The 576,716-nt window shown below is 39.5% G+C and overlaps 8 protein-coding genes, 2 non-coding genes and 3 pseudogenes across 13 annotated transcripts in view; 7 read left to right on the top strand and 6 right to left on the bottom strand.

Moving 5' to 3' along the window:
- The first annotated feature begins 31,126 nt into the window (after positions 1 to 31,126).
- On the top strand, positions 31,127 to 55,468 carry ATP1B1 (ATPase Na+/K+ transporting subunit beta 1). Its single transcript, XM_061160275.1, has 6 exons — positions 31,127 to 31,416; positions 35,788 to 35,916; positions 48,158 to 48,313; positions 50,103 to 50,287; positions 53,025 to 53,105; positions 54,036 to 55,468. Exons 1-6 carry the CDS (start codon positions 31,320 to 31,322, stop codon positions 54,297 to 54,299), a joined length of 912 nt encoding a protein of 303 aa, XP_061016258.1. The 5' UTR covers positions 31,127 to 31,319; the 3' UTR covers positions 54,300 to 55,468.
- Positions 44,514 to 44,646, top strand: LOC133069729 (small nucleolar RNA SNORA66). Its single transcript, XR_009695954.1, has one exon. It is a non-coding gene; the product is annotated as a small nucleolar RNA SNORA66 (small nucleolar RNA).
- Positions 55,215 to 281,700, bottom strand: NME7 (NME/NM23 family member 7). Of its 2 annotated transcripts, XM_061160273.1 has the most exons (13): positions 281,590 to 281,681; positions 251,767 to 251,804; positions 239,473 to 239,580; positions 238,464 to 238,630; positions 229,563 to 229,673; positions 225,539 to 225,589; positions 223,835 to 224,042; positions 218,416 to 218,524; positions 188,245 to 188,309; positions 184,597 to 184,665; positions 176,158 to 176,259; positions 108,701 to 108,808; positions 55,215 to 55,565 (listed from the first exon to the last, which is right to left on the bottom strand). In XM_061160273.1, the coding sequence occupies exons 3-13, from the start codon at positions 239,473 to 239,475 to the stop codon at positions 55,533 to 55,535; spliced, it is 1,026 nt and encodes a 341-aa protein (XP_061016256.1). In that variant the 5' UTR covers positions 239,476 to 239,580; positions 251,767 to 251,804; positions 281,590 to 281,681; the 3' UTR covers positions 55,215 to 55,532. The 2 variants fall into 2 exon arrangements, with proteins under 2 accessions (XP_061016256.1, XP_061016255.1); XM_061160272.1 differs by lacking the exon at positions 251,767 to 251,804 and having other exon boundaries at positions 281,590 to 281,700.
- On the top strand, positions 169,208 to 170,005 carry LOC133069515 (prefoldin subunit 6-like; annotated as a pseudogene).
- Positions 281,701 to 281,861: 161 nt separating the features above from the next.
- BLZF1 (basic leucine zipper nuclear factor 1) lies at positions 281,862 to 306,037 on the top strand. The gene is made up of 7 exons (XM_061160276.1): positions 281,862 to 282,204; positions 283,048 to 283,124; positions 293,687 to 294,126; positions 295,852 to 296,051; positions 298,625 to 298,753; positions 300,495 to 300,714; positions 304,693 to 306,037. The coding sequence occupies exons 2-7, from the start codon at positions 283,094 to 283,096 to the stop codon at positions 304,876 to 304,878; spliced, it is 1,206 nt and encodes a 401-aa protein (XP_061016259.1). The 5' UTR covers positions 281,862 to 282,204; positions 283,048 to 283,093; the 3' UTR covers positions 304,879 to 306,037.
- Positions 306,038 to 309,342: 3,305 nt separating this feature from the next.
- On the top strand, positions 309,343 to 309,546 carry LOC133069606 (putative SNURF-like protein; annotated as a pseudogene).
- A 118-nt stretch (positions 309,547 to 309,664) lies between these two features.
- LOC133068830 (small nuclear ribonucleoprotein-associated protein N-like) lies at positions 309,665 to 310,406 on the top strand (annotated as a pseudogene).
- Positions 310,407 to 312,651: 2,245 nt separating this feature from the next.
- On the bottom strand, positions 312,652 to 334,948 carry CCDC181 (coiled-coil domain containing 181). Its single transcript, XM_061161215.1, has 6 exons — positions 334,849 to 334,948; positions 330,151 to 330,270; positions 324,642 to 325,589; positions 320,227 to 320,373; positions 314,409 to 314,563; positions 312,652 to 312,980 (listed from the first exon to the last, which is right to left on the bottom strand). The coding sequence occupies exons 2-6, from the start codon at positions 330,265 to 330,267 to the stop codon at positions 312,818 to 312,820; spliced, it is 1,530 nt and encodes a 509-aa protein (XP_061017198.1). The 5' UTR covers positions 330,268 to 330,270; positions 334,849 to 334,948; the 3' UTR covers positions 312,652 to 312,817.
- A 13,154-nt stretch (positions 334,949 to 348,102) lies between these two features.
- SLC19A2 (solute carrier family 19 member 2) lies at positions 348,103 to 379,289 on the bottom strand. The gene is made up of 6 exons (XM_061160277.1): positions 378,885 to 379,289; positions 372,039 to 372,641; positions 353,504 to 353,726; positions 352,223 to 352,415; positions 351,719 to 351,860; positions 348,103 to 349,494 (listed from the first exon to the last, which is right to left on the bottom strand). Exons 1-6 carry the CDS (start codon positions 379,080 to 379,082, stop codon positions 349,366 to 349,368), a joined length of 1,488 nt encoding a protein of 495 aa, XP_061016260.1. The 5' UTR covers positions 379,083 to 379,289; the 3' UTR covers positions 348,103 to 349,365.
- Positions 376,007 to 376,078, top strand: TRNAG-CCC (transfer RNA glycine (anticodon CCC)). Its single transcript has one exon. It is a non-coding gene; the product is annotated as a tRNA-Gly (tRNA).
- Positions 379,290 to 407,170: 27,881 nt separating the features above from the next.
- On the bottom strand, positions 407,171 to 481,673 carry F5 (coagulation factor V). The gene is made up of 25 exons (XM_061160278.1): positions 481,441 to 481,673; positions 476,159 to 476,250; positions 468,033 to 468,155; positions 453,079 to 453,291; positions 451,729 to 451,872; positions 448,913 to 449,134; positions 447,515 to 447,680; positions 444,169 to 444,346; positions 442,126 to 442,225; positions 441,027 to 441,238; positions 440,316 to 440,466; positions 438,197 to 438,409; positions 434,487 to 436,755; positions 430,572 to 430,734; positions 429,596 to 429,832; positions 428,509 to 428,719; positions 426,693 to 426,872; positions 422,641 to 422,757; positions 421,684 to 421,755; positions 420,616 to 420,719; positions 419,694 to 419,849; positions 417,307 to 417,451; positions 414,877 to 415,028; positions 410,609 to 410,791; positions 407,171 to 408,844 (listed from the first exon to the last, which is right to left on the bottom strand). The coding sequence occupies exons 1-25, from the start codon at positions 481,596 to 481,598 to the stop codon at positions 408,698 to 408,700; spliced, it is 6,108 nt and encodes a 2,035-aa protein (XP_061016261.1). The 5' UTR covers positions 481,599 to 481,673; the 3' UTR covers positions 407,171 to 408,697.
- A 3,133-nt stretch (positions 481,674 to 484,806) lies between these two features.
- SELP (selectin P) lies at positions 484,807 to 528,421 on the bottom strand. Of its 2 annotated transcripts, XM_061160279.1 has the most exons (16): positions 528,284 to 528,421; positions 516,443 to 516,533; positions 514,034 to 514,420; positions 509,626 to 509,733; positions 508,680 to 508,865; positions 507,768 to 507,953; positions 505,117 to 505,302; positions 504,324 to 504,509; positions 500,917 to 501,102; positions 493,933 to 494,118; positions 492,608 to 492,820; positions 491,385 to 491,570; positions 490,370 to 490,489; positions 487,367 to 487,397; positions 486,188 to 486,243; positions 484,807 to 485,522 (listed from the first exon to the last, which is right to left on the bottom strand). In XM_061160279.1, exons 1-15 carry the CDS (start codon positions 528,284 to 528,286, stop codon positions 486,189 to 486,191), a joined length of 2,310 nt encoding a protein of 769 aa, XP_061016262.1. In that variant the 5' UTR covers positions 528,287 to 528,421; the 3' UTR covers positions 484,807 to 485,522; position 486,188. The 2 variants fall into 2 exon arrangements, with proteins under 2 accessions (XP_061016262.1, XP_061016263.1); XM_061160280.1 differs by lacking the exon at positions 505,117 to 505,302.
- A 48,123-nt stretch (positions 528,422 to 576,544) lies between these two features.
- SELL (selectin L) overlaps positions 576,545 to 576,716 on the bottom strand; it is a 22,020-nt gene continuing 21,848 nt past the window's right edge. For both annotated transcript variants that reach the window (XM_061160285.1, XM_061160283.1), the window contains one exon: positions 576,545 to 576,716. This exon is cut by the window's right edge and continues 934 nt beyond it. The gene's annotated coding sequence lies outside the window, so the exon portion shown is untranslated.

A 576,716-nucleotide genomic window follows, 5' to 3' on the forward strand; every position in this document is an offset into this window, starting at 1 on the left:
CGCAGTGGTAAAGAATCCACCTGTCAAGCAGGAGATGCAGGTTCAATCCATGGGTCAGTAAAATTCCCTGGAGAAGGGAATGTCTACCCACTCCAGTATTCTTGCCTGGAGAATCCCATGGACAGAGGAGCCTAGAGGGCTACAATCCATGGTGTTGCAAGAGTTGAACACAATATAGGGACTAAACAACAACAGTTATAAATTAAGAGGTTAAATGTATATAAACATTGAAGTACTCCAGAAAGTTTTGCTAATTAAAATATGTATATTATACATATATATGTTTCATAAGGTCTATGAGGATAAGAAATGGGGAGCAGGGTTGGCAAACTAAATATGTGTGTGTGTATAGATAGGTAATTAATAACAGCTTAGAATGTTTAAAGATAATCAACTATATTCATAGACCTTTTAGAAGTGGTTGCTAAACTCTGCTAGACCAAAAAATAAAATAATTACATGTATAAGCTGAGCTAAAAAAAAACTATGTTTTTCTAATTCTAACTTTAATAAGTGGAATATTAACATTTAACATAAAGAGTAAATCTTTGTGGGATTTTTTGTTTGTTTCTTTTTTAAATTTATCTTTTAGTGATGTGTAGATCATTTACAATGTTGTGTTCATCTCTGCTGTACAGTAAAGTGACTCATATACATATATACATTCTTTTTTATATTCTTTCCCATTATGGTTTATCCAGGATATTGAATATAGTTCCCTGCTATACATTAGGACCCTGCTAGTTCCCTGCTATACATTAGGACCTTGTTGTTTATCCATTCTGTATATAATCATTTGAATCTACTAACCCCAAATTTTCAATCCATTCCTCGTCAACCCCTTCTCCCCCTTAGCAACAAGTCTATTCTCTATGTGTGTGAATCTGTCTCTATTCTGTAGGCAGGTTCATTTGTGTTGTATTTTAAATTCCACACATAAGTGATATCATATGATATTTGTCTGTCTTTTTGACTTCTTTCACTTAGTATGATCACCTCTAGTTATAGCCATGTTATTGCAAATGGCATTTTTTATGGCTTAGTGGTATTCCATTGCATATATGTACCACATCTTCCTTATCCAATCACCTGTTGCAAAAAGTAAACCTTTGAATAATGTTTTCTACACTCAAAAGCCCCTTTCAATGGCATCTAGAAACATATGAACATAAACAAAAGTCATACTGTGTGGTAAGTGCTATGACAGAGAACGGTAACATATGATATAAGAACAAGCAGGGGGACCATATCTGAGACTTTGGAAGAGGTCAGTAAGATCTCCTGGAGTAGGAAAAGGCAGCCCACTCCAATATTCTTGCCTGGAAAATTCCACAGACAGGAGAGCCTGGTGGGCTGCAGTCCCTGGAGTTGCAAACAGTTGGACATAACTGAGTAACCGAGCAGATACACATTAAAAGAGGAACAGGTAAACCAAAAAAATGTGTGAGGATAGAGGGGACCAGGGTTGAGCCATAGGACTAAGAAGTTTATTTATTTACAAATACTGAGGCTCTAACAGACACCAAACTGTCTCTGGGGAGACAGTAGCAAACAAAACAGGATTCCTTCCTCATGGAGCCCAAGGCCAGGAGGTAAGAGGAAGCTTGTGTCTTGGGGGAAGATAAAGAAATTCAATGTGGACATTCAGCATCAGAGCACTGATAGCTATACATGAAGTACCTAACATGGTTCTGGGAACCAGAAGGTCCAGCAAACCATTCCTTTCTTCTTCAGAGTGTCCCTTATTTAAGTTCTTTTTGCTTTGGGGATCAGAGCCTATTTGTAAATCGAATATTTAAACTTTCCTGGGGCTCAGCCCCTGAACTTCCAAACTACCAACCCCTTCATCCAAGGGCCCCTGCAGCCTAAACAGACCAAAGGCAAGAAGCTCATCTATTGGTTAAGCCTGAGGTCCAGGGCTGCAGGAGCCGGCATGGTTTGTTTATAAAGACCCTGAAACCTGGTGGAGGATGGTCTTTGTCTCTCGGGGGTGCCATGGGGACTGCTGGCTGGGTTAGTAGGTGCTCTGCAGAGAATGACTCTTTTAAAAAAGAAAACAGGCCCTATTTTCCAAATGTCAAAGTGGTAGAGAGGTAATAGTAAGAGGCAGGGAAACAGAAGGCTTAAGAGGGTCAGAAATGGGGACTAGGGTTGACAAACTCTGACTGAAGAAGAAAGGGGACAGAAATGACCCCAGGATTAAGGAGTCTGAGAGCCATTCCATCCCACCCCAGAGGTTAGGCCTCCTCCAGAAGAGGTTGGCTTCACACATACAAATGATTTTATACAAGGAATGGTAGATTCAATTTCATAGGTTATAGCTTTCAAATAACTTTAAGCAACATCACACACCTCATGGAGCAGATGCATGTCTCAAGGGGAATTATCCAGAAGCATTCCCTCCAAAGGTCCTACGGAGGCTGAAATGGGCTCCATTCGAAGAACCGTCTCCATCAGCATGTGCAGACCTCGGTGGGTGGTCCTTTTTGTCTGAGATGATCAGAACATGTAAGCCTCTCGCTCCTGGGAATGCCATCTGGGATTGTCTGGTGGCTTTCTGGCTGTGAGGGTTTTGGACATTGTCCCTGATTCTCCATGGAAAAAACAGTCCTCGTGTTTCATGTCAACAGTAGTTGAACCAAACTGCCTTTGACATCCTGGAGTTATCTGCTCACCCAGAACTAGATGACTGGGGGATGGCAGCTCAGCCCTGGCATTTGCCCAGTGCCAACAGCAAGGGTTCCAGGAGTTACACTAGCCACTAGGGCCATCCCATCTACCATCTGTCACTGGCTTATCGTGCCACCTCGGGTCACTGACTTCCCCACTCTATGTCATCTGTGGAATATGCATAATAGCAGGTCGCATCCTTCTGTCCCTCCCCCCTCCTCTCCTGCTCATTCTCACTTTCCCTCCCTCCCACACTTCCCTCCTCTCCTTCTTCATCCTCCTCCTTTGCCATCCCCTGCCCCCTTCTCTTCCCCTGCCCCTTGTCACCTCCCCCTTGTCTCCCTCTTCCCTTCCCTCGGCCCCACAGTAGAAGATAATGTGTCTGTACAAGCGCTTTGAGTTCCTTGGAGATAGAGAGTCTATAAATATAAGCTGTTATCATTGTTACCATGGGAACATTCACAGAGAACCATACTCCATTCCTGCATTTACTGAATATAATTCTGCCTCCTCGCCCTGCTGGTTTCTTGACTCTATTAACCAATCAATGATTTTACGAAGCACTGTAGCCAGGTAGAGAGTAGGGACCCAGGGTAGAACTTGTTAGCTACTCAACTCTTCTTCATGTCAATTTTCAGAAACTGGGTTTCTGTCCACTGAAATAAACGAGAGTACAACACTGGTCAGAGTCAGCTATTAGTCCAAGGATGCAAATTAGAACAGGTATAGGTATGCCACATGACCAATGACCCTGATCTATAGCAAGGTCCAGGCCAGAGAGAATTCCAGTGAGCTTCAGAAATAATATTCCTCCCATTTCCTAAATTCTCTTTGATGCCTGACTCCTCAACTTCAGAACCATGGCTGGCAAAATGTTGGGGTACAGAGAGTTAAGAGGCTACCCCTTTCTGCCAGGCTGTGTCTTCTTCATTACAGTCTCTGCAGGGCCTAGTACGGGGCCCGGCACAATGCCGATGCCAGACAGAGGTTTGTAAAAGAAACGAGTAAGTGCATTTAGTGCAACACAGCTGCAGGTGTTGCTGAGTGAGGTATATGCAGTTTGGCTCAGTCCCCAAATCCCAGAGCACATCAGTTCTTGAAGCGGCAAGTCTGCTTTCTCTACTCCCCACTCCCATCAGTTAGAACAATGATGCCGCTTTAATTCTAGGTTCATAGGTGGTCCAGGGAAAGTCGCTTTCTATCCAAAAGCCTGACATGGCAGAGTTTAGAATCCTAGTTGTTAGCAAAACAACCGGGAAAGGCCTTGTGCAAAATGTAAGGGTGTACAAACGATGGAAAAGGTCATTGGTCCTTTCAGGTAGTGCTGTGATCCCAGGGGAAGTTTGCCAGGTCTCAGATGAGCAAAGGCAGAGAAACGGGATGGGCTTTGGAGTCAGACAATCAGAATTCAATGCCTAAACCCTGCCACTTACCAACTTCCCTGAGCCTCAGTACTCTCATCTATAAAATCCAAATAATAGCTCTTATCTCACAGTTTAGAGGTGATGGTGAAATTAAATAAGTCAATGATTAATACATGTTCATTCCATCCCACTAATTTCACAAAATGCATAAAGAACACAGCTTGGGTTTGGGGGGACGGGGTTAGTGATTTTATTTTTTAAATTGAAGTGTAGTTAATTTACAATATTGCACTAATTTCAGTTTGGTTCAGTCACTCAGTCGTGTCCAACTCTTTTTGACCCCATGAACCGCAGCACGCCAGGCCTCCCTGTCCATCACCAACTCCCGGAGTTCATGCAAATCCATGTCCATTCAGTCAGTGATGACATCCAACCATCTCATCCTCTGTCATCTCCTTCTCCTCCTGCCTTCAATCTTTCCCAGCATCAGGGTCTTTTCAAATGAGTCAGCTCTTCATATCAGGTGGCCAAAGTATTGGAGTTTCAGCTTCAACATCAGTCTTTCCAATGAACACCCAGGACTGATTTCCTTTAGGATGGACTGGTTGGATCTCCTTGCAGTCCAAGGGGCTCTCAAGAGTCTTCTCCAACACCACAGTTCAAAAGCATCAATTCTTCTGCGCTCAGCTTTCTTCATAGTCCAACTCTCACATCCATACATGACTACTGGAAAAACCATAACCTTGACTAGACAGACCTTTGTTGACACAGTAATGTCTCTGCTTTTTAATATGCTATCTAGGTTGGTCATAACTTTCCTTCCAAGGAGTTACCGTCTTTTAATTTCATGGCTGCAAACACCATCTGCTGTGATTTTGGAGCCCAACAAAATTAAGTCAGCCACTGTTTCCACTGTTCCCCCATATATTTGCCATGAAGTGATGGGACCGGATGCCATGATCTTAGTTTTCTGAATGTTGAGCTTTAAGCCAACTTTTTCACTCTCCTCTTTCAATTTCATCACGAGGCTCTTTACTTCTTCTTCACTTTCTGCGATAAGGGTGGTGTCATCTGCATATCTGAGGTTATTGATATTTCTCCCAGCAATCTTGATTCCAGCTTGTGCTTCCTCCAGCCCAGCGTTTCTCATGATGTACTCTGCACGTAAGTTAAATAAGCAGGGTGACAATATACAGCCTTAACGTACTCCTTTTCCTATTTGGAACCAGTCTGTTGTTCCATGTCCAGTTCTAACTGTTGCTTCCTGACCTGCATACAGGTTTCTCAAGAGGCAGGTCAGGTGGTCTGGTATTCCCATCTCTTTCAGAATTTTCCACAGTTTATTGTGATCCACACAGTCGAAGGCTTTGGCATAGTCAATAAAGAAGAAATAGATGTTTTTCTGGAACTCTCTTGCTTTTTTGATGATCCAGTGGATGTTGGCAATTTGATCTCTGGTCCCTCTGCCTTTTTCAAGTGTGAAACCACAAAAAGTGATTCACTTACACAACACATACACATACATATTCTATTCTTTTTTAGGTTGTTTTCCATTATAGGTTACTACAAGATACTGAGTATAGTTCCCTGTGCTATACAGGAGGTCCTTGTTGTTTACCTATCCTATATATAGTAATGTGTATTTATTAATCCCAAACTCTTAATTTATCCCTCTGCCACTTTCCCCTTTGGTAACCATAAATTGGCTATGTCTGTGAGTCTATTTCTGTTTTGTAAATAAGTTCATTTGTATCATTTTTTTAAAGATTCTATGTATAAGTGATATCACATGATATTTGTCTTTCTCTGTCTGACTTCAATTAATATGACAATCCCTAGGTCTGTCCATGTTGCTGCAAATGACATTATTTCATTCTTTTTATGGATGAGTAATAATATTCCATTGTGCGTGTGTGTGTGTACACATACACATATACCACATCTTGATCTATTCATCTGTCAGTGGACATTTAGGTTATTCTCATGTCTTGGCTATTGTGAACAATGCTGCTTTGAACATTAGGGTGCATATATCTTCTCAAATTACAGTTTTCTCTAGATATATGCCCAGGATTGCTAGATCATATGGTGACTCTATTTTTAGTTTTTTAAGGAACTTCCAGACTGTTTTCCATAGTTACTGCACCAATTTACATTCCCACCAACAGTGTAAGAGGATTCCCTTTGTTCCACACTCTCTCTAGCATTTATTATCTATAGACTCTTTGATGATAGCCGTTCTGACCAGTGTAAAGTGATACCTCATTGTGGCTTTGATTTGCATGTCTCTAATAATGAGCAATATTGAATACCTTTTCATGTGCCTGTTGGGTATCTAATATAGTTAAAGACCTCATGAATGTTTCAGATCTCAGCAAGATGGGAGCAAGGGATAGCTCTGCCTTAGAGAAAGGGGGTGGGGAACTTAGAGGAAGAGAGAAAATGCTCAAGTACCCATAGGGAGCCAGGCAGCACTGGCTATGTAATTTGCAGGGTTCAGTGAAAAATCAAAATGCAGACCCCCTTGATAAAAATTATTAAGAATTTAGAGAGGGTGATAGCAGAGCATTAGTTGTTCAGCTGCATGGGTTACACACACTTGCATGGGCTTACACAGTCACAAGGCCAGCCAGGGAGCCTGAGGTGCAGGGGAACTTGCCATTACAGTTCCCAGCCTTGCTAGAGATTATCATACTGATGAAATAAGTAAGCAACAGTGTCATCATGTTACCCAAACCCTGATTTTGTCATCACTGTAGCCCTAATTCAATCAAGACACTGGATTGTTTTGTTTCCCACAAAATGTTTGAATACACTGAATTCATAGTTCATATTCTAAGCTAAACCTCAGCTGTAGTAAAGGTCATTTCAGGAGGGAAAAGCTCATAAAAACAACTAAACTCTTAAAGGAGTGATAAATGATTGTATAAAATGTGATCCAAGGTTCAGAATACTCCTGTATCCTCATTCACAGAGGTACAGGTGTGAGGCCAAATGACAAAGCATATACAAAACATTCACTATTTATTCATTTGCTATTTAATAATGCTATATACAAGTCAAGGCACTAGGCCATGTAAGGGAAAAAGAAAAAGAGATTGTCTTCAGTCCAAAAATGAAAATGTTAGGCTTGCTAATGTCCAAAGTCACTTTCAGTTCTAACATTTTAGGATTCCTTGATAAAGATATGGGGCCTACCTTTAAGAAATAATCTAATACAATAGTGAAACTAAATTGAAGTTGCTCTGTATAGAAAGCTTTTACATGGAGTGTTTAAAATCTATTATTTATATTCATACATATGTACTTCCTGTTCATACATAGGGTTTTTATATAGTCTTTCATCTCAATTTTTATTGAGCCTTTCAAACAATGGGACCTTTTTTTTTGTTTGTTTTAATCTGGTTGTAAACGAAGTCACAGAGAAGAAAATAGATTTTCCTGGAGTCAATAGTTATTAAGACTGTGGCAGAACCTAGCCACCTCTTCATAAATTATGAATTCACTCCAAGTGATCCCCATTCTCCCTCCACCCTCCATCCATGGATAAAGAACACAGTCAAAATGGACCGTCTTCCTTCCCTTGTTGCCAAGGGATAACTATTCATGGAAGACTCTTTGCATAAAGCTGTTGAAGCCTATTTTGAGTGCAGACTTTAAAAAACCAGGCAAACCTCATTCAGATTCTGGGCTCTACCATTTATCAGTTATTAGTGATCTGGGCATATTACTTAATCGTTCCAAGGCTCAGTTTTCTCATAAGTCAAAATATTAATTCCTCGTCAGTTTATTTGAGAATTGAAAGCATCCCACAGTGCCTGGCACATATTGACTGTTCATCTCATGTTGAACACTACTCTTCCGTCTTCCTTTCCACCTATAAAGCCTTCCATAAACAGAGTGTCATGGAACTCTAATTGTCCCATTATTTCACTAAGACTCATGAACCATGGAAGAACAAACTACCCAGAGACACATCCAAGAAACCTGGAGAAATGAGCCCAAAGACAGGTGTTGTGCTGATTAAGTCTAAACATTGACTTCATTTTCAATCTTAAACGTGCAAAATCCCATTGAATGTTTCTTTTGCTTCTCCTTGGTTTATTATAACCCATCACTAGACACGTGACTGTGCCATCCCAGCACTTTATTTTGTCCAGAAATTTGTACATCAGTCAACTTCAAAAGGACTGGAGAAAGAAACAAGGTTGTAAGAGAAGAGATCCAAGAATTCTACCTATTTCTTCCCGGAAGTGGAAGCCCAGCGTGGATCCAAGTGTTGGTGAGTTGTTAATCATTGGATTCATCAACTACTAGGCTTCCCTGGTGGCGCAGACAGTAAAGAATCCGCCCTCAATGCAGGACACCTGGGCTCGAACCCTGGGTTGGGAAGATCCCCTGGAGAAGGGCATGACAACCCACTCTTGTTTTCTTGCCTGGAGAATCCCCACGGACAGAGGAGCCTGGAGGGTTACAACCCATGGAGTCGCAGAGTCAGACATGACCGAGCGACTAAGCAGAGCACATCAACCGTTTAAATGATAGATTAAAACTAAAGGCAGGGATTTCCCTGGTGGCTCAGTGGGAAAGAATCTGCCTGCTAACGCAGGAGACACACAGGTTCGGGAACATCCCACATGCCGTGGAGTAACTAAGATCCTGCGCCACAACTATTGAGCCTGTGCTCTAGGGCCCAGGAGCCACAAGCACTGAGCCCGTGCACGCAACTACTGAAGCCTGTGCAGCCCACAGCCTGAGCTCCACAAAAAGTGAAGCCACCGAGGTCAGAAGCCTGTGCACCACAACCAGAGTGGTCCTCGCTCCCCGCAACCAGAGAAGAAGCCGCATAGCAATGAACACCCCACACGGCCGCTAATAATAAGAACGGTAAATCAATAAAGTTATTTTAAAAAAACTAAATGAAGAAAAAAGACGCTATTTCTCTCACCAGACTTTTATCCTGAAATGAGGACAGGGAGATATTGCCATAACAGGCCAGAAGGACTGGGTTTAGGTTTTATTTGCAGGGCAACAAAAACCCCTAGTAGACCGAAACGAATATCCCAATGGGCCTAAAGTCTCCCCACTACTAGAGATTCACATTTAATGATCAGCACAGAGTCCCAAGGAATCTCTAGCGCACATACACACAGCGGAACACAGAAATGTGAAGGATAGGCACAGGATTTGGAAATTCTGATGGCAGAGAGCCCACGGGCAGAAAATGCAGAAGGAGAACGAAAACTCCCAAAGACAAGTAAATGCAGCTTTGCCTGGGCTCAGAGCTCCTAATGGAGGCCATGAAGCGTGTTCAGGACAGCTCGGAACTATCTGCAGGAGATGTTCTTACCCTGTCTCCCCTTATGGCCATTCCGGGCCATTCTGGTAGTCAGAATTGCCCAGTACTTTCACTTGGCGCTTGTGTTTAGTGCTCTCTCTGAGCCCTCTGCTTGTTGTCACATGTTTAATTTTTTTTCTTGAAATGAAGCACTGCTTTATTAATTTGTAAGAAGGATGTCTACCAGATATCCAAGTCTTGATTAACTATAATTTTTATGTCTATCATCCTCTCAGGTAAAAATGACTTTCTATTTAAAAAGTGGCTAGTTGACCCTACAACACAATGACACAGATAATCTAGGGCTCCCATTATATTTTCGTCTGCTACAGAAATGCATTGTGAGACTTCTCCTTTCATTACATAGAATAAAAAAGTTAATATTCAAGGAATGAGACTTAGAAACTTACTTTTACTCTTTCCGCAAAGATGCAATTAAATGAAACAAATTTTTTACTGTTTGTCTAGTTGTGAAAAAAATTACTGTTTAGTACAGTTTTATACTACTGTTTGATTTGTTTTAAGGCATCACAATTCTTCCCAATATTGCTTTTACACCATCAATTAAAATATCAACACAGTAAAAAGGAAAATAATATATTTTATTTTTTATTTGTTTTACTTTTTATTGAGTTATAATTGATATATAAATTTCAGGTATACAACATAGTCATTCACAATTTTAGAGGTTATCCGCCATTTATAGTTATACAATATTGGTCTTATTCCCTATGATACACAATATATGCTTTGTTTTATAACCTAAAGGTTTGTACCTTTTACTTCCCTACCCCTATATTGCCCCTCCCACTTCCCTCTACCTACTGGTAACCACTAGCTTCTTCTCTATATTTGTGAGTCTGCTTCTTTCATGCTACATTCACTGGTTTGTTGTATTTTTTCATATTCCACATATAAGTGATATCATACAGTATTTATCTTTCTGTTTCTGACTTGTTTCACTTAACATAGTGTCCTCCAAGTCCATCAGTGTTTATGCAAAGGCAAATTTGCATACTCATAAATATATATGAATACTTTATACTTTATCCATCATGTTGATGAATACTTAAGTTGTTTCCATATCTTGGCTATTGCAAATTATGCTGTTATGTCACACTGTGTTTAATTTAACTTCACTAAGATCTGAGATTTACAGGAGGCCATTCTAATCTGGAGAATTTGGTAAAAATCATCTCAAGCTAACTCAAGAAAGGGAGGATCTAACAGAAATCTCATAGGACTGCAAGGAGAATCTGCACAAAACAGTGGGGTCCCATGAGAAGGGAAACTGAGAAACTGATGAGAACACTGACAGAGGCCGCTAATCCCCCCCCAGGATTATTGTTGTTCTTCTTCTTCTCCTTCTTCTCTTCTTCTCAATATAGAACCCTCTGTGCTTTATGTGGGTGCATGGCTGCAGTCACGCACTACAGTTCCCAGTCTGCCTTGCACCTGGGTGCAACTTTGCAAGTAATGGAGTATAAATGGAAGTGAGATGTATAAATTTGGCATCATCTTCTTAAAGCCAAAGACACTTGTCCATGATTTTCTCCTTGCAATAAGATGTAATGCAGACTTGGAATTGACTCAGCGTTAGTCATGCAAAGAAGGACAACACCATCAAGGAGGCCAGAATGACAAGATGGAAGAACAAGGGTCATTCTATAACTTCATGCAAGAGAACCACTTTGCCAGCCTGGATCATTTACCTCCAGGCTGTCAGAGAAGGAAGAAATAACTATCGTTTTCTTTGACCACTTTTTTTGGGGGTCCCTGTGACAGTGGTTTGGCTTGTATCTTAACTAATACAAGAATTGAAAGCTAGCCCATAGGTGGATCTTCTTTTGAGTCAAGGTCACTGGTCTACTCTGCCAGCACTGTCTTAATCAGCTCAGGCTGCTGTAACAAAATACCATAAACTAAGTGGCTTAAACAACAGATATTTATTTTCTTGCAGTTCTAGAAGCTAGAGGTCTAAGATCAGGGTACCAGCATGGTTGGGTAATTAGTGAGGGCCCTTCTTACTGGCTTGCAGATCATCTTGTATCTTTGCATGGCTGAGAGAGAGAGAACTCTGGTGTCTCCTTCTAATAATAGCATTAATTCCATCTTGGAGCTCCAGCCTCACTACCTCATCTGAACTTAATTAGCTCCCAAAGATTCCATTGCCATCATATTGGGCTTAGGGCTCCAACATAGGAATTTGAGGGAAACCCAAATATTCAGCCAACAATAGGCACCACAGTAAAAGTGCAGCAGTTTCAGAAGTCCTTGTAGCACACATCCATAGATCAGGTAGTAAGGAGAGTCAGCTGAATAAGCATTTGAACTCATAATCTGTCACTCAGTTTAGGTTCCTGAAGGTTCAATGTCTGGAAGATATTAATTCTGTAAGCATCATATTCTAAAATCTACACTAGATTATATGTTCTAGATGCAAATCATCTATTCTCATATTCTCATATCACTTCTGATCATAGCATGGGAGGGTTTTACACATGCCAGTGGTTCTGGTTCTCAAATTTTCAGCATGTGTCACAATCAACCAAAGGGCTTATTCAAACAGATTCTGGCCCCACCCCCAGAATCTCTGAGTCAGGATGTCTGGAGTGTGGCCTGAGAATTTACATTTCTAGCAAGTTCCCAAGTGCTGCTGATTCTGCTGGTCTGGACATCACACTTTGAGATCCACTGATATACATCACCCACCATGGTCCTACTTGTTGTATAGAAAACACACATAACAAAAAGCAAAAACAAAAGAAAAGAAAAAGAAAACACACAGCTGTTGCTGGCATACTACACAGTCTTAAAGCCAGATGCTCATAGAAATACTATACACCATACTATTTCAGCATATTCAAAATGCAAGGATGCATTTCTTTCTGGTCTGTGACTTGGTAAGTAAACAAATACGCTATTTATTCAACACATATCAACAGGTGCTCATTCTGTGTCAGGCTCTAGGAGCCAGCAGTGACAAAGCAGACAAGCATGCCTGCCTCTGCAGAGATTAATTTGAATGGGAAGAGCTATCATTTGTTGAATTTCTGTAATGTCCGAAGCCCCTTACATTAATGATCTTTAATTCCCACAAAGACAAAACATAGGTGTCATTATTCCCATCTTCAAGGTGAGAAGGTTGAGCCCCATATAATTAACTTGCAGCATCAGATGGCTGTCTCCAAAACCCAAGTACTTTCCATAACACCACAATGAAATATATTTGGCTAACACTACAAAGGTACTTTTAGCAGAAATACCCTATATTTTGTCAGCAGAGGATTTCTTTTCTCTGCTAGGACCTAGACAGATCTCTGAAGGATTGGGGTCCTTCAAGTGGAAGATCACAAGGGCTGGATGGGAATATTATGGACCGCAAGGAAGAGCTCCCTCTCATAACTCTTGACTACAACCCGCTGTCTGGATCATCTGCAAGTAACTTACCTGTGGGGCCACAATAAAGTTTTTTGGGTTCAGAAGTTTACTTTGAACAGAAACTATACATTAAAACTAGCAGTTAAAATTGGGGATCCTTCCTTCCTCATTCATTTATTCAAGAAATATTTCTTGAAACTTCTGTGTGCCAGGCATGATGGTAGCAACTGTGGAGAATTGGAGGTAAGACTTTGTTTCTGTCCTCAAGGAGGTGACAATGTGAATATAGTGACTTCTTCCTAGTCCTCCTTTGGCTGCTACATTTGGGGTTCTCTTTGGGATAGTTATTTTTGTCTTATGTTTTATGGTTTGAACTTTTTCTCTTCATTCATAATCCCAATTCATACATCCATTTGCACTGTTATTTCAGTGGAACTCTTTCTATATAGGATTTGGGTATTTGGTGAGACAATATAATGATTTATATTTTTAAAGAGAAATGATAGTGATTATCGAAGATATTGGGGAAATATGAAAAAGAGGAAGTGAGTCCTGAGGTGATGAAAGAAAAGAAAAACATCCTTGGAAGCTAAAGAATCTATGATTCTTAAAAGAATGGAACTTACCCTCAAATAGAGAGAGAGGAGAAGAGAGTCTTCAAAAAGGAAGAAGAAATCTTTGTAATTAAGTAAAAAGAGCAACTAGGTGGGCAAAAGAAAGATAAGAACACTCAGGAGAACACTTCCTGTAAAGGGTTTTCCCTCCCTTTGTTGAGTAGTATGCTTGGACTTCACTGAGGGTGACTGGTCATGTCAACTTTAGGGTGTAGTACACCTCAATTATTTTTCAAAGAAAACAGAATTAAAACTTTATACGATTGTCTGCCCATGTCCTGCCTGAAATACCATGATTGTTTATGAAAAGTATCTTTAATAAAGCTGGATACAGTTTGGCTTGGAAAAAAAAGAAAAAAAAACTTTATCAGCTCAGTGGTTTGGATGCTCTCAATAGATGAATACAGTGTATGTCTTAAGAAGTTCAAAGACTTGAAATCAGACCCAGGGTTCCACAGAGATCTCAATTCTTTATTCAATACACTGTGTCATCATTTCACCTGGGGATGTGGGCTTGGAGATGTTGCGGGAGAAGACAGCAAGTTACTGGTAACAACCACATCTTTGCTTTTACTTTTCTTGGCCCCAGCATACAGCATGTGGGATAAGTTCCCTGACCAGGAATCGAACCCATGCCTCCTGCAATGGAAGCATGGAGTCCTAACCACTGGACCACCAAGAAAGTCCCTATTTTTACTTCTTAAACAGCCCTCTATGTAAAAGTGCTACAGTGAACACACATTGTTTTATTTCCACATACCCTTCACCTAAGCACAGCAATTAACTGTCTCTAAACTTTCTAGGATGTCTTCAAATCTCAAAGAGCTAACTTGTCTTATAGGTTTCTTAGACAAGTTTAAGCATATTGAGAATTCCTGAATATAACAGTCTCATCCTAGAGGCACATTCCTGTGCCTAGAATGGGGGTCTTAATAATATCCAGCTGTGCTATCTTCCTAATCTTCTCATAGGTGAAAGTGAAAGTGTTAGTCACTCAGTCATGTCCGACTCTTTGTGACCCCATGGACTGCAGCCCACCAGGCTCCTATGTCCATGGAATTCTCCAGGCAAAAATACTGGAGTGGGTTGCTGTTTCCTTCTCCAGGGGATCCTCCCAAGCCAGGGATCAAACATGGTTCTCCCGCACTGCAGGCAGAGTCTTTACCCACTGAACCACCAGGGAAGGCCTTTCTCATAGGTAGGGCTGCTCAATCATCTTGGTTCTTTTAACAGTTACCCAGGAATCTTGTTCACATGCAGAGTCCCAGGCCCAATCCAGATAATGATTCAGGAGGAGGACAGGAATGGGCCCAGGAATGTGCCCTTTAAAGGAGTCAACTGGGTAAATCTGATGCAGAGGATTCATGGTCAACATATTGAGAAAATCTGTGCAATTGTATTAGGGTTTGAGACAAATGTGCAGGGGGACTTCATTACTCAGCTAAATTTATAGAGTGTATACATATATGTTCATCTATGCTAGGTAGAAGGGATACTATGGTGGACCAAGGCTGTTCCTATGAAACTTAAGCAAGTAAATAATCACACAAATGAACGTAGAACTACTTCTGTGACAAATGACACAAAGACTTACATGGTGCCATATGAAAACCTGTAACTAAGACATTTTCCCAAGTTCCAGATGTCAGGGAAGTCTTCCCCTGGAAGCTCCGTAGCTGTTACTTAGCCAAAGGGGGAGAGATGAACATTGCAGGCACAGCGAGACTAGCATGTGTAAAAGCTTTGTGGTAAGAGGGAGATTGGAGAGTCTAAGGAGCTGCCAAAAGTTACCCAGGGGACTGAATAACATGTAGTTCAATGTTGGCCAACCCCAATCAAGACTTCAAAACTCTAACATCCCATCCTTTTGGAAGGATGATGAGAATGAAGAATTATTAATTTGATGGAAGTCACCCTTAATTTGCAACTAAATGTGAGTTGCTCTAATATCAAGGAACATTTCACAGGAGGATTCCTACGTGCTGTTTCTCATAAATCCTCTGTTCCTCATCAGTTCCTGGCAACAGGAACGAGTGGAACGGCACGCTGCTCCCAGGACTGAGGTCATAGGATGAAAGACATGAATGAATCTCCTTCAGGAAACATTCTCCTTACGACAAAACTGCTTAGTCTCAATCCTCTTTCTTGAGATATGGATTGCCTCCTGACCTTATGACCATTGTTAATCCCTTGTTCCCTTGGTAATGGTTGCTGTACGTTTGGTTTTCTGATCTTTATCACTGTTGAAAGAAATTCCTTGTACAACAGCCTATAAATACTCACAGAAAGATCATTAAAGCACCGTTGCTCCACCAGAGGCTTGGGTCCTGTGTTTTTCTCTCTCTCTCTCTCTCTCCTCTTCCGGCTAATTGTCTGGAGCGTGGAAACCTGCCGAGCTCACTCTCCTGCCTGGGCTTTCAAGACCTCCTGGAGAGGGCGCCTGTGCCTCCGTGAGCAGAGGGTTTTATAAACCTAGGGTTTATGTCCTAAGGTTTTATTGGTTCTCTGCATAACCCAGGGAATATTAGCTTCTTTCTCTCTTTCACTTTCTTATCGTGGACGCCAGACCACCAGGTTCCAGTCCATTAAAGGACCACAACACTCTAAGACCTTGTCCGTTAACAGCTAAAACTGTCAGGGCAGCTGGCATCCTGGGTCAGATAAATCACACATCCTTGGCCACCACAACTTGTACTAAGACAAGGCAACAGCTGTCTAAATCCCACAAGCCCCCAGAGAGGCTGGAGGAGACTGACTCCAATGTTGCCTTAGGAAGTAGAGAAAGATGGTGGGCAAGAATATCAACAAATCAGCACTCATCATCTATCTATCTATACATACATACACACACACATAGATATATATTGCTTCAGATGTCCAACTCTTTGCGACCCCATAGTCTGTAGTCTTCCAGGCTTTTCTGTCCATGGGATTCTCCAGGCAAGAATAGTGGAATGGGTTGCCATTTCCTATTCCAGGATATGTATATATATATCCTTCCCATGTGACTCTTGCTATATATATATATATATATATATATATATATAGTGCCATGAGCATGATCTGTGACTCCACCCTATTGGCTAGGATCGGTTTGCTGATATTCTGCCCACCATCATATTCATGTGTGTGTGTGTGTGTGTGTGTGTGTGTGTGTGTGTGTATGCATCTGTTTTTTGCACACTCTTTTTGAGATCTTTTCCAGCTCTGCTCCCCTGCTTCTTCCAGGGCCACTTCCTATGATCCAAGCGGCCTGGACTTTTCTTACGGTTTGCTCTTACAATGACTTGTCTGTCTTACCACAAAAGAACTGATATTCTCATTGGACAACATAGATAATGGTACCCCTCCCAAGATTTGTATTTTGAAAAAGACCTGGAAAATAATAACTCAGCTGAGCAAATCAATATATGTCAAATTTCTCAGCATTGTTGTGGTAGACACAAGCATAGACCCTATAATTTTTAGCTGGACCCACAGTGCCCAAAATAAACACTATATTTCTCATCTTTCCTTATATTCTAGTGTTGCCCTGAGGCCAAGTTCTGACCAATGAGATGGGAGCAGACATGTTGGGTTACAGTTTCTGGATGGATGTTTTCATAAAGGGAAGTTGGCACTTAGATCTTTCCTCTTCTTCTTTGTCCTCTTTTCCAGGCTGGCTGTAATGACTGTCATCCTAGGCACCACCTTGGACCATCAAAGCAAGGGCCACAGAAGAAGGATAATAAAACAGGTAAGCTGGAAGGGGCTCAACTCTCTAGGGATGTAATGGAATACAGCCATCTCCCCATTCCTGGACCATTTTCCTGTGGACTCATGAGAGGGAAATAAACCCTATGTGGTTGAAGTCATTGTTATTTTGGGTTTCAGTTAATCACAGCCAAACTTAATTCTAACTGATGAAAGCTTCATGGAGATTTGTTTTTCTTTTTTAATGGAAGAACTCAGTAAATTTTCTTCTTGGAGTTCCCTCAAATGTAGGCAACAACCTTCCCTATCTTCATGTGTGGCTCCTTCTTGAGGTCAACCCAAACTGAATTATAAGATGGAAAATGGACATGGACTCGGGGCATGAAGCCTTGGTCTGAAGCCAGTTCAGCCACAGGCTGTCCCACCATTTTCTCTCACCAGCTTCTGCTTCCTCATCTGAAAATAACCTCTAAGTTTTCTTACAATTCTGATCATTTCTAAGACCAGGCATGCTAGGCTTCCCCTAAGTCTTATACCTACTCTGCCAGTCAATGAAAATTGTTATTAGGATAAAGAGTTGTCATCTCACCTACAACAGATTGTGTTTTTAAAGTCTATTATTACTTGTTTGGAACTTGCAACACAATTTTCCACAGGTCCATAATATACATGAAGGTTAGGGTCTCAAGCAAACTCCAAGAAGGTGTTTAATCAACTTTCAGTTCAAATACAGTGCTGGGAGAGTCAAGGAACCAAAACAGTAAGTAAAATAGTGGTGTGGGGGGAAAAGGTGCTCAATTTCAAACTGGAGGAGGGGACAGAAACCTTTTTTCCTCTACCCGTGGCAAAGAAGGGGACACGCCCTTCCTCAGCCCTGTATTCTAGTGGAGGGAATAATCACCTCCCAAGTAATAGCACATCCCTTTCACATCCAGATTCCTATGAAAGCTAAGAAAAATGGGAGTTTTTTCTAAGAAAAAAACTAAGTTTCTAAGTTTTTCCTAAGAAAAATGGGAGTTTCATCAGGTGTCAAATATGACACCTATGAGACTGCTGCCTGGTTTTCTTCAGTCTAATTCTGACTTCATCTGAAAACCTTGTCCTGTAGATAAAAGAAAGGCCATTTTCTGGGCATATCCCAATTCCCTAAAGCAGACATTATGCAGAAGCCCTGGGACAGGGAGCGGGAGGAAGGGTGCTCTCTTTTAAGGAAAAGATGCTTTTATGGCCAAGTCTGATTTCTCTGGTTGATTGCATGAACACAGAGCCTGGGTATCACCCGGTTCAACCAAGAGAGCTTCGTGATGGAGAAGCAGTGAGGGGAAGACCTGATTTCATACACTGCATGGACGGAGAGGGTATCTTTTTCTTCCTATCCTGATGAATATCAGAGTGTTAAGAAGGAAGTCACAGTTCTCTGATGGACTCTGATCTGCTCCACTCTGTTTTGTTTAAGTGGTCAGTATTATTATAGGTAAATGCCTCACTAAAGCTTAAAAGGAATAAGGAAAAGAAAATGAAAACAAAACAAAGCAAACAAAAATGGTAAGAAATCTAGAACAGCTATATTATAAGCAAAAGGAGATCTTTCCAAGAACCCCCTCCCAGAGGACCTCCCCTTCCCTTAGAAAGGGCAGTCCACACCCTGTACCGCTAAGTCTCATCTTTGCTCTATTGAAAAGCAATCTTTGTCCAAGGTGTTCCCTCCATCTACCCTGACTGAACATAGCCTGTGTTTCCATGCACTTGCACGAGCTTCCCCTCTGTCTGCCACAGCCTTCCCCTCATTCCCTCTCTTGTCCAGATGCCACTGTCTGCAGGAAGTCTTCCCAGCACTCAGGACACCACCCTCCTGTATTCTCTCTCTCCTAGCACCTTGGCTTACATCATGGTGTCCCGACACGAGAGACTAAGCTTCTTGACCATGTTGACTCTGGTGACCGGCAAAGAGACCCCGCACACAGTAAGGTTATTGATGGTCAATGAATGCGTGAGTGTTCCTTCTTCTCTGCTCCTTCTCACAGGGTTGTTGGAACCCTGCTCAGGGCTCATCTCTTCCAAAAGAGGTATCTCTCTTCTCTAAATTCCTATTGTCCCTCTTATATGTGGTATTAATTGTGGAACATAATTATTTACTACCCTGCATTGTTGTCTGCTCATTCCTGTGTGTCTGGCCTCACTGATTCCATTGAAAGCTGCTAAAAGGTCAAGACACCTCTGTGGGGGACAAAAGTGCTCAGTTTCAAACTGTGATTCCTTTGGATTCTAAGGCAACAGACCATGTACATGGTAGGCAATCGATGAATGATTGATGGATAAGTATATGAATCCAAAATTGGCTTCTTTCAATTGTGACCCAGTGAAGATTGACATTATTTTGGATAGCTTTTGACATTAAAATGAACAAATAAACAAAAAAGCTTTATACGATTCCACCCATGTGGTGTCACGAGCTATGCTTACACTTTCTATATGTAAAGTTTCTATATGTAACTTCCGAAGAGGCAGTTAGGCCTAGGGGTTCAGAGCATGGGTTCTGGAGCCAGGCTGTCTGGGCCTGAAAGTAGCCTTCCTTCTTGCTAGCCTTAGGCATCTAAACTTATGATAGACTTATTTGCTTCATCTGTAAAATTAAGATAATAATCAGTTCAGTTCAGTCACTCAGGGTCTGATTCTTTGTACCCCATGGACTGCAGCACACTAGGCTTCCCTGTCCATCACCAACTCTCAAAGCTTGCTCAAACTCATGTCCATCAAGTCGGTGATGCCATCCAACCATCTCATCCTCTGTCGTCCCCTTCTTCTCCTACCTTCAATCTTTCCCAGCATCAGGGTCTTTTCCAATGAGTCAGTTCTTTGTATCAGGTGGCCAGTGTACTGGAGTTTCAGCTTCAGCATCAGTTCTTCAATGAATATTCAGGATTGATTTCCTTTAGGATGGACTGGTTGGATCTCCTTGCAGTCCAAGGGACTCTGAAGAGTCTTCTCCCACACCACAGTTCAAAAGCACCAATTCTTTGGCACTCAGCTTTCTTTATAGTCCAGTTCTCTCATCCATACATGGCTACTGAAGAAACCATAGCTTTGAGATGGACCTTTGTTGGCAAAGTAATGCCTCTGCTTTTTAATATGCTGTCTAGCTTGGTCATAGCTTTTCTTCCAAGGCGCAAGCTTCTTTTAATTTTATGGCTGCAGTCATCACCTGCAGTGATTTTGGAGCCCAAGAAAATAAAGTCCATCACTGTTTCCATTGTTTCCCCATCTATTTGCCATGAAGTGATGGTATCAGATGCCATGATTTTACTTTTATGAATACTGAGTTTTAAGCCAATGGTTTCACTCTCCTGTTTCACTTTCATCAAAAGGCTCTTTTTGTTCTTCTTTGCTTTCTGCCATTAAGGGTGGTGCCATCTGCATATCTGAGGTTATTGATATTTCTCCTGGCAATCTTGATTCCAGCTTGTGCTTCATCCAGCCTGGCATTTTGTATGATATATTCTGCATATAAGTTAAATAATCAGGGTGACAATATACAACCTTGACATATTCCTTTCCCTATTTGGAACCAGTCTATTGTTCTATGTCTGGTTCTAACTGTTGCTTCTTGACCTGCATCCAGATTTCTCAGGACGCAGCTCAGGTGGTCTGGTATTCCCATCTCTTTCAGAATTTTCCACAGTTTGTTGTGATCCACACAGTTAAAGGCTTTGGGGTAGTCAATAAAGCAGAAGTAGATGTTTTTCTGGAACTCTCTTGCTTTTTGGATGATCTAACAGATGTTGGCAGTTTGATCTCTGGTTCCTCTGCCTTTTCTGAATCCAGCTTGAACATCTGGAAATTCACAGTTCACTTACTGTTGAAGCCTCGCTTGGAGAATTTTGAGTATTACTTTGCTAGCATGTGAAATGAGTGCAGTGTGTGGTAGTTTGAGCATTCTTTGGCATTGCCTTTCTTTGGGATTGGAATGAAGACTGACCTTTCCCAGTCCTGCGGCCACTGCTGAGTTTTCCAAATTTGCCGGCATGTGGAGTGCAGCACTTGAACAGCATCACCTGTGAAGGTCTGAAACAGCTCAGCTGGAATCCCATCACCTCCACAGCTGTGTTTGTGGTGATGCTTCCTGAGCCCACGTGACTTCGCATTCCTGGATGTCCGGCCCTAGGTGAGTAATCACACCATCGTGGTTACCTGGGCCATGAAGATCTTCTTTGTATAGCTCTTCTGTATATTCTTGCCACCTCTTCTTAATATCTTCTGCTTCTGTTAGGTCCATACCATTTTTGTCCTTTATTGAGCCCATCTTTGAATTAAATGTTCCCTTGGTATCTCTAATTTTCTTGAAGCGATCTCTAGTCTTTCCTATTCTATTGTTTTCCTCTATTTCTTTGCACTGATCACTGAGGAAGTCTCTCTTATCTCTCCTTGCTATTCCTTGGAACTCTGCATTCAATGGGTATATCTTTCCTTTTCTCCTTTGCCTTTTGCTTCTCTTCTTTTTTTCAGCCATTTGTAAGGCCTCCTCAGACAACCATTTTGCCTTTTTGTATTTCTTTTTCTTGGGGATTGTCTTGATCACTGCCTTCTGTACAATGTCACAAACCTCCATCCATAGTTCTTCAGGCACTCTATCAGATCTAGTCCCTTGAGTCTATTTCTCACTTCCACTGTATAATCGTAAGGGATTTGATTTAGGTCATACCTGAATGATCTAGTGGTTTTCCCTACTTCCTTCAATTTCAGTCTGAATTTGGCAATAAGTAGTTCAAGATCTGAACCACAGTCAGCTCCCAGTCTTGTTTTTGCTGACTGTATAGAGCTTCTCCATCTTTGGCTGCAAAGGACATAATCAATCTGATTTCGGTATTGACCATCTGGTGATGTGCATGTATAAAGTCTTCTCTTGTGTTGTTGGAAAAGGGTGTTAGCTTTGACCAGTGCATCCTCTTGGCAAAATTCTGTTAGCCTTTGACCTGCTTCGTTTTGTACTCCAAGGCCAAATTTGCCTGTTACTCCAGGTATCTCTTGACTTACTATTTTTGCTTTCCAGTCCTCTATAATGAAAAGGACATCTTTTTTGGGCATTAGTTCTAGAAGGTCTTATAGGTCTTCATAGAACCATTCAACTTCAGCTTCTTCAGCATGACTTGTTGGGGCACAGACTTAGATTACTGTGATACTGAATGTCTTCTTCAGTGAAACCATGAGCCATGCCATGCAGGGCCACTGAAGATGGTTGGGTCATGGTGGAGAGGTCTGACAAAACATGGTCCGCTGGTGAAGGCAATAGCAAACCACTTTAGTATTTTTGCCTTAAGAACCCTAAGAACAGAACGAAAAGGCAAAAAGATATGACACTGAAAGATGAACTCCCCAGGGCAGGAGGTGCCCAATCTTCATGACCCAGATAACCACGATGGTGTGATTACTCACCTAGGACACTCCACTGGAGAAGAGTGGAGAAATAACACCAGAAAGAATGAAGACATGGAGCCAAAGTGAAAACAATACCCAGTTGTGGATGTGACTGGTGATGGAAGTAAAGTTCGATGCTGTAAAGAACAATATTGCATAGGAACCTGGAATGTTAGGTCCATTAATCAAGGCAAATCGGAAGTGGTCAAACAGGAGATGGCAAGAGTGAACATCAACATTTGAGGAATCAGTGAACTAAAATGGACTGGAATGGGTGAATTTAACTCAGATGACCAATATGTGGGCAAGAATCCCTTAGAAGAAATGGAGTCACCATCATAGTCAACAAAAGAGTCCAAAATGCAGTACTTGGATGCAATCTCAAAAACAACAGAAAGATGTCTGTTCATTTCCAAGATAATAATAATAGGAATGTATTAGTTACAGCTCTTCAGAGAAACAGAACCAATAGGATATATAGAGATAGATACAGCTAGAAGAGGAAATTTATTATAGGAATTGTCTCATGCTGTTATGGAGGCAGAGAAGTCCCATAATTTGCCATCTTCAAGTGGAAAACCAGAAAAGCCAGGGGTAATTCAACTTGAATCCAAAGGCCTGACAATCAGGCAGCCGATGGTTTAAGTCCTAGTCTGTTTCTGAAAACCCTAGAATCCAGAGCAGCAGTGCCTTAGGGCTGGAGGAAATGGATGTCCCACTCAAGCCGAGAGTAGGAATTTGCCATTCCTCTGCTTTTTTGTTCTACTCAGGGCAGCAACGTGCTAGATGATGATGTCCACCTGCTTCGGTGAGGATGATGCCCTTTACTTAGCCTACTGATTCAAATGCTAGTCTCTTTCAAAGATACCCTCAGGGACACAGCCAGAATAATGTTTTACCAGCCATCTGGGCATCCCTTAGTCCAGTCATGTTGACACATAAAAGTAATCATCTCAGGATCTACCTCCTTAAGTTGTTAAATAGGGAATATAAAGTAGGTAATAAACAAGTAATATAAAGTGTAATAAACAGGCACTATAAAGGCTTCCCTCGTGGCTCAGTTGGTAGAGAGTCTGCCTGCAGTGTGGGAGACCTGGGTTCAATCCCTGGGTCCAGAAGATCCCCTTGAGAAGGGAAAGGTTACCCACTCTAGTATTTTTGCCTGGAGAATTCCATGGACAGAGGAGCCTGGTGGGCTACACAGTCCATGGGGTCACAAAGAGTTGAACACGACTGAGGGACTAATGCTGAGCATAAAGTAGAAAACAAAAAAGAAAAGTGACCATATTGAATACTTGGCATAGTATTTGGCTTATCGTGCTTGATAGCTGCAGTTATTATTGGCCAGTGTCGCTGCTAATATGATGCCAGAAGGTTTACATACAACAAGAGCTCCTGGGAAATCCAGGGCTCAGTGATCCTGGTCGTCATTCCACTCACTCATGTGTTACTGTGAGGAAAGGCACAACAATAACTTTTGGAACCAGGAAGTCAGGCACCCTGGCAGGTAGTGTCATGTCCTGTGACTGTATATAAGGCCGTCTGATACTCAGGCTACGTTTCAAAAACTTCAGCAAAGGGGGTCTACCCTTCAGTGAGATCAGTGGGTACAATGCCACATAGGTGGTAGGTATGAAAGACTAAATGTTATCATTTATTAATCCCCCCAAATAAGCTGTCAGCTAGCTATGGTGCAGATACTGCAAAAGCCCATTTGCCTGAAGGATTTGCTCCTTGAGAGTATAAAAGTGTCCTCATTACTTGGTGTAGAAATGAATATAAATTTAATTATAATACAGTCTATGCCAAAAAAAAAAAATTGCATTTTCCTACCTTCCAGCTCCTCCTCAAAGTACAACAGATGCAAAACTATCGTTTTTCACTTCTCCCTTTTGATTTGATCCCTGCACGGTAGCCACAGGAAAATGTAATCTTCCTAGAATGGTGTGGAAAGATACTGTACCTCAGAGAGCAGAAAATCTGGCAAATTTTATACATGGTATAAAGGTTCATTGTTCTACACGTTTGTTTGCCTACCTGTCTGCCTGCCTACCTGAGTGTGTGTGCCTGTCTCGTGCCAGCCAACAGCTCGGTAGCCATTTCAACCAGCAGAAGCCACATGAGGTGGGGGGCACTCAGGCCAGGAGAGTCAGTGTGAAGGTTTCCCCAAAAATCTCTGACCTGTGAAAACGGGGTCTGTGCCAGCTTGACTCCCATTAAGATTAGACTGGATTAAGAGAGGAAAGGAAGCCTTTGCCAGTCAGCAATGGGAACTGCGGCTGCAGCACCGCAAAAAACACAGGACCATAAAGGTCTGAGGCAATTGCCCTGCTTACAGGCCACAGCTGGGCAGAGGGGGCCTCTGAGGAAGTCGGAGGGTTGTGAGAAAGCCCACAGTCCACCGCTGAGTCACTTCAATGGGGATGCCAGAATAAAGACCTCCAGACCCTGGCCCACCCTCTGCCCAGAACAGTGCCTTCGAGCCCAGCGTTGGTGGCCCTTTGCGTCCCCCTGCCCTGACTGCTCCATGTGGTGCCATTTTCCTTGAGCTAGACTTCAGGGGGTGGGGGTGTCTCTGTTCTCTGCAAGAGCTTTTTCTAAAATATTTATCAGACGTCAGTGCTAAAGAGGTTTAGCTCAAGCAAACCCTGAAGGCACAGTGTTGGAAGGATCATCCTTGATGAAAAAAACGATAGTGTCCTGATCACAATCCAAAATCATCGCCACTGGACTCTGTACTCCTTGGAACCAGGGTACTTCTTTTCAAAAAGGATGTCAACAAGTGGCAGACTCTGCAGGGGAAAGGAGTTAGCATGATGAGGAGGTCAGAAACCAGCTCACACATGCAAGGAAGAAACTGGGGATTTTTTTTTACTTGGAAAGGCATGTATGTATGTAGAACTGACACATTGGACATGCACCTGACTTGAATCCTGTTCTTTCAAGAAAGAACCAGGACTGGCAGAAGTTACCAGGAACTAGGTTTTAGTTCAGTGTTTCCCAACAGTGGAATGCTCCCCTGCAAGGAAGGGAGGACACAGCCCCTGGCTAGCTGACTTTGTCTCCAAGAGATGGGAGTTTGGACTCAAGGACTTCCGGCGTTATTGTTAGAAGCACTGGACACAGTGAATTCATCCATGGTGATTCCCCATTACTTTTAGGCCCTCAATTAAGGAGCAGAAAAGAAGTTGAAAATTAAGCAGACCCTCTCAACCCTGGAAGACTTCAGGTAAGTGGTCCAACAAGGAAAGGAGCGTGACATGCCTCCAAATTCTCGTCTCATCTACACACCTGTCCCTGAGACCAGTAAGACCAGGCCTATCCTGCCTGCCAATACAGGAGATATAAGAGACGCCAGTTTGATCCCTGGTTGTGAAGAGCCCCTGTAGGAAGAAATGGCAACCCACACCAGTGTACTTGCCTGGGAAATCCCATGGACAGAGGAGCCTGGTAGGCTACAGTCCCCGGGGGCACAAAGAGTCAGACACGTTCAAGTGAGCACGCACACACTGACAGGGAAATGTCCACTTGCCTCCTTTTAAGTAGACGGAAAATACAGGCAAGGAATTTTAGTTTCTAATGCCTAGCATGCACCAACTGGCACCAGATATTTTTCCAAGGTAAAGGCAAGTTCCACCTCTGGCCCCACACTGGGGAAGTACAAAGAGTAAACTCTGAAAGCTGTGAGGGCAGTCTGGCAGTACATGCGTCCGGACCTTCTTTTCTTACTGCCCACCACATCAGGGATATTTGTGAAAACCATACCCCTCTGTGGTCCTGCCAGAGCAAACAAACAGAACCACGTGCCCTGTGTCCTCTTCTCTCTACTCTGGTCACGTCCACCATCCACATAGCTAACAGCAACTCTGCAAAGGACAGGGGCCGTTGAGAGAAAGCAGGCAAGTCTCCCCACACCACACGCACACTTTCTGGACTCAGTTTCCCAGAACAGCATCACAGAAAGCAACTTTTGGAAGTCTGCCTGCCAGGCCTGGTGACCAAGGTGAAACATAGGTAACTTGTCACTCCCACTGATGACAGGAATACCACTTTCCCAAACAGACCTCCAAAAAAAGAGTTCTTTTTCATTATTTTCTTATTATGTCCTCACCCAGGATAAGAATTCAATTCCAGTGAAACAGTAAAGGGTCAGAATGACTTTAAATGAAAGGAATGGAGGGATATTTCTATATGTCCCCATTCAGGGCCTCTGGTTTCTTACAGAAACCAGCCAGAGCCTTTCCACAGAACGTTTTGCTGTCCAATATGCAGGGTCCCACAAAATGATGTCCTGTAGACCTCTCAGGCCACTGTGATGGATAGGTAGGGTGCTCAGTGTGGGGCCGAATACACTGTGTGAGGTGTTAGGCAGGCATCCGCCCATGTTCCTACCACTATGCCCAGCCTGGAGACCTTGCCCAGCCCTCCTCTCTTCCAGTTCTGGGCCTCCACTGCGGAGTGGTGCATTCTGTCTGCTCCCCACTGCAAACAGAGACTGCCATTGAGCCACTTTCCTCCACACTGCACACAGTTTCTGCTGCCAAGATGTCACCATGCAACCCATCCCCTCACCCCCTCCTCTCTGGGGCTGGCCAAACAGAACCCTGCTGTCCCTGAGCACGTGCCTGAATGTGGGATCAGCAGTCCAGCCCTCCCCAGCCCTCTGCAGAGCGGACCGCAGCGTGTTTGCCCAAGGGGTTCAGAGAGCGGACAGCTTGGGGATGGTTCTATTTTTCAGATCTGGATCAGCTCACGCCGCCTGCCAACCTGCACCTTCTCTTTTGTGGGCAGGTAAACCTCCAAGTGAGCCTCTCTGATCTTGAGCAAAGTAGCTGACAGCCTGGGGTTGACCTGTTCCGCTTCTTGTCCCAGCCTGGGTTCTGACTGGTCATCGTGCTGCTAGACAAGGCTGCCCTGTCCTTTTACCTCGGGGCCCCTTCTCTGCTGCAGGGTACATTCTGCTTCAATCTGCAGCTCCTTGTTTCCTGAGTTAGACCCGTCATCCTGCTTGCTTGGACAGAGGTCCCTAACCTCCCTCCCCTCTTCACTGCCATCCTTGCTCTATGCTTCCCCTCTCTCCACCCCCCCGCCCCACATATGGAGCTCCAGTCTTGGGCAGAACCAACCACAGTCCCCCATAGCCATTCCAATTCCCTAGCACGTGTAGAAAAACAGATGAAAACATTGTCCTTTTTGCCCTGAGCCTTTAACCTGGGCGGAAGAATTCTGTCCTCCTACTTTCTGCACAGAAACACCAGACCTCCCTCGGCATGGACTGAACAGCTTCCTGAGTTCCCCGTGGCCCACACCTCCTCCAGCCCCACCCCGAGCCACAAGCTCCATCTGCCAGAAGCGCCCCTCCCTGGAGAGAACCGCTCGCTCTCCGCTTTCAACCTGCTGCCACAGCACCCTTCTCTGAAGGGGCCTCAGGATGCAAGTCCAGCCCAGCCCAGCCCAAAGGGACACGGTGTGCTTGAGTTATTCATTACTCAAGTTAGAGGAGGTCACAGAGCAGGAAGCACTGGAAGGCAAGAAGAAAGGTGGCCTAGAGGGTGGGGAATTAGTCAGGGTGACCTTCTCAGGGAACTCAGAGCCCTGGCAAGGAGGGGCTATCACAGTGGGAAGGTCCTAGCAGCAGCCTCAAGGTTAGACAAGGTCAAATGGAAACAGCTAATTATAATTAAGCTGGTTGCTCAATAGCTCTTGTTATGCACCAGGCAACTGCGCTTAGGGCTTTCCCACATCTCCCATTTAATCCTTGCAACACTGTATCACTCCAGTTTTACAACTGAGAGAACTGGCCCTGGAGAGAACAAGGGACTTGCTCAAGGTCACACCACTAGCAAGTACTGAAGCTGGGTGAATGCAGGTCTGTCTTGCCCTTCACCAGGTTGGTCTTTTTGGTGACATGGTTCAGTCAGTTGCTCAGCTGTGTTCGACTCTTTGTGACCCCATGGACTGTAGCCCACCAGGCTCCTCTGTCCACGGAATTGTCCAGAAAAGAATACTGGAGTGGGTTGCCATTTCCTTCTCCAGGGGATCTTCCCAACCCAGGGATCAAACCCAGGTCTCATGCATTTTGGGCAGATTCTTTTCCGTCTGAGCCAGCAGGGAAGTCTAACATGGCTAGATGAGTTAAACAATTCTAGACAGTCTAGAATGGAAGATGAAGTTTGAATCTGGTTCTCACAGAACTGAGATCATGCTTTTCAGTGGCAATACCAGGCTTGGGTAGAAACCCAGAGGTTCCTATAAGCCAGGGGGAGGTTGATTTAGAATGAGATGCTGCTGTGAAGGCATGATCCTCAAAGCTTGTCAGAAACTGGCAAGAGTTTACCTGCAGGGGAAGGAGAATGAACAAAGCTAGGGAGGTAAAGTTTGAGGGGAGTTTATCCTCCCCCAAAGATAGCAGGGAAGACGTACGTAAAGGCCAGCAGAAAAAGCTCATCCTTGCCGGACACAGGATCAGTCCAATTGGCATTTGCCACAGCTCTAGAGAGTAAGGCAGGATACCTCTTTTTTAAGGAGAAAATGAGGGTTCTGATTAAAAACCTGGCAATGTGAGTCTTTGCATACTTTGTTGTACTATATACTTCTATTGGAAAACAGAGACGTGGAGCAGGGGAGGGAGGGGTGGGTAAGGGGAGTTTGCACAAAAGGAGGCGCCGCACTCTCACTCAAACCCCCATCCCTTCCCATTCCATCTTTCCCTCCACTCATCCTCTTTCATTGATTCTGCCCACAGGTTTTTCCCGGTCTTGCACATAGCAGGCACTCCAAAAACGAATGCCCTTCCGAGTGACCTGCCCGCTGGCCAGTCCTCCCCAGTCCAGAGGTAACTTCTGCTGGGAGGGGGCCGGGGCACCATCCCCACAGGTTTAGCTTCTTCCTGCAGTTCTACCACCAGCTTGGGGCTTTTCCAACACAAAACACTGCTTTGCAGGGGCAAAGCAGGGGGGGGGGGGGCTTCCTTTCTCCGCAGAGCAGTTCTCAAAGTTGCCCTTGACCCAGGCCTACATGCAGCAGCCCCACTGGGGCTGTGTGGATGGATGGCTGCTTCTGCATTTCAGGAATTTTCAGGTTTGCCCAGGTCAGGTAGGTGGGCCTTGGGAAGGATTCATGGGAAAGAGCTCACACTACATCAATTCAAGCTTGTCCTTAGACCTGCCAGGTTGACCTTGGCGACAAAAAGGTGACCCCGACAAGCATCCCCCTGTATGGCTTTCTAGATATGGGGATGGGAAATCTCCTTGCCATGGATGGGCTAGGTTGCCCCTGGGGATGGGGCTTCTCGGCCCTGACTGCAGAGGCTCCCCTGCTGATTTCTGCTGTGTCACTGCCTTGAGAAGGACATGTGAAGCTGCTCAGGGGCTTAGCAGAGGGAGATAAACCAAGAAGTCTGGCTTTTCACGTGAGGCACAGGGGATAAAGGAGGGGAAGGAATAATAGGTGCCAAGGATTGCCTTGCAACTTCTCGCCGTTTGAACTGGACTTCCCTAAGCCTTTTAGGCATTGGGTATTTCATAGAAGAACAAAGTGGTCAGTACCCCCAAGGGGGCATAAAACCATGTCCGTGACAAAACCAGGCACCGATTCGGCGCCAAGGGGAGTCCTGGGTGGCTGGGTCACCTGCAGATTTTGTCGTCCAGGTCTAGACCGGTGTGAGCCGCCAGCCAGGCAGCACGACTGGTTTCCGAGGGAACGACCCACTGGGGTCTGACCGGTCGGCCTCCTACACCACCTCACCCCTTCCCAACCCCGGATCCGGGCTGCCGCCCTGGGTGGGTTTGGCAATTGTCCAGCTTGAGGTGGTTCAGGCCGCCCACAAGGAGCACAGCGAGGCAGTCAGGAGCCGGGGCGGCCGACTGGGCTGGCCTGGAAGGAGAGGGACGGGCCGGAACTGCAACCGCAGCAGCCGGGAGCGCGGAGCGGGCGGCAGGTGCAGGAGCCGGGAGGCGGGGCGGAGCGGGGCAGAGTCCCCGACTCTCAGGCGTCCGGGAGTGACCTTCCCCCACCCAGCAGGGCCTAGAAGGGGTGGGACCGGCGGCGGAGGGAGGCCGGGGACCCCGAGCGCCTGCAGGGCGCCTGGCGACGCAGGTGCAGGGCAGCTCACTACGGGAACGGCGGGTCTGTGCCCAGCCCGGATCGAGGAGGGCGCTGCGCGGGGTGGGGGGTGCGCCGTTTCTCCCCCTCAACCCCCCCAACCCCGGCTCCGCGCCCCAGCTCTCCAGCCCGCCCCTCGCGCCGCCGCGGCCGCCGCGGTTCCTTTGTGCCAGCCCCGCGCCCGCCCCTTCGGGCCGCAGGCCCCGCCCCGCGCGGTATATAGTAAAGGTAGGGCGTGCGCCCCTGCCAATTTCTCGACTCGTGGCGGACGGCTGTCGCTTGTCCGTCCTTCCTTCTGACTTTCTCCCGTCCCTGTCTGTTTCTGCAGAGGTCACAGGAGGTGGGGGCCGTACACGCGTCCCTGGTGGCTGCGGGAGCGGCATCTGCGGGCCCCGAACTCCCACCCCCCGCCGCTCCAAGGGCAAGAGGAGCGCGTGGCGGACCAAAGAGAGCCCGCGAGCGGCCGCGCGCCCACCAATAGGTGCGGGGCTCGGAGCCGCCCAGCGCGCGCGGTCCCTCCCTCCTCCCTCCGCCCCCGCCCCCGCCGCCGCCGCCTACCCCTCCTGCCGCTCCTGACTCTGCTTCTCCGCCGCGCGTCTGGCACTCAGAGAGCCGCAGCGCCAGCGGCGGGTGCAGCCAACGGAGAGCCAGGCCGGGAACGCCGAGCGGCAGCCCGGGAGGACGCGAGAGCGCACGCCGCAGTCACCCATCTTCAGTCCCTGCGGCAGCTGCTGACCCGCCACCATGGCCCGCGGAAAAGCCAAGGAGGAGGGCAGCTGGAAGAAATTCATCTGGAACTCGGAGAAGAAGGAGTTTTTGGGCAGGACCGGTGGCAGCTGGTGTAAGTACGGGGTCCGCAGCCCTTGCCCTCCTAGCGCCTAGTGTTTCCGGGTAGGCGCATCCCCCGCGCAGGCTCTGCGGACAGCTCGGCGCGCTCAGCGCTGGCGAGGGCGCCGCGGGCTCGCGTGGTGAGCGCTGCTCGGATTGCCCTGGCCCGGGCTTGTCATCCCTGTGCGGAATGCGGAGTCCCCGGGATAGGCGCGGGCGGGGATGCGAGCTAGTCAGGTAGAGCGTTATGTGGATTGTGGCGGTCTTGATCAGTTGTAGCCTATCTGAGCATCACTGGAGCCCTTCCGTCCTGGGAACGGTCCGGCGATGGGAGAGTTGATCTGTCTCTCCCTTACAGTCGTGTCCCAAGTCCTTAAAAATGAAATTTGAGGCTCTGAGAGAACCGCAGGAAGGAAATTCGAATACAGGAGAGTTTGTGTGTTGTAGCACCTTTCTTCTAGTCTAAATATGTACTTCAGAAGGCGGGGGTGGGGGGCGGCGGTGACAGAATCCATACACTGCAGTATTTCGTAGCGAGACCTACAATCTCCCCACCGATGACCTACGCTGGAGTCATCACAGCCCAGAAACGGCCCTGGAAGCTCTATGTCAGGACTCCATTTCTGAGCTTTGGGCCCCCAAACATGGCAAAAGTCGGTTTGTTTTCAGTGTCTACAGAGAGAGGCAGAATCGGTGCCTGGGTGCAAGAAATAAATAGCATAAAGGCAGAAACAGGTCATCTTACAAGATTTTGGGTAGCCTGTTGCTTGGCTGGATAGATTTTTTTTTTCCCCCCCTTTGCAAATTAGATACCTTACTTGTCTTCCACCTCTCTACACGGGAAGGGTGACTTTTTTTTTTTCTTTTTTTGTAAGGTCATTTTGAAGGGCAGAGTTGTAGGCAAATCTGAATATGAGTCGTGACTGCGGAAGAGAGAGGGAAGGAGGGAGGGAACTCCCCCCTCCTGCATCACTGCCCCCTCCTTCTCTAATATCACCATCACCATCACCTACACCACTAGCCCCGCCACTGCAGCCACTGAGCGAGCCCTGGGTAGGCGCTAATGTGGTTCTTCTGATTGGAAGGCTCTGTGAGCATCGGCAGAATGAGTCAGGGAAATAGCGCTTGGCTGACATTTTGAAATGGAAGAACCTGGAATGTACGATTTTTGTAGAGGAAAAAAAAAAGCAGCCTGTAATGGGTCTCTCTTGATTGAAAAGTAAAGGGTTAATAATGCATCACACTTCAAGGTTAGTCAAGGTGAAATCTTAATCCCAGACCTATGCTGAGGTATCCCTGAGCATGCTGAATGCAGGTCTTTAAGGTGATGGCTTGCAGCTTGTATTTTGTATTTTATTTTGGGAAGACTGTATTCTTCAGTGGGGTTACTGCCATAGTTTCCTATGCAGAATGATAGCTCTCTGTGTTTTCTTAACGTGGAAGGGAAGGCCTGGAGAACTCAGGGTGTTTGTGGAGTGAACAGCTCCCAGCCTGGGCCATCTCCTAGCGACTCTTGGTAACTTGAGTGAGGTCTGAGGGGTGCGCTGCGGGATGGGCTCCCTTCTCCCAAATTGACTGGAGGTTCCTACCATGATGATCTGACCGCAGCTTCATTAGGGGCTAGGGGCTACATCGACTCTAGGCATATTGTAAAATTGGCCCTCTAGTGTTTTTCCCTCTCATAAAATATCTTTCTTTCCTCATGCCAATTCCAGAATAATGTTTGTTTTAGAGGGTAAGGCAGTATGGAAGCACTTGTTCTGTAAGCTGACAGCACCTCCGTATGACACAGAGAGAGAAAGAGTGTGTGTGTTGATGTTTGTGTCTTGATACTACATACAGCAGTGTCGATACACTGATTCATGAATGCAGACATGAGTACTGATGCTTATGGTTCATCTTTCCTTCCATTTTCCAAGGTGCAGGTGAGGTGCTGGGCTAAAAAATCCAGTTTTTCTTTTGCAGTAGTATGTCTCCTCCTTTCTGGCCATGTAAGAAATGACAGAGCCTCTCGTAGACAGAGAAGGCGGCAGCAGCCGTGTCTTCCTGTGGAGAAAACGCCACCTTTCTAGTCCTGGGCCTAACATGGATGCCCTTGAGACCAGGGCAGGTTGCCCTTGGTTCAGTTCTTCTTGTAGGTAGATTTTCACCAAGATGGACGCAAGAGCCTCGCCTGTCACCTGCTGGAGAGAGCGTAGCACGCACATCGCCCAGTGCTGCCTACCTTTTGGTTAAGTTAATACAGGCGTTGGTAGGTGTTTATGTTGACCGCTGGGCCCAGATACCATTTTCCCTTCTGCATATGACCTTTTGAAGGTACTGTTTTTTTTTTTTTAATTGGAATAATTCTATATTACTTATTTTTTTTTTTTTTAAAGGAAGAACTATTGCTTCAAAAGGGAAAAAAAAAAGTATCTAAAGTGTACCCTCTGCGCCACCCTGTCAGGTTTGTACAATATACCTGGCTTTTCTTTTGGAGCCAGCATGTTGGCCCCCATTGCCTATGCCCCACCACACCTGCGTTGCCTGCTCTAACCAAGTGACCTCACAACACCAACGCGGGAGACTGACTCAGTCACATCTCAGCACAATTCCCAGAGGGTACAGTGTTGGGCAGATAGGGGAGGGTGTATCTCCTGAGATTGAATCAGTGTGCTTGCAAAATGAGTTGTTTTTCCTCAGTCATACTTGTATTTTAAATCAAATTGTAGCCTCAATTCTGTACCTCCTCCTGTTGTTAGAATCGGGTATCTGGAGCCCCAGAAATGAGTGTTAAACGTTTCCGTGGTTGGGCTGTAAGTGCCTGGGGTGCGGGCAGCAGAGAACCGTGTTGACCGCGTTACACCAGCTCCTGCACCTCTTAGGAGCATTCACTGGAAAATTTTTCCAGATCTCTTGACGTCACAGCCTTGCCATTTGCCTACTGCTGCCTGGATACAGAAGGCAGCACTTAACTCTTGTCCTGCGGGGAGGAATGGATTGAGCTGGGCAGCTGTAGTTCTGGATTGTACAGTCTTTTCATTTCTTCTTATCTTGGCGTGGGTCTTTGCCCATTTCCTTCTTTTCTTTTTTTTTTTTTTTTCTTTAATGGAGGAGAAAAAGGATTATGGTGAAGCATTTTTCGTAGGTTTCATGTGGATTTTCCTTGTTTTAACAACTCTAGAGTATCATTTCCCCTGAACTATTTATCACTGATAGAAAAGTTGAGCTTTGAAGTATACACAGAAGGCAAATCTGGCTAATTCCAGCCACAGTGAACCCACTCCCTCCTGACCTCCTTCATGCACATACACACACACTTCAATAATACTTTTGTTCTGTTGCTTTTTCCCAAGGACCCCAGCTTTTACTGCAGGAGATCTGAACGTTTTGAGAAGTGACTTAAGGCTCCTTTGTGCAGTCATATTTCAGACTTGATAACCCTGTTCCCACTGCTGCCTTCACACTGAGTGTTTGGCTGGCATGGGGCTGCCTGGCGATGCCTAGTACAGCCTGTTACTATGCGGCTAATCTGGGAGATAATCCCTGTAAACTGGTAACTGATACCCTCATTCCAGTCCATGGGCTTCAAGGTTTGTTTTTTGGGGTTTTGTTTTTGGTTGTGTGTTTTTTGTTTTGTTTTGTTTTTTTAACTTTTGCAGCCGTTTTGGCTTCCATTCTGTTATCCTGTGAACTATGGGAAGAAGAGAAGTCAGTTTTATTAGTCCTTAATCTGAGTCCAGTCAGAAGATGAAATAAAAATTTCTACTTGCCATTTTACCATAGCAGTTCCTTCTTTTTTCTTTTCTCCCCTGTTGTTTGGTGCCCCTGAAAGGAAAGACGGTGTACTTGGTCAGGAGAGCTTCACCAGCTTGCTCAGCATTCATCACTCTTTCTCAGCATAAAAACTCACGGGCATTCGAATGTTTGGAGAAGCATCAGGGCCTGGATTGTAGTGTTGAAATGTCAAGGGATAAACAAGCAAAGGAAACATCATTCTCTAAGGGAGTATATTGTCATATTTGAAAGGCATTGCATAAGCACACAAACACAGCCCTAGGTTTTATTAATGATCTTCATGACAGTTTTGTTTTTTTTTTAATTTAGGGAATAAAATTATTTCCTAAAGAATCTTAGTTCTCATTGTATATTCATTCTACCCTTAACCATCCTGCAACACAGGTACATTGTAATGGAGGACTCCCTGTCCCCCTGTTTTTACCCCACAGTCTGGGAGTCTGGGAGTGAGGTGCAGACTCTTGATCAAGGTTGGGAAAGGAGACTCTGAAGACACAGGTTAGAGGGGAAGCCAGGAAGGAAATCCATTCACTGGCAAGGTTCGCCCTGAATTCTGCGCATAGGACTGCTTCATAGCCTTTTGTATTTCTGTCTGTTCTCCTTGCAGTTAAGATCCTTCTGTTCTACGTCATTTTTTATGGCTGCCTGGCGGGCATCTTCATCGGAACCATCCAAGTGATGCTGCTCACCATCAGCGAATTCAAGCCCACATATCAGGACCGAGTGGCCCCACCAGGTAAAATGAATGTAAATATGTTCAGTTTTCTTCTGGAGGTGAAAGGAGGGTCACTTTTTCAACTGATATAACACTTCTGCGAACAATAGTTGTATTATCTGAGCACATTCTTCTGAACATTTGTCATGTGGTGGTAAAGCCAGCCGGGGAAGGAAGAATGGGGACTGTGTCTCTTGCAGCCAGCTCTTCTACCTGCATTGCAGGCAGTGCTGCTGGGGTTGCAGACATCTTACTTTCCCAGCTCTGCTGGGAGGGAGAAGATCCCTGGTCCTTTATCCAGTGTGGTGCTCACCTGCTCTGTGAATCCCGACCAGAGCCTTGCTCTCATCGTCCCTCACACCCAAGGGGTTGGTTAGAGGGCTCGTCATGGGGCCTTTCCAGCTCACACACATATTTTTCACTTGCTTGAGGGGACTATGATTCAGATAAATCCTTTAAAAAAACCACTTTGGCTCTTGTTTTTAAAGGTTAACTTATTTTTAGGGATGATGAGAAGCTCTGAAATGGCCACCAGCTCCCAGGGAGGGGAGCCCAGACTTCAGGAGTCTATTCTTTCACCTGTTCTTGACGGGCAGCTTGACCTTCAACAAGGCACACTCTCTTCACTCCTCTAATTATGCCTGTTGTTTAATAGGCATCTTATTTACTGGCTTTCTGGGCCCCCTTTGCAGGTTAAGTACCTGTCTCCTTTAGCTCTGAAAACTTGAGGCCACAAAGAGCTTATCATTGAGAACTGCAGGCTGCCACACGAGTGCCCTGCTGTGTGTGAATGCTGTCACTGTAGACTGACCTGCCCTGAAGGCACGTGTGTCCTCACCGGTCACTAAACCCCGGGGAGTCCCACTGCCCTTACGCCTGACACTGACCCAAGGACGAGACCGCAGAGCCAGCACACTCGATTATTCTGTTAGTGATTGTACTGTCTGGCTCATCTCAAAGTCATTGTCAGGAGGACCTCCAGAGAGGAAATGTTGCATAACTTCCGGGTTCTCACATGGTCAATGACCTTGAGGCTGCCACCAGGGGTGGCGGTGATGTGTCCCGTCTCCACTTTCCCCAGGCAACCATTTACTAACAGCTGTACTGAGGTGACAATCTCGAGGCCGTCTTCATGGGACTGAGCGGCCTTGATCAAGTGTGGCTGCCAGTCACAGGCTTGTCATGTCCTCCTCCTCCTTGGGCCTGAGAGGGACTCTTGGAAGAAAAGCTTCAGAACATGGAGGTGGAAAACACTCTTTGCTAGCTCCAAGTCAAATAGTCCTCTACTGTAAGAAAAATCCTAAATATTTCCAGGTAAATTTAGATCTCGGGGATTTTGGAAGTGACAAAAAGAGAACATGTAAGTATATAAAATGACTTAAACCTGCTAAATAATTCACAGTTTGTGACAACTGTTTCCTCAAAGAGGTGGGTCTGTGGAAAGGTTGAGGCAGGAATTCTGGTTTGTACAGAGAAATGTAGGATCTTAAGTAAACATGTTGGACACTGGCTTTTGTGACAGTAAAGCATGGTGTGTCTTTTCATGTTCACATCTGCTTCAGCTTTTATGGTAGCATTAGTAGTCATAATTTTAAACCTGTGTAGACTTTTTTTTTTCTTTTTTTTTTGCCACTTAAGAGCTAATTTTCAATCATGATGCCATTTTCAAACAGTTCTTATACTCAAGGTGACCCCAAAGTCAAGCATTTTCTTTAATTTCCTGAAGAAAATTTCCAGTTTAAAACTTCCAGTTTAAAAACTGGCCCTTGAGTATTTAACCTTTGAGGAGTCAATCCGTAATAAAATAAAAATTCTTCATGTTCTCTGCAGAAAGGGAAGTTTCACTTTCAAAAAGAAAGAGTCAAACAGCCAGACCTTTGAAGTAAGGGTTTACAAATGACCTTGCATTTCCCTCCCTCCCCTTCCTTCCAGCCCCTTCCTAAAAGACATGTTCTGAGTACCTATATTTAGTGTCCTCACAGCAGTTGGACTGACCTGACAAACAGTCACTTCTCCAAAGGAATGCCGGTGGCTCATCTTGGAAATATGCATTCCTGTCCTTTGGTCTGAGTCACAGGAAGAGTCCTCCTCAGCCCTCCATCCCACCCCCTTCCACCCCCTCCAGTTCTTTGTCATGTCGCTGTCTCTCCTTTTCCTCACCCATCATCTTGCCAGGAGAGGCTAGGCCAAGTTTCCTTTTACAAACTTCGCCTTTTCAAGGGACATAACATTCATTTGAAAGTGACAGTGGCCTTTGAGGGGGTGGCCAGGTCGGCAGAGCACTCGCTGCCGAGAAGCGAGAAGCATAGCCTGTGGACTCTCCCTGAGTGCTCTGAGGGACCCTCCCGGGCTCAGTTTAACACATCTTAAGAATTTATATTTTCGGTAGGCAATAACTATTTCTTCAGGCCACAGACAAGATCTGTATAGAAACACTGGCAAACTTTTTGACTTCAAATTAATATCTTTAAGCCTCTCTTTTCATGACCGTTAAAGGGGGGAAAGTGTGTATTTAAGTCAAATGAACCTAGTGAATGTGTGAAAGAGGTGGTCTGTCATTTAAAGATGTAAAGACTTATTAATGCTATTATTAACTGAACTTGAGTCACGAAGACAAACCTGACCAGACTGAGGTTTGACTGCCCTTTTCACACTGGAATACCTTGTCATCAGATCTCTTCTAAATAACATGTGTGAATGTGGCCAAATTAAGCAGTGGCAATTGTACAGAATATTTGCATCTGTTTGTCTATAATACTGGACAAGCTGCGGGGCTAAACACAAAAGTCTCAGGGCAAGGAATAAATCTTTAAACAGGAGAAAAATGTAAGAAAAAAACAGATAAATGTACAGTTTCTTGCCCTGACCAGTTATAGCCATTAGTGGTTATAATATTCCTTACAAAGTCGTGTTGCTGTGTGATATTGAAACAGAAGTGCCTACTCAGCCTGGAAGGCAAGGGCTGCTGAGATTTTATGTTGAAACATATTAATTTGCTTTTTTGGTGGGTCAAAAAATGGTTGCCTGTTGGCAGTTTCATGTTGCCTAACCTAAATGTGAGAACAGCTCCCGAGGGCGCAAGCCACAACACATAAGTTCCCAACAAAACTGACCTGAAAAGGACAAGCAGGGGCTGTGGAGCTGGACACAATCCCACCATTCCACACAGTACTTAACCTCACTAAGCCTCAGTTTTCTCATCTATAAAATGGGGGTTAAGAATTTAAAAAGATACTACATATACGTAAAGTGAATAGTACTTTAGAGTCACAAACCTCATGGCACTAGGTAAATTGTGGCTGTTAACAGCCTTTATTTTATTATAGCCCTGTCATTTCACTGGAAGCAGAGTGTCTTCTTTTTGAATATTGAATTTAGTATTTCTAGCCTTTGGATGATATAACATGGGTGTTTTGTACACTTAGATTTTCATTGGTCGGGAAGATCCCCTGGAGAAGGGAATAGCAACTCACTCCAGTATTCCTGCCTGGGAAACCCCATGGACAGAGGGGCCTGAGGGACTATAGTCCATGAGGTCACAAAGAATTGGGTAGGACTTAACAACTAAACAACAATAATAGGATCTTAGCTTTCCATGGAGAGTGAGAGAATCTGGGTTAGGAAACAGGTTTAAGAAAAATGGTTAAGTACATTTAAGTGACATCGCGTTGGTCCTACTCTCCCTCTAAAATACCCCCACTTTTGGGTTCACCCCTGCCAAGCTTTCCTCCCTGGGGGACCCTCTTAAGAAAATCCTCAGCAGTGGTCAGTGGCATCTCTTCTCACATGTTAAGGGTGTTGGGTCTGGAGAGAGATGCAGTTGTCAGCGTGCGGGAGAGGGCAGGCAGCAGGCACACCCACGTGCCCACACGCACATGCTCACCGTGCCTGCCCCTGGTTTGACCCTGTGCTTTTTGCTGCCTGGCCAGTGGTGTAAGGGAAAAGTCTCCCCTTCCATCCCTATTCCACCCTGCCCTGCACTCACCGAGCCACGGGGGGACGAAATGAAGGTCACTGTGTGTTAGTCAGGGGGTCCGGGAGACTTCCAGCCACCTTGCTTCCTGGTGAGCAGCAATGGATGTGTACTCTTCCTCTTAAGTTGTGGGCAGGTTTTTGTTTTGTTTTGATGTAAAGGTGGCTCAGTGTAGGAAGAATTCATTTTAAAAGGCTCATATTTCCAGTGAGAAGTGTAGCCAGCATGGAGGCAGGGGAATAGGGTGGGCGGAGACCAGCAGACCACACTGCCACCACCAGCAGACTTCACTTCACCTTGATTGGGAGACATCTTGTCAAGGCATTAGAATTCCAATCTCATTGTAATTCCAGTGAGTTCTTGAGAAGTCATTACGTCAGGCTCAGAATTCCTTTTTTTTTTTTCTTTCCAAACTATATCTCACTGTATTTAGTCTCTTTCACTTAAATTTCAAAAGGGGGAATTGGACACATTTGGCTTCCTTATACTTTGGGGGAATTATTACTTCAGAGTGCTAGCAAGATGTTTTTCTGCTCTTTCGTTAGATTCCATTGATCTGTGAGCTTGTATGATGAACATCTGATGCCCTCCAGGCCCCGCCTGGCACCCAGTTCCCTCACCTGCCTCTCCTCCCTCCTCCAAATGGGTCCTGCCAACCTGCGCCCAGAGTCTGAGGCTGTGGATGAGTTGGCCTTGGAGGCACTAGGATTTCCAGGGGCTCCTACCCTGGAAAGGGGTAAAGGGTTTGGTAAAGGGTTGAGGACAGCAAACTCCAGGTTCCCTTCCTTAGTGAGCCTGGCTGTTTGGCCTTCACGACTCACCTCCCCAGGGTGCTTTTTCTTCCAGTCTAAAGTTAAAGGTACGATTAATCATGTCAGCTCAGGTGCATAGGAAGCCTACTGATTAACTTAAAATATTCTTGGAGTCACAGAAAAACATGTGCCTTACTTCATGTGCTCATTTTAGATGACTGAGCAGAGCAAAGACCTCTGGTGAATAGAACCAGGTAACAAATTTCATGCAGAGATGGAGATGGGAGTGGGGAGATGAATCTGAAGCTTCATGTAGGGCTTTTCCGCTGCTCTCTTTGGAGGGAAGGGCTTGGGGAAGGTGGTAGTGGAAAGAACATCGACCTTACAGCCTCCATTTCTACCTCCACGTCTGTGGTAAAATACTATGGGTTGCACTTGATATCTGTGCTTGTTCTGTGCTCTCATTCTAATAATCTCAGGACCCCATGGCTCATCTGACAGACAAGATGAGAGATGCTGGGAAGATGAAGGGGAAATGGGGAGGTATCACCTAGTGGCTTCCAACCAGAGAAGTATCTTTCCCTATATAACATGCATGAGTAGACATCATCAGATATCCTGTTCAATGTGGTGTCTTATTTTAGGATATTGGTCACTTAGCAAATTTTGTATCTAAAATCAAACTACTGTGTGTGCTTGTTCATCAGTTTGGCCTTGGATTAAAAAAAGCATCATTAATATGATAGATTTGACTATAGTTTTCCATTATAAAAGTGGTTATCATTTATTTTACTGAGAACAAGCATAATAATGAGCTATACAAGATATTAAAGCTATGTCCCTGTGAAATTCCGTGTGTATCTAAGAGAAAGCCCTTGAATTAAATATCAGTAATTCTCTCTGCTCACCTGAAGATGATTATACAACTATAGGAAAAAAAAATATTTGATGATATAGGATAATTCCATAAATGGAGAAGAGCCTTCAACCAGTGTGCATGCCATTTAACTTAGGAGAAAAGATTTCCATACACTGAGGGTTATTGAACACCCAAATAGGCTGTAGAGAAAGTCCAGCAACTCATCTTTCTAAGACTTTTCAAAGAGAGCAGCTTCTTGAGATTCTTGAGGGTTGGGGAGGGTGGAGATGTGAACCTGCCCAGCAGCAGGGGGATTGACTTCAACTGATCCCAGGCCACAGTCAAAAGCAAATCAGAGGCAGAAAGTGAGGTTTAAGCGACTAGTTTCCAGAAAGTACAGTGGCACTTTTCTTCCTATGCCCTCATTGTATTTTTGTTAGGTAAATTGGTATTAATCCTGCATAGGTAAAATAAAAATTAAAAGCAACAATCAAAACCCATAAATATCCTAGTGGCATTTGAAGGGGGAATACGTGTGTGTGTGTGTGTGTTTGCACGCGCATGTGTGTGTGTACATTCAGTAGTGTCCAACTCTGTGACCCCGTGGACTGTACTCCGCCATGCTCCTCTATCTGTGGAATTTTCCAGGCAAGAATACGGGAGTGGGTGGCCATTTCCTCCTCCAGGGGATCTTCCCGACTCAGGGATCAAACCTGCAACTCCTGCATCTCCTGCATTGGCAGGCAGGTTTCTTTACCACTGTGCCACCAGGGAAGCCCATGTCTGTGTGTATATATGTGTACCTAGATGTGTATGACTGTGTATAAAACCATGTTCCCAGTTTTTTTTTTAATGGAAAATTACTTTTCTACTTGGAATGTTCAGAAGACCAACATGTATGTAGTATGTGCAAGTCTCCCTTTATAAGCACTTTTTTGTCTTCTGGAGGTTTCTGTGGAAAGTGATTCCTATTTAGGGTATTTGGCCTAGTAATTTATTGGTTGTAATAAATGACAGGCACAAGCAGCTGTACTTTGGAATTCGCTTTGAGTAACTTTGCAAGGTTAAAATGAATGCATTCTAGTTTAAATACTTCAAACTCATAAGTAGATGGAGACATTATAAGCTTGCTACATCATAAACCTAATTAGAAGCAAAATACTTTTCTTAATGAACAGTCTTTCTTTTCTCTTTCCTTTCCCTTCCTCTTTTACTTTCCCCTGACCCCTCCTGCTCTGAACCCTACTAAAGTCCATGGTGATGTGTTTTCCTTATTTGTTTCTCAAGAAATGGGGAACCAAAGGAGAGGTCAATGTAATTGAAAGTCAAGTGTAAAGCCAAAAGGTTTTTTTTGTTGTTTTTTTTTTAATTATTTTAACTTCAAATCTTATGTGAAGTTGACACACAAATTAAAAACCAAATAGTAAAACTTCAAATATCCAGATTCTCATTTCAGTCCTTTCAGGTGACTCTATTTGATAATAGTCTGTAATTTATGGCAAATGATCAGTTGAAGGCTAGGCTGTCCAGAGCTTAGTGTGGTTCATGTAGGTTCAAGTTCAGAAGACTGGAGAAGCAGGTTAGGTCTGTTTCCCAGAATATAATTGGAAACTGCAGGTCAGTAATTGGGTGTTCTGCTGTCTTTGGCCTCTGAGAGTTACTACTACAAACAAAGCTTGTCCTTATCCAGAGCTATAACTCACAACCAAGGAGTGAACATTGTGGAGAGGGACAGCTGAAGGGATTTGTGTAGTCCTTGGAGAGGGTCATGGTTGAGAAATTTGCTCATGGACTCAAGATGACTCTTTGCGATCCCATCAAATATAGCCCGCAGGCTCCTCTGTCCATGGAATTCTCCAGACCAGAATACTGGAGCGGGTAGCTGTTTCCTTCTCCAGGGGATATTCCTGACCCAGGGATCGAACCTAGGTCTCCCTCATTGCAGGCAGATTCTTTACCATCTAAGCCACCAGGGAAGCCCCAAGAAAATAAAGAAGTTGCCAAATCCAATTCTATCCCTTTTTATCCCAGACTAATGGAAAATTAGTCTGATAATATAAATGGTTTAAAGGATTTAGATACCAGGTCAAGGGTCCTTCATCTGCTTCTTTTGAGTATCTAATTGCTTTAGAGAAATTAGTAGGAATTTTCCTAATGGTTTAGAGAAAATCTCATCAGAGAACTCTCCTAATTAAGATTATCCAGAACAGAACAGTCCAGGGGATTGCTCTCTGATAGCTTGCAGGAAGAGAAATTCTCAGGTTAGCAGATTCTAGACAAAAGAGAAGAGAAGAGAGAGAGGTGGTGGCTGATAGAGTGAGGGGCCTTCCAGAAATATGAGGAAAGGGAGCTGAAGAACATACCAAGGAGGCGAGAGCCGCACTTGACTCTGGGGTGGCCTCCTGGGTATTTGTGTGTTATGTCTGTGTGTGCTCCCATAGCTTAGGGTTTAGAGAGAGAAGCTGATTGCATGACCTCAACCCAAATGGTTCATGCTTTTCTGGAAGGAACATTTAGATCAGAAGTTGGGTATCTTAAAAGGATAGTCACTAAGGCTTATATTAGTTATACCTTCTATGATCGCGCAGACTCCAGAGGGAAAGTTTCTCTAGAGAAGACAGCGAGACGTGGCTGTGTTCCCCGAGGGTTGGTCTGTTGTTCCTGGGCTCCATCTGCCAACTTTGGCCCAAGGTCTTATCCAGCTGGGCAACTCACAGGATGGCAAGACCCAAAGCTTACCTGTCCATTTCACCTCTTACATCCTTGATTTCATCAGTGATGTTTCTCGGTGCAGAACATAGAGATTCTTCAAGTGTGTTTGATCTACATGTCTCTCATATGGTAACATACAGGCTTGATCATAAGCCAAACTCTCTGAAGGATTTGGGCTCTTGGGAATTGGTGGATACAAGACCCGTGATGTATAACTCTTTTCTGAGCCAGTGGTGCATTGTGCATGTAATAATAATATCTGTACTTTCATTAATCAAATCTTAGATGATTAACAGCAGCGTTTCTAATAAGAATCGCTGGTGTGCAGACTTGATCACTAGCTCTGCGTGATGTTGCAGGAGTGAGGGGAACCAGGTTTGCTAAAGTAATTGTGGTGCTAGAAATGGATTAGCCTTGGATGCTACCATGGTGGTCTACTCTGTCCCAGTATATTATTTAAAAAAAAAAAAAAAAAAAGGATCACTGGTACAAGTCTCTGGATAGGCATGAATTTGGTTTTCACCAGAGCTCTCAGACTCCTGAAGAGCTCACCTAGCCGTGCTCTTTTGGTAGTAAAGAGCCAGAGCACTGAGTGAAGGGAGCTAATGCTTTGGGGTCTCACACGTGTCACCTGGTCTGTTTAATAGTGGGGACCCTGCACTTGGCATTGAGAGGGAAAGGACAGTTCTCCGCAGAACCCCAGCTCTTCTTGCTCTCCTTTTTGCTGTGGGAGAACCGGAGAAGTACATCACTTGTACTTATACACACATACACACCTGGGAGGTAGAGTAGCCAGGGAAGAGAAATGCAGACGCAGCCAGGAAGTGCAGGGCAGACTGCTGGGGAGGAGAGCTGCAGCTGGGCCAGAGGGAACACTGGCCAGATGACCCTCACCCCGCCATTGAGAGGCGACCATATTTGCTCTCAGTGTGACCTTTCAAACTGTTGGGTGAGATGCTCCAAATCTCACACCAGGCTCCTGGACGTTTTGTTAGTGTTTTGTGTTTTTGCTGTGTCACCGCTCTGCAGAGAGACCGTGACTCACCAGGCTGATGTCCTTGCAGTCAGCCAGCCGGTTCTTCCCCGCCTCCTTCCTTCCTGAAGTTGAGGGGAGACCACCGCTTGGCTTCTGATGGTTGGTCTCATCTCTTTCATCTGTCCACTGCTCTCCTGCCCCTCTCTTTCCCAAGCCTGGGAACACTGTTTAACCCTATGCACACAGATCTTAGTCCATTTCTGCCCACCCCCTTGCAGGCACACAGAATACCCGACACATTCAGCAGCATTTGCCTCTGAGTTCTCTGGCCCTGTGCGCTGCCTTTCTCAGTGTCCCCCCCGCCCCGCCCCGGAGATCAGCGAATGTCCCCCGAGGCTGTGTTCCCTCCTGACTCCAGGATTAGGAGAACGTCCCCTCCCCTGAGTTCTGTGAAACCTCTAGATCTGGGCCTGCCTCTGCTCGTCCCCAGGTCCAGGGAGGTCACCTCGACTTGGTGTCTTGTTTACAATGCAAACCAGCAACAAGCCTCCTTCCTAGACTTTCTGCATTTCGCTGGGAGGAGCCCTGTCTACTGCTCTAGCTCAGGCAGGCAGTCCCAGTGGCAGTCTGTTTGTTTATATTTGCATGTATGTATCTATCATCTTTATCATGTGGCCTCTTTTTGTACTATAAATAATCACAATGGCAATTTTCTAAGTTAATAATTGTATCAATAGAGAAACATTTTTTAGAATATATTGAGTATATTTAAAGTCATATGATTTTCTATGGTTTGTGAGCATCATAAAAAATGTTTTAATTGTAGTAACCTTTGTTTTTAACAGAACTCTTTTCCTGCTTCTTCCCTTTAGACTCATTTCTATCACCGTTGACACTCCCCCTCCCCCCCTCCCCCCCCCCGAAATTCTTCAGGTTCTCCATTATCCTTTCTGAGATGACTGTTAATGTCACTCATAGCTTGTCTTGGGCACTCTCTCTGCCCGGCTGCAGACCCTCACATTCCCTGTCTTCATCATTTCCATGCCTCTAGGTAACTGCAGGCACAAAAGAACTTGCCCATTCAGTCTTGAGCTCTCCCCAGCCTCATTATTTAATTACTTTTGAAGCGCAAAGCCATCGCTAATGATGAGGAAAAATAACGGGTCATTTAGCCCAGACCCTACTGAAACCTGGTCTGAAGCCTCACAAATGGTGCTGCTAAATGGGCTTCCCTTGTAGCTCAGTTGGTACAGAATCTGCCTGCAATGCAGGAGAACATGGTTCGATTCCTGGGTCGGGAAGCTCCCCTGGAGAAGGAAATGGCAACCCACTCCAGTATTCTTGCCTGGAGAATCCCATGGACAGAGGAGCCTGGCAGGCTACAGCCCATGGGGTCACAAGAGTCAGACACGACCGAGTGACTAAACCACCACATGGCTACTATCCTGTGATCATCACTTCTGCTTTAATGAGGTCATTGGGTCAGGACTGGTACACCCAGGTTCTCATCCTCTAAAGCAGTAGTTCTCAAACCAAGAGTGCTTAAGGATCTCTTTGAGCTTGGTAAGCAGAGATTCCCCAGTTGCACACTTAGAGATGGGGATTTGGCAGGTCCCCAGCAGAGTCTGCAAGGTTGCACATTTAATAAGCCCCTAAGCGAGAGCGATGGAGCTTACCCTGAAAGACTGTGATGATGAGGCTCCTTCTGTGCCCAACACTAAGAGGGCAAGTCTGGGACTGGGGATTCGTATAGGGTTGCTAGATTAACAAATAAAAATACAGGATGCCCAATTAAATGTGAACTTCAGGTAAACCATGAATAATTTTTTAATGTATGTCCCCAGTTTTACATAAGACATACTTGTATAAAACACTATTCACGATTTATCTGAAAATAAAGTTTAACTATGCATTTTATATTTTATCTGGCAGTCCTAGAATAGAACGCTTTGTGATTGACTGTCCAGTCACTATCTGAGACAGTGCTGTGTATCATTGCTCAAATGTCTATCTAGGAAGTCATGTGAATGGCAGAGGCTTTTAGAAGTTAAAGAATCTAAAAAGTCGTTGAAGAGTGGAAATCCAAGGTATACATACTTTGGTTTTTACCCTGTCCGGCACTTGACTTGCTCAGAATGACCATTTATGTTTGGAATGGAAAGCCGGAGAAACACATAAATTCCATATTCCTCCAGTTTAGGTTAAAAGATGCATATGGTCTCTATTGAGTAGTCTTTAAGTCTGCAGTTTTCAGTGGTCATAAGTTCATTGATTAAAAGGAATATGGAGGAAGACCTCTGTGCTCAGTCTTACGTGCCATTAGGGAAGGAAGAAGCATCTGCGTGAGATGCTGGCTTGCAATGCATTTTTTTTTTTAACTTGGGCACAAAAGAAAACTGGAAAGAGAACAGGCTTTAGAGTATAGCATGCCTGGGTTGGAATTCCGGTTCCACCACTTCCTCTGTGACTTTGGGCCAGGTACTTAACCTTCCTGTGCAAGAAGTGTTTCATTCATAAAAGAGAAATATGCATATCATGAAATGTTGTTGGGGAACTTATATGATATCTGATAATTAAGACACAGTCATTGGTACTTATGTACTTAACCTAAATGCCAGAGAAAGGACTTCGCACGAGAGAGAATTTAACCCAGTTTATTTTTTTTATTTTTGGCTGCACACTGCAGCATGTGGGACCTTAGTTCCCTGAGCAGGAATTGAACCCACAGCCCCTGCATTGGAAGGTAGAGTCTTAACCACTGGACCACTGGGGAAGTCTCATAAGCCTTTCTTTTTAGCTAGAATGCTTTAGCAAAATATGTCTTACATGTGAAGAGTCTGCTTCTGCAGTATCTTGGTTGACTCATGATTTCTTTTTAGCCAGAATGCATTAGCAAAGTATGTTTTACATGTGGAGAGTCTGCAGTATCTTGGTTGATTGCCTCCCCACTCATGATTTTCTCTGTTTTTCTAACTTTCTACCTGGTCTAGGATTAACACAGATTCCTCAGATCCAAAAGACTGAAATTGGCTTTCGTCCTAATGATCCCAAGAGCTATATGACATATGTGGATAACATAGATAATTTCCTGAAGAAGTACAGAGATTCGGCCCAGAAGGATGATATGATATTTGAAGATTGTGGCAGTAAGTAGACATGTTTTGGATGATTGTGATTGGTTAATTCTGATCTCCTGTTTCAATTTGTTATTTAATGATTGAAAGATCCTCCTGAAGTATTTAAAAGATTAACTCTGACCATATTGAGAGGAACTGTTTTTTTGTTTGTTTTTTTTTAAAGCAGAAAGACTTTATGGGTTTAGCTTGGATACAGTGAAACTGTATAGTGGCAAGTGTTACTTTAACCCCTATTTGAAAGGTGTGTTTTGAAAACTGCCAGGCATCTCTGTTTACTGATCAGACTCAAAGACCATATTACAGTTCTGATCCTCCTACATACGTTGGTTTTGAGAAACATAATTGCCTTTATTTCCAGATTTCTGCCCCGCTCCCTCCCCCCAGCCCCCTGGCCCCTATAGAAGAGTTCATAGGACCTTCTCTCAGCCAAATGACCCTTTAGTGTGATTAGCTGTAACCACACTGACCTGATGGAGGAGGGTTTATGGTCAGGGTATATTTTAAAGACCCTGGCCAGGATGGATAATGAAATATGTCTTAGGCAGCTAATCATCTGGATAAGGGAATGACTGATAAGTGTAAAGAATGGCTCTTAGTTTCCTTAAGCCATTGACACAAACACACATCCTCCCCCTTGCTCCCTGAAGTATGAATTTCCCAGCTTTGTTTTCATACCTATCACAAATAAGATGCTGCTGTGAGTTACTAGGTGATAATCAGTTTTTCTAATTCCATTCAACTCCTGTTCTTTATATGGCAGATGGTTGTGTAATATGGGGTAAATTGCCATTTTAAGTTATTTTGAAAGGATTTAGTAATTTAACAGAAACATCTTCATGAAATTTTTCTCATTTGACTTTAAATGAGATTTTCATCTTTGTAATAATTAAATGATAAAATGATTAAATTCACTGCATATGATAGAGTGAATCTCTTTTCAGGAGATGGACCGAATTGAGGTACTTTACTATTGGAAGGGAAAGTAGTTAATTTGTGGACTTAAAAATATATATATATATTTTAAGTACATATATGTACATACACATACATAATTAATGGTATTTGCATCAATTTCCTGCAGAATGCTTTAACTTTGAATTCTATTTTCATTTATTTTTTTCCTAAGACTTTCAGTTTAAAACACGCAGCTATAAATTTTCTCCATCGAACAAACGCTTATAAGAACTCAGTGTTAAAAGGCAAAAACTCAAAAAACATTTTTTTCAAACCTTGACTGGTGGTTGAAAAGGAAAAGCAATTCTTTCCTGTTCACTTTTTACTGTTTGACATGTTCATTAACAGCATAGCTGTAAGAAATCTCAACCAAGAAACTTATAGTTCTGAAAATTACTGGCAGTCCTTTTAATTTGTGTTCTAATTATAACATCCCCATTATTGAGTTAAGCTAATGCTGGCCTGTGCAAACAATGCTACCCATGAAGAGAGATCCAATTTCCTTTCAGTCTTCTAAACAGCAGAGTCATCCATTATTTAAAGAAAGAGAAATATTGTCAGAGAGCAGACATTATGTGGTTGCTCATCAGCGCTATAGAGTACTATGACGTTTTGGTGTGGGGTCAGGTACTGGCTAGTGCTTTTGGTAAAAATACCTTTTTAAGGTCAGGGGAGAGGTGAGAGATTGCTTGCTGGAAATCTTTCCTTAATTTAGGCCATACAGTAGGTGCAGGATAGCCCTGTCTGAGAAGTAGTCATTGCGGCAGGAAAGAGAGCCCTGTCCTTTATCAATAATGCTCAGGGAATTGTCAGTACAATGTGAAAATGGCATTTGCATTTTCAGATGTGCCCAGTGAACTCAAAGATCGAGGAGAATTTAACAATGAACAAGGAGAGCGAAAAGTCTGCAGGTTCAAGCTTGAATGGCTGGGAAATTGCTCTGGAATAAATGATGAAACTTACGGCTACAAAGATGGCAAACCATGTGTCATTATAAAGCTCAACCGAGTTCTGGGCTTCAAACCTAAGGCAAGTATTATTTTAAATCACAGAATTTCAATGAGCCATTCACACTTAGATGTAGTCCTTAATTGGTATGAGAAGAATAGACTATAATGAGTTTTTAAAGGATCCTCAGTGACAGTTTTAAAGCCCCATCAGTAGAGTAACACTGAAAACCTCTGTAGCCATCTTGAAATTCTGAGAGTTAGGTCATTAATCTTATTTCCTAAAGTTAGAGAAATCCTGTGTGGCAGAGCCAAATTCTGACATCAGTCCAGTGGCCCTGTTCTGCATTTCTATAATGTAATTATGGAAATTATAGACTCTTTAAAAGTAAAAAGAGAAACAGGTTATCTCTAAGTTTAAAACCTACTTGCCTGTACAGTCAGACTCTGGTTTTGGTACCCTAGGGGCCACGGTATTAAAAAAAAAAAAAAAAGTATCTGGTAATCTGAGAAAAATGATATCATCATCAGAAAAAAATCTTTGTTTTTACTGAATGAAGACTTCATGGTAAAATTAGTTGAATACTAGGTTGAACTTTTATAACAATGCCATTGGCTTTTGCCATTATTGCAGCCCATATAAGGTAAGTATTCCTGGAGATCACCCAAAAATGGCAAGTTGCCTCCATTCACCATTTAGTGGGATGATAGTAATTCTTTAGAAGGAAAAATTGTATTGGTGTTACCTCTGCTTTTATAAAATTGCTAAGTTCATTCTCTCCCCCAGATCATGAATTTAAAAATACCATCTTTTTCTCTTAAGCATGCATTCTTCCATGTTTTTTATATTTGCACATATGAGCATCACCATTAAGAGGGTAGTTTTTGGTTCTGATAGGAACTGACTACAGAATACAGAGTTATACGAACAAATTTACTTCATTCTGGAATCCGGCTCTTTTGTTCATCGGCTTTCTGTTACATGCTGTTTTTTCCCACAGTGTTACCCATGAATATTTTCAAAAAGTCAATGTAGAGATGAAAAGTTTTATTATCATAACTGAAGGATGTATCAAAACTCTCTCACTGCCACAGGAGGGAAAAATAGATGAGTGGGTAGATGGCTGGCTGATTTGATGGATTGCCCACAGAAATTTATGTATCACTCAACAGAATTTTAAATCTTCTTTCCACTTAGACTAGGATGGTGGTGGTTTAGTCACTCAGTCATGACCAACTCTCTGTAACCCCATGGACTGTAGCCTGCCAGGCTCCTCTATGGGATTTCCCAGGGAAGAATACTGGAATGGGTTGCCACTTCCTTCTCCAGGGTATCTTCCTGACCCAGGGATCAAACTCAGGTCTCCTGCATTGCAGGTAGATTTTTTTTTTACTGAATGGGCCACCAGGGAAGTCTGGACTAGGACATAATGGAAGAAAAAGGGTGAGAGCCATTACATCACACACAGAGTTGATGGTCATATTGTTAGGAAGCTCTTCACCAAGATAAACCAGGTATTTAGCAGTGAAAGGAATTGGTGCAGTGTGTCCCAAGGACTAATCGTGATCTTTGCTCTTTGAATCTTTTGGTAATTTTGGTAATTTCTCTTTATAGATGATGAATGATATTTGTACCCACCCCCAGAGGCGGCACTTCTAGTCTGTTAAGATTCACATCTCTTCCCATATTTATAAAGATATTCTGTTAAAGTTATGAATTCAGCTACTCTTACTTTTCAGTTTCTCCCTGCCCAAGCGCCCCTGCTTTGGACTCCCCGTGGTTACCCATCACCACTTTCTGACTGGCACCCCATCCCAAATCCCAAACTCTTTTGTTGTTACAATTATAGAGATTGTAGGACTCCACATCTTCATGTACCTGTTTCCTCCTCCGTGAAGATAGATTCCAGTAACTACTTTGTTAGTAAACATTTTCTTGACATATTTTAAAGATAAATCTATTGCTGGCAGAAAGTTCCAAGAGAGTTAAATCTAGATGATCATCATTTTGTATTCCAAAACAAAGAATGGTAGCAAAAAGTCCCTTACTGATACAGAAAATTGTCCCTTTTATCTAACTCTGATTAGATTGTGTGTTTACAGCTCATGTCAAGACTCATGCTTTTCCGACGTGAGTAGGCAAGCGGCTGTGTTCCAGGGAGACGTTCCTCACACGTCTTATGAGGTGGATTTTAGCCAGGGATGGAGGAGGGCAGGCCCTGGATATCACTTCAGCTGTTAACTTTCAAAGTGTACTGTGGGTCCCTTCAATGAACTCACCCCTTTACAAGACCCCTTCATTTAGGGCAGTGCCACCTTTATGTTTTACATGCTGGAATTTCCTAACAAAACTGGGACTTAAATGACAGTGCCTCTACTGGAGATTTAAAAAAGGAAAGCTTACTTGAAGAAGGCATGCTTGAAGGAGAAGGATGGCATTATTTATTCATGGCTCGGGAGGAAAGCCCAGTTTTATAAAAACAGAAATGTCAACCCACCTTTCCATCTAATTTTAATCTTAGCAAATGAGAAAAGAGGATTATTTCTGAGTTGGCTCTTATTTTTCAGAATTCTTGAATAGAGCACATATGGGTTACCATTAGAAGTTCCATTTAGAACAAAAGTTGGGCCATTATTTTCAAGAAAATTAATGACCTTTCCTAGATTGGTTAGGGCAGTCATTCATTCTGCTGTCCTCAAGTGTTTGGTTATTATTTCAGCTGACAAAAGTGTACTTGTTTGGGCTACAAGTTTTAGTTTTCTTTTTCAGAAATAAAATTATTTACAAACTTACTGACCAACATGGGTTTTATTTTTAGCCTCCCAAGAATGAGTCCTTGGAGACTTACCCAGTGATGAAGTATAATCCATATGTCCTGCCTGTTCAGTGCACTGGCAAGGTAAGGAGATCTTCTGAGTTGCTGAGGGTGGGTGGGGGAGAGGGGAGAATAAATGAGATGGTTTTAAATTAGAGGTAAAATTTTAACATGGAAATAAGAAACACTGCTTCCAGGAATTAGTCTTAGCCAATTGAGTTGTAGGTACACTGGGTAAAACTTAATGAAACCATAAGATGTAACAAGAATAAAACTGTCAGTTTCTCCACTGGAACAAGAAACAAATTTAATCAATTGGGATACTGGTTTAAAGATCTGAGAGGTGAACCAGCCCACACAAATGTTTCTCTAGCCCACGTTGTGCTAAAAACTTCAGGCCAATGTTTTTTTTTCCAATTGACAATTTTACACTGAAAAGTTGTTTCTTGTTTTTCTTTAAAAAAATAAAAATAAAAATATGAAGGTAACCATCAATGTGTATTTCCTTTAAGTAGAATAAAAGGAATCTCCAAACAGTCCAATTTTATGTTAGCACCAAGAAAGGAAATGGCAACAAGAAAGGGCAAGGCAAATAGTTAAACTTTCAGAGATAATGTCATTGAGAATATCCACTGGACCCATACTGAAGAGTTTCTGACTTTTGGTGTTGGCTTTATTTCTAGAAGGTTGTGTTAGCTTGAAGAAATGCTTAATTGGCCTCTGCTGCAGCTTCCCATTTACAATGAGCACAGTCTCCTTTGAGGACCATTTCTCAAGGCTGCTATGGATTAGGCTGCATATGTGTCAGATACAGTATATGTCAGATGTTGTCACATCCTCCAGTGGCTAATGTTCACCTCCTCCCGGAGCGGGCTTGAGCTGGCATCTTGGAGGATGACTGATGGTGTTCTAGAGACAGCTCTGTGGGACTGACAGTCTCATTTGTATGTGAGTACAAACAGTGATTCCCAGGATGTGAGCCATTAAAATCTCATTTCCTCTCTGGTTTTTTAGCGAGACGAAGATAAGGAAAAAGTTGGAAGCATAGAGTACTTTGGACTGGGTGGCTACCCTGGTTTCCCTCTGCAGTATTATCCCTACTACGGCAAGCTTCTGCAGCCCAAGTACCTGCAGCCTCTCCTGGCCGTGCAGTTCACCAACCTCACCATGGACACTGAAATCCGCATAGAGTGTAAGGCGTACGGTGAGAACATTGGGTACAGTGAGAAAGACCGTTTTCAGGGACGCTTTGATGTAAAAATTGAAGTTAAGAGCTGATCACAAGCACACATCTTTCCCACTAGCCATTTAAAAAAGTTAAAAAAAAAAAGATACAAAAACCTACTAGTCTTGAACAAACTGTCATACGTATGGGACCTACACTTAATCTATATGCTTTACACTAGCTTTCTGCATTTAATAGGTTAGAATGTAAATTTAAAGTGTAGCAATAGCAACAAAATATTTATTCTACTGTAAATGACAAAAGACAAAATAAAAATTGAGCCTTGGGACGTGCCCATTTTTACTGTAAATTATGATTCCATAACTGACTTGTAGTACGCAGTGTTTCTGACCCTTAAGTATTGCTGCCTTGTGTATTTTATTTAGTGTACAGTACTAGGTGCACACCCTGGTCATTTTTCAAGCCATGTTTTATCGTATCCGTTTTCTACTTTATGTGAGCAAGGTTTGCTGTCCAAGGTGTAAATATTCAATGGGAATAAAACTGGCATGGTACCTTTTTTTTCTTCCTCTTTGGGTTTGGCTCTTTCAAATATAACGGCCCATCGATGAGCGTTTTTAACACACTCCATAGTCCTTTCCTGTGGTGTTAGGTCTTCTCTTTTTTTCCTCCTGGGTCCGGGTGGGGGTGGGGTGGGCTGCCATGGGGGAACTGCCCTTTAAACTCTAAGTGTCACTATGGAAACACACGCAGAGGTGATGGGTGGCGTTGTGCTTTGTCCTGAATGCCGTCTTGACTTCTCCTTCCCCGTCCTCCAGTCCGTTCTGAAACTGTGGGTGAGATCCGGAGCGCCCATCACTTTGGCTAGTGATAGGGCCGATTCATTTGCTTTGTACCTTTTCTTTCACTTTCCTTTTTTCCTTTCTCTGGAGGCATCACATGCTGGTGCTGTGTCTTTATGAATGTTTTAACCATTTTCATGGTGGAAGAATTTTATATTTATGCAGTTGTACAATTTTATTTTTTTCTGCAAGAAAAAGTGTAATGTATGAAATAAACCAAAGTCACTTGTTTGAAAATAAATCTTTATTTTGGACTTTATAAAAAGCAATGCAGTACCCCATAGACTGATGTTGAATGTTGTCTACAGTGCAAAAATCCATGTTCTAACATATGTCATAATTGCCAGGAGTACAGTGCTCTTGTTGATCTTGTATTCAGTCAGGTTAAAACAATGGACAATAAAAGAATGAACACATTCCTCATGTGCGTGATTCACTCTTGTCTAAATGCCCCAACCTGTGACTGCTTTACTTTCTACACTGCTAGTTATCCAAGATCTTGAAGAAATACTGAACCTGAAAGACAAAAATGTGATTTCATTAGTTCCTATGGAAGTTTGGCCTTTTCCATCCAACAGAAGCCAAGAGCTGGGTCAGGACCCTGGACACTGGACATCAAGGTGCACACCCCTTCCTGTGAGATAACCAGGTTAATTGGAGGCAGAGACTCAATGCAGTTTTAAAGTTCAAGTTTAGAAATATTCTGCAGTGATACTCAGTTTAGAAAACATGAAATTTTGGTTCCTGCTAGTGCTTCACAAGGTACAGCTGTTTAAAAAAAGTCAAGGTTGTTATTACTTGAGTTTAAAAAAAGTGATGCTAGCAATCAAAAAATGGACAGAAAATGTACATAGACGTTTCTCCAAAGAAAATGTACAGATGAGCATAGGCACATGAAAAAATGCTCAGTGTCGCTAATTATTAGAGAAATGCAAATCAAAACTACAATAAGGTACCATCACATACCAGTCAGAATGGCCATCTTTAAGTCTACAAAAAACAAATGCTGGAATGTGTGTGGAGAAAACGGAACTCTGTTGGTTGGAATGTTCATTGGTGCAGCTACTATGTAGAACAGTATGGAGGTTTCTCAAAAAACTAAAAGCTACTATATGATCCAGCAGTCCCACTCCTGGGAATATATCCTGATGAAACTATAATTTGAAAAGACACATGCACCCATATCTTCAGAGCAGCACTAGTCACAATAGCCAAGATATGGACGCAACCTAAATGTCCTTCAAGAGATGAATGAAAAAGAAGATATGGTATATATATGTATACACAGACACACACACACACAAATGAAATATTACTCAGCCATAAAAGGAACATAATGCCATTTGCAGCAACATGGATGGACCTAGAGATTATCATACTAAGTAAGTCTGACAGACAAATGTATCATTTATATATGGATTATATATATGGATTATCTATATGGATATATGGATTCCACATTTATATGTGGAATCTAAAATAGAACATAAATCAACTTACCTATAAAACAGAAACAGACTCAGAGAACAGACTTGTGTTTGCTAAGGGGTGATGGAGCAGGGGAGGGATGGATTGGGAGTTGAGATTATCAGATGCAAACTATTGTATATAGTATGGATAAATAACAAGTTCCTAATGTATAGCACAGGGAACTATATTCAATATCCTGTGATAAACCATAATGGAAAAGAATATGAAAATAATATATATATAACTGAAAAAACTAGCATGTGCCAAAAAAAGTTGAGGTTCAATAAATTAAGGTTTATACCCTGGTTTTCAGTTCATGGTTTGGCCTAAGTCCTTCTTTAAGTGAAAATGAAAGAAAGTGCAGGTCACTCAGTTGTGTCCGACTCTTTGTGACCCCATGGACGATACAGTCCATGGAATTCTCCAGGCCAGAATACTGGAGTGGGTAGCCTTTCCCTTCTTCAGGGGATCTTCCCAACTCTGGGATAGAACCCAGGTGTCCTGCATTGCAGGCAGATTCTTTACCAGCTGAGCCACAAGGGAAGCCCAGGAATACTGCAGTGGGTAGCCTATCCCTTCTCCCGCAGATCTGGATCTAGGAATTGAACCGGGGTCTCCTGCATTGCAGGCAGATTCTTAACCAACTGAGCTATCAGGGAAGCCCAAGTCCTTATTTAGCCATATATTTAAAAATTAGCCTTAGAGTGAAAGAAAGTGAAAATGAGCTTTCAGAAAAACATTCTCTAGGTATAACTGAGCTAAAGATTTAAGTATCACTTAACCTGCATGGGAAATACCCAAACCAAAGTCTTGATATCATGTTTCAGAAAGTAGAAATCTTTCACAAAACCTGTGCAACCACAACTCACACCAACCATTCCTGCCTTCAGGCTGGTCCTGAGAAGTCCTTTGGTACGAAGCTGGGCTCCCTCTTACAGAGAGACAGACCGAGAGGCCCATAGCCATTTCTGTGATATTACAGCTTGTTCAGAAATAGCAGTAAGAGCTTAAATTCCCACCTTATTGTCCCATTTTTATTATCCTGCCAATCTGCCTCTCTTGTTTATTCTTTAAAAATACTACCTGAGACTTTGCTATCTCTAGAGCAGCAAATCGTGTGATGGCAAATGAATACCAGAGGAAATAGTGGGAAATGGCACAACTGCCTAGATGCAAAGGTTTAAGGGGCCCTCCTTAACAACTGATGAAATTCTGCAGAATCCATAAGTGGACAACATACTTCATAAAGCTGGGTTTCTCAAAACGCAACCCCCATATACATTGAAATAGAAGGTATTTTATATTTTTAACAGAGGATGGTCTGTCTTGATGAAACTGAGTCTTAAATGTGTGATGTGTATGAACAAGAAGGGGAGAATGGCTCTACGTCTGAGGAAAAGGGAGTATTTATTCAAATTGGAAGGTAGTTTGTATTTTTGAGACTGTTCTCAGGTCTCAACCCCCTGCTTTCATATGAACCTTGTGCCTTCTCTTCTAAGATGCTGTGTGTATGTTCATGTATATGTGTGCATGTGCACCCAAGTATGTGTGTGTGCAGAGATGCCTATTCCTTCCTTCAAGATTCTATGCAAATCTTGCTTCCCTGTAATCTCTCCAGATGGTGCTAATCTATTCCCTAGCCATGAGAGTGGTTAAATCTCCAATGGGAGACTGGGAGCGTGGTTAGTGTTGACTCGGTGGATATTTGCTGGTGCCAAGTACTCTCCTAACTGCTACAGAAAGACCCATGAGTGACCCTCTGCAGCTCACATTCTAGTATTAATTAAGCACTGAAGTGCTTGCTTATTTCTGGAACTCTTGTTTCTATACATTTATCATGAATTTCTCACCTTGTATTATTAGGTGACACATTTCTTGGGTATAGGGACAGTGCCTTCTACTTTTTGGGATTTTCTTATATCCTGGACAGGGTTTTCATATAAATCCAGTAAATCAAATATTGAATTCCTCACCAAAAAATACAAAAGGAATGAGTTTTTAAAATGCGTTGTTTCTCAAATGTGTGCTGAGTAACACTTGGAATCAAAAGGACTGGAAGCTACGGAATAGAGGAAAAGGGATTCTTTTTTGTTTCTTTCTTTACTTTTTTTTTTTTTTTCAATCTATCATATTCCCTGAAGGAAAGTTTCACTGTGGTGCTAGTATGACTTCAACCCAGGTTAATCCCCTTTCAAATAAAGGGAGAGTGGCCTGGGGCTCAGAACCTTTGGCAAGCAATATCATCTAGCTAGAATTTAATAACTTTTGCTTTCATTGTATTTATTACCTTCAATTAAGTACAAGTAATCCTAGTTTCCCACTTAACAGCAAATAAATATTTCCATAATGGAAATCAATGCATTCAAGTATCACAGTGAATGTACTTAAAAATAGTAAATATAATTTAAGGTGGTATTCAGATAACCTAAAACTCATGAAGGTAAAAAAGGCCACCTAGAAGACAGGGACTTTTACCCTAAAATACAGCATTAACAGAAGTCAAGGTTTTCAGTTCTGTACCTGTCTGGGCAAAATCTAATTTGAATCTATTGTTTTAGAACAATAGCATGCCCTGTCTGCTCAGGCTGCACTTATTACCAGAGGGAAACGCTCCAACTCCAAATTAAAAACATTATCAGCGATCAGAGATGAAAATCCAGTCTTTCAAAGTCCAGTCTTTCAAAGCCCAGTCTTTCAAAATCCAGTCTTTCAAAGTCTTTCAAACTCCTGGCTTTTTAAAGGATTAGTAACACCTCAATATCAGTTTATTTTTGGCCCATGGAGGAGAACTAAATGAGGTTACTTAGAAAATCCATGATTCAGGACAGAGGGCAACATAATCCAGAGGGAAACTATCCAAGGAGCATTTAAGAACAGTTGTAATCAAGTGAATAAAAAACACTCTTGGTTTCAAATTCGGAGAAAATGCGACTCTCTCTTCTCTTCTTTAAGAGGGAACTAGCATTAACCAGTCATGTTATCTGCCGTCTTCTAGGCCCTGTGCAGGAAAAGATGACCAGGTAATAGATTTAAACCTGTTATTCTCCCAACTGAAGCTTGTGATCAGCCATAGCCTACCCAATGTGAAACCAGGAGGACCGGACCAAAGGCAGATTATCTTGGTTCATATTTTAGTTCTGTATTTTTCTCCCAGAAACCGTCAGCATTGGTCTGTTCTGAGAGATTAAGTATCTCTTAAAGGTACTGATTCTTACTAACTACAGAATCCAGCTGTTTTATTTAGCCACAAATGAGTCCCGCACCCTAAGTAAAGGCCCATATTGTAATAAAACTGTGACTTACTATCTCCAGTTTGCTTTACCACAAAACCTTTTAAAAACAGGGATTTCATTAAATCAGCACTCTTACTGGCAGTCTGTAAAGTGCTACCTTTTCCAAGGAATTGCTCATCTTCTTCCTCCATGTTGGCCCTATATAGGCCAGGTAGGAGGAGGTACTGAGTGATTTAAAACCAACCTATTTAGTTATCCACAACATCTGATAAACTCCATAAAACACTTTGGTTTAAGTGCTCAAACATTTCATTTCTCTGTAAGGAGGCTATTTAGTGCCCATAACTTGTTACAGGAATTTATGGTTATTAAATTAGCAAGTGTTGGAGGAGCATGGAACAGTCCTATAGCAATGGGTTATTCCTTTAGAAAAGGAGCAGGGGTTCTAAAATGACCAGTGGGTGAGGATCAGGCCTTGGGAAGGTGCTGAAGATTCAGCGTTGGAACCTCTGGGGGACAAGGGAACAGAATAAGGCTTACAGACCCTTTGGGGTTGTACTACCAAAAATGAAACACAGCAGGAGTCCATGCTGATGGAAACCTTTGCCTAGCACTGACCTTTCTTCTTCTCTCTTACTTACAAATCTCTCCCAAGCTACCTACTATGTGCCCAGCACTGATTATGAACTCAGGGAGGGAAGGATTCAGGCAAACAAGATCCCTGTTCTTATGAAACTATGGCTTTACACTATACACATTTAAATGCCTTAAATGGCCTAAACTATTCTCACTTATATTCAATTCCATTCCCTTCTATGTCAATCATTCATTTAACATATTGAGCACATCCCAGTCATGATAATTCAGTGAAGGGTGAAACCTGGTCCTTAGAAGGCTTATAGCCTGGAAAGAGGAAAACCTATGTAATCAAATAAAATCACAATTCTGTGCTAAGGTATAAGGGGGAATAATTAACTGCCAATGGGAACACGAAATATTTCATAAATTGGTTAACACCCAAGTCTTTGGGATGAATTGGAAGCAACACAGATGAAGAAGGAGCAAATTTTAGCTGACTATACAATTGCTATGCCAAAGCCAATCTTCACTAGTAAGATTAACTTGAGGATTTGTTCTATCACTGTTAGATATAAGTAAGGACAATACCTTACATTTATTAACTACTTCACAGTATACAGTCTAACTTCATATATAAGCCGTCTCCTTCACACCAGCTCTGTGACGCTGGTCCTCTTATCTCAAGACAGAGCAGCATCCTGAGACTCAGAAGCGTATGACAATCCCTACACAGTAACCTGGTAAGCTGGGGACTTGCTCAGTTGGCAAGGATGGAACTTGACTGTGTATCTTCCAAGTCTAAGCCACACTGGTGCTGTGACCTCCCATGGAGTAGTGCCTACATTTGCTGATGACTGTATATAGATTACTGCAGATTCTGTGCTGCTGCTGCTAAATCACTTCAGTCGTGTCCAACTCTGTTCGACCCCATAGACAGCAGCCCACCAGGCTCCGCCGTCCCTGGGATTCTCCAGGCAAGAACACTGGAGGGGGTTGCCATTTCCTTCTCCGTAAGAAAGTACAATAATTCAAACAAATGTATATTTTCTGTAATTGTTTCAAGTGTAGACTCAACAAACGCTTGCAGAGAGTGTTTCGTCTTTGCCCGGAGTACAATGCACAGCAAAAATGGGTATTAATGCTAGTGATTCCCAGTTCACCACTCCTCCAGTGGAATTTCTAGTATATGGAGCAAGCATGAAATTTCCTTGCATGTTTTATTAACTCTGGCTTTGTATCAGAGTCTAGTGCAGCTCACTGCTTCTGACGCCTGGGCTCTACCACAGATGACGGAATCAGACACTTCTTGGAGGTGGAGCGCAGATGTCTATTTTCCAATGATTCTTAATGTTGATAACGGAAAGGCTACTTGGAGACGGGAAAGGCTACCCACTCCAGTATTCTGGCCTGGAGAATTCCATGGACTGTATAGTCCATGGGGTCATAGAGTCAGATACGACTGAGAGACTTCCACTTCACAGTTAATGTTGAGCAACAGAAATGTCTGTGGAGTTTTGTTTTTTTCCTCCTTACTTTTAAAGCAAAGTATAGGTATGCTCAAACATTTACAGAATTTACCTATCCTTCTATCATGGAGTTCAGCACCAAATTTAAATATGTGTTCCTGTGCCATTATACTAAGTAGATTTTCAGATAACATCTGATCAATCTGAATTTGACTGAGGTACAATTTTGTTGGTGTTCCAATGGTTATTGATTTTTAAATATGTCAGCCTATTTAGAAGGAAAACAACTTCCAACTCCCTGGGGACCCTTACAGCGTGTAACCTGTCCTGACACACAGGGCCATATGCTTAGAAGGGCCTGCATGTGTGAGTGCTAAGTCGCTTCAGTTGTGTCCAACTCTTTGCAACCCTATGGGCTTTAGTCTGCCAGGCTCCTCTGCCCATGGGATTCTCCCAGGCAAGAATGCTGGAGTGGTCGCCACACCCTCCTCCAGGGGGTCTTCCTGACCCGGGACGGAACCCTCATTGTACGTCTCCTGCATTGGCAGACGGGCTCTTTACTACTAGGGCCACCTGGGGAGCCCTAGAAGGGCCTATGCCTGGTTCAGTGTTCCACTGTCTCTCTCTTAAAATTCCCTTTTGAACCAGGGACCCCGTTATTTCCATCCTGCAACAGTTCTTGGAATCATGGGCTTCTGTGTTAGGGCTACTTCAGCCTGGTTTTCCTATTGGCTGAGTGGAAAATGTGGTTGAAAAAGCTGCTTGTAAAATGGGCAATGGACAGATCCATAATGACAGTTGGGTCAGAAAAGGTGCAGGTTGAGGCCGGCTATGAAAGATGAGAGTCAGCAGACTTTCCAGGAGAGGAACAGAGGCCGGGAATGTCAGGCAGAGCCCTGGGGCAGGGACGAGGGGAAGAGGACCTGGGCTGTGGGGACAGCTGGAGGAGGCTACCAGCAGCCCTCCATGTGTGAGCCTGAATCCTTTCTGAACTCTGCCCTCGCTCCCTCTCTCCCTCTCTGTCTTCCCTCTGCAAGTCACCACTTGTTTTCAGCTCTGCAGATGTGGAGTTCAGAAGTAAACTGTTGTGAGGAAAAAGGTGGTGGGGAAAGGATATCTAGGGTTCTCCTGACAGATGGGCTCAGAGGAAACATTCTCGCCTTGAGAAAAAGAGATGAAAAATCTGTCCTTGCTTAACAATTGCGTTGGCCAAAAATTTCATGAGTTTTTCATCATAAGATGGTACAGAAACACCCGAATGAACTTTTTGGCCAACCCAATAGCTACAGAGCCTATAAAGTTCTTGGACTGCAGAGGTACCCCCTCAAATCTATTTATAGGCTACAAAATAAAGAAGTTGAACCAACATAGTCATCAAGAGTTATCTCCTTCACATATGTTTATCTTCTCCATTGCTTCAGAGGCCATATTTGGCATCTTTTTCTCCCCCCTTTAACTGGAGTTCAGTTGACTGACAGTGTTGTGCTAGTTTCAGGCGTATATAAGATACATAACTAATAAGGACCTACTATACAGCACAGGGAACTCTACTCAATAATCTGTAATAACCCATATGGGAAAAGAATCTTAAGAAGAATTGATATATGTATATGTATAACTGATTTACTTTGCTATACAGCTGAAGTCTTTGAAGACAAAATGAAAAGTTCACAATGAAATGACTAGACATTTCAGTGATTCCATAAACCCAGTGTTCTCAAAGTTCTATTATAAAGACCTCTTAATTCTTATGCTGCCACCCACTAATGAGAATTGGAGAAGGAAATGGCAACCCACTCCAGTATTCTTGCCTGGAGAATCCCATGGACGGAGGAGCCTGGTGGGCTACAGTCCACGGGGTCGCAAAGAGTCGGATAAACTGAGCAACTTCACTTGCACTAATGAGAACAATCGTCTTTTTAAAGCTAGAAGAATATTATACCTCAGCCCAGAATAGAGTGGTGTTAACCTTTCTCTTTACAGGAAACAGACACCTTCCCTCTCCCCACCCCCAATATATATAAAGATACAGGTGTCCTTTCTAGAAATTCATTCTAAAATTGTGTTCTGTGGCTCATTCCTATGTGGCCTCTTTGGCCCTGAAGGTGGTTTTGGTTGCTGCTAGCCCTTCCTCAGTCCCTCAAAGTATCTAAAAATACGAATTGGTGTTTGTCACTTCTGTTCGCTTCTCCCCACCCTCAGTGATTAAAAAAGTACTCTCTGAGAGTCACCATATCTCAGGGTGAGTCATGTATAATTTTTCAATATTTACATTTAAAATTTTATCAATATTCACTCTTTAAAAGATGGAATCCTTGTTATATATCAAATGCTTATCTTTTATGTGTCTTTTATATATGATACCTTATCTTAGTTAAACCTGACAATTGAAGTAGATGCATTAGTCCCACTTTTTCAGTTGATGAGACTGAGGATTTTAGAGCTAACAACTTGCCTGAGAACACAGGACTCAGCCCATGGGGCTCTGCTTATTCTGATTAAGAGCTCAAGGATGGGATGGAGCCTGCCAGTAGGGGTCTGATTTCTAGCCTTGCCATTTCCTAGATGGATGACCTTGAGTAAGTCACTTAATTTCTTGTTTCTCATATTCCACATGTCTAATATAATAATACCATCACATGAGGGTTGTTGTAAAGATAAAATGAGTTAATATATGGAAAGCATTTAAAAGAGTACCTAGCATATAGTAGATACCATAATAACTATCATTATTGTTGTCCAACGTTCCCACAATGCTGTGATCTGTCCTGCCATACATCAATAAAGCCTTGGGTTCCTGAGCAATTTCTTCATGCTCTGAGAGCCAAAACTGCCAGGAAAATTCCAGCTTATTAGGGGACATGAATGCGTCCGTGTGTGCATGCTCCGCGGCTTCAGTCATGTCCAACTCTTTGCAACCCTATGAACTGTAGCCCGCCAGGCTCCTTTGTCCATGGGATTCTCCAGGAAAGAATACTGGAGTGGGTTGCCATGCCCTCCTCCAGGGGATCTTCCAGACCCAGGGATGGAATCCACATCTCTTATGTCTCCTGCATTGGCAGGTGGATTCTTTAGCACTAGCACCACCTTATCAGAGGACAGTCTACATAATTAACCAGGTCATGAATGACAAAGGCAGACTAAGGATCTTTGCAGACAAAGACAGTTAAGAGATATAGAACCAAATATAACATGTAATCCTTGAATGGACCCTGGACTACAAACATTTTTTCTTTTACAGAAAAAATCTGTGGGTGAAACTGTAACAGGAGGGAAAGGGGCAGGGCACAACTTTTAAAAGAATGACATAGCCCAAGGACACAACATAAACGGATTAGAATCAAATGGGTCCAAGACAGCAGACAAGACCTTTGACTAGAACTTGATCCTCAATCAGCAAGCTATATGACACATCCAGAAGTGCCATGACAGTTCCAAGGCACTGTCAAAAGACCAAGCAGTGGGAGGTAGCCCAAATCCTGGAAATCTCCATCCCTTCCCCAAAATAGTTGTAATAATCCTCCCACTCATTAGCATATGAAATTACCCAGCCTATAAAAACTAACTTTTCCTGCAAAGATGGGCACAATAAAGGACAGAAATGGTATGGACCTAACAGAAGCAGAAGATATTAAGAAGAGGTGGCAAGAATACACAGAAGAACTTATTAAAAAGATCTTCATGACTCAGATAACCATGATGATGTGATCGCTCACCAAGAGCCACACATCCTGGAATGTGAAGTCAAGTGGGCCTTAGGAAGAATCACTATGAACAAAGCTAGTGGAGGTGATGGAATTCCAGTTGAGCTATTTCAAATTCTAAAAGATGATGCTGTGAAAGTGCTGCACTCAATATGCCAGCAAATTTGGAAAACTCGGCAGTGGCCACAGGACTAGAAAAGGTCAGTTTTCATTCCAATCCCAAAGAAAGGCAATGCCAAAGAATGTTCAAACCACCAGACAATTGCACTCATCTCACACACTAGCAAAGTAATGTTCAAAATTCTCCAAGCCAGGCTTCAACAGCACGTGAACCGTGAACTTCCAGATGTTCAAGCTGGTTTTAGAAAAGGCAGAGGAACCAGAGATCAAATTGCCAACATCCACTGGATCATCGAAAAAGCAAGAGAGTTCCAGAAAGACATCTATTTCTGCTTTATTGACTATGCCAAAGCCTTTGACTGTGTGGATCACAACAAACTGTGGAAAATTCTTTAAGAGATGGGAATGCCAGACCACCTTACCTTCTTCCTGAGAAATGGGTATGCAGGTCAAGAAGCAACAGTTAAACCAGACATGGAACAACAGACTGGTTACAAATTGGGAAAGGAGTACGTCAAGGCTGTATACTGTCACCCTGCTTGTTTAACTTATATGCAGAGTACATCATGAGAAATGCCAGACTGGATGAAGCACAAGCTGGAATCAAGACTGCTGGGAGAAATATCAATAACTGCAGATAGGCACATGACAAAAAGTGAAGAACTAAAGAGCCTTTTGATGAAAGGGAATGAGGAGAGTGAAAAGCTGGCATTAAGCTCAACATTCAGAAAACTTAAGATCATGGCATCCAGTCACATCACTTCATGGCAAATAGATGGGGAAACAATGGAAACAGTGACAGACTTTATTTTCTTGGGCTCCAAAATGACTGCAGATGGTGACTGCAGCCATGAAATTAAAAGACACTTGATCCTTGGAAGAAAAGCTGTGACCAACCGAGACAGCATATTAAAAAGCAGAGGCATTACTTTGTCAACAAAGGTCCATCTAGTCAAAGCTATGGTTTTTCCAGTATTCATGTATGGATGTGAGAGTTGGACCATAAAGAAAGCTGAGTGCCGAAGAACTGATGCTTCTGAACTGTGGTGTGGGAGAAGACTCTTGAGAGTCCCTTGGACTGCAAGGAGATCCACCCAGTCCATCCTAAACGAAATCAGTCCTGACTATCATTGGAAGGACTGATGCTGAAGCTGAAACTCCAGTACTTTTGTCACCTGATGTGAAGAACTGACTCACTGGAAAAGACCCTAATGCTTAGAAAGATTGAAGGCAGGAGGAGAAGGGGACAACAGAGGATGAGATGGTTGGATGGCATCACCGACTCGATGCATATGAGTTTGAGCAAGCTTCTGGAGTTGGTGATGGACAGGGAAGCCTGGCGTGCTTCAGTCTATGAGGTCACAAAGAGTTGGACACAACTGAGCAACTGAACTGAACTGATAAAAACTAACCATGCCACATTTCATGGCCACACTCGCCCTTTGCGATGGCCCACACTCTTTCTGTGGAGCGTGCTTCTCTCTGAATCTGAATAAATCCATTTCTTATTTATCACTTTATCTCTCACTGAATTCTTTCCATGATGAGATATTAAGAACCTGAGCTTCATTAGGTCCTGAAACCAGGTACTGAGGGATTTGGCTGGGTTAGAGTCCCAGTCACATGAGTTCAAGTCCCAATCTGAGATAAACGATTTCAAAACTGGTTAAGATTTAAATTTCTATACATAGTAGTACTGTATTAATTTCTGGATTTCTCATCATTGTTCTTTGGTGAAGGAAGAGAATATTTGTGTGTGAGGAAATATACACTGAAATATTGAGAGATAAAAGGGAATCATAATTGCAATTTACTGTCATATATATATACACACACACATACACATATTTGTAAGAAATTAATACACACATACACAAGATGAAAGAAGAGAGAGAATGATTAATATGATAAATTTTAACATTTGGGGAATGCAGGTAAACAGTTTACAGAAGCTCCTTGTATTATTGCTTTGTAATTTTTAAAATAAGTCTAAAATTATTTTGAAATAAAATGATAAAAATACTAATCAGTAGAAATAAACAGTCTAGTATTAGTGCATGAAAGAGAAGAGGGCGCAAGAGGATGAAGTCACATCCCAGGTCACGTCCAAGTCCCTGGGATGGCTGCCAAGTATGGGTTGTTTGCTTCATGCAGGAAAAAATTCAAGAGCTATTGTAAAGTGAAAGAAGGTTTATTCAGGGAGGAAACACACTCCAGAGAGAGAGTGTCGGCCATCTTGAAAGCCAAAAGAGGCACAGGGTACAGCGCAGTGCTTTTATTTTGGGAAGGGGTGGGGATTTCCAGGAATTGGGCCACCAGCTACTTTTTGACCTCATAGAGCCTGGGGTGTGTCCTTTAGCATGCTGATGAGCTGATGAGCATTGCAATGAGAGTAAAATGAGGCTCAAGGACAAGTGGAAGCTGAGTCATCCATCTTGAATCTAGTTGGTTCTAATCAATTTATGTTGTGCCCTTGAGCTATACCATTCTTCATTTTTTTTTTTTTTTTTTAAGATTTTTTTTTTCTTTGGAACATTTTATTTTGCATTGGGGAGTAGCTGATTAATGATCTTGTGACAGTTCCAGGTGAAGCGTAAAGAGACACAGTCATACATATACGTGTATCCATTCTCCCCCAGTGGGCTTCTCTGGTGGCTTACAAGGTAAAGAATCTGCCTGCAGTGCAGGAGACCTGGGTTTGATCCTTGGGTCAGGAAGATCCCCTGGAGAAGGAAATGGCAACCCACTCCAGTATTCTTACTTGGGAAATCTCAAAGACAGAAGAGCCTGGTGCGCTACAGTCTATGGGGTTACAAAGAGTTGGACAAGACTGAGAGACTGACATTTTCACTTTCTTTATTGTCCCCTAAAGCCCTCTTCCAAACCAGGCTGTCACATAACACTGAGCAGAGTTCCATGTCCTATACAATAGGTCCTTGTTGGTATAAGGGATGCCATACAATATTTCTCCTTTTCTATCTGGCTATGTCATTCTTTTTAAAGGCTGTGTCCTGCCACCTTCCTGTCTCAGTATAGTCAAAGAGTACTGAATTCAGAGCTGGAAGAACTGAGTTTAATTCTAGCCACTATTTCCTTGTGTTCTTCAGCAAGTAATATAAACTCTTTCAGACTGTTCCTAATCTAAAAATTGAGACTAATAAGACCTCCTTCACTGGGGAAAATGTGTATATGCTGAATATGTATAAATTCACGGCTGAATTTATAAAGTTGCAGTGCTTTGTACAAATCATAAATTTTACTAAGCAGTTCAGCATGGACTCAGCTATAAGTCAGTTTCAGTGAGGCTTCTGAACTCACCTGGGAATATCAGGCAAGCAGGGGAGAAAACACAGGTGAACTTTCCATTTCATGTTAGGAATTCATTTTTGCTCACTCCCTACAGAAGAAAAGGTTTTTGATAGGGAACATAGTCTATGCTGAGACTGAAAGGCATTAAGTCAGGTCTGACTGTTTGCAAGCCCATGGGCTGCAACCCACTAGGCTCCTGTGTCCATGGGATTTCCCAGGTAAGGATACCAGAGTGGGTTTTCATTTCCTTCTCCAGAAGATACTCCTGGGTCTCCTGCATTACAGGCAGATTCTTTATAATCAAAGCTACCAGTGAAGCCCACAAACATGTAAATATGATGGTCAATTGTTAAGATGAATTATTTTCCATCTGGCAATAGATCAGGATCACCCCTTAGCACTTAAAAAAGAAATGGATGGTTGGATTCCATTCCACAAGAGTCTGATTCATTAGGTGTCAGGAAGATCCTGGGCATATGCATATCAAATAACTCCACAGATATTTCTGATATTAACTGGGGTTACAAATTGCTGCCCTGGATAGAGAGTTAGTAAAAGTAGGTGACCTAGAAATCAGGGCTGGAACCATGCCTATCTGATACTGCCATAAGTGATCAGAAATCTCCCAGTTTACTTGGCATTTGCTAGTACACTGGAGGTCCTTGACACGGATAATATGCCCAAGAGATGGGCAATAAAGGAGACAGTGAACTTTGACGGGGTCATCTTGAGTATTCATGAGAGAGAAATCAAGCAGCCTTACAGACAGTTCTATAACAATACACAATGACTCAGGAGAAGGATTTCAGAGTGTGTTCTGATGATCCCCTATAGACTTGGGCCCAAGGGGCAAGGCTGTTTGGGAGGCTTTCTCTGCAGCTGACCTCATAATGGATACTGAAAATTCAAACCCAAGGAATTACAGTACCCTTAAGAAAAACCAAACCCACAGGTACTTGTTTCTTGGGAAGCTCTTGTTGCTATACTTCACACACATTTCAGTTTGAAAAGCTCCAAAAGGAAAATGATCAAATTAGAAAATAGCAATTAAAGTTATTTAGAAGATTATTTTTATAAAGACATATTAGAAAAATTTTAAATAAGATTTAATAAGATTTAAATAAGACTAAATAAGATTTAATAAATTTTAAATAAGATTTAAATAAAATTTTAAATAAGATCAAAGCAGACAGAATATATAATAAATAATGATGGAATAGTTGGGATGGACTTTTCTACTAAATTCACAAAGAATTTGAGAGGGCAAATGTTGAGATAATCCAAGAAATATTGAGATAATTTAAGATTTAAGGAAAAAAGAACTCCTTATATTCAAAAATTTAAAGGGTCAAATGGCTGGAATGCAATCTTTTGAAGGGCAAATTGGAGATGTTGAAGGAATACTTTTAATTTTTTATAACAATGTTATAAAAAGCAATTGCCAAACTTTTTCTATAAACTTTCTTGCTACTACTGCAAAAGTTATACTGGGCTAAATATATTTCAGTGAAATTTCAAGCTTCTTATTATATGTGTATAGAGCTTGTAGCAGAGTTTCTGGGAAAGCTGAATTGAGACAATGGCCTTGAGCTGAGGTGGCCAGTACTCCGGGTGGGCAGACAGTGGCCTGGAGATGGCTGCACAAGGAGAATGAGGTGAGTTGCCAGCTGACGCCAAGAAGACAGGGAGGCTCCCCTCTCTACCTGTGCTCCCGTCAACGCCACTGTCACTGCCCAGAGCAGCCTCTGAACCTCACAGACCTTCCCCGGCTCAAAGGCTCCACTAGCTCCCTATTTCCCATTGTATTACACCAGACTTCTTGGCGTGGCTTTCATAAAGCCCAACATCACAACCCCCTAAAACCAGCTTGCTTCTGGCTCCAGTCACTCTCCCTGTCCTGATGCTCAGGGGCAGAGAAAGGACTTCACTGCTTGAAATGTCCTTTCTTTTATTCTTTCAGGGCAAAGAATGCCCCTTTTACTTCTTTTCTATTGGTCAGAGCTCTTTATATGTAGTGGGCTATAGACGATAATTAAATATCTGTATCATGTTCTCTATTTCTCTTCTTCTCATCCAATCTTTCTCAAAGTTGGCTACAGATTAAAAAGAAGCTTTTTACCTAAACAGACATTTCTCCAGAGAAGACATACAAATGGCCAAGACGCACAAGAAAAGATATTCAACATCACTAATTATTAGAGAAATGCAAATCAAAACTATGATGAGCTACCACCTCACACTGGTCGGAATGGCCATCGTAAAATCAACAAATAACAAATGCTGCAGAGGGTGTGGAGGAGAAAAGGGAACCCTCCTACACTGTTGGTGGGAAAGCAAGTTGGTGAAGCCAATGGAAAACAGCACAGAGGTTCCTCAAAAAACTAAAATCAGAGTTGCCATCCAGCAATCCCACACCTGGGCATATATCCTGAGAAAATCATAATTCAAAACTATACATGCATCCCTATATTCACAGCAACACTATTCACAACAGCCAAGATATGGAAGCAACCTAAATGTCCATTGACAGATGAATGGATGAAGAAAATGTAGTGTGTGGTGTGTGTGTGTCTATATATATACACACCTACCACACACATACAATGGCATACTACTCAGTCATAATAAATAATGAAATAATACCATTTTCAATCATACTAAGTGAAGTAAGTCAGAAGGAGAAAGACAAACACCATATGATATCATTGATACAAGAAATCTAAATATGACACAAAAGAACTTACCTATGAAACAGAAACAGACTTACAGACATAGAGAGCAGACTTGTGGATGCCAAGGGGGAGAGAGAGTGTGAGAGTTTGGCATTAGCAGATGAAAACTATCATTTCTAGGGTGGATAAATAACAAGGTCTTATTACAGTAGAGAACAGAGAACTATATTCCGTATCCTGTGATAAAGCATAATGGAAAAGAATCTGAAAAAGAATGTGTATATATATACATAACTGAACCACTTTGCTATATAGCAGAAACTAACACAACATCGTAAATCAACTATATTTCAATAGAATACATTTTTTTTAAAAAATTTCTTACACAATCTCCATCACTGACTTCAGCCAATCATGCTGATACAAAAACAAACACTGACATTCATGGACAGAATGGAAAGCACTCTGTCTCTAGGCCGGCAAAGACCCTGTCTGGTTTGCAGGAACAGTTTAGGGCCGTAAAGAACTGGAGAGGATTTCAGGAGGATAAGAAACCAGTGACTATATTTCTATAAAAAATGGAGAGTAAATAGGCTTCCACAAAGAAAAAATTATGACAGATATATGCTTCAGACAAGTACTTTTTATATCATGAATCAATCTTAATCTTATTTTCAAACAAGAATATCAGTGTCCCATAAATACTCCAAAAGTTCTTTAAGCTTCCAGAAGAGTATAAAACAACGATTCATGTAAAGCTTATCAGTTTTAAAGATTTCATTCAGAGTAGCTTAGTTCTTAGTTTCTAAGCCTTATTTTGAATGGTATAACCTGGCTTTGGTCTCATCAAAAACCTACATATTTTATTTAATGTTTCATTTTCTCTTAAACTGCTTAAAACAGAACAGTGATGTCAAAGGCTTAAACAGAATCCAATTAAAATACAGGTGACCTCCTGTTGGCATATTCCTCTGGGGCTATTTTCAAGAATAATGTTGATAGACTGTGTTTTTAAAACAGAGAGGTTTTCTATAGATTGTGTCCCTGGGAACTTTACAGTAGAGAAAGCTGACAGTGTTTCAAGATAAAGCAGTAATAACAGCAGTAACAACACTGAAAATAATGTGGCGGAGACCGCCAGTGCCCACCCAGTACTCATTTCCCTTCCTCCTGCATAAAGAGGATTCTGACTTTGTTGGTGGATAACCAAGTATATAACTTCTGTTACAGGTGGTGGGGAGGGAGGAGGATGCCTCCTTTCTGACTAATATCATATAAGCAAAAGTGTTGGGTAGGGCTTACAGGAAAGCTCCTTAAAAGCAGGCAAACTTATCTGGCAGTATCCTGTTGCCATTTGCCCTTCAGTTCTTTCTTCTGGAATGAGCACACGATGCCAGAGACAGAGTAGCCGCCTTGGAACTAAGGGGTGATCATAAGGGTAAGGACAAGAGCATTGCAGAGATCTGGGGACTGAATTCCATAGCTGCTAAACCGAAGCCTATCATGGCTTGCCTCCTCACTTCTTGCTTCACAATAAGAAAACCTCTAATTTTTTTGTTGTGTTTTTGGCACATCTGTTTCTAGCAGCCAAATTCTTAACAGATATAAATAACAGTAATAACTACAATAACACTGATGATGACAACAGCACTGTTCTACTAAAAGTTCTGCATTATTTCATTTAATACTTACTGATCTATGATTATTATCTCTGCATGACAATTCAGGAAACTGAGGTTTGGACCCCACAGCCAGCGAAGAAGCAGAGTTAGGATTTGAGTCCTGGCAATCTAATTTTACTGGAGAAGGAAATGGCAACCCACTCCATTATTCTTGCCTGGAAAATCCCATGGACAGAGGAGCCTGGAGGGCTACAGTCCATGGGGGTCCCAAAGAGTTGGACATGACCAAGTGGGCCATAATCTGCCGACCCTTATTAAAGCATGCTGTCTAAACAGCACACATCTCTAGCTGGCAACATACATCATTTTCGATGAGTATAATCATAAATAGCAAAATCATACTGATCATACACCAGAGAAGATATTCTGTTACAAGTTTTATCTGCTATGTGGGAGGCCTTCATATTTTGTGCCAAAAAATCTAGTTAAAAATAATTCTAAGGGACTTCCCTGGTGGTCCAATGGTTAAGACTCCATGCTTGCAATACAGGGGACAAGGGTTTGATCCCTGGTCAGGGGACTAACATCCCTCATGCCATGCAGTATGGCCAAAAAATTTCTTTTTAATTAAAAGTAGATTAAAATATAATTTAACACTTCTTGGTACTTAACAAATGCCAAAGATTATACTAATTGAACCCCAATAGAATACAAATTCACCTTGTTATTGGTGAACTATGCATTTTTTTTTTTACATGACTTCCTCCCTCCCTCCTTTCTTTCTTTAGATTCAAGAAAATTTTCTGACTCAGAGAAGGAGTCAAAAACTCACTCCAACTTTAGTCACTGCACAAAGCTATATCAACCATAGCAGCTTACAGAGAGTAGGCACAGAGAGTCTGGTACCAGTGCAACTGATGTTCTATTTCTTACTTGATGCTCAAGGCTTCCCAGGTTCTCATCACAGCAGTGATTATAAGGAAAAGGTCTTATTTGTTTTCTACAAAGATTAAATATATTGTACTTGTGTAAGTTCTTTCCACTGATACATTATCCAAAAAAACACTCCTTATTTTTGAAAAAAGGGTTAAAGTGTTTCAAAACTATTTCTTCATTTAGTTCTGTATTGATAAATCACTCAATATTTAATATGCAGTGAATGCCTTCTTCCCTCATGTTTCTTCTTTCGCAAACCCCAGGTGTAGTTAGTCTCTAAGGATGGACTTTATGAGCTGCATCATCCAGTGTTCATAGCCTTGGGTATCCGCCCCTACACTGAATACAGGCTGGCCTGGGATTCACTTTAACGAAAGATGTTAAGGTGAATGAAAGGGATGTACTGGAAAGTTTATGTGATGGAAGGGATGTTGTGCCAGTTCTTGATCTAAGCCTTAAGAAGGCTTAGCCACTTCTGCTTTTGGCAGTCCCAACCTGCCACATAAGGAGTCTTTCTGCTAGACACGTGACCATGTGGAGAAGCAGCAGCTCTGAGCCGACTTGGAGAGAAAGGGGTATTCAGCTGTTCAATCCAAGCTCTCTTGTGGTTCTCTACCAAACGTCAGAGATGTGAAAGAGCTCTCCTGAACATTCTAGCCCAGTTGAACCCCTCTGCTCCAGCCAGCATCACAGGGAACAAATAAACCACCAAAAGAATCCAGTAAACCACAGAATTGTGAGAGAGAAAATGATGATTATTTTTTTTAGCCACTAAGTTTTGGGGTCATTTATAACACAGCAATAGATAATAGAAACACTCTGAAATAATATGAAAGAATATATTAATAGTGTTTCTTTGCTGGGAATCACTGCAGTGAATACTCAAACCACACAGACTTCTACCTGGAGCTAGTAAAAAAGAAAAAAACAAGACAACAATTTTTTTTTTCACCCTGAAAAAAGCTTATTGACCTGGTCTTGACTTGGCCCACAGGAAAACAAAGTGAAAAACAAGATCTTCAGAATAGGGTAACTTGGGGATTACCTAGAAGACAAGTGATCAATCAACACATTAGTGTTCTACAGAGAGAAGCAAATGGGTGCCATGGAAAAATCATCGGTGTTGGATGTAGATCTGGGTTTGCCTCCCAGCATTTCTGTTTCCTTGCTATGAGATCATGAGCAAATCATTTAGGATCACTAAATCTCGGTTTCCTTAGCTCCCAAGTGAGAATACTGGCAGTTCCTACCTTTTAGGACTGTTTTAAGGATTCAATTAGATAAATGTATGTAAAATACACACAGTTTCGGTACATAGCACAGTTTTGGTACATAACAGGTATTCAGAAAACCTTATTTTGTTGCCCTTATAGAGGTATCATGATGAGATCTTGGCTGAATTGAAGGCCTAAGTCTGGGGGCATGCCTCCCTCCCACCATAGTTCCTCTGATTGCCTTCCAAGGGATGGCAAGAACTGAATCCTCCATCTGACCAACAAGTATTATGATGTCCATCTTGGGTTACTGTTACTGGCTGAACTGTGTTCCCCCCATATTCACATGTCTCTTAGTTATCTCAGAATGTGACTGTATTTTGAGAAGGATCTTTAAACTGGTGATTAAATTAAGCTGGGGTGGTTAGGGTGGATCCTAATCCAATCCTTGTAAGAAGAGGAGATTAGGGCCCAAACACACACAGAAGAAAGACTATGTGAAAACAACCTAGATGGGTGGGATGGGGAGGGAGATGGGAGGGAGTTTCAAAAGGGAGGGGATATATGTATACCTATAGCTGATTCATGTTGAGGCTTGACAGAAAACAGCAAAATTCTGTAAAGCAATTATCCTTCAATAAAAAATAAATTAATTAAAAGAATAAATAAATAAAGCTGTAACAAAAAAAAAAGAAGAAGAAGAAGACAGCCATCTACCCACCAAGGAGTGAAGGCCTCAGAAGAAACCAAGACTGCTGACACCGTCATCTCAAACTTCTAGCCTCCAGAAATGTGAGGACATAAATTTTTGTTGGTTAAACCACCCAGTCTGTGGCACTTTGTTATGGCAGACCTGGTAAACTAGCTATTCTGAAATGATTAAGGTACATGAAACAAGCTAATAAATCACAGGTTATAAAGGGAGTGGAAAGGATGCAATAGAAGGAGATGGGGGGGAACGAAAAGAGCATGGAGACAGGCCTTGCCACTTGGGGAGCTTGGGTTGTGATGTCATTTGGGATCTGCCTAAGTCCATGCCTGAGCCTGGCAGGTAAAAAGTTCACCTAAGGATATAGAACAGCCAAAAGAAAATAAAACTGCTATACCAAATGCAGAAAGAGAAAAAACTCTGTCCCTTGGGACCCTCTTCCCCTATAAAAGTATTAAAACAGCTTACAGTACAAGTAAAAAGGGGAAACGTTCTGCTATTTTGAGCCTCTTTCACTCTTGTAAGTGACATTTGTGGTGTCAACATTCAATGAGAGCTATTCAGAATTTGGCACTTTTAATTCATGTGAGAATGCCAATTCCACGGAGTAAGGAAGATATTAGAGCTATACTTAATATAGAGTGCAAATATTGCACTGGAGTAGGTTAGAGATAAAAATGTCAATTATATGTAAAATTAAATACCACCTTCTTGAATCATTCATCTTGGCATCATGGAAAATTTTCCAGCCTTCCCCAAGAGTGTCAGATTTGGTAACATTAATTCATAAATGGCCTGATTCCTGAGTGAGTCAACAGTGACTAAAATACTTTGAATAAATGTTCCACTTATTTAAACTGTCCGGTCAAAACCACAGTTTACTGAATTCTCTGCAGTGGTTTATATTTTTTAAAGAGTTACAGTTACCACTTGCATCCTCTCAGTGTTCCCTGACATACAGAGACTGAGTAGACATGATTAATAGGAGGCTGACTGGGCCCCCCATGTCTTAAAAGTCAACAAAAAAAGATTGATTAAGTAGGTAGCCATGGTGATTATATTAAAAAATAGAGCTTACTCCCATGAACAGATGATCCTGGGTATCAAGGCAGGACCTTATTACATCTTTGTCTCTGGGAATTCTAAAATAACAACTTCTTTTAGTGAACAAGGGACATTACTTGAAAACTTGAAATTATGGGAGATTATGAGAATAGAGATTGAAATTAACAAAACCAAACCATAAAAATCTAAGATTTTACTCTAATCTCTTTTACTACCTTTTAAAACTGAAGTTCTTCAGATCATACAGAAACTTAATATCTGGTTTAAAATTTAGTGCTAAATATGAACCAAAGATTTAAGGACTATGAAGCTGACATTAAACATATACCCTTCCAAATTAGTCCTGATGGCTGTTAGAGTCATGAAATATTCGGAAGAAAGTTACTAATCCATGTCATTTTATAATTTTAATTAATTTAATGATTCTCTTATTTGTTCCTTAGTGGAGGGAACTTTCTGAGCCCTTTAGTGACACTGTGGGATTTACTTTGCTTCTAATCTGGAAACTAATACACAAAATAACAAATCAAAAATATTGAAGAACCTTGCCGAAGTTCTTCCCTTTTGCTTATGCCCAGATCTAATCATTTTTTAAAATTATTTATTTTATTTTTGGCTCCACTGGGTCCTCATTGCTGCTTGCAGGCTTTCTCTAGTTGTGGCGAGTAGAAGCTACTCTCTAGTTGTGGTGCACAAGTTTCTCCTTGCAGTGGCTTCTCTTATTGCCGACCATGAGCTCTAGAGGGTGTGGGCTTCAGTGGTTGCGGCACATGAGTGTAGTGGTCCCTCCCAGCATGTGAGATTTTCCTGGACCAGGGATTGAACTGGTGTCCTCTGCATTGAAAAGCAGATTCTTAAGCACTGGACCTCCAGGGAAGTCCCCAGATTTATTCATTTAAATGTGAAACAACACTTTTAAGTTGAAGACACCTGAATGTAATATCCAAACATGTTAGAAAAAAGTGCCCCATAGGCCAGCATGATACGTTCTGCAGGGCTAAAATATCATATACTTAAATGAGAAAACTAATATGTATTCATCTCAGTGGAATGACATTAGTCATAAAAGCTCTAGCTGTAAAATGCTTGTTACTTGATTTTCTACCATTTCCAAAGGATTAGTGATAATATATATTCTACTTTGAATAGAAAAAATTCTTTGCCTCAGTTCCTTTAACTTATAAATTATTTTTATCTTTCTTTTAAAAATTGTATCCTCATTTGGGTGATATTGGAAAGGCATGGACTAAAAATAAAAATTTCTTAAGCTTAGGCTTTATTTAAAATATTGTTGACCTGAAACTGTTAGGCTGTTATCAACGCCCAGTGATATTTTGTGGTACAGACACTAAGTACCAAGCTAACTTCTATGATCTATTATCTGGCACTCATTATTATGCCATTAACTATTACCAGGGTTTTAGTATTGGGACATTACAGGAACTTTTTACTCAGATGTGGTATGTAAAGAAGTTTGACTCATAAAGAAAATCCTTGTTTTCATTTATTTTTTAATCAGTAGATCATGCTTCATTAGTCTAGCAATCAACTCAGAATTCTTGGTAGTGCTCCCAAGATTAAATCACAACATGGAGTTATTGGAATAGAGACAGTTCTGCTGAAAGTGGCCAAGTTACAGAGGACTTGACCTACTATCAAGAAAACGCCATATAAATCCATGCTGTGAAAACTTTCACACTTTTCCTGTTTAAAGTATATTCATGATTTCTGCTATACTTCCTATAGTTGTCAGTAACCAGACAGCACTTTTTTTTTGTAAATGAGACACTGGATGCAAAATGTTCCCTCCACAAAGGTTCCAAATTTTTCATAATCTTTTGCTAAGAGGCCAGTGAAGTTGCTCAGTTGTGTCCGACTCTTTGCGATCCCATGGACTGTAGCCTACCAGATTCCTCCATCCATGGAATCTACCAGGCAAGAGTACTGGAGTGGGTTGCCATTTCCTTCTCCAGGGGATCTTCCTGACCCAGGGATCAAACCCAGGTCTCCCGCATTGCAGGCAAACACTTTACCGTCTGAGCCACCAGTTTTGTACTTATCATGCCACGGAACAGAGAAAACTATCCACCTAAAAAGGCTTTGAGGCAGATTTTATAAACCTGCACTGAGGCATTCTACCTGAAATAAACTATTCTGTTTGTGAGATTCTAAACCTAAAACCCAAATTAAATGTTCTTTATCTTCTGGCACTTACCTTTTAAAATATATTTTTCATACATGAACCCTACTACAATGACACTCACTCCAACCAAAATGTTTATTCATGCTTCTTTGAACTTATACATCTTTTCTTCCACAACTTTATTTGAAATACTCCCTCTTTGTAGAATACCCACCTTTTATTACCCTCTTTCAATGTCTAAGCCTCACCTCCATATAACACTTTTCCTAAATATTGTTTGTGGTCCCTCAAGTACTTCTATCTTCTGATTTTCATTTACATTTTCATGGGAATATATATCATGGGAATATATTTTAAAAATTAAGAACATGATATAACTAGTATAGACTATTGCTTCATGTGTATGGATTTGTCTATTTTATCTTTGGATCCTTCAAATACAGCTAGGTCAACATGCACTTGTTGGTAATAATAACAAAAGGAATTTCAGAATGTGATATTCAGGCTTGCATTTGCCAAGGAGGTTTAAACGAAGCTTAATGTTAATTTAAACTTCTACCTTAGAAACTAGGGGGAAAAAAGAGCAAACTAAATCCAAATTAAGCAGAAGAAATAATAAAAACTAGAGCACAAATCAATAAAGTTTAAAAGATGTCATCAATAGGTAAAATCAATAAAACAAAAAGTTAGGCCCTAAAAAAGACCAATAAAATCCATAAGCTTCTTGCCAGCATAATAAAAGAAAAAAAAAGGAAAGAAAATTATTAATATTACAAATGAAAGAGGGGATATCACTACAGATCCTTTGGAAATTAAAAGGATAATAAAGGATATTATGAAATAAATATTCTATGTCCCCAAAGCTGCTAACCTAGATGAAATTGACTAATTTCTTGAAAGACACAAAAGAAGTATGTCATCTGAATAGGCTTGTATCTATTAATAACATTGACTCAATCATTAATAACCTTCCAAAACAGAAAGTACTAGGCCCAAATTGGTGAATTCTACCAAACACTTAAGATTATACTAATTCTCTACGATCTTTTATAGAAGACAGAAGCAGGAGTACTTTCCAAGTCATTTTTTGAGACCAGCATTACTCTAATAATAAAACCAGAAAGACACTACATAAAAACTGTATAATAATATCTCTCATGAACATAGATGCAAACATCCTCAACAAAATATTAGCAAATAAAGTCCAAAAATATATGAAAATAATTAGACATTACAATGAAGTGAGATTATCCTAGTATGTAAGGCTGTATCAACATTTGAAAATCAGTGAATGAAATCTATTACATCAACAGGCTAAAAAAGAAAAATCACATGCTCACTGATGTGATTCTTAGGAAAAGCATTTGATAAAATCCCACACACTCTTAGCAAACAAGGAACAGAGGGAACTTCCTCAACTTAATAAAGAATATCTACTGAAAAAACAAATAAAAGCCTACAGCTAACGTCATACTTAAAAGTGAGAGACTCAAAGCTTTCCCACTAAGACTGGAAAAAAGGCAAGGATTTCCTCTCTCAATACTGCTTTTCAATATTGCACTGTAATTCCTAGCTAATGCAATAAGAAGAAAAGAAAAGGGAAATAAAAGGTAGACAGATTGGGATAGAAAAATAAAACTGCCTTTGTTCATAAATGACATGAGAAACTGAAATAAATGAAAGAAAAACTTCTGGAGCTAATAAGCAACTATTGCAAGTTTTTAAGTTATAAGGTTAATTTACAAAAGTAAGTGACTTTTTTATACCAGCAATGAACAAGATAAATTTGAAATTAAGAATACAATACCACTTATATTTTAACCAAAAAATAATACTTAGGTATAAATCTAATGAAATATATTAAAGATCTATGTGAGGAAATCTATAAAACTCTGACAAAAGAAATCAAAGAACTAATTCCTTGAAAGAAGGATATACATAAGATATATACCAACTCTAAAGCAACAGTAACCCATAGCGTTTAGTACTGATGAAAGAAATAAATCAATGAAACAGAACAGAGAGCCCAGAAATAGACCCATATAAACACAGTCAACTGAACATTGACAAAGGAAAGAAGGAAATACAATGTCTTTTCAACAGATGGTGTGTACCACTGAAGATATAAAGGTGGCACATCAGCATAGAAAAAGATGTTTCATATCACATTTTATGGATGTCAACAAACTGATTCTATCATTTGCTTTGCCTCTGACTCTCATGCCATAACAAACTGATTCTAAAGTTTGTATGTAGAAGCAAAAGACTCAGAATAGCCAATACAACACAGGAGAAGAACAACAAAGTTGGACTGACACTACCAGACTTCAAGACCTAGTATAGTAACAGTAATCAAGATAGTGTGCTGTTGATGAAAAAAACAGACAAGAAGATCAGTAAAACAAAACATAAGCACAGGTGAGGAGTCACAGGCCTACATAAACATAGTCAATCTCTCTTTGACAAAGGAGCAAAGGCAATGCAATGGAGCAAAAATAGCATCCCCCCCCCGCTTTTTTTTTGACTGTGCCACCCAGTTTGTGGGACTTATTAACTCCCTTACCAGGGATGGGACCCAGACTATGGCCATGAAAGCCCTGAGTCTTAACTGCTAGACTGGCCAGGGAATTCCCAAAGATAGCCTTTTTAACAAATGTTGCTGAAATACTGGACATGCGTACATGCTAAGGCACTCAGTCATGTCTGACTCTTTATGACACTATGGACTACAGCCTGCCAGGGTCTTCTGTCCATGGAGATTCTCCAGGCAAGAATACAGGAGTGAGTTGCCAAGCCCTCCTCCAGAGGGATCAAACCCGCATCTCATGTCTCCTGAATTGGCAGGTGGGTTCTTGACCACTAGGGCCACCTGGGAAGCCCAAACTACTGGACATCCACATGCAAAATAAAAATGAATCTAGACACAGTTTTTACATCTGTCACAAAAATTAACTCAAAATGGATTACAGGCCTAAATGTAAAACACAAAACTATAAAACTCCTAGAAGATGGCATGAGAGAAAATATAGGTCACCTTGGGCATGGAGGTGATTTTTTAAATACAACACCAAAGGCATAATCCATGGAAGGAATAATTTGATAAGCTGGACTACATTAAAATCTCTGCTCTGAGATGACACCATCAAAAGAATGAGAAGCCACAAACTGGGATAAAATAATTACAAAAACACAAGTGACAAAAGACTGTTACATGAAATATACAAAACACTTTTAAAACTCAACAATAAGGAAATGAACAAGGGACTTCTCTGGTGGTCTAGTGGTTAAGAATCTGCCTTCCAATGCACAGGACGTGGGTTCAACCCCTGGTTGGGGAACTAAGATCCCATATGCTGGAAAAGATAAAACTATGGAGATGGTGAAAACATCAGTGATTGCCAGGGGCTGGTGAGAAGGAAAGATGAACAGAAATAGCACAGAGGATTTTTAATGCAGTGAAACTACTCTGTATGATACTGTAATGGTGGCTATGTGTCATTATACATGTGTTCAAACCCATAGAATGTACAGCATCAAAGGTGAACTCTAATTTAAACGGCAGATTTGGGGTGATAAGGATATGTCAATTGATGTGGGTTCATCAATTTTAATAAATGTACCACTCTAGGTCAGGGATACTGATAATGGGGAGGCAGTCCATGTGTCAGGGGAGGGGGTATTTCAAAAATCCCTGTACCTCCCCCCTCATTATGCTGTGAACCTAAAACTGCTCTAAAAACTAGTCTATTAAATAACAAAACAACAAAAACCAAAACCTTAAAGTTCATAATGCTAAATCATTAATTCAATATATAGCAGCACTTGATCTATTAAATTATATACAATTTTGTTTCATCAGTTGTCATGTTAGCTATAATTGTTTCATCTTCTTGGAATGTTAGCTCTATAAGGTCAGCAGGTATACCTGACAGTCATTCCCTAGGGATATGTCTAAAGGTAAATACATATATCTTTCAGTGAAGGGATTACATTTAAAGTCCTTAAATAAAACATGATGCAAAGAAATAGTACAATGTAGAAAGTTTTCTGGATTTTAGAAGTGAAGTGAAGTCACTCAGTTGTGTCTGACTCTTCGTGACCCCATGGACTGTAGCCTACCAGGCTCCTCTGTCCATGGAATTTTCCAGGCAAGAGTACTGGAGTGGGTTGCCACTTCCTTCTCCAGAGGATCTTCCTGACCCAGGGATCAAACCCAGGTCTCCCGCATTGTAGGCAGATGCTATACCATCTGAGCCACCAGGGAAATCCTCTGGATTTAAGAAGGGGGAGACAGAGGATGAGATGGTTAGATGTCGTCAATGACTCAATGACATGAGTTTGAGCAAACTCAGGGAGGTAGTGAAGGACAGGGAAGCCTGGTGTGCTGCAGTCCATGGGGTTGCAAAGAGCTGGACATAGTGACTGAAGAACAACAACAACAAAATAATACATCTTTTAGCAAAGAAATTACACTTAAAGTCCTGAAATAAAATATGATGCAAAGAAATAATACAATGTAGAAAGCTTTCTGGATTTTAAATGTAGTTAAGCAGGTATCAAGAAATATTTCTTAAATAAATAAATGAAGGAATAAAACATTATTTTAGGGCATGCCTGCTTGAGTAGTCACAGCTCTCAGGCTCTAGAGCACAGGCTCTCAAGTTGTGGTACATGGGTTTTAGTTGCCCCAGGCCGGTGAAATCTTCCCAGGCCCAAACATTTAAATTTCAGACTCTTATACTGATTCTGAAGATAAGCATCCTTCTTATCTAAGTGTGACTGGCTGGAAAACATACAATAGAGAATGAAATAAAAATAGTTAAAGAGAAATTTATGTCACAGACTACATACAGGAGAAATACATTACCCTTCGCTTGACTTTTCCTTTTAACTTTTCATTTTATACTGGAGTATAGCTGATTAAGAATGTTGTGATAGTTTTAGGTGAATAGCAAAGGGACTCAGCCATACATATACATGTATTCATTCTCCCTCAAACTCCCCCCTCCATCCAGGCTGCCACATAACATTCAGCAGAGTTCCATGTGCAGGTCTTTGTTGGTTATCATTTTTTAAATAACCCTTTGCTTGACTTTCAAAAGACAGGTCAGATGTTTAAACTAGCTACTCTTCTCGGTAGTTCAGTTAATTTCAAAAGTACTGTAAGTGCTATTCCTGTCTGTCACTTCTGATTAAATCTTCCTTAAGTAAAAAACAGTACAATCTAAGACTCTCTAGGTGAAAGGGGGCATTTGAAAAACTGGTGTCTCTGCATCAGAAAAACCAGGGAACTCTGTAACTGACCTACCATTTTGTGAATTTGTCCTCATCCTAAAACAGTGACAGAAAGAACAACACAGATGTTTTATTATTAGGAATTCTGGGTGCCAAAAGCTTATCAGAATAGAAGGAAATGAATAGGGAAGATAAATAAATGAGAGGAGAAAAATGAAAATAATGGTGGTGAGAGCAAGGCACTACTGCTATAATTATACTCTTTCATTAGCTTAGAAAATAAATTCAAAATGGTTGTACCATTGACAGTTTGTTATAGGAAAGAAGATTTAGTTTGTGTCTAGGCACCCAATAAGATCAATCAGCTGTTTATACATAAATGCTGCAAATGTTATCCTGTCACAAAAGAGTTAACTGAAATGAGTCCTGTTGCTTTAATTCAGTAATTATGTTAACTGAATCAGATAACACAAAGATATTTGCTTTATTATCTATTGCCATCTTGCCAGGGAGAAAAATGGATCTTATAAATAATGGGTTCACAACATAGATGAAGATTTACATTTAATTGCATCCTTGGTACATCCCCTAAGAATAGAAGCAAATCAACCTCTTAAGGTTAATAGAAATTTACAAGTAAATTATGTATTATGATTAAGTGATACCTATACTCCTGCTACTAATATACCAACAGCAACAAAAACCAACAACAACTGTCATTTATTGGGCATCTGCTTGTATGCCATACTCTGGGCTCTCTTGTGGCAGATACCTAGATTGGGTCTCAATTTCTACTTTATCCTTCTTCTATTTGGTAACTGTTGTTATTATTTTGGTGTTTAGTCACTAAATCCTAAAGGAAATAAATCCTGAATATTTACTGGAAGGACTGATGCTGAAGCTGAAGCTCTAATACTTTGGCCACCTGATGTGAAGAATCAACTCACTGGAAAAGACCCTGACGCTAGGAAAGATTGAAGACAGGAGGAGAAGGGGATGACAGAGGATGAGATGGTTGGATGGCATCACTGACTCAATGGACAGGAGTTTGAGCAAGCTTTGGGAGATTCAGGACAGGGAAGCCTGGTGGGCTGCAGTCCATGGGGTCACAAAGAGTCAGACACGACTGAGTGACTGAACAACACTAAGTTGCATCCAACTCTTTGCAACCCTATGGACTGCAGCCCACCAGGCTCCCCTGTTCATGGAATTTCCCTGGCAAGAACACCGGAATGTGTTGCCATTTCCTTCTCCAGGGGATTTTCCTGACCCAGGGGTTGAACAGGCGTCTTCTGCATTTGCAGGTGGATTCTTTACAGCTCAGCCAGCAGGGAAGCCCGTATTTGGTAACTCGAAAGCTACAAACTACATTTCCCAAACTCCCTCACATCTAAGACTCTTGTTACAAACTAGGCTCCACAAATCAGGGGCATTCATGGGAAACTGGGAAGACAGAGGCAAACAAAGGCTGTCTTCTTATTGCTCTGATGCTGGCAAGCATGTTCAGGGAGTGTTCGCAGTGGCTGGACTCAAACTTGCAGCGTGGTGTCATCAGGTTCACAGCTGTGAGATGGCAGTTACGTCAGTAGTTGCGGTTGAGGGGGCACCAGGAGCAGCTACCTGACCTCGGTTTCACAGTTAGCTGTTGTTCAGTTGCTCAATCGTATCTGACCCTGTGACCCCATAGACTGTAGCCGCCAGGTTCCTCTATCCTCTACCATCTCCTAGCATCTACTCAAATTCATGTCCATTGAGTTTGTAATGCCATCTAACCACCTCATCCTCTGCTGCCCTCTTCTAGTAATTGCCCTCTGCTCTTCCCCAGTAGCTTATTGGACACCTTTCAAGGGAGGCTCATCTTCCAATGTCATATCTTTTTTGCCTTTTCCTACTCTTCATGGAGTTTTCCATGCACGAATACTGGAGTGGTTTGCCATTCCCTCCTCTAATGGACCACGTTTTGTCAGAACTCTTCACTATGACCCGTCTAACTTGGGTGGCCCTGCACAGCACGGATCATAGTTTCATTGGGTTATACAAGTTCCTTCACCATGACAATGCTGTGATCTGTGAAGGGGCACAATTGCAGTAGTGTGAAGTCAGTGACCTGTGGCATCCTCTTCCTTCCCTTGATTTCCCCTGTATTAAACCCCTTTCTTCTTGAAACACCATGAGTTGTTTCTGTTTTCTATACTGAACTCTGACGACACAGTCCTTTTTGTTGTATATGGTCTCATTCAATGCTTACTCTGAAATGTCACTATTTCTATTCAGCAAATGGGGAAAATGAGCCTGAGAAAAGCAATTTTTTCCTAAGTCACAAAGTTGGTAGGTGAAGAAGTTGGGGATTTGAATTCAGATCATCCAACTCTAGAGCCTGTGCTCAGAAGCACTATACTCCTCAGCCTGTCTCAGATTCATGTTCAACTTTAAACTTTTGACTTACCTTTGAACGCAAGTTCAAATCAAGTAAAAAGCTTACTGAAAGCTCAGCTAATTTCTCTTTCTACTCATCACTTCTGTATGCTTACAGACTTTGGACTGACTTAGAAGTAGAAATGCTGGTCTTGCAATATTTTCAGCTTGGTCAGAATAAAGTAAGAAGTCTGCTCTCCTGGGAAGTCAAAGCAAGCTTCAAGTTTTAGTAAAATGATGTTTGAGATCTTAGAGAAATAAATTTTTATCAGTCATTGAAAAAACATGAAATGCATTTCTGTTCATAACTAAGGAAAGAAAAAAAAAGCACCTGCAATCTTGATCATTATAATAACCAATGACCTAATCACAAAGAATATAAAGACAGTATGCATATTAGAAAAACATAGCATTACTGGTTAGGAAACTAATGTTCTGTATGCACTGAGCTATGGAAGCTACAACCTTCCCTTGTAGCTCAGTCAGTAAAGAATCTGCCTGCAACGCAGGAGCCCTGGGTTCGAGTCCTGGGTTGGCAAGATTCCCTGAGGAAGGAAATGGCAACCCACTCCAGTATTCTTGCCTGGAGAATCCCATGGACAGAGGAGCCTGGCAGACTACAGTCTGTGGGGTTGCAAGAGTCAGACATGAGTTAGCGACTAAACTACTGTGGAATCTCAGTGTATATATTCACTTCCTTCTTTAGGCTACACACTTCTCCTTGGAAGAAACAAGGGGGTTAGACTGGAATTTGACTTCCTCAAAATCTAGACTCATGAAATATTAGTGCAGAGAAAGGGTTTACAGCGGGACTCTCGATCTTTGTCACCTTACAGCACATACAGAAAAGGCTGATTCTTGTGTGACACTGAAGTCACAGCAGGAAGCCATTCAGAATCCAGGGAACTGCTCTGAGCCCTCTGAGGATCAATTTCTCAGCTCATTTGTGGGGAAGTCTGAACTTAGAGAACTACCGGTTCATCCTCATCAGTTTCCACATGGAGGAACTAAAGCAAATTCACAACAACCCAATAAGTTACAGTAAAGTATACGGTATCAATGTATTATCAGTTGTGATACTTGCATATTATTTAATAAGTTTTCCCCAATTTGTTCCCCTTCAGTTCATTTTCTACACAGAAACTTTCTTAAAACATACAGATTTGATCATGTCAGTGCCCACTTTCCCAGTGGGCAGTTGTTCGGATAAAGACCCATGTTTTTTATCACAATAAGTGGGCAGTGCCCACTTTTCCAATGCCCAGTTCTTCGAATAAAGACCCATCTTTATCACAATAAGTGGGCAGTGCCCACTTTCCCAGTGCCCAGTTCTTCGGATAAAGACCCATGTTCTTTATCACAATAAGAGAGCCCACTGTGCCCTGCAAGTTCCAACCTCTGTTTCTCTAGGGTCCTCTCATGCTATTCTCCCCACTGTACTTTATATTCCTTTTTTCCTCTCCTAAAACAGCTCAAGCACTTTCCTGCATCAGAGATTTAGAGTCTGGGGTCTCTCTTACTTTCTTCCCCAGCTGACACTTAACTCATTTCCACAGTTCTCAGTTCAAATATCGTTTCCTCAAGAAAACCTTCCCTAATCCCTTTCTATATCAGGTTCTCCTACTATTTCTCATCTTTTCTTTCACTGCACAGCACTGATAACATTATGAACTTGCTCATTTCTTTTGTGATTATCTGATTAATGCTTGCTGTCCTCATTAGACTCTGAGCTCTGAAAAGGGACAGTGTCTCTTTTGGTCACCACTGTCTCCTCAGAGCCAACCAGAGCATGATAGGCCACCTTAACAAATAATTGTTACCAAGATCTGACACTCTCATTGGAGAAGGATGAAAAACTTTTCATGATGCCAGGACAAATGATTCAAGAATATGTTTCAACTAAATATTTATTTAATGAATAAATTTATGGTTTTGCTCAGGCTATAAGTAGGAGTCTTCCTGGCAACTCTAAGCTTTGAACTGATATGGTTTTGTTCATCAAATTTCTTATGATGTAAATACAGATATGGTGATACTTATTCTAATTAATGAACAGTATGTCCTTGCATATCCTGGTGGCATACACATGAATATTTGCATGCTTTCAGTACAAATATTCTTAATTTTTCAATTATGGAACACATTGATATTAATAAAAGCTTTGGATACTTTTTTCAAGAAAATGAATAATTCACAACATTTTTTTACAAATAGTGTGAAAATAATTCACAAACAATCTTAGGCAGTCAGTCCATGGACTGTCCCTATGAATAAATTTCAAGCACCTAAATATGGCATAAAATAATTATTTGATTTGATCCTTAGATACCTTTCCAAGCTCACCTGCCATTTTCTAATATTATTTAAAATTCTAATATATCACAATCAATACGGTTTCCTAGCACACACATCATTTCCCTTCCTAGGATGCCATCCTCATTTTTTCTTTTTAACATATCCTCCAATACTTGGATCAAAGCTTTTATTTTCCAGGGGCCTCACCTGACTCATCTGCTGGGAAACAGGCTTCTCATAGGAGGTTTCATGACACCTGGTAAAAATCAGCATCCTAGCATCTACTTCCTGATGTTAAAATTATAGTCTTTAAATTAAATTTTTTGAGTGTAGGGACCATGTCTGAAGCGGCTCAACCCTCTGCACCTCAGTGTTTGGAACAGTGAACAATACAAATATGTCTTCAATACTTGTATGTTAATTCGAACTGTTGAAGAACCAAAATTAACAATGGACGACGAGTCAAGAGTACCCATAAATAATATTCCTCCAGTGAGAGGACAAATTGGAATACTAACAAATAAACTGAACATCTACAGTGTATGTGCTGTGCATAGTCGCTCAGTCATGTCTGACTCTGCAACCCCATGGACTAGCTCATTGGGCTTCTTTCTGCATGGGGATTCTCCAGGCCAGAATACTGGAGTGGGTTGCCATGCCCTTCTCCTTCTATAATGTATAATCATCAACAAAGGCTGTTAAGACAAAAGACACATAACAAAATTATTTGATCACAGAAAAATTAGTCTAAGCTATCAGCATCAGTATGGGTGTCTATCACAGAAATAACCAGGAGAACAATGATTCTCTATTAAGATAGTTTGAAGGTAATACTCAGAAAATGTATCATCATGATGCCTTCATCAAAAGCTCCAATGCCAGGCTCCTGCTATTGCTGTACAATGTTTTACAACTCTCACTGTCCCATGAATAGTAAGCAGCAGATTTCTGCTCTCGGGTGGTAATTGTACAGTAACAAAAAGGTTAATGTGCAACAGTAAAAAGGAGAACTTTGCACAGAGAGTTATGTACACTGATATTCCAAACAAATTATTTTTGCTGTTTTAAACCTGGGTTACTCATTTACCCAGCAGATTAAGAAATTCCACAGTTGATACCAAAGGAGACCAGTAGTTATCACTGGAAGGATGACCATTCATGACACAATAGACCATAAGCATAACGTAGAACATGATAGGGAAGGATCCAATGAGATGGCCAATTCACACATCTTCATTTCACTGACTCCGGAACTCCTCTCTTATGCCAGGTTCATTTATTGGCTGTTATTAGTCAGTTATTGCAGCACAGTGAGGGGTGGAAGCAAGGGACAGGTGCATTATCAGAAGATTCCACGGCAGGACAATCTTTTAAGCCCCACATTCCTACTGCTTACTGATTTCTTCTCTCAGCCTTATTCCAGCCACCCCTGCCCCCCACCCCCCAACCCTGCCACACACTCCACTTAAGAATGAGAGATATATCACCAATGGAATAGATTATGTTTTGTGTACAAAATGCCAGGAACATTTTGTAATGTAAAAAAAAAAAAAAAAAAGACTGAAAACCACCAAACAAGAGGGTGCTTACAACAAAGATGGAAGCCGTCATGTTTGCTGAATTAAAAAAATAAAAGACTGAATTATGTAGGAAGAAACATTTAAAGCCCTTAGAAACAAAACTGGCATCCAGCACAGTTGTGGACGCACAGTGCAAAATATAAGTGATATGAACTAAAGTAGGGTGAAATGGGAGAGTATGGTTGAGACAGGGAGAAGAGGGAAGAAGAAAGCAGAGAAAGAGAGACAGTATTTAGTATAACTGAGAGGGGAAAAAAAAAAACCAATGCTGCACATTTGTCTCAAATAATAAACAAATTGGTGGTTTTTCAAAGAATTGGCCATATTTTCTAAGGCAGACTTCCTAATGTATATCTATGTCATGAGATAGAAATTTGGACGATGCAATGCTAGGAGGGCACCTACACAGGCATTCTGTAGAAATGACGCAAAAACAAGCATGCACATCGACAATCACCTGTGAATTCACCAAGACTTCCGCCAAAGCCCTGCTGACAATGTAAGCAGCCTACTGGTTGTGCTATTTATTTGAGGAATAAGTAATTTTATACTTTTCATCTAAAACTGAGGGGGACAACTTCATGCACAAAAATATAAAGATAAAACATAAGTAAATGTCCAATCATCCTAATTATTGATGGAGGCCAAATATTTTCTTCCCAGCTTAATTTTCTGCTCTTACCCATTATCCTATTGAGAACTCTATAGAAGTAATACTTGCTACATTTAAGATTATAATACAATGGCGGTGAAGGCAGAAAGTGTTCATTCTGCACCCAGACTGCCTGGATTCAACTTCCATTCTGCTGTGTTCTAGCTGCATGACTTTGGAAAAGTTGCTTAACCCTTCTGTGCTTCAGTTACTCATCTGCGAATGAGGTAATAATAGTAACTTCACTGAGAGATACCTAAGTCAAAGCATGTAACACACTTAGAACAATGCTTGGCACATGGTGCTGCTGCTGCTAAGTCACTTCAGTCGTGTCTGACTCTGTGCGACCCCATCCGTGGGGTTCTCCAAGCTAGAACACTGGAGTGGGGTGTCTCCTTCTCCAATGCATAAAAGTGAAAAGTGAAAGTGAAGTCACTCAGTCACTCTGACTCTTCGCGACCCCATGGACTGTAGCCTACCAGGCTCCTCCGTCCATGGGATTTTCCAGGCAAAAGTACTGGAGTGGGGTGCCAAGTACTCCCTAAAGCTAGTTAATACTGCCGCCACACAAATACATAAAAATACAAAAGTAATCAGCAAATGACACAAAGGAGTTGATCCAAATAAATTTCATAACACAGCTATCTTTTAAAATGAGTCACAAACATGACTGTACTGAGTTCTTAACTATAATACATGACATAAAGATTTGTCCAAGATAAGATTTATTTTTTTAAAGTAACTATAGTGGTTTGGATTTCATCTAAACATGCATTAAGAAAAGACTGTGTGACTTTGTTGTGGACAAGATACTTTCAAGATACTGTCTAGTTGCTACCTTTATGCGTAAAGCAATGTTCAGGTTAAAGAAGAGAAAATAACTCCCATTATCACTCTTTCACAGAAACTTGCAGAATTATCACAGGAAAATACTTACACAAAATTAGTATCTATGTGATAGGGAAGGTATTTGACACTTGAAGATTAAAGTCCTTTCAAGTTTTTTTAGAAGCTTTCTGTCACCTGCAAAATCTCAATGTATTTGTTCTGGAAAACATTTAGGCCTAAAATTTTCCTTCGGTTAGATTATTTCTGTTTCCTCTCTTGTTAAAATAAAAATGTCCATAACTATATAATGGGTAAAGAACAGTAGTGGGTTTAGCAACTTTTACTCTGACGCTAAAGTGGGAGTAGTAGTAATATTTTATGAATGAAAAAGATCAATTTGATTAGGTCAACAAAGTTTTAGGCTCCTTTCTAGGCCCTCTCTAAGGACCTTCAATTAGTCAACTGAGAGTTACTTATTAACTCAGACCATGCTTAGTCAATGGCTAAAAAAATGAAGGATTGTGTAGACCAAAGACAAGAGGTCAGGGTCAAACTGCAGAGAGCAAAGGACAATAAATGGATGGTTACACCTTCCTCATTCTTTCAGAGTCAGGAAAATGAGGCAGGCAGGTAGCCTTTGGAGGTACTAATAGGAACGCAATATCAGGTGTGCTAGTGAAGAGACACACGCATCCCCAGTTAAAAAAGGGTGCTTTGTCTGCCTCCCTTGAGATCAGGATCAGAGCCATGAACTGCCATGAGTACTGGGCTTGGTACCTTTTTTCTTTACAGGATGACTATACACATAGCAGACACCATCCCAATGCAGTTCTGATGCTACTCTGGAAAGTTTTTTTTTTTTTTTTTTAACTTTAGCATTACTGAAATAAGAGCACCAGTGAGCATATCTATTTATTAGTTTTAAATAATATTTAACTCAGAGAGGCTAAATATTAGTTTAGTTCCACATTTTAATTCCACATTTCTATCACTAGAGGATTATGCTTGGTGATAATATAACCTCATCAAATCTAGAGTATATAACTCTGGGATGAGTCACTCTTTTAACTTCTAGTTTGTGACTTTGGGTCCCTTCATAATTCTTAACCCCCTTCATTTGATCATAAACTATTTATTTTAATCCCACAAGTATTTTTTGTACTTTATAAGAAAATGGCTAAGAATAACAAATTTAAGAGCAAGAGAACAATTCATTCCACTTGGATATGTATTACTGAAAAAGAAAAATGTCATTTGGTGAATAGGTTGGGTTGCACTTAGTGGACAAATGGTTGCCGGTCTCTCTCTGGATTACAAGTGCCCTTGCCAACCTTTTGACTTCTCCATTCTGGTAAGTGACCAAGAATTGACCATACCCACCATGTCAACATAAGTGAAGATCATCGTGGTGAAGGGCTACAGACCAGAGACAAGCACCACTCAGTGGGAATGGAAGGAACTTTTTGTTTTACTTGTTTTTAATAAAGAATTGGCAGGCTAAAGTTTTGCTAGTCTAGATAAAATGTGTATTTTTACTCCGTCACTATTACCTCATATAGCTTTGGCCTCTCAAACCTCAGCTGAAAAAGAAATCATCCATGAGTTTCATCATACTGCTAGGTGATAGCAATTAGACAAGAGGCTGGAAAAAAAACCAAGAGGACCAGGTTTAGCTCCTATGGCACTAAGGCTAGCTAGCACTTAGGTACTGACTTGGATTGCCTGCAAAAGAATATAATCTGATACTCAGTCATAAAGGGCTACACTAAAAAAGAAAGGCTTCTTTTATTACTACTTAAAAACATATTTGAAACCAGGTCTGTATATGCTTTGAATTTGGTGAAAATAGAATGAAGTGGTTTCTGATAGTGAAACTATACTTAGGGCTTTAATTAACTGGGGATATTATTTGTGAAAGAGCCTAACAGGCCTGACACTTAATGGGCACAACATAAAACTTACAGCTTTCCCATTGACTTTGATATATTTATTTTCCAGTAATCAAATGTAATGGTAAAGACTATGATAATGATACATATAATAACAACTATTGTTGTTATCTTTATTGAATATTTCCTATTCTTATTGATTTACATATAATGTAATTATGTAATTTACATTAACTAATTTATTTCTTATAACTATCCTTGGAGATGAGTCATTATGTTCATCTTAAAGGTGAGGGGACTGACGCACAAGATTTTAAGCAACTTGATTAAACAGCTGGTAAGTGGCAGAGCTTACTATTTAGATCTATTCTAAAGAACAGATCATTAGAAAAGACCCTGATGCTGGGAAAGATTGAAGGCAGGAAGAGAAGGGGACAACAGAGGATGAGATGGTTAGATGGCATCACCGACTCAGTGGACATGAGTTTGAGCAATCTCCAGGAGTTGGTGATAGACAGGGAAGCCTAGCACGCTGCAGTCCTTGGGGTTGCAAAGAGCTGGACACAACTGAGTGATTGAACTGAACTGATGTGTATGTGTGTGTGTGTGTGTGTGTGTGTGTGTGGATAAAAATTACTATGCTGTACATCTGAAACTAACACAACATTGTAAATCAACTATACTTAAGTTAAACAAACAAACAAATATTTAGACTGCTAAGCCCTTAAGACTTCCTACTAAATGCTTAGAGTATGCGTTTCCATTACTCCTATTATCTATTCATGTAAACTCTGCTGACTGGTTAAAGCTTTGACCTACTTTGCCAGGTCATTGCCCTATTCAAAAACCTTTGATTGCTTCCAGCTTTCTAGAGGCTAAGCAGCCACTCTGTGTCATACATACCAGCAAGCTACCATCCCCCATATATGGAAATGATAGTTACTTTTACGTCCACATCTATATCATCATACTTGAGCCTAAGTATTGTGAGTGAAGTGAGACAGAGAAAGACGAACACTGCATGATATCACTTTTATGTGAAATCTTTAAAATTAAAAAAAAAAAAAAAAGGGTACGGATGAACTTATCCACAAAACAGAAATAGATATAGGAAACAAATTTATGGTCACCAAGGGGTAAGGGTGGGGAGGGATAAATTGGGAGGTTGGGATTGACATATACACACTACTGTATAAATTAGATAACTAATAAGAACCTACTGTATAGCAGAGAGCTCTACTCAGTACTCAGTAATGGCCTATATGGGAAAAGAATCCAAAGAAGAATGGATATGTGCATAACTGATACACTTTGCTATACACCTGAATCTACCACAACACTGTAAATCAACTATACTCCAATAAAAAGTTAAAAATAAAAAAAGACTATACCTTTCCATCAAATTAGAAAGGTTTCTTGTTCTTTGTTTTTGTATCTACAGAAAATGCAACCACATTTCGCCTGTACCTGTAGCAGATTGCTTCCACCACTGTGCCCTTGGCATGTCATAACAGTAAAGTGAGTTCTGAGTAAAGCTGTGCTGTGCTATGATAAGTCACTTCAACCATGTTCGACTCTTTGTGACCCCATGGACTGTAGCCTGCGAGGCTCCTCTGTCTATTGGATTCTCCAGGCAAGAATACTGGAGCGGGTTGCTATGCACTCCTCCAGGGAATCTTCCCCACCCAGGGATCAAACACACATCTCTTACATCCCCTGCATTGGCAGGTTTGTTCTTTACCACTAGCACCATCTGCGAAGCCCTTTGAGTAAAGCTAAATTTATCCAATTGAAGAGACAGGCCATTATTCTGTGACTAAATGATGTTGGCAATTAAATGTCCTTTCAAAACAAAATGATGGGAAACAATTTTTTTTTTAATATTTTCATTTGGCAAAAATTTTTAAGTTGATTGTTACACCTATCCCCAATGTGGGCTTTGTTACTGTTCATTGCTTGGTTTATTTTTGCAAATGCCCCTAAGTCTGTGAAATCCCATGTCTGAGAACAATTAACCAAGACAACAACTTGACTTAGCAGAGTAAGAGCATGCAGTGACATTTGGCCTAGGGCAGTGGTTCTCGAAGTATGGGCATGAGATGGCATGATGGCATCAGGGTTAACTGGGAACTCTTTAGAAGTGCAAACCTACTGAATCAGTAGCCCTGGAGAGGAGACCAGTCATCTCTGTGTTTAAAAAGACCTCCAGTGGATTCTGCTGCTGATAAAGGTTGGAGACTTTATCAAAGTTGACTGAACTTTCCAGCTAGGTAGGGAAGATGCAAAAGTGCTGAGACAAAACATCTGGAGGTTTTTAAACGCCCCTCTAAGGTCATTTTTTAGTCCAATAACTCTTCATCTAATTTATTTTGTATGGATTTGCCATGGTTATTGACTAATCAATCTTTCCAAAAGGAATTAATTGAGATAGAGTCTACAGTGAATGTTTTTATAAGTGCCTATTCAAAATGGGATGTGTGCGTGTGTGTGTGGGTTAGTTGCTCAGTCGTGTCCGACTCTTGAAATCCCATGGAGTATGGCCTGCCAGGCTCCTCTGTCCATAGGATTTCCCAGGCAAGAATACTGGAGTAGGTAGCCATTCCCTTTCCCAGGGGATGTTCATGACCCAAGGACTGAACTGAGTCTTCTGCCCTGCAGACAGATTCTTTAGCATCTGGGCCACCAGGGAAGCCCCAAGATAGGAAAAATAATACTAAATATAGACCAGAAGTGATTAGGCTTGTTACTTCTCAGGGTGAGAGACAGTCGATCTAAGAAAGTTGGAGCTGAAGCTGTAATTGGGTAACTGAAGGACCTAGGGACCTGTGAACTCCCTTTGTGTAATGTCATTTCAGTCATTAGAATGACTGCATAGTTATTATAGTATTAATGTCTATAGAAATTTCCATGATCTAAGCAGGTATTATGACTGTTTACGATAAATTATGCCAGCATCCCACTACTGTCTTGAATAGAAAATTAAAGTCCCACCTAAGCTAAATGAGGGAAATACTAGAGATTGCTGATCCCTGAGAGAGTGTGAAACTGAGGTGAAAGTAATCAAAGTCACCCAGCAAGGAACATGAGCTCCACATGGAGCAGGATACAGAGGGAACCTGAACTTGTTCCTTACAGATTCTTTTATCAGAGAAAATAACCAATGCTGATGAAATAAAAACTAGACCATAAACAATTACAATTGGATAGCCTAATGCTTCTTATGGTTTCAGGATTTTTTAAGGTTAACATAGAAACTTTTTATTTTAGTTTTTTTTTCCATTTATTTTTATTAGTTGGAGGCTAATTACTTTACAGTATTATAGTGGTTTTGGCCACACATTGACATGAATCAGCCATGGATCCACATGTGTTCCCCATCCTGAACCCCGCTCCCACCTCCCTCCCCGTCCCATCCCTCTGGGTCTTCCCAGTGCACCAGCCCCGAGCACTTGTCTCATGCATCCAACCTGAACTGGCGATCTGTTTCACACTTGATAATATACATGTTTCGATGCTGTTCTCTCAGATCATCCCACCCTCACCTTCTCCCATAGAGTCCAAAATTCTGTTCTGTACATCTGTTTCTCTTTTTCTGTTTTGCATATAGGGTTACCGTTACCATCTTTCTAAATTCCATATATATGTGTTAGTATACTGTACTGGTGTTTATCTTTCTGGCTTAGTTCACTCTGTATAATGGGCTCCAGTTTTACCCATCTCATTAGAACTGATTCAAATGTATTCTTTTTAATGGCTGAGTAATATCCCATGGTGTATATGTACCACAGCTTCCTTATCCATTCGTCTGCTGATGGGCATCTAGGTTGCTTCCATGTCCTGGCTATTATAAACAGTGCTGCGATGAACATTGGGGTACACATGTCTCTTTCATATCTGGTTTCCTCGGTGTGTATGTCCAGGAATGGGATTGCTGGGTTTTTTTAAATATTATGTCTGAGAAGGAAGAAAACTCGATGCAAACCATCAGCTCTCCACACACACATATTTCAGGTTTGACCTATATACACAGTCAGCAATAAAGGATGCTGGTAGCAGTAGACTTTCCTGACAATTGGTAAGGGGAGGGAATAGAGGGATGTGGTCTTGACAGTGGGGCTCACCCTCAACAGGCTGTGCCTTTTCAGCCATGTGAAGACAGAAAGAGGGATGAAGGTGCACTGACCCCATTCATGATATATTTCCCCAATTCCTGACTGTGTTGACTCAATAGACGTTGACTAAAAGCATGCAGGATGCTATGCTAGGCAGGATCTAGAGACAAAAGTCTAAGAGAGATCAGGGCCCTCAAGGCACTTATACAACTACAGGGTAGAAGGACAAGATGTGACTTGGTTCCCAGCACGCCTTGAGCCACATGCCCAGGTTAATCTGTGAGTACAGACGTGAAGGTCTGAGGAGAACTGTTTTTAGCTGTGAGTGATCTGGGGCCTCTGTCCTTGTTAGCCTCAGCATGAATCAGTGCTTACACATACACACACATGTACCCCAGGCTTCTAGTTACTCCCTGGGAGGGCATTATGTCAGCCTCGACACTGAGCCTTCCCCCCAAAATCCAGGTCCTCAATCAGGTCATGGAGGCCTCCCTTCCTGAGAAGCCAAAGATTCCCCCAGAGACTGGGGTTTCCGTGGAAGTATAATAACCTTTGGCTGCAGCTGCATCCATTGACAGAGGCTATGTTGTTATTGTTTAGTCACTAAGGTGTGTCTGACTCTGTGATCCCATGGACTGTAACCCACCAGGATCCGCTGTCTATGGGATTTCCCAGGCAAGAATACTGGAGTGGGTTGCCATCACCTTCTCCAGGGATCGAACCTGCATGTCCTGCTTTGGCAGGCGGATTCCTTGCCACTGAGTCACCTGGGAAGTAGATAAGGCTATGAAAGCAAAATCACTGGGAAGTGTCCGACTCTTCGCGACCCCACGGACTGTAGCCCACCAGGCTCCTCAATCCATGGAATTTTCCAAGCAAGAATACTGGAGTGGATTGCCATTTCCTTCTCCAGGGGATCTTCCCAACCCAGGGATTGAACCCGGGTCTCCCTCACTGCAGGCAGACTCTTTACCATCTGAGCCACCAGGGAAGCCACCAGATAAGGCTATGCTACAGATCACCTCAAATTTCAGAGGTTGTTCCTATTTCTGATTCTCACTGAGTTTTCAAAGCAAAATAACCTCTTTGCTGACCTACCCACAGGGTCTAGGTTTCTCTCAAAAGCAGGATCATGACCAAATTTTTCCAAAAAGTTTGAAGGGCAGTGGTTTCCAAATGTTCATTTAATTATTAGCTACATCAAAATCATCTACAACATAAAAATGCATTTATAGGAAATGGATCCAAGATCCACTTACCCAGAACCTTCTAAGATGGAGCTCCTGGTGCATGTGGTTTTAAAAACTCCACAGGTGATTTTGATGTGCCATGAACTGGGAACCATTGCACTAGGGCAGTGGTTCTCAGCCTTTAGGGGAATCACCAGGAGGGCCTGTTAAGGTATAGATTCCTGGGCTTGAGCTCCAGAATTTCTGAGCCAGCAGGTCTACACTAGGGCTGGAGAATTTAAGTCCCACTAAATTCTCAAGTGATGGAGATGCTGCTGGTCAGAGATGAAGCTTGAAAACTACCGTACTAGGGGAGGGCAGGGGCCAAGTCTACTGGAGACCTGGTCCCTGGCTGAATACCCCTATTACCCTGTTGATCTCCTATGGCAGACTCTGCTCTTCATCCTCTCCCTTTATGCATTCTAGCCAAAACTTGATTTTGCTGGAGGTAGTAATGCTCTCAACTAACAGAACTACATTGATCAGCTTCCCTTGAAGAAGGGGGTGGCTGTGGGACTAAATTCCAGCAAACAAGTCTTAAGCAGGAGTTGTTGGGTGGGGTTTCTGGAAAAGCATATTAAAGTTGGTGGGGAGGAGGGTGATGGCTGAGCTGGCATTTTCCACCTTTTGCCCCTTGCTCTTCCTCTTTTTCAAGCCTGGAACACAGAAGTGATGACTGTAGTTTCCACAACATCCTGGGATATATTCTACAGAGAGTCAAGAAAGTTCCCCGACAATTTAACACAGTAACATTTCTGCAGCAGTGTGAACAGTCACATTAAGTGGGTTATATGAAAATTACATCTGCGGGCTCCACACACATGGGGTATGAAGGGTGGACTACATTTTGTATAAGGGGCTTGATCATCCACAGATTTTGGCATCCACAGGAGTCCTGGAAACAACCCATACAGATATTGAGGGAAAGGGAAAAGGGAAAGTTGCTCAGTTGTGTCCAACTCTTTGCGACCCCATGGACTATACAGTCAATAGAATTCTCCAGGCCAGAATACTGGAGTGGGTAGCCGTTCCCTTCTCCATGGGATCTTCCCAACCCAGGGATCGAACCCAGGTAGGATGTCATATGTAACATCAGGTTAGGCTCTGCTATCAACTTACAAAAATAACTTTGGTCTCAGAAATGTTGGTTTCACAAAGATGGTAGTTTCTGTACTAGCATCTTTGCTTGGAGCTAATCTTGTTTCATTCCCTCAGGCTATCTGTCATATCCACCACGGTCTCTGTGGTTGTCACTTCTACACTCTGCACCCCACCCCCACCCCATCCCCCAAGAAAAACATCTTTTGAAGTTCTTGCGGCTATTCCCACTGTCATGGCCATTCAGGCTACCAGAATCTGTTCCTGAATTATCTTAATAGCCTTCTCCCTAGGGGGTCTGCCTCCCTCCAGATTGATTTCCCCAACTCCGCTTTGATTTGCTCTCCATGCTGTAGCCAGAGTGACCATATCACACAGAAATGATTATGCTAATCCCCTGCATAAAACATATATTTGGATTTCTGTTGCCCTCTGGATAAAGTTCAGATGTCTTACTAGGACATTGCAAGACCCTTGTTGATTTTTCAACCTTTATCTCTTGTCATTTTCCATGTCAAGGTCAAAGCCTCTGCCTTACTAAACTATTTTTAGATCTCTTAGAGAAAGCTTTTCACTCTTGTCTTTGTACAAGTTGTTCCCTCTTGGACAATGTACTAGTAAAAATCATAACTCTTCCTTCAAGATGGAAACTAAAGCTAAAGATAAATTATGAGTGTTAGTGTGTGCAGAGGCCTACACTAACCAAAGCCAAAAAATCCAGGCCTGTCCAATCATCTTATTCACCACCTACCTATGTTTATTTCTGGTTAATGCTTGATTCTTTTTCTTCTAGAATGTACTAGAAGAAGCAATGAAGAAATAATTACATAACCAAATTCAGACTTGTGTTGATCGACTATTCATACATACAATGAAATACTTAATGTATTTCTTAAATTTTCATTTTATAGCTACAGAAATGATATAACCAAGTGACAGAACATCTGGAAAAGAAACACAGAGAAAAGATCCACATTTTCATCATTCTAAAAAACAATTACTATGATTATTATCTCCTAGAAGGAAAGCTCCCTGAGGGCAAGAGCTACACTTACCCTATTTACTGCTGTGTCCCCAGTGCTGTGTTTTAGTTCTGTTAAAAATGTAAATATCTGGATGAGTGACTGATACATCATTTTGGTGTATATAATTCAAGATTCAAACATATTTGAATTTTCTACCATACACCTATCAGGCAAATTTGATTATTTCAATTACAGTACACTTTACAATAAACTGTTGAAGATAATCAGAGAAAGACAGACCTGGGAACAGACTACAGAAGTAAATGAAAGGCAGAGGAATATACTTTTTCAATAAGGCTTTGGGAGAGATGAAGAAAGCAAGGAGAAAATAAAACTGACCCTCAGAAGTATTTGTATCATCAATGACATGGGTAGGAGGAGGACTAACACTGAAGGCAGGGGAGACGCAAAGCAAAAAGGTATCATGTATTTTCATGGACAGAGAGGCAACAGATGACACTGCAAACAGAATACATGCCATACCATCAAATAAAAATGTTAGTATCTGGTCAGGACTGTAGGTGGAAGCCATCTAGAGAGGTTTCTTATGAGCAAAGGAATGAATGGATCAATTAAATAACAACCTGTCCTTATTATCTTCAAAGGTGTCAAAGTCATAAAAGTCAAGGAAAATCTGAGGAACTGTTCTAGACTGTAAGACACTAAAGAGAGAACTAAATGCAATGCAAGATTCTGACCTGAACACTTTGCTATTAAAGATCCATTTATTATTGATTGGAAAACTCAGAGTTTGAAGATTCCATAGAAGTAATGTGTCAACATTAATTTCCTAAAGTAGATGCTTGTGATATGGTTATGATACATCATTTTGGAGAAAAGAAGAAGAGGAAACATATACCCATCTGAATGCAGAGTTCCAAAGAATAGCAAGGAAACATAAGAAAGCCTTCCTCAGTGATCAATGCAAAGAATAGAGGAAAACAATAGAATGCAAAAGACTAGAGAGCTCTTCAAGAAAATTAGAGATACCAAGGGAAAATTTCATGCAAAGATGGGCTCAATAAAGGATAGAAGTGGTATGGACCTAATAGAAGCAGAAGATATTAAGAAGAGGTGGCAAGAATACACAGAAGAACTATACAAAAAAGATCTTCATGACCCAGATAACCGTGATGGTGTGATCACTCACCTAGAGCCAGACATCCTGGAAAGTGAAGTCAAGTGGGCCTTAGGAAGCATCACTATGAACAAAGCTAGTGGAGGTGATGGAATTCCAGTTGAGCTATTTCAAACCCTAAAAAATGATGCTGTGAAAGTGCTGCACTTAATATGCCAGCAAATCTGGAAAACTCAACAGTGGCCACAGGACTGGAAAAGGTCAGTTTTCATTCCAATCCCAAAGAAAGTGAAAGTGAAAGTCACTCAGTCATGTCCGACTCTTTGTGACCCCATGGACTATAAGGTCCATGGAATTCTCTAGCCCAGAATACTGGAGTGGGTATCCTTTCCCTTCTCTAGGGGATCTTCCCAACCCAGGGATGGAACCCAGGTCTCCCACATTGCAGGCGGATTCTTTACCAGTTGAGCCACAAGCGAAGCCCAAAGAAAGGCAAGGCCAAAGAATGTTCAAACTACTGCATAATTGCACTCATCTCACACGCTAGCAAAGTAATGCTCAAAATTCTCCAAGCCAGGTTTCAACAGTATGTGAACCGTGAACTTGCAGATGTTCAAGCTGAATTTAGAAAAGGCAGAGGAACTAGAGATCAAATTGCCAACATATGCCGGATCATTGAAAAAGCAAGAGAGTTTCAGAAAAACATCTACTTTATTGATTACACCAAAGCCTTCGACTGTGTGGATCACAACAAACTGTGGAAAATTCTGAAAGAAATGGGAATACCAGACCACCTGACCTGCCTCCTGAGAAATCTGTATGCAGGTCAAGAAGCAACAGTTAGAAATGGACATGGAAAAACAGACGGATTCCAAATCAGGAAAGGAGTACGTCAATGCTGTATATTGTCACCCTGCTTATTTAACTTACATGCAGAGTACATCATGCAAAATGCTGGGCAGATGAAGCAGAAGTTGGAATCAAGATTGCTTGGAAAAGTATCAGTAACCTCAGATATGCAGATAATGCCACCCTTATGGCAGAAAGCAAAGAACCAAAGAGCCTCTTGATGAAAGTGAAAGAAGAGAGTGAAAAAGCTGGCTTAAAACTCAACATTCAGAAAACTAAGATCATGGCATCCGGTCCCATCACTTCATGGCAAATAGATGGGGAAACAATGGAAACAGTGACAGACTTTATTTTGGGGGGCTCCAAAATCACTACAGATGGTGACTGCAGCCATGAAATTAAAAGATGCTTGATCCTTGGAAGAAAAGCTATGACCAAACTAGACAGCATATTAAAAAATAGAGACATTACTTTGCCAACAAAGGTCCACCTAGTCAAAGTTACGGTTTTTCCAGTAGTCATGTATGAATGTGAGAGTTGGACTATACAGAAAGCTGAGCACTGAAGAACTGATGTTTTTGAACTGTGGTGTTGGAGAAGACTCTTGAGAGTCCCTTGGAATGCAAGAAGATCCACCCCATCCATCCTAAAGGAAATCAGGATGATTATTCATTGGAAGGACTGATGCCGAAGCTGAAACTCCAATGTTTGGCCACCTGATGCAAAGAACGAGTTCATTAGAAAAGACCCTGATGCTGGGAAAGATTGAAGGCAGGAGGAGAAGGGGACGACAGAGGATGAGATGGTTGGATGGCATCACCAACTCAATGGACATGAGTTTGAGCAAGCTCCGTGAGTTGGTGATGGACAGAGAAGCCTGGCATCCTGTAGTCCACGGGGTCACAAAGAGCTGGATATGACTGAATGAACTGAACTGATATGGTTATGTAGGAAAATATTCCTTTATGTTAAAAATACACACTAAAATATTCAGAAAAATGGGATGTTATGTTGGCAACTTAATCCCAGACATTTATTTTTTTAAAAAACTTTGTATACTAAGCTTGAAATTGCTTTTTAAAAAAATTAGAATCTTGAAAGTTGGGTCTTGACATCAGTACTTTAAAAACTGCCCAGTGATCCTAACATACAACCAAGGCTAGAACCACTGCTGTAGAGTCTTCATTATCAACATTAAAGAAAAAAGGTTAGATATTAGTACATGAACTATAATTTATTTAAGCAAACTCGTCCATCGTTTCTTTCAAAAATGACTTAGCAAAGAGTTTCTATAGGCCAGACAAGATAGAATCTCTTCCCTACAAGTACCAAGTCTCATGGGGAATAATCTATAAACAAAATAAGTGCTGAAATAATATAATTGCTATCATTTGTTCAACAAGTAACATGTGTTAGATACTATGTTATATGATAGGTCTGACACTGCTATTATCTTCCTTTTACAGAATCAGGAATCCTAGGCACAACGAATTGAGTAATTTGCCCTAGACCCTAGGGCCTAGAGCACAGATCTATGTTGACTCTTGACCACACTGATTATTAGAGGAAAGGAAAGTGCTATGAAAACACACAGATGGACCTTTACTGCAGACTACAGGCATCCAGGATGCTTAATCAGAGGAAGAACATCAGATGCATCTTTAGATATGCACTCTATTTTCAATTTAATTACCCAAAATACTTCTTTTTATTTTATTATTATTATTATTTGCCACACCACTTGCTGGATCTCAGTTCCCCGACCAGGGATTGAACCCAGGCCCTAGCAGTGAAAGAACCTAGTCCTAACCACTGGGCAACCAGAGATAGGAGGGAATTCCTCATATCACTTTTTAAAAAAATTTCTCTTTAAGCTTTTTATTTTGTATTGGGCTATATCTGATTAACAATACTGTGATAGTTTAGGGTGAGTGGCAAAGGGCCTCTGCCACACATATACATGTATCCATTCTCCCCCAAACTGCTCTCCCATCTGGGCTGCCGCAGAACAGTGAGCAGAGTTCCAGTTACCACAAATACTTCTTAAATGAACTTCCCATTTATTAGCTGTGCTGCTATCTCTCCCCTTTGGTGTGATTCTAGGTAGCATTCTGGGTCAAAGTATATGAAAAAATCTCATGGCTTTCAATACCCATTACCACATAGCTGTCATCAACAATATGAGAGTATCTATTTTACCGTAGTCTTACCAGAAGTGGACACTGATACTTTAAAACTTCTTTGCCACAAGTAGAAAACTACTATTTCTTTATTACAAGTTAAGCTAAACATTTTCCATTAATGCTTTCTGTAAAGCATAAGTTTAATATCTTCATAATTACTACCAGTAGTCTCTGTGCCGAAGAAGGCAATGGCACCCCACTCCAGTACTCTTGCCTGGAGAATCCCATGGACAGAGGAGCCTGGTAGGCTACAGTCCATGGGGTCACGAAGAGTCGGACACGACTGAGCAACTTCACTTTCACTTTTCACTTTCATGCACTGGAGAAGGAAATGGCAACCCACTCCAGTGTTCTTGCCTGGAGAATCCCAGGGACGGGGGAACCTGGTGGGCTGCCGTCTATGGGGTCGCACAGAGCTGGACACGACTAAAGCGACTTAGCAGCAGCAGCAGTCTCTGTGCGTGGTACCAGCAAAATAACATCTTAGAATGTCTCATACTAAACTGAGGCTGTCATTTTCCCCTATAACCACAAAAGTGGCTGTGTCACAATAGCTGCATTCAATTATATCAGATTTTTACACTCATGCTAAGATCCTTGACCTCTAAGACTTATTGTAAACTCAGTGAGGACAGAAAAAATGTCTTGTTTGATTCTGAAATCCTATTTCAACGTCAGCAAGTTAAAACGCACTCTATAATTCTTTGCTGTAAGAATAACTAAATAATGGATAGTGACAAAATATAAATTGACACCATATTTTCTGAGCTCCACACACGTGACACAAATAAATTTAGCTCAGTAAACATCACATGAGAAAAAGGAGAAGTAGGCTGTTCCTTCTTTCCATATAACTAGGGCACCCGTGATTCCAGTGTGCCAATGACGGTTCTTATTTATACCTTTTGTTCTCACATCCTGTCTGCTTAATTCTGGATTAGGCAACACATTTTATGGTCACTCTACATCAAAAGGATATTCCTTTCATGAATAGTAGATCTAAGTGCAAAGGAAAGCTCCTGCCCAGAGAGCTTGTCTTTGTGTCATTTTGAATTTCACTTTAAAAACCTATAAGCAGATAATTCTTTGGGCCTCATGGGCTTTTTTTTTTCCCCCTTAAATAATATTTTACCACTTGAAGCTAAGTAACAATCTGCAAATAGCTAATCCCTAACTAACAGAATATCCTGATGGTATCAGCACTCTTTATTCCATTTTGTTGATAAGAGAAGTGACAAATGGAAAGAAAAAGTGACTTATTCCAGGGCACATCAAGTATGAATTATCAGCAAGGTGAAAGGAGGCTGTTGGAGCTCCAGTCTCTGGTTTTTGATTAATTCTCTGAACCACACAGCCATTAATCTGCAATTAGATCTCCTGTGTAGTTTGGTTTGAGATTTTAATCACTTAGTAAATGGCTTTGTAAACTGCAGGCCATAATAACCCATTTCAAATTGTATGAGCAAAATCACAAGCATACCTTGGATAATATTTTTTAATGGGCATAAAATTCATGGTTAATAATATTTCAATTTCACTGAACAACACTCTGAATTCAAGCCTAATCTATAGTTCCTAAGTTATCAGAAGGCAAAAGGAATATTTATAAAATAGGTGAAGTATAAAGTAAATAGTTAATACTCTGGGTAATTAAAAACAAAATTGTTACATTTTCACTTTTCAGAAGTGTGTATGTCTACATTTCATTCCACAGTGCAGTTTGGACAAAATTTTAGCAGATTAACATCCCAAATTATAACAGTCTTAATGGAGCTAGCAAAGTCATTCTTTGTAGCCACTAAAACAAAAACTCAGAGAAATAAATGTAATACACTATGTCTAAGACCCATATATAAAAGAGGCATACCATATATGCATTTGATGAACTATTATTATACTTTTGTCACACCCAGATTAATTTATAAACATACTGTAAAGTCAGTCAAGATCCCATTGGCATCTTGTGAGGGTGGGATAAGAAACTGGTAAACTCATGTAAAGTTCATTCAGAGGAATAAATTTTAGAGAATAAACAGGAAAATGTTTTAAAAGTATAAATAAGCTACAACAATAAAAAATAGTATTTTTCCGGCACAGACCAATGGAATAAAATGCAAAGTTAAGAAATAGGCACAGGTGCATAAAGTATTCAATAAATGAAAAATAACAATGAAAGAACAGAAGGATTTAAAAAGCAATGTTGTGACAGCTGACTGTATCCATACCTCACATCATTCAACAATGTGAGATGAATGTCTCAGTGTAAGAAAGCAAAAACAAAATGTTTGGGAAGGCTTTACTACATATGACTTCAAAGATAAAAAGACTGATAGATTTGATATAAAACATAACGCTTATTGAAATAAATATGTATTAAGGATAGCAATCAGTTTTCTGCCGTTCATGCTATAATCACTTAAATTCATCATTTGTCTTTTAATTTCATTTAGCACCTTGACACAAAAAACTTTTTAAACTATAAGAAGTTAAAAATACCAGTCTCTTCTCTAAGGTCTCTTTCCCTTAGCTGTGAAATGATTTTCTTAACCCCAAACCAGAACAATTTTCACTTCATTTTCTTGTAATTTTTTTCATTGTTTCTTATGTTAATTAAACAAACGAGAAGTCAAAATACAGCTTTGTCCTATATTATTTGTTTGATTTGAGGATGTTAATTAACTTCTCTGACATGATAATGTCAGCCTGTTAGAGTTGTTGTTAAGATTAAAATACTTTCTATAAAACATTTATCATATTTATTACAGAACCTATTACAAACAGCATCCTACCACTTGGTCTTTTAACACTACAGTCTGAAGTTATCAGATGGCTAAAGAATATTGTAATCCAAGAGTACTAAAAGGTTCTTTATACACTAGAACTGCTGAGATTATTTATGAGCTTGAAATATAAATAGGATATTTACCCTTCTTCATCTTACCTCTAATAGACCATCCTCTGGCAGATCCGTACAGTGGACAGCATTCTGGATCTTAGTTTTACCAAAGATTGCTCGTAGGGTTCCAGGGCGTAAATGTCGGGCAATTTCCTATTAAAAACACATTCACATAGAGATTACAGTCAGTCATGTAGTGTTAATTAAAAAGAAAAAAACCACCAGCTATATCAAACACCTGAATTATCCATTAATGAGATACATGTATATGTTGCTGGTAATGATTTTTTCCTAGAAACAGCACGAATGCATGAAAACTGAGCAAGGAACATTCTCAGCTGACTCACAAAACTTTGACCTGGCCCAGTGTAACATCCACTGTAATCTATGTTGAAGGCAACAATAATTACGTCTCTTCTTATCAGCAAATTATGGGAATCACATAAAATATGAACCCAGTTCATTACTGTGAGAGATTTGTATTTTATAAAGACAATAGAGATGCTAACGACTTAATTTAAAATGAACTAGTCTGACAGCATTGATTTCAAAAGGTGTTTTTTTAAAATGTAACCGTTGTATCAGTTTAGTGCTACCTCACACTTAGGGGAAAAAAGTTACAAATAACTCATAAAATTGTGGGTAAAAGAAATGAGGTTAAAAAAACTGAAGACGTGGGAATATCAGTGATATACTTAATAGTCTTTGTTTTTCTAAGTTAAAGTTTTTCTAAAACCCTATTTTAATTTTGAAATATATTGTACATGCAAAACAGGCATTGGCTGCACATGAATATTTAGGAATAATAATGAAACAAATACCTATGTGCACACCATTGAGCAGAATTAAAATAATGTTAAAATAACTTCCAAGGCCCCCTGTGTGACCCTTCCTCATTCCATCTACTCCTGGCTCCATCCAGAGGTTACCATTATTACCCTGTTATGTTTTCAAGGCATTGTTTTTCATATTTGTCCATGTAAATATGTGTAGCTGTAACTCATTTTTGTTACCATATATATTCCAGTGTATGACTGTTTAGCTGCTAGTTGTATCCAACTGTTTTACGACCTCATGGACTGTAGCTCGCCAGGCTCCTCTGTCCATGGGATTTTCCAGGCAAGAACACTGGAGTGGGTTGCCATTCCCTTCTCCAGGGAATCTTCCCAACCCAGCAACTAAACCCACGTCTCCTGAATTTGCAGGTTGTTTCTTTACCCCTGAGCCACCAAGGAAGCCCCCAGTGTAGGATAGAACATACTTTATCTATTTTCCTGATGACTGACATTCAGTTACTCTCTCTCTCCCACCTCTTGCTTTATCCTCCCACCTCTCTCTCTCTAGCTCACACACACACATGCGTGCACACACAAACAATTCTGCTACAAGCATTTTTGTACATGGTGCACATGTGCAGTTTTTCTGTAATCTTAGGGTATATACATACTCAGTTTCCCTATGTACTGTCAAACTACTTTCTTAAAGAGCTGAAACAATTTGCCCTCAATCATCAGTGCATACAAGAGTTAAGGAATTTTACTGCAAAGGGGAGAGAAATCTAGCAGTGCTGGAGAGAGAGGTGGGATAAAGAGAGGGTTTTGGTGTGTGTGTGTGTGTGTGTGTGTGTTTTTTGTTTTGAGAGAGAGAGGGGATGCGACTTTTAAAGTTGGAGAAATAATAGCATGGTTCTGTGCTGATAGGAACGATCCAACAAAGGGGAAAACTGATGAAGCAGAAGGGAGAAGAGAGAGTTGTTGGAGAGATGGAAGCAAGTGACTAAGTAGACAAGTTGGCCTTATCTAAGAGCATGAAGCATTCATCCTAAACATCAAGACAGTACATGGGCCCAGTTATAGCTGTGGGTTTATGTGGAAGCTGGAACTTATGGAAGTTCTTTCTCTACTTTCAAGTTTTACTGAGGTATAACTTACATATGATAACATGCATTGGCTTTCAGTGTACTGCCCCATGAATTCTGCCAAACGTATATTCTCAGAAACTCTCATCTTAAACAGAATATAGAATATTTCTAAAGTTTTTTGACTCATTTTGACTATTTTCAAGTGAAAAAAGTCAGCAAGATTGTCACCAACTGAGAGGGAGGACAGGGAGGAAGTTTTGGGGATCTGAGGAGAGAAAAGAAGGTATGAGATAACATTTTAAGAGGGGAGAAAAGTGAATGAACTAGAAAAATGGATGTGGCTGCACTAGGGCCCTCGTGAGGTCAGTGATCACAAAAGAGAGATGATTCAGAACAGCTGGGTGTTCTCCAGTCACAGACACAGGCAAAGGGGGGGCAGAAAGCTGAATTTAACGAGGGCTGGGGTTTTACCAAAAACAACACGAGAGAGGGGTATAAACAACACCCTGAGAAGGGAGGCTCAGGGTGTATGTAAGAAAACGATGATGACGATGGACAAAATTTTTTTTAATTGAGGAAGAAAGTAAAGTGGGGGAGGACAAGGAAAAGGGTGAGACACAATGAAAAGGTAGATCAGTGCATCAGAGCTCCTAGTGGGATGGGATGATTTATGGAAATCTGTGGGTTAGAAGAAATGAGCTGGAGAGTTAAGAGACTGGATATTTGAAATTGGAATTACTGGGGGTGGGCAGAGATGGGGTTACAAAGTTTTATAATGACCAATTTTAAGGTATAACCATGCTGAGGTCAGGTGGAAGGAAAAAAGGTTGAAAGAAAGGAGGACAACAGCTGGAGAGACCAAGGTATGGAACGGACTGTGCTGTGCTGGGCTGGGCTTAGTCGCTCAGTTGTGTCTGACTCTTTGCAACCCCATGGACTGCAGCCCACCAGGCTCCTCTGTCCATGGGGATTCTCTAGGCAAGAATACTGGAGTGGGCTGTCATGCCCTTTTCCAGGGGATCTTCCCAACCCAGGGATCAAACCCAGGTCTCCTGTATTACAGGTGGATTCTTTACTGTCTGAGTCACCAGAGAAGCCCTAAGGAATGGATTACTTGTATGAATATGCAAATCACCAAGAATTATGACAGGTGTAGGGTATGGTACTGGGCACCACCATGCTGAGCAGTGTTCACAGCTGTGATTTCATCACTTCAGCACATTTTAAAGGCATGCATTTAATTACTTAAGTCATAGTTTCAAGGTTTCTATCAAATGTCAGTTACAAATGTATCAAGTTTAAGAAAAACGTTTTGATCAACTAGGAAATAAGGATGACTTTATTTTTTATTTCATATTCATTATTTTCATTCTGTTCCTCATAATTGTCTGGGAATGAAGAACCCGATATTCAACACCTACTCTACTTTTGTGGTGGTAAGCTGCCATTCTGTGAAATAAAATGTACTTTGGAAAATTATGAAAGGTGAGTACTTCTTTTCTTTTCCTTATTGTTTCAGATTAGGGGAAAAACTTTGAAGTGACTCACTCTGAAATACCACTATCACGTAGGTGTCTGCTACGTGCACAGCACTTGAACTCTGAAAAGACTGGTGTGTTGGAGGGATGTTGTACTGTGGTCAGAGAGTGCAGTTTCTTTGGTTTTCTTTTGAAAGGATTTGTCAGATTTTCTCTGTGTCCTAATGCACAGTCAATTTTAGTGAAGGTCTCATGGATAGTGGGGGCTTCCCAGGTGGTGCAGGGGTAAAGAATCCACCTGCCAATGAAGGAAACAAGGGTTCAATCCCTGGGTTGGGAAGATCCCCTGGAGTAGGAAATGGCAACCCACTCCAGTATCCTTGCCTAGAGAATCCTATGGTCAGAGGAGCCTGGTAGGCTACAGTCCACAGGGTCACAGACAGACACAACTGAACACGCATGCACACACACATGGGTAGTGGATATCAACTCTGAGGTGGACATTTGCATGCAGGAAGTTTATTGGGGAGTAGCCTCAGGATCTATTCTTGTGGGGAAGTGAGGAAAACAAGACTGGGCAGAGAAGTTGAAGTTCAATGCAGTAACAGCAGTTGCCCCAGGTAATCCTACAAGGAGCTCTGGAGCTTCAGAGTTGTCCTCAACTGAAACAAACAGGTCAGACTTTCATTTCCCCAAATTGACAAGTCACTGGACAGAGGCCACTCCAAGGAAGGGGGCATGTCTTTGGACAGATGGCTTTTCTTCGGCAGACGGCAGTCTCTGGAGAGGGACTTAACTGTATTACTGTCAGCTGCTAACACTCCCAGCAGCTGGGGATTGTGCATTTCAGTCCTGAAGGGCAGATGGGGAGCTGAGCAGCCCTCCATGGCATCTACTAATTACATACATACAAACATATACACACACAGACAGGCACACATGCACATATATGTATAATACATGTGGTATATACAGCATGTAGACAAAACACATGTAGACTACTGAAATTGGATTACCACTCTTTTTAGGTAATTTTTTTCTCTTTTCTGGAAGGTTTTGAATTATCTCTTTATCTAGGCATTGGCCATTTACTGGTCATTCTCCTCCATACTCAATAGTCCAGTCTAATTTGAAGATACATATTTTCAGTTTATTATTTCTTTTATTGTTTTCTCTTCTCCATTTTATTTCTTCCTTCTTTTAGCCAGCCATTGTAACAGATATTGAAACTGCTGGTTCTATCTTGCCTCTCTCTTTTTATATTCTCCATCTAATTGTCTATCTGTGTTATATTCTGGGAGAATTCCTCCATTTGACCTGTCAGCTCAATAATCTGCCTTTAAACTGGGTCCGTTGCAGAATTCTACTCATTTTCTAAGTATTTTTAACATTTCAAAAATTATATTTTAAGTTTTCTGTATTTATAATTATTTTTATGGATCTAATATTCTCTTTCTGGGGATGCTGACTATATTAAAGACTCTTGTTGAGTGAGTGAAGTCGCTCAGTCATGTCTGACTCTTTGCCACCCCGTGGACTGTAGCCTACCAGGCTCCCCCATCCATGGGATTCTCCAGGCACGAATACTGGAGTGGGGTGCCATTTCCTTCGCCAAAAGAAAGTTTGTTGTGTTTGGTGTCTTCTTTATGGTATGAATTAACTGCAAATGGTTGGAACTCCTGACTCTTTATCTTTGGAATTCTCTGTTTACCTGTCACGGAGGGTAGGGACATACCAACGTGTAAGGTATGCTCATTGTTTTTCTTAAGGAAGCAGGGCTTCTCATTTTTCCCGGGTGTCACTAGCTACCTACCCACCACATTACCTCTAGCTAAAGCCCCACATTCATGGCCTTGAGCTGTGGCTAAAAGCATCAGCTGTCCTCTGTTCAGCATAAGCAAGCAAAGGGGAAATGGCTGGACTCTGAGACTCTTCATGCGGCCTCCTCACCCATCACCCTGCTAATGGCTCCAGGCCCTTCCTGGGCATCCTGTCCACATTGTCTGGTGTACAGTCAGATGCCCTGCCCCTTCTGAGCAGGCCTCTCCAGGGTGCTTTAGAGTAGGCTTCTCCTTAACAGTCCAATCCTACCTGCTTTTGCCTTTCGAAGTTGATGGCCTACTAACGGTAAGCACTCTTTCTTGTTTTCCAGCTTGGCCGGAGATTTGCTCTTTTAAATAAAACAAGATAAAATACATCTTCCATAGTTTCTGAGGATTGGAAAGGGAGGGAAAGATGGGCATGTATTTCTTATCTGCCACGCTGATGAACACTCATCCTGCTGACATTTCCATTTCTCCAAGCCTAATAAGTTACCTTTAATTCACATCGGCTGCCATCATTTTGTGCGTAAAACACAGACATTATTATGCTCCTCACTTGCTGTGACCTAATGTCTCAGCTTGTTAGGGTGTCATTCATATTCCTCCACATTCTGCCTAAATCTACCCTTTAGGCCTCACACACACCTTCCCTGAAAGCTAAAATCCCAACAACATAATTTCCTCTATAAAACTAACTTGAATTCCTCCCAGAGTAATCTTTCCATTCCCACTGCTCATACAGGAATCTATGTTCCTACTGTAGATCCCTGACTTGCAATCATAGCTTTTTTGTTTGCCTATTTCAGTAAGTTTCCATTAGACTCCCAACCCTTTGACACAACGTAAGACTTGCTTAATATTCTAGGTCTTATTTATGAAAGGTGAAATTTGAAAGTCAGTCGCACAGTTGTGTCTGACTCTGCGATCAAATGGACTGTAACTTGCCTGGCTCCTCCGTCCATGGAATTCTCCAGGCAAGCATACTGGAGTGGGTTGCCATTTCCTTCTCCAGAGGATCTTCCCAACCCAGGGATCAAACTGGCATCTCCTGCATTGCAGGCAGATTCTTTACCAACTGAGCCACTAGGGATGAATACACAGTAAATGTTTGCTAAATATTTCTGACGGACATAAAATGCCAACACTGCTATTCAAGAAGCTAGTGTGCAGCAGGATGAAGGATAAGGACTGTGGAGAAAGGTTCTCTGGATTTGAATTGTGCTTCTGTCACTTACGAGTGGTGTGGCCATGCCATGTTGCTTAACCTTTCTGAGTGTTCTAATATTCTCATTTGTAAAATATTGATTAAAAATAGGACTTAACTATAATGTTGTTGTGATAATTAGAGTAAGTAAAAGTATTTTAGAGCAGTTAAAGACTCTGCCTGCAGTGTGGGAGACTCTGTTCAATCCCTGGGTTGGGACGATCCCCAGGAGAAGGGAATGGCAACCCACTCCAGTATTCTTGCCTGGAGAATTCCTTGGAGAGAGAAGCCTGACAGTCTACAGTCCATGGGGTTACAAAGAGTCGGACGCGACTGAGTGACTAGCACTTTCTTTTCTTTCTGTCATATGGTAAACAATTAATTGATGGGGAGACAGTGGAAACAGTGTCAGACTTTATTTTTTTGGACTCCAAAATCACTGCAGATGGTGACTGCAGCCATGAATTAAAAGACGCTTACTCCTTGGAAGGAAAGTTATGACCAACCTAGATAGCATATTAAAAAGCAGAGACATTACTTTGCCAACAAAGGTCCGTCTAATCAAGGCTATGGTTTTTCCAGTAGTAATGTAAGGATGTGAGAGTCGGACTATAAAGAAAGCTGAGTGCCGGAAAATTGATGCTTTTGAACTGTGGTGCTGGAGAAGCCTCTTGAGAGTCCCTTCGACTGCAAGGAAATCCAACCAGTCCATCCTAAAGGAGATCAGTCCTGGGTGTTCATTGGAAGGACTGATGCTGAAGCTGAAACTCCAGTACTTTGGCCACCTCATGCGGAGAGTTGACTCACTGGAAAAGACCCTGATGATGGGAGGGACTGGGGGCAGGAGGAGAAGGGGGCGGCAGAAGATGAGATGGCTGGATGGCATCACCGACTCGATGGGCATGAGTTTGAGTAAACTCTGGGAGTTTGTGATGGACAGGGAGGCCTGGTGTGCTGTGATTCATAGAGTCGCAAAGAGTCGGACACAACTGAGCAACTGAACTGAACCGATTAGTTTTATTAATAAAACCTTAAAATTAAAAGGAGGTTAAGATGAGAGTTCTTAAAGAGATAAAGAAGGGTATATATTAATATTTGTCAAAGATCACCCAACCAAATATTCAAGTCTGTTTTAATATATGAAATTTCTTAAGAATTTTAACTATAATTTTAGAATAAAGATAAATGTTCAAATAATCAAGTAATAAGACATTTAGATAGTATCTATAAATGGACATTTATAAGATAATAATCTATAAACATACCTCAGAAAACATGAGGTATTTTCATGTGTATAATATATCTGTTTTAGGTAAATAATAATGATAAAATATAGAACAACAAGTACTGTCTTCATATCTGTTGTTAAAATTTAGACTTTCATTTTGGATCAGTTTTTTTTAAAACATAATACATTTATGTTAGATTTGCCCATTGTAAAATATCAAATATGCCTATAAGAGTAAAAAATACTGAAATGTTTAAAGTGAAAGCCTAGAAAACTCCTCCATTGATCATTTCCCCCCTCATTCCCTGGGAGACTTTCCCTAACCATCCCCAATAGATCCATGTTCCTCATGCTCCTTGTACTGCATGGTGAAAACCCTCCTGCCATGCAGTTCCACTCCCATAATGAAGCAGAGAGGAGTACCAGGTAAATAAACACAACAGAAGTATCAACATGCAATTTAAATTTAACAGGTAAATAAATTTTAAGTTATCATAAGTAAGGGATTATGCTGAGAAAGTAAGGCTCTTTAAAGAGCACTGTTTATTTGCACTTAGAAAGTCAGAAGTCTTTCAAACTGTACTGAATCTCGGGCATATTCATCCCCCACCACAACCTTGCCTTCTCAGCTCCATCAAGTCAAATGCTTGAACTGCTCATTTTAAGTACTAAAAATTCTATTCAGGTAATCCTATGAGTGGGAGGAAGGAATATGGTTTAAAGAATGACCTTTAAATCAAAGACATGGGGAAAAAAATGTACTAAGTAGAATGGTAATAAACAAAATACTGAAAACAAGAGAAAGTTTATATAATTATTCTATTACTGTGTGTATTATAAAGAATATTATTGTCTACTGAATAATAGGTCTATCAGACTGACAAAATATGTATGGCCAAAGAAAACAAACTGCTTCCCTAGAAAGCTAATCTGTTTCAGTTCTCCCTGATACAGAAGAGATATACAAGAATGAAAATCACCTTCCACTAAAGAAATGAATTCAATCTGGAAGAGATTTGTAAAATTCACTGATTATGGAAACTTTAAGAACAACAACTTTGTGACCAACTCCAGAATACAGTCTGGAGAAGGAAATGGCAACCCACTCCATATTCTTGCCTAGAGAATCCTGTGGACAGAGGAGCCTGGTGAGCTGCCGTCTATGGGGTTGCACAGAGTTGGACACGACTGAAGAGACTTAGCAGCAGCAGCAGCAGCAGCTAGAATACAGTCATAAAATGAGTGATACATGGTGCATAATCACAGCTGGTCATTAGCCTAATTAGGGGAAAATTCTAAGTAAAAGGAAAAAAATTCTTGGTTTAATCTATAGGATAACCTTTATCTATAGGCTATCCTTAATCTATAGGATAACCATGTTAGTAGTGATATAGATAAGAGGATAAATCTTAACAGAGGAACTAGAATACACAAAAGAGCTGTACAAAAAAGATCTTCATGACCCAGATAATCACGATGATGTGATCACTCACCTAGAGACAGACATCCTGGTTTGCGAAGTCAAGTAGGCCTTAGCATCACTACGATAGTGGAGGTGATGGAATTCCAGTTGAGCTATTTCAAATCCTGAAAGATGATGCAGTGAAAGTGTTGCACTCAATATGCCAGCAAATTTGGAAACCTCAGCAGTGGCCACAGGACTGGAAAAGGTCAGTTTTCATTCCAATCCTAAAGAAAGGCAGTCCCAAAGAATGTGCAAACGACCGCACAATTGCACTCATCTCATACGCTAGTAAAATAATGCTCAAAATTCTCTAAGCCAGGTTTCAGCAATACGTGAACCATGAACTTCCAGATGTTCAAGCTGGTTTTAGAAAAGGCAGAGAAACCAGAGATCAAATTGCCAACATCCACTGGATCATCAAAAAAGCAGGAGAGTTCCAGAAGAACATCTATTTCTGCTTTATTGACTATGCCAAAGCCTTTGACTATGTGGATCCCAGTAAACTGTGGAAAATTCTGAAAGAAATGGGAATACCAGACCACCTGACCTGCCTCTTGAGAAACCTGTATGCAGGTCAGGAAGCAATAGTTAGAACTGGACATGGAACAACAGACTGGTTCCAAATAGGAAAAGGAGTACGTCAAGGCTGTATATTGTCACCCTGCTGATTTAACTTATATGCAGAGTACATCATGAGAAACGCTGAGCTGGAAGAAGCACAAGCTGGAATCAAGATTGCTGGGAGAAATATCAATAACCTCAGATATGCATATGACACCACTCTTATGGCAGAAAGTGAAGAGGAACTAAAAAGCCTCTTGATGAAAGTGAAAGAGGAGAGTGAAAAAGTTGGCTAAAAGCTCAACATTCAGTAAACTAAGATCATGGCATCTGGTCCTATCACTTTATGGCAAATAGATGGGGAAACAGTGGAAACAGTGTCAGACTTTACTTTTGGGGGCTCCAAAATCACTGCAGATGGTGACTGCAGCCATGAAATTAAAAGACGCTTACTCCTTGGAAGGAAAGTTATGACCAACCTGGATAGCATATTAAAAAACAGAGACATTACTTTGCCAACAAAGGTCCGTCTAATCAAGGCTATGGTTTTTCCAGTAGCCATGTATGGATCTGAGAGTTGGACTATAAAGAAAGCTCAGCACCAAAGAATTGATGCTTTTGAACTGTGGTGTTGGAGAAGACTCTTGAGAGTCCCTTTGACTGCAAGGAGATCCAACCAGTCCATCCTGAAGGAGATCAGTCCTGGGTATTCATTGGAAGGACTGATGCTGAAGCTGAAACTCCAGTACTTTGGCCACCTCATGAGAAGAGTTGACTCATTGGAAAAGATCCTGATGCTGGGAGGGATTGGGGGCAGGAGGAGAAAGGAACAAGAGAAGATGAGATGGTTGGATGGCATCACTGACTCGATGGGCATGAGTTTGAGTAAACTCCGGGAGTTGGTGATGGACAGGGAGGCCTGGCGTGCTGCACTTCATGGGGTCGCAAAAAGTCAGACACGATTGAGTAACTAAACTGAACTGACCTGAGCATGGCTCCAATCTTAGCAATTCTAAAAGAGTTTGAAACAAAGGAAATGTTACAACCACTGCCATCATTTTATAGGCAACACTGATAACAGAATTTCATACCAAAGGCCAATGAAACAACCACTATAATTAAAACAGCAATCACTCATGTTTCCAGCCATTATTGGTTCTCTTTGGCAGAGTCCTATAATATTAGAAAGTACATGCTAAGCCCTCTTCTTGACTCCTCTGATACTCCAAATTTATCTTAGCAAACCTTAACCACCAACCATTTTTCCCATTTCCATGCAACTTTGTATTAACTAATGCAGTTACAGTTTCACATTCCTGGGAGATGAGCAACATCAGGCTAAGTCACAACTAAAACAAGTTAATGAAACACCAGAAGGAATCAGAAATAGGAAAGGAAACCAGAGAAGAAATCCAAAAGCTACTTTCTATAAGTCTAAGGATCCTTCTAGAAAAAGTAATTGCAAAACTAAACACATCTACTTATATATTAGTCTCATTGAATGAACCATTGGAGAATTCACAGTAAATACTCTCATTAGCTCTAGAGACCACATGAATTATTTATGTAAGAGGAATCATTAAAATCTGGTTTGCGACCTCTGACAAGCTTCACAGCTTCCTTTTAATTAAATAGAAATTAGCTGTAATGTAAATTTATAGAACTTGAAGAGGGTCATAATTAAGTGTAATTTCAGGTGAACCATTTAGGCAATTCAACCCTATCTTCTCCACTAGGCTCCAACAGACCACACAGGTCATAGTAATCACTGCCTCCAACTGAGCTTTTGCTACTGCAGGCAGTAGTAGGCACTGGCTGAAATAAGGTCTCATTTGACACACGTATTATTTTTATATGTAAAATGATTTGGTTCTCCTTTTTTAAAATTGTTGGGCAAATCTTTTTGCTTGCTTTTATGTGACTTGCTTTGTATTTCAGCAAAACGCACAAGGACTTGTTTGTAAGTAAAGTCTGAGAACATAAACATTAATATAGAGGAAACAAACTCCTTTTCAGGAAATATTTTTCTAGTTCTTTTCTGTTTTTCCCAAAAATTACATTATAGGAGATTTAACCTTTGAAGTACAGGCTTCACTGGCAGACACTATGGATCTGATTCCAGACCATGTAACAAAGTGAGTATTGCAATCAAGTGAGTCACACAAGTTTTTTTGTTTCCCAGTGCATATGTTATGTTTACAATATACTTTAGTCTATTTAGTGTGCAATAGCATTATGTCTAAAAAAAATGAACATACCTTAACTAAAAAATAATCTGTTGCTAAAAAACGCTTGGCTTTCCCAGGTAGGACTAGTGGTAAAGAACCCGCCTGCCAATGCAGGAGACGTGAGACACGGGTCTTATCCCTGGATTGGGAAGTTACCCTGGAGGAGGGCATGGCAACCCACTCCAGTATTCTTATCTGAAGAATCCGCATGGACAGAGGAGCCTGGAGGGCTACAGTCCATAGCGTCACAAGGAATTGGACACAACAGAACCAACTTAGTTATTATTAGTTAAAAAATGCTAACCACCATCTCATCCTTAGTGATCAAAGATCACTGGTCACAGATCACTGTGACAAATATAAACAATAATGAAAAAGCACACAATATTGTGAGATCTGCCAAAATATGGCAGAGACACGAAGTGAGCAAGCGCTACTGGAAAAATAGCGTTGATAGACTTGCTTGTGGCAGGGTTGCTATAAACCTTCACTTTGTTAAAAACAAACACACAAACAAAAGACCCCATGGTATTAGTGAAGCCTAATTATGTGGAACAATAAAACAAAGTAAGCCTGTATAGACATATCACTACTGAGAAACTCGAGGGGCATTCTCAATCTCTCTCCCATGGAAAAAAAAGTGTTGTGCACAGTCTACGACACCCTGATAAAATAACTCTTGCTCAGACTTCTCTCCTAAAGAGACTTACAGCTCAATAAAGTAATGGAGCTATATAAATAAAGTAATGAAGGAATAAAGTAATGAAATAGCTAAGACCCATTCCTGGCATCTCTGACAACTGATTCACTGCCACATTCTGCCATTACAAATGCTGAACTGTGGCCCTTATCAGTCTATTTTCTATCTTCACTCTGCCACCATACTCTCATACCTAGACTATTGATTTCTTTCTGGTTCATCCACTGCTCTTGATAAATATACTCACCACAAAATAGTCAGAGTGGGCTTTATAAAAACATAAGTCAAGTTATACCATTTTCCTGCCTCACATCCTCTGATGCTTTCCTTAAGAGAAAAATCCAAAAATTTTAACATAAGCTATACAGTGCTGCATGATCGAATATCTGCTTACCTCTCCACCCTCACCTGAAATGGTCTCGTCACATCAACCTCTTATAATTTTTCAAAGCCACTAAGCTCTTCCCTACTTCAAGCATGAAAACATATACTATTCCCTTTGAATGTTCTGGCTCAGAAATTCTTCTCCCTCTTCTTATGTTCTTTACAAATAGTTCAGAAAAAGCAACATAAATCAGCTGTGGTAGATTCTACAGAGTGGCTCTTTCAACTCTTCATTCTATCCTCCTCCTAGGTGAAAGTCAGAAATCTAAAAGCTACCTTAATGGTGCAGGTTATGTCATGCTAGTGAGATCTAAATGGCAAAACTGAGCAGAGTCCAGCTTCCGCTGATCATGTCACTGGCAGACAAAGCCGGTGGCAGGAGAAATGCATGTTTGGAGGCTGTTGTGGTGGCCAGCCTCAGTGTCTGAGTGACCAGATTCCTGGAAATGAGAGTCAGTGGTGGTGGCGGCAGCGGAGGCAGCAGCAGCAGCAACTGCTGCTTCTACATGCAGAAAGGCCCTTAAACTCAACAGCTCCAATGGCAGCTCCCGATACTGGTTATGCAGCCCGTCTAACGTTTGTAAAGTCTACTTTTTCCCTGTGTCAAATCCCTTTTTAAAGACTCCCTTGGCTGGTTTATTTCCTGCTCTGAACTTTTCAATGATACTTTGATGTCCCATCTCTCTTCCTCAAAAGGACAATCTCTGCTGCTACTTAGTAAGTAGGGCTTCCCAGATGGCTCAGTGGTAAAGAATCACCTGGCAATTCAGTAGGTGCAGGTTCGATCCCTGGGTCAGGAAGATCCCCTGGAGAAGGAAATGGCAACCCACTCCAGTATTCTTGCTTGAGAAATCCCATGGACAGAGGAGTCTGGTGGGCTACAGTCCATGGGGTTGCAAAAGTCTGACATGACTTAGAGACTAAACAACTTAGTAAGTATCTTCTTGCCATCTGGCTTTCACCACCACTCTCTTGAAATTACTCTCTCAAAAGTCACCTGAAATAATCAGTCTTCTTGCTGAAATCTCTTATATAGCAGCAAAGTGAAAAAAGTGCCATCAGAAGTAGCATCTAGTCTGGGTACACTTCAATTTATAAAGTAGGACAGAGAGTTTATTAAAGGCTTAGGTTCAGCAATGCTAGGTTGAATTAAATGAGATAATGCCCATAAAATGTCTAATACTGTCTGACCAAACTGGAGGCACACAGAAGTAAATGAACTCATCTTCATATTTTTAAAAATAAACACTTAAAGTTATAACTAACCATGAGGCACTCACACAGTTTTTTCATTTTAAAAAGCAGATAGTATTTTATATGAATCTCACAACCTCCTACTGTATTGACAATGCAAATAGTTTTCACCTTTTGTAGATATGGATAATTTGGTTTGATGGACCACCTTAGACTTCCCACCCAGCACTAAAGAAAGGGTGTATTCAAAGATCCAACCACTTTGGTAAAACTCTTTTCAAAATTTTAATTTCCTAATTGCCCCAGGTCCACTATAAATCCCTTTAAAGTCACTATGAGCAGCTAAGATTCCATACTGAGGTTAGCACTTAAAAATCATCTAAATGCCTCCCACAGTTACCAAGAGCGGCACAGTCTAATAGATATAATAACATGAGCCACATTAAAAAGTAAAACAAGCAAAGTTAATTTTAATAATAAAGAAAGCTGAACACCGAAAAAATGATGCTTTTGAACTGTGGTGTTGGAGAAGACTCTTGAGAGTCCCTTGGACTGCAAGGAGATCCAACCAATCCATCCTAAAGGAAATCAGTCCTGAATATTCATTGGAAGGACTGATGCTGAAGCTGAAACTCCAATACTTTGGGCACCTGAAGCAAAGAACTGACTCACTGGAAAAGACCCTGATGCTGGGAAAGATTGAAGGCGGGAGGAGAAAGGGACGACAGAGGATGAGATGGTTGGATGGCATCACCGACTCAATGGACATGAGTTTGAGTAAACTCTGGGAGTTGGTGATGGACAGGGAGGCCTGGCCTGTTGCAGTCCATGGGGTTGAAAAGAGTTGGACACGAATGAGCGACTGAACCTAACTGAATACAATTTATTAAACCCTATATATCCAAAATATAATTCCAGTGAATAACATAAAAATTATTAATGAGCTATTTTACATTATTATTTCATACTAAATATTCAAAGTCCTGGGTGTACCTCACATGTACGACACATCTCAATTTGAACCAGTCATCCTTTAAGTGCTCAAGTGCTACAAGGGCATAGTGGCCACCATGTGGATAATGTAGACCTAGAGACTGGTAGCTCTCTTCTTTGACTCAGTGTACTTCTTGACAACATTCTACTTAAAAGCTGAGCCAAAACTGCTAATATCTATACTATCAATGCCTCTTACCTAAAGGAGACTCTACATTGGACCAAAACCTCTAGGGCAATCTAGCCAAGCTTCTCATACTTCGATTCTAGGCTATAATCTTACCTTATCTCATCTTATCTATTTATCTGTGATGTCTGTTGTCCACTTTTCTTCTACAACTGACATTACAAATGTACACCATTATCCTCATGCCCCTATCCTTAGCTACATCTTTTCTCTCAGCAGACAACTTTGTTTCCTGCTTCACAGAGAAAATTGAGACTATCCAGAATCATCTCCTTAAATTTTCTCTACCCAGTTACTTATATTTGTATACTCTCCTCTCCTATTTACTGTAAAAGGAAGAAGAAGTATGTCTTTTCCTTTTAATAATTAACCCTCCTATCTCTTGGCCACTCTAAGTTAGGAAATTTGTTTCATTATAATTCCATTTCTCTTGTATTTAATATTTTCAACACTTCTCTTTCCTGCATCCTACACAAAAGCTCGTCTCTCCCATCACACATACACAAACAAACAACTTTAATTAGTCTCCCATCTCTTCCCTTCCCATTAAGAAGTCTTAATAATCTCTGGAAGAAAAGCTATGACCAAATTAGACAGCATATTAAAAAGTAGAGCCATTACTTTGCCAACAAAGGTTCATCTAGTCAGAGTTATGATTTTTCCAGTAGTCATGTATGGATGTGTGAGTCAGACTATAAAGAAAGCTGAGTGCCAAAGAATTGATGCTTTAGAATTGTGATGTTGGAGAAGACTCTTGAGAGTCCCTTGGACTGCAAGGAGATCAGACAAGTCCACCCTAAAGGAAATCAGTCCTGAATATTCATTGGAAGGACTGATGCTGAAGCTGAAACTCCAATACTTTGGGTACCTGATGCGAAGAACTGACTCACTGGAAAAGACCCTGATGCTGGGAAAGACTGAGGGCAGGAGGAGAAGGGGATGACAGAGGATGAGATGGTTGGATGGCATCACCAACTCAAGCACGTGAGTTTGGCCAAGCTCCAGAAGTTGGTGATGGACGGGTGTCAGGGAACGTTTCACAGGAGGAGGACTACGTGCTGCTTCTCATAAACCCTCTGGGCCTTATCAATTCCTGGCAACAGGAACGAGAGGAACGGCACGCTGCTCCCAGGACTGAGGTCATAGGATGAAACACATGCATGAATCTCCTTCAGGAAACATTCTCCTTACGACAAAACTGCTTAGTCTCGATCCTCTTTCTTGAGATATGGATTGTCTCCTGACGTTAGGACCATTGTTAATCTCTTGTTCCCTTGGTAACAGTTGCTGTATGTTGGTTTTCTGATCATTATCATTGTCGAAAGAAATTCCTTGTAAAACAGCCTATATATACTCACAGAAAGATCATTAAAGCACCGTTGCTCCATCAGAGGCTTGGGTCCCCATGTCTTTCTTTCCCTCGCTCTCTCTGTCTCTCCCTCCCTCTGGCTAATTCTCTGGAGCGTGGAAACCCACCAAGCTCACTCTCCTGCCTGGGCTTTCAAGACCTCCTTGAGAGGGCGCCCTGTGCCTTTGTGAGCAGTGCAAGCCCTGTCCTAGGGTTTTATTGGTTCTCTGCATAAACCAGGGAATATTAGCTTCTTTCTATCTTTCACTTTCTTATCGCCGACTCCAGACCACCACGTTCCAGTCCATTAAAGGACCACAACAGATAGGGAAGCCTGGCATGCTGCAGTCCACCAGGTTGCAGAGTCGGACATGACTGAGCAACTGAACTGAACTGAATAATCTCTACTTCCTTTATATTCTGCTTTGGCAAAGGACATCAATTATTTCCTAATTGGTCACAGAATCTCTCCATTTGTGACTTCTCTACATTCCCTTATTCCTGAAGCTCTCCCTGTACTTAGCCCACATGGCACCCAGTCCAGGTTCTCCGTATGACTCCTCAGCCCCCTTTGTTTACACATTCCTCCTGCCTCGAGTCCCCTCTTTGTTCACTTATCTTTTGGCTCTCCCTGGGCAATCTCATTCATCAGTAATCATGTCTCTTCAGAGGACTCTTTAATCCCTAAATTTAGCCCAGTCCTCTTTACTAAATTCCAAACTGGAATATACAACTGCCTAACCAACATCAAGGCAAATTGGAAGTGGTCAAACAGGACATGGCAAGAGTAAACGTCAACATTCTAGGAATCAGCGAACTAAAATGGACTGGAATGGGTGAATTTAACTCAGATGACCATTATATCTACTACTGTGGGCAGGAATCCCTTAGAAGAAATGGAGTAACCATCATGGTCAACAAAAGAGTCTGAAATGCAGTACTTGGATGCAATCTCAAAAACAACAGAATGATCTCTGTTCATTTCCAAGGCAAACCATCCAATATCATGGTAATCCAAGCCTATGCCCCAACCAGTAACGCTGAAGAAGCTGAAGTTGAACGGTTCTATGAAGACCTACAAGACCTTTTAGAACTAACACCCAAAAAAGATGTCCTTTTCATTATAGGGGACTGGAATGCAAAAGTAGGAAGTCAAAAACACCTGGAGTAACAGGCAAATTTGGCCTTGGAGTACGGAATGAAGCAGGGCAAAGGCTAATAGAGTTTTGCCAAAAGAACGCACTGGTCATAGCAAACACCCTCTTCCAACAACACAAGAGGAGACTCTATACATGGACATCACCAGATGGTCAACACTGAAATCAGATTGATTATATTCTTTGCAACCAAAGATGGAGAAGCTCTATACAGGCAGCAAAAACAAGACTGGGAGTTGACTGTGGCTCAGATCATGAACTCTTTATTGCCAAATTCAGACTTAAATTGAAGAAAGTGGGGAAAACCACTAGACCATTCAGGTATGACTTAAATCAAATCCCTTATGATTATACAGTGGAAGTGAGAAACAGATTTAAGGGACTAGATCTGATAGACAGAGTGCGTGATGAACTATGGATGGAGGTTCATGACATTGTACAGGAGATAGGGATCAAGACTATCCCCATGGAAAAGAAATGCAAACAAGCAAAATGGCTGTCTGAGGAGGCCTTACAAATAGCTGTGAAAAGCAAAGGAGAAAAGGAAAGATTTCTCCTTCTGAATGCAGAGTTCCAAAGAATAGCAAGGAAACATAAGAAAGTCTTCCTCAGTGATCAATGCAAAGAAATAGAGGAAAACAATAGAATGGGAAAGACTAGAGATCTCTTCAAGAAAATTAGAGATACCAAAGGAACATTTCATGCAAAGACGGGCTCGATAAAGAACAGAAATGGTATGGACCTAACAGAAGCAGAAGATATTAAGAAGAGGTGGCAAGAATACACAGAAGAACTGTACAAAAAAGATCTTCATGACCCATATAATCACGATGATGTGATCACTCACCTAGAGACAGACATCCTGGAATGTGAAGTCAAGTGGGCCTTAGAAAGCAACACTACGAACAAAGCTAGTGGAGGTGATGGAATTCCAGCTGAGCTATTTCAAATCCTGAAAGATGATGCTGTGAAAGTGCTACACTCAATATGCCAGCAAATTTGGAAAACTCAGCAGTGGCCACAGGACTGGAAAAGGTCAGTTTTCATTCCAGTCCCTAAGAAAAGCAATCCCAAAGAATGCTCAAACTACTGCACAATTGCACTCATCTCACATGCTAGCAAAGTAATGCTCAAAATTCTCCAAGCCAGGCTTCAGCAATACATGAACCATGAACTTTCAGATGTTCAAGCTGGTTTTAGAAAAGGCAGAGGAACCAGAGATCAAATTGCCAACATCTGCTGGATCATCGAAAAAGCAAGAGAGTTCCAGAAAAACATCTATTTCTGCTTTATTGACTATGCCAAAACCTTTGACTGTGCAGATCACAACAAACTATGGAAAATTCTGAAAGAGATGGGAATACCAGACCACCTGACCTGCCTCTTGAGAAAGTTATATGCAGGTTAGGAAGCAACAGTTAGAACTGGACATGGAACAACAGACTGGTTCCAAATAGGAAAAGGAGTACGTCAAGGCTGTATATTGTCACCCTGCTGATTTAACTTATATGCAGAGTACATCATGAGAAACGCTGAGCTGGAAGAAGCACAAGCTGGAATCAAGACTGCCAGAATTATCAATAACCTCAGATATGCAGATGACACCACCCTTATGGCAGAAAGTGAAGAGGAACTAAAAAGCCTCTTGATGAAAGTGAAAGAGGAGAATGAAAAAGTTGGCTTAAAGCTCAACATTCAGAAAACTAAGATCATGGCATCTGGTCCTATCACTTTATGGCAAATAGATGGGGAAACAGTGGAAACAGTGTCAGACTTTACCTTTGGGGGCTCCAAAATCACTGCAGATGGTGACTGCAGCCATGAAATTAAAAGACACTTACTCCTTGGAAGGAAAGTTATGACCAACCTAGATAGCATATTAAAAAGCAGAGACATTACTTTGCCAACAAAAGTCCGTCTAATCAAGGCTACGGTTTTCCAGTAGCCATGTATGGATGTGAGAGTTGGACAGTGAAGAAAGCTGAGCACCGAAGAATTGATGCTTTTGAACTGTGGTGTTGGAGAAGACTCTTGAGAGTCCCTTGGACTACAAGGAGATCCAACCAGTCCATCCTGAAGGAGATCAGTCCTGGGTGTTCACTGGAAGGACTGATGCTGAAGCTGAAACTCCAGTACTTTGGCCACCTCATGAGAAGAGTTGACTCATTGGAAAAGACCCTGATGCTGGGAGGGATTAGGGGCAGGAGAAGAAGGGGACGACAGAGGATGAGATGGCTTAATGGCATCACTGACTCAATGGACATGAGTTTGGGTAGACTCCGGGAGTTGGTGATGGACAGGGAGGCCTGGCATGCTGTGATTCATGGGGTCACAAAGAGTCAGACACGACTGAGCAACTGACCTGACTGAACCAACATCACTTGGTTATCCCAGAGGACTCTTATGTTCTATTCGTCCAAAGCTAGTCTCACTATCTCCTCCCATCCCAAATCCTCCTCCTCCTAAATTCCCTCTCTTTATGACCAGCACTACCACTCAACAAAGGTATCTAGAACAAAACTTGGGAGTCATTCTAAGACTCTTCTCTCTGTTCCTCTTGAGTCCCATATCCAATCCATGTCAGTGACATGGATTCATTTAACAAAGCATCCTTTCTTTAACGTTCACAGTTTACCCCAACTGCCATAGTTCCCCCTCTCGTCTTGTTTAGAATAGTGGGTCTCCTAATAAGCCAGCATGCCTCTACCATCAAAAATGTATTCCATTTATTTGTTCACACATCTGTTTTACTTTTGTAATCTGTAAACTCTATAAGGACAAGGACTATGACCTTTCCATATCCAACACATAGGAAATGTTCATAAAAGAATCATCAAGTAACAGTCATTATGATTTAATGTAAGAGAGAACAAATAAATGAAATGACTATCATGCCCAAATTTATACACTTCATTAACCCGGTTAATGACAGACAGTGAAACTATGCCTCTAGGTTACCAATATTCCAGCCCACTTTGGCTAAATTACCATCTTCAGAAGTGCCTATTTTAAGGAACACTGAAGCAAATCCTTTTGAAATTCAAGTAATCAGCACTTAATTTATCTATTTTGTGAGCTGACAGTTTTGTATATCAGATTTTCTCAAACTAGGGCACATGTGTCTGAGAATGGAATCCAAGAACTCTAAGTACTGATCCCCAAAGCTCTGAAAATGACTTGCTCTGTGACCTTGATTGAAGAGAATATCACTGTTTTATTGCAGATATAAAACATTTTGCAGTGGATCTAAAATGAGATGGGAGCAATCCACCAGAAGAGCATTACATTTATAAGTGCAAGATCATAAGTGACTTTTCCAGGGGGGATATAAAGACATGCCTAATTTCCTAAAGAAATATTGAATCTTAGGGGAATATACACAGTGTAGAAAAGACCAATTCACTCTAAACATTAGAGTTCACATTACAGGAGATGATCTTTCATCTTATTTGCTTAAATTCTCTTATTCTTTAAAAATTCTCTATTTTTAAAATATATACTTCTCTATTGCTCTATAATACAATAACTCACATTTTAAAATATGATCTTGAGGCAAGATCCTCATTTCAAGCAGAAAGAATAAACTCTGCTTACCACAGTTGCAAAGTCAACATTATTATTTTTTGCTTATATTTTTAAAAAATGACTCATTTGTATACAGAATATATTGAATTATTGTATTAATGGGAATATTTCCTAAATAAGAATACCCTTAAAAAAAAAAAAAGAATACCCTTTTACCTAGATAATTCAGATTTAAACTCTTGTCCTCTAAGGTATCTTGTTTTCCTTCCCCAAGCCTTTTATTATAAAAAAGTAATTTTTTTCTCATCTTTAGTCTTTAACTATAATAGCCTTTTAAAAAATAATTTTTTTCCTTTAGGCATTATATTCTAAAAGATAATTTTATCCTCCCCCCAGATTCATTTTTTCTTCCTAGGATTATTGTAAACATTACCTTGAAATATATAATTTACTTCTTTTTTTTTTTAATTTCCTCATTCTCTTCTCTTTTCTCTGCCAAAGCAATGTTCAGAATGTATTATAGAAATTTTATTTTCTCTTATACTGCTGGAATAAAGCAATCTTTTTTTTAACTTTGAACTTTCATCTATGTAGTTAAGTATTTTAGAAAACCACAGAAAAAAATAATTTCTATCATTGCATAGTAATTGGAATAAATGTAAGTAATCTTCAACCTTGATCTTCTGCTGGCACCTCAAACACATGTCCCAAAACAATTATCTTCCACTATTTATCCAACCCCCACATCCTGCCTGATACTAATGCACTCTCTCTCTGGTTCCTAGTGGCACCACTATTTTCCCAAATGTTCATGCTAGATAAGTCAGATCTGTTTCTAACAATTTCATGTTATCCATAACCATTGGTCACTATCTAATTTGTTAATCTCATTTGTTAATCTGTCCCTTTATTTATTCAACAATTATTTATACATACCATAATATGTGAAGTATTAGTGCTAAAGTATGGAAATAAAGATGTCAAGGCTGTATATTGTCACCCTGCTTATTTAACTTACATGCAGCGTACATCATGAGGAACGCTGGGCTGGAAGAAGCACAAGCTGGAATCAAGATTGCCTGGAGACATATCAATAACTTCAGATACACAGATGACACCACCCTTCCCTTATGGCAGAAAGCGAAGAAGACCTAAAGAGTCTCTGGATGAAAGTTAAAGAGGAGAGTGAAAAAGCTGGCTTAAAACTCAACATTCAGAAAACTAAGATCATGGCATCTGGTCCCATCATGTCATGGCAAATAGATGGGGAAACAGTGGAAACAGTGAGAGACTTTATTTTTGGGGGCTCCAAAATCACTGCAGATGGTGACTGCAGACGTGAAATTAAAAGAAGCTTGCTCCTGGGAAGAAAAGCTATGGCCAACCTAGATAGCATATTAAAGAGCAGAGACATTACTTTGCCAACAAAGGTCTGTCTGGTCAAGGCTATGGTTTTTCCAGTGGTCATGTATGGATGAGAGTTGGACTATCAAGAAAGCTGAGCGCCGAAGAATTGATGCTTTTGAACTGTGGTGTTGGAGAAGACTCTTGAGAGTCCCTTGGACAACAAGGAGATCCAACCAGTCCATCCTGAAGGAAATCAGTCCTGAATATTCACTGGAAGGACTAATGCTAAAGCTGAAACTCTAATACTTTGGGTACCTGATGTGAAGAGCTGACTCATTTGAAAAGACCCTGATGCTGGGAAAGATTGAAGGCAGGAGAAGGGGATGACAGAGGATGAGATGGTTAGATGGCATCACTGACTCAATGGACATGAGTTTGAGTAAACTCCAGGAGTTGGTGATGGATAGAGAAGCCTGGCATGATAAAGCCCATGGGGTTGCAAAGAGTCAGACATGACTGAGTGACTGAACTGAACTGAAGACCTTTTTATTCTAAGAGATCACAGTTTTAAAAGAAGTCAGACAGGTAATAAACAAGTAGTAATGTGATAAGAATTGTTTAACAACCAGCTCTCAAAAAACACACAACAACAACAAACTGATCTGTATTGTTTGTGCATTTCCATGGTGTAAATATTCCCACCAGGAGAGAACAGGGAGTTGGGAAGTGATGCTAACAACTGGATCTTTGCAAGCTGGTGCAAATGACTCAAACACACCACTATAAAAGCCCTCACAGCATGACAGATTTTTCCCTGACTCAGACATCTTTGATAGCCCCCACTCCATCCAAAGTAAGTTCCAAAGAATGGTAGTTCAAGTTGCTTCCACTCTGCCCTGAGGTAGTCTTTTAGTTTGCTCCCTTCATATATATCTACATGATGTATGTTTAGAAAATATTTAGAAGTGAAAAAGGTAATGAAAGAGACAAATATTTGTGCATGGACCCAGGATATAAAAGAGGATATACATATTTGCCATAACAGTAAAGAGTTTATTTGAATATTCTCTAGCAATTTCCTTTAATTAAGTGTTCAAAAATCATATACCATGATTTATAAAATAAGTAAAAAAAATTTTAAAATGGGTTTCTCTTGTGGCTCAGTTGGTAAAGAATCCGCTTGCAATGAGGGAGACCTGGGTTTGATCCCTGGGTTTGGATGGTCCCGTGGAGAAGGGAAAGGCTACCCACTCCAGTATTCTGGCCTGGAGAATTCCATGGACTGTATAGTCCGTGGGACTGCAGAGAGTGAGACACAACTGAGCGACTTTCATTTTCGCTTCACTTTTCAAAAAATAAACATATTCCTAAAAATGTGTAAGAAATAAAAATGCACCAACAAACTGAATTTCCAAAGGTGTGAAGATGAAGTATGGGCAATATAGATAGGAAGCCAACCAGAATTTACACTGGAGCACCTCAGTAGAATTAGAATATTTCTATTGCATGAGAAAAGAGTCATGACCAGGTCCACTGTTGCTTTCAGGCAACACTTTATCAGGTGCAAAGTGAAACTGGGAGGACTTGTACAAGTAACAAAATGGCACAACAGACTGGACCCTAGGGTCCAGACATCATTTTGCATCTTTTTTTGAAGAAGTTTCCTGAGAACCCACAGGATGGGGATCTGAGTACTACACTGGTCTGTGGGTTTGGATATGTGCAATATATTTCTTACCTATTTCAAAGTTTTTATTGATGCCACATCCTATTTGGTGAGTGAATTCATTCAAATACCTAAAGGAACATTTTATAACAAGTTCTCTTTGAAGAGTATATTAGAATAAAACAAGATTCAAGGACAAATGTTCTATGGGTACTTTATTGAGAGTTTTTGTTTTGCTTTGTTTGAATGTGTATGTTTTTATCTCAGGCAAGGATAAGTATTTGATCACACCTGTTTTTAAAAAAAATATTTCAGACTAACACTATACAGTCATGCTTCGTACTATAGGGCTTTGGTAAGTTGATTCTTCCAGTAATTCCCATGCAACACACGACTGGAAATGAATCCTGGCCCTGCCTATGGACACTGCCCAGGCCTGCCTCATTATGGCTTTCCCTCCATTCAAGTGAATGTCCATGTTATTCTCCTTAATCTCTGCAAGTAGTGCACCTGGCTTGGCTAAGAGGAAAAGCACATCCCTCTGTACTTGCCTGGGGACACAGAATGACCACATTCCAGTGATTTTCCAGGGACTTTAACTTTGATCTTTGTGCCACTCGACATTACCAAATATTGATTTAAAAAAGAAAATGTATAGAGATTGCTTCAAGGAAATACAAACAACATACCCTTCCTTTTAAAGCTCTGTCCCTGCACTGTACTACCTCTTGGTGAAGTTTAGGACTAGAAATCATGCTGATTTCTCATACAATTGTTGCCCACTGGGTGATACCACCAGCTTCTTATATAAAGAATAGCCTATGAAACCTGCTGCCATTGAAGACAGTGAGTGCTAGATCACATAGGGCCTTCTTCTGGGATCCATGAAAGAATTTCCTGTTAGGTATCAGGAAAAGTTAGGATTTTGAGAAAACAAGTTTGTTTATCTCATGGACACTGCCAGTCATATAGTTTGATAGTGTGGAAGTCTAAAAATTAACACACACATTGTGGTCTTTGTGTAAAAGTACAGGATTTCATGGCATGCATTTTACCATGTGTTTTCTCATTTCCTCACTCATTTTAATTTATCTTACCATCTTGCACAGTGTTTCTAATCTACCTTAAACAATAACTGGAAAAAAGAAAACTTAAATAAACATATAAATAAGTGTATTAATGGTAATGTTGTAAGCTTTTTAAAAGATATATAAAGTTAGCCTATAATAAAATATCTGCTTATATACAACTGCAACTATTATATTGATATGTAAGTGCAGGCATTCTTGTTGCAGGCACTCAAACAATGAATATTTCAAAATCACAAAACTTCTATTCACGTGCTAAATATCTTACTTTCTGAAAGACTTATTTACTTTTATAAAACTAAACTCATAAAGTACTTGCATGATCATCTGCTCTATTTATTTAGCAAGCTATATCAAAAGGAGTCCCATATTTACATGAATGCTGTGATACACTGCATGCAGTCTAGCTATTTTCAAAATATATTTACAAATATTTGAATCTGCTTTCAAAATATGATAAAAAGCTGGTTTTGAAAGGCAACAGATAGTATATATACAGTCTCAATGTCTCAAATGTGACAAGACTGTAACAAAACTAGACAGTGAATGCTGGTAAATCTAGCTGATGAATGTTGCTCACTGTAATGCCTGTAATGCCTACTGTTTACTATCTCCTCGGGTTAATTAGTATTTGGATAGCACATAACTCTCATATACATTGATGCACTTTATGAACCAACAAAAAATCCTACTATTCAAAGAAAATACAAAGGAAACCACGTAATCATTTAAGTCATAGTCTATTATGCTGCCACTGTGGCTTTAGAAAGAACAAAACAAATTATAAATGAATACCTTTTGTCCTCTGGCCCAGTAATTTCTCCTGTAGGAATTTATTCAAAGGTAATAATAAAAATAATAAATAAAATATTAAAATAAAATAATAAATTAGAAAATAGTAAAAACCTGTGAAAGTATTTATTTATAAATCTGATCCCTGTAGTGTCCTTGACATAAAAATAAATCAACAGTAGAAGAATGGTTAACTAATACATATGCTGGAATACTATGCAATTCTTAATAATCAGGTTAAGGAAGTGATTTAAAGGCATAAGAAATCACAACATATCTTTAACTAAATAAGAAAGCTACAAAATTGTAAATACTGCATGATCTTAATTTTACTTTTATAATAATATGCTGAGAAAAGAAGAGAAGCAAAAGATAAAGGAGAAAAGGAAAGATATACCCATTTGAATGCAGAGTTCCAAAGAATAGCAAGGAAACATAAGAAAGCCTTCCTCAGTGATCAATGCAAAGAATAGAGGAAAACAATAGAATGGGAAAGACTAGAGATCTCTTCAAGAAAATTAGAGATACCAAGGGAACATTTCATGCAAAGATGGGCTCAATAAAGGACAGAAATGGTATGGACCTAACAGAAGGAGAAGATATTAAGAAGAGGTGGAAAGAATACACAGAAGAACTGTACAAAAAAGATCTTCATGACCCAGATAATCACAATGGTGTGATCACTCACCTAGAGTCAGACATCCTGGAATGTGAAGTCAAGTGGGCTTTAGGAAGCATCACTATGAACAAAGCTAGTGGAGGTTATGAAATTCCAAGTGAGCTATTTCAAATCCTGAAAGATGATGCTGTGAAAGTGCTGCACTCAATATGCCAGCAAATGTGGAAAACTCAGCAGTGGCCACAGGACTGGAAAAGGGCAGTTTAATCCCAATCCAAAGAAAGGCAATATCAAAGAATGTTCAAACTACCGCACAATTGTACTCATCTCACATGCTAGCAAAGTAATGCTCAAAATTCTCCAAGCCAGGCTTCAACAGTACATGAACTGTGAACTTCCAGATGTGCAAGCTGGATTCAGAAAAGTCAGAGGAACCAGAGATCAAACTGCCAACATACACTGGATCAAAGAAAAAGCAAGAGAACTTCAGAAAAAACATCTACTTCTGCTTCATTGACTACACCAAAGCCTTTGGTTTGTGGATTACAACGAACTGTGGAAATTTCTTTTTTTTTTTTTGGAAATTTCTTAAAGAGATGGGAATACCAGACCACCTGACCTGCCTCCTGAGAAATCTGTATGGAGGTCAAGAAGCAACAGTTAGAACTCGACATGGAACAACAGACTGGTTCCAAATCAGGAAAGGAGTATGTCAAGATGGTATATCATCACACTGCTTATTTAACTTATATGCAGAATTCATCATGCAAAATGCCAGGCTGGATGAAGCACAAGCTGGAATCAAGATTGCCTGGAAACATATCAATAACCTCATATATGCAGATGACACCACCCTTATGACAGAAAGAGAAGAAGACCTAAAGAGCCTCTTGATGAAAGTGAAAGAGGAGAGTTAAAAAGTTGGCTTAAAACTCAACATTCAGAAAACTAAGATCATGGCATCTAGGCCCATCACTTCATGGCAAATAGATGGAGAAACAATTGAAACAGTGACAGATTTTAATTTGGGGGGACTCCAAAATCACTGCAGATGGTGACTGCAGACGTGAAATTAAAAGAAGCTTGCTCCTGGGAAGAAAAGCTATGACCAACCTAGATAGCATATTAAAGAGCAGAGACATTACTTTGCCAACAAAGTCTATCTAGTCAAAGCTATGATTTTTCCAGTGGTCATGTATGGATGTGAGAGTTGGACTATAAAGAAAGCTGAGTGCCGAAGAATTGATGCTTTTGAACTGTGATGTTGGAGAAGACTCTTGAGAGTCCCTTGGACTGCAAGGAGATCAAACCAGTCAATCCTGAAGGGAATCAGTCCTGAATATTCACTGAAAGGACTGATGCTAAAGCTGAAACTCCAATACTTTGGGCACCTGATGTGAAGAACTGACTCATTGGAAAAGATCCTGATGCTGGGAAAGATTGAAGCAGGGGGAGAAGGAGATGACAGAGGATGAGATTGTTGGATGGCATCACTGGCTCTATGGACCTGAGCTTGAACAAGCTTCGGGAGTTGGTGATGGACAGGGAAGCCTGGGGTGCTGCAGCCCATGGGGTCACAAAGAGTCAGACATGACTGTGCAATTGAATTGAACTGAATATACATAAATATGGTTTGAGACCAAAAGGCATTTATTTCTGAAAAGTAGAAAAACAATAGTAAATTTTAAATGTTTGTAAGTTGGCTCGTGGTTCTTTTATATAATTTTCCTTACTTTGATTTCTTTGGGGGGTAGGGGTAATAAGCATGAACTAGTTTAGAAATTCAGAAAAAAATGATAAAAATTACATTAAAAAGTGAGTTCATTTCACTAGTTGCAGAACAGAAATGTCTTCAGTTTTAGCGTGCCTGATTTCACTTGTGAGGACTTATATTGATGATTTGGGACATGGGGAGAGAGACAATATAAAAAATTATAGGCCATGAAAATTATAGGTCACTCACACCAAATAACATCTGGCACTGACATTTCACAGGAAGGATGCAAGTTAACTATTTTTACCAAAATAACCAGAATAATGAGTCCTATTTGGATACTTTAATACTGGCAATCAAAGTTTGAAGTGCACATAATCTGCTAGATTACTGTGTTCTCTATTTGGGGAAACAAGGGAAATCAATGATGGACTCTGTGGTAATGAACATGAGTTTCTCTGTTGCCATTACAGCCTGGGGACTCAGTCATTGCTTGCTGATAATTCTTAATGGTCCACTTTTGAATTTCACCAGCAAAGGGAAGAAAAATTTTTTATGAATTGAGAATAAGTTTACGCATAATTCTTGACCCTGAAATGTGACACCCACAGGATTTGAGTCTATTAGGAAAACTGTATCTGTTCCTCAAAGCTAGAGGTCCCAAAAAGAGCAACAGTTAGAAAAAGACTGGATAACTCAGATTGGACATGTGTTATGATGGTCCTTGCTTTTAAGCAAGCCTAAGTCAAGTGAGGCCAGAAGTAGAATGTATACACATATAATCTCAACCAGTGTGATATTTATTTATTAAAATGAGCAAGCTAAAGTCCATTCCTATTGATCAGAGAAATTAGGAAAAAGCAAACAAACAAAAAACAAAAACCTCCTGTAAAATGCCTGTATTATTCATTGTGTAGACAACGAGTAACACAGGAGTTCAAAGGAAAGAAAATGTAACTCAAGGTTAGGGCACTTTGTAGTGTCTTAAAGGAAAAACAGTACCTGGAAAAGAAGGGAAAAGTGAATATGGTGTATGCAACCCAACTTGGAAAAATTTCCTCTCTAGCAGTTTTGTAACTGTGACATAACTAGAACTCTGAGGACTGAGTAGGATCGGGAGAGAAATGGTTAGCAGGCCCTGGGTCTTGTCCAAAATGTCTGTAAGATATTTACTTCATTAGACATTTGGCCCACATCAAAAGGTTCTGGAAATTTGGTTCTATTCAGAATGCATATTTGGTTCATGCCAAATGGTTTTGCACAGGAAAAATAGCAAGGACCTTTTGGCATGGATCAAACGCCTTATGGATACTTTGGACAGGACCAAATGTCCTGCAAAGACAGAAACTATTAGGTCTGAACAACTTATAGCAACTAGAAAATAGCATACCAACCAGGCAGCAAAGCTTCAGAAGGTAATAGAGTGAGGAATCCTGAGAGATCACATTGGTTTATTCTGAAATGTATAACTAACCTTTTCTGAATGAGAACAAGTTTTTTTTTTTTTCTTTTTAGTCCATTTATATTTTACTTTTTACATTAAATGTTTTATATTTGAGTTTCACTTAAAATGTAGGGGAAGGTCTTTCTGAAAAGATTCTAACACCCTACTGAAAAGATTCTGTTGCAAACTACAGAATCCTTTTATGATACACATAGTGAATTCCTATATTTACTGTGAGGTAACATTTTCATTATATTTTAATTGCTTTCAAAAAGATTGTGGCTATACTTACTATGGAGGAGCAATGATTATTGTTTTGCTCTCCAGTGTCACCGATCAAAAATCACAATAAAAAGGTTGTCTGTGTGCTTCTTTTAAGGATCCCTGAAGTCCCTTTCTTGGCCATGCAAGTGGGAGGACTGTCTCACACAGATATAAATAAGACGCTTTACTAACAACATCCTGAGAACACCATGGCTCAGTACTATTCATGCCAAATGTAACTGATCCAGGGCTCGAGCCTGGGGCTGGTGTCAGTGGCTTTTACCTATTGAGAAATTTATATGGTGGCAGGCTCTTACATGTCCCCAAATGGTAATTTCCCAGGGACTTTAGAAGGTTTAAAAATATTTTCCTTCCATCTCAACACAAAGACTACCGTCTTTAAGTAATACCACTAGCAGCTGACATTTGAAACTAACAGGCGCACATGTGCATGAGGGTGATAAGACCTGGCACATGTTGCTGCGGCCTCCTGGGATTTTAGAACACTACCAGCTCCAGCTGGCAGCCGTGACGCACGGCCCAGAGTGCACTGCTTTGGGGAAACTCGAGCCCTGCCCTCTGACTGTGATGGGGACATGTCTGATTGCAATATGGTTATTTTTGAAGACATTTGAAACAAGGGATCTCCTGAATTAATAAAAAAACAATGGAAAGGAAAAAAAGAGGTAAAATGTCAAGCTAAGAGATCTTAATGGGAACAGTATTATCTGGTGGAAAACAGTTAAAGCAGCCAAAGGGAGAATAAAGGACCATTAGGGAGGAATTTTTTTTTTTTAAATAAAAAAGGAAAATCAATGAAAGAAATGAGACTAAAAGGGAAAATTTCTTGTGAGGATCATTCAGAAAAACATACTGGAAAAAGGTACTGATATGGGAAAGGGGAAATGAAAACCAGTTAAATGTTAAAATTACAGAAAGGCAAAGAGAAGGAAAAGGGGAAGGGAAGGAGAAAGAAAGGGAAGGAAAGAAAGAAAAGAAGGAAAGAAAGAAACAAAAAAAAGAAAGAAAGGAGTAACGGTCCATTATGAAAGAAAAAATATAGCTACCAAAATTCCCCAATCCCTGTGGGGACCAAGATGGCACCTATGGAATAAAAGGCAAGGGATGAGAAGCTGGGGGTGGGAGAAGAGGGGTGGACACAGTACTTTGCTATGATAGAAGATACTAGGGCCAGAGGAGCAAGGAAAGCCAAAAACCTCCCAGGGAAAACAAAATTCAAAATGCTAGAAGAGTCAGGAAAAGTACCAAACCCAAAAGATACATAAACAAGCATCTTCAAAACAGCTAAAATTTTATGAGTGACAGTTTCATGATGGGTTACTGAAATGAACTACAGTATCAGAAAGCTAATTTTGAGACTGATGTCTAGAAAGACATCACTCTCACCTTCAAAATATCTGTTGCTACTATTGTCACATACAGAAACCATACTAAAGAGGTTAGAGACTGACTCAGCAAGAGAATTATATTCTTAGGTGCTTTGTGGACCTTCAAAATGTTTCTTGCATTTTATGCAATTATAATTTGGAGAAAAAACGTTACTGAGATTTTTTCAATCACTAAAAAAAGTTTCAAGATGGAACCAGGCAAAAAAGAGTTCAAATCCAGACTTCAGTCTTTGATAGGAAAATGTCCTTTGAGGAAAAAGTTAAAAGATACTTTTAAAAGTTTTTAAGTAAGTCTCTCCGAGCCTTGATTTCATTCTTCAACTATAAAACAGGCACCAGAAAATCTACTGTTAAAGACATTGAGCATAAAGCAAGTAAACATGAAGCTTCTGGGTCAAAGACTGGATATAGTAGCCACAAAAAATAGTACATGAAATATGTGTTTAGGCAACAGAAAATGAAATGTACTAATATTTTATCCTTCACTAACATTTGTCTTTTGGGGAAAAAAAGTACAATGAGTACCTACTATGTGCCAGACACTCTTCCTGATATATTGGTGAGAAAATAATAAAAAAATTCCTTCCTTCCTAGACTTTATATGCCACTGGGGGGGAAAAATGTGTTCAATAAATGATACAATATGTTTAGAACCTAATACTTATTACAGAAAAAAGTAAAACAAAAATAGGGTAGAATAAGCAACTGACCTCTTTTATGTGAGACATTCAAGTACAAGCGCTACTCAGCACAAATAACTGATGTAAGGAAGTAGCAATTTGGATTCCTGCAAGTAAATTTTTGATGTTTGATACATGGATGGCACTTTGTTATTGTTATCCAAAAGTTTAGATAAGCTATGTTTGCTGTAAGAATCTTACCTTGAAATATTCTAACAACTGTATTCCATTTTCATATTATTCCTAATATGAAAGAATAATACAAAATCTATTTTGCCAATCTGAAGAAAATGAAAACACTAATTCAAAAAGATATATGCACTGTAATGTTCATAGCAGTGTTATTTATAATAGTCAAGATATGGTAGCAACCTAAGTGTTTATCAACAGATGGATGGATAAAGACGGGTACACACACACACACACACATACACACAATGGATATTAACCATAAAAAGAATGAAATGTTGCCATTTGCAACAACATGGATGGACCTGGAGGGTATTACATTTAGTGAGGTAAATCAGAGAAAGAAATACAAATACTATATGCTTTTATTTATATGTGGAATATAAAAAATAAAACAAATAAATGAATACACCAAAACAGAAAGAGATTCACAGATATAGAGAACAAACTAGTGGCTACCATGAAAAGAGGAAAGCGGGAAGGGGCAATACGGAGGTAGGAAATTAAGAGATATGAACTACTATATATAAAGTAAATAAGCTACAAAGACATTAGCACAGGGAATATAGTCAATATTTTATAATAACTTAAATGGAGTACAACTATATACGTACTGAATCACTATGTTACATAGCTGAAACTAATATTATAAATTAATTATACTTCAAGTAATCAATTTAAAAAATAAGTAAAACACAGCCATTTCTTTTGACCTTGCAGCAATAGTACTGATTAAGGTCATGTTCATTATCAGTCTTCAGAGGCTGTCCTTAAGGCATTCCCCATCTCCCTCTTGTCTTATTTTACCTATTTTCTCTTGTCTGTTTTTGCCATTAGAACAAAAACTCTGCAAAGACAGGGATTTTTGTTTTGTTTTTTTTTTCACTGCAGTATCCCTTGTCCTAGTATTGCCTGACATGTAAGAAGTTCTTGGTGCATGGCTGAATGAATGAAAGGAAGTAATTAAGAACTGCTTTTAGAAAGGAACCACCAAGTGGGAAATCATTAAGATACTTCCATAATTAATAAAATGCCTGGAATTTAGAGATTAGACATTTGTGGTTTCAAGTACTTAAAATACTGAAGGTGTGTGACATATAATAAAACATTGCAGAGGCTTGCGAATGGGAGCAAATCACTTATCAAAGGAGCTGCCCAGCTTCTGACATAAATAAATGGTGGTTTTATCATTTTCTACCCATGACTGAGCACATTTGTATGCAGCAAGTTATTTGCTAGAGTAGTGCAAGAACTACTTCCCTAGGTCAGGAAGATTCCCCTGGAGAAGGAAATGGCAACCCACTCCAGTATTCTTGTCTGGAAAATCCCATGGACGGAGGAGCCTGGTAGGCTACACCCCATGGAATCTCAGACAGTTGGACACAAATGAACAACTAACAAACAGTGCAAGAACTGGAGAGTCAGGATCTCAGGATGCAGCCCTCTTACTCTATAAAAGAGATTTTAATATAATAAAATCTACAGATTTCATTAAATATATTTATTTAATATAAATAAAATCTACAGAGCAGCCTGGTGAAGTGATCAGAGTATAGAAATGGCTTAAACTGGGTGAGTGACCTAGACAGGTCACTGCATTTTCCATGCAGTTTCCTCACAGATAAAAAGGGAAAGACAGTAACATCAGTAAATAACAGTACCTATATCTCACCAAATTATTTTTAGGACCAAGTGAAGTAATGTATATTTAATTGCTTTAAAAACTGAAAAAGAACGAAAAAGATATTCTCAAAATATAAACTATGGTTAATATTCAGAAAAATTCCACGTTTATGCAAGACTTGGAATTATATTCTTATTTATATTTAAGGATGTAATTCTGAATGAACCCTTACTTTTCATATCTGGTTAACTCCATCATTGTGATGATAAAATTGCTTATTTTCAAAAATTTTAAAAAACAAACAAATCTTATATATACCTTCCTGGATGTCAACATTCTTTAAAACATTCTTTTCTTTTAAAGAATGTCATTCATTCTTTAAAAGAAAGAAAAGATAGAAAAACAATAAAATGTTTCAAATGTATGGCTGGCAGAAGGACAGACACTACAGATCAATGGGAGAGCCCGGCAATAAACCCATATGTCTACTGTCATCTGATTTCCGACAAGGATGCCAAAACCATTCAATAAGGAACAAACGTGTGGCTATGGTTTTTCCAGTGGTCATGTATGGATGTGAGACTTGGACTGTGAAGAAAGCTGAGCACAGAAGAATTGATGCTTTTGAACTGTGGTGTTGGGGAAGACTCTCAAGAGTCCCTTGGACTACAAGGAGATCCAACCAGTCCATCCTGAAGGAGCTCAGTCCTGGGTGTTCATTGGAAGGACTGATGCTGAAGCTGAAACTCCAATACTTTGGGCACCTGATGCAAAGAGCTGACTCATTTGAAAAGACCCTGATGCTGGGAAAGATTGTGGGCAGGAAGAGAAGGGGATGACAGAGGATGAGACGGCTGGATGGCATCACCGACTCGATGGACATGGGTTTGGGTGGACTCCAGGAGTTGGTGATGGACAGGGAGGCCTGGCCTGCTGCGGTTCATGGGGTCACAAAGAATCGGACACGATTGAGAAATGAACTGAACTGAACTGACTGAACTGTCTTTTCAACAAATGATGCTAGGACAACTAAACAGCCACATACAAAAGAAGGAAGTTTGATCCTTACCGTCACACCAAATACCAATATTAGCTATTGATAAAAACAAAGACCTAAGAGTAAAAACTAAAACTATAAAAATTTTAGAAAAAAAAAAATTCTAATTTAGAAGACAACATAGGGGTAAAACCTTCATGACCTTGGATGTGGCACAACGGATTTTAAAATATATCAAAAGCACAAGCAACAAAAGAAAAAAATAAATAAATTGGCCTTTGTTAAAATTAATCACTTTTGTGCTTCAAAGGACACCATCAATAAAGTAAAATGACAACCAACAGAATGGGGAAAAATGTTTGCAAACTATATATCTGATAAGGGACTTTATCTAGAATATACAAAGAACTCTTATAATTCAATAATAAAAAGACTAAAGACCCAATTAAAAACAGGTGAAAGAGCTAAACAGATAATTTCTCCAAGGAAGATACATACATGGATAATAAGTATATGAAAAAATACTTGACATCATTAGTTAACAGAGAAACACAAATCAAAACCACTGGGATGGTTAACATCAAAAAATCAGATAACAAGTATTGATGAGAATGTGGAGAAGCCAAGGCTTTCATATACTGCTAGCAGTAATGTCAAATGGTGCAGTCACTTTGAAAAAAGCAGATCTTCAAACACAGAGTTACTACATGACCCAGCAGTACTCATCCCAGGCATACACCCAAGAGAAATGAGAACATACACCCTCACATAAAGTTGCACACAGTGTATACAGTAGCATTATTCATAATGACCAGGGAAAGGAAAAAACCCAAATGTTCATCAAGTGATGAGTGGATAAAACAATGTGGTATAGATTTTAAATGTATATTACTCAGCCATAAAAAGAAAGTTCAGAATACATGGTACAACAGGGATGAACCTTGAAAACATTATGCTACAGGAAAAGAAGCCAGTCACAATAGACTATACATATTACATGATTCACTTCATGGGAAATGTCCAGAGCAGGCGAATCCATAGAGGTGAGAAGATCAGTGGTTGCTCAGGACTGAGGCATAGGAAGGGAACAGCTAAGGTATGGGGTTTATTTTTGAGGTGATATTCTAAATGTTCAAAGATAGAGTGTGGTTATGGTTGCACATAGGTGTAAATATACTAAAAACTATTGGGCTGTACATTTTAAAACATGTAAGTTGAATTGTATATGAAACTAGATCTCAGTAGCACTGTTAAAAAAGCAAATGTATATAACTTAGTTTTTACAAATTTCACAAAAAGATTTTTTTCTCTCCCTCTTTTTTCAATCTCTCTAAAAATTAATTTACCACACAGCCCATCTGGGTTATTACTTTTTTAAAAGATGTCCTTTCATTGTCTTTGTTGTGATTATGTAAAGTGTGACAGATAATAGCACTTAAAATGGCTAAATATAAATATTTAAAGCTAAATAATCTATTTTCTTCCTTATTTCTGAAACATATGCCAATGAGCTCTTTAAACCTTGACCAGTATCGTTCAGTAAGGGTGCACAATGTGATTGTAGCAATAATCATAATAATCTCCATAACACTGATGACAATAACAATGCTATCTATTAATAATGTCAATTAAGTGTTCACTTTGCTAGGGAGTTAACAGGAATAATCTCATCTATTCTTTACAATAATAATCCCAAGAGGTAGATGTCATTTTTATCTCAATTTCACAGGTGAAGAAATTAAAATTTTGAGAGGTTACCTAGCTGGACCAGGAGCAACTGGTGTAGGTGGGATGTGCACTCAGATAACAGAACTCAAGATCTTAACCACCTTGATACACTCCTTGGATAATATTGTATACACAAAAATCATGTAACACATTTACAGAGTTGCAACTTTTAAAACTGCAAATTATGTCTCCAAGTCATGTAAAGGGAAAGATCTAATTCACTAAAAGTTGAACAAAAAAATAAAAATTTCACAGTTGGAAGGAACACCATAAATCATTTATTTTGATGACAATGTCACAGAAGTAACAAAACTGAGGATTTGGGGACTTTTGTCTAATGCTTACAAAATAAGGAACTCTCAATAGTGATGCTTTTCCTATGGTTAAGACTGATTTAAAACTCATTCATTCATTCACTTATTCATTAAGCCATTTTTCATCTCAGTCAATAATTGTATATTAAATGTCAGCTACGTGCTGGGTTACAGACCCTAGAAAGTCAAAGAGGAATATGACAGTTCTAGTTCTCCAGGGGCTTATAGTCTGGGAGGGAGGTGGTCTTAAGTATTACATGTAAACTAATATCTAGAACATAATGTGATAAGCAACACTGAATATACATGGTAGGGAGTTACGAGTCTGTTGGAAAGGTTAGGGAAACCTTCACCAAGAAAATCATTAACAAATAAATTGTTCTTTTCCAGGAAGAGGGTAGAGAAATTTAACATGGAATGGTCAGAAATCGCAAGTACTTTAAAACTGACTGGAACAAAGCCACTGAAAGTGGGAGATTGTTATTAGCATGTCTCTTTATTCTGATGTTCTGACATCTGGGCTTTACAGACCCTGGAAAGTCCAGCCAATCCACAGCTTCCCCGCCCTGCCCCATACACACCCTCACCTCCTCTCTCTACCAGGCATTTATACTCCTGGCCAGTATTTCCCTGCCCTTATCACCCTAGGGCCAGGTACAGACAACTTAGAACAGCCCCCTACACCCCAAAGTTCGCTAAAGTTATTAAAACCAGCAATCCTAAGCCTGCTTACCTGTCCTGTCTGCCCTTCCACAGAAGTCACAATACACTTGCCCACACTCCCTACTGCCACCCCACTTCTGCTTCTTGACTAACCCTGGTGCTTCCCCCCATGGCCCTGTGTGGGATCGCATGCCCCTTCCTCTTCAGAACTGTAAATACCTTTTCAATAGCAACCTGTCTCCTGATCTGCAGACTTTACCATACATGAATAATAATAAAACCTACATTTTAAAACAGAGATATGATAAGTTCTACTTCATAACTAGAAAGGGCTAAGATAGTATATGGCCTTGTCTGTCTTACTGAGGCATTTTAAACTACTCAGCAAACACTGGAAGCAAAAGAATGGTTACAAGAAGGAGCATACCATGATAGGAATGACATTAAAAAAGAAAATTACTCAGGTAGCAGTGTGCTTACTGAAGTGGAGGGAAGTCATTCTGAATGTAAGGAAACTAGGTAGAAAATTACTGTATAAAATAGGAAGTGGAGAAAATCTCGAGACCTTTTTTTCTGTTCTTACACTGTTTGGTCTATTCCCCCACATAGAAACTAGAGATACTGCCAAAACACATCAGATCGTGTCCTCTCCTCAAACTTGTCAATGGCCTCTATTTCACTCAGCGGAAAAGCCAAAGTCCTTCCAGTGGCATGCACTGCTCTGACACAGTCTTTCTTCCCGTCCCTTATCAACTTAATCTCACCTCCTGCTGTGCTCCCCATGGTCAGTCTGCTCCAGCACACTGTGCCCCGAGCTCTCCCGGCACACCAGGCACTGCAACTCTGGGAATTGCTATTCCCTTGACTGAGATTGCTAAATGACTCATACCTTCTTCAAGTCTATATTCAATGTACAGCCTTCCCTGTCCACTCCCTTTAAAAACTACAAATTCCCCCACTTTCTGGAGAATCCTATTTCCTTCCCTGCTTGACTTTTCTCCCATAGCACTTACCATCATTGGCCATATTAACATTTTACTTATTTATTCTGTTCATGGCTTGACTGGTGGCTCAGACAGTAAAGAATCTGGAAGCAATGCAGGAGACCCAGGTTTGATCCCTGGGTTGAGAAGATCCCCTGGAGAAGGAAATGGCTACCCACTCTAGTATTCTTGCCTGGAGAATTCCATGGACAGAGGAGCTACATGGGCTACAGTCCACCAAAGAATGCAAAGAGTCAGACACAACTGAGCAACTTTCACTTTCACTTTTCATTCTGTTCATGATCTGTCTCCCTCCATCAGTATGTCATCTCTACAAGGACAAGGTTTATTGCTTGTTCTGTTCATTGCTGTATCTCCATAATCTGCTCAGTACATAATGGGTACCCCACAAATAGCTGCTGAATGAATGAATGAATTCATCTAAATATCTGTATAGAAGTTGGTGTGGGCGTTAAGAGAATGAACAGTAAGAATGGGTTACAAGTCTTAATTGTTTAAAAGTTCTCATAGGGAAGAAGAGAATTCATGGTTGGAAAAGGAATAAAATGGAAGAAGCTGCCTTGGGTACCCTTTGTCTTCTAACTCCAGGTCTTATGGTTTATCCTTATTTAACCCTGCATATCTTCTAAAACAAGAGTTCTTCATTTTTGTCTTATGCTTGGGTCCTCTTTTGGCAGCCTGATGAAATCTAAAAACCATTCTCAGAGCAATGTTTTTAAATGCATAAAACACATAGGATTGCAAAGGAAAGTATTTTGAAACACAATTATCAAAGTATTTTAAGCTGTAATATAAAAACATAATTTGCATCTTCACTAAGATCTAGCAGCTGATTTAATAACTGATTTATATTTTTAAAATGGCAATGGCTGTAAATAATATTTTACAACCTCTACAACTGTAATGTGACAAAAAATATTTGTCATTTCTAATGATTGCAAAGTCAAGGTATAGCTACTACAGTGGTTTACTGCTTATATTCCCAGGGATTCTTTCATTCAGAGATTAGTGAAAGTAAGTACATGATTTTTTGTTTCACATCCAAGTTCAGACTCCTCTGATTCTGTTCCCCAAAACCTTAGGGGTCTATAGAAAACAGGATAAGAATTCCTCCTCTATGATCAATCTCAGGCAATATTCAAACGGGAAGGAGAGGATCAAAACTAAGTACCCTTCAATGCATACAATGGAATACTACTCAGCCATAAAACATAATGAAATAATGCCATTTGCAGCAATATGGATGGATCTAGAAATTACCATACTAAGTGAAGTAAGTCAGAAAGAGAAAGACAAATCACCATATGATATCATTTATATGTGGAATCTAAAATATGACATCAATGAATTTATCTATGAAACAGAAACAGACTCACATAGAATATAGACTTGTGGTTGCCAAGGCGAGGGGGAGAATGGGGGAAGGATGGATTGGGAGCTAGGGGTTAGCAGATGAAAACTATTGGAAAAAAATATTTTTCCAGGGAACTATTCATTATCCTGGGATAAACCATAATGGCAAAGAATATGAAAAGGAATGTATATACATGTATAAACTCAATCACTTTGCTATACAGCAGAAATTTACACTACATTGTAAATCAACTGTACTTAAGTAAACATTAAAATAAAATAGAAAATAAGTACCTTTCTGATCCCTCAGTATCAGAAAAGAAGACAGAAAACAAACAGAAGTGAAACAAAACTATTTTTCAAAATTCCTTTAACTGTAGATAATCTTTATCATGTAATACTTAGAGGCTAGACCTAAAAATGCAAGTATTTCTGAATGTTAGAATATCAAGATGAATGAATTTCACTAATAGGACAAATGTTTACTTTCTAACATTGATGAGAAATCCAAAAGCACAGAAGACTCAAAATCAGTGCACAGATCCATGGCAGGGGGAAGGGAGTACGCTGGGATGAGTCAATAGGAAGAAAGAAGACAAATTTTGAAATTTAGATTTATACCACCCTGTTTATCTTTCTCTCTTCCCTAAAAAGTAAAAGCTATGTTTCAAAATTCTTTATGTTCTCTTCACAGTCCCTGCAGGCAGCTTAGCAAGAATTATGGTTTGGAATTCTTCTTATCCTGATTGTCATCTCTAGCTTTTGGCAACAAAGTTGGAAAATACTTCATACCAGATGCCCTTTTTGGATATTCACAATTCACGTTAGCATTCAAAATATTCTAGAGTCCTGTAATAGACAAATTTGCTCAACATCATTTAATCCAGTATTTCTCAACCTTTTTGATGTTTTTTTTTTCCCCAGTTGTTAGAAATGTATTAATTTTTTCTTCCAGTTTTATTGGGATATAATGAACATGTAGCACTTTACAAGTTTAAGGTGGTCAGCATAATGGATTTGACTTATATCTGGAAATTACTACCACAATAAGGTTAGTGACCTTCGGTCTTCTCATGTAGATACAAAATTTAAAAAAAAATAGAAAAAAATTTTTTTTTCCTTGTGAGAATTCAGGATTCATGCTCTTAACCTTGACTTAACTTACAGCAGTGTTAGCTATATTTATCATGTGGTACATTACATTCCTAGTACTTATTTATCTTATAACTGGAAGCTCACACCTTTTGAATACCTTTATCCTAATCCTCCTCTCATACCTCCTCCTGCCTCTCATAACCACAAATGTGATCTCTTTTTCTATGAATTTGTTTTTAAAGAATAATTCACCTGCAATACTATGTTATTTCCTGGTATACAGCATAGTGATTCAATACTTCTATGCATTTCAAAATGATCACCGTAGTAAGGCTAGTTACCATGTCACCCTACAAAGATATTATGTAATTACTGACTATAGTCACACGGTACATTTTACACCCATGATTCATTCATTTTGTAACTGGAAGTTTGTACCTCTTAATCTCCCTCACCTATTTCTGTCTTCCCCCAACCCTGTTCTCCCCTCTGGCAACCACCTGTTTGTTCTCTGTATCTATGACTCTGTTTTGCTGTGTTTGTCCATTTGGTGTGCTTTTTCAGATTCCATATATGAGTGAAATCATGCAGCATTTGTCTTTTTCTGCCTGATTTCACTTAGCACAATACCTTTCAGGTCCACCCATGACTTAGCACAACACACTCTAGGCCCACTCATGTTGTTCCAAATGGCAAGATTTCTTTTTATCTTTTTAATGGCTCATATTCCATAGTGTATATGGTCCACATCCATTCACCAATTGATGAGCACTTAAGGTTGCTTCCATATCTTGACTATTGTAAATAATGCCATTCTGAACATGAGGTGCATGGATATATCTTTTCAAATTAGTGTTTCAGTATTTTTCAATCTTATTTGAACACAAACTTTTTTCTATTTGATACATATGTCTTTCATGGCCACTAGAAGACTTTATTCCAGTTAATGGTTGTGCAGGGACTGCCTTCTACAAGGACACAAGTTCCTTTGGCTCAGGGAAAATCTGTTGTTCATCTTTTCATTGTCAATCTAGACATCTAGATGGTTTGTAAACGTTGTTTGATGGCTGGTGGGTTGGCTGTTTGAATCACAAATCAGAGAGATAAAAAGAAATGCTTTGAGCCAAGTTCACTGTCTATATTACCTCTACAACTTGAAAGGAGCCTTCAGAAGCCTGATGAAGTGAGGTTAACAGCAGGAAAGGAGAACAAAGGATAAACGGCTGTTATCAGTAAACTTTTCCCTGAAAGACTACGCGCACAGTTAAACTAAAGTAACAGTGCTATCCTGGTTAAGAAAAGGAAGACATATTTCTATTCTAATCATTTCCACAGCTTTGAAATTAGAAAGATTATGTCATTGATGACTTAATCAGCACCTCATTTGCATTTCATGTAAGATTAAATGTGACATCTCAGGAAGCCTCACGTTTCCTAGCAGTACATTACGATAACTAACAGGAAGGCTTAAAGGCCAAAACTGGGATCAATCCCAAAGCATTTATAAATGTAACCTTTAATGGCTTGGATCACATTTATAGGAGATAATAAATTAGTAAATAGATATTCATAGAGTTACAGGTTTAAGGGAAAAAAAAGTATTAGTAGTTGTATTTCAACTCTTCAAGATTTTAAAGAATTTTTTTTCACAGTCTATTTGTTTTTGGATCCCAATCAACTAATTCCACCCACTTCTGAATCCCCAATGCAGAACTAACAAGAAAACAACATATGCTGATTACAGCAGGATAATACATAGCATTTTTGTTTTTACAAAACCTGATTACAAAAAAAAAGATCAAAAATAAAATTAACATTGAAGGAGCTGAATAAGTGTCCATTATGATCAGACTACTTTCTTTAAGTAGTCAATAACTTTACCGAGGTATTCAAATACACAAAAAGCTGACAGATGCCCAAATAACACTGTTTAAACTCAAGACTGAATGCTTTCTTGCTATTCCTATCTCTAACTTTTGAGAGTAGAAGTTATTTATGTGTACTTAAAACTTAAACTGATAGCTCAGGAAGAACATTTATATAATGAATATGGTAAATAGGCTTTGGTGTTTTAACACGTTTCTGTATAACTGAAACTAACACAACATTGTTAATGAACTATATTCCAATATAAAATAAAAATTCAAAAATAAATAGAGACCCTGCTATCACAAATTTGTTTATAGTAAACTACTTAACTCTTCAAGCCCATATACAAATCATCAAGTTCTACAAGTTCTCCTTTCCAATAGTATATTCAAAATCTCCCACTGGTACCATCTAATGCTGGTTATGAGTCCAGGGTCTCAAAATTTCTAATGTGAATTATTTTATCCTCCTCCAAAAAATTTTTCACATGGTAGTCAGAATGGTATTTTTAAAATACAAATTTGATCATATTGACCCCTTATTTAAGATTATCCATAGAACTTCCCATTGTATTTGAATAGGTACAAACTAGTTAATGTGGCCTCTATAACCTGCCTAATAAACGATCTCTTCAGTCACACTGTAGACAACCCTCCTCTTCACACTCTAAGCATGAATCAAACTGAACTTCTCTGAATTCCTAGAATATCCAACACCACAGTTCAAAAGTATCAATTCTTTGGCGCTCAGCTTTCTTTATAATCCAACTCTCACATCCATACATAACTACTGGAAAGACCACAGCTTTGACTAGACAGACCTTTGTTGGTAAAGTAATGTCTCTGCTTTTTAATATGCTGTCTAGGTTGGTCATAGCTTTTCTTCCAAGGAGGAAGCATCTTTTAATTTCATGGCTGCAGTCACCATCTGCAGTGATTTTGGAGCTCCCCAAAATAAAGTCTGTTACTGTTACCATTGTTTCCCCGTCTATTTGCCATGAAGTGATGGGACCAGCCATATCTTTGTTTTCTGAATGTTGAGCTTTAAGCCAACTTTTTCACTCTTTTCTTTCACTTTCATCAAGAGGCTCTTTAGTTCTTCTTCGCTTTCTGCCATAAAGGTGGTGTCATCTGCATATCTAAAGTTATTGATATTTCTCATTTCTCCCGGCAATCTTGATTCCAGCTTGTGCATCATCCAGCTCAGCATTTTGCATGATGTACTCTGCATATAAGTTAAGTAAACAAGGTGACAATATACAGCCTTGACATACTTCTTTCCCAATTTGGAACCAGTCTGTTGCTCCATGTCCAGTTCTAACTGTTGCTACTTGACCTCCATACAGATTTCTCAGGACGCAGGTCAGGTGGTCTGGTATTCCCATCTCTTTAAGAACTTTCCACAATTCATTGTGATCTACACAGTCAAAGGCTTTGGTATAGTCAATAAAGCAGAAATAGATGTTTTTCTGGAACTCTCTTGCTTTTTCAATAATCCAGCAGGTGTTGGCAATTTGATCTCCAGTTCCTCTACCTTTTCTGAATCCAGCTTGAATATCTGGAAGTTCACGGTTCACATATACTGTTGAAGCCTGGCTTGGAGAATTTTGAACTTTACTTGGCTAGCATGTGAGATGAGTGCAATTGTGCAGTAGTTTAAATATTCTTTGGCATTGCAGTTCTTTGGGATTGGAATGAAAATGAACCTTTTCCAGTCCTGTGGCCACTGCTGAGTTTTCCAAATTTGCTGGCATATTGAGTACAGTACTTTCAGAGCATCATCTTTTAGGATTTGAAACAGCTCAACCGGAATTCCATCACCTCCACTAGCTTTGTTTGTAGTGATACTTCCATGTCTTGGCCATTGTAAATGATGATGCAGTGAACATGGGGATGTGGATATGTTTACAAGTTAGTGTCTCTGTTTCCTTTGGAAATACACCTTGAAGTGCAATTGCTGGACCACATGGTAGTTCTATTTTTAACTTCTTGAGGACCATCCATACTGTTTTTCAAGGTGGTTGCACAAATTTATACTCCTACCAAGGTGCACAAGAGTACTCTTTTCTCTACGTCCTTGCCAACACTTGTTATTTCTTATCTTTTGATAATAGCCATTCTGACATGTATGAGGTGACATCTCATTGCTTTAATTTGTTTTTCCCTGATAATTAGTGATATTGAGCACTTTTTCATGTACCTGTTGGCCATCTTCATGTCTTTTTGGAAAAATGTCTTAATCTTCTGTTTTTTTAATCAAACTTTTTTTTTTGCTATTGAATTCCATGAGTTCTTTACATATTTCGTATAACCATTCTAAAATATCATTTTCAACATCACAAAATATATTTTTTGTGTCAAATAAGAGTCTACTCTAAATATAATGTACTAAAGCAAGAATTATAATGCTACTATACAATAACAGACTTTTCCAGTTAGGTTATAATCACAAATAAAATGGGAAAAAGAGGGAGGTGGGGGGAAGAAGTTCCATGATCAGAGGACAGTGTGATACCCCTAGAGAATCACACACTGAGGAGTTCTCAGCCAGCTAAGCTGGCCCCCTCATCCTCCTCTACTGCTTTGGCTTAGTTCTCCCGGCCTCACTGAGGCTTCCCCTTTGCCTCCAGGCCAACTTTACGTGAGACATTTAGACTCAATCCAGTTCACAGACCTATTCCTACCCTGGCCTATTTACCATCTGCTGTCCAGATAATCAGTCTTTTAAGATCAGAGAGTATATCTCGTTTTCCTTTTCTTTTTTTTAAATGCAACAGCTTATCACAGTATAATGTATTAGAAGACTGCATGAGATGGCTCAATTACCGTATTTGGAGGACCTTCAATGCAGAATGCTAGAGAAACATTTGAATATATTAAAAAAAAAAAAAAAAAAAAACTTCTGGAAAAGAATTAACCATAAAGAGAATGAGTACTAAAGAAATTTCCCTGGTTGACTGTCCAAAGAGATCTAGATGATTGTTTAGACCTTACCAATAGAGACCCATCTTGTTCAGACAGAGGTGTGAGCCTAAATGATTTCAGCAGTTTGCCAACAGAACTGTCTCATAAAAATGGCAAAATCTTCTTGAAAGAAAAGATATATATGCACACAGTGGAAATTCTGTTAACTAAGGTCCAGCTGACAGACTGTCCGGATTACTCAATGCTATACACTCATTCTCTTTGTAATACACATTGATTAGTGGTATAAACACACAGACATCCCAGTAGTATGCTACTTTCTATTAGCATATCTCTCAAAGATCTGTACAAGCAGTCCTACTTATCATCTGAGAACTTCAAAAGCAAATTATGATATAAGAGAATGTTAGCCCTCATTAGGTTTTGAAAGCTGTGAGACAAAACAAGCACAGATTTGGATGAAAATGGACTCTCCAAGATGAAACTTAGGAAATATGCTGGAAGCAAGTTGGTTTAAGGAAGAGCTTATACATGAGATTAGAATTAAACTAGGCAGATGCCCAGAAAAAAGTCTTATCAATACTGTTCTCCATCATTATTCCTTTAAAAAAGATTGGCAGTTCCTTTTTCAAAGTATCCTGAGCCTCAGCCTGGTGGGGGAGGGGACAGTCTAATTTGAAAACAAGACTATAAACCCTGCGGTGACTCCTCCAAGTCCCTTGGTGTCCTTATTCATTTGGAAAAACCCAAAGCTTTTTTGTGATTTTTTTTTTTTCTTTTTGCTACTTCAAAGAATGAAAAGAGGTCCAAGCTAAATTATCTTAAGTACATCAAAGAGCCTTTGACTAGGATAGAAGACCCCAGGGCATTAGAAATGGCTTTCTTTCTAGGACTATTTTATTTGAAGAGAATGAAGTCTTCCTAACTTTCTCCAGGACTATGTTAACATAGAGGTAGTATTTATTTTGTTGCATAAAGAAGATAGGGCTTCCCAGGTGATTCAGTGGTAAAGAACTCGCCTGCCAATGCAGGGGACATGGGTTTGATCCCTGGGTTGGGAGGAGCCTCTGGAGGAGGAAACAGCAATCCATTCAGTATTTTTGACTGAAATATCCCAAGGACAGAGGAGCCTGGTAAGGCTATAGACCGTGGGGTCCAAAAGAGCTGGACACAACTGAGCACATACACATAAAGAAGACAGGATTAATGTCAAACTGGAACAAAGAGATAACTTATTTTTTCCCAAGGTTGAGGAATACTGGCTTAGGGCCTTATTTTGAGCTTTAGAAAGTAGGAGCACAACTGGAAAGCAAAGAGGAAGTTAGTTCCAAAGGTAGCCTGAGGCATTAGCCCAAAGAAATGACAATATTGACCAAAGTACATAAAGAATCTTAGTGCTTATTGCCCATAATAATAATAATAATCACATTGCTAATGAATTCTTGGAAGTAGAATGGGGAATGAGAAATTTAACTGAGAGAGGCATATTCCAGTTAAGTAGAATAGTAGAGTAAGTTTCATTGAGAAGGTTATATTTGAGTGGAGACTTGAAGAAGGTGAGGGAGTAAGACATGTGGCTCCCTGGGGGAACAGCATTCCAGGCAGAAAGGACAACCAGAATAAATGCCTGAGCATAAGAGCATCCCGATCCAGGGGTCATATGCTTGGCCTAGAGTGGGAAGATCCGGTATTCTTGCCTGGAGAATCCCAGGGACAGAGGAGCCTGGCGGGCTACAGCCATGGGGTCACAAAGAGTTGGACACGACTAACCGACACAGCACACAGAGACCTCTCTTGTATCACACTGATCGTATCACAAGAACACTCAGCCATTTGCCACAGATAATGTCTCTTGTTTAAAGATCTGCATAAAATAACTAAAAATAACAAAGACTCAAAATTCAGTGTGATTTGATACGGGTAAAGAACCCACCTGCCGATGTTTCGAGAGAACAGCATGAATATTATCTATAGTGAAACAGATCACCAGCCCAGGTGGGATGCATGAGACAAGTGCTCGGGCCTGGTGCACTGGGAAGACCCAGAGGAATCGGGTGGAGAGGGAGGTGGGAGGGGGGATCGGGATGGAGAATACATGTAACTCCATGGCTGATTCATGTCAATGTATAACAAAACCCACTGCAATGTTGTGAAGTAATTAGCCTCCAGCTAATAAAAATAAATGTAAAAAAAAAAAAAAAAAAGAACCCACCTGCCAATGCAGGAGATGCAGGAGACCTGGGTTTAATCCCTGGGGCCCCTGGATTCCCTGGAAATCCCCTGGAGAAGGGAATGGCACCCACCAGTACTCTCCTATGCCTGGGAAATCCCATGGACAGAGGAGCCTGGCAGGCTTCAGTCCATAGGGTCGCAAAGTGTCAGACACGACTGAGCAACTGAGCACTACTAAAGAATTATCAGCAGAGAGGAGGCCAACGTGGTTTATCAAAATTTCAAAAACCTGGCCATGGATCTTCTAATGCAACTATGTTCATAAAAACATATGAGGGACTTCCCTGGTGGTCCAGTGGCTAAGACTGTGTGCTCCCAACGCAGAGAACTTGGGTTAGGGAACTAAATCCCACATGCCATAACTAAGACCAGGCACAGTCAAATAAATAGTGAAAAAAACAAACAAAAAAACATAGATGAGAAGATTCAATACCATAAAGTTCCTTCCCATCACTGAACCATTGATGTTATGTCTATGGGTCTTTCCCTAAGAGGAACCTCCTACTTAATGTTGTAGGCTTTGGAATTAGAGTTCAAATCTAGGAGTTCAAGTCTTTCACTTAATTTCAAGTCTTTCACCTAATGTGTGACATTAGGCCAGACACTGACATTCTCTCAGGACCTCAGTTTCCTCATCTGTATGTTGGAATAAATCATAATATTCTCATGGGATTGCTGGGAGAATTAGATGATTAAATGGATTTTAGCACAGGGCTTGGCAAATATAAATGCTTAATAAACAATGGATAGTTATCTATCACTACCTATCCCCTTTAGAAAGTCATACTTGTTTAAATGGCTCAATTAACGATTTTAAGTATAGCAAAACTGGCAATTTCAGATCTTCTAATAAAGGAACTAGACTGATATATGGTATAAAGAAAACATATTTCTAATAACTGAGGGAACTTGCTAGTATCAGTGCATGCAATACTGCTGTTCCCAAAAAGGAATTTCATTTTATGTGTCTCTTCATTTACTTAGGTGAATCAGGAAAGACAGAAACGGAGGCTCAATCAAAAGTAACTTATAAGACCCTCAGGTTGCTAAAGGGTCACCTATAGGAGATGAGAATGAAAATGATATAAAAGACACAAGAGGTTAAAAGCTGCAAATACAGAAATTATGAAATAATAAAAATAGCAAGCAAAGTAAGCTAAAAACAATATATAAACAATGAACATCTAAAAATAATTACATAGTTTATAAAACTATAGGATCTAGCATAAAAACCTAGAGGGCTAAAAAGGTAGAGTAGGTAGGTAACAGCATACATTTTTTAGATTCCTTATACTTACAGAAAGAAAGCAAGTCATCTACACCAGTGTAATCTAAGAGAACTTTCTGTGACAAAAGAAACGTTCTATAGTCTAGGCTATCCAATGTGGAGGCCCCAACCACATGTGGTTATTAATAACTTGAAATGTGCTAGTGTGACTGAGTAAAATTTTCAATTTTATTCAATTATCATTAAATGTAAATAGCCACCCGTGGCTAGTTGATGACTACTGTACTGGACAACACATCTGTAGACAGAGGCAGCTTCCACAGCCCATCTTCAGGGCTCAAAGGAGACCCCTTCCTCGACTGCAGCCCTTTATTAACTGTGGCCCCTCCGCAGCCTTCACATATTTCTACCTAATAAGCAAAAAGAAACATGAGAGCACCACCACAAACTTGGGGTTGAAATGATTTTCCTTCTTCAGTCTTTGATGCATCCAGAAGAGGGGAAAGTCTTCCACATGTACTCTACATGACACAACATGGACCCTAAAGAAATCTTGTAGCAGAAGAAAAACCACGCTAAAATGACTCAGTGTTATGTACAGGGCTCCTCACTCTCCCTGTTCTAACCCTTTAGAGGTCAATGACATTTCTGTTGCGCTTTCATAGTGCCCTCTGGTGACTATCTTAGCTATTCATACTTACTACTCTTTTAAGCTTTTATTTACTTATTTAAATTCTGACTGAGCTGAATCTTTGCTGCTACACCCAGGCTTTCTCTAATTGCAGTGCACGGGCTTCCTTGAGGTGGCTTTCTCTTGTTGCGGAGCACGGGCTCTAGGGCGTGTGAGCTTCAGCAGTTGTGGTGCCTGGGCTTAGTCGTCCCACAGCATGTTGGATCTTCCTGGACAAGGATCGAACCCATGTCCCCTGCGTTGGCAGATGAATTCTTAACCACTGGACCACCAGGGAAGTCCTCATTTATACTTTTTATTTTTATTTATTTATTTATTTATTTTTATTAGTTGGAGGCTAATTACTTCACAACATTTCAGTGGGTTTTGTCATACATTGATATGAATCAGCCATAGATTTACACGTATTCCCCATCCCGATCCCCCCCTCCCACCTCCCTCTCCACCCGATTCCTCTGGGTCTTCCCAGTGCACCGGGCCCGAGCACTTGTCTCATGCATCCCACCTGGGCTGGTGATCTGTTTCACCATAGATAGTATACATGCTGTTCTTTTGAAATATCCCACCCTCACCTTCTCCCACAGAGTTCAAAAGTCTGTTCTGTATTTCTGTGTCTCTTTTTCTGTTTTTCATATAGGGTTATCGTTACCATCTTTCTAAATTCCATATATATGTGTTAGTATGCTGTAATGTTCTTTATCTTTCTGGCTTACTTCACTCTGTATAAGGGGCTCCAGTTTCATCCATCTCATTAGAACTGATTCAAATGAATTCTTTTTAAGGGCTGAGTAATATTCCATGGTATATATGTACCACAGCTTCCTTATCCATTCATCTGCTGATGGGCATCTAGGTTGCTTCCATGTCCTGGCTATTACAAACAGTGCTGCGATGAACATTGGGGTGCACGTGTCTCTTTCAGATCTGGTTTCCTCAGTGTGTATGCCCAGAAGTGGGATTGCTGGGTCATATGGCAGTTCTATTTCCAGTATTTTAAGAAATCTCCACACTGTTTTCCATAGCGGCTGTACTAGTTTGCATTCCCACCAACAGTGTAAGAGGGTTCCCTTTTCTCCACACCCTCTCCAGCATTTATTGCTTGTAGACTTTTGGATAGCAGCCATCCTGACTGGCGTGTAATGGTACCTCATTGTGGTTTTGATTTGCATTTCTCTAATAATGAGTGAGGTTGAGCATCTTTTCATGTGTTTGTTAGCCATCTGTATGTCTTCTTTGGAGAAATGTCTGTTTAGTTCTTTGGCCCATTTTTTGATTGGGTCATTTATTTTTCTGGAATTGAGCTGCAGGAGTTGCTTATATATTTTTGAGATTAATCCTTAAATGTCTGCTTTATTTGTCACTTAACTCATCCCCACAGAAAACTGCTTGAGATCAGATACTATATTATTGGTGAGTGTATTCCCAATGTACACTCCAATGCATTTTAAATATTAATTAGTATTTGTTACAAGAATAAATTGAATATACTATGTTTTCTCAAAATCTTTCATTCTTTCCTCAACACATTTATAGTCTGGCTTTCATTCTCACTATTCCATTGTAATTACTTTTACCATTTTCATCAGGCTTCCCAATACACCAAGTTGGATACTTTTCAAACTCTCCTCTCTCCACTCCAAAGTCTGTATGTACCAAAATGAAATTCAACATTTCCTCTCAAATTGGTTTCTCTTCCTTTATTTACTAGTTTAATTAATAGTACTACATATAATCTAAGTTGCCTAGATAAAATAATTTTTTAAAGCTAGGCATCATCCTTGATATTTCTTCACGTATCACGCTCAACTGATACCAAGCACTGTGGATTCTACAGCCCTCTTTAGCATCTTTAAATCTGCCCTCTCTGCTCTGACTACCACTACCTTAGGTTAGCCCTTCACTACTTCTCATCTACATTTTCATAGGATGTAAAATAAGTAAATAAAAAATGGAATCCTCACTTAAATATAGTTGGGAAACAGAAGAGGGAGCTCTTGTGTCCTTTGAAGATGACAGAGCCCAAAAGGCAGAAAGACTCTTCATTCCTGGCAAGGATTCAGGATTAATGAAAGGATTAATGAAAAGCCATGGACTCTTTGCTTACTATCGCCCTCCCACCTTCCATTTCCACTCTATAAAGGTATTCTCTTTCCTCTGCCATGTGGGGATCTGCACACGGCTTACCTTGGTTGCAAACTCAAAACTGTAATTTTCTGCTGATCCTGAATAAAACTATCTTTGCTAGAGAGACAGCTGGTAGTCTATTTGCTTCAGGTCAACAAGGACCTTCTCTCTGCTTTTAATCAAGCTGCTCTATAATGGGTCCTCCACACTACCATAATAATAACTTCTCTAAAAATGCAAAAATGATCACATAATTGCTGTGCTGAAAACTCGCTAACTCCTCCCCCTTTCTCATCTCTAGGCCTCTGGACTTAAATCCCAACTCTTTAGCATAAGTTACAAATCCTTTTCTAAAGTGGCCCTTGCCTAACGCCCACTGCATGGTCTAAAGAAACATGCAGTTAGAACTCTTAAAAGTACCTGAGCGAAACAAGCACAAGGGAATTAAAACAATGCATTATAATACCTTACTGTTTGTATTTTGACCCCATATAGCACTCCAATCTCAGTTAGACTATGGGAGAAGGTTCTTTATTCATAAGTAAGGTCTGATGGAATGATCTAGATTTGCACTATTCAATATGGTAGCCATTATTCACATATGTCCATTAAGTACATGATATGTGGCTAGCTCAAATTTAGATGTGCTCTTAGTATAAAATAAATGAAAAATGTCCAAGACAATAAAAAAGAACAGGTGTAGCTTCTTACCCAAGATCCAGACTTCTGAAGGAATAATAGTGAAGGCAGATGGAAGGAGCTTTGATCTCCTATTAGAAGTCGGTTCAAGGAGGAGCTAAGATGGTGGAGGAATAGGATGGGGAGACCACTTTCTCCCCTACAAATTCATCGAAAGAACATTGCTGAGCAAACACCACAAAACAACTTATGACCACTAGCAGAGGACATCAGGCACCCAGAAAAGCAGCCCATTGTCTTTGAATGGAGGTAGGACAAAATATAAAAGAGAAGTCAGTTCAAATCATGATATCAAACCTACTGTGATAAACAGGATCTCTTCTTTGCCTAGGCAAAGTTTACTGTCTTTAAATCACTACAACAGTCTACACGATCTACCTTGGTTCTTTTCTCACTGACTTTATCTCCCACCTACTCATTCCCCCAAGTTCTAGGATTACCCCAAGCAACCTCCTCTCCTAGAGCTTACACCTTGGCTGTTCCCTCTGCCTATGACATTCTTCACATACCAATAGGCATGGCTGGCTCTTTTCCCTTCCTGCTTTCATCCTTTTCTTATGACTCCAGTTTAAAACAGAATCCTGTGTATATATCCTTGACTCCAGCTCCCTTTTCTTGCTTCATTTTTATCCATGTGAAATACTGTGCACTTTATTTTTTATGTGGCTACTGTCTGTCTTCAACTCAAAAGTAACCACAGTGCTTTGTGAGGAGACTACATGAGCTCTCTCTGTATCACAGACACACACACACACACACACACACACACACACACAAAGAGTTGTTTTGTTCACTGATGTATTCTCAGTACCTAGAATAGGGCATGGCACCCAGTACGCATTCAATTATTCATGGACGAATGAATGAAAGAAAAGTATCTAAGAATTCCCATCAGTCAGCTTCTCCATCCTCAGTCACCTTCCTGGGGCCTGACTCTAAAACAGGAAATTTTTTTAAGACAAAAATAATGCATTCTGACAGAGAATGGGATGGTTGGATGGCATCCCTGACTCGATGGACATGAGTTTGAGCGAGCTCCAGGAATGCTGATGTACAGGGAAGCCTGACATGCTGCAGTCCATGGGGTTGAAAAGAGTCAAACACAACTGAGCTACTGAACTGAACTGAATGTACTGTTTTATTTATTTATTTATTTTTAAATTTATTTATTTTAATTGGAGGCTAACTACTTTATAATATTGTAGTGGTTTTTGCCATACATTGACATGAATCAGCCATGGGTTTACATGTGTTCCCCATCCTGAACCCCCTTCCCATCTCCCTCCCCATCCCATCCCTCTGGGCCATCCCAGTGCACCAGACCTTTTAAAAGGAGAAAAAAAAAGAGAAAACCCTGGAAGTGATAATGTATTCTTTGAGAGTAGTAACTTGCATCTCAATGTGAATGAATTTGCCAGATCTGATTAGAGACTTCGTTGTGTTAAGAAAAAGAGGAAACCTAAGCCCAACAACTACTAACAAAGCTAGTGGAAGTGATGAAATTCCAGGTGAGCTATTTCAAATCATAAAAGATGATGCTATGAAAGTGCTACACTTAATATGCCAGCAAATCTGGAAAACTCAGCAGTGGTCACAGGACTGGAAAAGGTCAGTTTTCACTCCAATCCCAAAGAAAGGCAATGCCAAAGAATGCTCCAACTACCACACAATTGCACTCATCTCTCATGCTACTAAAGAAACAAGTATACTATCAAGGGTGAAACAGATCACCAGCCCAGGTTGGATGCATGAGACAAGTACTCAGGGCTGGTGCACTGGGAAGACCCAGAGGGATGGGATGGGGAGGGAGGTGGGAGGGGGGATCAGGATGGGGAACACATGTAAATCCATGGCTGATTCATGTCAATGTATGGCAAAAATCATTACAATGTTGTAAAGTAATTAGCCTCCAACTAATAAAAATAAATGAAAAAAAAAATAAAGTATTGCTCAAAATTCTCCACACCAGGCTTAAACAGTACATGAACTGTGAAATTACAGATGTTCAAGCTGGTTGTAGAAAAGGCAGATGAACCAGAGATCAAATTGCCAACATCCGTTGGTTCACTGAAAAAACAAGAAAGTTCCAGAAAAACATCTACTTCTGCTTTATTGACTATACCAAAGCCTTTGACTGTGTGGATCACAATAAACTGTGGAGAATTCTTCAAGAAATGGGAATACCAGACCACATGACCTGCTTCTTGAGAAATCTGTATGGAGGTCAAGAAGCAACAGTTAGAACTGGACATGGAACAACAGACTGGTTCCAAATCGGGAAAGGAGTATGTCAAGACTGTATACTGTCACTGTGCTTATTTGACTTATATGCAGAATACATCATGTGAAATTCCAGGCTGGATAAAGCACAAGCTGGAATCAAGATTGCCGGGAGAAATATCAGTAAGTGCAGATACACAGATGACACCACCCTTATGGCAGAAAGTGAAGAAGAACTAAAGAGCCTCTTGATGAAAGTGAAAGAGGAGAGTGAAAAAGTTGGCTTAAAACTCAACATTCAAAAAACTAACATCACAGCATGTGGTTCCATCACTTCATGGCAAACAGATGGGTAAAGAATGGAACCAGTGACAGACTTTATTTCGGGGGGCTCCAAAATCACTGCAGATGGTGACTGCAGCAATGAAATTAAAAGATGGTTGCTCCTTGGAAGAAAAACTATGAAAAACCTAGACAGTGTAGTAAAAAGTAGATGTTAGTTTACTGACAAAGATCCACCTAATCAAAACAATGATTTTCCAGTAGTCATGTATGGATGTGAGAGGTGGCCCATAAAGAAGGCCGAGCACCAAAGAATTGATGCTTTTGAACTGTGGTGTTGGAAAAGACTCTTGAGAGTCTCTTGGACTGCAAGGAGATCCAACCAGTGAATCCTGAAGGAAATCAGCCTTGAATATTCATTGGAAGGACTGATGCTGAAGCTCCAATACTTTGACCACCTGATGAGAAAAGCCAACTCATTAGATAAGACCTTGATGCTGGGAAATGTTAAAGGTAGGAAGAGAAGGGGATGACAGAGGATGAGATGGTTGGATGGCATCACTGACTTAATGGACATGAGTTTGAGCAAACTCTGGGGGATAGTGAAGGACTTGAAAGTCTGGCATGCTACAGTCCATGGGGTTGCAAAGAGTCAGACACAACTTAGCAACTCAATAACAACAACAAAGACACACAGAGCAAACTGGTGATTGCCAGAAGGGGTGGAAGTTGGGTGAAAAAAGTGAAGAGGATTAAGAGGGACAAAACTTCACTTACATAATAAATAAATCATGATGATATAGAAGGAATAGATATACAATCATAAGGAACAGATCAAAAATAATACAATTATTTTAGATGGGGACAGATGGTTATTACATTCAGCATGGTGATAATTTCATAATATATGCAAATGTCAGTGATTTCACATAATGATTAATGATGTACATAATGTATAAAACAACTGTATTCCAGTATTTTAAAAAAGCATTGAGTATATGTCTATGGAGGAAAACTGAGAAAATTGATAGTTGAGCTCTGAGGCTAGGTGTTGGGTGAATCCTTCACATGGATGTTATGGTAAGAATTGGGATGAAGAAGAATATAATCAGGATTTCCAAGTCTTCAGTCAATAAAGGAATGTGACCAGAAAGTCAACAGATCATAGAATCAACAACTTTCAAGCATTTCTCTCCCAAGTTTCAACAACTTGCCAAACATTCATGATAAAAGAGCTGCCTTTCAAAATATGACACTTCTACTTTGATCATGAAATCAACCACTAGATAACAGGTAGAATATCCCTCTGAAAAATCAAATGAATGCAAAACTTCATTAAAATGTGAAGAGCTACTTTTATTTTCTGTATATGAAAATGACTCAACAGAATCTGGTGATGGGGTTAAAGGTTTCAAAGGAAGAAAGCAGATAAGGATAGTTCAGATTCCCTGAAATAAGATCATTTACATCAAATATTTAACAAAGACATTTTTCATAAAAGACAGCATACCTATGTGAGGTTATTTTTGCTTGTCATACTTACCAGTTCAAGGACAAATATATTCTGCTTGATTTTTCCAGACAATTCACTGCTTCTTTGGTGACTCTTTCAGGTTGCTAATGGCTCAGCAGGAAAACTGCCAAGCTACTCAACAGTGAAATTCTTCAACAGGTGCAATGAAAACCTCTTCCAGAGGCACATCTGGAACAGATTTCCTGCCTAAGTGAATGTATTTCTCCAGGTGATTGTGTGGTGAGTGAATACTTCTTGAATTGCAAAGAAATCTGTTGTGATAATTTTACCATTCTATGTAGTACCGACTGACATTTTCCAAGCACCCTTATCAGCAGAATATGTACATACACCAAAATATATATATATTTTAATAGATTATTTAAATGTACTCTTATTCATCCACATACTGCATTTATCAAACTTTAATTTCTTTTGTTTACTTTTTGTCCCCTCCCTTGTGAACCCCCCTCCCATCTCCCACCCCATCCCAATTTGTTACTTTTATATGGCAAATAAATATAAGTGGAAAGTCTAATACTTCCCCACACAATGAATTGTCTTGTGCACCACCCTCTCTCTGGAGACCACTTCTGGACAGACTGGAAGAAATTCCATTCATATATGTTTTCTTCAAGCTATGAGACCATAGAGAGGCAGAATCTCTGCCAACAGCAAATATCAGTGATGAAATATATACAACACCTAAGAGTTGACCCTTGGAAAACAAGGATTTCCACTGCTCACGTCCACTAATATACAGATTTTCTCAACAGTAAATGTCTATCTAGTTAAAGCTATGATTTTTCCAGTAGTCATATATGGATGTGAGAGTTGGACTATAAAGAAAGCTGAGCACCAAAGAATTGATGCTTTTGAACTGTGGTGTTGGAGAAGACTCTTGAGAGTTCCCTGGACTGCAAGGAGACCAACCAGCCAATCCTAAAGGAAATCAATCCTGAATATTCATTGGAAGGACTGATACTAAAGCTGAAACTCCAATACTTTGCTACCAGATGCAAAGAACTGACTCATTTGAAAAGACCCTGATGCTGGGAAGGACTGAAGGTGGGAGGAGAAGGGGATGACAGAGGATGAGATGGTTGGATGGCATCACTGACATGATGGACATGAGTTTGAGTAGGCTCCGGGAGTTGGTGATGGACAGAGAAGCCTAGCATGCTACAGTCCATGGGGTCACAAAGAGTTGGACATGACTGAGTGACTGAACTGACAGTACTAGACAACTTGCAGTTGGTTGAATCCCTGCATTCAGAACATGGATATAGAGGAATCACGGATATGCAGGGCTGACTATATGTTAAACACAGATTTTTGACAGCTCGGAAGGTTGGTGCCCCTTCACGCATTGTTCAAAGGTCAGCTGTACAGTCATAAACTGATCTAATGGTCACTGTTATGCTGAATCTTCTTTTGAATCAACTTGAAAAGTAGTTCTATATCTTAGAAAAGAATAAAGAAAAAAGGACCCACTTTGTAGATAAAATACATTTAAATAATGAATTAGTACCAGTTCTTAATATAGCCAGTCTACTCATTAATTCATCAAATATTAATTCCATGGCCATTATGTACCTGGCATTCTTCCAAGTACTAATCAGACTGACATGTATTATAACCAAGGTTCTCACTTCATATATGGGAATTACTAAGCAGTGAAGAAATATGTAAATTATTTTAACATAATACTTGAACAGATTAGGGCTTCTCTGGTGGCTCAGACAGTAAAGAAACTGCCTGCCATGCAGGTGACCTGGGTATGATCCCTAGATCAGGAAAATCCCCTACAGAAAGGAATAGCTACCCACTCCAGTATTCCAATATGTCATCAAATTTGGAAAACTCAGCAGTGGCCACAGAACTGGAAGAGGTCAGTTTTCATTCCAATCCCAAAGAAGGGCAGTGCCCAAGACTGTTCAAACTACCAGGCAGTTACACTCATTCCCCATGCTAGTAAGGTTATGCTCAAAATCCTTCAAGCTAAGTTTCAATAGTATGGGAAGCGAGAATTTCCAAGTGCACAGACTGGATTTAGAAAAGGCAGAGGAACCAGAGATCAAATTGCTACCATTTGCTGGATCATAGAGAAAGCAAGGGAATTTCAGAAAAAACATCTACTTCTGCCTCACTGACTATGCCTTTGACTATGTGGATCACAACAAACTGCGGAAAATTCTTAAAGAGGTGGGAATACCAGACCAACTTACCTGCCTCCTGAGAAACCTATATGCAGATCAAGAAGCAACAGTTAGAAACAGACATGGAATAGGCTGGTTCCAAATTGGGAAAGGAGTACATCAAGGCTGTATACTGTCACCCTGCTCACTTAACTTATATGCAGAGTACATCATGAGAAATGTTGGGTGAATGAATCATAAGCTAGAATCAAGATTGGTGGGAGAGATATCAACAACCTCATATACACATATGATACCACTCTAATGGCAGAAAGTGAAGAAGAACTAAAGAGCCTCTTGATGAGAGATAAAGAGGAGAGTGAAAACCTGGCTTGAAACTCAATACTCAAAAAACTAAGATCATAGCACCCGGTCCATCACTTCATGGCAAACAGAAGGGTAAACAGTAGAAGCAGTAACAGATTTTATTTTCTTGGGCTTCAAAATCACTGTACATGTAAATCCATGGCTGATTCATATCAATGTATGACAAAACCCACTGGAAAAAAAAAAAAAAATCACTGCAGACGGTGACTTCAGCCATGAAATTATAACATGCTTGTTCCTTGGAAGGAAAGCTATGATAAACCTAGACAGTATATTAGAAAGCAAAGACGTTCACTTTATAGACAAAGGTTCATGTAGTCAAAGCTATGGTTTTTCATGTACAGATGTGAGAGCTGGACCAGAAAGAAGGCTAAGCACCAAAGAATTGATGCTTTCAAATCATGCTGCTGGAGGGCTTTCAAATCATGCTGCTGGAGAAGACTTTTGAGAGCCCATTGGACTGCAAGGAGACCAAACAAGTCAATCTTACAGGAAATCAACCCTGAATGTACATTGGAAGGACTGATGCTGAAGTGCCAATACTTCGCCACCTGATGTGAAGAGCCAACTCATTGGAAAAGACCCTGATGTTGGGAAAGATTGAGGGCAGGAGGAGAAGAGGTCAGCAGAGAAAGATGGTGAGATAGCATCACCGACTCAATGGGACATGAGTTTGAGCAAACTCCAGGAGATAGTGAAGGACCGGGAAGCCTGTTGTACTACAGTCCAGTCCAGGGGGTCGCAAACAGACAGACAGGACTTAGCAACTGAATAACAACAGTAAATAGATTGGCATACCTAATGGTTTAAAGTAAGATGGTTATTTAATTATCAAGTCTACCTCCTAGAACTAGACCATTAAATTCCTCAAACATAAGGACTGTATTTACTGGAAAGGTGGGAGGAAAGGGAGGAAAAGAAAGGAAGAAGGATAAAATGAACCAACTTCTGAGATCAAACTGAAAAAGCTATTTTATTGTTCATAAAGCTTGACTATAGTGACTAATGGTATTTCTTCTGACTTGAAATAACCATCAATGTTCATCAAAAGCATATGGTCTTGAATAGGGAACTAAATTCAATATTTTGTAATAACCTATAAGGGAAAAGAATCTAAAAAGGAATAGGTACTTATATGTGTAAACAACTGAATCACTTTGATGTATACCTGAAACTAACAAGACATTGTAAATCATCTATATTTCCTTAAAATTAAAAAAATAGGGTTTACCAATACTGAAGAGAGAATGCTTTAATACCCGCCATGGCTGAGCTAATCCAGAAGAAGGTACACTGAGAAGTGGAGAAATATCAACAGCTGCAGAAGGACTCGAGTAAATCCATGTCAGGGAGGCAGAAGCTAGAGGTACGACTAACAGAAAATAGTATCATGAAGGAGGAACTGGCTCTGCTGGATGGGTCCAACGTGGTGTTTAAACTTCTGGGGTCCGCACTGGTCAAACAGGGGCTGAGGGAAGCTCGGGCCACAGTGGGTAAAAGGCTGGACTACATCACAGCTGAGATGAAGTGATATGAATCCCAGTTCCGGGATCTAGAGTGGCAGTCAGAACAACAGAGGCAGACCTTTGCTCAGCTGCAGCAGGAGTTTCAGACTGCCCAGGCAGCAAAGGCAGGGCTCCTGGGAAGGCCTGACACTGTCCTGGGGGGTGGGTTAGGGAGGGGAAGGAATGAGGCAGCTCTAGGGTCTATACTGTAGCTAATAAAATGTAAAAATACCTGGTGTTTTCTGACCAATTAAAAAAAAATTTAAAACATCCATCAATCAAGTTTTTAAAAAGTACATGGTCCCGCTTGAAATCCTATACCTACACTTACAACATGATTTAGGACCCTGAGACTCCAGAGGAGAAATCAGTCCTAAATCAGCCCCAACTCCTCATTTATTAATACAAGTTCATTCACTTTCAGGTTTTATGATAAAATAAAATGTATTTTTCTTATTACAAAAGTCTTAGAGAAAAATTATAAAATATAGGAAAGTAGAATTGACTATTATTATAATCCTACATTCCAAAGACAACCACTATTAATATTTTATATGTTAGATTAGTACCAAAATTTAAAATCCCTGTGGTACAACTTTATATAACGCAATAAATGCCAAAGAATGTTCAAACTATACAAAAAAGATCTTAATGACTCAGATAATCACAATGGTGTGATTACTCACCTAGAGCCAGACATCCTGGAATGTGAAGTCAAGTGGGCCTTAGGAAGCATCACTATGAACAAAGCTAGCGGAGGTGATGGAATTCCAGTTGAGCTATTTCAAATCCTAAAAGGTGATGCTGTGAAAGTGCTGCACTCAATATGCCAGCAAATTTGGAAAACTCAGCAGTGGCCACAGGACTGGAAAAGGTCAGTCTTCAATCCAATCCCAAAGAAAGGCAATGCCAAATAATGTTCAAACTACCGCACAATTGCACTGATCTTACATGCTAGCAAAGTAATGCTCAAAATTCTCCAAGCCAGGCTTCAAGAGTATGTGAACCAAGATCTTCCAAATATTCAAGCTGGATTTAGAAAAGGCAGAGAAACCAGAGATCAAACTGCCAACATCTGATGGAATATAGAAAAAGCAAGAGAGTTCCAGGAAAACATCTACTTCTGCTTTATTGACTACGCCAAAGCGTTTGACTGTGTGGGTCACAACAGACTGGAATATTCTTAAAGAGATGGGAATACCAGACCACCTTACCTGCCTCCTGAGAAATCTGTATGCAGACCAAGAAGCAACAGTTAGAACCAGACATGGAACAACAGACTGGTTCCAAATTGGGAAAGGAGTACATCAAGGCTGTATATTGTCTCCCTGCTTATTTAACTTATATGCAGAGTACATCATGTGAAATGCCAAACAAGCTGGAGTCAAGACTGCTGGGAGAAAATATCAATAACCTCAGATATGCAGATGACACAACCCTTATCGCAGAAAGCAAAGAGGAACTAAAGAGCCTCTTGATGAAAGTGAAAGAGAAGAGTAAAGAAGTTGGCTTAAAACTCAACATTCAAATAACTAAGATCACGGCATCCGGTCCTATAGCTTCATGGCCAATAGATGGGGAAACAATGGAAACAGGGACAGACTTTATTTTCTTGGGCTCCAAAATCACTGCAGATGGTGACTGCAGCCATGAAATTAAAAGACACTTGCTCCTTGGAAGAAAAGCTATGACAAATCTAGACACCATATTAAAAAACAAAGACATTACTTTGCCAGCAAAGGTCTGTCAAAGCTATGGTTTTTCCCAGTAGTCATGTATGGATGTGAGAGCTGGACCATAAAGAAAGCTGAGCACCGAAGAACTGATGCTTTTGAACTGTGGTGTTGGAGAAGACTCTTGAGAATCCTCTGGACTGCAAGGAGATCTAACCAGTCAATCCTAAAGGAGATCAGTCCTGAATATTCATTGGAAGGACCTAAGCTGAAGCTGAAGCTCTAACACGTTGGCCACCTGATTCGAAGAACTGACTCATTGGAAAGGACCATGATGCTGGGCAAGATTGAAAGTGGGAGCAGAAGGGGACAACAGGGGATGAGATGGCTGGATGTCATTACCGACTCGATGGATATGAGTTTGAGCAAGCTCCGGGAGTTGGTGATGGACAGGGAGGCCTGACGTGCTGCAGTCCATGGGATCGCAAAGAGTTAGACACAACAAGCAACTGAAGTGAACTCATCATACAGGGTTCATAAAAAACTACAATAAAAAAGTTAAGTGGGGTAATTCCAACAATGCTTTAACGATGCAATTTGAACTCTGAAAGAGATTATGAGTTGCTTAATGAAAGACAGCTTGCTTTAGACATCTTTATTATGGCTTGGCCATGTGACAAAGCAGTAAACCTTGTACATACTGTTCAATCCATAAGTGTTCACTGAATAATTAGAAAGAAACGGAATCAGTTTTTTATATCAAATTTTTATATTCAGGACTCTTCCTTCTATGATCACTCACCTGCTCATTTCCCAACTCTTCCCCAGGAACTTTATTTCTGATTCACTGCCCTGTACTTCAACAAAAGCAATGTTGTTTTATGAATTCATACCTTTATTATTTCCCACCTTCTCCACTTAGCTAAGTTCTACTCATTCTTCACAATTTAGCTCAGCTATCATGTTCTTGAAGAAGTCTCACCTGACTCCATCATCTATCCCCAGACTAAGCAAAATGGTATAATTCAGGACTGCCATAGTACCCAATGGGCTTCCCTGGCGGCTCAGACAGTATAGAATCCACCTGCAATGTGGGAGACCTGGATTCCACCCCTGGGTCAGAAAGATCCCCTGGAGGAGGGCATGGCAACCCACTCCAGTATTCTTGCCTAGAGAATCCCCATGGACAGATGAGCCTGGCAGGCTGCAGTTCATGGGGTTGCAAAGAGTCAGACACGACTGAGTGACTAAGCACAGCACTTAGTACCCAATATAAGTATTCAATAATGCAGTTGCCACAAAACATAGAAACTAACCACTTAAATATCTGTGCCCACTCATAGACTGTAAGCCCATTAAAGCTTCTATCTTTACAGTCACAAATACTAGCACAGATTCAACAAATATTTATTGAATGAATGAAAGAATGAGCAAACTGATCTCATTCCCTTTTTTGCCTTAATTTTTCTCTCTTTAACTTACCTATGTTTGGTCAGCTGGTCACCCACAATTTTAACTATCTTAAAAAATGAACAAAATCCTCTTTGGCCAAACAGAAATCAAAAATTGAAATAACCCTGAGTTCTGCTTATTCATATAGCCAAAAAGTATTCCTTCTTAATATTTACAATTAATATTCAATAACTACTTAACGTCACCACCACTTTCTCCTAATGTCCCCTAAAGCAGAATCACATTTCAATATTCACTCTTTTACAATCACACATATTATTTATTTCTACTCTTCCTTCTCCTTGAAAAGATATAAGTAGAGTAACTTTTTCTCTACTGATGCCATCACGTCTGTCCCTTTCCATTTCTAGAGCCCCTGCCTTTAATCTCTTCCAGTTCAGTTAGCTCTAGTTGCATCAAAGGAATAATTTAGTATACTGAAACTACATATAAGGAATTTCTGTTTCTTACTATACAGTATTCTAATTACATAGAATCCACAATTTTTAGCCTGTCTTTTAAAGATATTCATCATACCTTCATCTCTACCAGTATTATTCTTGTTTCCTCTAAAAAAAATATGTATTTCCTTGTGTTTCCAGGTATGCATTTCCCATTTAGGCCAAGCAAATATTCTTGATGTTATATCATAGTAAATCTGAAAATTCCTGCATAGTTACCTTTGTATATTGAGCTTTCAAGCCTTCCCTATTCTCTTTGTACCTTGATTCATTTTTTTTTATTTAAATTAATTTTTACTGCAGTATAGTTGTTTTGCAATGTTGTGTTAGTTTCTGTTATATAGCAAAGTGAATCAACTATACATATATGTATATCCACTCTTTTTTAGATACCCTTCTCATGCAGATCACCACAGAGCGTTAGGTAGAAATCCCTGTACTGTACAGTAGGTTTTCATTAATTAACCATTTTATAAAAAGTAGTATATATATGTCAATCCCAATCTCCCAATACATCCCACCCCCACTACCCGCCTTGGTATCCATGGTTGTTTTCTACACTTGAGACTATTTCCTCTTTGCTAATAAGTTCATCTGCTCTGTTTTTCTAGATTCCACATATAAATGACATTGTATAGTATCTGTTTTTCTCTTCCTGAGTTACTCCACTCTTGAGGACAATCTCTGGGTCCATCTGTGTCACTACAAATGGCATTATTTCATTCCTTTTTATGGCTGAGTAATAAACCACTTTGTCCATTCCTCTGTTGATGGACATTTAGGTTGCTTCCATGTTGTGGCTGTTGTAAACAATGCTGCAATGAAAGCCGAGGTGCATGCATCCTTTCAAATTACGCTTTTTCTCCAGCTATATGCCAGGAGTGGGACTGTTGGATTATATGGTAGATCTAGTTTTAAAAGGAGCCTCCATATTGTTCTCCATAGTGGTTGTACCACTGACAATCTAAGAGGGTTCCTTTTTCTTCACACCTTATCCACTTTGTAGATTTTTTTTGATGATGGCCATTCTGACTGGTGTAAGATGACACCTTATTGTAGTATTGATTTGCATTTCTGTAATAATTAGTGATGTTGAACATGTCTTCATGTGCTTTTTTGGCTATCTGTCTTTTTTGGATAAATCTCTACGTATACATTCTGATCATTTTTTGAGTTATTTGTTTTTTGATATTGAAGTGCATGAGCTACTTGTACATTTTGAAGATTAATCCCTTATCAATCACTTTATTTGCAAATACTTTCTCTCATTTTGAAGGCTGTCTTTTCATTTTGTTTATGATTTCCTTTGCTGTGCAAAATCTTTCAAGCTTAACTAGGTCTCATTTGTTTACTTTTGTTATATTTTCATTACTCTAGGTGGTGAACAAAAATATCCCTGTTTACATTTCTCCTCCTTCTTATTTACCTTCAGGAATATTAATTGCTCCCTTAATAAACAACCTTTTAACATTTGTATTTTACCTGAACTGACACTACAATGCTCTGTAAGTTTTTGGGAAGAACTTTATGTGTGCACTTCTGGATTACTGTTCTCCCTTACAGAGCTTAATCCAGCAGCACACTCTGTCATATAGGTTGGCTTTTTAATTTAAGTTGGCTAACTTATAGGTGACCCTAGAGGTAAAAAATCCACTAGCCAATGCAGGAGACACAGGAGATATGGATTCGGATCCTTGGATCAAGAAGATCCCCTGGAAGGGGGAATCGCAACCCACTCCAGTATTCTTGTCTGGAGAATTCCATGGACAAAGGAGCCTGGTGGACTACAGTCCATAGGGTGACCAAGAGTCGGGCACCACTGAAGAGACTTAGCATGCACCAGTAATTTACTATCTTACATTCAAGGGGACTCAGTAAATGCAATTAAACTGAACTGACTGTTCTTCAATAAACTTTACAAGTGACAGTGAAATAAACAGTAAATTTAAATTATAGTTAGTGTTTAAAATCAGTAATATTTCCTATAACCCTACACATCTTAGAATACTTGCATAGAGCTTTTGCATATGTATTCAATTGTTATTTCTGCTTTTAAACCTCATCCCCACTTCAAACTTCATTCCTTTTACCACTAAATGTCCATGTAACGAAACCTGAAGGAAACTGAAGGGCATACTAGAGAATATCACTTTTCACTTATCATAATTATTTACACATCTGGTATGAAGCCATCATATCAATATTCTCCACATTGAGGGCTTTATTTATGGCCTCTGGTGGCTCAGATGGTAAAGAATTTGCCTGCAACGCAGGAGACCTGGGTTTGATCCCTCCCCAAGGGTCAGGGAGATCCCTTGGAGAAGGGAATGTACCCCCTCCAGTATTCTTGCCTGGAGAATTCCATGGACAGAGGAGGCTGGTGGGCTATAGTCCATGGGGTCACAAAGAGTCAGATGCAACCCAGTGACTAACACTTTGACTTTCATGTCAAAGGATAATTAATATGTTAGATAGTTTCTATTACCGAGATTAACAAATTTACTTATACAATTTAGCAACAAGAAACAGTAAAAGAAAATGCCACAGTAAATGTTTCTGCCCATATATTGTCACTAGGTTAATAAAAAAATTCACTTTTGGGGGCATACTATCTAAGAAACAAATAACATCAAATGCTATTTTGAATAAAACTTTGTGTCCATATATTCATTTTGTATTATTTTTTTTTTAAGAACAAACTAAAGGTATCAAAAACCCATTAAGATATTTAGTTAATGGGTAAAACAGACTTGATCAATATATTAAACAAAAACTTACAGGATCAGCAGGTCCACAGAATTCTCGAAATGTCATTGTAGGATTAGTTTGTTGAATCTCCATTGCTACACAAGGCCCAGAATACATTTCTGTCACCATTTCCTATAATATATAAATAAGATAATATTAACAAATGAGTAGAATTTAATAATCTTTTGCTTCTCTTCTATTAATTGCACTACTATTCTACTGGACCCAAAATGTTAAAGTTATCTTTGACTTCTTCTCCACCTGTACCCTCTATGCCAAGCAGTTCCCACATTTTGTCCATTTTTCCTACAAAAATGTATTTTAGATATGTTCCCTTGTCTCCATTCCTACTATTATCATACTAATGCTTTATCACTTGATAACATTCACTATTTGAAATTATCTTCTAGTACATATTTCTTTTAAAAGGCTCTCTCCTCTCAAACAGAATACTATCAATGGAACATTTAAAAAGATATATATTCCAAAGCGTTTCTCCCAAAGAAACTTATAAAAATCATAATGAGCTTCAGCAATGAGGAATAATAGGTATCAGATTCGTTTTCTCACATTAAACATCTAGAAACTAAAGGCAATAAACATAATGCTTTCAGACACTGAACTATCGATAGCACAGTACCATGATCCTCAAGAGAAGGAAAATGAATGGGATAAGCTGTACAACTGCCCATCTTACTGCCTGAAGGCGTCTAGACAGTGAAACAAATATAGGAAACACAAAAGAGCCCAACATTCTCACTGAAAAGAACAGATCGAGACTGGAGTTTAGGGAGGCCAGTGAGGCTACGATTTGCCGAACAGAATACTACAGGAAGTGGGAGAGCAACAAGAGAGTAAGCCTCAGGATCTGCAGAGAAGTTTTTGAGTCTTAGATGAACAGTCTGTGTATATATAGAGGATACTACCGAAGGCTGAAAAAAGAACTCCCAGAAAGCAGTAAATGAAACAATTCATAAATACAGTATAAGACTGGGAAGAATCTGTACTCCTACAAGCTGGAGTGGAAAGCCGTCATATGATATACAGGGCATCATGTAGAGTCCTCAGAATGGTGTTATACCCTAAGTTGTTACTGTTTAGTCACTAAGGGTATACAACACTTTGTGACTGCATGAACTGCAGGACGCCAGGCTTCTTTGCCCATCACTATCTCCCTGAATTTGCTCAAACTCATGTCCATTGAGTCAGTGATGCCATCCAACCATCTCATCCTCTGCTGTCCCCTCCTCCTCCTCCCTCCATCTTTCCCAGCATCAGGATCTTTTCTAATGAGTCGGCTCTTTGCATCAGGTGGCCGAAGTATTGGAGCTTCAGCATCAGTCCTCCCAATGATATTCAGGGTTGATTTCCTTTAGGATTGACTGGTTTGATCTCCCTGCATTCCAAGGGATTCTTAAGAGTCTTCTCCAACACCACAGTTCAAAAGCATCAATTCTTTGGCATTCATCCTTCTTTATGGTTCACCTCTCATATCCATACACGGAAAAACCATAGTTTTGACTAGACAGACCTTTGTCAACAAAGTAATGTCTCTGCTTTTTAAAACACTGTTTAGGTTTGACATAGCTATTTTTCCAAGGAGCAAGCGTCTTTTAATTTCATGGCTGCAGTCACCATCTGCAGTGATTTTGGAGCCCAAGAAAATGAAATCTGACACTGTTTCCACATTTTCCTCATCTATTTGTCATGAAGTGATAGGACCAGATGCATGATCTTAGGTTTTGGAATGCTGAGTTTGAAGCCAGCTTTTCACTCTCCTCTTTCACATTCATCAAGAGGCTCCTTAGTTCCTCTTCATTTTCTGCCACTAAAATATACCATAATAGTTGGCCTAAACTTGCCTTATGTATGGAACACCCTGTATCTATCCTGCGAAAGCTTAAAAGCAAGTCTCACAAGTGTCAAACTGATCCCAAGTAACTTGTCCAAGGGCCAGAACAAAATCAAACATTTTCTAAAGAAATACAACAACACCATGTAACAGCATAAATTTCACAACACCAGTACATAACAAAAATTGCCAGCATACAAAGAAGTAGGAAAATATAAACTATCACCAGAACCAAACTCAAGAGACAGAAACCCAGCGATGACAGAAATATGGATGTAATTACACAAGAAGTTTTAAAAGTCACTATAAATAGGTTCTACATGTTCAAATTATAGAAGAAAACATGTACATAATACACGGTAAAAAAAAAAAAAAGATGTATAAAAAGATCCAAACAAAACTTCTAGAGGTGAAAACTACACCTGAATTTATAAATGATGAAGAGGATAAACCCTTGTAGAAGATCAATGAATATGAAGGCACGCAACAGAAACTATTATAAAGCGAGCATGGAAAGAAAGAAGAATGAAGAAAAACTTTTAAATTTAAAAAAACTGGGAAGACCCAGAGGAATCGGGTGGAGAGGGAGGTGGGAGGGGGGATCGGGATGGGGAATACGTGTAAATCTATGGCTGATTCATATCAATGTATGACAAAACCCACTGAAATGTGAAGTAATTAGCCTCCAACTAATAAAAAAAAATAAAATAAAATAAAAAATAAATAAATAAAAATAAAAAACAAGTTAAACTCAGAAAAAAAAAAAAAAAAGACTATGGGACAACGTCACGCAGTGTAATTGGAGCCTCAAAAGAAGAAAGGATGATGAACAGAAATGTATTTTGAGAATTAATCACTAAAAAGTTTTTAAATTGGATGAAACTTATAAACCCACAGATATAACAAAATCCAAGGAGAAAAAGTGGAAAGAAAAATAAAGTAGGGCACATCATAATCAGATTGGCTATAAAACAAGAACAACAATAACAAAAAAAACACAGTAAAAAATAGTGAAACATTTTTTCACTGTAGAAACATCAAAAAAAAAAGAAAAAAGATAAGGATAAAAACAACAACTTATGTCAAATTCTATAATCAATTGATAAATATTTGGAAAATATTTTTCAAAATGAATGAAAAATAAAGGCTTTTTCAGTGTATAGGTATTTAACCTCTTTGGTTAAGTTCATTCATAGGTATTTTACTCTTTATGACCCAATTTCAAATGGGGATTGCTTTCTCACTTTATCTTTCTGATAGTTCATTTTAGTGTACAGCAAACCAATAGATTTCTATGTTAACCTTGAATCCTGCAACTTTACTGAATTCACTTAATTCTAGTAGGGTTTTTTTTTTTTTTTTTTTTGGTGGAGACTTTAGGATATTCTCTATATAATATCACTTGTTGCTGTTTAGTTGCTAAGTTGTGTCTCACTCTTTGTGACCCCATACACTGAAGACCAATAGTCTCATCTGCCCACCGCAATTTCCCAGGCAAAAATACTACAATGGGTAAGCATTTCCTTCTCCATGGGATCTTTCCAACCCAACTGCATTACAAAATAATGGCAATATTCTCCTGATAGTTTATCCTTTATACCACTAATCAGAGAAATGCAAATAAAAGCACCATGAGATATCACACCTGCTAAAACAGCTACCATCAAAATGTCTACAAATAACAAATGCTGGCAAGGATGCGCAGAAACAGGAACCCTAGTACACTGTTGGTGAGAATGTAATTGGTGCAGCCACTATGGAAAACAGTATGCAGGTTCCTCAAAAAAAGTAAAAACAGAACTACCATATGATCCAGCAACTCCACTGCTGGATATAAATCTGAATTAAAAAAAACACACTAATTCAAAAAGATATATGTATTCCAATAGCGCCATTATTTTCAAAAGCCAATATATGGAAGCAATCTAAGTATCCAACAATAGGTGAATGAATAATGAAGATGTGATATATACATACAATGGAATACTACTCAGTAATAAAAAAAGAACAAAATTCTACCACTGGCAACAATGTGGATAAACCTAGAGTGTATTATTCTTAGTGAAATAAGTCAGAGAAAGACAAATATTCTGTATGTTACCACTTATATGTGAAATCTTAAACATAAAACAAACAAATGTATATTACAAAACAGAAACAGACTCACAGATATAGAGAACAAACTAATGGTGACCAGTAGGGAGAAGAAAGGGAGTAGGGACAAGACGAGGGTATGGGGTTAAGAGATACAAATTATCATGTATAAAATAAGCAGCAAGGATAAACTATCAGGGGAATATTGCCATTATTTTGTAATAACTGTAAATGGAATATAATCTATAAAAATATTGAATCACTGTGTTGTACACCTGAAACTAATATAATATTGTAAGTCAATGATCTTTCAATCAAAAAAGAAAGACTTTTTCAGACAAAATCTGAGAGAATTCACCACCACCAGCCCTATACCATAGAAAATGTTAAAGGAAGTTCTTCAGACAGAATAAAAATACCAGAAAAAATTTGGAACCACACAAAACAATGGTAAATATGTGGGTAAATATAAAACATGTTTCACAGCAATTAAAAATGAAAATTTAATTGATTATTTAAAGCAAAATTATTAAAAATGTATCATAAAGCTTTTAACATATAAATGTAAAATGTACAACAGCATGCAGAGTAAGAGGGAGGAAATACATGTATACTTTTTTAAGCTTCTTAACTGTATATGTGAAATGGTTTACGGAAAAACGTGGTCCAAAATATAGTGCCTCTCACTGAAAGATTCAGTGAATGGAACACTTCAGACAGAACTGATAACAAATATAAAGACCTAGAGGAAGAAGTACAGTTTGGGTATATGAAGATCAGTAAAGAGCTATGATATCAGGAGCTGAGTGAGATCACAGGAAAGCAATTAAGAGATGAGGCCCAGGGGACTTCCCTGCTTGTCCCGTGGTTAAGACTGCCTTCCAAAGCAGGGAGTGTGGGTTCGATCTTGATCAGGGAGCTAAGATTTCACACGCCTTGTGGACAAAAAGACAAAACATAAAACAGAAACAACATTGTAACAAATTCAGAAAAGACTTTAAAAATAGTCCACATTAAAAAAAAAAAAGAAAAGGGATGAGGTCAGAGCACGGTAGGCCACGTAAACCATGTTAATGACTTTGGAAGGCTTATAATACCCAATGTCAAAGTAAAATAAAGGCAATTAATTATAGACCAGTATTTAAATATTAATCAGAACTCAATCATCATGTCTACTAAAAATGCCAGAAGTTAAAAAAGGAAGGAGAGGACTTCATAATTAATATGGTAAACAGATCCCTACTCATTAGAACCCCTAAATTATGTCCCTGAAGTTACTTCACTAATTCACAAAGGTCATATGAAATTGATTTTTATGGATAATTATGTTGAGGAGGATCTCTGTCTCATGATATGAAGTACTGCCTACACATAAATGTCAAGAGCCTAAATCCTCAGTCGGGGCAGAAGAAGGGATGAGAAGGGATAATTCTCTTTTTAGTTATCCAAAAAGAGAAGTGCCAGTTTTGTCCACCTTTCTTTTATGTGTGTGTCTCTCTCCCTTTCAGTGTTAAATGCTATTAAAACGATAAACAGAGGGCTATACAGAACACAAAGAAAATGTTGAAAAAAGGACTGCATCAAAAACATAAAGTGATCCTTAAAAATTGAACTTGAGAATTCTGTTAACAGATTAAGAGAATTAACAGAATTCTCAAACCTAAGTTTTTACTTAAGTAAAAAGTATCAAACAAAAAAGTACTTGTTTCCTTCCTTAACAGCCCTTTGACTACAGTCCTTAAGTAGTTGAAATGGAGTATCTGATTTAATACACATCCTCACCAGGACATAAGCTCCAAGAATGCAGGCAGTGTGCATTTCTGCCTCCCTGGTATCCAACACACTGTCTGTCCCACAAGTGGTAATATATGTGTGGCAAATAATTGGATCATGATAACACTGTAAGATAGTAATTATTACCTTTTCATGATTGCAAATGTTGAAGCAGCAAATTTAAGTGTAAATGATCAACATGGAATCTACTATGAAGAATGTCAGCTATAATAATAACAATAAAATTTCAAGGAAATAACTTTTCCTAGCTTCAATAAAATTTTATATCATATAAATATAGTAACATCTCAAAGATACCTGGATATTGATATATTCTGGCTCATATTATATGAGCCAGTGCATTCTCCCATTAACAGACTATTATAAACCAACCATTTGAAGTATATGTTTTAAGCTGAATAAGCCATTTTAAGCTGAATAAAAATTATAACCATTACTAAAAATTACTCACAAGACTAGTAATTAGTCTGGAATAAAGTAGTTCTTCCCTTCCAAAAAGTCCCTCTGTTCTTTCTCCTAAGTAGGTTATTTTATTATTATTACAAAATTTAATTAATAATTATAGAGGATATCTTACTGAGAAGATTAAAGAGAAGAAAGTACATCAACACCAATCATTCTGAGCTGTTTTGACATTAAAGTATAATATTGCTACTGGCCTTCAAATTCCTGATTTCTCAGGAAAAATGACGCATCCACCCAGTGATACATTTATCTTAATCTCCAGAATCCTGAGTTCAAAAAATTCCATGAGTAAATGTATACTATATAAAAATTGCATGTATGGCATTTGTAAAACACAACATATAATGTTGTACACATGAAACTGATGTATATTATAAACCAATGTTATCGCAACAAAAAGTAAATTTAAAAAGATAAGCTTTTTTATTTTTTTAAGTTGTTTACCAACAGGAAATATGACCTACCTCAGATATGTATATAAAACATTAATGTACGCAACTACTACTTGTTACCAAATTCAATACTATCTGACGTTGTAGGAGAATATAACTCAGGATCAAAGGTACTGTGAGAAAGTATCCATGAGTCTCTCTATCTTATAAACAGTAAAACTATAATATAATGTGCATTAGCAAAGGTAGTTGCTTTTAACTATATATTTAAAAGTTAATGTAACACATAAAAGAAGGGAAATGTAAAAAAGAAAGATTTTTAAAATGGAAAACAGTTGTCACTGGTTGAATAAATGATGTTAAAAACACACTTTAAAATTTCTTCCATTCAAAAAAAGAAAAGGCATAACTCTAAAATGAAGAAGCTGATAAGATTAAAGTTTGAAAAGCTGTAACAAGAGGAAAAGCACTTTGGTTCCTCTAAAGAAGGGTAGAACACTACCAGTATGCTAAATGCAAAACATACGATTTCATCATCAGTCTTTCACTATGTAGGACTAAACAGGAGAAAGACTCGGGCCAGCTCTTGGACCAGTGCCTTTTTCCTTTTCTAAAGTAGGTTGAGGACTTCCCTGTTGGCTCAGTGCTAAAGAATCCACTTGCCAATGCAGAAGATACGGGTTGAGTCCCTGACGCAGGAAGAGCCCACATACCGCATGCCCCACAACCGCCTGCAACTATTAAATCCCCTCCGCCCTAGAGCCCATGCTCCCCAACAAGAGAAGCCACGACGATGAGAAGCCTGTGTACCGCAACCAGAGTAGCCCCACTCTTGGCAACTTGAGAAAAAAAACCATGCACCAGTGAAGACCTAGCACAGCCAAATATAAATAAATAAATTTTAAAAAATTAGAAATAAATTTTTTAAAAACTAGGTTAAAAGGAAAGGGTGTAGAGAGATGAGGAGAGGGGAATCTAGTCTCACTGTCAGGGTGAACTTTACGCAAAAAGAAAAAAAAGAGCAAAATGCCCTATAAAGCAATATGGGTGATGAGGCAGGCCACCAGCACAAATGTATCTAATTTGATAAAAGGGGAAGGAAACTAACTTTGATTAAATATCTGTCATGTGTTAAAGAACAACACTTGGTTTATTTGAATACAGTCTTGTCTTCAAGAATGAATTTCATTGCTCTCTAAACAGTTCCCCTTAAGTCTTACTATTTATTTACTCTCCACTGCATTTTCAGATGATTCTATCTGCATTTGTATCATTAAATAGACTATGCTATGAAATAACAGCTATGCAACTACATCAAGAACTTTTTGCTCTCAACTTTTTAAAGCATTTTCAACAGTCTTCTACCTTGAGAATATTACCTCCATGTGCAGTGCTTATTCGCTCAGTTGTTTTGGACTCTTTGTGACCCCATGGGCTATAGCCCACTTGGGCTACAGGCTCCTCTGTCCATGGGGATTCTCCAGCCAAGAATACTAGAGTGGGTTGCCATGACCTCCTTCAGGGGATAGTCCCAACCCAGCGATCGAACCCAGGTCTCCTGCACTGCAGGCAGATTCTTTACCATTTGAGCCACAAGGGAAGCCTATCAAAATGTGTCAATATCTCGGCAAAGTGATTTTTGGATTTCTGTATATTTTTGTTCCATAAATAAAATAGCATCATATTTTAAAAACTGACCCATTGGCTCTCAGGGATAAAAATACTCCAGTCATTGGTATCATCAGTTGTCAACTGGCAGAACTGTGAATACTTCAAGGAATACTTTCACAATTACTAATTATACTGAGATCTACAAAATCTGAGATACACAAGTTTTCAGTACCAATGCTTTACATTCACTTCAGTACTTACACTATACTCAGACACGACTCCTTTGTAAACTTCATAAAACTCTTCAACATTAATCCGATCCATGTTAAACTATATTTTAAAAAAAAGAAAAACATAAATCAACCAAAAAAATAGAATGAATCACACCTAGCACTCAATATTTATGTTCTCTCAGATATATTTTCTTTAAAATTTAAACCCTGAAGAAATTAGTCTTTAAAGAAGTGTTAAAGTTCAGTCCATCAATAATAAATTATTGTTTATCAAAAATAAGAACTTATTTGTAACATTTATCAAGTACTTAATATATCAAGCATTGTTCCAGGTGCTGTTCAGGTACTATCTTATTTAATTATAACAATCGCCCTACAATATAAGTAATGTTAACAGCTCCAATTTACAAATGAGGTGAAGACTCAGTGGGGTAATATAACCTTCACTACTTGGCATTCCATCTCAAACTGTCTGATCCCACTGATTGGGCCCTCAACTACTAAAATCTATCTTATTGGAAAAAAACCTCATTCTTCATACAAAAAAAAAGACATAGGCACAATTTAATGTTGTTTATCAATAGATCAGTGGCAAAAGAAAGCAACATTACCAAAGAAAATTTCTCCAAATTTTGTAGAGGGGCCTGGAAATAATACCCTTATCCTCCCAGGCATTCAGAAAAATCCCCTAGTTAGTCTGGCTCATAATAACGCACTGACACCATTCATCTGAAAATCCTACTATTCTTCAGAGAGAATTGTCAGAGTATGCTAGTAAGGTAAAGCTAAAAAGACTCACTCTTATCCAGGCTGGATTCAAACTTAGAAATAAAATTTCATTAAGTTCTAGAGTCTCAAGAACCAAAACCTTAAATTTTTAAAAACTAGACACAGACTTTCCAATTTTGTTTTCCTCCCTACTTTGTCCTTTTATTGTTGCCAGGATTGAAGATCACGAAGCGTCTCCCTACCCAGACAACAGTTCAAACTATTTAGTTTTATAGTTCAGTTCAGTGCAGTCACTCAGTTGTGTCTGACTCTTTCTGACCCCATGGAATGCAGCACAGCAGGCTTCCCTGTCCATCACCAGCTCCCAGAGCTTGCTCAAACTCATGTCCATCGCGTTGGTGATACCATCCAACCATCTCATCCTCTGTCGTCCCCTTTTCCTCCCGCCTTCAACCTTTCCCAGCATCAGGGTCTTTTCCAATGAGTCACTTTTTCCCATCAGGTGGCCAAAGTATTGGAGCTTCAGCTTTAGCATCAGTCCTTCCAATGAATATTCAGCACTGATTTCTTTCAGGATTGACTGGTTGGATCTCCTTGTTGTCCAAGGGACTCTCAAGAGTCTTCTCCAACACCACAGTTTAAAAGCATCGATTCTTTGGTGCTCAGTTTTCTTTATAGTCCAACTCTCACATCCATACATGACTACTGGAAAAACCATAGCTTTGATTAGATGAACCTTTGTTGGCAAAGTAATGTCTCTGTTTTTTAACATGCTATCTAGGTTGGTCATAGCTTTTCTTCCAAGGAGCAAACGTCTTTTAATTTCATGGCTTCAGTCACCATCTACAATGATTTTGGAGCCCCATAAAATAAAGTCTGTCACTGTTTCCATTGTTTCCCCGTCTATTTGCCATGAAGCAATGGGACCAGATGCCATGATCTTTGTTTTTTGAATGTTGAGTTTTAAACCAACTTTTTCACTCTCCTCTTTCACTTTCATCAAGAGGCTCTTTAGCTCTTTTTTGCTTTCTGCCATAGGGTGGTGTCATCTGCATATCTTGAGGTTACTGATATTTCTCCCAGCAATTTTGATTCTAAATTGTGCTTCATCCAGCCTGGCATTTCACATGATGTACTCTGCATAGGCAACACAGCTATTATAGGGAGGGAACTTTGTTTGATTTCAATATCTTATTCAATATTCATACAACTTCTTATATTACTAATATTATAAAATAATAACAAGGTGAAAAGTGAAAGTGGTAGTTGCTCAGTCTTGTCTGACTCCTTTCAACCCCATGAACTATAGCCCTTCAGGCTCCTCTGTCCATGGGATTCTCCAGGCAAGAATACTGGAGTGAGTTGCCATTCACTTCTCCAGGGGATCTTCCTGACCCAGGCATCAAACCCTGTCCTCCTGCATTGCAGGTGGTTTCTTTAACATCTGAGCTACCAGGGAAGCCCCAATAACAAGGTATAATTTATTAAATATTTGGAATTTGAACTGGAAATTCTTCAAAGTATTGTGTAGCATTATTTTATTTAATCCACAAAATAATCTACAGCACCAAATAATATTATCATTGCCTAGTTGAGAAAACTGAAGATATGCTTAAAATCTGGCCAAGTTTATATACCTAGAAAGTAGAAGATTCATGATTCAGAAATAGAGTTTACTGATTTCAAAAATCACAATGATTCTCATTGCCATTAAACTACCGTGCCTCCCCCATAAATTCAATTAATCTTTTTTAAAGCAAATTACTCTTTTTTTCACTGAGCACTTACTATGGGCAATCACTATGCTAGGTTGTAACCTAGAGTTAGATTAATGTTTAATTCTAAAATGTCCACAATGATTGCTACTTAAGCAGGCTTAGATCCCATAATCCTGTGGCTGACTACATCACCAAGCTAATACTTTGAGAACGCTGTTGCTAACAATTTCATTACAGTCCTGGGCAAGATTCTTCAAATATTAAATTTCTCATTTGTCTCCAAGCTGTGCCTGATAACTTTGCAAACTAGTTGATACATCTAATCTTTTCTCACTTCATGAGCATTCGCACCAATCTGGAATATAAAATAGGCAGAACCCCAGTTAGTGCCCTGACCTCTGATCTGGGCTGATGCAAAGACTTCACAGAAATCAAAAGGAGTTCCTTTCCAGAGAAAGAGAAAATAAACTGGTATGAAAATTCCTTCCGGAACTGGTAATTCACTACCATAATAACACAAACTTGTTGGCTTTCAAAAACTGTAAAATGCAAATTATTAATTGGATTCCTATAATAATTGTACCAATTTATTTGTCAAGTGCAATGATAAGTGTACCACAAAGATAGAGAAGAGCTCTAGAGAAGTTAATATTGTTTGTTCAGTGAAGGGTTTCCTGGAAATGTGTCAGCAGAGCAGTTTTGAATGATTGTGGCCTCCAGAGCTTAATGGTGTGACTGCCAAGAGAGGCGCTGAAATGTGCTAACTCTAAAGAAGATCGTGAGAGAAAGTCCAGAAACCAGCAAAGGTCCTGGTCAGGGAAAAAGCCGAATTGATTCTCTTCTTAGTCACAAATCCAGACAACAAAATTTCATTATAAGTACTTAGCTTAAAACTATTTCTTCTTTGGAGGAATTAAATGCATTGTTTCAGTCTGCATGTACTTTGCAACTAAAGTTCCAGGAATTATATAAATCTGCTTTGTAAGCTTAAATTAGATGTACCATTGGACGGTTAGCTCTCAGTGAGAGATTATACTGGTAAAATCATTGAAAAATACTTTTTACTAAAAGTTATCATGTTCAACATATCTTTTTGCTTTTAATGTGTTGAGTTCACAAGTGCACAGAGAAAATTCAATGTAAAACGTATTAAAGCATACTGTAAAAAAAAAAAAAAACCACACACACACAGTTCATCAGTAAGTTAATGATTCTTGCAAACTACCTACCATCTGCATAGCTGAGATTTCAAAACCTGCATCTCGGATAGTCATCAGGATCTTTCCCAGAAGTCCTGAAAATACAGAACAAATGAGTGCAAAATTACAAAATTTCTAAGGCATTTTAGCTTTATAGAAATGCAAATTTTCTATATCAAAGTATTTTGCTTAAACACTTGGGCTTCCCGGTTGGCTCAGACAGTAAAGAATCTACCTGTAATGCAGGAGACCCAGGTTTGATCCCTTGGTTGGGAAGATCCCCTGGAGAAGGGGGGATACTCCAGTATTCTCACCTGGAGAATTCCATGGACAGAGAAGCCTGATGGGCTGCAGTCCATGGGGGTCACAAAGACTTGGACAAGATCGAGCAACGAACACTTGCTTACACTATGTAAAAGTGAATCACATAAATCTGCCCAGGAAACTAGACCTCTAATACTGTAATCCCATTTGATTCAGTAATCCCATTTGATTTTGTAATCCCAAATGTTTAGTAAAGTGCATCAGGAATATCATTCTTTTCAGTTTTAAAAACTACTTTTTAAATTTATTTTTAATTGGAGGATAACTGCTTTACAATGTTGTGTTGGTTTCTGCCATACAACAATGTGAACCAGGCATAAGGATTCATATTTTACCTCCCTCTTGAACCTTTCTCCCAGTCCCGCCCCCATCCTATCCCTCTAACTACTGCATCTTGTTGAGCTGTGTTATGCAGAAGCTTCCCACCAGCTGTTTTGCACTTGGTAAGGTATATGTTTCAATGCTACTCTCTCATTTCATCCCAGCTTCGCCTTCCCCCACTGTGTCCACAAGTCCATTATCCTCAAAACCAATCTTGAAGATTATGCAAAAAACTTTTAAGAACCTGAAGTCTAGTGATATAAAAACTACAAAAATCAAAGAGTTAAAGTAATAGTAGAAAAAAGTGGTGTTAAAGTACCAGATATGGAAGGAGTCCAACAGAAGTCACAGGCGGAGAAACATCAATTAAAACTGAAGAGGAGAACAGAAGCTTCAATGGGAAATGAGGGCAGGAACTAGCTCTTTAAGGTTACAGACAGATGGGATTATATAGAGACCATGGTATAAAAAGAGACAAGGCATAAAGCTGGGGACAATGTGAACCTGTGTACACAATAGTGCCTGTGGGTGTGCTCAGACACTTCAGTTGTGGGCCTTCAGACTCTTTGTGACCCCATGGACTGTAGCCCACCAGGCTCCTCTGTCCATGGGATTTCCCAGGCAAGAATACTGGAGTGGGTTGCCATTTCCTTCTCCAGGGGATCTTCCCAACCCAGGGATTGAACCCAGGTCTACTGCACTGGCAGGTGGATTCCCAGGTCACTGGCGCTACCCGGGAAGTCCATATACAATAGTAAGAGGTCAAAAAATAAAAAAACTAAAAAGGAAAAGAGATTTAACCCAAATTTATAAAGGCTCTGGATGACAACATGAAGAATTTGGTCTTTATGCCGCAAATAGCAATTTTTATAATGGTGGTTATAGACTCTGAACCTGTAAAACTGATTTTTGAGATTCCATTAGTCTCCTATAAAAATCTAAGTTTCTTTTTTTCAAGTGAACTGAAATTCTTCTTTTTCTCTCTCTTTAGCACATTACGCACACAGACACACTCCCTATTCTGGATCATCTTGATGCTTACCTAATGATCCCAAATAATTAGTATCAGTATCAAATAAGTAGTATCAGTGCCTGAATGTGTATTTTTATTTACTATCTTACTGATGCCAAATAGGCTATTTTAATCACAGCTGGCTGAGGCATGAAAAAACAAACAAACAAAAAAGACAAGGACAGATCTATTTCTCAAAAGACACATTTATACCAACTGAAGGCCAAATGATATAAAAGCATGCTTTAGAAAGAAAGGTTTCTCAGAAGTTTGAAGAGTACACTAGGTCCCTGCCAAATGCAGAATACTCAGCGCCATATTCATGTTAACTTACTGATTTTCCACAAACATCTTTTGTCACATTAATGTTAACCTAAATTTTATCCATTTCATAGTTTTGTTTGTAATGAATCTGTAAATTGTTTTAGTTATACAGCTGTATGTGCAAAAGTTTACATTTATTTGTATATGTGGACATACTTAAGTTACATTATAATTAAAATAATTTATATCAAAAAAATTAAAAAAAATAATTTATATCAACACTGAGAATCCAGTGAGAAAAATCTTCCTTCAAAAGTAACACAGCCAAAAGAAATGAATCACAGAAAATGTGAATAAGAGAATACAGGAAGATTATTAATGTAATAATAATGGGTGAGCTGGTATGAAGAAAAGAATAAAGGACAGAAAGAATAGCAAAGGCTATTGACATCATCTACTCTGCTGATTGGACTTGCATGGTAGAAGTAAAGAAATAAAGAAGTAATGAATATAAGATATTTCAAAAAAAAAAAGTAATAAGACTAAAGTGAACATAGAGCATGAAGATGAAGGAATAAAGGATTTGAGTCTAAGTGACCAGAAGAATGATAGCACTTTTAAGATGAAAACAAGCTATGAAACTGAATTAAGAATAAAGATATTGAATTAATTTGGACACAGAAACATAATTTTAGAGCAGAACACTGATCAGCATTTGAGGAGACAGTATATCAAATGGCAGAAAAAAATCATCAAAGAATGAATGAATAAATTCCCTTTACTAAATTGGTAATGTGGGGTTGTATTCCAATAGATAGACATATAATGAGGTACAGAGAGGTTAGAGTTGAAGTGATGAGATTAGATGAGTACTTGTTTGATAAAAAGAAGGGGAAAGAAAAAAAAAGAGAGAGAGATGAGAGGAATGAGTTTTGAGAAAATACCTGAAGTTTGGGGACTGAAGAATGAATTCTTCAAATGAATAAAGACATGTAAAAGGACATTTGCAAGAGAACCAAGAAGAAAAATATTACCGTAGTATTATAATATCAAAAGGAGAGGAAAATTCTTGGAATATAGGGATCTTTAAGAATGAAAGGAAATTAAGCACCCTGGAAATTAAGATAAATCTGCTGGCTTAAGCAAGATGGTATGATGATACTAAAGAAAGTCACATCAACAGAGGGTTAGGAAAGAGAAGTTTTGTATGTACATGCTTAGTCATATCTGCCCCTTTTTGAGACCACATGGACTGTAGCCCACCAGACTCCTCTCTCCATGGGATATTCCAGGCAAGAATACTGAAGTGGGTTTCCCTTCCCTTTTCTAGGGATCTTCCCAACCAAAGAATTGAACCTGTGTCTCCAGTGTCTCGTACATTGGCAGGCGGATCACCTGGGAAGCCCCAACCTATTAGTAATCTGTACCAAATAGTCAGATGACATTAGATACAGGAATGTTAACCAAAATTTCAAGACTTTTATCAATAGGAAAAATATAGATAAGTTAGAAAAGAAGAAAGTAAATTAGTTTTTGGGAACTCAGCCCTTTCACAGGAAGTTATTCCATTTAATCCTTACAGCAATAGGCTAAAATGGGGATTACCATCCCACTACAGAATGAGATTATATGAAGATTTGGAGAAGATAGATAAAACTTGCTTAATGTCACAAAACTACTGGGTCTCCATATCAATCTTTTTGCCAGTTTTAATAGGAAAAAAGGAATGAATGGAAGCCTGATATGTGAAACTCACTAGACAATGTGACTTCCTGAGGCAAGCGCCATGTTCATTCTAAGACTCACAGTATCTCTAGGGACACTAGTATCACTAGTCTAGCATAGATGTAATAAGTAGCTGACAAATATTGCTCATTGAATAACAAAGTTAATAAAAAAAAATAGCCAAAGGAAGGAAACAATCATAGCTCTCTGCCTGGTGTGAGCCTGAGAAACTCTAAGACTCTTCAGAGCACAATTAGAAAACACCAGAAAATTAATTGTAAAGGAGTAATTAAAATTAGAGAACGGAAAACTTTTTTTTTAATTTTTGGTTTAACAATTCAAGAAAAAAAAGTTCATAGTGACTTCATGCCACATACAAACATTAATTCTAATAAATTCAATGTAAATGTAAAAAAAAATTAAACAAAGGCAGTTCCTTGGGAAAACATCTAGATGATTATTCTCTTCTCATGATATAAGTAGCCTTTTGAAAAGGAGAGAACGAGGTTGGTTCCTGGCTGAAAACTTCAATTCCAGCTCTGGATAGAATCACTCTCCTCCAACATGAAATTTTCTTTCATATCTCTTTCCACATATTTATTCCTTTCTAATTTGGTCTGTTTTTTCTTCTCACTCTTACCACCAGACCACCTTCTGACTCTTTCCCCAGTGTCTTTTGAAACCCTGAAATATTTTGAATAGTCTTTATGTCTTCAGTCTCAGCTACCCACCACAAGCTCTTCTTACTCAGAATTAATCTTCATTTTTCACTTACCCACAACCATAACAGGTTAAAGGTTTACCTTTTTTCCCTTGCTATGATTTAAGTTTCTGTGTACTATCTAAGTTCATATGTTGAAATATTAATGCCCAATGTGGTAGGGGCCTTCCCTGGTGGCTTAGTGGTAAAGAATCCACCTGCCAATGCAGGAGATGCGGGTTCAATCCCTGGGTTGGGAAGATCCCCTGGAGAAGGAAATGGCAACCCACTCCATTATTCTTGCCTGGGAAATTCCTTGGACAGGGGAATCTGGCAGGCCACAGTCCACAGGGTCACAAAAAATCAGACTCAACTTAGCGACTAAACAACAACGTGATGGTATGAGGAGGTTGGGCCTTTGGCAGGTGCTTAAGTCATGAGGCTGGAGCCCTCATAAATAAAATTACTAAAGGTCAAGATTTTAGATGCATTAGTAAATCAAGATCCAATTATATGATATCTATAAGAAGGCAAGTTTAAATATGAAGACACAGGTAGGCTGAAAGTAAATAGATGGAAAAAGATATACCATGCAAGCAATAAGTATAAGAAAGCTGGAGCAGTTGTATTAATTTTAAATAAAGTAGAATTTATGAAAGGAGTATTATACAAATAAATGTCCCAAGAGGCATTCAGACACAGAACTTTAGACAGAGAGCTGAAAGAAAGTGGATATTCATGGCAAAAAGAGCACAGAGCAAATGTACGGAGAAGTAAAACAGCAAGGTTCTTTTGGGAAAGGAGAAATGAGACAGGAGAGAGCATAGCAGAGGTGGCAGAAGACACTGATAGAAGGACTTTTGGACCTTACACAGAGGTTTGAATTTCATTCTATAGGCCAAAAGTTCCCAAAACTTTTTGGTTTCATGGACCTCTTCTTAGAAATTATTAAAAATTCTAAAATACTTTTATGTAATAGGTTATATTGATATTTGCTGCATTATAAATTAAAACAGTAAATTTTAAAATATTTATTAATTTAAATATAACAAAAATTCTTTACATTTTAACATAAATACAATTTTTATGAGAAAAATGACTTTTCCAAAACAATAAAAAATTAGTGAGAAGAGAGATAGTTTCACATTTTAAAAAATCTCTAATTTCTAATTTAATGAAAAGCAGCTGCCTTCTCACATCTGCTCCAACTTTCAGTCTGCTGCTCTGTGTTGTTTGCTTAAAATATGCAGATTTGGGTGGAAAATGTAGTACTTTAATAGTCTAATGAAATTTTATATATTCTTCTTTCTTCTACAAGTAGTAGTTTCTTAAAAGCTCACTGCAACATATAATTTCAAACTTCTACCAACAAACGTTTTTTAACCTTGTTACACTAAAACCCACTGATCTATCTTATACTCCGTATTAATCTTCTATCCTTGCATGATTTTGTAACATCATAGACACTGTTTAGAAAATTCTATTATGCAGATCTTCCAAATGCTGACTCTACTACACAACATCGAAAACATCCCATTTGTCAAATACTAATTTCATCAGAACAGTGTATGTATTGGGAAGCTGTCACGTTCAAGATGGTGCATACAGTTTTCCAAACTCTTAACTCTAATTTTAACTTGTAATTTTGTCTTCTTTTGGATTTTTATCTTGAGCAACAATTATTTCCAGTTGTCACTTCTTTTAAAGGACAGGCTTATTTTAAAGAAAATGCCAAATAGCCTTATCTGAATAACCACAGATTGTCATTCTTTCAAGTAAAAATGGTAAAACAGCTGTATATGTATTTCTCCTAAAGATAACATTACATTTCAATATGGATCAAAACTGCTTTATGCATACATCCCATTTCTTCACACAGAATATTATAAATATTTTGACTTGAGGGTCAAAACTTAAGTTAATAATTTTTTACTGTTTCATCAAGGGTATTCTCAAGTGAAAGTGGCTTTTTTTATTTTTCCGCAAACACAAGATGGTTAAAAATTAATACACTGACCACTGGTATAGTCTGCTACCACTATCCTGATCTTTGCTGAGGTGCCAGCAGTTTTTACACATCATTGCTTCTGCACCATTGGTCCAAATGTCAACACATTTTAAAATGCAAATAAATGCTTAGTACTTATGAGATTTGGTCTCAAGGATACCTAAAAAGATCTTATTTATTATAAAAAGGAAAAATTTTACATGATTACATAAGAATCCTGATGTCAATATGAAAGTCATATTTAGTCCTATGCACTCACCAATACAAAGAGAAATATACAATTTAGTATAAATCTATAAATCACATTAAGCTATGCCCGTAGGTCATATTTACACATTGAACAGAATAATTCTATTCACAGATAAACCAACAAAAATTATAGCCCAAGCAGCACTGAGTCAGACATGAGTCAAGGGTACTGCCTTTTTTTATATTCAGTGGGTTATGCACGGAGGCATGATAGAGAGGCGTTTAAGAAAACCGTTCTGTGCTTAACAGCTTGAAACGACCAACTGTCAATAACCTTATGTCCTTTACTTTGTTCTAGACAGAAAATGTTCAGCTGACTAAACAAATGACAATAACTATGTAAATAAAGTAACAAAAAAAAAAAAAAGGTAAAACTGCATTCCCCACAGTAAACATGTTCAAAAGGGTCAAACAAAGCAGATGGCTTATTTTATTTGGCTGGTGTTTGCACAGTTAATTTGTTTTTTAATAATTTGCTTATAACTCCATGAATGCTACCTAAATGTTTTGAATGTCAAATCACCTCTCCATCTCCACTCCTCCTCAGTTCATATCCTGTTATCTTTCATCTGAACTGTTCTAAAGCCTTTTTAATAAGCAGCCACCCTCTATCCAATCACCAACAATATCAGACATCTATTACTTCATCTTTCTAAAAAGGCTTGCTTCTCCTGGGTTTAGGAGCTCCCTACCCTCTCTTAGGAAAACTAAACCCTTTGACTGGAAAGGGAGTTGCCATCTTCTAACGTGACCCTATAACCACAAGCTTCAGCCAGTGGTCAAGAAGTGGATGCCAGACCTAAACAAGGTCAATCATAGTACTCTGCTGGCTGGGCTGAACTAATTCACCCAGGAATGGGCCTAGAATTGGTACAATTCAGAGTACCTTCCCTGACCCAATCAGACATCTGCCCTGGAATTTTTAAGCTAGAGTCAGGGGAAAAACAACACTTTCCACTATGTTTCTAAGTATATGAGCCTCTCATTCCTGGCAACCCAACCTCTCTCCCAAAGTGCTATTAAAAGCGAATCTGCAAGTATGAAAGTGACAGTCAAAAGCCAGAGAGAACAAAGATGCTGAGCAAGTCTCCCAAAGCCAAGCTCAACCCCTAATCTATTTCCAGCACTATCCTTAAATGAGACAAGTAGGAAATTCAAGTTGGGTTTCTGTCAGTTGTACTAACAGTGTCCTCATTAAGCCCCCTTTTTTATATGAGGTGATACACTGTAGCCTGAGGAAAAAAAGGCTATAGTAGGATGGATAAAGAAGAAACAGTACATTTTGAAAGCTGCGGTACTCTGATGTGTGCTTTCTAATTAAAAAAAATTAGTCAGCAAATATCCTAGAAAAAATCATAAGCATAGGCAAATAATCAAAATCTGGAATTTGAAGATTCCCCTTCTGTCTACTAGGACTTCCCCAGTCACTCAGACAGTAAAGAATCTGCCTGCTTGCAGGAGACCCGGGTTCTATCCCTGGATTGGGAACCTGGAGAAGGGAATGGCAACCCACTCCAGTATTCTTGCCTGGAGAATTCCATGGACAGAGAAGCCTGGTGGGCTACAGTCCATGGGGGTTGCAAAGAGTAGACACAACTGAACAACTACCACTTCTGTCTATAAAGTTCATAAATGATCATGGTTGGAGAGTTTAAGAAAAGTAACTAAAGATAAATATTCAGGTACACTGAAGTCCAAACAGTACTTTTAGAAATAGGAGACTTAACCATTTAAATAAAAACATATTGGAACCAAATAAGGGAAACAAAATTGCAAGGAAACTGAATAAAACAGGCACTTTAACACCAATTGGTATCAATAAAATAAAAAGGACAGTAAAGATTTTCATTCAATTTAAATCATATAACACAACATGGTTTGCACCATTTGGAAGAAAATAAGGGCATCAGGATTATATGATCCAGGATGGATGCATAAGTGTCACATAAGGTACCCCAGGGGCTTCCCAGGTAGCTCAGTGGTAAAGAAATCTCCTGATGATGCAGGAGACGCAGGTTTGATCTCTAGGTTGGGAAGATCTCCTGGAGTAGGAAATGTCAGCCCACTCCAGTATTCTTATCTGGGAAATCCCATGGACAGAGGATTCTGGGGGGCTACAGTCCATGGGGTCTCTAAAAGATTCGGACGCAACTGAGCGACTGAGCACACACTAGGTACCTTAGGTCACCAAGGCAGGTATAATGAGGTGCTATATAAAGTTTTAAGACTTTTGGGGGTACGAAAGCAGCAACATGATGAGTCTTCAGGACTGAGACAAGCTTCTCCCAAGAGTTACTATGAAAATATGGCTTGAATTCAAAATGGAAATAAATGTGGGGTTTTTTTTTTCCCAGTTTTAAATAAATATATTAATTGAAATACAGTATATATTTTCGAGAATCCATTGTTTCTCCCTCCAATCTGTACCTGGTCAGGGTAAATAAATCACTGTTAACAGACCTGCCTTCGTTTGGCTCTGTTATCTGCCATCACCCCTGCAAAACTGGGCACTTAGACTGAAAGGCACCCCTTATGAGTTGAATTAGGATTATATTGCTCATAATAACTCATAATGAGTCGTTCTCCCTATCTGTACAGCTGCCAAAGAGGAGTAAACGTGTAGCACAGAGAGAGGAAGGTTATCAATGACGACACATGAGATACGTGGCCACGGACCAAGTCTGTCAGTTTGCTCCCCAGGCCACAGATGTAAAGGCTGGTGAACACTTCAGTCTGAAGAGCCTTCCCCTTTGCCTAGCTCAGTCTAACCGCTCTGCAGTCTGTTTCTGTCCTCATTTGTAGAATGGGGTATACCTACCTCACAGGGTTGCTACAGTGATTAAATGTGTCTGTATACGTAACAGTCTTAGACCAGCCAGTGGCACACAACAGCACTATTAGGTTATGTAAGCCGCAGTAGAGACTTCCCTGGTGGCTTGATCAGACATGACTGAGCATCTGGCAGCAGTAGGGTAGTAGCAGTTGTTGTATAGTTGCTAAAGGTGAACTGTAGCCCACAAGGCTCCTCTGTCCATGGGATTTCCCAGGCAAGAATACTGGAGTGGGTTGCCATTTCCTACTCCAGGGCATCTTCCCAATCCAGGGATCAAACCCATATCACCTGCATTGGCAGGTGGATTCTTTACCACTGAGCCACCAGGAGAGCCCTAGTAGAGTAGTATTAGAGCCAATAATCATCTCAGTGTGTCAGGATACACATCTGGGCTTATACAATTAGCATGAATTTAATTTCCAGCAGTACTGTTAAAATGCAAACATTCTGTTGAACTGGACAGGGAACAACAGACCAGTTCCAAATTGGGAAAGGAGTGTGTCAAGGCTGTATACTGTCACCCTGCTTATTTAACTTATATGCAGAGTACATCATGTGAAATGCTGGACAGGATGAAGGACAAGCTGGAATCAAGACTGCCAGAAGAGATATCAATAACCTCAGTTATGCAGATGACACCACCCTTATTGCAGAAAGCGAAGAAAAACTAAAGAGTCTCTTGCTGAAAGTGAAAGAGGAGAGTGAAAAAGTTGGTTTAAAATTCAACATTCAGAAAACTAAGATGATGGCATCCAGTACCATCACTTCATGGCAAATAGGGAAACAATGGAAATAGTGACATTTTCTTGGACTCCAAAACCACTGCAGATGGTGACTGCAGCCATGAAATTTTTTAAGACACTTGCTCCTTGGAAGAAAAGCTATGACCAACCTAGGCAGCGTATTAGAAAGCAGAGACATTACTTTGCCAACAAAGGTCTGTCTAGTCAAAGCTATGGTTTTTCCAGTAGTCATGTATGGATGTGAGAGTTGGACTATAAAGAAAGCTCAGCACCGAAGAAATGATGCTTTTGAACTGTGGTGTTGAAGAAGACTCTTAAGAGTCCCTTGGACTGCAAGGAGATCTAACCAGTCAATCCTAAAGGAAATCAGTCCTGAATATTCATTGGAAGGACTCATGCTGAAGGTGAAACTCCAATACTTTGACCATCTGATGCAAAGAACTGACTCACTGGAAAAGACCCTGATGCTGGGAGATTGAATTTGGGAGGAGAAGGGGACGACAGAGGATGATATGGTTGGATGGCATCACCGACTCAATGGACATGAATTTGAGCAAGCTCTGGGAGTTGGTGATGGACAGGGAAGCCTGGCGTGCTGCAGTCCATGGGGTCGCAAAGAGCTGGACACAAGTGAGCAACTGAACTGAACTGAGCCACGAGGGAAGCCCCAGTAGAGTAGTACTGGAGCTAATAATCATTCCAGTGTGTTAGGATACACAGCTGGGCTAATACAATTAGCATGAATTTAACTTTCAGCAGTACTGTTAAAATGCAAACATTCTGTATGTTCTATTTGACAGCAGAATATTGTGTCACAGACACACCTCCAGGAGACTAATGCTAATGGCTGCGTCACACGGAATGAGATGGATGCAGTGACCGTGAGTACCAGATAACAGGGTCAGGTCTACACCCAGCTAGAGGCACAACAGGGCCTGGCAACACCACTGGTTCTCAGAAGGAAAGCCACTGCTGTCTAAGCCAGTCATGCCTGGCAAGCACCATGACAAATCTGAGAGGAAGTCTGAGCAAGAACAGAGGGAAGAAGAGGGTCCTTACACTTGATAAAGCAAGGCCTCTCTCTCTGACTAGGAACTCCTAGAAATATACGAGGCGAACTGTGTAAAGAGCTTGAGTTCTGTCTTAGTAGATGCATGTGTACGTTAGTGAAACAACTTCTATAGGTTCAGAAAGAATATGTACAGCTTTAAGTAGAATTTGAAACAAAATTTTGCCTATAAAAACCTCTGCAAGGGGAAGAATGACAAGATAACACTTTACGTCAAATTTTTGAAATAAAAAATCAAAATCATAAAACAAAATAGCAAATGTAGGATCAGTCAGTTTATAACTCCCCTTTTAAAGACAGTCTCTATTTTATAGATGGTACCATATTATGTATTTTATCTATTTTACAGATAACTAATAAGGACCTACTATATTGCACAGCAACTCTATTCAGCACTCTGTAATGACCTATATGGAAAAAGAATCTAAAAATGAGTGGATATATACATAACTGATTGGCTTTGGTGTACATGTGAAACTAACAGAACACTGTAAATCAACTGCACTCTAATTAAAACTTTAAAAAGCAGCAGCCAGTCTGTTGTACAAGACAATTCATCACAATTTAGATGCTATGCTCCACAATACTGACACTAAATAGGGGTGGTGAGAAATAAAAATGGAAGCTAAAGAAGTGTCAAAAAAGAAGTCTTGCATTTTATTTTAGGTGAGACCTGTGAAACATCAGGGTGAGACCTGTGAAACAAAAGTTTTGATCTTGATACAGCCAAGAATGCATGAACTAACAAAACTGATTTATATATAGATGTCATGTTTAATACTAATAATCAATTTAAATCAAAATGAAGGAATTTGATTTCTTTTAAATTTTAAATCTTTTATTTCATTAGAAAATAGGCCTGTTTTGTCCTTAAAATGTGATTAGTATAAAGCAAATTACACTAATCATTAAGAGTTTGAGTTTAATTTTCAATGCCAAATACAAAAGAAATAACAAATATTACCGAATTCAACAGAAAGAATTTAGTACTAATCATAGCAAGAATACATAACAAATCAACTTAGGCATAAAAGCCAGGTGCAAAAGCTTTCTGTTTCTTAGACAGCAATGTCACTAGGCAAGACCACTTCACTGATAATCTTCCAGTAATTCTTAATCAGATGAAAAGATAAATCCATAGATCAGTCTGGCTTCAAATTTCTGTCTTCAAATCAGTCTGTCTTCAAAATCAGCAAAATTATATTTTTCTGGCTAGTAAGCAAAAATATTGTAGCATCATATGACATCAATTGCAGATGAGAGTTTGAATTCGGCAGAATTGTTAAACTGAGAGCTAGCGACTTAAGTCGTGGAGGATCTCAAATTCATTAGCTGATCATAAAGTTCATTCCAGTAGCAAGAAGGCTTATAAAATACAGACCTAATTCATCTGAAAGCATTTCTGATTCTCCACTTATACCACACACCCAAAACTAAAATACACACTTCCTTACCAATGTCCTAACAACCGTAATCTGCAATTCCTTACAAGGCAATAAAAAGAGTAACCAATATAACTTTACAGATGCACCCACAATATGGTAACTCAGTATACTAAAATTCATCACAGTGTAATTGAGTAGAAAATAGTAAAGGCAGGTTCTACACCAACATTAGAGCAACAGAGAAGACCCACGGGATCTAAAAATCTCCAGGAAAAGGCCATCAAGAACCCCTCCTTACTGGGAAAAAATGATGGGCTCAGCATAGCAAAGGAAGCCAAGAACAATCAGCATCAGCATGGTTGAAATAAGATTACAATTTTAAAACAGGGACAGTCCAAGAAAAACAAAGCAGGGTACCAAGCTGACAGGGCAAAACCTGAAAATTTTGTAGTATTAGGCAAACAGGTCTTCAGAAGTCCAAAGTTAATGCCAGGTTACCACGGAAAACAAGTCAATCACATAATCACAAGGCAATGCTACATTTTTAAGGCACAGGATACTACGGCCGGCTTCCAGGTAGTGGGAGATTCTTTCTAATCTTGAAAGAAACCAGTCCTTCTTCTGAAGGGCTGGAGAAAGCACAAGTCCCACTGGAAGTAGACATCATGTTTCTAGGAGATTTTCATGAATATGACTGTACAAGTGCTATACATGTTATAGGGGCTTCCCTAGTAGTGGTGCTGTTCAGTTGCTAAATCACGTCTATCTCTTTGCAATCCCATGGACTGCAGCATGCCAGACTTCCCTGTCTTTCACTATCTTCTGGAGTTTGCTCAAACTCATGTCCATTGAGTGGATGATGTCATCCAACCATTTCATCCTCTGTCGCCCCCTTCTCCTCATGCCCTCAATCTTTTCCAGCATCGGTGTCTTTTCCAATGAGTCAGCTCTTCACATCAGGTGGCCAAAGTATTGGAGCTTCAGCTTCAGCATCAGTCCTTCCAATAAACATTCAGGGTCGATTTTCTTTAGGATTGACTGGTTTGACCTCCTTGCTGTCCAAGGGACTCTAGAGAGTCTTCTCCAACGCCACAGTTTGAAAGCATCAATTTTTTGCTGCTCAGCCTTCTTTATGGTCCAACCCTCACACCCATACATGACTACTGGAAAAACCCTAGCTTTGACTATATAGACCTTTGTCAGCAAAGTGATGTCTCTGCTTTTTAATACATTGTCTAGGTTGGTCATAGCTTTTCTTCCAAGGAGCAAGCATCTTTTAAAGAACTTGCCTGCCAATGCAGGAGACACAAGTTCGATCCCTGAATTGGGAAGATCCCATGGAGAAGGAAATGACAACCCACTTCAGAATTCTTGCCTGGGAAACCCCATGGATAGAGAAGCATGGTGGGCTACAGTCCATGGGGTTGCAGGAAAGTTGGACACAACTTAGTGACTAAGCAACAACAATGTTATAACTTACCAATAGAAATCTGTTAGTTTTATAAGCAAGCACCAGAAAAGACTGAAAAGGTAATTCAAAACCATGGATCCATTAATTCTAAAATGAACAAAACCAAGTAAAATTCTTTTCCCTTCCATAAAATTAGTTCTGTTGTTTTGCATTCTATTTTTACAACATATAAAGAAAAGGACTCTCTAAGCTTCTCTTTTGCACAATTTTTAAAAATACAAACATTTATGTTCTTTATTCCAGTTATTCAAAGTCACCATTAAGGTGGAAACAAACCTAGACATCTTAGTACAAAAACACTGCTTCTTTTGTTGACTTTAAATGACTCTATCTAATTTCCCCAGCTGGCAAGATTACATTGCCATTCATAGATAGGCTTAATAGTAGACATAATGTCACAAAATTATATAACTCTTGCTCCTCATCTGTTGGAAGCACAGTTTATATGCACTGGGTATACGCCTCCATTTTTGGTCTGTTTTCCAGCATGTCCTTATGTAGGGGGCAGTTTTGCTGACCATTATTTCTCAAAATGTGGTTCCTGCATCAGCAGCATTAGCCCGACTTGGAAATTTCAGAAATGCAGACATACTGAGTCAAGCACTCTGAAGGTATGGCCCAGGAATCTCTATTTTAACAATCCAGATCCAGTTATCCAGATGCTCACTAAAGTTTGAAAACTATGATTGGGAGCAAAAGATCTGAGGACAATAAAGCATCATAATTACCACTCTCCTGGCCATGAAAAAGGCGAATATGATCTGAAAAGCCTATGACTTTAATTTCTAGTCCACTTCTTCCTTAATCCCATTATTCCATACCTACATCATCTTAAAAAACAAGTCAAAAACATCTTAAATTCTCCAGTTCTGAATTTTGGGTCTTAATTTCCCCTACCCTTTTTTATACAATTTTTAAAAATATGCCTCATTGGAAAACAAGCAAAATGGAAGTAAGAGGGGTACATGGTGAAAGTAAATCTCTTTTCCACCTTATATTCTCAGTCCTTCCTCTCAGAGAAAATCACTGTAAGTAAGTCTTTACATATTCTAAAATACTCAACATATGTACAAATACACGTACATATATTTTGTTTGTTTGCTTTTAAGGAAATAAGAACATACTATACCATCTACTGGTTCCCTGGTGGCTTAGATGGTAAAGAATTTGCCTGCAATGTGGGAGACCTGGATTTGATCTCTGGGTTGGGAAGATCCCCTGGAGAATGGAATGGCAACCGACGCCAGTGTTCTTGCCTGGAGAATGCCATGGATAGAGGCATCTGGCAGGCTACAGTCCACGGGGTCATGAACAGTCAGACACGACTGAGCGACCACAGCTTCACTTTTCATACCATCTACTCTTTGCCTTGCCCAGTTTCTAAATATTTACTGTAAAATATAAGAAGTACATGTTTTAGGCAAAATATATAACAGTTTACTAATTTTAAAGTGAACATCTGTGCTCAGAAAAAAGCAGAACATTGTTACATATATATATAAAACTGAATCATTTTGCTGTACACCAGAAACTAACAAAACACTGTAAATAAACTCTATTTCAATAATGAAAAAAGACCCTTAAGATTATCCTAACGAGACACTGCAAAGTGCTCTTTTGATAACTAAGCTCTTCTGTAATGACCACCATGAAAATGCCTATATAGAAATATAGCCATAGAAATGGCTATATAGAAATAACTTCCCATGTGGCACACACAAGCCAATGTATGACAACACAGAGATGTAGTCTGTGTAAGGCGGTGACAGGGTACAAATGAACTAACCACCCAAACAAGTGAGGGCTTTGAACCACAGGCTTTCTAGAGTAGGAAAGTTGTGCAATATGCAGAAAAGCAGTGTACCATTTATTAAAACTCAAAAAGTAATGACACAGATCATATCTTCCAGCACTTCTCATAAGTATCAACTGCTCTCATCTTTTAACATGTCATTTGGAAACCCAAGCTTTCTAGACTTCTGTAAGGTACCATCCTTTCTTTAGATGTGTGCCTTTTTTCTTCCTCATAAGAATCAATTCTAATTAAATTGTCAGAATTTCCTCATTTATAATCTGTCATGTAACATGAATCATCTTTTAAAGTCTTACCACATGAGATCATGCTACCATGACTTTTCATTTTTAAAATATCTTCTGATAAAGTAACATGATGTGGCCCGAATACCTGGGCCCCAGCTCCACAGAGATGGGTCCTGCTCCTGGGTTAGTGGAAGGAAGCTGCCCAAAGAACAAGACCAAAGCCTAAGTAGAAGAAAGTCCTGTCTTCCTCTGTCATTGTGCAGTTACAGGTGCACTTCTGCAGAGGAGTAGGAAGATACACAATAAATCAGTACCAGAGATCCCTCCAAAGGCAGAAGAATGGGAACACACTGTCTTTGCAAACTCTTTGAGATATGTTTTCCTCAAGTCTAGACCATTTCTGGGCTTCCCAGGTGGCACTAGTGGTAAAAGAACCTGACTGCCAATGCCAGTGCAGGAAACTTAAGAGATGCGGGTTCGATCCCTGAGTTGAGAAGACCTCCTGAAGAAGAAAATGGCAACCCACTCCAATACTCTTGCTTGGAAAATCCCACTGACAGAGAAGCCTGGCAGGCTGTAGTCCATGGGGTTGCAAAGAGTCAAACACAACTGGTGAGGCGACTTAGCACTCACAGCACAGAACATTTCTAACTACGCTTGGCATTACTTATGACATTTCTAAAATTACATGGTCCTCTAACAGACATGTATATGAAAAATAAACAAGGGGAGTAGTATTTAGTCAAAACTCAGCATCTATTCTTGCATGGATCCTGTTCATCCTTAAATACTCTGTGAATACCTAGAATCCATGTAGTCAAAGTTATGGTTTTTCCAGCAGTCAGGTATGGATGTGAGAGCTGGACTATAAAGAAAGCTGAGCACTGAAGAATTGATGCTTTTGAACTGTGGTGTTGGAAAAGAGTCTTGAGAGTCTCTCGGACTGCAAGGAGATCCAACTAGTCCATCCTAAAGGAAATCAGCCCTGAAAATTCATTGAAAGGACTGATGCTGAAGCTCCAGTACTTTGGCCACCTGATGAGAAGAACTGACTCATTGGAAAAGACCCTGATGCTGGGAAAGATTGAAGGCAGGAAGAGAAAGGGATGACAGAGGATGAGATGGTTGGATGGCATCACCGACTCAACGGACATGAGTTTGAGCAAGCTCTGGGAGTTGGTGATGGACAGAGGAGCCTGGCGTGCTGCAGTCCTTGGGGTCGCAAAGAGTCGGACACGACTGAGAGACTGAACTGAACAGGTCAGCAGGTGAATAATCTCAAAGGCATATGTGTCATGTTGCCTCAGTAACATCATTCCCTGAATGGTAACTCTTAAATTCTAACATATAAAAAGGTTTAAAAAAAGGAAGGGGAAAATGAAATTTCCTCAAACAAAATAATTCTCCTGCCAATAAATGTCATTTCCTCCAGTAATATATATACAGGTTGTCCCACGAGACTTAGTATAGTAACTTAGAAATATAAATGCTAGAAATGTACAATAAAATGTGATTTGAAAGTTATATAGATTTCATTTTTTAAATATTTACCAAAACATAAACTGTATTCAAACTACAAACATGGAATGAACGTAAAAGAAATTTAAATTAATTTTATAAATGGTATTATTTGTTGCATTTATAATTCTAAAGTTATCAAAGCTTAAAATTACACCAAGACTTCTGAGAGATCTTAGAAGTCACTTTCCTTAATGTTATACTTCTTCCAGTGCTCTTTCAATAAAAACAGGTTTCATTCTAATCTCACTAGAGAGTAATGCCTAGCTAGACACAGGTCAAACTTTTCTGTTATTCTTATTAAACAACTGCTAAATAGACATTGGAGAAGGAAATGGCAACCCACTCCAGTATTCTTGCCTGGAGAATCCTAGGGACAGGGGAGCCTGGTGGACTGTCGTCTATGGGGTCGCACAGGGTCGGACACGACTGAAGCGACTTAGCAGCAGCAAATAAACATTATTGAGAACAACACTATTGAAACAGCATTACTGAGAAGCTACTTTGGTAAAGCAGAGTGCCATGGATACTCGAATTTTCCATCACTCCAAGAAATTCTCACCAACCTAAAACCTAGAACAGGGGACTACCTCTGTGGAGTCATATGAATTACTGAAAAGTAAAAGGTAACTCTTCCTTAACCTTCTTCGTGGTTGTTATTAACCTGCCACAGAAAACAAGCTACAAATCTTCCACCTGGTATAAAATAAATGGCAACTCACTCCAATATTCTTGCCTGGAAAATTCCATGGACAGAGGAGCCTGGCAGGCTACAGTCCATGGCGTCACAAAGAGTCAGACATGACCGAGCAACTAAACAACTAAAAAGTAGCCTCTGATACAGGTAGATCACCAGAGGAAATACAGGATGTCCCTTGAGTTCAAAATTTATGATAAATGGTCCTCAAACTGGACATCAGGATGACCTGGGGAGACTTTTTAAAAAATATTTATTTATTGCTAATTGGAGGATAATTGCTTAACTATGTTGTGTTGGTTTCTGCCATACACCAACATGAATCAGCCATAGGTACATATATACCCCCTCCCTACTGAACCTCCCTTCCACCTCTGTCCCCTCTAGGTTAGGAGAGACTTTTTGAATACTTATTTCTGGCCTCCAGTCCAGACTTACTAAATTCTGAAGTTAGGGCCCAGAAATATGCATTTTAAAAGTCCCCCAAATGGGTCTGGTTCACGCAAAAGCTTGAGAAGCACTGTCGAGCATATCTCCATGGGTTCAGGTTCAAGTACCAAATTCCAACCATGTACAAGCTTTATACCACTTGAGGGAAGCTGCTACACTGGCAGTCCCCAGTGAACCATGACCCTGGTATCCATCAGTTCAGTTCAGTTGCTCAGTTGTGTCCGACTCTTTGCGACCCCAAGGACTGCAGCATGCCAAGCTTCCCTGTCCATCACCAACTCCTGGAGTTTACTCAAACTCATGTCCATGGAGTCAGTGATGCCATCCAACCATCTCATCCTCTGTCGTCCCCTTCTCCTCCTGCCTTCAATCTTTCCCAGCATCAGGGTCTTTTCCAATGAGTCAGTTCTTCTCATCCAGTGGCCAAAGTATTGGAGCTTCAGCATCAGTCCTTTCAATGAATTTTCAGGACTGATTTCCTTTAGGATGGACTAGTTGGATCTCCTTGCTATCTAAGAGACTCTCAAGACTTCTTCAACACCACAGCTCAAAAGCATCAATTCTTCAGCACTCAACTTTCTTTATGGTCCAGCTCTCACATCCATACACGACTACTGGAAAAACCACAGCTTTGATTAGAGAGATCTTTGTTGGCAAAGTAATGTCCCTGATTTTTAATAAGCTGTCTATGTTGGCCATGGTTTTTCTTCCAAGAAGCAAGCATCTTTTAATTTCATGGCTGAAGTCACCATCTACAGTGATTTTGAAGCTCACTGTTTGCATTGTTTCCCATCTATTTGCCATGAAGTGATGGGACCAGATGCCATGATCTTAGTTTTTTGAATGTTGAGTTTTAAGCCAGCTTTTTCACACTCCTTTTTCACTTTCATACAGAGGCTCTTTAGTTCTTCTTCACTTTCTGCCATAAGGGTTGTGTCATCTGCATATCTGAGGTTACTGATATTTCTCCCAGCAATCTTGATTCCAGCTTGTGCTTCATCCAATCTGGCATTTCTCATGATGTACTCTGCATAGAAGTTAAATAAGCAGGGTGACAGTATATAGCCTTGATGTACTCCTTTCCCAATTTGGAACCAGTCCATTGTTCCATGTCCAGTTCTAACTGTTGCTTCTCGACCTGCATACAGATTTCTTAGGAGACAGGTAAGGAGATCTGGTATTCCCATCTCTTTAAAAATTTTCCACAGTTTGCTGTGATTCACATAGTCAAAGGCTTTAGCACAGTCAATGAAGCAGAAATAGATGTATTTCAGGAATTCTCTTGCTTTTTCTATGATCCAACGGATGTTGGCAATTTGATCTCTGGTTCCTCTGCCTTTTCTAAATCCAGCTTGAACATCTGGAAGTTCTTGGTTCACGTACTGGTATTCATGCCTTTGTGTAATTCCCTCTCATACTGATTTGGCCACATGACTAGAGTTAGCTATTGGGACAGTAAGGCGTGATGGAAGCAGAGGCTTGTTGAGCTCTTGCACATTGAATACTTGGAATACTCTTTTTGGAAGCCAGCAACCATGCCATAATGAAGCTTAGGATAGACTACTGAATGGTAAGAAAGTGAAAAAGTGTTAGTTGCTCAGTCGTGACTGACTCTGTGACCCTATGGACTCTAGCCCGCCAGGTTCCTCTCTCCATGGGATTCTCCAGGCAATAATACTGGAGTGGGCTACCACTTCCTTCTCCAAGGGATCTTCCTGACCCGGGGGTCGAACCCAGGTCTCCTGCATTGCAGGTGGGCTCTTTACCATTTGAGCCACCAGAGAAGATGCCACATGGAAACAGTCTTGGAAGGATGAAAAACAATCTTGTATATTCCAGCCTCAGCACAGTTCCAAGCTGCATGAAGCCACCAAGGACCTCATGTATACCACAAGAAAATTGCCAACAGACCAGGGAACATCCAGAATCGTGAGAAGTAATAAACCATTTTTAAGGAACTAATTTGGCGATGGTTGTTACAAAGCGATAAAACGTAACTGATTCAGGTTTTTCAAAACATGTGCTATGTGATATTATTTCTAAAGCTACTACTACTAACAGCCAATACTTCATTGTACACTTACTAGGCAAACTATTCCAAGTGCATCATATGCATTACCTTACTCATGAAGTAGGTTCTGTCATCTTCATTTTGCAGAACAACAACAACAACAAAATAAAGCTTCAGAGACGTCAAGAAATGTCTTCAAGGCCACACAATGTGAAGCCATAGAGTTATAACAGTCATTCCAAACATTATATACTATGATCATTCTTGCCAGATAGAGTTATTAGCATTTTCACTGAGCTCTCTGCCATTCTTTTATCTATATTCTTGTTTCTTCTAATTCAGACATTTGAGTATAGATAGATATTTCACTTCTACTATATATCACTAGGCTTTGAAGAGAGCCTAAGATTCCTGATACACACATCGCAGTTGGTAGGTGCTAGTGCTTTGGCTGCCTAGCAACAGATGTTTCTTTATTCCAGTCAGGTAAAGAGCAAGCCCTGACTTTCAACAATAAAAGACACAGTGACTTTTCATTGCTTTGTCATTGGTTGAAAAAAAAAAACCAAACCCTATAATCATAAAGGCACACAATTAGGCCTGGAATAAATCTATTCAATCCTCCTGCTTTCACATAGTAACATGCAAATAATCAAAACCACTCATCCTCTAAATGTCTCCCTAGAGATATCAGCCAGGACCAAGTTTATCTACTAAGGAGGACTTCTTGACTCTTAAGAGCTTGACATTATTATGCAGTGCCAAAAATGTACAATTAGAATATGTGCATTTTATGTTATATAAGTTATACATCAATAAAGTTATTTAAAAATTAAAAAGGAAAACATTTTCACACCAATAAATTGGAAGATGGGAAAAGAAAATCTCAGTGGTTGCTTAAAGCATTCTAAAGTCTGTCTTTGGAAAAATTTGGAGTGAACAAGCTCAAATTTTATTAATATGATTTATTAGAGTTAAGTATTAAAGATGCAAAAAATTAAGTAGAAATTCAAATTTTAAGATGTTAAATTTAAAATTTAAATTTTAAGATGCTAAAACTAATTAAGTAGAACCAATTTAAAAATATGGGCTTCCCTGGTGGCTCAATGGTAAAAAACCCACCTGCCAAAAAGAAAACATGGGTTCAATCCCTGGTCCATGAAGATCCCGGGTAGATCCCTGAAGAAGGAAATGGAAACCCACTCCAGTATTCTTGCCTGGAGAATTTCATGGACAGAGGAGCCTGGTGAGCTACAGTCCATGGGGTAGCAAAAGAGTTGAACATGAGCTGGACACAACTTAGTGACTGAACAAATGAATTAAAAAATATATACTCTATATCAACGGTCAGTAAACTTTTTCCGTAAAAGGTAAGACAGTTAATACTTTAGGCTTTTCAGGATTTACTATTATCTGTCACAGCTACTCAATCATACTAATGTAGCAATAAAAGCAGCCATAGACAATATATAAATGAATGAGTATGGCTGTGTTCCAATAAACTTTATTTAAAAAAAAACAAAAACATTTATTTGGCTGCACCAGGTGTTAATTGTGGCACGTGGGATCTTCCAACTTGTTATGGCCTCTGGGATATTTAGTTGCAGATTGTGGGGTCTATTTCCCTCACCAGGGATCGAACCCAGGCCCGCTGCTTCAGGAGCACAGAATCCTAACCATTGGACCACCAAGGGAGTCCCGAATAAAACTTTATTTATAAACCAAGGCAGCTGGTCCAACTTAGCCCAATGGCTGTAGTCTGCTGATCCCCTCTCTAGGGCTTTCAAATTGGCAGATAAACAATAGAGAAAGAGGGAAATAAAAATTTATCCATCTAACAGAAGGTGGAAAGAGCTGGGGGGTTAAAGAGAAGGGAGAAGAATGGAAAAAAATCTTAAGCATGATAAAAAAAGGAATCCAAATCAGTTATCACAATAAATGGCAATGAGTTAAATTCAACCATTTTATTACTGCTAGACTGGATTGAAAAAGCAAAAAAATTTTAAATAGAAATGAAATAAAATTCAGTTATAATGATTATAAGACTATATATTATAAGGAAAAGGCTAAAAATTAGAAAAATATATGCCTTCTTTTAAAGTAAACAACAACCAAAAAATTATTGGAACTAAAGTAAGACACTATGTAAGGAACAAAAAGATAGTCACATAAAAAAAAACCTCAAGATAAACAAAGCAGCCCAAATTGAAAGGAGAAATGACAAATTCATAATAATAGATAATTTTAACATGGAAGAATTCAACCAAGTTTTTTTCAGAAGCTGATTATTCAAGCAGACCAAAAAAAGTACAATTTGGGGCAACCAAGTTTGAATTAATAACTACTTACATATAAACAGAGAACAAGGCAGCAACATCCTTCTTTTCGAACACACATTGGAATTTTTTTTAAATGAGTCACTAGTTAAGTCACAAAGGACAACAACAAATTTCAAAGAAACAAACATCACAGAGACCACATTCTCTGACAACATTCAGATACTAAAGACTCCTAAGTAACACATTCCCTGGTGACTCAGATGGTAAAGAATCTGCCTGCAATGCAGCAGACCGGGGTTCAATCCCTGGGTTGGGAAGATCCCCTAGAGAGAGGAATGGCAACCCACTCCAGTGTTCTTGCCTGGAGAATCCCTTGGACAGAGAAGCCTGGTGGGCTACAGCCCACGGGGTCACAAGAAGTCGGACATGACTGAGCAACTAACACTTTATTTCACTTTCTTCTCTTAAAAGAAAAATTACATGAGGAGTAAAAAATATTTTTTAAAATATGACAATGAAACAAATACTGTTCCTATAATCAGAGTTTGTAATACAGTAGAGGTAAAATGAATGATCACTCAAAAATTAATATATATTATGTATTATAGCTATATATGTATATACATGCATACACACATACACATATAATTACACAATATATAATAGCAAACCATGCTAAGTGCCATAAAGGGAAAGCAGAGAGCGCCAAGAGAACATATCATTTGGAGCTTCCCTGAAAAAAATGACATTTTGTGGGGTGGGAGAAGGAGGAAGGGATGCACATCCCAGGCAAAGGAAAGTAGTAGAAAGGCCCTGAGGAGAAAAGGAACAAGGGGGAGCTTCCGGAGTGCAGGAGCAAGGGACAGAGTAACCTGAAATACATAAAAATAAATTACACCTAGGAAAAGACTTCAACTTTAAAAACAGGATAAAACAAAATAAGAACTGAGTAATACTCCACTGTATAGATGCACCACATCTTCTTTATACCCTCCTCTGCTGATGGACATTTAGGTTGCTTTCACATCCTGGATATTGTACGTAGTGCTGCAATGAACACTGGGGTACATGTATCTTTCAGAATTACGGTTTTCTCTGGGTATATGCCCAGGAGTGGGATTGCTCAGTCAAACTGTCGTCCTATTTTTAGTGTTTTAAGGAACCTCCATACTGTTCTCCATAGTGGCTGTACCAATTTACATTCCCACCAACAATGTATGAGGGTTCCCTTTTCTTCACACCCTCTCCAGCATTTACTGTTTGCAGATTTTTTTGATAATGGCCATTCTGATAGGTGTGAGGTAATACTTCATTGTAGTTTTAGTTTACATTTCTCTAATAACCAGTGATGGTGATGCTGAGCATCTTTTCATGTATTTGTTGGCTATCTGTATGTCTTCTCTGGAGAAATGTCTATGTAGGCCTTCCACCCATTTTTTGTTTGGATTCTTTTTTTGATATTGAGCTGCTTGAGTATTTTGGAGATTAATCCCTTGTCAGTTGCTTCATTTGCAAATATCTCCTCCCATTCTGAGGGCTGTCTTTTAGTCTTATTTATGGTTTCCTTTGCTGTGCCAAAGCTTTTACATTTAATTAGGTCCTATTTGTTTATTTTTGTTTTTATTTTCACTACTCTAGGAGGTGGGTCAAAAAAGATCTTGCTGCAATTTATGTCAAAGAATGTTTTCCATGTTTTCCTCTAAGAGTTTTACAGTATCCAGCCTTACATAGAGGCAATAGAATATTACTCAGCCATAAAAAGAAACAAAATTGTGCCATCTGCAGAGACATGGATGGACCTAGGGACTGTCATACAGACCGAAGTCAGAAAGAGAAAAACAAGCATCATATAATATCACCTATATGTGGAATCTAGAAAAATGATAAAGATGAACTTAGTTACAAAGCATGAATACAGACACAGATATAGGGAATAAACATATGTATACCAAGGGTCGGGGGTGGGGTGGTGAGATTAATTGGGAGATTGGGATTGACATATATACACCATGCATAAAATAGACAACTAATGAGAAGCCGCTGTATAACATGGGAACTCTATTCAGTGTTCTGTGGTGACCTAAACGGGAAGGAAATATAAGAGAGAGGGGATATATATATATGAATAACTGATTGTCTTTGCTCCATCAGAAATTAATACAACTTGTAAGACAACTCTGTGTGTGTGAAAGTCGCTCAGTCGTGTCCAACTCTCTATGATCCCAACGACTATACAGTCCATGGAATTCTCTAGGCCAGAATACTGGAGTGGGTAGCCTTTTCCTTCTCCAGGGGATCTTCCCCACCCAGGGATCAAACCGGGGTCTCCTGCATTGCAGGCAGATTCTTTACCAACTGAACTATTAGGGAAGCCTAAGGCAACTATACTCCAATAAAAATTAATTTTAAAATGAAAATAAAAACTGTTCAAAAGAACAATGATTGTTATAATCAAATTAAACATCTTTAGAAATATAAAAAGTATAAATATAAATAAATATATTTATATATTTATTTATAATATTATTATATATTTATTATATATTATATATTATAATATTATAATATATTATATATTTATATAAATTTATATGTAAATATAAATAAATATAAAAATATAAAAAATATTCCCATTTAACTGAAAAATTTTAAGAAAGTATTCTAAAGTTACAGTTTTTAAGAACTTGTTATTCATCTCTTAACCATTACCTTGACCAGAACAGCATTCATTTCTCCAAGTTCCATCTTAAACTATAAGTATCTTCCACCCACTTATGATTTTTAAAACTACATTTAAGATATTCAGATTACCCTTCACACCTATCAGGAATGGCTTTCCACAATTAGTTGACCTCAATGGAGTAGCACAAATATCACAAATAATTCCAGCTGTGGAATCAAGCAGCCCTGGATTTCAAGTTATAACCTACCCCTTCTAATTCTTAGATTCCACATCGGTAAAATGGGATTAATAATCAAAATTGACGATGGGGATTTATAGGGTCTAAGTGATAACCCGTGTAGTTGCAGGATAGTATAATGTGGTAAAATGAAGACAAATTTGGTTCAAATTCCAACCCTACCACCTAAGAGTTGAGGGACTTTGGGCAAGTCACTTAACATCTCACTGCCTCGGTTTCTTCCTCTGTGGCATGCATTTCAAATAATACCGAGCCTCACAGTTTTAAGAATTAAATAATTAGTATAAGGTACTTATCACCCCATAAACATGAACTACAATTAGTATTAATAATATAAAACTATTGTTGTTCTATACTTCTTTCTAACAGTCTCATTAATAAGATTTGAGGAGATTTCCTTCTACTCTGCCCTCAGTCAAGACATTACAACTGACAATCCTAGGGGCTCTCATTTCCCTCTAAAGGGTACTAGACGTCGGAACATATTAGCAGGCAAATTTCACTATTTCTAAAAGGTTTTCAGTAGCCTAATGCACAACTACTTTGTTAGGACCATTAAAAGCAATCCTTCCTAAAGACTGGGATTCTTTAGTAGGAACTAACAAAACTCTTGAGATTCCTTATAAGTGAATACATTGATGACTTCAATCAAAGTCCTCATAACTTACAAATTCATTAGATATTTTTAAATACCTATAATTTTGTGCTTCAAAAATACATGCGAAGCTCCATACAAAGTCAAGAGTTTTATATGTACAATAGTTCAATGCACCTATTGTACATACCCTTCGACTGTTTACTCCTTCAGATAGGATAAAACAATCACAGTTTTAGAGTTTAAAACTCTTAACTCTTAGCAAAGCTGGGCCCACTCCAAGAATTTTTATTGAAACTGAGATTAACAATGCAATATCCAATCCTTTTATTTATAATTAACATATAATACTAAATTAGTTTCAGGTGTACACTGATTCCGCACTCCGAAATGATCACCACAGTAAGAGGAGTTAACATCAGTCACGACACAAAGCTGTTACAATGTTACTGACTCTTCTATGTGTACATTACATCCTCCTGACCTATTTATTTTATAAATTTGTACCTTTTAATCCCCTTCACCTATTTTGTCCACCTCCCCAAAGCCCTGCCCCTCTGGCAACCACCAGCTTATTCTTGCAATTTGTGAGTCTGTATCTGCTTTGTTTGTTCATTTGTTGTTCATTTTTTAGATTCCACATATAAGTGAAGTCATATGTAAATCCAATCTCTCTATAACAAAAACTGTCATGCCTCTTCCATAGTATTCCAGATGCTGAGTTACTTGAAGGAAATCCAATACACAAAAAGCTGGGAACTTAACCAAATTCAATCAGCCAAAATTCAGGGGGGCTCCTGTTAGGTAGTAAGTTAGTTTTTAGAGCCAAAACACAACAGAGAGCTACACAATACAATTTACTTTCATAAAAATTTCCTAGACTTTCACAGAATAATATCTATTCTATTCTAAACTATCCTGACTTATTTTTCTGAGGAGGAACATACAATCAGAGAGGACAATGTTATGAAAAATGCAGCAAATTGTTTAATGCAGTAATCTGTTAAAAGAAAGGAAGATTTCCAACAAAACTTCAGGGTTCTAATATATCAAAAAGCCTAATGTCTTGACCATTACTAGTGCAAAAGCAGCTCTCCCATATTTGGTTAATATCTCCTGCCCAGTGCCAACAGTAACGGACAATCAGAATAGGTAATCGCTGATAGCTGCCAAAACAACTAGATGGAAGCATTAATCCTACTTCACAGGCTTAAGTTTAGACTTTAAAAAAATAAAGTATTTTGTTCCTCAGACAATAAAGGGATTCTCATTCTGTGGATGACAGATGTTGGATTTTGTTAGTATTTTAAAATACTGATTTGTCTCTAAGGCATCATTCACCTTTACTTAAAAAGTAAAAGATGATGACAGCAGAAGTGGTAGGAATATAGTAGTAATCATAATAGTAATAACGCCTAACACATATAGCACTTTAAGTTCTGGGCACTGTTTAGGACATTAATCTCTACATTTAATCACTTAATCATTTAGTCATGTAACCATTACATTAAGTGCACTTAAACCTTACCACTACCTTGTGAAAAGGAGATACTGTTATTCCCATTTTATAGATGAAAAAACAAGGTACAAAGAGGCTAAGTAATTTATCCAGTATTCCCATAGCTAGTAAGTAGCAGAGCCAGAATACAAATCTACACAGCCTGATTTCAGACTAAAAATAATTCATGTTATCGATGGAATTAAACTAACTAAATACTAAGGACATCAAGACAAACACATTGCATAATTTCTAAATTAGAAAACAAAACAAGAAAATTCACCTTGTTTTTCTTCCCTTTTAAGTCCTAAGTCCCAAATAACAAAATATATTTCAATCTACTTAGGTAAAAAGACTACAATACCCCAAATTTCCACCATTTATTCCACAAAGTAAGCTCTTTTTTTCCTAGTTCTCTTAGAAGTTAGAAGTGAATCACTGCGTTCATATAGATTAACTAGAATACTAAGAACCGAGGCCGCCTACATCCACATGACTTTATTATCATTTGTGCCAAGAAATTACTGCCCACAAAGATAAAACTGTAAATCAGTAAATAACTTCACTGTTCAGCTCAAGAACCTCCCAAAAGTCTGGTTATCTTAACAACAGACTATTCAAACTGTTTCTTTTTCACAATATTCCTTCAATGGGGCAAATAACTCAAACAGTTGTATACTTTTAAGACTTGGTTAAGATTCTTGCCTCAATGTTCCTACTAATTCTAAACTATTATATCACAAATTTTACCCCATTTCAATCATATCACTGCACTGAAAGACCTACCTTAAATCTCTCAGGGTCACACCTGAAATTCTACACTATCTGCCCATGGCCTCTCCATTGTAAAGTCCACTAAGAGACCATCCTGGTGTGATCTCCTTACTGTAGTAAGCAATAAACTCAGTTTTGCTTAATCAACAAGCCTTTTTGGCCTTGGGGGAGTGGATAGTCAATAAAAGATAATATTCCGTTATTCCATTTCAGCTGCTCTCTTAACAACTCCTTTTTTTTAAAAAAAATCTCCTCTTGGAGACCACAGGTAAAATTAAATGCACCAGGAAACGGATGATTATAGAAAAAGAAACATAAGCCAGCCAGTGGAAGGGGGCCAAGTAAATCTGATTAAATTCAACATGAGACCTGAAACTATATTTCATATAGTCAAGCTTAAGCTGAATTGGCTTAATTATGCATTTCACAATGGTTTAGAATATCCCTAAAATTGAAATTTAAAAATAAAAAATGCCTTGATATGTCAAAGTTTAAATAAAATATTCTGCCATCTGATTAGATTCAACAAAAATTTCTTTTACTTGAACTCATATGCCTCCGCTTTCAGATATCAAATATGAGTATATGAAATATCATTTAAATCTTTAAAGACTAAAAATGATTTAAACCCATATAATACTTAGAAAATAAAAATTTTAAAAATTCATTCATTCATCTATTATTTTATTTAGTATAAATAAATACTATTTATTTAGTATATTCCAGTTTTTTAAAGATGACCTTTCAAATTATACCCCATCTCATTTTCCAAAAGGATTTGGGATGGCTGACAAAAATACACTGAACAGACTAAAACAAACACATGAAGAAAATAAAGAAAAAAACTGCAAACTCTTTCACACACATACACACAAACACACATATGAAAGAACTCTGTTTCAGATACACAGAACCAAAAGAAGTTTCCAGCTTTCTCAGGAAGGGCATACTGCAGATCTGACAGACGTTGCTTTAAATTAGAAGTGCTGTTTAAGTGAATTAAGTTAATCACAGTATGTGGCTGGGAGAGGAGAAAGCAGATTAGAAGTCAGAGAATCAAGATCAGTAACAGGATGAGCATGAGCAGGAACCCAAGGAACACCTTTTAGAAATGCACAAAGAGAAAGACAAATATAAACTCAGATTTTGTCCTCATATTACATCACTTCTATTCATGTGCCTTCAAAAAAGTGAATGGAAATATTAAAACTATACTTTAATTTCAACACCTAACCTATATCAAGAAAACGAATGTTAACAAATTCAGCTATTAGCAGAATGTATTGGCTATATTGTATTTAACACAGTACTTACCTTCACTGACAGCATGGGGCTTAACAATGCAACAAGTAGTACAGTTGGTAAATTTAGCAGTGTTTGCTGGCGCACACACTCCACTCGAAGGAAAAAATAACTCCATTTCCTAAAGACAAAGAGAAATGACTTTGGCACATGTAATTTTGTTATACATCTGTAAAACGACTCAGGAAATGTGCATCAGAGACTACTATCTGTGTACCTCACAGAGGAGCTAAAGTAGAGGGTATGGGGGAAGCAATTGTCCCAGGGAGGCCCCATAGGGTCCTACCCAAATACAATCTCTTTTACTCCTATGAGGGGAAGAACAAAGCAATTACTTTTAAAGTTTCACAATACAAATTCTTTCCTGAATTTCCTAAAAATTCTTTTTACAAAGGCTAACTGATGAACTGAACCTTGTTTTAAGTCTTAAAAAGGAACATGTAAAGAAGTATTAAAGCAATGACAATATGTATGATTCTGTCCCAGGAATAAAACTGAGAATGTCTTAACATTTTGAATATTGGACGTAATCAATATAAAGTTCCCTATTTTATCCAAAGTATCAGTTTATGAGACATAGGTTCGATTCGAAGCTTTTCATTAAAATGTCTAAAATGCAGTTAAAAATTAGGAAATCTTTACAGAAACAGATGAGTATTCAAGAATCAGAGCTACAATTAATTAAAATTTACTATATATATATAAATATATATATAGTACTAGTAAAGTCAAATCACATGAACCTTATTTTATAACCACATACATGCTGTGCTATTTGCTTTGCACATAGTTCATTAAAAGGACAACCCAGCAATTTGAACTGGCCCTGAAGATGGCCACACTTACCAATTCTTCAGACATACGCTTCTCTGCCACTAAGCTTTTACTACTATTATCTCCACTGTTCCCTATAAAGCCAGCTGTCCTCAAAGAACCATGCTAATGTGTAAAGGATCACTTCAAAGATCACTTCCTCCAGGAGGCCTTTACTGATGCTGCCAATCATCCGTACCCTATACTTCTCCAAGGTTGTGGTTATTTTGGTAATTGCCCCCAAAAAGAACTAACTTGCATAGCCTTGTAGGTGCTTCAGCATCTAAAACAAAGAGCTCAAAGTAAATACTCATTTTCATTAAATTTAAAAATTGAAAGATAACAGGATGTGTTACTGTACCACACTGGCATGCAGTTTAAAAAAAAACCAATTGGGGGACATCCCTGGTGGTCCAGAGGTTAAAACACTGCACTCTCAGTGCAGGGGTGCAGGTCTTATTGCTGGCTGAGGTGCTAAGATCTAACATGCCTTATGGTGTGGCCAGAAAAACAAATAAAAAACCAATCTGAGGAACTGCTCAAATAGTAGCAAATATACTTGAGTGATTCCAGCATTAATGACTCTTTAGAATTAAAATGTTCAATTCCTTAGACAAGTATCTTTCTATTGTATTAATGCCTTTGCTTATTACTTTTCCTGATGAGTATCACCAAGTACCGTTTGCAAACCTGTACCAGATGCTTTGATTACATATTCTCAGAGAACTTGTATGGTACAGGTGAAAACTCAAATACCTGCAGGGTCCTGGTAGGTAGTGAATGAATGAATGAAGTAAACCTAGTGTGACAAGAAGCTATGGTAGAGGACTGTAAACGGTAAGGACAGGGCCCTTCTACAGAGCCCCTTCTCTGCTTCCTTTCACAAAATTTCTCAGAAGAGATGTCTTCATTCTGTCTTCTTCTCTTCCATTCCCTCTTAAACTTACAACTAATCAGGCTTTCATTCTGTGGAAGTTTACTCATGAAAATCCCCAGCCACCTCCACGTTGCCAAGTACCCTGGTTAATTCTCAGACCTCACCTTACCTGACCCAACAGCATTTGACACAATTGATCCCTACATCCTGGAATGCTTCCATTACTTGGTTTTCTTCCCACCTCACTTGTCACTTCTTCTCGGTCTCCTTTCATGATTTTCTCCTATGAGCAGACCCCTAAGTACTGGTGCGGGGTCTAGTACCATCTATTGTCACTATTCTGTTGTCACTGTCTTGCTGACGCCCTTGAGTCCCATGGCTTTCAGTGCTCTCTGTATTCTGATGCTTCCTACATTTTAACCTCCGGCCCAACCTCCGCCCTAAACTACACATCCACATTGACATTTCAGATTTAAAACATCCAAAACAGAACTTCTAATTTCCACTGTCTCCCATTAATCTGTTCAATCCCACCTTTTTCCTTATCCTTCAATTGCACAAGCCAAAAATGAACAACAACAACAAAAAGAAACTAGTAATTCCTGATTCTTCTCCACCTGTCCCACATATCAGGAAATCCTTCAAAATATATCCAGAATCCATCCACTACCTCCACATCTGTCACTCTGGTCCACGCCACATGCCAACCAACTCTCCCTTTAACAACTTCACTAACCACCTGACTGACCTCCCATTCCAACTTTTCCCACAACACACGTCTCTCCACCCTAACTGGTCCATTATTAACAGTAGTAAGAATGAAACTTATAAAAATCCTGTCACTCCTCTGCACAGTACCCTCCAACATCTCCTGTCTCATTCACAATAAATTTCGAAGTCCCAGATGTCCTACAAGGCCTTATGTGACCTGGTCCCTGGCTATACCTGACCTAATCCTCAAGCTATTTCCATGAAGCTATTTCTGCCCCAGCATCATTGGCCTCACCTCCTTGTTCCTTGAGCACAGCAAATCCGTTCCTACCTCAGAATCTTTACATGTATTGTTTCCTTTCTTCCTGGAACACTTTCCCCTGGACATTTGCAAGGCTTTCTCCCTCACTTCCTTTTGATCTCTGCTCAAACCAGAGACTGTAAGGACTTTCTGAATATACTATTTTAACAGCATTCTAGAGACTTCCCTGGTGGTCCAGTGGTTAAGAAATCCACCTTCCAATGCAGGGGGATGTGGGTTTGATCCCTGGTCCGGGAACCAAGACCTCACATGCTAAGGGGCAACCAAGCCTGTGCGCTGCAACTACTGAGCCTCCTGCCGCAAATAGAAAGCCTCATGCCTCAACTAAGACCGGACACGGCCAAAAATAAAACAACTTTTTTTAAAAAAATAGCATTCCACACCTCTACTCCACACATGATCCTTCTAGACTCTGGTCTTTTTCTGTGCCCTTCTCCTGGTATATTTTCTTCAGAGCACTTATCAGTAGACATCAGAGGTATAGATCTGTTTATTATCTGACATTAGAAGAGCTCTAAGCTCCATGAGAAGGAGGACCTTGTCTTATTCACAATAGCTTCTCAATAAACATTTTGGAATGATTGAAATTCATGAATAGTTTATTTAACATATGAAGAATTTTTATTTATCTACTCTGTACAAATGAGAAAAAAAGACATTCAGAAGGCTTAAGGAACAAGCCCTTGCAAGTTAATACATGGCAAAGTCATGTTTCAAAATCCAGTCATAATAACTCCAAAGTCCTGAACTTTTTCTATAATATCACCTCTCTTTCAGATGTAAAAAGCAATGCTAGAATGTTCTAACTCTAGTTTAACCAATTATTTGGCCAATTATTTTTGTCTCAACATCTCTTTTTCGCTCAGTTTAAAAAAAGAAAACCCAAGTTTTTCAAGTACTCATTTATATATGAATAAATATGCATTTAAGGCAAAAATATAAAGATTGCCACTTAAATGTATCTTGGTGAAAGTGAGTAATTCTATGTCTTTGCTTTCTCGTTCTCCTTGTGCTGACTGTCATATCATATACCCACCTATTAATCCAGCTAATATTTGCAAGAACACTGTTACTAGGTCACGGTTATATGTCAAGTAGTTTAGAGACTTCAAACAATAAATATACTGATAATGTCAAACAAAAAACTTCATATTCTTTTGTGATTTCAGCTGCTTTAAACATTCTGCATGAAGTTTTTTCTGAGGTTCTTTGCTATTACTCTAAGTCTTTTGTATGTCTCTAAATGACCTAGCAGGAAAGGATAAAGACATGTAACTTTCCCAAAAAATAAAACTCAGACTCAATTTGACCAGCTTTAAGTATACAGTTTTTTGTACTGTATTTTATACAAATCGTTAAGTATATACTTATAACATTTCATAAATTTCACCCTGCTAAGACCCCATATGAAATCTCCCAAAACATTTGACTAATCTACATTCATATCCTTAATCATCATCATAAAATACATTAATAAATGGTTGCCAGTTACAGGTGTCTCTGAAAATTTCACACAGTCATTTTAAATATCACTTTTGTAAAGGACCCAATTTAAGACATTTAAAAAAAATACTGAAATCTACATATTCTAATGTCAAATATGAAATCTGTTCTCAGAAAATAGACCAAGATATAGATGAAATATGAAGTCATATGATCAGTGCACCATTATTACAAATATGAAAAGAATTAGAACCTAACAAAACATCCAAAGGTAAGGAAATGCTGAAGTAAAAATGTTTTATCCATGCAAGAGAATATTCCACAGCCATCAAAACTTAAGGGCTTCCTCAGTGTCTCAGCAATAAAAGAATCCATCTACAATGCAGGAGATGTGGGTTCAATCCCTGGGTCGGGAAGATCCCCTGGAGAAGGAAATGGCAACCCACTCCAGTTTTCTTGCCTGGAGAATCCCATGGACAGAGGAGCCTGGCAGGCTACTGTCCATGGGGTTGCAAAGAGTCAGACATGACTGAGCAACTAACACTTTCACTTTCATATCATAAAACTTGCTAGTATTATTCCACTGTATATGTGACCAGACTAAAAACAATCTTAAACTAGCTGAGAAACTCCTCAGAATGTGAAGAGTTAACTTGCATTTCATTAATTCAACATCAGTATAAACCCAGTGGAGTAATACCTTATTTATATAAATTCAAAATGAGAATTATTAATAGAAAAACTTTCATAAACACTAGCTATATGTAGAAAAAGGAAGGATGTTAAGCTTGAAAATATGGTGCCAAGTCTGAGTCAAAGAAAGAATATGTCTTTTTGAATATTCACTTTCCATAAACTGGTATTCTTACAGGAATAATTCATTTACTGATAAGCCTCAGTGATTTAAGTCTGAAACAAAACAAGACAAGTATTTTAATTGGAGAAACTTATTCAGACCATGACTACTTTACCAGTTCTCAAAGGAGACATATCATTGAAACACTGTTTCAGTTCAGTTGCTCAGTCTTGCCCTGCTCTTTGCCACCCCACGGACTGCAGCACACCAAGCTTCCCTATCCATCACCAACTCTCAGAGCTTGCTCAAACTCATGTCTGTTTAATCACAGGCAAAAGGTCAAAGGTTTCTTCTACTATTAGATCAGCTGCATAAATCGACCTTAAGTCAGCAGTGACAAAATGCTTTACTCTGACATCAAACATTTAGCAAAACCCAAACAAATTAAAATAGTTTAGAAACACCTTACTCTGGCAGCACAAGCTAAAGAATCAGGGCCATGAGCTGCATTCTTTATGCCATCTGTTCCAAAGAGGGCTCTAATGCTTTCAGGAGCATCTCTACGTGCCAGGCCAGAGTTTGCAGGTCCAAGAAGTCTCTTCCATTCACATATAGCATCATCTCGTAAAATCTCCATGGCAATTATAGGTCCACTTGTAATAAACTGGATCAGCTCACTGTGAAACCGGTGAAAGATTGATTTGCTTCATTTTTGTATTAACCAAGGTATCTCTCTTTACAAAGAAATATTACCATTTGAGTATTTAATCATATAGCTAAGAATATGAATATTATCATCTCAGAACTATTGGACATAGTGAATTTTACATGGACAAGGTAAAGTTTTCATAAACTGAGTGTCCTGCAGTAGCCTGGGTCACTACAAATCACTATTGTTGTCAAACCAATTACTGTTAGCAGAAGCATCAATGTTTCAGTGAACTAAGACTATTTCATTGATTTAAAATGCATATTGTTGATCTACTGCTTTTTGCATTGTTCTGAAAGGTACAGAAGAATCTTATTTTCACACAATTTAACATGGTAGTCAAATAAAATCTCAATAGACAAAGTGATGAGTGATATCTTGGAATATATTTGTAGTAAGAATTCAATAATATTTCTGTGTAGATTTATTAGAATTCAAAGAATCACAATGAATTTTCAGTCACTAGGCACTGAGTTGGTCTAGTGACATACAAGACATTAAACTAGAAGTTGTAATAATACAAATATATACAAAGACTATAATGAAGAATAATTTCCAAGAGAATTATGGATGCCTATTCTACACAAGGTTTGGGAATATTTTGATAATGTTTTGTTTAAAATAACCTATAACATAATGATTTTCTTATGTAAAACTTGAATAAAACACTGTTATGTATAGGACACCAACTAGAATGTCTACCATAGCTTGGCTAATCCTTCTTTATTAGAAAAGTAAGCACTTCTCCTTTGTCAACAGTAATGAGGTATACTAAATTCACTTAACTTTAAATACAACCCAAATATTTAGAACATAATTTACTTTCTAACATATTTGTTGCTATATTTCAAACAGCAAAATGTGTACCAAACAATTTAGTTAACATAAGGGTTCTACGAACAATGTTTTACATACATTGAGAATACCGTTAATAGTTCAACAAAAATGTAATTATTACTCTATTTTTATTCTATTGAAATCTAAAAAGAAAGCTATGCTCATTATAATTTAAACAATTCATGCCATTTGCTTCTGATTAAAGTTTAGTATATTTATTTAACAAAGAATTTTTACCTAGTAAAAGAAGAGGGGGGGAAAAACACCAATTCTTAGAAAAAAAGCTCCCTGCAGTTGCAAAATGTTGCCAAGGACTTTTTTTTTTAGATATTTTTATTTTATTTATTTGCCCCACTGGGTCTTAGCAGTGACATGCAGGATCTTCAGTTGAGGCATGTGAACTCTAGTTGTGGCATGTGGGATCTAGTTCCCTGACCAGGGACCGAACTAGGGCCCCCTGCATTGGGAGTGCAGAGTCTTAGCCACTGGACCACCAGGGAAGTCCCTGCTAAGGACTTTTTGACAAATTATTCTCATGTAACAGATTTTTGAATTGTGAAATTGTAACTCCTTAGTTTTCCACAATATCCTCCACTATACACCATGAATCCTGAATTCAGTACTTACTTTAAAAAGGGCCTTGACTGATGGTCTATGTGAAAATCTGTTGCTTCTTTCCTGTAAAATAATCAAAGTGACAAAATTTAAGAATTATGTAAGGAAATCAACATATATTAATAAAATAATGAAATTCTCTATTTGATCCATATGTGAATTAAGGACTTTTCACCAAATATTCTGCTCAAATACCCCCTTTCAAATTTTTGCTAGTATGCATATCTAAGTTAAGATGTAAAATTAAAATGAATAAAAGAGGCAATATTTACTGTTCATGTTCAAGTCTATACTATCTTCCTTTTAACTAGCATCTTTATCATTCTAAAAACAAAGTTTAACATATGACCAATAAGATTTACTGTTTTTTAAAGTTCACATAAGTTGAACATCAAAAAATATGTAATCTTTATCAATGAAAAGAAAAATATTAATTATTACAAAGATATTTACAAATTCAAAAGCTTTTACTTTCTTCTATAGGCTTTAACTTGAGAGCCTAGGCTAGAATTTTAACTTAATAGTTAAAATTTTCTTCCTTAAATAGACTGCTCCAAAAGAAAGATTTGTGTTTTTAAAGACTGCTTGACAAATTATGCACATCAATGTACTCTTACTGGTTATTACTATATTAAAAACTAATGCTTGAACTTACATCCTCCCCAAAAAGGGATAATACAGAGATATTCAGAAATCTGAATTTTTCAGTGGCAATCAGGATTTACTTTTTAAATTTATAGTCCCACAACCATGGAGAAAATGAATAGGATAATGGAAGTTAACACATATTGAAAAAGTTATTTAGACTTTTCAGCTAATCAAACCAAGTGTCTCAAACTCATACAGTTTTCTCAAAGGCTTGAAACAGTTCATAGTATGTGACAAACATATGTCAACATCAATTTTTTAAAATAGCAAAGTATCCGCTAACAAAGGATTAAACTTTCAGGCTTGATAATTTAGTACGCAATGCATTAAGATTTTATAGGTTACTTGATCAACCATGTCCAACTCTGCGAACCCATGGACTGTAGTCCACTAGGCTTCTCTATCCATGGAATTCTCCAGTTAAGAATACTGGAGTAGGCAGCCATTACCTTCTCCATGGGATCTTCCCAACCAAGGGATCAAATCCAGGTCTCCTGCATTGCAGGCTGATTCTTTTTAAGCCACCAGGGGCTTGACGCGATGCTTTAAGATCTTATGGGCCCATTAAAAAATAAATTCATATAATAATTCACATAATGAATTCATATAATAATTCATATATCAGGATATACTTTTATTCAAACCAAGTGTACTAAAATATTCTCTTTGGCCATGAAGAGATTATGAAAGTATACTACGCAAGTATAGAAAACAAAACTTGCCCCAAGACACAGAAGGGGAAGAAAACGTATTCTTCTAGAGCCTATTATATGCCAACGTTTAAATTTTATTATTCCCCACAACAATAGGTTTGATTGAAATAGGTATGATCATCTTCATTTTACATTTAAAAATAATGTAGTTCAGCATGATTACATAACTTATCTGGACCAAAATGCTACTCAGTAAAGGAAGGACAAGGAGATGTGAATCCGAATCTCTGATTGCTTATGACCTTTCTGTCACCAATTTCAGAAAAATAAACATAAAAACTCTAGAGGGTAAGCAGGAGAATTCACAAAACCGATATGGATAATCTGTATTGCATGCTAAAATGAGATAAAACTCTGAAAAATTCAAGTGGGGAGTATTTTAGAAGAGTTAGCAGTGAGACTACTAATCTGACCAATTTTACAGAACTATTAAGAAAACAAAATCATCTTTAACACTAATAAAAACTATTAATTGCTGAAAGTATTTTATTGTTTTCTTCTAACATGTCACTGACTCCACAGTTACTTCCAATCAAAACCTATCACTGAAACCAAAATGAGTTCATGAATTTTTTTCCTCATCACTTTTATTTAATTCCTCCCTTAAAAGGCTTAGATGGAAACAAGTGCATCACCACCTATAGAAGTCTTTTCTGTTCTTGTTTTGTTATGTTTTCTTGTGTTTTCATAACATTCTCACAATGATCTATTAATTATTTTACGAAATATTTACTTAACGCCTACTTTGAATCAGGCCCTGATCCAAGAACTAGAAGTACAGTTAAATGGAACCCAGCTGCTGCTTTTCAGATACCGGCGTGAGGGAGGAGCCGACATTTGAGCAAATAAGTTTTGAGAAGATTTAAGCTTTGGGAGACGCTTCTCTGTGGGTCTCTTGCCTTCCTAACACATCTGATTGGGTATGCCAAGAATGCAAGGCCCCAACTACTCTTTATCCTAGCCATTTCTTGGAGTTATGTTTATAGTGAGTGACTTTGAGGGATGAGGTCATGTCTCTTTAGTACAAAGAGCAGACTTGTTTACAGCTTGCTAATGAAACAGTGGGTAACCTGAGTTCAACCCTCCTCAGCTGTGATGCAATCAACTATGTGTGCAACATCTACCCAGGCCCATCTCATATTAGTCTCATATTATTCTCACAGGACATGAAGGCAACGGGAACCAACAGAAACCTGATGTTCATGCTGCTAATTGAACCTAATCAAGCCCTGTGTCCCTGGCTCAGAAGTCTCATGTCATCTGCTAGCATCCCTGAGAGAATAACACACTAACTTATTAACTATTAAGTTAGGTAAAATCCAAGACTTGACAGTAATATTAATAGAGATGTATGTGGTGCTATGAACAATTTAAACAGCCGTTAAGTTTTTTGGGGCAGCTTTATTGTGGGAAGTTTGATGCCAGATTACACCTCCAGTGTTTGATAGAGACATAAAAAAGTTTGAATGTCACTAACACTATTCAAAGTCATCTCTCAGAATTCAGCCCCATTGCCGGCTGTAAGGGCAAGCATCTTCAATACAGACAGAAACGGGACAAATCTAACTATGCTCATAAGGATCATGACCTCTGTTTCTACTAAGTAACAATGATATCGCTAGTAAGTACTACCACCACTAACAGCTAACACCTATATGCGCTTACTGTGTGCAACAATTTTTCAAAGCAGTTTACCTTTATTAAGCTCACATAACCCTCATAACAACTTTACAATATTGGTGATGTTATAACCTCCATTTAGCAGGTGAAGAAACTGAAACAGAGAAGTAAGTTGTACAGAGCCACAACCTAATCTGGCTCTAGATTCTGTGCTCTGAAATAGATGTCTGCCTTTCTAGAATGTGTGTAAGCTGGGAGATCTTACACAGGGGAAAATTTCAAATTGTCTTTTTTGGGGGTAAAATTGAGGATGTTTTGTTAAGGTTTCTAGGGAGCAGACTTCTCAATATTGAATTTCTACTGCTATCCATTGTCCCTGTTCTCATAGAGACAAAAAAGCAACTGTCCCATGGGAGAGAGAGCCAGGAACAGCAGTGAGAAGACACCTAACCAAACAAACATAAATCACTAGAGTAAGTAACACAACTGCTGGGTCCAGCCCTGCCTAACTACACTAATCCCCTTACCTTACAGTAAATCTAACTTTCACTAAATAACTTAGAAAACATCTGGTCAAATAAAATGGCTTGCTTTTCAGAACAGTAAATAGGTATATCTACCAATTACATATAATATGTTGGGAGGAACGAAAACATTGCCAAACTAAAACACTTCCGAGCATATCACTTTTGAAATCTCAACAGTAAGAGTTCCTTGTCAAATATGAATAATCTAATATTCATTTCTTCTATAATTTCTATACAATGTGTTATATAAAAGATTACAGATATGAAACACTGATGGGGTTATGAAAGAAAATAAAGAATTAATGTCTAATAAATAGTTAATAGTTATTAGTGTAACCTGAAAATTCCTACTTGCTTAGAGTTCAATCATAATTTACATATCTGATTACCATTATCTTATATTTTCTCATTCTAATAAGATTACTATTCTTTGTCATTCTGTGGAAGTTTTTAAACAACAACATGAAAGATAATTTTTTTAAAAAAGGAACCAGACATTATATAACTGAAAATGATCAAAAAATTTACCTTGATAGCGTCATCATTTTCAGTTTGGTTAGAGTAAATCCAGCTTTGTTTATTATTTCAATTATTTCTCCAGCTTTTGATACTGCATCTGGTTTAATCAGGGCTAATGTTCTGTAAGGAAATACATTTAAAAATAAAAATAGTTCAGCAGTTTTTACTTATAATACCTAATCAGAGGTCATTTCCATTAAAATCTTAGCTCAAAGTGAATTATAAAGAGAAATGTATTAACAGTCTCTTAAAAACTTATACAATGCTGTCCTCTCAAATCATCCCACCCTTGCCTTCTCCCAGAGTCCGAAAGTCTGTTCTCTATATCTGCGTCTTTTTTGCTGTCTCGCATATAGGGCCTCCGTTACTCTTTCTAAATTCCATATATATGCATTAACATACTGTATTGGTGTTTTCCCTTCTGACTTACTTCACTCTGTATAATAGGCTCCAATTCACTCTGTATAATTAGCCTCCAATTAAAATAAATAAATAAATAAAAACTTATACAATGGAAGTTTACTATTTTTCCCAAGGAAATAAAAATTACTACCCAATCTATAAAATGAATAATAAAAGGTTAGAGGGAAAAAAAGTTAAGACTGTTATTTTAAATATGCCCATGTAAGGAAACATAGGTGTTTAAAAACACTTTTATTTCTTAGCATTTTATAAAAGACAACAATTTTCTAAAAAGTTGCATTAAACATATCACCTTGATTTCTGGTCTCTTAAACTTTAACACGTGTATGCCATGCAGTCAGTTCAGCATTGATTTGGAAATAATTATAAATTCTTCTGTTAACACTTTATTCATAGCATGAATCATGTATAAAGAAATAAATGCCTCCCTACCTGACAACGTTTATGACTAGCAAACACCCTGCTAACACTTTTTTTCACTATGTTTTTAGTTGGAGGATAGTTGCTTTACAATGCTGTGTTGGTTTCTGCCACACAAAACATGACTCAGTCATAAACATACATATGTCCCCTCCCTCTTGAGCCCCCCTTCCATCCCCTACCCATCCCACCCCCTAGGCTGTCACAGAACACCAGGCTGCGCTCCCTCTGTCATGCAGCAAATTCACACCAGCCATCTGTCTTACTTATGGTAGTGTCTATGCTTCAATGTCACTCTCTCAATTCGCCCCACCCCCAACACCTCGCCCCACTGTGTCCACAAGTCTGTCTCAATGTCTGGGTCTCTACCGCTGCCCTGCACATAGGTTCATCAGCACCATTTTTCTAGATTCCATATATTTGTGTTAATATACAATATTTGTCTTTCTCTTTCTGATTTACTTCACTCTGTATAACAGGCTCTAGGTTCATCTGCCTCACTAGAACTGACTCAAACCACATTTTCTTTCTAAGAGGATACATCAGAGCTATGCATTTTCCCCTCCGAAGCCACAGAATGCATAGATTTTTGGAGTTGGAGAGCACCTTAGTTTCCTGATTTTACTAACAAGGAAATGAAGCCCAGAGAGGTTACTCTCCAAAGCTCGGTCACACAACAGGTCTGTCGCATTTTCAGGACAAAATACCAGCTCACACGAATTCTGGGTAGTCTGTGCTCCTTCCACACCACAAATAAAGTTACTATTAATATATTAAAAAAAGCATAATCACAAATCCTCAAGATTAATACTTGCACATACAAGGTAAAATCAGATTAGTTGGAGTAATTCTGCTCATATGACACACAAAATAAGATTAAAAAGTTGCTGCCACTTTCCGTTTATTTTCAGTTGTTCTGATATGTTGGTATTAATTCAAGGAATCTATAAAAAGAGAATGGTTGGCTTTTTCATAGTGGACTTTTTTTCCCCCAATGAGACAAACTTAGCTAAGGATATAATGATAAAAATAGCCTTACATTTGGATGTAACTTATGTGTGTGTTAGTCATTTAGTTGTATCTGACTCTTTGAAACCCCATGGACTGCAGCCTGCTTGGCTCCTCTGTCCATGGAATCCTAAAACTTATGGCTGGCTTTTAAAACTTTTAAATAACAAAAGCTGTTCATTTTAGTCTGATAGAGCTTGTCATAAATGGACTATCTTTTATTTTGAAGCAAGTGAGTCATTTATAGCATTTTACAAGGCTTCATTGAAGATACAATTGTCACTTCTTAGCTCAATAGTTTAAATATTGTAAGGCGAAACTAACCCATGATTGTTTATGCTAAGCTCTAGAAATGTCTTCAGGAACCAAAACTCTTAAAGAAAATATAAAACATATCGGCAGTGAACAAGAAGCAATGTGAAAAATTTTGCAGTTTAGTTTAAAATGCAGTTTCATTTTCCCTTTAAATACCTACAGGAGACAAAGCATTGATTCAGTCAGTTCAGTTCAAGAGAACACACTGGTCATAGCAAACCCCTCTTCCAACAACACAAGAGACAACTCTACACATGTACATCACCAGATGGTCAATACCAAAAGCAGACTGATTATATTCTTTGCAGCCAAAGATGGAGAAGCTTTACACAGTCAGCAAAAACAAGACCTGGAGCTGACTGTGGGTCAAATCATGATCTCCTTATTGTCAACTTCAGACTTAAACTGAACAAAATAGGAAAAACCACTAGACCATCACGTATGACCTAAATCAAATCCCTTACGATTATACAGTGGAAGTGACAGATTCAAGGGATTAGATCTAATAGAGTGCCTGAAGAATCATGGACGGAGGTTTGTGACATTGTACAGAAGGCAGTGATCAAGACCATACCCAAGAAAAAGAAATTCAAAAAGGCAAAATGGTTGTCTGAGGAGGCCTTACAAATAGTTGTGAAAAGAAATGAAAGGCAAAGGAGAAAAGGAAAGATATACCCATTTGATTACAGACTTCCAAAGAACAGGAAGAAGAGATAAGAAAGCCTTCCTCAGTGATCAATGCAAAGAAATAGAGGAAAGCAACAGAATGGGAAAGACTAGAGATCTCTTCAAGAAAATTAGAGATACCAAGGGAACATTTCATGCAAAGATGGGGACAATAAAGGACAGAAATGGTAGGGACCTAACAGAAGCAGAAGATATTAAGAAGAGGTAGCAAGAATATACAGAAGAACTGTACAAAAAAGACCTTCATGACCCAGATAACCACAATGGTGTGATCACTCACCTAGAGACAGACATCCTGGAATGCAAAGTCAAGTGGGCCTTAGGAAGCATCACTACGAACAAAGCTAGTGGAGGTGATGGGATTCCAGTTGAGCTGTTTCAAATCCTACAAGATGATGCTGTGAAAGTGCTGCATTCAATATGCCAGCAAATTTGGAAAACTCAGCAGTGGCCACAGGACTGGAAAAGGTCAGTTTTCATTCCAATCCCAAAAAAAGGCAATGCCAAAGAAGACTCAAACTACTGCACAATCATGTCTTCAGTGTTTAACTATTACTACTTATAGTTAATAGATAATAGTTAAATAATAGTTAGCAGATAATAGGTAAACTTATTTGGAGGGAAAATAAGATAGACAACAGGAATCATATATATTATTTAAAAGTGAAGATAGCACACAAAAAAGGGCCACAAAAATATATTAATAGTACCACTGTTACCTGTTGTTTAGTTGCTCAGTCATGTCTGACTCTTTGCGACCCCATGGACTGTAGCCAGCCAGGCTCCTCTGTCCACGGGATTTCCCAAGCAAGAACACTGGAGTGGGTTGCCATTCCCTTCTCAAGGGATCTTCCTGACTCAGGAATGGAACCTGTGTTTTCTGCTTGCTGCATAACAAACCATCAAAATGTATTGGCTTAAAACTACAGTTTCTCAAGATCCTCTAGGTCGGCAGACCGGTTTCAGCTGGGATGGGTCACAAAGCTGGGGCAGCGAGGCTTCTCTTTCCTTCAGGCCTCAAGAGCTAGAGCAGGCAAGGAGATGGATTCTCCCCTAAAGCCTCCACAAAGAAATGCAGCCTTGCCTGCCAACACCTTGATCTTAGCCTGATGAAATCTGTGATGGACTTCTCATCTACAAAACTAAGATAATAAATTTGTACTGTTTAAGCAACTGACTTTGTAGTAATTTGTTATGTCTTCAATAAAAGACTCCAGAGGAAAAAAACTGAAGAGGAAAAAACACCACCAACAAAAAAATGACATTTATAAAAAATAAAAAGCAGGAAAGCAGTAAAATACTAGACATATGTACAAAAATACAAGCACAACACATGTAAATGTACATATACTAGTCTTTAGTTCAGTTCAATGGCTCAGTCATGTCCAACTCTTTGTGACCCCATGGCTCCCAGCATGCCAGGCCTCCCTGTCCATCACCAACTCCTGGAATTGATCCAAACTCATGTCCATTGAGTCGGTGATGCCATCCAACCATCTAATCTTCTGTCGTCCCCTTCTCCTCCTGCCTTCAATCTTTCCCAACATCAGGGTCTTTTCCAATGAGTCAGCTCTTCACATCAGATGGCCAAAGTACTGGTGTTTTGGCCTCAACATCAGTCCTTCCAACGAACACTCGGGACTTATCTCCTTTAGGATGGACTGGTTGGATCTCCTTGCAGTCCAAGGGACTCTCAAGAGGCTTCTCCAACACCACAGTTCAAAAGCATCAATTTTCTGGCACTCAGCTTTCTTTATAGTCCAACTCTCACATCCATACATGACTACTGGAAAAACCATAGCCTTGACTAGACGTACCTTTGTTGGCAGAGTAATGTCTCTGCTTTTTAATATGCTATCTAGGTTGGTCATAACTTTCCTTCCAAGGAGTAAGCATCTTTTAATTTCATGGCTGCAGTCACCATCTGCAGTGATTTTGGAGCCCAAAAAAATAGTCAGCTACTGTTTCCATTGTTTCCCCGTCTATTTGCCATGAAGTGATGGGACCGGATGCCAAGATCTTAGTTTTCTGAATGTTGAACTTAAAGCCAACTTTTTCACTCTCCTCTTTTATTTTCATCAAGAGGCTCTTAACTTCTTCTTCACTTTCTGCCATAAGGGTGGTGTCATCTGCATATCTGAGGTTATTGATATTTCTCCCAGCAATCTTGATTCCAGCTTGTGCTTCATCCAGCCCAGCTTTTTTCATGATGTACTTTTCATATAAGTTAAATCAGCAGGGTGACAATATATAGCCTTGACGTACTCCTTTTCCTATTTGGAACCAGTCTGTTGTTCCATGTCCACTTCTAACTGTTGCTTCCTAACCTGCATATAGGTTTCTCAAGAGGCAGATCAGGTGGTCTGGTATTCCCATCTCTTGAAGAATTCCCCACAGTTTATTGTGATCCACAGTCGAAGGCTTTGGCATAGTCAATAAAGCAGAAATAGATGTTTTTCTGGAACTCTCTTGCTCTTTTGATGACCCAACGGATGTTGGCTATTATATCTCTGGTTCCTCTTCCATTTCTAAAACCAGCTTGAAGATCTGGAAGTTCATGGTTCACATATTGCTAAAGCCTGGCTTGGAGAATTTTGAGCATTACTTTGCCAGCGTGTGAGATGAGTGCAATTGTGCAGTAGTCTGAACATTCTTTGGTATTGCCTTTCTTTGGGATTGGAATGAAAACTGACCTTTTCCAGTCCTGTGGCCACTGCTGAGTTTTCCAAATTTGCTGGCATATTGAATGCAGCACTTTCACAGCATCATCTTGTAGGATTTGAAACAGCTCAACTGGAATCCCATCACCTCCACTAGCTTTGTTCGTAGTGATGCTTCCTAAGGCCCACTTGACTTTGCATTCCAGGATGTCTGTCTCTAGGTGAGTGATCACACCATCGTGATTATCTGGGTCGTGAAGATCTTTTTTGTACAGTTCTTCTGTATATTCTTGCCACCTCTTCTTAATATCTTTTGCTTCTGTTAGGTCCCTACCATTTCTGTCCTTTATTGTCCCCATCTTTGCATGAAATGTTCCCTTGGTATCTCTAATTTTCTTGAAGAGATCTCTAGTCTTTCCCATTCTGTTGCTTTCCTCTATTTCTTTGCATTGATCACTGAGGAAGGCTTTCTTATCTCTTCTTCCTGTTCTTTGGAAGTCTGTAATCAAATGGGTATATCTTTCCTTTTCTCCTTTGCCTTTCATTTCTTTTCTTTTCTCAGCTATTTGTAAGGCCTCCTCAAACAGCCATTTTGCTTTTTTGAATTTCTTTTTCTTGGTGATGGTCTTGATCCCTGTCTACTGTACAGTGTCATGAACCTCCGTCCATAGTTCATCAGGTACTCTGTCTTGCTAGGCACTCGGTCTTACATACTAGTCTTACCAGTGAAAATTTAGAGGTCTTCAGGCAGAACACTTTTTAAGGAGCTGCATTTTGTTTTAAAGTCAAACACGACAAGATTTACTCGTTTCCCTTTTCTTTGTAGCTGTGTGACTACGGCCAAGTGACTGAACTCTTCTATAAAAGGGAAACAACAACATTCACTGTAGAAAAATCAGAGTTTATACATAATATATAATAATTGCTATAGATTTTACTTTGATTGGGTCATACTATTAACCCTGTCTCCCTCATTTACCTATTTTTGCTAGTTTAAATGAAAACTTGAAGTAGTCGTGAACTAAGATGCCTACCACAGTGATTGGCATATAGCATGTGCTTAGAAAATTTAAGTTATAAATATTTATTTCTTGTAAATAAAGGAATTGTGGTTGATGCTTCCTTAACCCCATAGACTTTTATTAGTAGATCTCATAATAATGAGATTCCTATTTATCTAACATTCTATCTTCTTTTTTTTCCCCTATTTTGAGTTGTCCTGGGAATGTTTGGTTTTTCTTTTTTATGAATCATTCACCATCTCACTGATCCATCACCACCTGTGTACTAACACTACACTGGGTATCAAACCACCTCCAGAATCATAAAGAGTTTTTAAAAAGTCACAGAAAGAATATTACTATGAGGGGACTCAGATGTTAGGTAATCAGCTATTATTTGGGTGGCAAATCTCAAAAAATAGTTTGACAAATTTTTTTTCATGTAGAATTAAATAGTTTTTTGAGCTTTTTATACAGATAGCCTTAACTTCCACCAGTGATCCCTATTCTTCATTACTGCAACAACCACTCCACAAATACAAAGAATCCCTCAAGTCAGAATAAGAGCATATAATATAAGCCACAGAAACCAGAGCCTGTAAAGATGATCAAAGAATGAAAATTCCACTTCAAATACAGTTCATGCTAGACTCAGAAAGCTGCAAACTCATAAATGCAGAGATTAAAAATTACAATGCCATTTTAGTAATGTTTTCTGGATAGCCTAATTTTCAGCTACAACTCCAACTTATTCTGTCTCTCTTCTAAATCAAAACTGAGGAAAAGTCAGAATGGCAAATGTAGCTTTGACAAACAGTGAAGAGAGAAGACCAGATAGACACCACGCCATAGCTTCTCCACGTCACAGGAAGAGCAACACACCTGGGCGGGAGAGGAGAAGGCAGGGAAGCAGCCAGCCGGAAGCTCTTCCTCCAGACACAGCTGTTTCCAAAGCTGCATCATTCATTCAATACATTTTGTGGGGCAGCTCCTGTGAATACTTCATTGTTTCAGGCACAATACAATGAACTTTTGGGAGGCAACTGTGATCCCAAGATGGATTAAATTTCCTTGTATCACAATGTTTTTGTACATTTTTTTCTTTTTAAAATACATATTCTCTCTTCAATTCATCAGTCAATATTTATCAGATATCTGCAAATAAAACTCAAAAATAGACAATTTATATTAAAAGCAATCTTGTGGTGCTGGAGAAGACTCTTGCAGTTCCTTGGACTGCAAGGAGATCAAAACAGTCCACCCTAAAGGAAATCAGTCCTGAATATTCATTCGAAGGACTGATGCTGAAGCTGAAGCTCCAATACTTTGGCCACCTGATGTGAAGAGCCAACTCACTGAAAAAGACCTGATGCTGGGAAAGATTGAGAGCAGGAGGAGAAGGGGGCGACAGAGGATGAGATGGTTGGATGGCATCACTGACTCAATGGACATGAGTTTGAGCAAACTCCAGGAGACAGTGAAGGACAAGGGAGCCTGGTATGCTGTAGTCCATGGGGTCGCAAAGAGTCGGACACGACTTAGCGACTGAACAACAGCAAGACAAAAACATCTTTGTCAAGTAGATCAATGGCCATCATTTGAAAATGGGGGGAATGAAAAAAAGGAAAGAGTAGATAATAAATTTTAAATTGTTATTCAATGATTCGTTTACCTAACACAGATAAGGTGCTTGTAATGTGTGAGGAGATGTGCCAGGTGCCATAGGAGACAAAAATCTGAATTGAGACAGAAAGAAGACAACCATTTTGCAGGTCTTACTCATTCTCCTGTGATTAAATCCTCCCCTTCTTGATTCATACAGACGCTGGACTTTAATCTTGCCTCTACTCTGCGATCTTCAGCAAGTTACCTAACATCTCTAGGCCTCAACTTCTCTATCTATAGAGTGGAATCAATAATAATATTATTAGCCTTTGCATTTAGGTTGTTGTGGGGCTTAAACAAATGATGCATAGAAATCATTTTAACACAATGTCTGATATAAAAACAGCTAACAGATATTAATACTTTCTTCTGAGTTTCCATTGAGCTTATGGCACTCACTACTTTTGCCCCATAAACCAAGATTTAAAGTCTCAGCTCCCAATTAGAAGAATGATGAGGGTGTATATAAAAGATATGCATTTTTCCCTCCAGAAAATAATCACAGTCTAAGTGATAAATAATACCATGGGTATCACTTTATTATCTAAGTGAGGAAAAAATTACAGAATCTGCTCCACAGAATTCTAAAAATGTCCTAACACTGAATTGGATCACTGAAAAATACTTATACTATAAAAAACACAGGATAGAAACAAGAAATTTGAATTTGGTACCAAGACAGACAAAATGTTCTAAGAATTTAAAAAAAGATTACATAATAGTTTTCTTACTTTTCTTTCCTACTGCCCAGTTGGCGAGCTGTGTATTGATCTCCATAGTCAAGCAGCACCAGTTGTCGAGAAAAGATGTTCACTTTGTTGCCTATAAATAAATCTTCCAGGTGAAGGTCTTCATATTTTGTCCGCTTTAAAAAGGTGCGATGATTCTTTACATCATGCTGGAATCAAAAACAATACAGTAAAACAAATCATTGTCAGCAGGGAATGTTAACCTTATTATAAACTAGAAATAAAGTTATTAATTCTGCTTTATTAAACATAAGTCACATATTGTTTCATTTTTGCTACAAGTACAAGTAATGATTTCTTTTATAACATGCATTGCCTAGTCTAATCTAGTAATAACATAAAAAATTACAAATTTAATACTTTTAAACCCTGAATAGAAATTTTTGTTTATTTCCAAATCATGGTAGCAAATTAGTGCCTCCAAGACGCCAAATTTCTCCTTTCTTGCCTACACAAAAACCCCAATACCAGATAGGTCAGCCTGCAAAAGGGACTGTCAGGAAAGGGACACAAAGAAATAAGCAGGATCTCTTGGCTCAATCTTCTACAGTCTGACTTTTTGTAGTGATAACAGCATTCAACAATGGTGACATTTATGACTGTGATAATCTTTATCTACAACCACTTGACTATTGATTCATACAAAACATGAATAATTGTACTTCAGTTTTCTAACTGAGAAAATAATTTCTATTAAAAAATAAAGACACAAAGTATTGTAATAGAATTATAATACAAAAAATTTTTTTAATTTCCCAAATAAAAATAATATATTTTTTCTTTCAGTTTTGTTGAGATATGATTAATATATAAGTTTAAAGGAGTAAGGCATAATGATTTGACTCACATACATCATGAAGAGATGACCACAAAAATTCCATGAAAAATTCATCATCTCACATAGACACTAGAAAAAAAGCCAATCCTATTCCTCCCCCAATTCCACCTTAACTCCATTTGCCAACTTTTAAGCAAAGAAAGGCTCATTTACCATTTCAACAGATCCATCCCCGGGGTAAAATAAAAGCTCATAACGCCGAAATAGTGAAGCATTTGGATCAAACCACTCTGCGATGAAAACGAATCTCTCACTATGATTCTGCAAAGAAAAAAGAATTTTAACAATAACATACAAAATATAAGCCCTCTTGTAAAAATCCTATGAATTGAAAGAATGACCAAATATTTGCAATGAACAAATCTGCTATTATAATACTTATTAATAATTGAATAATTCTGGTTTTCAACAATATGACAGTTATCAACACATCCTTAGAAATATTTCCCTCTAATTTCTTATTAAATATCCTTCGATATCTCAGAGTTGACTTATGATCTTATTACTTCACAGCCACCCAATCATCCTCGGTAAACTGACACTTTTTTAGAACATGAGCTCCTTATCTGACAACTGTGATAATTCAGTACCTCTCCATAAAGTTCTAATTGTTCTAAGTTTAAGATTCCAGCAGTATTAGAATATTGTTGTCATTCAGATTATAGCAAGCATCTTGTCTCTCCTGAGTAATTTCACATGATAGTATCTTTTTATAGAAATAGTGGGAGAATGTGTTAGTCTAGGTCCCCCGAGAGGCAGACAAGATGCCAAGGACAGAATTAAACATTCAGGAATCTTATTCCTGTAAGAGAAATTCTGTGTGGAAATTCCTAACAGAGGAAATAGGGAGGGATCCAGGGAAAGCAGACAGACCACAGTACAGAGCTGACCCTGAGTTGAAGGAGAGAGAGAAGAAAGGCTAGGGGGAACCCTTCTGGACTGCTCTACAATCTGAGGAAGGTTCAGCAAGACATCAGGCAGTGCTAGAGCCAGATAGCCCTCAGAGAGTTCCCTGACTTCCAGGGATGGATGGGCCTGTTTTAGTATCCCTGCTTTTCTCAGCCAAGGGGCTGGGAGCCCCTGGAAAACAGGTCCTAAACACAAAAGCAGCAGTAGATTTCAGAGCACAGAAACTAAGGCCCTTTGGGCATTTCAGCTCCCTCTAGATGAAGATCTGTGAGGTGTATACAATGAAACATAAGTCAAAGAAAGAAGGCCCTCTTTCCTTGACTATTAGGATTTCCCATCACACGCTATAATAGTTAGCCCGTAAAGGTCCTTCATCACAATAAGCAAATGAGGACATAAGGAAGAAAGGAATCTAAGGGTTTTGTTACTAAGTCTAGATGTAGCATCTGATTCTCTGGTTAGTGTATATAGATGGGTTTCTTTTATATTAATAATTCACTTATAAATTCTAATAATAGTATGTCTAGCTGTATTTATGATCATATTCATAAACTATAATAGAGGCAGTTTTTAAGACACTATTTTATTTTTCCCACAATGATCCAAAAAGACACATTTAAATAACATGTAGTAGTCAAGAGAAACAAAAAGATAAAATAAGAGATACACTATTGTCTTAAGACAAGTCTTTCATTATTTTTCATATTAATCCTTATAAATATAGCATTTTATTTTTATTTTTTAATACGACTGCTTAAAATTTAGGTTTCATTGTGTATTCTAGTATTATACTCTCCTTTCAATACAAAATTTAAATAGTAGTAGTTTATCAAAAGCCTTACTATCTATATTAAAATATCCATTTGTTCAAAAGCATTAGTGAAATATTGCCTTCATTAAAATAGGTAAAATTATGAAACAAAAGAAATGAGGAGACATGTAATTGAAGGTGAGGCAAATGAAAAACCAGTGAGACTTGGCAGTTCCATTTATCCAGGCAGCCTTAACCACAAAACCTGCCAATCACACTCTTTAATGCTACACCAGATGGTAGAATTTTTCATGATTCATTATTCAGAAAACAGCTTTAATACAAAGAAAGAAAACTGAGGAAGTACTGTTTCTGGCTAATAATGCAGCTTATGGCTAATCACTGCTACTTTCCAAGAACAACCAGAAAAGTGGGATATTAAAAAAAAAAAAAGGGGGGGGGGATCTATCTGATGACATTGGAGAGCACCTAAGACAGCCAGATTTGATAATCTAAGATTCAGAAAGAAAGGAAGCTCACTGAGGTGAGCACAGTAATTTTTATGCTGCTTTTACCTGAGGACATGTGCTGAGACTCAAGTCAAGCTGGACAAGAGATGGAGAAGCCCAAGAAGCTGACAGAGGAAGGCTTTCTAGAGGCAGAGAAGCTAGCAGAGATTTTGACAAGGTCATGGGGATAAGCAGACAGATACTGGAATTTGAGCCTACCAAACCAGCCCAAACTGGAGGGGCAAAGATCCTAGAGAAAATGAAATCATAGAGAAGTGAGCTCAAGCCTGTGTTTGTTCAACGGAGCTTACAGTAGCAAGCATCACAGTGACAGGGGGAGGAAAACTGAGAATTCAATCCTGTCAAAGACAAGACTACCGATAAACCGTCTAGCCTTTCTGTTGTGTCTCCTGGAGCATCACACTCCAGGAGCATGGGGAAACTAAAGGTAAACTAATACTAACAAAATTTGAGACAAGTTTTGTATTCACGCAATGCTTAGCCCTTAATCATGCTGAAGTGATATTTCCTCCATTCTAGCTGCCTGAATCTCCAGAAATAGAAATATAGGTTTTCCTATGCAATGTCAAGCTTTCAAAGATAAACTACGAGATATACCAAAAAATAAGACCAACAGGGAAAAAGAGACAATAGAAAGAAATCCATGAATACCCTAGCTATCAAATTTTTCAAAATAAGTATGAAAAATATATGTCAAGGTTAATAATTTCACCAAAGAACCAGAATCTACTTTTTTAATCAATCAGAAATTAAAGAATGAAAAGCAACTGCACACAGCATTCTATAACTAAGAAAATTACCCTTCAAAAGGTGAAGGTGAAATAAAGATATTTTCAGACAAGTAAAAACAGAAAATTTATTGCCACTGGAAGTTCTGGAAGAAAATGGTTCAAGATGATTCAAGAAATAGAAGGACTGAAAAACAATGGAAATATAAGTATGTGGGTAAATCTAAATAAATAATGGATATATAAAATTACAATAATGTCTTGTGGTATATAAAATAAGTAGAATTTGAATGTAGGTCAATAAGAATATAAAGAGAGTGAGGGGAAGACAATAGTCTTTAAATTATGTGAAGCAAAAAGAAGTATCTCCTACATCAGCTGCTCAATCTTTTCTCAAATTCCAATGAACATCAGTGAAAAGAATATCTCTTAAGACAATAGGCACACAAACTAGAGACATTCTGTTCAATTTTTTACCCTCTGTTCTGTTAGAATGACTTTTCTTCATCTCCTAGTGCTCAGACAACAGGAAAACAGTTCTCAAAATATTTAATAAATCAGTGTCATTCAAACTTTAAGACACTAATAATAACCATTAATCATGACAATAACAATAATAATTTTTAGAATACCTACTAAGTAGCAGGTTGTTTACATACATTATCTCTTTCCATTCTCATGACAGACAATGTAAGTTGACAGAAAGAGGGATACTATTTCTTGGACAAGAATAGTGAAGCTCAGATAATCTGAACACTGGTCCAAGGTTACACAACAAAAAATAAGTAAGTCGGCATTCAAACTTTTGTCTGAAGACAAAACCCATATTTTGTCCCATTAAACTGCATCACCTACCTAAAATGATACAAAAGTCAGTTAAAGGAAGTATTCGCTCACTGGGCCTAAACTAATGGTGAAGTGAAGTATTTAACTACTCCTCTATGTAAAGTTAAATAATTCTGTTTCAAGGTCAATTTTGTAACATTTAACGATCATGTAGGAGAAAGGGAATAGATTATTATAAAATAGGATGAGGAAATCAAATTGTTCCCTGTTACATCTAACATACTTAACAAAATATCTCATTTCAATTACATCCCAATTCCAGAATTAAGAAAGCAAGTCAGTGAGGTGTGCCCTTATAAAATACCAAAAAAAGCTTAAATATAGAACTACATTTTAAAACCCATAAAACATTCATATGGAAATGTAAGAGACCCAGCATAGCTAAAACAGCTTCAAAAATGAAAAACAAAGTTGAAAGAGTCACATTTTCTATTTTCAAAACATACTGCAAAGCTACAGTAATCAAGACAGTATACTATTGGCATAGAACAGATACAGGTTAATCTAAGAGGAGAGAGTCCAGAAATAAGCTCATACATATCTGATCAACTGATTTTCATCAAGGGCACCAAGGCCATTCAAATAGGGAAACAGTAGTCTTTCAACTAATAGTGCAGGGACAACTGGATATCATAGACCAGAAAAATTACATTGTATCCCTACCTCACTCTATATACAAAAATTAACTCAAAATGGATCACAAACTAAACACCAAGAGCTAAGCTAGAAAAACTGTTGGAAGGAAACATTTGTGACTTTGGGTTAGGCAATGGTTTCTTAGATAAGACACCAAAAGCACAAGTGGTTAAAAAAACAGAAGAACAGCAAAAACACAGATAATTTGGACTCTAAATCATCAAGGGAGCAAAATGACAAGCCACCGAACTGAAGAAAATACTCACAAATTATATATCTGATCAGGGAGGATCTAGCATCCAGAATGTACCAAGAATTTTAACTACTCAATAATAAAAGACAACCCAGTTACAAAATGGACAAAGGATCTGAGTAGACATTTTCCCAAAGAAGATATCAGAAGATACACAAAGAGCCAATAAACCTATGAAAAGATGCTCAATACCACTAGCTATTAGGGAAATGGAAATCAAAACTGCAATGAGGTAGTACCTCACACACACCTAAATGGCTATAATAAAGATATACAATAACAAATGTTGGTGAGGATATAGAGAAAATGAAACATATATTTTGCCGGTAGAAATGTAAAATGATGCAGTTACTCTGAAAAACAATTTGGGAACAAAATGTTTACCTGCAATGAGGGAGACCTGGGTTTGATCTCTCGGTTGGGAAGATCCCCTGGAGGAGGGCATGGCAACCCACTCCAGTATTCTTGCCTGGAGAATCCCCATGGACAGAGGAGCCTGGTGGGCTACAGTCCACAGGGTCGCAAAGAATTGGACCAACTAAGCACAGCACAGCAGCAAAACGTTAAACACAGAGTCATATATGACCCAGCAATTCCACTCCTGGATACAAACCCAAGAGAAATGAAAATATAGTATATACCCATACAAAACCTCTTGAAGTGTTGACATATACAGTTTCACAATAGCACCTACATACAAAGAAAAAAATAGATCATGATCTCTCAAAAAATTAGCTCATTCCTTCACCTGTAACTGTGATTTGCCTCAATGAGACTATTAAAAAAACTATATATGAATAATGGAACTTCTATTATAGAAGAAGAAAGCAACAAGCAAGTACTGTTTCTTCTATGAAAAAAGGTTTATCATGCCAAGTAAAAATTATATCCAAATTTGATTTAACCTTAACCTTTGCAGTAGAAAACGGTTATTTCCTACAGTCAAAAGATGTCTAGAGATGTAACAGTGATACATCTGGACTTGGCAGAGAGCAATGACACATGTGAACATCCCATTCAGGCTGGCCTTTCAACAAGTTGCCTCATTACACACACATACTCACACACACACGAGCACACACCCACAACTCACACACCTAAACACCTTACATTTTAAATTTTAAGAATTTTATTTTCAGCTAAGTAGAGCCAAATCTAGCAAAGAACTCAATTTCTTTTTTTCCACTGATGTTAGAGCTGAATACCACTGTGTTCAAACTCTTCAGTTTATGGATAAAGAAACTGAGGCAAGCAAATATATATTACTCCCATAAAGTCACAGACCTAGTTGACGACCGAGATAAAACTGGAAGCTCCACTCGCTATGACTCAGATATTTCCATAATACTGGGCTTCCGGGGCCTACTCAAGAAGGAGAAACTAACACGTTAGTCACACACAGACACACCTCCAGTTTTCTGTCAGATCTTCGGATGAGAATGTCACTGCCTGGATAATCACAGGGACAACAAAGATTTCCGTTTCTGTCAGAAATACCATCATGCAGAATATTTAAAAATTATGCTCTAGCACAGAAAGACGTTTCCTTAAAGATGCCAAATCATTTTCCTTCTTCTGAACATTTCAAATATAACATACATAATAAACGGTTTTATTGTTTATATACAAAAAAGCATTCAAGCACATTTTGTTCCAACTTTGTAAATAACCACCAAGGTGTCATCAAATTTTTCACGTTATAAGCAGATATCCACGTAATGAGGTTCAGAACACATGTGGGCTTTCTCAGTCGCTTAATTGTGTCCGCCTCTGTGACCCCATGGACTGTATGTAGCCCACCAGGCTCCTCTGTCCATGGTGTTTTCCAGCAAGAATACTGGAGTAGGTTGCTATTTCCTTCTCCAGGGAACATTCCCAACCCAGGGATTGAACCTGGGTTTATAAAAATCAATGTAAACAATTATGTATCAGATATACGATACAAAAAAGATTGGGAAAATTAACATTAAAAGTTTAAGATTTACTTTTCTTCTACCCCTTTGTATTTTATATAAAAACTTATATTAAAAGCTTAAAAAAACTTTATATAAAAAGTACCAAAAAATAAATTTTCTACAAAAATCTTCATTTAAAAGATATAAAAGTCTTTAAAAATATTTTACATTGTAGAACTTTTAGTGAGCAGACAGTTGGATACAGCATTTTTTATTTTATCTTAAACTTACCCCTCCTGTCCCCTTATAAAACAGAAAGACAGACTGGAGTTAGGAGAGGAATGTTTTGAAGCAAATGCATTCTTAACTAGCAGTGGAATACAGCGAAAGTAGAAGAGGACATATCCCCAACACAAAGAGGTAGGAACAAGCCTAAAACCATGATTTCAGAACTAAGAAAAAGGAAAATCATTCAGATTTTTATAAGACAAGGCTATTAGGGTTATCCAGGGCTCAGTACAAAGCAGAGTCGTACGTGGGAGTTTCTATATATTATATTAAAATTTGGGTTTGACTTTCAGTTAATGTGAGCATTAGCCACAATAAAAACAAGTGGTATGTTTAGAGTATGGTCCTGGAGTTCAACAATCTACAACTAACTAGCTCCTAACTTTGATATGCTCAGTATCCAAATAAAGTTAACGCGAGCACATTTGTGGAAGGGTCTGCTACACAATGTGGAAAACTGAAAAGGTCTTTTGTTAGAGCCAAAAGGCACTGGCTAATGTTCAACAGCAAACAAAACAATGAATTTTTTATACTGTCAATAAATCAGAATGATTAAAGATCAGAAGCAAATTAGCAAAATTAAAGATGAGAATTTCAGGATGAAATGGCCACTTTTTAATCTCAGAGCATTACCAACATCTACAATTCTTAGAAGATTTAAAATTACAGCTTAGATCTTAGGAGAAACTGACATAGGGTTCTGCAAGTGAGCATTCACCTGAAGGGCTGTATGAAAGTGTGTTCAGTCTCAAGTCTGCAGTTCAAACAGTGTACTTCAGTATTCATTTGAATTAATAAAATGCTTACAACTGTCAAAGGGACTTGCTTCAACCTCTTTATATCTTTCTTTATATGACAAACATAGACAGTGTATTAAAAAGCAGAGACATCACTTTGCTGACAAAGTTCCATATAATCAAAGCTACGATTTTTCCAGTCGTCATGTACAAATGTGAGACTTGGACCATAAAGAAAACTGAGCACCAAATTGATGCTTTTGAACTGTGGTGTTGGAGAAGACTCCTGAGAGTCCCTTGGACTACAAGGCGATCAAACCAGTCCATCCTAAAGGAAATCAACCCTGAGTATTCACTGGAAGGACTGATGCTGAAGTTGAAGCTCCAATGCTTTGGCCACCTGATGTGAAGAGCCAACTCATTACAAAAAACCCTCAGGCTGGGAAAGACTGAAGGCAGGAGGAAAAGGGTGCAACAGAGAATGAGATGATTGGATGGCATCACCAACTCAACGGACTCAATGAGTTTGAGCACACTCCTGGAGATACTGAAGGACAAGGAAGCCTGGCTGGCATGCTGCAGGTCCATGGGGTCGCAAAGAGTCAGACACAACTTAGCAACTAAACAACAAATACAAATTTACCACTATTTCAGCATAGGCCTCACTACTTACATGCTGAAAAGGATAAGGCAAGGCCACTACACCTTATTATGTCATCTGATTTCCATCCATCAATTCATGCATTCAACAGATTGAGCACTTACCACCTTCTGTATACTATGCTAGGTACTCGGATATGACATGACAAAGATGATTAGAAACAAACATCAACCTTGCCTTCATAGACCTTATTATCTAGCAGAGAATAGCCAATCAGTCACACAAATACATTTTTTGACAAAAAAGAAGGAAAAGAATCTATTGTGTTACTCTTATTTATTTCTAAGAACATAGAACTAGAACTCCTGGCTCTAAATTCACTATTCTACTACAACAACTCAGTTAAGTAGGTCATTTAATTTTTCTCTCATCTTACTCAAAACCCATTTTACACTGTTTATATAACTACTCATCAGAATGTGCTGTAAAGCTCTTTACAACTTTTATTTTTAATTTCCCTTTGACGGTATGCATTTTTTAAATGTTGAAAAACCTTAGATTATTTTTCTAAACTTATTTTGTAACACCACCTAAAAAAGGAAAATGTCATTTTAAAATGCACCATATGAAAATTCCTGTCTATTCAAATGACATTCTGGAATGAATCACCTCCCAGTGCAGTCATTTTTTAAAATAGTAGGATTATACCATGTACATGCTGATTACTTAGGTAAGCTTCTTCCATTAATTTTGAAAACATTTTTCCTTCTCTCAATTCCTTTTTAAAAAATAGGTTATCAACAGTAGAAATAACAATGTTCTTTTATAAAACAGGTAAAATTTAAAAACCATATATATGTTGACTAAAGTATGGTAATGAATGAACTTGCATAAACGCTGGAAGAAAGGACAGAATTAACATAGATGAGTTAGCCACATTCTGGCCTTTGTTATTACCTCATCATTTTCCACCACCAAATTCAGGCATTCGAGCATTCTCTTCACTGCCCATATTCTCGTGTACTTAAAAGTTAGTTATGCCCTCATTATCAGGCTTTCCAGTGCAAAAGCACTTTCACATATTGCTAATGTACCAGCCTCTCTTTCTTTCACTTCCTTCCTTATCTATTGCAGATTCCTTGATTTGTCATTTCAATCATACTCCTAACAGTTCTTTTCATTGTACCATTTGGCCAACTCAACTCTAGATGAAATTAACTACTGTGCTTTCTTTGTGCTTGCAGTGGAGTTTACAGCTTTGTAATTTATTAACACATTTAGGCCTGTGATTCATTTTGAGTTAACTTTTGTGAAGGATATAAGCTTTGTGTCTAGTCATTCATTTTGAATGGTATATACATCAAAGAGTGAGTGAGCATTCAGGCCTTCCTAAAAATTAGTCTTAATCAATGATAATATAAAATTTTCACATTGCATCAAATATACTTTATTGAGTAGAATATAAAATTCACATAATTTATAAGATTAAAATAGGTGATTTTAAGGAAATTTCAACCAGTGTTGGAATTCCAGGTGATGTGACACTTCAAGGGTAACTAAGCCTTTGGAGGGGCTTCCCTGGTGGCTTAGTGGTAAAGAACCAGCCTCTCAAGTAGGAGGTGTGGTTCAATCCCTGGGTCAAGAAGATCGCCTGGAAAAGAAAATGGCAGCCCACTCCAATATTCTGGCCTGGAGAATCCCATGGACCGAGGAGCTGGCGAGCTACAGGCCATGGGGTCGCAAAGAGTTGGACAGGACTTAGTGACTAAACAATAACTACACGCCTTTGGAAAATCAAATTATACCACACCTTTCTCAGTCATTGCTTGAAGGAAGGCTCAGTCCTAAATGGATCATGTGAAACTAACAATCTTTTCCATGCATATGTGCTTTTAAAAATCCCTTAGTTCAAGAGTAAGTTTATTAAGCTTGTGCCAAAAATATAGTTGTACTTTGGCCTCATACACTTCAATATTGGTGGTGGTGGTGGTTTAGTCAACTAACCTGTGTCCAACTCTTGCACCCCATGGACTGTAGCCCACCAGGCTCTTCTGTCCATGGGATTCGCCAGGCAGGAATACTGGAGTGGGTTGCCATTTCCTTCTCCAGGGGATCTTTCCCACCCAGGAATCGAACCCAGGTCTCCTGCATTGCAGGCACATTCTTTACTGACTGAGCCACGAGGGAATCCCACACTTCAATATTACTTGTCAGAAAAAACCATTCCAGAAATATTGCCATTTGCAACAACATGGATGGACCTATTATACTAAGTGAAGTAAGTTAAACAAAGACAAATATTATGATATGACTAATCTGTGGAATCTAAAAAATAATGCAAATGTATCTATTTACAAAACAGAAACATACAGACAAAGAAAACAAATGATTACCAAATGGGGAAGCAGGGGAGGGATAAATGAGAAGTAGGAGATTAACAGATATACATTACTATATATAAAACAGATAAACAACAAGGATTTCCTATGTAAAACAGGGAATAATACTCAATATCTTGTAATAACCTATAATGGAAAATAATCTGAAAAATATATGTATGTATGCATTCTTGGCTGTACACCTGAAAATAACACAGTATTGTTACTGTAAATCTATTGTACTTCAATTTAAAAAAAGAAACATTCCACCTCTGCTGACACTAGAGCAGTCAATCAACAAGCACCGGCTGGACCTGGCACTGCCAGTATCACCCAGTGCAGTGATGTCGCTTGTCGTTCAGCTGCTCAGTCATCTCTGGCTCTTTGCGACCTCATGGACTGCAGCATGCTAGGCTTCCCTGTCCTTCACCATCTCCCGGAGTTTGCTCAAACTCACATCCATTGAGTTGGTGATGCCATTCAGCCACCTCATCCTCTGTCATCCCCTTCTCCTCCGGCTTTCAATCTTTCCCAGCATCAGAGTCTTTTTCAATGAGTTGGTTCTTCACATCAGGTGGCCAAAGTATTGGAGCTTCAACTTCAGCATCAGTCCTTCCAATGAATATTCAGGGTTGATTTCCTTTAGGATTGACTGATTTTACCTTCTTGGAGTCCAAGGGACTCTCAAAGAGTCTTCTCTAACACTCTTGCTGGTAGCCTACAGCAAATGATGTGGCTCTGAACTGTGTTGCTTGAAAAGAAAATCCAGGAAACCGTACAGCTTTCTTTTGGGGTTAGATGGAGAACACTTCAGGATAGCTAAGAACACAGGCTCTAGAGTCAGATAGACCTGGGGTTGGTGACACAGACAAGATAAACCTCTCTGAGCCTCAGGTTCACTCTCTGCAACACGGGAGTAGTAACAGTACTTTCCTTAGAGAGTAGTTGTGTGGATTAGATGACTTCCTGTATATCAAGCCCTAGGATTTCTGCTACTTAGGTCTTATAGCAGTGATGGTGGCTTGTTGGGACACCTGTGACTTGCGAGCTACGCTGCACACAAGTGTTTCCTCGCTGGCCTTTCTCTGATGTTCAAGGGGCTCTTTGAATTAGTGATACTGCAGCCTGCCCAGGAACAAATCCTAGTAAATAGTTTTTTAAAGGTCTTTGTAGAAGAAAAAAAAAAAAAATAGTGGGAAGGAAGAAGTTTGTGACAAAGAGAAAACTATGAATGTAACTAAAATTTTATTATGAAAAGAACAGCCACTGAACATATACAGCTATTTCTGCAATAAGTTAATTTCTTATAAAGGGCTTGTAGCAAATCAGAATCAGTACAAATTTTTGCCCTTTAAGGAGCTCAGACAAAGTTATGGCCCTTTTTTTTATCAATACTAAGGTGAGTACCAATTTTCTTCTTAAATTTTACAATGCCATCTGTTACACACTAATCATTAGTATTATAACTCAAACTTCTTAAAGGAAAGGTACCACTGAAAAAAAAATCACAAATTACATGAATCAATACAAAATTACTGCTTCAATTTGTAGATGTAAAAACATAAACCCTGTGCCTTGGTTTGGCATGGAAACACTGAGACATTATGGAAAATAATAAGAAAACATTCACAGTCTATAGTTAATATAATATATAAAGTCATAATAGACATTATACTTACTAGCAAACTATATGTTGAAAGGAGCAAGTATCATATCTTACCATTGAACTACTCTAAGATTCAAAATAACTATGTGCCCAGTTACCAAGACCAAGAGGAAATCTAAGGAGCTATGTGAATGTTTATGAAATAAGAGCAAAATCTGAGCAATTTCCGTCCAGTTCCACAAAGCAAAGCAAAAATGCTCTATATTTTATTTAAGAGAGAAATAGGTACTTATAAGAAAGCATGCCAGTCCAAGGCTTCTCTGGTATCTAAAATAAAGCACAGAAAATTATTTTTAAATAAATTATCTAAATCTTCATTTAGTAGCTCAACAGTGAAATAAAATGCCTACTTAAGGCAACTTTTCACATATTTTTTTACTCCTGATAGCAATAAGCCTGGGACAAAGGCAGGCTTTCTTTCATTTGAAAATGAAAATCATACTCATTATCTGATCCCACTTCAATTATAAATTCAGTAGAAACAAAATAAAATATTAATATGGATAGAAATGTACTTCCCCCATACATAAGCACTTGGGTTTACGAGTTCATGGGTATATGTGTATTTATGTGCATGTTAAGTGAAGATGAATATTTCTGAATAATACATGATTATAGTACAAAGTTATCTTTACTGCTTTTTACAAATAAACTACAAGGTTTCTGAAGAGCAGTTCTGATTATAAATTGCTCCACTGTGGTAGAGTTCCTTAACAAGTATGTTATTCTTCCAGGGACCCTTTCTTTATTCGCAAAAGGCCTCAAGGGGATACTGGAAAAATAAGGTATCAGCCCAGTACATACCAACACAAATGTCACCACCTTTAAACACTTAAAATGTTTACAAAGAAGAAAAGGAAGGAAGGAAGATGGTGCCATTATTGTATTTTTTTTTTTTTTAGGTTACCAACAATCATGTGGCATAAATCAGGGGGATCCACTGTTTACATTTGATTACTTGTACTTATGACTCTTTTAGTGCTCTCTAAACTGTCACTATTTTAATTAACCTTCACAGATTTTATTTACCTTTCACAACAGTAAGAACCAAATACTGAGTCAAGCAGATTGGGGCAGGGGTGGGGAAGGGAGATAAACTAACGGTACCCTAGGCATTTTGTGAGAGTACATTAACTCTGTTAATCCTAACCACAAACCTGTTACGCAGGTACCCACCCCACCCCCCCCCCGCCCAACTTTGACCCATGAAAACAGACATTCAGAGAGGTTAACTGCCAGAGGTTATACAGATCAAACTGCTAGTCAGTTCTGGAATTCAAAGGTTTGTCCGATACCAAACAATAGATGCTTATTTCCAGATATTGAAAGCACTGAATCAAGACATATAACAAAATCGGGAGTTCTGGATCAGCCAGAAGAGCAGCAGAGATGGGAGGCAGTGAGGAAGGTAGTCTGTCTACAAGGCACATCTGAACACAAAAGTGGGCTGCAATAATAAACCAGAGATGACTACAATGAAAACTCTGTTTGGCCTCAACCCAAGGAAAAATAGCAGCCATTCCCAAGTTAAAGAAGGACTCTGTCACGGTTACTGAGGCCTTCTCAAATGTTTCCAGCAGTCGCATTTAAGATGTGTTACAAGAGATCATGGAAAAGGAGTTACTCGAGGTGAACACAAGACTCCTAGGGAATGAAAAGCAGTTCATGGAATAGAAAAATACAGATAGAAGAGAAAATACTGCAGTGGCAACAGTGATAGGATGTAGTGGTGTGGATTCAGAGATGTTTGTCTCTGAAGCACAGATGTTTGTCTGGAAATGTCTTTATTTCACCTCCGCTATTTTGAAGGGTATCTTTGCTAGTTATATAATTTGATGGTGGAGAACTGTTATTCAGGAATGCATCTTGAAGAACAATACTTTGGAGTCTTCTACCCCAAAACAGTAACTGAGGAGAAGACTATCCCAAGTAACTTCAGTTATTCAAAGAAATGCATCTTTTAAAACTTAATGATATTATGTACCAAGCATCTACTCTATGCCTGAAACACAGTACTGTACAACTAGTTTCTGAAATTGTGAAAGATGAGATTTTTAAATAGCTGCTACTTACATATTTTACAATTACAGAACTGCAAAGGGTCATTGTCAAGAGAGAAATACTAATTGAGTCATTGAAGAACAAAATAGTACATTGGGCACAGAGGACAGAAGTGGAAAATGTTTGCAAAGTTGAATAAATAAGAATGTTGAATGAGTTTAGAGTCTAAATGAGAAAAGCACAGTTATTAAAGTTATTTTTTTAAAATCATAGAAAGTATATGTAACATATAAAAAATTACTTATTATTACACAATATTTTTTTCCATATATTTAAAATCTCATTACACTAGTGGCTTTCAAATTTTTGACTAGTATAGTAATAACTTCAGATTATGACCCAATACACACATACCAATACATGTAAATATGTTACTGATAAATGTCACAGAGTAATGTTTGTCCTTACTATACACTGTGTACTAAGATATTTTTCTTTTCATTTTATTTAACTTTTATTTTATATTGGAGTATGGTTGATTAACAATGCTGTGTTAGTTTTGGGTGTACAACAAAGTGATTCAGTTATACATATACAAACAGCCATTCTTTTTCAGCTTACTAAGCTATTTTTTTATTCCAGTCTTTTTTTTTTTTTAACATATCAATGGAGTCCAACTAAAGTGATTTTATAACTTAACAAATATAGCCAAAAATCTCTGAAAAACATTGTATTGCCTCTCATGTTCCCTTCACATCCTCTCCTTTGCTCTCAGGCTCACTCACCACCCTCAAAAAGACAAAAAACTGGTTTTCCTTACTGAAACCAAGCAATACATCAGTCATTAAAATACCTATGATGCTATGTGGTCTGGGCTACGTGGCACAAATAGTCAAACTGCTCAAAATTCTCATAGAAAGATGAAGCAAAAAGGAAGCAGTGTTTCTGAAATCAATTATGTGAAATAGAGTCCAGTGAAAGAGCCATATAACACTTCACTAGGTCTAAACAATTACATTCTAGCTAACAAGAATTACCACTTCTGCAGAACTAGTTTAACAGCTAAAGAAAAGAATGAAAGTCACTCAGTCATGTCCGACTCTCTCCAACACTGTGAACTGTAGCCCACCAGGCTCCTCTGTCCATAGGATTTTCCAGGCAAGAATACTGGAGTGGGTTGCCACTTCCTTCTCCAGGGGATCTTCCCAACCCAGGGATCCAACTTGGGTCTCCTGCATTGCAACCAGACTCTTTACCATTTGAGCTGCCAGGGAATCCCCTTAAAAGCTAAACACCAAATTTTAAATCTGCATTATTTAAATATTTATTTGTACAACTTATTTGAACCTATGGATAACTCAATGCCACTTAGAAGTTTTATCTCTTCCAGCAAGCAATGAAGTATTTGGCATTTTTTTTTAATGTATCAAATTTACTGCAAGTTTTGTTAGCATAGTTCTCATTACATTTCCCACCTGCCCAAGAATTGAGAGCAAACTTTTGCAGCTTCCCTCATTTTCCATGGCATCTCACAATTCAGCCATGGTCTATAAATCAATACAAGTTTAACAAAACATTCTCATTACTATTTTAAAAAATACTTTAGTCAGCTGTAAGCAACTAGAAAATTTTGGCTAAAGTTTTAAAATACTAGTTATCTTCTTAACTGGACAGCAGTAAGCACCCTCTGTTGTATTTTGGTTTATTACTAGCAGAAGCAGAAGGTATTAAGAGGTGGCAAGAATACACAGAAGAAAAATACAAAAAAGATCTTCACGACCCAGATACTCATGATGGTGTGATCACTCACCTAGAGACAGACATCCTGGAATATGAAGTCAAGTGGGTCTTAGGAAGCATCACTATGAACAAAGCTAGTGGAGGTGATGGAATTCCAGTTGAGCTATTTCAAATCCTAAAAGATGATGCTGTGAAAGTGCTGCACTCAATATGCCAGCAAATTTGGAAAACTCAGCAGTGGCCACAGGACTGGAAAAGGTCAGTTTTCATTTCAATCCCAAAGAAAGGCAATGCCAAAGAATGTTCAGACTATCGCACAATTGCACTCATCTCACATGCTAGCAAAGTAATGCTCAAAATTCTCCAAGCCAGGCTTCGACAGTACATGAACCGTGAACTTCCAGATGTTCAAGCTGTGTTTAGAAAAGGCAGAGGAACCAGAGATCAAATTGCCAACATCCGCTGGATCATCAAAAAGGCAAGAGAGTTCCATAAAAACATCTATTTCTGCTTTATTGACTATGCCAAAGCCTTTGACTGTGCATATCACAACAAACTATGGAAAATTCTTAAAGAGATGGGAATACAAGACCATCCAACCTGCCTCCTGAGAAATCTGTATGCAGGTCAAGAAGCAACAGTTAGAACTGGACATGGAACAACAGACTGGTTCCAAATCAGGAAAGGAGTACGTCAAGGTAGGATATTGTTACCCTGCTGATTTAACTTATATACAGAGTAAATCATTAGAAACACTAGGCTGGATGAAGCACAAGCTGGAATAAAGATTGCCGGGAGAAATATCATAACCTCAGATATGCAGATGACACCACCCTTATGTCAGAGAGTGAAGAAGAACTAAAGAGCCTCTTGATGAAAGTGAAAGAGGAGAGTGAAAAAGTTGGCTTATAACTCAACATTCAGAAAACTAAGATTATGGCATCTGGTCCCAACACTTCATGGCAAATAGATGGGGAAACAATGGAAACAGTGACAGACGTTTTTTTCTTGGGCTCCAAAATCACCTAGATGATGACTGCAGCCAGGAAATGAAAAGATGTTTGCTCCTTGGAAGAAAAGCTATGACCAACCTAGACAGCATATTAAAAAGCAGAGACATTACTTTGCCAACAAAGGTCCGTCCAGTCAAAGCTATGATTTTTCCCAATAGTCATGTATGGATGTGAGAGTTGGACTATAAAGAAAGCTGAGCACCGAAGAATTGATGCTTTTGAACTGTGGTGTTGAAGAAGACTCTTGAGAGTCCTTTGGACTGCCAGGAGATCCAACCAGTCCATCCTAAAGGAAATCAGTCCTGAATATTCATTGGAAGGACTGATGCTGAAGCTCAATACTTTGGCCACCTGATGCAAAGAATGACTCATTGGAGAAGACCCTGATGCTGGGAAAGATTGAAGGCAGGAGGAGAAAGGGACGACAGAGGATAACATCATTGAATGGCATCACCAACTCAATGGACATGAGTTTGAGTAAACTCCAGGAGTTGGTGATAGACAGGGAGGCCTGACGTGCTTCAGTCCACGGGGTTGCAAAGAGTCGGACACGACTGAGCGACTCAACTTAACTGAACTACTGAATATAAGGAAATGTTTCAGATCTAAGAAATGTAAAACTGTCTATGCCTTTTGCCTTACTCTAGTCCTTCTACCTTCATCTTCTTTTCTACTCTTCCAAATTTCAAAGCATTTAATTTTGACACAAACTAAACTATCTTTAATTGAATCCTCTCTTTATTGAGTGAAATCCACTTTTTTAAGAAAAGAGAGAATAAGATCTGTCTCACAAAGATTTGCCACAGTAAAAGTCCACCCACTCAGGAAAATGGTGAGCCTTCTAATTAGCTACACTCTGTAGTTACCAACGAACTACAGAGTTGTAATTTCCTCTTCCTTTTAAGGAACCTCGCAACCACCTATGCAAAGATGGATCAACAGCCAAGGACAAACTCTTATCTGAGTAGGGGAAGAATCAGGAAACTAGTTTTTACCCATCATCACATCCCAGGAAGAAATGGCTGGCTCCTTCTGGATAATGAATATAGATAAGTACAGTCAGACTCTAAAATCTTAAGTAAATAATTGGCCCATTTAGTTTTTCTGGGACCGAAAAAAGATCACACTTTCAATTCTAAAGGTGAACTAATTCAGTTTCTGAATGCTGAAATACACCCTCAAATTCTCTGCAGACCTGGATCAATGGGAAGCACCATGTATCTTATTTATGGTACTTCTCCTTAGCTTTTGAACGCTCTCAGTTCCTTCAAAACCTTCACATATATTCTTTTCAAAACACAATTCAAATTCTACCTGCTTGGCAAACATCTCCATGAGCCTCCCAAATGAAAGACATTTTTCAATACTCTGAAATCCCCTCGCATTTTATCTGACCCTTTGAAGCATATTTACAGTTGTCTACATACACAGTTGATCTATCTACTATAATGTAAATCCCTGAGGACAAAAGGAGGGTATCATTCATCTTTATATCCCCAAAGTACATACCCCAGGGCCTTTTACAAGTTGGCATTCAGTCAATAATTGGTCAATACTTCAATCTTGGGCTCATATAAGAACCAGTTCCTACTGAAAACTGTTTATACAATACCTAGCACAACACAACCTGGGCAGGTTTTTTTATATGCCCATTTTATCTGTTGCTGTTACGATTACAAAAAAAAATTGTTGTATGTATTTCTATATCTTACTACTTTACTTCTACTTTTAATAAACTTTACCCTGCATATCTACTAATTGCTTGTCACTAATATATTTACAAGTTTTTAAAAGTACATCAGTCAGGTAAAATATATATTTTTTGCACTCAAATAAATATGGGTTTAATTAGTCACTACATAAACAAAATAATAATTTCCAAACACTACGAGGCCCATGCCTCTCAGTGGCCACTGAGGTAAACACACTCAACCCCTTACAAAACCAGTGATTGGAAGAGGGGAAGAAGAGACATACCACCAAATACTGTACTTAATTCCTCCTGTCTGATTACTATTAAGAAGTTCAACATCAGATATTCTGTTTTTAATAGCAAAACAAAAGGCCGATAAAATACGTTGACAGTGTAGGTTCCTTTCACACAGGTGATCTTCAGCAGGCTCTGTACAGACTGAATCGATAGGGAGAGAGAATAAGCACCCTTCTAGACTCAAGTCCTAGGTTCTAGGTGGGAGAAAGGGGGATATACAGAGGTCAAAATAACAATCCTCATAATCAGGTGCTCTGCAATCATCCTAAATGAGCAAATAAAAACCAGTACACATGGAAAAAAAAAGCAAGAAGACTATACAAATAATTCAGAAATAAGCCATGTGACACAAAATTACAGGCATCTGAAGAAGAGCAGTTTATATGATCATCATGACAAAGCCACAGAGCTGAGCCGGGAGTAAGCTTGGGCGTTACTGGTGGCCTGAGAGGATGAAGCTTGTACAAGGACACAGCAGGTTCAACAAATGATATGTTTACATTTTAAAAACAAAATGAAAGTAGTGGATCATTGAGATGGTGAACATTCTGAATAGAGACATAAGATCACGAGGCTAAAATTAAAATAAGAGTCATCTGAATAGGGATATGCTCTCTTGAGGAGGAGCCTTATTGCCAGTATCCAGAAAAGTATCTGGCAAAAGAAGGTGCTCAATAAATGTTTTCCAATATAATAATTGGATGTTATGTATGGATGGTAAGAGCACAAACAGTCAAAATCAGAGAGACTGATTGGGAGACGGATCAAATGTCTTAATTCAGGCCTAAAAGTGGTTAACAGTAAGAATGAAGAGGAAGTGATGAATATAAGACACAATTTTAAGTAAATAGTAATAAATTCATGACAGAAGGGGAAGAGATATGGGAATAAAAAACAGAGATGGGTCAAAGCTTTTTCAAAGTTTCCAAAGTGAATGGGAGAATGCAGGGATCTTTTCAAAGGTAAACATAATAAGATTACATTTAGGCCAATAGATTTTTGAAATGAAGACAGAACTTCTAATTGTTATAGAAGTTAATAATTTGGAGCTACAAGATTAGGCAGATTCTTTACCAGTCTCTTTTTCTCTAGTAGAAATGGGAGATCAAAGAGGTTTTATATATATATATATATGTACATATATGTGTGTTTTATATATATATATATATATCCTTTCCTGTCTACCTTTGCTTCCTACAAGAATTCAGTATCAAAAGTTTTATCTTCTTTTTTCTTTAAAAAGAGACCACTTAAATGCCTAAAAGAATTAAAAGTAGGATCTTGAAGATACACACACACACACACACACACACACACACACCCATGTTCATAGCAGCATTATTCACAATAGCTAAAATATGGAAGCAATCCAGTGTCCATTAATGGGTGAATGAATAAACAAAAATGTGATATATACATACAAGGGAATATTATTCGGCTTTTAAAAGGAAGGAAATTCTGACACCTGCCACAACATGGATGAAACTTGAGGGCATTATACTAAGTAAAATAAGCCAGTCACGAAAAGATAAATACTGCATGGTTTCATTTACATGAGGTACTTAGAGTAGTCAAAACTATAGCGACAGAAGGCAGAATGGCAGTTGCCAAGGCCTGGGGGAGAGGGAAATAGGGAGTCATTGTTTACAGGTTACAGAGTTTCAGTGTTACAAGATGACAAGTATTATGGAGATGGATGGTTGGTTGCACAACATTATGAATGCATTTAATACCACTGAATTGTACACTTAAAAATGGTTATGATGATAAATTTTATGTTGTGTCTATTTTGTAACAATAGTTTTTATTTTTTGTCTGGCTATTGACTGTGAAAACTGATAAATATGTTTTACCATTGTGAAAAAAAAATGGAAGGAAAAACACAAACAGACCACAGATGCTCAGATTCTCTAATCATGCATTCATTCATTTTAAAAGTATTTATTAACTGTTTCTCTTGTGCCAAACTCTGGTGGTACATGCAGTGATTTCTAAGAAACAATCCCTGATTTTAAGGAGGAAAGTAAGGAAGTCAGTGATGTAAAACCCAAATATATAAACAAATCATTCTAAGTTAATATTCCAAGAACAATAATGGTGATAGTCAAAAGCCAGCACCTTCTATTAGGCACTTGTTATGTGCTAAGTAAACACTTTTACCTGAACAATGTTAGGAGAGAGATGGATTATTATCCGTACTTTACAGAAGATAAGACTGATTCAGATAGGTTAAAAAACACTCTCAAGAGGACCCAGCTTAGAAACATGTGAACCCAGGCAGGTTGATTCCAGACCCCATGCTTCTAACCACGCTCCCCAGAGTGGTGAAAGTGGGGTCTGAGGGCAATAGGACCACGCAGCCTACACATACTACCCTGTTTGCTAAGTCTCCAATACCCAAAGCCAAACTCTTTCATTTTCATTGCCTATTGAAACAAATCACATATTAAAAAAACAACACAACAACAATAAAAATCAGGCCATACTAGTCAGACTTGTAATTCTAACATTGCATTGAAAAATGTATGTTGCATTCTACAATGCTATATTTCAGAAAACATGGCAACAAAACACTTTTGTTCATACAAAAGTGCTCCCCTGCTTAAATCAAACTGAAATGGATTTAAGGAATTCAACATGAACAGCAGTCTTAAACCAGAAATCTGATTTTTCAGAAGTAGCATACTTAAGATTCAGTAACTGGTCACCATCTATTTTAAGCCAAATATCTGCTTCTATGTGATCTCAAAGGCACCCTGGAGTAAACTATATTAAGATGGTAAAGTTAACCATTCAACAGACTTCTAAAGTTTAATCTAAGTCTCCATGTACCTCCATCCACCCTGAATGACATTAAAATAGAAATCAATAGTACATGAGAACCTGCCATATCAAGCCAGCTGCTTTGAGTGAGGATTAGTGAAAAGTGGTTCCAAAGAACAAACTTCACTTTCTCGCGAACATTCTAGGAACATAGTGGATCTTTAAATATTTATTACCTGACTAGTAGGCACATAACCATAGCAATTCCTATGGCTCTACTTAGATGCCACAGTGATAAGTACAATAGAAATGAAAAGTCAACAACCAAAAGGCTTATGTTTTTCCATTACCACGGACTAGACTTTAGGCAATACCTTGTTTTGTACTAAATCTTTACCAGTCTTCCTCCAGGGCTTCTTTCAAGCATCAAACATTCTCTTACACGGAGTTGTGTCAAATATTAACCTTAACTTTAATGTGGCCAAAACCACTTTCAAACCAGTCCAGATTGTTCTCAGAGGGCTATTGCTTCCTGATAAATCCACCTTGAAAGGCAAACAGAAGGTTAGTTCAAGTGAAAAGGGTCTTCATGTAGAGAATCTGATTTGCTAAGTCTAGTTTAGTAGTTCCCATGAATAAAGTCAGACAAGCAAGTAACATTAGGAGGAGAAGTTTGGTGAACTATTAAATTTAGTTATTTTCCTATTCCATGAAAATTCTTTAAGAATTAAGTAAAAATGCTGTAATCATCTTTTAAAAATGTCAGTTTAAGGCCAATTATCTTCTCCCTTTATGAAAAAGAGAATGTTCAATGTGAGGATTCTATATATTCCCAAGATTTAGTTTTCCTTTTTAAAAAAGTCATTTGAGACAATATCTCAGGAGTAGAATGCATTATTGTCTTTAACAGAAAAAAATAGTCAATGCTGCAATAAGACAGAACACAATCTCATGTGTTTCCCCAAATATGATGTTTAGAAATGCACTTAATACTTGCTTTATTTTATTAAACAATCAAAAATCCCAGGAAAGAGCCATTTCCATAGTATAAGTGCAAATCATCAAGGCTGTATATTGTCACCCTGCTTATTTAACTTATATGCAGAGTACATCATGTGAAATGCTGGGCTGGATGAAGCACAATATGGTATCAAGATCGCTGGGAGAAATATCAATAACGTCAGATATGCAGATGACACCACCCTTATGTCAGAAAGTGAAGAAGACTTAAAGAGCTTCTTGATGAAAGTCAAAGAGGAGAGTGAAAAAGTTGGTTTAAAACTCAGCATTCAGAAAACTAAGATCATGGCATCCAGTCCCATCACTTAATGGCAAATAGACGGGGAAACAATGGAAACAGTAACAGACTTTATTTTCTTGGGCTCCAAAATCACCGCAGATGGTGACTGCAGCCATGAAAGTAAAATACACTTGCTCCTTGGAAGAAAAGCTGTGACCAACCTAGACAGCGTATTAAAAAGCAGAGACATTACTTTGCCAATAAAGGTCTGTCTAGTCAAAGCTATGGTTTTTTCCCAGTAGTCATGTACGGATATGAGAGTGGATCATAAAGAAAGCTGAGTGCCGAAGAATTGATTCTTTTGAACTGTGGTGCTGGAGAAGACTCTTGAGAATCCTTTGGACTGCAGGAGATCCAACCAGTCCATCCTGAAGGAAATCAGTACTGTATATTCATTGGAAGGACTGATGCTGAAACTCCGATACTTTGGCCACCTGATGAGAAGAACTGACTCATTGGAGAAGACCCTGATGCTGGGAAAGATTGAAGGCAGGAGGAGAAAGGGATGACAGAGGATGAGATGGTTGGATGGCATCACCAACTCAATGGACATGAGTTTGAGCAAGCTCTGAGAGTTCATGATGGACAAGGAAGCCTGGCATGCTGCAGTCCATGGGTCGCAAAGAGTTGGACACAATTGCAACTGAACTGAAGTGTAAATCGGGAAACTTGTAAAAAAATCTTGTAAAAAATCTTGTAAAACAAGAATCATTTTTAAAAGCATATATCCAGTTTGGGGGAAGAAAGAACTTTTTAAAACTTTTTCAGCTTGGGCCCTATTGATCCTTGAAAATCCTCCTCTTAGACTTTTGCAGATCAGCACCTTAAAAACTTAACTCCACATGTGGCCATGAAAAAAAAAAAGAAAACAATGGCACATACTACCTACCAGGGGAAACCTCTCTGAAAAGCAAGGCTGAAAGAACACACAATTATTGAAAGTATTTTCAGATCAACCCTAGTCAAGTGATATTTCTATATACTTGGAACTTGATTTTCACCAACTTCCAGAGATCAAGAGAACATATATAAATTAAGTGACTTGGCAAGAGTTTTGTAACTTGCTAAGTAGCAGAGTTTAACAAAGAACTTTGTTTCCTGATAGGCAAATTGATGCTTCCACAGTAAAACACTGGGTTGACATCTGGCAGGTTTGTACAACACATAATCTCTCTGTAACAAAATTCTGAGCTTCCAAAGGATAGAAACTACACCATCTATTGCTTTTGAGACTCCAGAGTGATTTTGCTAGTTTTGGGACCCTTAAAAAAAAAAGTCAGACATATACTACCAAAATAAAGACTGAAGAGAGTAAATAAATGTGTTCAGGACAAGATCTTGATAAATGGCAAAAGTTCACCCTTCCAGATTAAAATCAAAACCCAACACCCATTTGTCTGCATGTCTGTTTATTCCTATTTCCAGAAAATTTCCAAAAGAAGACTTTTTTTTCCTTAGTTTTTCAAATAATTATGGCTTTCCTGACTGGCACCTTAAAAACCATACTTGATGAAAGATTAAGGGACTCCAGGATGAGAGTTATCCATAAGGGATCTCTTGTCAATAATTATCTGAACCACAGTACTCAAAAAGGCAAACAGATTTGAACTTGGGTCTAACTATAATGGCAAGAGAATATTGAAGCAATTACACACTATTCACCTAATAGTCAATTAGAAAATTTATTCCATTCTTGGTCTAGAAATCATCTGATAACACAGAAAATTAGAATATAAATGGTATCTGTATGTTTTTGGATCCAAAGAGCTATTGCTAAGGTCATAACAAGTATGGCAGGCTTAATCTTATCAAATGCCTTTATCCCACAGCCACTGCACCACTGGGCCTGGAAGTGAATGTGCAGTCTCCATGTGTCTCTCCAGACCTTCACTCTGCTCTTTTTAAACCTGTGCTGAGTTGGGCCAGCCAAGCAGCATGAGCCTCACCAAAGGACTCTCTTGTCTCTGGACTTTCACATGAGTCTGGCCAGTGGGAGGCAGTGACTAGAGACCAAAGGAAGAAAAGTGAAGTCAAGATTTTTATCCTCCTAACTTTCTCCCTCTCCCAGATAGCACTGGTCAGTTGCTCCCCTCTACTAAAGGCCACAGCTCCTGTCGGGCCATCCTTCCTTGACAGCTCTTCCCTGGTAGCTCTCTCCTTTTGCCCTGGGGACAGCCCTGTAGGTAGCACTGGCTCCCTGCAGTTGCTAGCCCCTCCTTCCATTGAACCATTTCCCTTAATTCTGCCCACACCTCTGTAATTATTCTCTTCAGTAAACTTTTCAGTTATCCCAATTGAATATAGAATATCTATGTCCTGTAGGACCTAGAAGGATACATTGGGATAGAGGTACTTCTTGTCTCACATTGCCAATTCCAGATAAATTTACTGGGGGAGGGGGAGGGGACCTTTGGTTACTTATGCTTTTGTTGTCATATCTAAGAAGGTTTTGCCTAACCCAAGGTCACATATATTTATCCCTGTATTTTCTTCTAACAGCTTTATAGTTTTAGCTCTAACGTTTAGGTCTATAATTCACTTTGAGTTGCTTTTCATTTAGAGTCTAAATGTATCTTTTTTAATATGGATATCCAATTGTCCCAACACCATTTGTGAGTATTTGTGTGAATTCTTTCATCATTTAATTGCATTGGCATTCTTGTTGAAAATCAACTTACCATAATAGGTTTATTCCTGAATTCTCAATCCTGTTCCACTGATCTCTGTCTAGCCTTACACCAGCACTACACTGTCCTGATGACTGTATCTTTAAGGATTGAAACCAGGAAGTCTAAATCTTCCAGTTTTAGTCATTTAAAACTGTGTTGACTGTTCTGAGTTCTTCACATTTCTATATCAACTTGGGATCAGCTTGTCAATTTCTACAAAAATGTCTGCTAGAATTTTGATAGGGACTACACTGAATCTATTTACTTTCAGCCTTTTTTTTTTAACCTATTTACTTTATAGAAAATTGCCAGAAAATTATATTGATTCTTCCAATCCATGAACATGGAATGCCACCACTCATTTAGATCTTAACCTTACAATTTTACTCAGCAACGTTTTGTAGTATTCAGTGTACATCCTGTACTTCTGTTAAAAAAAAAAAAAAGTCTAAGTATTTATTTTTTTGCTGCTATGGGAAATGGAACTTATTCCTTAATTTCCTCTTTAGATGATCCATTGTAGTACAAAGAAATAGTTGACTTTTGTATATTGATCTTGTATATCGATCTCATATTCGACAACCTTACTGAACATATTAGTTACAAAAGTGTTTTGGTATTGGGGTAGGTGGGTGGTAGACTCAGGATTTTCTACATATATGGTTATATCATCTATGAATAAAGGCAGTTTTAATTCTTCCTATCCAATCTGGATGCCTCTTTATCTCTTTTTCTCTCGCCTGACTGCAAATGACTAAAACTTCTTTTACAACATCATATAAAACTGGTGAAAGCAGACATCACTCTCTCTTATTACGTATGTTAGGAAAAAAGCATCAACATTTTCACCATTAAGTACGTTGTTAGCTATAGGTTTTCTGTGAATATCCTGAGTCAGGCTGAAGGAGTTTCCTTCTCCTTTTAATTTGTTGAGAATTTTTATTATGGATGGTACTGGATTTTGGAAAAGTGTTTTCATGTCTTCTGATGATAATGTGGATTCTGTCTTTTATTAATAAGGTGAATTATCTAATTAATCTAATTTTTCAGATACTATATCAACCTTGCATTCTTGGCATAAATCCCACTAGATCAGGTTGTATAATCCCTTCCATACGTTGCTGGATTCAGTTTACTAATGTTTTGTTGAGGATTTGTATATATACACTCACAAGGAATACTGGCAGTTTTCTTTTCTCATAATGTCTTCCCCTGGCTTCGGTATAAGGGTAACGCTGGCATCACTGGATGAGTTGGGAAGTACTTCCTCTTCTATTTTCCTGAAAGGTTGGTATTGATTATTCTTTAAATGTTTGATATAATTCACCAGAGAAGCCATCTGGGCCTGAATTTTTCTTTGTAGAAAGTTGTTTTTTTTTTTTTAACACTAATTCAATTGCTTTGCCTGGTATAGGTCTATTCAGATGTTCTCCATCTTTTTGAGTCTATTTTAGTCATTCTATCTTTCAAGAACTTCACTCGTTTCATCCAAGTTGTCTAACTTGATGGCATAAAGTTGTTCATAGTATTTCACTGTAATTCCTTTAATTTATGGGTCAGTAGAGATACCATCTCTTTCATTCCTAATTTGGATCATTTGTATCAATATCTTTGGTCTTCTTTTATTAGTCAGTCTAACCAAAGTATTATCAGTATTAATCATTTCAAAGAAACAATTTTTGGTTTCATTCATTTTCTCTGTTGTTTCTCAGTTTCCTATTTTATTGATTTCCACTCTAAACTTCATTTCCATCCATCTTCCTGTCTGAGGTTGAGCTTACTCTTATTTTTGTTTGTTTTCTTGTTTCTTAAAGTAGAAGCTTCAGTTACTAACTTGTAACCTCTTTTCCAGCATTTGCATTTCCCCTCGATTTCTTAATGTTCAAGTACCTTGGGTCTTGGTCTTTGAACATCTTGTTGCTATCTATATTTATTCTCTTAATGATATTGTTTGGTCTCATGGCTTTAAAATACATCCACATGCTGACAGCTCTCAGGGTAGACCTCTTCCAAATTTCAGGGTCATGTAAGCAACTGGCTCTTACCTTAGATATTAAATAAGTATCTCTAATTTAATGTGCTCCAAATTAAACCCCTGTTCCAGCCCCTCACCAAACCTGTTCCTCATCAGTCTTCCATGTCTCTATTAATAGCAACTCAGTCCTTACCATTGCTTAGGCAGTAACCCAAAGGTAATCTTTTAACTCCATCCCTGACTCACTCTTTTCTGAAACCTCAGACCCATCAGGAAATCCTGTTAGCTCTAACTACAAAGGATATACACTGAGTCACTCCACTATCTCCATTGCAATCACATTGCTCCAAGCCACCATACTCTCACTTAGATTACACCTAATAAATGGTTTCTCTATTTCCATTCTTGACCACTGCCCTTCACCACATTCTATTCTATTTTTCTATTCTCTAAAAAGCAGTCAAAGAGATCTTGTAAACATATAAGTTGAACCACCTCACCCCTCCTCTTAAAACCTGCAGACTCAAACACTTTCTATTTCTATCAGAATAAAATCAACCCACTTTCAATGACCTGCAAACCTGGTCTCCAGTTACCTATCTGATTTCATCTCCCACAACTATCACTCTTGCTTACGGTGTCAGAGCCACACTGTTACTTGAACACATGGCATTCTCTACCTAAGAGCCTCTCTACCGGCTGCCCTACTTCCTGGAATACTTTCTCTCCAGCGTCTGCCTGGCATATCATTTCTCACTCTCCAGTCTTTGCTCAGCTATCATCTTCTCTGGTAGACTGACCCTGGCCACTTCCCTGTCAATTACATTCACCATCATTACTAGCGTTCCCAGTGTTCATCACCCTGACCATTTTTTCCCTATGGCATTTGACACCTTCAAATATTATGCATATTATACTTAATATGTTGATTATTTATCAACATATTAACATCTCCCTCAATAGAATTTAAGACCTCTTAGGGCAGGAATTGTTGTCTGTTTTGTTCACAGGTGTAGTCCAAGGGACAAAGTATATGCATGGCATATAATAGGTGTTATTAAATATTCGTTGAAAGAACAAATTTAAAAAACAGAACTTATCCACTGGCCATTATAAAATAAAAAGTTATTCATGCCTGAAAAGCTGAATTTATTTATTCCTCCATTCATTCAACAAATATTCAGTTCCTTCTCTTTGCCAGGCACTGCAACAGACAATAGGGATATTCAAAACTGACAAGGCCCTGTTGACATGGAGCTTGCTCACCAATTTTCTGTCTCTCCTTGTAACATGTTTTTAAAAATGGTGTGATTCCTGCAACAATAAGTGTTATAAAGACAAGACAATGCATAAGTAAATGTGTTAATGATTCGAGATATAGCGCTAAGGAATCTTCCTTCAACTAGAATATAAAGCAAAGCCCTCTATGAGGAGATGTCATGTGAAGTAAAACCAGGATAAGAAATAACCCATTCATGCAGAAGTCTGGGAGAGAAATATTCCAGAAAGACAAAAAGTATAAAGCCTCAATGGGAAGATGCTGCTGCTGCTGCTGCTAAGTCGCTTCAGTCGTGTCCGACCCTGTGCTACTCCAGAGACGGCAGCCCACCAGGCTCCCCTGTCCCTGGGATTCTCCAGGCAAGAATACTGGAGTGGGTTGCCATTTCCTTCTCCAGTGGACATGAGAAGGCTAAAATTAAACAGAATAAGGATTTATTTACGTAGGTACATATACAGAGAGAGAATGAGAATATGGCAGTAGCTTCAGGATTTCTAACAGCAAGTTTATAATAAAGGCTGAAACCAGACCATGTGGGAATGCAGCGAAACATGGTCCTATAATGAGGGACATTCCTTATAAGAATGGGAAGATGGGGCTTGGTGAATTCATGGGGGAAAAAAGTCAGTATGACCTGAAGGTGGCAGGAGAGGGGCAGATAAGGTGGGAGGGCATCCTACCTCTATTGTGGAGGCCCTAAACCCACTGTGACCCTTTTTAGCAATTCAGACACATCCTTGGATGTTATTTTTATATCACCTCTCTCCTGTGCTCCCTCTTCTATCTTCTACTCTTTTCTCCTCTAGGGAAAATGCCAATGGCACCAAGTGCCAAGTCTGTTCCTTAGCAGACCTGGTGCTTTTACACAAATCAGAAAAAGCTGTGCTTTCCTTGGAACATTTTCTGTCATCGATTAGAAAAATAAATGCATCTGCAATTCACTCATAGTTGTAGAGTGCAGCATGCACAGAAGACTGCAGTGGCCCTGGCTGCAGAGACAGAGGAGTGCTGCTCTTCACGAACCAAACTGCTTCCATGTTTCCTCGATTTCAAATACTGAATGTTGCAGATGCTAAACATACATGTAACTTTGCAAACATGGCAATTATTACTATTCAGCATTAACTACAGTTGGCTACTGATTCTGTTGGCTTTATCCTCATGTGGAAAGGAATGAGTCTGAGTATTTTGGAGTATCAGTCAGGGAGAAAATACTACATGCATGCTCAAGTGATGTAGATTCAAAGGGCCATAAGCAAAAATGTACTTCTATAAAAGTGGCAAAAGTCTTGACTCTATTAGCAAGTGTTAGACGTACTACTGATCATCAGAGAATCTATCTGAAGAGATACGTATTAGGATAATCCTCCCTACTGCTTGGAAAAGATTTTTCCTACATTATTTCATGTGACTCCTGGGTTATTTTAATTTAAATTTAGTAGTTTACTGTTTGGGGCTTCTTTTAAACAGGACAAAGGATATTTTGCTGGAGTAACAGATTCTTCAAAGAAGCCACTTTCAATTTTAATCTCCAAGGAGGCCCTTCTTTTCATTATCTAGGTTTCCGTTTCCTAATTTATGAAAAGGAAAAGTGTGTGTCTTCATGAGAAATAATCCGTGATACTGTGTTCTTTCCAGATGAATGGTATTCGTATACCATATCAATAAAATTAAAATTAACGAGCAACTAATAATATCCATAAAACTATCAGTCCCCCCAAAAAAATGTATCCAGTGATGAAGGAGCGCCACCTAATGTTCAATGTGGATTTCAACATATCCAGGCCACACAGCCATTCGACAAACACCTCTCAGTCAGAGCCCTGTAATTCTACATTAAATCATGGTCATTTTGCAGAGGCCGTAACTATCAAAATATGCATTATGACTTTTGGAAGAAAATTTGTATCACTCATATGCTCTAGAAATTGAGTTTTCAAAAAGGAAGTAAAGAGTCTTCACTTCTCTCTACAGTTATGAAAAAAAAGAGGAAGAAATTTATTCCTAAAAAATTTAAACAGCATGACCCCAGTTGCAGCAGATGAGAAAGATCAGGTTTCCAGGCTAAACAGGTTCAAATCAGGGCCCAGCCACTCAACAGCAGTATAACTTTGGGTGTCTTTTAACACTGAGACTGTTTCCCCCCATGAAAAGAATTTAATTTACAGTAGGCCTAAAATAAATGATTGATATTAGTTCTTAAGAAAAGAAAGAAAAGATATTAGTTACTAAGAAAAGAAGGTTTCCAAAAAAGAAAAGAAAAGAAGGTTTCCCATTCTAATTTATAAGTTAATAAGTTAACTTAGTTTTTAATAGATCCCCTTTCAGTCATCAGGGCTTTAGGAAATGTTTTAATGAAAAGACAACACATGCCAGGCCAACAATTTCATTTCTTTCTAATTCCTTCCATAAAAAGGACCTAATCTGAGCTCTTTTTTGATACTTCCCCCAACTAGTCCCAAGTAGATTTAAAGCATATTTTTTTTTTAGTCACTGAAGAAATGATCAGGTTCAAACAACAACTCTTATGAAAGAAGAATAACATCCACTGAATTCTCTTCATTTGCTTTCTAACATCTAATACATTACATTCATGTGTGCTCAGTCATATCTGACTCTTTGAAACCCCATGGATTGTACCCTGCCAGGCTTCGCTGTCCATGGAATTTCCCAGGCAAGAATACTGAAGTGGGTTACCATATCCTATTTCAGGGAATCTTAAAAATTATTGTTTTGAATTGTTTAAAATCCCATTATATGACATATGGGATTTTAAACAATTCAAAACAGTAATTCTTTTAAATCCTGTTAAACAATTTCAAGAACATCTTTCTCATGACATTAAAAAAAGGAAGGGATTAATCTGGTATGTGTGTGTATGTGTATATGTGTTTGTAAAAGAATCTTTTTTAAAACCTTTGGATTAATATCATCAAACTTCATTAATCTACCTTTGCAGTTCTGCAAAATTAAGTCTCTTTTGAGCCTAATCCTCCTTCCCCTTCATGTTAGAGATTTATTGTTTGTAGAAGTGACAATTTAGTTGTAACAGGAACAGTCTCATGACAGCTCAGTGTATTAATTAGGAAGATCTTTCAAGCACAGCATTACTGAGGACCTTCATGGACCAGGCCTAGGAATGTCAAGGAGCACAGTAAATAAACCCTGCTCTCCAGGAGCTCACTCTCCTCAGCACATTACTGATCCTCTGAGAGGCAGAAGGCAGATTACAGAGGTAAATTCCCAATGCATGTCTTTGAAAGTGGACGGAGCCCCTTCTCCACCAGCACTGTCTTCCCAGAAGACCAGGCCTTCAGGAAGGAGCAGTGGGGACCATGGAAATGGCAAGAAGAGTAGGCAAGTCAGAGATGTGGCTACTTCTCTCTCACGGCCTTGGAGATTTCTCTCTTTTCTCTCCTCGATTTTAGATGTGTGTCCCTCTCCCTCTCTCTGGGTCCTGGATTTCTTTCTCTCCCTCTCTATCTCTTCACTTTGGATAGCTTTCTTTCCTAGGGAAATGAAAAGGATATTTAGGAAAAATAAAGAATGCAAAGTCAAACAGTGTAAAAAAGGATCATAAAACAGAACTGAGGTTGCTATCCGAATACTTACTGATATGGTATTGACTAAATAAAGCTTGTAATTCCTTCCCTTATTTAAGAAATTAGAGGACTTTCTTAGTGGTCCCGTGTTAAGAATCTGCCTGCCAATGCAGGGGACATGGGTTCAATCCTTGGTTCAGAAAGATTCACACGCCCTGAGGGTAACTGAGCCTGTGCCCCACCACTAGTGAGTCTCCCGTGCTCCACAAGCGAAGCCACCAATTGAAAAGGTTGTGCCCCACAACGAGTAGTCCCCACTCGCTGCAACTAGAGAAAGAAGCAATGAAGACCCAGAGTAGAGAAAATAAATAAACAAAATTGCCGGGGTCCAGCCCCAGCAGGATCCAGGGGAACCCTCAGGATGAACGGCGTCGGTGAGAGAAGACACATAGGACCGGCCTTGATAGGGCCAAGTCTGCAAGGGAGAGAGAGAGAAGGAGAGACCAGACCAGGATGTGCAGCAGAGTCTGGCAGTTGCTTTATTTTTCACCATTGTCTTTATACCCTAAGTTGGTACATTTCTAAGGGGCAGATAAGCATACAGACTTAGTTTAACATTATATCAGCTTGTCCTTCAGGAAACTAGGTGTGCTCTGTATATTTTTGTTTATGAGAGTCTTTTCCCATAGATTTTTTGTACATTATCTTCTGGCCTTGAGGTTAGCAGAAAACAGAAAAGTGGCAGTCTCATGATACAGCAGGTTGCAACATAATAGAAATACAATCCTGTTAACATAAAAATCAGTCTTGTTGCAGAAATTCTCAGCTGAATTTATCTAAAAAGTTTAACACACAAAGACTCCGCGGCTCTGGAGAGGCAGCCCCTGTTTAGCACTCCTGGTTAAAATGAGCAATTATCTTATTGTTTTTACACTAGGGCTAAACTCTTATTTTACTAGATCTCCAACTATATTAACAATAGTTTCCACTGCACAACCTCAGCACAGTAACATCAATCAAACATTGATCTAATAACCACTTTTAAAACAATATGTTTTGTATTTTTTAATAGGGCTTCCTCACCCCCCAAAGGGCTCTGTGCCTATTAGGGCCTTTTTAATGGTTAATCTCTATGCATAACATCTTTTGGCTTTCAGGCCTGTTGACAATTTATGGCTTGCACCTGGTGCAACTTTAAGCAACTTCAGTAGCCGACCCTGTCTTTTTTGTGGTTAATCTATTTTCTTTCTATTTGGTGTCATCTCCATGGGAATTAGACAGGATTACATTTTTACAGAACAGAAATGCAAAGGATTGCAAAAACAGCAGATATGGCACAAAACAGGCTCTTAGTCCAAAAGTTAATTACCTGCAAGAAGTCACCAGCTAATCTCTATCTACACTATTTTTTATTAGGCACATTTGTGGCTATAATATTTGTGGGGCTTTTCTCACCCCGAGGAGGGACCTATGCTTAATAGTTTCTTTTGTTAGCTTACTGTGCTTAGGATGTTTAGAACAATCATGAGCATTTTGTGCAATGAGAGCACACATTTATCAAACAAGCCAGAATGCCAGCAAAAGGGTTTGAATTGAAGCATTTCCTTCATCCCTGGCCTCTTCATAGGGTACCAGCATCCAGGAGATTTATTAATTAGCTTTTAAGTTGGTCTTTATTCAGTGAAAGAGGAGCAGGAGAGTGCTCGGCAGGCAACACAAGAATCTGCAGCAGGACAAATAAGAACAGCAGCAGAAAAGGGGGAAGGATACAGGGTGGGGTAGAGGCCGAGGCCAACCTGGAGGGTCCCTTATCCTAGACGGCCTTGCCTGTCAGGTTTTTTCCTCATGACCTCGTCATGGATGGGATCCCGGACGGCCTTGCCTGTCTGGTTGGTATTTTCTTCAGGACCTTGTCAAGGGCGGGACCTCCTCTAACGGCTGCCGGCACAAAATATTTTAAAAAACAGCACAAGTTAGAACTAAGGCAGCATGGAGTCAGTCACATCTACATCCAGACCTGCACACAGCATCTAGGCAGGAGCACAGTGTGGCATCAAGAAGAGCTTGCTGAGCAAGAAATCACGTGCACCTCTGAGTACTTCCTAACTTGAGCTTCCCCATCTACAAAATTTGGATGTAAGACTAGATCAGTGGTTCACAAGCATTTTACTTTGTTTTCACCAAAACTTGCAATAACAACTGTAATTTCCACCAAAACCAATACACATACACACACACACACACACACACACACACACACAACTGAAGAAAAGTTCTATCAAACAATTCTTATCCTCAGAATGGGCAATGTATTGATATTTTACACTTTTGTAAAAGCTAATCACTATTCACAGTTTAGAGTTCACAATCCACCAACAGGCCTCAACCTCAGTTTCAGAAACAAAAGTCTCTTTCAGCTCTAAGGGTTTATGATTTCATACCACATAGAGTTTATATGATCTGGCCTCAGGCTAACTCTCAACATTTCTGCTCTTTTCTCCTTCACCCTCTCTGCTCCAATCTTACTGGCCTTCTTGTTCATCCCTGCAGGCTCCCACCTCAGAATCTTTACCTTGATATTCCCTCTGTCTGGACTGCTCCACTGCTAGGATTACCAGGGTTCTCGAAGCATCACTGCATTCAGCTCTCTGCTCAAATGTTAGCAAGCAAGATAAGCTTCCCTGACCACCCAGTAAATACCAGCAGAAAGAATACTCCTTTCTCCACTCCTTTTGCCATAATCTAATTCTTCAATATCAATAATTAACCCTATATTACATGTTTTTTTTAATTGTGTGACACCCCATCCCCAAATTTTAGCTCCATGAGGGCACGACTTTGTCAGTCATTGCTACATCCTGGGTGCCTAGAACAGTATCTGACAAAAAATAGGAACTTAAAAATCATTGTCAAATGAGTTCATGAATCTAGAGTTCTTACTTAGAATAAAACACCCTACCTTATGGCTCAGCTGATAAAGAATCTGCCTGCAATGTGGGCGACCCAGGTTCGAACCGTGGGTTAGGAAGATCCCCTGGAGAAGAGAAAGGCTATCCACTCCAGTATTCTGGCCTGAAGAATTCCATGGAGTCGCAAAGAGTCGAACACAACTTTGTGACTTTCACTTCACTGTTTGAGTTTGCTCATATCCAAGTCCATTGAGTTGGTGATGCTCTCTAACCATCTCATCCTCTGCTGTCTCTCTCTCCTTTTGCCTTCAGTCTACCAAAAGGACTCACAGGGAAATTCGGTGGGAAGTTAACTTTCCTTCTTTTCTACTCTGCAGAGCATTATTCTTCTTCCTTGAATGTCTGACCTTCTCTGCTCTCTATAGATTTTGATCTTCCTCCTCACACACAATTTCTATCTCTAAAGGACACTCTGAATTAGTTAAGACTCTTAAATGCCTTAAACAATGGAAAACATTATGTAAACACCAGGCACTATCATTATTAAAATTGCAGCTGTGCAGTGCTTTATCAGGAGCAGGTAAGGAATCCACCTGCAACACCGGACACCCAGGTTCCACCCTTCGATCAGGAAGAGCCCCTGGAGAAGGAAAAGGCAACCCACTCCAGTATTCTTACTCGGGAAATCCCATGGACAGAGGAGCCTGACAGTCTATAGCCCATGGGGTGGCAAGAGTCAGACATGACTTAGTGACTAAACCACCAAGATGAAAAAAGGTGAAGAAGGAGAGGGGAACCAGAGTAACTGGAGGTGCTACTCTAGGTCGGGGAGACTAGGAAAGCTTCTCCCATGAGGTGTAAAGTTAACTAATCTTGTTTCTAATTGACATTCCTACATACTGATTAGTCTCTCCTTTCTTCCTATACTCAGTAGGTCTCTATCTCAACACCTGTCAATAACAACAAAAGTAATAAAAACAGCTAATACGTATTGGAAACTTACAATGGATACAGCATTAACCTAAGCACTTTATCTCTTTTACTCATAACAGTATCCCTATGAGGGAGCTAGTATTACTATCCTGTTCATTTTACAAATGAGGAAATTGAATTCTTCTTAATATTACAATGTTACTGTATATCGTGTTCCTCTCTTCCCTGCCTTCCTTCTTCCTCCAAGACAGTGAGCTCCTTAAGAGAGAGCTCCTTAAGAGCTCCTTAAGATCTCTCTCCTTAAGAGAGAGATCTGGCCTAATTCATCTTTGTATCTCACATTTACAGCAGGGAGCAGGAACCCAACAGTAGGGCAGAAGGATGAGTTCAAGAGGCTCTGCTCCACTTCTGTATAACTGCTTAGTATTTCAATTTTGGTTCTAAAAATGTTCTGATGATGCATGCCTGACCTATGTGCATAGCAAGAGACAAGATAAATTCTCAAGGCCATTACTAGATTTTAAAAGGGAATTCTGAGAAAAAGAGGGCTTCCCAGGAGACACTAGTGGTAAAGAAACTCATCTCCCAATGCAGGAGACCTAAGGCACCCGGGTTCAATTCCTGAGTTGGGAAGATCCCCTGGAGAAGGGAATCGCAACCCCCTCCAGTATTCTTGCCTGAAGAATCCCATGGACAGAGGAGCCTGGCGGGCTATGTCTATAGCATCGCAAAGAATCAGAAACAATCGAAGCAACTTCTCAAGCATGCACTGAGGAAAACTGAGCATGTTATTATAGGATCCATTCTCCCTTTGGAGATTAAATTTTTAATTATTTAATTATGAAAAATACTCAAATATCTAAGATGTACAAATATTCACCTTTCAGAGATTTGGGTACACACAGTAATACTCAATAAACTACTTAAAGAGCAAGATGGTTTAATATAAATGACAGACCCATACTTGCCACTAGATGGAGGGATTTCCCATTTTTCCAAAGCCCTAATTTTGAGCCTCTGTAGCAAGAAACAGATTAGGCCTGAAAAGGGCTCCTATATATACTTTCACAATCAAATCATTGCATAGTAAAATTTCAAGACCACCAGTAATAAAAGTAAATGTTCCCAGCTAATCCACTTAAGTTGGACAGAAATTGATGGGTCTCAAGATCTAATACTTGCTAAATACATATCATTCGTGCTTAGCTGTCTCTTTCCCAAAATTGTTGTCGTTTAGTTCCAAAGTTGTGTCTGACTCTTTCACAACCCCATGGACTGTAACCCACAAGGCCCCTCTGTCCATGGGACTTCCCAGGCAAGAATACTGGAATCCTTTGCCATTTCCTACTCCAGGGGATCTTTCTGACCCAAGGATGGAACTCCTATCTCCATGTCTTCTGCACTGCACGGGGATTCTTTACCACTGAGCCACCAGGGAAGCCCCAAAAGTACATGAGAGCTATGAAACTGGCTTCAAGAACTATATCTGCCATCTCCCATCCCCTTCCTTTACCCTGACCTTTTACTATTTCCTTAAGAAAATGAATCTATAATAGTAATTGAGGAAGATGCAATTTAATATATAAAAGGAAAAAATTTATTATCCACAAAATTGAACAGTAACACCACAAAGCATGCCTTTGTACTATATCAAGTTAGAGGTTAAGAGAAATACATACACTGGCACACTGCTATGTGTGTGTTAGTTGCTCAGTCATGTCTGACTCTTCTGCAACCCCATGGACTGCAGCCCTCCAGGCTCCTCTGTCCATGGAATTCTCCAGACAAGAATACTGCAGTGGGTAGCCATTCCTTTCTCCAGGTGATCTTCCCAACCCAGAGATCAAACCTGGGTCTGCTGCACTGCATGCAGACTCTTTACCATCTGAGCCACCACGGAAGCCCATGGCACACTGCTTGTAGAGTACAAATGGGTAATATTTGGAGTTATCTTCTCTATTCTCTGTATACACAAAAGTAAATAGATGACTCGACTATATTCTTTATCTTATCTTCAACAGCATCTATGGGAGACAACCTTAACTACAGTTGCCTATCTCTGCTTCACAAGATAAAGGTGGTTCTAAAATCTGAAACCTGAACCCAATTCTGCTACTAGAAGCTACAACAGTAACAAACCAGATGCAGATAATTTAACTGCAATGACCAGGAAGCCACACCAGGAAACAAGCTCCATCCTCAGCTGCTTATAGAAACCATCAGCTTTGATAGAGCACAGATGCCTGTGTCCAGACTGAACAGATAAAGGACATCTGTTTCTTTTTCTAAAGGCCTAATCTTTCTCATAAAGGACTGACAGCAGATTGGATGCAGAAACTTGAAAATTCTACTCTAGTCAATTTTACGCTTTCACTAAATTCAGTTTTTCCTGCCACACAATAAGATTGTCACTAGGTCAACGGAGGAAGAAAAGATCTATGTCCCTTGAGATTTCAACTATTTTGCCATTTATAGTGTGTACTGGTCAAAGTATATTATATCTTGAACTTTGTGGATCATGATGCACAGTAAGAAATATATTCTATATCATAATCCAGTACACACAACACACATATAATTATTTTAAAAGTTTCATGAAAGCAACCCTGACATGCAATGAATACAGTAAAAGTCTACTTCATGTGTCTTCTTTTTTAATGTTGGCAACATACCACGAATTAATTTCATGACCCAATAATGGGTTACAACTATAGTTTGCACAACACTGCTAAACTATGTTCTTGTGGTTTACCCTTTGCCTACCTCTCTACTGGCATCTCATGCTATTCTCTACTGTACTCCCCCCACACCGCTTCACAATCTAATTTCTGTTCTTTGTTCACATTAAACCTTAAGGTCACAGCTCAAAGCTCTTTTGATCTTGTTGTTGGTACAGTCTAGAATCTTCCCTCAGATCACTGTGCCTTAATATTCAGACTTCAAGACAAAAGTCACTTCCTCAGAGGAGCCTTCACTGACCACCCAATCTGAAAAAGCTACCACACACCCCTCTCGCCAACACAGAGGGTGCAGGGAGGAGTCCACTGCTCTTAGGGCTGTTGAAAAATCTGAACGGTAGGCACCAAAAACAGTATTTTGCAAATGTCACTTTCCATCTCCTTATGCCACTGTACAGGGTTCCCTGGCGGCTCAATGATTAAGAATTCGACTGCAATGCAGGAGACGCAGGTTCAATCCCTGGGTCAGGAATATTCGCTGGAAAAGGAAATGGCAACCCACTCCAGTATTCTTGCCTGGGAAATCCCACAGACAGAGTAGTCTGGCGGGCTACTGAGCCCACAGGAGTGCAAAGAGCTGGACACAACTGAGTGTCTGAGCACACACCTCAGCTGTCACAGAAGAGTTAAATAAAATAAATTTTGAGGAGAAATTACTGGATCTGGCACTTAAAAGGCCATTCAAAATTTAAGCAAGAACAACTTCATGATATCAACAACCTCAGATAAGCAGATGATACCACCCTAGTGGCAGAAAGCAAAGAGGAACAAAGAGACTCTTGATGAAGGTGAAAGAGGAGAGTGAAAAAGTTGGCGTAAAATTCAACATTCAAAAACTAAGATTGTGGCATCCAGTCCCATCCCCTTCATGGCAAATAGATGGGGAAAAAATGGAAAAAGTGGCAGATTTTATTTTCTTGGGCTCCAAAATCACTACAGAGGATTAAATACTATAGAGGATTACAGCCACAGAATTAAAACATGCTTGGTCCTTTGAAGAAAAGCTATAACAAACCTAGACAACATATTAAGAAGCAGAGGCATCACTTTGTTAATAAAGGTTCAAATAGTCAAAGCTATAGTTTTTCCAGTAGTCATGTATAAATGTGAGAGTTGAACCATAAAGAAGGCTGAATGTCGAAGAATTAATGCTTTTGAACTGTGGTGCTGGAGAAGACTCTTGAGAATCCCTTGGACTGCAAGGAGATCAGACCAACCAATCCTAAGGGAAATCAGTCCTGAATATTCATTGGAAAGACTGGTGCTGAAGCTGAAGCTCCAATACTTTGGCCACCTGAGGCAAAGAGCCAACCCACTGGAAAAGACCCTCATGCTGGGAAAGATTAAGGGTAGCAGAAGAAGAGGGTGTGACAGAGGATGAGATGGTCAAATGGCATCATTGACTCAATAAACATGAGTTTGAGTAAACTCAGGGAGACAGTGAAGGACAAGGAAGCCTGGCGTGCTGCAGTCCACGGGGTTGCAGAGTCAGACATGACTTAGTGACTGAACAACAACTTCACGAAGCTGTTAGAGAGGAATTCAGAAAACAGAGTTTTGAGGATGCAAGTGAACAAACAGAATTTGCTAAAAATGGAAGCACTATGCTTTCCAGCAGTTTACTGATAGGTGGGAGGAATAGATAAACAACACAAGATAGGGAATGGCTTTATTTCATTTTCTTGAGCTGTATGACTCAGACACTGAGGAGAAGGAAATGGAAAGGAAGAGGTTGAAAGTACAGGAAAGAAGAACGATAATCCGAAGCAAAATGTCCTGTAAGGAGTCGGGGGGAATAAGATTTAGAGCAAAATTGAAAGCATTATCCTTCAACACCTGTTTCTATAAACTAGAAACAAAAGACCCAATGATGGGTAAAAAGAAATATCAATATATAGGTTGGAGGCTTGGGGCTAAAGAAATTGACCATAGACTCCGTCATCTGGTTGGAATGGAGGGAAAGGGACAGGGTTTTTAAAAGTGAAGGTTTGCAAAGGGCTTGGAAGGAGGAGGGCAGGGACAGACTGGGGTAATAAAATGGGTTGCTGAGTAGTAGTGGAGAAAGAAGGGGTAAGTGGGAGAGTCTCCGATGTTAAGTTCATAACTAAATTCATCTGACAACGGACATCCTTCTATCCTCCAGTTCTTTATTTGTAAATGTTTAAAATATTTGGCAATTAAGTGAATACACTAGAACCCTGGTGTTTTCAAACATGTGACTGAATTAAAATCATCTATAGGCTTTTAAAAATTCAAATATAGAGCCCCATTCCTATTTATTCACAATTTCTAGGGGTGAAGCTCTAGGAAGTCGATTTTCTATAAATGATCTTCAAGCGATCTTGAGGGGCATTCTTGTTAAAAAGCACAGAACTAGAAGGTAATCAACTGGCTAGAAGAGAACTAATGCAAAATACAGCTATTACTAACTGGCCCTTAGACAAGGTATGCGACAGTGGTTGACCACTCAAGAAAGCAAAGACTTCAGAATATAAGGATATTCAGATCAGTAATGAGAAAGTAGGGCTTCCCAGGCTGCACTACTGTTAAAAGAACCTGCCTGCCAATGCAGGAGACTCCAGAGACATGGATTCGATCCCTGGCTGGGTAAGATCCCCTAGCAAAGGAAATAGCAACCCAGATCCAGTATTCTTGCCTGGGAAACCCCATGGACAGCGGAGCCTGGCGGGCTACAATCCTTGAGGTCACTGAAGAGTCAGACACGACTGAGCGCGCACACACACACACACACACACACACACAGTCAGACACGATTGAGCGCACACACACACACACCCGAGCCAATGAAAAAGTAACATACACACCACAACACAGTGTTAAATGAAGCGCGTTAAGGTGAAGCTGCGAGCTTGCGGGGTAAAAATGATTAAAAATAAAAACATTTTACACGTCTGTTAGAAACAACGTCTCACCTCAAACTGTTAGATTCAATGTCTTACCCCTACACTTTCTGTCGCATTACTCTTGAGGCTTAGCAGTACAAAAGTGGGATTCATGGTGCTACAAAAAAACAGGAAAAACAAGAAAACTGCAGGGACGGCGCATGGAAAGGGAGAAAGAGAAAACGAGGTGAAGAGAGAAGGGACGCGAACTCCTCTCCGGGCCCAGAGGCCCCAGGACTTGGGATGCGACGTAAACACGACCCCGGAGCCTTTCTTCTGGCCTCGCCTAGCACTCACCATAGCCTCAGGATCTTAGCACAAGGAAACAGGTATCTTTGCAACAGGAAGGAACCGACACCAACGCCGGGTTACTCCGGCAACAAAGCCCCGCCTACCGCCGGACTCCAGCCGGGCCGCCAGTGGCCCGCCCCTTCGTCTCTATTGGCTAAGAGTAAACGCACCTCCGCCCACTCGGTCGACAGTACTGCCCCTTCACTCCGTCGCCTAGGGTGACGGAACACTGCCTACCTCTTTCCCCGATCGTCACTTCCGTTTGGTTGACAGGTGACCGGAAGTTGGAGCTACTACGTGGCTAAGGTCCAAATAATCTACATTTTTTAATAGGAGTTTATCCAGTTTCCACTTACTGAAGTCTTACACCAGATGTTTTATGTTGCTTAAGTTTAAATGCATCGCAGAGTGAGTTGACATTTTTCTTTTGGAAAATTTTCCGGAAACGAAACCCTGAGTAATCGGAAGTGATTATTTGTGAACCAGAAGCTTGATGTCACCAAGGCCTGGGCGGATCGGCTTCAGAATGCTAGAGGAGTGCCTGACGTTAAACCAGTGAGATCTGGACGAAGATTCTGTCAAGTGAGGCCCCCTGCAATAGGAAGAGTAAGAATCTGAGAGGTAAGTCCCAGAACGGACCTGTGTAACTAAGAGGGAATTTTGGAAAGGGACGGCGGTACGAGTTGAAGTTTTGGTGTTGAGCCGCTTTGGATTTAGGGAAAGGTTGCCTGTTGTTCCAGAAAGGCTTGTACCGCCTTTAAGGCCATCCATACATTTCTGAAAGCATATACTATGCCATTTTAATTTTATTACCAAGAAGTGCAAATTAAGTTATGAATTTTTTTTTGTCGCTTGTCAGACATCTGAAGAGAAGCTCCTCTATGACCTATTTAATGAACAGTGGGTGGTGGTGGTGGTGTTAGAAGCTCTAACAACTAACACTAACACTAAGCTCTAACACTAAGTTGTTAGTCGTGTCCAACTCTTTGCGATCCTATGGACTATAGCCCGCAGGCTCTTCTGTCCATGGCATTCTCCAGGCGAGAATACTGCCATTCCCTTCTCCAGGATTTAGTGAACAAACTAGTGTCAGTGATGTCTCGTGAGGACTTAATTAGTTTAACTGCTTTTAATTTCCTGGTGTCCATCAGTGATACAAAAGCCCCTTATTAACTACAGTACTATTTCTGAGCTAAATTTAAGGGCCTACATCTGATAATTTAGAGTCTACTAGTGGTAATTTAGAGTATACAGTGAAATTTGAAAGTAAGCTACCCCTGATTTTTTTAAGATATTTGGTAGTCATAACTATATTACCTTGCGAAAGGGGCTTTAAGGGGCACTTCCAAATGCAAGTTTACTAAATGCAGAAGCAAGTAGAATATCATAATATTAAAATTACAGGGACTTGGTGAATATATTTATATGATACTGTTTTAATTCTTTCATTATATACATTTTTAGGTTTTTCAGTAGAAGTCTTGGGGTACATTTTCATTGGTGAAAAACAATGACTACTCTTGAAAGCTTAGAAACCAAAGGTAAGTATTCTTCTTTTTGTGATAATTGTTTTTAAAACATGAAATTTATGACAATAGGATGAAGGAATGTTTGAGCCAGGGAACCAAACCCCAAAGAGCCCTTGGGAATCATCTGTGCTTCATTATCTCTTCATGTTTGTTTTTTAATACAGTGTTTACACTTCAGTACTTAAGATATATGTCTGAATATTAACATTGTTTGGTAGTATTTACTAGATGGCTACTGGTGTTAAACAGTAGTGAGAGCAAATTTTTACAGCTATGTTCTCTGTCCACTAGAAGATCAAGATTTAAGTAAATAAAAGCATACCTTTTTAAAGATTTAGGTAGATAGACAAACAACTGGCAGATATAGAATACCTTTTTCTTACTGCATTGGTTAGGGCTACTGAAAGAAAGTATCACAAACTGGTGACTTAAACAACAGAAAATTATTGTCTCACAATTTTGGAGTCTAGTAGCCCAAGATCCGGGCTTCCGTGGTAGCTCAGCTGGTAAAGAATCGCCTGCAATGCAGGAGACCCCAGTTTGATTCCTGGGTTGGGAAGATCCCCTGGAGAAGGGATAGGCTACCCATTCCAGTATTCTCATGTTTCCCTGGTGGCTCAGATGGTGAAGAATCTGCCCACAATGCAGGAGACCTGGATTCGATCCCTGGGTTGGGAAGATCCCCTGAAGGAGGGCATGGCAACCACTCCAGTATTCTTGCCTGGAGAATCCCTATGGACAGAGGAGTCTGGTGGGCTACAGTCCATGGGGTCGAAAAGAGTCGGAAACAGCTGAGCGACTAAGCACAGCACAACACAGTCCAAGATCATGGGCTTCTCTGGTGGCTCAGTGGTATAGAATCTGCCTGCCAGTGCAGGAGACTCAGGTTTGATCCCTGGGTTGAGAAGATTCCCCTGAAGTGGGAAAAGGCAACTCACACATATTCTTTCCTGGAGAATCCCATGGACAGAGGAGCCTGACGGGCTACAATCTGTGGGGTCACCAAAGAGTTGGACATGATTTAGTGACTAAGCATCAACAACAAAGTCCAAGACGAGTATGTTGGCAGAGCCATGCTACCTCTGCAGGCAGTAGAGAAGGATCTGTTCCAGTCCTCTCTCCTAATTTCTGGTGGCTTGCTGGGAATTTCTTGTAGTTCATATCTTATAGACACATCACCATGATCTCTGCATTTTTGTTCAGTGGCCTTTTCCCTGTGTGTGTGTGTGTGTGTGTCTCTGTGTCCAAATTTATCCTTTTTTATAAGGACATCAGTCATATTGGATTAGAAATGCACACTACTCCAATATGATCTCATCTTAACTAACTACATCTGCAAAGACTCTATTTCCAAATAAGGTCACATTCTGAGGTATGGACAACATTATGAATATTTGGGGTGGGACACAATTCAACTCAGAATACTTGCTAACTAAAATAGTTAACTTATTAGTCCTGCTTTGCTTGTCCTTTGTAGAGCATTTCATGCTATTACTCATTCCCACTGTTTGAAATTCTTTCTATGATTTCCATGAGTTCATCTTATTTTCCATCTACTCTGTGGCCCTTCACTGCCCAATGCAGTAGCGACATGTGACTATTTGAGTTTAATAATATTTTCTTAAAAATTAAAAAATTTTTACGTTTTCGGGTTTTTTTTCAGGTTTTCAGTCACATTGGCCACATTTAAGTGCTCAGTAGTCACATGTGACTGGTGGCTATTGTATTAGAAAGCGCAGATATAGAACATTTTCATCACTGTAGGAAGTCTTGTTGGACACCACTGCTCTAGCTATAGTTTTTTGTTTTGTTTTGTTTTTTGGCTGTGTTGGGTCTTCATTGCTTTGCATCAGCTTTCTCTAGTTGGAGCAAGCAGGGGCTACTCTTTGTTGCGGTGCAGGGGCTTCTCTTTACTGTGGCTTCTCTTGTTGTAGAGCATAGGTTCCAGGCACGCAGGCCTCAGGAGTTGTGGTGCTCAGGCTCACTAGTTGCCACCTGTGGGTTCTAGGGCATGCTGGCTCCAGAGCACAGGCTCAGTAGCCATGATGCACAGGCTTAGTTGCTCTGGGATGTGTGGAATCTTCCCAGACTGGGGATCCAACCCGTGTCCCCTGCTTTGACAGGCATATTCTTAGCACTGTGCCACCTCGTGTGGCCTATAGTTTCTTTTTAATCCTCCTCTTCTTTTAGTTTATCTTTTAAATATTAATGTTTCTGGGCCCTCTTTCTCTTCTACTTTCATTACTTTAATACTTATGACTTCCAAATCTATCTATAGCTTAGATCTCTTCTCTTGTGATTCAGACCCTTACAGTCTACTGTCTACTATCTTCATTTAGACATAGATAAGTCTTAGCATGTCCCAAAGTGAGCACCTCTTATTTCAGGTTATTCTTGGGTGGAGTGAGTTATGGAGAAACTCTTTTCTTTTTTTTGGGAGGGGGGTGGGCGGGGCAGGGTGGAGTGAGATGAGAAACTATTCTTTGGAAGTCAGTTTTGCAGCAAGCAGATCTCCAACAGCAAACTCGTTAAAGGGGGTTTAAATGTGTTTAGGAAGTGAAGATCATGCTAATAAATATTTAATTGAATCAATTCAGCTATGTGCAACAGCATTTCAGAGTCACCAGAGGCTTTTTATAGTATTAGAGTAAGCAAATTAGAAACTGAAATGAAAGTAATAAGCTGGCGATTAATGGGAAAAAGAGCAATTAAATCGTAACTAATATGAAAGCAGTTAATGTGATTCTTGGCAAAAAGAAAAGTTACATACAACATTATCATTAGTAATTAAAAGTCATTGCAAGGCCTCTGTGAAATTAAATTATTATTTGTTGTTACTTGTTTGTAATGAAGATTAGAGTTATAAAGCACTTTCACATACATTGTTTCAGTTGATCTTAATTTTACAGTGAAGTAGATAATTCAGCTATTAGTCCTAATCCTATGTAATATCATGATGACTGTTGTTAGTGAAGAAGAGTTACTTGTATCACGTGGCCTGAGAAAGGGTGAACTTACTTATCATGGTTGACGTTTGTTGGTTGCTTGCATTTCCTGTAACTGCCTCAGAAGAGGAGCAGGATTGGCTTAAGGAGACAGAACTTCCTCTCAGCGGACATTTGAGCAGTAGCCATCTTGAGAGGGATGTGTCCTTGCTGCTAGGGCTGTTATTGAAAGAGAAACATGCAGTAAATAGGAACAGCTAGAAAATTAGAATTCGAATTCAAAACTTTTTCAGAGAGCAAAGTTGAAATTGAAAGTAAAGGGATTAAAGTCAGACAGTTTAGTCTGACCTTCAAATAGGAAGGTCTGCGATGTTCAGATACTTTTAATTCCATAAATAGTCTAACTTTTAAGTCTAGGTCTGTAGAATAATAATTATTAGGTGAAAAAGGACTTCATGGGTAGATAAATTTGGGAAATGCTGGATTAGAGGAGAAATTATACTATAGGACCCCTCAGAGCCTTTAATATACTAATGTACATTGTGCAACTCCAAAGAGATATAGTATGCAGCACTGCCCACACTTATTTGACCAGGAAACTCTTTATTTGTGGGGCCTGTGACAAAAGGAATGGTTGGATTCCATGTCAGTACGTGTGGGCCTAACTCTTAAATTCACTGCCTATAGTATATTTTTCTAATTAAATGGTAACCAAACTTTATTAGGTGATATTGGTGACATTTAAAAGAATATTAATTTAAAATCACCAAGTGATGATCCCTAATAACTGTTTTATAGCTGAACTGTGTATGATCTGAAAAGTTTGTCAGATTATAAATGAGTAATTACTGATTTTGTGTAGTGGGAAAAAACTCAGCAATTTTTAAATAATTATTGGATGTTGAAATGAAATCTTCTAGGTGATGTGTTAATGTTAACATTGATGAACTTCAAAACACGTATTCACCTTTTCTGCACCAAATACCTTTAAGGTAAGCTGATGATACAAACATTAGAAGGCAGTCCCTTCCCTAAGGATCTCTCAGCAATTTCATCTATGGGAGAAAAATACTCTTGTGTTTGCATTATTCTGAAAGCACTGTAGGATATAGGGGTTGTGGGGGCCTGGGTGGGGGGGTGGGGGCGTGAGCAAGTTAAATGGTTTGCCCAAGGTCATATAATAAGTGGCAGTAGAGACTTAAGTTTTGACTCAGAGTCCAGTGTTCTTTCCCCTATAACGATCCGGCTGACTTTGAGTATCTGTCTTCAAAGATTTACAATTTTATGAAAAAAGGAGAAATGTCTTTTTAATAACAAACTATAAAGTGATGTTCTTTTGTTGCTGAAAACTTGGCCTCTGTTCACTGGTGCCGAATAGAAATGTGAAGACAGAGCTTTGGAGGAGGGGCAAAGAGTAGCTTTGTTATTGGGTTGGCCAAGAGGTTCATTTGGGTTTTCCCATAAGATGTTATAGAACCCAAGGGGCCTTTTGGGCAACCCAGTACTTTGCCAGGCAAAGGGGGCCACAGCAGGCTAACGCTGTCTAGACTGTCCCTTTCCTGAAGGATGGCAAGGGGTCTTACAGTTTCAGAGTGGAAAATAGGGCTGTAGATAAGGATCAGGGCTGATGTCCTCTTACATTCTTCTTTCCTCCTGGAGACATTAATTAAGATCATTAGGGCTGGCGTCAGGTGGTTCTAGAACTGATTCTGATGGTCCTCAAGGTTATCGTTGTATGACCTCCTTTCTGGAATGAAGAATGCTCACAAAGGACAGGAGCATTTTCTTGACATCAGATGCTTTCTAGACATCATGTGCTTAGTACAACTTTAGTGAGAGGGCAATCATTCTCAGGGTGCAATTAGGCAAGAAAGAGAGAGAGAACAAAACATCTGTAGGAGACAGGTTGAATGGACAGAAAGAATAAAGACTATAACATAATAATGTGGGTGTCTCAACTAGTTTCTGCTACAGCAAATTTGCCTCAGTATTTTAGAGCAAGTGTTGGCAAATTAGGGCTCTTAGGCCTTCTGAGAATATTTGCAATCAGTTTGATAATAGGGAACACTAACTTTGAATCCCACTTAAGCCAACTGTTATCCCAAATAAAAGGGCTTCCCAGATGCCTGCCAGTGCAGGAGATGCCAGAGCTGAGGGTTCGATCCCTAGGTCGGGGAGATGCCCTGGAGTAGGGCATGGCACATTCCAGTATTCTTGCCTGGAAAATACCATGGGCAGAGGAGCCTGATGGCTACAGTCCATGGGGCTGCAAAGAGTTGGACATGACTGAGCATGCTTGCAAACACACATCCCAAATAAAAAGAACTGTTCTTTTCATTATTAGATCTATATTACAAAAAAAAAAATCCACTTTTATTGTTATTATAATTTGAACTTCATCGTTAAAATTTTGTTTTTTCTCTTCATATATAAATGCCTATATAATATCCTTAATTTTGCCTCATGGTCCACAAACCCTAAAATATTTATTATCTGGCCCTCTATGGAAAAAATTTGCCAACCCCTACTGTAGAATATTTGTTCTTTCCCTGCATGTTACCAATGTGGGAGAAAGGCAGAAAGAATGAGCTGTAAACCTTAGATATGTTTTCATTCTTTGATAAGTGATCACAAGTAGAAATTAATATTGATGAATAATTGAAGGATTGTTTTGTTGGTTCCCTTCAAAGAATGGAAAGGGGTTGATATTTTACTCAAACATTGCTCATATTACAGAGCTTGTACAGAAGGTCATTGTCCGGCCACCAGACCAAAGGTAATTGCTCTTGAATATGCCCCGGGTTGGGCCTAGTGCATATGTAATAAAGACTTCTATGTGCGTCACAGAAAAGCAGAACTATGAAAGTAAGTTACCAGGTGAGAAAACATAAAGCCTTGGCTCCCAACCCGTCTCCTTGCCTGTGCACATTAGCTGGAAGTATAGATGTTACAAAGAGGGAGCGGCCAGGTAATACACAGTACAGCTTTGGTTCCCGCAAATGCTTGAGTAAGTAGAACAGCTTCAACAAAGTTAAGTGTAAACTGAGTTTGAACAAAGGTGATTAATTTCTTGACTGGAGTTTTATAACAGATTTTGTTTGAAAAGAGATTTCTATTAAGTACCCATTAATGTTTCTTTGCCTTTTAAATTTAGTATTAACCATTTTATGGTTTGTTCTTGAATCTTCAGTACCTAAAATTCCAACTCAACAATGTTATGACTTACTTAAAAATCATATTTAATTTTATTTCTTCAGGTTCAGTGGGCCTGAATGGTATAGCTCTAGTGTGTCTTTTTATGGTCTTTTAAATTATTAATCTGTAGTTAATTTGTGGTTCTACATTACTTCTTAAATGCCGGAATGTCTGAGTGGCAAGATTAAATTTGCATTAGGTACACTTAGACAAACTTAAAACCAGATTTTGAGAGCATGGGAATAGACCTTTATTTTTAAAAAAGTTCATTTTTGGGAATTGTCCTCCATGCTAATGTGCATGAATTAACTACAAAACCCTTTCGCTTTCTGAAGTATTCCTTTTTTCATCTTTTTGAAAGTAGAATCAGTCCTAAAGTCCAAGTTTCTTAGTTAACACTTAATACAGAAATGACAAATACTTTATTCTACTATAAAATATTTTATTAAATAGAACACCTTAATTATAGCTCAGATGTCATTCTACCTCTTGTCTAATGAACATAACTTGAGATTCCCTGTCCATTACTACATACTTACAAAAAACTCTACAAAAATCTGTTAAATGAAAAAATAGTTCTGGAGTATGGTGATATAACTTTGTAGCACTTTAGCGTAAGAGAATAAAAAGCAGAATTATGTTTTATCATATTAATTAGCTTTCTCTCCCCTTAATGATAAACTCTGAAGTTTATCATTATCACCACTATTACATGTGCTCATCCTTTTCCCCTTGTTACCATGCATTAATTGTTCCTCAGATAGTCTTAGGTATAAGGCATTTTACCAAGAATACAACGGTAAACACAAGGCACATAGTCCCGACCCTCATGGAACTTACATCCCAGTGGAAGGCACAAACAGTGTATTTCTAATTACACTGAACAAAGCGTCAGTTAACCGTTTTGATAAATGGTAAAAAGAAAGGCATGGTCTTTGCTGTAGAAGCATATAATCTTGGAAGACTAGAGAAAGGCTTCCCTTCAGAAAGTTTGAACTGAGATTTGAAAGGTCAGTAGGGAGGAGGAAGTTAGGAAGAATATTCCAATAAGAAATGTTTGCAGAGGAAGAGGAAGGTGTCTGCTCCTATTGAGACACTAAAAGAAAACAAATAAGGCTGGAACTTAGGATCTGAGGGAGTGAACAGCATAAAGTTGAGACCCAGGAGATGTGCCAGGGGACTAGATCACCGAGGGCCAGGTAGGCCATGGTGAGGATTTTGGTTTTTATTATGAGAGTGATGGGAAATCATTCAAGGGTCCAATGCAGATAAGATCTGCAGTTTTTTTTTAAGCTTGCTATAACTGTTATATAAATTCTGTGGGCTTTTGCAACCTAATAGGGCTGTTAAGAGAGGCAACAAGTTTAGGCTGATAAGGTGCAATAGTTTTGGTTTGTGGGAAGACCCAAAAATCTGCCTGCAATGCAGGATACCCGGGTTCAATCCCTGGGTCCGGAAGATCCTCTGGAGAAGGGAATGGCTACTCACTCCAGTATTCTTGCCTTGAGAATTTCATGGACAGAGGAGCCTAGTGAGGTACAGTCCATGGGATCACAGAGTTGGACATGACCAAGGGACTAATACACTTTCCCAGACCAATTAACATCTTAGCTCTGAATTCATATTTGGACTGAAATCCTAGTTTGACACTGATGATTTAGACAAGCTATTTAACCTTTCGTTGGTTCTATTTCTGTCTGCAAAATGGGTACTGTTGTGCTAAGTCATGAGACTTGTAAAACCAAAATGATACTGATGCATCTGAAGGACTTAGTAGAACTGAGTTCTTGGCACATAGTAAAGTGAATAAAAGCTAATTGTCATTACCATTCCTAGGTTTTGGCCTCCATTTTCTAAAATGTATTCTGGACTTGTAAAATGGCAAGGAATCTCACTTGTTGCTCACAGGAATGTTAGTGAATTTACTAATTCAGGAATTCCATGTCAGTTAGGTGTCATTCCAGCCATCTCTTCGAGGCTTCCAACATTTCCTATCCTCACAGATCCTCAATTCTTTCTAAGCTCTAAACCACTTATTTCCTTGAATCAATTAGTGAAATTAGCCCTTTCTTAGAGAAAGGTGACTCCGTGAAACTTCTTACACTGCTTAATTTTAGATAAAGTAAAACAGAAAAGAAACAAACTATTTGTTCTTTGACTGGAGCAATGGTAGTATAGTAATGAGCATAGCTGCCTTCCAAAGGTTATCTGAACTAAGGATGACTAGTCAGGTTTTGGAGAAGGACATGGCAACCCACTCCAGTACTCCTGCCTGGAAAATCCCATGGACAGAGGGGCCGGTAGGCTACAGTGCATGGGGTCACAAAGAGTTGGACATGACTGAGCGACTTCACTTTCACTTTTCACTTTCATGCATTGGAGAGGAAATGGCAACCCACCCCAGTGTTCTTGCCTGGAGAATCCCAGGGACGGGGAGCCTGGTGGGCTGCCGTCTATGGGGTCGCACAGAGTCGGACACGACTGACGCGACTTAGCAGCAGCAGCAGCAGCAGTCAGGTTTGGCTTATATGCAGGGAGATAATTTATTTCAATTGAGCAAATTAGTAGACATGTACATGATTGTATTAAGTGTTTCAGAGGAAGGGGGATGGGAGCTATCATTTATCTGCATTTACTTCTGTGCAAGACATTTCTACACTGGAAGGGGCAGTGTGTACAGTAGTCAAGGCCTTAATTTTTGGGACCAGGCTACCTATAATTAAATTCTGCATTGTCTACTTGGAAAAGACCCTGATGCTGGGAAGGACTGAAGGCAAAAGGAGAAGAGGGCAGCAGAGGATGAGATGGTTGGATAGCATCACTGACTGAATGGACATGAGTTTGAGCAAACTCCAGGAGATAGTGAAGGACAGGGAAGCCTGGCATGCTGCAGTCCATGGGGTCACAAAGAATCAGACATGACTGAGCGACTGAATAACAACGACAACAATATCCTCTACTTACTAGCTGGGTGGTGTGACTGTGGGCAAGTTCCTGGACCTCTTTGTGCCTCATTTTCTTCATCTGTAAAGGAGAGCTAATTACACCTACCTCAAAGGGAGATTTTAAGAATAAATTACTTAATGCAAAGTATTTAGAATAGTGTTTGGCATGTGCTAAGTCTTTATAAATGTTGGTTATTTGTTACTTACCATTCTTTCGTTGAAGACACAGGTAACCCTAGATGTATTGTTAAATCTATTTCATGGAGGCTAAAACTGAAGCTCAGATAATTTGCAGGGTTTTGTACAGGATCATACAGGAAGCAGTGGTGGAAATAGGACTAAGAACCAGCTCTGGCGAATCCCAGAGTCCATGGCATTTCTATAATGTCCTGCTCCTTCCATTTGTTTAGGGCCTGGTGCCTGGCCACAGAGTGTTTATCAGATTTATTGGGAAAGTGAGATTTAGCATATAATAAAACCCATAAATGATAATTATGGATCATGATTAAGATTCACACTGAGTGTTGAGATAGTAAGTAGCGTAGGCATTCAGAGTGTAGGCTAAAAGTTGGGAAATGTTAATGCAGAGTAGAGTTTAAGCTGGCTTCTTAAAGGGATAAGTTAGAATCAGAGTAAGTGGTGGAAGAAGCCATCTAGAAGAATAAATAGCAGAAACAGACGCCTGATTAGAGGCCTACGAGAGTAGTCCAGGTGGATAGTTTGTGAAGCATTCTTTGCTAAGAGTTCACAAACAGGTGAGTCTGTTCTGAGATAAACACTTTCAAATAGGTATATACATAGCCTCCATTTATTTTTATATTTAACTAAGATTATTGAGTGTCCACAATGTGCCAGACATTTGATCTTACTACAGTCTTTCTTACCACAACCTTGTAGCATATTTATTACATATTTGTTACTGTCTCCACTTTTCAGATTAGGAACTTGAGATTCATACAGAGTTACATTATTTACCTAGGATTATACTAGGAAGTGGGCTTTCCCAGTGGCTCAGCAGTAAAGAATCTGCCTGCGATGCAGGAGACACAGGAAACATGGGTTCGATCCCTGGGTCAGGAAGGTCCCCTGGAGGAGGGCATGGCAGCCCACTCCAGTATTCTTGCCTGGAGAATCCCATGGACAGAGGAGTGTGGCGGGCTATAGTCCAGAGGGTCGCAAAGAGTTGGACACGACTGAATCGACAGCACAGCACAGCATACTAGGAAGTAGAAGTGGGAACCAAATACCTTGATTCCACATCTCTTGCAGTTCCTACCAAGAGAGAAACCATTTACTTAAGGAAGGTTTGAACCTATGAGACTTCGTTCATTCTTTGTTGACACAGGATTGTTTTGAAATTTAATTTTTATTCTAAAGTTTTTCTTTTTTTTTTCAATGCCAGGAATTCTGAATGTAGGGTAAAGTATATCTTGGCATTTTCCTGGCATTTCTTTACAGCAAATAGCTTGTTTTGTTTTCCATCCTACAGTCATCCTTACTCCATCCCCAATCCGAGGAGCGGGAGATGGAATGGAAACTGAGGAGCCACCTAAATCTATTGAAGTTACTCCTGGAATCCAACCTATAATACATCACAGCCTTCAGAGTCCACGAAAGAAAGCAGTCCCATCAGAGAGCCCAGGAGTTCTTCAGCTAGGGAAGATTCTGACTGAAAAAGCCGTGGAAGTCGAAGCTGTAAGAATATTAGTTCCCAAAGCTGCTATAACCCATAATATCCCCTACAAAAATGCAAAGGTTAAGTCTCTGGGACAGCACAAAGGAGAACTCCTTGGCCAGCCAGAGGGAGTCACAGAACCCAGAAAAGAACTGTCCGAGGTAAAGAATACGTTGGAAAAGCTCAAGAACTCTGAACGGAGGTTGCTACAGGACAAAGAAGGCCTTTCAAACCAGCTCAGAGTGCAGTCAGAGGTAAGAGCAGCCTCAACAGCGCTAATGACAGTGGCTCTTAACACCTGGGCCTTCGAAGCCTGCATGTTAGAATGCACATACACAGTGTTATAAATATAGAATAAAATGTATTTCTCTTAGAATGTCATTCATTATAACTTGACATTACTCCAAAAAGCTTCCTCTTAAATTTCTCATTCTCTTAGTGCCTCTACTAGAATTAGTTTATGTTGGGAACTTATATTCTAAACATGGTTGAAGATGACCTGTAAGGTACTTTGGACAATGTGAGGTACTTTGGACGTTGTGCAAGACCACCTATAAGTTATTAAGGAGGTTACAGCTAAGAACTCACAGGCCAGAGATTAACCAAATTGACTAGATAGTAATCCTTGCTTTAAGAATCCATAAATTCCAAGTATTTTTTCTATGTATAGATGATAATTAGAATAAAGAAGATTGTGGAATAAGTATTGGTATCTTCATTGTAAATTGGAAATTACCTATATTGCTTGATTTACTTTCTTTAAACTTTTGTTGTTCAGTCACTAAGCTATGTCCAACTCTTTGCAACCCCATGAACTGCAACACTCCAGGCTTCCCTGTCCTTCACTGTCTCCCGGAGTTTACTCAAACTCATGTCCATTGAGTTGGTGATGCCATCCAACCATCTCTTCCTCTGTCACCCCCTTCTCCTCCTGCCCTCAATCTTTCCCAGCATCAGGATGTTTTCCAATGAGTTGACTCTTCACATCAGGTGACTAACAGAGAAACAAAGTGAGGAGTGGTAAGGCAATATTTGCTAAAATGTAAAGTTTAAAGGCTATTAAAAAAAAGTTCATAGTCTTTAATCTTTACATCTTAGTAAATATTGCCTTACCACTGCCCACTTTGTTAGATTATACATCTTTCTACTAGATGTTAGTCTTTATAAGTGACACCATGGTTACTGATTCTTATCCAAATATTGTTTCTAATGTATTTAATAATATATTTTAAATAACTAATTTGAAATTACAAAACTAGTACATATTTATTTGTAAACATCTTGGAAAATACAGAAAAAAACAATGAAAATAGTATCACTTATAAATACCATCCAGCTATAAATGCATAATTATACATATTGAGTTCATTTTTGCCTTGTAATTTACTTTTTTTAGTTGTTAATATTTTCCCATGTCTCAAGATAATATTTTTCCATGTCTATTAAAATATCATCATTAATAGCAACAGTGTTTTTCAATGACTGTACCATATACCAGTACCTTTTATTGGACATTCGTTTTAATTTTGTTTCATTTTTTATAACAATGTGAAGAACATGATTATAGACATCTTGAATTGCTTTCTTTGCTTAAATTCTTAAAAATCCTATGGCACAAAGAAACCAATTTTTAAATGTTGAAAAAGATTTATAGAACACTGTCATACTTTTTAGCAAAATTTATTGGTTCAGTTTTTAATTTTTTGCCTTTAAATGTTGACAAGAGACAGTTTGTAATTTTTATGATAATGATTTGTACTCTTAAGAGGCTCAAATTATAACCACATGGACTATAGATTAATAGAGATATAGACGTGGTATGTATATATTATGAAACTTAACTTTTTGATATCACTTTTTGATATGTACTTGTAGTAATGGAGGTCCAAATTACATGAAGCAGTTTCTCTTCTGTTCATTTTGCTACATTGAACTCACTGGCATTACTTTGAGCTTGTGTTGGTCATGATTTCTTCCAGGTCAATCGTGAGTTAAAAAAGCTACTGGTGGCTTCTGTTGGGGATGACCTTCAGTATCACTTTGAACGTGTAGCCCGTGAGAAAAATCAGCTTATTTTAGAAAATGAAGCCCTGGGTCGAAATATCGCTCAGCTTTCCGAACAGTTAGAACGGATGTCGATACAATGTGATGTGTGGCGAAGTAAATTCCTCGCAAGCAGGTATTTTCTATTTTATTTCCTAGTTTTTGCTCTGCCAGATTTGTTGACCCTCCTAATGCAAAAAGAAAAAAATGGATTGTAGTGTGAAAATTTCTGACTGAGATTGTCAGATTACCTCATACATTATTTAAGAGGTAGACTCTCCCTTCTCCGGATGGGTCATACAATAAATAGTAATTCATTTCCTACTTTTTGCTCTGTCAGATTTGTTGACACTTCTAATGCAAAAAAAAAAAAAAACCTGGATTGTAGTGTGAAAATTTCTGACTGAGATTGTCAAATTAACTCATACATGATTTAAGAGATGGATTACATCTCCTCTGGATGTAATCTGCCTAAATGGAAAAGTGCTAGCATAAAGCTACTCCCTCATTCCAGAATTCTAAGTTACTCTTCTGTAGTGGAAATCACTCTGACTACAATGTTTAAGATCAAAACAAAACTAAACTCAGACAGCTAATAAATATTTAAATTTTTAAAAGAAGATTTTTCCCCACGTCCTCTCTAAAAACTCACATTATCATTGCCACTCCATAATGTCTTATTTTGTCTCTCAGACTCTGTTCTCATTGCTCATTTAACTACATCATTATAGAGCTTCCCAACCTTTTCTCTCCATGCACAAATAGAAAGCGATAATAATCTGCATGGTGTACTGGACGAGGCTACCTCTCCAGTAGAGGTGAGAACCTCAGGCCCATGAACACACTGGTAGTTGGGAAGGTCTCTTATATGTTACGATTTTCTATTCATCCCCTCCTTCCGACTTTGAGTTACTGGAGAACAGAATCTGGGTGTTATCCGTCTGGTGTATTTTCAGCATTTAGCTCAGTGCTTCACATATGTTTAATAACATTGATTAATAACATCATCTGGAGGTTTCTCACAAACACCAAAGGTTTCCAGGCTGTACCTTAAGAACCACTGATTGTAATGAATATATTTTTAGAAAATTATTTCTTCATGTCTTAATATCAGTGATACTTTCTAATAATTGATTACTCTGTTAAAATCCTTAATTTGTTTTCTAATTGTACTAATAAAGGATGTATTTGGAGAAATGAATTTACTGTTTATTGGCTTAGAATGAATAAGTTAATTTTTACTGAACAGCTTAAGAAGTAAATCGTGCATTTTACAGATTACTACAATATGTAACTTATTAAACATTCTGATCAATGTTAATAGTAATACTTTGGGGGCAATAATAGTGAAACCAAACTTTATTGATATTTTAGTTGATTTAATCTTTTAACGTCAGAACTGTTTTCATTTTAAGGAATTCAGTGGTTACTGTGGTCTGAGACTTTAATTTTAGGTGTAAGATTTTTCAACTGAATAAAAATACTTTAAAATTTTGCTTCAATTCTATCACTGGAGAATTGTTATATACATTTTGCTACATCCAATCAGAAAACATGAAGCTGTTTTTTTTTTTTTTAAACAAAAAAGGGAATGAAATGGCTCTGTGTATGCTAATATGAAAAAAATCATCAAGGTAAATTATTAGGTGAAAAAGTGAACTACAGAGAAGTTTGTATTAAATAATTCCTTTTTGTAAATAAAATTAATATATTTATTTCTATACATACTTTTATGCTTATGTATGTATAAGTTATTTTTTTCTAGAAAAATGTATTGGTTACTTTATTGATTACTGATTATAAGAGGAGGGGCCAGGCTGCTGGACAAGAAGACTTCGTTTTCCTTTTATACAAACCTCTCTATATTTAATGTTTTTCTAATGGCAAAAAGGTGATGAGTGGTAGAAAAATAACTTTTGTTTTTCCCTAAAATTTTCTCTATTTGAGAACAATGACAGGGAGGCCTGGCATGCTGTGGTTCATGGGGTCGCAAGGAGTCGGACACAACTGAGTGACTGAACTGAACTGAACTGAATGTTATTTTTCTTCCAAAACTTGATTAATCTAGAGTGAGACTGAAGTACATTCCAAAGTCACTAAACAGGAAAGTTAAAACACTGTTTTCTTTGTCATTTTGTAAACAGATATTTTAATTGAGTCCCTTTAATGAGGTCTAAGCTCATAAACATTTTAAATGTTATGAACTGTCATGTTGGAGAAGACTCTTGAGAGTCCCTTGGGCTGCAAGGAGATCCAACCAGTCCATCCTAAAGGAGATCAGTCCTAGGTGTTCATTGGAAGGACTGATGCTGAAGCTGAAACTCTAATACTTTGACCATCTGATGCGAAGAGCTGACTCATTGGAAAAGACCCTGATGCTGGGAAAGATTGAGGGCAGGAGGAGAAGGGGACAACAGAGGATGAGATGGTTGAATAGCATCACCGACTCAATGGACATGGGTTTGGGTGGACTCCAGGAGTTGGTGATGGACAGGGAGGCCTGGCATGCTGCCGTTCATGGGGTCACAGAGTCGAACACGACTGAGTGACTAAACTGACTGAACTGAAGTGAAGGTTTAAAAACTGAGAAGTAATTTGACAGTGTTAAATCTTTTTTCTAAGTTTTTAAAAATGACAGTGACAGAGGTAGGTATATTAACTTTTTAACACTGCCTGAGAATCTATATGTAAGATTTTGATCTTTTCCAGGGTTATGGCAGATGAGTTAACCAACTCCAGAGCAGTTCTGCAGCGTCAGAACCGTGATGCACAGAGCGCTATACAAGATCTCCTGAGTGAACGGGAACAGTTTCGTCAGGAAATGATTGCTACGCAGAAGTATGGCACTTGTTTACATTCTGAGCCCTTCTACTTTCTCCTGCAATTTTTGTTATTGTTATAGTTCTTTCATATTTCTACATTTATTAACTCACTGAGCATATACTTTGAGTAGCATTTTAAAATAGCAGCCCAGGGAAAGGAGGAAGAATGAAAAAAACAGAAGACATGTTCTTATATTCTTAGTGGGGGAGAGATTAGTTATATCTATAATGGAAAAAATTTTTGCATTTAAAAGTAGTTTTTGGTTACAGTTTTAGCAGTTTTGTATAGATTTTGGTAGAAGCCAAAAAGTGTACTGGTCTTTACTTTGGAGGGAGATCTTTTTGAGAACTGTTCTACAGTATGAGAGCTTACTTTCATGTCCATATGCACCAGAACTGTCAAAATTGAAAGTCTTCCTTAAAAAAACTTTATACTTTTATGTAATTGATTTCTTACAAATTAAATAAGTAAAAGTCAAGAGAAAATTATAGGGGACATTAGAAGAATGAAAACACAAATATATCAAAATATCAGATTTTGTGGGAGGCAACTAAAGCAGTGTAGAGGGAATTAATAAAGCTATAGCTTTAAATGCTTATTGTAGAAAAGGAAAGAAAGGGCTCATCAATAAACTAAGCTTCCTTTTTAAGAAATACAAAGAGTAAATTAAGCAGAAGGAAAGAAAAGATGAGAGCAGAAATAAATGAAATAGAAAACCAAACACTGGTTCTTTGAAAGGATAAATTTACAAAACCTCCAGGCAGTATAATCAGGGGAAAAAAAATAAAGATACACAGCATAAGAAGGAAAGGGGTACACTACAGAGTCTGTAGTCATAAGATAATAGGGGATGTTATGAACAACTCTTTTCCAATCAGTTCAACAGCTTACATAGACAATCTGCTTAAAAGACAGACTAAGAGAACACTCAAGAACAGATAACCTGAATAGCCCTGACCTATTAAAGCAATTTACTTTGTAGTTAAAATTCTTCTAATAAAGGAAATTCCAGTCCTACATGGATCAACTGGTAAATACTAACAAACATCTAAGGAAGAAATAAAACCAAATTTATACAAACTTTACTAGAAAATAAAAGAACAGTTCTACCTTATTTTATGAGGCCAACATCATCTTGATACCAAAACTATACAGAGGCATTACAAGAAAACTGCAGGCCAATATCTATCTATAATGAATATAGATGCAAAAATCCTTAATAGAATTTTAGTGATTCAAATCCAACAATATATAAAAAGCTTTATACATCATGGCCATGGAGGTTTTACCCCAAGAATTATAGGTTGGTTTATCATTTAAAAATCAACCAATAAAATACCAAAAAATTATTTTATAAATATATATATATATATATATATATGCGCACACACATAACACATATATATATACACACACACATATGCATACACACATATATATACACACATACCATATAAGCATCTCAATAAATGCACAAATTAAATAAGTAGTTCTATAATACTACCTGAGTATATTATATTTTACCTGTACTAAAATAAGAGAACCAAAAAGGTACTGTTTGTTGATTTCCAGATAACCGTAAAATCAGTTTAAGTGCTTTCTGTAATCTGACTTATTTTACCAGACTTCCTGGTTTATTGAACTCTTGAGAGAAAGAGGAGAAAGAAAGTATATGATTTCAGAAACATGTTTCTCAGCATTCTTGATTTTTATATTTTATCCTCTTACTAATGTTCAGTGCTGTGTGTTGCTGCAGGTTGCTGGAGGAGCTCTTGGTCTCTTTGCAGTGGGGAAGGGAGCAAACTTACTACCCTAGCGGGCAACCTCACAGCACAGCAGAACTAGCATTAACAAATCACAAGTTGGCAAAAGCAGTAAATTCTCATCTTCTGGGAAATGTTGGCACAAATGGTCAAAAAAAGGTTCCATCAACAGTTGAATTCTGCAGTACTCCAGCAGAAAAAATGGCTGAAACGGTAAAATATTTCTCTTTCGTGATCTGTAAAACCTCTAAGACTGTCCTCTTACATGTTATAAGGAAAAGTGCTTGGCACTGGGAGTTAGGAAATATGGAATCAAACTTGATTCTCATGCTAATGAGCTAGTGACCTTGGAGAAAATTATTTCATCCTCTGAGCTTAATTTTCTCAAACTCTATTACTATACTTTTGAGGAGAAAAAAGTGTAATTGTTTTTAAAGATGGCCATTCCTGTCTTAGTTCAGCTGCTTGCCCTATTGGTTTCTATACAACTCGTACCTCAGATTCAGTAGATGACGTTGGTTCCTCATTCACAGAAGAAAAAGAGGGTAGAGGCAGAAAACTCCCTCCAGGTCCCAGCTTGGTATCTCGAAGCCTAGCTTATGTGGCCTCCATCCTTACATATATTTCTGTTACTGGAAAAGGTGTCTCTTTGCCTCTCCAAAGCATAGCATATTCCCCCAGGCTTATCCCACCTCCCACTAACAGGTACTTCTGTTGACTCTTTCCTTTTGGTTTAAGAACATGTCCAAGTGTCTTCCATCTAAAAAGAAAACTCTTCCCTCTATCTTAAGTTCTCTACATATGGTCTTATCACCTTCCCTTCACAACCAAGAATCTGGAACAAGCAGTTCATATTTATTTCTACTTACATACTTCCCTTCCTCAACTCCTGCCATTGCTTTTCTCAGTAGACTTCCAGCTCCACTGTCCTCAAAAAGGACTCTCATAAAGGCCATGAATATTTAAGTACTTTGTCACATTTTATTTCAACTCCCTCAGTTTCTGAAGCTGTCATACTCTCCCAACTCTTTGCTACTTCTGTGACTGTTCGTTCTCAGTATTTGGTGGGGGGAGGGGAATCCTCTTCCTGTGCCCACTCTTGAGCCTTTACTCACGTAGCTAACTTTCTGTATCATCTCGGGACTATCATTAGCTAATCCCCATAGCTTTATGCTTGTGACTTCTTCAGCTGAGACTTTTTTTTTCTAGAATAAGACACATACCCAGCTGGACATCTCCATCAGCTCGTCCCATAGACAGCTAAAAATAGAACAACCTCTTGCTTTTGTATTTGTATTCCCATTCTAGAGGGGGAAAAAAAGTAAAAGAAAAATACCTGTTTCTTCTCCTGTATTTCCTAGCTTAGCGAACTGTACCCATTACATTGGATGTTTTGAAGATTCTATAAAATAATACATATAAAGCCTGTAGCCATTTCCCATATAGGTACAGTAATTTCTCAATAAATAGTGGCTATCATTTTTATTATTATATCCTTCATCCCCTAAACCTGTTGCTTTTATGAGTCCTGTCAGTTTCTTCTAATTTGTTGCCTCTCCCAAATTTAGACACCTGATTGCCAGGCTAGACAGTAGCATAGTCTCCTAACCAGTATCCCTCCCTTGCTTTTTTTACTTACCTCCAGGCCATCCTCTGCTGCCAGAGTGTTATTTCAAAAACGTCAATCCCATCATCTTGGTACTCGTGTTCGGAGGACTCCCAATCTCCCTCATTACTCAATCTGTGTTATTTCATCTTGTATAGAAGGCCTTTCATCAATCATTATTCCAGCTCCCCTTCCCTTGGATCATTTCCCAGGTGTGCCTACCCCCTGCACTTCACATCCCAGCTGTGTTAACCACTTTCATTCCACAGACGGGCCACTGTATCTCATGCCTCTGTACATACTTTCCCTCTGCCAAGATGGCCTCCCAACAATCTCTCTTCTTGCCCAACCACTGCACTGCTTTTAAGAATCAGCCTTCCCTGATTCCTTCAGGCAAACCTAGATTTTCCTTCCTCTAGGCTTCCATTTCATCTTGTACATAAATTTAGTATAGCTCTTTATCATGTTACATTGCAGTTTGAGTGTCTGCCTCCCAAACTGTAAGCTCTTTAAAGATAGGCATTGTGTTTCCTCAAGTCTGGCATAATCCTTTATACATAGTAGGTGTTCAGCTATTTACTGAATGAATTAGTCCCTGAAACTGAACGTTATCCAAAATTGTTTCTCCTTTTCTATTCTTTTTTGGCGGGGGGTTGGGGGGTGGGGTGGGGGGGGGGGGGTTGGATTGTGTTCCTTCCCACTCCGTTGCTGCCAGTAGCGTCTGGTATAATTAACTGCTTCTGATATTTTGAAACACTCTCTTCCCATGGCTGATGTAACCTTACACCCTCTGGACTTTTCTCTTTTCTCTGACCATTCTGTTTCACCATACAATGATGGGTAGCCTCAGGGCTTGGTCTTGGTTTACATCCACTCCTTCCAGTCCTTCATCCACCACATTGTCTCAGGGAACAAAACTGACAGTCCTCCTTCCTCAGTGTCTCTTAGACCCTTCAGCCACATTGCTTCAAGATCAACCTTTCTTAGCTGAATTATTGCATTAAACTTCCTTTCTCTCTTATTCCCATTGTCTGCTTTGGTTCCCACCCCTTCTCTCATCCACTAGCTTGGTACAGAGTGATATCTCTGAAAGGCACCCAGCTTAAAATCTTTATCACTTTCAGGCTAAAATTTGGAAACCTTTTATTCTCTTGGTATCTCAGTCTCCTTTAATGTATTCATTTGGCATTTTGTTTCTCTCTAAAGACACATAAGGTACTTACAAATATAGAGAATAGGGGTACCGTTCTTATTTCCCCTTCTCAGTTTATAAGCAGCTTTAAGATAAGCCCTTTATCTCTGTCCTTTAGCATCTAACCAAGCTCCATAAAAACAGAAGAATATCAAAAACTAAATTGAAGAAGCAATAATCCTGTAGAAAAACAGAGGTATGGAAATGGAATGGTAGTTCTTAAATGATGCCAGGACATTTTTTAATTAGCTGTGGCTCCTTGGGTACATTGGTAACTTAGAAGGAAAAAATCCTATTGGACAATATGAGAGCTAGGGAAACAGACATCTTGAGCCATTTCTGAAAGCTGTTTTGAATAAGCCTTACCTAGAAGAGAAAGCTCCTTTCCTCACTGCTTTTCCCAGTTCCTTTCTAATTCCGCAGCCAGTCTCCTTTGCACAGTAACTCATACTCATCATATCATGATGGTTGTCATTGTTTAGTTGCTAAGTTATGTTCAACTCTTTTGCGACCCTGTGGACTGTAGCTCCCAAGGCTCCTCTGTCCATGAGATTTCCCAGGCAAGAATACTGGAGTTGGTTGCCATTTCCTTCTTTAGGGGATCTTCCTGACCCAGGGATTAAACCCACATCTCCTGCATTATAGGCAGATTCTTTACTGCTAGGCCACCAGGGAAGCCCCATGATGATGGTTAGGAGAATATGAAAATGAGAAACAGGAGCTATGAGCCAGCCATGTTATCTTTGCCCTTAACCAGAGAATTTTTTCAAACCAAGATTTCCTCCAGTTGTGGGTCTCAGAAAATGAAATGGAATAGAAAATTCAGAGCAGAAGAATTGAGAGTGTATGATGTTCATGAATCCAAGAAACAAAAACATGATTGTTAGCATAAAATATTGCATGTAAATTAGAAAAAAAAGAAATGAAAAGCCATTGATTTGACAAATAAATGATCAAAAACTTTGAAATACATTTCAATGGAAGAATAAAGGTAGAATTCCAGTTTCAAAACAGTTCAATGAAGGCCTGAAGGAGAAAGGTAATAAGTATATTTTGATTAAGGATAAAGATGGGTATCACTTATGGTAAAATTGATATAACTGTATCAATTTATTTTCTTCTATGTTTTCATATATTTTCATCAATATGCATGAGAGCATTTCTTTATTTTTAAAAATTGGTAACCTAGGTAATATAACAACTAGACGTCATTGTTAAATTTAGAGCTTTTGAGAAAAAGCATAAGTTCTCGAGTCAAATTCATCATTCAGATCTTACTTTTTATGGTAGTTACATATTAATGAAATAGAACGTATGAGTAGTTACATATTAGTAAGCCAAGGACTTTTGTAGTCACTGCTGTGTATGTGACATTACCTTTTATTTTCCTTAGGTTCTACGCATTTTGGATCCAGTTACATGTACAGAAAGCTCACCTGATAATCCATTTTCTGAGTCTTCACCAGCCACCTTACTTGCTACAAAGAAAAATATTGGACGATTTCATCCCTATACAAGATATGAAAATATAACTTTCAATTGCTGCAATCACTGCCAGGGAGAACTTATTGCGCTTTAACAGTCAATATGGTGGAGGCACACTACAGGCACTTGCTTTTTACCCAAGAGTCATTATTATTTGGGAGCTGGGGGTCTTTGGATGCTAGAAGTATTATCACTTTCTATTTAAATAATATATATCCCCAAAGATGTTTCATGTACTGGACTCCAGATTACCCTTTAATAAATACCTCAGGGTAAAGAAAAAAAATGAAACTGTGTAGATATATATAAGTAGACAATACTTTCCAGGCATGTTAGGATGGTTTTCCTAAAGGACTAGATTCTATACCTTTCTTTCAGGCCCTAATTTATTATCTTGCTATATATTTTACATAAGATTGGCAGACTATAGCCTTGGGTCATATGCAGCCATACCCATTCATTTACTGTTGTCTGTGGTTCTGCTACAGCAGCAGAATTGAGTAGATACAACAGGGTTTATATAATTAGCAAAACCTAAAATATTTATTATCTGACTCTTTAGAGAAAAAGTTTTCTGACCCTCACTCTAACACAAAAGTAGCTGCAAGGGTTGGGGAAGGAATGGGGTAGGAGTCCTTTCTCTTTTTGGTGATTTTGGAGAAGAGTACAAAAGAGTCTTACAGAAATAACATAGGTGGAGGAACTATTTTAAAAATAAATGCTAAATGTTAAAAAAAAATTTAAATATTTTACAGCCACATTAACAAATGCTTGAGCAAAATCGTTGTTCTTATTTTGGTTTTATGCAGGGGATTCTGTATTTTAAATGGATTTAACTGATCTACAGAAGAAACAACTATTGAGCTCAGTTTGGCAATTGCAGCACAATAGGAATATCCAATTTGGTACTTATGAAATATGGCAGAGAAAGTAAGATCTTTGGAGAACATCACTCAAGCTCAAAAATGCAATGTATCAATTGATTTTTATTATGTAACGAGTTATTATTTATTTATGATGGGCCATCATAAAACACCTTTTTAGAGGCCTATAAAAACGTCCACAAAAATGTTTATAACAAATTACCCTAATTGGTTTCTTTACCTATCAGTCAAGAAATCCTCAAAAGACAAATCTGATCAAGTAACAATATATTTTAATGTCAACTTAATGATTTTTTTTTTCGGTCTGATTCATCTGAGTTGTAGTTTCAAGTGGGTGGCAATAAATTTCTTTACCTGCTTTAGTTTAAATATTGATTTTTTTCCCCTCCAGAATAATGTGCTTCAATTCAAGTCTTCATCTAGCTTATACTATTTACAACTTATTCTTCAGTCTTTCTTTTAAGTTTACAGAGCATAAAACTTAGACAAAAACATAGAGGAAAAGCTTCATGACAGTGGATTTGGCAATGATTTCTTGGCTATGACACCAGAAGTACAGGCAACAAAAGAAAAAAACGGATGAATTAAACCTCATCAAAATTAAAAACTTTCTGCATAGCAAAAGAAACACTCAACAAAATGAAAAGGGATCCTGCAAAATGAAGGAAAATATTCACAAGTCATGTATTAAGGGTCTACTGATGAGACTAAATGAAGGGCTGCAAATCAACAACCGAAAAAAAAAAAAAAATCCAGTTTAAAAAAAATGGGCAAAGTAATAGACATTTCTCCAAAAGAGATATACAAATGGCCAATAAGCACATCAAAAGATGCTCAGCATCACTAATTATTAAGTAAATTCAAACTGCTATCACTTCACAACAGAATGGCTACTACCAATAAAGCAAAATAACAAGTGTTGGCAAAGATGTGGAGAAACTGGAACCCTTGTGCATTGCTGGTGGGTATGCATACAACTGCCGTATGATCCAGCAATTCCACCTCGAGGTAGATACCCAGAAGAATTGAAAGCAGGGACTCAAAAGGATATTTGTATATCAATGTTCATAGCAGCATTATTCACAATAGCCAACAAATAGAAACACGTGTCCTTTGATGGATGAATACATAAACAAAATGTGGTATATCCATGCAATGGAATATTATTCAGCTTAGAAGGAGTAAATTCTGATGCTACAGCATAGATGAACCTTTAAAACTCCATATTGAGATCCAACACAGAAGGACAAATAATGTATGATTCTACTTACATGAGGTACCTGAAATGATTAATAGAAATAGCAAGTAGAATAGTGGTTACCTAGGGTTAAGGGAAAGCAGAATGGAGAGCTGTTGTTTGTCAGGTACAGAGTTTCAGTTTGGGAGGATGAAAAATGGAGAACACAAAGGGGTACTGGTTGAACAACATATGAATGTACTTAATGACACTGAATTATACATTTTTTAAAATGGTCAAATGATAAATCTTAGGTTATATATATTTTACCACAATAAAAAAAAAAATTTTATACATATACTCTTGTAACCACAAACGAGTGGCACACTATGCAACTATTGGTTAATAAGTGTCAGTAATAATAACAATAGCTCGATAACAAGTTACTCGAGCTAAACAAAGAAAGAAAAAAAAACAGACTTCATATTAACAACCTAAATACTATGCCTTAAGGAACTAGAAAAAGAAAAGCCAAGAACCCAGAGCTAGCACAAGGAAAACAGTGAAATTAGAGTGGAGAGAAAATAGAGAACGGAAATCAAAAGCTGGTTCTGTGAAAAGATCCACAAAATTGGCAAACCTATAACCAGATTGACAAAAAAAAAGTTGCAAATACCTAAACTCAAATGAGTGAGGGGACATTAACAATCTCATTTAGATAAAGGAATAATTATATACCAACAAATAACCTGGATGAAATAGACAAATTCCTAGAAACACAATTTACCAAAACTGACTCAAGGAGAAATGGAAAATATGAAAAGGCTTAATGTATGAGTGTGCTTAGTCGCTCAGTTGTATCCAACTCTTTGGGACACTATGGACCGTAGCCTGCCAGGTTCCTCAGTCCATGGGAATTCTGCAAGCAAGAAAACGAGTGGGTTGCCATGTCCTCCTCCAGGGGATCTTCCCAACCCAGGCATTGAACCCAGGTCTTTTGCATTACAGGTGGATTCTTTACCATCTGAGTCACCAGGAGAAAGGCTTATAATGAGAGATTGTATCAGTAATCAAAAACCTCCCAACACCAAGAGCTATGGATGTTGGATGATCAGTCAGGTCAGTTCAGTTCAGTTCAATCGCTCAGTCGTGTCCTACTCTTTGCGACCCCATGAATTGCAGCACGCCAGGCCTCCCTGTCCATCACCAACTCCCGGAGTTTACTCAAACCCATTGTCCATAGAGTTGGTGATGCCATCCAACCATCTCATCCTCTGTCATCCCCTTCTCCTCCTGCCCCCAATCCCTCCCAGCATCAGGGCTTTTTCCAATGAGTCAACTCTTCGCATGAGGTGGCCAAAGTACTGAAGTTTCAGCTTCAGCATCAGTCCTTCCAATGAACACCCAGGACTGATCTCCTTTAGGATGAACTGGTTGGATCTTGCAGTCCAAGGGACTCTCTTGATAGTGATGTGTAAATGTGGGTTCATTAATGGCAACAAATGAACCACCTTGTGGGAGATGTTGATACTAGGGGAGGTTTTAGGGAGGGAGGAAGCAGGAGTTACATGGGAATTCTGTACTTTCTGCTCAGTTTCACTATGAACCTAAAACTGCTCTAACAAACAAAGTGTACTAAAAAACAAAAAACTCCCAACAAAGAAAAGTCCAGGGCCAGATAGGTGTCTTCTGCCAAAAATTTAGAGTTAATAGCAATCCTCCCAAGATAACCTTGATACCAAAGCCAGACAAAGATCCCCCAAGAAAAGAATATTACAGAAAAAATATCTTTTAAATATACAGATGAAAAATCCTCACAAAATACTAGCAAACAAAATGCAATATCATAGAAAAGGGGATTTATATACCACCAAGAGGTATTTGTCTCAGGAATGCAAGGGTACTTCAATATTAAGAAAATCAACCAATGTAACATATCACATGAATAGAACAAAGGAGAAAAAACCCATTATTTCACTTGTCACAAAAAGCATTTAATAAAATCCAACACATTTTCATGACGAAAGCACTCAAAAAAAAAAAAAAAAAAGAATAGACGAAATAAGTACAGGAGAGGAATAAGAATAGAACTTCCTCAACTTTATAAAGGACATTTATGGAGACCCACAGCTAACATCATGCATATGTGCATGCTATGTTGCTTCAGTCATGTCCAACTCTCTGCAACCATATGGACTTTAGCCCACCAGGCTCCTCTGTTTGTGGGATTCTCCAGGCAAGAACACAGGAGTGGGTTGCCATGCCTTCCTCCAGGGAATCTTCCTGACCCAGGGATCAAACCTGCATCTCTTAGGACTTCTGCATTGGCAGGCGGGTTCTGCATCACTAGTGCCACCTGGGAAGGCCCAGCTAACACCATACTTAATGTTAAAAGACTAAAAGCTTTCCTCCTAAGAACAAGAACAAGATAAGGATGCCCAGGCAGAGTGGAGTAGCAGTCGGAGATGTTCTGTTCTGAGGAGTAGCCAGTGGTGTGATGGTGCAAGCCAGGGACCATTTACACCTAAGATGGACTATGGAAAAGCACGTACTGGAGGTGGAAGTCCAAGTCAAATGTAGGACAGCCTCACTGAATCACCTGTACCTGAGGCAATAGCAGCAGCAGCAGCAAGTACCTGTGGTTGATTTCCAGGCAGAACTGAAACGAGCATTCTTAACTGAGACACCAAGAAATGGTTAGAGCACTATTGGAACACCTGGGTGGCTGATTCCAAAAGAAGCAAACAAAACTGTCTTCTCTTAGGTCTTAAGGATCCCAAATCTTTCCTGTGGGCACTGGATTTGGTGGAATAGCAATCATGACTGTGGGAAGGAGCAGCAAGATGCTGCAGCACACTGACCATAGGATAGAATGTATCTTGCAAGATAGCCGGATCTTCATTGGTATGTTTAAGACTTTTGACAAACATATGAACTTGACCCTGTATGACTGTGATGAGTTCAGGAGGTTTAAGCCAAAGGATGTGAAACAGCCACAGCATAAAGAAAAGTGAGTTTGGGGTCAAGTGTTGCTCTGTGGGGAAACTTGGTTTCCATGACTGTGGAGGGAAAGATGCTGGCATTGCTCAGGTACCTCTTGCTGGAGCTGCAGGAGGCCCTGGGGTTGGCCGGGCAGTTGGCAGAGATGTTCCAGCTGGTGTTCCAATGCCCTAGGTCCCTGCTGGGACAGCAGGCTCTGTCCAAGGGACTGAGGGGTCATCCCAACAGGTAGTGACCCCATAGGGAAGAGGCACAGTAGCAGCTGCTGCAGGTGCTGCTACTGCCAGCACTGCTGGGAGCCCCAAGAAGTATCCACGAGGATGGGGGACTGCCCCCCGCTGCCATCAGTTGGTCAAGCAATCCCACCTCCAGGAATTATGGCTCCTCCACCTGGTATGAGACCACCATGGGCCCAGCACAGGGTCTTCCTTCCCCCTACCCCAGAGACATCAACAAGCACGCCCCCTCCAGGAATGAGGACCCCTTTCACCAGGAATAAGAGGTTCACCTCCTCCAAGAAAGCATCCACCAAGACCTGACGGTATTACTGATCCTTCTTAGTCACTTTTTATCCTGCAATGAGTCTTGTGAAATATGTGGAGTGTTTGTGAACTTTTGTCCCCTCTGCTGCATTAATGAAAGTGAAAGTGTTAGTCACTCAGTGGTGTCCGACTCTTTGCAACCCCATGGACTATACCCCGCCAGGCTCCCCTGTCCATGGGATTCTCCAGGCAAGAATACTGGAGTGGGTTGCCACTCCCTTCTCCAGGGGAACCTCCTGACCCAGGGATTAAACCCGAGTCACCTGCATTGCAGGCAGATTCTTTACCATCTGAGCCACCAGGGAAGCCCTGCTACATTAAGATCAACTAATAAACACACATGGAAAAAAAAAGATGTCCACTTTCACTACTACTACTCTACATTATACTAGAAGTTTTAGCCAGACGAATCAGTCAAGAAAGATAAATAAAGGCATCCCATTTGGAAAGGAAAAATTAAAACTACCTCTATTTGCAGATGATATCTAGCCTACATGGGCAACCCTGGTGGCTCGGCCGTAAAGAATCCGCATGCAATCCAAGAGATGTGGGTTCGATCCCTGGGTCAGGAAGATCCCCTGGAGAAGTAAATGGCTACACACTCCAGTAGTCTTGCCTGGGAAATTCCACGGACAGAGAAGACTAGCGGACCACCATCCATGAGGTCACAAGAATCAGACATGACTTAGCAACTAAACACCACCACCACCATCTATCCTATACAGAGAAAATTCAAAAATTTTTCACCAAAAAATTTGGTACTAATAAGCAAATTCAGCCATGTTTCAGGGTACAACATCAATACACACAAATCTGTTTGTGTTTCAAGAATAGAACACATAAAGAAAATTAAGAAAACAATTCCATTTGCAATAGAATTCAAAAGAATAAATATCTATGAATAAATTTAACAAAGCAGGTGAAGGACTTATACACTAAAAACTATAAAACATTGCTGCACTAAATGAAAAGGCATCCTGTGTTTATGGGTTAGAAGACAGTCTCATGATGCAGAAGGAAATGGCAACCCACTCCAGTACTCTTGCCTGGAAAATTCCATGGATGGAGGAGCCTGGTAGGCTATAATCCATGGGGTCACAAAGAGTCGGACAAGACTGAGCGAGCGACTTCACTTTCTTTCTATAGTTCCTTTTGGAGAAGGAAATGGCAACCCACTCCAGTGTTCTTGCCTGGAGAATCCCATGGATGGAGGGGCCTGGTGGGCTATAGTCTATGGGGTTGCAAAGAATCGGACACAACTAAACACACACACACAGTCTCATGAAGCTGCCAATGCTACCTAAAGCAAACGACAGATTCACTGCAATCCTTATGAAATTTCAGCAGCCCATTTTGTAAAAATGTTGTGGAATACTTAAATGTCAAATTGGTTCTTGTCATTAAAAATAAACTTTAAACAAGACTAGTTATAATGAAAAGTTAAATTGCCTGGTATATGCTCAAAGTTCTGTAATAAGCTGAGAAAGGATTCAATAATTCTGTTTTCTAATTTAGGGTCAAGTGATTAAGGTACAAATATCCAGTTGGTAAGAACCCTGTCTTCTGAAGCTTTACAAGAACTCCTTCAGCAGTTCTCCACTCTCCATCACACTTGTATGTTTGCCTTTGTCCTCCACTCCTCAAGTGCTCTTACACACATCAAAGATACTGTTTCACCACACATGGAATTACAAACCTCTACCAAGGTATGTAAGCTTTATAGTAAAACTAAAAGAATTCTGCAACCATACAAATCTCAGAATCTGTGAACAAACTGCTCACCTCTGTAGTTTCCTCATCTACAAAACAAGAATGACTGATAGGGTTGTTATAAGATCAAATTATTTATGTAAAGCATTTACAACAATACAGTTACATTCTGAACTCTCAATAAGAGCTGTATGGTTTTGTATAACATACCCAAAATAGTTATATATATATTTTTTTTAAAGAACATGTGGAAGTAGGCCTAACCTATTGCTTAGCTTGCTACAGCTATTCAAAGTTGACATAATTAGGACTGTGTATCAGGCTTTGATCCAGATTTGTTTAAGAGGTCACTTCTCCTGCCTTATGAAATGTTCTGCAATTTTTTTTAATGATAACAGGAACTAAGAATACGTATCTGTCCCTTTTTTTGTGTTTGTTTCAGCTAGAAATGTTAAAATAACTTAAAAGTAAAGAAATGTAGAGTTCATTTGTTCAGTTTTTTGCATGGACTAAGATGGTATAACACATTACAATGCTGCAAGATAAGAAATTTATTTTGCTCTACTATTAAAGGAAATAAGACAAATTCACCATCAACACCACCAAAAGATAAGTAGCACTTCCATAATTTAGAGTATGACCAAAGCACACAGGCCATAAGAAATGATATCCAAAATTTTGAGGACAGCAGCTTCCAAATGAAGTGTTTAATAAATACCTTCAGTTGTAATGATCAGTAAAACGGAAAGATTTGGCTTCTGACATATTATATAGGTGGCACTGTAACTGTTTAGACCGCTTTGCTTCTAGTCGGAGCTGTCTAGTTCTTTCTTTGACAGCTTGCTGCTCTGCTAATTTTTCTATCTGTTTTCTTCTTAGCCATCTGTAGAGAGAGACATAATCAGATCTGGTATCAGCCTAAATATATCTTCATACTATAAAGTTATTACTATAGACAATTATAGGAAATTGAATTTCTTTATATTGAAATGGTCTGGTCACAACACAAATTAGTATTAACTGAAAATTTTCATTCTTATACCAAAGGCTCACACTAGGAAAGCATGGTAACATTTACAATCAAATATTTGAAATTAAGTCTGTCTTATAATGAAACTGCCAACTAAAAAACTTTTTAAAGTGATTTACAAACTATTTTACATGCGGCATACATAGGTCATATGTAAAATGATTTTTAAATCTTTTTTAAAATATGATTTTCTAAACAACTAAGTATTTGACTGGTTGAATATAATTTATTTAGCAGCATGCAGAAATGCTGCCTTGCTATTCTTGGTAGAGAAATCATAGAGTTCCTGCTTTTCAGTGAATAAAATAATTCTTCCTTAAAATGGAAAAATAAGCCTAAGAAGAAAAAACATCAAAAAAAGGTGAAGGGAAAGTCCACATTCTAACAAATTTAAGTCTATAAAGCTTGCTTAGGTTAAATAACATTAAAAATACCTATGTATATTACATCTCTGGTATGAAAGTGCATATGTGGTATGTGCACGCCTTTATACATGTTTTCAGAAATAAACCCAAACAACTAAATGACTGAACTAGCACAGAAGAGACGTAAGAAACCTCTAACCCAATGTTGTGTGGTCTTCAACTGGATAGTAGTTTGAGCAAATTAACTGCAGTCCCTTGGGGGTCAGCTGGGAAAGGAAAGAAAGAAAGAGGCAAAGAAACTAAGGAAGAGAGAGACAGCAGAAAAGAAAGAAATGAACTTCAAACAATGGACTAAATTTCCACTCCCTTTCCCAAGTCTTGCTGGCAAAATTGTGAAGCCAGATCTGTTTCCTCAGAATAGTATTACAAGCCAGGTATTACACTCTTACCCAGGAAACTGAAAGGAGACTGGGTTTGCCTTCAATTACCAAAATAGGTGTCTAAATCCCCTTTTCATCTGGTCTGTACAGATCTTCCTCCTCTTTACAGAAAAATACTTACTGGTTAAGTGCAACTCTTTATTCAGTTTTCTGAGGACTAAGTAGGAGAAGCTGTAACCAATCTTTGGCCCACTTCTCCAAGCAATGAACAAATCAATCAATCAATGGGAGGCTATCAAAAGTTATCACACTGGTGCCATTAAGAAATACTTTTAGTATTAAACCATATCTGGAAAGAATGGTATAGATATGCAAAGTATGGAGTTAAAAGAATTTTCTCACATATTTTTAAAACTGTGGCTTTAAAACTGTATAGATATATAATGTAAGGGATTAATTTTTTTTAAGTTTTATTGACTATATAATTTTCTAAATTGCCCATGAGGAGGAGGGGAAATACCCTTCCTTTGACTTACTGTTTAAAGGCCCTGTCACGGCCTTCTGTTCCTTTAAGGAAGACTAAGCACTCCTCTTGCTTTCGCAGTTCTTCTGTCTTTCTTTCTTTCAATTGTTCTTCATGCTTTTTTTTAAGCCATAATCGAAAAGCTTGCTGTGGATCTCTGTCTTCCTGCTGTTGACAAAAGTAAGTTTTGCTTAAAGAAATGAAAACTACTTTTTAAGGCCCTGCCAATAGGACCCTATAAGAATATCTGTCCTATTCACCAATTGTTCATAATAATACTGGTCTCATTTGTTGCACTTTTAGCATCCAAACCAAATACATGACCTCTGATTCAACACTCACTGCCCTCTGGCTTCTTTCAAAAGTCTTACTGAGATAATCAATAAATGGAGAATGGCAAGATGCAGTGATTGGCAAACTTTTCAAAACTGAGCCCTTTGACAAATAAAATAATTTTGCACACCGACACAAGCATATAAAACAGGGCTGAAGACAGACAGTATGAGTAAGGTATTGGTATAAATTCCTGAAGGAAGCTCCATGGAAGCTCCACTGGAACTGAAAACCAATGACCCAACATTTGTGTTATTCAACCTTTCTTTTAAATTCTTCTTTCATTTTTAAGAGCATCTGCCAAGCCCATCTCCAAAAATGCAATAATTACTATGGAGCATGGCAATGAGGATTTTCAACCATAAGAATTTTTTCATAAGGATAATTGCCATGAGGACTTTGTCATAAGAATGGGATAGTGGAAATAGCTTGTTGTATGGTTCTTCAAACTTCATGATGGATACTATCCTCAAGGAGTTTTCAAAAGCTGAGAGTAAAGAGAGCAAAGGGAAAGATTTTGGGGCTCTTCAGGCTTGGAAAAAGCATGACTCATTATATGGATGCCTGGCTAGAATACAAAAGGAAAAGATGCATTCATTTAATACTTTTGCCACATCTGAGTTCTGTGATATAGATTTCCTACACCTTGCATTTTCCTTTATCTGTAGCCCACAATGCCAAGTATGCTCCAGTCTAATTTATATAATTTATATAACCTAGAATCTTTGGTGTATAATGCAGAACTTTGTGAAGAGGTCCTATGGACCTACAAGACCACTGCTAAACACCTGAAAGTCTGGCACTATCTGGAGATTACTAAAAAGTGTTCAGTCTGCAACTATAGATTAAAAGAGTGAGGAATGCACGGACAGACAGGATTGATGGGTATCACTGTTCATCTGCTCATTCAATAGATATTTACAGAGCATCTACTACATACAGTGTCTACCTGTACAGAGCTACTAGGATGCACCATAGGGGGAGGTGGGAGATAAGGCTTCCCTTCTCATACATTCTATACCTGCACTAAAGTAACTACTTAAATAAAATTAGAAATTCAGTATCTCAGTCACCCTAGCTACATTTTAAGTATTTAACAGTCATATTATGGCTAGTGGCCACTTTACTAGACAGTGTAGATACAGTGTTACCATCATCACAGAAAATTGTATTGGGCAGTATTGTTCAAGATAAGATGAAAATAGAGGATTTATTGGCTGATTGTTATGTCAGGTTCGAAAGAAAAGTATGGTAAGGAAAGACAGTAATAGGAGATGTGAGGAGAAAGGAATAAACTCCTAGGAACATAGTATCTACCAAGGCTGAATCAGGAAGAACAGAAAATGTGAACATGTTGATTACCAGTAATGACACTGAATCAATAATCAATCTCCCCCAAAACAAAAGTCCAAGACCAGATGGCTTCTAGAAAATCTAAAGAAGAATTAATACCGATCATTCTCAAATACTTCCAATAAACAGAAGAGGAGAGGACACTTCCAATCCATTTTAAGAGGCCTGAATTACTGTGATACCAAAGCCAGACAAAGACAATACAAGAAAACAAAATTATAGGCTGATATACTTGATGAATTCTTTAAATGCAAAAATACTCAACAAACTATCAAAAAAGCAAATTCAGCAGTATATTAAAAAAGATCATACACCAATAATCAAGTGGGATTTTACAGAGATGGTTCAAATCTACAAATCAGTGTTATATACATTAACGAAATGAAAGATAAAAATCATATGATGATCTAAATAGATGCAAAAAAAAGCATTTGACAAAATATATATTTTCATGATAAAAACTCTCAATAATTGGGTATAGAGAGAATATACCTCAAAATAATGAAGACTATATCACAAGTCCACAGCTAACATCTTACTATCAGGGGCAAGACAAGAATCCCCATTCTCACCACTTTTATTCAACACATACTTGAAGTCCCAGCTGGAGCAATCAGACAAGAAAAAGAAATAAAAGGTATTCAAATTAGAAAGAAAGAAGTGAAACTGCTCTATTTGCACATTACATATTATTATTACATACAGAAACCCTAGAGACTTCACCCCTCCTCACACACAAAAAAAAGTTAGAACTAATAAACCATTCAGTAAAGCTGCAGGATACAAAATCAATATATAAAAATCAACTGTGTTTCAATACACTAAAAACAAACTATCTGAAAGAGAATTAATAAGGCCTTTTAAAATAGCATTAAAAAAGAATGAAATAGGTACCTAGGAATAAATTTAACCAAGGAGGTGAAAGACTATGCTGTAAGCAAAATGACATTGATGAAAGAAACTGAAGAAGATACAAATGGACAGCAAGAAGATCTAACCAGTTAATCCTGAAGGAAAGCAGCCCTGAATATCTACTGGAAGGACTGAAGCAGAATTCTGGGAGATGGTGAAGGACAGGGAAGCCTGGCGTGGTGCAGTCCATGGGGTCGCAGAGGGTTGTACACGACTGAGTGAGTGAACAACAACAGAAGCTGATGGCAAATCAAAAAAATAGTCATTTTGAAGTGTCTTCTCTTACAACAGCAGTGAACCATTTCTTGGCCAGATGGTGACATGCAACAAGAAGTGGATTTTATACAACTGGCAATGACCAGCTCAGTGGTCATCGAGTGCTTTGGACGGAGAAGCTCCAAAGCACTTCCCAAAGTCAAACTTGCACCAGAAAAATATAATGGTCACTGTTTGTTGGTCTGCTGCCCATCTGATCCACTATAGCTTTCTGAACCCCAGCAAAATCATTACATCTGAGAAATAGGCTCAGCAAATTGAGGAGATGCACCAAAACTTGCAATGCCTGCAGCTAGCATCTGTCAACAGAAAGGGTCCAGTCCTACATGACAACCCCTGACCACATGTCACACAACCAACACTTCAAAAGTTGAATGAATTGGACTACAAACTTTGGGCTCATCAGCCATATTCACATGACCTCTTGCCAACTGACTACCACTTCTTCAAGCATCTCGACAACTTTTTGCAGGGAAAATGCCTCCACAGCCAACAGGAGGCAGAAAATGCTTTCCAAGGGTTCGTCCAAACCTAAACATGGATTTTTATGCTATAGGAATAAACAAACTTATTTCTCACTGGCAAAAAAAAAAAAAAGAAGATACAAATGAATGGAAAGATACTCCATGACCATGGACTAGAAAAACTAATACTGTTAAAATGTCCATATGATCTAAAAATTGTCCATGCAATCTAAAATTCATTACATAAAAGCTCCAATGAAATTTTTCACAAGATTGAAAAAAACTCCTAAAATCTGTATAAGATCCAAACATCCAATGTAATCCTGAGAAAGAACAACAAAGCTGGAAGCATCTCACTTCCTGATTTTAACCTATATTATAAAGCTGAAGCAATCAAATAGCATATTAATAGTACTGACATGAGAATAGACACATAGATCAATGGAAGGGAATACAGAGCACAGTAATAAACCCATGCATATACTGTCAATTATTTTCAACAAAGGAACCATCAGTAACAATGAGGAAGGAACAGTCTCTTCAATAAATGGAATTGGTAAAACTGAATTGCTCCATGTAAAAATTACCTCATTTCCTTTTCTCTTAATATACCAGATAGGACTCCCAGAATAAAATTATTATAGAAGGGAGACTTACCTGTCTCTGACTTTAATGGGTATATTTATAGTATTTCCTAAGATAGTATTTATTCTGTGATCCACATTTTATTAGAAAAAGTTAAAAATAAATGCTAGTAAATATGAGTGTGTACTTTTTCTATATCTTTCAAGATAGACAAATTCTTTTTGTTTACCTATCTTGTACTGAATATATTAATAATTTGTTATTACTGGTCCATAATTTCCTTCCTAAAATAAACTGTACTTGATTATAGCATGCTATTATTTTACTATACAGTTGCAGTCAAATTTCTCAATATTTTCTCTTTTAGTTCATGGTTTCAGATTTACTACCTGAAAAGATACTGTCCATCCCAAGATTATAAAAGCTAAATTTCTATAAATAGCATAATAAACAATGTAAAAGTACATCATTTTGTTAGTCAAGGAAAACATATTTACAGACATAATAGACAAGGATTAAAATCTGTACTGTCTGCAATGCAAGAGACTCCAGTTTGAATACTGGGTCAGGAAGAACCCCTGGAGAAGGGATAGGCTATCCACTCCAATATTCTTGGGCTTCCCTGGTGGCTCAGTTGGTAAAGAATCCGCCTGCAATGCGGGAGGACCTGGATTCCATTCCCGGGTTGGGAAGATCCCCGGGAGGAGGGCCTGGCAACCCACTCCAGTTTTTTTTCCTGGAGAATCCCCATGGACAGAGGAGCCTGACAGGCTATAGTCCACGAGGTCTAAAAGAGTTGGACATGACTGAGCAACTAAGCACAAGAAAAATAAAACTGGTAAAAAAGAAAAGACTACAAATAGGAAATTCACAGAAAACACATGCTCATATACAGTCATATATATTAATAATTTGAAAAAAATTAAGAAAATAAACTATATACAATGTTAGACAGGATATATGAAACATTCGCTCTTATATACAACTGGAGGGACTATAAATTGATACAACCCTTTAGGAGGCTAACTTTGCATATTTAACCACAACTTTCATTCTGGACATCCAATAAGTCATAAATTTCCAAGAAACCCTCTTATAGAATATTGATGTTCTCCTATAGAATTTACATGTTCACAACAGCCCTGTTAATTAATAGAGAAACATTAGAATCAATCTAAATATCTACAAATGAGGAATGGTTTAATAAATTAAGTTACGTCTGAAAGTAGAATATCATGGAGCTATTTGAAAAGAGATCTAAATGCAATGATCTAGAAATATGTCCTTGATGAATGAGTGAAAAAAATCCAACCATATAATACACTTTTAGCAGATAAACATGTAAATAAAAATAAGAGCTAGAAGGATTTGCAGCACACTGTTAAAAGCAGTTACCACTAGGAGATGAGCCTGGAAGGGGCTAGGATTGAATTTTCAATTTTTAGTTTATATACATTTTTTAAATAGTAGGGATATAGATGATTTTTTTACTTTCTCATGGGTTTTTTGTATATTTCAATTTTTTTAAAAAATTAAATAATATGATGGCTTTGTTAGTTTTCACAGAAGATTCCTATACATATACTCTTGAGACCAATCTGTAGTTTTCGTGTGCATTGTCCTATTTAAATATCAAAGTTGTATATCTTGAAAAAATGAATTGGTAGCTTTCCTTTTTTCTGTGCTTTAACTGTTTGAATAAAATAAGAATCATTTGATTTTTACAAGGCTTCTTAGAATTTAGTTATGTAATAAAGTCATCTGCATGTTGCACCTTTTGCAAGGGTAGTTCTTGGACCACTTTTTCTACTTCTTCTTTAGGCTTTTAGTCTGATAGACTCCCTTCTGTAAATAAATCCAGCTTTCATATATGTATGAACTTATTTTTCATGAAGAAGGATTACTTACCCTACTGTTCATGTCTTCAATCTGCTTTGCTCGCTGAATTCTCCTCATTTCTAGGACCTGCTCTCTCTTCTTTTGCAACCATGCTTTAAATACCATGTCATTTTCTTTTTTCTTTTCTTTTTCTTCTTCTATTTTCTTTTGATCTTCCTGGAGGAAAGAATATACAAACACACTGATGAAAAATTAGTAAAATTATATATGTTATCAAAATAGAGAGATATATTTTGATGTCTGACATTAGAATTCCTAGCCCCTAAAAATTTCCATCTGTAAATTTGGCCTCCCTAAAGAAAACAGGGCCTCCAATTTTCTTAGAGGAAGAAAGGAAGACTTCAGATAAATTGTAGAGTTAAGTCTATAATTACATAAATCTACACTATGCAACATGCTGTTCAAGAATTCCTTGGATCTCTCCCTCACTTCCTAGTTTATTCTTGGTATTTAACTCCTCAAAAACCACAGCAATGCAAAAGACCGCCCCAAACACACACACACACACACACACACTCACTCTACAAGCACTAATATGGTGTCTACAGAAGCACTATAAATGTCTTAAACATTTTTACACTATTGTTAAATTTGTTAATTGTGACACGTGACATTGTGATTACAAAACCAGTGCTATAATCATTTTCTTTTTGAAGTATACAATCATCTCTGAAGTGTATAAGTGAGCAATGATTGGATGTCTAGAACTTGCTTTGAAAAAAACCAGCCAAAAAAGGAAGAGATGAAGCAAATATGCCAAAATCTCAATGACTCTTGAATCTGGGTAATGGAGACATAAGGGTTAACTGTACCTTCATATGTGTTGGAGATTTTTTATCATAATGTTTAAAAATATTTTCAACTAGCGTATATCCATAAAGTAACATTTTGCTATCAGAAAAATATTTAAACAGTTAACTATAAGAACAAAATGAATTTTTTTAACTGAATTATTAAAGTGATGTTATGAAAGAGAGTTACGTAAACCTTAAGGGAGGTATTTAAAGCAGTTATGAAGAGCTATAAAACAGTAAGTGGGAACAATGCAGCATGTCTTAGTGGAAATATCACCATGGTAGAAGTTAAGAGATCTGAGTAACAATCATACTGCCATCATACTATGTTAATTTGGGCAAACCATTTAACTCAGTATTCTCATCAATAAAATGAAGTTGTATTAACAAGCTCATAAGTGTCTTTCAATACTAAAATTTTAGCATGGAAATAAACTGAATGATCGAATCCATGCTTAAACTGTTTTCAAATAATGAATTCAGAGTCCTTTCCATGTGTTTTGACAGTATAGCAAGCCCTTTTTGACTGAACAAAACGTAGAAGGGAAAGGAAAAATTCTAAACAATTAATAGCATAAAATGCCTTTTTAAAAACTTGTATACCATTTTCTAAGCCCTTATAATGGGGCTTACATAATATGTGAATTTACTAAGTATTAAATTTTATATTTACTTTAGCTCCCTTTTACCAAAGGATTTGGGATGCCTTGCATGAATAATTGTAGGACAATTATTTTTCCAGACAGGACATCTGGATTAAACAGATGATATTAGCCAAAGCAAAGACACTGTAGTTGCCAAAGAGAACAGTGAGGTGATGCACTTAGTGTAGAGAGATGGAGTAGAGCAGCCCAACCTAGGAAATACTTTGCAGGGCTTCAAAAAGGAAAGCCTTCTCCTGAAACCAGTTGAAAATATTTTAAAGTCTTAGCACTTAAAGACCATGCCTTGAGCTAGTACATAACCAAAGTGAAATTTAGTTATGAGGATCCTGATATGAGAAAAGTGTATCCCAAAACAGTGTGTGACACCCAAGAAAGAGGATCAAAAGAAAAACGAGCTATCCATTAGTCATACCTGTTAAAGATAACCATTAGTTCATTAGTGAAAAAGACACTGACATTATATAAAACCTCCTATATAACTTCTACAGAAATAATATACAGAAGCACACATGTAAACATGTGTGTGTATGCAGCAAACAAGTAGTTCAGTTATTCTCATCAAATTCTTTTATATTATCACGCAGTTCTGAGTTAACAGATCCTTTTACGTACCTATTATGTAACTGAACCAAGGAAGCTGAGTCTGACAGAGTTCAGATTTCAGTAGCCAACTAAGCTAAATTTTATTAAGTATGCACCCTTTCAGATTTCCTGCCTAAAAGTGTGCTACAGGTTACATGTTCTTAGTAACTTCATTTCTTAATCTTTTTTCTGCTAATGTGAGTTCCTGATTTAAATGCCAGAAATTTCCATTGATCATTTCCTACGTAAATGGAAAATATACCACTTCTCAACAAACAAAATATACCACTTCTCAACTTCTCAACATGACAGAAAAACTGGGATTTCGACTTTGCTACAAACAAGTCATGGGACTTTGGTAAAGTTATTTAAATTTTCTGGACTAGTTTTTCACCTATGAAATAATCTTTAAGGTTTCTTCTTATATTCTATTAACTATGATTCTTTTGCCATTAGGTATTTACAGCTAGACATTTTATATGGTTCAGCTTAATGCTACCTGGTATTCAGTAAAACAGAGAATCAGGGCACTGATTTATGTAGTTCAGAGAAAATTCCCCAGTTTTAGTATTTAGAATTTTCAATTATAAAACACTTTTATTCTCTTTAGGAGCAACCACCCCCCTCCCCAAAATAATAATAATTTTGGATTCTGTAGGGCATCTTGGAGACATTTCAGTTAGGTTATTAGGCTCTATTCTTAATTAAAACTAAAATCCCTGAAATCAAGAAAATGTAGTGTTGATAACAATCTCTAAGAGGAACAGAAAACAATTTATTTCCAGCCACACTGAGGACTATTGCCCAGGAGACACAAATTCAAGAAGCATCTGGATTGTGTCCCACTGCATTACAAAATAGGGGAGGCATCTATATATAGGCAAAAAATGCAAATCACATAAGTTGTTTGTCAGGAATTAGGATTGAAGCTAGCAAGAAATAAGGGTGCTGCTTAAGCAAGGATTGCCTGGTATCTGAAATGGTTAAATAACTGCAAGGGGAGACCTTGAGACCATAAAGTTGAAGCTGGCAGATGGTATTCTGAAGAGGTCTGGTGATATATTTGAGTTTGATACAGTTCAGAAAATTCAGGTTCTCGGTGATACAGGAACACATCTGAAACCATATCCACAATGGCCACCCAGCTCCATTCTGGATGCCTGAACCACAGTTTTTTATCTTGTCAGAACAAAAAACATGAAATATCAAATATGACAGGGGTACATTCCTTCAAGGTTTCAAAAGAGACAGATTAACATGTACACAGTAAGTCAGTATGGCCTTGGTGTCTGGGAAAGGAACCTCATCTTCAAAGGAGAACTAGCCTGAGTGTCATGGGAAGGTGGGGAGCATTTATCCTATCTTCAAGGAGGCATTCTAAACAATCTGGTAAATATTCTTTCTTTTTTTCCCAATGGTGAAAGCAGAGTATGTTTGACAGGCTGTTCAAATAGATAGACTGTTCTAGTCAGCAAAAGAGGCTTCCCAGGTGGCACATAATGTTCAAGACAAATCATGTATAAGCCAGAATTCCCTGTACCTCAATATGTGAAAATTTCTTCCATCCAGTAGTCCTGGAAGATGTATGAAATATACACACATACATACACACACACCAGAGAATTATAATCTAATTCTTCTGTTGCCTTCTAAACCCCAACAAATTTGTGCCTTCATTTCTTTCATCTGACATCAGATTTTCACCTATCTCATATCAAGATTGGGCTTCCCTGGTAGCTCAGCTGGTAAAGAATCCACTTGTAATGCAGGAGACCCTGGTTTGGGGGTTGGGAAGATCCCCTGGAGAAGGGATAGGCTACCCACTCCAGTGTTCATGGGCTTCCCTGGTGGCTCAGATGGTAAAGAATCCACCTGCAATGTGAGAGACCTGGGTTCAATTCCTGGGTTGGGAAGATGCCCTGGAGGAGGGCATGGCAACCCACTCCAGTATTCTTGCCTGGAGAATCCCCATGGATAGAGGAGCCTGGTGGGCAACAGCCCAAGGGGTCGCAAAGAGTCAGACACAACTGAGCGATGAAGCACAGCACAGCATATCAAGATTATTTTCAGGAGTCACTTAACTTCTCTGGGCCTCACCTTTAAAAGGAAAGGATCAGATGAAACCATTGCTGAGATCTCCTCTAGCTCCAACACAAGTCATTCATTACCATGCTTGTATGATCTTCACAAGAAAGGACCAGGGTAATCAGGGTGCTTGTTCCATAAATACAGATTCTTAACACTTAACCACTTAATCCAGCAACAGGAAAAAACAAGCAAGTGCATATATCCAATCATTTGAAGAACCATGTCAATTCTTACTGAATTTATAAAACATAGAAACATATTCTACTTTCAACATAATGCCCACTTGTGCTCTCACCTCTCTCTTCAGCTTTTCTCTCTTTTGTTCTAGTCGTTTTTTCAGTTCTTTCTGTTGAGGAGAGAGACAAAATGTTGAGGTCGCTGGAGACACATCTGCAGACTGGGTCCTATGGTTAGATTTTCTGTTCCCCTTACTTCTATCTGGGTTGGCAGCAGAGCTTGGATAAGTCTTGGGGTTGGATGGTGGCTGAGGGATGTAAGTCAGTGGCTCTTCTGTTGATGAGGGAGCAAGAGCATGAACTTTGGCTACTGGCTCTTCTTTCTTGACTCCACTGACAGATGAATTGGGAGATCTGGGTGACAACTGCTGAGGTTCACCTTCTGTACTATTAGCATTAATGGGGGGCAAAAACCCCTGACTCTTAATGTCCTGTAAATTCACAAGTTCAAACTTTCCATCTCTCTCCATTAGGATTTTCCTATCCTTGTTTTCTTCACAATTTCCATCAGTAAATGACAGGATCACATTTTCTTGTCCAAATTCATTGGAAATACATAACTGTGACAGTTTCCCAGACACATTACTTTCATTTTCAAAATAATTTTTGTAAGTATCACTGTCTTCCAGAGGAGGAACTTCTAAATCAACTAATTTGTCCTTGAATTTAAGTTTGCGTTCCCTTTTATCATTCACTGGTTCTTGATTTTGTAGAAGTCTGTTGGCTTGTATAATTTTCTCCATAATATATCTCCTTACTTCCTCATCCTCTTCCTCCTCCAGGTCTTGATGGCTTTCTAGTTTGGATTCTTGCAAAGAGTTTTCACTGTCTGAATCTGATATGGGGTCCAAAGGTTGAATACTTGGTACAGAAATAAAGTCATTTCTTCTTGGTGAAACCTCATCCTTCAAAGATTTATCAGGATCAGATAGCTGCTTGGTGTGTTCTATTTCTGTTTCATTCCCTTTTAAGTCTTGGTTAATATTCTCTTCATTCCCACAGCCCATCTAGAAAAATAGAGATGAGATTCACTTTCAGTAAAAATTGAGACTCTGTCCACTCATATGTAGACAATCCAAAATGGATGTTCATACTCGTAATTTATTTTATGAATGGGAAAATCTACATGCTTCCTGCTCATATTTCACTCATAGTTTTCTAATTCCTATTTTATTTCCCCAAGGGAAAAAGCAAAAAAATTGGGGAAAAATTTAAATCTGAATTTGATGTTGCTAAGTACTAGAATGATTGCTTTTTTTGAAGATTCCATGCCAATGTATAAAAATGTAACTACAAACAGTACAATATTAACATCCCTCCCTCTATAAAATGTTCCTCCTTTTACATTTTCAGAAGAATATACTTTTAAATGTTTTCTCCTTGTAATATTTGTACTTTTTCAAAAAGATATCTTTCTCCCCAGGACCATTACAAGGTCCCTGCCTTTGGTCAAGTCCTTATCATTCTGAGTTTCCTATGATCTTTTCAAATTATTACTGCTGCTATTTTCTGCATGATCTACACCCAAATTCCAAGTCAACTTTTACCTCTGGATCAGATTTTCCTTCCTCAATTATCTTCAGAGGCTCCAGTAATCAATGTTAAACACCATTATATAACTTGGTTATATTTTTTAAAAAATATTTAATTCCACTTGAACCATGAACCCAGTATTTTCACAAAACCCTGCTCCACATCTACTAAGTAATGGCTACTATGTCCTGCTGTCATCAACCCCTTAAAATTCCCCTCCTCTTTTACTAGCTTAGTCACCAATTCTAACAGCCTCTTCTTCCTAACCTGGACAACACTGCTATATGTCCAATAAGCAAATCAACGTGGCCCCCTAAAATGACTACCAAGTAACTAAGATCTCTGCACTGTAATTGTTCTTTTTAGCCTTATTTGATTCTCTGGTTCATTTCCACAGTATCTGTTTCCAAATTCTCCTTTAGCTTTTACTTCTTTTTAAAATCCACTACAATAAAATCTTGCCCTAACACTCACCCCTGTTTCTCTGTCAGTCATTTTTTCCTACCAGCCTCAAAGGAAAAAGTGATTTTAATAATCTACTGGAATGAAGAAGATTCATTAGAGCACTGTGTTTTTTTTTTTTTTTCATTTATTTTATTAGTTGGAGGCTAATTACTTTACAATATTGTAGTGGGTTTTGTCATACCTTGACATAAATCAGCCATGGATTTACATGTATTCCCCATCCCAATCCCCCCTCCCACCTCCCGCTCTACCCAATCCCTCTGAGTCTTCCCAGTGCACCAGGCCCGAGCACTTGTCTCATGCATCCAACCTGGGCTGGTGATCTGTTTCACTATAGATAATATACATGTTTCAATGCTGTTCTCTCGAAACATCCCACCCTCGCCTTCTCCCACAGAGTCCAAGAGTCTGTTCTGTACATCTGTGTCTCTTTTTCTGTTTTGCATATAGGGTTATCATTACCATCTTTCTAAATTCCATATATATGTGTTAGTATGCTGTAATGTTCTTTATCTTTCTGGCTTACTTCACTCTGTATAATAGGCTCCAGTTTCATCCATCTCATTAGAACTGATTCAAATGAATTCTTTTTAACGGCTGAGTAATATTCCATGGTGTATATGTACCACAGCTTCCTTATCCATTCGTCTGTTGATGGGCATCTAGGTTGCTTCCATGTCCTGGCTATTATAAACAGTGCTGCGATGGACACTGGGGTGCACATGCCTCTTTCAGATCTGGTTTCCTCGGTGTGTATGCCCAGAAGTGGGATTGCTGGGTCATATGGCAGTTCTATTTCCAGTTTTTTAAGAAATCTCCACACTGTTCTCCATAGCGGCTGTACTAGTTTGCATTCCCACCAACAGTGTAAGAGGGTTCCCTTTTCTCCACACCCTCTCCAGCATTTATTGCTTGTAGACTTTTGGATAGCAGCCATCCTGACTGGCATGTAATGGTACCTCATTGTGGTTTTGATTTGCATTTCTCTGACTGATGAAAGAAATCAAAGAGGACACAAACAGATGGAGAAACATACCGTGTTCATGGATTGGAAGAATCAATATTGTCAAAATGGCTATTCTACCCAAAGCAATCTATAGATTCAATGCAATCCCTATTAAGCTACCAACGGTATTTTTCACAGAACTAGAACAAATAATTTCTCAATTTGTATGGAAATACAAAAAACCTTGAATAGCCAAAGTAATCTTGAGAAAGAAGAATGGAACTGGAGGAATCAACCTGCCTGACTTCAAGCTCTACTACAAAGCCACAGTCATCAAGACAGTATGGTACTGGCACAAAGACAGAAATATAGATCAATGGAACAGAATAGAAAGCCCAGAGATAAATCCACGAACCTATGGACACCTTATCTTTGACAAAGGAGGCAAGGATATACAATGGAAAAAAGACAACCTCTTTAACAAGTGGTGCTGGGAAAACTGGTCAACCACTTGTAAAAGAATGAAACTAGAACACTTTCTAACACCATACACAAAAATAAACTCAAAATGGATTAAAGATCTAAATGTAAGACCAGAAACTATAAAACTCCTAGAGGAGAACATAGGCAAAACCCTCTCCAACATAAATCACAGCAAGATCCTCTATGACCCACCTCCCAGAATATTGGAAATAAAAGCAAAAATAAACAAATGGGACCTAATGAAACTTAAAAAACTTTTGCCCAACAAAGCAAACTATAAGCAAGGTGAAAAGACAGCCCTCAGATTGGGAGAAAATAATACCAAGCGAAGCAACAGACAAAGGACTAATCCCAAAAATATACAAGCAACTCCTGCAGCTCAATTCCAGAAAAATAAATGACCCAGTCAAAAAATGGGCCAAAGAACTAAACAGACATTTCTCCAAAGAAGACATACAGATGGCTAACAAACACATGAAAAGAGCATTGTGTTTTAACCACTGCTGTATCCATTGCACCTAGAACAGCCTCTGACACATGGCCAAGTGATCATTACTTTTCAATGAATGAATAAAGCAATAAGGCAATGAATTATCATTGAAACTTCTCTAATTCTTTAACCCTGTGCTGTGGACCTCATACCCTTCTAGTCATGAGACCTTGGTTCAGCATTATTGCTCTGGTATGTCTTCCTCTGGGCTTCCCTGGTGGCTCAGATGGTAAAGAATCCACCTGCAATGCAACAGACCTGGGTTTGATCCCGGGTTGGGAAGATCCCTTGGAGAAGGGAATGGCTACCCACTCCAGTATTCTGGCCCGGAGAATTCCATGGTCAGAGGAGCCTGGCGGGCTACAGTTCATGGAGTCACAAAGAATAGGATACGACTGAGCGGCTTTCACTTTTCTTTCATCTCTTCCTCTACTCATTCTGATTATTTTTCTGTCAAAGATGCATAAAACTGCCATGTAAAAGCCATCTTAGAAAAGTCTTCACTTTTGACTCTGTCGCCTTTTCCAAATGTTAGCTATCTCATCTGTCTTCTCCACTGCATAAGAAAGCAAGATAGAACCAAGAGAGAGTTGTGATAAAAAAACCTGCAGCCTTCATTTCCTTGTAGTCTTTTCCTTAACCCTCTTAAAACTGGCTCCTGCTATAAATACTTTGATCAACATCCCTCTCAAGTCACCTATCTTATCCCAGTCTTGGTCCTTTTCTTCATTACTTCCCTATTTATTGACACTAATTACATTATGTACAATAGTTATATATTTTAATAAAATTATATATAATTAGTGTCAATAGGAGCTTCTCTGGTGGCTCAGATGATAAAGACGATCCCCTGGAGAAGGGAATGGTTACCCACCCCAGTACCCTTGCCTGGAGAATTCCATGAACAGAGGAGCCTGGCAGGCTGCAGACACAACTGAGTGAATAACACTTTCACTTTCTTTCATTTTCAGTGTCAATACATATGCATACATATACACTCATAGATATACATACACACTGTATATAAGTAAAAAGAGACAGAACCTTCTATAATTCAGAAACTGGTTAATTTTCCTAGATATCCCTACTACATGTCTGATAAATAGTATAGAATCATGATTAATGGATCCACTTTTTTCTACATATACCCCTGTGTCTCAGTCTTTGACCTTTTACTTTTTTCTGTATATTCATTCCCCTAAAATTCACTCTTAACGTTTCAAATATTAGCTGAAAGACCATGTTTTTGAGGATTTGCTTTATTTTTCATGTAATTGAAAGTAAACCCCCTTATTTTACCCAAGTTCACATAAAGTAAAAATTAGTTGCATTTGCTTTTTACTTCTGATGCAATAAATTGTATTACTGAATTATATCAATTATAATTTTATTTTTAATTATAATTTTAGCTGTAAGTGCTAATGTAATCACTGCTCTCTCACTAATTAACCCTATGCTTTATGACACAACATTTAAACTCTATATGCTTCCATTTTTTCATGTCTAAAATAGGAATAATGCTACTCGTTCTATGTATATCAAAGGAATTTTGTGAGGTTTAGATGAGGTAATACATGTGAAAACTCCTCAAGAACTACAAAACACTTTGTTAATATGATTACTACGAATGCTGCTGGCAATTTATATATACCTCCATTATGTTGGCACCGCTTTTTTCTTTTTCATTAATCAACCACTCCAGGTCCTTTTCAAAGTCATCTTCATATTCTCCACTGTCTTTTGAATCAGTATCTTTATTTTCATTCATTTTCTGTTTGTTAAAGAGTAATACTGTAAGATTAAAAGAGTTAAGGTATTACGTCATGTCCACTTTAGGGGTAGTATGGAGTATGAAGATTAATGCTAAAGGTAAGCTAATTAACACATAGAAACACAAATTATGGAATGTTCAGAATAAACATATCAGTATATCCTAAAAGAGAGACTTACAAAGGCCAGACATTTTCTAGGTATACCACTCCTAATAACCATTGCACCTCCCCCCAGTTCCTGTCAGCCTAATACACAAGGAGATTTAAAAAGGCAGATATAAGACTATCTGAGTATCAGAGAAGGATTTTCCACATCCCCTGCCAATCATTAAAACTCCTTGTCTAGGTCTGAGCTGATGAATCAGCTTTTAAGTCTCACTCACACACATTTTCCTATATTCAAATTAAAACGATTATATTAATTGTTATCCTCAGTTTCTCAATCTTTCTGGTAATTTACTCAGTGTAATTATAATTTCTGATCTGAGAGGTTTTTTTAACTATGTAACAATTGACTCAGTTATGGTAAAAACTAATTTCCACAGAAGTCAAACTGCTGTCAATTCAAAATAAAAGATGCTTTTTTATATAAAAAACAAACTGTGATGCCTACTACTATCTGGAAGGCAGTGATAATAAATAAGAATGCCAGGTGAAAGTTAATAAATATTTGTGAAAATGGTGTATAAATTTAGTCATTTTTAATAAAACAAACCATAAAGTTATCAGAAAATTGAGGTCAGTTTCAAGCCCTAATTTATTGGCCCATAATTTTTCAAATGAAAGATGCATTCCAATATTTACCTATAACATGTCTTTATGTGTGTGAGCATACTATATATGTATGTAAATATACATTACAATGTTAGCAAACCTATTTGTTGAACACCTACAACATGTCTCTAAAAATTATAAAATATGCTCTTGAGCCCTGATACAGAAGACAAATGTAAGTCAAATACATACATTCCAAATGTAGACAAAACATAAACTGAAAATGTAGGTAAGTGGAACAAAGGTATAAAGGACTGTGGAAGGAAGAATAAAAAAGCAACTAAGCTTAAAATTGAAAATATCAAGGAAAGTTGAGATGTGTTTTGAATACTGAGTATGAGACCTCATCATCTACTCCAGACAAGAGAACAGTCTGAAAAAGAACAAACATAAAAGTGCATGGAATTTCCCAGTATGACCTGAACATAAATGTGCCCCTTGAGAAGGTTCCAGAAGGAAACAGAAGGGGTCAGTTTGATGTCATATTATCTTTTCAAAAAGAAAAAGCTTGAGGGAAAATTATTTATGTATATCTAATTGTCATGAAATAGCCAGAGGTAGAAATATACAGCAATAATCTGCATACTTTCCACTACTGACTTAAACAAAAACAAAAAGAACAATGCTCTGTAAATACACTTAGAATTTTAGGTCCAATTTCAAAAGAACTGTAGAAATAAGATTTGCAGTGCCCCAAACACCTGGGACCCTGTTTCTATACCTGCCTTTTCTTGCTCTAACACCAAGATGAAGTTACCTAAAACCTTCTCTGGAAGTAGAAAGTACAGATATCAAGAACACATGAAATCTAGGCATATTTTCAAAGATATAAAATGAGAGGTATTATGTTTGATTTGGTAAACATCCACAAACTTTGTTGTGGCCATTAGCTTCACTTCTTCCAAAAAGTTTGACCAGACCACCTAACCAGGTGCCAATTTTACTAAAGCAAGATTTCTGCTTTTTCCATCAAGCATGTGGGAGACCATCTTTCCACTAGCTGTACCAGCACTAGCTAAAAGAAGAGATAAGGGGTTTCAGTACTATGTGCAATATAAGTTAAAAGAATGAGACAATTCAAAAAGACACAGGTGCCCCAATGTTCACAGCAGCACTCTTTCCAATAGCCAAAACATGGAAGCAACCTAAGTATCCATCAAGAGATGAATGGATAAAGAAGATGTGGTACATATATACAGTGGAATACTTGAAGAAGGAAATGGCAACCCACTCCAGTGTTCTTGCCTGGAAAATCCCATGGATGGAGGATCCTGTTAGGCTACAGTCCATGGGGTCGCAAACCCAGCCACAAAAAATAAGAATGAAATAAAGCCAATTTGCAGGAACATGGATGGATCTAAAGATTATCTTACTAAGTGAAGAAAACCAGAAAGATAAATAAATACCATATGATATCACTTAACATATGCAATCTAAAGTATGACACAAATGAACTTATTTACAAAACAAACATACTCACAGACATAGAAAACAAACATATAGTTTCTAAAGGGGAAAGGGGGTGGGGAGATAATTAAGAGTTTGGGATTAGCAGATACATACTACTATATATAAAACAGATAAACAAGAAGGCCCTACGGCATAGCACAAGGAACTATATTCAATACCCTGTGATAAACTAGAATGAAAAAGAATACATATACATGTGTGTGTACATATGTTTGTGTATATATATGACTGTATATCACCTCGCTGTACTCCAGAAACGAACACAATACTGTAAATCAAGAACACTTCAATCAAATATACTTCAATTTAAAAAATTATGAGAACAAAAACATAAATGGGCTCCAAGACTGAGACTTGGCTAAAGAACAGGTAACATAAAGCTCTGTATCCAGTTTTCTACAGTTTAGAGAACAAAAGAAACTGTAACACATTCAAGGATGGTAAACCAGGAGAAAAGGGGATAAAAGACAAGGAGAAGGGATAAAGGCAGGTTATGAGAATAAAATGCCGTAAAGCCAGATTCTGAGGACTACTTGAAAACCCTAGGAATGTTAGCTTAAAGAAGAGAAATCCCCTGAAGAAGAGTCGGGACAACTGCTTTGCAATATTTAAATTTGTCATTATGTGAAGGAGGGTTGGACTTGCATAATTTCAAACAGTAAGACCAGTACCAAGGACTAGAAACTCAGGGGCAAATTTTGGCATAATTTACAGTTTCAAACTCATCCTAAAGTGAAGTGAGCTGCATTCTCTGTTGATCAAATGTTTATACATAGCTCAGAAGGTGATCATAGCATGTTTTAAAAGGAGACTGAAGCTTTAGAAAAAGAGGTGAGCCAGAAGACCCTTAAGGTTTATTTTAACCTTTATTCTAAGATGCAAATTAGCAAACAACTGCCAACTTATGAAATGCAAGAGAATGTTCAAACAAATGTAGAGTACCATGGTAATGCTTAGTCTAAAATAAATGATCTCAAACTGGGGCTCTGTAATAACCTACAAGGGTAGGAATGGGCAGGAGGTAGGAGGGAGATTTGAGAGGGATGGGACATATGTACACCTATAGTTAATTCATACTGATGTATGACAGAAATCAAACCAACATTGTAAACCAATCATCAATGAAAAATAAATATTTTTAAAAGTCAAAAATAAAATAAATGATCATTGTCTGAATAACTAAATTCAAGGCTTAAAATTCTATTTCACTTACATGTCACCTTTACCCTGCAGAGTTCTTAATTATAACTTCCCCTTAACGCTCAAGACAAAGTTAGTTTTAGGTACACTGAATATTAATTATTCAACCAGATAATTATAACTACTTCTACTGTATTAGTTGGATTGTAATTCCTCCTATTTATTTCTTTTCAGCTAAAAAATGGGAAATACTTTCTTAAAAGACTCAAAGTAATGCTTCAATAATTCGTAAATCAGAGGTTGAGAGCAATAATATTTTGAAGTGATTTGAAGAAAACAAATCAGTATTCCAGAGTGAGTTTATCACTGCCCGAGTTTCCCTGGTGGCTCGGTGATAAAGATTCCACCTGCCAATGCAGGAGACTCAGGTTCAATCCTTGGGCTGGGAAGATCTGTTGGAGGAGGAAATGACAATTCATTTCCGTTTTCACACCTGGGAAATCCTATGGACAGAGGAGGCATGAAGGCTGAAGTCCACTGGGTTGCAAACACAACTTAGAGACTAAATAAGCAGCTGCAAGACATGCTGAATCATGCAAACTGTTGTGTTTACGTAACTAACCATTCAAATAGGGTGTCATGAATGATGAAGAATAGACTAAAAGCCACTGTAACCCAAAACATTTACATAAATAAAACTTTTTTCACAGTCACAAATGCTTTAGGATAATATGCTTTATTTTCTGATCAGAAATCTGGAAATTTATTATTTTAAGATTTTTCAGTTACATAACTAATTGTTAGAATAAGAATTCTATGGAACTCAACAGTGCTTTCTCTTAGTTTTATTAAAACATAGTTTCAACTGTAAATAAATGGTTGCCTGAAAACTTTAGTAAATATGTGTTATTATTTACAAAGTATCTCACAACCATGTGAAAACTCAAATTCAAAACTAAAACACAGAATCATCAAAATAAATAAAAATCAAATAATTATAAATTAAACATATTAGGTTATTATGAAATTAAACTATTATGCTGTAATTTAAAAGAAAAAAGCCATAGTTGAAGTGACTCAGAGAAGTAAATGAAGTTCATCAAATAAGAAGTGCCGTTCCTTCCCTATAACTTCAAAAAAGTCATGGCTGGTTCCCAAGTAAACAAAGAACATGTATCATAAACTCGCATTACCAAGTCCCTTAAGCCTTTTTCAAATGCGTCACAGGATAGTCAGTCCCCTTCACTTCTTTTAATCTTCATCCCCACAGTACTGGCCATATGGAACACAGTCAACATTCTGGAACAAAAATACATCTCACACAAACTGAATTATATTCAGTTTCATACACAAACTAACACATATTCCTTATGAGTTTCACACATTCAATGTGTATCATCAGCAAAATTCTATGTACCTGTTTTAGGCCAGAACAACCCTCTTAGTAGGGAACTGCAGCAAGAGACAGAAATTAATTCCCTCCTCCTAGTGTTTGCTAAATCCCATGTGGGTGTGTGACTGCAGATCTTTTACTGTGAGTCTAAGTCCATGTGTTAGTCGCTCAGTGGTGTCCAACTCTTTGCCACCCCATGGACTGTAGCCATCCACGCTCCTCTGTCCGGTGGAATTCTCCAAGCAAGAATAAAGGAAGGAGTAGTCATTCCTTCTCCTGGGGCTCTTCCCAACCCAGGGATGAAACCCGGGTCTCCTTTACTGCAGGAGGATTCTTTACCGTCTGAGCCACCAGGGAAGCCCAACTAGGTCCACAAATACACACAATTTTGATACTTTGTTTCAGGATTCAAAAAACTAAATCATAGTTTAATTCATTAACTCCTGTCTTATACTATTTTAAGCTCAAAATCTAAGAAAATGGGAGGAACGTCAAATAGAACTCCTTTTTCATATAAAATAAGTACTGAAGCAAAAGCGAACCCATAACATCTTGAGACCATATGGCCCATTCTTACTTCTACATCCTGTCAAGACTGTGATCCCATGAGTATATTTTTTTAAGTCACAATAATCTGTCGCATAGTATGATGATAAGTAATATTTTTACAAACATCTGTGGTAATTTTAATTTCTATACAGGGTCCCAAGGTACCACCAACTAACTGAATGTCTTAGCCTCTTCATGGAAGCTAACATTTCAAGAGTGACTTTTTTCTCCCAGCGATGAGGCGAAAGAATATGACAAAAATTAGAAACGAAGCTACCCTCCGAGGAGCTTCTCTCAAACAAAGCTAAACAAGGCGAAACTGCCAGGCTTGCGGGCCAGAGCCAAGCTCTGTGGACCCCAGACTCAGAGGATGAGGCTCCAACACAGTCTCACTCGCTTCTCTACCCACCTTTCCTCCCAGCTGTCCCAGACGATTACCCCTTTACCCTCTCTCCCTCCCTCCGTAAATATCTCTGCATCATCCTTCCCTTCGCTCCTTCTTTATCCCCTCCTGCCTGTGTAAGACGCAGCGGCTGGAGTCACAAAGATGGCCGGGGGCGTGCTCCTCTCCTCCTCTTTTTAAGCTCTGACAATGAGGCGAGGGAAACCCCAGCATCTGAGCCGCAGCGGCCAGGACCCGGCTGCCATGGCAACGGCGCGTCGCCTTGTCCTTAATCCGGGTCTCTCAGTACAAGGGCGCAGTGGGCCTGCGCAGGCGCAGAACATAGCCGAGGAACACCTGTCTCTACAGGCGCTCCTCTAGGTGCGGGCAAACGACGTTTGTGGCTGCGGTTTCCGGGGAAACGACCAAGGAATCCACGCCTCACCGGCAAGTTTCACAGGTGTTAGTAAGAACTGGGGGAAGGTTATTCTTGGTTATGAGTTTTTCCAGGTTTTAGCTGTCTCTTGCCCGGTATGTATTCTGTTAAGTTCTAGAAGTATACTGCTGTATGTTATTTTCTTCACTGTTAATGTCCAAAAGTAGTTTCACTCGTTGATAAGCACGTTAATTAGTTACCAGTTTTTTGACCCTAAGATTCCCCATCCATCAAAACCAAACATTTACAACTAGAGATTATCATACTAAATGAAATAAGTCAGAAAGAGAAAGGCAAATACCACATGATATCACATATACGTGGTATCTAAAATATGGCACAAATGGACATAACTGTAAAACACAAACAGACTCACAGAATTAGAGAACAGGCCCCTGGTTGCCAAGGGGGAGTGGGGTGGGGGAGGAAAGGATTGGGAGTTTGGGATTAGCAGATGTAAACTATTATATATAGGATGGATAATAAGATCCTAATGTATAGCACAGGAAACTATACTCAATTTCCTGTGATAAACCATAAGTGAAAAACAATATTCAAAAAAAGAGTACGTCCATATGTGTATAACGAGTCACTCTGCTATACATCAGAGATTGGCACAACACTGTAAATCAATTATATTTCAATGAAAAATTAAAACCTCCATTGTCTAAGAGAATGGTCAAAGGAAATAAGATGTTTGTTTCTACTTTCAAGTATGTCAAAATTGTCATCTAGAATTTTCCAGATCCTTAAACGTCCTCCTTAAAGGTCATCTTTATGTATGAGAAAGGAGCAAGATGATTTTTAAATTGAGGTGACAAATGGCAAGATTTAAGGATCTGTCCATTCCCTGCCAGAAGTAACACAGAGAAAAATAAAAATATTTCCTCAGTACAATATATTCAGATTATTGTTTTTTATTATTAGAATTTCTGTCATTTGGTATAATGGAGAGCATCTTTTCTCCAAAAAGGAGCAATATAAAATTGAATTTTTAAGTATTCTCCAAACTGTATAGTAGACTAAGTTCAAAAAAATTAAGATGAATTGCAATAGTAAGTGCACATCCTAGCTACAGTGTAGAATGTATGGTTGTAATAACCTAATTTGCTGCAGGACTTTGGTCTTAAGCCAAACACTTGAAAAAGACAAAAAATATATATGAAATTATCAACTGTTGAAAGTTAAAGGAATTTTAGTCAGATCTCCTTTAGTGAACATGGAATTACTTCCTAAGCTAAAGTGGACCTTTTAGGTTTCTGAATTTCTAGTCAAATGTTTTTCCCACTGACCCTCCTAAATATTTTAAATATTTTTGCAAGTATTAGTAAAATAATACCATTGTTCATAATAGACAAAAAGCAGAAACAACCCAAGTAGCCAACAAATGATGAGTGGATAAATTAAGTGTAATATATCCATACCATGGAATATTTCAGCAATAAAAAGGAATGAAGTACTAATAAACACTACAACATAATGCACCTTGAAAATGTTACTGAATTGGTCATTCGTACCCCTGCTGAGAGAGTAGATCTTCAGTGTTAGCACCAAAAAAATAAAAGTAACTATGGGAGGTAATCGGTATTTAATTAAGTTGACTGTTGTAATCATTTATATTTGTAAATTATACATAATATATATAATCACATTATACACATTAAAATTGTATAACTCAACTATATATAATTGTTATTTGTAAATTATACCTTAGTGAAGCTGAAAAAATAAAGTCCTCTTTTCTCTTCTCTTGGATGTGAGCCCCCTTGCACTATCAATGACTGTACAAGGAAGGAGAATTTAGGAAATATAAGAACAGAGTAGTTTAGGTAAAGCCTGGTACAAAAAGAAGACATTTTCTGCTATCCAGGGCCTTTCATTTAGATGGACTCTAATGCTATTCAAAGTCTGATAATGTTAAATGTCAATAAATGTATTTTAGTTATAGGGAGCAGAAATGTGTGTTTGATATTAATGACTCATCAAAGACAATGGGATTTTACAAATAGAGACCACTGTAAATATGCATAGTGCCATGTGTTTTTCCTCTTGACTGGTTAATTTAGTACTAACTATAACTATAAATTTTGAATGTTCGTTCTGAAAAAAGATCCAAGAAATAGATAAAACTCCAGTTTTCTGTCATTATTCATTACACATGGTATAGAAAAAAACTACACAATATGAGGAAGAGACCAAAGTAAAGTTGAGTAACTCTCTTTCAATAAATAAAAACTTTAAAGGAATGCTTTGACTTAGAAAAGCCAGTGTTTATTTAAGTAACTAAGAAGAGATTAAATAAGTGCCAAGAATTAAGAAGATATGACTATACATGTGTTCTATAAAACTGATCAAAGGAATATATTTTATAGGTAATATTCAGATTCTGCATAGAGTCAGATATTCTAAATCATTTCAACAAACAATTATTCATTACTTATATGCAGATATTATTCTAATACTTGGAATATATCCATGAATTATAATATACATGTATTATATATTATAATCATATATTATAGTCAGAGTTCCATCTACCTCAGACTCCTTGAACCCAGTTGCCAAAAAGTGCAAACATCTCAGTCCTTTGCCTTACTTTATTCTAATAAGTTCAGATCTCTGAGTTCCCAGCCCAGAAATTAGAATGTTATCATTAGAAAGGAAGAGGAAAAGAAGAGGTGAAATATTTGAGTATTTTTCTGAGTTTTGTACATATGCATTCCATTTTTAAGGCTCATTTATTTATAGAACACAAAAGCTTTATAATACTAATGTTTAACACACATGTATTTAAAATCAATACCTTAACATCTAGGTCTTTTGTAAATTTTAAAAACTACTTTATAATATAGCAAATCCTTGTTTTAGGAAGTCAAAAACTCACTGCCTTCATAGAGCTCACATTCTAATAGGGAGAAAAGACAATAAATAACAAACATACTAAATAAGTAAATCATATTTGTGTTAGAAAGTGAGAAATGATATATAAAGCCAAAAAGAGAATCAGAAGTGTGGGGCTATGTTGTAGAAATAGGTTGGCTATTTCAAAAGATGTATTCAAGTTAAGCCTTACTGAAGTGACATTTGATACTTTTAATATAATTATAGACATATTTGATGTATAATAATATCTATCAATTGTATATGTATATTACATATCAGATCTCTGATATAATGAAAATAGAGCAACTGCCAAAATAAATCAAGACATTCCTTCTGTAAAGGGCTATTAGGGTGTGTCAAACTAAAGGCTGGAGGGCCTGAGTGTGCTTATGTCCCTTAGCAGTAGGATAATCCCATTTTCAGGTTGTATGCCAGCAATAAGTACAGTCCTTAAACACAAAAAGTTATTTACACTGTAATTATTTTTGTTTGTTCAGCAAATTTGTTCCGCACTAGTTTCATGTGTTCAGCCCTTCTGAGTGTATGCGCAGCCCCAAACAGGCAGAAGTTTCAAGGAACCTCCTGCTGTGAGGCTCTAGCTTACTCAGTGTGTGATTTGTTGTTCTTTTAGTTGCTCTGCTAAGTCGCTTCAGCATGTCCGACTCTGTGCAACCCCATAGACGGCAGCCCACCAGGCTCCCCCGTCCCTGGGATTCTCCAGGCAAGAACACTGGGGTGGGTTGCCATTTCCTTCTCCAACGCATGAAAGTGAAAAATGAAAGTGCAGTCGCTCAGTCGTATCCGACTCTTATAGACCCCATGGACTGCAGCCTACCAGGCTCCTCCATCCATGGGATTTTCCAGGCAAGAGTACTGGAGTGGGATGCCATTGCTCTCAGTCATGTCCAATTCTTTTGTGACCCCATGAACTGTAGCCCACAAGGCTCCTCTGTCATGGGATTCTCCAGGCAAGAATCCTGAAGTGGGTTGCCATTTCCTTCTCGAGGGCATCTTCCTAAGCCAGGGATCAAACCTGCATCTCCTGCAATGGCAGGCAGATTCTTTACCACTAAGCCACCCAGGAGGCCCAAAAAACTATATTCCAATAAATTTTTTTTTAAAAAAAAGAAAGAAATCATATGTGTTCCTCAAGAAAAACCTATTGTCTTGGCATTTATTTTTAAAATAGTTTCTTTGGTGGGATTTTTAATAGGAGTAGTCAGTGAGGAAAGGGACAAGTCAAGGTATAGACAGGTTCTTTATGGCTGTTCAGATTTTTTTGAGAATAATAATTTTTTAAAACTATAAAACAATGACTCTTAATTCTTCCAGCTTTTTCTCTTCACCTATACCTGGTGAATGTCTCCTGCTTTAAAGTGACAAGCTAATAGCAATGGACGCTGTCTCTATTTCTTCTCTGGGATTGGCTATGTTGTTAAAGCTCATTATAAAACTTGGATGTGCAAAAGTACCTTTGGCATTAACTGGGAATGAACTCATCTTGTTTTCTGAATAGATGCAAATAGTGAATGACTCCCAAGAAAATACATAGCCACACCTAGAGGTTCATGTCAGCAAGCAAATGTAAATCAGATCATACCCTTCTCTGACTTTTCAGTGCTATTAGAATAATATTCAAATTCCTTACCTTACTTCCCAGGTTCTGACTAACTGCGCCCCTTCTTACTCCTATAACCTTACCCCCTACCACTTTGCTGCTCATTCATGATACACCAAGCTCCCTGTCCACCTCTCTGTTCCTCAAACATGTGAACCTCTTTTCCTCTGCCTGGAATGCTCTTCCTCAGATATTTGCATTGCTGACTCCTTCTCATCATTTATGTAAGAGTGGACATCCTTGCCTTGTTCTAGATTTTAGGGGGAAAAGTGTCCCAATTTCTCACCATTAAGTATGATGTTAAGTGTAGGTTTTCTGTAAATGTTCTTTATCAAGTTGAAGGAATTCCCCTCTATTCTTAGTTTATTGAAAATTTTGTTTTAGTTTTGTGTTTATACGTGAATGGCTGTTGGATTTTTCATTTTCCATTAGAGTTCTTAACATAGTGACCATAGTTAAAGGCCCAGTCTACTAACTAGTTAGCCGTTAACTGTCTCAAGCTGGGCCTAGTCCTGTTGCTCTCTTTGTTTTTTCAAACTGTGCTTTTTCTTGCCTTTTATCATGACTTGTTGAAAACTAGACATGATATATCAGATAATAGGGACTGAGGTAAATAGGCTTTTAGTGTGAGATTTTATGTCAATATGACTAGAATGTAATTGGGCTGGGTGTAGTGTTTCCTGTAGCTACAGGTGCCATGAGATTCAAATTCCTCTAGTGTCCTTTTTCTCTCTCTAGTTTTTGGGCTAAGAACTCCTCAAAGGGACTCTGTTCTTCTATATCCTTCAGTTGTAATTCACTGTTATTATTATTCCAGTTGAAATTCACTGGGATTTCCAGGGAGCCCTCTGTACAAGTGCTCAATCTGTAAATACTGTCCTGGAGCTCAAGGTCTACTTTCGTCAACACTCCCAGAACATGGCAGGTAGGTCCTCCCAAGACCTTTGGCATTCTGCAAGGAATGATGGTCAAGTCATGCAGTTTGTTAGAATAAGAAGTTGGTGGTGGTGTGGGCAGGAGAAGATGAACTGTATCAAACAGATGAGTAAGTTTAGAGGTTTTCAGTAAGTGTTAGTTGGACAGGACTGAGCATAGCAAAGCAGCATGCTGATTACCAAACACGTTTGAAACGTCCCGGACAGCAGCCCACCCACCCCCTTAGCGGTCCTTCACCTGGCTTTCCCTCACGCCGAGGTTTGGGGTTGTGGTTTTCAGAGGAGGACGTACAGAAAACTGTCAAGTGCGGCACACAGCCTGGTCTTTCCAAAGCCCTACCTCCCTCTCCCACAGTGGCGGCGGAGTTGGAGCGCCGTTTCTGTAAGAGAGAGTGCGAAAACATGGCATGGGTCGCAGCCCACGGGCGGGCGGCGGGCTGTAAAGGGCAGGCGCTCAGGGCAGTGCGCGCGCTGCGCCCACCGCAGGCCCGCCTCCAGTCTAGAGCTGGAGGGGAGGGGGCGCGGGGACCATGGGGAGGCGGGGCGGAGAAATCCCTTCTTGGATTTTCTGCAGCTTTGTTTTACCCTATCCTGGCAACTCGTTCCGCGGGGCTCCTACCCCACAGTCACTCTGCCAGCCATTCCAACAGAGCCCCTCGGCCCACCCCTGCCTGGCATCCTTCCACCCTGGCAGTCAGTCTTCTGAGTCAGGACTGCACCTTCCCACCCTCTCAGTCTTCCCGCTGGGGTCTTATCCTTACAGAACTGCTGGGGTGCAGGGGTGGAAATGACGGTTAGTTTGCAGTGTTAGGGTGGGAATCAGAATCCTATCCCGAATAATTACAATAGTGTGATGGTTTCTGCCATACAGCAACATGAATCAGCAAAGTTTAGGGGCAACTTTAATAAAAGTGGGGAAAAAAAATACTATCTCGGATTCTCCACTTCAAAGACATGTGACCATGGGTAGGTTATTAACACTTTCTAAGATACTTTTGAAATAGGGGCACACATTCCAGAAGGTTCATAACCCCAAGTCAGTCCTGTTTTTTCCCACTGCTATGGATCATAAAGGCCTTCCTCGCCGACACCTAGTGGACCCAAAATGGCAGTCCAACTAGCAATTTTAGGTAGTATCTGCCCAGAAATTTTAGGTAGTATCTTCCACTGCTGCCAGATTAAATTTCTAAAGACAAGCTTAATCATTCTCCCTGCTTCCTTCTGCAATTAATGAACATTAGAAAATGATCCCCAAACTGCCCTGTCCTGCTCTCTATATTCCTTGCTGATTGTGAACCTGCACTTTCTGACCTTCATACCTTTACTTATGCCTCTTTCTCCACTCTAATCCGTTCCTCTTTCTAAATTTCCTGTAAGATACTGGCCATGCTGCACGACTAACTCAAATGTCACCTCCTTCAGGAAGTCGTCCATTATTCCCCCAGGGTACTTGTAGTTTTTGAGATCCAAGCCTCTTTAAATCATTATGATACCTGACACTAACTGGTGTTGCAGTTGGCCTCCCTGTTCTGCTTTCTATCAAGATCCTATCTTTTCTTATCACACATTTTAGGTTCTTTGAAATCCGGAGTCATGACATTTTCGTTGTACCCCCAGAACTTTGTAAAATATAAATTAAAAATAAGAGGGAGTGTTTAGCTTTCTAAATGACAATTTTACCTCAAATTATACTTTATTTCAAATAAAATAGATTACATATTTATAACTTGCTATGTAAACACATGAACTTAAAAAGCAGTACTGTTTAAAACCTAACAGCTTTAATAGTATCTCACAAAATATATTCCAGAATTTTTCTTACAAAATTTTGTATTACTAGAAATTGTTATTTTAATAACCTGCAATTCAGTAACATTTGGTAATAACAGAAATCAAATAGAACATGTAAAGCCCTTAGAACATTATTCAGCACAGTCATAAATAGTAAACACTGTCTAATTATGAGCTATCATTACATTGTTGTTGATATAATTCATCTAAGTAATTAAATGTTGTTGTTGTTCAGTCCCTTGGTTGTATCCGACCTTTTGCGACTCCATGGACTGCAGCACGCCAGGCTTCCCTGTCCTTTACCATCTTCCGGAGCATGCTCAAACTCGTGTTCATTGAGTTGGTGATGCCATCCAACCATCTCCTCCTGTTGTCCCCTTTTCTTCCTGCCTTCAATCTTTCCCAGCATCAGGGTCTTTTCTAGTGTGTTGGCTCTTCCCATCAGGTGGCCAAAGTATTGGACATTTAGCTTCAGCATCAGTCCTTCTAATGAATATTCAGAATTGATTTCCTTTAGGATTGACTGGTTTGATCTCCTTGCATTCCAAGGGACTCTCAAGAGTCTTCTCCAACACCACACTTCAAAACCATCAATTCTTTGGCACTCAGCCTTCTTTATGGTCCAACTCTCACATCCATACATGATTACTGGAAAAACGATAGCTTTGACTAAACAGACTTTTGTCGGCAAAGTAATGTCTCTGCTTTTTAATATGCTGTCTGTTTGTCATAACTTTTCTTCCAAGGAGAAAGTGTCTTTTAATTTTGTAGCTGCAGTCACCATCTGCAGTGTCTTTGGAGCCCAAGAAAATAAAAGTCTGTCACTGTTTCCCCATCTATTTGCCATGAAGTGATAGGACCAGATGCCATGATCTCAGGTTTCTGAAAGTTGAGTTTTAAGTCAACTTTTCCACTCTCCTCTTTTACTTTCACCAAGAGGCTCTTTAGTTCCTCTTTACTTTCTGCCATAAGGGTGGTGCATCTGCATATCTGAGGTTATTGATATTTCTCCTGGCAATCTTGAATCCAGCTTGTGCTTCATCCAGCCTGGCATTTCCCATTATGTACTCTGCATATAAAGTTAAATAAGCAGGATGACAATATAAAGCCTTGATGTACTGCTTTCCCAATTTGGAACCAGTCCATTGTTCCATGTCTGGTTTTAACTGTTGCTTCTTGACCCTCCTGCTTCGCAGGAGGCAGGTAAGGTGGTCTGGTATCCCCATCTCTTTAAGAATTTTCCACAGTTTGTTGTGACCCACACAGTCAAAGGCTTTAGTGTAGTCAATGAAGCAGGAGTAGATGTTTATCTGGAATTCTCTTGCTTTTTCTATGATCCAACAGATGTTGGCAATTTAATCTCTGGTTCCTCTGTCTTTTCTAATTCTAGCCTGAACATCTGGAAGTTCTCGGTTGATGTACTGTTGAAGCCTGGCTTGGAGAATTTTGAGCATTACTTTGCTAGCATGTGAAATGAGTGCAATTGTGTGGTAGTTTAAACATTCTTTGGCATTGCCTTTCTTTGGGATTGGAATGAAAACTGATTCCAATGAAATGGAATTCCAGCCGAGCTATTTCAAATCCTAAAAGATGAATCTGTTAAAGTTCTACACTAAATAAGCCAGCAAATATGGAAAACTCAGCAGTGGCTCCAGGTCTGGAAAAGGTGAGTTTTCCAGTCCCAAAGAAGGGCAATGTCAAAGTAATTAAATAAAACTTGACCAAAAAATGAGAGTGTCTTTTTTATTTTGAAACATTCCAAAAGAACTTTCACTTGAGAGTGCAATTTTGAGATTGATTGTTGTTCAGCCACTAAGTCATGTCTGACACTTTGTGTCCCCATGGACTGCAGCACATCAGACTTCCCTGTCTACCATCTCCTGGAGCTTGCTCAAACTCATGTCCATTGAGTCAGTGATGCCCTCCAACCACTTCATCCTCTGTTACCCACTTCTCCTGCCCTCAATCTTTCTCAGCATCAGAGTCTTTTCCAATGGTCGGCTCATTTGAGACTGACAGCTAAAACTAATTGTTAATAGAGAATGAGGGGGAAGGAAACTGATTTCTCCACGTGACAGGTGCTTTCACATATGTTCTTTCATTTCTTCACAACGGTCTCATGAGGTAAGTATCATCCCCACTTACTGATGAGGAAACTGAAGCTCAGGACTTCCCTCGTGGTCCAGTGGCTAAGGCTCCATGCTCTCAACGAAGGGGGCCCAGGTTCAATCCCTGATCAGGGAACTAGATCTCACATGCCACAACTAAGAATTGGCATGAAAAAAAAAAAAAATTGGCATGCCGATCCCATATGCTGCAACTAAAGTTCCTGCATGCCAGAACAAAGACCAGACATAGCCAAGTAAGTAAAAAGAAATATTAAAAAAAATGAATAAACTGAAGCTCCAGAGTAACTTCCCTAATGAATCAGAGCTTTGAATGGCAAACAGTATTCTGAAGCCCCTTCTATCAGCATTACTTAATGAAAAAAGTAGAGGAATTAGTACTACCACAGGATGCTTTTTCCAGAATCAAAAGAGATGATGTTCACAAATGCCTTTCCAAACTAAAACATGTTATATAAATAAATGTAAAGTACTAATTACACATGCATGCCTGGTCAGTTGCTCAGTCCTGCATGTCTGACTATTTGTGACCTCATGAACTGCAGCCTGCCAGGCTCCTTTGTCCATGGAATTTTCCAGACAAGAATACTGCAGTGAGTTGCCATTTCTTTCTCAGGGGATCTTCCCAACCCAGGGAAGATCTTCCTGTGTCTCTTCCATCTCCTGTATTTGCATGTGGGTTCGTTACCACTGCATCATCTGAAAAGCCCTAGGATTCCATAAGAAGTAAGACAAATAGATATACCCAATTTCTATCATTTGAGCACAATGCCTTGAATAAAGCCTCTAGTGGACTAGACATCATTGACAGGCATTTTAAATCTTAATGCTTTACTTTGATGTACTTTTTAAAAAATAGCATTTATTTAGCTTTTGTACTGGCAGGTGGTTATGTTGAGTTCATCACATCATTTGTATAATTCAGTGTTCATGGGGCACAAACACAAGATATGTTTTGCAACAAAAGACAAAAATAAGGCATGGTTCCTGCTCAGATACATAAGGTATGTGTAAGGACAGAAAACTTTATCTTTAAAAAGTTGTTTTGCATGAAAAATTTCCAAGTCTTTGGTGATAATCAATGAAATACCTTAATGAAGGTTTTGCAATGGGAACTAACGAGACAGTACATATTCAAATACTATTAGAAAAGACTGGTTTGGTTTGTCAGGTAAAATGAACAAAGCAATTCTCAACTGATGGCAAGAAGATGCTTCCGTGGGTACCAGAACATTTGGGGCTATAACCAAAAGGCTATGATTTTTTCAAAACAAGATGGCACCTTCTACCTTTGATTCAATTTCATTTCATTTATCTGAAAAATTCAGTTAACACTGAAGGGAACATTGGTCTTTTTAGTTTCTAAATGGGAGAATGCTTCTAAAAATATAAGAGGTACCAAGATGAAGACCAAGAAAAATAAACAGTACAGTGAGGTGCTAGAAAAAAATTGGGAAAACAACAGAAATGAGAGGGGAAGAGTCAAAGGTAAAGACCAGCGCTTCCCTGGTGGTCCAGTGGTTAAGAATCCACCTGCCAATGCAGGGGCCATGGATTCAGCCCCCGGTCAAGGAAGATCCCACATGCTGAGGGACAGCTAAGCCGTGCATCACAACTACTAAGCCCATGCTCCAGAGATGGCAAGCCACAACTACTGAAGCCTGCAGGCTCTAGGGCCTGTGCTCCCCACAACTAGAGAAAGCCTGCATGGAGCAACAAAGACATAAAAACAAATATTTCAAACAAGGAAAAATATACTGTAAAATATTTAATAAAAAATAATTGTATAGTCTATACAGTATTGAATAAAAAGTACAACAAATTATTTGCACTTCTTTCCAAAACCACATACAGTGCAACTTGCAAATTGGGTTCAGCATTCTACAAATAGTACCACACACACCAAGATACGAACTTATTATTCTCTTAAATAAGCAAAAGCTCTGATTGTATACAACAAACTGTGACTTAAATTCCAGGGAAATACTGCTTTAGTTACATGAATAGTCTGTGCCACAGTCTATTTTATTAAAAAAATTAAATTCCTCAAACATCATTTTTCTGCTTGTTTCTGAGTACACATTCCCTATGTAGCAAAATAAAACAAAGACAAAATGCAAAATTGAGGCTGCTGTTTATGATATCGCTTCCTTTTTCCTTCCTTAGCTAGTGCTCTTCTCTTTTCTCTTATTCAGAAAGGAAGGTGACTGGAAAATGACATTCTTATCCTCATTCATTTGCTTCTGGAATTCTTGCTTACATAAATGAATATGTCAGTTTTGGAATCTTGACATTACTATTCAGTATTTACCTATGTCATTCTAAAAAAGTTGACCTAGGGTTTTTTTTTTTTTTTTTTTTAAGATAAGGCAACAAACTTGGCTTTAAAATAGTTATCATGTCTCACATATGCTAGCAGTCACTTGGTAGACTAATTTCCCAATTAAATGTACACATAATAACATTTTTCAAGTAACTTGGAAATGGAATCAATAGCAATTCTTATTTTAAGCAGATATTCAAGATGATCCACCTTTAGAAACAAAGGCAAATTTAATATACAAAATTCAGGAACAAGTCCATCCTAGTTCCTGTCCCACCAAAATAAAGTGGCTCAGTTAGCACAAAAGACCTTGGAATAATCCAATAGTTAATGACACCTTTATCTTGGATAAGAAGGACAAATAATATAAATGCCATAAATGGACATGAAGTTATTTTAAGAGAAGACTTTCCCATTTTATTTTGGAGATAAAAGGGAATGCAGATACAAAATGGACTAGTTATGCCTTTAGCCCACTTAGTAACTTTTCATCATAGAATTAATAGTCCTTCATACCGAAGAATAAAAGACAAGTAAACCTACCTTAAGTTTTCTGATTAGTCACTTATATTATTAGTAGGCCTCAAAACTTGCCTTATTTTTTAACTAAATTAGCTTCTCTGGGAAGCACATGAATAATGTAAAAATATACTTCTAAGAAAAATCAACACAAATACATAACAGTCAAGATGGGCACTGAGAGTATTTACACAATGAATTTTTAAAGATAACTCAGAATTAACACATATTCTTTATAGAACACCAAACCAGGGCAAATGTTGTCATCTGTAGAAACAAATGCACATGAGCAACACAGACATGAGAACTAAGTTGAACAAAGGCAGATGCTATTAGAACACTATTTCGATTCTGACTGTAACATCTTGTGGCCTGTGAAGCCCTGGTCCCAACAGGCCAAGCATCTGGCTAATCAGACACAGAAGTAGAATACTTGACCTATGAAACACCAAACTCACTTGTGAGCATGTGTACATTACCATGTGCTGCCTGACTGCTCTTGATTCTTGGTTTTCAAAAGCAAGTTCACTTTTGAAGCAGGAAAAACGCATTGTTAAATTGGCTCTCATAAGTATTCCAAATACTTCATTTCTCAACTGTATTGTTACTCTGGGAAGACAAGGTATAGTCAACTGGCTGCTTTGAAGCCATGAAATGCATACTCATAAATATGTGTCTATACTTTAAAAAATTAAATATATCCGGTCACAGCGGTTGTGCAGAATTCTTGCAATATGAAGCTCATTTGCAGTATGTTATGAGGGAGTCACTTGAGAACTTGATTCTGGATCTTCTTGCTTTCTATATTTCTTCACAATACTGATTGTACCATTAGCCAGGAAAACCAGAGCGATGAGTGCAAAGTAACCAGCATAGATGAAGAACTAAAGAGGGGGGGAAGAAGTAATTTACAGAATTATCCACTAGAAGGTCAGATCTTCTATTACATACATGTGAACAGACTCTATCATTAAAGATACGTTCAGTTTCTCAATACAATTTCAAAAAGCACCGTGTGCTTACACAACGTGCCAGGCACTGAGGATTCGAGGCAGGACAGCATGGCGACACTGGCGCCTGACTGCCGGGGTGCCACCCCGACTACCCACTTACCGGCTGTGTGGCCTGGACGCAGAGACTCAGTGCCTGAGCCTCAGCTTCAGTTACAACCCGTTTTGTAATTCATAATACATCCTGATTACAGAGTTGTTGGGAAGGAATGGGATTCTGTATGTAAATATTTATTAACTCAATGCTAATCCTGTTAATATTACTGGTTTTCATTTTTGTTGCTGTTTTAAATGAATCCTGGTCTCTACCCTCCAGTCAACTAACTCAAGCTGACATGAGGCCAAATTCTGAAGATCAAGAATTTCCACTCTTTCCCAGAAGAGGGCAGTAGAAGGTCAACTATATTCCATTGTAAGATAACTTTTCATAAGAATCTTCTTATAAAGCCATTTTTTAATGTGATATTTATCAACATCATCATTTTCTTATTAAGCCATTTTTTAATGTGATTATATGATTTATCAACATCATCATTTTCTTATTAAAATAACTTACTAAATACTGATAAGCTGGTTCATGGATCCAGTAAGCATGTCGCTCTAACCCTCTCTGCATGCATGCTGAGTCGCTTCAGTCATGTCTTACCCTTCACGACCCCATGGACTGTAGCCCACCAGGCTCTGTTCATGGGGTTCTCCAGGAAAGAACACTGGAGTGGGTTGCCAATTCCTTCTCCAGGGGATCTTCCTGACCCAGGGATCGAACTCACTTCTCTTAAGTCTCCTGCACTAGCAGGAGACTTCTTTAACACTAGCGCCACCTGGGAAGCCTAACCCTCTGAGCCAAGTCCTTTAAGATTTGGATACATTTTCCTATAGGAAATCGGTTAATTAATCATGGCGGTCATGAGTTTGAGCATAGCCCACAAAATTATTATTCCATATATTTAAACCCACCACTTCTATAGCGATATGACAAGCACTTACTCTCCTACCCTCCATCCCAAATGAAAGCACTTAACCCTTGAGAGGTCTTCCCAATGTTTTTATTGCAGGTAGTAACTGGGAAACACATAAGTCATAATTACTTAAAAGACAGTAATAAGCTCCCATTCCTCTGCTCTATCCACCTTTCCCCCACCCTTTTCTGAGGCAGCATATTGCAGAGCGAGATGCCTAGGCTTTTGAGTCAGATGTTGCTTTGAATCCTGGTTCTGCCATACTATTATTGACCGTGACCTTAAACAACACATCTCTCAGATTCATTTTCTTGATGTTTAATCCTGACAGCAACCCTGCAAAATTCTATATAAAGTACCTGGCACACAGAAGGCACCCAACACACATTACCTATTGTTTCTCTTTTAGATCTCCTCAGTAAAAACAAAGTTAATTACTACTAACATATCAGGTCTTTGTATTCTAGGAAAACTAATACGTAAGTGGGAAGAACAATGGAGATAGAATCTTTTGAGCTGAGATGAGCTGGGGTAGGCACTTTTTGATTCAATTGCCCATTTTGCTAAAGTACATCCCAAGCCTTATTTACAACTCACAATGAATGAAGCCATATACAACTATACAATTCCAGAGTGAATAAACATATTCACACTGTCTCTGGGTGTTTGTACAGGTGTTTTCTCAATAGGTCATGTGTAATGCTAGTCATCAATAGCAAGTCATTACCTTGGTATTTGGGTGGGGGGTGTTTAAAGAAGGGAGGAGACTCAGCTCTCAAGTGAAGCAGGCATCTCAAACATGGGATACAGTATTCCAGGCACAGAATTAAAAATGGAGGGAAACATTGGGTGAGGAAGCAGAAGGTCTAGGTCCAGATGGAACCAACACTATCTCTCAGCTCCACAAGGCTGGATAATCACACTTAGAAATGTTCTAGGGCCTCATCAAAGAGACGATGGTCTCAGCATCCTCCTGGTAGAAAGGAACTAAGGGTGGGGGATAACTGAAGGAAGGAAAGAACACTTTTACTTTCAATTTTCTATCTGTCTATAGTGTTTGAGTTTGTTTCCCTGAAGCATGCTCCACTTCTGTTACCCTGATCAACCCATAACATCTTCAGTATTGAAACAGACCTTACCTGAGTGGTAATTTCCAAGCCAAGGCCACTGGCATCTACCACAATTAGAGTGAGCAGAGTCTGCAGTGCTAAGGCAATGAAGGTATTTACACCAAACACCAGGGCATAGCGCTCCATGCTAAGGTTTGCAGCAATCTGAAAACTTAAAAAATTAAAAAAAGAATGCAAAGATAAGAATTACTTCAAGGATAGTTACATTTTTTATTTCAAATGTGAAAAGTAGCCCATACTTTTCTACTGTCAATTCCCTTCCCAACCAAGTGAAGAGTATTCTTTTGCTAAATGATGTAAACCTCATGCAAATGTCTGAAAACAGTAGAAACATGAACAAGGAAATAAATAAAACTTGCCTAAATGCTTCCTCAAAAGAAAAACTGATAATGCCCTTACGGTATAATGCTTCCTCCCATTTGCCCTTGAACCAGAAAATTTAATTTATAAAGAAACCAAAAAGTTAATCCTGTTACAGCTCTTCCTAATGCTTCTTTGAATCGAAATACATACGTTGCTATCGTGATGAGTAACATGTAGATGATTCTGAAGACAACGTAGGATGCGTAGCACACCCAAATGTTACCCACAGTGTCCATGATATACACTGCAGCAGCAATCAGGAGAGAGAACAGAGACAATGCCAGTTCTCCCCAAGTGGACCAGGATATTTTTATGTAACCGACTGCAAACACTGCAACAGCACCTACAAAACAAAAAGAAAAGTAATTACTCATTTTGCTAAACAAGTACTATTTCACTAAATGAAAAATTCACCTTAGATTGATGACATTTTAAGCTCTTTAAATTTATAACCAGGGTAGCTCAAGATTATGGAGGCCCTTGAAAGTTAGGCAGAGATTTTTGGATCTGATGGAATAAATAGTATGAGGCCATGGAGAGATGATGAGAGACTGAATTAGGGCAGTGGGTAATGAGATGGAAAAGGAGGACACAGAACCAGGGGTGCTGCTAAGGGAAAGCTACTGAGGTGGAGGTAGAGGCAAGAGTCAAAGAGAACCATCCTGCCTGTAGCTTGGCAACATGGCAGGATGGTTGATCTCTCCTCCCATCTGAGGGGCAGTTCATCACGTGGTCAAATGACAATGATGAGGATAATGAGAGCTAAATGGTATGGAGTGCTTTCTAAGTGCTGGTCACAGTTAAAAGTGTTCACAAAAGTCCTGTATAGGTCTTCTAAGACCTATGAGGTGGATCAACAAATTAGAAAGGAACGACAGATGCTAATGGCCAAGGACATAGGCTCTGAGTTCAAACCTCGACTTTACCACTGACCATCTATATGACCTTGGGCAAGTGATTAACATATCTTTCAACAGCTTCCTTAATTGGAAAATGGGGGCAATAACTGCAACAAAGGAATTCTGTGAGGATAGTGTTAATATACATAAAGTCTTTAGAACAGCACCTGCAACACAACATATACTAGCTACTATTGTTAAAGTACTGAACAGTGTTGCTCGAAGTTTCACACATGGCAGAAGCACGCAGTAAATCAGAGATAAAGGAAACCTGGGTAAGAAAACAATTTACAGGATCCTTACATTAGGTTTCCCAAAGGTTATAAAGAATTCAAGTTTGTAAGTCATAGTCCTCCCTGAATGCACACTTCTGAACTGTCATCCTAAGGATAAAATCAGAGTAAACAAAGTAAACAAACCATTCTCTGAGGTGACTTCAAATTTGAGAGGGGAGGAAAACTCTGATCATGGTCAACCAAACTACCAGAGGACTCTCCCCACCCAACCTGCCCTACCGCCCACCACTGCTTACCCAGTAAGGTTGAAACGGCCTCCACACCGCCGTTATAGATAGCAGCATGGCGGGAAGGCATCACCTGCTCCCACAGGCCCTGTGCGTAGTTCACGACTTGAAAATAGCCGCAGGTGGAGAGGGCCCACCACACAGACCAGCAGAGCAGAGGGCGGGAGGAGTAGCACACCAGGAAATCACGCCACAGGACCTTCAGCACAAGGAGACGGGCTGGCGTGGATTCCTGCCCAGAAAAAGGGAAGCAAGCAACTGGGCAGAAAGCTGTTGTGTAGACTCCACTTTCTATTCAGCAGACTTTTTTCTGTTTCCTTGAGAAAACAAATTGCTTCTTTCCTATATGTTGTTGTTCAGTTGCTTAGTTGTGTCCGACTCTTTGCAATCACATGGATTACGGCACGCCAGGCTTCCCTGTCCTTCGCTACCTCCCTGAGTTTGCTCAAACTCATGTCCACATGTGTGTGTGTATATATATATATATATATATATATATATATATGAACTTCTTAGCAATTACATTTATTCCCTCTTGGAGGAAAAATATATTTTGCTTTAAATATTCTATATACATTAGTACCTCCAGCAAACAATACATTGTTTACAAAACGAAGGTAGAAAGATGGTCAGAGACTGCAGACATCAGTCAAAGGGAGATGACATTCCACATCTTCCCACACAGGGGCAAGCAGCATTAAGAATAAACAATAATTAGTAATCCCAGTAGGCTAAAGTGCATGGCGTGGCAATAAGTCAGACATGACTGAAGTGACTTAACATCCACCAGTAAGTCACTGTTCAGGTAGAGTTCATGAATGAGAACCTATCAGATTCACTGAAAGATAATGGTTAAAACAGAAGTCTTAGGAAAAAACAAACTAAAATATTAGCAGCAGTTCTCTCTGGGTGAGGGGGTAATCAGTGATTTTAATTTTCTCCCTTATGTTTTTTCTCCCAGTATGTACAGGAAACGTCACTATAATAATGAGGTAACAAAGCTATTATGCATGTAACTGAGTCAATCAAAACATGACTGAGCCATGTTCCATTATCCCTGGACTATGTCAAGAAGTCAGTGTGAGAGTCCAGACACCATACTCAAATATGCAATACAGTATTACTAGCTACAGTCAGCATGCTGTACATTACATCCCCACAACTTATTTATAACTAGAACTCAGTACCTTTCGACTCCCCTTTACCCATTTCATTTTTTTTCATACAAACTTTTGGGCCAACTCCAATCATGTCAAAGGTCAGTCTACCAAAAGTTGCCATTAAGTTCGGAAGCTTGCTCAGAATATAGGAAATTTTGCAGCTAACACAGGCAAAGTGAGAGAATCCAGAGACCAAGAGGAAGCTAACTATGAAGCAGCATTCAAGAGGAAGGATGTGAGACAGAAGCCCTGTTATAGATTATCTGCATGGATGGCAGCAGCATGACTCAATCTACTAGTTGGCTGGCGGCCACGTCTTGCACAAGCTGCTGCTGCTCAGTTGCATCAGAGACTGAGGGTTGTGTCCACCTCTCTGCGGCCCTAGGTACCATAGCCTGCCAGGCTGCCCTGTCCATGGGGTTTGCTCAGCAAGAATACTGGAATAGGCAATTAGGGTTGCCATCCCCTCCTCTAGGGGGCCTTCCTGACCCAGGAGTCGAACACACATCTCCTGTGTCTCCTGCATTGCAGGCGGATTCTTTACCACTGAACCACAGGGGAAGCCAGTCTTGAACATGAAACTTCCTTTATTTGAAAAAAATTGAGGTATAACTGACCTTTGACACTGTATTAGTTCTGGGTGTGTAACAAAATGATTCTGTATTTGTACATTGTGAAATGATCACCACAGTAAGTATAGTCAGTATCTGTCACCGTACATAGCTGTAATTTTTTTCTTGTGATGAGAATTTTGAGATCTAGCAACTTTCAAATAAACAATACAGTATTACTTACTATAATCACCATGCTGTACATTACATCCTCACAACTTAGTTACAACTAGGACTTAGAATATTTTGACTCCCCTTTCTTTACCCATTTGCTTATCCCCTAGCCCCTGCCTCTGGAGACCACCAGTCTATTCTCTGTATTTATGAGCTTGAGGTTTTTTTGTTTTGTTTTTAGTTTCCAAATATAAATGAGATCATAGGATATTGGGTTGGCCAAAGGTTTGTTCAGATTTTTCCATACAAACTTTTTGCCCAACCCAATATTTTTGCGTGTCTTACTTCACTTAGCATCCATCCAAGTCCATCCACGTTGTTGCAAATAGCAAGACCTCATTTGTTTTTCTGTGGCTGTATAATGTTCCCGTGTGTGTATATATGTGAGTATACCACATTTTCTTTACCCATTCCTCCACTCTTGGACACTTAGGTTGTATTCACATCTTGGCTATTACAAACATGCTGCAATGAACTGGTGGGTGTATCTTTTTGAGTTAGTGTTTCCATTTTCTTTGGATATGTAGCCAGGACTAGAACTGTTGGATCTTGTGGTAGCTCGAGTTTTACTTTTTTTAGGAACTTCCACACAGTTTTTCATAGTGACAGCACCAATTTACATTTCCACCAACAGTGCAAAAGAGATTACTTTTCTCCATACCCACACATTTCTTATTTTTTTGAAAATAGCCATCCTAACAGGTGTGAGGTGATAGCTCCTTGTGGTTTTGCTTTGCATTCCCCTGATTAGTGATTTAAGCATCTTTACATGTACCTGCTGACCATCCAAACATCTTTGGAAAAATGTCTGTTCAGGTCTTCTGCCCATTTTTAAATTGGATTCTTTTTTTTCTGCTCTTGAGTTGTATGAGTTCCTTATATATTTTGGATATGAACCCCTTATCAAACATGATTTGCAGATATTTCCTCCCATTCAGTAGTCTGTCTTCATTTGGTTGATGTTTTTCTTTGGCATGCAGAAGCTTTTTAGTTTGATGCTGTCCCACTTATTTTTTGCTTTTGTTGTCAAATTTAAAAAAAAAAATCATTGCCAAGACAGATGTCAAGTGTATCACCTATGTTTCCTTCTAAGCATTTTTATGGCTTCAGGTTTTATATTCAACTCCAAGTCATTTTATGTTAATTTCTGTGTAGCCCCTTCTCTTTAAACAGAACCTTTTAATAGTTATAGTTAAGTGTTTACAATGTCAAGTTAAATAATTACTCTTTTCTTAGCTCAGTTGTATATATGCAGAAGGAGATTTGTCTGTAATCAACCAAGGATGGAAATTTTCAAGAGTAAGTCTTCTGTTAAGTGCTTTTGAAGGACACAATCCTAATTCTTGCTGTAAACAGTGAACAAATTTTTTATGATGAAACTAAGACTATCATTATTTCCTCAGCTATTGATATTTCACCATCCATAATGGTTAAAATGTATACAATGAGGGACAGATAAAAGTACACCTGGTTTCAAGGGAAAGGAACCAAATATATATCACGGAAGAATGTTTGAGACAGACTTTGGGAGACACAAGATTAGAATAGAGCAACACTGATGAACAACATTCAAAGGAACAAGAACAAAAGGACAGAAGGTGGCACTTTTGAGGTGTGTTTATGAGTCAGCAATGATAGAGTTTTCTTCCAACAGAAAAGGCTTCTGGGACACACTTTCCTGCTCTGGCCTGCTGTGCACTTATCTTATCCTAGGAATACTCATTTTTGGCTCTGTCTGGTATCTCATAGAGCCCTAGTTCATAAGCCTGCAAGTGAAGCACTGGAAACCTGTTGAGCTGGCACAGAGATCTGCCTTTGGCTACTCTTTTTCAGGGGGGATGACACCTATCTAAGTTTCAAGGGCATTAAGCTGCAGAAGGGAGGGGCTACACATCCTCCCCACCATCCCAACTCAGACACATCTTGGCAGGGGTCCAACTGGAGACAATCAGGGAAAGGTTGTGACCACAAATGAGGGGGAAAAAGTAGAAAAGTTCAAAAGACAAACTCTGTCCCTCACACAAGTCTCTCTGATTCCAGCTTTTAGCACTCAGGGCCAACCTGGTGGGAAAGGCAGAGTCCTGCCCAACACAAATCTCCCACCAGTCATTTTTACCATTATGGCTTTAATTCTTTGGATTCTGAAAACTATTCTGACATAAAAAGACAGAAAGGTGAGTATTATATTAACAATGAGTAAAAAAAACAAAGTTGTAAAACATGTAGATTATACTTTTGTTTACTATAAAATGAATACATACAACAGCAATGTTTAGAAAGGGCAATAAAATATTAACAGTGGTAATCTTTGCACCCAGCAGTTCAGATGACTTCCTTTTATGTAGTTTTCTGTATTGTTTACTTAAAAATTAAGTATGAATCTTCTAAATAAAGTCAGTATAATTTTCTTTTTCATCTTAAAATGTTTATTGGCCATATATTTTAAGAGGTGACTATTGAAATTAAGTAAATAAAGGCCATCTTCTCCCTAAAATGCTAAGATAATCTCACCAGAATAAGGATCATGCAATATTTCATAGTTCTGCCTATTCACACCATCCCTCAGCTCAATTTTCACTTGTTTATCACATAGGCACTTTTTTTTTTTTTTTTTTTGGCTGCACCACATGGTTTGTGGAATCTCAGTTCTCCAACCAGGGTTTGAACATGGGCCACAACAGTGAAAGCCAAGAATCCTAACCACTAAGCCACCAGGGAACTCCCCATGGGGCATCTAATTTCAGATTTTATTTGAAGGTTTTGATGCCTTTTTTTTTAAGCTTGAGAAGTTACTACTGTGCAACAAGGGAGTCTCTACTGTAGTAGTTTTAGGAGTCAACTAGGTCTGGGGTGGGCATTTTGACTGCCACTTTCTAGGTGCCATTGGGTAAGATACTTAATGTAAGCTTCTGTTCCCTCATCTGTAAAAGGGAGATAGTGACACTTTTTTTTTTTCTTAATTGAAGGATAATTGCTTTACAGAATTTGTTGTTTTCTGTCAAACCTCAACATGAGTCAGCCACAGGTATACATGGCTTTTTGAACCTCCCGTTTGAACCTCCCTCCCATCTTCCTCCCCATTCCACCCCTCTAGGTTGATAAAGAGAGCCCCTGTTTGAGTTTGCTAAGACATACAGCAAATTCCCGTCGGCTATCTATTTTACACATGGTAATGTAAGTTTCTGTATTACTCTCTCTCCATACATGTCACCCTCTCCTCCCCTCTCCCCATGTCCGTAAGTCCATTCTCTGTCTCTTTCTCCACTTCTGCCCTGCAAATAAATTCTTTGGTACCATTTTCCTAGGGCTTCCCTCACAGCTCAGTTGGTAAAGAATCCACCTGCAATGCAGGAGACCCCGGTTCAATTCCTGGGTCAGGAAGATATGCTGGAGAAGGGACAGGCTACCCACTCCAGTATTCTTGGGCTTCACTGGTGGTTCTGCTGGTAAAGAATCCACCTGTAATGTGGGAGACCTGGGTTCGATCCCTGAGATGGGAAGATCTCCTGGAGAAGGGAAAGGCTACCCACTCCAGTATCCTGGCCTGGAGAATTCCATGGACTGTATAGTCCATGGGGTCACAAAGAGTTTGACACGACTGAGCGACTTTCACTTTCACTTTTCTAGATTTCGTATATATGTGTTAGAATATGGTATTTAACTTTCTCTTTCTGACTTACTTCACTGTGTATAATAGGTTCTAGGTTCATCCACCTTATTAGAACTGACTCAAATGCGTTCCTTTTTATGGGTACTAGCCCATTGTATGTATCTACCACCACTTTCTTTATGCATTCATCTATCAGTGGACATCTAGGTTGCTTCCTTGTTCTAGCTATTGTAAATAGTGCTGTAATGAACAATGGGATACATGTGTCTTTCTCAATTTTGGTTTCCCCAGGGTATATGCCTAGGAGTGGGATTGCTGGGTTATATACTGGTTTTATTCCTAGTCTTCTAAGGATCTCCACACTGTCTTCCATAGTGGCTGTATCAATTTACATTCCCACCAACAGTGCAAGAGTGTTCCCTTTTCTCCACACCCTCTCCAGCATTTCTTGTTTGTAGACTTTTTGATGATGGCCATTCTGACTGGTGTGAGGTAATATCTCACACCACACACATTTCTTTATCCATTCATCTGCCAATGGACATCTAGATTGCTTCCATGTTCCAGCTATTGTAATAGCTAGATATGTATCAACTAGATATCTCACAACACACCTCACACATCATAGTTTTGATTTGCATTTCTCTAATAATGAGCGAAATTGAGCACCTTTTCATGTATTTGTCAGCCATCTGTATGTCTTCTTTGGAGAAGTGTCTGTTGAGGTCTTTTTCCCACTTTTTGATTGGGTTGTTTGTTTTTCTGGTATTGAGTTGTATGAGCTGCTTGTATATTTTGGAAATTAATCCTCTGTCAATTGTTACATTTACTACTATTTTCTCCCATTCTGAGGGCTGTCTTTTCACCTTGCTTATAGCTTCCTTTGCTGTGCAAAAGCTTTTAAGTTTAATCAGGTCCCACTTGTTTACTTTTGTTTTTATTTCCATTACTCTATGAGGCGGGTCAGAGAAGATCATTTTAATTTCTGTCATTTAGTGTTCTATATTTTCCTCTAAGAGTTTTATAGTTACTGGTCTTATATTTAGATCTTTAATCCATTTTGAGTTTATCTTTGTGTATGGTGTTAGGATGTCTTCTAATTTCATTCTTTTACAAGTAGTTATCCAGTGTTCCCAGCACCATTTATTGAAGAGGCTGTCTTTGCCTCATTGTATATTCTTGCCTCCTTTGTCAAAAATAAGGTACCCATAGGTGTACGGGTTTATTTCTGGGCTTTCTATCTTGTTCCATTTGCCTATATTTCTGTTTTTGTGCCAGTACCATACTGTCTTGATGACTGTAGCTTTATAGTATAATCTGAAGTCAGGAAGGTTGATTCCTCCAGTTCCATTCTTCTTTCTCAAGACTGCTTTGGCTATTTGGGGTCTTTTGTGTTTCCATGCGAATTCTGTAATTTTTTTGTTCTACTTCTATGAAAAACACCATGGGTAATTTTATAGCGACTGCACTGAGTCTATAGATTGCATTTGGTAGTATAGTCATTTTCAAAACATTGATTCTTATATCAATATCTCTCCATCTGTTTATGTTGTCTTTGATTTCTTTCATCAGTGTCTTATAATTTTCTGTGTACAGTTCTTTTCTCTCCTTAGGTAAATTTATTCCTAGATATTTTATTCTTTTTGTTGCAATGGTGAATGGGACTGACTCCTTAATTTTTCTGATTTTTTCATTGTTAGTATATAGAAATGCAAGTGATTTCTGTGTATTGATTTTGTATCCTGAGACTTTGCTAAATTCAATGATTAGCTCTAGTAATTTCCTGATACTGTTTTTAAGGTTTTCTATGTACAGTATCATGTCATCTGTAAAGTGAGTAAAGTGAGAGCTTTACTACTTCTTTTCTGATCTGGATTCATTTCTTTTTCTTCTCTGATTGCTGTAGCCAGGACTTCCAGAACTATGTAGTGGTGAAAGTGGACACTCTTAGGGGGATCTTAAGGGGGAATGCTTTCAGTTTTTCCACCACTGGGAATAATGTTTGCTGAAGGCTTATCATATATGGTCTTTACTATGTTGAGGTAGGTTCCTTCTATGCCCATTTTTTGAAGAGTTTTTAATCATAAATGGGTGCTGAATTTTGTCAAAGGTTTTTTCTGCATCTGTTGAGATGATCATATGATTTTTATCTTTCAATTTATTAATATGATGTATCACACTGATTGTTTTGCACATATTGAAGAATCCTTGCAACCCTGGAATAAACCCAAATTGATCATCATGTATAAGTGTTTTGATGTGTTGATGAATTCTATTTGCTAAAATTCTGTTGAGGATTTTTGCATCTATGTTCATCAGTGAGACTAGCCTGTAATTTTCTTTTTTTGTGTCGTCTTTGGTTTTGATATCATGGTGATGGTGGCCTTGTAGAATGAGTTTGGAAGTGTTCCTTCCTCTGCAATATTTTGAAACAGTTTTAGAAGGACAGGTATTAGCTCTTCTCTAAATGTTTGACAGAATTCTCCTGTGAAGCCATCTGGTCCTGAGCTTTTGTTTTTTGGGAGATTTTTGATCACAGCTTCCATTTCAGTGCTTGTAATCGGGTTGTTCATAATTTCTATTTCTTCCTGGTTCAGTCTTGAAAGATTGAACTTTTCTAAGACTCTGTCCATTTCTTCCAGGTTATCCATTTTATTGCCATATAGTTGCTCATAATAGGCTCTTATAATCCTTTGTATTTCTGCATTGTCTGTTGTAACCTCTCCTTTTTCATTTCTAATTTTGTTGATTTGATTCTTCTTTTTTTCTTCATGAGTCTAGCTAAAGGTTTGTCAATTTTGTTTATCTTCTCAAAGAACCAGCTTTTGTTTTATTAATCTTTACCACTGTTTCTTTTATTTCTTTTTCACTTATTTCTGCTTGGATCTTTATGATTTCTTCCCTTCTGCTAATTTCGGGGGCTTTTTGTTCTTCTTTTTCCAGCTGTTTTAGGTGTAAAGTTAGGTTGTCTATTTGATGTTTTTCTTGAGGTAGGATTGTATTGCTCTAAACTTCCCTCTCAGAACTGCTTTTGCTGCATCCCATAGGTTTTGAGTTGTCATGCTTGCATTGTCATTTGTTTATAGAAATTTTTTTGATTTCCCTTTTGATTTCTTCAGTAATCTGTTGGTTATTTAGAAACATATTTTTAAAATTTCCACCTGTTTGTGTTTTTTTAGTTTTTTTTTTTTTTTGTGTGTGTGTGTGTGTGTGTGTAATTGATATCCAGTTTCATAGTGTTGTGGTCAGAAAAGATGCTTAATACAATTTCAATTTTCTTAAATTTACTCAGGTTTGATTTGTGACCCAAGATGTGGTCTATCCTAGAGAATGTTCCATGTGCACTTGAGAAAAAGGTGTATTCTTCTGCATTTGGATGGAATGTCTTGAAGATATCAATGAGATCCATCTCATCTAGTGTATCATTTAAGACTTGTGTTTCCTTATTAATTTTCAGTTTTGATGATCTGCCCGTTGGTGTGAGTGGGGTGTTAAAAGTCTCCTACTATTATTGTGTTACTGTCAATTTCTCCTTTTATGTCTGTTAGTGTTTGTCTTATGTATTGAGGTGCTCCTATGTTGAGTGCATAGGTATTTCCAATTGTTATGTCTTCCTCTTGGATTGATCATTATGTAGTGTCCTTCCTTATCTCTTATAATATTCTTTATATTTTAAGGTCTATTTTGTCTGATATGAGGATTGCTACCCCAGCTTTCCTTTGCTTTTCACTTGCATGGAATATATTTTTCCATCCTCTCACTTTCAGTCTATGTGTCTTTAGATCTGAAGTCAGTTTCTTGTAGACAGGTTGTATCCATTCAGCCAGTCTGTGTCTTTTGGTTGGAGAATTTAATCCATTTACATTTAAAGTAATTATTGATATATATGGTCCTATTGCCATCTTCTTAGTTGTTTTAGGTTTGATTTTGTAGAACTTTTTCTTCTCTTGTATTTTCTGACTATATAAGTCTCTTTAACATTTTTGTAAAGCTGGTTTGGTGGTACTGAATTCTCTTAACTTTTGCTTGTCAAAAGCTTTTGGCTTCTCCTTCAATTTTGAATGAGTTCCTTGCCAGGTAGAGTAATCTTGGTTGTAGATTTTTCCCTTTGAGTACTTTAAATATATCCTGTCATTTCCTTCTGGCCTGCAGAAAGATCAGTTGTTAAATGTATGGGGTTTCCCTTGTATGTTACTTACTGCTTCTCCCTTGCTGATTTTAATATTCTTTCTTTGTGTTTAGTCTTTGTTAGTTTGATTAGTATGTGTCTTGGTGTGATTCTCCTTGGGTTTATCCTGTTTGGGACTCTGTGCCTCTTGGACTTGACTATTTCCTTTTCCGTGTGGGGAAATTTTCAACTATAATCATTCAAAAATTTTCTCATACCCTTTCTTTTTCTCTTCTTCTTCTGGAACCCCTATAATTTGAATGTTGGTGTGTTTGATATTGTCCCAGAGGTCTCTGAGACTATCCTCAGTTCTTTTCATTCTTTTTACTTTATTCTGCTCTTCAGAAGTTATTTCCACCATTTTATCTTCCAGCTCACTGATTGGTTTTTCTGCTTCAGATATTCTGCTATTGATGCCTTCTAGGGTATTTTTAATTTGAATAATTGTGCTGTTTGTCTCTGTATGTATATTCTTTAATTCCTCTAGGTCTTTGTTAATTCATTCTTGCATTTTCTCCATTCTGTTTTCAAGGTTTTTGATCATCTTTACCATCATTATGGGCTTCCCTGATAGCTCAGTTGGTAAAGAATCTGCCTGCAATGCAGGAAACCCCAGTTTGATTCCTGGATTGAGACGATCCTCTGGAGAAGGGACAGGCTACCCACTTCAGTATTCCTGGGCTTCCCTTGTGGCTCAGGTAAAGAATCTGCCTGCAATGTGGGAGACCTGGGTTCAATCCGTGGGTTAGTAAGATCCCCTGGAGAAGGAAAAGGCTATCCATTCCAGTATTCTGGCCTGGAGAATTCCACAGACTATACAGTTCATGGGATTGCAAAGAGTCGGACACGACTGAGCGACTTTCAAGTTCACTATCAGTATTCTGAATTCTTTTTCAGGTAGTTTGCCTATTTCCTCTTCATTTATTTGGATTTCTGTGTTTCTAGTTTGTTCCTTCAGTTGTGCAATATTTTTCTGCCTTCTCATAATTTTTTTTTTAAACATATTGTGTTTGAGGTCTCCTTTTCCCAGGGTTTAAGGCTGAATTCTTTCTTCCTTTTGGTTTCTGCCCTCCTAAGGTTGGTCCAGTGGTTTGCGTAAGCTTTGTATAGGATAAGATTTGTGCTGAGTTTTTTGTTGTTATTGTTGTTTTGTTTTTCCTCTGATGGGCAAGGCTGAGTGAGGTGGTAATCCTGTCTGCTGATGGTTCAGTTTGTCATTTTGTTTTGTCTGTTGTTTAGATGAGGTGTCCTGCACAGGGTGCTACTGGTGGTTGGGTGATGCCAGGTCTTGTATTCAAGTGGTTTCCTTTGTGTGAGTTCTCAGTATTTGATACTCCCTAGGGTTAGTTCTCTGGTAGTCTAGGTTCTTGGAGTCAGTGCTCCCACTTGAAAGGCTCAGGGCTTGATCTCTGGTCAGGAACGAAGATTCCACAAGTGATTTGTTATGGCATTAAATGAGATTAAAATAAATACCTCAAATGAAAAACCAAAGATTAACCCCAGACAAATGGCAGTTACAAAATCAGGCAAATAATAATTAAAATAATGGAATATACATATACACTCATAAGCAAAATCAAAACAGTCCAACAAAAATAAAGTACAACAGATTGACCCAGCGAACAAAGGAAACCAAAAATTATATCTACCAGTTAAGACAAAAACTAACTAAAGCACAAACTGGAAAACAAAACTAAGGCAAGGTGCGAAGCGGGGAATAAAGCAAAGAAAACAAAACTAACAAATATTTTGAGAGGAAAGGAAAGGAAGAAAAGAAAGACTAGATATGCAAAGTTAAATATAGGTAGATATACATTAAAGATTAACTGCAAGGGGAAAAGAACATTAGGAAAAGCAAACAAAGGAATAAATATAGAAAAAATAATAATAGGCTTAAAAATTTTTTAATTAAGCAAAGAAAAAAAGAAGAAAAAAAAGCAAAACTCTACAGGAATGCAAAAGCCCAATGTACAGGCAGAGGTTTATAAGAACAATAAAAAGTGTGATAGAAAAAAAGAAAAAATATTCAAAAACTGCCAGGGAATGTTTAACAGGAGGATTCCTACATGCTGTTTCTCATAAATCCTCTGTTCCTTATCAGTTTCTAGCAACAGAAACTAGTGGAACGGCATGCCGCTCCCAGGACTGAGGTCATAGGATGAGACATGCGTGGATCTCCTTCAATAAACATTCTCCTTATGACAAAACAGCTTAGTCTCGATCCTCTTTCTTGAGATATGGATTGTCTCCTGACTTTATGACCATTGTTAATCCCTTGTTCCCTTGGTAACGCTTGCTGTACATTTGGTTTTCTGATCTTTATCATTGTCGAAAGAAATTCCTTATACAACAGCCTATATATACTCACAGAAAGATCATTAAAGCACCTTTGCTCCATCAGAACTTGGATCCCCGTGTCTTTCTTTCTTTCCTTCTTTCTTTCTCTCTCTCTCCCTCCCTTCGGCTCTCTCTTTCACTTTCTTATCAACTCTGGACCGCCAGGTTCTGGTCCATTAAAGGACCGCAACAAAAAGTTTAATTAGATTTCACAGTGTCCATAAAATCGACAGCTACAATGGGGGAGGGGGGAAGGAAAAGAAAAAAGAAAAAAATCCAAGGGAAACTACAGAACAAGTCAAAACATAAGAATAATAACTGTTTTTCTTGAGTCACTGCCGTCAGGGTCCTTGCCCTTGCTGGGAGTCACAGTCCACCTCACCTCCCCAGGATGCCCTCCAACACTGTGCCGGTCTCTGGACCTGCTGTGGGGGCAGCTCAGACTCCAATCTGGTCCTACTCCTGCGTGTTCTCGGCTCGACACACAGCTATCAGAACTAGTGTGTTTTCCTTTGTGGGAGCTCTCAGTGTCCTTTTATATTTTCCATAGGGACAGAGTCTGCCTAGTTGATCATGTGGATTTAACCTGAAGCTTGTACAGCTGGTGGGAAGGTTTTGGGTCTTCTTCCTTAGCCATCCTGCCCCTGGGCTTCAAGTGTGGTTTTATTTTCAACTCTACATGTGGCTCGTCCACTGGGGTTTGCTCCTGAGGCTGCCCTGGAGGGCTTGGGTTTGCCCCTGTGAGGGCCAGGCGTGGAGGTGGTGCAGCTGCTTGGGTCACAGGGGTTCTGGCAGCACCAGGTACTCAGGGGAGTTGGCGGCCAGGGCAGCAGAAAATATAGTGCTCTAGAAGCATATGGCAACCAGTACTGACCAATATGCTCCAGTATTCTTGGCTGGAGAACCCCCCTGACAGAGAAGCCTGGCAGGCCACAGTCCACAGGGTTGCAAGGAACTGGACACGACCGAGGCAGCCCCACATGCACAGACGCCAGAACGTTTTTGCCTGTGGCAGCTCTGCCCCACTGAGGGCTGAGCAGGCCGGTGGTGCAGCTGCTTGGGTTGCGGGGACCCTGTGCAGCACCAAATGTGCAGGGACATGGACTGCCTCAGCCGTAGGTGTTAGGGCCCTACCAGAGTCTTCTCCCAAGCCTCTGGTAGCTGGTGATCAGGAGGCCTCTTTGGCTAGTCTTTCTCCACGGCTCCGCCCGTTCAGGCACCTAGAGGGCTCGTTTGCCTGTGTTCGGTGAGTCAGGCACATAGTGGGGCCCTCCTGGTGGGGTCCTCCTCTGTAGATTGGCACATCAGTCACTTAAAGGGGCACCCTGGCTGGGGTCCGGCTCTGTAGATTGGCACATCAGTCACTTAAAGGGGCACCCTGGCTGGGGTCCTCCTCTGTAGATTGGCACATCAGTCACTTAAAGGGGCACCCTGGCTGGGGTCCTCCTCTGTAGATTGGCACATCAGTCACTTAAAGGGGCACCCTGGCTGGGGTCCTACTCTGTAGATTGGCACATCAGTCACTTAAAGGGGCACCCTGGCTGGGGTCCTGCTCTGTAGTCCAGTGTATCAGGCATTTGATGGGCCAGCCTGTCTATTGTTCAGCTGCCGATGCTGGTGTGTGGGGAGAGAGAGGCTATGGTGATGGCTCCACCTCCTACGCATGACTCAGCAGTACTGCCTTGCTTCCATGGCTGCCTAACTTTCCTCCACAGGCATTTCCCACCACAATCTCCTCCTTCACATCTCCTTGGTCTGTCTCTCCACAGTCAACAGCAGCCCTGGCCCTGGGATTGCTCCACAATCCCTACGCTCCAGCTCCCATCTGCAGTGCCTTCTAGGGGACTTACACCCCTGCCTGGGGTATGTATGGCTGTGGCAAGGACTGTCTGATTCTCATTCCTTTTGTGTGTGTGTGTGTGTGTGTGTTAGTTGTTCAGTCGTGTCCGACTCTACTCCATGGACTATAGTCTGCCAGGCTCCTCTGTCCATGGAATTTTACAGGCAAGGATACTTGAGTGGGTTGCCATTTTCTCCTCCAAGGGACCTTTCCAACCAGGGATTGAACCCAGATTTCCTGCACTGCGAGCGGACGCTTTACCGTCTGAGCTACTAGGGAAGTCCTCATTCCATTCAGGCTGCCACAGATCAGCTGTTTCACTGTCAACCTTAAATGTTTCACCTCTGACTCAGACAATTGCCCCTTTGTGGGGATCAGACCCCTGCTTCAGTTCCCCCACCTGCTGAGCACAGGTCCAGTCCTCCTAACACTCCTGTTTTTTCTCCCTAGTTCCTTTGTCCCACCAAGTTTTGTGTGGTTCTATATATTCTTTTCCATGGGTCAGGTACTTCTGTCTGCTCTCAGCTGGTTTCTGCATGCACTTCTTTGTCTAAGGGTGTATTCCTGATGTATTCATGGAGAGAGATGTCCTCCATGGCCACCCTACTTCTCCGCCATCTTGTCTCTCTGACACTTTTATCACAGAGTTTTAGTAACAGTAATTTTAATAAGAATGAGATAATGAATCTGAGGTTTGGGGCACAGTATCTGGTACCCACGTCAAAATATATGGGAGCTACGATGATCAATCAGCAGCATACTTGTCTACACTCAGATGAGAAAAATTCCCAAATCTTAGGGTTTTTTTCTGTAAAACGGAAATTAATTCTTACTTCAACAGGTTATTGCCTAGATAAGTATTATTCAGTATGTAACAAGTGCTCAGTAAATGTTGGTTTCCTTTATATTCTGTTTATCATGACTCATTAATGCAATCAACAAATAGTCCCTCAGTCAGTCAGTCCAGTCACTCAGTCGTGTCCAACTCTGTGACCCCATGAACTGCAGTACTCCCTGTCCATCACCAACTCCCAGAGTTTACCCAAACTCATGTCCATTGAATCAGTGATGCCATCCAACCATCTCATCCTCTGTCGTCCCCTTCTCTACCTGTCCTCAATCTTTCCCAGCATCAGAGTCTTTTCAAATGAGTCAGCTCTTTGTATCAGGTGGCCAAAGTATTGGAGTTTCAGCTTCAATATCAGTCCTTCCAATGAACACCCAGGACTGATCCCCTTTAGGATGGACTGGTTGGATCTCCTTGCAGTCCAAGGGACTCTCAAGAGTCTTCTCCAACACCACAATTCAAAAGAATCAGTTCTTTGGTGCTCAGCTTTCTTTATAGTCCAACTCTCACATCCATACATGACTACTGGAAAAACCATAGCCTTGACTAGACAGACCTTTGTTGACAAAGTAATATCTCTGCTTTTTAATATGCTGTCTAGGTTGGTCATAACTTTTCTTCCAAGGAGTAAGCGTCTTTTAATTTCATGGCTGCAATCACCATCTGCAGTGATTTTGGAGCCCAAAAAAATCAAGTCAGCTGCGTGCCCACAATCTGTCTGGCAATGTTCTAGACACTGGCGACAATAGGAAAGTTCCTGAAATTTACACTGGAGTAAGAGAGATAGATGATAAATATACACATACAAGAGACCTTACAGTAGGAATACTATAGAAAGACAGTAAACAGGGAATGGGCTAGCAAGCGACTTTTATATGGAGAAGTAATGATTGCTAAGAATGTTAAATGGCTTTCTAAACAGTGGATGTCTGAGTTGAGACCTGAGTGACATAAAAGAACCAGCCATGAAAATCAGAGTGAAAGGCAGCCCTGACTGAGAGAACCTCCTGAATGAAATTCTGAGGTGAGAAAAGCTTGATGTGTTTCAGCCCAATTAAGAGATAAGGGCAGAGGGGCTGGCAAGGAGCCAAACTGTATAAGGTCTTATAGGCCATGATGAGAATTTTGGATTTTCTTCTACATACAATAGGAAAATGTGGATGAAGGTAATTAGGGTTTAATGCCTAGACTATGAAGATTTAAGATAAGGGCTGACGATTCCAATTAAATTACTTCTATGGTATTAATTATGTATCCCTACATATATGAGCTAGACAAAAAAGTTGTTCATGGTATGCCTGGGAAGCAGAAGAAAAATGACAGAGTACCTTCACATCAACCAGCTCACGAAACACAGGATTCTAGAGTCACAGAAAGCTTCATGATCATCTGGCTTAACATTCTCTACATTTAGGGATAGCCTAACTCAGTTAAAGAAAAATAATTTGTGAATTAGTACCAGTACCAGACCCTCATAACTCTTTTTATAAGGCCCAGAATACCAGGGATAACGAATTCAAAGGGAAAATGAAAAATTACTTATAGTCCCACAAATAAATATCTTGGTGAAGGTACAAATCTGTTCTTGATTATTCATATCTAATGATAAAGATAATAAACATTATCATGTATTGATTACCTACTTACCTATACTAAATTGAAAGCTCTACATGGATTTATTTAATACTTGACATAGCCCTATGAGGTAGGTATATGAACAAAGGAACTAATAGCCACAAAGAACTAAGAAACCTGCCCAAGATCACCCTGCTGTTAAGTACCAGTACTACAGACTGCCTTCCTTCCTCAAAATCTGCCACATCGTGCTGCAGCAGATAATACTGAGTATACACTGAAAACATTTGTTTTGCTTCTGTCACTGTTTTACAGAACTCAAACACACATGCACACACAGCACACACATACACACAGAATGCTTCCTAACAGTAAGATGTGTCAGTCTGCAAGTAAAAGTATTGCTGTATTAATAGTTCCCAATCCTTATCTCTAAAATGAAAAGGTGATGTGATCTAAAGTCCCTTTAACATGCTCTAATTGTTCTATGACTTGTGGTTAGAATCACTTCTAACTCTAAAATTTTATAATTCTTCAGCATGTCAAGTACTGACATTTTGCATATCTACAAATAATAAATATCAAGGTGGTCTAGGACATAATTTTTTAAACCTTAGATTTCAAGTGATTGCTGCTGCTGCTGCTGCTAAGTCGCTTCAGTCATGTCCAACTCTTTGCGACCCTACGGACTGTAGTCTGCCAGGCTCCTCTGTTCATAAGATTCCCCAGGCAAGAATAGGGCAGTGAGTTGCCATTTCCTTCTCCATGGGATCTTCCTGACCCAGGGATCCAACCCACATCTCTTACATTTTCTGCACTGGCATACAGGTTCTTTACCACCTAGCACCACCTGGGGTGCTAGTCATTAGTAGGTAATAAAATCAATTTAGTGAGCACTGATCACGTTATAAAAAATAAACGGAATGTCAGACAATCATTGTGCTGTAAAACTTTTGTTTCATGGATGACTTTGAAGGGTTCAGGACTTTTGTGGAGGAAGTAACTGCAGATGTGGTGGAAATAGCAAGAAAACTATAATTAGAAACGAAACTTTGTTGTAAATGAACTGCTGAAATTTCATGATAAACTTAAATGGATAAAAGCTACTTCCAATGGATAAGCAAAGAAAGTGGTTTCTTGAGATGGAATCTACTCCTGGTAAAGATGCTGTGAAGACTGCTGATGTGACAACAAGGGATCTAGAAAATTACATACATGTAGTTCATAAAGCAGGGTTTAAGAGGATTGACTCCAATTTTCAAAGTTCTACTATGAGTACAATGCTATCGAACAGCATTGGTGCTGCAGAGAAATCATTCCCAAAGGAATCAATGAAGTGGCAAACTTCACTTTTGTCTTATTTTAAGAAATTGCCACAGTCACCTCTACCTTCAGCAACCACCACCCTGATCAGTCAGCAGCCATCAACATTAAGGGAAGACCCTCCACCAGCAAAAAGATTACAACTCACTGAAGGCGCAAATAGTGGTTGGCATTTTTTTAGCAATAATGTAATTTAAAATTTAGGCATGTACATTTTTTTACACATAATGCTACTGCACACTTAACAGACTACAGTATAGTGTAAAAGTAACTTTTATATGCACTGTGAAACCAAAAAAATTGTATGACTTTATTATGTGATATTTGCTTTATTTCGGTGGTCTGGAACCAAACTCACAATATCTTTGAGTTATGACTGCACTGCACATAACTTTCAGCAGAGAAGAGGAAGATAATCTCCTATTCTTAAATACTTTGGACTTCATTTCTGGAAGTAGACATTCATCATTTATTAGTGTCATTTCACCTATTCATTTAAACAACATGTTCTGAGGGGCTTTATTTATACACCAAGTTCTGAAGATAGAAAGTTGAAGAAGAGATAGACATTGCTGTGGCTTCTAAGATATCCCCAACATGAGCAATATGTTGTATCAGTTTGACCTGAGAGGTTATTCACTCCAGAGGAGACTGGTGGCCCATATAGTTCATAGGGTCGCAAAGAGTTAGACACAACTGAGCAACTAACACACACTCCAAAGGAAAATACATTTTTCATCCCTCATACAAATCAATGTTATCTTGAATGAATGAATGGAACCAATAAAGCAATTTGAGATAAAACCAGAATCCAAATGAACGGTTGGGTTTCCGGCTGTTTTTTTACCACTGGTCCAGCCCCAGAGTAGCAACCACAAGGCACTGAAGGCTGCGCTTACCTGTTGCTCCACGGGTGGCTCCTCCGGATTTAGAGGGATTTTTGATTCAACGTCCTCCCACTGCGGAAGGTGGTTAGAAGCTGCGGTGTCAGTAGCAACGCCACCATTGTGTACCTTGATGCCATTTGTTCCCTGGCAGGAGGGAGGAACGTGGTGAAAGAAAAGGCTCTTCTGTGGCATAGGCAGAAACCAGGCCACGGCGAAGGCCACAGAAACACAGGTGAGAGAGATGACATTCAGGCTGAACAGGGACCAGGATGCCACTGAGACGAGGATCTGCCCCAGGACAGAGCCCACTGTGAAGCCCACCAAGGTGGCACTTCGACAGTAGCTCGTGACTTTCTGGTACATGCTCAGGTCTACCACACTGTAGATGTAGGAGTAATAGGCAATTTCAGTGGCAGTGGCGATGCCATAGAAGAATTCCAAGAACTGAATGGCCAGCAGTCCCTGGGCATAGAGCAGCATGAACCATGTAACAATAAGGCTGAGTCCCTGGAGCAGAATGACAGGCTTATAGCGGAGGTAGTCTGTGGCAAGGAACACGGGAAACAGCAGCACCAGGTAAGAGTAAGTCCACACTGGATATATTTCATTGAAGACCTGGTAGGAAAAGGACAAAACTCTGTTAGTGACCTCAAACAAACCGGAATATTCATAACAATTTATTCTTATCAAACAATCTACCATAACCTCAAAGATCTCATTCTTATCAAACAAAGAAATCTCATCAACAATTCTGAGAATTGCTTGGAATTCACTTACCTGTTTCCATCCCATCATCTCTTCCTAATATCTTCCCTATTCGCCGAGGCCTAGTTCAATGCCTTCCTCATCCTGGAAGACTTGGCTACAGTTGATCGTATTTGTAACCCAACATCCAAAGCTCTCTTGACACTGCTTTCTATGTGTCACTCTCTTCAATTACCTCATAGCACTGCTTCTTTAACCATGGTTACACATCTCCCAAGGAGCTTTAAAGATTTTGGATGCCTAGCCACAGGCATTTTTTCAAAACTTCCCAGGAGATTTTAATATGAGCCAGAGTTTAGAACCACTGCTTTATAGGTTCTTTCAGGGTGGACTTGACTTTCATTTTCACAGCCTGCATACTGTTTGGAAGGTACTTGGCTGAATAAATGCTTTGGAAACAATCAAATGTTTTGGAATCATCATCAGTTCTTACTTTCAGCCACAGAATGGGGAACATAGATCCTACAATTGATTAGGTTTTTCTGTTATTAAGTTTCACTTCTTTCGGGTAACAGGAATAGATCAAGAAGGTAACTCTGTCCAGACTTGATTTCTGATTGGCTGAATATCAAAAGTGATTCATCTATGGAGATTACTCAGCCACAAAAAGGAATGAAGTCAGCTGAACTGAGGTGGAGGAAACTAGAGTTTGTTATATAAAGTGAAATAAGTCAGAAAGAGAAAAACAAATATTGTATATTAATGCATATATATGGAATCTAGAAAAGAGTACTGATGAACCTATTTTCAGGGCAGAAGCAGAGATGCAGAAGTAGAGAATGGACTTGTGGAAAGAAGAGCAGGGGAAGGAGAGGGTGGGATGAACTGGGCGAGTTTCACTGAAACAGACACACTACCATGGGTAAAAGAGCTAGCGGGAAGTTGCCGTGTCACACAGGGAGCTCAGACCACTGGTCTGTGATGACCCCAAGGGTAGGGTGGGGTGGGAGGGAAGTTCAAGAGGGAGTGGATATATGTCTACTCATGGCTGATTCACCGTGTTGTATGGCGGAAACCAACACACATTGTAAAGCAATTATCCTCCAATTAACAGTAAATGTGAAAAAAAAAATGGAAAAAAAAAAGTGATTGATCTAATAGCCTCACCTTCCTGAATTCTGGTCTAATTTCTGTTTCTAAATCATTTAGCAACCTCCACTTACCAGGAAACTTTCTTGTGACTGAACGTATACATAAAAGAATAACTGGGAACGGCAGAAATGATTCCGATCCGCAAACGTAGAAATTTTGGCAAATGAGTAACAAAGCGTACTTGGCTGATACAGCACAGGGTCAGACACCTCTCAGCAGAAAACCAGAGCAGATAAGGGCGACCTTGAGATGAAAGTCTTGAAGAGTGAAGGCGTCCCTACAGACTTTGCACAGGTGTGCTCCATTAGCAAACTCTCACTTTTCAGCCTATAGTTTTAGATATTCTCCCATATCTTAAGTGTGAAACTGCCTCCTCTGGTTGACTCTGCATGTTTCTCCACTTTCACATTTTCCCCAACACAATACCACAGAGCTGTTAACCATCACAACTTCCTTTAAAAAATACCTTCCTTCTGTAACTCCATCTTCTTTGTTCTGCCATGCACTCCATGGGAGGTTCACTGATTCTTCACTCCAATAATACTGTCTGTACTTTTATGTGTTGTATACCTTTCAATACTAGCTGTCCCCCAAAGCTACCAAGTTTTTATTATATACATCTCGTCCTTTCAATTACCAATTTAAAGTGTTTATACTTATGAGTCTAATTCCACTCCTAACACAAGAACCACAATTTAGATAATGAAGATAAGGAAAAGCAATGCCAAGCTGAAACAAAAATAAGGCAAGCAGGGGGAAAAGACCAGATGTGTTCTCTTTAAGTTATTCTAAATAAGAAATCAGAAGTTACTCCTAAGAGAGACATCAACCCAAGTGGACGGCCCCTTCCACAGTATTATCAGCAGTATAACAGAACATCTGTTACACACTATGCTAATCACCTCATCTGTATGACCTCATTTCATCCAAACAATGCTAAGAGGTAATTGTGTTTATCATCTCTATCTTACAACCAAAGTAACTAGGCCTTAAGTGAATTGCCCAAAGTTATCCCAGCAAGTCACTGGCAGAGGGAGAACCTGACCTGGATATTAATATTCTGAATCCACCACATTCAGATGCCCTATTTCTTCAATCAGAAAACTGCTTTTGATTACCTACTATGTTCCCCCCTTACTTCTAATGCCGACAGCACCTTTTCCAACCTGTTTAGGGGCGCTTTTATGGGGCTTTCAGGAAGAAAGAAGACCAAACAACCCACAGAGCTTAGCCACTGGGTCTCCAAAAGTCTCCAAAAGAGGATCCCTTCTCAGGATAGTTAGGGAGTCTGGGATGGACATGTACACACCGCTATATTTAAAATGGATAATCAACAAGGACCTGCTGTAAAGGGCAAAGAACCCTTGCCCAATGCTATGTGGCAACCTGGATGGGAGCGGGGTTTAGAGGAGAATGGATACATGTACATGTATGGCTGAGTCCCTTCGCTGTTCATCTGAAATTATCACAACACTGTTAATCGGCTATACCCCAATACAAAATAAAAAGTTAATAATAATAATAAAAAAAGAAGATCCCTTCTCTCTCAATGCCTCCAAGGAGAAGCCATGGTACCTGGAAATAACTTCTTTGATGGATACTTTCCCTTCAGGAAACTTCCTACATGCAAAAATGTACAGATTACAGAGATTACTTTCTCACTGCCCATACTTGGACAATCCCCTCTTATCTCAGGTAACATCTGCCATGCAAGAAAAGGGAACTGATTTTATTCTAAAGTGTCTTTCACACATCTTTGGATCACAGCTTGTTTGTGCTTTCTTCCGAGACACAAACAGTTAAGGAAAAACATGTTTAGTTTTAAACTCTAATTCAGCTTAATCAGAGGCCAAAAGAAAGATATCAAGAGTTCTGTAGAAGATTATCCCAAGCAGATATCACATCTTTGAGTACAAGCCAGTAGATGAGAGAATGGATATGCTGGATTTATGAGTGTAAGATTAACATGGATGGAGTTTGAGCACATATTAATATAAGGCAAGAGGAAGAAGGATGGAGTAGGAGATAAGGGTGTTAAGAAGTAAGAACTAAATTCTGTAAGGCTCTGAATAGTAGGTACAGTAGTTTTAATACATTAAAGCGAATGCTTTAAAAACATCACTTCTCTGGTGGTCCAGTGGCTAAGACGCCACGCTCCCAACATGGGGGCCCAGGTTCAATCCCTGGTCAGGGAAACCACATGCCACAACTAAGATCCAGTGCAGCCAAATAAATAAAATAGCCTGCTAGGCTCTTCTATCCGAGATTTTCCAGTCAAGAATACTGGAGTGGGTTGCCATTTCCTCCTCCAGGGGATCTTCCCCATCCTGGACCCCCCATCTCCTGCCCTGGCAGGCGGATTCTTCACTGCTGAGCCACTGGCAAAGCCCCAAAGAACAGTACTGAATGTCAAATCCCATGCTGAAAAAGGTGAGAGGATAAAAAAGTTTTTGGTGATAAAGAGCTCTGTTTTATTAAAAGTTGGCTTTTAACCACTGAAATACAAATTTTAACCTATTTAAAATTTATAAAGTGATACAAGTTAACGGTTTTCCTATAATCTAAGGAAGAAATCCTTTGAGAATGGGAAGAGGAAATTCTGTCCTTTTTTTCCTCCTTTTGTCTTTGGACCTGGTTAACAATAGCTCTGTCTAAGATGATCACATTTGGCCCTTCTAAAGTCTCCTGGAGGAAATATAAAATTCAACACAAATATCACTAGCCATGATTTGACATTCACTTTCCTAAAAAAAAAAAAATCATACAATATTAAGTAAATAAATAACTGTCCAGAGGTGAAAAACAAACACTCAGGAAGGAGAACAAGTTGCGCTGTTTATTTCAGCTATTAGAGATTAAAAAAATCTAGGATTACAGAGAGGCTGGACAGAGCTATACTGTGCCTGACCAACAGAACAGAATCAGCCACAATTCTGAGGTTCTCAGAGACAAACGACATCCTTTTCCAGACCTCTAGATTTCTCTTCAAACCCTGCCCTCTTCCTCCACTAATTTGCAGCGACAGAAGCATGCTCTGTTTTCGTTACACAGTCAGCAAATATTTCCTGGGCCTGGCACCCCTGCTTTATTGCACTACACCCCCCCCCCCCCAACATATTTCTTTCGTCGTAGGAAGATTTCTGATAATCAGGGCACATGATGGCACATCACATAGCAATTCTGCCCAGGGCACTTGTACAAAACAGACTGGCTTTCAAAGAGCAACACTGGAAGCATGTTTCTCCCCTCTGTGCTTCTCTTTCAGGCAAGGTGTAGATCACATGGCAGGTCACATGAAACTTTAATTGTGAACAGCTTAAAAGTAGTATCATTTCTGCTTCAGAGGTCACACCTCAGATTCAGTAGTTGTTTGGGGGTGTTCTATTAATAGAATCATTCTATTTAAGGAAGTCATGTTCCTTCTTCTAGAATCATTCTGTTCACAGGAGTTGGCCCTTTCAACTTCATTACTCTTTTTAACCAATATTCTAATTCAAACAGGTAATGAGTAACTGTTACAGTTCCTTGTGGAGCAGTCCATAAGACTGAGAAATAAAGCTGAAGTTGGGTAAAAGTTAATGCTACTTGCTAGCTGCAAGGCAATATGAGAAACTCAAATGAAATCCTCAGCCCAGGGTTCAATTCCTGGTTCAATTCAACTCAGCCAGAATTTCAATTCCCGTGTTAAGTGCCCTTGAAAACGGAAGAGCAATCCAACAACAAATTGGAACATAAGTAATTACATCCTGCTCTGACCTGTTATACAGGGGTATTCAAAAGAGTTAACTAGTAATCACTGAGAAGGGAGTAAAGTTTAAATGGGAGGACTTCACTGGGAGCAACTGGGGCAGGGAGGCAGGGTGAGAGGAGTGGACAATGGAAAAAAGGGACAGCTAACAACTGCACTCAGCTTTCACCCTTTGTGGTGTTCTAGAAAGGAATACCAGACCTCAGCTTCCATGCTTTGTAGTATTCAAGGAAGAGAATGCTGAATCTGCTTTATTTGGGTTGTATGGGAGTAACTTCAGTTTACTTCCTTTTCCAGTTAAGGTCTTTCTTTTTCAAACAACAGATGTTGAGATTGACCATACACTTTGAAGAATTGAGTACATTTTTTAAAGCACACAATGCACTTCTAAAGTACTTACAAATTCCCCTAGGGAAAATCAATCAGCAAGAAGTTCTTGATCATGGACTATGTACTCTCAATTACTCTGAACATCGCGGGCAGAACAGAAAGAGCAAAACTAACATCCGTGAATCAACAATTCACAATGCACGAAAAACTATAATTAAATGACAACTGTGTGATACCATCTAAATATCTGCTTTTATCACAGAGAGGTGGGGTGGGGGGTGGTGAGGCGTATCGGACACAGTCTCACCCAATAAAAATCAAGACAAGATGATGGTTCTTGTTCTGTACACTTCTTACTTGAGCGCGACCAACCGCCAAGGGTAAACAATGTAAGGGAAGGGAAGAAGAAGGTGCAGCAGGTAGCGGGGAAGGTCCTTTCAGAAAGCAGGAGTCACTCGGCATCTGGCTCCTTACTTTCAGGCAGCAAATATTTATTTAAACCTTTACCATGTCCAAAGTACAGCTTGCTGTTTTCGCTTTTCCTTCCAAATATTCTCTCCCCTCCTCTCCCCCGCCCCCAAGATGGATCAGTTGGAGCAGAGTGGGGCTACTGCAACATCAACACACCGCCTGAAGCACACGTGCACTGGGGCTGCCAAACCCCGAACCGCGCTCCGAGCCCTTCACCTAAGACCTGCCCTTCCAGTCCGACCGAGGACAGACAGAAACACAGCGTGAATTAAGGCGGCTCCCCACACGGAGCCGCCTTTCAACTGAGGAAAGTCAGCAATCTCTGTCCAGAACGGCTCCCCGCGGCTCGAGCGTCTTTCTCCCTCCGCCTTTCCTCACCTGCATCCCCACCGCCCATCTCGGCCGGTCCGCGCCCCGCGCCGGCCCAGCCACCCCCAGCCAGCCGCGCTTACCTCCCTCTCAGTCAGGTTCTTCTCCGGCCCCAGCAAGTAAGGGGTCAGGAAGGGCTCGGACGGCCTGAGGCTGGCGAAGAAGCCGTAGGCGCAGAGCAGCGCGGTGGGCAAGAACCAGCACTCGCGTGGGACCCGAGCCGTGCGCAGGAGCATGGTGGCCGCCGCCGCCCGCCGGGACACCGGGCCGGGCACGAGCATCCAGGGGGCGGGGACACGGCCCCTTCCTTCTTTTCCTTCCTGCCAACTAGAGTGAGGCTGAAGCGCTGCCCCCAGCACAGACACCTGCAATTGTAAGTGGCGCCTCCTCCCGGCAGGGGCAGGCAGTTCAGGGATAGCCACCTCCCTCCGCAGCTCTTCCCAGGCTTTCCCAGCGCCGGGAGGCACACGTGCCGCCGCCCTCCAGCCGCGCCGCCGAAAGTCAGCCACGCCCTCCACCACCGCCTCCCTGCCGAGAACCAATTGGAGAGGACGCCGGGCAGTGGCTTCTCTCCCATTGGTCGGTGGCTCACAAGATGCGAACCCGCGTAGGCGGCGGCGGCGGGCGCGGTGGCACGCGTGACCGCTGACGTCCTCTGGCTCAGGAGCGGAGGACGTGTAGGACTCTGGTGAGAACGCGGTGATGAGAGGCGCGGGGGCGCGCTGCTCAGGCGGAGAACCCTCCGCCCACGCTGGAGGTCAGCTAGGGCATCCGCGGTGCTGCCGCTCGCAGGTCACGAATGCTCGGCGTGGGCTTCGTCCCCAGCAGGAGGAACGTACTGTATCACAGTTAGCCTCTCATTCTTAACCACGGTCCCTCTTTGAACGTCCGTTCGGATTCTCTTTCCCAGGTGGCCAGCGCCAAAGATTTAACCTTGGGACGGGGGAATGCTTTGCCTTTCTCCCAGCAGATTTCAGGCTCTTAAACTGTATTCATCTGCAGTAAAAAAAAAAAAAAAAAAAAAGTAGAAGCCCGGTGTCTAAGCGTTCTGAGGCTTTGACCAAGAGCCTGAGCAGGAAAAAGCAGATAAAATACTGTGAAAAGAATGAAAGAGCCAGTCACTTAAAGAGAAAGATGTCCTGGAGTCCTAATTTGAAAGCATTTTGGCTTTATTTTGTTACAATTTGTAAGCGGAATACAATGAAAGCAAACAGCTGTAAGTATAGCCAGTGTTTAAAAGATAAGGGGGAAATCCCCAGTCGTTATAGCAATCACGAATTATGATCGGTCTCTTCATTTAAAAAACCACAGCAGAGGTCTTGGCATAGTTTTCAAGGGCAAAGTGTGTCAAGAATCCGCAATGCTTTCTTTCATTTCTCTCTCTAAGCCTTTTTCTGCCTGACTCAGCTTGACTGTATCCCAGTCCTCCTACTGCAGACCACCTGCACCGTTTAAAGCAATTTTCCCTGTGCTGTATTTACAGAGTAACAGATCCTAGCAGAAGCTCAGAGAAAACATTTTTTATCTCATTTATTTATTTATTTATTTTCTTTTTTTTTTTTTTTTTATTAGTTGGAGGCTGATTACTTCACAACATTTCAGTGGGTTTTGTCATACATTGATATGAATCAGCCATAGATTTACACGTATTCCCCATCCCGATCCCCCCTCCCACCTCCCTCTCCACCCGATTTCTCTGGGTCATTTTTTAACTCTGTTTTGCATAATATGTGTTAGACCTATCTAGCCCAGTTTTCCTCCTGAGTCAGCAAATGACAATTTCTGCAAAAAGCATACTTTTTGCAATAGCCACAAAAGTAACTCTACTAAATGAAACAACGTACTAGTAAAGGGAAAGGAGATTTGTTTCTAACACTGCACAAGTGGATGCACCAAAGTATGTGAGTTGATCGGTCGCTGAAGAAACACAGTTGTCATACATCTATCAGTGGGTCTCAAAGTGTGGTCCAGGAAGCCCTAAGGAACCTTGCCATCTTTCCAGAATTCCACAGGGTCAAACTACTTTTGTAATAATACTGAGATTGTATTTCCTTTTGCACTCTAAAGACTACATGGTGTGTGACGACATTGTCACTCAATAGGCCAAGAGTATATTTTTCTGTTTGTATATTTTTCTGTTTTAAAACTTTCCAGATTTAATTCTAATGTGGCAACTATCAGTAGGTATACATTTGTGCTCTGTGTGCAAAGTCTCTTCAGTGGGGACCGGTTCTTTGCGACCTTATGGACTGTAGCCCTCCAGGCTCCTCTGTCCATGGGATTCTTCAAGCAAGAATACTGGTGTGGGTTGCCATGCCCTCCTCTGGGGGATTTTTCTCTACCCAAGGAGGGAACCCTCCTCTCTTATGTCTCTTGTGTTGGCAGGCAGCTTCTTTACCGCTAGTGCCACCTGGGAAGCATATCAGTAGGTATAACCCACAAAGTTAGCCTTTAGAAACTTCAGTAATAGGCAACTTGAGGCCAAAAAACTAAGAACTACATAATACAATTATCTAGTCCCCTAAATTCCAGCCACAGTATCTGCCTTTCATTGTGATTACAGAGGGGACATCAGTGGTCCTCTTGGCAATTGCTTCACATTTACATTCAGTGCTTTAGTAGAAGAGAAAGAGAGAGAAAAAGAAATGAGAGGCTTCAGGAGGAGAAGCCCACTTATTAAAAACAGCTTTCCATCCCTTTCCTGAGTCTTGGAGACCTGAGTTGTGTTCATCTGTAAATCGTTAGTCCTGAAATTTTTCTTTGGTGTAAATCACTTAGGCAATGTTGGGCATTAACAAATAATTGTTCTTGAATTAGTAGAGACTGTTTCGTTATTTTTCTCTAAGAGATCATGACAGAATTGTAAGAGTGACCCCCAGCAAGTCGGCCCTTGTATAGTCCACACCCCTTTGAGTGGGGGGTGAAACCAGTGATGTTAACCAGACAATGCAACTGTTATAATGTATGGCCCACCTGAGATTATCCAGGTGGGCCCAGTCTAATCACAGGCGCCGTTTAAAAGCAGAGACTTGTCTCCTGTTTGACGTAAAAGATATGCCACACTGTTTTTGGAGGGGGTTATGTGCCAACGCACCCTGTGGCAATTGAGACTGACTCTTGGCTGACAGCCAGCGAGGAACTGGGGTTTTCAGTCCCACAATCAGGAGGAACTGAGTCTGGCTACAAACAAGCCTGAAAATGGATTCTTTCTCTGAGTTTCCAGATGAGAGCCCAGCCAACACCTTAATTTCTTCCTGTCATGCTTGAAGAAACCACCCAAGACCCCTAGACTTCTGATCTACAGAACTGTGAGCTATATTGTTATTTTAATTTTATTAAGCTGCTAAATTTTTTTTTTTGCATTTCCTGTTAGCTTTATTTTTTTTTTTCAATTTCTCCTTTATTTTTTTTTCCAGTGGGTTTTATCATACATTGATATGAATCAGCCATAGATTTACATGTATTCCCCATCCCGATCCCCCCTCCCACCTCCCTCTCCACCCGATTCCTCTGGGTCTTCCCAGTGCACCAGGCCTGAGCACTTGTCTCATTTAAGCTGCTAAATTTGCAGTGATTTGTTTTATAGCACTAGAAAACTAATACAGATACTAATACAAATACAAAACTAGTACAAATTGAGGTAATGTTCACGTAATACAAGGTGACCCAGTAACTGTACTTAAGTGTACAACTCTGGTTAGTACATTCACAGTGTTGGGCAACCATCACCTGTCTAGTTCTAAGACATTTCACCACCTCAAAGGAAACTTGTACCCCTTAAGTATCACTCCCTATTCTTCCCTCCCCCTAGCCCCTAACAAACGCTAATGTGCTTTCTGTCTATGGATTTAACTGTTATGGATGTTTCGCATAAAAGGAATCATACAATATGTGAGTTTTGGTTTCTGCTTTCCTTCATTTAGCGTAACATTTTCAAGGTTCATTGACACATGAATCATGTATCAGTACTCCATTCTTTTTATAGCTGAAAAATATTCCACTTTATGTATATAACACATTGTGTATCCATTTATCGACTGATAGACTTTTGGCTTGTTTCCCTTTTTTGGCTGCTATGAACATTTATGTGTAAGTGTTTGAATACTTGGTTTTAATTCTTTTGGGTATTTCAGAATGAAATTTCCAGATCACCTAGTAATTCTATGTTCAACTGTTTAAGGAATGACCAGACTGTTTTCCTCAGACCCTATACCATTTAACATTCCCACTAGCAATGTGTGAGAATCCCAATTACTCCACATCTTTGGCCAGCACTTGTTATTTTCCTTCTTTCAAATATCCATCCTAGGGGTGTGAAATGGTGAATCGTGACTGATTTGCGTTTCCCTAATATGACTAATGATATTGAGCATCTTTTCATGTGTCTGTTAGCTGTTTGTATAGCTTCTTTGGAGCAAGGTCAATTCAAATCTTTTGCCCTCTTTATAACTGGATTGTTTATCTTTTTGTTCTTGAGTTGTAAGAGGTTTTTTTAATATATTATGAAAAGTAGAGCCTTGTAAGATATGATATGCAAATCTTTTGCTCATTCTGTTGATATAAATAGAATATTGAGAGACATTTTTTTCTCTAGTCAGATGGTCTCCAACTTTGTAATGGGTCAGCTTAATGGTTTTTTGACTTTATGATGGCATTCTGTAGAAGTCGTACTTGGAATTTTGAATTTTGAGCTTTTCTGCAGCTACTGTTGGCTTCCCTGGTGGGTCAGTGGTAAAGAGTATGCCTGCCAAGCAGGAGACCCAGGCTCGAACCCTGGTTCAGGAAGACCCCCTGGAGAAGGAAATGACAACCCACTCCAGTATTCTTGCCTGGGAAATCCCATGGACAGAGGAGCCTGGCGGGCTACAGTCCATGGGGTCGCAAAGAGTCAGACACAATTTAGTGACTGAACAAGAACAAGGGGCTCACATGTGTGGTTCTTTCTTGTGATGCTAAGGAGCTCCTGCAACCAGAGCCCCAAGTCAGCCAGGTACTCATGAGGGTAACTAACCAACACACTCATAGCCATTCCATACCCATTCTGTTTTTCATTTTCAATAAGCATTTAATAAACTATATGAGATATTCAACACTTTTATTATAAAATAGGCCTTGTGTTAAATGATTTTGCCCAATTGTAGGATAAAATCAGTGTTCTGAACATGTTTAAGGTTGGCTAGGCTAAGCCATGATGTTTGGTAGGTGTATTAAATGCATTTTTTAACTTAAGATATTTTCAACTTACAATAGGTTTCTTGAGATGGCCTCATTGTGTAAGCTAGGAAGATCTATATATGAAAGAATGAGGGAATGTGTGTTTTGCAAAAGTAGAATTATATTATGTACCCTTTTGAATCTTGCTTTTTCTCAGGAATAATTCATGGAAAACATTCTATGTAATAAGGTTAAGCTTTAATTCTTTCTAATATTCCATCATGTAGGTGTACTAAAATTTATTCAACTATTCCCTTTTATGGTCATTTTAGTTTTTTTTTTTTTGGTCACTGCCAAACAATGCTGCAATCAACATCCTTGTACAATATGTGTTTGTGCATTGTTTTCATTGTATGGAATTTATTCCTAGGAGTAGGATAACTCCTAAATCAGAGTTACATATTTTTAGTAGACATTGTTCAGTCACTTTCTTTAAAAGCTATAATAACTTACAATTTTAGTAGGTGCATATGAGAGTCTTCTTTTTGCATTGGGTGCTTGCCAACAACAGGTATAATCAGGCTTTAAAATCTTCGCTAGTCTGATAGGTGGAACTCATTGGTTCTCAGTCTTTATTGATTTTGCACCCCACCCCGACCCCGCCCCAGGATGTTTGGCGGAGTCTGGAGATATTTTTGATTGTCAGTCCAGGTTGAGGGTAGACACTACTAGCTTACAGTGGGCAGAGCCAAGGATTCTGCCAAAATCCTAGAATACTCAAGGCAGCCCCCACAACAAAGAGTTATCCAGCCTACAATGCCGATTGTACCAAGACTGAGAAACCCTGCTATAAAGTGATGCCGCATTTTGTCTTGAAAATCTTTATGGATGAATTTGAGTATCTTTCCATATGTTTGTCAGGTATTTGGATTTACTCTTCTGTAAATTACCTATTCACGTACTTTGTTCATTTTTCTTTTGGTTGTTTATTTCTCTCATCAATTTATGAGAGTGTGTTGTTTTATAAAGGCTTTATTTGTCCTCTCATTAAAGATATTGTTTTTCAAAAGTATTTCTTATTGACTTGACATAAAACAAGGTGTGAACCAATGGTCAGACATATTATGAACTTGGGTAGGAAAATAGCATCATAAAAATGTCCCTTTCATCCAAGTTAATTTATAACCTTAATGCAGTTAATTACAGTTAGAATTCAAGCTATTCAATTAAGAATCCAAAACGATTTTAAAGTTCATGTAAAATAATAAATGTACAGGAATAGCTAGTAAAATTTTGTAAGAGGCTAGTAAGGGGGTACTTGCCTAAACAGATATCAGAACATACTTTAAAGGTTCTAGAAGCAGATCAATTTGGTAATATAATTGAAATAGAGAAACACATAAGTGAAATAGACTTACATATAGGAAATCCAGAAATAGGAATTATTATGTGTGAAAATTTAATTGATAATTATTTTGTTTCATTAAATGAAAAAAAGATAAATAATTTAACAAATTTTACCAGCAAAACTGTTGATCCATATGAAAGAAATTAGATTTGAGGCAATTTTATACCATATGTAAAAATGAATTTCAGATATAGATGTTATTTAAATTTAAGTAGTAATAATTCCCCCTCCAAATCTATGAAGGCTGCATGTACTCTAGGAGATAAGGAAGCCCTTTAAGAAGTGAAGTCGCTCAGTTGTGTCTGACTCTTTGCGACCCCATGGACTGTAGCCTACTAGGCTCCTCCGTCTATGGGATTTTCCAGGCAAGAATACTGGAGCGGGTTGCCATTTCCTTCTCCAGGAGATCTTCCCAACCCAGGGATTGAACCCAGTGTCCCTCATTATAGGCAGACGCTTTACCATCTGAGCCACCAGGGAAGTCCCAAGAACATAAATGCACTAGTATAAAAAATAAACTACAAAAAATATAAAGGGAATGATAAAAGGATTATACTTATTAACCTGACCTTATTGAGGAGATTGTTGGACTGAAAACAGAAACCTTTTTGTCTTAATCTTCTGTTTCTCTGGCACAGTATCTGACTCTGACTATTTGAAGGAGCCTGATGAATCTTGGTGAATGAATGGCCCTCTATAGATTACTAATTCTAATCCCTTAGTGACCCATTTAAAAACCCTCAAGGATAGCCTCCTAGCAAGTAGGGATCTACAAAGCATGAGCGAGTCAAACATTTATAACAGTCAAACATTTATAACCTATGGTGTGGCATATAGAACTTCAGAGCAAAAGCAAGGATTGTATCAGCTTGCCTATTGTATTACCTTCCAGAGGAAGACTCCAGATTACAGAGAAATTAAGAGATATGATGTGATGAAATTGGAAACATGCCTGCTGACCCAATTTGAACTCTGTTCTACAATAGAAATAATGATGTACTTTAGAAAAACATAATCAGATTATTAATTTTGGAAATAATATCAAAACTGAGGCCAAGAAATGAAAATCAGTCTACCAAGATCACTAAGAGAATTAGCAGCAAACTCAAAACGGTCTTTGGTTGTGCAGTCCAATGTTAATCCTCCTTGCCATGTAGCCTTTTATGTTCTCTATTATTTATTATTTCCTTACTTTTCAATATAATGTACCACAAATCAGTTCTTCTTGAAAGCAGGGTGTTGAAGTGCCTTTCAAATGTAAGTTGGAGAGCTCCAACTTATATTCTTACTTCATTCTTTTAAGTATGATATGTACAAATAGACATTTTCCTCAGTTTGTAAGTGGGAACACTGGGTGACAGGGAATCTCAGTCCTTCCGAGTCATGTTTATTCCAACAGGAGTTTATTAAGAGTCTATTGTCGGGCTTCCCTGATGGTTCAGTGGTAAAGAATCCACCTGCCAATGCAGGAGACACGGATTTGATCCCTAACCCAGGAAGATCCCACGTCCTGCGGGGCAACTAAACTCACACACCACAACTACTGAAGCTCGCACTCTGGAACCCAGGAATTGCACCTGCCTAGCCCATGTGCCACAACTACTGAGGCCTGCATACCTAGAGCCCATGCTCCACGACAGGAGAAGCCACTGCAATGACCAGCCCACACCCCGCAACTAGAGAGTGGCCCCCGCTCACCACAACTATACAAAAGCCCATGCATCGACAAAGACCCAACACAGCCAAAAATAAATAAAACAAACTTTTTTCAAAAAAGAAAAAACGCCTCTTGTCCAAGCATTGTCCTTGGTGCCATAAAAAATAATCATAAAACAATCCCAACCTTGAAGTGTCATAGGATGGATCATCAGTGAATCATCAAGCCCTATTCCAGGCTCTGCCCTTGAAATGCCTGTAAGCTGATGACCCATGTCACAAACAAAAGCATGGTGTGTCCTGACAATAATCATAGACTGAATGACTATGCTGTGCTATCCAGTAAAAGGTCAGCTCAGCTCACAAGTGACTCTTCTGCCTGTTTCTTGCATACTTGACCCAGAATTTTGTATATAGTCATCAAGACATCACCCTACAGCTCAGCCATGCCTTGCAGCCCTTGTAGCCCTTGCTGCCTACTCATCAGCCAGTTCTGTCTGTGTGGGCAGGAATGTGGTACCACACAGGTACCTTGCCACGTGAGCAAGGCCCTTTGGGATAGTTTGGGGTTTGCCCAGTGTATACTTGGTGAAAACATGCCCCCCTCCTGCCTCTGCCTGTCTTCTGCCATCCTTTAAGGTCTAAGTTGAAACACCTCCCTCACTAATCTTAAATTCTGCCCTGTGTGAAAAGTTAGTGCACCCTCTGTGTTATGGTTAACAATAGCTTAACCATAACTCAGATTATTAAAGTACCATTTTCACCCTCTGGCTTGCATTTATTTGATTGTCGTTTTCTCGTCTCTAGTCTCTCCCTAGCAAGGTCAGTTTCCATACTACGGTCAGAATAATCTTCCTGGAATCAGTTATTACCCTTGTCCTTAACTCTGTTTAAGAATTTTGGGTGTTTACTGAATAAAACCCCAGATTCTTAGTTTTGACTTTTGCTGACTTTTCTAGTCTCACTCCTCACTGCTGGCCGTGCACTCCCTATGTTCAATTACAAATAGCTCACCAGTTTCTCAGGATGCTGCTCAGATATCATACCTCCTCCATCACTACAACCCTAGTCCAAGTCAGACCATTTCTTCTCTGAGATACTATACTAGACTTCTAGCTTGTTTTCCTGACCTTGGTCTTCCCCAAATTGTAGTCTGTTTGCAGCAGCAGCCAGAGTGATATTCCTAAGTCTACATCAAGTCATACCATTTTTCAGCTCAAACCCCTCCAGTGTTTTCCCATTCCACCTGGAATTAAATCCTAAGTTTTTACCATGGCCTGGAGAGCCCTTCCTGATTTGCTCACTCCACTTCAGTGTGCCTCTGTTCTCCTCTCCTGTGACTCCCTAACTTCCCACTCGGGGCCAGCCACACTGGCTTCCTCATTGTTCCTTGTTTGTACCAAGCATGCTCCCACCTCAGGACCCTTCCACTTGCTGGGCCCTCTGCCTGAAACAGCCTCTTTCTAGATACTTATGTGGTGCCCTCTCTCACTACTTTCAGCTTTCTGCCTGATTATCACCTTATCCTACTTAAAATAGCACGTATCTCATCCTGACACCTCTCTGTCCCACTACCCTGATTTATTCATCCCCATTTGTAGTATTATGTAACTGTTTGCTTGCATATTTTCTGGAGCCCTAGAATGAGAGTTCCATAAAAGAAGTGACTTTTTGTTTGTTGCACTACAACATTGCCTGGCAACAGTAGGATTGCAATTAATGTTTGTTGAATGAATGAATGAATGATTAAAATTTCAGATTCTCTCTGCACACTTCCCTAACACTCCAGGTTACTTGTTTTACTCTCTGTAGCATTGGAGATATGTATATACCTCTGTTAGAGCTATCACATTTTTATCATGACTTTTTGCCTCTTACTCCTTACTAGTCTATAAAATCCTCAAAGATAGATGTCTTACTTATCTACATATAATTCCTGGCACCCAGCACTAATTTGGTGCAAATATATAGGGTTAATAAAGGTGGGAGAAGCAGGATGATACAGCTATATTGGAGATTCAGGGTACAAATATATTAATCCCATCTTTTGGAGGCTACACTGGGACTAAATGCTAGCATTTAGTTCAATATAAATGCCCAAGGCAAAAAAAAATGTGAAAAGAGTCTCCTTCCAGTATACCATTATATCCCAAATCTGTCTTCCTAAGAACTTCTGGCTTTTGTTGACTCTCCAAAAAATGGCTTGGATGGTGATTATACCTGAATCCTTGAAAACAAATTAATGTGTGAGAGTTCTGACATGAAGGTCATGTTACAAATACCAATCACCTGTGAAATTCAATCAGAAAATGAAATTGATGGTCTTAGGAATGAGACTGTTATCTATCACCCAGCTGATGGCATGAGTCTGTGGACCTCACACACACTCTAGGAGCCAATCTAAGGATACGATTTAAGGAGTTGGACTATAAAGAAAGCTGAGCGCCAAAGAATTGAAGCTTTTGAACTGTGGTGGTGGAGAAGACTCTTGAGAGTCCTTTGGACTGCAAGGAGATCCAACCAGTCCATCCTAAAGGAGATCAGTCCTGGGTGTTCATTGGTAGGACTGATGTTGAAGCTGAAACTCCAATACTTTGGCCACTTTGCGAAGAGCTGACTCATTTGAAAAGACCCTGATGCTGGGAAAGATTGAGGACAGGAGGAGAAGGGGACGACAGAGGATGAGATGGTTGGATGGCATCACCGACTCAATGGACATGGGTTTGGGTGGACTCCGGGAGTTGGTGATGGACAGGGAGGCCTGGTGTGCTGCAGTTCATGGGGTCACAAAAAGTTGGATACAGCTGAGCAACTGAACTGAACTGAAGGAGTTGGAAATCCTGAGTTGTAGTTCAGGTTTTTCTGTAAACAGGGTTCATGACTTTGGATTAGTGGCTGCACCTGACACATCTTACATGAAGATGGGGACTGGATGAACTACAAAAGCTTTTCCAAGCTGTAAAAATCTATCAATTGATTCAGCCAGGAGGTTGTACCCAAGTGGCTGTACCCAGTGGGATAAACTGAGTCTGGGAAAGGAATGTATTATCTCTCAACATCGTTGACTTTGCATAAGGAGGTATAATGAAAAGAATCTGAAACTTGGCAGAGCTTGGAGACAGGCCTCAAATCCCATTTGCCCTCCTGTTTCTACATAACTGCCTTCCCCAACCTTATAGCAGCTGAACTCCCACCAAGACGGAAGAGGAAGAGTGAGGGGACAGGTGGGATGCCCCTCTGGCAGGGTTTAAATAATATGTGTAGCTGAGAAGAGCTTAATGAGACTGCAAACCTGTCAGTATTGTGGTGCTGTCTTAGCTCTGCTCTGGGGTTTTTCTCTGAGAATTAGGACTAATGTGGCCCAGTGCGCAGGGTGTGCCCTTTGGAAGTTCCCATGGGGTTCCGGGGATTGCTAGAGGCACAGTGGGAGCAGACAGTTGCTTGTGAAATGGCAACCTTGAAAGTCCCCTCTGTGACTCAGCTGAAGAGCCTCTTCACAGCAGACAGACTACACAGAATGGATTTCACCTGAGGCCAGGGCGGCCTAGCCTATTTAGCCAAGCCATGTGGTGAAATACTTTACTTTCTGATATACTTTTATCTTTTTAAAAGAATGCTTAGAACATTTAAGAAAAAATGTTACCAGCCCTGTTTTATAAAAGCATGTAGCATCTTAAGGCAGCCTCCCAAAACAACATTCACCATCACAAGTGACTGAGTCATAAGTTAGGAAATCCTGAATGAGCTGAAATAAGGGTGGGTTGATTTCTCTCGCCTAATATTCATCACGGCAACATACTTGATCAAGGAATAGATGAAATGCTTTATAAGCTTCTCACGGCCATGGAGTCAGTCCATATCTATGAAAATGTGTTTGATGTGTCACTCTCTCTCCTCTCTGCCTCTCAACAATGTATAAACACGTGCAAACACACAATCGCACACACTTTCTCTCCCCTCATTTAGTTATATATTCTCCATGTGGTTTGGTGAGGTATTTTAAAGTACTCCCCAATGGCAAAGGACTCAAAACATTTTATGTAAAGTCTACCCAGACAGAAGAGATTACTCTTAATCTGAGTACTAGTCCAGGATTTCCTGTCCAGGTTCTCTCATATCCCTTTATCCTCCCTATTCTGACGCCAAGGATTCTTGGCTGGAATCCTTACTAACAGAGAGGACATTTTCAGTTATCAGTGAGCTATCCAGGTACAGGGAACATGACAGCTCAAAACCACAGGTACTTGTGTTAGGCCCTGGCCACATCCTGCCTGGTAAACGATTTTTGGTATACACACACGCACACGCACACACACACACACACACACACACACACACACACACACATATGACTTCTCTCTCATGAACTGTGGGTTTCTTTTGTGATCAGAACTGAATGTGGTCTTTATCTTTGTATTCCATGTGTTTATTCTGGTGTTTGAGCATAGGAGTTGTACAATAGATACTTGTTGGTGGACTAGACCTCACAAGTTGCATTTCCAATCTTCATTAATACTTTTGTACTGTGTATATACAAGTATTATAACATCACATATAGCTGAATCAGTTGATGCTCATGGCCCACTTCCTCTTTTTTGATGTAAACGTCTATTTTGATCTCAGACAAAGCCACCTTTAGAGTCTGTTAAGAACCATAAGATCAAAAAGGGCTATTTCTGTATTGGCATTTGACTGCCCTCTCAGAAGAATAATTCATTCATGCTGTTACCTGTAACTAAGACCAATTTACGTTTCTGACTTCACCTCTCTAGTTCTCTACCTGTAATCTAGAACAGAAGCTCTTAAAAGACGAGAGAGGACCTACAGATTCAGGATATTGTGTCTGGAGATTCACCAAGAACTCTGTGCCTTAATACTTTATTCTGGCAGGGGATGGTTTAGTTGAGAGTATTTTGATGTGCTCCCAGCAGTGAGGATAGGGACTTCATACAGGGTAGAGAAATGCATGAAACTTGTGAGCAGCTGGTTGTTCTGATCCCTTACCTCTCCACTCCTACCCTACCTGAAATCTGGTAGGGTTATCAGATCAAATAACCTGGCTTATTATATGAAGGGCGTGGAGGTAAATTGCATCAGACAGTCTCTGAGTATAGGGCCCAGCCCTCACTGCACATTTTGGCAACTTTGCCCAAGGTACCGTCCCCTTGTCTAAAGCTCAGTTTTCCCAAGTAAAATATAAATAGTAATACCTACTTCTTAGAGTGGCTGGGAGGGTTAAATAAGGTTAGATATGATAAATGCTTTGCACAGTGCTTGGCACAGAATTGATCGAAAAATTGTGATCTGTTCTTTTCTAAGTACCATTGTGGTTCAGCATCCAAATACTTAGGAGAAACTTGGGCACATAGTGGAAGCTCTTTGAAAGCTTGTCCAGGCCCAGATGCAGATGACATTTTCTAATTTAGCTTTTATTCTATGAGGTTGGAGTGTATTTTGTGAGCTGAGGAAAAAAGATTCCGAGTTTTAAAACATCTTAACTTTATTGAGGTATAATATTCATCCAGTAAAAATCATCCATCTTTAACCAACAAGGACTGTATAGCACAGGGGACTCTGCTCAAAGTTATGTGGCAACCTGGACGGAAAGGGAGTTTGGGGGAGAATGGATACGTGTATATGTGTGGCTGAGTCCCTTTGCTCTTCACTTTTAAACTATCACAGCATTGTTAATTGGCTACATCCCAAAACAAAATTAAAAGTGTTCTTTAAAATCATCCATTATAAATGTATTGCTCAATAAAGTTTGACAAATTTATATAATCTTATAATCACCACTGTGAGATTCAGAGGTTTTTGAAAGAGGTGGAGGACCTGCTGGGTCTAAAACTGAAATGCAAGGCGTGTCATGACTTTAAAAAGGGAGCATTTTTTCCTCCTCAGAGAAGGAGGTAGGGTGGATAGAAATGGAGAAAAATAGGCAGTGGGTAGAAGTGGAAACAGGGCTTCCTGGGTGACCCAGGGAAGTAAAGAATCCACCTGCTATCCAGGAGGCCCAGGTTCGATTCCTGGGTCAGGAAGATCCTCTGGTAAAGAACTGGCAGCCCACTCCAGTCTTCTTGCCTGGGAAGTCCCACAGACAGAGGGGCCTGGCAGGCTAGAGTCCACGGGGTTGCAAAGAGTTGGATAAAATTGAGTGACTAAACAGCAGAAGTGGGAATGACATTGAAGGCACTGCCTAATGTTATCTGTTTCTCCTGTGTAGAAAGAGGCTAGGTATGCGTTGAGATAAAGGTGAACAGGAATGGGACAGGTTCTACCACAGTGTATGAAAGTTTTGAAATAGCCTACGTGGGGAGTAACTGACAAGGGACTTGTATGGAGGTGGCCCAGCTCAGCATGTCTGATTGAGAGAACCGGCCTGCGGTGGTCATGGAGAATGTGGGGCTGGACTAATCCGAGGTTGGGGATTTCTCCGGGCATGGAGACAAGGGGTAGAGAAGATGAGAGGGTTCTGAGGGTTGTAAGTAAGGCTGATGAACGGTGGTGCATGCTGCTTAGAGAAGCAAGTGAGTTAGTGAGGGATCTGAGACGCAGGAGATAGTGGAGGGGCTGAGAACCGGAGGCCTTGATGGAATCTAATATTTGATGGGGTAGAAGTTTACAAGATCCACAAGCGGTTGCAGGCTGGCTGGGTTAGACATTCCACAAGAGGACCTGTTCTGAGAGATTTGGGTTCAAGTTATGTGCACAGGACTTAGCTGAGGAAGTAGAGTGGAATCAAAGTGATCTGGTAACAATTGACAGAAGACACACAAAAAAGATTGCTTAGCACTAAGTGCTTGTAGAAAGCACCAGCAGTGTTTACTGGGAAGAACTTTTCCCCAGAGACTTTGGGAGTATGATACACTGGACATTGTACCCTAACACCTGTACTCCCAAAGGCTTTTACCATGCTATTGCTACCACCCACTTATACGAATACCTGCAGTTGCATCTACTATCAAGCTACCAACGGTATTTTTCACAGAACTAGAGCAAATAATTTCACAATTTGTATGGAAATACAAAAAACCTCAAATAGCCAAAGTAATCTTGAGAAAGAAGAATGGAACTGGAGGAATCAACCTGCCTGACTTCAGACTATACTACAAAGCCACAGTCATCAAGACAGTATGGTACTGGCACAAAGACAGAAATATAGATCAATGGAACAGAATAGAAAGCCCAGAGATAAATCCACGAACCTATGGACACCTTATCTTTGACAAAGGAGGCAAGGATATACAATGGAAAAAAGACAACCTCTTTAACAAGTGGTGCTGGGAAAACTGGTCAGCCACTTGTAAAAGAATGAAACTAGAACACTTTCTAACACCATACACAAAAATAAACTCAAAATGGATTAAATATCTAAATGTAAGACCAGAAACTATAAAACTCCTAGAGGAGAACATAGGCAAAACACTCTCTGACATAAATCACAGCAAGATCCTCTATGACCCACCTCCCAGAATATTGGAAATAAAAGCAAAAATAAACAAATGGTACCTAATGAAATTTAAAAGCTTTTGCACTACAAAGGAAACTATAAGTAAGGTGAAAAGACAGCCCTCAGATTGGGAGAAAATAATAGCAAATGAAGAAACAGACAAAGGATTAATCTCAAAAATATACAAATAACTCCTGAAACTCAATTCCAGAAAAATAAATGACCCAATCAAAAAATGGGCCAAAGAACTAAACAGACATTTCTCCAAAGAAGACATACAGATGGCTAACAAACACATGAAAAGATGCTCAACATCACTCATTATTAGAGAAATGCAAATCAAAACCACAATGAGGTACCATTACACGCCAGTCAGGATGGCTGCTATCCAAAAGTCTACAAGCAATAAATGCTGGAGAGGGTGTGGAGAAAAGGGAACCCTCTTACACTGTTGGTGGGAATGCAAACTAGTACAGCCACTATGGAAAACAGTGTGGAGATTTCTTAAAATACTGGAAATAGAACTGCCATATGACCCAGCAATCCCACTTCTGGGCATACACACTGAGGAAACCAGATCTGAAAGAGACATGTGCACCCCAATGTTAATTGCAGCACTGTTTATAATAGCCAGGACATGGAAGCAACCTAGATGCCCATCAGCAGATGAATGGATAAGGAAGCTGTGGTACATATACACCATGGAATATTACTCAGCCATTAAAAAGAATTCATTTGAATCAGTTCTAATGAGATGGATGAAACTGGAGCCCCTTATACAGAGTGAAGTAAGCCAGAAAGATAAAGAACATTACAGCATACTAACACATATATATGGAATTTAGAAAGATGGTAATGATAACCCTATATGCAAAACAGAAAAAGAGACACAGAAGTACAGAACAGACTTTTGGACTCTGTGGGAGAAGGTGAGGGTGGGATGTTTTGAAAGAACAGCATGTATATTATCTATGGTGAAACAGATCACTAGCCCAGGTGGGATGCATGAGACGAGTGCTCGGGCCTGGTGCACTGGGAAGACCCAGAGGGATCGGGTGGAGAGGGAGGTGGGAGGGGGGATCGGGATGGGGAATACATGTAACTCCATGGCTGATTCATGTCAATGTATGACAAAACCCACTGAAATGTTGTGAAGTAATTAGCCTCCAACTAATAAAAAAAAAAAAAAAATTTGTCTTTCTGTGAATATCCTTGCTCTGTTCTCAATACAGCAGCCAGAAAGTGTCTTTTAAAGCCTAATTCACATCTTACCACTTTTCTGTTCAAAATTCCCAAGTAATTTCCCATCTTATTCAGCAAAGATGTCCAAGGATTTTCTAGACCTACATGCCATAACCCCCACCCCCACCCCCACCTCCTTGCTCAATTGGCTTCAGTTTCATTGGTTTCCTTGCTATTCCTGGACCACCCCCTGCATGCTTTTATTGCAGAATGTTTGCACTTATTGTTCTTTCTGACTGCTAATTTTTCCTTCCATATGTCTGTGTTTACTTCTTAACCTCCTTTTGATCTTTGCTTAAACTTATCCTCACTCTAGGGCCTTACCTGACCACCCTATTTCATGTTAATCTTACCCCTTCTACAGACACCTTGTTCACCCCTCTGATTTATTTTTCCCTTAGGACTTATTGTCTGCCATCCTGTTTGTTTTTCTTATTATTTATTGCCTTCTCCTTCAACATGAGAGTAGCCACCATTAGAGTAGTGATTTTGTCTGTTTCGTTCTCTTTGGTACTTACAACAGTGCTTGCGATTTTAATATGAATTGACTGAATAGATCTGCTCCTAAGAGATTCAGTTTTTATTGAATGCAAGTTTAGATAGACAGAGGAGAAAGAAACATGATTAAAAGGTCTTTTCTCTGGAAAAAACTAAGAAAATGAAAAAAAGAAGAAAGTAAAAAGCTACTGTTTATTACCAGATCCTTTATAGTCCAAAGTCAGATCAAAGGTCAGAGAAAGAAAATAAGGGAGTAGGATAAGATCTTAAAAAATCAGCTGGAAGCTTTGCATTCTAAGGATATAGTCTAGGAAAAGCCTACAGTTGAGTTTAAAATCCCTCCACATCTATACCAATTTAGATGGTAAGAAATGTCATTAGAAAGGGTATTTTTTTAAAGTGTAATATTAGGTTTAAGTGGCCAGTACTTTATTACTTTTTTATAGTACCAGTTTTTTACTGCTGTTGAACAAATTAGCACAGATTTAGTGGATTAAAACAATAAAACTCTATTATCATATAGTTCATATCAGAAGTCCAAAATGAGTGTTACTGGGCCAGAATCAAGGTATTGGCAGGGCTCACTTCCTTATGGAGTCTCTAGGGGAGAATCAATTTCCTTAGTTGGCCTGTACTTTAAGTGGGGCTAAACATAGGCTGACAAGATGCTCTTGGTAAAGTAGATGATAAAAATGTCTACTTCGAATGAAATTTTCTTAATATGAAAAAGAAAGATACATCTTGTGAATTTTGAAAAAAAAATAGTGTGAATAAAGTGTTAGGGTAACAGGGTATGTGTTGGAGAGGAAAATGAGGGAAGGTAGTTAAATATAAACCTGGGTTTATTTGCAAAGCTTTGATCTTGATAAATGGCACCCTTTTAAAACAAATACCTCTCCAGGGAGCTCATGACATATTTGTTTCAAATCTAGGCTATAGTCCAAATGATTTCAAATTCTACGAGCAATTGTTAGTTTAGAATCCATTGTACTGAGTGTTAATATAACACATCAGAAAATATTGTTAGCTATTAAGAAGAGATCAATATATAATTACTCAAATCAGGCCTTAATAACTAGAAATTTATGGGGAATACATGTAAATCTATGGCTGATTCATATCAATGTATGACAAAACCCACTGAAATGTTGTGAAGTAATTAGCCTCCAACTAATAAAAAATAAATAAATAAATATTAAAAAAAACTAGAAATTTATAAATAAGTCTGTTAGTCTTTGAATTCTATAAATGATTAACAAATAAATATTTGTTTAACTGAGTTGGAAGACTCTAAACATGATCTGTTCTTTTTCAAGAAAGACAATTATTAGAAATGATGAATCTGTACTAAATAGAAAGATTTTGTCTATACTTATGTTTGAACATTGATGTGTTTGCCATAGGTATTCTGTGAGCTGGATGAAGGTGTTCTACTACCACAATAGAATGGTGCTCTGGTCCAAAATTATAGGAAAAAATTAGAGCAGTGCAAATAATTTTCCCAGTTTACAGTTCTTCTCCCATTGACTTTAATTTAATTTCAGTGTTGAAAAAGGTGCTCTTTGGGACATTTTTCAGGGACACTGAGTTGTATAGCTGATAAGTCTTTTCTTTTTACATTGGCTATTTACAGACTTCATGGTACACCCAAGCACCCCCCATAGCAAGGTGAATGGCTTTATGGTATGCATTCTTATACTGTTGATGATTATACTTCTGTTTTTGCTTTCTCTCCTACTTCTAACATATGCTATCTAGTAGTGTTTTATGTTTTAAGCAGTCATAAATCTTTTGGAAGAACAAAATGAGAGATATTTAAGTCCATTCATATGTATATAAAAGTATGTTGTGTTTAGTCATTTGAGTTTTATTTTTTCGCTAAGAGCATGGTGCTGTTCAATTATGTTGCCTCCTGAACAAGTATGAGAATCTTTGATTTAGTTTATTAGCTGATAGAAGGGGAGAGAAGATTCTTTATAATGTCTGGAAGATATCAAACTATACATTCATCACCAGCTGATAAATTTTTAAAGACCTATTTGGTTCATTACAGAAAAGTATAGTCTGTCAGGGAGCATTTAACAGGAGGCTTCCTGTGTACTGTTTTTGATCTGTCATGAATCCTCTGTTCCTTATTAATTCCTAAATATTCAGGAATTAAGAGGAGTGGCAAGCTGCTCCCAGGACAGAGGAATAAATACATTTCCTTCATTAGTTTTTCCATACGGTGAAAAGTAACTACTTACGACCCTCTTCCTTTTTATGGACCATATGGTAAAAGTGATTATTTACAACCCTCTCTCTTTGATATGGATTGTCTTATGTTTCCTTGATAATTTGTAAGTTTGGACTTTTGATCTTTATCTTTGCTGAAAAAAGCTACCTTGTAAGACAGTATGTATACCTACACTATGTTGAATAAAACACCCTTGTTCTATCAGAGCTTGGGTCCCCGTGTCTGTCTTTCTGTCTCTCTCCTCTCTCTCTCAGGCTAATTCTTTGGAGCGCTGAAGCCCGCTGAGCTCACTTTCTTGCTCGGGCTTCCAAGACCCCCTCAAGAGGGCGCCCTGTGCCTATGTGAAGCAGTGCAAGCCCTGTGTCAAGGGCTTTATTGGTTTTCTGCATAAACCAAGGAATATCAGCCTCTTTCTCTCTCTTTTACTTTCTCATCGTCGACTCCAGACCACCAGGTTCTGGTCCATTAAAGGACCTCAGCAATAGTCTTCATAATGCATGCTACAGTCTAACCATTCTATGAGCTGGCTGACCATTCTTCCTAGTTCAGCCTCTGGCACAACTTATTTACGACTCCCTTTTTCAAGCCTTCTTCATTGACAACCAATTCATCTTTTTTCTTGTAAATTTTTACTTAGTTCTGTTTTTTAAATTACCACAGATAATTTACAGTAATTTTAAGCCCCATAACAGGCCTGTAGACTCAGGATGTAAACTACTCTTAAATAGTCTCTATCTCTGTGAAGAACATAATTAGGTCAGTTAAGTCCACAGATGAAAGTCAACTCAAGCTGTTCAATTCTTTGTTTAACCTGGATAATTAAGGCTTGACCTCTGTGTGAATGGGCTTGCCTGGTGACTCAGATGGTAAAGAATCTGCTTGCAGTGTGGGAGACCCAGGTTTGATCTCTGGGTTGGGAAGAACACCTGGAGAAGGGAATGGCAACCCATTCCAGTATTCTCGTCTGGAGAATCCCACGGACTGAGGAGCCTGGCAGACTACAGTCCATGGGGTCGCTGAGTTGAACACAACTGAGCAACTCCCAGTTTCACTTTCACTTTTCTTTCTGTGAGAATGTCTTCAGAACTCTGGCTAGGAATAGTTGAACCAGACAGTCATTTTATTTGCTGTGTCCTACTGCTTTTACTGCCTCTAGTTCATAAGCTCAGAAGAATTTGGGAGAATTAAGCATTCAAAATTTCCCATAAAATAGCTCTCTATTAGAAAAACAAAAACAAAAAACCCTGCACAATAAAAACAGTGGCTTGGAACCCTCAGATCTTCTAAAATGTGTGTCAGTCCAGTTGCCTTAGGGTATATGTCAGTTATAGAACCAAAATCCACTGCCCCATGATTTGCTCCTTTTTGACCCCTCCAGAGAAATACATGGTGAAATATTCATGGCTCTTTGGAGGATCCAAACTATTTGATGAAAGCTTTTCCCCTGAGTTTGCCAAATAGTCCTGAACTCAAAATAGGGTGATTATTCAAAGTTATTCTAAAAAGAGACATGCAGTTTGTAATTTCTTTTAAGAATCTGAAAAACCCCGGAGAATTAATTCTGTATTTTCCCCTGGTCCTTGCATATTTGTGATATACTCATGGCCCCTCTTTTCTAATTCTCAATTAAAACAATTCATCATGTTTTGGATATTATGTTAGTTTCCTCTTCTGAGTCATGATTCTACTGCAAGTCATTTAACTCCTTTCAATAGCAACCAGTTATGATAAAGCAAGCAGTAGACTGTGTTATGTCAGTGAAAAAAGTACTACAGAGCAAAGGTTGTGATTTTATCTCAATGACTTCAAACAGAAGAAGTATGTGATTTTATCTCAATGACTTGAAACTTTAAACATAAAAATATGGACATGCTTTTTATTTCAAAATAAGAGGGGTTTCAATATTTCTACATAGCATCAGATATAACCCAAACATCTCACTGATCCCCAAATGAGTATATTTCAAATCAATTAATAGTCCTTATTAATCAATATTCATGTCTACCTGTCTGGGGGGATGAATCAAACATTATAATTTCCATTTTATGAAAGAGAAGAAACTAGACTGAAAGAGAAGTTGGATATCTGATCATCTGGTTTCTGGTTTCAGCTCTGACATAAATAAAGCATAGCATCAGACAGGTTGTCAAAACTTTGTGGCCTTAATTTTTTTCATATATAGGATGACAAAGCTTGACCTCATGCTTTATTCTCATCTCTTCCTCTATCACTTCTATTATTTTCTTGCCCCTATTATACTTTGATAATTGGGAGAGATCCTGCCCATTCCTAAAGGGACCTAGGAATAGCTACATAATTTGTGGGGCCCATTGCAAAATGAAACTGTGAGACTCCTTGTTAAAAAATTGTTAAGAAAAAAAAGTATTAAGAATTTCAAGAGGGTGACCACAGAGGGTTAAACTAAACACAGGGCCCTTATGGACATGGAGACTCTTTGTAACTGAATATATCATTTTACACCCCTGAGTCTGGTTCTGAAGAGACCAAAGGAAATTTTCCTTCTCATTTTGACACAATCTTTTGCTCTTAGGGCTTCCCTAATGGCTCAGATAGTAAAGAGACTGCCTGCAATGCAAGAGACCCAGGTTAGATCTCTGGGTTGGGAAGATCCCCTGGAGGAGGAACTGGCAACCCACTCCAGTATTCTTGCCCAGAGAATCCAATGGACAGAGGAGTCTGTTGGGCTACGGTCCTGGGGTCACAAAGAGTTGGACATGACTGAGCAATTAATACTTTCACTTTTGCTCTTAACAGAATGAAAGCAAGAGAAATTTTGGTGGAACAGTGACATGAATCATGAAAGAGAAGCAATACTCCCATTATTAGAAAGACAGTGTTTTAGACTGACCAAGGTGACGAGATAGGGGGCTCCAGACTCTCCTTCCTCCCACAGATTCACTGAATAAACAATTTCACATGGGTCCATTTCCCTTGAGAGAAATCTAGAAAAAAATTGAGTGACCTCTACACATTGGATCACTGAGAAAATACCCACATCGAAATGGGTAGGAAGGACTGAGAAACACATTCACTGCAAAGCCCACCCCCAGCACAGTGCCTTCAATCAGGAGAGACCCGCCCCCCCCCCCGGCCCCGCCCAATTCTCAGTTCTCCCTGTGAGCGAAGGTTTGGATCACACACCTAGTGCCCCAACTTTTGCAACCCAAATCACCTAGCTGAGAGAGTCAGTGGAGTTCAGCATTTCCCAGGTCCCACAGGATCTTAGCAGACAGAGAAGGAGTGGTTAAAGGGGCCATGAACACTCCCTGCAGTGACACCCCAGGGCCAGTGCAAAGGGAGCAGTCAGAACCTCCCATCTCCCAGTTTCTGCCAGAAGGGGTTTCACTGCATACTTCCCCAGCTGCTGCCTGAGGGGCCAGCTTCTAATCAGCCTGGATATGGATGATATCTGGGATCCCAAAAGCCTAAAAGAGCTGGTGGGTATTTCCCCTACTTTCTTACTCTGGCTCACAATGACAACAACAAAAACCAAGTCACCAGCTTCTCCCTTGAAATTTGTGCCCCAGCTTTGGAAACTGCCACTTGAGAAGTATGTTCTCAAATCACACAGCTCTGATATCCAACAGGGCTTGACAGTCAGAGTCCCATAGGACCATAATAAAATTAAAAGAGCAGTTTTCTAACAGGCAGGCAAGTTTTGTCACTATTCCCTCTCAAGGCCCAGCACAGAGAGAACAGGCAAAAACATTCATCTCCTAGTTTCTTCCTCGGAGGGATTTGGGTGTATATTTTCTCAGATGCTATTTGAGGTTCTGGCTTCTAATCAACCTGCCTGCAGAAGCTGACTGGCGTCCTCCCAGGAGCCTGAAAGAGCTGGTGGGCATGTCCTCTGCTATCTCAACAAGTCTCCAGCTTCTCCCTGGAAGAAACATACCCACCCATGTAGTACACCAAATATTATGGCTACCCCGTGAGGGACTGGCTCCCAAGGCACCGAGCTCTGGGTACTGACTTGGCTTGGCAATTATGAGTCCCCCAGGATCAAGAAAAGGAAGAGGTAGCTCTACGTGGGTGCACAGATACCACAAGAGACTATTCCTTCTGGCTCAGCAGAGTGAGTAGGCAAAAACACCCACTTCCAGGTTTCTCCCTGATAGGTCTATACTGCATATCTAATGTCTTAACTTTCTTAGTTGTTGCTTGAAAGTCATGCTTCCAATTATCCTCCGTCCATGAAAGTGAAAGAGGAGAGTGAAAAAGTTGGCTTAAAGGTCAACATTCAGAAAACTAAGATCATGGCATCCGATCCCATCACTTCATGGCAAATAGATGGGGAAACAATGGAAACAGTGATAGACTTTATTTTTTGGGGCTCCAAAATCACTGAAGATGGTGACCACAGCCATGAAATTAAAAGATGCTTGCTCCTTGGAAGAAAAGCCATGACCAACCTAGACAGCATATTAAAAAGCAGAGATATTACCTTGCTACCGTCTAGTCAAAGCTATGGTTTTTCCAGTAGTCATGTATGGATGTGAGGGCTGGACTATAGAAAAAGCTGAGCGACAAAGAATTGATGCTTTTGAACTGTGGTGTCGGTGAAGACTCTTGAGAGTTCCTTGGACTGCAAGGAGATCCAACCAGTCCATCCTAAAGGAAATCAGTCCTGAATATTCATTGGAAGGACTGATGTTGAAGATGAAACTCCAGTACTTTGGCCACCTGATGCAAAGAACTGACTCATTGGAAAAGACCCTGATGCTGGGGAAGATTGAAGGTGAGAGGAGAAGGCGACAGCAGAGAATGAGATGGTGGAATGGCATCACTGACTTGATAGACATGAGTTTGAGTAAGCTCCGGGAATTGGTGATGGGCAGGGAAGCCTGGCGTGCTGCAGTCCATGGGGGTCACAAAGAGCCGGACACAGCTGAGCAACTGAACTGAGCTAAACTGAGAGCTGATGGGTAAGGCAGTTAATAGTCCTCCAGGACCCTAAACAGCCATGTGGGCATTTCCCACTGCCTTTGGGACAATGGCAGGTCTTAGCACCCGGCAATCTACTGGGAGCACTAGGAACAAAGAAAGTGGCTTAGTCAATCACAAAAGTTTAAGAGGCGACCAGGAGCTCAGGCTAGGCTGACTCGTGAGGTTCATCTCCTACAGGAGGCAGTCTGTCAAGACTAGAGAGGTGGCCGTCTTATCTGATACACAGAAACAAATGCAAAGAATCAAGAAAAAGGAATAACTGAGAAAATATATTCCAAACAGAAGAACAAGATAAATACCCAGAAACTGACCAGATGACGTCACAGTTGAATTCTACCACATTAGAATTAATACCAATCCTCAAATCCTTCCCAAAAATTGAAGAAGGAACATTCCGAACTTATATTACAAGGCCAACATTATACTTATACTGAAGTCAGATAGGGATACAAAAGAAAATTAGAGGCTGATATCCTTGATGAACATAAATACAAAAATGCTCACCAAAATTTTCATAAACTTAACAGTACATTAAAAGGATCATGTGCTATGATCATGTGGGATTTATCTCTGGTTCTATATTTGCAAATCAAAATATGATATACCACATTACAAAAATTAATGATAAAAATCATATTTCAATAGATGCAGAAAAAGTATTTGACAAAATTCAATATACTTTCATGATAAAATGGATTCCCTGGTGTCTCAGACAGTAAAGAATCTGCCTTCAATTCAGGAGACTGGGATTCAGTCCCTGGGTTGGGATGATTCCCTGGAGAAGGAAATGGCAATCCACCTGAATTTTCTTGCCTGGAGAATCCCATGGACAGAGAAGCCTGGTGGGCTACAGTTCACGGGGTCACAAAGAGTTGGACATGACTGAGCGGCTTTCACATTCATGATAAAAACTCTCAAGTTAGGTATGGATGAAATGCACCCCAGCATAATAACAGCATATCTGACAAGGCCACAACTAACATACTAAATGGTGAAAAACTGAAAGCTTTTCCTGAAGATCAGAAACACGAAAAGGATGCCTATGTTCACCATTTCTGTTCAACACATGGAAGTTATAGCTGGAGCAATTAACTCAAGGGAAAAAGAGGCATTCAAATCTGAAAGGAAGAAGTAAAATTAGTTTCAGATGATAAGATCTTATATTTAGAAAATCCTAAAGGCTCGACTAAAGAGCCGTTGGAATTAGTAAATAAATTTAATAAAATTACAGGATACACAATCATTATACAAAAACTAATTGTGGCTTCCCGGAAAGCGTGGCTATAACATTTGGTGCATTGGCCGGGAAACTCCTCACTTTGAGGAGACAGGTCTCATTTGAGGCCACCCCGAGGCTTTGTAGCTTGAACCTCCTAGAGGGGGGAAGGCGCCTCGCCCCTCTGGAAGGATTCTGCTTCTCAACGCCCGGACCTTTCACGTCAGCAGGTAGTGGACGGCAGCAGGGGAACTGAGCGCTCAGCCCACCAAGGCAGAATGGACTTTAAGGGAGAAACAGTCTCGGACCATGTGATGTTCTGGTTCAGCTATGCTGACTGGCAGGTGAAGACACGCTGATCCCCCTTCTCCCTCTGGGATCTGGCAGGATTTGGACGGGGATGACCTGACCCCTCCCCCATGCTGGATAATGACACGCCTGCCTCCCAGTGCTTCACCAGGACCGGAGGCCGCCTTAATGCCCGATCCAGGGCCAGGTGAAGTTTCTGCAACAGCCACTGCTCCTCTGCCAGCTTTCCCGGAGTTCATAGAGCCGCCGTTTGGGCAGGCTCCGATCCTGGTGACAGAAGCCTCTGGCCAACACTTCCAGGATCCGGCTCCACCCGAACCGCCCAAGCTATACCCGCCTCTCCCGTTAAAGTTGCAGGTATTGTCCCTTGATCCATCACACCAGAGCAAAGAAGGCATACCACGCTGACCGGGAGGACGCCGAGTGGACCACCCAGAAGGACCCCACCGACCCACGGGAAACCAAGATCATTCTGAGGAGGAAGAAGAAAACTAGGTCCCAGACGAGCCCTCTACAGGATGGAGCTGGGTAAACGACTCCTGCTGCTCGGCCTCACCAATGCAATTCTGAACTTGGGTATGTGGGGCTATGCCCCTGTCAGTAATAGACAGACTCCCCTGGTGGGTATCGTCACTCCGTTATGGGGACTTTAACAACAGAAAGGAACTTTCCTCTCTCTCACCATCCATAACCTTTCTTTGCCCTCTGGTGTTAGAAGAAGCCATCAATGGGCCAAGGACATAGGGTTACATTTAACATGAACACCAGCCTTATGGAGATAACAAAGGCTTATACCTCATATGAAACTTAAAGAGGAAAAGGGCTCCCTTACAAAAGGGGGACAGGCCTCCCGGTGCCTTGAGCAATACTACCAGGTCTGGGATGAATATTTCTGGATGACTCCTGAGAAAGGACAGTTGATTGCCCCTGCTACTATTTGCTGGGAACAAAAAGAACAGAAAGTTGGATTTGGAGACCATCCCCTAGATCCAAAAGAATTGTTATTTGTGCCCTGAACAATGTAAACAAATCTTGGAAGTTACCTATCACCCCAATCAGTCTGCTCAGTGGCCCGGTTCCGACTGGAAATATAATCCTGGAATCCGCTGGGTAGCCCCCAATGGGACCCAGTGGCTCTGTGGGCTTAACTTATGGCCATGGTTACCAGTTGGCTGGGTGCGGCGTTGCACATTAGGATTTGCTTTCGCCCATGGCAGAATTAAGCCTAGCCTACACCAGCCTCCAGTAAACCTGCCTTATCTGCATGCAAGATGGACACGATCTGTGTTCCAATGGTATGACTATGTTGCTGCCTTGTTTATCATACTGCTTTGTGGGCCCTGCTTCCTACAATGCCTCGTGAATTTTGTAACCCAGAGGTTGATAGCATTCTCTCATGTGGGTGGCAGGAGGGCTAAGGTACAATATATCTCAATAAATGATGCTCGTTATGGAAACTAAGAGCATCAAGAGGGGGGAATGAAGAAGGAATTCATAGGGCCTGGACTCCATCTCAGGCCTGTCTGTGCTGATCGTGCGCGGCCACCTCTCCAGTGGACTCTGAACTCTGTGCTTAGCGCCTGTGGGAATGACAATGGAAGGATAAGACCCCCCTCTGGGCAGGGGAATGTTGAAGAAGAGAAAACAGACACTAATCACCCCTGCCTCTGGACACTATCTATCAGAATGTAAGCACAGGCTTATCGGTTATTAACTATTTGGAATGTAACTGCGGGCTTATTGATTATTGACTGTTTGAACACATAACATGTGAATGATGGGGTTATTGTAGTTGTATTTACCCTTCCTTTGTTTATGTAAGTCTCAAGGAAATTGGGGTAGTGGGTTTGGATGCGTGCACATGGGGTATAAAAGATTTTCACAAATGCTGGTCGGGGTCCTTGGCTAAGAGGAGACTCTGCCTTGGGCCCGCCAGTGTAATAAACTGCACTCCACTAAAAAAAAAAAAACAAAAAAACTAATTGCATTTCTATACACTGACCTGTTCTCTGTACAATGAACTACTGAAAAGAGAAATTAAGAAAATAATCCCACCTATAACAGAATAAAAACAGAATAAAAAAAAATACTTAGGAATAAACTCACTCAAGTAAGTGAAAGATCTGTACGCTGAAAAGTATAAAATGTTGAGAAAAGAAATCAAAGGCACAATTAAATTGAAAGATATTTTCTATCATGGATTGTAAGAATGTACATTGTTAAAATGTTCATACTATGCAAAGTAATCTATGCATTCAATGCAATTCCTCTCAAAATTCCAATGGCTTTTTTTCACAGAAATATAAAAAGCAATCCTAAAATTTCTACAGATCCACAAAAGCCAATGAATTACTATAGCAATCTTGAACACAAAGAGGAGAGGTGGAAGCATCACACTTCTTGATTTCAGCTGTATCATAAAGCTGTAGTAATCAAAACAGTGGGAGCCTCTATCATGGTATAAGAAGTCTAGCTCAAGTGTTGGAGGCATCAAGTGAACAGACCATGTGGATAAGCCATGTAATGAGGAGAGAATCTGAAACTACTTGGAGAGGGACAAAGGACCAGCTGTCCCAACACAGAGTTGAGTCTCCTGATGATTAGAGACCCCAAATAAAGTTAATTGTGCTCAGTCAGCCTACAGAATCAGGAGAGATAATCTGTGGTTGTTTTAAGCACTAAGTTTTAGGGTGGTTTGTTCCACTAAAATAGATAGCCTCACCACTGATTCTCATGTGACTTAGAGGCTACCAGAAGGTTACCCAGTCTCACAGTATCTGTAAAACTGTGAGGTGCCAAGTTCCCAAGGAAGGGAGTGCTTGGAAGGGGAAGGGAGAGGAGGAGGAGGAAGGCAGAGGTAGAGGCTGGGGCCATAAGAAGGGCAGTGAGAGAGAATTTCTGGAGCCAGGTCTAGCAGGAACAGCTGCATTTGGGCCAAGAATCCTGATGATCTGTTTGACAGTATTTGCCGTCCTTTAGAGGAGCCTGTGTTTGAAACAGTGTGCCATGCATTTAATAGTACCAGCTAGAATGCAATTATGGTTACACGTTCACCCATCCCATATTTATTTTAGATCTGTCCTATTAATGATCCCTAACCCATAACATCAATGTATGCAATCAGTCCCAAGGGAAACCAGGCCAGAGTCACAGTCTGGTGGGTCCACTGAAAACATGCTTACTTATATCTTTACTCCTGGAGGGTCAGACCCATCATTGCCATGTCAGTAAGACAGGGCATTTTAAATACTTGTCCTTTCATGCAGTAAGATTGTTTTTTCTTTTTTCTCCATTGTCAAGATAAGCAAAATATTTAGAAATACTGTTTTTTCCCTATACTCTTAATCATAGCTCTTTTAAGGAAAAATGTAGGAATGAAAGTTATCTGGGTTTACGAGTAGTTTAAGGAAGTAATACTTCTTTTATTAATGTGTATAGCATTTAACAAAACTATAATGAAGAATGTTAATTATATGAATATTACTTTATATAAAATTTTTAATCAGTGAGAGAGAAGCCTTTTCTTGCTGGTTCTTGGTGTTCTCCTATCTATATTCAAATTAATGCAGAAATAATAGTCATCTTACTTAGTGGTTATCAGGAGTTATATCATAAAGGTTTCACATATAAAATGTTATTCTCTAATAGAAAAAAGAAATAATGGAAAATTTTTAATACTTAAAATAGCTATAAAATGCATTACCCACTCTAAGTGGTTTGATACCTTTGAGTCCCTCCTATCTTTTTAAATATTCAATTCTAGTAAATATCACAGCCAAAGAGTTCCAAGCGAAGTGCAATACTCTGATTCCATGTTTTAGGAATGATGCGTATAAACCTGGAGATGATTGGTGGGTTGAGAAAGTTCTTCACATGTCCTTTGACATTATTATTTCCTTCAAAAATCTGAAAGCAAAATATGAGAAACTCTTTAATGATGGCATAATGGGTATGGAAATCTTATAACTGAAACTACCATAATATTGTACATCAACTATATTTCAGTTAAAAAAAAACTTACAGATAAATTTTTATCTTTTTAAGTTCAAACTGTGGATATCAATGAACATATACAACTTATCACAAAGATGATCCTCAATCAATTATGAAATCTCACTCCAGACATACCTCTTTAGGGATATCACCTCTCCACTGATCTGAGTTGAAATAGGAAAAAACAAAGAAATCTGATATGGTGCTGTGAAGCAGCCACAAAAACACCTCCACATTTAGCCCCTTTGTAGTTATGTGACTTTGAGCAAATTACTTATAGACTTTGATTCTCTCTTTTTTCCCCATTGGCAAAATGGAGATAATAGATTTTACCTAGTAGAAGTTGTTGTGAAGATTTTAAGAGCATGTCAACATATGATAAGTGTTTATTAAGTGCCAGATAATGAGCATAAAAATGCATGGTTGCATTTTATTTTAAATGCTAGTAATAGCTAATGATTATGGTTAGTTATTACTAACATTTAAAATGCAGTCATGCATTTTTATGATTTAATACCCTTTCTGTCATATGCCCTACATCCTCAACTAAACTGTGTTTGAGGTGTGCTTTTATCATCCCCAGAAAGCTCCCCAAGATTTACACACATCAGAGACTGAGTCACTATTTGTTTATAAAAATGATGTTTACCCTACTATGAGAACATCCTGATACGGTGAGAAATAAACCAAACCCACCGAAACAAACCAGGGGTTTAGAGAGAGACAGAGAGATTCAAACCCATTAACTGAGATAAGGGCTGAGTCCATGATGAGCATGCAGTAAACATCCATCCCCTACTCCCGTGTTGCCCCTCCTGCTGGTTTCAGCCCAGTTCCCATTCCTGGAATATTTGGTTCATCTCCTTAGCTTTGCCTCTAGTAAGATTTTAAATCCACATAGCTAGGAATTTAAGAGTGTGATGGAGTAGTTCATCTTTCGAGAAATTAATCTCCTCGTGGGGAAGGATAGCAATTGTTTTCTGCTTAGTAACAATATGGCACAGAAAGGCATATGGCCATAGTTGTTTGATCAGCTGTGAATAACAAGTATTTCTAAGCTAATGCTAATATGGCAGGTTTTCTAGACCCCTGTTATAGATTGTACGTTTGTGTCCTTCCAAAACTCATGTCTTCAAACCCTCATCCTCAATGAGATGATACTAGCAGGTGGGGCCTTTGGAAGGTGATTAGGACTAGGAATGGGGGTAGGGCCTTCATGGCATCTCCGTCTCCCTGTGCACACACCAAGGAAGGCCATAGGAGGGCACAACAAGGTAGACTGCCCTCACCAAGAACCTGCCCGTGGTGGCACCCTGATCTAGGATTCTAGCCTCTAGAACTGTGTGAAATAAGTGGTTTTTGTTTATCACCCAGGCTGTGGTAATTCATTACACAGCCCAAGCAGGCTGAGATGACCCTTTCTTTCACCGTCTTCCTCAGAGACAGTTAAACTTCACATCATCCCCTGTTCTCGTTATTTGGTAGATGGCACAGTCAAAACAGAAAGATAGTATACATGGTCCCTGTCCCAAGACCAGGTACAGGACTTAGAAGACTTAAGGAGTGATGCACATCAGTGCCCACTTCTCAAATACAAGAGCTATTTGCAAAATTGAGGTACTGTTCTCATCATAGCAGTTTTCAAATTGTTTGCTTTTTGCCAAGATCTCCCTGTACCTTGTCCACGATTGCGGATTTCTCCCTGTAAGGTTTCCAGTCAATGCCCTGGTCACTGTAGTGGATGGTGTAGCTCTTCACATACATTTCAGAGGACAGAGACTTGCAGCCTTGTGTTACAATCGCAGTTATCTTCTTGATCTTGAGCAGATCGATTTGTAACCACTGATTGTTGTTGTTCGCCTGTGAAAATGATTAGAACAATGGATAAGACAGAGGTTAAAACCTTTCCTTTTTTTAGATCGAGATACTCAGAAATGCACTGTCAAAGGATTTCTTTTCTGTCTCATCTCTGAAAATTCCCTTTCTCCTAGAATCCTTCCCTATTCCTTCTCATTTATCATCGGCATGTTTAGAAACTTCTGGAATGTTTTACACATTGTACAATAGTTATTTGTTTGCTTGTATTCCTTACTCTTTGAGGGCAGGGACTTAGCTTTGTTTCCAGGTACTTAACAAAATGTATGGCACACAGATGGAGCTCAAAAAATAAATATATTTTATCTGAGAAAAAAATCAATTGCTAAATTATCTGTCAATATTTTTCTCTTAAGCAAGTCGGTTTAAAATACTATGATGGTATAGTATAAAATGCATAGCAGTATACATTAAGTGGAAATACTGTTTGATTCCCCTTATACGAGATGCCTAGAATAGTCAAAGTCATAGAGTCAAAAAGTATATTGATGGATACCAGGGGCCATAGGGTGAGGAGGGGTGGGGAAGGGAAATAGGGAGTTAGTGTTTAATGGGGACTGAATCTCATTCTAAGAAGGTGAAAAATTTGGGAGACGGATGATGGTGAGAGTTGCACAACAATGTGAATGTACTTAGTTCACTGAACTGTACAGTTAAATATGGCTTAAAATAGTATGCTTTATATTATGTGACTTTTACCACAATGAAAAGATAAAAGAATTAAATACTACTATGATACTATTGAAGAGTTATCTGGGAAAGAACTAGAGAGTATACTCTCTCTTACTTATTTTAGAAAAGCTCCAGTTTTATTTCCATTGCTAATGTCAAATAGGAGAAGAGGTCCAATTTCTTCTTTTATGATATTTCAAATAAACATGTTATTTGAGAGACTTGATAAAGCTACACCCGGGGCTGGACATGCCATAGTAGTCGTCTTGTCTCTCACCTAAACAAAATGCCTAATCATATGTTTGGCATTAGGTGCTTGGAGAAAGAGGATCAGAAAGATTAATTGAGTTTTGGAATAATTTGAGATTAATTTTCATCTTTGGGAGATTTATCCTGCCCCAGAGTCTCACTTGGGCTTCCCTAGTGGCTTAGTGGTAAGGAATCCACCTGCCAATGCTGAAGATGCAGGTTCGAACCCTGGGTCCGGAATATCCCCAGGAGAAGGAAATTGCAACCCACTCCAGTGTTCTTGCCAGGAGAATCCCATGGACAGAGGAGCCTGATGGACTGCAGTCCATGGGGTCTCAAAGAGTCAGACACAACTTAGTGACTAAACAACAACATAGTCTTGTTCAATTCTGTATGAAATAACCAATATATATTTTCTCAACATCACGCATATGTACATGGCTGTATGTGTATACACATATGTATGTATATGTATAGTCACATGTTACTGTATTTTTAAAGCAAATTAATTAAATTTAAAGGTACTGTATTAGATAATTTGGGTTAATTTTGTAACATCCTGTAGTGACATCTGCTGGAGTTTTAGTGTGTCTTCAAGGTTGTATGAATGATACAGAATTAGAGGATTTTTGTAGGTGTATATCTTTTTGTCTCTACCATAAAAGAGATAGAGACACTTGTGCGCATACCTGCACATGCCTGTCTTAGACTTTCAGCCTCTCTAAAGAAGCTCTATAAAAGACATTGTATACTAATTGAAGGTTAAGAGAAACAAATAGTTCTGACCTAAAATTCCCTGGCTGCCTTGCATGGCATGTGGGATCTTAGTTCCCTAACCAGAGATCAAATACATGCCCCCTGCAGGGAAAGTAGAGAGTCCCTTATCACTGAATTGCCATGGAATAATCATTATTTTTTATTATCTTATTTTATTACAGGGCTTTTCTGGTAGCTCAGCTGGTAAAGAATCCGCCTGCATTGCAGGAGACCCTGATTCGATTCCTGGGTCAGGAAGATCTGCTGGAGAAGGGATAGGCTACCCACTCCAGTATTCCTGGGTTTCCCTTTTGGCTGAGTTGGTAAAGAATCTGCCTACAAAGTGGGAGACCTGGGTTTGATCCCTGGGATGGGAAGATCCCCTGGAGTAAGGGAACAGCTACCCACTCCAGTATTCTGGCCTGGAGAATTCCACTATACTGTCCATGGGGTTGCAGAGTCGGACACAACTGAGTGACTTTCACTTCATTATTTATATTATAGAAATTAAATAAAAATGTTATACAACACTGTCACTTTTATTACTTTTAATTTCTGTGGGTCTCAGTTCTCCCCTTTTGCAAAATTGCAAAATGAGTTCTTGGGTTGCTTCAGATGGTACAAGGAGCACAGATCTGTTTATTTGAAGAATGGGATTCCTGATTCTGCCACCAGGCTGAACTAAAATATTTAACCTCCTTTGTGTTTAGACTTGGCTACAATCCATAGAGTCACAGAGTCGGACACGACTGAAGTGACTTAGCATGGATGCATGTATTTAGACTTAAAAGGAAAATCTGGACCAGATGCTTTGTAAAAACCCCTTGCCTTTCTAACATTCTGTGACTCTATGGTAGTTGAGAAATGAATTTCAGGGCACAGATATTGGTCCCCGAGACCATCCAAATGGAGTCTCTGCTAAGTCTCTTCAGTGAGTCTGACTCTTTGTGACCCCATGGACTGTAGCCCACCAGGCTCCTCTGTCCATGGGGATTCTCCAGGCAAGAATACTGCAGTGGGTTGCCATGCCCTCCTCCAGGGGATCTTCCCAACCCAGGGATCAAACTTCCATCTCTTATGTCTTCTGCATTGGCAGGTGGATTCTCTACCTCTAGCACCATCTGGGAAGCCCTAAGATGGGGCCCAAACTCTTTTGTTTACTCTGCTTGCACCATACAACTCCCTTTTCCTTTCTGGTGGCCTGACTTAAGATTAGACACTCTAAAGAGAGTCCAGGGAATTGTAGTATAGCTTTCTTAGGAGAGGGGCTTCCCTGATAGCTCAGTTGATAAAGAACCTGGGTCAGGAAGATCCACTGGAAAAGGGATAGGCTACCCACTCCAGTATTCTTGAGCTTCCCTTGTGGCTCAGCTGGTAAAGAATCTACCTGCAACACAGGAGACCTGGGTTCAATCCCTGAGTTAGGAAGATCCCCTGGAGAAGGGAAAAGGCTCCAGTATTCTTGCCTGGAGAATTCCATGGACTGTATAGTCCATGTGGTCACAAAGAGTTGGACACGACTGAGCAACCTTCACTTTCTTAAGAGAGGGTGTTAGGTGGATAGAAGATAGGGAGCTTGGCTTACATTGATTGACTGGACTGTTCTGATTTCTTATGGCATTCTGATTTTCCAGGTCAGTTGAAGAATGAAATAAATATGAGTCAATATATATTAATAGTTACCCTAGAACTAAGTTACCTTAATTGCTCAATGGGCTAACATCTAAGGTAATATAACTCTCTGTGAGATGTTTGTAAAACTTAGATCACAGATTTAAAAACCTGGTTTGGCAGGATTTTATCATGCCACTAATGTAAAGGAATGTTACAGAGTTCTGAAAAAAAGGAACAAAAAAATTTTAATGACACTCTTAAGAACATAAAGGATAATGCTAGATTGTGGAGGGAACCAAAGAAGAGAAGATAGTACAAATCTAAATCATTTACTGCTAATGTAAGTTGTCTCAGTCAGGAGCTGGCAAAATACAGCCCAAGGCCCAGTCTGGCCTACTGCCTGTTTTTGTAAATAAAGTTTTATTGGAACACAGCCATGCTCACTCATTTATATATTGTTGATGACTGCTTCCTGCAACAGTGGTAGAGTTGAGTAATTATGACAGACAATGTATGGCTCACAAAGCCTAGAATATTATCTGGCCCTCTGCAGAAAAGTTTTGACCACCCCTAGTCTAAATCAAGACCACAGAGATGAAAACTTCTCTCTGAGCTAAAACTGTCAAGACAACACACATCCTAGTTCTCAGACATAGGATCATACTCTGTAGAAACAAGGAATGATCTTCTGGCTTCCCAGGTTCCCGTGTTCCCTGGAGTGAGGGCCTATGCTTTCTTCAGAAAGACTAAGAGAACTCCATTCACAGGGGACATTTCACCTTAGCTTGCCAGGCATTTACACGGCCCTGGGCATTAAGACGTGCAAGGAAGGGTTGCCAGTAGTTTCCCCACCAAGACTTTTTAAACGAGGAAGCGGTGATTTGCTTGTCTTTTATCTTTCCACTTTCCATACCCAGCGGTGTGGAGCATCCTGTCAAGAGAAAAAGTAATGTGTATTTACACACCACTGATACTCCTTGTATTGTATTTTGTACTTCAGCAGAGACAAATAATATTATTGCTAAGTAACAACAAAACAACCATCACAGCAATGATGTTCTCAGTCTATACATGTATTACTTAATGCTCTTAAATAGCTCCATTTTACAAATGAAAAAACAAGCACAGCAAGAAAAAGAAACTTGACTCAAGTAACACTGCTAAAAGAATCAGAAATTAGATTTGAACCCAGGCAGTCTGACATCAAATGCCATGTTCTAAACATCTAAACTCATCTCCGTCCTTCAGAGAGTCATGGAAACTTTGATCTCTGCTTTGAGGTAGACAATACTCCTAAACATCCACGTTTATAAGTTAAAGTGTTAGTTGCTCAGTTGTGTCCTACCCTTTGCGACCCCATGGACTATAGCCTGCTAGGCTCCTCTGTTCATGGGATTCTCCAAGCAAGAATATTGGAGTGGCTAGCCATTCCCTTCTCCAGGAAATCTTCTCAACCCAGGGTTCAAATCTGAGTCTCCTACATTGCAGGCTGTTTCTTTACCATCTGAGCCACCTGGGAAGCCCCTATGTATATAAAGTGTCACAGAGATGAGACACTTTGTTTTTGCTAGTAAGTCATGTAGACACTTTCTTGAAATGATACCTTACTTTCTCCAAGAAAAAAGAGGCTTAAAAGAAGAATGTCTATTGTTGATACTAATCATATAAACATCAAGAAAGTGAAGAGATTTTAAAATTAATGCTTCTTGTATTATGTATTAAATGGAGGTTTTAAATAGACTAGCATTGTTGAATGTCACATTTTAGGGTAGCTTGACTCTGTGACCTGAACAAATGACCAGTTAACATCATATCCCATATGGAAAGAAAAAAAATAATGACTTAAAGAGCTGTTTCAGGGCTTCCCACATGGCTCAGTGGCAGAGAATCTGCCTGCCAATGCAGGAGATGTGGGTTCGATCCCTGGGTTGGGAAGATCCCCCTGGAGGCGGAAATGGCAATCCACTCCAGTATTCTTGCCTGGAAAATTCCATAGGCCAAGGAGCCTGATGGGCTACAGTCCATGGGGTCGCAAAGAGTCAGACATAACTGTGCACGCACACGCTATGCTATGGAGCTGTTTCAAGTTTTCCTGCTTAAACAAAATTTGCATTTTACGTGGAGGATGTTATATACCACGGCTATGTGGACGTGGGTAAAATGCCCTTTCGATATCCCTCATGAATATCAAGAGTTTATTGTATTATTATCTGCTTTAATAAGAAACTGTTTCCAAGGTTCAGTTACTTTCTCCACTGTGAGCTGTACTTTTTTCCCTCTGCCCTGAGAGAAGGTGCTGTACCTTCCCAGGAGGTATGCTGCAGCAAGTTTTCGGTATGTTTGTGTATTGATCTCCCTCCTCCCTCAGCCCTTGAGCAACTTTGTGGTGCCTGGATCTGCCAAGCCCAGGGTGGTCTGTTTCATTCTTTTACTGCAGACTGTGAGACCGAGGTTATATTCTATATATGCTTTGAAGTAAAAAATGTTGGAAAGTACCACTTTAAGAGAGGAGAATAGTTGATGAGAACCTTAAGCATCTTATTATATATAGAAGAATTTTATTATTGCCATTTATGATTGCCTAGATTTTTATATACCACAGGTCACATTACATCCCCTGAAAAACAGAAACTTAGAAAAGGCTTGGGTACCTACATAGAATGTGAAACAGAAGACAGAGTTCAATCAAGGCTTCAGGAAGTTGGGAAGCAGATGTAGTTCTCAAAAACAATTATTGAATACCTAATATATGCCAGTAATGTTGCAAGACACTTTTATTATATTAAAGTCTGAGTGACCGGGTTGGAAGGCTTTTAGAAGGGTCAGACCCAGTTTGACTCTCAATTCTTATTGAAAGTAGGCTGGTGGAGGTCATTCTTTGCTAGGGTCCTTCTTTGGAGGGTCAGAGCAATGTCCATATGGTCCAGACATTGTTCAGAGAGATGGTGCCTACCCTGTGGCTGCTAGAACCAGTCTCAGTCTAGATCATTCCTTGAATGGAACCTGTGTTTCACAGAGATTTTTCTAGGAGCCTTAGTGATTGGAGAAAACTAAGAATTCTACTCACTCTCCCATATGCCCCAAATCTTGATTTGATGAATAGCAGCAAAAAAAAAAAAAAAAAAATGTCCATGGGGTTGCAAAGAGTTGGACACCACTGAGAGACTGAACCGAACTGAGCAAGAAAATAATGCATCTGTGTTCCTTACCGTTAACCTCACATCCTTGCAGCTCCAATCGAAGGGCAGGTTTGTTATAGGATCCAGTTGGAGAGATCCTGATGTATCTAGCCACAACAGGTGGATCAATGTGATTCTCTTTTATTGTAGAAGCATCGGAATTGCCACCAAAATACTAGAGGAAAAGAGGAAATTTTAGTTATGTAACAATTCTCTATAAAGTGATTTTATACTAAAATTTTCATCCAATTTAATATTGTAATATTACGTTTTCAGGTAACCTGAGTCAAATTAATTTGGTCTTAAAAGATAACTGGGAATACTTCCACTTCAGGAAGATAGTATAGATGAAATTTGCCCCGTTCCTCCTGCTGAGTACAACTGAAAACATAGAAAGACTCTGAAAGGCGGAGAAGATAAGGCAGACTGGCTAGGGTTCTCAGGACCCAAGGTCAGTGCCTTGGGTTTTCTTTTTACCTCATATACAGACTTATAAGTAAGGAAGCCAGGAATCAGGAGCCACCAACAGGTGCAGACAGACATACAAACAAAAACAAAACAACAGCAAAAGCATTTTTTCTCTGGCCTCAGGACCAGGAAAGGGCAGTCTAGCAAGACTGAAAACTTGCAGACAACAATTGTTCTACTTCAAGCCAAACACCATAGGTTAGAAAACACTGTGTCCCCTTCCCTACCGACAGCTGCAAAGGCCGGATGGGGAACCTAGACTCCTATGCTCATGAGACTGTAACGAGGCACCCAACACTGTCACTGGAGTTGTGTCAGAGAAAACAAAATAGAGACCCAGGATTTCCGTCTCTTCTATCTTATAATAAGGCTTTCACTCTTGCAGTGTCAGTGAGACTATTCCATTCCTACCCATCTGCAAAGAGGAGAGGGGTCCCAGCTCACGTGTCAACAGAGGAGGCCAAGTGGAAAATGGACTGTGACCTCTTCCTGGCAGTAAACAGGCTGTGTCCCATCCCCTTTCCCTGGCAAAGCAGTGTCAGAAAGAGCCAGAAGATAAAAGTAGATATCAGTAGCCTTGAAAACAGAAAAGCAATAGATAAGAGCAATGAAACAAAGGGCCAGTTCTTTAAAAAGATTAAAGAAAATTGGCAAATCTGTAGTAAGACTGATAAAGCAAGAACGAGAAGAGATGCATGTTACCAATATCATAAATGAAATAGGCAATATCACTACAGACCCAACACAAATCAAAAGGACAATAAGGGAATAATACAAATAACCTGTACACATATATTTAACAACTTAGAAGAAATGACTCAATTGACTGAGAAAACACAAGCTATCCCAATTCACCCAAAATGAAATAGATAATCTGAATAACATGTAACTATTTAAAAAAATGAATTTGTAATTTAAAAAGTCCCGGAAAAGAAATTTCCAGGTCCATGTGGCTTTTACCGGTGAATTATACCAAAAGTTTAAAGAATTAACATCAATACTAGATAATCTCTTCCAGAAAATAGAAGCGCATGCTGCCTAATTTATGTTATGAAGCTAGTATTATTCTCACATTAAAACAAAAGGACAGTAGAAACAAAACTATACACAGATAACCCTCACGAACATAGATGCAAAAATCTTTAAGCTATGGACTTTAATTTGTGTACTCTCTGCAATACTGATTGGTAAGACTCATAATTTAAGGTTTTCATGATCTATTCTAAGGTAATAGTGCAAATGATTTATTATAAGAAATAGCTAAATAATGACATAGAAGATAGTAAAATAGTAAACGATTTACAGAAAAAAAATGAAACTGATTCAAGGTTATCAGTATAATAATGGACTGATCCTTGTATTCAGATAGCTTTCTTTGGAGAGAGGGGCGAGGGAGGAGGGGAAGGATTAGGGGTGGAATAATTGGGTCATTGGGAATAACCCTGGCTGAGCCTTTGGAAGATCCAGCAGGGGGACATCACTCCTCAGGCATGACAGCAAAAAAAATAAACAACAGAAACATGAGAATCACACTGCCTCACAGCATTGCTGGTATTAACACTACTATTTCCTTCACTTGGGGCTTCCTTCAGTTACACTGAACTAAAGAACAAAATAAAATGTGAGAGTAAAATTGAAAATTGGTGGCCAAATTTTAGCATGGGCTCTTTAAGGCACACAACCAGATACTCTGCTGTATATCATCTGTCAGTCTGATAAATCTGGATGCTTAGTTTGATGATAAAGAGATTTTCCTTGCAAGTTTTATGGAGCTTCGAAATTTCAAAAGTTAAGGTTATTTTTTTTTTTTAATTTATACAGACACATCACTTTACCACTTTTCTTCATAAAACACTAAAAATGCCATTTGTATTTGTAACACCCAAAAGGTATTTTTTAAAAAGATATAGTAACCCTAGGCTTGGGAAGAAACAGCGGTGCACACAGACCATCACATTCTTTGTGCTGTTCCCTTTGAAGATCCGCCAGTTTTTCTTGTCGGAGCTGTAAGCCACACAGAACTCGGTGGTGTAGTAGGACTTCAGGTAGTGTTTGGCGCCCTGGGTCTGGATCCCTGTGAGCAGGACTTCCTTTTGCATGTCTACCTGCAATATAGCAAAGCCATTGAGCAGAACTATCCTTGTCAACAAGTCACACACACACTGCCTGAAGTCACTGAACAGCTAACTTTCTTTAGAACAAAAGAAGAGCAAACAAACTAATAAAATGGCTAGGTGCAATCCATATTTGAACACAGGATACCTGAATTGTAATCCAAACTCAACCAGAAACTAGTTGTGTGTGACATTGGGAAGTTAGTTAATCCCTCCATGCCTTCTTTTTTTCCATCTGTAAAACGAGATATCGCTAGAACTAACCTCACAGGTTTTGAGTATGTAAAGTATATAAAATGCTGCCGCCGCTGCTGCTGCTAAGTCACTTCAGTCGTGTCCGACTCTGTGTGACCCCATAGACGGCAGCCCACCGGGCTCCCCCGTCCCTGGGATTCTCCAGGCAAGAACACTGGAGTGGGTTGCCATTTCCTTCTCCAATAGCACCTAGTAATTGCCATTTCCCCTAATGGCATTGCAAGAACAACAAGAAGAAATTATTAAACCACTGTCATTTTTATTATTACAATAGCAGTAACTATTATCAGGTTGGGCCTTCCCAGGTGGCTCAGGCAAGGCAGGAGCCACAGGTTGAATCCCTGGGTCAGGAAGACCCCTAGAGGAGGAAATGGCAAACCACTCCAGTATTCTTGCCTGGAGAATCCCATGGACAGAGGAGCCTGGTGGGCTACAGTCCATGGGGTTGCAAAGAGTCGGACATGACTGAGCATGCATGCATAATCAGGTTAATAAGACATACCTGGATCCAAGGTTGAGAGTTCAATTCTGTTGAAAGTTTTTCTGGGATCCAAGCATTGTATGATCCACCATTGTTTAATCTTGCTAATGTGGGGTCCCAATAACCTAAAGACAAAGGAAGAAAATAATTTATTCAGAATTAAAACAAAACAAACACCCAACTAGCAATTTCTCAAGTGAATTTAGTCCCGGTGGAAAATCAGATTTCTAAAGGAACTTCTGTTTTAGTTAGGAAACCAAGCAATGGAAATGGGCCTCAGCTACTAAGTCAGTCCCTGATGATGAAATCTTGGTTTCAGGCCTGTGCTTGGACAACTATCAACCACCACCCACCCCCTTTTCTTGAAAATAGGTCATGTTTATTTTTTCTCAGTTATGCTGATGTGGTTTCTGCTGAGTGTGCCTGCCTAACAGAAAGATATGGGGCAGATTTATGGGAGCTTCATGATCCTTTCCCCCTGGAGGAGGAAATGGCAACCTACTCCAGTATTCTTCAGTCCATGGAGAATCCCATGGACAGAGAGAGGGCTACAGTCCATAGGGTCACAAAGAGCTGGACATGACTAAAGAGACTTAGCTTGTACACATGCATGATCCTTTACATTTGACCTCTTGATCTTGGTAAGAGTTTGAGGCAAAGAGAGGAAACTGAGGAGTTCTTGATGCACAGTGGGTAAACAAAAAATTTCTTGAATAGATGAATGGTTGACACCGCAAAGGGGTCTATTAATGGGAACTATCTTATGTTGCCTGTAAGACCCTGTGATTCTGGCTGGAATATTACACAGTTTAGTCCCATTGACACCTTTACATTCTGTAAAAAAATCAGTGATGACTAAATTCTGCTTAGAAAATACACATAACAAAGTAAAAGTTCCATGGCTAGAGATGATACCTCTGGTGGGGCGGTAATTAGATACTTTACTGCTGTTTTATTATCAAAATGTGGTAGAGAAAAGCCTTGAGAGGAGCAGTGACCCATGGAGGCAGGGTCATCATGTATGGTTTTGCAGGCTGTTTACAGCACAGGTTGTAGGTGCCTTTCACAGGCTATGATGCTACTACTTACCCCAAAACTCAGAAGCCTGGATCTGTGAGTCAGTTATCAGGCCACTGCTTAGTCCCATTGGCATCTTACATTCTACAAGAAATAGAACAATGAATAAACTTTCCTTAGAAAGCACATATAACAAAGTAAAATCTCCATGGCTAAAGATATACCTCTTCTGGGTCAGTAATTAGTTGTTTTCACCTATCTGTGTGGCAACTGACTTAAATATGTCTGATCATAAAATCATAAATGCACTGGCAAGACTGATACTTAATAGAAATGAAAATTGATGACACCCTAGTGGAAAACAACTTATCCAGAAGTGCAAATAGTTTTAAAATTTATTTCCATCTTTTTGTATCTTAAAATAAGCCATTTTACAATATTAAGTACTACCCTTCATAAGATTGTGTTCTCAAAAGTTGACCTGAAAGTTACAATGTTATTTATGTCCTGAATAAAGAAGGGAATGCTAGCCACTGAGCTATTTGGATGTTGACACAGTGCTTGGTACTCAACAGGTACTTAATAAGTGCTGGCTAGCTGGCTGGCTGGATTAGTGGATGGACAGATGGAAACTGTGTTTCTTGAATACCAAAATGCCAAGTTCAGTGACTGTCTTGGTCATAGCTGAATTCCTGGTATCTTTCCCTTCCTCTACTCTAGAAGTCTGGAGAATTTCTCACATGCGCTTCCCCATGGATCACAAATCATGAAGGAGGATGCTTTATTTCGCTTCAGCAAATGAGAGGAATGCCTTTGGTTTGAACCATTTAGTTTAAGATTCCTAGCAGACTGATGTTTGCAGTATAGTCAGACTCTAGGTTGGAATAAAAGCAATTACTGCTACAGATCATGCCTCTTGTTATATCAGAGTTCTCAGAGTTGAATATTTCCAATCTAAAACTTGGTGATATTCTAGGAACAGGTACTCTCCTGCTAAAACAAAAAAATAATGTGGCTCTTGGATGATACCTCTGTCTACGATGAGAAATGGTGTCTGCATCCCTGCTGTCTGAATTTCTCCAACTTCTGTGTTTAGGAGCCACCAGCCAGGTTTTGATGCCTTCATTTCAAGAGTTTTAAATGAACCTAAAATAAAAGACAACATTGCATACCCAAAGATTAACAGGTAACACTGGTTGACTCCTACCAAAGAATCCTAAAATCTCTGCATAGCAAGTGATTTAGAATATAACTTGAGTTAGCCGTTTCTCTTTAGGCAGTTTTACAGGTGTATCAAAACAATGACTCACACACACTCACTAAACACAAATTGCCCTGGGACCTTAAAAAATCTCCAGTACCCCTTACAAAAAGAAATTTTTCATTTATCTAAATATCATGTTACAAGTTAACCCATACATAATGCAGCTTATCAAAGCAACCTTGAATGATAGTCATTGGGCCTCACAAATATTGTACATGTTTCCTTCTCTTTCTAGTTTTTCTTTTTGATATGAGAAAATTAAAATAAAACATCCTTCCCCCATATTTCATTTTTTCTATAAAGTTTACATTTTAGATAGAGGTGTACAAATATTGTTTCAGAAAAGCACTGAAAGAATGAAATTTCTGAAACCTCTGATTATTCATTCTGGTATTTAACATTTCCTACCACCAGTTAATACTTAAATTCTATTGACTATGATTTGTGACCATTTCCTAGATTGTGAATAAAAAGTAATAACTGATTGCTATCCTCCTCAGACACACTAAAAAAAGATCTCCAGCCTTCTACTCTCTAATGCAGGTGTTAGGTGTGAAGATTTAAGTGGGCCAGTTCCCTGACCCACTTCTCCCAGGTTTGTGGAAGGGATAACTGATCTGGTCTTACTTGATGAGAAGTTAGGGGTGAGCCTGACCTAACCGTTTCTGTCCCTGATTTTAATAGAGTGGCTTTTGATAGCTTTGCTAATGAGAAACTGATGTGTTGCAAACAAACAACCCCTTTTTCCCCCATGTGCAAGAGTGCTAAGTCACTTCAGGCATTCTTTCTGTAGTGTCCTATTCAGTTCAGTTCAGTCGCTCAGTCGTGTCCAACTCTTTGCAACTCCATGAATTGCCGCACGCCAGGCCTCCCTGTCTATCACCAACTCCTGGAGTCCACCCAAGCCCATGTCCATTGAGTCGGTGATGCCATCCAACCATCTCATCCTCTGTTGTCCCCTTCTCCTCCTGCCCCCAGGCCCCCCAGCATCAGGGTCTTTTCCAATGAGTCAACTCTTTGCATGAGGTGGCCAAGGTATTGGAGTTTCAGCTTCAGCATCAGTCCCTCCAACGAACACCCAGGACTGATATCCTTTAGGATGGACTGGTTGGATGTCCTTGCAGTCCAAGGGACTCTCAAGAGTCTTCTCCAACACCACAGTTCAAAAGCATCAATTCTTCAGCGCTCAGCTTTCTTCACAGTCCAACTCTCACATCAATACATGACCACTGGAAAAAATATAGCCTTGACTAGATGGACCTTTGTTGGCAAAGTAATGTCTCTGCTTTTTAATATGCTATCTGCATTGGTCATAACTTTCCTTCCAAGGAGTAAGCGTCTTTTAATTTCATGGCTGCAATCACCATCTGCAGTGACTTTGGAGCCCCAAAAAATAAAGTCAGCCACTGTTTCCACTGTTTCCCCATCTATTTGCCATGAAGTGATGGGACCAGATGCCATGATCTTAGTTTTCTGAATGTTGAGCTTTAAGTCAACTTTTTCACTCTCCTTTCACTTTCATCAAGACGCTTTTCTCTTCCCTTTCTGCCATAAGGGTGGTGTCATCTGCATATCTGAGGTTACTGATATTTCTCCCGGTAATTTTGATTCCAGCTTGTGCTTCTTCCAACCCAACGTTTCTCGTGATGTACTCTGCATATAAGTTAAATAATCAGGGTGACAATATACAGCCTTGATGTATTCCTTTTCCTATTTGGAACCAGTCTGTTGTTCCATGTCCAGTTCTAACTGTTGCTTCCTGACCTGCATGTAGGTTTCTCAAGAGGCAGGTCAGGTGGTCTGGTATTCCCATCTCTCTCAGAATTTTTCACAGTTTATTGTGATCCACACATTAAAAGACTTTGGCATAGTCAATAAAGCAGAAATGGATGTTTTTCTGGAACTCTCTTGCTTTTTTGATGGTCCAGCGGTTGTTGGCAATCTGATCTCTGGTTCCTCTGCCTTTTCTAAAACCAGCTTGAACATCTGGAAGTTCACGGTTCACATATTGCTGAAGCCTGCCTTGGAGAATTTTGAGCATTACTTTACTAGTGTGTGAGATGAATGCAATTGTGCGGTAGTTTGAGCATTCTTTGGCATTGCCTTTCTTTGAGATTGGGATGAAAACTGACCTTTTCCAGTCCTGTGACCACTGCTGAGTTTTCCAAATTTGCTGGCATATTGAGTGCAGCACTTTCACAGCATCATCTTTCAGGATTTGAAATAGCTCAGCTGGAATTCCATCACCTCCACTAGCTTTGTTCATAGTGATGCTTCCTAAGGCCCACTTGACTTCACATTCCAGGATGTCTGGCTCTAGGTGAGTGATCACACCATCGTGATTATCTGGGTTGTGAAAATCTTTTTTTGTACAGTTCTTCTGTGTATTCTTGCCACCTCTCTTAATATCTTCTGCTTCTGTTAAGTCCATCCTATTTCTGTCCTTTATCGAGCCCATCTTTGCATGAAATGTTCCCTTGGTATCTCTAATTTTCTTGAAGAGATCTCTAGTCTTTCCCATTCTGTTGTTTTCCTCTATTTCTTTGCATTGATTGCTGAGGAAGGCTTTCTTATCTCTCCTTGCTATTCTTTGGAACTCTGCATTCAAAATAAATAGGCAGAAGTTTCAAGGAACCTCCTGCTGTGAGGCTCTAGCTTACTCAGTGTGTGATTTTTTGGTTGTTTTAGTCGCTCAGTCATGTCCAATTCTTTTGCGACCCCATGGACTGTAGCCCACAAGGCTCCTCTGTCATGGGATTCTCCAGGCAAGAATTCTGGAGTGGGTTGCCATGTCCTCCTCCAGGGGATCTTCCCAACCCAGGGATCAAACCCATGTATCCTGCATTGGTAGGCGGGTTCTTTACCCCTTGCGCCACCTGGGGAGCCTGTCTTCCCCCATCCTTAACCACATCAGGCCTGTTTGGACTAGTGTGCCTACTTCTGAGGCTATTCACACGGCAACTTCCTCACTCTAAATCCTATCAAGGAAGTGCCCTGACTAGCTTCTCAGATACCATTTGTGGAAGGTACGCTGCTTATTAAAAATGCAGACTGCTGGGCTCCTGCCCAAGTTCTACCAGATCAAAGTCTCTGAGAGCAAAATCTCTCTTTAAATCATCTGCATTTTAACCAACTTTGTAGGTTTTTATTATGCCCACTACAGTTTGAAGATCAGTTGTATCAAACACACCCCTAGTCACACACCTACAAGCAATTCATTGGGACATAAACATCCTTTTTGAAGGCTGGAGTTTGTTTAAACCTAGTCATTATTTTGCATATGAAAAGATTTAAATACCTTTATTATTCTTTGGCTTTTATAGTCATTTAAAAATATATTCTTCACTTCATAAATCAGTTTAAGATTCAGAATCCGACAGCCCACAGATATCAGGGTGATAAGACTGAGGAGTAGAATTCAAGAACACTGAAATCCTGGTTAGTCTCTGATCTCTGCCCAGTGGAATGTTTTAGATGCCTGATCCTTGTGGGATTCATTTTGTAATCTGCTTAAGACCTGGCCTGCATGACACATAATGGCTTGGAAGAACCTGCACTAGACATAGCATCTCTATAGAACCAAGCTGGGCTGCAGATCTAATCTGTGCTGTGGTGCAAACAGTGCAGACACTGGCCGAGTCTTCTGTACTCTGCATGCAGGTTTGGAATATAGCTTTGCCCAGGATCCATGTCAGAGCCCATGCCTGACTGCTTTGGAAGGAGATGCACAAAGAGGGAAATGGGAGAGAGTTACAGATGCTAAGTTACAGCCTCGCCATTTGTTACTGGGACCTCTTTTCATTGCCAAGTATTTTACCAGGTAGAAGGGGCCAGACCCCTAACTGGTGCTGTTGAGTGCCGTTTTCTAGCAAGGTCTGGCCATGAAAGTGAACCACGTGAATGTCTCGGGAGCCGCCTAAGTTCAGCAGGTGCAACCTCACCCACTCTTGCTCATACATTCTCAGGCCGGGCAAGTTGTAGATCATCCCATTGATGGCTGAAAGGACAGAAAGTTGCAGTCAATTAGAAATCTGTGTCTACCAGGAGTGAGGCTGGTAAGGAAATATGGGGCCTCCCACTCACCACCCATCTTCTTTATTACTCGCATGTCTACCCACCCCCCAACCCTGCCCAGGCATAGTAAGAGACCGCCTACAGTTCCTCATATCAGTGAGAGGTTGAAGCAGAACCACTTCTCCTCCTCACACCAGCCTGCAGCAGAAGTGTGGGTGAGTCCCCTTTCCAAGCAGTTTATCACTCTTTTCTTCAAATTTACATGTTTCCTGTTCTGTGCTTTATCCATTTATTCTTTACATTTATAATATGAATTTTCCTGGGCTACTTAAAAGATAAGGACTAATATAGGCAGAAAAGTGAACTCTAGTCTTTAGCGAAAAGAGGGTAAGTAAGGGGATATGCAGTGTATCACCCTAAGGCCTCTGAAATTCAGAGAGAGTTCCAGGCAAAGTTAGGAAGTTGCACTTTGTTTTTGTTGGACCCACCAACCTTAGAGATTCATGTTTATCCTCTCATTTGTTTGAGTGCTCCTCTGCCCCTTTCCCAGCTGGGATGTCCAGGGTTCTCAGACTTTATCAACTCTACCCCTACTGAAGTGTGCATGTTTTCATCTTAAAAACATCTTAAAAAAGAGTATGTATAAAATTTAATGATAAAGCTTAGGGCCATCTTGCACTTAATTGGGACTGAAGTGAGGGAAGTTTTGTACTGGTGGTAGCTGTTGTTGTTTATTTTTCTAAAGTTAAAGGAACTATTGTGGAATTTCAGGAACCAAGCAAATGAATTTTTGGAGGGAGAAGAGTTGAGATCATTTTGGCCCCCTTAAAATTATATCAGGTATGAGAGCATCTGTCTACATCCTCATAACATCAGCCTCACCTCATCTTAGTTTCTGTGAATAGATTTCCTAAGAATAAAGGTTATCTCCAGCAGTTATTTGGTCAAACCATTACATCAGGATAGAGAAGACAAGATGTTAAAAGGATCAGGTACTCAATAAACATTTGCTGAATTTAGCTGAGTGATAGAATTCATTCATTCGTTTATTAATCCAACACATATTTACTTAGTGCATACTGCAGAGGCCAGGCATAGGTGGTCTGCTTATCAAATACTCTGATAAGTTCGAAGGTGGAAGATTACCAAATTACAGCAATTTAGATGACATTACATTCAAAACTAAAATTAAACAGGATGCATTTTAGCCTTTCCTTGTATAATCAGGAAGCAGGGCCTTGAGGGTACTCAGCAGGTAAAGGACATAGCCACTAGACAGCCTGTCTGATTCTGCAGTCTGTGCTTTCCCAGTGGGTTGAAAGGTTTTCAGAGGATGTGCTTCCTACCCTGAGACCAAGCATCCTAGGCTGAAAGGCCTAGAGACAGTAGGAGAAGAGAAAAGAAAGCTCTGCTCTCTTTCAGATTTGTCTGCTCTCTTTCACCTACACTGTCCCCTGCCAGGTGACATCAGCCTCGTGGACATTTAAGGATCTGGTTTAAGTTAGAGCTCCTGTTTCCACAGAAGCGTCTTATGTCTGATTTTGAGAAGACCTGTGGGTAGGAATCACTGTCACCCAGTAAGTTGGATCAGAGATGAGATCAAAGTCAGAGGAAAATACCATGAAACTCATGGGAGTTTTTTACTTCTGAGGATACATGTTTCCAAGACCTTGTGGGCTTCTTGTCATAATACCAGCTCTTCTTTTCATCAAAGACCATAAAAAGTAGGACAAATTCTCTCATGTCCACAGGCATGTTGGTCTTCTTATGTAGTGTCCCTTTTCGGCAGATCAGAAGAGGCCCTATCAAGCCTGAGTGGATATCTTTTTCCTGGAAGACAGGAAGAGCAGACAGCATACATTCATGGTTTCTCACGATTTTCTTTGCTCTTCTGACAATCACTGATCCTATTGAAAAGGAGACCTCAGAGACTCTGAATTTGAAGATTATAAATGAATTATAGCTTAATAAACCTGGATATTTATTGTCTAATTCTGTGATGCTCATATTGCCTCCCTCTGATTAAACCCTTATTTCAGCATGGTAGTAATGATAATTGTGATGATGATAATGATAGGGACACTATTATAAATACTATTTATTGAGCATCTATTAGGTTAAATATTTGCCTGTAGTATCTTATTTAATTCTGACAACAATCCTATATGGTAAAAAATAAATTCATTGAACAAATATTACCAAGTGCCCTCTCCACACACTATGTGCTCTTGCCTCATTTTTAACTCTGGGAACTGGGGCTGAGAGAGATCAAGTAACTTTCCTAGGGCTACACAGTAAGTGATAGGATAGAAATTGAAATCTCAGTCTGTGCTCTCTCTATCACCATCAAAATGGGGGAGTCTTGAATTTATAGTTTTTTTATTAAAAAAAAGAAAAAGCAGAAGAAAGCTAATACTTATTCAAGGAAGTTGCAGATAAACATCTTCCTCTGTAAAGGCAGTCCCTCTAACTGGGGCTAACCATTTAAGTAATCCTTCCTCCTTTCCACTGAACAAATGCTTCTCACTGTATTCTGAAGATCTGCATGGAGAGTCCTTGGTTTTGGTAGCAGTTGACTGTGGACCCTGATCCTCACACATTCCTCATGGAAAGCAGGACAGATATTTACTAGGAAATAATCGTGAAATTTCCATTTGATGGACTCAGCTTAGGGGAACAACAAAAATTTTCAATGGCTATGCTTACTGGGTTCACTGCTGAGTAGTAGGCCCAAGCCCGACAGGCAGATCCAGGGTCTTCTGGCCCTGATTGTATAGTGGCATGCCATACATATGTATAAGTGCTATTGGGCTGAATAGCATTGTCCTCCTTAAACCATTCAGGAGAGTCGTCTTCATAAGTCTTTCCTTCTGATGATTTTTCATAGGAAAGCCCGTGGGCATGAAGAGAATATGGTCTGGATGCTAAATTTTTAAAACGAACCTAAAAAGAAAAGAATGATTCACAAATGTATTTAAGCTTAATAAAGCCCAACCCCCAGAATGTCAGCATTATGGGCTAAACTGGATGGCTATTCAATTGAATCTAAGATATATTGAATGCTTTGAATTGCAAAGTAATTTTTATGTATTGTTTAATCTAATTTTACAACCATCCAATGAGATAGGGCCCATGTAGTTTTCTCCAGAAACACCAAAACAGGTTTGTTTTTAGGCTTAAAGATTATCTACAAATGAAATGATAAAGATAAGTGCTACAGATCTGAAAATGAATTAGGCTTTGGTTTTACTCACAGTAAGATTTCAAGCTACTGGTGTAAAGAGATATGCACATGTGAATTCCAGTTAAAAATCTGGAGACAGAAGGTGCTGTAAACAAAGTATGGATGGGATTTGGTGGGAATGCCTGGGAGGAGCAATTCAGTTGAATGTTTAGGAGAGGTTGGGAGAATTCAAGAAAGTTTCTTCAGAGAGATGAAATTGGCCCATATAGAATGAACAGGAACTTAGCAGGGGAAGAAATACAATTATGAGATCATTTCTTTTTTTTTCTTGAAGAGTGGCAAGTGAGTTGGTAAGCAGTCTTGAAAAGAAATGTAGTTATTTGTTGATTTTAGAAAATAAGTAAGTCACCTATAGCTTTCCTGCCACTTCCATCTCTACAGCCCTCCGGTGCTTGTAGAAATTCCTCTGATTTTATCAGTGCTCAAAAGATAACTTACTTGGATAACATCATCCACTTCAGCTCTAATGACTGGACCAAGTATGCCAAGATGCTCTTCATACTCCCCCTGAGGATCAAGTTTGGTAAAAGTGCTATCAAGGTACTTTCGGAAAACTACTTTCTTGTATACGGTGTCCTCTGGAATATCATCATTGTCTTCACTGAAATGAAAGTATTTGTTTCATTAAACAAATGAAAGCATTTGTTTAAAAGAACAAATTAAAGACCATTCAAAGAGTTGAGGAAATGATCTGTTTCTGAACATAGCATCTAGTATAAACAAGATATTTGAAAATATTTGATGAGCAAATGAGTTAAAATATAAGTGACTAAAATCATAAGCCAGTAAATATCATTCAGCTCCCATCTCACGTATTGTTTCTAAGCATATCCTCCTGTGACCCTTTAGACTGGATCAAATCTCTCTCTAACATCCCCTACATTTCTACAAAATTGCTGTAGTATATATAGTAAATCCCTGTAGTATTCTTATAGGGTTTCTATCATATATATAGTAAATTATATATTATTTGTTTGTGAGATTATCTATTAAAATCTGACTCTAGCATTAGAGTGAAAGCCCCGTGAAATCAGGGACTGTGCTTAGCTTGCTTATAATTTTTATTTCCAGTGCCTAGCAAGGTACCTGGCAAATAGTAAGCAGATATTTATTTTATGTATTAATGAATAAGGCTTCCCACGTGGCTCAGCAGTAAAGAATCTGCCTGCCAATGCAGGAGATGTGGGTTGGATCCCTGGGTTGGGAAGATCCCCCAGAGGAGGAAATGGCAACCCACTCCAGTATTCTTGCCTGGGAAATCCCATGGACAGAGGAGCCTGGTGGGCTACAGTCCATGGGGTCACAAAGAGTCAGACACAGCTTAGCGACTGAACAGCAACAATTGCAATTAATGAATGACAAATATTATCAGATATCAACATGGCAGATTTTAATTTTAAAAATAGAGAAAGTCATGCAATGGAATAGTGCCAGGGTTTGGGACAGGCAGATGGTAACGGTCAGTTGATTTTGAGGATCACCTCTGTAAAGGCCACTGGATGGGCAGGTGTTTTATATTCTGAAAGTAGCCACTCTCCCCACGTTTGCTTTTTCTAAATCACATTATTCTGCATGTAGTTCACCAGCTCAGTCTGGGGCTAGAGCACATCAGATTTTCCTACTGAATCTTAAATTTCCCTAGAGTCTGGGTGGTTTAGTTGCTAAGTCGTGTCCAACTTTTGCGACCCCATGGATAGAGGAGCCTGACAGGCTACAGTCCATTGGATAATCCAGGCAAGAATGCTGGAATGGGTTGCCATTTCCTTTTCCAAGAGTCTGGGAAACAGGCCACAAGCTCACCCATCAATCTCATAGTATATGTTACACAGCATGAGCCATCATTAGAGAATCCCATTCTGCCTTCCTTCTAGTCTTGCTACCCTATTAATCCCATTCTTCCAGACTCTAAGCATGGTATACAGTCCCCTAGAACATACATGAATGTGTGTACTAAGTCATTTCAGTCATGTCTGACTCTTTGTGACCCCATGGACTGTGGCCAGCCAGGCTCCTCTGTCCATGGGATTCTCCCAGACGACATACATGGGGAGGAGCAAGACAACTTTGCCGTTAAAAAGGTTGCATATCCGGAATGGGACATAGGATTTTGAAGAAACTGGTTTCATCTCTTTACATTCTAGGAAATCTTACTCCCTCAGGAACTTGCTTAGCAATCCCCAGATAAACTAGTTATTCTCATATAGTAAAGGGTGTTACATTTGAATAGGAAGTCACAGGAGAAAGTCTTTTAAACTCACAGAGTTTTAATATGGAAATGTCAGGCATCAGATTAATGAAATAATTTTTCTGAATCACTTCATGTGTTGTGTTTGTTTACTCTAGTTGCACTTTGATTTTAATTTATTAGGGTAACAGCTAGCTTTTGTGAAAGCTATAGGCTTTATTTGGACAGTATAAATATGGCCATCAGCTACCATGTCATCAGCTATCCCCAAGAATTTGTAGTTGCTTCTTGTACCCCTTTCTCTTCTTTCTCTATATTGTCATCCCAGAATACAGAACCCAGGCCAATGTGGTTTTCCACACTTGAGCAAATTAAAATGAAAAGTAACTTTTAAAAATGCATGTCAATCCATTAAAAACTCTCTGTTGTAAGTCAATCCACTTACAAAATTGCATCAACTCCTTCAACTCTATGGTTGAAAAGTGGCTAGAACCCTAAAATGTTAGAGCTGAAGTGGATCTTGGGGCCCACTTGGTGTAACTCCTTTGTTAAAAAGACTACAAATATTCCAGTCAACTAGGAGTGACTTAAAACTTTTGAAGGGTTTCTCACTGCTCTTTCAAAAACATCAAAATTCTTCCCAGGGCCCACAAAGCCTAGTAGTATCTTATCTCTACATAGCTAGCCAAACACTTTCTTAGCACGGACCTTCATCTTGAGCTCCAGCTAAAGAGGCCTTCAGTCTCAAGGCTTCCTCCTTTCCCAGGGCCTTCATCATGCTGTTCTCTCTGTCTAGAATGCTCTCCACTCTCTCTCTACCTCCTATTCATTTTCAGATCTCAACTCAAATGTCACTTTTCCAGTCAGACTTCCCACTTCTCATATCACCATCAATCACCTTTCCTTATTGGTCTTCATCATGGTTATTTTTTTTACACTTATTTATATGAGTACTTGGTTCATATCAACCTGCCCACCTAGACACAAGTTCCATCAGAGCAGGAGTCATGTGCATTTATATTCTCTTTTATCGTCTCAGCACTTAGCACAATGCCTAGGAGAGAATAAGCCCTCATTAAGGAATTATTGGGCTTCCCAGGTGACGCTAGTGGTAAAGAACCTGCTCATCAATGTAGGAGACATAAGAGATGCAAGTTCGATTTCTGGGTTGGGGAGATCCTCTGGAGGAGAGCATGGCAACCCACTCCAGTATTCTTGCCTGGGGAATTCCATGGAGAGAGGAGCCTGGCGGGCTACAGTCCATGGGGTCACAAAGAATCAGACACGACTGAGCACACACACACACAAAGAGTTATTAACTGAGTGATGATATAAACCAAGTTAAAATAAAAGTTCCAATCAAGATGAATCATAATCTAATGAATGGCTCAATCGAGGGTATAAACTTGCTTTTTGCTTCTAAGCTACTTTATACCCTTGACCTCTGCTACTGGAATCACATGGAATTTGACTTAATCTTCACCAAGATGGTATATACTTCATACTGATCAGTAAACAATTTTAAAATGTTTTTGTTAAGTAATGGCAAAAGGAGATTTCTACATCACAAATTTAGATTTGACGCCAACTTCAGTGAAATAATATTGATTATCCTATAGCTATTGATAAGTTGTTTCCCAGGTGGTGCTAGTGGTAAAGAATCTGCCTACCAATGCAAGAGACACAGGAGATGCAGTTTTGATCCCTAGGTGGGGAAGATTCCTGGAGGAAGAAATGGCAACCCACTCCAGTATTCTGCCTGGGAAATCCCATGAATAGAGGAGCCTGGCGGGCTATAGTCCATGGGATCACAAAGAGTCAGACATGACTTAGCAACTAAACAACAACAACATTGATAGATTGGGCTTTGCACTGGAGCAAGAAGGAGTAGGAACATCTTTGATGAGAAAAGAAGAGACAGGAGCTTGCTGATTTAAATACAGCATATCAAAGACTTCTCACAGTGATGCCTCTTGTGTTGTCCAGATGTCACCTGAAGTGGAAAAGCTTATCTTGGAATTGACAATGGAAACAGTCTAAGCCAAGTTGCACTATATAGGGGAACTAAATTATACTTAGTATAATTTGTCCAGAAGCATCTCCTTAGATTGCTGTAATTACTTTTTTAGCTTTAGTGGAAAAAATGAGAATATAAGAACTGGTCAAACCTTTGCACAAATTTTGAATAATCCCAGGATATTTCTTCAGCTGCAATGTAATAATTTTTTCTGTTTCCATTGTTGCTGCGGAGGTACCATGCTGCAATGTTGTCAGGATTTCTGGAGGAGTTGATGTTTGTCCTAAGATCAGTTTGGTAAGGGTCGTTATAGGCTACAAACTCAAATTCACCATAGTCTTCTTCACTGCTCTCTTCTTTCTGCCTTGGAATAATTTCAGTGTAATCTCCATCATCTCTACTGAGGCCTACTACAACCGGTGGATTAAATTCTTCTGGTATAAAAGTGTTATTTAGTGTAGAGTCTGGTGGAGGAGATGGCATCTGACCAACATCTGCATAAGGGAAAGTCTGACCAAATTCTGGAACAGGCAATGACTGGCTAGATTCAGAAGTGTGGGATGTCTGATCAAGATCTAGAGGAGGTGATGTCTGCCTGAGATCAAGCTGGTCGAGGTCTGGAGAGGGAGACTCTTGGCTGAGGTCTGGAGAGAGACACTGTGGGCTGAAGTCTGGAGAGAGGGCCGTCTGGCCAAGGTCTGGAGAGAGAGACTCTTGGCTGAGGTCTGGAGAGAGGGTTGTCTGGCCAAGGTCTGGAGAGAGAGACTCCTGGCTGAGGTCTGGAGAGAGGGCCGTCTGGCCAAGGTCTAGAGAGAGAGACTCCGGGCTGAAGTCTGGAGAGAAGGCCGTCTGGCCAAGGTCTGGAGAGATGGATGGTTGACTGGGGTCTAGAGAGGTAACTGTCTGCCAGACTTCAGGTTCCAAGGAAGGGAAAATTTGACTCACATCAGTAGGGATGCCCTTGTTTCTTACGTCATAGTTGGGTATCTGACTGGGCTGTGTGGGAGATCTGTCACTGGGGGCTGTAGTAGAATGTGTTGGATCAGAGTCTTGAATAGGGAATGTTTGATAGTGTTCCTCTGGGCTCACTGTCGGATAAAGATCTGGAGGGGAGCTTGTCTGACTGGTGTCGTCTGGTGAGGCCTGGTCATGGTCAGGAAGTGAGGCTGCAAGGCTCACATTCATAGAGGGGAATGTCTGACTGAGGTCTATGGAAAGAGATGTTTCATTGGACGCATGGAGTAACAATGAATGATTATGTCTTCTGTCTGAAAAGGGGGCATTGACCTCTCCTCTCAGAGGGTGAAAACTCCTTGGAGATAGAGGAACGTGGTATGCAGGCTTTTCCTCCTTTTTCTTTCTTCGTGTCCTAATTAACGAAAGGCCTTCCCTCAATCTACTATTTCCTCTATCCTGTCTTTCTTGTAGAGGTTTACGTCTAGTTACCAAAAATGTCGGGTGGCCACTCTGCTTTCTATGACTGTTTTTGAAAGGGATGTTTTCTCCCCAAGTCCTTGAGGCATTCTGGGGGCTGTTGGGCAACTTATTAACAGTCTTGTTTTTATTTGCATCTTGGATTATTTCATAACTGCCTCTCTCAGAAACCAAATGCCATTCTCCATTCAGAATCTTAGATGGATCCTTTTGTTGTAAGAGTAACAGATCACTGGGAATGTCTTCCCAGGGCCCCGTTCTAGAAGAAGAAGAGTTGTCTTGGCTTAAATGTGTCCTGATTTTATGTGCTGGAAATTCCATCTGGGAGAACCTACGCTTTGCTGCTCGGCCTCTTCCTGCCTGGAATCTTTGATGTTCAGCAGGTTTTTTTTTTTTTAATCCTTTGCCAAAAGGAAGTAGGCTTATCCCTGTGACATCTGAGAGTGGAGGATCTTCTCTAGGGTCTTCAGAATAAGGGCTGGAATGCTCTGCCATGGGAGGGTTGAGAGCTGAGTTCTTATCTAAGCCAGCATGGGGGGAACCAGCTGCAGGGGCTTCCAGATGCAGAAGAGTTTTCAAAGGTTCTGCAAAGTTGTTGGCAATAAGCCTGCTAACATGACTTGGGGAAGAAGAATTTGAACCAAGAGCTCTGTTGGCACTTGGAGGAATGAATTCAGAGTCTTTCTCCAGAGCTAGGGCAGTAAGATTGAACTCATCTTTCTCCTGATTCAGTGATGAATTTCTGAATGACCTAAGTCCTAATGTTATAGCCAGTTCGTCCTGGTAATCAAAGTCAGCGTCATTTTTATCTTCAATTTCTGAAGAATCACGCATTTTCCTTGTAGTCTTGGCTGTAGATCCTGAAGTTTCATATATAATCTCATAGGAGTCATCATCATCATTCCGGATACACTTAGCGTCCCTGAACCTCAGCCGTAGTTTTTTGCTTCTTGGATTGGAATTCATGGTGGTTAACATCCAAGTTCCTTCAAAAAAAAAAAACAGAATAGAGAACTCTTGAGTACAGAAAAAGATATTAAAAAACCCTACGGTCCATTGTAGCAGATAATTTCCAGTGAACTTTCATTAGGGATACTGTGGTCTATGGACCACAACTGATCTGTGAACTGCTGGTTACTGTTCCACAGTGACATAAGGAATGAAATCGAGAGGAAAGGGTATAGGAAACCTTTTTGCAATCTTCACATTTCCATGACATCCAACTGTGTGATCAGCACACTGATCTCATTTGACAGAATATGGACCCAGAGTATTGGTCGGTGCAGATTAGGGAGAAAAAACTTTCAGCGCAAATAGTTTGAGAGTCACTGTTTTAGAATATATTCAAAAAGAGATGAATTAAGAATGAAATGTGTGTGTGTGCTAAGTCACTTCAGTCATGTCTGACTCTGTGCGACCCTACGGACTATAGCCTGTCAGGTTCCTCTGTCCATGGAATTCTCCAGGCAAGAATACTGGAGTGGGTTGCGATTTCCTTCTCCAGGGGGATCTTCCCAACCCAGGGGTCAAACCCAGGTCTCTTATGTCTCCTGCATTGGCAGGTGGGCTTTTTACCACTGAGCCACCTGGGAAGCCCAAGAATGAAATGGTCTTTGAATATCAAAGCTCTGTGAGTTGCACATTTTGTTAGAGAGCTGAAGTTAGGTGAAAGATGATGAAATAAGATATAAGAAGCATCTTATTGTTTCTTTTGCTCCTATTGTTTCCCAAGAAATAAACATCTAGATATTTCTAAGGAATAAATAATTCAAGTGGATCCAGGACAATATTGAATCTCTTTGAAATGGTATGTGATTTCCTGGCAAGTCTTCCATAGATATAACATGTCGATTATCTACTGAGTCCTAGGTACTTGGCATATATTACAATGAATGTCAGAGCAACTCTATAAAGTGTTATTATTCTGTTTTTCAGATTAATAAACTGAGGCTCAGTGAGGTGGAGTAATTTGTCCGAGGTTACACAGATAGCAAGCAGCAGAGCAGGTTTTGAACCTGGGTCTGATGATTCCAAAGCCCATGATAGCTATCTGTGAAGCCCACCTCTAAGGCATTATATTGGATTATCGCTAACCCTAGTGTGGGATGGCTATCTTAAAAAGCTGAAAAAGGCATTTTGATGAAAGAAATGCGCTGTGGCTGAATGCTCACATTTTCTCCTCAAAGTCATGCCTGATCCTTTTACTGTTATATCTTTGCTTCTCACTTAGCCCAGAGAAGGATAAATGAAATGCATGTAAAAGGACTGGCCCATTTGAGTAATCAATTCCCCCAGTAGAAATCATGAATAGTATTGAAAGGAAAGCCCACCAGGAATGAGAGAGAGAAGCCCGGGAAGCGTGGTAGTCTGAAGAGCTGCAGCAGAGCAGGCAGAGCAGAGGATCCCCTCTAAATATCCCAGTCTTACCAATGTTATCCATTGTGACGGTCACGGATTCCCCCTGCATGGGGAAAAGGGTCAAGGTGTCCTCATGCCTCTTTCCATAGATGAATGAGTGCCCAGTGAAGTGAATGGTCAAAATGTCATTTTGGGTTCCCACGCTGCAGAAGTGCCACTGGACAGTGTCATCAAAGCAGAACCCTAGTGTGGGTATACTCTCAGGCACATAGCCATTAATAGCTGAAAGAGTGAAATCTGTTAAAACATCAGGCCTATACCAACAAAAGGAAATGTGGCTAATTATAACCCAGTGATACTCTGGTTGTGTCTTACTGATTATATGGGATAAGCTTTACCAGATTGAATATCAAACACTGACTTTTCAAATGAGAACTTATTCTTTAAAGTTAGCCAAGGGAGAAAGGTCAGGATAAAAACAAAGCCTTTCATTCACATTGATTTATTCATTCATTTGTTAAGTGTATATTTTATACTCTAGGTCTGCTTTCAAAGATATTCTGAGGGTCAACTTAGAATATTATCTAGAGTAATTTTACCTGGAGAAAAAGCATAATATAAGAAAGTCAAATTCTTGAAGCATTAGTTATTGAATACAATTAATTATCCCTAAAAACAAAGCCTATTTAGCATATTTTGCAATTTTTATTGCTCCATCTTAGCATTTATATAATCTCTAGTTTGCACTCAGCTATCAAGTTCAGACATTTTCATTCTCTTTCAATGGGATACATTTTTAGGCAGTATCAGTATTTACTTATATACTAAGCATGGTAATAAAATCATAGATGATTTCTGTGAGGGCAGGGTCTATGTCTGCCAGGGTTACCACGATAACCCTCATCCTAGTATAATGCCTGGCACTAGTGAACACTTAAATACTTATCACATAGCTGGCCTAATGTGTTTCTAGTTTGAACCTGATTCTGGAAGCTTTTCTAAATGGTCTCTAGCTACACTATTATGGTAGCCACTAGCCACTAGTGACTATTGGGCACTTGAACTACGGGTAATCTGGATTGAGACGTGCTGTGAGTATAAAATACACACTGGATTTCCAAGACTTAGTAAGAAATAAAGTAAATCTCTTTTAATTTTAATATTGATTATATGTTTAAATGATAATATTTGCAATATCTTAAATAAAGCATATTACTAAAACAAACTTCACCTTTCTCTCCTTAGTGTTAATATGTCTACTAGAAAATTTTAAATTGTATTTGTGGCTCATATATAATTTCAAATGGACAGCACTGGTCTAGAACTATGACAGATTCGTTGCCAAAATGAAATTAAGCAAAGAAAGCTGAGGCTGACTCCTTGTTCAGTTATTTTCCTGGTAACTGCCAGTACTAATAATCATCAGCTATCAGTCACCTGAAATTATATGAACAGACTGTGGAGAAATTGTCCTCCTTTCTGTGATTACTTACGAGAGAAATTGAATACAGTGACTCCCAGCTCTGAGGAAAAGGACCCTGACCCTTGTGGAGAAGTTTGCTTCCAGCTGGCTCAGTGAAATTTCTCCCAGACCTCCCATAGCAGTGGCTTTGAGCACGGACTTTAAAATTACAGAAAAACCTGATATATCTTGACTCAGATTATTCTTTCTGTTCTGTACTTCTTACTGCTCACTTCAAACCTCTTCGTGGATTGGCTTTCCAAGACTCTTGGCTCCCTGTTTGCATTTTGCTCAGTTTGATTTGACAGTCTAGCTTTAGATCATTTACCTTGTTTCTGCCCTGGGCATAAAGACTATTCGCCTTGCACCCAGTCTAAAATTCTCAGATACCTCTGACCAAGGCCTCTTCCCTCACCCACCCACACCCTTCACCCTGTTCTTCCCTGCTCAGAGCATGTGTTCATGTACATGTGCTCGTGCACCCCCCACCCCCCCCCACACACATATTTGAAGCAGGAAATCAACAGGGCATCGAAGGATAACAAGCATTGACCTCTTGCTGTAAAAAGATTTCTTTATCACCCAGTAATTTCATCACCAAATTCCTGGATTGGAAGTGAGACTAAGAGGTGAGTGGATTCTAATTCACACTTCTGCCTCTTGATACAATCACACTTCAGCCACAGGAATAAGAAACTGATGGATAAAAAGAGCGCTCCGACTTACTACTCATGATGTTTGACTCATAAAACTTGGGGTCATCACGTTTCACCTTCTCAGGATTTTCACAAAACTTGTAGATGTTGTCCTCGATGTACCAGCTCTTGTTCTCATCAAACACAGCAAACACAGCCTGCTGCTCAATGTCTGCTACCCTCTGGAGGATAAAAGTGCTGTGTTCAGTGATTAACATCCTAGCCTATGGATTACCTACAACACTGAGTTCTCAGAAACCAAAGGCACACAGGTCTCGGGGCCCGTGGAGCCATAAATTCAGACATCTGTGAACCCAGTGTGAACAAAGCCCTTGTGAGAGTCACTTTTACCAGGTGATGTCTCACTGAGCCCTGAAACAGCTCTGTAAAAATTTTAGGAAAGAATAATACTGTTTTAATGAAAGGAAAAAATTAAGAGAAACTAAGTGACTTGCTTATCGTGTAGCCAGTATGGAAGATCTGGAATTTGAAACAAACAAAAAATGCAGTTATAGCACTGGAGATTTGTCTTCTCCAGTAGAGTCCATATAAGACTTATCTAAGAAATAAATAAGACGATAAAGTAACTAAAGGAATAAGCCTTGTTACATTCACGCTAAAGAGGGACTACTAAATATTTTCTGTTCTTCAGAAGCAAAAGCCCCATTATTTAACAAGGAGAAACACTCTGTTCCCATCAGAAATTCTCAATTTTTGAAAGGTTACTTCAGGGACGAAATACCTGTATGCCTCGTTTATCCAAGGATCTGCTCTTACAAATTAGAAGAAGCCCTATCAGTCCAGAAGCAATGTCCCTTGTGATGTCCACATTACTGTAGTATGGTCTTGTTAAGCACTGAGCATCATTTTTTGTGGGTTCATCAGATTCTAGGATGTTCCACTTATAAGTGTAGGTTTCCCCTGGTTGAACTGCTCTGATCATGGTGTTACTGCCTAAAAGAAAATATATTCAAAATTTGATTTTCAAAATTATTTCATGGAAAAAATAAATAAGTAAAAAATGAATGAGTAATTTAAAATAATTGACCTCTCAATAGAATTGGTGTTGAGAAAGGGATATTCTTTTTATATTAAGCTCCATTTGATAGAACTCTGACTTGCTGTTGCTGTTTAGTCTCTTAAGTCATATGCAACTCTTTTACGACCTTATAGACTGTAGCCCAACAGGCTCTTCTGTCCTTGAGATTTTCCAGGCAAGAATACTGGAGTGGGTTGCCATTTCCTCCTCCAGGGGATTTTCCTGACCCAGGGATTGAACCTGTGTCTCCTGAGGCTCCTGCATTGGCATGCGAATTCTTTACCAGTGAGCCTCCTGGGAGATGTCCAGAGCTCTGGATAGCGTGTAGTTATTAAATATTGGTCCACTTGAGGCCGCTTATTGCACTAACAAAGGACACCATACTTCGTAGTCACCAGGATAAACAAAATCCCTGAAGTGAGCAGTGTTTGGTTGTGATTCTGAGGATACCCCTACATGTATACTGGGGCTTCCCCGGCGGCACTAGTGGTAAAGAACCTGCCTGTCAATGCAGGAGACACAGGAGATGCGGGTTGGATCCCTGGGTCAGGAAGATCACCTGGAGGAGGGCATGACAACCCACTCCAGTATTTTTGCCTGGAGAATCCCGTAGACAGAGGAGCCTGGTAGGCTATAATCATTAGGGTCGCAAAGAGTTGGACACTGAAGCCACTTAGCACACACACTACATGTATACCATGTGACGGTACAAGTTATACTAACAGGCAAGAAGGATAGGAGGACAATATGACAGTCTCTCAGAGGTCAGTAGTTTCGTTCAGTAGATGTGAAAAATTCAAACCTGAGGTTGAGGAAGAGTTTACTTCATCGCCATAAGGAGAGAAGGTCACACCGTGAGGGTAAATGCTGTAGGTGCGGCTGGCCATATTTTTGAACACGATCTATAAAATTAACTTGAATCCATTATTTCAGGATTTAAGGTCAATCATGAGAATAGACAATGCTAGCTTTGCGTATTTACTTGTTGGATGGTGCGTATGTGTCTTTAGGTGAATGCAAACTAATAACTGTGTATCTCAGGGGCAACCTCTCCCCATCACCTGGCAGATGCATTTGAGAGAGTTCCACTTACATAGTAAGGTGGAAAATGGAAAGAGAAGTCTGACCTTAGAAGTGACATTTTCCTCACAGTACATTACCCTCTCCAAGTTGAGCCCCATCTCCCTTCCCCTCTCCTTTTGGCTTGGGCCACATCTGCCTTTGAATCTGCTCCTTCCCTTCTCCAGTCTGCCAGATCTCCCAAACCCTTGTCCCTGATGCCATCTTATTCTTTTTTTAAATATTTATTTATTTTACATGGCTGCACCAGGTCTTAGATGGGGCATGTAGGGTCTTCGATCTTCTAGTCATACAGAGTCATATAACTGCGGCATTCAAACTCTTAGTTGTGGCACATGGATTCTAGTTCCCTGACCAGGGATCGAAGCCAGGTCCCCTGCACTGGAAGTGCAGTTGTAGCTACTGGACTACCAAGGAAGTCCCCAGAAAACCGTCTTCTTGATGGGGCATAGCAAATAACCAGCTCTTGAATTTCCAATGAGGCATCTTTATACTTTCTAAGAGCACCTAAAGGGGATCAGAAATGAGGAAAGGAAGAGAGAAACAAGAGAAAGGTGGCTTTCTGCCGTTTGGTTATTTATTTATTTTTTTAATGAATAGAATTGACTTTGTCTGCAAATATCCTCTTAGTTCATTCCCATGAAGAGATGAAGGAAGCAGCTTCATCACACAAGAGTCCTAATTAGCCTCCTTAATCTTCAGAAGAGAACCTTAATCTTATCTTCTACTTGGTTGCTTGCCAAAGCATTTGGGTCATCCTTAATCTGCAGATTATATTCACCCTAGAATCTAGCCAAAGATTGCAACTTTTAATTCTCACTGTCTAGTTCTTATCAAAAGATAAGGTGATGACATGATACAACATATAAAGAAACCTGCCTGAGGAACACTCGGTGTTCTTGACACATATCAAAATTTACCTTCATCAGAGACCAATCATCAGAGAGCTACATGCTTAGACCACATTGATGAACTGTTTTCGTCTATGTTCTCAGATATAATGAGAAACATTATTTTTAAAAGCTATGCAATTTTTAGGAAGTGGAAGAAGATGGTCGAGGAGTAAACAGGGAGATCACCTGCCTCCCCACAAATACATCAAAAACTCATTACAATATGGAACAACTCCTACAGAGTAACCTCTAAATGATAGCAGAAGACCCCCAGGCCTCCAAAAAAGAAATCAAACCATTATTTTAAAGAATCATCAATCAATTAAAAATAAATATAATTAAATAAAAAATTATGCAGCTTTTAAATTTATCATACCAGTTGTAGATGGGTCAAGGATTTCATCTGCCACATCACACACCATGCTTTTTTTAAGTATCCATAGGATAACTTCTTCTAAGTCTCAATAACAGGGGAAATTGTACTTCTTTTATGACTACTGTGAATCTTGCCTGACCTATTTACCTGTTTATTTTGGCTGCTAGAAATCCTAGGACAAAATTTGCAGACAACATTATAGGAGCATATGGTATGTGTTTCATTATACTTATCCTTGGCTTTATTTTCTTTGTCCCCACATTATCCTTTATCCCAGTTACATCGGCTTCTCGGTTTATTCCTTTATAATTTGATCAACTATTTTAGATGATTTGTGTTATGAGATAGGCTATAATAAGTGCAAATACAAAAAAGAATTAAAACCACATTTGAATTAAAAATTACATAGTCACGTTAAAAAAAATAAATAACCAGTACTTATAATCTGTTTTTCACTTTTCAAGTTCTCCCATGATTCTGTATTTCTGTTACTTACTTTCAGTGTATCTCTGACCTGGGCTCTGATAATAGGGCCCAAGATCCCATTTCCTTTGCTACTGGGATCCTCCAGGCGTTTGGTGAAGGAGTCATCTTGGTACTGTTTGTAGACAACCTTCTTATAATGTTTTCCAATTCGGTTTGAGAAATTATCCAAATGCAGAGATCTGTATTTTCTTAAAGTGAAATAAAGTTTAAAAGATTAGTTTTCTCAAGTAGAGACCCCAATAGGATGGGGGAAACCCTTATGTTTAGAAGTTCTGCTCTTGAATTAGATAAAATGCTAGTTTTCTTAGGTGGGGGGGGGAAACCCTAATGTGATTTGCAAACTCCTGATATCTTCTCTGTAGTTGGAAAACTGGAAACCTCTGATCTGTTTCCTCCACCATTGATGAAGTCATAATCTTGGTTAGAAGCAGCTACTTACATCTTCCTATCTCTCTGGTTTCTAGAGTAGCGATCTCTGAAAGGTCTACTTGGATGAAAGGAGAAGATACATTATGAATTTTTCTTAAGTATGTCTTATCACTTAATTTATAGTATCCTATTGGGGTAGGAGGAGAAGGGGGCGACAGAGGATGAGATGGCTGGATGGCATCACCGACTCGATGGGCATGAGTTTGAGTAAACTCCGGGAGTTGGTGATGGACAGGGAGGCCTGGCGTGCTGCAATTCATGGGGTTGCAAAGAGTCGGACACAACTGAGCAACTGAACTGAACTGAACTGATCGGCTTTCCTAAGGGCTCCCATGGTGGCAAAGAATTTCAGTGGTAAAGAATCTGCCTGCCAGTGAAGGAGATGTGGATTTGACACCTGGGTCGGGAAGATCCCCTGGAGAAGAAATGGCAACCCACTCCAGTATTCTTTTTTTTTTTTTGGTCTAGGCATTTATTTATTTATTTATTTATTTTCAATTATTTTTACCAGTTGGAGGCCAATCACTTCGCAACATTGCAGTGGGTTTTGTCATACATTGACATGAATCAGCCATGTAACTCCATGGCTGATTCATGTCACTCCAGTATTCTTGTCTGGAAAATTCCATGGTCAGAGGAGCCTGGCAGGCTACAGTCCATAGCATTGCAGAAGAGTCAGACATGACTTAGCAACTAAAAACAACAAACAATTGGCTTTCCAGGTATTTCTCCATCTCTAAAAGAACACATTCCCACTCTAGTAAGTTTCTACTGTCTTTATTAACATAGTTCTGTACTGTTGGGCTATCCCTTCTACCATCCACCCAATCCTGGTGCCAACTGAAAACCAACTGCCTTCACCCGTCTTCTGTAGCTACTGCAGTAAATGATTTGGGGAAGTAACATGAGCTACTTTCCCCCTTGGTCCTTTTTATTGCCTTTGTTTGCAAAAGCAGATTCCATAATAGAGTTTATCCATTTTATGGATTTATTCTATACAATAAAAAGCACTGATTGCTGCTACAGAGTTTTGGATTTTTTTTTTCCTCAACCCCACTTCCCTGACTCTTCCTACATTTCCTAGATACTCATTTGTATTCATTTCAAGTAGATAATCCAGAGCATTTTTATGCAAATATGACTTGCAGATATAACTATTCTTATCCTCTCATGCCTCTAACAAAAGGCAGCTATTTGCATATTCTGTACCATACCTTGAATTTTTTGTTGCACTTTCCGACTTTATTGAAATATAACTGACAAATGTATGTATCTGAGATTTACAACATAATGATTTGTATATGAGTATATGAGATTACCACAATCAAGCTAATAATCACTTCTGTCACCTCACCTAGTTGCTTATTTTTTAATTTTGATAACACTTAAGATCTACTGTCTTAACAGATTTCAAGAATATAATACAATGTTATTAACTATGGTGTTACTAACTATAGTTAATATACTATGCTCTATATTAGGTTTCCAGAACTCATTCATTTTAAAACTGAAAAACTGGTATACTTTGATTAACTTCTCCCATTCCCCCTACCCCCTCAGACCCTGGCAACCACCACTACACTCTCTGCTTCTGTGGGTTCAACTTTAGATTCCACATATGAGATCATGCAGTATTTGTCATTCTGTGTCTGGAATATTTCACTTAGCCTAATGTCCTGCAGGTTCACCCATATTATTGCACATGGCAGGATTTCCTTCTTTTTTAAGGCTGACTAATATTCAGTTGTATATATATATATACACACACACACACATACACATATGTATCTCCACTGATAGGCACTTAGGTTGCTTCCGTGTTTAATCTGTCCTGGCTGACACTGCAGTGAACACGGGAGTGCGGGTAACTCTTTGATGGTATTACTACATTTCCTTTGGATATATACCCAGAAGTGAGCTTGCAGGATCATACAGTAATTCTATTTTTAACTTTTTGAGGAAGTTCCTTACTAGTTTCCACAAGTAAAAGTGTTCGTTGCTCAGTTGTGTCTGACTCTTTACAACCCCGTGGACTTCCAGGTTGGGTTGGGAAGATCCGCTGGAGGAGGAAATGGAAACCCACTCCAGTATTCTTGCCTTGGAAATCCCATGGAAGGAGGAGCTTGGTAGGCTTCAGTCCATGGGGTCACAAAGAGTCAGACACAAATGAGCGACTGTCACTTTCATAGGTTGTTTCCAAACCTTTGCTACTACTAACAGTGCAGCCGTGAACATCCTGTGCATACTTCATTTCACCTGTACACAAATATATGAATCTATATAGTAAATTCCCAGAGTGGGGTTGCTGGGTCAAAAGATATATGCATTTGTAATTTTAATACATACTGCCAAATTATCTTCTAAAATGGTTTTCCAGTTCACTCTTCCACCAGTAATACATGATAGAGCTTGTTTCCCACCGTCTTGCCACTAGATTATATATCATCTGAACTTGTGAGTCTGATGATAGGTGAAAAAATAGTATTCCACAGAAGTTTATTAATAATTTGCATATTTCTCTTATGAGCGAACTTGAGTATTTTTCGAGTGTATAAGAGCTATTTGAATTTCTAATTTTCTTAATCCAGCTCTCCCACTTCCTAATCTATAAAATAAATAAGAGCTGTTTCTAATTGTGGAGTTAAAGCAAAGCTCTTAGAAAGGTTTACCACACTGCTTGGCAATAGAAAGCATTCAACACGTGGTAGCTGCTATTATTATTGTTGTTGTTCCTGTGACTGTAGTTATTATCATGCTGAGTTCTCTTGGTGAGTATGGAATAATTTCAGATTGACTTGAAAATGAAATCCAATACATGTATTTCCTTGAAAGCTGTCAACTCATGACATTTCACCCTATGGATCTAGGACCCTATAGAACATGTCATGAACATTTGCACAGTAGTGTAAGAACCCCTCCAAACTCACTTGTCCATGTTTGCTGGTATTATAGGTGCATAGTCCCAAATGACTTCCTCTGCAGCGATGAAGTATTCCCACCTCTTCATGTACCGCCTCTGGTCTCGAGTTAATTTCCTAGGATTTCTTGTTTTCTTTGCACAGTTTTTAATGTCTATGTAAGCCTGCATCCCAGCTGAGTTAGAACGTAAGGAAAATGGAAGAATTTAAAAATGAAAATCTTTTAAATAAATTTGTGGAAGTTTTCAATAATAACAGTGAAAGTAGTACTTAGGAAACTTTTAAACATTTTGGTTTGAAACTATGTTAGTACAGTGAGGAAGGCAAGAGTAAAACAGCATGGGAGAGAGAGAGAATGGGTAAGGGAAAAAAATTGGAATGGTTTTCCTTATATTTTTCAGGGGAGGAAAATTTTGTGTAATTTCCAGACTCTTAAAACTTTATGACTTCGACCTTGTCAATTTCTCATTTTTCCGATCATCTGTTTGTAAAATTAAGATAATGCTAATATATACTATATGAAATTGTAAAAACACAAAATGTACTTAAACTCAGTAATGTTAGTTTTATCATTTCATTATTATTTGAGACTCTATCTTCTAGGAATATTGTGACAGTTCATTACTTCAAATGTAATTTTGACCACTCAGTATGAACAAAAACTGAAATGATCCCAGAAGTGTCTCTTTTTTGTATGTCTTGCTTTTATACACATTATTATGGTAACACAATGATTTCCTATAGTGATATTTACTTTTATGTACAGGAACCCTCCTCCTAACAGTTTTAAAGCAACAGTGTGCAATAGAGCATTATTTTGTTTACCTGATACCATATAACAACCTAAGCTGATTTCTTTCCCACCAGGATTCACTGATGTCCTTTAAAATCCTCAGCTGGTTAGATTCTGTTTTTTTTCCATTCAACACACATCCACTGAGTTCGTCTGTGGGTGAGGCTTTGTGCTCATTTTGTTATGAAAGACAGTCTTTTCATGTTAAAACTTTTTCACTATCTATAACTTGGTCTTTCTATAAATTTACAGAAGTTTGACTGGTTCCAACATCTACTTCTTTTCCTTTAGCTGCATATTGAATACCCCAAGAAAGAATATCTGCACATGTTTTTGTTTCCTTCCTCTTTTCTCCTTCCAAGGAAATAGAGATCTTGTTGGCTTTTGCACCATTTTTAAAAATCTTTGTCAATTTTTCTACTTCCTCCATCCCCAACTAACAAGTTATAAGTCTAAGAGCAAAGTATCTAAATTCTGTTTTCGAGGACCGAGAAATGTTATGTCTGGAGCATGGGCAGCTTGTAAGGAGAAAGGAGAATGGGAGAGTCAGTGCCAAGGTAGGAAGAAAGAAGGATCCTACATTCATAAGCAAGACTTGTGGAAGAATTTCTTGCCTTGAAAATGTTTAGGGATGAGAGAAGCTATGGTCCACCTTCCCTCGGCACTCACGGTCATGTTTGCAGTCGCGGACGTGGCACTGACGAGAGTGAGGGCTGAGATCTTACGATGGTTCTGCTCCAGGACCTGACCATTGAAATGAATGGAGAACAGTTCTGGCCCAGAGCTCATTCCAATCAGATGCCAACTGATGTGGTCATGGGCACAGACTGTTATATCTGAGGGAGAGATGGGGGCCAACACAGGCCGTCAGCAGTCTGTGATAAAAGAATTCACTCACCAGATACGTTTTGAGCACCTGCTTTGCATCAGGCCTTGTGCAAGGTTCTGGGGGTATAAACACTCCCACTATGGTACCTTCCCTAGAAAAGCAGTCATCCAAGTCATGAGCAAACAAGCAGTCACAACTCATTGCAATAAGTGGTGCTAAGAGCCCAGAGATGGGGGAATGTTAGCTCAGAAACACAGGGACTGCTAAGATCCAAGGAGAGAGGCAAGTAGGTGACCAACACTCCTGGTTTACCAAGGACAGAGGGGTTCCCAGAATACACAACTTTCAATTTTAGAATTGAGAAAGTCCTGGGCAAGCCTGAGTAGTTGGTCAGTCTACAACCAGCCTGGGCTCAACTGGAGTTGCCAGAGCCTCCAATAGTGCTGAGTTTAAGGGCCAAACCTCCAAAAGGGCTGAGTTTAGGGGTCAAGTTTAAGTGAAGATGCTTCAAGTAGTTTATACTGTTTCTTTGGGCTTCCAAGGTGGTGCTAGTAGTGGTAAAGAACCCGCCTGCCAATGCAGGAGACATAAGGGATGGAGGTTTGATCCCTGGGTTGGGAAGATCCCCTGGATCAGGGCACAGCAACCCATTCCAGTATTCTTGCCTGGAAAATCCCATGGACAGAGGAGCCTGGTGGGCTACAGTCCATGGGGTCACAAAGAGTCAGACATGACTGAAGTGACTTAGCACGCATGCACTGTTTCTTTACCCACTGATTGATTATTTTAATGACAAGGCAATGAGTTACTCTGTCGGTTATAGGATCTTGTTAATATGCAGTGGGTAAATCCTCATTATACTGGGTCACTGGGAGTGTTTCATGGATGGAGTAATGAGAACTGAGTACAAAAGCTGTTTGGCTCCTTCTTTGCCCCCACAGTGACCGTGAAAATGCTAATTTGCTCTGCAGGAGATTCCAACCTTGGCTTCTATCCTTGGCTTGGGTTTTAACTTTCAGATCTATAATCACTTGATATTAGATTGTGGGGCCATGAATCAGTCCCTCACACAAAGAGGGGCTGAGGGTTTCTCTGTTTTAAACCATTGTAACAAGACCATTTCCTGGTATCATTGGTGAGAACAAGAAGTTGGAAGGTAGGAGGCTTTGGTGGAAGAATTTATCTGTCTCAAATCAATGCTTATATTGGTTTGAGCCTTTTATACATCTGTGTTCGCATTTATTGTAGTTTTTCAATTTATACTGCTCCATAAGGCAGTCTAACAAGCATTAACTTTTCTATTTCTACTAATGACATTTCCCTGTGTTGCCCTTAACCCCAGCTACTGTGTCTTTTTCAACTATAAGTTCTTAAATTCTATGCCCACATAGAGTTATTAATTGCTATTTTTTTCATATGGGTTACTTTGGCTTCTTCTCTGCATTTGCACAGACAATTCAATCTGCCAGGACATAGATACAGTTTCTCTTTTGACCACTCCCCTTAAGGCCCATAGTACTAGACATGCTATGTTAGCTGTAAAAAAAATTCTTGAGTACCTTCTGCACCAGGATAGATGATTAACCCATTTTTGTAAGAAAGTACATTGAGACAGTTAACTGCCCAAAAAACACACTAAGGTAGAGAAGTGAACAAGGTGAGGTCAGATGTGCTCAGTTAACTAAGTTTTTAAACTCTGAATCAAAACCCAGGGTCATGTGAGTATAAAGACCTGACCGGGAAGATGGAATCAAATGAAATGAAACACAATTTAAAAGCAATATCCAGACCTCAACTCTTGACAAGTTTTATTTTTAGTAAGAGAAGCCACTTGTGATTTTCAGATATAGAGAATAGCTTCTGAGAAGCTTAGTGCTTTGAAGCATAGTTTATTTAATAAAGTAATATGTTCACTTCTCCCATTTTTCCTCCACAGGATCTTTGATTCTAGTTCATTTCTATCAGAGAGAAGCAGAGGTGGTTTAGATGGGGATCAATTTTTTTTCTCTTAACAATAGTTATAATTTTGCTTTTTCACAAGAGTCTACATGCAAATGAAGAGAAAAATATCCCACATGTCACTGAATATTACTCATTCATCATCTTTTGCAATGCTAGTAGTATTTTCATATACTGGATATTTCTCCTAGTCTCCTATTCATCTTCACTGTAAGTGTCTTTATTGCGTTCTTCCTATTGACCTTTCCTGCTAGGGATTGACCTTGAATTCTGTCCTCTAAGGCTTCCTCTCTGGAGGAAGGTATGGTTACTGTGCAGCAGGAACCACACAATTCACTGAAGAAGACCAAACTGATATCCTGGAGGTCTTTGCAGGTGAAACCTGCTCAGAGCACGATATCTAGTAAGATCACTTGCTTCCCTTGGCTTCTAATTTGTCTGTTGTACTTGCTAGTTTTTGTGTTTTTTTTTTTTCTTTTGTTTTCGAATAGGACAATAAAATCTTGAGAACCACTAATCTAGGTTACATGATCTTTCAGATCAGGAGTTAAGAAAAAAATAGTATAGTCAACTTCCCCAGGGCCTTAGGGAAACAATGGGACCAATGTTTCAACTAGTTTTTCAACACAGCCCCTGTATTACCTGGTATCGTCCCATTCACATAGCCATTGACTGTGTACATTAAGGATGATGTCTGATTCCAGCTTTTACTTTCATCAAACACAGCAAACATCAGTACATGTTGCTTGTCAAACATTTTCTGAATTCCATCCTTGGTTAGGGTGCCTGTGAAAAAAGACATAGTTTTAATAGCATCCAAGTTAGAAGACTCTAGCTATCCCTAGATGGCAGTGTTGTAGATAAGCAGCCAATCATACCGATGTCTACTGTGAGACATTCTTATAAAAAATAGCATCTATCAAGTGATAATGATTGAACGCTTATTAAAATCCTGGTACCACCTTGTTTCCTCTGACATCTGATAGCCTTAAGGAATGGGACTTTAAAGGTACATTTGATCTGACACAGAGAGAAAACATTTGATGACTGTTAAGACTTTAGTAAAAGTAGCCATTTCTTCCAGTGTCAATAAGTCCCATAGCTCATAGGTCCCATGGCTTATCTGGTAAAAGCATCACACTCTAAGTTTAATAGAGCCATCTTGCTAGTATCTGTAATGAGACATAGAGAATTGGTTGAGAAGGTCAAGATTAATCTATTCTCATAACGGAAAAAAGTGCAGCTGATTATAAAATGAAATAAGAGACTTTTATAAGTTTAAAATCATTTTCAGTGTCGTCACAGTATCTTCTGTATACCAGGCAATGAAAATATGTATTTGTGTAGTGAATAAATGAATTAGGAATGTTATGTAGGTTTGATATGTGTATATGTATAGACAGACGGTGAATCCATCATATTGTTTCCCACAGTGAAATTTGGTGTGGTTGTTTATTTTAATAAAAGATTGGATAAATTCTTTGGGGCAAAATAATCCAAGCTTACTCGTAAAAAGCCCAGCCAATGAAATTTTTTATAAAGTCAATTGAGTGTGTTCAAAACCTACCACCCAAAGTGTTTGGCTTGTTTACAAGAAAGAAACTTAAGAGTTTTGTGTATTTATAGACCAAATTGCCAACCCAAGCCTCAGGTATATTTGTCAAAATTCTTTCCAAGGACTCTCAGCAGAGTATATAGGCTGCTGTATACTTTCAAAGAGACTTGGCCTTGAGGTAAATGTTACAGATCATATGGGCATGGCAGCAGAACATACTCTCAAAGATTTACTTGGGAGAGATTCCCAGGACCAAGATGAAGGAAGGATTGAAGAGAGAGAAGATTCCACCCTTCAAATACCAGTGTCAAACTATGATCTGGTTTCTGCACCCTTCTCTTCATTTATGAAACGATCCCAAGGTGCTTTCAAACCTCATTTCATGATAGTACTCCTTACCAATCCAACATCTTTGTTGTCGTTGAATTTTTTTTTACCTTTCTTACAAATAAGCAGAGGTCCAATCAGTCCAGAGTTGAAGTCCTCTACGAGATTTACATAGGAGTAATAGATGTGTGTGAGGCATGGAGGGTCATCATGGGTGGGCCCACTGTCCTCACTGATACTCCACTCATAGGTATATTCTTGGCCCGGAGCTACAGCATCATCCATCTTCTCCATGGGGAGTGTGTGGTCAGAGTAAGATGCACCTGGAGAAGTAAAAGCCATGATAACATCTGAAGAGTTTCTGAGAATTACTTTTTCACTACTTTCAAATCTGTGGGAACATAAGCTTTCAATGAAGATGTGCCTTTCTATAGTAAACCTTCATTATGTGGAAAGATTCACTTAGATCCACTTCTGTGTCTGTGTAATTATAAAAGCTCTGAGTCTATGGTGATCTGAAGTGAACAAGAAGTGTTACTAGTACATTATTTAAAGGCTAGCAAATTAATTTTCCAGTGTGTCTAAATAATTATTATTTAAATTTAATCAAAGAAGTGAGTAACCTTTGATCAGGAAATCATCACAGAATATGAGGATGGGCTGTATCTTCTCTATGATGCTTGACAAGACAGTCAATATTTTAAAAATTCTTAAATTTTTTATTGATGTACAGTTGATTTATAATGCTGTGTTAGTGTCTGGTGAATAGCAAAATGATTCTGTTACATATGTTTACCTTTTAAATATTATTTTCCATTATAATTTATTAAGGATATTGAAAATAGTTATCTGTACTAGACAGTCGGACCTTGTTGTCATATTAATTTTATATATAGTAGTTTGTATCTGCTAACCCCAAACTCCTAATTTATTGCCCTCCCACTCCCTTCCCCCTTTGGTTACCATAAGCTTGTTTTCTATGTCTGTGAGTCTGTTTCTATTTTGTAAAAATGTTCATTTGCATCATATTTTAGATTTTCACATACAATTGATATCATATATTTGTCTTTCTCTGTTTGACTTAACTTCACTTAGTATGATAATCTCTAGGTTCATTCATGTTTCTGCTGATGACACTGTTTCATTCTTTTTTATGGCTGAGTAGTATTCCATTGTATGTATATATCAGTAGGTAGATGTACATATACCACATCTTTATCCATCCTGTCAGTGGACATTTAGATTGCTTCCATGGCTTGGGTATTGTAAATAGTGCCTCTATGAATATTAGGGTACATGTATCTTTTCATATTAGAGTTTTATCTGGATATATGTCCAAAGTAGGATTGCTGTATAATATGGCAACTCTATTTTTAGTTTTTTGAGGAACCTCTGTTCTGTGTTTCATAGTGGCTGCACCAGTTTACACTCCCACCAACAGTATAGGTGGGTTCCCTTTTCTCTAAACCCTCTCTAGCATTTGTTAGTTGGAAACTTTTTGATAATGGCCATTTTGACCTGTGTGAGGCGATAGCTCACTGTAGTTTTGATTTGCGTTTCTCTGATAATTAGTGATGTTGAGCACCTTTTCATGTGCCTATTGGCCACTTGTACATTTTTTTTGGAAAAATGGCTATTTAGGTCTGCCCATTTTTTGACTGTTTTTTTTTTTTTTTTTTGGTCATTGAGTTGTATGAGCTGTCTATACATTTTGGAAACTGCAGATATTTTTGCAAATATTTTCTCCCAGTCCACAAGTAAGATATATTCAGTCGCCTGTTAGCATGGGTGTAAGTACATTCACATCTACTTATATACTGTTTCACTCTGTATTTCATGTCTTCTTTCCAACTGATGCCACTCTGAGCCGTTTTATCACATCCCTACCATCTGATTATCCCAATTCTTTCCCCAGAGTCTCAAAGTCTAGCAGTCGAGTTGTCCTTGTGATTATGAAATGTATCTACCCTGTGAAGTTTACATGCTTTACTTCAGTCCTTTGTGTACCTAGAAGGCCCACCAGTAAGACTTTCATGTGTATTCAACTTTCCATTCTGGTGGGAGATGGGGGAGAATATAGAAATGGCCTTACTTATTGAAGAAAGGGAACTGTGGTTTTCAAGAGTAAAAGCAGAGCAGAGGGTTGGGTGGCATTTTCAGCAACAAAAGGAAGATGTGGCCAGAGATGGAGCAAGTGAGGACAGGAAGGGCAGAGGTCGATGTCAGACAGCAAGAAGGAAGAGCAGTTTCTTCTGAGGAGTTCCTCATTTAATTAGGTGACAGTTTCACGTCGTCGACTGGTACCAGAATTTCTCTTTGGGATTCAGTTATCTTTGTTTAGTACAACAGTCAATAAATTCCTTGAGGTGGAAGGTAAGACCATTAGAGTGTAAATGTGAGTAGAAACTAAGGATCTGAGAAAAGGGCTAAAATGTTTAACATGATGGAGCCAAAGGCCAGTGGAAACTACTCTAACTGAAAAGACTGTAGTTTGGGAAAACAAATGGTTAATTTCTTTCCTTCCTCTCCCCCTTCCCTGTTCTTTTTCTTCTCTTTATTCCTCCTCCCTTCTCCCTCTCCCTCACCCTTTCATCATCTTTCCTGAGGTATAAATTACAAACAATGCAATTCACCAATTTTAAGTACAATATTTGCTAAATTTGGATAAATATGTATAGTTCTATAGCTACCATCACTATGGAGGGCCAGAACAATCCCATCACTCCAGTAAGTTTCCATGTACCATTTGTAGTCAATACCTTCCCCTACTCTCTGGATGCAGACAACTGCTGATTTGCTTTCTGTCTCTATGTTTTGCTTTCCTGTGTTGTCATATAAATGGAATGACGCATCCATTTTGTTTGATTTAATTAGTTACTGTGATATACTTTCCATCCTTTACTTTTTATCTTTATTTTTAAAGTGGATTTCTTGAGTTCAGCATCAAGTTGGGTGTTGCTTTCAATTCAGTCTTAAAAGCTATCTCTCAGTTGTGGTGTTCTTCCTATTTGCTTTTAATATACTTATTGATATGGTTGGGTTTAAATCTATCATCCTGCTATTGTTTTCTATTTGGTTATCTGGCTTTTGTTCATTATTTTCTTTTCTTTCCTAACTTCTTTTGGATTAATTGAGTATTTTTAACGTTTCCTTTTTACCTCCACTATTGGCTTTTTAGCTTTACTTTATTCGCAGTGCCCTTCAGTTCACAGCATACAACTTTAACTTATCATAGTCTACCTTCAAATAATACTATACCATTTTACTTATATTACAAGAAACTTGCAACAGTATATTTCCATTTTCATCCTCCCAGCCTTGTGCTGCTTGTCACCTCCATTTTACTTCTACATATATAATATACCCCATCATAAATTGTCATTATTCTTTGCTTAAATTTAGATAATCAATTATCACTTAAAAACAAGAAAAATTTTTCTCTATACTTATCCATTTCTGGAACTTGTATTCCTTCTTGTGGCTCCAAGAATCTCTCTGATACAACCTTTTTCTGACTAAAGCACTTCCTTTAACTTTTTTCCCTCTGGTTTGCTAATGAGAAATTCTTTCTACTTTCTTTGTCTAAAACAGTCTTTATTTTGCCTTCATTTTAAAGGATATTTTTACTTGGTATAGAATATCAGGTGGACAGACCATCCCTACCCCCCTTATCCAGTACTTGAAAGATATCTCTGTCTTCCCTGGTGACTCAAATGGTAAAGAATCGGCCTACAGTGTGGGAGACCCCAGTTGGATCCCTGAGTTGGGAAGATTCCCTAGAGAAGGAAATGGCAACCCACTCCAGGTGGGATTCTCTTGCCAGGAGAATTCCATGGACAGAGGAGTCTGGCGGGCTACAGTCCATGGGGTCGCAAAGAGTCAGACACGACTGAGTGGCACACACACAACTGTCTTCTGGCTTGCATTGTTTCTAATGATACGTGCTACTGTTCTATTTTTGTCCATCTATGACATTTTCCCTCTGTTTTGAACATTTTTTCTTCATCACTGGTTTTCATTTGATTATGATATGCCTTGTTGTGCTTTTATTCACATTTCTTTTTGCTTTTGTCAAGCTCCCTGAATTTGTAGAATTATGGTTTTCATCACAGTTGAAAAGTTTATAGCCACTATTTCTTTGACTATTTTTTCTGTCTCTTCCTTTTCTAGGATTCCAATTAGTTAACCCCTGAACAACATAGTTTAAACTGTGCAGAAACATTTACAATGTTTTTTTTTCCCAAAAAAAATATCTACTACATTACAACATCATTCATGGTTAGTTGAATCTGCAGATGCAGAACCACAGATAAAGAGGACAGACTAAAGTTACACATGGATTTTCAAATATGTGGAGGGTCAGTACCCCAATCCGTACATTATTTAAGGGTTAGCTGTACACATATGTCAGATCATGACTGAGCAACTGAACTGAAGTGAACATATATTCACTCTTTAGATTCTCTTCTCATATAGGTTATCCCAGAATATTGAGTAGAGTTCCCTATACTATAGAGTAGGTCCTTTTGGTAATCTATCATATATATAGTAGTGTGTATGTGTTCTTTTTCTGGATCTGTTTCTAATCATTCAGGGTTTTTTTTTTAATTATGGGTAATGATTTTCCTGATTTTTTGAATACATTAATTTTTATTAACATTGTGAGTTTTACATGTTGGTTTTGAGATTTTGTTACCTTCTTGTAATAAGCATTGGATTTTATGTTGCACATAGTTTAGATTGTTGTTGTTCAGTTGCTAAGTCGTGTCTGACTCTTTGCAATCCCATGGACTGTGACACAGCAGGCTTCCCCGTCCTTCACTATTTCCCGGAGCTTGCTCAAACTCATGTCCATTGTGTTAATGATGCCATCCAACCGTCTTATCCTTTGTCATCTCCTCCTCCTCCTGCCCTCAATCCTTCCCAGCATCAGGGTCTTTTCCTTGACCCAGCTCTTCACATAAGGTGGCCAAAGTATTGGAGCTTCAGCTTCAGCATCAGTCCTTCCAATGAACATTCAGGGTTGATTTCCTTTAGAATTGATTGGTTTGATCTCCAGGCAGTCCAAGGGACTCTCAAAAGAGTCTTTCCCAGCACCACAATTTGAAAGCATCAGTTCTTTGGTTCTCAGCTTTCCTTATGGTCCAACTCTCACATCCATACATGACTACTGGAAAAACCATAGCTTTGACTATACGGACCTTTGTTGGCAAAATGATATCTCTGCTTTTTAATATGCTGTCTAGCTTTCTCCCAAGGAGCAAGCGTCTTTTAACTTCATGGCTGCAGTCACCATTCACGGTGATTTTGGAACCCAAGAATATAAAGTCTATCACTGTTTCCATTGTTTCCCCATCTGTTTGCCATGAAGTGATGGGATTGTACACCATGATCTTAGTTTTTTGAATGATGAGTTTTAAGCCAGCTTTTGCATTCTTCTCTTTTGCCCTCATCAAGAGGCTCTGTAGTTCCTCTTCACTTTCTGCCATTAGATGGTATCACCTGCATATCTGAGGTTGTTGATATTTCTCCCAACAATTTTGATTCTGGCTTGTGAGTCATCCAGCCCAGAATTTCACATGATATACTTACTTGGAATCAATTTGATACTTTCAAGTTTATTTTTAAAGCTTTGTCATCTCCCAAGAAGCCTGTAGCCTAGACTCAATTCAGTTCAGTTCAGTTCAGTTGCTCAGTCGTGTCCAGCTCTTTGCGACCCCATGGACTGCGGCATGCCAGGCCTCCCTGTCCATCACCAACTCCCGGAGTTTACTCACACTCATGTCCATTGAGTTGGTGATACCATCCAACCATCTCATTCTCTGTCGTCCCCTTCTCCTCCTACTGTCAATCTTTCCCAGCATCAGGGTCTTTTCAAATGAGTCAGTTCTTCGCATCAGGTGGCCAAAGTATTGGAGAGTTTCACCATCAGTCCTTCCAATGAATATTCAGAACTGATCTCCTTTAGGATGGACTGGTTGGATCTCCTTGCAGTCCAAGGGACTCTCAAGAGCCTTCTCCAACACCACAGTTCAAAAGCATCAATTCTTCGGCACTCAGCCTTCTTTATAGTCCAACTCTCACATCTATACATGACTACTGGAAAACCATAGCCTTGGCTAGATGGCCTTTGTTGGCAAAGTTTTGTTTGCCTTTTGTTGGCCTTTGTTTACTGCTGTCTAGGTTGGTCAGAACTTTTCTTCCAAGGAGTTAGCGACTTTTAATTTCATGGCTGCAATCACCATCTGCAGTGATTTTTGGAGCCCCCAAAAATAAAGTCTGTCACTGTTTCCATTGTTTCCCCATCTATTTGCCATGAAGTGATGGGACCAGATGCCATGATTTTAGTTTTCTGAATGTTGACCTTTAAGCCAACTTTTTCACTCTCCTCTTTCACTTTCATCAAAAGGCTCTTTAGTTCTTCTTCGCTTTCTGCCATAAGATGTACTTTAATACCCTCAGAAGCTGCCAGTTTATTGTTGATGATTAAGCTTATGCCATAGGGGGAAAAAAAAGACTAGTTGTGGATGGACCATAAAGTCTATTGAAGACAGGAGACTGAATCAGTTACTATAAGCTCAACACAAATCCAGCTGTGTCAACTCATTCCATCAAACTTTAAAGAGTTTTGTCTTACCCACAGGATAAAGACTAAGTGTGTTGCTATGGCAGCTGAAATCATTCATGATTTGGATAAATGTGTGCTCATCCTTCAGATGTCAACTTAAATATAAGCTTGCTTCTTCCTTGATTTCTGATTGTACTGTCTTTTTTTTTTTCTTTTATAGCACTCATCACAATTTATAATTAAATATATGTGTAATTATATGATTAACTTCTTTTCTTCCTACTAGATAATAATTAACTGTACCATGCACATTTCCATCACTAGAATATGAACAGTTCAAAGACAGGTGCTGGATTATACTTCTTTTAGTATCCTTGATGCTTTTACAGTACCTGGCATGGAGAAGGTGCTCAATGAACATATTGAACTCTTAAGATTTAAGGTTCCTATGGGCTAGAAGCAAGATCATCAAGTCTAAGCTCATGTGTATGTCTGTTAGAATTGCATGGTGTTAAAACAAATCAGATATCAGCTTTAACTATATGGAGACATTATGTAAGAATCTGGATTGCTTGTTTCTGTTAAAGAATAGAGACTTCCTGGTAGCTCAGCTGGTAAAGAATCCACTTGCAATACAGAAAACCCCAGTTTGATTCATGGGTCAGGAAGATCCACTGGAGAAGGGATAGGCTACCCACTCCAGTATTCTTGGGCTTCCCTGGTGGCTCAGCTGGTAAAGAATCCACCTGCAATGTGGGACACCTTTTTATCCCTGGGTTGGGAAGATCCCTGGAGAAGGGGTAACAGCAACAAATAAAACCTAGAGATCAAGGTGACACTGGACCAAATTTTTGCATAGAATTTGGCTGGATCCGAGTCCTGGCTGCCCCCTGCAGTTGGACACTGGCTATCTGATCACCAGTCTCTACTGGACTCAGTTTTTCATTGAATTTCCTTCCTGGCTGCTGTTGGCATCTGTTTGTGACCCTTGTGCTAGTAAAACCTTAATATAGGACTCTTGTATCTCCCCCCACCCCCACCAAAGGATATCCTTTTGACACTGATAACCAATATTTAATAGGTTGAACTTTCATTCTGTTGATAAAAAGGATGTGAGTGTTAAAATTATCAGGAGCTGAGAAATGTTAAAAGCTGAAATAGCTTCCTGTGAATAATCATATTATTCCAGCCTAAAGCCAAAAGAAAAAAAAGAGTTTATGGGAAAGAGTCTCTGCTAATAAACACAATGAACTACCTCTGGAAAGTTGCAAAACAGTTTTGGTAGCAGAGCACAACCAGGACTGATAAGGAGCTTTGCCATCTCAGGTCAAACCTTGTCTGTTGACCGGAATTTGCATGGCAAGTTGTTGACCGATGCTCTGTTGAATCAAGCATGATGACCCTTATTCAATGCTTCATGCTTTGTGACCTCCTGAAGTTAAAAAATGAAGTCTCTGGACATAATGCTTCCACTGTTCCAACTGTGATTCTACTGTATGAATTTCTCTAGTAGAAAATGGCATTCATAAGCTTTCAAAAGGATGAAATGTGATATATCTTTGTAGGGTGAGAGAGAACATTTGAAGTTTTTCCTCTCTTTCTCTGGATAAGCATATGTTCAAACTTCAGATATCAACCTATATTTCAGCCTATATATTCATTCCATGATCTCTGATATATATCTTATAATTTCACAAATACTTAATTAAAATTGTGATGATACTATAATTAAAATACTTGTGAAATTATATGATTAATGATATCATCTCCCTGCTAGGTTATAGGAGAAAATACATGAGTTTGGAAGACAGATTTGAAGTTTCTTGGTTGCACCACTTGCTGTCTGAATTTGGGGAAATTTCAGCCTCAGTTTTCTCATTCATAACTTAAGATAATGTAATCATTTTCTAGCAATAATATTTCATTGTTGATGAGTTCTAAGGACTGAAAAATACATGCAAAATATCTGACACCTAACCAAAATATGGCAACCTGTGCTAATATTTTCGTATTTTGGTAATGTCCTTTCTCAGCTGTTTTTTTTTAACTGGAGGAGAACTGCTTTACAATATTGTGTTGGTTGTTGCTGTACGCGAATCAGTCCTAATTGTACAGATATTCCCTCCCTCTTGAGCCTCCCATCCCACTCCTAGGCATTTTTTAAATTGACATTGCCTCTTCCATTTTTTAAGAAATGAACTTCGTACTTCTGATACAATTTATCTTGTGTTCTTAAAGTCTCTTAATATATTAATCACCAGCAAAATTAGTAAGTTTCAGAGCAAGCAGAAAATAACACGTAGTCTTTACTTTCTAATCTGGTCCTCAGTTTCTCAGTTTAGTTCACTGGTGATTGTTACCATAATCATCTATGTCCCAGGATCTGGGTTAGATGCCAGGGCATAAATATAAAGAAGATAGCTTGAGACCCTGAGGAGCTCACAGCCTAGTTAATAGTAGACTACAAGCAAGTGCCCTGATTGTGCTGGATTTCATTTCTAGGTTTCTTCTAGGGCCACTTCAATGGAGAAGCCATGATCAGAACACCTTGTTCATCTCTAATGATTCCAATCGTATAATTATCTAAGAATCACTGAAGAGGTTCCAACACATGCAGGATATAGCACTGTAACTGATTATCCAACAATATTAAACTTAGTTTAAAATGGTCAGGGTTTCATATCTAAGTTTATTTGAACACATGGTGATTTTTAAATGTCTGCCTTGTTGACCAGAGTAAATTACTGGAAATTTCAGATTCACTTGTTAGTTAAACACAGGATAAATTTCAAGTAACTGAATGAATGATTACAAGGTGAATTATGAGCATCTTGAAATAAATCTGCATATAGAAAAAGATCCTGTAATTAAACAGAGTGAGGATTACTAATGTGATAGTTTGGAGATAATTTTTCACTGCTTTAATTCTTTTCACTTTAAAGTATTTTATTTTACTTTTCATCTAGAATAAAACAAGCAAGTTGTATCTTTGATTTTTGTAAGGTATATAACCTGACATATGAAATAAAAATGTCTGTATAAAGGAAGCATTTATGAAATATATTTTTGACAAACCTGACTTTGACTTTGTAATCAAAATAAAAAGTTTAAAACTCTTAACCAAAAGGAGGAGAACTATCCAGCAAAGACTATTAGGCCAGAGGACAAAAAGTCCTTGTTCAGCTTCGTGCTAGAATAAATTCTTTACACAAGGGCGGCCTTTTATTTTATTTTTCTTAATTCTGTTCACTTCCTGCTCAGTCTGTAGTCAGCTTTGTGATTACACTTGTCATGATGATCTAATTATTTGCTAAGAGACTCTCAGGATTTTTTTTTTTCCAAATGTAAAATAGTGCGTACAAGCTTTGGAAAAGTGAAGTTACATAAAGGGCCACTTTGGTCACCCACTAGGGAGCTTTTCCTCTCCATTTAATAGACTCAGTGAACTGTCCAGTGTGCACTTAAATAATCAGAACATTCTTTTAGAGACTATAATTTAGGCACTGAGCAAATTAGAGTGCTGAGGTTTTGTAAAGAGCCTGTTTTCATTGCACAGGGCCTGCAAGTCTTTTGAAGGAGAAAGACTTACATGCTTGTCACATTTTTTAGACTTACGAGAATTATTATCAATATATTAGCCCTTACAATTTGTTTCAGATATTTATTATATACTCAAAGAAGCGTCTGCAGGAGGTCAAAATATCCAGAGCAAAGTGAAAAATGTAATTGACTGCATGATGTCAAGCATTGGAATGTTTTGAAAAAATTGAGAGGACTAAGTTTTCACATAGAGAATTTGGCAACATTTAAATGCAAAGAACAATCTCTGGTGGAAAAGTTATTTACTTGTTTATTTATTATTTGGGGAATTGGCTTACCAGCAGATAGCTGAATATTATAGTAGAACTCATTTTGTTATGTAGTATTCACAGTGCAACTCACACATTTAAATTGTGAGAATTTAAGTCAAAGAATAATATTAATATTCCCTCAGAAACAAACTGTTAAGGGGAACTGTCCAAAACAGCTTCAGAAATCTTACTGGACAACAAAATTTGCTCAAGGGTATAGCATTGTGATCAAACAGTTGAGCATGTACTAGCTACAGAGTTTCTGACATTTTAGCCTCAGATTGAAATTCTTTTAGTGATAAAAAGTTTAAAACCAGGTACAGTTGCAGATATTAATATTTTACTTACTGGTTTAAAAACATATTCCTATCAAATGCATTTCTAAAAGAAATATTCTTGTAAATATTTTTACAAATCACAATTTATCCTGTCAAAAGAGCTGCCCATCCTTGCCCTACATAACGTTATACACCTGGGGAGGGCATGCACCTGGAAGTAAGTTGAAAATACCATGCTACAACTTGGCATCTATGTCACATGCCGTCAGTTTATGGAGGAAAGGCCATCATGAGACTTCCACACTAAATACAGTAACGTCTTTCCTGGCCTGGACTCACATTTCCAGTCATCTCCTAACTAAAGCATAGTCTAGAATTTAAAAGAGCAACAAAGTTCCTAGACAACCAAAATAAATGTTACAAAATCCATGAATGAAAGCTCAGGGTCTTTATCTGTGACAATACTATAGATAATGGACTTCCCTTGGTAATGGGCTCAGCTGGTAAAGAATCTGCCTACAGTGTGGGATACCTGGGTTTGATCCCTGGGTTGGGCAGATCCCCTGGAGAAGGGAAAGGCTACCCACTCCAGTATTCTGGCCTGGAGAATTCCATGGACTGTATAGAGTCAGACACAACTGAGTGAATTTCACTCACCATAGACAGTAACGTAGGTCTTCATTTCGAGTCTGTTTACTCTTAGACTACACACAGTTTTAACATTTGTGAATATTTGTAAAATCTTCTAGTAGATTGGAAGTAATGGTTTAGGAAGGGATTCGAATTTTACTCCTCATCTTCTGTTTTAAAAAAAAAGTCTGGGAAAGTATAACATTTAGAAAGAGTTCTTCTATTCAAAGTGATTTTAAAAAGTATCTTAACACTTAAAGTAAACCTTAAACTATCCGGAAAATGTTATTACTCAAAACAATTCATTCCTTATGTACTCTGGATAACTGAAGTTTTCTGTGCAACTTTAGTTCCTTTTGTCATCTGAATTCTATTGTAGAATTTTATTTGAGTAGAAATAAAATGATGAGCACTATGTGCCAAAAACTTGACATATACTGTGACTAATCCTTGCAATAACTTTAGTTGGGAGGAATTGCTACCTCATTTTGTAGAAATAAAACTGAGGCTTCGCGATAAAGGCAATTGCCTAGTCAAATTTAGGGTTCAAATCCAGGGGTCATTCTGGCTCTAAAGCCAGCATTCTTTCCATGGCTATCTTTTTCTTCTAGCTGATGTCAGTAGGTCTCCTAATCTTTGGTGGGGCTCAAGGATTAATTTCCAGATAAAGAAGATTGCTGTCTGGGTTGGATCATTCACTGGTTAGACCAAGCAGCCACAAAGGCTGCTTGAGTCCTCTCTTAAGCCATTTATATTGTTTCAACCTCCCACCATTCACCTCTCAAGTATCTACCTCTGAGATAAGGGAATCTGGATTCTCTTGTAGTTGACTCAGCATATGGTTAATTTATTTTGACTCTTGAAAAAATAGTACAAACCATAGAAGGATGCTATAATACAGAAGGTAAGTGTCAGACATGAAAAAGGAGATGTATTATTCTAACAGAGGGCACAATAAAATGAATAGAAGGCTTGCCTTTTTATTTTTCACCACAAAGGACAGATCAATCTTTTAGTCTGTTTACTAGATTTGTATCTCATCTCCACGATAAAATTGGACTTTGCACATTAATCTTTGTTTACCTTTCTCAGATTCATGAGACCAGGGGCAATAACCAAGTGACCAATCGAAGTGGTGGGAACATTTTAAAACAACTGCTCATAAATTATTCTGGCAGGAGGGGAGTGCAGGGACAAGTAAATAGTAAAGGAAGAGGGATAATGTTGCAAGGTTCATTCTCTGTGCAAATAGCTTATGTGGAGTACAAAGTCTGTAACACTTAACTTCTCCCACATCTGAAATAGAACTTGCCTGGAACGCTTTGCGGGTTCTCCCCTTGTGCGTGGCATTGCTGAATTCCTGATGCAGTCATCTGGAATACTTATAAGTAGGTGAAATTCTTCTTCACTATGTCATTATGCCATTACATGCTACCTCACCCAGAGTTTTGCAAAGTGGCTAAGATGCCTGAAATTTCAGTTTTCATTGTTTTTCCTCAAGCCAAAGATGAAATGATAATGCTAATGGTCCTGGGGAGATCAGTTCATTGACATTATCAGTCATGAGTTGTCAGGATGAGTTTGATAGCAATTTACATAGGAAATAATAAATAAAAAGTCACTTTCTAATCCATATGTGCTGTGTGCTTATTCACTCAGTCCTGTCTGACTCTTTGCTATCCCATGGACTGTAGCCTGCCAGGCTTCTCTGTCCATGGAGATTATCCAGGCAGGAATACTGGAGTGGGTTTCCATGCCCTCTTCCAGGAGATCTTCCCAACCCAGGGTTGAACCCAGGTCTCCCACATTGCAGGCAGATTCTTTACCAGCTGAGTCACCAGGGAAGCCCAAGAATACTGGAGTTGGTAGCCTACCCCTTCTCCAGGGGATCTTTCTGACCCAGGGATCGAACCAGGTCTCCAGCATTGCGGGCAGATTCTTTACCCTCTGAGCCACCAGGGAAGCCCTCTAATCATATACTGTCAGGTAAGTATTAAGTTATTTGAACATATTTCAAATAACATTTTTAATCGAGATAAAACAGACATTATAACATTATAATTTAAAGACATTTTAACTGAATTACTTTTACCATCATAAAATTATCAAGTGCTTATTATTTGCTGATATTTATCAAGTGCTTATTTTATATGCAGGGCTTCCCAGATGGCCTGGAGAAGGAAATGGCAACCCACTCCAGTATTTCTGCCTGGAAAATCCCATAGATGGAGGAGCCTGGCAGCCTACAGTCCATGGGGTCTCAAAGAGCTAGACACGACTGAGCAGCTTGGCTTTCTTTCACTTTCCCAGGTGGCGCTAGTGGTAAAGAAACTGCCTGCCAATGTCCAGTCCCTGGGTGGGGAAGGTCCCCTGGAGGAGTGCATGGCAATCTACTCCAGAATTCTTGCTTGGAGAATATGCAAGGCATTGTTCTAATATTTCTTGACCACAAACCTATATGAGGTAGATATGATTACAATCCCCATTTTACAGATGAGAAAGACGAGGCACAAAGAGGTCAAGTTTCTTGCCAAAAGTCACACAGCTAATGAATGTCTGAGCCAGTTTGTACCGGGTGTCTAGTTCCAGACCTACATTGTAAACCACTCTCCTACTTAGTTCTTCTCTTCAAAGGTATAATGGCTGGCATACATGGGGAAAGATTTGTGAATCATGAAAAGTTAAAATTTATTTTTAAATGGTGTTATACCCACATCTATTGTAGTGTGGATAATTTTCTTACATCAGTCCCTAACAGAACTCTACTCTGCTTATTGTGGTCTGAACATCAACATAATGGAAATAATCAGAACAATATCAGCAATAGGTACTTACAATTCTGTGGCTGATGTGGTCCCTTTAATCTCCACCATATCCATGATCTTCACCATCACTGTCATCATTTACTGGGGGCTTACCAGGTCCCAGGAACCATATTTAGTACATTACCTAAGTGATCTCATTTGTTCCTCAAAGCTATCTTATGGAATAAGTATAACCATTCCCATTTTATAGATGAGAAAACTGAGGTTCAGAGATGCTGTACTCATAGAATCAGAAATTGTAAAACTGGAATTTGAACCTAAGTATGCCTTTAAAGTTTATGTTCTTAACTGCTTCAGTATGTCCAAAATTTCAATACTACATCTATTACCATTATCACCACTGAATATCACTTATTAGATGCCACCCATGTGCCAGGCTAGCCCTATGTCACTATTTCAAACTATGACTCACGGACCAAATCCAGCCAGCTGCCTGTTTTTTGTAAATAAAGTTTTATTGGGACACAGTTGTGCGCATCCATTTACATATTGTCTGTGGCTGCTAAATGGTAGAGTTGAGCAGTTGCGACATAGATTTTATGACTTGCAAAGCCCAAAGTATTTACTGGCTCTTCACAAAAAAGTTTTTGAACCCCTGCCTTAACCCATCTTGCAACATTATTATTCTCATTTTGCAGAGGAACATATTGGAGTTCATAAAGATTAGATAACCTGCCCATCCAACTATTAAAAAACAAGAACATAGCAAAAAACCTGAGGTCTAGATGACTCCAGAAGTTTTTCACTTTCTCCTCTGAAATCTACAAAGGGACAATTTTTATTATTACCAATTATAGGAAAGGAGATTTCTCTTAACTTAATTAACAATATGGTTCAAAATGTTTGACACTGGTGGTAAAAGAGTTGTACATTTTCCCATGCCAGAGGGATATGAAGTTAAATTCCTCTTACCTTCTGAGAATTTATTGTACTTAATTCCTTGAGGATGGATGCTTAAGGGCTTGTGTGCTTTATTCCTAAAGTGAACTTTCATGATGTCTCCAACTTCAGCATACAAAGTAGGCCCAAGAAGTCCTATGAAAACAAGAATTTAAAATATGTTTGTATTCAGAATTGCTAAGACAGAGCTGCTAAGCAAGAAAAACATGCAGAAAACCCCACAGGTGATTGCTGTCATTCCTCTCAGTCTTGAGGTTGATGAGCTTATCTTCAATCTAGAAGGCTTTGCCAGCTCATTACCTCTGTATTCCATGCAGGCAGATAAGGATGGGAAGGTAGAAATACCTGGCTTCGGCCCAAAGCCAGTTAAGAAAATAGAAGAAATGGTTCTGATCATGTCCACCCCATTCTGATTCACTGTCATTCCTGGGGAGACTGCCATCTTGGGTCAAGAAAGATGTTCACTTTCATTTATACAGGGTGAGGTGAGAGAGGGCGAGTGACTACTTCAGATCTCTCTGAGGTGGGAGACCTCAGAGACCTAAATGAAGTCAGGGAGCAGACCAGACTTCTCTGGCCCTGAGGCAAGTTCAGAGTCCTTGAGGCAGGAGTGAGCTTGATGTATCCAAAGAAGAGACCATCGGTGTGGCCAGAGTGAGAAAAGTTAGGGTCACCCACTGAGGGCCATGGTAGGGACTTTGGATTTTCTTCTAAGTGAAATGGAAAACCACTGAGCTTTGTGCAGCAGAGAGACATGGTCTGATATGTTTTAAAGTTAATCCTACATGTACACACTGCTATATTTAAAATGGATAACCAACAAAGATCTACTGTATAGCACAGGGAACTCTGCTCAATATTATGTGGCAACCTGGGTGGGAGGGGAGTTTGGGGGAGAAGGGGTATGCATATATGTATGGCTGAGTCTTTTCTTTGTTCACCTGAAACTATCACAACATTGTTAATTCACTATACCCCAATACAAAATAAAAAGTTTTTTTTTTTTAAGTTCATCCTAAAAAAAAAAAAAAAATCACAAGAAAGATTCATCCTAGCTGCTGTGTAGAAAATATTCTGTGTAGTGACAACAGTAGACACAGACCAGGTGGTATAGATGAGAGATAACGCTGTGTTGGGCCAGCATGTGCAGCAGTGAAGCAGGGAGAAGAGGCTAGATTCTGGGATTTTTGACAGTAGAGCCAGCAAATTTGCTGAGGGGTTAGATGTGGCCATTGAGAGAGAGAAGTCAAGAGTGACCCTAAGGGTTTTGATCTAAGCAACTGGATAAATAATGTTATCAGTTACTTTGATGGGGAACACAGCAGGGACGGCAGATTGGGGTGCAGAAATCAACAGTGAGGCTTCACTTACTACATGTCAGGTGCTGTGCTAGGTCCTGGGGACACATGGATAAATAAGCAACTGTCCTTGTCCTTCAGGAGCTCACAGGCTCATTTGGAGATAGACATATGGTAGGAGCTACTGCTGAGATATGGGCAAAATGCTACAGGAGCAGAAAGGATGAAGGACCAACTCTGTCTGTAGAGTTAGGGGAAGAGCTGATATTTGACTCAGCTTTCTGGAGAATCATATGTTACAGTTTCCCAAAGTGTAATCCTTGGACGCTCTGCATCAGAATCAGCGAGGGTTGAACTAAAAGGCAGATTCTCAAGTAAGTATTCTCTCAGCCCCAGTGAACCTGAGTCTCTCTGGAGGTGGGGTCTGGGAATCTGCATTTTAGAGGTGTGCTCCTGAGTGACTCTGATGTCCTTCAAAGCTTGAAGACTTGTTGCCAAAAGCCCTTTTTCAGACAGTTGACCGTTCTCACTTCCAAGCTATCCATAAGCTCTCATGGGGTTGGCTTCTGCCCATTAGGAATCACAGGAGCAGGAGAAGGAAGTTACAGTAGTCATGGAGTTCAACTAGCATTTGTTTGCCATGGAGATAATTGTAATTGTCCCTCTTGATATATTTGAGCACTCTAAGTCTTTACATTAAGCCTTCCAGCATATCTTTAAGGTTGTTATTAAGATACTTATTTTATAGATGAAGAAACTGAACCTCAGAGAATTTAAATATCTCACCCAATACTATACAGCTAATTAGAGGCAGAGCCATAATTTAACCTTAATTTATCTGTCTGACTCTAGATGCTAAGCTTTTAACCACCTCTTTTTTAAACCACCTCTTATTATTGTAGTTATTCATTCTTTTAAGAAATATTGAGTGCTCACATTATCCTAGGTGTCAGAATTGCAATGGTGAGTAAAACAGATGTACCCCCTGCCTTCAAAGATCTTAGAAAACAGAAGGCGAGACGGATTTTAACAAATGGTCACACAAATATTTAATTGTAAACTGTGGTTCATATTATGAAAGAAAAGAATAGGATTCTCTGCAGGGCATTTGACAGGGGCTTCTAGGCTATTCTTAGAGGCAGGAAGGGGATCAGAGTTGGAAAATGCTTCCCTGAGGAAGTGAGGTATGAAAATACAAATGTTGTTACTTTCTCAAGGGCCTGTTTTCTGAAGACTGTTCTGTCTTACCCTTTTCTTATGTGCTCTTTCTCATGCCCTTAAGACAGATATCTTGGCTGACACGTCAGCCTCGATAGGTGTTGTTCTGCACGCAGAACAAACTTCCTTATCTTCAAAGCCTTACTATATGACTTCCTTGTCCAAAAAGGAGACTTTATAAATATACACTCAGCATTTTCTCAGAGAATTGCTCCGTTGTGAGCTCTCCCTACACTGTCTCTTATAATCCTGTGTGGTTGTGAAAATTAATTCAATACGACACCACCACAGTGAGACGTTAACTGAAGCTCAAAGGCAAAGAGGCAAAGGGATGGACAAGAGCCTTCCAGGGAGTGGGACTAGCATGTACAAAGGCACTGAGCTGCCAGCACACTTGGCCTATTCAGAGAACTGGTAGATAGCCATGGGAAGGCAGAGCATTGTAGGTAAGAGAGAAAGGCAGAAAGTGAAGCCAAAGTCATGATCAGAGGTCTCATCACACAGGGCCTTGTAGACCTCTCAGAGTTTTGCCTCTTAACCTTAGTATCTGGAAGCAGGGGTGCAACATGAGCCAGGGACCAGCTGCATTTGTGAGAAAATAGAGTGAAGGCTGAGAGAACAGATGGAAGGCTCCAGGAAAGAGATGTTGGTAATTTAGTTCAAGGTTAGGACAATGGAGATAATAAGGAGAGAACATATTAGAGAGCTGTTTAGGAGATCACACTGTCAGGACTTGATGGGTTGCATGTAGAGTAGGGGGTGAGCGAGATCAAGTGGCCATGGATGGCTGCTGAGGTTCTGGTTTGGAGGGCTGGGTGGACGAGGGGGCCATTTTCTGAAATGGAGGACATTGTGGCAGAGTTTTGTTGCGGGGCGGCAGGGGGGTAGGGGGTGTGTGTAGTAGGCAGGATAATGCCCTCCCACCACCTAATCCCTGGGACCTGTAAATATGCTACCTTATATGGCAGAATGGATTCTGTGGGTGTGATTAAGTTAAGGAAGTTGAGATGGGGAGGGTTTCTTGGATTATCCAGGTGGGCCCAACGTAATCATAAAGGTTCTCAGAAAAGGGAAGCAGGAGTATCTGAGTTAGCAACTAGAAGATGCTACCTGCTGGCTTTGAAGAAGAAGGAAGAAGCCATGAGCCCATGGATGCAGGTGGCTTTTATCAGTAGTAATGGGAAAAGGCAAGGAAATAATTCTCCCCAGAAGCCTCTGGAAGGAACAGAGTTCTGCAAACACCTTGATTTTAACTCAGTGAAACTCATTTGGACTTCTGGCCTCAAGAGCTTTAAGATAATAAATTTGTGTTGTTTTAAACCACTAGGTTTGTGGTAATTTGTTACAGCAATGATAGGAAACTAATTTCCTTTTAGAAGTGAGAAAATGTGATCTTTGAGACGGTCGTCCTGTGTTTCCACCCACTGTTGTCTTATTCCACTCCCTGAGCTCCAAGTCCTAGAGTTTATACTGACCATGTGCCGGAAGCTTTTTGTTTGTGTTTTTATGTTAGTTCTGCATAGGACCATGGAGTCCACAGAATTGAATCCTCATCTGAGAGATGGTTACAAAGCCTGGGAAGCGGATGGGAAGAGTGGCGTGTCCAAGATCAGTCAGTGATTGGGTAGCATTGCTGGGACTAGAACTCAGGTCTCTAGACTCTTGAACCAAGCTTTCTTTTACCACCTTCTGCAGGCCAGGTCAGCTCCCTCATGTCTGCACTGTTTTTCACTCCTGGCCATAGCTGACTCTACTGACTGACCCCTCTCTTCTGGCTGATACCCTCAGTCCTAGCTCCCAACAGAAGCCCCCACTGGCTACTCCCACCTGCCCAGAATGCCCATGAGCCCATGAGCCAAGTCAGGTGCTGACTGCTTTCACATGGTCCGCTGCAGTTTGTTACCCTGAATGCCTTGCTCGGTTGATATGTTTGTTGGCATCACATGGCTGCACATGCCCAATGCCCAGAATAAGTCTTTTGAGTTATTTAACCTCTTACTGCAATGAGTGGTTAGGAATATTTGTTTAGCCTCCCTATCTGCTTCTTCAGAATTAAAGCAACACAAAGGGGTATTTTTACAAATGCAAACCAGATACCCTCATGCATGGAGGCAAACACGGCTGAATGTTGTCTGAGCTGCCATTTAGATCCTCCATCAACCAGATGGCCTAAGACCTTCTCCGCCTTTTCTTTGGTGCCCAATGTCAAATTGGTGGAAAGAGTGGCCTGTCCCAAGATCCCAGGAAGGTAGCACAGCCTGTACCCGATTTCATGCAGTTTTGGAATGAAAACTGCAGGAGGTAAGTTAACCCAATCCCCTGCTCTCGGGTGAATAATGTGTTGTAGAACACAGGGCAGCCCATTGTTGCTGCTGTTATAAAACCCCTTTGGGGACAAACATTTCATAATCCTCCTTGAAAATACAGAGACTCAAAACTGGTCATTTTAAAGCCCCAAACAGGATTCCTAAAAATAAACCTGGCCCCTCCACCTGTCCATGTGTCCATAAACCTCACTGCATAGGCATCTCTTCAAAATTCCTGTCCTGTAGCTTGACCCCACCTGTAATTACAAAAATTTCTGGGTTCATGCTACAGAAATGCAGCACATGGCTAGAATCATACCCATCAGATGAGTGGAGCAGGAAATAAGGGAAAGATACAAAGAACACAGAACTAGGCAATGGAATGGAGAAGCCCATGTAGTCAATGGCAGTGTTCACACCAGATCTTATTAAAAATCTGAGACTTTTCGTTTACACTAGATTTTCCCTCTTGTGTCCACTATTAGTGGAGAAGAAAATGGCAACCCACTCCAGTATTCTTGCCTGGGAAATCCCATGGACAGAGGAGCCTGGCGGGCTATAGTCCATGGGGTCGCAAAAGAGTTGTACATGGCTTAGCAACTAAACAACAACAGTTGACTCTTATAGGGATATAGAGGTGAATAAGATACAGCCCCAGTGCTCCAGGGGTTCATAATTAAGCAACTTTGGGCTTTCAGGAAGAGGTTGCATAAAAATAGATATTAAAATTCCTCAGAATTCACATAAAACAAATATGGAATATACAGGGGTTGACAGAAAAGTAATGTTTTAAGTGTCCTAGGCTTAAACATAAATCAGCTATCAAGCTCTACTTCTAATGAGGTTGAATCAGGAAATCACTACAAAATTAATCATCTCTAAGGATTTGGACCACAGTATTCTCCTCTTCAAAAATGATCAGTGCCTACATATCACCTAAAAGACAGCCTCCAGTCTGGCACTGGTCCTTCTACCCCTTACTGTGCTCAGCGAGCGGCTAACACAGCACAGACAAATTCAGTTCACTTGGCAAAAGCCACAAAAAAGAGAACTCTGAATATCTGCCCAATTCCTCTTTTTCCAGGCATAATGAGTATGTTTCCCAGCTCGTTTTCCCTTACCCACCTACAATTTAATTTCATTAAATATTTCTTAAGTATTTATTGTACATACTAAGCTTAAAGCTGGATCTATAAAAAAAAAAAAAATTTACAGAGTCTATAGAGGACAGAAGATCCTTTAAGTTCCTGCCCAAAACTACAAGCAATTTTTAGTAAAATTATTAATAAACGGTTGCTCACCTGGTCCTTTGCTAGGGCCCCCCAGCCAGTTCCCCCATGAGAGCAGAATCTCTTCTATCTCAGGCCCATCCAGCCCAGCTTTGAATCCCATCACTTCCTGTTTCTTCTGAGTCTGGTTCTTTCAGTTATTCTCCCTCAGATGTTTTATCCTCTCCTTTTCTATAGGATTCTTCCCTTGGGAACTTAGATATTTTTAAGTCACTGTCATTCTTTTTTAAAGTGAAACTGTTGGACTTCCCTGGCGGTTCTGTGGCTAAGACTCTGCGCTGCCAATGCACGGGGCCTGGATTCAATCTCTGGTCAGGGAACTAGGTCCTCTGTGCCGCAACTAAGATCTCACATGCTGCAAAGAAGATCAAAGAGCCCTCGCTGCCACAAGACCCAGTGAAGCCAAATAAATAAATTAAAAATAAAATAAAACTCTTAAAATATCCTTAAACCTCTCGTTTCCTCCCAGAACTACCCTATCTCTCCTCCCATTTGGAGCCAAGTTTCAGGAAAGAGTTACCTGTGTAAGTTCCTCCTACTTCCATTTCCTCATATTCCAGTCACTTCCATTCGATTTCTGTCACCAGAGGAAGTGGCGCCAGGGACACCAGGTAATGACAGAATTTCAAGAAGGGAGAGCATTACGTGTTCTAGTAATGTTAAGTGGGAAAGTAAATGGACAGCACCCATTGGTCTGGTATCTTGAGGTCATTATTGTCTCCTAGTGTCTCAGTTGTTTCTGATTCTTTGTGACCCCACGGACTGTAGCCCACCAGGCTCTTCTGTCCGTGGGATTTCCCAGGAAAGAATACTGGAGTGAGTTGCCATTTCCTTCTCCAGGGGATCTTCCTGCACCAGGGATCAAACCCACATTTCCTCATTGGCAGGCAGGTTCTTTACTACTGAACCACAGGTGAAGTCCCATCTCAGAGGTCACGGGTGCCCTTTTTTGAGAGTAATTTGATATGATAGAGAATGAAATGCACCAATCACACAGGAAGTTGGTAGTAAAAGAGGGAAGAAAAGGCAGGCAGAGTCAAGGGCAGATTTTTTTTTTTCTAAATAGTGGTTAACCTGGACATAAGTTGTGTCCTGTTTGATTTTTGAGGATTTTTGACAGAAGGGGAGGTTCCAGTTAAGGAAAAATTGAAGATGAAGAGAGATCCAAAGAGGAGGCAGGACAAGATGCAGTGAATAAAGGATGTACAAGGATGAGTCTGGGGAAAATGACAGGTCTTCACCTGGTTAGAGGGGGAAGGATGTGTGAATTATCAACTAGGGGACCTAACTGGAGGATATTGTCTCTTAATGCCCTTTATAAGTCCTGTGAACTATATTACCATATTCACCACATTTGAGTTCCCAGAAACCCATTCAGCCTACTTTCCTTAATTGAAAAAGAGTTGAGGAAAAGAGAAAAGCTTTTTTCTTTAAAAATTATAGCTATTATGCATATCACACTAAATAAAAAAGAGATGGGAAGGATAGATGCAAAAAAAAATCAGACATATACAGTTCCTTTAAATGAATTTCAGGACTCAGCAAATAATCATTTGCTAAAGCTCATTTGTGCTCATTAAACTAGACCATAAGCTCTATGAAGGCAGGAGATGCGTTTGTCTTGTCCACCATGACATCCATAGTGCCTATTTCAATGCCCAGCCCACAGCAGGTGCTCTTTAATAGTTTGCTAGATGAATGAACAAAAATTCAAACACTCAAAAGTTTTGTTTAGCTTTTTAAAATCAGTGTTAAAAACAGTTGTCTTCATAGGCATGTGACCCATGAAATTGCACAGGGCCCCATGCTCAGGAGGGCCCCCAGCTTGGCTTAAGGCTTTGCTGTCACTGTTTTGAAATTCTCCATACTATGAATAAGAGCCCAACAAATTATGTAGTCACACTGGTTAAAAACAACAAAAACACATTTCTGTAAAATATCACTAAATGAATATTTTAGATATATGTGAATATCAAATTAGCCATAGAGTTTTATCTTTAAAATTTAAAGATATATTTCAGGCTTACCTGAAGTTCTGGATTGTGGTTTTTCTTTCTGAAAATTTGCTTCATACTCCCTGTAGACAATTTTCTTAAAGGAGGTTTCAGAAGATTTTGAACTGGAAATAAAATACATTTGAAAGGCTAATGTGACATCTACTCACAGTACAACAAAATAGATCTCTCAAGTCCCCAAACCTTTACTGGAAATAACAGTATTTTTAAACTGTGTTTCAGAAACCCTAGGTCTTATAAATATGAACAATAAGTGAAGTTAATAAAATAATGATTGATGTCTTTGAGAATATTCTATTGTGATAACCATTCTTCCACAAATTTATCTTGCATTAACCAACCCTATTACGCAGATCAAATTTCTTAAAAAAACCCAAACTTTAGGCTTGTATTTTAAGTGATTAAAGATATGGCTAAATTCCTTACGAATAGATATGTGAGCTGCTTTTCAACTCATCATTCATATACAGTTTTAAGCTGTTGGTGTTAGTTGCTCAGTCATGTCTGACTCTTTGTGACCCCGTGGACTATAGCCCAGCAGGCTCCTCTGTCCATGGAATTCTGTAGATAAAAACACTGCAGTGGTTTGCCATTTTCTTCTCCAGGATTCTTCCCAACCCAGGGATTGAACCTGCATCTCCTGCATTGCAGGCAGATTGTTTACTGCCTGAGCCACCAGGAAAGCCCAAGCTGCTAGGGAGCACTGTAAAAAACTGTTGATTTAATGGACTCTTTCTTGCTGAGAAGTTGAAGATGGCTAATGGAGTCAAAGCCCTGGGATTCATGTAGGAAACAAACAAATGAAAAAACTAAGTTTAAGTAACTTGCCTGAGGAGAAACAGTTGATAATGGCAAAACCAAGATTCAAAAACTACTTAGGGTCATCCCTGGTATCTATAGGGGTCGGTTCCATGACACCTCTGGCACCAGAACCTGCAGATGTTCAAGTCCCTTCTGTAAGAGTACAGTTAGCCGGCTGTATCTGTAGCTTTCATATCCCCAGATGCACAGGGCCAACTGTTTCCATGGTTAAGAATTCAGAGAGGAAGGCAGGGAGAGTACTGGGACAATTCCCATCCTTTCCTTCTGTGTCTCTAAAGATGGGCATGTCATTCCCATCCTTGTCTTAAACTCAAATTTAAAGGTAAAAGGAAAGATAATAGTAGTAGTGTTTGTTGCTCAGCCATCTCTGACTCTTTTTGCAACCCCATGGACTGCAGCTCACCAGGCTCCTCTGTCCATCTGAAACCCAGTCAAGAATAATGGAGTGAATTCCCTGCTCCAGGGGATTTTTCCAACCCAGGGATCAAACCCAGATCTCCTACATTGCAGGCAGATTCGTTACCATCTGAGCCACGAGGGGAGCCCAGAAGGAAAGATAATTGGGGGAAATTTCTTACAGATGTGTAAACCAGTTGCCCATATTGGCTTTGTTATGCTTCCTAATCCAGAGAGTGGCCCAGTATAACTAGGTCGTAACAGAGAAAGATACTAACCACACTTGCTATGATATTTATGTAGCACAGAGGCTAAGAGAACTGGTTTTATGTTCAGAGTGTCTGGGTTTGAATCCTGTATCTACCCCTTATTACCTGTATAACCTTGAAAAGTTTATTTAATCCATTTATGCCTCTGTTTCTGTAATTGTGAGCTGGGACCAACAGTAAAATCTCCCTCAAGAATTATTACAAGTTTTAAATAAATTGATACCTACAAAGGATTTAGAGCTGGCACATTGTAAATATTCAATGCATGTCAGCTAGTAATATCTTAAAAGTGTAATGAAAGTTTATTTTTAGCTTTCATGTTTTCCCAGCAAGCAGAAAAATCTGTAATTTTAGTAGTTCTCATAATTTCAAAATGTGGGATACAAGAACTGTGTTAATATTTGAAGGCAGAATTAAAAGAGGCATGTGTAAGTATTTTTGGAAAGGCTAGCTATAGAAGGTGGTGGGCTCTCAGTCACTAGAAGCATTCAAGTAGAAACTAGACAATTATTTACTGACTGCTTTGGGTGCTTTGAGTTTGGGAAAAAGTAGGAAGTTAAAACATGCAAGTTGAAAATTAATTAAATGACCTCTTAAGAGTTTATCGAGCCCAAGAACCCTAGGATTGTATATGTTAGTTTGTGTCCATAATGTGGAGGTCCTTTTTCTTGGAAGGGTGCAATTGAAATGTGTTTCCTGTCCCTAACCATAGATCTTTAAATACAGGAGTACAGGTGACAGTATAAAACCTTTACTAAGAAAAATCAGCCTTTTATGTAGAGTAATTTTAATAGACATGTGCTTCCTAATATGTTTCCCTGTGTATATTGTGTGTGCATTCTGAGATATATTTATTTTTAATTTGAACAACTGAACTGCTACTGGAAAATAATCAGTCTGAGCAGAAAGTTAAAGATGAATTCAAACAATATGCATGATGAATTTACCATTTATGAGAATTATTTAAAGATTATTTATTCATAATAAAATCATATAAAGCTTAAACCCTTGAGAGACCGATGTACATCTATTTTTTTTCAATATCTGTTACTATATGCATGCATGTGATTGAACATATTTCCTTAGGGCAATTTTCAAAAATATTCACTTCAGCTCCAGAGCAAGAATAAAAGATATATTTCACCACTAAAAGGCACTGCCCTGCCAATATTACATGAAATAAGGAAAGATCTTTGCTTGGTGCTAAAATACACTTTAGGAAACGATGGATGTTGATTTCTTTATAGTATCATTAGCTCTCAGTGTAGGACAATTTAAAACAAGTTCTTAGTTTAAGCAGCCAGATATACAGGTTAGATTTTTCACACAGAAGTACTCAGTCAGTCACTTCAGTCGCTCAGTCGTGTCCGACTTTTTGCGACCCCATGAATCGCAGCACACCAGGCCTCCCTGTCCATCTAGACCAACACAATACTGTAAAGCAATTATCCTTCAATTAAAAATAAATAAATTTTAAAAAAGAGGTACTAGAAAGAAATTACATGATTTGAGGTTTGAAAATATTGACAGTTGATCTGGATTATCACTGTTTGGTTTTGACTCAATAATTGATACCAGAGGAGCAACTATTACGAGAATTCTGGAAACTCAATCAAAGAGTGAGAGTTTAGGATGACCGTTCATAGCTTCTTTTGAGAACTCACCATGTAAATCAGGGTGTTTCCCTATGTGATTCTGCCTCCTCCATTATTCAGCTTGTTATTGCCCTATGTGATTCTGCCTTCAATATTCAGCTTGTTATTCTCGTTGTTAATTGCAGAAGAAAGAACAAACTCCCAAGTATAAGCAAGCATAAGCATGACATAGGAAAGCCAGCATCCAAGCTAGTGTTCTACCCATGAGCAGGAAAATAGATGCTGGAAAAACTGCTATTTCCTTTGGGGTTTTCGTTAGTATCCGCTCTAGAAGGGTGTGAGTGGGACCTAGATTATCACCTTGAAATACAATATTTTAAATGATTTTTTTTAAAGAGGGAATTACTACTACAAGACCAAGCTACCACACCCTCCGAAATAATCCAGTTACAGAGAAAAGATTTTGAAAGGGTTAATGTTATGCACTGAAAGTCAAAAGTCACTCACTTGTGTCCCACTCTTCGTCACCCCATGGACTGTAGCTCACTAGGCTCCTCCATCCATTTAATTTTCCAGGCAAGAGTACTGGAGTGGGTTGCATTTCCTTCTCCAGGGGATTTTTCCGACCCGGGGATCGAACTTGGGTCTCCCACATTGCGGGCAGACGCTTTACCGTCTAAGCCACCAGGGAACCCCATGTTATGCACTAAGAGGCTTCAAACATCACAATACTTTCCTGGCAGATTGCTTTTGTTTCGAAATTGTAAAAGAGGAACACATCTTGCACAATCATTTAAACTGTGATGTTAAGTTAAAAAAAAATCTTAGATACCCTAAGAGGTTTACTATTCAGAGAAATACTGAGTAGAACCTGTGATTTCTTTAATTTCTGGGAAATCTTATTTCTAATCTTTCCGTTAGGAAAAGAGTATGCAACTCAGATAGAGATTTATTATTTAACTCTTGTCTTAGTTACATATTTAACACTTGTCTTAGACATATATGGACTTCCCTGATGGCTCAGACGGTAAAGCATCTGCCTACAATGTGGGAGGCCCGGGTTCAATCCCTGGGCTTGGAAGATCTCCTGGAGAAGGAAATGGTAGCCCACTCCAGTATTCCTGCCTGGAAAATCCCATGGACGGATAAGCCTGGTAGGCTACAGTCCATGGGGTCGCAAAGAGTTGGACACGACTGAGCGACTTCATTTTCACTTTCAGTTAGTTACATAAGCCTTTTAATAGTGACTCTTATCAAAATAGCCAGGGTAGACCATATCCTAGGGACTGATAAAGAATGAGAGAAGAATAAAGAGCCATGTGAAACAGAAAAAAAGGTAAAAGAAAAACAATGTTGGATTTTTATGGATTGATGATGTTTTGAAAGTCATTGATAAGAAGGCAACAACAGTTTGGCAGTTGTTACTGAATAATCTGCTTATAATGAAGTTACAAAGTCATTGATAAGAAGGCAACAACAGTTTGGCAGTTGTTACTGAATAATCTGCTTATAATGAAGTTACAAGGTACATATCTTTAGTTTTAGAAGATGAGGCTAAGTGGATACAGGATAAATAGTATGTGCCTAGAACTTTTGTGTCCAACTCTTTGCGACCTGATGGACTATAGTCCACCAGGCTCCTCTGTGCATGGGGTTTCCTAAGCAAGAATACTGGAGTGGGTTGCCATTTCCTTCTCCAGGGGATCTTCCCGACCCAGGGATTGAACCCAGGTCTCCTGCATTTCAGGCAGATGCTTTAACCTCTGAGCCACCAGGGAAGCCCTTCATAAAAATACTAAACTACTAAAAATCTGGAACAGGAGTTTGCAGTTGATGAAGAGGTAGGTACCTGGTGCTTTTGAATCAATCAATATATTAAACCAACCATCAATGATACTAACAAAATTATATCAACAACAAACTCTTGAAGCAGTATCTAGCCAAACAATATTTTCTGAACCCTTGGGATATTACACTGTATTATTAGAGGCAAAATGAGCATCCACCAATTTTATTCATTAAACCCTCCTATTAATTGTATTTACCTATCTGAAGTTAACACACACACACACACACACACACACACACACACACACACACACACACACACACACACACACACACACACAATGGAACTGTAAAGGGAATGCTCTCGAAAAGAAATAGATTATCCTTCCCGGAGAAGCCCATCCAGACACCCCGCCTGCCTTACCTGAGGTGTGTGGACTCGGGGTGGTAGTTCCATCTGATGCTCTGAGCAGCTATGTAGAACTGCCTTAGCCGCGCTGCTTCAGCCCCTAGGTTCCCCCAGCCTGCCCAGCTGGTGCCTAGGACCACGAGGAGCCAGAGGCCAGGGCAAGCGGGAAGCATGGTTGCTTTCCTTCTCTTGCCTGCCGCCAGCACCCCCGGGGTGGGCAGGGCTGCCTCTGCGAGGCTGTCAGCGGTCCGGGCTGCAGTGAGCTCCCGGAGACTGCGGGTGGCAGTGTCCTCCTCCTCGTCAACTCCCCCAGGCGCCGCTGGTGGCTACACCCCGGGCTGTCCCCACCTCCTCAGACCTTTCTAGGCTGAGGGTTGGCTAGGTCACTGCCCCAGATGACAGGAGGTGTTAGGAAGAGCCAACGAGTTAGTGACTGTTTTACCACGGGTGAAGGAAAGGCGGTGATTGGAGATTCTAGCAGCCAGGGCAGTCCTCAGGGATTCATGAGAAGGGGTAAAACTGTCTCCCACACTTCCATCTGCTCAGCCCACTGCCCAGGAGCCCCTCACCAGCCCCAGCCACCAAAAACGCTGCCTAGGGCAGAGTTCACACTTGCCAGACCCTTGGCACTTCCCATCGTGGTGGGACCCAAAATCCTTAACCATACTACTCTCCTTCTGATCTGAGGAAGAGGGCATTATGCCCTATTACTGGGCACAGAAATACTGTATTTTCAGGTGGTGAGGAAGCAAGGGGGTGATCACATGAATGGAGCCTGATGGCCTGGCTCAATTTACTAACCTCTACCGTTGCACAGGTCTATCTTGATTCAATATTGTGTTCGTTTCAGCTCAGCAAAGTGGTACATATATGGGTTTCCCAGGTGGCTCAGCAGTTAAGAATCCGCCTGTTAAGACAGGGGAGACAGGTTCGATCCCTGGGTGGGGAAGATCCCCTGGAAAAGGAAAATGGCAACCCACTCTAGTAATTTCCATGCTGGGAAATTCCATGGGCAGAGGAGCCTGGCAGGCTACAGTCCATAGGGTCACAAAGAGTCAGATACAAGTTAGTGACTAAACAACAGTATAAATGTATATAAATCTTTTTTAGTTTCTCTTCCTTTGTAAGTTGTTATAAAATATTGAGTATGGCTCCCTGGGCTATACAATAGGTCCTTGTTGTTTATCTACTTTATACATATGATCCTGTGAAGTTGCTCAGTCGTGTCCGACTCTCCCATGGACTGTAACCTACCAGCCCCTCCATCCATGGAATTTTCCACGTAAGAGTACTGGAATGGGTTGCCATTTCCTTCACCAAGCGATCTTCCCGACCCGAGGATTGAACCCAGGTCTCCCACATTGCAGGCAGATGCTTTACCGTCTGAGCTACCAGGGAAGCCCATTTTATATTTAGTGTATATATTTTAATCCCAAGTTCCTAATTTATCCTTCCCCTCTCCCCCTTTGGTATTCAATTAAGTTTGATTTCTGGGTCTGGGAGTCTGTTTCTGTTTTGTAAATATGTTCCTTTGTTCCATTTTTTTAGATTCTGCATGTAAATGATATCCTATGCCATTCGTCTTTGTCTGTTGCACAGTTGTCTTGATAAGGGCCTGTGGCCACCTAAGGCAGTGATGAAAGAGAGGGCTTAAAGAGTTTCACTGGGAGAATCAGACCAGATTTCAATCCCACTTACTAGCTGTGTTCTCTTGGATAATTTACACAACCTCTCTGATCTCGGTTTTGACACCAGGAGAATAAGGATGATAATAATAGTTTTCCCCAATAGTGTGGTTGGGAGGATGAAGGAACACTGTGAAGTATGTAATTCCTAGCAGTTGGAAAGCTCATAGCACATGTTGATTACTATGATTGTATCTTTTCTGCCTCCAGGGCTCCTTACGTATCTCAGAGGATCTGGCTGTTTCTCATATGGCTGTTTAAGATATGATTTTGCTATGTATAGAGAATCTGAGAATTATCTTGTCTGAAGCATCATTGTGACTTATCCCAGGCTCCCTGCATCTACTTGCCTCCAAGCCTCTGTCTATGACTTGTGTCAGGGGCTTCCCAGGTGGCTCAGGGGTAAAAAATCTGCCTTTCAATGCAGGAGACGTGGGTTCAATCCCTGGGATGGGAAGATCCCCTGGAGAAGGAAATGGCAACCCACTCCAGTATCCTTGTCTGAAAAGTCCCATGGACAGAGGATTTGTCACAATAGTTCTCAATAAATTGTAATCTAGCACCTCACATGGGATCTCCATGATGTCAGGCTCCTCAACAACCTGTCTTTGCTTCTTGGCTGACATTATTTGATCTACTAAGAATGCCATTCTTGTACTCTTCACTGTCCACTCTCTAAATTCCAATCAGAGTCTCACCTATCTCCTTGATTCTGGGACAAACTGACTTTTCCATTTAATGAATTCCTACCACACTCTTCAAATAACATACTTATTTCTGTCACTTGTATTGTTGTCTCTTGTGTCCCCAGTTACATTATCAGCTATTGAAGAACAGGAATGGTGCCATATCCTTTTTCATCTACACTATCAGTGCTTTACAAAGCTGGTAAGCCATCAGAATTCCCTGGTGGGGGGGATTTTTACAAAATATAGATTCTGACTCAAGACACAGGGCTGATAATCATCCTCCTATAATACTGAGCCTACATAAGTAAGTGTTAATCGCTCAGTAGTGTCCGACTCTGTGACCGCGCGGACTGCAGCCCACCAGGCCCCACTGTCCATGAGATGTTCCAGACAATGATACTGGAGTGGGTTGCCATTTCCTTCTCCAGGGGATCTTCCTGACCCAGGGATCGGACCTGGGCCTCCTGCATTGCAGGCAGATTCTTTACCAACTGAACCTAGTGATCAGCTAGTTCTGAACCTAGTGATCAGCATAACGTGAGCAGTCAGAGGTGCTGTGGGCACTATCATGTGAGTGAAACCTTTTAAAAGCAGTGTGTCCATAAATCTCAAGGTTACTACCAAAATTCTTGCAAAACCTTGTAACCTTTAGTTAGACTGTTTCACCATTTTTATCTGCGTGTTTTATTTGCATTTTTATTTGCATGTTTACCTAGTCTGTGTAACATGTTCATTGCCTCACTTTTCACAGAAAGGACAGCTATATTGTTTGGCTCTGTATTTTTTCTGTCAGTTTCAGATAAGTACTGTGTAACTTTTAATAACGTATTTATTAAATATGTGAATCAAAGAATGGGTAAAACACATTCAGGTGATGAAGACTTTTCTGCTTCTCTGATTTTCTTCTTGTGCGTTTAGGGTGGTGGTAAGATACATATTTGCCGACTCTCGTCTCGAGTTTGTAATTGGGACAACCATGATTGTGTATTACATTAATGTCAACAAAGTGATGGATACAGACTTTATTCAGCAAAATATCAAACACTAGAACATAGCATTTAGGGGAATCCTTTTAACTATTCATTCAAGGTTTGGTCTCTGGGTCCTCCGGGGGAGAGTGACGGCGGAGGGAAGGTCTACAGCGATGTTACCTTCCTGTCTGGAGCACCAGTCTTCTGCAGCCTCTGGTGCCATCCAGAGGCCTCTCTTGGAGCTTCAAGGAAGTCCAAAAGGCTTCATCAACAGCAAGCCCTGAAGACCCAGGAAATCCTATAGAAATTCCCTCAAGTCAGAGACACCTCCTGCCTTCCAACAAAGTAGAGGAGAACCTCCTCCAGTCCAAAAATAAAGAGGCATTTTTATTTTTCCAGTCTGATCTGGTGAGTCATGCTCTGGGCTCTAGCTAATTAGTACCGCAAGTGACAGCTAGGTCAAAGCCCACAGACCACCGCAGAAACACTCAGTCCCAGCTTCTGAGCTTGTGTTGAAGGAAGAGGAAATGGAGCAGGAAAGGGTGGTGGGTGGAGAATTGGGGCTTGTGGTCCAGTCCTTCTGCTCTGGTGCAGAACTAATCTAAAGGAAATTCCACGTCCTTTATTCACAAGTATTTACAGAAAACTGCAGCAAACACTCAACACTTGAATCAAGTCTTTTCGGGAAAGCTGATGTTCAAAAATAGGATCCTGTGGCGGTTGGACGAGGTCACCAAGACAAGAACAGGTCTCTGAAAATGATAGCAAAAAATAAAATTATTGTATTTTCCTGAAAAAGATGAAAGAAAGCTCTCATCATATGTACCCTCTAAGGCTTTGTATAATCTTTTTCTAGATTCCAAATATTCTGTCATTTAGGCTATTTAGGAAACTTAATCACTCACTGAGCTTTTGGGGAGAAAGAAGGTATTATCATATATGGTATATATGATATTATATGATAATATAACATTATAATATATGACAATATCATATTATTTTTTATAATTATATGACAATATCATATGATTTTTGTTTTCCCAGCAGGTTGCATAGGGAACTGGCTCCATAAAGTTTGTAAAATTTTTCTAGTTGTCATGATTTCTGGTGATCAAGCAAGGCCACAGTATCAGTACCATTTAGCAGCCAGTAATGGGAATGTCATACATCCTGAAATAAGTTATGTCTAATTAGAACATTTATATCCTGGAGTAAATGGAAATTCTCCTATGTACTCACTTTCTATAGTCACTCTACTGCTAGACCTGTCTCCTACTGCCAACACAATTTTCTGCATAGTTTGAACTTTAAAACATGCTTAAAGTGTAACTCCTGATTATATAAAGAAAGGCAAGCTTTATATTTTTCCTTTTCCTACTGTCTATTTCCTTCAAAACTACCTCCATAGGCAACTTACCTTAAGGGCTTGGGTCAAATGCAGCATTTGTAAAAACTCCATATGTTCCTAGGTGGCTAAAGAACAGAAACAAAAAAAGATGAGCTTGCCATTTGATGCTTTGTCCTTGGCCCCAGTCCTTCACATAGTTCATCCAGAGACCATGAAATACCACCCACCCATGAAATTCTCTGATTTTAGAGGGAAAGAAGAGTAAAAATCAAAGAGATTTTCAAGATCCTAATTAATTGTTCTGGGTGATTTTCTTTGCACTTCGTACCCAAGTTATTGTTGGTACTTTAGGTACTGAATACCTGCTCTGACCCCTGCTGCAGCCTCTTCCTTGTGAGAGGAAATCCTTTTAAAATTCTACCCTTAATACTTGATCATATGGCAATAGTTTTCAAAGAATGGTAGTACTGCTCTATATATAGCCATTTTTTAAAATTTTCATAATGAGCAAGACTTACTATTGACATTTAGGCAGGGGCTAAGGATGAACTGAACTGAACTGAAGGATGCTGGATGTCCTAAAATGCCCAAGGCACAAAAGAATTGTCTTATACACTCCATACAACTTTAGAAAAGCTACTCAACATTCCTGGAGGTGAAAAATCTCTGAGCCTAAAACTGAACGGCTTTACATATAAATGTTAAGCTTTTTGGGTGTATCTTTTAAAATGCAATTACCATCTGAATTAAGAGAAGATAATAACAGGTTTTCCAACTCTTTGCCAGAATAGTTCATCATTTTAAAAAATCAGGTTGGTGTTGACAACACTTCTGATACTGTTTGACTCACTAATAGAATATTCCTCTCAGCTGACCTTTATGACTGTTGCCTTCATAGTGATTCTACTTGAATGAAGGTACAAGTATCTGACGGATGACCTCATAGCACCTGCTAGTGTGGTGCCCCAGTTCCAGTGTGCTATTTCTATGTCACTTTCCCTTATATCTTGTATTTCTCCTTTATATTATCATTAGGGCACTTAGTGATTTTTTTTTTAAATATTATGTATTGCTGGGACATATTGCTGGTAAATTTTGCTTCAGAATTAGTCTAGGGGACATTGCCAAAGACTGTTTCATAAAAGGCATGTCTGTATAGTCATTCTGACATACAGTGAATTAATAATTCATAGAGTGAATTAAAAAGTCAAACTAGAAAAATTTAACCATAAAACATTTCCATCTTACCTTTGAGGGTTCAAGGGGCTTTTTCCATCATCTGAAATAAGCAAGAAGACACAGAAGATTGGTTTAAAAGAAAAAAAAAATGAGATGAAGGGGAAAGGTCATCAGCGATAGGGATTATTGGGGGAAGTCAGCAGACTGATTTCCAAACGGGCTTATTTTAAGGGACTTATTGGGAACAATCCCTCCCTGAGAGATGGGACCTGTTTTAGGCTAAATTAAACATTCAGCAATATGTAACTCCAGAGTCCGCTCATCTTTCTTCTCCTCTCTTTCACTAACAACCTGTCCTCCTACCTCTGGTCCCTGACTTCATCCTCTTGGCTACTCTTGATATCATTGAGACCATCGGTTCTCAAAATCCATTTCTTTGGCACTTGAGGCCCTCTATGTTTGCATTCTGCCAATACTCTGTCAATCATTATTTGGTGGTGGTTTAGTCACTAAGTCATATCTGACTCTTGCGACACCTGTTAGACTCCTCTGTCCATGGGGTTCTGCAGGCAAGAATACTGGAGTGGGTTGCCATTTCTTTCTCCGAGGGATCTTCCCGACTCAGGAATCCAACCCAGGTCTCCTGCATTGCAGGCAGATTCTTTACCAATTGAGCTTGGGCAAGCTAATTGCATAAACAAACCCAAACCAACATAACAGTGGATGTTTTCCTTCCCTGATCATTTATACTATTGGGGGCCTCCTGTCATAATCCAGACACTGAACTCTGATTGTGGAAACTTTAAACATGGCAACATGTCTGTCAATCATCCCATGGGTAGATAAAAAGGGGAAAGCATCTCATGCCTAAATACATTTAGAAAATATTAGGTGAAATGAAAAAGAACAAGTGTATTTATTACAAGGCATGATTGAACTTTCAATGTGATAATGAGGGTGCACTTTGAATTTGCAGGGGAGGGACATAATATGCAGGCCTTTCCTAGTATTTGAACTTGGAATCCTAGAAAGTTTAAAATCAAAGTGGGGCAGATCAAGGGAGAACATTCCATCCCCACAAATGAATTTTTGTATTATATAGATATTGGAGGATGGGTGGTGGCTGATCGCTCTCCATAGTTCAGAGGGTTCCCTGGAAATGTCTCAAAACTAAAGAAAGAATTTGGGGAAGATGCAGAAACAGGATTCTCACATGGCAATGGAGATTAGGATCAGGGTCTTAAGAGCTCTCGCCTCTGCCTTCTGGATTAGGTTAAGCAGGCACAGATGTTGCATGGAGGGACTGGTTGTAAATTCTTGGTCTTTAAGCAGAGTTATTGTTTATCTGTTGTCCTATTCACTCACTCACAGGATAGTATATGAAGGAACTTTGGAAAATCAGCCTAAATCTATGGTGGCTTTGTGAAGGGAGAGAGCATGAGAATAGGGAACAAGGGGTTCTTCCTCTGAGCAGTGAAAAATAGGTGTTGAAATCTCAATTCCAGGAGAGTGCTGGCAGGTACTTTTAACATAGCCAATTTCTGTCCCTGGATTTGAGCATTCCTGACCCCTCTGATACCCCCAGTTTTATGAAGAAAGATGAGCAGCCTCATTAGCTTATTTGAAGAGGCTTTTTTATGTCAGAAAGAGACAAATACCATATTATATCACTTAAATGTGAAATCTAAAATATCGCACAAATGAACTTATCTACAAAACAGACTCACAGACATAGATAACAGACTTGTGATTGCCAAGGGGGAGGACGGGAAGAAAAGGGATGAACTGGGAATTTGGGTCTGGTAGCTGCCAACTATTACATATAAATGAATAAACAACATCCTACTGTGTAGAATAGAGAACTGTATCCAATCTCCTGGGATAAGCCATAATGGAAAAGGCTGTTTAAAAAAGAATGTATGTATGTGTAAAAATGAGTCACTTAGCTGTATAGATTGGCACAACATTGTAAATCAACTGTACTTCAATTTTAAAAAAAGAAGAGGCTTCTCAACTTATGAACAGGCTGAGCATCTCAGGCAGACAAATGAAAGGATGTTTGACCTCTTAAGGGAGGGTTCTCTTTTTATTCCTAGGCTACAGCTATCTTTTAATGAACAACCCAAGAAACACAGTTTCCCTTATAGAAAATCTTCATCCATTTGGGTTACTTTCTTGCCTCAATCCTGAATTAGCTCTACAAGTTTTCATGAGCACATACACATCTCTTAGCTTTCATACCAAGTCATTTCTAAAGCAGCAGCTCTTTTACACTTCCAGCTTTGTTTTTCACTTTCTCCATTCGTTTTTTCCTTCCAATTCAGGTGCAATAAACTATTGAACATAGCATTTTCCCATTTATTTTGCCCTTTTAGGCCTTGTCACATGCCATTATCTCTGCTATAACTCTGTTTTGATTTTTTCCTTTGGCAAAATCCATTCCTCTTATTCTTCAAAGTCAAACTTAAAAGAGCCTTTTCTGCCCTATCAGACTGGGTGGGACCCTTCTATTTTGTGTTCCAGAAGTAGTCAGGTAGTGTTTTTGCCCTAATGCACTTGATACACTTCAGTATTAGCATTGATTTAACTTATCCAAGTCACCTACTGAATTATACATTCCTTAATATCAAAGACTGTCATTTTGGGTTACACTACCTAATCAGTTGACCAATAAATAGCCATTGTGTGAAGGAATGAATGAATGAAGTATAACTCCTTTCTAGTTAGTTTTGGGAATAACGAAGGTTCCCTAGGCCAGAAGCCTCAAGTGTCAGTATGCACACTGGCCTCGAAAATCTTAGTAGGTGGATTTGGGGTGGGGAGGAACTTATGAAAAATTCAGATTTCCAGGCCCATCTCCAGATCTCCATTATATGAGGATCTGTGTTTTCTTTTATTATTTTTTCCCTAAATTTGACTCTGATGGGAGTTGGTCCTCAAGACCACTTAACTTGGCATTGTTTTCTTTTAATGCAAATGTTTTCAGACATGAACCACTGAAGTTGTGGTTTCACTGCCTTGCCCCAAATCACTTGAAAGAAGAAAATAAGGAAAATACTGTTTCCAATTTACCTTTTTGTCTGCAACGCCTTCTTAGCAGAGCCAGGAGTATCGAACCCGTCACTAGGCCTGTTGTACAAGCTGCTGCTCCACCAACATAAGTCAGGGTTTCCTGGATAGTCAGTGGCCCTGCTGCAAAACAAACACACACACACATGTGAGACATAAGAAGTGTTTTGTGCAGAAGACCATCATTCCACCAGAAGGGCCCCAACAATGCTAAGGTGTGAGATCAAATAAGTCCTCCAAGGTCCTGGCAGTGCTAACAACCCAGCACAAAAAGCCTGGAAGTCGTAAATCACTCCAACAGAATGGGACACAAGCAGAACTTGATTTTCTTCCTAATGCTTAAATATCAAACATAATTTCCAAGGAGTCAAGGTACAGACTCAATAAATGGAATTAGATAATTAAATGGCACTTTGGACAAATAAAATAAACTGGGTAATTTGAGGGGGAAGGTAATTGAAGATTCATTTTTATGACAAAAAGTAGTTACAACAAGCTACTAGAGGGGAAAAAATGGAAGGGGATGAAATAAACCTTACAAGCAGAGCTTGATTAAGGAAGACACATGGTATTTGGGGGAGGTATATGGTAAACAAAGGTCTTCTGAGATAATGAATTAGGATTCTTCATTAAATAACCTTCAGTTTAAAACATCTTGAAACTTCAAGATGTATTAGGTTGGCCAAGAAGTTCACTTGGGTATTTCTGTAAGATCTTATGGAAAAACCCAGCTGGACTTGTTGGCCAATCCAATACTACACAAAGATTAGAAAGAAATGAGAGGATTCATTTCACAAATTGGAGCTTTGAAAAAGTAGTGGTGATTGTTTAAATTTGATTCCCACTGTGCTGTATAAGATTCAGAGATTCTGTTTGATTCATTGTGAAACAATTATTAAACGCAGGGGAAACCCAGTGATAGAAAGTGAGACCACTATTAAGAAACACACAGAGGAGAAAAACTGATTTCATTATTTTCCATATGAAAGCGACTTCTTAACCTGTATGAGACATATACCTTGGCAGGTTGGCAAGGTTGTTGACCACTGACCATTCTCTTGGCATGCTGTTCTTTCTGAGCCACTAAGTAATTGACCCTCTGGGCAATGGAAGCTGCAGGTTGATCCATAGCTGAAATTTCCCCAAGGGTTGGAGCAGTTCATCACTATTGGCTCAGTAATGGGTAGCTTGGAGCATTTGACAGCTGCAGAAGAAAAAAGAATGTAGGAAAAGCAAATATACAGAATGAAGATAAAAGAGATTATGGTTTCATATGAAACATGGCTAAGGTTGCCAATAGATGTGGTGGAATACAAAAGATCAGAAAGGACATGAGCTATTTTTGGCATTCCCACAAGGTCTTCCAATATCAAACGTACTGAGATATATACTCAAAGAATGATAGCCAAAGAACTAAGGAGGGCACAAAGTGGCAATTCAATAAATAAACTTCCAGTGGATTGATCAGTCTTGCCCACAAAAGTACTATTTACAGAATTTTGCTTCTCAAAAATACTGTTGTCCTAAATATTATTATTACTACCACTGGCAATTAACTGCCATGTCAGCACATATTTCTTGAGATAACAATTGTTCAGCATACCTGGCCTCTGAAAGTCTGAAAGAAGTAGAGAGCACCATTCTCTTTAAACTGTTTTTCAGGGCATTTCAGGATATTCTCCCAAATTTGTGTACAGAAAACGAAATTTAACTCAAATTTAACTCAGCTCAGGAAACTGAATTTAGCAAATGTTGTTGGGCAATACTGACATTTGCAAAGCACTGTGCTGTGCTTCATAGGGAATATAATGATGGAAGAGACACAGTGCTTCATGCATAGGGTATAGGTCTTCAAGAGGTAACATTCATAATTTATCTTTTTAATTGGGTTCCAGTTATGAAATATGGAAAGTTTACAAGGCCACATCATCAATAGAATTGTACCTTGTAACTCACAATTCATATAACTGGTTTCACGTTCAGCATGTTTATGGCTGTAACACATTTTGTCATTTCCATATGTTTCCTCCTTTAGGAGTACCAGAGTATTAGCTTGTGATGGAAGGAAGGGGAAACGTGATATGCCTGTTGCTCATTACTTCTAATTGGGATTGTTGTGGGTTTCATGGAGGAGCTGACACCTGAAGTGGTCACTGGCATTGGATAGGATTTCGACAGCCATGGACAATGCCTAGCATGCTAGAAGATAGTGTCGGAGCTGCCTCCTGTGTTTCACCTTACCTCTGCACGTGGGAGCTACTGCTGTCCATTGTCTGGAAGGTCTGCATCGGAGAGCTCTATCTCCCATGAGTGTGAATCCAGCTTTGCATCCAAAGTGGCAAGTGGTATTCAAACCAAAGTTCCTCAGATGATGCTGACAGGACATTGTTCCCTGCATTGGAGCGATGAGGGGTGGGCATTGCACCACTGGAACAAGAGCTGATGCTGTGTCCACTGCGAAAAAAAAAAAGTTTCAATTTACAGAGCTCCCAGCTAAGAGGAGCACAACAGAGTTAAGACTGACATGCAGTAACTGTCTTCTGGTCCTTTCATAATCAGGGAGGTTCTAGCAATAGCTCCTTAAGGAAGTTAAGGAAAACTATTAAAATCAGGTATGGAAAACTAGGGGCTTCCCTGGTGGCTCAGCAGTAAAGAATCTGCCTGCAATGCAGGAGATATTGGGTTCCATCCCTGGTGCGGGAAGATCCCCTGGAGAAGGAAATGGCGATCCACTCCGGTATTCTTGCCTGCAAAATCCCATGAACAGAGGTACCTGGCGGGCTATAATCCATGAGTTCACAAAAGAGTCAGACATAACCTAGCAACTAAACCATCCACTACCATAGAAAACCAGATGAAACAATTATCTAAAATTGTTCTTGAGGAGATGATTCTTCTGGCCAGAAGAAGAATTTGGGGAGGGAATGTCAGTGTTACTTATATTAAGAAGAAAACCAAACCAAGAAAGAAAAAAAAAACCACAGAATAATGGGTGTAGAAATAAGAAAATTCAGCAAAATATGCATAGACCAATTGCTTGCCCATTGCTGCTTTATTGGGAGGTGTTAATTATCTTCAGGCCAAAGGTCAGCATGAAATGTGAGGTGTGGAAAATGCCACTGACTCTGTCACTAACTTGCCATGTGGCAGAGAGATGACAACTGACCTCTCCCCACTTCTGTTCCTTGATTTGAAACATTCTACCAGTGACTCCACCCCTAGTGCTCTCCTGGTGATGAAGAAATGGAAACCATTCAATGGACCCAACAAAGCTCATTGAGAAAAAGAAGCCAAAATTATGAAAGAAAATTTGTGCTTAAAAATCAGTATATCTTTTATTCACAAATATGAACAAGTCCTGCCACTCCTTATATATTTTTTAAATCCATGGGCTATATTTCCTGTATCCCAATAGATAACCCACTTCATGACAGAAGTGAAGCTTTCATAATAATAATAATATTATGTGTACCTGTCATATAGTAAGAGTGTATGTTAAGTATTTGTTATTTTTGTTGAGGAAATTTCTAGAAGAAAGGCTGTCCTGTGAGGATACACTGTTTTACCTTTGCAGGCTGGTGGGGGTGCTGTCCATCTCCCGGAAGCTGTGCACTCAACATGGTTGGACCCCTCCAGCTTCAAGCCCTTGTTACAGGAGAAGTGGCAGATGGAGCCAACAATGAATTCTCCATGCGTGTCAGGACAGTGCAGGCTTCCCTGCTCAGGGGCAGATAGTTCCGGACACTTGATGGCTGAAGAACCAAATCAAGAATGTCACAATCTCCAAATTGATTCGAAACCCTGTTTTGCGCCAGATTAATGCATTCATGTCTTCAACAAATACTTATTGCCCTCCCACTATCTCCGGTGTTTTGCTAGGTAGCAGACATTTCACAACAAACACAAGTCATGAAGTGCAGAGGGCAGGGGCAAGGATGGTGGGTCTACAAAGAGGATATAGGGAGACATTCTAAAAATGAAGGAGTCAAAGGTTTAAGCAGTCAGACTCAAGAATTCACCATTTCATCCTCTTTTCTCTAAACCTTCTGCTTCAGAGATCTTGTGGCCTCCCTGACTCTCACTATCCTCTTTGTAGAAGGGCAGTCCAGGGTTTCATTTCTGTCCTTCATTCTGCCTGAAATTACTTCCAGTTAGATATCCTGCTGTCCCCACAAATTCAGCACATCTATACCTGCAATGATCACATTCTGTCCTAAATTACTGTTCCTTCCGTTTGGACCCCCAGGCTTTTATTTTTTTAAAACCACAGTTTCATAGCAGAAGTAATTGCAAAACCTCCTGGTCAAGCTAGAGTATTCCCCGGGAATTCCCTTAACTGACCTCATGTGTTCTTGCCTCTGGTCCTTGGCTCTGAGCACTGCCCTAAATTTCTTTCAGTTTTCATTAAATAAAATCCCAGCCATCCTCTGGGATCCAATCAAACACAGCCTTTCCAAAGCCTCTGCTGATCACTGCAGCCTGAAGTCTTCTCCTCTGAACACATTGGTGTTTTATTTGAACTCTCATGCTATATCACGTGTCAACTCTTCCCTCTTCTCCTGGATGGAAAGCTCCTAAACCCAAGAATCATAAATATTTGTGTATCCCACAATCACACTGCAGGATCTCAAGAGATGGTGCTCGACAACCATATGCCAAGTGTATGAGTAAATGAATTTACTATTTCCTTCAAAAACTATTTTTATAAATTTATTGAAGTTACATATTTATCTTAGGATCATATCTTTCTCTCAGTGACATTCTCTGATATGAGACTATTATTTATCAACAAATATTGGGTTATTGAAGCTTCCCTGGTAACTCAGCTGGTAAAGAATCCGCCTGCAATGCAGGATACCCTGGTTTGATTCCTAGGTTGGGAAGATCCCCTGGAAAAGGGATAGACTACCCACTCCAGTATTCTTGGGCTTCCCTGGTGGCTCAACTGGAAAATAATCCATCTGCAAATGCCAAAGACCTGGGTTCGATCCCTGGGTTGGGAAGATCCCCTGGAGAAGGAAACGGCTGCCCACTCCAGTATTCTGACCTGGAGAAATCCATGGACTGTAGAGTCCATGGGATCACAGAGTTGAACACAACTGAGCGACTTTCACTCACGTTGAGTTATTGCCAAATTAAGTGACTGTCCTTTCTTTAAATCCAAGGGTATCTGAAAGCAATGCCTTGGTCAGATAAGTCTCATTTTGCTTAGCTGTTTTGCTTAAACCTCTCAAAGCCCTGTGCAACGCCTCATGCAAAAGTATTGGTTTTTACATGCTGGCCCACGTGTTTTTGGAGTGGGCTGTTCACTGAAGGACTGTGGATTGTGTGAAACCATTCACATAGCCAAAGTAACATACTGAATTTCAGTTTAGAACTATGAAATGTTTGAGTAATTAATGAATCCATGCCTGGCAGATCAATTCTGTTTATCAAACTTTTATTATCTATTGGTATAAGTCATAGATATTAAATCATTTATGAACATTTTCACTAAAATAACTTTTTCAGAATCTCCCAAAAACTACATAATATCGGCTATACCCCAGGCAACAGTGCCTGACACAGAGTAGAGAGATCTAAGAATATTTGTCAAAAGAATGAGTGTTAGTAAGCACAATTTAATTTGGATGCATTCTGACAAGTGTTTTTACATGATGTGAAAAGAAACAAGAGGAGTTTCTGTTTTTAAAAATTGACTTAAGTGACCCCTAGCATACAAAGAGAATTCCACAGCATTAAATCTATTTGGGGGATGTGCTTTGGTCTCAGTTCTATGAGTCTTTTTCTGCCAAGGTTATAAACATAGCCTTTTGTATCTAGGAAAGTCTCTGAACCCTCTTCTGTAAACACGAACCTTGTCGAATCAAAGGCCCCTAAGAAGGATTTGACTAACTTCCACAAGAAAGCATGTTTTCCGGTCTGAGGGGCAGACTTGATGAGGTACGTGGAAGCCTAGTCCAGATCTGGCAAGTGGTGGGCACTCAGCAATCAGGGGCTGAATTAAATTTGAGGAAGTTGGTGGAGTGAAGGGGCCTAGTGCAGAGGTAGAGGAAGAGATTTTTACCAAGGGGTGCCCTCTCTGGGTAACAACAAAAAGTAGTCATATTCTTGAGCCTACTCTAAACCTTTATTAAAAACTGACTTATTACAAGAAGAATAGGAAATGGATAAGAGCTGCTTTTGTCACCATACTTAATGCTCTACTTTCATGGACTTCAAAGCAGTGCTGTCTATTGAAATGGTCTTCACTGATGTTTTGTATAATTCATGATGTAGATGAACATGATGGCATGTGAATTCATGAATTAGTGGGTTCACTGACATGCTGTCATCAACTGATAAAATATTTTTTTATGCTATTTTAATTTTAATGAATTCTTTGTCTCTGTGTATTATTATTATTTTTTAGCTTGAGTCAAATTTCATGTTTTGTCATGAAATTTTTGGAAAGAAAAAATAGTTATACATAATAAATTTCATTGAGTTGGTGGTTCTAAACTCAAACTTTGAAAATAAAGACTGGGAATCTTCATGGAGTCAGATAAAAGTTGGAGGAGTGGAGAAATGGAACAGAAATGTGAGCCAGGCCAGAGCTTAGAGGGTGCCAGTCTGCTGTATTTTAGATCTTGGATGAGTGGGGGTGTGGCAGAAGGACAGAGCTAGGACTGGGACTCAAAACCAGGACCCTCACCTCCCCATCAAGGTGAGGTTGGTCATTAGGAGTCAGGTCCAGCAGCTGAACAGGGCCTCCAGAGAGTCAATGACAACGTGATTGAGGGAACAGTCATAGTATCAGGATAGTGGTCCAACAGCCAGGAATGTAGGGGACAGAGCAACCAGATGGGAGCAACTCAGTACCGCTTTATATTCAGGGAAAGGAATTCAGGTCCTGGTGGGTAAAGGCAAGGGGGAAGATTAGGAAATGCAGGCGGAGCTCAAGTCCTAGAGAGCCCAGGAAACTGACATTCTAACAGAAAGGGGAATATCTGTGGACCCACTAAAAAAAAAAATGGAGCCCCACTTTGCACTATGAAACAAGAGGCTTGGTGCACTTGCCACACCACCCCTATGTACATGGTACCCCTCAATCCCCTCTGATAGAGTCCAGGGCTCTGCAGAACACCAGGTGAAAATCAGAGTTCACTGCTGAAAGTTTCAAAATTCATGGACTCAGGCATATGGGAAAAGAAGAGGAACTCTGCCTAAATCTAGAGACTAAATTTGGAGAATGAGATAGAAACACAGGTCCAAAAGCCAGAGCTAACTATCGGGTTCAGACCAGGTTGGCAATTCCAAAGCCCATAGCTCACAAAAGCTGCTGCCCATGGTCAAGTTTAGTTTTAGACACTGGGCAGGGCCAGGCCTGAAATGTCAGCTCATGTGGAGAAAAGGAGGTGGAAGAGAGTCAGGAGGAATGGGGGCTTCAGAGATTACAGATTTAACAACCATGTTGATTGCAATGTATGATTTAAAACTTTCATGAGAAAAACAAAAACAAAAAAACTTCAGTGAGGTATTTCTTATATCTCAGTTTGTTTTTTTTTTTTTTTAGACTTAGAATGTGGAAAAACAGAACTCATGATAAATGCCCATGGACTAAGCAAATGAGTGACTGAGAAATCTGTGATGAAGCACAAGCCCTAAAGATATCAGCTATCAAAGTCCTAGATTCCCTGTATGGCTTGTAGTGTATTTTTTTTTTTTTTTTTACAATAGATGATAGCATTTTGGACTTCCAAGGTGGTGCAATGTAAAGAATCTGCCTGCCAATGCAGGAGACGCAAGATACATGTATTAGATCCCTGGGTTGGGAAGATCTCTTGGAGGACAATATGGCAACCCACTCCAGTATTCTTGCCTGGAAAATTCCATGGACAGAGACCCATGGACAAACGAGACAAGCAGGCTACAGTCCATGGAGTCACAAAGAGTCGGACAAGACAGCACACATGCACACACAGTAGCATTTTATGTACTTTAGCCTATAGAATCCTTGTCCAGGGAAAAAACCTCAGAGGTGTCCTTGTCCACTCCTCTCCTTTTGGAATCGAGAATATCAGGGTGTGACATGATCTTCTATGTGACTCCATAACTTCAGGGAAGAGCAATACAAGTCTTTGGATATTAATCTAGTGCTCATTCCACAAGAAGGAATAAGAAAAAATAAGTATTTAGCTCTTTTCACTAATAGATTTCTAAAAACATATTCACTCATTTGATCACTCATCTAGAGTTCATTTTAGAACAACTGCTACTGCAGTTGCCGCTGCAATTAGACAAGAACAGTGGAATTTACGAATGACTATCACTGCAGATGGTGACTACAGCCATGAAATTAAAAGACGTTTGCTCCTTGGAAGAAAAATTATGACCAACCTAGACAGCATATTAAAAAGCATAGGCATTACTTTGCCAACAAAGGTTCGTCTAGTCAAAGTTATGGTTTTTCCAGTAGGCATGTATAGTTGTGAGAGTTGGACATAAAGAAGGCTAAGTGCCAAAGAACTGATGCTTTTGAACTGTGGTGTTGAAGACTCTTGAGAGTTCCTTGGACTGCAAGGAGATCCAACCTGTTAATCCTAAAGGAAATCAGTCCTGAATATTCATTGGAAGGACTGATGTTGAAGCTGAAATTCCAATACTTTGGCCACCTGATGGCGAAGAACTGACTCAGCGGAAAAGACCTTGATGCTGGGAAAGATTGAAGGCAGGAGGAGAAGGGGATGGCAGAGGAAGAGATGGTTGGGTGGCATCACTGATGCGATGGACATGAGTTTGAGTAGGCTCTGGGAGTTGGTGATGGACAGGGAAGCCTGGCGTGCTGCAGTCTATGGGGTCACAAAGAGGACGCGACTGAGCAACTGAACTGAACTGAGCTGACCCGGGATTTATAAACTGGCCACTGGGTGGCAGTGTAGTGTAGTGGTAAAAGCTCTAGTCCTGTAATCAGGCTAGACCTGGGTTTGAATCCTAACTGCACTTTGTAGCTAAGATGTAGCACACACATCTTTGCCAGCTATTTATCTTCTCAAAGCCTCCATTTCTTCATCTTTAAAACAGGGATAATGATAACCATGTTAAGGCTTTTGTGTATTGGATGCAAAAATGCAAATGTAATAGCTAGTACTTACTCAAACAATAAAAATTAGCTATTATTGCTGGTTTTATTATTCCTGACTGTAGTACATGGAACAGTAGAACCAAAGAATAAAAAAAGGTGACTTTTTTCCTTTAAGAATATTGCTTTTATTCTGGGTTTCATATGTTACAGGTTAAAAAAATGCTGTAAAATTGCTTATTCCTGCAACTTAAATTGTGTAATGACTGTTTTTTTAATTAATTTACTTTTAATTGGAGGATAATTGTTTTACAATGTTGTGTTGGTTTCTGCCACACAACATGAATCAGCCATAGGTATACATATGTCCCCTCTCTCTTGAGCCTCCCTCCCATCTACCACCCCATCCTAGCCCCCTAGGTTGTCACAGGGCAAAATGATGACATTTGAAAGTAAACATGAGCTATAAATGAATCAGTTTGCAAACTTCTACCTTAGAGCACACTATCTCTGGTGGCTCAGATGGTAAAGAATCTGTCTGCAATGCAGAAGACCTGGGTTCAAGCCCTTGGTTGGGAAGATCCCCTGGAAAAGGGAATAGCTAGCTGGTATTCTTGACTGGAGAATCCCCGTAGACAGAGGAGCCTGGCAGACTACAGTCCATGCGGTCACAAAGGGTCAGACTCGACTGAGCGATTAACACTTTCACTTTCATATACCAGATATGTGTCAGCCAGATGTTTCAGGGGGAATCACAGACAGATAAGATCTGCCCATTGCCTTTGAGGATCCACTAATTCATTGTCAAAAAGGCTTGGTAAATGAGAAGATTCAGTTCAACAGATACTTGTCACACACCTACATTTGTTTCTGTCTAGCTGCTGCAGGACATGCAAAGGTGAAGGTGGTGCCGTTCCTGCCCTCAGGGAGCTTGTAATCCATATGGAACTGGAGCAAGGAGAGGCTAGACACAAATGCTTAGACTGTGAGATCCTCCAGGGGCTGGGATGGAGTCACAGCCACCCCTGAGGTAAGCTCAGTGTCTGGGGCTTAGCAATGCTCAGTGAAGGAGAATATGGGAATGAATAAGAGTGTAGTAAGAAAATTCTTTATAATGAGGTAAAAGTCCCAGTGACATAGCTGAGCTTCAGCACTAATAGTGGGAATTTCCATAAATTACCTAATCTCTGAGCCTCTATTTTCTCATCCATAAAATGGTGATAATATGGCCTGTCCTCATTATTTCAGGATTGTGATAAACATCAAATGTCACAATGACATTGAAATACATTATGGAACTATGAAATGGTTAAAGTTATTGTTACAAGAATATTCGGCGGGCGGGGGGGAAGCTTTTGGTCTAGATTGTTATGCCTTGAAGAGAAGGCTTCCTTTAGCTTGAGGTTTACATGAGTTCCTGATGATGATGATGCTCCATTCTATACTGTTACCTGAGAAGCCATAAGAAAGGATAAACCCATTGTCCTACCTTCACACGTGGGTGGGGAACCCGTCCAGTGTCCAGATGGAGCACAGTCCAGTCTTTCTGGTCCGGATAAAGAGAATCCCTCATGACATGTGAACCAGCATGTGGACTTATAACTGGAACCTCCAAGAGGTTGGACACAAGTCTTTTCTCCATTCTGAGGGTTTGGCAGAGGTGCGCAGGTAACAGCTAGCATGGGCACGGCCAAGGAGGAGAGAGAAGGTTGTTTTAGAACACAGCCACTTAAATCAATGTGTGTGTGTTTGTGTGTGTCCGTAACAGACTAGTGCAGTACTGGGTTAGAACTGTTTAAATTTCATGGGACTAGTCACCAGTTAGACGTCCCGAATGTGTGAAACAGCAGCTGACAGTGGGTTGGTATCCTGAAACACTTACCCCTAAAGAGCTTTAAAAGAGCTTTAGAGGTGATTTAAAAGAGTGCTGGCACTTTGTTGGGAAAGATGGTGATGGTGATGCAGTTCATGTTAGTTACCCCTGGACGGGAGTGGGAGTGACTGCTCCCTTGACACTTTCTCCAGAGGTAGACCCAATAACCTTGCCAGAAAATAATGACACGTGATTGGAAATAGGGAAATGGAGTAAAATACTTTCTCCCCTTCCAAAAGTTCCTTCCCCCAACCAAGTGATGAACTCTGGGTCCAAAACCTGCCTCTGTTACTCACTAGCATTACATTTCTGGACAATAAACATACTGAACCTCAGTTGCTTCATCTATGAAATGGGAAAAATAACAGAGAACCTCAGAACCTCAGAGAACAGGTTTGCAGAGAACCTCAAATTTATTATTATATAAAATAATAAGTTAACAAAATCATAGGCAAAAATTAAATTAAAAAATCATGGCACAAAGTAGGCAAATAATGTAACTGGCCATCTGCAAATGTTTTTTCCACCAGTCTTATCCTACAGTGACCAGCAGCAAATGACTCTACCTGTCTACTTACAAAAAATGGTCAATAAGATATCACAGTTCTTTGCCACAGCTTATCCATGTAGAGTTTGTGGTGCTAAAGGATCTGATTTGGTTGGAGATCATGCTCTGTGACTTTTAGCCAGTCTCTGAACTTCCATATGTTTATTCACCTTTAAAATGTGGATAATAGCATTACATAGTTCTCAGGATTTTTATAAGGTTCAAAAGTGAAAATACTATGTATGCAAATATTAATGGCTGCCAAGATATCCCTCAGCCAATTAATGAAATAAAACTTAATTAAACACACTGGCCTTTAAAAAAAATGAATACATGGTTTAGAGTGTTTCTTCTTCACTGTTTGGCCTGATTGGGTCGTGTGTGGCTTTAGACCAGAGACAGTGGGAGTGTCGATGAACCAGGGCTGTCTTTCAGCCACAGATTTGAACTGCTTGAGGCTTTGTGAGCATTTTCTGTACGTGTCTCTTCCCTTCCTCCCTTCTTCTCTCCAGCTACATCACTCATCTCATCCATTTGTCCAAAGACCTGGTATTTTCCACCACTTGAAAAGTCTTTCTGTATTCAGTGTGGGGGTGAGGAGAGGGGAGAGGAAGACAAGTCAAGAAGCCTCTGAACTGTAAGGACAAATGGGGCGGGGGGCGGTGTGGTGCCATGAGTCGGTTTGCAGCTTTTTTGTGACTTTGCCTTCTGATAGCTGGGGTAGGAAGGTGGGTGTGGGGGTGTGGCTTTGGAAAAGGAAACTGATAACACATTTTGGGGCACATTACAACAGCTAGTAGGTTGCAAGTCTCATGGTACCTTCCTGCCCAGACCACATTTGGGTATTTCACATGATGCTCTCTCAGCAGCAAGAGGAGAAAGTTCAGTCAGAGTAAACAAAGAACTAAAAGCGGAAGGGAACTAGAAGGTCACAGGAAGCCGTGGTGAGTGTCAGCCTCCCTCCTGTGAAACACCCACAGGCAGGCCAGTATGGGGCAATGAACTGTAATCTGTGCCCTGCACAGCCCAAGGCTGTCCGGAAAGGTGCTGTGCCCTAGAACGCCCTCAGGGACTCCCAAGTTCTTCCCCACAGTCAAGGGGACTTCGTAGTGCATCCAGGCTTCAGCGTAGCCAGGGTGAGAGCTGAGGGCCCAAGGTCACAAGCCTCAGCCTGGTCTCTCCAGACCCAGCTCAGAAGGTGGGCTCTGCCCTAGCCCCCAGGGCTTGCCAGGCTCTCTTGTGTCTGGGGATGAAGACCACGCAATTCTGTTGAGTTGGTCAGCCCCTTTGTTCATTCATTTGTTCACTCTGTGTTGACCTAACTTAATAGTAGTGGGCGTGTGTGTGTACTTGTGTGTGCTTATGTGTGACCTGAATAGCAAGTGGTTTCCTTTTCATTAAAAACATGTATCTGTCTGCTTTTACTCATGCTGAAAGTGGGCACAAAGTGAAAAGCGAAGGCAAACAATGCAGAATTGTCTGGTATTTTCCCTATCTAATTTTATTATTAAACTTATATATGCCTCATGAAAATACTAATTGTGTGGAGGGGAAAGTGGAAAAACATTGGAGGAATTTATACAATAATGGAGAAGCATAACCAATGTCTATTTAAGGGTGGGGTATTTTGGGGACAGTATGTAAGAGGATTTTTTTGTTTATTTATTTTTCTAGAGCTTTTATAAATACAAATGTTATTTTTTAAAGGTAGGGTTTGCCATAAATATAAGTAAATAATTGGGTAGAAAAAGGAATGGGGAGTATAAAAAGTGTATATCTATCTTTCAATTTCCAAACCCAGATGATCAGAACCAGTTCTATTTCATTCAATAACTGGCTTTATTTTATATCAAGTGAAATGCAGATATATATGATTATACTGAATAGGTACTTTTTTTCCTTCTGAGAATCCTGTGACTTTGCATGTATATATTAGTTTCTTTCTTTTCATCACTCTTCACTTTACTCTAAGTGGGTTTCTCCAATCTTATTTGCAGCCAGGTACCTGTAAATGCTGCCCCTCCCGTTCTCCTATTAAACCCACGCGTTACCCGCCATCCCACCACTATGCGCTGTGTTTCCTAGGACTAAAGTGCCAGATTAGTCTTAGAAAAACATCCTGGGACTATCTTTTCCCCTGGCCTTGTTTCCAGAGACTATCTTTAGCCAAGTGAGAACAGTGAACCTAGTCCATGATAGGGGCCTTCAGATCCTGGTAAAGGCCCCAGGGCAGAGCTGGCAGCAGCCTTTCCTGCTGTCAGATATCCCATCGCTTGTGGTATCTGCCAGCCCGTCAAGGCCTCTGCACTTGGGATCCCCATGTGACCCAATAATAAGGGCTTCCTGTTGATAGTGTTTATTCATTTTCCTGTCCATTTCAAGTTTCTGTCCCCTAGACAGTTACCACCTTTTAAATACAGCTTTTTAAAATAAGCCTACAATTTGTTTCTAAGACACTGGAAAGAGTTCATCCTACCTTGGCATTCTGGAAAAGGAGCATCCCAGTTCCCAGTATCCAGGCATTGCAGCACACTTGCTCCCACCAGGAATGAACCTTCATCGCAGGTAAAGCTACAGGTCGACTGGTACCTGAAGTCACCAAAGGGATGTGAGCAGTTCACCCGGACCTTGTTTGAGGTCGGAAGATCCTGGCACTGCAGTGCTAAGGAGGGAGGAAGTAGGGAGTGAGGAAGGAGTAATACACAAGTACTCATTGATTCCCACCCCTTAACTCTTTCTAATGCCAACAAGAGGGATCTCTGAATTGGGCATGTTTAACCAGGAAGATGAGAAAAGTATCATATAGTCACAATGCCAGTTGAATGACTTTATGAGGAAATGCCGAGTCATTGTTAAGCATTTGATAATATGCATCCATAGTTTTAAAAATATCGTAATTTTGGACCCAAGAATCGATGCTAAGTATGTAACAAGGTGCATATCAAAAATCAATTTGGAGAAATTTTATCATATCATTTGCGAGAGCAAAATACTGAAAACAAACATAAATACCACTAAGTTTTTATCATTTATCATAAGTGAAAGTCACTCAGTCATGTCCGACTCATTTCAGGATGCTGTAATGAACATGTCCCTTAAGACTGCCTTCACTCACTACTTCATCCTGAGTGCCCAGCGCAAAGGGTCTGGCACAGGATAGATTCTCAGTGAACGTTTGAGCAATACCTGAATGACGGAACTAAATGTGGATGCTGATGCCTTTAATAAGCCAAAAGGCACAGGAGCAACACTATGATGTCACAGTATACCTTGACAGACTGGGGCTGGTGCTGTCCACTGTCCCGAATCAGCACACCGAACTGTGTCAGCTCCCCTCAGCGTGAAACCCTCAGCACAATGAAAGCTACAGTTGGTGTTGTACTGGAATGCTCTCGAAGACGGGGAGCAATCCATGCTTCCATGGACAGGACTCTCCAGGGGCTCACAGGCAATGGCTAAATGGAAAAAGTGATTGTCAGAAACTGGGCAGTAGAAGGGCTCGATTCTTTTGCAGAAGAGCCCCTCAAGAGATCATGTGTCTTTTTGACTCACATTATCAGTATATTCAGAACCCCAAATCCTCCTTTTTCCAAATAGGGAATCTTCCTGGAGCACATTCCCTCTTTGCCTGGATTGCTCACCTGCCTTTCAAGTCTCAGCTTACACTACACTTTCCTTAAGAAACCTTCCCTGCCCATCCCAGCTCAGGGGAGAACCCCTTCCAGCATGCTCCTACAATCCCTGTGCTTTAGCTCTTCATGCCCTAGTATAACTCTGCCCCTTAGACTGCAGTCTCCTTGCAGCTGATGTCAGTCATCCAGAGTTGTATGCCAGAACCTGGCAGTGTTTGGGACATTGAAGGTGCTCTTTAAATATTCATTGAAAATATTTGTGAAAATTAGATCTGTAAGGAGGAGATAGAGACAGACTGAACTTCTAAGGAAAAGGCTAGAACAACATAGCTTATTGTTGACACTCTAATACCCAGCCCAATAAAAGGATTCTAAATGAGCCTTGTTTCTGGAACACAGGATGTCATCCTAAACAGACGTCGGTTGCCAAGTGAGTGTGCAGCCCAAGGTCAGTTCCTGAGCATAATTAAACCCCGAGTGACCTCAGTTCTGATAAAGGCTGATTTCCTCATGCTCTTCCTTGACAAAGCATTTCATCTCCAGAATACTCCTGGAGTTTTTCAGAATACAAAGACTGCACACAGTGACCTTAGACCTCTGGGTTTTACAGAATCAGAGTATTTAAGTTCCAAAGATCCTCTAGCGTTTCTCTCTAAATTTGCAGATTAAAAGTGAGGTTTAGAAATTTTAAGTGACATCCCTAAGGTCTCATATGTAGACAGTAATAGAGCTGGGCTTATAATTCAGGTCTTCCAGGAATTCACTTATCCAATATTTAATTTCCCGCTATGCTATTCCCCATTTTTGCTTTATTAAGATGCGATTGGTGTGAGGTGTGAGGCAATTGCATAGAATGCAGCTTTGCGCTATTAGGTACCTGCCTTGGATTGTATCACAGCCTCTCAGTGTGGTGTTCCTTTGATCCTTTGTCAAAGACTGCCGCCAAGGACTATGCTGAGCAATCTGTCTGTGTATCCTGATAGCCACTGTTCTGACTCTGAAGTATAGCAAGGACACTGACCCACAGCTTCTAGACACTGGTGAGGCAGGCAGGGAGAGAAGAGGCAGAAACAAAGGCTCTCTGCAAGGTACTTTATAGATAATGTTTAATTGTATACTTTTTATATACATCATCCTTATTAAAGCTCCTTGCAATTCATAGTTCATATCACAGAAGCTCCTTACAGTTCATAGCTCATTTTCCAGAGGAGAAAACCATCCCTCCTGGGGGCTAAACAACCTATTTCAGGATCAGAGCCTGGAAAAGGTCATATTGATATTAAAAGCCCTTGATCTTCCCCACTGTGTCATGACTCCTTGCCTAAATAGGCAGCATGAACTTATACTTCCCAGTGGACTGGGGGCTGCTGATGAAAAAATCCTACCCTTGAAGGCTGGCAAGGGTGGGGTCTCCCAGCCAGGGCCAAGGCAGCAGTTTGTCCTTGCCCCTCACTCAATGGCAAGGTTTGCATTCAAATTTGCAGCTAGAGCCACTGCAAGGGAAATGAGGGGATGGATACAGTCCAGGATTCCTTTGGTAGGGGCTTCCAGGAACTCACACTGCATAGCTGGACAGAATCACCAAGGCCATAGAGAAAGGTACTGATGAAGGAGGAAAACCATGCTTACAGCTGGGAGAGCAATGGTGAAACCACCTCTGGAAATCTAAGTGGAAGTAGGAATCTATAAGGGTCAGGAGATCCTAATGATGTTTGTCCAGACTTGTAGCACCAAGCTTCAGGAGGACCTAAATCTCTTTAAAATAAAAGTTTCTTTCAAGACTCCTTTATCAAATGTCTTCTATCCACTTTACTCTAGAAACCTCTCCTGGTAGGTCTTCTAGCATCTACTTACAGATGGAGATGTCACCGTTCCATCTTAGGTGAAATTTATGAATGAGGTCATTCTGAAATTACTTGAGGGCAGTGAGTTTTGGGGAGAGGAAGACTTCTAAATTTTGTTTACAGTCAGTAGTAAAATCAGCCTCTTGTTCTTATAGAGCCTGACACTCCTTTCCTATCCCAGATGAACTGACTGAGTCGCTTGACTCTTTGCGACGCATGGATTATAGCCTGCCAGGTTCCTCTGTCCATGGAATTCTCTAGCAAACCCGGGTCTCCTGCACTGCAGGTGGATTCTTTACTATCTGAGACACCAGGGAAGCCCCCAGTCTAGCTGAGTGGTAGGTAAAAGGAGAGTCAAGTTGTGATTCAGGCTGGTTTCATCTGTGCTCCCAGCAAGAACCAGGTGCAATGGACATGATACATCCCCAACCTCCTGGAACTCACCTTTACACACCGGAGTTGGCGCTGTCCACACCCCCGAGGCTGTGCACTGCACTACCTCTGGCCCAACTAATGCGAATCCCTCTTCGCAGCTGAAGCTGCAGCTGGACTGGTGCTGGAATGCTTTTGCGGAATGGAAACAGCTCATGCTTCCTTGCTCTGGAGACTTCAGAGCCGGGCACTGGACAGCTAAAAACAACCACAGAGCAATGGCATGAGGCCTGGTGTCATGCCAAGCACCTTGGAAACCTTAGGATGCTGCAATAGCTGTGTGTGTGTGTGTGACTGTGTGTGCATGCACTCAGTCATGTCCAACTCTTTGTGACCCCATGGATGCTCCTCTGTCCAAGGAATTTTCCAGCCAAGAATACTGGAGCAGGATGCCACTTCCTACGCCAGGGGATCTTCCCAATCCAGGGGTCGAACCTGTGTCTTTTTCATCTTCTGCATTGGCAGGTGGGTTCTTTAACTACAGTACCACCTGGGTAGCCAGCAATAGCTGTCTACACCTTCCCAAAGTGTTAGGCAAGGTGATGAACTTGGTTGGTAAAATGGTACTTTCAGTAACTGTTCGGAAAGACCCAAACATCCTTGCTTTGTTTACTTTTTAAAGAAGCAAGGTGAAATTCTCAAATTAATAATACCCAACCCCTAAATCATTATTGTACTCTGTTCACTTTGCAGTGAACAAAGGGAAGGGGACCTTTTTGTAATGCTTTTGCGTGAGAATCAAGAATTAAACTCCCTCACTCCACAGATGAAAATTAAAACTACTGTTACTCTGGTTAATGGGCAATAGTAATAAGCAGAATGTCCCATTTAGTGTAGATCTTCTTGTTTTTCAGATTGAGAAAGCCTTTTGCCCTCTGAAATTCTAGTTGTCAATGAGGATGGAAAAGAATTGGGTATACATACCTGTGCACTGTGGGGGTGAATTCGTCCAGATTCCAGAAGCCAAACACTCCAGCTCCCTAGGTCCATTCAATATGTACCCTTCAGTGCAGTGGAAGCTGCACTGTGAGTTGAAAGAGAAGTTTCCATGAGGGTGACTGCAGTTCATGTGCACATGTTGAGGAAGGTCAAATTCGCCACACTCTCTGACTGTAAGAACAAAATATTGATTTCTTTCTTTGCACATTGGAAGACAATGTCAGGTTTGCTAAAAGCTGAAACAGTTTGCATGACCCATCTCCCTGGGTATAACCCATCTGGTTATAACCCTGGGTATAACCCATCTCCCTGGGTATAACCCATCTCCCTGGGCTTCTAACCCAACCTGTTCATCTTTACTTTGTTCCTTTGTATTGATTTGTTTTGTTTGTTTAGTTGCCCAGTCGTGTTCGACTCTTTTGCAACCCCATGGACTGCAGCCCACCAGGCTCCTCTGTTCATGGAATTTTCCAGGCAAGAATACTGGAGTGGGCTGCCATTTCCTTCTCCAGGGGATCTTCCTGACCCAGGGACCGAACCCACATCTCCTGCATTGGCAGGTGGATTCTTTACCACTGAGCCACCTGGGAAGCTCTTGTTGCATCTTGGGAAATGATCATACTTTCACTGGTGTTTATTTCCAGCAAACAAAATTAGCCTGAAAGAGTTCTCTTTGTTTTACTGTCCTTACATTTTCCCTTTTAAATTTTGCAATTTTAGGAGGAAGTGTTCACTCTAAAAATAAAGTGGTTTAACCCCGAGTGTGTGATCGGCCAGTTTGAGTGGGGCAGACTGACAGATGGTCCTCTCTCGAGGACCTAGGACTAGCCTGTACCCACTGAAGAGTCTCCAACATGGTGATTTACTTCCTGGCATCACCTCTAGCGCAAGACCATGGACCACGTTGCTATCACCAGAAGAGTGGGCTCACCGTATTCACACTCTGGTCCATAGAACCCAGGGTAACAGGAGCAGGTGTAGTTCCCGATGGTCTCAATGCACTCTCCTTGTTTGCTGCAGGACATGTCCTGGCAGGAGGCTGCGTGGATACAGAAGAAGGGTCAGAATCACAGACATTCCGAGGAGGTGCGAAGAAAAGCTAGTTTCTTATTCCAAGTCTTAGCCCCGCTTGGGTAACCTTGAGCTAGTCAGACAACAGAAAACCACAGCGCCCCCCAGAGAGCCAGCCTGTTCCCTGTGAAGGGTGCCGTAGGAGCCTGCTGGAGCATTGCTTGGCTTCTATTTTTTAAATGTTTGATTAGAGGATAGTTGTTTTACAATGTTGTGTTGGTTTCTGCCATACAGCAGTGTGAATGAGCCACAGGTATACATATGTCCCCTCCCTCTTGAACCTCCCTCCCATGGCCCCCCACCCCACCCCATCCCACTCCTCTAGGTTGTTACAGAGCACTGGGTTGAGCCCCCTGTGTCCTAGAGCAACTTCCCACCAGCTCTCTATTTTACGTATGGTGATGGATATGCGTCAGTGCTACCCTCTCAGTTTGTCCCCCCACCCCACCCCCGCCCCCACTGGATCCACAGTCTGTTCTCAATGTCTGCATCTCTATTCCTGCGCTTACTGGTTTGTCAGTACTGCCTGACTTCTGTTTTAGGCTGTATTTAATGTGGCCTAAAGAGGGGTTGCCATGTGGGGACACAGAGGGACAAATGGCGCCACCAGTAGGTCGGTAGACAGAGGAGCTCCTCTGTGTGGTGCAAAATAGGCTGTGGCTCTTAACCAATCACACTCATAGAGTTGTATTCTTATGGAAGCTCCTATGACAGATGTCAGAGCATGGAGGTTACGAACTAGATGAGGGGTGGCAGGGGTCACACTTACATAATCAGAACCCATGCCCCACCCTCTACTATTATGTGACCTCCAGCAAGTTCCTTCTTTGATTCCAACCTGTCTGAAGTTAGGGCCAAAGCCTTTCCACTTTTTGCCTGCTTTAAGTCAATGCCCAGCACCACATGGCAGAGGAGTTGAATGAGATGTTTAAGACCTACTCATGATCAAAGATGGAGAAGGCAATGGCACCCCACTCCAGTACTCTTGCCTGGAAAATCCCATGGACGAAGGAGCCTGGTGGGCTGCAGTCCATGGGGTCGCGAAGAGTCGGACATGACTGAGCGACTTCACTCTCACTTTTCACTTTCATGCATTGGAGAAGGAAATGGCAACCCACTCCAGTGTTCTTGCCTGGAGAATCCCAGGGACGGGGGAGCCTGGTGGGCTGCCGTCTATGGGGTCGCACAGAGTCGGACACGACTGAAGCGACTCAGCAGCAGCAGCAGCATGACCAAAGACAAATGACCTTATACGGAGCTGTGTCGTAGGTCTGAATATATGAGATTTAGATGGTACAGAGCATGACTGGCCTGCCAGGCCCTCCTCCCTAAGTCTATGCCACTTGGATGACAGAATAGAGAAGGACAGAGTTTCCTTTCTGCACGAGACTCTTTGAGGACATAGGCACCGAGCACCTGTGGTTAGATTAGTATTAGAAATGATACTACAAAAGCACTGAGTGTCTGTGTTGATGAGGTCATAGCTGAGAACAGGTCTGTGGCTAGGCTGTTTTCTGGTAGTGTTTCCTAAGCCTGGCCACACACTGGTCCACACTGGGGTCTATCACAAGAGGAAATCCGTATGTCACATAGCGGGTTGTGCCATCTGATCTCTATGTTCCCTCTCAACTCTCAGACACTGTAGCTCTATAAGCCTTGCAAGGTTCTATAGCAGTAAGTTCCCATGGCAGCCAGTGAGTTTGATGAAGCTTCACTGAAACCCTGGGAAGCATTTCAAGTAACGAGAAGATGCAGAACGGACTTCCCTGGTGGACCAGTGCTTAAAGACTCTGTGCTTGCAATGCAGGGGGCCTGGCTTTGATCCCTAGTCAGCGAGCTAGATCCCTTATGCCCCAGCTAAAAGATTCTGCATCCTGCATTTAAGACACCATTCAGCCAAATAAAAATGAGAGAGAGAAGATGCAGAAAGCAACAGTAGCACCTGTTTGGCCCATGTTTTCCCTCCTACTCACCTTGACCTACCAGTGCCCTACCCGCCTGCCCTATGCTCTTGAAACATAAAAGTTTTGTTCTGACTGTAGCTTCCTCAGGCTCTCAGAACTCTAAGAATGGAAAAACAGCCAGGTTCTGTATTCTACTCCATTTCAGGGTTTCCAGGCACATTAGTAACTTATATACTTCTTGGACCTCCAGGAAAGAACATAATGGTGATTCGATGAATCATTCTTTTTTTTTTTTTTTTTTTTTTTGACACCTTATTCTGAGGTCTAACCAATCCTGACATTTAGGGAATTATTTCAACTTAGTTCTCTTGTTGCAGGGTAGCCTATGTATCTATTTCTCATCTATCTCCCACAGAGAACTGATGGTTCCCTCCACGCTTTACCTCTTGGATGGAGAAATATCAGTGATAGTGGCTGCCTAGAGTTTCGTGTTGGTAGAGATGGAAGCCAACTGTATTCAGGTATCAATTAGTGACATCTGCCATTGTTGCAGGCTAGAGGAGTAGCATTGTTCCTTATCATTCATGCCAGTAATGGTCAATCTCTGTTCTTACTGGTAACTTTTTGCAAGTTTTTTTGAGGAAGACCATGTTGCAGATACAGATGCTGAAGTCCGAATGGGGAGGGGAAGCAGTGGCATGCTGCAACATCCTCGTGGCAGCCAAGACAGTCTGATCAAAGTGGGTTTAGGGAGCTTAAGCCCAGGAAAAGTAGGGAGCTGACTAGGAGATCAGTAGGATGAGCTAGCATTCTGGTAATGTCCATCCTGGCCTATAAAAAACAGGTCATTGTTTTCTTTGTTAATATAATAATAAATAAGTTACTTATAAAATGAGATCTGTCTACATGACAATGTGTATGTGGATGTGTTTCCCCTCGGCTAGAAAGCGGTGCGAGGAAGGGGAGAAAGTACAGGGAATGCTCTGTACTCTGTGTTCTGTTCCATTACTGCTGAGGGCTTCTGAGGGGAGGTGTTTATAATCTAACATAATTTAGAACATACACAGCAGAGGGTGACATCTGGTAGATGATTTATTGAGGAAGAAGCTTCAGAGTATTCAGGACTCTCTTGCCCAGGGCAACCCACACTCTCCCTGGCTCTAGTGTTCCTGTGCTACCCAAGGCAGGGGACGGGAAGTCACTCCATCAGAGAGATGGAATCAGTTCTGACATGAGGTGCGTGGCTACCAGAAGACCAAGCTTTCACACATGTCTGCTCACTCTGGAACCTGGAGAGTACAGGATCAAATATATTCACAGGATCTCACTTTCAGTTACCTCTTACCTTTCCTCACCTCTCACCTCCTACCAAAGTCAAATAGACCCGGAGATATGCTGTTTTTGGAGGGACTCTGTAAAGCATTGTCATCCTTGGTTATGTTCTCAAATTGTCTCCCAAGAATGTCAAGCCAAGACTGTGGTCACATATATGGCCAAAAATACCACCTTGGAGTCAATGTGAATTTGAAACTGGCTCCATCATCAAGGGGACCTCCCTTGTAGCTCAGTTGGTAAAGACTCTGCCTGCAGTGCAGGAAACCCAGGTTCAATTCCTGGGTCAAGAAGATCCCTGGAGAAGGAAATGGCAACCCACTCCAGTATTCTTGCCTGGAGAATCCTATGGACAGCGGAGCCTGGCGGGCTACAGTCCATGGGGTCGCAAGAGTTGGACACAACTTAGTGACTAAACCCCACCACCACCACCACCACCCCCCCCCCCGCCAACATCAAGAAACTTAGAACCTTGAGCAGATTCCTGAATAGCTTTGAGCCTTTCCCTCATTGGCTAAATGAGAGTTGTATTTGGAGCTGATTGGTGAGGTTTTCATGAAGAAGAAATACAACTAATACTAAATGGACTAATGACATAAACAAATAATAATACCTGGAACATACCGATTATCTGTAGGTGTTAGTTCCAACTGTATCTCCTAGAGACAAAGCCAAATTCTCTCTCAGTCTCTTATTTACAGTCTCTTATTCTAGGGCCCAGTGATGCCAAAAAGCTCTGGACATAAATTTTAGGAGACCAAAACTTTCTGAGCATCTATTTTGGCCATTATAAATTATAAGGGTGGACTGAATGATATTAAAATTTCCCTCTGGCATCAAAAGGCCAGTTTTTTTCTAATCTTGATCTTATATTTTTCAAGATGCTCAATAATGCTGCTTGACTGACAGTTCACTCTTTGTTTCCATGTCCCTGACTTTGAGACTCAATGTTATTCACTCGGGGGCTATATTAATGAACCAGGGAAGGCATATTTTTTAAACAGGTAGATTTTAGAGTCGAGAAGCCCCTACCTCTATAGCAGAGTGCTCGCTTTTTTTTCCAACAGGGCTCATCATTCCACTTGCCAGGGGCTGACGGACTCTTGATGTAGATCTCCACACAGTCCTGGTTGTTCTTTTTGTTGTTAGGCTCATTGTCAGCCCAGTTCTCAGCTTCCTTAGTGAGAGTCTTCTTGGTTCCCACCCAGGTCCACTTATTGTCGATCTTTCGAATACCAATCCAGTAGTAAGAGCTATAGTAAGGTACGGTCTCATTGAGATAAGCAATCTCGTTTTTATTCTGGATGGCCACTAAATCCGTGTAGTACTTCTGGCAGAATGTCCGGGAATAATTCCATGAATATGATTTATTGGTGTAGTGGTAGGTCCATGCTGATACTTCTTTCTGGTTCATTAGCTCTAAGTAAAGGAGAGTGAGGATCAAGTTAGCATCCCTAATGAGAAAGAGGTTGTGAGCATAAGTATACTTCTGTATAGTCAGATGAGTCTGACTAGAAGAGAAATACCAAAAGCATGATCCTTTTATGTCTAATCTAGTTGTTTTTAGGAAAAAGAATGGTTTCCATCTTTTAGTTATAAGTATGGATACACTTTAAGTCAGAATAAGAAAATGTGCTCTTCTAGACTTGTGGACACAGTGTGGGAAGGAGAGGGTGGGACGAATTGAGAGAGTGGCATTGAAACATATTCATTTGTATGTGTAAAATAGATTGCTAGTGAAGTTTCTGTATAATACAGGGAGTTCAACTCAGTGCTCTGTGATGATGTAGCAGGGTGGGAGGGGAGGGGCGGGAAGGAGGTTCAAGGTGGCCGAGGATATATGTATATTTATGGCTGATTCACATTGTTGAATGGCAGAAACCAATACAACATTGTAAAGCAACTATCCTCCAATTTAAAATAAATTTTAAAAAAAGAATAAAAAGGTGTCCTCTCCTGAGGATCTTTGGTATTAATATTAAAGATTTTGAATTACAAAGTACCAGCATTGAAAGGGACCTTACAGGCCATCTAACCTTCTCCTTTTAGAAATGTAGGAGATGTTAAATACTTTTCCCAAGCCCAAATTAAATGACATGTCAAATATCTTGATGGCTGCCTCATATCTACAGGTACTGCCTCTTCACATGGAAAATAAGATGCTTTATGATCTGGAGCCTACCTGCTGGTCCAGCCTCATCACCCACCCATATTTGCTTTTCTTTAGCAAAAACAGAAGTCAGCCACTTCCATGCCTTTGCACATGCTCTTCCTTCTCCTCTGGCTACCCTTTTCTGCTTAGGCTTGATAAACTTTTCCTCCACCTGCTTTCCATGACTCCTTCAGGTGGGTTTGGTGTTCCTTCTTCCAGGCACCCTGTCTCTATCTGCACCTCCCTCACTGACAAGCTGTTGTAACATCTGTTTGTATGACATGGACCACACCTGCTAGATTGTGAATCCAACTGGGGTCTCTTTTTACGTCTGGCTTCTTAACACCAAGCAAAGAGCTTGGCACTAACCAGGCATTCCCTGCATACTTGTTGAGTGAAAACACCAGGTTTGTGGCAGAGGCTCATTGTCTCTCCTGGGGTGCAATTTTACACTCATCCCACTACTCCGGGCTGTTTCCCTTTGATAAATTGCTCTACTTCCTCCATCTCTGCTTACTCACTTCTTAAAATAGCACTTAAAACAGGCCTTTAAAAGAAATATTTATGAAATCAAGTGAAATAAAGAATGTGCCCTTCAAAAGTATAAAAGGCATTAGGACACAAAGTAGTGTTAACCTAGCCAGTGGGAGCTCACCCCCACCAGAAGAGGCCAGTTCCCAAGTGAAGAGGTGCACAGTGTAAGCAATCAGGCCTGGAAATGGCTCTTTTTCCTGTTTATGAGGTCTTGCTCCTAATCAACCCTCTCCTCAGCTGCCCACATGACTGTCGGTTCTGTTTACCTTCCCTCACAGGCACCTGTATGGCATTGTTTTGCTATAGACTTTATTCTGATATCACCAGGGCTGTATTCTGACTTGCATAGAATTTTGCCTTCAGAATCCCCTTCCTCAGAAATAAAATTAAAAATTTTATAACTCCATCGGTATAAAGATGAACATATTAGTATTACATGTAAAAACATTTTCTTTGGCCTAGAAGAAAATGATTTCTAAAGAAATTACAGCATTTTTATGGGTCTCCAAAAGTAATGCAGGCCTGTGTCTAGTGAGTCTAATACATAAATTGGCCCTGGGTGTATTTCCATATGTTCTCCTTGAAGCCTCTTCTACCAGTATGGTGGTGTTGGAGGCATTTCCCCCCATCCAGGAATCTGGGCTTGGACAGTCTTCCCATGCCTGACAACAACTGGCTACCATCCTTAACTTTGCCCACTTGGAGAAGTTACCCTAATCCCTGAGGACCAGGTGAAAGATTAGCATAAGATTTACCTAAGATCAGGACACTGAAGCAAAGGAGTTGGACAGTTCTGAAGACCACTCTCTGAAATCGCCAGTTCCAGATGGCTTTTGGGCAGCTGGCCTGAAACAAGAAAACTTCCTTTTAGTGTCCATGTGCAATCAATGTGGCCAACCACTTGTGCTTAATAATCATGGTCTTGAGTGACCTGTCTGTTTCCATTGGGGGTGGCTCAAGCCTTCTGCTCCATTTTTATTTCTCACTACTCTGCTTAAGTCCTCTCCTAGTTGAGCTTTGCATCAAGGCTCAGAACAAACTTAATTTCTTCATTCATTCAACAAATATTTATTGAGTAACAACTGGTGTCACTAGTATTTTCTTTTATGATGCATTTTGTAAAATTATGTTAAAAATACTATCATTATTGTTATACAATAATCTCCCTTTAAAAACTGGTATGCCATACTCAAGAGTAATAGGAAGTCTCAGAAAACCTCCCTGATCCACACAGTTGTCTGGCCTGTACTTTGATGCACAGAACATCAATTAATCATGCTGCACTATGCCATCTATTCTGTATTATTGATCTATGTTTTCTTGCTTCACTATTTTAATAGATGTCTATAATATCATTCAATGCTTAATGCATGTGTGTAGACATATATAATTTTTATTAATATATGAATAATAAGCTTATTCACCTTGAATCTAGAGCAAGGGTAACTTTTCATAAGCTCCCTGATGTTGGGATTTCATCAAATTTATTAACATGTTTAAAGTGTTTTTGACTGTGTGGATCACAACAAACTGTGGACAATCCTTAAAGAGATGGGAATACCAGACCACCTGACCTGCCTCCTGAGAAATCTGTATGCAGGTCAAGAAGCAACAGTTAGAACTGGACATGGAACAACAGACTGGTTCCAAATCGGGAAAGGGGTATGTCAATGCTGTATATTGTCACCCTGCTTATTTAACTTATATATAGAGTACATCACACGAAATGCCAGGCTGGATGAAGCACAAGCTGGAATCAAGATTGCCGGGGGAAATATCAATGACCTCACATATGCAGATGACACCACCCTTATGGTAGAAAACGAAAAAGAACTAAAGAGCCTCTTGATGAAAATCAAAGAGGAGAGTGAAAAAGTTGGTTTAAAACTCATATCAATGTATGACAAAACCCACTGAAATGTTGTGAAGTAATTAGCCTCCAACTAATAAAAAAAAAAGATAATAAAAAAAAATAAAGAAAAAGAAAAAAAAATAAAATAAAACTCAACATTCAGAAAACTAAGATCATGGCATCTGGTCCCATCACTTCATGACAAATAGATGGGGAAACAGTGGAAATAGTGACAGACTTTATTTTGGGGGGCTCCAAAATCACTGCAGCTGGTGATTGAAGCCATGAAATTAAAAGGTGCTTGCTCCTTGAAAGAAAAGCTATGACCAACCTAGATAGTGTATTAAAAAGCAGAGACATTACTTTACCAGCAAAGGTCCATCTAGTCAAAGCTATGGTTTTTCCAGTCATCATGTATGAATGTGAGAGTTGGACCATAAAGAAAGCTGAGCACCAAAGAACTGATGCTTTTGAACTGTGGTGTTGGAGAAGTCTCTTGAGAGTCCTGTGGACTGCAAGGAGATCCAACCAGTCCATCCTAAAGGAAATCAGTCCTGAATATTCATTGGAAGGACTGATGCTGAAGCTGAAACTCCAATGCTTTGGCCACCTGATGCAAAGAACCAACTCACTGGAAAAGACCCTGATGCTTGGAAAGATTGAAGACAGGAGGAGAAGAGGACAACAGAGGATGAGATGGTTGGATGGCATCACCGATGCGATGGACATGAGTTTGAGTAGGCTCCAGGAGTTGGTGATGGACAGGGGAGCCTGGCATGCTGCAGTCCATGGGGTCACAAAGAGTTGGACATGACTGACTGACTGAACTGAACTCAACTGAACTGAAAGTGTTTTTAGGCAAATAAGTTCTGGAGATGCTCATCCAGCACCCTCATGTTACACATGAGAATACTGAAGGTTGGTAGAGTCGAAAGCAACACATTGAAAATGACAGAAGCAGAACCTAACTTTGAAACAAGAACTTTTGCCACTCTACTTTTTCACTTTTGTAAATCTCCAGGTTTTCAAACCCACCCTGCGTTGCTGTTGGAGATGATGGAATATGTGACATGCCCGAGCCTGGTTGCCATGTCTGTGCTCATCTAGAGCCACCCCAGCAAAACCACCAACATAAAAATCATGCATTTGTTTTCTACTGAAGCTATGTTGCTCTTCAGCCAGATTGCTACCTGAAACCCTTCCTAGATAGAAATTCTCAATTGCCACAGTCAGACTCCAGAGATGGATGATGTAGGGTCTACGGGGGTAAGTGGTGGTTGTGGTGGTAGCATATGTGTGTGTGTGTGTGTGTGTGTGTGTGTGCGCGCACACAGTGTATATGTACTGTTGACTCCAGTCAGACCAGATAGTGTGGGGCATGTAACACAAATCAGTGCAAACCTTCCATACAGTGGGGTTATCTTTGTATAAGAAGTCTGGCACTTTTCTACCTAGAATTTCTGAATATTGGCTTTGATAGGCAGGCATGTTTTGTGTTCTTACTAGGATGCTAATCAACTGGCCACTGAAGGACCTATTATCAAATGTTGAGAGTATCGTCATATTATGATTTATGGTGCTGTTTCTTTGCGTAGGAAATGTGACGATAATCCCCTTAGTAGGAATTTAATCCCACAGAGTTCTCTGTGGATTATATTGTATTGCCAGTTATTGTTATACCACTTTCAATTCAGTACCCAACGCGTGTCATGCCAGGTGCTATAGCAGCAATCTTCAAACCAGAATGAGCCTGGCTTCCCAAGGGGTACATAAGCAGGGAGAATTTAACTAAATCTCTGTTCAGATTCCCAACTTCATCTTCAACATGTACAGATTCCCTAAAACCAATCTGCCTACAAATATATCTACTTCTTCCATTTTACAGAAGAAATCACAGCTTTTGTAACCTGACTCTTATTCATCATTAGGCTTGGCCTCTGTATGTAAAAAACATCCGATATGCCAAACAGAAACCACCCAAAGTATTGGTGTAGATCTGACAACTTGAATGCTTCAAATGATAGTGAAACAAATCCTTTTCAAGTCAAGGAGTTTTCCATTTCTCTCTTCTCATTAACTTGATTGGGACATGAAACTTGGAAGGAGTTCAAAGAATTGAAGCGTCCATTTCCATTTACTTATTCATATGAATAAAGGTCCTTAATGTCTAATAGAGTCTTTACAAAATGAAATATAGGAATAGAATTGATGGTGAACTTGTTTGACTATATCAATAAATAATATTCACACAAGGTTACATGGATAGGGAAAAAGCCCCTCTCCTTATATAGAGATGTGTCTTCAATACCATTTTAAATATGGAAGTTTAAGTTACTTATTAAAACTTATAGTATGTTTATGCTATTTTTAAATTATGTACTAAAAGTAATTGTCATGCTAACTCAATCAAAAAGGAAAACATTTAACACATATAGATTTATGATTTCATAAAATTGAATCTTTTACATTTCAACTTAATTATATTTTTATTTGTATAAAAATATATGATATAGTTATCAATAAAATAAGCTTAAGATGTATTAGGTTAAAATTCTGTACAGGAAATGAAATAGGTGTTAAAGAAGAGACAACAAAAAAGAAAAAAATATAAACTTCCCTATTATTAGGAAGTAGTTTGTGTTTTTTTAAGTGATAAGTGTTATCAGATCATTGTGGTATTTATTCCACTGGCTAACCTCTAGGAAATGATGTAACATTTATTGTGAAATGCCAATTTTTACAATTCATTGGAAATTCCTTCTTTTATTTTAAAACTTATGATTAAAACTTTAGCTCTCCACTTAGAAGGGTTCAAGAGGTTATATAATTTTCCAGGATTTTGATGGGAGGCAAGTACAGAAGCAAAAATAATGCTGGTGAAGAGCACAATAATGTAGCTAATGAGATTCAATATTTAACTTTGCATCTGCTGGCTTTCTCCCAGGTAAACCAGAGGATCGTAGTGTTTATCATCTAGGGGTGCTCTTCCTGTGCCCTGAGAAAGTGATTTTCTTCCTGTGGAGAGTATTTCTACAGGTTTCTCTGGCTTTGGGGCCAGCTCAAGGAAGACTGTTGTAATAGTGAGCCAGTGAGGCTCCTACCCCCGTCTGCATTTCCAAGTCCACCCACTGTCCCAGCAGAACTGTTTTATGTCTTGTTTGTGTAAACTTTTCAGTATGGTTTGGTTTAGCAAAATAGAGACAGAGAGAAAGAGAGTGTGTGCTGGTTTTAAACTTTTTAAGATTTTAGAGGACTGGCAATTGCTTCTGATTAAGACACAACACCTGAGAAAGGAAAATACAAGTCATTGTATGTGTCTCCTGCTTTAATCTGACCATCCTTTTCTGTTTTCTAAAATCACAATTATACCAAGAATCACCTCATTCTATAAGAGCGGCAGGAGACTGTAAAGATTACTACCAACTCAATTAAGCATTTCCCCAGCATTCTATAGCAGGTCTGGGACTGTCACTGCCTATCACTGAGACTCAGTGAGTTCAGATGATCTGCCGATGCTTGCTCACTGGAATGTATGTTGGCTTAACACAGTGATTCTTTTTTTTCCCCTCCTAAATTTAATTTTTATTTTATCTTGGAATATAGTTGACTTATTGTGTTAGTTTCAAGTGTACAGCAAAGTGATTCAGTTATGGATATACATATATCCATTCTTTTTCAGATTATTTTCCCATATAGGTCATTACAGAGTGCTGAGTAGAGTTACCTGCGCTGTACAATAGGTCTTTGTTGGTTATCCTTTTTATATGTATAAAGCACAGTGATTCTTATTCTCACAGAACACATGAACTCCTTTGAAAGTCGGAAAAAAGCCATAATCAGGATTCTTTTTTAAAAATTGCACACTTGCAATTTTTCAGACAATTTCAGAAGGCTCATGGACTCCGAGAGCAAATCTCTGTGTTAACTGTAAGACGCTCCTTGACTCATTGGCAGCTGACAAGCATCTGGTGTGTGGGTGTGGAAGATGAATGATGCTTAAAAGCCTTCCTTCGAGCAATAATTTTCCTCTGAAACTTCCTTGGGGTGAGGAAGCTTTCTCACGTTTGTCCCTTCTCTCACTGTCACCTTTAGGACAAAGCAGCGCTAGATCTTGGATGGTGAAGAGTTAAGGGCTCTGTCTTGATGTCTGTGACTAAGCAAGTGCTGAAACACCGGGAAATACCTCCCAAGGAGAAGCAGCCGTGTGCTCTGCTCATTTTTGCTTTAATAGTCTTTGGCAGCCTGCATCAAACCGGAAGTCACTGGGAAGGAGTCTGACACCAGGTTATTGGAATAACATCCTGTGCCTGTGTAAACCTTCATGAAAGCTGCTTTCCAGTGTGCTGGTCTTTAATTTTACTTTCCAAAGAACTAAAAGTGAGTGTGGGGTGAAGAGAGAGGCAGAGACAAAGTAGAAGGGGCAGGAAGTGTTTCTTTCCCCTCGACCTTTGCATAGAGTTTTTAGATGCCAGTAGTAATCCCATGTCTGCCAGCATGCCAGGTGGCTGACAAAGTTGTCAGGAAAGGTACCACAGAAAGGTGATTCTGTTGTCCTGCCTATGTTGTAGACCACAGCCTTGCACTTTAGAGGCGGAACCTTCAATGTCTCTCCCTAGACCCCCTGTCTTCTGCTTAGGTCCTGTCTGATTCTTCTCTGTCCTCTGCATTTCAGTTTTATTAATTTCCTTGCCTCCTCTTTCTTCCTCAACCCCTAGTCCCACCAGCCTCCAAAGTCCTGCTGACTTTACCACTGACATCCCAATGACCAACCCCGATGCAGTTTTTCCATCATTATCTTCCTTGACCATTCTGTAGCAATAAATATTACTGACTACTTCCTTTCGCTTAAAATGCTTCCCTGGTTCTTCTCTTGCTTCTATTCTGACATCCTGACTGATTGTTCTCAGTCTTTTCCCGAATCCACCGTTAACACTCTGCCTTCACTTGCAGAGACAGAGATTACCCTAGGTTCCTGCCTCCAGGACCCTCTTATCAATCTTCTGCTTTCCTGAGGCCTCCTTATGGTCATCTGCATGTCAGTGGCTCTCCATCAGCGTCTCCACCCCTGACTCTCCTCCTGAGCATGAAGTCTGCAATCCAAATGCAGAAGAAACCTATTTGCACTCAGCTGGAGAGAGCGGCTGACAGAGCCCTCTTAGGACAAGGGCTATGACTTACATCTGAACCCCAGCCATAGTAGAGAACAGATGCTTACTGCTTAATAAATGTGTTACAGAGGGTTTCCCTGGTGGCTCAGTGGTAAAGAATCTGCCTGCCAAGATTGAACTTGTGTTCAATCCCTGGTCCAGGAAGATCCCACATGCCAGGAGCAACTAAGCCTGTGTGCTGCAACTATTGTGACCAACAAACTGTGGTCTAGAGCCTGGGAACCACAACAAGATGAGACACCACAATGAGAACTTATGCACTGCAGCAAGGAGCAGCCCCCTCCCCGCCACCTGCTCTTTGCAACTAGAGAAAAACCTGCACAACCAAGAAGACCCAGCACAACCATAAATAAACAAATAAAATGACATTAAAAATATGTTACAGATGAATAGATGAATGAATAAATGAAAAAATAGCAAGGGAGTGACTGAAAATCACATGGAAGCATGCTGAATGGAAAAATGTTGGAAAAATGTGATAATTAGAATTAAGTACAATAGGGTTACAACAGTGATTGTATCAAATTTAAAAGCGTATTGTATGGGAGGTGGGAGGGAGGTTCAAGAGAGAGGGGACATATGTAACCTATTGGCTAATTTATGTTGATATATGGCAGAAATCAAACCAATATTGTAAAGAAGTCCTCCCTCAATTTAAAAAAAAAAGTGTGATTAGGTAGAAGAGTATAAGAAAGCTATGCAAAAAATATGTTCTAGGCACTTTGTCTCATTCTCTTGGAGTGTGAGAGAAACAAGGGCATGATGGCTCACATCCCATGTGAGAGAACAGAGGAGCAGAACTCATTCACTGAACTCCATGTGGGTGGCTTTGGGGCCAGCTCAAGGAAGTGTGTTGGGCCAGTGGCCAGTGGAGGAGAGGTAGAAAATTCAGAGCCTACCATAGCTGGTGTGTCTCGAGAAAGCCTGGAGAAGCATCAGATAGCAGCAGCTCTTAGAAGAGGGAGAGGAGACAGCAAATTCCATGTAACTTTCTGGAGTGGGTGTGTCCCTTTGAAAGGCTCCCGCACCAAAGAGGGCTTGTATAAAGGATGCATGTTCTTATTATTAACAGTATCCCTGACCCAAGCCCCACAACCTACTTGCCCACAGAGACCCTCAAGTCCTCCATCCAGTAGGACCAGGGAAGGAAGACCAAGGATTCCTTTACATCAATCTGCCATCAAACCCTATGGACTTTACCTTTTGATGAGATACCTGGCCATTCTCTAGATTTCCACTTTACTGCTGCAGCACTAATTCAGACATTATCACTTCTTTCCCAGACCAGAGAAATCATCTTCCCCTTGATCTCTTCTTCTCAAGTTTACCCATCTCCAGTTCTTTATCTCTAATGCCATCAGAATGATATTCCTAACACAAAATCTGATCATATTGCTTCACTACTTAAAGTCCATCAGCTGTTTCCATTCCCTGAACAATACATACCAACTTCTTAAGATGACACTTTGAGGCTCTTCAAGATGAGGCTTCTTTTTATTTATCTAGTCTCATCTCTTGCCATTACTCCTCAATTACCCCTCTCCTCCGCCACAATCCTACCATGCATTTATAACAAGACATCTTGTACTTTTCAGAATATGCTGTATGTTCCCTATGTTCTTTTTATGCCCAGAGCACCCTCTCCTTCTGTGGGTGCCTAGCTCTAGTAGATCAAGAATCTCCTCCTTAAAGGAGCCTTCCCCATACTAACCTCTTCCTCCCCACACCAAGATAGGCATGTCCTTGTATTGCCTGTGTTCTTTCCCACTACTTATTTCAATAACTATCAGTTTATTAAGTGCCTATAATGTGTTAGGTGCTGTTCCAGGCAATGGCATTAAAATGATTAAAAAGATACAGTTCCTGTCCTCATGAAATGTACATTCTATGGAAGACACACAGTGAAGCAAACACCAATACATATACAACAGTACTGAACAAGTATACATAAAACACAGAAGATAGTAATAAGGGGTAGTTAGAGAATTAAAGCCAGGTTATGTGATAGAGTGATGGGGTAGTGACATTAGACAGGAGGGAGGTCAGGGAAGACCTCTCTAAAAAGGTGACATTAAGACTGAGAGCAGAATGACCAGAAGAAAGCAGTGAGAAACAGGAGGAAGAGCATTAAAGATAGAAGGAAATGCTAATATGAAGGCTTTAAAATGGAAGGAAAGTGTGTAGTGTTCAAAGGACAGGAAGAGAGCAGTGCAGCTGGAATGGAATGAACAAGGGGAAGCAAAGGATGAGATGATGCTGGGGACAGATCACTCTGGGCTTTGGGAACCAAAACAAGGAGATGAAATTTTTGTTCTAAGTGCATGTCAAGTGGGCAGCAAGCAGATTTTAAGAGAGGGAGTGATGTGGTCTGATTGCTGCTGAAAATTGAGAAGTCCTGGGGGTTAGTTGAAAAGGAGTTGGTTTATGGCCAAATTGTGTGAGTCAGAAATATTGGTTGCAGAAGGAATCCAACTGCCAGGGTTTTGAACAGAGAAGCATCCTGAATAGATGGTGTTTCTCTCTCTTTCTTTTTAAAAATTTGTGGTAATAATCTGTAGACTTTCAAATTAAAAATGTAACAAGTCTGTGCTCAGTCTGAGTCATGTTTGACTCTTTGTGATCCCATGAACTTCAGCCCACCAGGCTTCTCTGTCCCTGGGATTTCCCAGGATTTCCATGGGATTTCCCTTCTCCAGCAAGTCTACAGGTGATTTTAAACAAATTATTTCTCTTCAACATTTATTTACATGTATTTCTAGCATACTGCTAGGTACATGGTGGGACACCGAATGAATATTTGCAAATGTTGGGTATTATAATATCTACAAAATCAGTTTGTTTCGTCTTAGAAATTTCCTATGGGAAGGAAAGAAAATTAAAGAGGGTCAATAGGAATGCAAAGGTGGTAGGTAGATATGAGAGTCATTGAGGAGATAGAATTATGAAACTTCTTGATGGCAGAGTTGAGATTTTCTAGGTAGTACAGCTGATCATATGGTTTCCTTTAAGTTTCTGGCTGTTGGTGGTAATATAGTATAGCTTTTAGTGGCCCCAGCCTAAAGGCAGAAAATGAAACAGTGAAACAAAGAGGTGTAAAAGCCAAATAACCAATAGAAATAAAGACAAGAAGGAACCCAGGACATCAAAACTAAGAATCAAAGCATATGTATATATTTAAATCAGACTCCTGATCACCATTATATAGGGTGAAATATTAATATTAAAAATAAAGTAACATACGTAAAAGATTTTAAGTCATCTGGACCTTCACTGAACTATATCTCTAAAATATAAAGGATTCATTTTGTGTATTTGACTTTATAAAATTTCTATTTTGTTTTTCAATCAGAGAAATGAATTACTTAGAAGACCATGTAATAAATGCCATTTATGAAACACCATATGCTACCCTCTAGGGTCAGGTCTAGGGTCTTTTCCCAGGGCTGCCTGTTGAGTAGTAAGTCACTTTGATGTTTGGGGGTTTGATTAATAAGTTTCCACTTACAAAATTCTGAAGCTGAACTTTCTAGGAGCTAGCAGCCAGCCCAGGAGACTATGAACCATTTAATTACATTTTGAAAAAATAGGTAATGAAAGGAAGAGTAAGAACTAGAATTAACAGACCTAAGATGGTTAAACCTACAATGCGGGAGACCTGGGTTCAATCCCTGGGTTGGGAAGATCTCCTGAAGAAGGAAATGGCAACCCACTCCAGTATTCTTGCCTGGAAAATCTCATGGATGGAGGACCCTGGTAAGCTACAGTCGCATAGAGTTGGACACGACTGAGTGACTTCACTTTAAGATGGTTAAAAGGCATAGATGAAAGTGAACCCAGACCTCCTCTTTAGCCCACTGATATACCCTAATGCTGGCATAATTTAACTGTAAGTTCCCTATTTAGAGCTCCCACACTCTGAGATCCATCTGGTTGAAAACGCCCCAGCAGATAAACCTTAACATGTTTCCTCACATCCTAGGGTTAATTGAAGCCATTCTGAACTTGAAGTTGAATTTACATGCAGAGTTTGAGGTTCCTGAGTCCCAAGAGACAAATGTGCTCTAGGGCAAAGGAAGAGGTCTTGTCTTCAGAATATTTAAGACAATTCCAGGGCTGGAGTTCTTAGCACTTCATTGCAGAGTCCCAGCCTAGTTCCAAGAAGTCAATGGAGAAACTTCTGAGCTTAAAACATAGGAGGTGAAAGGGTGGGGTTCTTAGACATGGAAGTTTGGGGACCCTCTGCAGTCATCCATAAAGCTCAATGTTTATGTGGCTGTCTGACACTGTCGTCTGGGAAAGGATTCGAACCTTTCTTCAGAATCTCAAAGAACTCCATGATTCAGTCTGTTAACATTCCTCTAAAATAAAGGAGGATCCCAAGGAGAATAGATGAAAGAAAGAAGTAACTGTTCATTCGTTTAAGTTGACCAATTCAGGAAAAATATGCAAGAGACAAAGAGATAAAAGAAATCTACATTCTTACATCACTGGAGTTCACACTCAGAACAAACTCAAACTCCTTCCTCTTCTTTTCATCATCCTTTTATCTCTGTTCAACCCAACCTGGAAAATCCTCACTAAAGTGTTTGAAAATTCTTCTATGGTAAAGCAAAGAAATGGGGGTGAATTGAATATAAGCACTACTTTCTTCTGGTATTCCATGGTAAGGGTCTCAAAAACAGGAATAGCCTGCTTCCTCTCTAGCCACAGACTAAAGGATTTTAGACCCTAGGACTGTATGAGATACACCTCATAAGTCAAGGGTAAAACTGTGTGTTTGTGTCTTATTTAATGAGTTCAAGAATGCCCTTTTCCTTGGATCTTCTCTGGATTTCAGATCCTACAAATTCCCAAGAATCTTCTCTTTCTCATAACAATAATAGCTAACATCTACTAACCCACAGCTATATGCCAGGCTCAGACATACTTGTTTTTCAGCTTATTTAATCCCCACAATGATGCTACAAAGTAAAGTACTATTATTCTGTCCGTTCTACAGATAAGAAAACTGAGTCACTAGCAGGACTGAGAGTTATGGCAGAAATAGGAACTGTGTGGCTAGTCCACATCAGTCCCAGCAGACTCCTAGGGCACAGAGAAAGAAAGGGGAGCCAGGATGAGAAACCATTTGACAGTAGTCTTGTACCAGGGCACTTGCTCAGCCTTGCATTCAACCCGGACAGAAGAGCAGTCCTGGAGAAGAGTTGAGGGTTAACCGGGATTTGTTCCAAGAGAGTCCCTGTAAGCCCTGCTAGGAAAGACAGTGGCTGTGGAGCAAGAGGACAGAAATTCAGATCCAGACCACATCCAGTCCAACAGTGCACCTTAGGTCAAACACCTAGCCTCTCTGGAAGGCACAGCGGCTTCATTTGTAACATGGACATAGCAACTCAAAAGGATGCTGGGAGGGTCAAAGTGGGCAGCAGGCTTTGAAATTCTTACAAACTCCATGGGGCTACTCAATGTAAAAACCCATAACTACTGCTATTCCACATTTTAGAAATCCTTACCTGCCTAACTCAGCTCCAAACCTCTTCCACCCAAACACTTCCCGTAGCAAAAAGAAATGAACTTACCATCTCTTTTGTGACACGGCTGGCTTTCTGCTGTCTGTCCGACCCAGACTTCTTATAATCTCGCTGCCACCCCTCAGCTGTCAGGCTGTTTAGAAAAGCACTTCCTATTCACTTTCCTGAAAGTCACCACAGCCCTTCCCACAAAGTTAGAATGTTGATAATACAAGGAGCAATGTTGGCAACTTAGAAATAACAGTCACTGAGGAAGGGGGAGGGAGGGGGGGTGCAGACTTCCATGGGAGGTGGTCTGAAGACAGACAGGGGCAAGTGTGAATCACTCCTGGACATTCCAGGGTGGGTAGTGCAGGAATCATACCCACATCCCCCAGTGGTCAGGTTTCCTTGATATGACCTGTGATAAGTTACTCCAATTTAAGATCATATATCGGAAAACACACTTGGTCTTAATCATTAATGTAAATTTTCCAGTTACTGTAAAATCTCAGTGAATGTTTTCTATTCCAGCAGCTTTCTGAGCAAAAATAGCTACAAAAAATAATTAGGTGGAAAAGGGAAAGCCACTGAGGGTTTTCTGGCATCTGGAGGGATTGTTAGAAAGAGTTTTGGAGTGAGATATAAAACAGACATGGGTCATTATTAGAAGGGAACTTCTGCTTCTTAAATTAGAAAAAAAAAAGGTGAAAATGGTTCGTGTTGGGGAAGTAAAAGACTGTGTGCACAGTGGTTAAGACTTGGGCTCTTTGAGTCAACTGCCTGAGACCCCTCTTGGTTCCATGTGTGGCTGTCCTCTTGGCAAAAATGCTTAAACTCTCTATGCCTCTATTTTTTTTTTAACCTGTGAAATAGAATACTGGCCCACAGTTGGCACTCAATGAATATAGGCTATTATTACTTTTCAGATAGGCCATCAGACAGTAAAACCAAGTATCAAGCATTTAGTGTCAAGTCAGAAAACCATAACTCCAGTTTATCCCTTCAGAATTCAGTTGTGCAGTAGTGGGTGTTCTTTTCCATTCACTACATGATTATTATAGCTTGTAAGTAGGCATCTCATGGACCAACTGAAAGTGGAATAAAATGGAAAAAATCTGGAAGTCCAAAGATAAAGGTGATTTAAAGATCTTTGAGCTGCACTTGAACTGAGGAGCTTGGAATGAAGAGGAAAGGATTAGCACGTGGTAGAAGTAGAAAGCCTGGTAAATGAGGCAGTGATGGAGGAATAGAAGCAGGGGAACAAGGGATGTTGAGAAATAGGAAAGCACAGGGATCTTTGAGCAGCGTGATGCAAGGGTTCAGAGCCAGACTGCCTGGCTCCATCACCAACAAGCTGTGTGACCTGAGGAGGTATTTTCCTCCTGTGACTCAGTTCCCTCAGCTATACTAACAAATAAGAGTAATAGTCACCAGTCATCATCACATGGAATTGTTTGGACAGTTAAATGGATTTACATTTGAAGTGCTCAAAACAATACCTGACCCAGTGCAAGCGCAGTGGGTGCGTTCACTGTTAGCTTCCTAAGACTCGTCTCCCCTTCCTCCTGTTCTTATTTTTACTCTCTAGATTCTCCTTTTGGCATTGCTTCATTTAAAAACATTTCTCAGATGAATATGAGGGAAGGTGCTAGGTAAACTCTAGGTTCTATCAGCAATAAGTTTTAAATGGGATAATGTTAAATTGTAGGGAGTGTGAGGGAAGTAGAAAAGAATTCCAAGCAATAGGAATGGAAGGAAAATACCACTGACTGTTTAAAAACTGTTCAAGCTGAAATCATTTGCTCGAATGGATTTAGTCTAGTGGAAAAATCTATATTTCTAATTAGGTGGCCACTAAAAACATGGTGATTCTAATATAATCTGATTACTAGTATTTCTTCTATGTTCCATACATGTTTTCTCATCTTGTATTGTACTAGAAATTCCCAAAGGACGGGACCTCTTTTTATATTAATCTTGCTTCTCCTGTAGTATCTAGCAGAGGGCAATCAGACACCCTACAAATACTTGTTGATTCTTTGATTAGATCTATGACTCTGGGTAGACACAATAAAAGTGTCCCCTTCATCTTCCTCTCTGATTTCTGTTTATATTATTTCAGTGGTGCATTTATATACACAATAAATAGTTGAACTTTCCTGGTGGCGCAGTGGATAAGAATCTGCCTGCCAATGCAGGAGACACAGGTTCGATCCCTGCTCTAGGGAGATTCCACTTGCTGCCAAGCAACTAAGCCTGTGTACCACAACTACTGAGCCTGCACTCTAGAGCCTGTGCTCTGAAGCAAGAGAAACCCCTGCAGTGAGAAGTCCGTGCACTGAAAGGAAGAGTAGACCTTGCTTGCCAGAAATAGAGAAAGCCCATGCAGAGTAATGAAGACCTGGCACAGCCATAAAATTAAAAAAACAAAAAAACAAAAAAAGCTCACATCTGGGACACCTTAAGACACAGAAGTGCATGTAGCTGGGAGCACACAGGAGTCCCTGACCAGCAGGAAAGAATATATAGATCCATGCAAAACTGAAGATCAAGCCCTGAGCCTTTGGAGTGGGAGCACTGACTCCAAGACCCCAGACTACCAGAGAACTAACCTAGGGGGTATAAAATAGTGAGAACTCACACAAAGGAAACCACTGTAATATAAGACCCAGCATCACCCAACCACCAATAGCACCCTGTGCAGGATGCTGCATCTAAACAACAAACAAACCAAAGTACAAACCCAATCATCAGCAGACAGGATTACCATCTCACTCAGCCTTGCCCATCAGAGGAAAAACAAACAAACACAAACTCAGCACAAATATCACCCTATAAGAAGCTTACACAAACCACTGGACCAACCTGAGAGGGCAGAAACCAAAAGGAAGAAAGAATTCAACCTTGAGGCCTGGGAATAGGAGACCTCAAACACAATAAGTTAAAAAAAAAAAGTGAAAAGGCAAAGAAATACTACAAAAATGAAGGAACAAACCAGAAACACAGAAGTCCAAATAAATGAAGAAAAAATAGGCAAACTACCTGAAAAAGAATTCAGAATAATGACAGTAAAGATCATCAAAAACCTTGAAAACAAAACGGAGAAAATGCAAGAATCAATTAACAAAGACCTAGAAGAATTAAAGAATAGACATGCAGAGACAAACAACACAATTACTGAATTTAAAAATACTCTAGAAGGAATCAATAGCAGAATATCTGAAGCAGGAGCACGAAACAGTGAGCTGGAAGATAAAATGGTGGAAATAACTTCTGAAGAGCAGAATAAAGTAAAATGAATGAAAAGAACTGAGCATAGTCTCAAAGACCTCTGGGACATTTATCAAATGCACCAACATTCAAATAAAAGCGGTCCCAGAAGAAGAAGAGAAAAAGAAAGGCTAAGAGACTATATTTGAAAATTTCCCCAAGATGGAAAAGGAAATAGTCAATCAAGTCCAAGAAGCACAGAATACCATACAGGATAAACACAAAGAGAAACACACCAAGACACATGCTAATCAAACTAATAAAGATTAAACACAAAGAAAGAATACTGAAAGCAGCAAGGGAGCAACTAATAACATACAAGGGAAACCCCATATGCTTAACAGCTGATCTTTCAGTAGAAACTCTGCATGCCAGAAGGGAATGGCAAGATATATTTAAAGTACTAAAAGGGAAAAAATAATCTACAACTAAGATTACTGTACCTGGCAAAGACCTCATTCAAAGTTGATGGAGAAATCAAAAGCTTTTCAGACAAGCAAAAGTTAAGAGAATTCAGTACCATCAAACCAGCTTTACAACAAATGTTAAAGGGACTTATATAGTCAAGAAGTACAAGAGAAGAAAACAGATCTACAAAATCAACCCCAAACAATTAAGAAAATGGCAAAAGGAGCATATATACCAATAACTACTTTAAATGTAAATAGATTAAATACTTCAACCAAAAGACACAGACTGGCTGAAAGGATACAAAAACAAGACCCATATATATGCTGTCTACAAGAAACCCACTTTAGACCTCAAGACACATATAAACTGAAAGTGAGAGGATGGAAAAATATATTCCATGCAAATGGGAAGCAAAAGAAAGCTGGAGTAGCAATCACCATATCAAACAAAATAGACCTTAAAATAAAGACGATTACAAGAGATAAGGAAGGATACTACATAATGATCAAGGGATCAAGCCAAGAGAAAAACATAGCAATTGTAAATATCAATGCATCCAGCATAGGAGCACCTCAATACATAAGACATAAGACAATACATAAGACAAACACTAATAGATATAAGAGGAGAAAATGACAGTAACACAATAATAGGGGGAGACTTTGACACCCCACTCACAGCAATGGACAGATCATCAAAGCAGAAAATTAATAACAAAACACAGGTCTTAAATGATGCATTAGATGAGATGTATCTCATTGACATCTTCAGGACATTCCATCCAAATGCAGAAGAATACACCTTCTTCTCAAGTGCACATGGAACATTCTCCAGGATAGACCACATCTTGGGGTCACAAATCAAACCTCAGTAAATTTAAGAAAATTAAAATCACATCAAACATCTCCAACCACAATGCTATGAGACTAGATATCAATTATAAGAAAAAAAACTGTAAGAAACACAAACACATGGAGATTAAACAACACATTTTAAAATAACCAACAGGTTACTGTAGAAATCAAGAGGGAAATAAAAACATTTCTAGAAGCAAATGACAATGAAAATACAACAACTCAAAACCTGTGAGATGCAGTAAAAGCAGTTCTAAGAGGGAAGTTTATAGCAATACAATCCTACCTCAAGAAAGAAGAAAAACATCAAATAGACAACCTAACTTTAACCTAAAACAACTGGAAAAAGAAGAACAACCCCCCCCCCCAAATTAGCAGAAGGAAAGAAATAATAAAGATCCGAGCAGAAAAAAAGAGAAAAAGAAATGAAAGAAACAATAGTAAAGATTAATAAAACTAAAACTGGTTCTTTGAGAAGATAAACAAAATTGACAAACCTTCATCCAGACTCATCAAGAAAAACAGAGAGAAGAATCAAATCGACAAAATTAGAAATGAAAAAGGAGAGGTTACAACAAACAGTGCAGAAATACAAATGATTAAGAGACTATTATGAACAACTACATGGCAATGAAATGGATAACCTGGAAGAAATGGACAGATTCTTAGAAAAGTTCAATCTTCCAAGACTGAACCAAGAAGAAATCGAAATTATGAACAACCCAATTGCAAGCATTGAAATTGAAGCTGTGATCAAAAATCTCCCAAAAACCAAAATCCCAGGACCAGATGGCTTCACAGGAGAATTCTATCAAACATTTAGAGAAGAGTTAATGCCTATCCTTCTAAAACTCTTTCAAAAAATTGCAGAGGAAGGAACACTTCCAAACGATTCTATGAGGCCACCATCACCCCAATACCAAAACCAGACAAAGACAACCCAAAAAAGAAAACTACAGGCCAAGATCACTGATGAACAAAAATCCTCAACAAAATTTTAGCAAACAGAATTCAGCAACACATAAAAAAGCTCATACCTCATGATCAAGTTGGATTTATTCCAGGAATGCAAGGATTCTTCAATATAAGCAAATCAATCAATGTGTTACACCATATTATCAATTTGAAAGATAAAAACAATATGATAATCTCAAAAAACAAAACAATATGATAATCTCCATAGATGCAGAAAAAGCCTTTGACAAAATTCAACACCCATTGATGATTAAAACTCTTCAAAAAATGGGCATAGAAAAACCTATCTCAACACAGTACAGTCCTACTATGATAAGCCTGCACCAAACATTATTCTGAATGGTGAGAAACTGAATGCATTCCCCCTAAGATTAGAAACAAGATGAGGGTGTCCACTTTCACCACTGTTATTCAACATAGTTCTGGAAGTCCTAGCTATAGCCATCAGAGAAGAAAAAGAAATAAAAGAAATGCAGATCAGAAAAAAAGAAGTAAAGCTCTCACTGTTTGCAGATGACATGATACTGTCCACAGAGAACCCTAAAGATAGTATCAGAATATTACTAGAACTAATCAGTGAATTTAGCAAAGTCACAGGATACAAAATCAATACACAGAAATCACTTGCATTTCTGTATACTAACAATGAAAAATCAGAAAGCACAGTTAAGAAGAAATCAATCCCATTTACCATTGCAACAAAAAGAATTAAATATTAGGAATAAATTTACCTAAGGAGACAAAAGAACTGTGCACAGAAAATGATAAGACACTAATGAAAGAAATCAAAGATGGCATTAACAGATGGAGAGATATTCCATGTTCCTGGGTAGGAAGAATCAATATTTTGAAAATGACTATACTACCAAATGCAATCTACAGATTCAGTGCAATCCCTATCAAATTACCAATGGCATTTTTCACAGAACTAGAACAAAAAATTTCACAATTCATATGAAAACACAAAAGACCCTGAATAGCCAAAGCAGTCCTGAGAAAGAAGAGTGGAGCTGGAGGAATCAACCTTCCTAACTTCAGATTATACTACAAAGTTACAGTCATCAAGACAGTATGCTGCTGGCACAAAAATAGAAATATAGACCAATGGAACAAGATGGAAAGCCCAGAAATAAACCCATGCACTTATGGGTACCATGTTTTTGACAAAGGAGGCAAGAATATACAATGGGGCAAAGACAGCCTCTTCATTAAATGGTGCTGGGAAAACTGGACAGCTACATGTAAAAGAATGAAATTAGAACACTTGCTAACACCATACACAAAGATAAACTCAAAATGGATTAAAGACCTAAATGTACAACAGAAACTATAAAACTCTTAGAGGAAAACATAGGCAGAACACTCGATGGCATAAATCAAAGCAAGATCCTCTATGACCCACCTCCAGGAGTAGCGGAAACAAAAACAGAAGTAAACAAGTGGGACCTCATTAAACTTAAAAGCTTTTGCACAGCAAAGGAAACTATAAGCAGGGTGAAAAGACAACCCTTGGAATGGGAGAAAATAATAGCAACTGAAACAACTGACAAGTGATTAATTTCCAAAATATACAAGCAGCTCATACAAATCAATGCCAGAAAAACAAACAACCCAATCAAAAAGTGGGAAAATGGTCTCAACAAACATTTCTCCAAAGAAGACATGCAGATGGCTGACAAACACATGAAAAGATGCTGAACATTGTAAATTATTAGAGAAATGCAAATTGAAACCACAATGAGATGTCACCTCACACCAGTCAGAATGGCCATCATCAAAAAGTCTACAAAGAGTAAATTCTGGAGAGGGTATGGAGAAAAGGGAGTACTCTTGTGCTGTTGGTGGGAATGTAAATTGATACAGCCACTATGGAATATGGTATGGAGATTACTTTAAAAACTGGGAATAAAACCACCATATGACCCAGCAATCCCACTCCGAGGCATATACCCTGAGGAAACCAGGGTTGAAAAAGACACATGTATCCCATTGTTCACTGCAGCACTATTTACAATAGCTAGAACATGGAAGCAACCTAGATGTCCATTGACAGATGAATGGATAAAGAAGTAGTTGTACATATACACAATGAAATATTACTCAGCCGTAAAGAGGAATACCTTTGAATCAGTTCTGATGAGGTGGATGAACCTAGAACCTATTATACAGAGTGAAGCGAATCAGAAAGAGAAAAATAAATATCATATTCTAATACATATATGCGGAATCTGAAGAATATTGCTGAAGAACTTATTTACAGGGCAGCAATTTAGAAACAGAGAAAATAGACTTATGGACAAGGGGAGAGGGGAAGAGAGGGTGAGATGTGTGGAAAGAGTAATATGGAAACTTACATTACCATATGTAAAATAGATAGCCAATGGGAATTTGCTGTATGGCTCAGGAAACTCAAACAGGGGCTCTGTGTCAACCTAGAGGGATGGGATGGGGAGGGAGATGGGTGGAGGTTCAAAAGGGAGAGGATATATGTATACCTATGGCTGATTCATGTTGGGATTTGACAGAAAACAGCAAAATTCAGTAAAGCAATTAACCTTCAATAAAAAATATATAATTTTTTAAAGGGATGGGATATATGTATCCCTGTGACTGATTCATGTTGATGTTTGACAGAAAACAACAAAATTCTGTAAAGCAATTATCCTTCATTAAAAAAATATATATAGAACTAAAAAAAAAAAAAAAAGCTCAAATCCAAGAGTTCCAATGAAATGATTAAAAAAGAAAGAAAGAAAGAAATGTTTATGCTCCTTCAAGGCTTTGGGCATTGTGCTAACACTAGGGATTCAATAATGAGTAGAGTGCTCATGGAGCACAGTTGTTTTATTTGGGTGGGGGGCATTAGATATTAGATTAAAATCACACAGTTAAATGCAGGAAGAATAAAAGTATGTGGAAAGAACATTCTGGGCCAATTGAGGCTTGGAGCAGCCTGGGAGCTACCAGACAAGCACAGTGGCTGGGTGGTGGTGAAGGAGGCTGGAGACTTAGGGAGCACCTAGACCATGCCAGATCTCATAGGCCATGTTAAGGTTGTATTGTCATGTGTAGCATCTGTCATTGGGTCAAACAGAAGACAGTTAATTCCTCAGGGAAGTTCCACCTGTACAGCTGGTCCTCTATGCAGAGAAGGGACCTTTCTACGGAATAGTCCATAGGATGACAAGTTAGAACTTCAAAAAAGAATATGTAACTTTTCCCTCTTTTGGTTAGTATAATAGATGTTTGTTGTAAAGAAAAGCATGGAGAAGGGAAAAAATATCATCCAAAGTACTGTCATCAGTGTAATTGGAATCACATTGTATGTTCAGCATAGTGCTTTTTTTCCATTTGATAATATATCATACTCTTTTTTGATGTAATATTTTTTTCTCTAGTTACAACTGAAAAAAAAAAAAAAAACACAACAAAAACCCTACATGTCTGTTACTCCCCTGATGGCTGACACAGTCATGGACAAAGATGTAATCTCTCCCCACTCAGTTTTCGAAAGATATCTGACACACATTTCATGAACTGCTAACTCTTCCTGCTGAAGTTCTATTTAAATTGGTCTGTGGTATTCGAAGTATTTCATGTCTATATCTTTGCTCTCCAGTTATTGAAAGGGAAGGAAAGGCAAAGGAAAGGCAAAGTCATCTGGGCAAAGGTCTCAAAGAGCAAACATGAACATTCATAAAACTCTACCCACATAGCCTTAAATAAAAGTCAGAGTCTCAGGACACACTCCACATTACCCTATTTGTACCTACTTAGCCCCATCCAGGGTTTCATTTCTTTGTTCTACACATTTTTATAGGGTCTATTCTGTGCATTTCATGCAAAGATGGGTTCGATAAAGGACAGAAATGGTATGGACCTAACAGAAGCAGAAGGTATTAAGAAGAGGTGGCAAGAATACACAGAAGAATTGTACAAAAAAGATCTTCACGACCCAGATAATCATGATGGTGTTATCACTCACCTAGAGCCAGACATTCTGGAATGGGAAGTCAAGCAGGTCTTAGGAAGCATCACTACGAACAAAGCTAGAGGTGATGGAATTCCAGTTGAGCTATTTCAAATCCTGAAGATGATGCTGTGAAAGTGCTGCACTCAATGTGCCAGCAAATTTGGAAAACTCAGCAACGGCCACAGGACTGGAAAAGGACAGTTTTCATTCCAATTACAAAGAAAGGCAATCCCAAAGAATGCTCAAACTACTTCACAATTGCACTCATCTCACACGCTAGTAAAGTAATGCTCAAAATTCTCCAAGCCAGGCTTCAGCAATACGTGAACCGTGAACTTCCAGATGTTCGAGCTAGTTTTAGAAAAGGCAGAGGAACCAGAGATCAAATTGCCAACATCCACTGGATCATCAAAAAAGCAAGAGAGTTCCAGAAAAACATCTATTTCTGCTTTATTGACTATGCCAAAGCCTTTGACTATGTGGATCACAATAAACTGTGGAAAATTATGAAAGAGATGGGAATACCAGACCATCTGACCTGCCTCTTGAGAAACCTATATGCAGGTCAGGAAGCAACAGTTAGAACTGGACATGGAACAAGAGACGGGTTCCAAAAAGGAAAAGGAGTACATCAAGGCTGTATATTGTCACCATGCTTATTTACCTTATATCCAGAGTACATCATGAGAAACACTGGGCTGGAAGACGCACAAGCTGGAATCAAGATTGTCGGGAGAAATATCAATAACCTCAGATATGCAGGTGACACCACCCTTATGGCAGAAAGTGAAGAGGAACTAAAAAGCCTCTTGATGAAAGTGAAAGAGGAGAGTGGAAATGTTGGCTTAAAGGTCAACATTCAGAAAACTAAGATCATGACATCTGGTCCCATCACTTCATGGAAAATAGATGGGGAAACAGTGGAAGCAGTGACTGACTTAATTTTGGGGGGGCTCCAAAGTCACTGCAGATGGTGATTGCAGCCATGAAATTAAAAGACGCTTACTCCTTGGAAGGAAAGCTATGACCAACCTAGATAGCATGTTAAAAAGCAGAGACATTACTTTGTCAACAAACGTCCGTCTAGTTAAGGCTATGGTTTTTCCAGTGGTCATGTATGGATGTGAGAGTTGGACTGTGAAGAAAGCTGAGCACCGAAAAATTGATACTTTTGAACTGTGGTGTTGGAGAAGACTCTTGAGAGTCCCTTGGACTGTGGGGAGATCCAGCCAGTCCATCCTAAAGGAGATCAGTCCTGGGTGTTCATTGGAAGGACTGGTGCTGAAGCTGAAACTCCAATACTTTGGCCACGTCATGCGAAGAGTTGAATCATTGGAAAAGACCCTGATGCTGGGAGGGTTTGGGGACAGGAAGAGAAGGGGACGACAGAGGATGAGGTGGCTGGATGGCAGCACCAACTCGATGGACATGAGTTTGAGTAAATTCCGGGAGTTGGTGATGGACAGGGAGGCATGGTGTGCTGCGATTCATGGGGTTGCAAAGAGTCGGACACGGCTGAGTGACTGAACTGAACTGAACTGATTCTGTGCTATCATTTAAGCTACTCTCTGGAGACATACAGATAAATCAGATACAGTCCTGGACTTCCCTGGTGATCCTGTGGTTAGTAATCCTCCTGCCAATGTGGGGGACATGGATTTGATCATTGGTCCAGGAAGATTCCACATACCAAGGGGCAACTTAGCCCATGTGCTACAAGAGAAGCCACTGCAATGAGAAGCCCATGCTTTGAAACTATAAAATTGCTGCTCACCATAACTAGAGAAAGCCTACACACAGCAACAAAGACCCAGAGCAGCCAAAAAAGAAAAAGAAAAAAAGAAGAAGCCGTATTAAAAAAAAAAAAAATGCAGTCTTGGTCCTGATGGAACTCAAAGACCAAGTGAAGAGATGAATATAGAAATTTAAATTATGATATAGAGGAGACTGTGTATACACATGCATTCCTGTGCGAGTCCCACAAAAGGGTATCTAACTCAGTCTGATGGTGACAGTGGACAGGTGATTGGAAAGGATGCACAGAGAAGGTGACCCTTGAGCTGAGTAAAATAAGTCAGATTCTTTTGTGCAAGTTCAGTGGTTGGATATGCACTCACAGAAATACTCTAAACTCAGCAGATGAATTAGGAAGTGGTTTTTGTATTAAAAGTATTTTTATCCTTCGAGGAGCATATGTGTCTGGGGCCCTTTGATTACCAGAAGGCTGTGATAACCACAGAAAGGTTATCACCCCACAGTTGAACACTAAAAACTCAATTCAATGGGTGACCTGTTTGTACATGAACACCATGGATAGTCTCTCAAAGTCGCTAAGGAAGTGAAACAGAGATATTGTTATATTTTTAGTTACTATTATGGGGCCCCTGTTTTTGGACCAGACCCTAAGAGAAGCATTTTAAAGCCTGTATATCATTGAATTCCCAAACCGGTCTTATGGGTTAGTTCCATCTGAAAAGCTGGCTCATCTACTCAGAGATTATTATGATATACATTTTATTAAAAAGTAAATTGCAACTTGGAGGATTGTAGCATGCCAGAGCTGATAAATGAAGAAGAGGGGATTCAAACTCAAGTTTAGCTGAAATGACCATACTAAAATGTGGGTTTTCCATTAAACTTATTAAAAAGCACTTTCTGGAAAAAAAAGAAGTGGTCCTTCTGACCCCCTTCTCTTGATTTTCTGGTGAATATTCCATGCATGAACTCTGGTAATTAAAGATGAATCAAGAGTGAAACTAAATCAAGCTACTTCTTGTATCAAGACTAATAACAGCTTCACATATTCTCCAGGTTGATTTCCCCTACAATATTCTAGAGGTAAGAGCACCAAGTACAGAATAAAAATATAAATTTATCATTCAGAAGCACTGCCTCTATTTCAGAAAAGTACTCCTCCAGTTAATTAAGCTTTTTATTTAAGGATTAAGCAATTTGTGCAGTCAGGCCTCTCAAATCAATATCCAGCTATGTAATAGCATTCCCATCAACAACCATTTATTGAATTACATGGAGGGCATTGTTCTAGGACTTGGGACTTCACAAAGTTATGACACTTGGTCTGCTAAGTCCGCATGGAAAGCTGCCTCTAGGAGCTTTCAATCTAGTTGGAGATATAAGGCGGATGCAAGGAAAGGAGAAGAGCCTAAATGAGAGAGTGCATGCCCAGGAGGATAATGAGGGCCACCAGGGTTCAGGAGAGAGCAAGCTATGAGCTAGGGAGCATGGAGGATGCAGAACCAGAGGTGCATCTTGTGGTTTCTGCTCCAAACCCACAAGCTGAGGTGAGGCCAGCCTCACGTGGCTCACACAAACAGACAGCCTGTTCTATCATAGTTGACTTTGAACAACTTCAAAGTATTAATTCATGTTTCATGTGTGATTTACCATTGGCCCTTGGTATCCATGGTTCCTCCACATTTGGTTGGGGGATTCAACCAACCACAGTCCATGTAGCACTGTAGTATTTATTACTGAGAAATACCTGGATATGAGAGGATCCAGCCAGTTCAAATCTATATTATTCAAGGGTCAAGTGTATTTCTTAAAATGCTAATATTTATTAGGTTTTAGAAATTTAACAACTTCAGATTAAGAGGAGAGGCATTGAAGAGGAGAAATTTATTCACAATTCCAACACACAAACAAACAAACAAACACACACACATATGTACACACGCTATACATACACTTTTTATTTTTTAATTAAAGAGTGTTATTTTTAACTATGGGAGCTTCCCACATGGCTCAGTGGTAAAGAATCTGCCTGCCAATGCAGGAGATGCCGGAGACATGGGTTCCATCCCTGAATTGGGAAGATCCCTTAGCCAGGGAAATGACAACCCACTCCAGTATTGGTGCCTGGAGGATCTGACGGTCAGAGGAGCCTGGTGGGTTATATTCCATAGGGTCATGAAGAGTCCGACACGACTGAACTGACTGAACACACACACACACATTTTTTTTTTTCCTGTAATGAATATATGAATCTGGTGAATATACAAGTTTTCCTTTTTCTTTATTGCTTGCCCCTATTATAAGTTCCTAAAGTCAGATTCAAATGTATGTCCTTCTTTGAGACCCTAGACTTGTACTGGCAGGAAGAGTCTGAACCATATTAAGGGGCCAGCATCAGGCCAATTTCAGCTTAGGGCTGAGTCCATGGAGACTGAATGAGGGAGACCCTAGAGGGAAAGAGACTGGAGAGTCTGGGACCAAATCCTGAAGGAGATCAGGAGCCAAAACCCTGAGACTACAAACAGCATCAAGGCAAAATGGTAGGAGAGGAGACCAAGGGAGACTGGGCAGACAGTCTAGAATGCAAGGGAGGAGCCAACAGTCTTTCTTGGTTGGCTTAAGTCCAGGAAGGTCAGAATGGTCAGAAAGGTCAGCAAAGGTAAACACCATCTGCTTCACTCTACAAGGAAAGCTTCGCGAAGGATTTGGAGAACGGGAGTGATTCTGGTTTGGCATCAGCAGTAACTCTTCAAGTACTTGAAGGACTCCTGTGTGGAAAAGGATCTATATTTTCTGTGACACCTGATGTGGCCGGCGTGGGGCCAGCACACAGCTAAATGTTGTACAGGCAGCGGCAGGCTCCGTAAGAAAAGCAAGGCTATGGCCTTTCATCTGAGTGCCAGTACCCTGGGCAACCACAGGTACCACCTCTGCGGGTTGGGCCTGAACCCCACTCTCCCTCAGAAGGCTGTAAGTTTCTCCAGGGCAGGCCCCACGCCTTGGTCACTTTTGTAACCTCTGGCTCTTAGTGTACTTACCAAAAACCTCTTCAACTCACGTCAGATTCCTGGCGTCTGAGACGTTTTCTCCCTCAGCCAGCCATCTATTCAGAGCAGCGGTACTGTCTTTGTCTGTCACAGTCCATGCTCTTCCATAGCCCTGGTAGGACTGCACCCTCTCCACAGCCTATGTTAACCCATAGCTCACAGAATGTTCTTGCATTCAGAGCCATGAACCCCTTGTCCTCTCCCACCACACGCTTTTCAGTTGAACAAAAATATATAGAATTGAAGAAGTACTAGATCTTTTCTCTTTTTTTTTTTTTAACAGATAGATGTGTGTGTGTGTGTTCAGGTGCTAAGTTGTGTCTGACTCTTTGCGACCCCGTGGACTGCAGCACACTGGTATTTTTGGAAATGACTCCCAGAACAGTGTCTCTGCTCTGAAACTGGGACTCGGAAGAGCCTGCTTATGCAGTCTGACCAAGCGAGTTGTTACACAGAGGACGTAGCGTTCCCAGGCATAGTTAGAACAAAGGCAGCTTTAATTGTGACTCCCACTGCCCTGAGGGTCCCTGAGTGAGTCCTACAAGGATAGGTAATTTTGAATTATGCTTCAAAATTATTCACATGTAAATTTAAAATTGCTTCCTTTCCTTGTGAATATCTTTGTTATAAAAATGTGTAATTTATTGAAATACATGTAAATGATGGCAGTGGCATTAAACAATAGATTACCATAAAATAGAGAAATGAGAAAATGGGAGCTATATAAAATCACTTAGCTGGAAGTAATCAAATCAAGTCCAATTTTTTAATCTTCAAATAATTCCATGCTCCTGGCTCCTGATAAAAGGGAATTGTCTTACCATGAGTTATAATAGTCTCCTAGGGATTTGCTCTCCTTTAACAATAAAGAGACAGGAAAAGGTGTCATTTGAGGTTTTAATTTGGCTGACTCATTTTTGAGTAAACTATGTGTACTAAGTGTTCTCTTTCTATAGCTAGAGCTTGTTGTTTTACTCTGTTATTACGGTAAAATTATGATTTTTAGCTCATCTGTCCATGTAATTAATAAAACTTTCCACAGGAAGTCTTTTGCTGAAATGAAAATATTAAAGTAATATATTCTCTTATAAAGGATCCCTACCATAAAGTCTAAAAGAAAAGTGAAAATCATCCATTATATATCTCACCCAAAGATAACCACTATTAACTTGGTAGGCTTTCAGAATTTTTTAATTCATATATTCAGAAAAAATTTTCTGACAAAACTAGATTACAGTTTTATTTTTATATTTTGGTTCTTAAAACTAAACTATATATTAAGGACATATTTTCTTATTAATAAATATATACCTACATCAACCTTCATAAGGGCTGCATAATATTCCATCATATGATATACCATGACTTGTTTAAAATATCCCATATTGATAAAAATCTGGCTATCATAAATAATACTGCAAAACATTTTAGGATATTTATCTTTGCCTGTATTTGTCCTATACTTTTTCTAGGAAAATTACTAGAAGTGGATTTACTAGGACAAAACCTATGTGCCTTTAAAATGTTGACAGAAACTATTTCATCATTCTCCAGATAAAAATATAAATTCAAATTCTCACTAGTAGTGTATGAAAGTGTTCCTTTCTTCAGTTTTGCTCTAATGCTCACTTTATCAATTTTATAATTTAAGAAACTTGGCCAAACTGATAAATAACTACCAATTTAAGAAACTTAACCAAGCTGGTAAATAACTACAACAAAAATCTCATTTTCCTAATTTTTATGAAAATTTTTAAAATTTTTCTAAATTTTATGAATTTTTCTCATTTTTCTAGTTTTTAATTTTTCTAATTTTTATTTTAGATTACTAGAGAGTTTACCTAATCTGTAGTATTTTGAGACTATAACACAAAAAATTGGGACACTTTCCACTTAACAAGCTTGAGGACTTTGGTACAGTCACGGGCAGTGAGGTATGAATGGTGGCAGGCTCAACAGAGGTGAAAAACAACAGAAAATATAAATGACCAAGATATAAACATGAACTGCTCCATGGGTTTTTGGCTGCTGCATTTGTAGTTATTCAGTTCTTGCCCATTTTTAAAAGATTACATTATTTCTGGAGACTGCATTGTTAGACTTAAAGAGGAGAATTCAGATAAACACGTGAACCTGAATAATAAAAAAAAGCTCCATAAATTCCCTGGAATACTTGGCACCCAAATATTTTGGTTATCAAAATGAGTCATTGAACAAAATACATATTAACTCCAGCTGTGACATTAAACAATAGATCAAAATAAAATAAAGAAATGGAAAAACAGCAACTATGTAAAGTCACTTAGCTGAAAGTAATCACATCAAGTCTGAGTTTTTGAGGCTCAAATAATTCTATGGATTCTGGCCCTTGATAAGATGGAATTGTTTTTCTCAGAGATTTCTCAGAGGTTTAATACCTTCCCTGAAGATTTACTTATGAGATGATGGGGACCCTGCATAACTCTAAATGAAACATCAGGGTCCTACTACTGCAAGGCAAGTTTAGGACTAGATGTTATTATCCAAGGGACAGAGTGGTTCTTTCTGAACGAAGTGGTCTGCTGGTAATCACTAAACACCTTTTAGGTCGAATCCATTTTTTTCCGGTCTACTTTACTCAGAATGTCAAGCTTTCAGTAGTCAGTTTTTTATAAATACCTGGGTTGTGTGGCCTTGGGCAAGTGGCTCATATTCCCTTAGTTCAACTTTCCTTATGTGAACTATGTAAACAATGAAGAGGTTGCATAATGCACCATGACCAGTTGGGATTTGCCCCAGGAAGGCAAAATTGTTTTAACATTAGAAAATCAGTTATGTAATTCTCTGTATTAAGAGATTAAAGAAGAAAAGCATGTAAACGTCTCAATATACACAAAAAATGTTTAGTGAAATTCAACATCCATTTATTTAAAAACAATTAGAATGTTAGGAAACTTCTGTAATGTAGTAAGTATTATTTAAAAGAAAATCTTTAATAAGCATTATACTGAGTAGTGAAACACTGTAAACATTCCCTTTAAGATCAGTAGCAAGACAAGATCCCACTGTTTCCACTACTATTCAGTATTGCACTAGATGTCTTAGACAAGAAATAAAAAACAAAAATTACTCTAATTTCATTCTTTTATGTGTAGCTGTCCAATTTTTACAGTACCACTTATTGAAGACACTGTCTTTTCATCATTGTATATTCTTGCCTCTTGTGTTGCAGATTGACCATAAATACATGGGCTTCTTTCTGGGCTCTCTGTTCTGTCCCATTGATCTATGTGACTGTTTTTCTGTCAGCATCATACTGTTTTGATTACCAGAGTTTTGTATTATAGTCTGAAGTCAGAAAGCATGATTTCTCAGGCTCTGTTCTTTCTCAAAAATTTCTTGGCTATTCAGAGTCTTTTTGTTTCCATACAAATTTTAAAATTAGTTCTGTGAAAAATGTCATTGGTCTTTTGATAGGGATTGCACTGAATGTAGATTGCCTTGAGTAATAAGGTCTTTTGGCAATATTAATTCTCCCTATCCAAGAACATGGTATATCTTTCCGTCTGTTTGTATTGTCTTAAGTTTCCTTCATCAGTGTCTTGCAGTTTACCAAGTATAGTTCTTTTACCTCCTCAAGTAGGTTTATTCCTAGATATTGTTTTCTTTTTGACCCAATGGTAAATGAGATTGTTTTCTTAATTTCTTTTTCTGAAAGTTTGTTGTTAGTGTATGGAAATGCAGCAGATTTCTGTATATTAATTTTTAAAATTTTTTTTTATTGAAGGATAATTGCTTTACAGAATTTTGTTGGTTTCTGTCAAACCTCAATATAAATCAGCCATAGGTATACATGTATCCTCTCCCTTTGGAACCTCCACCCATCTCCCTCCCCATCCCACCACTCTAGGTTGATACAGAGGCACTGTTTGAGTTTCCTGAGCCATATAGCAAATTCCCGTTGGCTATCTATTTTATACATGGTAATGTGAGTTTCCATGTTACTCTTTCCATACATCTCACCCTCTCCTCCCTCCTCTCCATGTCCATAGTCTATTCTCTATGTCTCTTTCTCCATTGAGCCCTGTAAATAAGTTCTTCAGTAACATTCTTCTAGATTCCGTATATATGTGTTAGAATATGATATTATTCTTTCTCTTTCTGACTCACTTCACTCTGTATAATAGGTTCTAAGTTCATCCACCTCATCAGAACTGACTTGAATGTATTCCTTTTATGGCCGAGTAATATTCCATTGTGCATATGTACAACAACTTCTTTATCCATTCATCTGTTGATGGATATCTAGGTTGCTTCCATGTTCTAGCTATTGTAAATAGTGCTGCAGTGAACAATGGGATACATGTGTCTTTTTCAACCCTGGTTTCCTCAGGGTATATGCCTCGGAGTGGGATTGCTGGGTCATATGGTGGTTTTATTCCTAGTATTTTAAGGAATCTTCATACCATATTCCATAGTGGCTGTATCAATTTACATTCCCACCAACAGTGCAAAAACGCTCCCTTTTCTCCACACTCTCTCCAGAATTTATTGTTTGTAGACATTTTCATGATGGCCATTCTGACTGGTGTGAGGTGATATCTCATTGTGGTTTCAATTTGCATTTCTCTAATAATGTACAATGTTCAGCATCTTTTCATGTGTTGCTAGCCATCTGTATGTCTTCTTTGGAGGAATGTCTGTTTAGGTCTTTTTCCCACTTTTTGATTGGGTTGTTTGTTTTCCTAGTATTGATTTGTATGAGCTGCTTGTACATTTTGGAAATTTATCCTCTGTCAGTTGTTTCAGTTGCTATTATTTTCTCCAATTCTGAAGGTTGTCTTTTCATCTTGCTTATACTTTCCTTTACTGTGCAAAAGTTTTTAAGTTTAATGAGGTCCCACATGTTGACTTCTGTTTTTATTTCCACAACTCTAGGAGGTGGGTCATAGAGGATATTGCTTTGGTTTATGTCATCAAGTGTTCTGCTTATGTTTTCTCTAAGAGGTTTATGGTTTCTGGTCTTACATTTAGGTCTTTAATCCAGTTTGAGTTTATCTTTGTGTATGGTGTTAGAAAGTGTTCTAATTTCATTGTTTTACATGTAGCTGACCAGTTATCCCAGCACCATTTATTGAAGAGGCTGTCTTTGCCCCATTGTATATTCTTGCCTCCTTTGTGAAAAATAAGTCACCCATGGGTGCATGGGTTTATTTTTGGGCTTTCTATCTTGTTCCATTGGTCTATATTTTTATTTTTGTGCCAGTACCATACTGTCTTGATGACTGTAACTTGTAGTATAATCTGAAGTCAGGAAGGTTGATTCCTCCAGCTCCATTCTTCTTTCTCAGGACTGCTTTGGCTATTCAGGCTCTTTTGCGTTTCCATATGAATTGTGATTTTTTTTTTGTTCTAGTTCTGTGAAAAATGCCATTGGTAATTTGATAGGGATCACATTGAATCTGTAGATTGTATTTGGTAGTATAGGCATTTTCACAATATTGATTCTTCCATCCAGGAACATGGAATATCTCTCCATCTGTTTATGTTGTCTTTGATTTCTTTCATTAGTGTCATCATTTTCTGTGTACAGTTCTTTTGTCTCCTTAGGTAAGTTTATTCCTAGATATTTAATTCTTTTTGTTACAATGGTGAATGGGATTGATTCCTTAATTTCTCTTTCTGATTATTCATTGTTACTATATAGAAATACAAGTGATTTGTGTATATTGATTTTATATCCTGAAACTTTGCTAAATTCACTGATTAGTTCTAGTAATATTCTGATACTATCTTTAGGGTTTTCTATGGGCAGTATCATGTCATCTGCAAACAGTGAGAGCTTTACTTCTTCTTTTCTGATCTGCATTCCTTTTATTTCTTTTTCTTCTCTGATGGCTGTAGCTAAGACTTCCAGAACTATGTTGAATAACAGTGGTGAAAGTGGACACCCTTGTCTTGTTCCTAATCTTAGGGGGAATGCATTCAGTTTCTCACCATTCAGAATAATGTTTGCTGTAGGCTTATCATAGTAGGCCTTTACTATATTGAGGTAGGTTCCTTCTATGCCCATTTTTTGAAGAGTTTTAATCATCAATGGGTGCTGAATTTTGTCAAAGGCTTTTTCTGCATCTATTGAGATTATCATATGGTTTTTATCTTTCAGTTTGATAATATGGTATAACACATTGATTGATTTGCATATATTGAAGAATTCTTGCATCTCTGGAATAAACCCAACTTGATCATGGTGTATGAGCTTTTTTATGTGTTGCTGAATTCTGTTTGCTAAAGTTTCGTTGAGGATTTTTGCATCTATGCTCATCAGTGACATTGGCCTGTAGTTGTCTGTGTGTGTGTGTGTTGTTTTTGTCTGGTTTTGGTGTCAGGGTGATGGTGGCCTCGTAGAGTGAGTTTGGAAGTGATCCTTTATCTGCAACTTTTTGAAAGAGTTTTAGAAGGATAGGCATTAGCTCTTCTCTAAATGTTTGGTAGAATTGTCCCATGAAGCCATCTGGTCCTGGGATTTTGGTTTTGGGGAAATTTTTGATCACAGATTCAATTTCAGTGCTTGTAATTAATTGGGTTGCTCATAATTTCTATTTCTTTCTTGTTCAGTCTTGGAAGTTTGAACTTTTCTAAGAATCTGTCCATTTCCTCCAGGTTATCCATTTTATTGCCATATAGTTGTTCATAATAGTCTCTTATATTCCTTTGTATTTCTGCATTGTCTGTAGTAACCTCTCCTTTTTCATTTCTAATTTTGTCGATTTGATTCTTCTCTCTGTTTTTCTTGATGCATCTGTATAAAAGTTTGTCAATTTTGTTTATCTTCTCAAAGAACCAGTTTTAGTTTTTTTAATCTTTACTCTTGCTTCTTTCATTTCTTTTTCATTTATTTCTGCTCAGATCCTTATGATTTTTTCCTTCTGCTAATTTTGGGGGTTTTTTTGTTCTTCTTTTCCAGTTATTTTAGGTGTAAAGTTAGGTTTTCTATTCGATGTTTTTCTTGTTTCTTGAGGTAAGATTGTATTGCTATAAACTTTCCTCTTAAAACTGTTTTCCTGCATCCCTTAGATTTAGAGTTGTGTTTTCATTGTCATTTTTTTCTAGAAATTTTTTGATTTCTTCAGTAACCTGATGATTATTTAGAAACATGTTGTTTAATCTCCACATGTTTGTGTTTCTTAGTTTTTCTTTTCTTGTAATTGATATCTAGTCTCATAGCGTTGTGGTTGGAGAAGATGCTTGATATGATTTCAATTTTCTTAAATTTACTGAGGTTTGATTTGTGAACCCGAGATGTGGTCTATCCTGGAGAACGTTCCATGTGCACTTGAGAAGAAGGTGTATTCTTCTGCATTTGGATGGAATGTCCTGAAGATGTCAATGAGATACATCTCATCTAATGCATCATTTAAGACCTGTGTTTCCTTATTAATTTTCTATTTTGATGATCAGTCCATTGGTGTGAGTGGAGGGTCAAAGTCTCCTACTATTATTGTGTTACTGTCAATTTCTCCTTTTACGTCTGTTAGTGTTTGTCTTATGTATTGAGGTGCTCCTGTGTTGGCTGCATAGATATTTACAATTGTTGTGTCTTCCTCTTGGATTGATCCCTTGATCATTATGTAGTATCCTTCCTTATCTCTTGTAATCTTCTTTATTTTAAGGTCTATTTTGTCTGATTTGAGGATTGCTACTCCAGATTTCTTTTGCTTCCCATTTGCATGGAATATATTTTTCCATCCTCTCACTTTCAGTTTATATGTGTCTTGAGGTCTAAAGTGGGTTTCTTGTAGACAGCATGTACATAGGTCTTGTTTTTGTATCCATTCAGCCAGTCTGTGTCTTTTGGTTGAAGTATTTAATCTATTTACATTTAAAGTAGTTATTGGCATATATGCTCCTTTTGCCATTTTCTTAATTGTTTGGGGTTGATTTTGTAGATCTGTTTTATTCTCTTGTATTTCTTGACTATTTAAGTCCCTTTAACATTTGTTGTAAAGCTGGTTTGGTGGTACTGAATTCTCTTAACTTTTGCTTGTCTGAAAAGCTTTTGATTTCTCCATCAATTTTGAATGAGGTCTTTGCCAGGTACAGTAATCTATGTTGTATATTTTTCCCTTTCAGTACTTTAAATATATCCTGTCATTCCCTTCTGGCCTGCAGTTTCTGCTGAAAGATCAGCTGTTAAGTGTATGGGATTTCCCTTGTATGTTACTTGTTGCTTCTCCCTGCTGCTTTTAATATTCTTTCTTTGTATTTAATCTTTGTTAGTTTGATTAGTATTATCTAGGTGTGTTTCTCCTTGGGTTTATCCTGTATGGGACTGTTTGTGCCTCTTGGACTTGATTGACTATTTCCTTTTCCATGTTGGGAAAATTTTCAACTATAATCTCTTCAAATATTTTCTCATATCCTTTCTTTTTCTCATCTTCTTCTGGACTCCTATAATTTGAATATTGGTGCCTTTGATATTGTCCCAGAGGTCTCTGAAACCTCAGTTCTTTTCATTCATTTTACTGTATTCTGCTCTTCAGAAGTTATTTCCACCATTTTATCTTCCAGCTCACTGATTCAGTCTTCTGCTTCAGATAGTCTGCTATTGATTCCTTCTAGAGTATTTTTAATTTCAGTAATTGTGTTATTTGTCTCTCTATGTTTATTCTTTAATTCTTTTAGGTCTTTGTTAATTGATTCTTGCATTTTCTTCATTTTGTTTTCAAGGTTTTTGATGATCTTTACTGTCATTATTCTGAATTCTTTTTCAGGTAGTTTGCCTATTTCCTCTTCATTTATTTGGACTTCTGTGTTTCTGGTTTGTTCCTTCATTTGTGTAGTATTTATCTGCCTTTTCATTAATTTTTTTAACGTATTGTGTTTGAGGTCTCCTCTTCTCAGGCTTCAAGGTTGATTTGTTTCTTGCTTATGGTTTCTGCCCTCTCAGGTTGGTCCAGTGGTTTGTGTAAGTTTGCGTAAGGGTGAGATTTGTGCTGAGCTTTTCTTTTTTCGTTTGTCTGTTTGTTTTTCCTCTGATGGGTAGGCTGAGTGAGATTGTAATCCTGTCTGCTGATGACTGGGTCTGTATTTTTTTGCTTGTTGTTTAGATGAGGCATCCTGCACAGGGTGCTACTGGTGGTTGGGTGGTGCTGGGTCTTATATTACAGTGGTTTCCTTTGTGTGAGTTCTCACTATGTGATACTCCCTAGGGTTATTTCTCTGGTAGTCTAGGGTCTTGGAGTCAGTGCTCCCACTCCAAAGGTTCTGGGCTTGATTTCTGGTCAGAAACGAAGGTTCCACAAATGGTTTGTTATGGCATTAAGTGAGATGAAAACAAATATCAAAAAACAAGAAACCAAAGGTGAACCCCAAACAAATCAGGCAAATAATAATTAAAATAATGCCGCTGCTGCTAAGTCACTTCAGTCATATCTGACTCTGTGTGACCCCATAGACGGCAGCCCACCAGGCTCCTCCATCCCCAGGATTCTCCTGGCAAGAACACTCAATTGGGTTGCTATTTCCTTCTCCAATACGTGAAAGTGAAGTCACTCAGTTGTGTCCAACTCTTCGCAACCCCATGGACTGTAGCCTACCAGGTTCCTCTGCCCATGGGATTTTTCCAGGCAAGAGTACTGGAGTGGGTTGCCATTTCCTTCTCCAATTAAAATAATGGAACATACACATATACATATACACCCATGAGCAAAGTCAAAACAGGCCAACAAAAATAAAGTACAGTAGATTGTCCTGGCAAACAAAGGAAATCAAAAATTATATTTACCAGTTAACAAAACTAACTAAAGTACAAACTAGAAAACAAAACTCAAACAAGGTGCAAAGTGGGGAATGAGGCAATGAAAACAAAACTAACAAATATGTTGAAAGGACAGGAAAGAAAGAAAAGAAAGAAAGAATAAATATGCAAAGTTAAATAGAGGTAGATAAAGAAGATTTATATACATTAAAGATTAACTCCAAGGAGAAAAGAACAGTAGGAAAGGTAAACAAAGGAATAAATATAGAAAAAATATAACAGGTTTTAAAAAATTAAAAATAGAAAATAGAAAAAAAGAAAAAAGGGGAAAAAATAAGGAAAACTCCACAGAACTGCAGAAGCCCAACGTAGAGGCAGAGATTTATAACAACTAAAAAAGTGTTATTGAATATACACATATACATAAATACCCATAAGGAAAATCAAAACAGTCCAACAAAAATAAAGTACAGTAGATTGAGCTGGTGAACAAAGAAAACCAAAAACTGTATCTATCAGAACAAAATTAACTAAAGCACAAACTGGTAAACAAAACTAAAGCAAGGTGCCAATTGGGAAATAAAGCAATGAAAATAAATCTAATAAATATGTTAAGAGGAAAGGAAAGAAAGAAAAGAAAGAATAGAAATGAAAAGTTAAATAGAGGTAGATAAGGAAGATTTATATACATTAAAGATTAACTGCAAGGGGAAAAGAATAGTAAGAAAAGCAAACAAAGGAATAAATGTAGAAAAAATAGTAATGGGTTTTAAAAAAGAGAATTGGGGGTGGGGGGGTGGGGAGGAAAACTCCACAGAACTGCAAAAGCCCAACGTAGAGGCAGAGGTTTATAACAACAATAAAAAATGTGACTGAGAGAAAAATCTCAAAAGCTTAATTAGATTTAATAGTGTCAACAAAACTGACAACTACAACAGAGGGGGAAAGCAGGGGTGGGGAAGAAAAAAATCCAAAAGATCTACAGAACAAGTCAAAGCATAAGAATAATAAACGTTTTTCTTGAGTCACTGCTGTTAGAATCCTTTCCCTTGCTGGGAGTCAGAGTCCACCTCACCTCCCTAGGATGCCCTCCAACACTGTAGTGATCTCTGGACCTGCTGTGGGGGCAGCTCAGATTCTAATCTGGTCCTACTCCTGTGTGTTCTTGTCTCTAATGTCCACAGCTATCAGAACTAGTGCATTTTCTTTTGTGGGAGCTCTCAATGACTTTTGTATATTCCATAGACACAGAGTTTGCCTAGTTGATCATGTGGATTTAATCTGCAGCTTATACAGCTAGTGGGAAGGTTTTGGGTCTTCTTCCTTAGCCACATTGCCTTTGGGTTTCAATTGTGATTTTATTTCCACTTCTACATGTGGGTCGTCCACTGGGGTTTGCGCCTGAGGCTGCTCTGGAGGACTTGGGTTTGCCCCTGTGAGGGCCAGGTGTGGAGGTGGTGCAGCTGCTTGGGTCACAGGGGTTCTGGTAGCACCAGGTACTCAGGGGAGTTGACAGCTAGGGCAGCAGGAAATACAGTGCTCTAAAAGGGTAAGGCAACCAGCATTGGCCAATACACTCCAGTATTCTTGCCTGGAGAACTCTCCTCCCTGACCGAGAAGCCTGGCAGGCCACAGTCTACAGGGTCTCAAAGAGTCACTCACTACCAAAACGACCCTGCGAGCATAGATGCAAGACTTTTTTGCCTGTGGCAGCTCTGCCCTAGTGAGGGTTGAGCATGAAAGTGGCTCAGCTGCTTTACTTGCCAGGACCTTGGCAGTGCCAAGTGTGTAGAAACATGGACTGCCTCCACCGCAGGAGTTATGGCTCCATCAGAGTCTTTTTTCAAGCCTCTTGTAGCTGGTGATAAGAAGGTCTCTTTGACAAATCTTTCTCCATAGCTCCACCTGTTCAGGCACTTAGAGGGCTCCCTTGCCTGGGGTCCTTCTCTTGTTATTCAGTGCGTCAGGCACTTAGAGGGGCCCCCCTGGCTGGGGTCCTACTCTGTAGATCGGCACATCAGACACTTAAAGGGGCGCCCTGGGTGGGGTCCTACTTTGTAGTTCAGTACATCAGTCACTTAAAGGAGCACCCTTTAAGGGCAGACATTTGAAGGGCACCCTGGGTCAGACACTTAAAGGGCACCCTGGGTGGGGTCCTACTCTGTAGTTCAGTGCGGTCAGGCATTTGAAGGGCCAGCCTGTCTATTGTTCAGCTGCGGGTGCTGGCATGTGGGGAGAGAGAGGCTGTGGTGATGGCTCCATACACTACGTGTGACTCAGCAGTATCGCCTTGCTTCCATGGCTGCCTAACTTTCCTCCACAGGCATTTCCCACCAAAATCTCCTCCCTCACATCCCCTCTATCCATCTCTTCACAGTCAACAGCATCCCTTGCCCTGGGATTGCTCCACAATCCCTAAACTCCAGCTCCCAGCTACTGCACCTTCCAGGGGACCTGTGTCCCTGTCCAGAGTATGTATGGCTGCAACAAGTACTGTCTGATTCTCATTCCATTTAGGCTGCTACAGATCAGCTGTTTCACTTTCAGCCTTAAATGTTTCTCCTCTGACTCAGACAATTGCCCCAATTTTGGGATTGGACCCCTGCTTCAGTTCCCCCACCAGTGGAGGGCAGGTCCAGTCCTACTAACACTCCTGTTTTCCCCCTACTTCCTTCATCCTACTGAGTTTTGCATGATTCTATATATTCTTTTCCACTGGTCAGGTACTCCTGTCCACTCTCATATGGTATTCTGCATGCACTTCTGTGTCTGAAGGTGTATTCCTGATGTATCCGTGGAGAGAGATGTATTCCACATCCAACTGCTCCTCGGCTATCTTGTTCTCTCTTCTGTATATTAATTTTGTATCCTACAACTTTACTGAATTCATTTGTAAGCTCTAATAGTTTTCTGGTGGCATCTTTAGAATTTTCTATGTGTAGGATCAAGTCATCTGCAAATAGTGACAATCTTACTTATTCTTTTCCAATTAGAATTCCATTTATTTCTTTTTCTTCTCTGATTGCTATAGCTAGGGCTTCCAAAACTGCCTTGAATAAAAATGGCAAGAGTGAACATCCTAGTCTTATTCCTGATCTTAAAGGAAATGCCTTTAACTTTTCACCATTGAGAATATTAACTGTGGGTTTGTCATGCATGGCCTTTATATTGTTGAAGTATGTTCTCTCTATACCCGCTTTCTGGACACTTCTTATCATAAATGGATGCTTAATTTTATCAAAAGCATTTTCTCTATCTATTGAGGTGATCATATGATTGCTTTTCTTCAGTTTGTTAATGTGATCTGCTATTTGCAACAGTGTCAATGGACTTGGAGGGTATGGTGCAAAGTGAAGTCAGGCGGAGAAAGACAAATACTGTATGATATCAGTTACATGTGGAATATTTAAAAAGTACAATAAACTAATGAATGTAACAAAAAAGAAACAGACTCACAGATATAAGGAACAAATTAGTGTTTACCAGTGGGGAGAGCAAAGAGGGGAGGGACAACATGGAGCTAGGGGGTTAAAAGTATAAACTACTAGGTATCAAATAAGTTGCAAGGATATATTGTACAACACAGGGAATATAGGCAATATTTTATAATTATAAATGGAGTATAATCTTTAAAAATTGTGAGTCAATATATAATAACTATAACTATATAATATTGTACATTAACTATAGTTTAAAAAAAGATAGGGGATAAAAGGAAAAAAGATATAAGGACTGGAAAGTGAGAAAAAAAATCATCTTTATTTGCAAATGATATAATTGAGTAGAAAACCTCAGTGAAATTACAGATCAGTTATTAGAACTAATGACAATTTTAAAAGGTGACTCAATAAGCAAATAATATACGAAGTTAAGCTGCAATTCTAAGCAGCATCAACACAAAGAATTAGAAAATGTGATGTTTTTGTAAAAAGGCTTTACAATATTATAAAAATTTTAGATACCTAGGAATAAACCTAACAAAAGATGTGTGTGGCCTTATAGCAAAAAATTATAAAACTTTATTGAAAAAATTACAGAAAACATTAAGATATATTTATGAATCATAAAATATAATTTTATGATTATAAAAATCCTAAAATCCTAAAATTAATCCAATCCTATATAACTCTAATTTTAATAAAAATCTCAGTAGATTTTTTTGTTATAGAGTTTTTATTAACTTAATAACTGTTTATTGATTACCTAGTCCTTGCCAGACGCTGTACTAGGCATGATAGAATATAGCAATGAGCATGATCGTTATCTTTATGGACTATTGTCTAGAAGGAAAAACTGACTTAAAATGAGCCAACATTAGTATGTGGTGTTGATTATAGGCCGTGTGCATGACATTTTGCTGATGATAAAACTGAAGCGTAAGCACGTTAGTTGCCTTGTTCAGGATCGTAGAGCTGATACCAGAGCCTCTTAAATCAAAGTCATGAAGTCTGACTTCAAAGATCCAGTTTTCCCCATGTCACCATACAGGTTTCCAAGATCCCCTTTGGCCAGAAGTTCAGCCACTGCATATTCCTCTGTATATCTTTATGGAGCCACAGATGCTTCTGAAACATCCACAGAGTGTACATGACCTGGACACAGAGCTGCATGAGTTACGAGTTGCCACAGCAACACAGTGCGTGCAGTGTTAGCGAATGCAGGCGCCACGGGGCTGTGTGTTTAGATATAGTTGGCAGCTGCTATAATGTGATTTCAAGGATGTTTCTCTAAAAGCTCTCCTTCCTTCCTGGACTATCTCAATTTTTGAAGAATTCCACAATTGGAGAGTCAGGCTCTAGGATTTCTAGGAAGATTGTGCAATAAGGGAAATGTCAGCAACCTTATTGTCTCCAATGCTGTTACTTTAGTGGGGCTTTTTTGTTTTTTTTCCAGTGGCTATGGTAATAATGACACAAAGCCTCACCCTTATATCATAACTAAGATTTTGCCATAGCCTGGCTTTATCGCCTGTAACTTGCCTAACCTTAGTACCCAAATGCATTGTGAAGGGAACATCCTTGCATAACCATGCTTCAGAAATGGAATCTGAGACCTGTTCCCCCAGTCCTAACTAATGAAACCCTACAACTCACTTGGCTGGAGTCCTGGGCTACTACCCCATCTCACCTTCTGCCTTGACCTTACTGTAGGAAGCTTCAGTAGGTAATTTAAGACAAGTGCTTAAAACTCTCTTTTCAGGTTTCTGAATGACAGTGAACACCAATAAGTCAAACTGATGGAGACTAAATAGGAAGGAGAAGAAATGCTTCCTAATAAATAGGAATCAAGCCAAGAGCTGAGAAAAGTCTTTCTCTAGAGAGTGTTTTAATTCATAAACCTGAAAAATCGAGATTATTTTAAACAACTGGCTGTTTATTATGTCCAGTGAGAAAAAAAGAGAATGTGGCATCAGGGACAGGTATGAGAAAAAAAAAAAAAAAACAAGCTCAGCAATATGTGATGAAGCAAAGAAAATAATGGCTGTAAACTGTAAAACGGTAAAAAGCAGAATTGTTACTGCAGAAAAGCAAATCCAAAGGACAATGTCTATATTGTAATGATCAAGAACTTGTCTCTTCAATCAGATGGGTTTGGCTTTAATTGAATTGCAATCTGGCTTTAATTGAATTACAATTCTGCCACTTGTCAGCTGTCTGACCTTCAGAAATTTATTAGAGCTCCACACATCATTCATAAAATAAGAATAATGGAGGATTAAATAAGATAATGCATTTATAGTGCTTCACGTAGTACCTAGCACATAGCAAATGCTTGGAAAACTAATGCCTGTTATTATTTTTATTCTAACCAGTAAAGTTGACGTTTATTCTTTGGACTTAGGCATTCAGGATCCACTGCTAAAATGCTAATATCCCTGGGAAAGGTAGGTATTATTGTTATTGTTGAGCATCTGCTTTGTACAAGGCAAGTTAAGATTAAATAACTAACTAAAAAGGAGGAAGAAACACCAGTATTTTAAAGACCTGTACCAGGCAGCCCAGGACTCCCGGTGAGCTGCAGGGTTTCATTAGCCTGGAGTGGGGGTACCAGGGTAAGGGGTATTTCCCTGATGTGACCTTGGTAATACCAGGTCAAGGGAGATCCGGGGGGGGACACCAGTCTTCCGGCTCTTCCAATGACCATGTACGTGACTGACCTCACCATTGTGGAAGAATGTTGATGGTATTAGCAGACCACACTCTTTCGTGTGGAATTACAAATTTTTTTCCATGGCCTGTAGAAGATTCATAGTCTCACTAAGGTTTCCTTTATCTTACTAGATTTGTCAACTCATATTCCCCTCCTTGGTGGTGGTGGTTTAGTCACTAAGTTGTGTCTGACTCTTGCGACCCCATGGACTGTAGCCTGCCAGGCTCCTCTGTCCATGAGATTCTCTAGGCAAGAATACTGGAGTGGGTTGCCATTTCCTTCTGTAATCCGTCTCCTTAGATACTTAATCTCCAAGTATCTCTGACAGAAAGACACAATTTCCCATGAAAGGTCATAGCATATCTAGGAAAATTGCCTTATTCATACTATCTCTAAGATCCCAACTGGGTTGGTAAGTGATGGAGAAATAGTGGGAAATGACTGAGTTAAGTCATTTTTAGGTGGTGTGTATCTACTGATAAAGAAGGGGGTCATAATCCCAGGCGTCTCAGTGAGCAATAGGAGACTGCAGATGATGATAAGGAGACGGGCAGGACTAGAAGCCAATTTAAACCACGTCACACCTGGGCCTGGTTCCAACTTTCTTTGGAGCAGCGAGATGGCAGCATCTTTTCCTGTCTTCAAGTACCTAGGGACTTACACAGGATGTCAGTTACACTGGCCTGGCAACTTTGGATGACAAAGAGTGGATTTGCTGTGTTTCCCCCACAATGTTATATTTCCCCTGCTATCATCTCCCATTGTGGAAAACTCTAAACAAATGAAAATTAACGGGAATCCAACATTTTCCTTTCTATAGTGAAAAGTTTCCTTAATAAACTCCTTTAGGAAACTCCATGTCAGGGGGTTAGGGAATTGGAGAAAGCAAGCCTGAACACCACTGCAAAATGATTTTTAGCTCTATGTGTTGAAAATGAATATATAACCAAAAACTGTTGTGCATACAACAGGTTGCCTATAAAGCAATGATGATGAGCTATCTATACACCACAATATGGATGAGTCTCATAGGTGAAATGCTGAGTGAAAGAAATCAACTGAAAAAGAGAACATACTGAAAGATCCTATAGATAGAAATAAAAAACAGATTGGACCAATCTGTTCTGTTAGAAGTTGGGAGAGGGTTTACCTTGAGGAGGTTACCTTTGACTCTTAAGAAGTAATGAAGAGAAGATGCTCAGGTCTGGTAACAATGTTTCTTGATCTGGGTGCTAACTACACGGATGCGTTCAGTTGGTGAAAATTCACCAAGCGGTACATTCGTGGGTGTGTGTGTGTGCTAAATTGCTTCAGTGGTGTCCAACTCTTTGCAACCCTATGGGCTGTAGCCTGCCAGGCTCCTCTGTCCATGGGATTCTCCAGGAGGTTTGCTGTGCCCTCCTTGGTACAAAATAGGTTTATTTTCCACAGATTATAGCAACATGGGCTTATTCCTCTATGCCAGCCGTTAAGGAATCAGAGCACTTTGTCTTTTTCTTCTGAAAAACAACCTCTGCTTCTATTACCCGAAAAAGCATTTAACCACAATCTGTAAACAGGGAAGGGCTTCCCTGGTAGCTCAGCTAGTAAAGAATCCTGGTAACTCAGCTGGTAAAGAATCCACCTGCAATGTGGGAGACCTGGGTTTGATCCCTGGGTTGGGAAAATCCCCTGGAGAAAGGAAAAGCTACCCACTCCAGTATTCTGGCCTGGAGAATTCCATGGACTGTATAGTCCATGGGGTCACAGAGTCAGACATGACTGAGCAACTTTTACTTCTGAATGGTTACAAGGCTTTGGCTTTTCCTTATAACATACCTCCCATGAAGATAGGTGTTCACTGCTGTTTATCTTATTTGATTTAAAATCAAACTTTTTGAATTAAAAAATTTGAGTGTAATGTGAGATCTTCTGAAGCCAAAGGACACATTCAATATTTAGTTGAAGAATTTAGTGGTTTTTATGTATTTTCACACAGAGGTGAATCATGGAAAAATTTTTTTCACTGTGAATTTTTTTCCCCTTGGACATCAGGTTTTCCCCCCTGCCACCCCCCAAAGCCCCACTGAAGGATAATTTCTCCATCAAAACCCAGTTTTTATAGCATTTTCCCAAGATTAAAAGGGTACTAGCATTTTTTATAATGATAAAATTAATAGATGATTATTTTTTAAAAATTAGATATTACAAAAGATCATAATAAAATTTTTAAAGTTGCTTGAACTCCTAGAAAATAGTGCTTAAGAATTTGATATAAAATAAATATGCATACATATTCCTAAACTTCTTTCCCTTTTAAATGCATGTATGGATTTTAATAAAAAGTGAGAGTCTAATGCCCTTTGAATAAAAATAAATACATTATATGCTTTCACAACATGCCTTTCTTTTATAGCCTTTACTATAGCAGTCATAAAATGGTGATTTACATCATCATTAGTTTTGCTGGTAGTTAAGTGCCCTTTAGAGCTAGACTCCCTGCTCATTACTCCCAGATTTGTCATTGACCAGAAATGTCATCCTGGACAAATTATTCTTGCTCCTCAGCTTCTTCATCTGTAAAACAGAAAAATAATATCTGCCTCACAGGATTAGTGTGAGTATACCAAGGGAACATTTCATGCAAAGATGGGCTCAATAAAGGACAGAAATGGTATGAACATAGCAGAGGCAGAAGATATTAAGAAGAGGTGGCAAGAATACACAGAAGAACTTTACAAAAAAGATCTTCATGACCCAGATAATCACAATGGTGTGATCACTCTCCTAGAGCCAGACATCCTGGAATGGGAAGTCAAGTGGGCCTTAGGAAGCATCACTACGAACAAAGCTAGAGGTGATGGAATTCCAGTTGAGCTATTTCAAATCCTAAAAGGTGATACTGTGAAAGTGCTGCACTCAATATGCCAGCAAATTTGGGAAACTCAGCAGCGGCCACAGGACTGGAAAAGGTCAGTTTTCATTCTAATCCCAAAGAAAGGCAATGTCAAAGAATGCTCAAACTACCACACAATTGCATTCATCTCACACTCTAATAAAGTGATGCTTAAAATTCTCCAAGCCAGGCTTCAGCAATACATGAACTGTGAACTTCCAGATGTTTGAGCTGGTTTTAGAAAAGGCAGAGGAACCAGAGATGAAATTGCCAACATCTGCTGGATCATTGAAAAAGGAAGAGAGTTCCAGAAAAACATCTATTTCTGCTTTATTGACTATGCCAAAGCCTTTGACTGTGTGGATCATAATAAACGGTGGAAAATTCTGAAAGAGATGGGAATACCAGACCACTTGACCTGCCTCCTGAGAAATCTGTATGCAGGTCAAGAAGCAACAGTTAGAACTGGACATGGAACAACAGACTGGTTCCAAATAGGAAAAGGAGTGTGTCAAGGCTGTATATTGTCACCGTGCTTATTTAACTTATATCCAGAGTACATCATGAGAAACACTGACCTGGATGAAACACAAGCTGGAATCAAGACTGCTGGGAGAAATATCAATAACCTTAGATATGCAGATGACATCATCCTTATGGCAGAAAGTGAAGAGGAACTAAAGACCCTCTTGATGAAAGTCAAAGAGGAGAGTAAAAAAGTTGGCTTAAAGCTCCACAGTCAGAAAACTAAGATCACGGCATCTGGTCTCATCACTTCATGGCAAATAGATGGGGAAACAGTGGCTGAATTTATTTTGGGGGGTTCCAAAATCACTGCAGCTGGTGACTGCAGCCATGAAATTAAAAGACACTTACTCTTTGGAAGGAAAAGTTATGACCAACCTAGACAGCATATTAAAAAGCAGAGACATTACTTTGCCAACAAAGGTCCGTCTAGTCAAGGCTATGGTTTTTCCAGTAGTAATGTATGGATGTGAGAGTTGGACTGTAAAGAAAGCTGAGCACCGAACAATTGATGCTTTTGAACTGTGGTGTTGGAGAAGACTCTTGAGAGTCCCTTGGACTGCAAGGAGATCCAACCAGTCCATCCTAAAGGAGATCAGTCCTGGGTGTTCATTGGAAGGACTGATGTTGAAGCTGAAACTCCAATACTTTGGCCACCTGATGCAAAGAACTGACTCATTTGAAAAGACCCTGATGCTGGGAAAGATTGAAGGCGGGAGGAGAAAGGGATGACAGAGGATGAGATGGTTGGATGGCATCACCGACTCAATGGACATGAGTTTGAGTAAACTCTGGGAGTTGGTGATGGACAGGGAGGCCTGGTGTGCTGCGGTTCATGGGGTCACAAAGAGTCGGACACAACTGAGCAACTGAACTGAACTGAAAATACATTGAACAAGGTATGTCACATATGAAACCCAAATGTATTAGCTGTTGACTTCTTTGCCTAATGTTTCATTTCCAGAAAGCTCCATGCATGCACAGACAATGTTGGTCTTGTTTCCCATTTTATCCTCAGGCTGGTATACCTAGTGCATGTCAATAATTCTTTACTGTTATTTTTAATAGCATTCAATAAGAATCTGTTGAATTGGTGAAGGATTACCTATTTACTGCTAAGGTATTCAATATTCATAGAGTAGTGGGGAAAGCCCACATTTTAGGATCAAACAGATTTCAAAACCTTATTTCTTCATCCTTAACTATTGACTTTCTTAGGGAGGGAGAGAGGTCAACATAATAAGCTTTACTAACCCTGATTTCCCATTTGTAAAATGGAGATGGTAATTTCTTCTTGCAACATTGCTATGTGTATTTGAGACAATTGTGTTAGCTTATCAATAAAGAGTAACTATTTCTTGAACAAATGTCACATTATAGTGTCCAAAGTATTACACTGTGTATAACCCAAAGGGGCATGATTCATGTGGAATACAACATAAATGGTATTTCCTGGAATACGCACTGCAGAAGGTATCACAGTGTACTTTACAGTTGATAAGAATAACAAAATAGCCCTGTATTAGAGTTTCTGAGGGTAGGATATTTTGGGTGTCCAACAGCAATCCCACTGCTGGGCATATACCCCTAGGAAACCAGAACTGAAAGAGACACATGTAGCCCAATGTTCATTGTAGCACTATTTACATTAACTAGGACTTGGAAACAACCAAGATGTCCATTAGCAGATAAATGGATAAGGAAGTAGTGGTATGTACACAGATGAAATATTACAAAAAGGAACCTATTATACACAGTGAAGTAAGTCAGAAAGAGAAAGACAAATACTGCATATTAATGCATATACATGGAATTTAGAAAGATGGTACCAATGATCTTATATGTAGGGCAGCAAAGGAGACACAGATATAAAGAACAGACTTTTGGACTCAGTGGGAGAAGGCAAGGGTGGGATGATTTGAGAGAATAGCATTGAAACATGTACATTACCACATGCAAAATAGAGGACTAGTGAAAGTTCGATGCATGAAGCAGGGCACTCAAAGCTGGTGCTCTGGGACAACTCAAGGGATGGGGTGGAAAGAGAGGTGTGGGGGGTAGAGGTTCAACCTGGGGGAGACACATGTATACCTGTGGCATACACGCATGCTCAGTCATGTCCAACTCTTTGCAACCCCATGAACCAAAGCCCACCAGGCTCCTCTGTCCTTGGAATTTTCCCAGGAAGAATACTGGAGCAGGTTGCCATTTCCTCCTCCTCAAGGGGATCTTCCTGACCCAGGGATAGAACCTGCCTCTCCTGCATTGGCAGGTAGGTTCTTTACCATTGAGGCACAAGGGAAGGCCAGGACCTGGGGTTAAATTCAAGCCTTTTAAATTTCAAGTTCACTACTTTCTAAAACCCAATAAATACAGAGACATTTATGACAGAGAACAAAGGGCAAAACAAACTGAACACGGGTTTCCCTGATGGCTCAGTGGTAAAGAATCCACCTAATAATGCAGGATTCAGGAGTTCGATCCCTGATCTGGAAAGATCCCCCATGCAGTGGAGCAGCTAAGCCAGCGAGCAGCAACTACTGAAGCCTGCTTGCCTAGAGACCATGCTCTGCAACAAGAGGAGCCACCACAATGAGAAGCATCTGGAGAGTAGCCTCCATTTGCCACGACTAGAGAAAAGCCTATGCAGCAATGTCTAGCACAGCCAAAAATAAATTAATTTTAAAAATTATTTTAAATCCCACATTTATCTTTTTAAAAAGCAAACTGGATAAACTAGTGTCAATGTTTGTGCTAACTGCTGGTTTATCGTTCAACATCGACCAGATGCTCCAGAGCAAAGGAGCATCAACTCAGTTCCACACCCCCATCTCTGTCCTGCATCCTGGGGTAGATTCTGTTCAGCTGGCATCCACAGTCAGGACAGAGTCTCAGACTACAAAGAGAATCTCCTCTTCAATCAGATGAACAGGATATTTGGCAATAACAAGCTGCTTCTGAGGAAAAGTGAGTTTCTTGGCATGTGCCTTGTCAGTATTACAAAGCTGAAAGTTAAATTTATCTCCATTTACAGCAGCATACCCTGTTGCCCCAACATCTTGGTCGATTGCCTCTGCTATTGTTGCTGGGGGTGGTGGGCATGAGTCAGGACTCCAGCCCTCCGGTTTTCCCAGCACTTTCTTACAGGCAAAATCTGAAACTGTTTGATGAGTAGTCACAGGCTGACACATGAAAGGGCCAGCCTGGGGACTGGAGAGCACTTGGTCAGGGAGTCCTCAGCAGAGCCCTGGGAATTACATTTCAATAGAGCAGGAAGGGGAAGTGGTGGCCTATAACCTCACGAATATTTCCAGATGACCCACCCTATCTTTCTCCTGCTTTGAGGAAGTGGCTTAGCCCAGAACAGCACTGCCCTTGAGAGAAATGCAAATCCTAACCAGGAGAAGCAGACCCTTACTGGGGAGGGAATAATTCAGGGCCATCACCAGATGCTGTTACAATTTTTAAAAGCTCTCAAGTGTTGGCAAGAATAAATGATCTTGGGTTAACTGTAACTAGAATATTGGCTTCCTCTGTGTGGAAGTTTCAGTTCCCCCAAAGAACAGAAAATATACTGAGGTTACAGCAAGAGGAATTTAAGCAAGATATAAAGGAGAGCTTCCTGAATACTAGTTTAATTACATTTGGGACTTTTTTTTTTTTTCAGAGAAGAACTGTTCAGAGTCCTTCCTGAAGAAGGAATGTTAGAATAATCTTGTAGTTAACCAGACCTCTGCAAGGTTTGGACCCATGCTGATATGTACTCTGTTATTCCTGTAATCAGGACTTCTGTGATGGCTCAGTGGTAAAAAAATTTGAGTGTGTTGCAGGAGACCACCTGCAGTGCAGGAGATGTGGGTTCCTTCTCCAGGGGATCTTCCCCACACAGGGACTTTCAGTGAATATCCAGGACTGATTTTCTTTAGGATTGACTGCTTTGATCCCCTTGCTGTCCAAAAGATTCTCAAGAGTCTTCGCCAGCATCACAGTTCAAAAGCATCAATTCTTCAGCACTCAGCCTTCTTTATAGTCCAGCTCTCACATCCATACATGACTACTGGAAAAACCATAGCTTTGACTAGCTGGACCTTTGTCAGCAAAGTGATATCTCTGCTTTTTAATACTCTGTCTAGGTTTGTCATAGCTTTTCTTCCAAGGAGCAAGCGTCTTTTGATTTCATGGCTGCAATCACCATCTGCAGTGATTTTGGAGCCCAAGGAAATGAAATCTGACAATGTTTCCACTTTTCCCTCATCTATTTGCCATGAAGTGATAGGACCAGATGCCATGATCTTAGTTTTCTGAATGTTGAGTTTTAAGCCAAGTTTTTCACTCTCCTCTTTCACTTTCATCAAGAGGCTCTTTAGTTCCTCTTCAGTTTCTGCCGTAAGGTTGATGTCATCTGCATATCTGTGGTTACTGATACTTTTCCCGGCGATCTTGATTCCAGCATGTGCTTCATCTAGTCCAGCATTTATCATGATGTACTCTGCATATAGGCTAAATAAGCAGGGTGACAATATACAGCCTTGACATACTCCTTTCCCAATTTTGAACCAGTCCATTGTTCCATGTCCAGTTCTGATTATCCGGTTTTTAAGTCAAGGATATTTTGGCCTGTATAGTATAAGTGGGGGATAACTCTTCTTTTCATCTCCCTAGAAAATGTTGAATATATTTGGAAAAAGTCTGTTTTTTTTAAATTGATAGAGCATACCTGTAAAACTATCTAAGCCTGATATTTACTTTGTGGGAAAAGTTTTAACTCCAGATTTAAATTCTTTATTGATTATAGGAGACCATTCAGGTTTTTTAATTCTTTAAGAGTAAATAGAAAATCTGGCAAGTATATTTTTTCCAGCAAATTTGTTAGACTCTTACCAAATATATTTTTATTAGAGTAGTTCTTAGTGTCAAAAAGAAAATCATCCTTGATATCACTATATATATATATATATATATATATTGGTACTTCTAATTTTGTGTATTTGTACCATTTTTCTTTTTTTTTTGCTTGGTCAGTTTGTCTACTTTTTGATCCTCTTTGTTTCTCTATTTCAGTGCTGTGAAAGTGCTGCACTCAATATACCAGCAAATTTGGGAAACTCAGCAGTGGTCACAGGACTGGAAAAGGTCAGTTTTCATTCCAGTCCCAAAGAAAAGCAGTGCCAAAGAATGTTCAAACTATGGCACAGTTTCACTCATCTCCCACACTAGCAAAGTAATGCTCAAAATTCTCCAAGCTAGGCTTCTAAGGTACGTGAACCGAGAGCTCCAGATGTTCAAGTTGGATTTGGAAAAGCCAGAGGAACCAGAGATCAAATTGCCAACATCCATTGGATCACAGAAAAAGCAAGAGAGTTCCAGAAAACTATCTACTTCTGCTTTATTGACTATGCTAAAGCATTTGACTGTGTGGATCACAACACACTGTGGAAAATTCTTAAAGAGATGAGAATACCAGACTACCTTACCTGCCTCCTGAGAAATCTGAATGCAGGTCAAGAAGCAACAGTTAGAAGCAGACATGGAACAACGTTGTTAACATGTTACATTCAGGAAAGAAAAGCTGCCACCACCAAAACAACCCCTAACCCATGACAAGGGACAGGAAAACTTTTAGGATAAGTGATGAGATTTTCACTTTCCTTTGGCCTTAGTCTTGTCTATCTAGTGACATATGGCATTTCGTGAGATATAGCCTTCCCTGTGTCATTCTGAAAGGTTTCAATGGAACTTAGGTTTATTCCTAGACTGCATATTAAAAAGCTGAGACATTACTTTGCTGACAAAGGTTCGCATAGTCAAAGCTGTGGTTTTTCCAGTAGTCATGTATAGATGTGAGAGTTGGACCATAAAGAAAGCTGAGGGCTGAAGAATTGATGCTTTTTGAACTGTGGTGTTGGAGAAGACTCTTGAGAGTCCCTTGGACTGCAAGGAGATCCAACCAGTCAATCCCAAAGGAAATCAGTCCTGAATGTTCACTGGAAGGACTGATGCTGAAGCTGAAGCTCTGATACTTTGGCCACCTGATGTGAAGAGCCGAGTTATTAGAAAAGACCCTGAGGCTGGGAAAGGTTGATGGCAGGAGGAGAAGAGGATGACAGAGGACAAGATGGTTGGATGGCATCACCAACTCAATGGACATGAGTTTGAGCCAACTCTGGGAGATGGTGAGGGACAGGGAAGCCTGGTGTGCTGCAGTTCACGGGGTGGAAAAGAGTTGGACACAACTGAGTGACTGAGCAGCAACAACAAAGGTTTGTTCAACATCTTGGTATAAAGCTTGTTCCACATATCAGATCAAGTTGTAGTGTTTCCAATACAAACAGCTCTAATAGCAACAGTAGTCATGATGGTGATACTAGCAGAGTAATAGATTCTTTTAAGTTTATTATTTTAAACTTGTTTTACTTACATCCAATCATTTTATGTGGCATTCAAATCAAAATTGGGGGAAAAAAAATTTCTTTTCTTAGGAATCCTCTAAGGCTGAAGGTAAGACCCTTCAGATTCACACTCAGTGTTGGCAGAAACTTGAGCAGTAGTAATATGTAATGAGGCTGCTGTGCATGAAAAATAACGCAGGGAAGTTAGTTTTCTTTGCTCCTGTGAGGGTGTGACAGGGAAAAAGAGGGAAGGTAATGAAGATAGAGAGGAATGAAAATAGAAAAGTTGCGAGAAGCAAGAACTCTGTAGGAGCATCCCAGCCTGTTGGGATCAATATGAATATTAAATGGTATGATTCCCCCAGCATTACACAAACCTGCAATCATTCTGGGGCTTCCCTGGTGGCTCATATGGTAAAGAATCCACTTGCAATGCGGGAGACCCAGTTTCGATCCCTGGATTGGGAAGATCCCCTGGAGAAGGGAATGGCAACCCACTCCAGTATTCTTGTCTGGAGAATCCCATGGACAGAGGAGTCTGGCGGTCTACAGTCCATGGAGTAGCAGAATCAGACACAACTGAGTGACTATCACTGTCACTGCAAATATTCTACTGCAAACACAGACCAGTATTCAGGTTGCTTTGAAGGAGGGGTTTAAGGTGAAAGGGTTGCTTCCTTAGTTTGGGAAAACAGCAGTTATGAAAAAATAGCCACAAAAAGCAAAGCTGAATCAAAATATTTTGGCAGGGACTTTACTGGCAGTCTAGTTGTTGAGACTTCACCTTCCAATGGAGGGGATTCATGTTTGATTCCTAGTTGGTGTAAGATCTCACATGCCTTGTGGCCTAAAAACCAAAACATAAAATGGGAGCAATTTGTAACAAATTAAATAAAGACTTTTTAATTTGATGGCCCACAATTTTAAAATCTTAAAAAAAATACTTTGGCAGAAGCAAAATATTTAGAAGAAAATTAGTACCAAGGTAAGCATGAAAATTAAGGGAATTTTGAGAAGTTTCAGAGAGGGTTTTGGGCTTCCACAGTAAGTATTCTGATGCATTGTGTAATCTATTAATGATAATCCATAAAATCCATTAATAATCAGGATTTTCAGGGGCAGAGAGACCCTACTTGACATCTGGGTTACACTCCTCATAGAATTTAATCCTTGGCCACAGGTATTATTGTCCCTATTTCAAATTTTAGGAAACTGAGACTCAAAGATGTTAAATAACTTTAGTCCACATGGCTAGTGTCTGTTTAACAGGTAAGGAAAGGTGATATTAAAAAGAGCTATGTGGGACTTTGCTGCTGGTCCAGTGGTTAAGAATCCACCTGCCAATGCAGGGAACATGAGTTCAATCCCTGGTCCTGGAAGATCCTACATGCCATGATGCAACTAAGCCCATGTACCACAACTACTGAAGCCCACAAGCCCGAGAGCCTGTGCTCCACAACAAGAGAAGCCACTTCAGTGAGAAGCCTGCACATCGCAACAAGAGAGTGGCCCCCACTCACCCCAGCTAAAGAAAGCCCATGCTCAGCAATGAAGACCCAGCACAACCAAAAATAAATGCATATATATTTTTTAAAAAATAGCTGTGTGTGACAAGGACTTAATTTCCAAAATATACAAACAGTTCAAACAACTCAATACCAAAAACAAACAACACAATTTAAAAAATGGACAGAAGACCTAAATAGACATTTCTCCAGAGAAGACATACCGATGTCTAATAGCCACCTGAAAAGAGGCTCAACACTACTCATTATCAGAGAAATACAAATCTAAACTACAATGAGGTATCACCCCACACCAGTCAGAATGGCCATCATTAAAAAGTCCACGAACGATAAATGCTGGAGATGGTGTGAAGAAACGGAACCCTCCTCCAGGAATGTAAACTGGTGCAGTCACTATGGAAAACAGAATGGAGTTCCTTAAGAAAACTAAAAATAGAATTGCCATATGATCCTGAGCATACATCCAGAGAAAACTCTAATTTGAAAAAATACGTGCACCCCAGAGTTCATAGAAGAACTATTTACAATAGCCAAGGCATCAACCTGAACGTACATTGACAGAGTGGACAAAAAAGATGTAATATATATATATACACACATATAGACTCAATGGAATATTACTCAGTCACAAAAAAGAATGAAATAATGCCATTTGCAGCAACATGGATGGACCTAGAGATTATATTAAGTAAAGTAAATCAGAGAGAGAAAGACAAATATGATATATCACTTCCATGTGAAATTTAAAGTATGGTAAAAATGGATTTATTTACAAAACAGAAACAGACTCACAGACACAGAAGACAAAAGGGGAAGGATAAATTAGGTTTTGGGGATTAGCATATACAAACTACTTTATAAAAAATAGACAACAAGGTCCTACTGTATAGCACAGGGAGCTATATTCAATATCTTATAATGAAAAAGAGTATATATATATATACATATATATGTATACCTGAATCACTTTGCTATACAGCAGAAACTAACACATTTAAAATAAATAATATAAAAAATAACACATTAAACTAACACATTTAAAATGAATAAAATAAATTTTAAAATAAATAAATGGAGCTATGTGTCCGATGTTGAAGTAAAAAGGTAATAAAAATTACTCAAAATAGATTTAATTTTAAATACTAATGCTGAGCTGCTTGGGTAGGCTGAAAGAATGTGGCCATTCCCCAGTTCATGCCAAAATCACCCAAAAAAGTGACCTTGAGAGGCCAGGCTGTGTCTCTTGATCTCAGCATCCTTAGAACACACTCCTATATATGGAGGATGACAGATGCTCAAAGTGGTTGCTTTTTAAATTTTAGTTATACGGTCATGTTTAGGGTAAAGAGCAGCCGGCAGCATAGATTGTAGTCTTTAATTAACTGATAAATGTCTACTGAAAAGTTACTATTGTAAAAAATGTTACCAGGAGCCAAGTCCTGCCCTGAGGGACCCAGCATCTGGAGGGGAGGGAGGAGAACACCTCCAACTGCATGTGGAGGCAGTGTGAACTATGGCATGCTGAGTGTGCAAGCCCAGAGGTACCGCAGTCCAGAGGAGAGAGGGGCTACTTGACAAAGGGCAGCAGAATTTACAGATAAAATAAATCTTGAGTGAGGTCTAGTTATGAACCAGAAGGTGAGTTAACTAAGACAAAGGTATGGAGAGATATCAGACAGGCATATGGGCTTAGCAGAGAATCAGCAAAGAACAAGGCACAGAATGTCTTTAAACTCCAGACTAACACATGCGAAGTTTACTTGGTAGTTTCTGGGGAAGCTTGAGCAAGAGAAGGACAGGATTACAGTGATATTCTGGGAAGATTAGTGGTCCTAGGGGTTTAGGAGTGAAAAGAAACGGAAGTAGGGAGACAGGTCAGTAGATGTAATCACTCAAGCATGATAATGAGGGTGGAGCCAGGAATATTCCAAAGTGAAACAGAATTAGGTTTTGGTCTCCGACTAGCTGGGGTCCAGGGACAGAAAGGGAACTGCAAGGGAGTATAACAAAGCATTCAGAAAGGAAAGATACAAAACAAAGACGCTGGTTAAAAATGGTTTATGCAAATATTCTTTTTTTTTTTCAAGGATCTTGTAGGAAAGTCCCTCTTTTGTTATATTTCCTCTACATGAACATTTCTCCTTTATTCTTAATTTAGGACTGAGTCAAGGATATGACAGAATGACTTTGGATTCACGAAGACAAGTGGTGGAGTGTGAGAATGGAAAAAGTCTCCAGACTAAAAAGCTCTTAGAGAGAGAGACGTGGGTTTGAATCAATTCTGAACCCTTAAGGGAAGTAAAGTCACTCCGTCATGTCCGACTCTTTGCGACCCCATGAACTGTAGCCTGCCAGGCTCCTCCATCCATGGGATTTTTCCAGGCAAGAATACTAGAGTGGGTTGCCATTTCCTTCTCCAGGGGATCTTCCTAACCCAGGGATGGAAACCAGGTCTCCCTCATTCCAGGCAGACTTGAAATAGCAACCCACTCCAGTACTCTTGCCTGGAAAATCCCATGGACGGAGGACCTGGTAGGCTACAGTCCATGGGGTCGCAAAGAGTCGGACACGACTGAGCGGCTTCACTTTCACTTACCCTCTAAGCCACCAGCGAATCCTTAACTGAAAGCAATCTGTGTTTAGTCTCCACCATGCAGTTCCCACAGAAACCCTCATGCAGACTGGTCTCCCCTGTCTTGGTGTGCTGGGACCGTCCATTGGGTTCACCTTTGATTACATGGTCAGTTTCCTATGGATTTAGAGTTAACAGGCAGGAGGCAAGTTTGATGATACACATGTGACATGCACAATTGTGCTAATTACTTCTGAAGCACTGTGTGAATGCTCTCGAGAAATCAGTATATCTTTAGAAAGCATATACCCGAGGAGTAGTTTCCAAACTTTTGTGTTACAAAGAACACTCATTAATGTTTAAAAACTGCAGGGTGGTAGTTATTTTCACTATCCATTAACTGAAAAAAATATAGATGTATATATGGATGATAAAAAATAAAGGTTCCTTACTCAGCAGGAATTTAAGGCCCAGAAGTTAGAAACTACTGCTTGTTTCTACACTGCAGTGTGTTTAAAGAGCCCAACTTTATAGATATCAGGCCTCTCATCTTCACCAGAGTATACTCAACCACAGTCCTTATGAAAAAACACCTATGTTTGATTTCATGGATGTGTATAGAATACAACAATTAATCAATTCTATCACACATGGGACATGTATAGAAATAGATCATATAATAGAATATAAAGCAAGTGTTAATAAGTTTTGAAAAATCAGAATTATATAGATAAAAGCCTTTTCAAAGTTGAAAAACTTTTAAAATCCCAGTATGCTTAATAATATGAAAGTATTTAAACAACTCCTAAGTCAAAAAAATCTCAAAGAGAATTTTGATTTATTATTAATTGAATAATATTTAAGATACTACATATTGATATTTCTGGGTACAGCAAAAGAAATGTCAAGGAAATTTTATAATTTTGTTTATTTTAGAGAAGTAGAATGACAAAAATTAAACACTTAAGAGTTAGAGGGAAAAAATTATATTCAATAGAATAAGCCATAAGAAAGTAAAAAATGAAAATAATAAATTTGAGCAAAAATTAACATATAGAAAAAAGAACAGTAGAGAATCAGTTCAGTTCAGCTGCTCAGTCATGTCCAAGTCTTTGAGACCCCATGGACTGCAGCACACCAGCCTTCCCTGTCCCTCACCAACTCCCAGAGCTCACTCAAACTCATGTCCTTTGAGTCAGTGATGCCATCCAACCATCTCATCCTCTGTCGTCCCCTTCTCCTCCTGCCTTTGGTCTTTCCCAGCATCAGGGTCTTTTCCAATGAGTCAGTTCTTCATATCAGGTGGCCAAAGTATTGGAGTTTCAACTTCAGCATCAGTCCTTCCAATGAACACTCAGGACTGATCTCCTTTAGGATGGACTGGTTGGATCTCCTTGCAGTCCAAGGAACTCTCAAGAGTCTTCTCCAACACCACAGTTCAAAAAGCATCAATTCTTCAGCCCTCAGCCTTCTTTATGGTCCAACTCTCACATCTATACATAAGAAGAACTAAAGAGTCTCTTGATGAAAGTGAAAGAGGAGAGTGAAAAAGTTGGCTTAAAGCTCAACATTCACAAAACTAAGGTCATGGCATCCAGTCCCATCACTTCATGGCAAATAGATGGGGAAACAGCAGAAACAGTGACAAACTTTATTTTTTTGGGTTCCAAAATCACTGCAAATGGTGACTGCAGCCATGAAATTAAAAGACACTTACTCCTTGGAAGGAAAAGTTATGACCAACCTAAACAGCATATTAAAAAGCAGAGACATTACTTTGTCAACAAAGGTCCGTCTAGTCAAGGCTATGGTTTTTCCAGTAGTCATATATCTTCATGTGAGAGTTGGACTATAAAGAAAGCTGAGCACAGAAGAATTGATGCTTTTGAATTGTGCTGTTGGAGAAGACTCTTGAGAGTCCCTTGGACTGCAAGGAGATCCAACCAGTCCATCCTAAAGGTGATCAGTCCTGGGTGTTCATTGGAAGGACTGATGTTGAAGCTGAAACTCCAATACTTTGGCCACCTGATGCAAAGAGCTGACTCATTTGAAAAGACCCTGATACTGGGAAAGATTGAGGGCAGGAGGAGAAGGGGACGACAGAGGATGAGATGGTTGGATGGCATCACCGACTCAATGGACATGAGTTTGGGTAAACTCCAGGAGTTGGTGATGGACAGGGAGGCCTGGCATGCTGCGATTCATGGGGTCACAAAGAGTTGGACACGACTGAGTGACTGGAACTGGAACTGGAACCGGAACTGGGAAAACCACAGCTTTGACTATACAAACCTTTGTCAGCAAGGTAATGTCTCTGCTTTTTAATACGCTGTCTAGGAGTAAAGCTTAGTTCCATTGAAACCTTTCAGAGTCACACAGGGAAGGCTCTTCCTCATGAAATACCAAATGTCACTAGATAGACGAGACTAAGGCCAAAGGAGCGTGAAAATCTCATTACTTATTGTAAAAATTTTCCTGTCCCTTGTCATGGGTTAGGGGTTGTTTTGGTGGTGGCAGCTTTTCTTTCCTGAATACAGCATGTGAACAGAAGGAAGAAGCAAATTGCTAGAGTCAGTAGAAGGGTAATTGCAGAACTTTGCACAAAAGGGGAAATAAAGAGTTGAGCCAGCTGGTAGAGAATAGGAACCTTGATGGGAAAGAACATAGATATCTAGAGGATAACTTTATTAAACAGTATGACTTCAATATAAAACCTCTTTCTTGCCTCACCTCTTTCTCATTAACTTATTATGGAGTTAGGTCTATTTCAGACATGTGACAAAGAACACAGCACAGTCTTAGGGAGGCCAAGGGGTGGTGGGTAACATTCAGGGGACAGATTTATCAGAGCTAAAGTCATAAGATTAAACCTTAATTTAATAAAATATTTCTTGAGGAAACTAAAATAATATAGCACAGGTCCACCAAGCTCTGGAAACAAATCCAGAGGAATGGATCATTCTATGTCCCTTGGATTCTGTCAGTTTCATGAAGGCTGGTATTCTGGGTTATGGGAGAAATGGGTTATTTCATTTAATCTGGAGCATAACTGTGTGAGGAAGATGATGGTATCCCTATTTCAAACTAAATCTGAAATTCAGAGAGGTTAATGACTTACAGGGTCACCCAATAGAGGTAGAGACTGGATCCCAACCAAGAGGGTCTGATTCTCCAACCCATCCCCTCCCATCTCACCCCAGCAAGGGCACAGGTAGTAGAGCTGACCTTTTGTGGGGAAAATCTGAGCACTGGGCTGTGATTGGGACACAAGTGAAGGATCCCCTCCAGTTTCTAATCTCAGGAGGAGACCTCAGATCTGCTTGTGTTCAAGCCCTTGCCTAAGGCCAGAATCCTATACCACTGAATGCATGTAAGATAAGATTTGGGTGGAAAAAAAAAAAAATCTACATTTAAGGTTCAGTTCACAAAGCAATTTCATACCCAATCATTGCAATAACCCTGTGAGGTAAGCCAGGCATACTTTATCTTTATGACTAAGTCTTAGGGAGGTTAAACCCAAGGTCTTTGAGGAATTTATTTTATGAATCTTTATTTATTTATGAATCTTTAAGAAATGTCATGTGACACAATTCCTAAGATCATATAGTAGCCGCAGGGGTTAAACGTAGGACTGTGTGTTTAAGTCTGTATATCTTACCCCTAAGTAGCCACCTCTACTTGTGCTCTTTGGTCTTGATATCTTAGTTGAATAAGCTCTTGCAATCAGGACTGCCTGTGAGTCTATGCAGGCTGTGCCCTGCACAACTTTGAAGGATTTATTCTAAGCTACATGAATGTGAATGGCACATCCTCAATTTATGGTGCACATCATGGAGAATTGTTTGCAACGGCCCTGACATAATGCAGAATCTGAGGTGGCTTTGAGGAAGGAAAATGTAATCATTATGAAAAAATGATTCTCGTAACATGTACAAGTTTGTAAGAAAGTTGTTTTGGCCACGGTGCAAGGAGTATTTCCAACTAGTTTTTTACACAGGGCCCTATTCTCTTATAAGAATTAAGCCCTTGACTTTAGATGAGTATCTGTATGGGTCATTGCATGCCATGAAGAAGGAATTTGCTGCAACTGATATTGACAGTATACTGTATTCTCTTTCTGATTTATTTGAATGCACACTTACTAAGTATCAAGTTATCAATTAGACATTCCAGGGACATGGTACAGTGTCTGCCTATAAGGGGGTTAGAAATTCCCTGGGGAGAAAACACACTTAACGGTAATTTAAAAAATAACAAGCTAGGTAATATTTTGTAAAAAATAAAAATTGTATTTAAGTACAAAAAATGCATGTTACTAATCTTGCAGTAGGAGGCCAGGAAGGGGAGATTTCCACAGTTTGAACTAGTTAAGGATTAGTTATGAAAACAGTGCTAAGGGTGGGGGATGCCTGAGATGAATCAGAAAGAGTAGATAGAA

The sequence above is a fragment of the Dama dama genome, chromosome 14, assembly GCF_033118175.1.
Source record: "Dama dama isolate Ldn47 chromosome 14, ASM3311817v1, whole genome shotgun sequence".
Lineage (NCBI taxonomy): Eukaryota > Metazoa > Chordata > Mammalia > Artiodactyla > Cervidae > Dama > Dama dama.

Coding starts and splice junctions, on each gene's coding strand:
- F5 (XM_061160278.1), bottom strand. CDS start 481,598: ATGCTTCCCGCTTGCCCTGGCCTCTGGCTCCTCGTGGTCCTAGGCACC. Junction 447,681..448,912: donor CATCCCTAAACATTTTCAAG/GCAAGAAATTCT, acceptor GTTCTAACTCAG/CTGGGATGCAGGCTTACATA. Junction 426,873..428,508: donor AAACTCCCATGAGTTTCATG/GTATTTTCCTCT, acceptor CTGTCCTTTCAG/CCATCAATGGGATGATCTAC.
- BLZF1 (XM_061160276.1), top strand. CDS start 283,094: ATGACTACTCTTGAAAGCTTAGAAACCAAAG. Junction 283,125..293,686: donor TGAAAGCTTAGAAACCAAAG/GTAAGTATTCTT, acceptor TCCATCCTACAG/TCATCCTTACTCCATCCCCA. Junction 300,715..304,692: donor CAGAAAAAATGGCTGAAACG/GTAAAATATTTC, acceptor TATTTTCCTTAG/GTTCTACGCATTTTGGATCC.
- NME7 (XM_061160272.1), bottom strand. Junction 108,809..176,157: donor TCTGTGGACCTGCTGATCCT/GTAAGTTTTTGT, acceptor TGTTTTTAATAG/GAAATTGCCCGACATTTACG. Junction 55,566..108,700: donor CAGAGGATGGTCTATTAGAG/GTAAGATGAAGA, acceptor TTTGTCTTTCAG/GTTCAGTATTTCTTCAAGAT.
- SLC19A2 (XM_061160277.1), bottom strand. CDS start 379,082: ATGCTCGTGCCCGGCCCGGTGTCCCGGCGGGCGGCGGCGGCCACCATG. Junction 372,642..378,884: donor AGAACCTGACTGAGAGGGAG/GTAAGCGCGGCT, acceptor TTTTCCTACCAG/GTCTTCAATGAAATATATCC. Junction 349,495..351,718: donor GCTTGGAAATTACCACTCAG/GTAAGGTCTGTT, acceptor CCCCCTCTTTAG/TTCTTCATCTATGCTGGTTA.
- CCDC181 (XM_061161215.1), bottom strand. CDS start 330,267: ATGAATGAAAATAAAGATACTGATTCAAAAGACAGTGGAGAATATGAA. Junction 320,374..324,641: donor GAGAAAAGCTGAAGAGAGAG/GTGAGAGCACAA, acceptor TCTTTCCTCCAG/GAAGATCAAAAGAAAATAGA. Junction 314,564..320,226: donor TTGAAGACATGAACAGTAGG/GTAAGTAATCCT, acceptor TTTTGTCAACAG/CAGGAAGACAGAGATCCACA.
- ATP1B1 (XM_061160275.1), top strand. CDS start 31,320: ATGGCCCGCGGAAAAGCCAAGGAGGAGGGCAGCTGGAAGAAATTCATC. Junction 50,288..53,024: donor TTCTGGGCTTCAAACCTAAG/GCAAGTATTATT, acceptor TTTTATTTTTAG/CCTCCCAAGAATGAGTCCTT. Junction 53,106..54,035: donor CTGTTCAGTGCACTGGCAAG/GTAAGGAGATCT, acceptor CTGGTTTTTTAG/CGAGACGAAGATAAGGAAAA.
- SELP (XM_061160279.1), bottom strand. Junction 501,103..504,323: donor TCCTTTTCCAGAATGCCAAG/GTAGGATGAACT, acceptor TGCCCATGCTAG/CTGTTACCTGCGCACCTCTG. Junction 491,571..492,607: donor AGTAGCTCCCACGTGCAGAG/GTAAGGTGAAAC, acceptor TTTCTTCTGCAG/CTGTCAAATGCTCCAAGCTA.